Genomic DNA, 576,716 nt, shown 5'->3' on the forward strand with positions numbered 1-576,716 from the left:
TGGCAAACTGTGGTTATGAAGGAGCTGGAGCCAAGTATAGTGTCCTTTCAGGATCTCTGGGGCACAGATGGGAGAGTTACCTTCCAGGTCCCTATGCCAGCAGGACTGTTCACAGAATATGACAGGGATGAACTGGAGCCCAGTTGTAGGGCTCTTTCAGAATCTATAGTCTTACTTTCAGGGGCTCTCAGACTGTGGCTGAGAGGAGCTAGAGCTGGTATACAGGCTAATTCAGGGTCCACAGTTGAGACCAAGTTCTCTATGCCTATTACCCAGTGCTCACATGGGTGTGACCTCTACTGGTTCGTTTGGTATATGATGTCCGCCCTGGTGTCTCAGAGGGTAAAGAATCTGCCTGCAGTGCGGGAGACCCAGGTTCGATCCCTGGGTTGGGAAAATCTCCTGGAGGAGGGAATGGCTACCCATTCCAGTATTCTTGCCTGGAGAATTCCATGAACAGAGGAGCCTGGTGGGGTCCAGTCCATGGGGTCACAAAGAATCGGGCACGACTGAGCAACTAACACTTTGATATATGATGCTTGTGATAGGACTGAGTCAAATGGGGCTGCCAAGTCCTCAGAGGATGGAGATTTTTCTGGGTCTGTAGCTGGGACCATGGTCAATGATTCAGCTGCTTGGGTGATATCTTGCATTTTCAATATGGCTGTCCTCAGCATTAGACTTTACTGAGGCTTTGCAGTCTCCAACCTGGATTCTAGCACTCCCAGAAAGGCACTTTTGTGAGTGAATGGATGCCAAATTGTTTTTCAGAAGGGATACAATTGAAGGACGTCTTATTTGACCATCTTGCTGATAATTACTTACATTATTTCTTGTAGAGTAGGATGGCTGGCAATAAATTCCTACAGTTTGTATGTGTCTGTGAAAAAAACTTTTATTTTTACTTCATTTTTGAAAGTTATTTTTGCTGGGGTTGAATTTCGGGTTGACAACTTCATCTTTCAGTATTTTAAAGATACTATATAATTATTTTCTAGCTTGCATAGCTTCTGAAGAGAAATTCATGTTTTAAATATTTTTTTTTCTTCTGCATGTAATGTCTCTTTTTTCCTCTGGCTACCTAGTTATCTCTTGTGTTTTGATTTTAGCAATTAATTTTTTTTTTCACTGTGTTACTTGGATCTGTGGTTTGGCATTTTTAATTAATCCTAAAAAATTCTTGGTCATTATTTTTCAAATATTTCACCCTGTCCTGGTCTCTCTCTCTTTTTCCTTCTGGGATTATAATTATGTGTACACTATACTGTTTGATACATTGTCCCACAGCTCTTGCATGTTCCATCCTTTTTTATTCTCTTTTTATCTCTTTATATTTCAGTTTGGATAACTCTTTTGACCTAGTTTTCTAGTTCACTGATTCTTTAGTCTACTTATGAGCCCATTGAAAGTATTCTTGTTCTCTGATACTATGCTTTTGATTTCACATTTCCATTTGATTCTTTTTTGCAGTTTCCATCTATGTGCTAAAATTATCCCTGTGATGTTAGGTATTGTCCAACTATTCCATTAGATCCTTTAACATATTAATTCCTACTTATTTAAAATTTTATGTCTGACATTTAACATCTTTGTCATATCCGACTTTGGCTATGATGATCACTTGTCTTTTGGGAGGGTTTTTTTTTTTTTTTTCCCATGCTTTCTATGCCTGTCCTTTTTGTTAAAAGCCAAACATCTTAAATTTTTTTTTTAATTTTATATTGGTGTATGGTTGATTAACAATATTGTGATAGTCTCAGGTGTATAGCAAGGTGACTCAGTTATACATATGCCTGTTTATATTCCTTTTCAGATTCTTTTCCCATTTAGCTTATTATAGAATATTGAGCAAACTTCCCTGTGCTATATAGTAGGTCTCTGTTGGTTATCTGTTTTAAATATAGAAAGCTGAACATCTTGTGTAGGACGTTAGAGATTGACATAAATAATTTTTATCTTTGAAAGTGGGCATGCATTTCCTTTAGCCAAGCCTTTAATACCAGGATTTGTGTTAATCTAATTAAGACCTGGGCTAGGTTTGAGGTTTATTGTTGCTATGATAGCCCTATTACACCATGGATTTTACATTCTACTGGGGTTATTTTCTGTTTAAGATAGTAGTTAGTTTGAAAGAGTAATTTTTTTTTCAGTGATTATCCTCAGCCTTAAGTCTTTCGTTTGTGCTGTTCCTCAGACAGATCTGGCTCTTGCATGTTACCTGTGACTCAGTGCTTCTTAGTCTGTCAGTGGAAACCACGGTTCAGTTCAGTTCAGTTCAGTCGCCCAGTCATGTCTGACTCTTTGTGACCCCACGGACTGCAACATGCCAGGACTTCCTGTCCATCACCAACTCCCAGAGTTTACTCAAACTCATTTCCATTGAGTCGGTGATGCCATCCAACCATCTTATCCTCTGTCATCCCCTTCTCCTCCTACCTTCAATCTTTCCCAGCATCAGGGTCTTTTCCAATAAGTCAGTTCTTTGCATCAGGTGGTCAAAGTACTGGAGTTTCAGCTTCAGAATCAGTCCTTCCAATGAATATTCAGTACTGATTTCCTTTAGGATGGACTGGTTGGATCTCCTTGCAGTCCAAGGGACTCTCAAAGTCTTCTTCTTTTCCTTCTCCAGCACCACAGTTCAAAAGCATCAATTCTTCAGTGCTCAGCTTTCTTTACAGTCCAACTCTCACATCCATACATGACTACTGGAAAAACCATAGCCTTGACTAAATGGACCTTTGTTGGCAAAGTAATGTCTCTGCTTTTGAATATGCTGTCTATGTTGGTCATAACTTTTCTTCGAAGGAGCAAGCGTCTTTTAATTTCATGGCTGCAGTTACCATCTGCAATGATTTTCGAGCCCCCCAAAATAAAGTCTGTTACTGTTTCCACTATTTCCCCATCTATTTGGCATGAAGGGATGGGACCAAATGCCATGATCTTAGTTTTTTGAATGTTGAGTTTTAAGCCAACTTTTTCACTCTCCTCTTTCACTTTCATCAAAAGGCTCTTTAGTTCTTCTTCACTTTCTGCCATAAGGGTGGTATCATCTGCATATCTGAGGTTATTGATATTTCTCCCTGCAATCTTGATTCCAACTTGTGCTTCATCCAGCCCAGCGTTTCACATGATTTACTCTGCATATAAGTTAAATAAACAGGGTGACAATATATAGCCCTGACGTACTCCTTTTCCTGTTTGAAACCACTCTGTTGTTCCATGTCCAATTCTAACTGTTGATTCCCGACCTACATATAGGTTTCTCAAGAGGCAGGTCAGGTGGTCTGGTATTCCCATCTCTTTAAGAATTTTCCAGAGTTTGTTGTGATCCACACCATCAAAGGCTTTGGCATAGTCAATAAAGCAGAAGTCAATGTTTTTATGGAACTCTCTTGCTTTTTCAATGGTCCAACGGATGTTGGCAATTTGATCTCTGGTTCCTCTCCTTTTCTAAATCCAGCTTAAATATCTGGAAGTTCATGGTTCACGTACTGTTGAAGCCTGGCTTGAAGACTTTTGAACATTACTAGTATGTGAGATGAGTGCAATTGTATGGTAGATTGAACATTCTTTGGCATTGCCTTTCTTAGGGATTGGAATGGAAACTGACCTTTTCTAGTCCTGTGGCCACTGCTGAGTTTTCCAAATTTGCTGGCATATTGAGTGCAGCACTTTCACAGCATCATTTTTCAGGATTTGGAATAACTCAACTGGAATTCTATCACCTCCACTAGCTTTGTTTGTAGTGATGCTTCCTAAGGCCCACTTGACTTCCCATTCTAGGATATCTGGCTCTAAGTGAGTGATCGCACCATCATGATTATCTGGGTCATGAAGATCTTTTTTGTATAGTTCTTATATGTATTCTTGCTACCTCTTCTTAATATCTTCTGCTTCTGTTAAATCCATACCATTTGTGTCCTTTATTGTGCCCATCTTTGCATAAAATGTTCCCTTGGTATCTCTATTTTTTTTTTGTAGAGATCTCTAGACTTTCCCATTCTATTAGGGGATGGTATTCTCCATTGTTTTATTTAAGCCTCTGTCTTAGGCAGTCCTGTGTTCAGGTATCTTGGGGATGTGGCCTTAACAATGATCCTGCCCATTCTCCAGTGATGTTCTGAACTTTGTACATATACTTTTCCTCCCTCAGGGATCCAGGTTTGTTTCCTGGTCTGTTCCCCCGGCTTCAGTGGGATTTCACTAATGTCCAATGTGTGTTGGTGTTTTTTCTCTTTTCCCTTCAGGTTAAAGCTTTTCCTGTTTTCTTCCCTTCTTTCTTTCCTTCAGTTTTCCTCCCTCCTTCCCTCCCCTCTTTCCTTCTTTACTTTTTTAGGTAAGAAAAGAGAGAACGGTTTGGGTAAATTCTTTCCCCTCCTGAGTGACCGCTGTTCTTTTTTTAGTTCTCCACCAGAAGGGAGACTTTTTCATTATTCTCCCAATTATTTCTGTGAGTGTCCAGTGAGGTCTATGTGTGTGTGGAGGTGGGGGGCAGGATGGGGGCGGGGAAGGTGGTGTGGGGGGAAGGTTTTACATTTGCTGCACTTAAGGGTTTACCCTCTCTCCAGTGTATTGTTGGCCCCCAGAAATTTGTCTGCTTCCTTAGCTGAATTCTTCTTACTGGTGTTTGGCTTCCACTTTAATCTAATCAAAATAGATTAACTTCTTACTGGTATTTGACCTGGGTAAGTTACTGTTCTTATGTTGTCCCCTTCTCCTCCTGCCCTCAATCTTTCCCAGCATCAGGGTCTTTTCAAATGAGTCAGCTCTTCGCATCAGGTGGCCAAAGTATTGGAATTTCAGCTTTAACATCAGTCCTTCCAATGAGCACTCAGGACTGATCTCCTTTAGTATGGACTGGTTGGATCTCCTTGCAGTCCAAGGGATGCACAAGAGTCTTCTCTAACACCACAGTTCAAAAGCATCAGTTCTTCAGCGCTCATCTCTTTTTATAGTCTAACTCTCACATCCATACATCACCACTGGAAAAACCATAGCCTTGACTAGATGGACCTTTGTTGGCAAAGTAATGTCTCTGCTTTTTAATATGCTGTCTGCTGCTGCTGTTGCTAAGTCACTTCAGTCGTGTCTGATTCCGTGCGACCCCATAGATGGCAGGCCACCAGGCTCCTCCGTCTCTGGGATTCTCCAGGCAAGAATACTGGAATGGGTTGCCATTTCCTTCTCCAATGCATGAAAGTGAAAAGTGAAAGTAAAGTCGCTCAATCGTGTCTGACTCTTTTCGACCCCATGGACTGCAGCCCACCAGGCTCCTCCATCCTGTCTAGGTTGGTCATAACTTTCCTTCCAAGGAGTAAGCGTCTTTTAATTTCATGGCTGCAGTCACCATCTGCAGTGATTTTGGAGCCCAGAAAAATAAAGTCAGCCATTGTTTCCACTGTTTCCCCATCTATTTCCATGAAGTGATGGGACCAGATGCCATGATCTTGGTTTTCTGAATGTTGAGCTTTAAGCCAACATTTTCACTCTCCTCTTTCACTTTCATCAAGGGGCTCTTTAGTTCTTCTTCACTTTCTGCCATATTTCTCCCGTCTAGATCTCTGTTATCCCAAATATCAAATAAGAGATGGAGTGGATTGGATTAAAAAGTCTTTAATATTCCCCTTACATTAATGATTGCTGGAGTATATATTGTGCTTCCTGATGTCCGATATCTTTCCAAAACATGCATGGATATCCATCTTAGGTTGTTGTCTACAATTCATTATGGCTCCAGGAGCTCTGCCAGATTCCTGGGCTCTCCCACATTGGGGGCTCCTACCTTATGGCTCACTGGTTAGCATATTAAGTATTTTCAGCTCTAAGATTTATACCTGTGTTTTTTGGTTGATGTAGGAAGGCTCCTCCTGGAGTTAGATCCTCACTTAGTTTAGAACCCAGCTGAAGCTGAATTCCTTCCAATTGTGAAGAGCCTTCCTCTAGTGGTATTGAAACTGCCATGGAATTACTTCACTGTCTCAAGCCTTTGGGATAAACAGACTGTTGGAGTACACATGCCCACATGATATAATGGTTTCTAGGTACCCAAATGAAACATATAGAATTGCAAAGAAACATTATTTAGGTACTTTCAAAGAAAGAGAAGTTTCTTTCCATGCTCTGAAACAAAATAACGTGATCTCAGCTAAAGAAACACAAGGATTGGGTTGTATTATCCTCAGACTCAAAGGAAAATATTAGACGTTGTACAAATTAAATATGTATTGTGTGAGTATGTGCTCAGTTGCTCAGTTGTATCTGACTATTTGTGACCCCATGGATTATAGCCTTACAGGTTCCTCTGTCCATGGGATTTTCCAGGCAGGAATACTGGAGTGGTTGCCATTTCCTTCTTCAGGGCATCTTCCAGACCTATTTGCTAAACTTGAGGGAAATGAGTGCTCTTTGCAGGAAAGGGCCAGATGAGCAGGTGTCACTGTGGAAAGAGAGGAAAGGAGTTGGTTTTTCTGTAGATACTCAGAGTAGCATCAGGGTAATATGTATAGCGGCAAAAAGGGAGCATCCTGATAGGAGGCAAAGGGAAAACAAGAGTCTTTAATTCATGGACCAGTGCTCAAATTTCAAAACTTTGCCCAATTTTTATATAAATATGGACTCCCTAGAAAGAAAAGCTGGATAAGTGGCAACATTCTAGCCCACTTGCAAAAGGCATTATTTCATGTGTCTTATTTCGAGTGGGGCTGCTCAAAGATTTGTAGTGAGAAGGTTTGGGAGATTTCAGTGGATTTGGGAGGCTCTGTTTGGCTTAATGTGAAGAAGTTAATGATCAGTTAGTAATGCCTGCCATGAGCCTAGGATGGAGGTTCTAGATTATTGCAGGTCTCTGAGAGCGTTGCATTTTATTATTGAAGGAAAGCTTGGTACATTCCTATAAACCAGCCAGGGTGAAAAAATCTGTTTTAAGAATCTTAACTGATTAGAAATATTTTTTATTGGAGTATTATTGCTTTACACTGTTGTGTTGGTTTCTGCTATACAACAAAGTGAATCAGCTATAAGTATACATATATCCCCTCCCTCTAAAACCTCCCTTCCACCCCAACACACCCATAGTTTTACGCATCTAGTCATTGCAGAGCACCAAGCTGAGTTCCCGGGGTATAGAGCAGCTTCCTGCTAGCTATCTATATTATACATGGTAGTGCATATATGTCAGTGCTCCTCTCCCAGTTCTTCCACCCTCCCCTTTCTTCACTGTGCTCACGTGTCCATTCTCTGTATCTGTGACTTTATTCCTGCCCTGCAAATAGGCTCACCTGTACCATTGTTATAGATTTCATATATATTCATTAATATATGATATTTGTTTTTCTCTTTCTGATTTACTTTACTCTCTATGACAGACTCTGGTCCATCCACATCACTGCAAATGACCCAGTTCCATTCCTTTTTATGTCTGAGTAACATGCCAGTCTCCTGTAGAGACATGGGTCAGCAGTGGCTGGCTGCAGGGACTGGCAGCAGCAGTCCTGGGAGGCATGGTGTGTTGGCATAAGTCCTCATGGAGGAGGTTGCCATTGGCCATACAATGAAGCCTGTAGTCCTACCATACAGCCACTGGGTAGGTAACCCACACTTTGGAGTATAATTATACCAAAGGAGTTCCTGAACTGTTGCAAAGGTTCTAGGCCCCACATCGGACTTCCTAAATTGGGGATCCAGCAAAGGGACTGAGTATCCCTAGGGAATCTGGCTTTGAAGATCATCAGGATTTGATTACAGAACTTCCATAGGCCTAGGGGAAACAGAGACTCTTGGAGGGTGCAAACAAAACCTTGTGCACACCAGGACCCAGAGAAAAGGAGCAGTGACCCCACAAGAAACTGAACCAGACCTGCCTATGAGTGTTTGAGGGTCTTCTGAGGAGGTGTGTGTTGACAATGGCCTGCCATGGGCACAGGGGCACTGGTATTAGCAGCTGTGGGAGGTCCAGCATAAGTCCTCTTATGGGATAAGTCCTCTTGGAGGAGGTCACCATAGCCCTGCCATAGAGCCTGCAGACTCCAGGACTGGGTCATCTCAGGCCAAATAACTAGCAAGGATGGAGCACAGCAACACCTTTAAACAGAAAATTGGATTAAAGGTTGACTGAGCATGGCCCTGTCCACCAGAGCAAGACCCAGTATTCCCCACAGCCAGTCCCTCCCATCAGGAAGCTTGCACAAGCACCTTATCCCCATCCATCAGAAGGCAAACAGAAGAAGCAAGGACAACAATCCCATGGCCTCCAGAATGAAAACCACAATCACAGAAAACCAAATTGATCACATGAATCACAGCCTTGTGTAACTCAATGAAGCTATGAGCCATGCCTTGCAGGACCACCCAAGTTGGACAGATCATAGTGGAGAGTTCTGAATGAACATGGTCCACTGCAGAAGGGAAGGGCTAACCACTTTAGCATTCTTGCCTTGAGAACCACATGAACAGTATAAAAAGGCAAAAAGATATGACACCAGAAGACGAGCCCCCTAGGTTGGACGGTGTCCAGTATGCTACTGGGGAAGAGTGGAGAAACAGCTCAACAAAGAATGAAGGGCTTGGCCAAAGTGGAAATGATGCCCAGTTGTGGATGTGTCTGGTGTGAAACTAAAGTCCGATGCTGTAAAGAACAATATTGCATAAGAACCTGGAATGTTAGGTTCGTGAATCAAAGTAAATTGGATGTGGTCAAGCAGGAAATTGAAAGAGTTAACAGCAACATTTTAGGAATCAGTGAACTAAAATGGACAGAAATAGGGGAATTTAATTCAGATGACCACTATATCTACAACTGTGAGCAAGAATCCTCCAGAAGAAATAGAATAGCTCTCAGAGTCAACAGAAGAATCTGAAATGCAGTACTTGGGTGCAATGTCAAGAACAACAGAATGATCTTGGTTTGTTTACAAGGCAAACCATTCAACATCACAGTAATCCAAGTCTATGCCCCAACCACTGATGCCAAAGAAGCTGAAGCTGAATGATTCTACGAAGACCTACAAGACCTTCTAGAACTAACACCAAAAAAAAAAAAAAAAAGTCCTTTTCATCATAGGGCATTGGTATACAAAAGTAGGATATCAAGACATACCAATAGTAACAGGTAAGTTTGGCCTTGCAGTACAAAATGAAGCAGGGCAAAGACTAACAGAGTTAACCAAGTGAACAAACACACTGGTCATAGCAAACACCCCTTCCAACAACACAAGAGATGACTCTACACATGGACATCACCAGATGGTCAATACAGAAATCAGATTGGTTATATTCTTTGCAGCCAAATATGGAGAAGCTCTATACAGTCAGAAAAAACAAGTCCTGGAGCTGGCTGTGGCAGCAAAATTCAGACTTAAATTGAAAGTAGGGAAAACCACCAGGCCATTCAGGTATGACCAAAATAAAATCCCTTATGATTACACAGTGGAAGTGACAAATAGATTCAAGGGGTTAGATCTGATAGATAGAGTGCCTGAAGAACTATGGATGGAGGTTCATAACTTTGTACAGGAGGCAGTAACCAAAACCATTCCAAAGAAAAAGAAATGCAAGAAGGCAAAGTGGTTGTCTGAGGAGGTCTTACAAATAGCTGAGAAAAGAAGAGAAGTGAAAGGCAAAGGAGAAAGGGAAAGATATACCCAACTGAATGCAGAGTTACAGAGAATAGTAAGAAGAGATAAATGAATGAACAATGCAAAGAAATAGAGAGGAACAATAGAATGGGAAAGACTAGAGATCTCTTCAAGAAAATTCAAGATACCAGGGGAATATTTCATCCAAAGATAGACACAAAAAAGGACAGACGTGACAAGCACCTAACAAACAGAAGATACTATAAAGAGGTGACAAGAATACACAGATGAACTGAACAACAACAACAACAAAAAACACCTGGATGATCTAGATAACCACGATGGTGTGCTCACTCACCTAGAGCCAGACATCCTGGAGTGTAAAGTAAAGTGGGCTTTAGGAAGAATTACTATGAACAAAGCTAACGGAGGTGGTGGAATTGCAGCTGAGGTATTTCAAATCCTAAAAGATGATGCTGTTAAAGAGTTGCAATCAGTATGCCAGCAAATTTGGAAGACTCAGCAGTGGCCACAGGACTCCAAAAGGTCAGTTTTCATTATAATCTCAAAGAAAGGCAATGCCAACGAATGTCCAAACTATTGTACAATTGTGCTCATTTCACATGCTAGCCAGGTAATGTTCAAAATCCTTCAAGTAAGGCTTCAACAGTACATGAACTGAGAACTTCCAGATGTACAAGTTAGATCTAAAGAAGGCAGAGGAGCAAGACACTGAATTGCCAACATCCCTTGAATCATAGAAAAAAGCAAGGGAATTCCAGAAAAACTTCTATTTCTGCTTCATTGACTATACTAAAACCTTTGATTGTGTGGATCACAACACACTGTGGAAAGTTCTTAAAGAGATGTAAATACCAGACCTCCTTACCTGCCTCCTGAGAAACCTGTTTGCAAGTCAAGAAACAACAGTTAGAATGGGACCTGGAACAATGGACTGTTTCAAAATTGTGAGAGGAGTACATCAAGGCTGTATAGTGTCACCTGCTTATTTAACTTCTATGCAGAGTGTATTATGTGAAATGCCAGCCTGGATGACTCACAAGCTGGAATCAAGTTTTCAGAAAAAATATCAAAACCTCAGATATGTAGAAGATATCACCCTAATGGCAGAAAGCAAAGAGGAACTAATGAGCCTCTTAATGAAGTTGAAAGAGGAGCATGACAAAGCTGGCTTTAAAACTCAGCATTCAAAAAACAAAGATCATGGCTTCCAGTCCCATCACTTCATGGCAAATAGAAGGGGAAACAATGGAAACAATGAGAGACTTTATTTTCTTGGGCTCCAAAATCACTGCAGATGGTGACTGCGGCCACAAAATGAAAAGAGGCTTCCTCTTTGGAAGAAAAGATGTGACAAACCTAGACAGCATATTAAACAACAGAGGCAGCACTTTGCTGACCAAGATCTATAGAGTCAGAGCTGTGGTTTTTCCAGTAGTCATGTATGGATGTGAGCATTGGACCATAAAGAAGGCTGAGAGCCGAAGAATTGATGCTTTCAAATCATGGTGTTGGAAAAGACTCTTGAGAGTCCCTTGGACAGCAAGGAGATCAAACCAGTCAATCCTAAAGGTAATCAAACCTGAATACTCATTGGAGGGACTGATGTTGAAACTGAAGCGCCAATACTTTGGCCACCTGATGTGAAGAACTGACTCAGTGAAAAAGACCCAGATGCTGGGAAAGATTGAAGGCTGGAGGAAAAGTGGTGACAGAGTATGAGATGGTTGGATGGCTTCACCAACTCAGTGGACATGAGTTTGAGTAAACTCTGGAAGATAGAGAAGGACAGAGAAACTGACGTGCTGCAGTCCATGAGGTCCCAATTAGTCAGGCACGACTTAGCAACTGAACAACAATATTCTATTTTACATATGTACTGCATCTTCTTTATCCTTTCATCTGCCAATGGACGTTCAGTTCAGTTCAGTTCAGTTCAGTCGCTCAGTTGTGTCCGACTTTTTGCGACCCCATGAATTGCAGCATGCCAGGCCTCCCTGTCCATCATCAACTCCCGGAGTTCACTCAAGCTCACGTCCATCGAGTCGGTGATGCCGTCCAGCCATCTCATCCTCTGTCATCCCCTTCTCCTCCTGCTCCCAATCCCTCCCAGCATCAGAGTCTTTTCCAATGAGTCAACTCTTCGCATGAGGTGGCCAAAGTATTGGAGTTTCAGCTTTAGCATCATTCCTTCCAAAGAAATCCCAGGGCTGATCTCCTTCAGAATGGACTGGTTGGATCTCCTTGCAGTCCAAGGGACTCTCAAGAGTCTTCTCCAACACCACAGTTCAAAAGCATCAATTCTTTGGCGCTCAGCTTTCTTCACAGTTCAACTCTCACATCCATGCATGACCACTGGAAAAACCATAGCCTTGAGTAGACAGACCTTTGTTGGCAAAGTAATGTCTCTGCTTTTCAATATGCTATCTAGGTTGGTCATAACTTTTCTTCCAAGCAGTAAGCGTCTTTTCATTTCATGGCTGCAATCATCATCTGCAGTGATTTTGGAGCCCAAAAAAATAAAGTCTGACACTGTTTCCACTGTTTCCCCATCTATTTGCCATGAAGTGATGGGACCAGATGCCATGATCTTCATTTTCTGAATTGAGCTTGAAGCCAACTTTTTCACTCTCCTCTTTCACTCTCATCAAGAGGCTTTTTAGTTCCTCTTCACTTTCTGCCATAAGGGTGGTGTCATCTGCATATCTGAGGTGATTGATATTTCTCCCAGCAAACTTGATTCCAGCTTGTACTTCTTCCAGTCCAGCGTTTCTCATGATGTACTCTGCATATAAGTTAAATAAACAGGGTGACAATATACAGCCTTGACGTACTCCTTTTCCTATTTGGAACCAGTCTGTTGTTCCATGTCCAGTTCTAACTGTTGCTTCCTGACCTGCATATAGCTTTCTCAAGAGGCAGGTCAGGTGGTCTGGTATTCCCAGCTCTTTCAGAATTTTCCACAGTTTATTGTGATCCACACAGTCAAAGGCTTTGGCATAGTCAATAAAGCAGAAATAGATGTTTTTCTGGAATTCTTGCTTTTTCCATGATCCAGAGGATGTTGGCAATTTGATCTCTGGTTCCTGTGCCTTTTCTAAAACCAGCTTGAACATCTGGAAGTTCACAGTTCACGTATTGCTGAAGCCTGGCTTGGAGAATTTTGAGCATTACTTTACTAGTGTGTGAGATGAGTGCAATTGTGCTGTAGTTTGAGCATTCTTTGGCATTGCCTTTCTTAGGGATTAGAATGAAAACTGACCTTTTCCAGTCCTGTGGCTATTGCTGAGTTTTTCAAATTTGCTGGCATATTGAGGGCAGCACTTTCACAGCATCATCATTTAGGATTTGAAAGAGCTTAAGTGGAATTCCATCACCTCCACTAACTTTGTTTGTAGTGATGCTTTCTAAGGCCCACTTCCAGCATGTCTGGCTCTAGGTGAGTGATCGTACCATAATGAGGAAAAAAGAGAATGTATTTCCAAAAGTAGCCATCCTTGCCCTCCCAAAATGTTTGTTACCCTTATGAAAGTCCCAAGACGGAACATGCCTTATTCAAAGCTAAAAGATAGCAAGGCAGTGGTGTGGCTGTGGCAGAAGCTGTTGGCTTTGTTGTAAAGAGTACCTGAGATAAGGTCCCCCATGCTGTGTTACCTCAGCGTGGCAGATAAGTAAAGTGGAAAAAAAAAAGGGTCATTAGTCAGGGAATAATCCAGTGGACAAATTCTTAGCTTTATCCTTGTCATTCTAATTGATTCCCTGAAAAGAGTTTACTGATTTCTGTTTTCCCTGGTTCTGTTTTCTGTTTGCTCTGGTTCACAAACAGAGCAAAGAACATTTCTGGATAGAGATATGGCTCTTTAGGAATTTGATACTTAATAGAAAGATATTTGATAATTAGAATGACAGCAGTAAAAATAACTATAATTAGTTTGACAAGAATATAAATTATCAACACTACTTGCCAACTTTGAAATTATTATCTGCAGGTGTCTTTTAAAGTTATAGTTACAAAGCTGGTGCTCTGGGACAACCAGCAGGGATAGGGTGGGGAGGGAGATGGGAAGGGGGTTTAGGATAGGGGGGTGGTCACATGTATACCTATGGCCAATTCATTTTGATGTATGGAAAAAAAAAAAAAACACTCACAATATTGTAAAGTAATTAACCTCCAATTAAATTAATTTTAAAAAACTGTGTTTTAAACAAATTATTTTGATTATTTGATGGGTAGCATAAGTTCAAAAACTTAAAACCTATATTTCTCATAAGTCCCCTAGAAGCAATTTTATTATAATACCAATGGGTTCTTGATTTTAAAAGGTGTTAAATCTCTTGTTTAAATTCATGAATGTAATCTATTATGCAGTAAGACACTGGTAGTGTGCTCATGTGCCCCAAATATCATTTGGGGGCAGCATTGTTTTAGACTTCATTATAGGAATAAGAGAGGGTGCTTTAAGAAATTAGGTATAATAGTTTAAAAATGAATAAATGAAGTAAGGAAATTAAGGAAGATATTAGAAGGTTTTTACCTAATGGAATGGGTAATACTTAAATGTACTATGTGTCACCCTATCTGATTTCCCATGGCACTATCTCAAGGAGATGATTAATTTGTTTGTCTGTCACTTAATTATTTGTCTATCGCTTTATTATAGAAAGTTCTCGGAGGGTAGGCACCATGCTTTATTCATCTGTACTTCCTAACTACTGCAATACCTAACATATGGAAGATAGTCAGTACGTCTTTATTAATAAATAAATAGAACTATGGGCACATGGAAGAATGAGTATAAAATAAGTTTAGGGAATAGTATATAAGATGTGAAGGGAAAAATATTAGAGTGACAAAAAGAACATTCTCTAAATCAAAAGAAATTAAGAATTCTGAAGACCCTGTAGTTTGGAAGCTGAGAGTAGATAAAGGATCTGGAATTTCCAGGAAAATACCTTGCAATACCTTGTACAAAAGATAAATTTTCTCAGTGTGAGATGATTGCTTTTATGCTATATCATTGCATGATGAGTTGACTGGTGGTAGATTTTCATTTGAAAATATTTTTCTTCAGAAGTATAAAGTTACTGCACCAGATGTTTTCGGTGAAAAAGTCTCATGCATATTTGATTATCATTCCTTTGTAGGTTGCATTTTCTCTCTGCAAACCTTAAGGTTCTTCTCCTTATTCTTTTTTTTTTTTTTTTCTATGTGTTTATTTATTTATTTTCTTTTTGGCTGTGCTGGGTCTTTGTTGCTGCGTGTGGGCTTTCTTTAGCTACAGTAAGCGGGGGCTACTCTGTAGCTGTGGTGTGAGGGTTTCTCACTGCAGTGGTTTCTCTTGTTACAGAGCACAGGCTCTAGGGCCTGAGGGCTTCAGTAGTTGTGGCGCATTGGCTGAGTAGTTGCAGCTCACAGGCTCCAGAGCACAGGCTCATTAGTTGTGGCGCGTGGGCTCCATTGCCCTGCAGCATGTGGGAATCTTTCTGGGCCAGGGATCAAACTGGTGTCACCTGCATTGCATGGCTGATTCTTAACCACTGGACCCCCACAGAAGACCTCCTTATTCTTAGTGTTTGGAAACGTCACAGTGATACGCCCAAGTAGATATTGTTTGTTGTGCTGGCTACTGTTGTGCCCTTGCATTTGGAGGACTTGAGTCCTTAAGTTCTGGAAAAGCATCTTGATTGAGTTCCCACTTTCATTTTCTCTATACTCTCATTCTGTGACTCCTACCATTTGAAATTTAAATTCATGGACTATAAATTTTCCATTTTCAGTTATAAACTTTAATTTGTTTAGAATTTCTCTAATATTTTCAGTCCTTTGGATCTACATTCTGAGTTTTTATTTTACTGTACTATATTTTTGGTAATAATATTAAGAGTCTGTTTTTTCCTCTGTTATTGTTTCTTTTTCATGTGTATAGTACGTGGTTGAAAAAAGGACCTCAATTCCAATATCTATTAAGTTAGGAAGTGCCTATAATATATATGAAATTAGCTTAAAGAATCTGGGTTCTTCACCTACAGCCTTACGTAGTACATTATAATGCACAAAGAGATAGAGACATGTAACAAAATTTTTATGTTTGCTATTCATTTCTGTGAAAAATACAGATAGATTTTCAGGTTCTACAGAACATTAGCCCATATTCTGCAATCCAGACTGATATAAATGCCCATAGAGAATCTGTGTGGTTTTACTCTTGAAACTGAGGCCAAGAAGGGAGGTACTTCTTGTTTGCTTATGTGTTATTTTGTTTAACACTGACATTCCTTCTGTAGATAATTCTCAAAGTTGCACTTTAGAGTGCTGAAGAGGGGTAGAGTGGGATACTTGCAGCAGTTACATTTTATCTCAAGCTATTTTAAAATGACTTTAAAAATGTGCTATGACTTTGTATTGCACATCAATAATAGACATCTCTCATTCTATTTGAGCATTTATTCACTTCATTCAGATGTTGTTTACATTAAAACAGAATTTAAGTGATTTGGGGAAGGATGCTCTTCTTCTATTTGTGGTTCTAAAGGTATCTGTTGCACACTTTGCAGAAAGGAAATCATATAGGTTTCAGACAAAAGGAACTTCACTTGTAGTGAGAATAAGAGAAATGGGTAAGAGTCAGTGTTAATCAGACATGTCTGAAAGGGTCCCCCACGGGTTGACTTCTTATAGAAACCGTGGCAATGGAAAGAGACAAGTGATACTCAGAAATGCAGAACAGCAGGGTTTATTCAGCACCTTTGCGGGCTCAGTGGAGTTGCCTCCAGAGGCTGAGCACCCAGGCTTTGGTCTGGGTATCTTTTATATGGCACAGCCTTCCGAATCCTAGTGATTTCCCCACCTAAGCAGTTTGGCTGACTCAATAAGCAGATCAGTTCACAGAAGCAGAGGTGAGCAGCAATAAGCAGGTCAGTATACAGAAGCAGAAGTGGTGAGCAGTGAGCATAGCAGTAACCTAAGAAACTATTTTAGTTTCTTTTTTTTTTTTTTTCCTTTTCATTCCCCCTTTTTGAGGCTCAGGGTGTATCTGCAGCTGTCAGAGAACATCATCATCCGCTGCTGCTGGTATCATAAGTAGCAATTGAGTGGCCGTCTTTCTTTCAACACTGTCTCTATGATACTTTTTACAGTGCTGACTAGGAGGGGCATGAGGCAAGGAATAAGTAGGTATACAGTGAGCATGGCCATAACTACCCTGATTATTGTCTTAATTCCTCCTAGCCAAGAGAACCATCCTCTGAAGAGACCGTTTATGTCCCATCCCTTCCAGGTCTGAACCAGGACATGAGCAATCTTTCTGATATTTTTAGCTATGCCTATTATAGCCTTTCCATTTAACCACCTCTGTAACTGCTTCCTCCCTAGCCTGGTCCTGTTTCCCGTCACCCCCCTGCCCCGATCTGACATCCCAAAAGGAGTCTGTCGAGTCCAGCAGGCCATCTGTCTTGGGGTGCCATAGCACGCTAGGTCATTCACACTGCAGGTTGTAATTTTTTCCTTCCAGTAATGTTTTCCTTCTCTAGTGCATGAAGAGGCTGAACTATAAAATGTGGCCAGTTGGTATGTATAGTAAGCAAATCCTCGGACGCATTTCCCCTCATGGTAGAAAGATTCCATACATTCAAAACAATCATCCTGACTCTCAGATGAGGAGGAGATTTTACAAATTAACAGAATTATAAGGCAAAACCACACTGTTTTCATACTTAAGCTGATCATAGTAGGAGGAGACTCCAAAAAATAAGAATTATGAAGAGGTAGGCAAAGCAGAGGGAGAGTTTTTGAATGATAGTCCACTCAAAGGGAGACACAGAGTAGTGTCCTGTTTCAAATAAGATAAGTAGGAGGAATCCCGGTCCAATTAATAACCAATACATCTGTTGTTCGCCAGTCCTGCTGGTTCCTCAAGCTTTAGCCATGCGTTGACTGACCAGCTTCCAGCATGACCAGAGAAGGACTTTGGGATCATTGTTTCCTTCTTTGCAAGGTCAGGTGCAGGGGTTCCTCCAGATTGAAGGTGGCTTCCTATTTCCTTCGGCTGTCAGTCGGACTTGAGGGTTTGACTGTGGAGTTATGGATCCAAGTGTCTTTTCCTGCCATTTTGAAAGCAGTGGGAGTAGTTAAGATTACAGAATAGGGCCCTCTCCACATGGGTCTTAAGGTTCTTTTCTCCAATCCTTTACCCATACTTGGTCCCCTGGTTGGTGCGGATGTACTGTTTTGACTAAGGATATGGATATTCTATCAATTACCTACTTACGTATTAGAGAGATGGTGTGTCCTAACCCTTGCAGCTGCTTATGTAAGTCCAAGTCCCCCAGTTCTCTGGTGTCTCCCGTTAAGTTGACTGGCAGGGGCAATTATCCATATGGGATTTCAAATGGTGAGAATCCTAGCCCTGCCTGGGGTGAGCACCTTCAAGAGTGCCACAGGTAACACGTCTACCCAAGGTAAGCTAGTCTCCTGACATAGTTAACTAGGCCTTGTTTGAGGGTTCAGTTCATGCATTCTACTTTCCCTGAGTTCTGGGGATGGTAAGTAATATGCAATTTTCAGTGGATCTTCAAAGTTCTTGCCACCAGTTCTACTGTCTCGGCTACTAATGCCGGTCATTGTCCAACACTGTGGTCAGAGGCATTCCATATCTGGGGACAATGTCTCTCAGGAGGGCCTTGGTTACGTATCTTACCTTTTCAGTTTGGGTAGGAAAGACCTCCACCCATCCCGAAAAGGTGCAGATGAAGCTAAAAGGTATCTGAATCCTCAACTCAGACTGATTTCAGTGAAGTCCACTTCCATATCTTCAAATTGGGATAAGTTCAGTTCAGTTCAGTCACTTAGTCATGTCCAACACTTCCTGACACCATGGACCACAGCACGCCAGGCCTCCCTGTCCATCACCAGGTCCTGGAATCTACTCAAACTCATCTCCATTGAGTCGGTGATGCCATCCAACCATCTCATCCTCTGTCGTCCCCTTCTCCTCCTGCCTTCAATCTTTCACATATTCAAGGTCTTTTCCAATGAGTCAGCTCTTTGCATCAGGTGGCCAAAGTATTGGAGTTTCAGCCTCAACATCAGTCCTTCCAATGAACACTCAGGACTGATCTCCTTTACATTGGACTTGTTGGATTTCCTTGCAGTCCAAGGGACTCTCAAGAGTCTTCTCCAACACCACAGTTCAAAGCATCGATATGCTCTTGGCACTCAAGTCCAACTTTCACATCCATACATGACCACTGGAACCAACATATCCTTGATGAGATGGACTTTTGTGTTAAAAAATGTCTCTGCTTTTTAATATGCTGTCTAGGTTGGTCATGGAGAAGGCAATGGCACCCCACTCCAGTACTCTTGCCTGGAAAATCCCATGGACAGAGGAGCATGGTAGGCTGCAGTCCATGGGGTCGCTGGGAGTCGAACACGACTGAGCAACTTCACTTTCACTTTTCCCTTTCATGCATTGGAGAAGGAAATGGCAACCCACGCCAGTGTTCTTGCCTGGAGAATCCCAGGGATGGAGGAGCCTGGTGGGCTGCAGTCTATGGGGTCGCACAGAGTCAGACACAACTGAAGTGACTTAGCAGCAGCAGCAGCAGCAACAGCAGGTTGGTCATAGCTTTCCTTCCAAGGAGTAAGCGTCTTTTGATTTCATGGCTGCAGTCACCATCTGCAGTGATTTTAAAGCCCCCCAAAATAATGTCAGCCACTATTTCCACTGTTTCCCCATCTATTTGCCATGAAGTGATGGGACCAGATGCCATGATCTTGGTTTGTCAGATGTTGAGCTTTAAGCCAACTTTTTCACTCTCCTCTTTTACTTTCATCAAGAGGCTTTTTAGTTCTTCTTCCCTTTCTGCTATAAGGGTAGTGTCATCTGCATATCTGAGGTTATTGACATTTCCTCCGGCAATCTTGATTCCAATTTGTGCTTCCTCCAGCCCAGCGTTTCTCATGATGTACTCTTCATATAAGTTAAATAAGCAGGGTGACAATATACAGCCTTGACATACTCCTTTTCCTATTTGGAACCAGTCTGTTGTTGCATGTCCAGTTCTAACTGTTGCTTCCTGACCTACATATAGGTTTCTCAAGAGGCAAGTCAGGTGGTCTGGTATTCCCATCTCTTTCAGAATTTCCCACAGTTTATTGTGATCCACACAGTCAAAGGCTTTGGCATAGTCAATAAAGCAGAAATAGATGTTTTTCTGGAACTCTCTTGCTTTTTCCATGATCCAGTGGATGTTGGCAATTTGATCTCTGGTTCCTCTGCCTTTTCTAAATCCAGCTTGAACATCTGGAAGTTCATGGTTCACATACTGTTGAAACCTGGCTTGGAGAATTTTGAGCATTACTTGACTAGCGTGTGAGATGAGTGTAATTTTGTGGTAGTTTGAGCATTCTTTGGCATTGCCTTTCTTAGGGATTAGAATGAAAAAGACCTTTTCCAGTCCTGTGGCCACTGCTGAGTTTTCCAAATTTGCTGGCATATTGAGTGCAGCACTTTCAGAGCATCATCATTTAGGATTTGCAATAGCTTAACTGGAATTCCATCACCTCCACTAGCTTTGTTTGTAGTGATGCTTCCTAAGGCCTACTTGACTTCACATTCCAGGATGTCTGTCTCTAGGTGAGTGATCACACCATTGTGATTATCTGGGTCATGAAGATCTTTTTTGTATAGTTCTTATGTGTATTCTTGCTACCTCTTCTTACTATCTTCTGCTTCTGTTAGGTCCATACCATTTCTGTCCCTTATCGAGCCCATCTTTGCATGGAATGTTCCTTCCAGTTCCAGTTCCGTCACTCAGTCATGTCCGACTCTTTGCGACCCCATGAATCCCAGCACGCCAGGCCTCCCTGTCCATCACCAGCTCCCGGAGTTCACAGACTCATGTCCTTCGATTTGGTGTTGCCATCCAGCCATCTCATCCTTGTCGTCCCCTTCTCCTCCTGCCCCCAATCCCTCCCAGCATCAGGGTCTTTTCCAATGAATCAACTCTTCGCATGAGGTGGCCAAAGTATTGGAGTTTCAGCTTTAGCATCAGCTCTTCCAGTGAACACCCAGGACTGGTCTCCTTTAGAATAGACTGGTTGGATCACCTTGCAGTCCAAGGGACTCTCAAGAGTCTTCTCCAACACCTTAGTTCAAAAGCATCAATTCTTTGGCACTCAGCCTTGCTTCAGTTCAGTTCAGTTTAGTTGCTCAGTCGTGTCCAACTCTTTGTGACCCTGTGAATTGCAGCATGCCTGGCCTCCTTGTCCATCATCAACTCCTGGAGTTCACTCAAACTCATGTCCATTGAGTCAGTCATGCCATCCAGCCATCTCATCCTCTGTCGTCCCCTTCTCCTCCTGCCCCAATCCCTATATCTCTAATTTTCTTGAAGAGATCTCTAGTCTTTCCCATTCTGTTGTTTTCCTCTATTTCTTTGCACTGATAACTGAGGAAGGTTTTCTTATCTCTTCTTGCTATTCTTTGGAACTCTGCATTCACATGGGTATATCTTTCCTTTTCTCCTCTGCTTTTCACTTCTCTTCTTTTCACAGCTATTTGTAAGGCCTCCTCAGACAGCCATTTTGCTTTTTTGAATTTCTTTTTCTTGGGGATGGTCTTAATCCCTGTCTCCTGTACAATGTCATGAAACTCCGTCCATATTTCATCAGGCACTCTGTCCATCAGATCTAGTCCCTTAAATCTATTTCTTACTTCCACTGTATAATTATAAGGGATTTGATTTTAGTCATACCTGAATGGTCTAGTGGTTTTCCCAATTTTCTTCAATTTAAGTCTGAATTTGACAATAAGGAGTTCAAGATCTGAGCCACAGTCAGCTCCCAGTCTTATTTTTGCTGACTGTATAGAGCATGTCCAACTTTGGCTGCAAAGAATATAATCAATCTGATTCCAGTGTTGGCCATCTGGTGATGTTCATGTGTTGTCCATGTTCTCTTGTGTTGTTCAAAGGGAGTATGTGCTATAACCAGTGCGTTCTCTTCGGCAAAACTCTATTAGCCTTTGCCCTGCTTCATTCTATACTCCAAGGCCAAATTTGCCTGTTATTCCAGGTGTTTCTTGACTTCCTACTTTTGCATTCCAGTCTCCTATAATGAAAAGGACATCTTTTTTGGGTGTTAGTTCTAAAAGGTCTTGTAGGTCTTCTTCGAACTGTTCAGCTTCAGCTACTTCAGCATTACTGGTCAGGGTATAGACTTGGATTATTGTGATATTGAATAGTTTGCCTTGGAAACGAACAGAGATCATTCTATTGTGGAGATTGCATCCAAGTACTGCATTTTGGACTCTTGTTGACTATGATGGCTACTCCATTTCTTCTAAGGGATTCTTGCCCACAGTAGTAGATATAATGGTCATCTGAGTTAAATTCACCCATTGCAGTCCATTTTAGTTCGCTGATTCCTAAAATGTTGACATTCAAATGGGGATAGTCTGCAACACTGTGTCCTACCAACCTACTAGGCCCCTGGAAAGCATTGTAAACAGGTTGCTCATCGCTGGGAGACAGAAGAGCAGAGTGCAGGGAGGCGAGTGATGAGATGGTACCAGACTAGCAAGGTCTCTAAGGCAATCTTGCCCATATGGATCAGTTCATGTTGTTGGTGGACCAGCTTGTAGGTTAGCTGCTCCAGAACATTGACTCAGTGGTCTTTTGTGATCTGCCATCCTGTCTTCGCCTTGATTCCCTCTTCCTTTTTTATCCATTCCTGCTTTTCAGCAGAGTACCTGGGGGCAACTGATATTTTCAGGGCTAGCAGGACTTTTGGTTTGTCTGGAAGCTGCCCTCAGGCAGCCTGGTTGGTGACTGCATTAGTGTGTAGGTTTCCTTTGGCTACTGGGTCTCCCCACTTCTGGTGGCCTTTGCAATGGACGACTGCCACTTCTTTCAGTCCCCGTACTACCTCCAGGAGGTCCCCCTACTACCTTCAAGATTTCAGCTTGGTTCTTGATCCCCTTGCCTTCTGCAGTAAGGAGTCCTCTTTCATTGTATAAGCCTCCGTGAACTTGTAGAATAGCGAAAGCATACCATATATCTGTATAGGTGTTGACTTGCCAGTCTTGGCTGAGTTCCAGTGCTCTGATTAATGTCCTCAACTCCACTCTCTGTGCTGACCATCCTTGAGGAAGTGCCTCTGCCTCCACCACTTCAGAGTCAGGCACCGTGGCATACCCGGACATCCTTTTCCCATTTTCCATGAAGCTGCTACCATTAGTATATAGGACCAGATCTGGGTTTTGCAGTTTATCAGTCAAGTCTGGTCTTCTAGAAAATACTTCATCTAGTATTTCTAAGCAGTCATAGTCCAGGAGCCCTGCCTCGTCTGGTAGGAAAGTAGCTGGGTTTAGAGTTCATACAACTTCCAGTCTTACTCGTGGATTTTCACATAGTAACCCTTGATACTGAGTCATCCATGCAAACGTGAGCCAATGGTGGCTTCTGTTATCCATCAGGGTTACAACTGAGTGTGGGACTTTAACACTGAGGTTTTGCCCCAGCATTAACTTGTCAGCTTCCCTTACCAGTAAGGTGATGGCCACTAGTGCTCAGAGGCAGGGTGGCCAAGCAGCCGCAACTGAGTCAATTTGTTTAGACAGGCAGGCCACTGGCCTTTGCCAGGGTCTGAATTCTTGGATTAGGACTCCCAAGGCCATTCCATTCTTTTCATGAACAAATAGGTTGACCACTCTGGTTACATTGGGAAGTCCTAGGGCTGGGGCCTTAGAGAGTTTGGCCTTAATTGTTTGAAACACTGCCTCCTGGGTTGGTCCCCACTCATGGGGGACCTTTTCTTCTTTTAGAGCCTAATACAGGGATCTAGCCAAGTCTGAAAATCCAGGGGTCTATATCCTGCAGAACCCTGCTGCTCCCAGGAACTTGTGGACCTTCCCGTGAGTGGTAGGGGTAGGGATGGTGCAAACTGCTTGTTTCCTTTCAGTTCCCAGCATCCACTGGCCCAGCATGATGCTAAAACCTAGATATTTGACTTGTCTTTTACAGACTTGTGCCTTTTTTTTTTTTTGAAACCCGGTACCCAGCTTCCATTAACAGGGAGAGGAGGGCCTTTGTTCCTTCTAGGCTTTGAGCCTGTGTCATGCTGGCCAACAGAAGGTCATTGATATATTGCAGCAGGACACAGTTTAACTCTTGTCCAGGAAATTTAGCCAAGTCAGTGGCCAAGGCTCTGCTGAAGGGAGTAGGGGAGTTCTTGAGCCCCTGAGGAAGCCTCATCCAAGTAAGCTGTTTCTTGCTTCACATGTATAGGTTTTCCCATTTAAAGGCAAATAGTGGTTGGCTGACAGGTACTACCCAGAGGCAGAAGAAGGCATCTTTTAAGTCCAAGCAAGTAAACCATTCAGCTGTGAAGGGGATCAGTCTTTGTAGGATACATGGATTAGGCGCTACTGGGTGCAAAGTAATTGTTGCCTGTTTACAGCCCTTAGGTCCTGAACCAGACGATAGTCATGTGTTCCCAGCTTTCTTATGGGCAGCAGTGGGGTGTTCCATGGTAACTGGAATTTTATCAGGAGTCTGTGTTGGAGTGGTCTGTTTTATTGAGCCTGGATTCCCAGTTGGGCCTCTTGGGGAATCAAGAATTATCATAGTTTTACAGGTTGAGCTCCTGGTTTCAGATCAATCAGGATGAGGACATAATGTTTTGCTAGGCCGGGGGTTCTCCTAGGCTGAAACTAGTGGGTATTCAGTCTCTAATTGAGGAGGAATGGTCCTCTTTTCTTGAAGGGAGGAATACAGGCTCCATTTTTCTTCTCTCCTTAGAGCAAGAGTCAAAATCAAAGAGGTAGGCAGTCCTTTAATTTTAGCTGGTCTGACCCATCAACAGAGAAGGAAATTTGGACCCCCATCTTGGCAGCAGTTCTCTTCCCCTCACAGGGACAGGGCAGTCAGGTAGGTAGAGGAATTCATGTAGTACCTCATGGCCCCTTAATTGGCATTATCGAGGACTGCAGAAGGGCTTGCGGGTCTGAGCACCTGTGGCCCCGATGACAGTGGTTTCCTTTCCTGAGATGGGGGGATACTTATTGAGTGACCACCGAATGTCTGGCACCTGTATCCACCATAAAGTCCACTGGATGGCCCCCTACTTGAATTCTGACCATAAGCTCTCGGGGGCCCAATTGGAGAGAGCCTGGTCCCCTCTAGTTGTATTCTGCTCCAGCTAGGCCAGTCAGATTAGTGCTGGGTGGCTCAGGTTGATGTCTGCTCAGCGGACCTGCTGCTTTGGTTCTCTTCTCAGGGCAGCTAGGGACTCATTCTTCCAGTGATCCTTCTCCTTGCAATAGGCACACTGATTGCAGCTGAGGGAGTTCCTCTCTCTTGGGGTCTGGGCCCCTTGACTTATGAGGTGGCCTTGCTAGGGGTTCAGGCTTTGACAGGGCAGCTTCCAGGAGTGCAGCTTTTTGCTTCATCCTCTTTTCTGCTTCTTGACATGCTGTTTGATCACAATTGAAAAAGACTTTGTTAGCTATTGCTAGCAGTTCTGTGGCATTTTTTCCTGCAAACGCTTCTAACTTCTGTAATTTCTTCCGGATGTCCAATTGGGCCTGTCACACAAAGGCCACATTTATCATCTGTGGGTTCTCAGGGGCTTCAGGATCAAAAGGGGTGAAGACCTGGAAGGCCTCATATAGCCTCTTGTAGAAGTCGGCCAGGCTTTCATCTGTGTTTTTGCAATACCTCAGTGGTCTTGGCCATGTTGGTAGGCTTATTAGCCCCAGCTTTTACTCCATGTAGGATGGCCTGTCGATACCTCTCCAGCCAGTTTTTCTTTCCCTTGGTGTTGGGGTCCCAGTGGGGCTCTTCTTCTGGGAAGGCCTTCCATGCCCAGTTATCCACATCTAATTGACCCCCTGGGGCATTGGCCTGGAGCCATTTTCGAGCCTCTGTCACAACTTGTTGGCACTCCTCAGCATTGAACAGGGTGAGGAGAAGCTCCTGACAGTCCACCCAGGTGGGGTGGTGAGTCTGGAAAATGGACTCTAGGAGATCAACTGGTGCCTGATGTTTTTCAGAGTATGAAGGGGTATGATGCTTCCAGTTGAGATCAGTCGTGGAAAACGGTTGGTAGTAGAAGACAGTTCCTCCTTGTAGAGTCCCACTGGGGACAATATGCTGCAGTCCCCATGTCTCTCTTAGAGGCATTTGAAGTGCTAGGGCAGCTGCCCCTTGAGCCAACTGGAGACACCTGCTCATTGGCTCTGGGGTCTCTGATCATGGGGGCACAATAGCTTCAGGAGCATCAGGAGGAAGAGGTGAAACAGAAGGAGGTGGACTGCCTGGTAAATGCAGATCTGCTGCTCCCAGCAGGGGAGCTATGGGGATGTAAGGTGGGGGCATTGGAGGCATGTCTTTAGCCTGACTCTGGAGGATAGGCAGTTCCTTTTTCTGACACGAAGCCTTTTTTTCTGATTGATCCATAGAACCTTACATTGCCCCTGACCTGTCATGCAGAACCAAACCCAGGGAGGCCTTCACTGGGCAATTTTTAACCATTGGTCAATATATGGAAATTGGTCTGGGTGGCTGGAGTCTCCAGTCACAACTCTATATACTGCTTGGACAGTGGGCATATCTAAAGTCCCCTCTGGGAGCCCTCTGACCCTAAAGGAGGGCCATTCTAGGGTACAAAAGTGCACAGCTTTCCTGGGATTAGTTTCACACCATACTCTCCAGAAAAATCCTTTCTTAAAATTCTTAATCATACTTTCTAAAACAATAGGTTTTGAGGTTGAACTGCCCATTAAGTGAGAGTTCCTAACTTATGGTGGTGCCACACAATGAACAAAGGGAAACACTCACTTTCATCTGCCTGGCCTCTCACCTCACGGAAATTTAGCTGTCTCTTAGCATTGGCACAAAGAAGGCAATGGCAACCCACTCCAGTATTCTTGCCTGGCAAATCCCGTGGACAGAGGAGCCTGGTAGACTGCAGTCCATGGGGTCGCTAAGAGTCAGACACGTCTAGCGACTTCACTTTCACTTTTCACTTTCATGCACTAGAGAAGGAAATGGCAACCCACTCCAGTATTCTTGCCTGGAGGATCCCAGGGATGGGGGAGCCTGGTGGGCTGCCATCTATGGGGTCACACAGAGTTGGACACGACTGAAGCAACTTAGCAGCAGCAGTAGCATTGGCAGGTCAGTATAAGCCCCTGACTCAGACCAGCTTCATAGGGAGGAATTAGATCCCCAAGAGACTGGCGCTGCCCTAAGTCATATGAGGTCACTATGGAACCACAGATTGGGACTCACTTAGGCTCCGTAGTCCAAGATGGTGGAGAGCAGTCTCTCATTCAACACAAGCACACATCCACAGCACACCAGGATTAATAGACCACCCAAGGGAACAAATCCTATTCTGAGTGACCCTCCAGTCACTGGGAGGTGATCAGGCTCTGCTTCTGTAGTATGGCCAGTCCTGACTTGGGCAGATGTCCCCAGGGCACTCACCCATCTGACGTCCTGTCCTGGAACCTGCTTCTGCTCTCCTTCTGAGTCCATTCAGAAAGCGGTATGAGCCACAGCTGATGAAGCCCATGTGAGGGTTGGTCTCCAGCAAACAGCTGGTTGGTGTCACCAGGCTGGCAGCTGTGGCTTCCCTCAGTTCCCTGACAATGGTGGCACAAGGGAACAACTCAGTTGTCATTTCCCGGCCAATGTACCAGGAAATCTTATAGAAACCATGGCGACAGAAAGAGACAAGCAACGCTTGGAGATGCAAAACAGCAGGGTTTATTCAGCACCAGTGTGGGCTCAGCAGAGTGGCCTCCAGAGGCTGAGCACCTGGGCTTTGGTCTGGGTATCTTTTATATGGCACAGGCTTCCAGGTCCTACTGACTTCCCACCTAAGCAGTTTGGCTGACTCAATAAGCAGGCCAGTTTACAGAGCAGAGGTGGTGAGCAGCAATAAGCAGGCCAGTTTACAGAAGCAGAAGCGGTGAGCAGTGAGCATAGCAGTAAAGTTAAGCGACTATTTTAGTTTCTCTTTTTTTTTTTTCCTCTTCAGACCGAGCATGATATCTACATCTAGATAGTATAAGAAGGTAAAATAATACAGTAGCATTATTTTTTTAATTTAAAATAGTTATTTTTAATTATAAAAGTTATACATGTTCAAGATAAAGAATTCAACTATTAGATGATTTAAGATAAAAATAAAATTTTTGACTCCATATCCATACCCTTGGTGACAGTCTAGAATTTCTTGTTATGTTTAATACAAATATATCTATAAACACAGTAAAGGATTCTTCATCTTAGAGTCTATCAGAAATATGCAAAACCTTCCCAATACTGTATTATCCTCCAATTAAAATTAACTAATTAAAAAAGAAATACTCAACAATGAAATTGATTAAAGCCTCACATTAAAAAAAAAGAAACCTGCAGTTGAATGATGGAAGAATATTAGGCTTAGGTTTGGTAGTATTGGGCTTCCCTTGTGGCTCAGCTGGTAAAGAATCTGCCTGCAATGCAGGAGACATGCGTTACCTTGTAATGGAGTGAATTGATCTATCAGTGATAACAAAGACACCAAGCTATAAGGTGCATATCACATGTTATACATTACAGGAAGATGATGACAGCAACTACAGCAACCTTGATTATGATGCATAAGTTGTCACACTTTTCAATCATTATGTGTGTTAGTAGGTAAGTCATATTGGAATTCAGTGAGCTATATGTGAGCAGGATCGCAGCCTTTATTCTGATATTCTTAGGTCAGGTTTACACAACAGTTGGGTCTTCCCAGGTGGTGCTGGTGGTACAGAACCCGCCTGCTAAGGCAGGAGACATAAGAGATGCAGTTTGGATCCCTGGCTCAGGTAGATGCCTTGAAGGAGGGCATGACAACCCACTCCAGTATTCTGACCTGGAGATCCCATGGACAGTGAAGCCTGGCGAACTACAGGCCATAGGGTTGCACAGAGTCCAATATGACTGAAGCAACTTAGCATGCACACGTGCACAACATAGTGAACAATTTTTCAGATTTTGGAAAGTCAGTGTAGTATACACACCATATATTTTGTAACATTCATGGAGGAGTTGGACCAAAGTCATATCATCAAATACATTAATATTTCTTCAGTGAAATGGAGGAATGGTTGGGTTTTGCTGCCAAATATATCATGAAGAAATTTTCAAGTTTCAGAACATTTTCTATTTCAGAATCATGGACTGGTGAGATATCCTATTCTTTAATCCTGATAATGCAAAGTAAAACTAAGAGAACATATCCAAAAGGTGTTGGCACTAGACTGAATTTGTTTTTCAAATAGTGTGCTCTTTTGGGGTTAAGAAGTGGGAACTTCAGAAATATCATTATCTAGAATACGTCAGATGTTAGTCATTCAAGCAAATTTTGTATGAATATAGAAAATAAAAGATAAACAGAGAATGGGTGAATTCAGAAGCCTGTAGTGAGTAACATACCTGGCAGAGAATTTAAGAGTTGCACAGAAGAGGATCTTTTTTAAACAACAGAAGCTACTTGTGATGGGGTAGCTTGAAGTATTTATTTGGAAATTAAAGAAGTTCCTTCTGTGAGGATTTTTGGCTGAGAACAGTGAAGTTTTCAATGGAAAATTTTCTTAACTCTGCTTTTGTAACTTAGACCGAGTGTGTCATATGTTTAAATGGAATGTCTCATGTAAAACTGAAGCTTCCTTTTATATTTCAAGTAGCTATTTAGATACCTGGTCTCTATTGTATGGTTTTTTGATTTGAACATAGTTTGTCTTTCATTTCTACCCAGTTTCCATGACTCAAACCATTATGTTAGGCCAGAATGTGGTAATAGAGGCAATTATGCCATTGAGTATGTGGCCCAGCCTTCAGATTAAGGTTTCACACCTGGGTATCATTATTCTTTCCATATCAATTTATTATTTAAGGACTTATTGTTTGAAAGTCCTTATAGCACATAAGCAATTAGAGTAGCTGAGAGTCTGCCTGTATTCAATGTATTTATTTTGCTTTCCCTAGCTTTTTCATGCCAGAATAATTAAATCCCCTTCTAATGTATCAGGAGCAGACTGTTTTGAAATTGACAGCACTCTTTCCTCTCCTCTTCAATAAGAAAAGAATCACAGAAACCTGGCAGATAAATAATAAACTTTACAAAAAGGAAGGATAAAACAGAACACATTAATTGAAAGGATATTCTCCCGTTCCACCTAAAGCAGTAATTGGTGAATATTACTGATTTATTATTATTTTCTAAACAGAGTTTACAAATGCTATTTTGTTGACTGCATAAGAAACAACCTACTTCTTAGAAATGAATATTTCATGTAGCAAATTTGTTTCCTGTAGTGTGTGAGTAACAAGATATTATACTGAGCTTTTAAAAATGAAGTGACCTATTCCATAGGACACTCTTGGGAGAAGGAAATGGGCTGGCTAGACCTCATGGAAATATTTATTTGCATATGCTTCAATGCAATGAGCACTTTGCAAATTTTGAATTTTACCATGTGGTTGTTGTAGCAGAATAGCTAGTCTTTTTCTAAAGAGTATATTTGCATATGATAGTTTAACAGCTTTCCCCTTTTGTTCCTAGAAGATTAAGTCTCAGTCTGAGAAGAGAAAATAAAAGTGGTTCCTTACAACTTGAAAAAAAATATAATTTGAAGATAAGAGCAAACTCTGAAATGCACATTTTACTTCCAGAAGTTCAGTCTAAGAAGTACAGGTTTTCTCTGTATGTGCCAGCAGAGCTCTTCCTGATTCTTGGTGGCAGGTGTGGCATCAGGAGCCCTGTGAAGTTGAAATAACTCATCAAAATTTCCCCCAACTATTTTTTGCCTACCTAGTGAAATTCAGGCTTCAGCACTTCATTCCTTTGGTTTAGGTTTGGACCCTTTGTTTAAAATTCATATTTTCTCGGGGAGTGGATGAGGAGCAGAGATGAGTGCTTTCTAAACATTATTGATCACTTCAAATGCTCCATGAATAAAAAGGCCCTGAGCTTTAAAAAGATTAGGAAACTGCAAAGTGTACACTTTTGAAGGAGGGGTACACCCCCCTCCCCATATAATACCTATTAGAGTCCTTGAACAGAGAAGGCAATGGCACCCCACTCCAATACTCTTGCCTGGAAAATCCCATGGATGGAGGAGCCTGGTAGGCTGCAGTCCATGGGGTCGCTAAGAGTTGGACACAACTGAGCGACTTCACTTTCACTTTTCACTTTCATGCATTGGAGAAGGAAATGGCAACCCACTCCATTGTTCTTGTCTGGAGAATCCCAAGGATGGGGGAGCCTGGTGAGCTGCCGTCTCTGGGGTCGCACAGAGTCGGACATGACTGAAGCAACTTAGCAGCAGCAGCAGCAGCAGAGTCCTTGAAATTGATAACAACCTCAGATATGCAGATGACACCACCCTTATGGCAGAAAGTGAAGAGGAACTCAAAAGCCTCTTGATGAAAGTGAAAGTGGAGAGTGAAAAAGTTGGCTTAAAGCTCAACATTCAGAAAACGAAGATCATGGCATCCGGTCCCATCACTTCATGGGAAACAGATGGGGAAACAGTGGAAACAGTGTCAGACTTTATTTTTCTGGGCTCCAAAATCACTGCAGATGGTGACTGCAGCCATGAAATTAAAAGACGCTTACTCCTTGGAAGGAAGATTATGACCAACCTAGATAGCATATTGAAAAGCAGAGACATTACTTTGCCAACAAAGGTCCATCTAGTCAAGGCTATGGTTTTCCCTGTGGTCATGTATGGATGTGAGAGTTGGACTGTGAAGAAGGCTGAGTGCTGAAGAATTGATGCGTTTGAACTGTGGTGTTGGAGAAGACTCTTGAGAGTCCCTTGGACTGCAAGGAGATCCAACCAGTCCATTCTAAAGGAAATCAGCCCTGGGTGTTCTTTGGAAGGAATGATGCTAAAGCTGAAACTCCAGTACTTTGGCCACCTCATGCGAAGAGTTGACTCATTAGAAAAGACTCTGATGCTGGGAGGGATTGGGGGCAGGAGGAGAAGGGGACGACAGAGGATGAGATGTCTGGATGGCATCACTGACTCGATGGACGTGAGTCTGAGTGAACTCCAGGAGTTGGTGATGGACAGGGAGGCCTGGCGTGCTGGCATTCATGGGGTCACAAAGAGTCGGACAGGACTGAGTGACTGAACTGACTGACTGACTGGGATACATTTGGGAATATTATACAATTTTCTGGATAGTATCTTACAATTGTTTACTGATTGATCAAGGATATTCGTATTAGATAATTTCCTTGGAGTTCTACACAGTGCTGATTCCCATTAGACTGTGGCCAGCAATGGACTATAGAATTCTGTGTCTCTGCGAGTGAGCGAATAGATGGGATGTAGAGGCATTGGTTTGCTTCTTGAAGGGTCTTAGGTTAGTAATCAGAACACTGGCTGATTGAAAGCTTTAGTTTTGCTTATGTTTGATAAATGTTATGTGGAGAAAGCTTTGCTAAGATTTTAGCAGAATGTATATTCCACTGGAGCACTGCCAGTTCTTTGGGGTGACATTGTTGTTTACCAAACTTTGTCTCCTTAATTATTCTGAGAGACAAAATGAGATTTAGAAATAGCATACAGAAATAGGAGGAACAGGAGGACTACATTTTTAAAAATCTCCATTAGGTCTTCTTATATAGATATTTGTGATTATTTTCTGCTATTGTTGACTCAGTTGTTTATTTCTCTGATTTTTTCCTTTCAAATTCTGAAAAGCAATCTAAGTAACACTGAAGCAATTTTTCTGTTAGCAAACATAAAAGGACCCAGCAAATTCATCTGTGTTCTGTGATTTGTATACAACGGTACTTAGAAATAATAATTTCTTCCCCTAATTGTTGCTAAATAGGTCTGCAGTGGATGCAGAGTCCTTCCATAATTGCAGATTAAACAATGTTGCAGTTTTGAATGAAATTAGGGAATTGAGGACTCAAATTGGCAACATAACAAACGTCTGTTATCCCTGAGGAAATTTGTGATATTGATTCTAACTAAAAGTAGAAATTGTACACACTGGGATATCAGGAGAACAGTTTAAAAAGCCAATGGGATGGTAGTTGTGGTGGTGATACAGATTTATGATTATGAAATTACAGAGTATAATACTTTGAAAACACCTGTGATTTTTACTCAACTATTTTAGTTGAAAACTGTCTCTGACAACACTGTTGTTCTCTGAATAAGTTATTTACTATATTATTAAAATTTAATGCACTGTGGCATGCTCTTGAGAAATCCATTCCCTCAAAACAAACAAATTACACTTAAAGAGTTCTTTCTAGCACACACCTGGGAGTTAACTTCTATATGTCTTTAATTGGTAAAATTAGATTAATAACACATATTGGTCAAGTGACATATAGAATCAAAAGAGTTGAATATGTGAACAGCGGTATCCTCCTCTACCTATCACTTCCAAATGAATGCAAATGAGCATTTCAAGAAAAGTAACGTAGACCGTTTAAGCAGTGTTTACTTTTTGGTTCAGAATATGTTTATAGTATATCAAATATCTAAGGAGATTTAAAACGTAGTCATGTATTTAGATGTTTGAAATCATTAGTGCCATTAGGACATAGAGTCTTTTCTCACTGTTGTATTCCCTGCATGCATCATTTAGGTTGTTTCCATGTCTTGGCTGATGTAAACCATGCTGCAGTGAATATTGGGGTGCATATATCTTTTTGAATTATGGTTTTCTCCAGATATATGCCCAGGAGTGGATTGCTGGATCCATTAGTAGTCCATTTTTAGCTTCTTAGGGAACTTCTATACTGTTCTCCATAGGCTGTACTAATTTACACTCCCACCAACAACATAGGAGGATTCCCTTTTCTCCATGCCTTCCCCAACATTAATTGTTTGGAGATTTTTTGATGATGGCCGTTCTGACAGGTACAAAGTGATACATGTATGCAAACTAAGTTGCTTCGGTCGTGTCCAACTCTTTGCTACCCAGTGGAACGTAGCCCACCAGGCTCCTCTGTCTATGGGATTCTCCAGGCAAGGATACTGGAATCGGTTGCCATGCCCTCCTCCAGGGGATCTTCCCAGCCTGGGGATTGAGCCCATGTCTCATGTCTCTCTCTTTTTTTTTTTTTTTTGGTTTTGCCCAGCCATGAGCTTTTATTCATAACCTTCTGTTCAGTAGTGCTACAAAGGCAAATATTCAAATGAGCTTTAGCTCAGCAGTGGTGTGCAGAAAAAAAAAAATTATACCTCATTTTAGCTTTTTTTTTTCTTTTTTTTAATTTAATTTTTTTTTAAACTTTACATAATTGTATTAGTTTTGCCAAATATCAAAATGAATCCGCCACAGGTATACATGTGTTCCCCATCCTGAACCCTCCTCCCTCCTCCCTCCCCATACCATCCCTCTGGGTCGTCCTGTCTCATGTCTCTTGCACTGGCAGGCAGGCTATTTACCACTAGCGCCACCTGGGAAGTATTTTTTTTTTAATATGCATTGTATTTTTTAATTAATTTATTTTTTAAAAACATAAATTTATTTATTTTAATTGGAAGTTAATTACTTTACAATATTTTATTGGTTTTGCCATACATCAACATGAATCCACCACGGGTATACACATGTTTCCCATCCTGAACCACCCCCCCCCGCCCACCTACCTCCCCGTACCATCCCTCTTTTTAATTGAAGGATAATTGCTTTCCTCATTGTATTTTTAAAATATTTTATTTTTAATCCTCATTGTATTTTTGAGTTACATTTCTCTAATAATTAGCAATGTTGAGAATATTTTCATGTGCTTTTTGGCCATGTGTATGTCTTCTTTAGAGAAATGTCTATTTAGATCTTTTGCCTTTTTTTTCTTTTAATTTGGTTGTTTGTTTTTTGATACTGAGCTACAGGAACTATTTCTATGTTTTTGGAGATTAATCTCTTGTCAGGTCAGTCATATCATTTGCAAATATTTTCTCCCATTCTATGTGTTGTCTTTTCATTTTGTTTATTTTATATTTATTTATTTGTTGTTTTTTTTTGCCATGCAAAAGCTTATAAGTTTAATAAGGCCCCATTTATTTATTTTTGTTTTTAATTTAATTATCTAGGAGGTAGATCCAAAAGATATTGCTATAATTTATATCAGAGAGTGTTCTGCCTATGTTTTCCTCCAAAAGTTTTACAGTATCCAGCCTGTGTTTCCTTACTGATTTTCTCTCTGGATGATCTGCCCTTTGATGAAAGTGTGTGTTAAAGACCCCACTATTATTGTGTTACTGTTGATTTCTCCTTTTACGGCGATTAGTATTTGCATTATATATTGAGGTGCTCCTATTTTCAGTTCAGTTCAGCTCAGGCACTAAGTTGTGTCCAACTCTTTGCCACCCCATGAACTGCAGCACACCAGGCCTCCCTGTCCATCACCAACTGCCAGAATCCACCCAAACCCATGTCCGTTGTGTTGATGATGCCATCCAACCATCTCATCCTCTGTCGTCCCCTTATCGTCCTGCCCTCAATCTTTCCCAGCATCAGGGTCTTTTCAAATGAGTCAGCTCCTTGCATCAGGTGGCCAAAATATTGGAGTTTCAGCTTCAACATCAGTCCTTCTAATGAACACCCAAGACTGACCTCCTTTAGGATGGACTGGTTGGATCTCCTTGCAGTCCAAGGGACTCTCAAGAGTCTTCTCCAACACCACAGTTCAAAAGCATCAATTCTTCAGCGCTCAGCTTTCTTTATAATCCAACTCTCACATTCATACATGATTACTGGAAAAACCATAGCCTTGACTAGATGGACCTTTGTTGGCAAAGTAATGTCTCTGCTTTTCAATATGCTATCTAGGTTGGTCAGAACTTTCCTTCCAAGGAGTAAGCGTCTTTTAATTTCATGGCTGCAGTCACCATCTGCAGTGATTTTGGAGCCCCCCAAAATAAAGTCAGCCACTGTTTCCACTGTCTCCCCATCTATTTGCCATGAAGTGATGGGACCAGATGCCATGATCTTCGTTTTCTGAATGTTGAGCTTTAAGTCAACTTTTTCACTCTCCTCTTTCACTTTCATCAAGAGGTTCTTTAGTTCTTCTTCACTTTCTGCCATAAGGGTGGTATCATCTGCATATCTGAGGTTATTAATATTTCTCCCTGCAATCTTGATTCCAGCTTGTGCTTCCTCCAGCTCCTATTCTGGGTATGTATTATTACAATTGTTATATCTTCCTCTTGGATGATTCCTTGATCATAATGTAGTGTCTTTCTTTGTCTCTTGTAACAGCCTTTATTTTAATGTCTATTTTGTTTAATATAAGTATTGCTATTCCAGGTTTCTTTTGATTTTTATTTGCATGGAATACCTTTTCCCATCCCCTCACTTTCCATCTGTATATGTCCCTAGATCTAAAGTGGGTCTCTTGTAGACAGCATATATATGTATGGGTCTTGTTTTTGTATCCATTCAGTCAATCTTTGTCTTTTGGTTGAAATGTTTAATCTGTTTACATTTAAGGTAATTATCGATATGTATGTGCTTATTGCTGTTTTGTTAATTGTCTTGGATTTATTTTTGTAGGTGTTTTCTCTTTCCTTCCTCTTTTGTTCTCTTGTGATTTGATGACTACTTTTAGTGTTGTGTTTGGATTCCTTTTTCTTTTTTGTGTATGTATCTATTGTAAACGTTCTGTCTGCAGTTACCATGGGGTTTTTATGTAGCAGTCTATAAATAAATGAGATTATTTAAAGTTGCTGGTCTCTCTTAATTTCAAATGTATTTCCAATATTCTGCATCTGTACTCTGCTGTTTGCATGATTCCTGGTTTTGGTATCATATTTGTGTGTGGATGATTTCCTACCTTCACCATAGGTTTACCTCACCAGTGAGCATTTCCATTCTTAATTTTTTTGTTTCTAGTTGTGTCCTTTTCTTTTCTACCTGGAGAAGTTCCTTTAGCTTTTGTTGTAAAGCTAATTTGGTGATGCTGAATTCTCTGAGCTTTCATGTATCTATAAATGTTTTGATTTCTCCACTGAATCTGAATGAAAGCCTTGCTAGGAAGAGCATTGGTTGTAGGGTTTTCCTTTTCATCACTTTAAATATATTTATGCCACTCCCTTCCGCCCTCTAGAGTTTTTTTTGGGAAATCAGCTAATAACCTTATAGAGATTTCCTTGTATGTTATTTGTTGCTTTTTTAATATTTTCTCTTGTCTTTAACTTTTATTAATTTGATTAGTATGTATATTGGCATGTTCCTCCTTGGGTTTATCCTGTATGAGATTCTGCACTTCTTGGACTTGAGTGACTATCTTTTTCCCATGTTAGGGGACTTTTTAGCTATTATCTCTTCAAATATTTTCTCAGGCCCTTTCTCTCTCTCTTCTCCTTCTGGGACCTGTGTAATGTGAATGTTTGTGTATTTAATATTGTCGCAGAGGTCTCTTACACTATCCTCATTTCTCTCCATTCTTTTCTTTTTTTCTATTCTGTAATAGTGATTTCCACCATTCTGTTTTCCATTTACACTGGTGTTCTTCTGCCTCATTTATTCTGCTATTGATTCCTTCTAGTGCATTTTTCATTTCAGTTATTGTATTGCTCATCTCTGTTTGTTCTTTATATCTTCTAGCTCTTTGTTAAAGATTTCTTGTGTCTTTTTGGTCTGTGTCTCCATTATTTTTCTGAGATTTTGAACCATCTTTCTACTCTGAATTCTTTTTCAGCTAGATTGCCTATCTCCCCTTCACTTAGTTGTTCTTCTAGGACTTTATCTTGTTCTTTCATCTGGAACATATTTCTCTTTTGTCTCATTTTGTCCAAATTACTGTGATTGCAGTTTCTGTTCCACAGGCTGAAGGGTTGTCAAGAGTGTAAAAGTTGCAGTGGCTTGGTGGAACTTTGGTTTGCTGCTTCTAGTAATTATATACAGTGGCTCTGGTTAGCTCCAGGGCCCTGAGGAACGCTGCGCAGTTTTTTTCTAGAAAACTCCTCCCTGGTCCATAGGAATGAGCCAGTGGGCAGGAAAAGCCAGTTGACTCCAATTTTGAAAGAAATTCTACCAGGAATAAAAATGCTATCAAACTGGGCTGCATACTACAGAGAAGTTGTTCATGAAGGAAAAGTCAGTGATGTGACAAACCTCACTGTTGTCTTATTTTAAGTTGAGGGAAAGGATAGCTTGAGAGTTTGGGATTGGCATGTACACACTGCTATATTTAAAACAGATAACCAACAAGGATCTACTGTATTGCACAGGAAACTCTGCTCAATACTGTATAATAGTCTAAATAGGAAAAAATTTGAAGAAGAATAGATACATACATGTATATATATATATAAACTGAATCACTTTACCATACACATGAAACTAACACAACATTGTTAATCAACTATCCTCCCATATATTAATAAAATTATTTAAAAATTAAGACAAAAAAAGAAATTTCCACAGCTACTCAAACCATTAGCAACTTCTACCCTGATCAGTCCAGAAGTCCCTGGTGGCTCAGACAGTAAAGAGTTTGCCTGCAGTATGGGAGACCCAGGTTCGATCCCTGTGTCAGGAAGATCCCCTGGAGAAGGAAATGTCAGCCTACTCCAGGATTCTTGCTTGGAGAATCCCATGGACAGAGGAGCCTAGCAGGGTATAGTCCATGGGGTCACAAAGAGTCGGACACAACTGAGTGACTTCACTTTTACTTTTTTCCACCCTGATCAGTCAGCAGCCATCAATGTCAAGGCAATAACTAGCAAAATGTTTATGACTCACTGAAGGTTCACGTGTTGCTTAGCATTTTTTAGTAATAAAGTATTTTAAAATTAAGATTACATACATTTTTTAGATATAATGCTACTGCACACTTAATAAACTGCATATACTATATCCTATAGTGTAAACATAACTTTTACATGCACTGGCAAACCCCAAAATTTGTGTGACTTACTTACTGCCATATTTGCTTTGCTGCAGTGGTCTGGAACTAAATCTACAATATCTTTGAGGTATACCTCTAAGTACTGATTCTAGATAGTTTAAGGTAGGTCCAAGAATTAAATAAATTTGAGCACTTAAAAACAGCAAATAACAGGGATAAAGAGTTACATGTGGGATATAATTTTGTCTTTAGATATAGTCAGGTCTGAGTCCAAAACCTGGCACCACTGGTTTTTAGCAGTTTGGCTTTGAGGAAATTTCTTAATGTTTCTGAGCCTCATTTGTAAAGTTGGACTAATACTAATAGCTACCCTAGAGAATTGCTGTTGGAAAGATATGAAGTAAAATCTGTAAAGAGTCTATAGCATAATACCTGGTATATTATAAATATTTAGTATCCCATGGATTCTCATCCTGTGCTCAGAATTTTGTTCACATTAATACCACATTCTTGCTAAGTCTAAGCTCTCTATCACATGAAAATTCAGTCACTTGCAGAGTTCTGTTGTCAAAGTATTTCTGAGAATCCCCAGAATTGTAACTCACATGTGTGCAGTAGTAGTCTTATTGGTATTATGATACTGTATACAAGGACTCCCAGACAATGACGTTGAGTTATCAGTAAAAATCTTCTATTGATTGTACAGTGATTAAGCTTTGCTGCTCTTAAGGAGAAATATTGTATGACATACCTTATATGTGGCATCTAAAAGGAAATGATACAAATGAACTTACAAAGCAGAAAGAGACTCACAGACTTAGAGAATGAACTTACGGTTGCTCTTGTTGTTGTTGCTCAGTCACTCAGTCGTGTCCAACTCTTTGCGACCCCATGGACTGCAGCACGCCAGGCTTCCCTGTCCTTCACCATCTCCCAGAGCTTGATCAAACTCATATCCATTGAGTTGGTGAAGCCATTCAACCATCTCATCCTCTGTTGTCCCCTTCTCCTCCTGCCTTCAATCTTTCCCAGCATCAGGGTCTTTTCCAATGAGTTGTCTCTTCGCATCAGGTGGCTAAAGTATTGGAGCTTTAGCATCAGTCCTTCTAATGAATATTCAGGATTGATTTCCTTTGGGAATGACTGGTTTGATCTCCTGCAGTCCAAGGGACTGAGCCACTGAACAACAGCAAGTGGCAAAGAGCCTGTTAAGAGGTGTAAAGTACCCTCATATCTGTAGCCTCTAGGGGATCTGCATTCTCCCATGAGCCCATATTTGGCCTTTATCAATTTCTTAAACATTTTTGTTCAAATTCTTCACAGTATCTGACTGCATTTTCCTTATATAAACAAGTGTTGGTGTCCCGACTCTCCTCAAAGATACCTATGTTTCCTTAAATTTCCAATTAGTTGGGTGCCCTGAAGTTTCAGCTCTCTGATGAGTTCAAGAGGAGTTATGAATTTTTTCAAATTGTTCATTACTTTTTGTATTTTTGTGTGTGTGTGTGTGATGGTAGGAACATGTTCTTTCCGACTTTCTAATTCCCAGGCAGGAATTAGAAGTCCCAGACATCTCCCAGGGTAAGTTTTTACCTCGTTGGTAAGAGGTAGAACCAGAATACAAATCATGCAGTTGACTCTAGGCTCCATATCTGTAACTACCAAGCAACTGAGTTGCTTTGCCTTGGTGACAGTGAAGCTTCACAGGCATTTTATTGTTGACTATGATGCTTTAATCTGTGCGTCTAATAACAGTAGCCACTAACCACATATGACTATTTAAATTTAAGTTAAATAAAATGAAATAAAATTATACATTTACTTCCTTAGTCACACTAGCAGCCACACTTCAAGTGCTAATTAGCTACATGTTCTAGTGGCAACCATCTTGGACAGCACAGATAAGAACATTTCCATCACTGTAGAAAGTTCTGTTGAATAGTTCTTCTAAGTTCCTGTCAACAGCATGTTTTGTCTCTTGAAACAAGAGGGGAAAACGCACTTCCTCTTCCTCTGGGGTATGCTTAGGAAAAGAAAGTGTTACAGAATTTAATGAAATGATTTATTCATGCATTGAGCGTAAGTCTTTCTGTTTGGCCACCCATATGCCACCAGGATATGGGCATAACAGAATTAATTTCCAGGAAAGCCGAAACACTGCTCTTGAATCTACGCTTAAAATTTTAGGCCACTTTGGTACACTGTGATTTTTCTGCCCTCACCATGAATTCTCCTTCAGAGGTCCATCATAGTTGACTGATATTTGGCTTTCTTTAGGTTTCCTATAGTCACTCAGACACATGGATATGCATGTCTGTTTTGATCTGCATTGCAACAGTGCTCTGAAGTCAGGTAATTTTCCCAGCAGCCTCCTTAGCTCCCATGCAAATGAGTGGACCCAGACAGAGCCTAGGAAGCCTTCTCCCTAACCCTACTCAAATACCAAGACTAGTCTTATCATTAGAGAACATCTAAAAGCAATCAACCATAAAGGAAATCAACCCTGAATATTCGTTGAAGGGACTGATGTTGAAGTTGAAGCTCTAATACTTTGGGCCACTGATGCAAAGAGCAGACTCACCGGAAAAGACCCTGATGCTGGGAAAAAATGAGGGCAGGAGGAGAAGAGGGTGACAGAGGGTGAAATGGTTGGATGGTATCACCAACTCAGTGGACGTGAGTTTGACCAAACTCTGGGAGATAGTGAAGGACAGGAAAGCCTGGCATGCTACAGTCCATGGGGTCGCAAAGAGTTGGACATGACTAAGTGACTCAGTGACAACAACAACATCATCTAAAATGTGACACAGTCTATTCACTCAAGCTTTCTTAACTAAGATTTTGTTAAGGGTTCTTATGATACATATACTTTTAGTTTTGCCTCTGAAATTTGGAAAGCAATACTAAACTTGGAATTTCCATTGAATACTTTTCTCACTACTTGTTAATAAGCTCAACTAATCTAAAAACTTGCTTGTATTTAGTTCTCTTTCTCATTATTTCCCCATCTGCTTTAGATTTCCCCCCAAAACCCTCCATATCTTTTGGGCAAAATAATAATGATGATAGCACAAATGTAGACACACTCAACACATGCTAGGCATGTACCCATTTACTCCTTAGCACAGTTCTACAAGAGAGATACTAATATCATTCTTTTTTCTGGTTTAGGGAAATTGAGGCATGGAGAAGTTAAAGTTTGCAATGCTGATATGATAAAGCTTAAAGGGATCTGAATCAAGATTAGCCTGGTATGGTCTAGAGGCCAAGCATTTAACCTAAATGTTAATTATCTAAGGTTACTAATTGGGACTTCTCTGGTTGTCCAGTGGTTAATCCACCTGCCAATATGGGGGACTTGGGTTTGATCCCTGGTCTGGGAAGATTCCACATGGTGCGGGGCAGCTAAGCCTGTGTTCCATGACTACTGAGCCTACACTCTGGAACCCAGGAGCTGCAACTGCTGAGCCCATGCGCTGCAGCTGCTGAAACCTGCATGGCTTAGAGCCCATACTCTGCAGCAAGAAAAGCCACCACAACTGGAGAGTAGCCCCCACTTGCCACAATTAGAGAAAGCCCACGTGCAGCAACCAAGACCCAGTGCAAAAATAGATAAATAATTTAACAAATAAAATTTCTAATTACCTGCATAACATTTCCCTATTTTTTTTGAAGACTAATTGCATTGAGCATCTTCCTTACTAAAGAAAACTACTGGCCATGTTGCCCAGTCTGGGATGTTCCTGGCCCATTAGTCAATAGCTCCTCCTTTTGCTCTGACCACTTAACTTTCGGATAATCCCTTCCCTTGGTCTACCCTCTGACTCTCTTTCATTTCTGACATTGCCATGACCCAGATATTTCTTTTACTGGGTTTTCCTTTTTTGTTGTTGTTTAATGAAGCTAATTTCCAGTATATTCCAAACACACTTTTTCTTAATACTTTAAACCCTCAAACTAGGTAGAATTTATGTGAACATATGGTGTTTTTTTTCAGAGTATAGAAGGTGTTTTTTTCTTTCCATATATATAAAAAGGTAAAAATATATCCATGTAATTAAAGTCATATTAGTTTTCATATCTTTGCTAGAAAATTTGATTGCTCTCATTTAGGGAAAATTATTGATCCACTCCATGTATACAATTCTCTCAATTCTGAAATACATAAAATAATTTTTTTCTAGCCCACTATTATCCATCTCGCCCTTCTGCCACCACTATCTTTTGTACATCACACACTTTGGTTGCATCAACCTTTACAAGTCATTTCTAATGAAAAATTTTAAGTGTAATATTTGTCGTGTTAACAATATAGTGTATAATAATAATGTGACCTAATGAAGAAAAATGACACAAGTAAGCTGAATATTCATAATTGCCTTTCAAAATGAATAAATACTAAGAGAATTGAGGTGCTAAGCATGCACAGTGTATACTCACTGAGTATGTGTACTTGGTGACATTGCCTTCTAATACATATTAAGGCTAGATTAGTCACTGTGCTGTGTTTATCTAAACATGATTTGTGACCTTAAACTTCCCATTTGTTCTGATCCAAGCTCACCTTAAGAGCCAAACTTAATAATGTTTTTTCCCCAGTACTAGTGCTTACAGAAACCCATATTCCCTGACATTTAGAAAACAGTATTGCTCACAAAATCCATTAACATCTAAAGAGATTAAATTAAAATTCATTTAAAGGCCTCACACATTCATGGAACATTCTTGTTTTAAGATTTCAGTTTAAGATGAATTTTCCCCAAATTCCTGATAACTTTTTGTTTTTATCTAATAGGAGTTAAACTCAACTATACCCAATGTTTCTTCCCCTCTTCTTCTTCCTACTAAATACTGAAATAGTAGCCCAGTTGGGAAATTTGACTAATTCTACAGATAGACATTCTGATATAAAAATGTTCTTATTAATCTAAATACCACTAGGAAACTAGTTTCCTTTCTCTTCTCTTCCTTTTGGCTGGGGGAGGCCGTGGAGCTGAGAACCATAAACTTAATATCCTAACTACTAATCTACAAGCTTTTTCTTAAAAAAATTCTGAAAGTGTTGTATATTTACTTTTGCCAGATAATTACTTTTGTATTTGCCTAGACTATTAAAATGCAGAAAAAATGCAAACTGCCAAAATAGATATGTTAATATCCTTATTCATATAGCAGTGGAGCTAAGATCATTCAGTTCAGTTCAGTCAGTTCAGTTTAGTTGCTCAGTCATGTCCGACTCTTTGTGACCCCATGGACTGCAGCATTTGAATGTAAAAATCACACCAACTAAAATCAGTAGGAGATGGAAGAAGAAATTTGGATTAGACTAAGTAGAGACATCATTTTTGTGGCATTTGTAAGGTGATGTTTTATCATAGGATCAGAAAGGTAGTGTGAAATATGTGCAATAAACAATCTGGCTAGAATTATTCAGTCTTTGCCACAAACATATAAATAACTTTCTTGTTCGAGGGGCCAGAGAATTTGAATGAGAAGAACAATTCTTATTAGTTGTAATTTAGAAGACTTTAATATTAAAATAGAAACTCTAAAATCAGACCTGTATTCAGATCCCATCTGTCTTTTCAAAGTGTGTAACCTTGAACACTTTCCTTATGACTTCAGTTTCATAGTCTGTGAAATGGGGATTAAAAGTAGTACCCATTTCATATGGCTTTTATGTAGAGCACTTCAGATATTGCTTGGCACATGACAAACACTCAGTAATGGTAACTGCTGTAATAATAACATTATTAATAGTCATAGCAATTATTATAATGTTAATATATATCGTTATTAAAATCCTAAGGTGAGAGGATTGTTCTTTTGGTTTTTTTTTTTTAAGTGTATAGAGTTGCTTTTTCTGTTTTCTGACTCTGCAGAACTTTGCCAACTGGAGTCCTTTGCAGAGCTAGGATAGTTCTACCATAATTAGCCAAGATAGAGGAAAATGGGTTTGCCCTTGGAATTGCCTTCCACCATCATCAATTCCTAAATTGGTGCCCTTTAATAAAATTTATGGCATTGAATGTATATTCTGCCAGATTCAGATTTAATGCCCTCATTAAAGAAAAATGTTTAAAGTGTTTTTTCTTTTCTTTTTAAATCAAGGAACCAAAAAGATCCAAAGGCAGAAAGACTTCCCTCCCTGTTTCTTGTTCCCTTGTACTGAAATGTCCTTTCCTACTGTTCTACCGTAACTTGTCCGTCTGGCTAACTCCTTTTTGTCTTTAAAATCTAAGTGTTAGAGTCACTGCCTTTAAGAAACCTTTTTCAATCTACGCAGTTGGATTTCACGCCTCTTCTCTGATTGCCTGTCATCACATTTATACCCTAGATCTTAACCATTTGTTTATTTGTATATTCTGTCTTTAATTTAAAGGCTTCCCAGGTGGTGCAGTGGTAAAGAATCTGCTTGCCAATGCAGGAGATGCAAGAAATATGGGTTTGATCCCTGGGTTGGGGAGATCCCCTGGAGCAGGAAATGGCAACCACTCTACTATTCTTGCGTAGAAAATTCCATGCACGGTGGAGCTTGCAGACTACAGTCCATGAGGTTGAAAGCAGCAGACAAGACTGAGCATGCACACTAATGCACGCTTTTTAGTTCGTGAGTTCTTTGAGGGCAGAGTATTTAATACCTGTATCTCATGTAGACAGCAGATTCTTAATAAATATTTGTAGAATTAAAGAATTTAGAATGAAAATAGAGATCAAAGTAGAAATTAAAATAACTGATAGACATATGAAAAGGTGCTTAACATAATTTCTTATCAGGAACATGCAAATTTAAGCCCAATGAAATACGCATGCATACCTACCAGAATAGCTGAATTCAAAAAAATTGATCATACCAAGTTTTAGATAGTTTGGAGAGCAACTGAAGCTTTTATATATGCTGGTGGGAGTGTAAATTGCTTTGACCACTTGGAAAAACCATTTGGTAGGGCCTATTAAAGCTAAACAGCTGTCTACCTAATGATCCAACAATTCTACTTGTAGGTAAATACCCAAGAGGAATGAATAAAAAGACAGTATAAGAATGTTCATCATATCTTTATTCATAATTGTTCCCAAATGAAAGCACCACAGATGTTCATCAGTAGTAGGACAGATAAACAGACAATGGTATATTCTAACAATAGGGGAGGGGGGAACTCCTTATATACTGAGCCTGCAATGCAGAATCTGCCTGCAATGCAGAAGACCCAGGTTTGATTCCTGGGTCAGGAAGATGTCCTAGAGAAGGAAATGGCAACCCACCCCAGTATTCTTGCCTGGAAAAGCCTATGACAGAGGAGCTTAGTGGGCTACAGTCAGTCCCTGGGATTGCAGAAGAGTCGGACACAACTGAGCACACCCACACTACTTGTAAACACAGGTTCTCTTTGCCCATCTTAAAATTAAAATCATGATTACATTTACAGGAAGAGTGTAGACAGGGAATGAGATTGGAGGAGCACCCATTTGGGGGTGCTAGAAATATCATATCTCTTGATTTAAGTGGTGGTTACATAGCAGTGGGCTTCTCTCATGGCTCAGTTGGTAAAGAATCTGCCTGCAATGCAGGAAGCCCAGATTCAATCCCTGGGTTGGGAATATACCCCAGAGGAGGGAATGGCAATCCACTCCAGTACACATATACAGAATTTGTCAAGCTATACACTAAGCTTTCTACACATTATTGTATATAAATTATATCTTTATGAAAACACTAAGAAATCTTTTAGAACCTTAAATCCCTAATAAACAAACTTAAGCTTTTCTCCATGTTCTTTTGCAGCTCTTGTTCACTTATTCAGTTATATATATTTCAGCAACCCTTTTAAAAATACATTTTACTCCAAGGTGGTTAGATTTGGTAAACCAACATGTAGTAAACATACTTTAGAATTATCATCAGCAGAAATGGCAAAATAAGGACCTTCAAAAATCTCCTGCTCAATAAAAGCTATGAGAACACTATGTGACAAAAAATTGTCACAATCAGCATATTCAGAACATAAAATTAACCACAGACTTGCAATATGAGGCATATTTATATAAGATAACTGGCTAAATCTCAATAAGAACAGTGAGCTTTATGGCATTTTATTTTGTCTTAGGTCCATTCCCTTCTCCCCAGCAATGTGGTGTCCTCCAAAATCAGTACCCTTGAAATTATGGGGAAAGCCATCAGTGTTGGTGCCTCTAGCAGACGAGGAAGAACTCTGGAGAAGGGATTAGAGTCACTCCAGAGTCCAGTTCCCATAAAGCTGTCATTATTTGATCTGTCTGGAAGTTCTCTAAAAATATCCCACTTGGCTTTATTTGACCTAGCTCAGACATCAGCTTATAGAAACAATCTTTCCTATAGTAGCATTTATCAAAAATAGTCAGTCAGTTTCAGTAATATAATACCACACCTGCCTAAGGTGATGACAACAGTTGGGGCAAATCACAAGTTGATTAAAACATTTAAAACAAACCCAAGGGAATGGAGATGTCACAGGGAGCTTTAAAAGCTCTGACATATTCCTGGGGATCTAGAAAACTATGCATGTGTGTAAGGGTTGTTGCACATGCCCAGGAAGACCAGAGAAGACCCTAAGAAGGCTCTCACTTCTAGCTGACTTTGAGGATCCGTGAAAATAGGAAATGAAGGATAAGGCAATGTAGTATGTACACTGCCTGCCTGTGCATTAGACGCATGCCCCAACATACACACAGAGGTCCTCAGCAAGGGCTATGAGCTTTAGGGAATTTAAGGAAATCTCTTCCAGTCATTAATTAACCACTAAGCCAACTGAAGGGCTTTCCAGGGGGCTCAGTGGTAAAGGATCCACCTGCTAATGCAGGAGAGGTGGTTTAACCAAGGGATTGGGAAGATCCCTTGGAGAAGGAAATGACATCCCACTCTAGTATTCTTGCCTGGGAAATCCCATGGACAGAGGAGCGTGGCGGGCTACAGTTCATGGGGTCACAAAAGAGTTGGACACGACTTAGTGACTAAACAACAACGAGTCAACTGAACAGAGACTTCAGTGGCCACCTATGACAAGGAATATTGAGTTTACAGAATTAGTTTCACAAAGAAACTAAACAAAAAACAGCAAAAAGGAATGGCCACAGCAAATGCTAGAGAGAGAGAAATCTGATTCTGTAATTGCCACATTATGTTATTTAGAATGTATAGTTAAAAAAAGAGATAGATGCAAAGAAAGAAAAAAGTATGACCCATACACAGGAAAAAATAGTCAAATAAAATTTTCTGAGAGAGTCCAGCTATTGGAAATACTAGACAGAGTTCAATATTCTTTGACATATATTCTATTGTATACCATATACCATGGGAAGAGCTGACTCATTGGAAAAGACCCTGATGCTGGGAAAGATTGAAGATGGGAGGAGAAGGGGACGACAGAGGATGAGATGGTTGGATGGCATCACTGACTCAATGGACATGAGTCTGAGCAAGCTCCAAGAGTTGGTGATGGACAGGGGAAGCCTGGGGTGCTGCAGTCCATTGGGTCACAAAGTGTCAGACACGAATGAGTGACTGAACACAGTATACCGTATCTTCTTTATTTGTGACGGACACTTAGGTTGTTTCCATATCTTGTCTATTCTAAACAATGCTGCTGTGAACATTTGAGTGTATTTTTTTTTTCAAATTAGTGTTTTTGTTTTCTTTGGTATATACCAATGAGTGGAATTGCTGAAGCATATGGTAGTTCTAAGCACTAAGCGCAGGCGGCTGCGACCAGTGCACTAAGCATGGCCGAGAGGAACTACCCCACGTCCGAGGTCAGGGACAGAAGCCAGAAGGACCCCATTCCCGAAGGGCGACGGCCAAGAGGAATTACCCCACGTCCAAGGTCAGTGGGGGCGGCTGAGAGGAGCTACCCCACACACAAGGTCAGGGCAGCGGCCGAGAGTGCCAGGCTGTGATGGCATAGGAACCGTGGAGAGGAGCTACCCCGTATCCGAGGTCAGTGGGGGCGGCCGAGAGGAGCTACCCCACACACAAGGTCAGGGCAGTGGCCAAGAGGATCAACCCCACGCCAGAGGCCAGGGGCCGCGGCCAGGAGGACCAACCCCATGCCCAAGGAGCCCTGGCTGCGCGGGTGCAGGAGGGCCTGGAGGAGCTATCCCACGTTGAAGGTCAGGAAGGGCATCAGTGAGGAGATACCCCTCGTCCAAGGTAAGGAGCAGCGGCTGCACTTTGCTGGAGCAGCGGTGAAAAGATACCCCACGCCCAAGGTAAGAGAAACCCAAGTAAGACGGTAGGTGTTGCAAGAGGGCATCAGAGGGCAGACAAACTGAAACCATACTCACAGAAAACTAGTCAATCTAATCACACTAGGACCACAGCCTTGTCTAACTCAATGAAACTAAGCCATGCCCATGGGGCCACCCAAGATGGGCGGGTCATGGTAGAGAGAACTGACAGAATGTGGTCCACTGGAGAAGGGAATGGCAAACCACTTCAGTAGTCTTGCCTTGAGAAACCCATGAACAGTATGAAAAGGCAAAATGATAGGATACTGAAAGAGGAACTCCCCAGGTTGGTAGGTGCTTAATATGCTACTGGAGATCAGTGGAGAAATAACTCCAGAAAGAATGAAGGGATGGAGCAAAGTAAAAAGAATACCCAGCTGTGGATGTGACTGGTGATAGAAGCAAGGTCCGATGCTGTAAAGAGCAATATTGCATAGGAACCTGGAATGTCAGGTCCATGAATCAAGGCAAGTTGGAAGTGGTCAAACAAGAGATAGCAAGAGTGAATGTCGACATTCTAGGAATCAGCGAACTGAAATGGACTGGAATGGGTGAATTTAACTCAGATGACCATTATATCTACTACTGCGGGCAGGAATCCTTCAGAAGAAATGGAGTAGCCATCATGGTCAACAAAAGAGTCCAAAATGCAGTACTTGGATGCAATCTCAAAAACGACAGAATGAACTGTTCATTTCCAAGGCAAACCATTCAGTACACAGTAATCCAAGTCTATGCCCCAACCAGTAACGCTGAAGAAGCTGAAGTTGAATGGTTCTATGAAGACCTACAAGGCCTTTTAGAACTAACACCCAAAAAAGATGTCCTTTTCATTATAGGGGACTGGAATGCAAAAGTAGGAAGTCAAGAAACACCTGGAGTAATAGGCAAATTTAGCCTTGGAATATGGAATGAAGCAGGGCAAAGACTAATAGAGTTTTGCCAAGAAAATGCACTGCTCATAACAAACACCCTCTTCCAACAACACAAAAGTAGACTGTATATATGGACATCACCAGATGGTCAACACCGAAATCAGATTGATTATATTCTTTGCAGCCAAAGCTGGAGAAGCTCTATACAGTCAGCCAAAACAAGACCAGAAGCTGACTGTGGCTCAGACCATGAACTCCTTATTGCCAAATTGAGACTGAAATTGAAGAAAGTAGGGAAAACCACTAGACCACTCAGGTATGACCTAAATCAAATCCCTTATGATGATACAGTGGAAGTGAGAAATAGATTTAAGGGCCTAGATCTGATAGATAGAGTGCCTGATGAACTATGGAATGAGGTTCGTAACATTGTACAGGAAACAGGGATCAAGACCATCCCCATGGAAAAGAAATGCAAAAAAGCAAAATGGCTGTTTGGGGAGGCCTTACAAATAGCTGTGAAAAGAAGAGAAGTGAAAAGCAAAGGAGAAAAGGAAAGATATAAACATCTGAATGCAAAGTTGCAAAGAATAGCAAGAAGAGATAAGAAAGCCTTCTTCAGCGATCAATGCAAATAAATAGAGGAAAACAACAGAATGGGAAAGACTAGAGATCTCTTCAAAAATTAAGAGATACCAAGTGAACATTTCATGCAAAGATGGGCTCGATAACGGAGAGTAATGGTATGGACCTAACAGAAGCAGAAGATATTAAGAAGAGATGGCAAGAATACACAGAAGAACTGTACAAAAAAGATCTTCACGACCCAGATAATCACTATGGTGTGATCACTCACCTAGAGCCAGACATCCTGGAATGTGAAGTCAAGTGGGCCTTAGAAAACATCACTACGAACAAAGCTAGTGGAGGTGATGGAATTCCAATTGAGCTATTTCAAATCCTGAAAGATGATGCTGTGAAAGTGCTGCACTCAATATGCCAGCAAATTAGGAAAACTCAGCATTGGCCACAGGACTGGAAAAGGTCAGTTTTCATTCCAATCACAAAGAAAGACAATACCAAACAATGCTCAAACTACCACACAAGTGCACTCATCTCACATGCTAGTAAAGTAATGCTCAAAATTCTCCAAACCAGACTTCACCAATATGTGAACCATGAACTTCCTGATGTTCAAGCTGGTTTTAGAAAAGGCAGAGGAACCAGAGATCAAATTGCCAATATCCGCTGGATCATGGAAAAAGCAAGAGAGTTCCAGAAAAACATCTATTTCTGCTTTATTGACTATGCCAAAGCCTTTGACTGTGTGGATCACAATAAACTGTGGGAAATTCTGAAAAAGATGGGAATACCAGACCACCTGACCTGCCTCTTGAGAAATTTGTATGCAGGTCAGGAAGCAACAGTTAGAACTGGACATGGAACATCAGACTGGTTCCAAAAAGGAAAAGGAGTACGTCAAGGCTGTATATTGTCACCCTGCTCATTTAACTTATATGCAGAGTACATCATGAGAAACACTGGAGTGGAAGAAGCACAAACTGGAATCAAGACTTTTGGGAGAAATATCAATCACCTCAGGTATGCAGATGACACCACCCTTAAGGCAGAAAGTGAAGAGGAACTAAAAAGCCTCTTGATGAAAGTGAAAGTGGAGAGTGAAAAAGTTGGCTTAAAGCTCAACATTCAGAAAACGAAGATCATGGCATCTGGTCCCATCACTTCATGGGAAATAGATGGGGAAACAGTGGAAACAGTGTCAGACTTTATTTTTGGGGGCTCCAAAATCACTGCAGATGGTGACTGCAGCCATGAAATTAAAAGATGCTTACTCCTTGGAAGGAAAGTTATGACCAACCTAGATAGCATATTGAAAAGCAGAGACATTACTTTGCCAACGAAGGTTTGTCTAGTCAAGGCTATGGTTTTTGCAGTGGTCATGTATGGATGTGAGAGTTGGACTGAGAAGGAGGCTGAGCGCTGAAGAATTGATGCTTTTGAACTGTGGTGTTGGAGAAGACTCTTGAGAGTCCCTTGGACTGCAAGGAGATCCAACTAGTCCATTCTGAAGATCAGCCCTGGGATTTCTTTGGAAAGAATGATGCTAAAGCTGAAACTCCAGTATTTTGGCCACCCCATGCAAAGAGTTGACTCATTGGAAAAGACTCTGATGCTGGGAGGGATTGGGGACAGGAGGGAGAGGGGACGACAGAGGATGAGATGGCTGGATGGCATCACTGACTCGATGGACGTGAGTCTGGGTGAACTCCGGGATTTGGTGACGGACAGAGAGGCCTGGCGTGCTGAGATTCATAGGGTCGCAAAGAGTCGGACACGACTGAGCGACTGAACTGAACTGAACTGATGGTAGTTCTATTTTTAGTTTTTTGAGGAACTCCATACTGTTTTCCCTAATGGATACACCAATTCACATTCGCATTAACAGTGTACAAATGACCCCTTTGTTCCACATCCTCAGCCACGTTTGTTATTTGTGGTATTTTTAATGATAATCATTTCCACAGGTTGAAGGTGGTATCTCATTGTGGTTTTTATTTGCATTTCTCTGACAATTATTGATTTGAGCATCTTTCATGTGCTTGTTAGCCATTGTATGTCATCGCTGGAAAAATGTCTGTTTAGCTCTTGTGGCTATTTCTCAGTCAGGTTGTTTGTTTCATGCTGAGTTGTTTGTGCTGTTTGTATAGTTTGAATATTAATCCCCTATGGATCATCTTATTTGAAAATATTTTATCCTGTTCCAGTTGTCTTTTCTTTTTGTTGATGATTTCCTTTGCTGTGTGAGAGCTTTTAGGTTTAACTTGACCCAATTTGTTTTTACTGGGTTGGCCAAAAATTCATTTGGGTTTTTCCATACTATATTACCTGAGTGAAACTTTTTGCCCAAACTTTTTATGTCCTTTGCCTTAGGAGACAGATCCAAAAAATATTTCTAATATATGTCAAAGACTGTTCTGCTTTAGTTTTCTTATAGGAGTTTTATGATTTTTAATCTTACATATAAGCATTTAATCCATTTTGAGTTTACTTCTATATATTGTGTTAGAAGTGTTTTATTACATGTGCCTGTCTAGTTTCACAGCACCAGTTATTGAAGAGACTTTTTTTCTCTATTGTATATTCTTGCCTCTTTTGTCTTAGATAAATTGACCATGATTGCATGGGTTTATCTCTGGGATCACCATTCTATTCCATTGATCTATATATCTGTTTTTATGCCAGTATCATCTTGTTTTGATTACTGTAACTTTGCAGTATAGTTTGGAGTCAGGTAACATGATACTTCTAGCTTTTATCTTTTTTCCCAAGATTGTTTTGGCTATTCAGGGTCTTTTGTATCTCTATAGAAATTTTAAACTAATTTGATCTAGTTCTGTAAAAAATTCCATTGATATATTTTTTATAAAGATTTGCATTGAGTCTTTAGATTGCTTTGGATACTATGGTCATTTTAACAGCATCAGTTCTTCCGGTTTTTTAACATGGTATATCTTTCCATGTATTTGTGTTAGCTTCAGTTTCTTTCACCAGTTTCTTACAGTTTTCCAACTATAGGTCTTTACTTCTTTGAGTGAGTTTAGTCTTAGGTATTTCATTTTTTTTTTTTTTTTTTGATGTGATCATAAGTAGAATTGTTTCCTTAACTTTCCTTTTTAAGAGTTCATTCTTAGTGTGTAGAAATGCAACAGATTTCTGTGTATTAATTTTGTATCCTGCAACTTTACCAATTCATTGATTATATCTGGTAATTTTCCTATGGTGTCAGGATTTTCTGTGTATGTAGTATCATATCTTCTGCAAGCAGTAGCAGTTTTACTTTTTCATTTCAAATTTGGACTGCTTTTATTTCTTTTACTTCTCTGATTACTGTGGCTAGGACTTCCAACACTGTGTTGAATAAAATTAGTGAGAGTGTGAATCCTTGTCTGATTCTTGACCTTAGAGAAAGTGCTTTCAGCTTTTCACTTTGAGCATGATTTTAGCTGTGGGCTTTCCACACCTGGCCTTTATTATATTGAAGTATTTTCCCTCTATACCCATGTTTTGGGGAATTTTTTAATCATAAATGGATGCTGAAGTTTATCAAAAGATTTCTTTTGCATCTATTGAGATGATCATATGGCTTTTATTCTTCAGTTTGTTAAGAGGGCAAAGGACCCTCAGTGGTCCATTAACTGAAGAGTGGATAAATAAAATGTGGATTATGGATGAATCTTGAAAATCTTATGTTAAGTGAAAGATGTCAGACACAAAAAGTTACATAGTATATGATTCCTTTTACATGAAATGTCCTAGATAAATAGATTCATAGAGATGGAAAGTAGATAAGTTGGTTTCTAGGATCTGGGTGCAGGGGGAATGAGTAAAGCTACTAATGCTTATGGAGGTCTCTTTTTGGAGTGATGAAATATTCTGGAATTATATATTGGTAATGATTGTGCAACTTTACAAATATGCTGCTGCTGAGCTGCTAAGTCACTTCAGTCGTGTCCGACTCTGTGTGACCCCATAGACAGCAGCCCACCAGGCTCCCCCGTCCCTGGGATTCTCCAGGCAAGAACACTAGAGTGGGTTGCCATTTTCTTCTCCAATGCATGAACGTGAAAAGTGAAAGTGAAGTCGCTCAGTCATGCCTGATTTTTAGCGACCCCATGGACTGCAGCCTACCAAGCTCCTCCATCCATGGGATTTTCCAGGCAAGAATACTGGAGTGGGTTGCCATTGCCTTCTCTGACAAATATGCTAGAAGCGACTAAATTGTAGACTTTAATTGTAGAATTTTATGATATGTGAGTTATATTTCAAAAAGAACCACCAAAACAAAACCAATATAAAGATACAACTTGCCACTAGCATAACTTGAAGCTGCCAGCCTATATCTATCTAGATCAAAATTCTAATTCCATTCTGTGTGTAAAAAGTTGTTCTCCGTATAACTGACTGCAGTAAAATAGTGCACTGATAATGTTCTTTTGGGTGGCAGAATGCCTAAAGTGTTTAGCACAGTCCAGGAATATTTTGTCAGTGGGTTGTCAGAAAGGAGTATGAAGGCACTGCATGTCATGGTTCAGGTTTTTGGTTAGTTTATTTGTTTTTATTTTTTGGTTTAAACTATTTAATGACAGTCATAATATTTCTGATATCTCCTTGTTCAAAGTGTATGGCATAGCAAATGATTGAAAATTTGCCCAGTAAATGTTTTGGCCAGTAATTACTATCCCTTGCAGTGTTAGAATTTTCTATTTTTAAAAGAACTTTCTATTGAAAACACAGCAAAGCCTATTTTGAAGTGCTTAAATATTGTTCTTAATTTTGTTGATTAAAGTTTGTCACATGAAGCATATATGTTTTTAGCTTTATTTCTAGAATTAAGAGAATTATGAGTTCTTCTCAGTAACCAATCAACATAACCACCAGGTACCCAATAAACAATTAACCTTGTTTTGGGGAGAACATATGTAGCAAAAAGAAAAAATGGAACTGAGTCCTGTTCTGCCAACTCAAGTGCCTACTTGAAAAGAATATCTGTCAAGCCCTCTACGAAAAAGAAATTATTATATTTATAGTGGGAACTTGGAATTTTTAATGCATGGCAAAGGCCACTTAGAAAATCCATTAGAAGTTATCACTCAGATTCAATGTTATAAACATCACTCAGATTCAATGTTGATTTCTTGGCAGTCAAAGGATAGATGGTCCTAATGGTAAATTGGATGTATAGGATGGCCTTAGATGTTTGTCCTTATTGCACTTATTAGACATTTCTAAATCTGTGATTTTAAGCAATTTGAGAAGTAGTATAAGATTCAGTTATTGTTATTTTCAGTTGTTCAAAAACTAATGTTAGTTGAATTTCATTCATAAATATAAAACTAAGAGAAGCATTAGTTTGGGATTTCAGACTGAAAATGAACTTGAAACCCTATGCTGAACAAACGAAAAAAAAATAGTATTAATGGGTGACTTCTAGTCAAGAAACTCTGTCCTTTCATGAGAAATTCAAGACAGCAAGGCTAGTTTCCCTAAATGCAGCACATTCATTGCAACCTACAAAGCCCCTGAAATAATGCCAAGCTTTTCCTCTTCTGTGAAATAAAAAAAAATGTCCCCAAAGGAAAGAAAAAAAAATGTGACTGTAAATGAAATTGAAATATCCTTTCAAACTGTTGCATATAATTCCTTTCAGCTTAACATTTTGCCTTATTTTTTTCACCAACTGACAGTTTAGGTAATAACTTAGATTCAACTCACCTGCTTTTACCAGTGCCCTGTGACGCTATAGAATGACAAAATCAATCTGTGAGTCTCAGGATTTGAGAGAAGGGTATATTCTAATAATGCTTCAAGGGTTGACCAAGAAAATCCCGAAAATTTTGGTCTTCTCTTCAAAAAATTACTGTAAATAAGTTCAGTTTATGAACCTTTAAAATTTTTTTTCCTGTTAACTCCCTGAAAGGTTTAAACAGTTTTTGATAACCATTATCATTCAAACTAGTTGGAAATACCTATCAAAATGCAAAGGGTTGGGTTCACTGTTCCCGAAACTATGGGAGATTAGATATCAGCAGTTAATTGCATTGTCATGTTAAATATTTATTTCTTATTTTTCTCACATTCTGAACCACTTTAGTATAAGTGGCAAGGATCTAATAAAGCATAAAATCAGAAGTTTCAAATATGTAGCCAGTGCAATGAAAGTCAGAAACTTGGAAAACCAAGTTGTTGCAAAATAACGTAAAATTCATAATGGGAAAAAGAGGCTTTTGCCCCAGTCATTTAAAGACCTTTTCTGAAATGCATTTGCTATTCCTCCAAAATCATTTTCCTACTATTTGTTTCTAGATTTCCCATTATATAAACTTTCACCTTTACTTAAATTATTGTGTTATTGGAAATATTTTTAATCTTGAGGATAAATTTTCTTAATGTTCTAGATTATAGTAAAAGGGTAATATTTTTGTCAATCTCAAATACCAAAATCAAATAGGAAAAGATCAAACTTGAGATGTTCAACAGATGATGGCCTTGGCATATTCTTTCCAGAAAAGACTGATAGAAAAACCATCATTTCCTGTCTGCTCTCACCTCACTAAACTCCCCTACTCCTCACCTTTTTAGTATTCTTTTGGGGAGATTTCCTTTTTACACTGGAACTTTTGCCTTGGAAATTTACAATTTCTTAAGTGCTGTCATTTATTAACATCATTTCAATGTTGCATTCTTCAACACTATGAAGTTGATACTATCCTCATCTTTCACCTTGGAAACTGAAACCTAAAAGGTTAATTGAATTGCTCAGGATCACATAGTAATTGACCACCTTGCAATTTAATTCTTCAGACCTGATTCTAACTTACCTAGAATGTTGCCTGTAGTGTAGATCTTCACAATTTTCAAGCAGCAATATAATTTCTTGGTTCCTGTCAGCCCTTCCTTCTTTCTTGTCCACTTCCTTTGAATTCTCAGCTTTCACCCATGTTCAAAAGACTCATATTTCTATTTATTGCTTCTTCTGCTTCTCTAATTAAACAAGCTGTTTCTACTGTTACATGCATTACTCCGCCCAGGCAATTTGGCTTCCATAATTTCTGTACAGTGTTAAGAGAGCAAACCTCAGGGTTTAAATTTGGTCAAATTGACTGAGTTTTGTTTTCATCCTTTCTAAAATCCTCATGGCTCAAGTCTAATAAGGTTCTTCAAAAATCCACTGGCTTTTTGCTTTTCTACCATGGGTGTAGTGGCTTCCAGCCCTGTACAGCGTCTAGGTGGCTTTCTGTCTGAAAAGGAGCTGTTCAGGGATCACATTGCTTACAACAGGTCTCTCTCCATTCCTAATCTCAAATAGTATTTCACTCTGCCTTCCTGCTTTTTAAAGCAGCTTTAAAAAGGAGCTTTTCTTTTACTCTCTCCAGGATGTCTAACTTTCAAAATGTATTGAAAATTTTAAATTTTTCCTGAAATAATAAACACATATTTTTTAAAAATGTATGAAGAGAAACAAGAAGTTCTTATTTCCATCCCTCTTTATTCTTCTCAATAACCATTTCTTCTCTTATTCACCTACATATTAATAACTAAAAATATGTACTGCTGTTTTTGGAATTATAAGTATTTGGGTATTGGGGTGCTAACTTTTTGATATAATTGTTTAGTATTGATCTATTTTTTTATTCTTTTAATTTCTGTTTCCATTGTGCTATTATTGTCGTCTGCCACAGCTTTGTTTAAATCAGTTCTTAGTGTTCATATACAATTACTTTGTTAATATTCTACATTACAGAGCCAGGGAATATACTGTGACTTATTTCAGGATACATATTTTGTAGTTAAAAACTTCCTAAAATACTCATTTTAGTTTTCTATGAATTTGTTATTTTTCCAAATAATCCAATAGTTGTGTTGCAGTGCTAAATATTTCTGTGTGCCAAAACATTAATTAATATATTGGCTATTTTTCCCAGGAATCCTCCTTTGACATCCTAATTTACTCTAATATAGTCTTCCATTTTCTCCTTCAGTCAGAAATGTAGCTTTCATTCTGGGCTGTCCTTTTACTATTAATACCCTCCTGTGTTGTAACCCTTATTTCCTGGATTTCATCTAGATAACTTTTGCATATTTTATAGCATAATCTTCAGGAGATTTCTAGTAAAAGATGCACTGAAATTATTATTATTATTCCTTGCATGTCTAAAAATATTGACTGGCAATATGGCTTGATAGAGAATTATAGTTTGAAGATAATTTTTCCTTAGAATTTTAAAAACATTGCTTTATCACATTCTAGATTCTATTGTTGCTAAGTATAATGAGAGTCAATTCCTTTTCCTATATGAAAATTTTAATGGTTTTCTCTTTACCCATGATGTTGTACAGTTTCATGATGATGTACTTTGATACTTTTCCCTTTCATTGTTCTGGGCTTTTAGTGGGACTGCTGCTGCTGCTGCTGCTGCTAGTCGCTCAGTCGTGTCCAACTCTGTGCGACCCCACAGACAGCAGCCCACCAGGCTCTGCTGTGTATGATTTGAAATGCACGTCTTTCAGTTCTGGAAATTTTCTTATATTATTTGGTGGTTTTCAGCTTTCCTTTTGTCTCTTTCTGTAACTACTCTTAATGAGAGTGTAAAACTCCTGAATTAATTCTCCAGTTTGTTACATTTCTCACTTTTCCCAGCTCTATTCCCAGCTCTACTATCCAAGAGACTTTTCTCAAGTTTGCTTTCCAACACTTATAATATTAACATATTTGTTTTGCTTAGCATATTTTTAATCTACGAAAACACCTTGTTCTCCTAGTATTTCTGCTTCACTATTTTACATACAATGTGGTTATTGTTCTATAGACATAGTATTTCCTTTTATTACTCTGAATATTTGAAAAGATTTCCTTTTATTACTCTTGTTTTTTATTTAAAATTTTAAAATGTTTCCTTCATATTGGAACTTTTCTCAAACGCCTGGTGAAATGTGTCACTGATCAGAGGCATTGGAAAAATAAAGTTTATGGGCTACTGTATTTGTCAGAAATTTTCAGTTGTGATTGACAGAAACTCAGTTTAAACTAGCTCAAGAGAAAAGAGAGATCTAGCCTCATACACAACCATAAAGCAGAAAGCAGTCTTTAAACATGGTTGTATTCAGAAGCTAATATAATGTTGTCACAGTTATCTCCATTTTTCATATGGTGGGGTCAACTCCTCGTTTGCCACATGAAAATGAGTGAAAGCAGGAATAGAAGGAACATACCTCAACATAATAAAAGCTATATATGACAAACCCACAGCAAACATTATCCTCAATGGTGAAAAATTGAAAGCGTTTCCTCTAAAGTCAGGAACAAGACAAGGGTGCCCACTTCCACCATTACTATTCAACATAGTTTTGGAAGTTTTGGCTACAGCAGTCAGAGAAGAAGAAATAAAAGGAATCCAAATTGGAAAAGAAGAAGTAAAACTCTCACTATTTGCAGATGACATGATCCTCTACATAGAAAACCCTAAAGACTCCACCAGAAAATTACTAGAACTAATCAATGATTATAGTAAAGTTGCAGGATATAAAATCAACACACAGAAATCCCTTGCATTCCTATACACTAATAATGAGAAAACAGAAAGAGAAATTAAGGAAACAATTCCATTCACCATTGCAATGGAAAGAATAAAATACTTAGGAATATATCTACCTAGAGAAACTAAAGACCTATATATAGAAAACTATAAAACACTGATGAAAGAAATCAAAGAGGACACTAATAGATGGAGAAATATACCATGTTCATGGATTGGAAGAATCAATATAGTGAAAATGAGTATACTACCCAAAGCAACTTATAGATTCAATGCAATCCCTATCAAGCTACCAACGGTATTCTTCACTGAGCTAGAACAAATAATGTCACAATTTGTATGGAAATACAAAAAACCTCGAATAGCCAAAGCGATCTTGAGAAAGAAGGATGGAACTGGAGGAATCAACCTACCTGACTTCAGGCTCTACTACAAAGCCACAATCATCAAGACAGTATGGTACTGGCACAAAGACAGAAATATAGATCAATGGAACAAAATAGAAAGCCCAGAGATAAATCCACGCACATATGGACACCTTATCTTTGACAAAGGAGGCAAGAATATACAATGGATTAAAGACAATCTCTTTAACAAGTGGTGCTGGGAAAGCTGGTCAACCACTTGTAAAAGAATGAAACTAGAGCACTTTCTAACACCATACACAAAAATAAACTCAAAATGGATTAAAGATCTAAACATAAGACCAGAAACTATAAAACTCCTAGAGGAGAACATAGGCAAAACACTCTCCGACATACATCACAGCAGGATCCTCTATGACCCACCTCCCAGAATATTGGAAATAAAAGCAAAAATAAACAAATGGGACCTAATTAAACTTAAAAGCTTCTGCACATCAAAGGAAACTATCAGCAAGGTGAAAAGACAGCCTTCAGAATGGGAGAAAATAATAGCAAATGAAGCAACTGACAAACAACTAATCTCAAAAATATACAAGCAACTCCTACAGCTCAATTCCAGAATAATAAATGACCCAATCAAAAAATGGGCCAAAGAACTAAATAGACATTTCTCCAAAGAAGACATACAGAGGGCTAACAAACACATGAAAAGATGCTCAACATCACTCATTATCAGAGAAATGCAAATCAAAACCACTATGAGGTACCATTTCACACCAGTCAGAATGGCTGCGATCCAAAAGTCTACAAGCAATAAATGCTGGAGAGGGTGTGGAGAAAAGGGAACCCTCTTACACTGTTGGTGGGAATGCAAACTAGTACAGCCACTATGGAGAACAGTGTGGAGATTCCTTAAAAAACTGGAAATAGAACTGCCTTATGATCCAGCAATCCCACTGCTGGGCATACACACCAAGGAAACCAGAAGGGAAAGGGACACGTGTATGCCCAATGTTCATCGCAGCACTGTTTATAATAGCCAGAACATGGAAGCAACCTAGATGCCCATCAGCAGATGAATGGATAAGAAAGCTGTGGTACATATACACAATGGAGTATTACTCAGCCATTAAAAAGAATACATTTGAATCAGTTCTAATGAGGTGGATGAAACTGGAGCCTATTATACAGAGTGAAGTAAGCCAGAAAGAAAAACACCAATACAGTATACTAACGCATATATATGGAATTTAGAAAGATGGTAACAATAACCTGGTATACGAGACAGCAAAAGAGACACTGATGTATAGATCAGTCTTATGGACTCTGTGGGAGAGGGAGAGAGTGGGAAGATTTGGGAGAATGGCATTGAAACATGTAGAATATCATGTATGAAACGAGTCACCAGTCCAGGTTCGATGCAGGATACTCGATGCTTGGGGCTGGTGCACTGGGATGACCCAGAGGGATGGTATGGGGAGGGAGGAGGGAGGAGGGTTCAGGATGGGGAACACATGTATACCTGTGGTGGATTCATTTCGATATTTGGCAAAACCAATACAATATTGTAAAGTTTAAAAATAAATAAATAAAAAAAAAGAAAATGAGTGAAAGAAAAGAGGCATTCTCTGATCAAAAGAAGGTTTTAAGGGAAGGGAGTAATTGAAAGAGAAAAACCATTACTGTCCCCTAAAGCCTCTTTGGGGCTTCCCTGGTGGCTCAGCTGGTAGAGTCCTCCTGCAATGCGGGAGACCTGGGTTCAGTTCTTGGGTTGGGAAGATCCCCTGGCTGAAGTGAAAGGGTACCCACTCCAGTATTCTGGCCTGGAGAATTCCATGGACTGTATAGTCCACAGCGTCGCAAAGAGTCGGACACGACTAAAGTGACTTTCACTTTCAATCTTGACTACAGGGAGCTGCTGTCATAAGCTTCAAAACTGAGTCAAGTCCTTCATAGCTTAGGCCTTTATGTAGTTAGGCTAAGGTGTCCAGGATGAATAATTTATATTGACCTGAGTGAAAAAGAAAACAGTTGGGGGAAAAGAAAGACTTTATGGGAGGGATGTACATTTTCTAGGGGCTTCCCCAGTGACTCAGCAGTAAAGAATCCACCTGCAGTGCAGGAGACACAGGAGATGTGGAGTTCAATCCCTGGGTCGGGAAGATCCCCTCGAGGATGGCATGGCAACCCACTCCAGTATTCTTGCCTGCAGAATACCATGGACAGAGGAGCCTGGATGCAAAGAGTCAGAAATGACTGAAGTGACTAAGCATGCACATCCATTTTCTAACTTTCCAAACCTCAGGCTTTCTCTGCTTCTGTATGAGTGTAGACCTTAGGGGCTCTAGTTTATACTTGTGACTGCAAATGAATGTGAGATTGGCCCAAAGTCAATCCTCTGCAAACAGATGCTAACTAGCTTTTTAAAGATATAGTCTGAAGTCCATGAAGTATCAGAAGAACAGATAAAAATTAAACCGTAAGCTCAATACCTGGTAAGAGGATTTGTCCTTAATGAAGGCATCGATATTCATAAATAGTAAGAAATGTGTGTCTTCCTGTGACACTGCTCCCCGATTTATACACTTATTTCGGTATTTGAGAGTAGTACTTCAGTTCTCCTGCATTATTACTCTCAATTTTAGCTATATATTTTTATCTAGAATAGAAACTTGAATAATGGCAACATTTTTCACTGAAGTCCCAAGTCTTTTCCATATTTCTATATCTCTAAGAACTCATGTTTAATCATTCCTCACATGCCTGAGATCTTTAAATAATAAAAATTAAAGCAATTCTGTGAGTAATTTGGCACCAGAAACAACCTTAGGCTTTGGCAAAGAAGTATGGAATGATCAAGGCTTAGGGTCTGGGGAACCCCTGTGTGTTAAACCTGGATCTGATATTACCTTCTCCAGGAACTGGGGCAAGTGCTCAGCTCAGTTGCTCAGCTGAAATGGTCAGGAGGCTAATAATACTTAATCTGCCTTTCCCATAGAGAATTAATTAACTGGCAAAGCACTTTGGGTAGAGATGGGGGAGAAAGGCCTATTAAATACTCAAAATGCTATGTGTAAGTTCTGCAAGAATGTGTTCATTGGATCTCATCAGGTCCAGAAGTGGTTTGCAAGTTCCTGTCCAATGAATGATTGCTTAAGTTTAAATATCAGTTAACACATTATATTAGAATTACAATCATAAGTATGTTTATACTTTGGACACATATTTATGTAAACCAGAGGGTTGTTATGAACACTTGTGATATCCTTTCATAATTCATGTATTTACAGATGGAACCAATCTTAAAAATTGACTAAATGATTCCATCTATTTTAGAGAAAAGGAAGGTGAAGCACAAGATTAATTAACTTGGAGTCATAGACTCTGACTGCTTCATGCCAGAGGCAGGACAAGAAAAACATACAAACCAAAAAAATGTGTATTTGTTGAGGGTCTCCTAAATGCTAGAATCCTGCTGGCATTCTTCACATAAATTATTTAATGCTTACAGTAAATCTTTAGGGTATTATCCATATAGGTTTTATTTTGTCCGAGGCATCACAATTAGCAATGTAAGAGCTGGAGTCCTACTGGTTGAAAGAGCATATTTTGTTTCTTTATTTCTTTGCTTCTTTATTTTATACCTAGCTATCTCTGTAAAACAAAATTATCAGTGGTTAAAGAGTCTAGATTTTAGGGACAATAAGCCCAGGAAATCTGGACATAGTCCTCTCAGACATGCTCTGGGATGATGAATGGAGAGTCCCTATTCCTGTAACAGGTCTCATGCTCTCCATTCCAGAAATGACATTAGTTCTGGTCTCCAGGGGCAGTTGTGGCACCCGCCCCCCGTTCCCATTACCACCTATAATTCCTTAACATTTCTGCCTTCATCTATCAACTTCTCCCAAAATTCTTATGACACTTCCCAAAGTGTCTCTGTTTCTTTCCCCAGGTTTTAGAGACCCTCCTCCTCTTTATAAATAAGCTCTACAAGAGTTTATTCAATATTTTTAAATTGATGAATAGTGACCATCATATTTTGGCTTCCCTGGTAGCTCAGTGTTAAAGAATCCACCTGCCAATGCAGGAGATGGAGGTTCAATCCCTAGATCAGTAAGATCCTCTGGAGAAGGAAATGGCAATACATTCCAGTATTCTTGCCTGGGAAATACCATGGACAGAGGAGTCTGGCAGGCTATATAGTCCATGGGGGCACAAAAAAGTTGAACATGACTTAGCGACTAAACAACAACAACATTAACCATCACATTTGTAGGATTACATGAGCCAAATATTCTACAGAGAGAACATAGGAGCTATAATGACATTCTCTGGTTTGCACAAACCATATTGCAGTATAATTCACACCTTTTGCTGTTGTGCTTAGTCCCTCAGTCGGGTCCAACTCTTTGTGACCCCATGGACTGTAGCCCACCAGGCTCCTCTGTTCGTGGGGATTCTCCGAGCAAGAATACTGGAGTGGGTTGCCATGCCCTCCTCCAAGGGATCTTTCCAACCCAGGGATTGAGCCCAGGTCTCCCACATGCACATGGATTCTTTACCCTCTGAGTCACCAGGGAAGCCCATTTACACCTTACCAGCATACTTACAAAAACATCAGAAACCCAAATACAGAGGCTTCACTACTTCAAAACCTATAGCCCATTAATGGGTGTATTTCACTAATGCTAACTGGCAGCGTTTTAGTAGTGTTATAGACCCTGTCAGTCAGTTGTGGAAAGTCAGTTTTCCATGTAAGAACCTTTGTTTTCTCTTAAGAAAGACATATTGGCAATATAGGCCTTATTAGAGTATAACACAGTCTTGAGAATGACATAGAAAAGCTAGAATCAAGACTCTCATAAACTTGGCACATGATATACTTATTAATCTTATAATTCATATATGAACTACTTAGCATGACAATTAGCTTCTTTAATAAAGCTCCACTTGGATTTGGTATTTGTAAACTAAGAGAAAGTAGTTTGTAGGAACCTCAGTCAAAATAGTCTGTTTACAAACTCACTATTTCTATTAGTTTTTCTATAAATCATCATCAAGGAGCTTTTTTAATGAAAGAAAATGGAGTTTTGTTAGGAATTATTCAGTGAATCTGATCTATTTCTCATAACAATTTTTTTTTTAAGGATAACTGCTTTACAGAATTTTGTTGTTTTCTGTCAGACCTCAACATGAATCAGCCATAGGTATACATATATCCCCGCCCTTTTGAACCTCCCTTCCTTCTCCCTCCCCATCCTATCCCTTTAGGTTGATACAGAGCCCCTGTTTGAATTTCCTGAGCTATACAGCAAATTTCTCATAGCAATTCTTAATATTCAGAGAAATACCAAAATAGTCTGATTGGTTGTTAGGACAGCCCAGAAATTTGGAATCTTCTAAACTCACTATTAAGAAAGTCACAAATACACAAGTTAAATACATAGCACATTCATTTCTTGCTTTGGTATACTCACAGAAGAAATACGTTTGAGAGTGAGTATTTGGGGTTTTGGCACTCCTGTATTACTATATCTTTTACCTATGTCTGTTGACAAGTTCAGCCCAAAATATAATGGTTTTAAATCACAACCATTTCTTTGTTCATGAATCTGTTGGTTGGCAATCAAGGCTGGGTTCAGTTGAGAGGGCTTGGCTCTGACCACCATATATTTGGCTCTGCTGTACGTTTGGCTAAGCTCAATCTTATGCTTGGGCTCATGATGTTCCCCAATCATATGTTTGGGGAAGCATAGGTCACTCTCTGCTTGCTCTCACATCCTCCAGAAGGCTATCCCATGCTTTTCCATATAGTAGTAGAAAGCAAGCAGAGAACATAAACCCCCATGTTCAAGCCTTTTTCTAGCTTCTGCTTGCTTCATATTTGTTAATATCCACTGGCCAAACAAGTCACATGGCTCAGCAAAGTTATTGTAGAAGAGGACCAGGCAAGGAACAGATGGAGAGAATGATTCTCTGGAGTCTAGAATTATGTAGAAAGAAGTAACAATTAACTACGGTTACTAATACAAGCAGCCATATGCCAAAAACTAAGATCATGCCATCTGGTCCTACCATTTCATGGCAAATAGATGGGAAAACAATGGAAACAGTGACAGACTATTTTCTTGGAATCCAGAATCACTGCAGATGGTGACTGCAGCCATAAAATTAAAAGATGTTTGCTCCTTGGAAGGAAAGTTATGACCAATCTAGATAGCATATTAAAAAGCAGAGACATCACTTTGCCAACAAAGGTCTATACAGTCAAAGCTATGGTTTTTCCAGTAGTCATGTTTGGATGAGAGAGTTGGACCATAAAAAAGGCTGAGGGCTGAAGAATTAATGCTTTTGAACTGTGGTGTTGGAGAAGACTCTTGAGAGTCTCTTGGACTGCAGGGAGATCAAACCAGTCAATCCTAAAGGAAATTGGTCCTGGATATTCATTGGAAGGACTGATGCTGAAGGTGAAACTCTTAATACTTTGGCCACTTGATGGGAAGAACAGACTCATTGGAAAAGACCCTGATACTGGGAAAGATTGAAGGCAGGAGGAGAAGAGGATGACAGAGGATGAGATGTTTGGATGGCATCACCAACTTGATGGACATGAGTTTGAGCAAACTTCAAGAGTTGGTGATGGACAGGGAGCCCTGGCATGCTGCATTCTATGGGATTGCCAAAGGTCAGACACAACAGAGCAACTGAACTTTGCTGACTAATACAAAGATCCATGCAGCCCTTCATCTTTAGAAAATGAGTATTAGACCAGATCAGGTGTGGGCAAACCATGACCTGTGGGACAATCCTGGCCTGCCATCTGTTTTTGTAAATTAAATTTTATTGAAACAGAGCCATGCTCATTCATTTACATATTGTCTATGTCTCTTTTGTGCTATAGTGGCAGGTTGAATAATTGCTGCAAAGACAGTGTGGTCCACAGAGCCTTAAATATTTACTCTCTCAACCTCTACCGAAAATGTTCACCAACACTAAATGAGATAATTGATCATTTTTCTATCTCTAAACTATAAAGCCACAGGATTTTAACAGAGTACTTTTTAAAGTGTTCTTGAGCTCTTCATTGAAGTGAAGTGAAGTGAAGTCGCTCAGTCATGTCCAACTCTTTGCGACCCCATGAACTGTAGCCCACCAGGCTCCTCAGTCCGTGGAAATTTCCAGGCAAGAGTGCTGGAGTGGGTTGCCATTTCCTTCTCCAGGGGACCTTCCTGACCCAGGGATCAAACCTGGGTCTCCCGCATTGCAGGCAGACACTTTACCGTCTGAGCCACCAGGAGCTCTTCATTAGGACGGCAGAACAGAAAGATCCTGAACTCATCTCTTCCCATGGACACATATAAACTATTGATACAACTTCATGTAGAACAATTCTCTCTGAGAACAAACTGAAAATTAGTAGAAAACTCTTCTACAATAAAGAATGTAAAGAAAAAAGCACATTGGGGCAGGTAGGATGGGCAAAGATGTGATATAGTCACAGCCCATACTTCCAGTGCAGAGATCCACAAACAGAGGGGATATTAGAGGTCTCCTCTAATAGTGAAGGGTTCAAAATCCAGATGGAGAATCTTAACCCTGGGATCTGGAACCAGAAAGATGAGCACCCATAACTGGCTTTGAAAACTGGTGAAACTTACTTCCAGGAGAACCTGAGGACAGTAGTTAACTGAGAATCAGTTCTTAATGGAGTTGTGCACAGACTCATTCACCCTGAGTCCCAGTGCAGAAACAGTGAATTGAAAAACATCTGGTGATCTACCTGGCCTGCCAAAATTGCCCCAGCAACCACTCTGGCTCTGCTGTTCCCTGGTAAAAGTCCATACTCAGCTCAAACTCCAGCCCCCTGCCAAAGCAGCAGCCTCCAGTGTACCCTAAGAAAAACCCAAGAAAAGCCCTGGTCAGTGTCCAACTCTGGTTCCAGTCCTCTTGCTAAGATGTCGCCCCTGATGCAGCCCGGGAAAAGCCCTGGCCTACATCTCTTCCAGCTCCAAGTCTCCTGCCAAAGACACTGGAAACGTGCAACTCTCTTAGGGATGCTCCTACACAAGGCCACATCTTCAAGACTTGGGTAGGTAACTGTTTCAAGTAATTCATAGAAACAGTTAGAGAAAGTCAAACAAAATGAAGAGAGAGAGGAATTTGTTTCAAGTTAAAGAAAAGATAAACCCCCAGAAAAACCCTAAAGAAATGGAGATAACTGATTTATCTGACAAAGAGTTAATGTCATAAAGATTCTCACCAAATTTGTCAGAAAAATGGAGAAACACAGTGAGAATTTTGACAAAGACTTAGAAATTGTAAAGGAGAACTAGTCATAGATGAAGGATATAATATCTGAAAGGAAAATGCACTGCAAGGACCCAAAAGCAGATTAGATGGTACAGAAGAAAGCATATGTGACCTGGAAGATAGAATAGTGGAAAACACCTAATCAGAAAAGCAAAAAGGAAAAGTAAATTTTTAAAAAATGAGGATAGTTTAGGGACCTCTGGGACAACATCAAGCATACTATTAATAGCATCATATTATAGGGGTCCCAGAAGGAGAAAAGAGAGAAAATGGCAAAAAACTTCTTTAATGAAATAATGCTGAAAACTTCCCTATCCTAGAGAAGAAAACAGATATTCTGATCCAGAAAGTACAGAGTTTGAAACAAGATGAATCTTGTGAGATCCATAGCAAGTCATATCCCAATTAAAAGGTTAAAAGGGAAAAATATAAAGGCAGCAAGGGGAAAAAACACTGAGTCACATACAGGGGAACTCCAATAAGGTTATCAGCTGATTTTTCAGGAGAAATTTTCTAGGTAAGAAAAGAGTACCTTAATGAATTTAAAGTGCTGAAAGGAAAAAACCTACAAAGATACTCTGCCTAGCAGGGCTGTAATTCAGAATTAAAGGAGAGAGAAAGAGTTTCTTAGATAAGCAAAAACTAAAAGCTTATTACCACTAAATCAGCCTTATAAGAAGTGTTAAAGGATATTCTTTAAATTAAAAAAAAAAGGGCCATAATTAGAAAGAAAAAAAATATGAAAGAAAAAGACATCATAGACACTTGGTACAGGCAGACTCCAGAGAAGGCAATGGCACCCCACTCCAGTACTCTTGCCTGGAAAATCCCATGGACGGAGGAGCCTGGTAGGCTGCAGTCCATGGGGTCGCTAAGAGTCGGATACGACTGAGCGACTTCACTTTCACTTTTCCCTTTCATGCATTGGAGAAGGAAATGGCAACCCACGCCAGTGTTCTTGCCTGGAGAATCCCAGGGACGGGGGAGCCTGGTGGGCTGCCGTCTATGGGGTTGCACAGAGTCGGACACGACTGAAGCAACTTAGCTGCAGCAGCAGCAAAGGCACACTCAATCGCTTAAAAAGCTACTAGGAGGTTAGAAGATAAAAGACATAAAATCAATTATAGCTTCAATGAAAAGTTAAGGGATGCACACAGAAAAAAGATGTAAAATATGAAATCAGAAGCATGAAGCAGGGAGTAAAAAGTGCAGAACTTTTAGAATGTGTTCTAACTTAAGTGACCATCAGCTTAAATCAAATAGCTGTGTGTGTGTGTGTGTGTGTGTGTGTGTGTGTGTGTGCGTGTGTGTGCTCAGTAGTGTCTGACTCTTTGTGAACCTATGGACTGTAGCCTGTCAGGCTTCTCTGTCCATGAGATTCTCCAGGCAAGAATACTGGATTGAGTTTCCACTTCCTCCTCCAGGGGATCTTCCCAACCCAGGGGTTGAACCCACATCTCCTGCACTGCAGGCGGATTCTTTACTGTCTGAGCCACCAGGGAAGCCCAAGCCCATACACACACTCACACACACACACACACACACACACGAACATTATAGTAGCCATAAACCGAAGGTCTATAACAGATACATAAAATATAAAGAGAAAGTAATACAAACTAAAAATAAATAAATAGCCTGGGTCTTCTGCTCATTTTTGATTGGATTGTTTGTTTTTTTGATATTGAGCTGCATAAGCTGTTTATAAATTTTGGAGAATAATTCCTTGTTTTCTTACTGTTAAATTTTAAGAGTTCTTTGTATGTTTTGAACACAGTCTCTCATCAGATATGTGGTTTGCAAATATTTTCTAAATCTGTGGCTTGTCTTTTTATTCTGTTAACAATGTCTTACACAGAACAGAAGTTTTTAACTTTTAGAAATCCAGTTTATCAATTTTTTTCTTTTATGAATCATGCTTTAGATGTTTTATCAAAAAGATCATCACCAAACTGGTCACCTATATTTACTTCTTTATTGTCTGCTGAACGTTTGCTACTTTTTTTTTTTTTTTCAGGGAATTATCCTTGCATAGCAAAAACTTTGTCTTCCTTAATACTTTTCTCTCATTACATAATGTCTTTCCCCCCCTTCTATTTACTTATCTAGAGAAGTCTTAACCATTCTTCAAAGAATCAGTTCAAGGCTCACTCGCATCCTTCAAAACTTGTCCTGGCCACATCCTTCCACTTTGATTTTGTTCTTCTTTGAACTCCTAAAGCTATGGAAATCTACATATATTGTTTAGTACTGCATTATACTCTGTTTAGTGCTAATTAAGAAATTATTGCCATGTGATAATCAAATATTTCAGGCAAGAGAAGTTGGGAATTATGCATCCTTTATAATTAACAGCAAACTTAGTATAGTTTGGATCCAGTGCAGTCTTAAAAAATGCCAGGAATCAGGAAGCCGTAAGGTGAAATCATTAAGACCCTGAGTTTTGAAATCACTTTAATAAGGTTTTATTTCACCTGTTAGACTGATGCCAGTATGATATTTGGCAAACAAGTTACTCAGCCTTTCTGCCTTGAATATGTTTATCTGTAAATAGAAGATTAAGACAATACCTATCTAATATAGTTATCAACAGGAGATAAATGCAAAAATGATCTTAGCAGGCATCACGGCACATGCTATGTGCTTTATATTGTCCTTGTTATTATTATATTAGTATTTAACAAATATAGTAAAATATGAGTATGAATAACTGGAATATGAATGGACTAGGTTACTTATAATGAGGATGCAAATATGAAAATACTTTGTGACTTCTATGTCTAATTTTTATTTTTTATACTATCAATATTATGCTTAAAGGCACATGTTGTATAGCAAATATTAAACTGAACTAAGAATCTTGGAAAACCCATTTTTATATCTTGATTTTACCTTTATTCTTCCAAATTGGATTCAGCTTTCTTAATTGCTATAGAGTATTCAACTTAGTGATCACATTTACTAGCTCTATAATCCTGAGAAAGTTGGGTTCCTCCTTCCATTCCCTTCACTAGAGCTGTTTCCTCCTTTTAAAAACCTATCAAATACTACCTCTCAAAATTGATATAAGGGTTAAAAAGATTACTATGTGAAAGTAGCACAGTCTCACATTTTGTGGCTGTTCAATAAATATTACATTTTGATTTCCTCAGAGTGGGTGCCCTTTAAAAAATCTTCATAATGTTCTCCTTACATTCTTCTACACATTGTCATAATGGGTTACCTGAAGTGCCAGACAGGCCAAGCAGCTTCTACTTTAGTGGAATCTTGCCACTGGCTACACCACAATAACATTCAGCTGGAGACTTCAGCTCCTCTCTTCCAGCATGATCTCAATGTCTGCTTCTCTATCTCATTTTAATAATATGAAGCTCCAGTAATTTCTGCTTTCTATATTCCATTCCTCCTGCTTTTACACATGGCTAGTTCTTTGAGACTCGGTTTAGTTATCTCATTCAGGAAGATCCTGGGCACATACCTTCCTGTAGCCAGGCTGATGTAAATCTTCGGTGTTTTTCCATGGCATCTGTCTTACTAATAGATCTTCTTCCCAGGACTGTAATCTCTTCAAAGGCCATGATGGTTTCCTCAGTATACAGTAAATAGTAGGTGCTTGTTAGTGAAGAATAAATATAATAATTAATTCTTTATTGAATTCTATTTTAAAATGGGTCCTAATACAGTGTCTTGTGTATTTTAGTCATCTTATAAATTTGGTGAATGAATAAACTGGCAAATATAAGAATGAAGATGATATTTTACCTGAGGACAGGATTCAGATAACCTCTCAGATTTTCTTAGCTTTGTTTTTATATAAAAGATCCACATAATACCAGTGTGGTAGAGGCTTTAACATTAAATATGAAACATAAAAAAGATATGCAGTAATTATGTGGCTATAGAAATTTGGGACCATGACTCTATCTTCAGTAAAATCACTAGAATGAATAACTTCTTAGAATCAGACATGTTTTATGTAAATAAAATTATCTTTTTATATGTCTACTCAATGGGAAGAACTCTAAAGTGTTTCATAAACATTTGTCTCACCTACTGTGTGCTCTTAGTTGATTAAGTCCCTTCCTCTTACATATAACTCAAAATGTGGTTAACTATCCACTCCCTGATAGTGCGTGTCATTCAAGGGTCACCAAGTTATCTCCAGCTCCAGGGGTGGATTTGGATAAATCATTCAATACAGTCTCAACACCTTTTGCCATGATTGGTCCTAGAGATCAAGCTTAAGCCAATGAGCATACAATATTCCCTTGCTGACTGTTGGTGGTGAGCACATGATCCCTGTGAGCTAAGTCAGACTGGACGCAGCCCCCTTTTCTCCCTGATTTAGGGGATGCTTTCTCTCTCTTGTTTGCTGAACAGAAATGAGGAAGAACAGAGTCTCATTTGATCTTAGAACCTCATTTGATCTTAGAACCTCCCCTAGAAGGTTGACCTTAGAACCTCCCCTCCCGAGGGGAACTAATACCATGAACTGCAGAACAGAGTGGTGAAAAGATTCTGCACACTTTATATAAGTGAGTGTCTGCATAGGTGAGATAATTGTGCTTTTTGTTTAAAATAATTTTGAGACAGACTGCCCTATTACTTGTTACTAAAAGAATCCTAACTAGTACATTTTCATAATTTTTCTATAGTTCATATAGACTAAGATATAAAGTAGTCTTTTTCTTTTATTTTAATTTTATTTTTTAATTGAAGGATAATTGCTTTACAGAATTGTGTTGGTTTCTGCCAAACATCAACGTGAATCAACCAGAGGTGTAATACATATGTCCCCTCCCTCTTGAAGTAGTTTTTTTCTGACTCAGCAGTGAAATGAGTATAAAGCCTATAACCAATTCCTTATGAAACGATGGCCTAACTTACAGGTAGATACATGAGATTTAATCGGCAGTCCACTGGACCTGAGGGAAGAAGTGTAAAGAGGAGGCTTTGCACATGAAGGTGATAAGAGGAATCACCAGTGGAGAGCAGAGAGTGATGCATCTTTTCTGATAGCCAGAAAAGCTGAATGTAGTCTGTCTTGGGGTCATTTCCCTTTTTCCTCTGGATTTTCTAATGATAGGTGAGAGCAGAATGTCTCCCTTAAGATATAACCTCCAATAAACTGAGGAGCCAAGTATTAACATGAGAGAGAGAAAGCAGGAAAGAAAGACTGTGCTTTCCTGGAGCTGTTAATAATATACTGGACAAGGACAATAAATAATTGATAGTTGTCACCTTTCTGCTTCTTAGTTATTCATGGGCTTCAAGATGGTCCTTTATCTTAGTGCCATCTAATCGTGTTACATCACATGCACTCCTTGTCACCAACATTAATGTCTGCCAGTGACATGTGCTGCACACTGGCTTTTCAGAGCTATCACAAACTGCTGATCTGCGCCAGTCAAGAGCAATGTAATTGTCACCGGTAGACAGAAATATTACCGCCAGACAGAATAGTGTAAATAATACAAAAAATAGCCTCCAACACCAACAACAAATTTCCATAATCAGGGAGCGGTCTCTTCCATCACATCCACCGTACTACTCTCCTGCATGAGAATTGCTATAGTCTGGAGGGAAGCAGGCTCAATTCAATCAGCCTGAGCACCTGCACTCTTTTGATTATATACATTGCAGAGACAGAGTAGGTTGGATTCTGGAGCAAAGCAGTGGGGGACTGCAAGTGAGTATTTTAGATTTTTGTTCCTGAGACCTTTACATACACCTGCAGAGGTACCACAGCAACCTAGCAGTAATTGCCTTCCATGGCAATGTGGCCGCATTAACCCACATATACGGCATTTCCTAAATTTTGATTATAGGCAGAATGAGAGTACTAAGTACAGAGGGAATAAATTCAGGAAGAAAGAGAAGGCAAAATATGTGCTTTGACTGGAAGCTGAAACTATCTAGACATTACATAGCTCATTTTAGTCTCAAGTGTTCAAGGGAGCATTACCTAATGAATTCTTTTTATCAGATGCTGCAAGATCCCCCATGCACCTGTGGCAAACATTATCCATTCCTCCTCTTCATTGCCAACAGGATTCCAATTTTGAACAGGATGGCAGAATGCCCAGCTAAAGAATAACTTCTTCAGCCTTCCTTGCAGCTATGAGCGGAAGTGGCAGAGTTCTGGCCAATGAGACACAAGTGGAGAACTGTTGCAGATTTCTGGGATTTTTGTTTTCCTAATAAAAGGAGCAGATGTTACTGGAGCCACCCTTCTCTTTTCCACCCTCTACCTGCCTTGAAATTGTGAAGCTAAAGCAGCTCTAAGGACAAATCAAGAGATACACAGATTCAGACTCCGACCTCAGCTAGCCATGAATTTATGCCAGTGGTCTCTTAATTCCGGGTTTCTTATTTGAGGAAAAGAATCCTCTATTTTGTTGTTGTTGTTGTTATTGTTGCACAGGTAATATTTTGTATTGTTACTTGCTGATGAGCACATTCCTAAGTATAGGACCCAATCTAAAAATCCCTTGCTACATCCCCAATATTAAGACAAATCAAAAATTTTAAAATTCTGTTGGAAGTCACATGGAGAAGTGAAAAGAGACAGGAAAGAATACAGTAATAAACTAACATCTATTGAGGATATGCTCTGTGCTAAGCACTTTTGTAGGACCTTTACATGCACCAGTTCATTTAATCCTTACAGCAATGTTATGAAGTAGTTCTGTTATAAACCCATTTAATAAATGGAAGAAAGGCATATCAAGGTTAAGCAACTTGCCCATGGGCCCACATCTAAGATAGGATGGAGCCAAGATTCCAGATTCCAGAGTCTAGGCTTTTAACTATTATGTTTTCTGATTTATATTTTCCATGTCATAAAAGGGGAAAACTAAGTCAAAGGTTTTTTTTTTTAATTTATTTTTTTATTGGAGGATAATTGCTTTACAGATTTTGTTGTTTTCTGTCAAACCTCAACATGAATCAGCCATAGGTATACATATTCAGTTCAGTTCAGTTCATTCAGTCACTCAGTCGTGTCCGACTCTTTGCGACCCCATGAATTGCAGCACGCCAGGCCTCCCTATCCATCACCAACTCCCGGAATTCACTCAAGCTCATGTCCATCGAGTCAGTGATGCCATCCAACCATCTCATCCTATGTCTTCCCCTTCTCCTCCTGCCCCCAATCCCTCCAAGCATCAGAGTCTTTTCCAGTAAATCGACTCTTCTCATGAGATGGCCAAAGTATTCCTTCCAAAGAATACCCAGGACTGATCTCCTTTAGAATGGGCTGGTTGGATCTCCTTGCAGTCCAAGGGACTCTCAAGAGTCTTCTCCAACACCACAGTTCAAAAGCACCAATTCTTCAGCACTAAGCTTTCTTCACAGTCCAACTCTCACATCCATACATGACTACTGGAAAAACCATAGCCTTGGCTCAGATCATGAACTCCTTATTGCCAAATTCAGACTTAAATTGAAGAAAGTAGGGAAAACCACTAGGCCATTCAGGTATGACCTAAATCAAATCCCTTATGATTATACAGTGGAAGTGAGAAATAGATTTAAGGGACTAGATCTGATAGAGTGCCTGATGAACTATGGACGGAGGTTTGTGACATTGTACAGGAGACAGGGATCAAGATCATCCCCATGGAAAAGAAATGCAAGAAAGCAAAATGGCTGTTTGAGGAGGCCTTACAAATAGCTATGAAAATAAGAGAAGTGAAAAGCAAAGGAGAAAAGGAAAGATATAAGCATCTTAATGCAGAGTTCCAAAGAATAGCAAGCCTTCCTCAGTGATCAGTGCAAAGAAATAGAGGAAAACAACACAATGGGAAAGACTAGAGATCTCTTCAACAAAATTAGAGATACCAAGGGAACATTTCATGCAAAGATGGGCTCAATAAAGGACAGAAATGGTATGGACCTAACAGAAGCAGAAGATATTAAGAAGAGGTGGCAAGAATACACAGAAGTACTGTACGAAAAAGATCTTCACGACTAAGATAATTATGAAGGTATACATATATCCCCTACCTTTTGAACACCGCCTCATCTCCCTCCTCATCCACCCCTCCAGTTTGACACAGAGCCCCAGCCTACCCCCTGAGCCACACAGTAAATTCCCGTTGGCTGTCTACCTCACACATGGCAATATAAGTCTCCATGTTACTCCTTCCACACATCCCACCCTCTCCTGCCCTCTCCCCATTCCACAAGTCTATTCTCTATGTCTGTTTCTCCATTCTTCCCTGCAAATCAATTCCTCACTACCTTTTTTTTTTTTTTTTTTAGATTCCATATACGTGTGTTAGGATAAGATATATATCTTTCTCTTTCTGACTCACTTCACTCTGTATTATAGATTCTAGGTTCATCCAACTCATTAGAACTCAAATGTGTTCATTTCTATGGCTGAGTAATATTCCACTGTGTATATGTACCACAAATTCTTTATCCATTCATTTGTCGATGGACATGTAGGTTGCTTCCATGTTCTAGATATTGTAAATAGTGCTGCAATGAACAATGGGATACATGTGTCTTTTTCAATTTTGGTGTCCTCAGGGTATATGCCTAGGAGTGGAATTGCTGGGTCACATGGTGGTTTTATTCCTAGTTTTTTTTTTTTTTTTTTTAAACTTTACATAATTGTATTAGTTTTGCCAAATATCAAAATAAATCCGCCACAGGCATACATGTGTTCCCCATCCTGAACCCTCCTCCCTCCTCCCTCCCCACACCATCCCTCTGGGTCATCCCAGTGCAAGGAATCTCCATACCGTCTTTCATAGGGGCTGTATCAATTTACATTCCCACCAACAGTGCAAGAGCGTTCCCTTTTCTCCACACCCTCTCCAGCATTTATTGTTTGTAGACTTTTTGATGAGGGCCATTCTTACCAGTGTGAGGTGATACCTCATGGTAGTTGTGATTTGCATTTCTCTAATAATGAGAGATACTAAGCATCTTTTCATGTGTTTGTTAGCCATCTGTATGTCTTCTTTGGAAAAATGTCTGTTTAGGGCTTTTTCCCACTTTTTGATTGGCTTGTTTGTTTTTCTGGCATTGAGTTGTATGAGCTGATTGTATATTTTGGAAATTAATCCTTTGTCAGTTGTTTCATCTGCTACCATTTTCTCCCATTCTGAGGGTTGTCTTTTCACCTTGCTTATAGTTTCCTTTGCTGTGCAAAAGTTTTTAAATTTAATCAGGTCCCACTTCCTTACTTTTGTTTTTATTTCCATTAGTCTAGGAGGTGTGTCATAAAGGATCTTGCTTTGATTTGTGTCATTGAATGTTTTCTGCCTATGTTTTGTTCTAAGAGTTTTATAGTTTTTGGTCTTACATTTAGGTCTTTAATCCATTTTGAGGTTATCTTTGCGTATGGTGTTAGAAGTGTTCTAATTTCATTCTTTTACATGTAATTGTCCAGTTTTCCCAGCACCATTTATTGAAGACGCTGTTTTGCCCCATTGCATATTCTTGCCTCCTTTGTCAAAAATAAGGTACCCATACGTGCATGGGCTTATTTCTGGGCTTTCTATCTTGTTCCATTGGTCTATATTTCTCTTTTTGTGCCAGTACCACAGATACACTGCTATTGATTCCTTCTAGAGTATTTTTAATTTCAGTAATTGTTTGTTTGTCTCTGCATGTTTTTGCTTTAATTCTTCTAGGCCTTTGTTAATGGATTCTTGGATTTTCTCCGTTTTGTTTTCAAGGTTTTTTGGTCATCTTTACTATCATTATTCTGAATTCTCTTTCAGGTAATTTGCCTATTTCCTCTTCATTTATTTGGACTTCTGTGTTTCTGGTTTGTTCCTTCATTTGTGCAGTATTTCTCTGCATTTTCACTGTTTTTTTTAACTTATTGTGTTTGAGGTCTCCTTTTCCCAGTCTTCAAGGTTGAATTCTTTCTTCCTTTTGGCTTCTTCCCTCCTAAGGTTGGTCCAGTGGTTTGTGTAAGCTTCATATAGGGTGAGATTTGTGCTGAGTTTTTGTTTCTTTGCTTGTTTGTTTTTCCTGTAATGGGCAAGGCTCAATGAGGTCAGAATCCTGATCGGGTCTGTATTTTTGTTTTACTTGTTGTTTAGATGAGGTGTCCTGTAAAGGGTGTTACTGGTGATGCTGGGTCTTGTATTCCAGTGGTTTCCTTTGTGTGAGTTCTCACTATTTGATATTCCCTAGCGTTAGTTCTCTGGTAGTCTAGGGTCTTGGAGTCAGTGCTCCCACTCCAAAGGTTCAGGGCTTGATCTCTGGTCAGGAATGAAGATTCCACAAGTGGTTTGTTATGGCACTAAGTGAGATTAAAACAAATATCCAAAAATGAAAAACCAAAAATGAACCCCAGACAAATGATGGTTACAAAATCAGGCAAATAATAATTAAAATTATGAAATATACACATATACATATACACCCATGAGCAAAGTGAAAACAGTCCAGCAAAAATATAGTACAATAGATTGGGCTGTTGAACAAAGGAAATCAAAAATTATATTTACCAGTTAAGAACAAAGCTAACTAAAGCACAAACTGGAAAACAAAACTAAAGCAAGGTGACAATTGGGGAATAAAGCAATGAAAATAAAACTAAAAATATATTGAGAGGAAAGGAAAAAAAGAAAAGAAAGAAAGAGTAGATGTGCAAAGTTAAATAGAGGTAAAGATAGAGGTAAATAGAGGTAAAGATAAAGATTTATGTACATTAAGGATTAACTGCAAGGGGAAAAGAACAGTAGGAAAAGCAAACAAAGGAATAAATGTAGAAAAAATAATAATAGGTTTAAAAATTACAAATGGAAAAAAAAAAAAAGGAAAACTCCACAGAACTGCAAAAGCCCAACATAGAGGCAGAGGTTTATAACAACAATAAATAATGTGACTGAGAAAAAAAAGCTCAAAATCTTAATTAGATTTCATTGTGCCAATAAAATCGACAGCTACAACAGAGGGGGAGGAAAAGGGAAAAAAATCCAAAGAAATCTACAGAACAAGTCAAAACATAAGGATAATAAATGTTTTTCTTGAGTCACTGCTGTCAGAATCCTTTCCCTCACTGGGAGTCACAGTCCACCTCACCTCCTTAAGATGCCCTCTAACACTGTGCTAACCTCTGGGCCCGCTGTAGGGGCGGTTCAGATTCTAGTCTGGTCCTACTCCAGTGTGTTCTTGCCTCCAATGTCCACAGCTATCAGAGCTAGTGCATTTTCTTTTGTAGGAGCTCTCAATGATCTTTGTTGTTTTTTTTTTTAACTTTACAATATTGTATTGGTTTTGCCATATATCAACATGAATCTGCCACAGGTATACACGTGTTCCCCATCCTGAACCCTCTTTTATATATTCCATAGACACAGAGTCTGCCTAGTTGATTGTGTAAATTTAATCTGCAGCTAATACAGCTGGTGGGAAGTTTTGGGGTCTTCTTCCTTAGCCACATTGCCCCTGGGTTTCAATTGTGGTTTCATTTCCACCTCTACATGTGGGTCATCCACTGGGGTTTAGCTCTGGAGGCTGTCCTGGAGAGCTTGGGTTTGCCCCTGTGAGGGCCAGGTGTGGAGGTGGTGCAGCTGGTGGGTCACACGGGTTCTGGCAGCACCAGGTACTCAGGGGAGTTGGTGGCTAGGGCAGCAGGAAACATAGTGCTCTAGAAGGGTATGGCAATGGCACCCCACTTCAGTACTTTTGCCTGGAAAATCCCATGGATGGAGAGGTCTGGAGGGCTGCAGTCCATGGGGTTTTAGAAGTCGGACATGACTGAGCAACTTCTCTTTCACTTTTCATTTTCATGCATTGGAGAAGGAAATGGCAACCCACTCCAGTGTTCTTGCCTGGAGAATCCCAGGGACGGCAGAGCCTGGTGGGCTGCCGTCTCTGGGGTCGCACAGAGTCGGACACGACTGAAGTGACTTTGCAGCAGCAGAAGGGTATGGCAACCAGTATTGGGCAATACGCTCCAGTGTTCTTGCTTGGAGACCCCTCCTCCCTGACAGAGAAGCCTGGTAGGCCACAGTCTACAAGGTCCCCAAAAGTCGGACACTACCAAAGCAACCTTGTGTGCATAGGCGCATAACTTTTTTTGCCTGTGGTAGCTGTGCCCCAGTGAGAGTTGAGTGTGAAGGTGGCACAGCTGCTTGGCTTGCAGGGACCCTGGCGGCACCAACTGTGCAGGAACATGGACTGCCTCCACCACAGGAGTGATGGCCCTATCAGAATCTCTTTTGAGCTCTTTTAGCTGGCAATCAGAAGGCCTCTTTGGTCAGTATTTCCCTGTAGCTCTGCCCATTTAGGCACTTAGAGGGCTCCCTTGCCTGGGGTCCTTCTCCGTTGTTGGGTGCATCAGGCACAGAGAGAGGCCCCCATGGCTGGGGTCCTACTCTGTAATTTGGGACATCAGTCCCTTAAAGGAGCACCCTGGATGGGGTCCTACTCTGTAGTTCATGCATCAGGCATTTGATTGGCCAGCCTCTCTATTGTTCAGCTGCGAATGCTGGCATGTGTGGGAGGAGAGAGGCTATGATGATGTCTCCACCCCTTGCATGTGACTCCACAGCATTGCCCCTCTTCTGTGGCTGCCCACCTTTCCTCCACAGGTATCTTCCCACCACAATCTCCTTCCTCACATCCCCCCTGATCTGTCTCTCTGCAGTCAACAGCAGCCCTCGCCTGGGGATTGCGCCACAATCCCCAAACTCCAGCTCCCAGCTGCTGTGCCTTCCAGGGGATCTGTGTCCCTGTCTGGGACTCTTTTTGAGTCCCTGTATGGCTGTCCCTGTATGGCTGCGGCAAGGACTGTCTGATTCTCATTCCGTTTAGGCTGCCACAGACCAGCTGTTTCACTCTCAGCCTTAAATGTTTCTCCTTTGACTCAGACAATTGCCCCGCTCTGGGGATCGGACCCCTGCTTCAGTTTCCCCACCCACTGAGGGCAGGTCCAGTCCTACTGACATTCCTGTTTTTCCCCCTAATTCCGTTGTCATACTGAGTTTTGCATGTTTTTACATTTTCTTTTCTGCTGGTCAGGTACTCCTGTCTGCTCTCAGCTGGTGTTCTGCATACACTTCTGTGTCTGAAGGTATGTTTCTGATGTATCCATAGAGAGAGATGTACTCCATGTACACCTATTCCTCCACCATCTTGTTCTTTCCCCTAAGTCAAAAGTTTTAATTGATGAGTCCACAGTTATAGAAAGCTCTTTTTTGAGATACATTTTTGTTGTGTCTTCAGTATTACCAGGAAAAGATTCTTTTGTGAGATATAATTTCAAGCATTTTTTGCTTTATGTAGTAATTTTTGTTTTCAGAAGCTCAAAACAAAAATTTAATCTATCCATCCATCCATCATATGGAAATTACCATGGAAACTATCTGCACTGCATCTAACATATTTGCATTGATATGTATTGAACTTGCCCAGTTCTTGAGCTGTGGCATTTAAAACAACATTCTTTAAATTTTGGTCACCCTAAAGTGGATTTGAAATCCAGCTATATTGCTGCTCTGTCCCACCCCCACCACTACCAGAAGCTAAAGTATCCTTTTGTTTATTCATTGATTATCACTGAAAATGATAATGTACGTCAAAATATTTTGGAAACTGTCAGAAATCCATATAAATGTAAATAATTATTATAGAGATATTTTGATGTAGTAGAATGAGAATTAGGAAACCTGAATTCTTCTGGCTGTATGTCTTAATTTCTGTGTGAAATGGAAAAAGCTCACTTATCATTTCTGGGCATTGTTGACCTGACTTTTGTTCTCTGGGCCAATATAACTCCATTGTTCCATGTATCTACCAGCTAATAAAAGTAAGATAAGAACATTAATCATATGTTTGGAGGCTCTCATATGGACCTAATTCTTCCATATTTATTTACATCTTGCTTTTATTTGATCTCATCTAATGGTAATTGGGCTTCCCTTGTGGCTTAGATGATAAAGAATCCGCCTGCAATGTGGAGGACCTGGGTTTGATCCCTGGGTTGGGAAGATCCCCTGGAGAAGGGAAAGGCTACCCACTCCAGTATTCTCGCCTGGAGAATTCCATGGGCAGTCCATTGGGTTGCAAAGAGTAGGACACAACTGAGAGACTTTCACTTTCACTCACTTTCAATGGTAATAGTTCATATTTATTGAGTGCTTGGTCTGTGTCAGACACAATGGGCAATCCTTTGCTTGTACAGTCTCGTTTAACATACACCACAACTAGGACATTTACCTATAGGCAATAGTATGACTAGACTGATTCTTTCACCACTGGTTCCAAGCTGGGTTTAGAAAAGTCAGAGGAACCAGAGATTAAATTGTCAACATTCACTAGATCATAGAGAAAACAAGGGAATTCCAGAAAAACATCTGCCTCTGTTTCATCAACGATGCTAAAGCCTTGATTGTGTGGATCATAACAAACTGTGGACAGCTCTTAAAGAGATGGAAACACCAGACCATCTTACCTGTCTCCTGAGAAACCTGTATGCAGATCAAGAAGCAAGAGAACCCTGTATGGAAAAACTGATTGGATCAAGATTGAGAAAGGAGTAAGACAGGGCTGTCTGCTGTCACCCTGTTTGTTTAACCTATATGCAGAGCAAATCTTGAGACATGCCAGGCTGGATGAGTTACAAGCTGGAATCAAGATAGGCAGGAGAAATATCAACATCCTCAGATATGTGAATGTCACCACTCCAATGGCAGAAAGCAAAGAGGAACTAAAGAACCTTTTGATGAGGATGAAGGAGGAGACTGAAAGAGCCGGCTTAAAACTAAATATTAAAAAATTTAAGACCATGGCATCTGGCCCCATTCAGTTCAGTTCAGTTCAGTCGCTCAGTCGTGTCTGACTCTTTGTGACCCCATGAATCGCAGTACACCAGGCCTCCCTGTTCATCACCATCTCCCGGAGCTCACCCAGACTCACGTCCATCGAGTCAGTGATGCCATCCAGCCATCTCATCCTCTGTCATCCCCTTCTCCTCCTGCCCCCAATCCCTCCCAGCATCAGAGTCTTTTCCAATGAGTCAACTCTTCACATGAGGTGGCCAAAGTACTGGAGTTTCAGCTTTAGCATCATTCCTTCCAAAGAAATCCCAGGGCTGATCTCCTTCAGAATGGACTGGCTGGATCTCCTTGCAGTCCAAGGGACTCTTAAGAGTCTTCTCCAACACCACAGTTCCAAAGCATCAAGTCTTCGGTGCTCAGCCTTCTTCACAGTCCAACTCTCACATCCATACACGACCACAGGGAAAACCATAGCCTTGACTAGAGGGACCTTTGTTGGCAAAGTAATGTCTCTGCTTTTTAATATGCTATCTAGATTGGTCATAACCTTTCTTCCAAGGAGTAAGCATCTTTTAATTTCTGGCCCCATTACTTCATTGCAAATAGAAGGGGAAAAGGTGGAAGTAGTGACAGATTTCCTCTTCTTGGGCTCTAAACTCACTGTGGATTGTGACTACAGCCATGAAATCAGAAGATTGCTTCTCGGCAGGAAAGCTATGACAAACCTAGACTGTGTATTGAAAAACAGAGATATTTCTCTGCCAACCAAGGTCTGTGTAGTCAAGGCTATGGTCTTCCCAGTGGTCACGTATGGTTGTGAGAGCTGGACCATAAAGAAGGCAGAGCACCAAAGCATTGATGCCTTTAAACTGTGGTGCTAGATATAACTCCTAAAAATCCCTTGGACAACAAGGAGATCAAACCAGTCAATCTTAAGGGAAATCAATCATGAATACTCATTGAAAGGACTGATACTGAAGCTAAAGCTGTAGTATTTTGGTCATCTGATGTGAACAGCCTACTCATTGGAAAAGTCCCTGATACTGAGAAAGATTGAGGACAGAAAGGGAAGAGGGCATCAGAGGATGAGATGGCTGGATTGCATCACCTATGCAATGGACATGAACTTGGGCAAACTTCGGAGATGGTGAGGGACAGGGAGACCTGGCGTACTGCAGTCCATGGGATCACAAAGAGTTGGACACAACTAGGTGACTGAACAACAACTGATTGACTGGTGCCTATGTTCTTGGCTGGTGCCAATTACTATTAGTTTTCATATCACCCCTCATTACAGCTTAGGAAGATAGGTTTGACTGTTATTTCCATTTTACAGTTAAGGACACCCATTAATATTTAGGATTAATGTTTAGGGCTTTTTTTCCTAATGAATTCTGGCTTGTTTCACTCCTTTCACCACTAGTGGCCATTTTTAGTTTTTTAGCAACTGCCTATCCATGCCAGCCCCATTCCCTTATTCTAACCTCCAGCCCAAGAAGTCCATTTTCACTTTTGGCATTTTGTCTGGACCTACTTGCTTGTATGTAGTTAACTGACTGAGTGAGTTTGGTCTCAGTTCCTGGGTTTTAGATTCTTAGAGTAGAGTAAAACACTTCCCCTTTTAACCAGACATTTCTGACTCATCCTGCTCAATCCCCACTGCCATCCTCAATACATATATAATCTATCAGGGACAGAAAGTAGGGAGTGTGTATGCTTCCTGTGTCTGTATGTGTATTTATAAATAGACAGAAAAACATAGGCATAAGTCTGTCTTCTCTATATTTTCCAAAGTTTATTTTCCTTTGCTTATGGTAAAGAATTAAAGTTCATTAAAGTTCATTCTGAGATATGAATTAAAAAATACTTTGGCCCTTTAGTTTTAGAAAGATATGGTCTAAGCCAATAGAACAATACTGTCACTGCAAACTCTTAGACACTAAGAAGAATAGATGAATTTCTATAAAAATCCATGGTGGAACTAGTAAGCAAGACAGGAAAATCAGCAAGTACCAGGAAAAAAAAAAAAAAAAGCATTAGATATATGAACCAATGCCACAACAGTCCTAGACTGGAGGAAGACGATAGAAAGATAATATTGTACTTGGTAATAGGTTGGGAAGATCCCCTGGAGAAGGAAATGCCAACCCACTCCAGTATTCTTGCCTGGAGAATCCTGTGGACAGAGCCTGGTGGGCTACAGTCCATGGGATCACAAGAGTTGGACACGACTTAGCAACTAAACCACCACCAACAATAGGTAACTACTGAGGTTTTAGGATTCTACTCAATGACACAGAGAAACAACAAAGAAACTTGCCTTTGTTTAGGATCTCTGCTTTTAAAAAGTTTCACTTGGAGTCTGATTTAATGCTATCAGTGTGGTAAGAAAACCCCCACTGAAAAATGAACATAAAGATCGCTCCCAGGCTATTAGGTGTAGAGCACCCTGGCATAGGCAAACAAAGAGTCACCTTGGAGAGACATTTTACAAATCATCTATGCAGAATTCACACAGAAAAGCTCAAGCTAAAGATGAACTCAAAAAAATTAGGAAACACATAGATCATAACTGTGATTGAGAATCAGCAAATACAAGAGGTATCAAGCTTTGTCCTTCAGAATATTTAGGATGAACACTCTTAATTAGATACTATAAAGTATTTTAAATTATTGGTAACTCACCTATAAGAAAAGGACAGTAGTATGTTTGCAAAAGTATATAAAAGTAATTTTGCAAAAGATAAAACTGTAACTTTCAAGAATATGAAATATAATCATTCAAATTAAAATAAAACTGGATGAACTATATAAAACAGTGGGTTGGACATAACTGAAAAAAAAAATGGGTTGGAAAAACAATTTAAAGAAATTAAGAGGGTGCTTCAGTGGTGCTTCACTGGTGGCTCAGTGGTAAAGAATCTGCCTGCCAATGCAGGAGACAAGAGTTTGATCTCTGGTCTGGGAAGATCTCACATGTTGCAGAGCAACTAATCCTGCATGCCACAACTATTGAGCCTATGCTCTAGAGCCAAGGACCCACAACTTCTGAAGCCCAAGCACCCTAGAGCCCATGCCACACAAGAGAAGTCATTGCAATGGGAAGCCACATACTACAACCAAGACTTGCCCCCACTTGTTGTAACTGGAGAAAAGCCCATGCAGCAGTAAAGACAGCCCAGCCAAAAATAAGCAAATAGGTAGATTGTACTTCAGATGATGATATGGAAAATATGAAAGAGCTTTACAAATACGTAGAATAGAAAGGAATAGAAAGTTCTAACATTTGTCTAAATAAGGGGAGAAATATTCAAAGAGCTTTGGTTATAATCTTCTAGAACTGAGGAAAGATATCAACATTATTTAAAAAAACATAAGTTCTAGCAATGAAAATAAATCCGTACCTGGAAAATCATAGAAAAATATCCAGAAACAAAGAAAGAATCTTATTAGCTACTACAGAATAAAAAGCAGATTATCTACAGAAGAAACAGTAATTAGTGTGAAAATATATATAAAAACTACAATAAAGGGCAGAAAACAATGGAATGATATATGCAAATGATGGTTTAGGATAGCTATTTTAAATTACTTTTCTGATAATTCTAACATTTCTGAGTCCAGTTCTGACATTTCATAAAATTGTATTTTTTATCTTTTAGTATGCTTTGCAGTTTTTTTGTTGTTGTTGTTGTTGTTCAAAACAGAACATGTTATAGTGGATAAAAGCACTGAGGTAAATAACCCTTTACTGAGGTTTTATATTTATCTGACTAGGGGTTAGACTTTGTTTGCTGTTTACCCTAGCTGTAGGTTTCAGAGGCTAAAATTTCCTCTGGTGTCCTTGTTTTTGTCTCACCTGTTGTCTTTGGATTTATCTAGAGACTTCTTAAAAATTGTCTGGGATGTATGGTTCTTTCACTTGAGCACATAGTTCTTTTCAGTGTTTCAAGGCGCCCACACAGATATGGATAAGGTAAAGAGAATGGGGAAACATTGCATTCTATAGTCCTGGTAGGCTTCCCGGGTGGCTCAGACAGTAAAGAATCCACCGGCAATGCAGGAGACCAGGGTTTGATTCCTGGGTCAGGAAGATCCCCTGGAGAAGGGATTGACTACCCACTCCAGTACTCTTGCTGGAAATTTCCATCGGCAGGGAAGCCTGGCGGGCTACACAACTGAGTGACTAACTTAACACTTGATTAGATTTCAGTGTTGTGGTGAGCCTGTGCCCCTGGGCTGTGATCTTCACAGATGCTTCTCAGTTTTGTTTTATTTTTTCCTCCTTAGATAGGACAGGAAGGTTAAGGCAACTGGGGTGGATATTTCTGTTCCCTCAGGTTGGTTAGTCTTTGAATAAATCCCAGTCAGTTCAGTTCAGTTCAGTAACTCAGTCGTGTCACACTCTTTGCAACCCCATGAATTGCAGCACGCCAGGCCTCCCTGTCCGTCACCAACTCCAAGAGTTCACTCAAACTCACATCCATGAGTCAGTGATGCCATCCAGCCATCTCATCCTCTGTCGTTCCCTTCTCCTCCTGCCCCCAATCCCTCACACAGTCTTTTCCAGTGAGTCAACTCTTCGCATGAGGTGGCCAAAGTACTGGAGTTTCAGCTTTAGCATCATTCATTCCAAAGAACACTCAGGACTGATCTCCTTTACAATAGACTGGTTAGGCTCTGGTAAAATAGTTTCTCTTGAGGGCAAGACTTGTTACAAAGAGAATGCTCTGGGTGCTTTTCCAAGTGAGTGTTTTTGTCCTCCTCCTACTAGAAGTGAGAAAATTTTCACCAATCTTTGCTGTCAGAGGAACCTGGTAGGGCTTGTGGAGATTCACACATGCAAGTGTGGATCCCCCACTCCAAAACTGGACCTCCATGAGTTTTAAACTCTTGAACTTCTCTACCTTGATCCTTTTGCAATTCATTAGTCACTGTTAAGGTTTTTCTACTTGGTGCTAGTTCCCACAAAGATTTCTGATTTGGTAAATTATGATTCTCTCTATCAGCCTGTGTGTCTCTTCATTTTTTTGGGGGGGGAGGTGGTTTGCCCTGGGGCCTCAGTTCTCTTGTGAATCTAAGAGGAGTTGTTGCCTTTTAGCTTTTGCAGCTTTTCCCTTGTTATGTGGTTGAGAGTGACAAGTTCCAACTTCTTACTTGCTGGAAGGACTGGAAACTAGAAATTTCTACAGTTTTGACTATAGTTAATAAAGTACCACTCAAGAATAAAAGAATATAAAGAAATTTTATATGGCTTTCTAGACAAAAACACAAAAACACGATAAAAAAACCAAAAGATTAAAAAACCCCAAAAGTGTGTTAAAGCTATTATTCACAGATCCTTAATGAAAGAACTAAAGAGTATATTTTAATAAGAAGAAAGGAATAGAATATGAAAAACAATAAAAATAAACCTTTAGGCTCATTCTGGTCACTGGTGACTTAAAATATGCAGATATGCAGATGACAACACCCTTATGGCAGAAAGTGAAGAGGAACTAAAACGCCTCTTGATGAAAGTGAAAGAGGAGAGTGAAAAAGTTGACTTAAAGCTCAACATTCAGAAAACAAAGATCATGGCATCCGGTCCCATCACTTCATGGGAAATAGATGGAGAAACAGTGGAAACAGTGTCAGACTTCATTTTTCTGGGCTTCAAAATCACTGCAGATGGTGATTGCAGCCATGAAATTAAAAGAGGCTTACTCCTTCCCTGGGTTGGGAAGGTTCCCTGGAGAAGGAAATGGCAACCCACTCCAGTACTCTTGCCTTGAAAATCCCATGGACGGAGGAGCTTGGTGCAGGCTACTATCCATGGGGTTGCAAAGAGCTGGGCATGGATGAGCGACTTCACTTTACTTCTTGGAAGGAAAGTTATGACAAACCTAGATAGCATATTCAAAAGCAGAGACATTACTTTGCTAACAAAGATCTGTCTAGTCAAGGCTATGGTTTTTCCAGTGGTCATGTATGGACGTGAGAGTTGGACTGTGAAGAAAGCTGAGCACCGAAGAACTGATGCTTTTGAACTGTGGTGTTGGAGAAGACTCTTAAGAGTCCCTTGGACTGCAAGGAGATCCAACCAGTCCATTCTAAAGATCAGTCCTGAGTGTTCTTTGGAAGGAATGATGCTGAAGCTGCAACTCCAGTACTTTGGCCACCTCATGCGAAGAGTTGACTCATTGGAAAAGACTCTGATGCTGGGAGGGATTGGGGCCAGGAGGAGAAGGGAACGACAGAGGATGAGATGGCTGGATGGCATCACTGACTTGATGGACGTGAGTTTGAATGAACTCCAGGAGTTGGTGATGGACAGGGAGGCTTGGTGTGCTGCAATTCATGGGGTCGGAAACAGTCGGACATGACTGAGCGACTGAACTGAACTGATTTAAAATACAGCAGATTTTCTAATTGTTTGGGGAATAGAAACTTTTTAATAAGATAAATTATTAGTTATTATCATTATTAATTGCATCTATTTTTATTAATAGCAGAAGCTTTTGGTTTGGTCCTGTTCTACTTATTCAAATGTATTTCCATGATTCTTCAATATAAACTGTCCTTTCCCATTACACAGAACTCCTCCCCATCCTCTCTTTATCTCCAACTACCGTGCCCATTCTCACCAGCTCATTCTGTGCCCTGACTTTAAATAACTTATTTTCCCCTGAATTTCTTAACTGTACTTATACTTCAAGGTCCAGGTCAAGTTCTTCCCCCCTCTATTTGATGCTGAATCATTTCCAAGATGATTCATCATATATTGTGTTCATCCCCACAAGTGGAGTGGAAGCTCCTTGTGGAAACCAGCCATGTTTTATTTACTTATATGTAAGACCTGTCTACCAATATCATAAAATGGGAGTAGTTGTCTAATTTTCCTTCCATGACTAAAATTAAACATAGAGACCTCAACCAAATGAGTCAGATACTTGCTAGCCTCAACATTTGGTCAATTTGACTTTAGGCTAACTGAAATTTAAAGCACTATGAAGTCAAATGAAGTGAAAGTTGCTCAGTTGTGTCCAACTCTTTGTGACGCCATGGGCTGTAGCCTGCCAGGCTCCTCTGTCCATTGAATTCTCCAGGCCAGAATACTGGAGTGGGGGCATCTTCCCAGCCCAGGGATCAAACCCAGGTCTCCCACATTGCAGGTGAATTCTTTACCATCTGAGCCACCAGGGAAGCTCAAGAATACTGGAGTGGGTAGCCTATTCCTTCTCCAAGGGAGCTTCCCTATCCAGAAATCGAACCAGGGTCTCCTGCATTGCAGGTGAATTCTTTACCAGCTGAGCTACCAGAGAAGCCCGTAAAGTGATTTTAAAAATATAGTGTCAGCTAATGTATAGCTTCTCAAACACATCTTTGTGGCTACATGTATTTGCATGAATATTTGTGAGTATGAGTTGCTTTCCTTTGAATGCACAGTTGGCAAGGGATTAAAAATTTCTTACACAGAATGACTCAGTTTTTCTTTATGTCAGTTGAAGGTTTGAATTGTTCTCAAAACTCAAAGATTACATACCTGTGACCACATGGTAAGAAAACAAATATTCACGTGCACATATACAGAGTATTTTTAAGTTTGAAATCTCATGTTAAAAAACTTGTTCATATTTATAATCACTTTGTATTACGTACACATTTAGGTGACTGTTTGACAGCTTGAATGTCCTTTTTTTTTTTTTTCATTAAGAGATTCAGAGTGAAAATCAACCACATTAGTGAACATTGAACTATCTCTTTTACTCTCACTTCTGAGAAGTGGATAATACCCTATACGGTCTCTCTTTGGCTTTTCATGAGTATGGTGAGTAATTCCTTTTACCCATGGGCAATTGTAAGATGGGAGGTAGTGGTTTGGTAGGATTCCCATGTGATTACTGATTCTAATGTTGAAGTTATTTATTGCTGTGATGCCACAGGTAGTGACCTCACCACCCTGGCATCCACTTTGTTTCTCTTTATTGACTTTTCTACTGCTGTTGTGCTTCTTTGCCTAGATGTGAACAGTTTTAATTGAGAGGTCTTAGAGTCATAGAGCTCTCAGTTAAAACTGTTCACATCTAGGCAAAGAAGCACAACAACAGTTTTAATTGAGAGATCTTAGAGTCATAGACCAGAGAAGGCAATGGCACCCCACTCCAGTATTCTTGCCTGGAGAATCCCAGGGACGGGGCAGCCTGGTGGGCTGCCATCTATGGGGTCGCACAGAGTTGGACACGACTGAAGTGACTTAGCAGTAGCAGCAGTAGCAGAGTCATGGACCATTTGTGCATTGGTGTCTGAAGCCTCCCATTTAGGATTTCCTTCCATATTCTTGGAGAAGGAAATGGCAGCCCACTCCGGTACTCTTGCCTGGAAAATCCCATGGACGGAGGAGCCTGGTAGGCTACTGTCCATGGGGTCGCAAAGAGTCGGACACGACTAAGCAACTTCACTTCCATATTCTTGAAAGACGTCATTTTCCCCGCCCCCCGACCCTCCCCCTCAACCCCGACAAACATCTCCATTACCAGCCTCCTTCTCCCTACATACAATGTTTTAAGTGTTGACTGAAAAATATAGTCACAACCTGAAAGTAGAGAGTTCTTTTATTTGGTGGGAATGTTTAGGACTCAGATCCCGGGAGACTGCTCCAAGGAGGCAGGAGGGGTAATCAATCAGGCTATGTAGGAGTTTGCAACAAAGGGAGCAGGCAGTCTGAACATCAAAGATCAGGTATCAAGTTAAGGAATTTAGCACTCTTTGGGCAGATGCAAGCCTCTGGGCTCACTGACTTCTTTCCTTCATACGCAGCTCAGCTATCTGGGGCCAGTCTGGTTTCCTTGTTCACCTTGCTTCTTGCATTCCCCCAGCTCCAGAGCGATCACCCCGGGGGATGGCAGCATCCACTGGATTGCAATTTGGGGAGCCCTCTTTCACATTTGAAGGCCAGAAATCACTGATGGCTGTGACATTTCTTGTTTATTAATACAGCAGAAGATATTTTCATTTCACATAAAGCTGTAGGATTCCCATCAAGAAAAGAAATGTCGGGTTATTCCCTGCTTTTGCCCAACTAAAAATGTTAGTATTATTCTTAAACGATGCTTGATTTACAAAGAAGGTTTACTACTGCATATCCAGGTTTTTGGTTTATTGACTACTTGATCAAACACCTAGAAAGGAGATAAAGCACGTTTGAAGGTTTCATCAATAAGAAAACAAACAAACAAAAAACAAGAGTGTTGTCGGTTAATACGTAGTTTCACAAATATGTCAAAATCAACATATAACTCTTTCAGGAGAACATCTGTTAAATAAATTGGAATAATGTGCACTGCTTTAGTTTAGCAAGAAAATGACTTTCTAACTTAATGACACTTTCAGTTTCAGGCTGAGAATGTATATATCTATATTCTCTTTCTCTCTCTCCTTGTCTCTCTCTCTCATTCACTCTTCCTCCCTCTCCTTCATTTCCAATATGCAGCCTCTAATTATGCACATGAAGATTTTATTTCAGTAAATAAAAATTTGAAAAGCCCTTGAGAATAAAATGTCAGGGAGATCTTAGAAAATTAAAGTTCTGCCTAAGATAGTTTGGGTCAAGTCCATTGGAAGTAATTATTCATAATACAGGCACAAGTTTAAATGATCTTTTATCTGACAATGATTATTTAGGAAGTACTTTTTCTTTACACTGATTAAATAAGAATTAAAAACTTGATAATTCTTAATGGGCCAATACATGGAACAACTCTGTGGTTAAGTCCAGTATGGCATAAGGTCTTTGAATGTAGCCCATGAAGCCAGATTACATGGGTCAAATCTTAGCATTACCCCTTATAAACTATATAATTTGGGCAAGTTACTTAACTTCTTTGTGCCTCAGATTTTTCACTTGTCAAATAGTGTAGAGGATGACAGACTCACCCCAGAGAGCTGTTCTGAGAACTCATGCATTAATATCTATAAATTACTTAGAGTGGTGTGGGGAACATAGTAAACACTCAATAAATATTAGCTTAAAATTTCCCAAATCATAGATCTATATGCTTTTGAAGACTTTGTTTTTCCTTCAGTACAGTTAGTAACTGCAAATCTTTAAAATATATTTGGACTTTGCTAGCTGACAGTTTCTATGACAATATATCATATCATTATAAATTGTGATCCTATACTGTGAAATATAGAAGGCACATAAAAGCTTAAAATTTATAGGGCTATCTCAGGTACCTATCAGTAATACTATAGACAGCACAGTACATTAAAGTGACAGCAAGCTTCACTATATCTATAGTAGCCATGGAATTCAAAGTTGTCTAAAAATTTTTCATCTACTGAGTTTCATAGAACTGTATATATGGTGTGGTGGCGGGTTACTTTAATAAAGAAAGTGAAGTCACTCAGTCGTGTCCACCTCTTTGCGACCCCATGGACTGTAGCCTGCCAGGCTCCTCAGTCCATGGGATTCCCCAAGCAAGAATACTGGAGTGGGTTGCCATTTCCTTCTCCAGGGGATCTTCCTGACCCAGGGATTGAACCCGGGTCTCCCACATTGTAGGCAGATGCTTTACCATCTGAACTACCAGGGAAGCCCTGGTATTTATTTATTTATTACTTTAATAAACTCGTCATATGTTATTAGTTAAAAATGTATTTCCTGCAAGAAGTAGCTTGATATATTTAAGATCTTAAGATCAGAAGTTTGAGTTTGCTTTTTGGGTCTACCAGTATCCATAACGGAGAAAGCAATGGCACCCTACTCCAGTACTCTTGCCTGGAAAATCCCATGGATGGAGGAGCCTGGTGGGCTGCAGTCCATGGGGTCACTAAGAGTCGGACAGGACCGAGTGACTTCACTTTCACTTTTCACTTTCATGCATCGGAGAAGGAAATGGCAACCCACTCCAGTGTTCTTGCCTGGAGAATCCCAGGGATGGGGGAGCCTGGTGGGCTGCCGTCTATGGGGTCACACAGAGTCGGACACGACTGAAGAGACTTAGCAGCAGCAGCAGCAGCAGTATCCATAAACCTATCCAGACCTCAGTTTTTCTTGCCTATACAATGGAAATAATAATACCTGGTTTTTAAGACTCAAAATAGATAAGGTATGTGGAAGTACTCTTTATATTATAATATTCATTAGGGCACTGTATGATTTTACTATTTCCAAAACAATAAAGTTCTGATGTAAATTATTTAGTGCTCCATAAAAAAAGAATTCAGTTCAGTCGCTCAGTCATATCCAACTCTTTGCGACCCCATGGACTGCAGCACGCCAGGCCTCTCTCTCCATCACCAACTACCGGAGTTTACTCAAACTTATGTCCATTGAGTCGGTGATGCCATCCAACCATTTCATCCTCTGCTTTCCCCTTCTCCTCCCGCCTTCAATCTTTCCCAGCATCAGGGTCTTTTCAAATGAGTCAGTTCTTCACATCAGGCGGCCAAAGTAAAGAATTAGGTCATTAATTAGTTTGGGAAACAATGTGTACCTGTAGCAGCTACTCTCAGAGCTCTTCATGTATTCACAGGCCTTCCTCCCTCTGTACTGGGCTTGACTTCCCACTCCTTGTGTTGGAAGTACCCAGAATTCACACCTATTGGAGCAGACTTCTTCCAGTGACTGATAGCAGTTGCGATATAGATAGAGTTTTCCTGCCCTACAGATGTGAGAGATCTACAGCATGGTTTCCACCTTGTGTCCCAGAGGTTCCGTGTGGAATTATGCTTTGGTTGTGCTCAATGAAACTGTCCTAATAATACACTCTTAATTAATTGCCTTCTCTTCCTTTCTCACTTTTCTATTCCCTACGTATCATTTCTGCATCTCCCTGAATGTCACTAGTATTCAAATCCTCTTCTTGGGGTCTGCTTCTGAGACAAACCATCATGATAGAGTAGCTTCTCTTATGGAAATTTGTAATTGCTTTTGCTTGTTGAAGCTCAGAAAGAAGCTCAGAAAGACTGAGTGATCCTTTATAGTATCTTAGTCTTTCCATACTTTTAAAACCTTTTGTTAGGGAGGAGTCTGGATCAGGTCAGTGTCATTTTTAGCAGTATTAACCCTTTAAGGACTGAAACCTTATGTGGAGTTGCAAACAAAAATTAAAGTCCTTTCTTCTATGTATAACATTACTTTATGCTTACAGTTTATAACACTGGCTTGCTATAAATAAATCAGTGAGAACAACCTGGCTATTTGGATTAACACTTAAACTTTAAAATTGGGGGTTTGGATGACTATTCTAGTTTTTTTAATCAACATCAGCTCACAATTTATTTCTGTATTTTGTTTGGCTTCACAGTATTGCAGTCATAAAATTCAGTACTTACAAGTAGTAACTGTAGTAGTAAATGGTTTGCTTTGCAATTTCAGAACTATTTTCAACTGAACTGAACCAGAACCTTAAAAAGGATGTGGTAGAAGCAGTTAGCACCAAAGTTGAGTTAATGCCAGTATATAAAAACTACTTACACACTATCATTGGTAAGTGTTCAATTAAGAGAAAATTCATACTCATGCACCTAAATGTTCATGCTTCTATGGGGAAAATAGTTTTCCAATATTCTTTATGTCAATAAGATGTTTAAAATTCAAATTTACTTCATTTTAGATACTTCAGTGCCTGCCTTTGTCAGAAATTCACAACTTTTCAACCAGTAAAATTTATCTGTTTATTTTGCTTAGCATATCAGGTTCAAAGATTTAGTTTATTACATTGCTCACAGTATATCTGTAGTACTGTGATACTGTAACCCTGACAAGCCAAACTGAACTTGTTTCACTTATTAAAACTATCAGTTAGTGGAATTATATCATGTTAAATATATATTTAGTTAATGAGGTTTATTTTATAAACAAACAAATGTATTCTCATTTGAAATATTTGTACAATAAATATTCTTGTTTTGTTCAGAATAGCCAATAAAGTTTAGTATAAAAGGCAAACTACTCTCTGCCACTATAATTATAAATAATTCCCAAACTAGGAAATATAAAGAGCACATGTTAATTTGTATGGTTGCCCAACTCTGTTTTGAAGCACCCCAGCATTGTTTCAGCATATGGCTCATCTATACAATGCATATTTGAACATCCTGATGATTTTAGCAGCCCCTTTAATAAGGACTTCAGCGCCTTTTTTTTTTTCTGTTGTTGTTTGTTTGTTCTATTTTGGGCATTCTTTTTGACTATCATTACAGATGTCACATCATTTTCAGATGGATGCTATGGCAAATGGACATAAATGCTTAAATTTTCTTCTCTTATTGTGTTTATGTAGTATTCATACAAAGCTACAAATCTATATTTTCCTTCATGAACCTTCTCAAAAATGAGGAAAAAGAGTTCTGCAGTTATCTTTCTCTCCTTGGTCAATAATTTGTAAAGAAATACATTAATGGGGACTTTAATTCTTCGTGTACATTTTAAAATTTGGACTAGATTGCATTTTTCATAAAAGGATGTTAACCCCAGCATAGCGTGCCTAGGAATGCCAACACAGCAGGCTTGAATAAATTCAAGGCTTGAATAACTTGTATCACCTCAATGCTGTGGTTTTCATTGTCATGTGGGTTTTCATTGTCAGGTTTTACTTTTACTTGTGTGTTTTACATATGTGTCTACATACCTGCAAAACACATTCACAAAGTCCTTGAGTTCCACAAAAACAGCTTGAGATTTCCTTCTTATGAGGAAGTACAAACGGAACTGAAAGTCAGGATTTTCTGGGTGATTCCTTTCACCCTTGTTTATGAACTACTTTCATTTCGGGGGGCTAGATGTAGAAGGTTTTGCCATAGGCTTGTCATCTGTGAAATGGAATTAATGCAGTGCTCAAATTAAAATATGGATAGCAGCAAATAAAAGCCTTTTAAAATGCCCTTTGAAGCCACAGAGGGTCCAACTATAATGTTTGTAAACTAGGGGCCAGAGATGGCTAGATTGTTTGGAGAGTCCACAAAAGTTATCCAGTACTAATTTTGGTAACAGAGTCATGAAATAAAGTTAACTTATTTATGTGTGTAGTGAGGAAATATTTATTATGTATGCCATGCACTGTCTAGGCTCTGAAAATACAACTGAGGACAGGGTAGTCACCATTCTTCCCCTCTCAGATCTTAACAATCTTCAGTGTTATGATCAGAAAATAAAAAGTACTATGGGAGCACATAGGAGGAGAAATTAACATGGTCCAGCTGGACAAGGTGATAGCAAAGATTATTTCAAGATCAGAATATTTACACACTAAGTCCCCTACATACAATAGAGTCCCATTTCATGATCACATTCATAAATCCAATAAAGTTAGCCTAGATACCCAACTAATGCAGTTGTCTGCTGCTACTAAGTCACTTCAGTTGTGTCCGACTCTGTGCGACCCCAGAGACAGCAGCCCACCAGGCTTCCCCATCCCTGGGATTCTCCAGGCAAGAACACTGGAGTGGGTTGCCATTTCCTTCTCCAATGCATGAAAGTGAAAAGTGAAAGTGAAGTTGTTCAGTCATGTCCAACTCTTAGTGACCCCATGGACTGCAGCCCACCAGGCTCCTCCGTCCATGGGATTTTCCAGGCAAGAGTACTGGAGTGGGGTGTCATTGACTTCTCTGAGTTGTCTAGGTAGTACTATACTATAATAGGTTTATACTTTTCACGTAAATAATACATAAAAACAAACAAACACAAAAGATAAAGAAAACATTTTTCATCTTATAGTTCAGTGCCTTCAAAAGTACAGTGGTACAGTACGACAGCCAGCATACAGGGGCTGGCATCAAGTGAACAGGCAAGAAGAGTTACTGACTGAAAGGAGAGTAGGTGGGAGATGGTAGAGCTGAAGATCCTCAGCAATGGGAGACGGAGTGCAAACTGCAATTTCACTCACGCCTGACGTTAATGACACAGGTTCTGGTTCCTTGCCGGATGCAATTCATTTGCATCTTTGAAAGCTCACAACGTGAAGTTTTATATGTAGGTGACTTACTGTATCATGAGATTTTATCATTCAGTAATTGGGATTCATATGTTACAAGCAGTTTTCTCAGGAAAGAATCTCTATACATTGTACATCTTGATAGAGTAAAGAGTTTTGATGTCAGCACTGTATCTGGGTTCACTTAGGTTATTATCTCAAAACTAAGTTTGAGAATTTAGATTTCTGTTTCAAATACAGATCCCAGTCACTATCTACTTTACACACACTTGGAAAATGAGCAATTGTGAAATAACTGTAACCATACTGCAGCAGTTACACTAGAGACAAAGAGTTGCTGAATAATAGTTTTAGTAGCTAACTATCTTCTATCAGAACTATTTAATACTTAAATATTTTCTATCAGAGGACAGTAGGCCTTCCCAGAAAGAGTTGTTTCAGGTTCAGGGTATCAGGCGTGTTATGGATGAGAAAATTTTCTTTATAAAGAATTCTTCAGTGGATATTCAGTCTGTCTGATGCTGATGGTACTGGTAGTAACCTTTCCTCACTTTAATAATCAGGATTTAAATATGTAATAAAATGCCTTACATTACTCCTTCCAGTTTCTAGTCTTGTAATTTTAGACTTAATTCTTGATGCTTCCTGATTCCTGTCATAAACCAGTGTTTTTTAAAGTCCACATGACTTCCTATTTATGAAAGAGATCATCACATGCTATAGCTCAGCCCTTAGCATAAGTTCCCTATTGGGCTACTTTAAGCTTTGGGGGTGAGTGAGGGCAGAGGTGCTTTGTGATGGTGTTCCATGGGGAGAAGAGGGATAGAAAATATGAATGGTAGATACTTAAGGCCCTTTCTCACTTGCTCTGAATTTTTCCTGGGGACAGGCTTGGATAATAGAATATTTTAATGCTAAACATTTAGATCTTGTTATTATTGCTGTAAAAATGTGCACATACCCAAAGTAGAAAAGGAAGGGTGAGGAGGAGGAATAGATGAACAAAATGGTCAGAGAGTAAAGACATTTTTGAGCATTAACGAAATCAATCAATCTACTTCCTACATTTTATAGACGAGAAGACCAAGGCAAAGAAAGTAGATATGTAGTTATTCTTGAAATCAGAAATCAGAATCAAAAGTCTGTTATTTATCTTGAATCACCAATCTACTTTCCTTCTCTTTTCCTCTTTTCTGAAAACATTAGAAAAATCATCGTTGAATTAATCTAACCTTGGGTAAAAAGCTACAAATCTCCCATGGTGTGTGGTCTTACCATTTCTGGGTTTCTAGGTTGTGCAGTGATGAATGTTTGTATGTGTGTGTTGGGGTTGGGGTGGGGTGGGAATGTTCCTGGTAATAGCCACACACATATGTTTAGAAAATCCAAAATGCATTTGGCCTTAAGCAGTTCCCTCCTCACCTTGTTTCTAAATCCATGTGTATTTCAAGAAAATCTTAATCCATATGTTCCTGATTTACTTTCACTAAGTCATCTGCATGTTGTTGGTAAGAGTCCTTTGATGTCTACAAAGACTTATGAGCAATTTTTATGGCCTCTCTGAGTCTTTGTTCTTTCAAGAGGCAAGATGTGCTTTGCCAGCATGGATAATACTCTCATTGTAACATCAAAAAATTTCCTACAATTTGGAAAGGTGGTAGAGTGAATCCTAGTCTTGACCAAAGGCCCATTATTTTACCCAATGCCAAAACTATAGAGAGAAAGGTCTTGTCTGACTCACGAAAGGAATATGCTGTCATCATTCCAGCATCCCTTTATTTTGTGCTTTGATCCTTCAGTGTTCAGGCAAATTGATTACTCTTGTTGGGAATGATAGTTTATTAAAATATTAATTTGGGCTCATTATTTTTTCATTTGTTTTCCTTTTCTTATTTCACACAGGCAGTCAGGTCCTTAATAATTCCCTGCCTCAAAGAATTTTTTTTAGTAGGACTGAAAGCAAATCCTAAACTTATTAAAGTCATTATGTAGGCACCCTATTAAAGTCATTATTAGGTGGCCAAGAAAGTAAGAGAGGGAGCTGTCTTTCATAGCAGAGAGTACAGGGGGGTAATCCCTTTGACAGACACGGGAAAAGAGAATGATCTGATCCTTTTGGAGTGGGGCTCATATCTCACTCCTGGCAAAGTCCTGGGAAGATGAAAGAATCCCAGAAGTGAAGGCCAAGTAAAACACTGGGAACTGTACCCTGAGTTCAGGCATGAACTGTAGCTAGTCCAGTTGCCTACTATTCAATGCAAGGCGGAGAAGAAACTAAGCTGCTGGTGACCTACAGGAACCATACGAGCTGGGTCACTGGGCATTTCAGTAGTGACCAGTATGGAACAGTGTGAAAATTCCCTGATGTTCTTGTGTTTAAAAAGACCCTAGGATTCTTCCTCCTGGAATATAATCATGACTGACACTGAATTTCCTTCAATAAAGGAGGATGAATCATTTAAAATGATTTAAAGAAAATGTGAGTACATGATAATTCTGAAATACCTGAGTTTGTGTACTAAGATTCATTTCTGCTATGCCTACTTATTTTTCTTTTAGAGTACCATAAGTATCAGTCCACAAATATCTCCTGTGTGATGCTATCCTGTGTCAGCTTCTGGAATGAGGGAAGTGGTCAACAATATAAAAGAAGTTTCCATCTCTGTCTTCAAGATGCTGAACTGTAAGCTGTCACTCTGGTTTTTATTAAGTTTTATAAAATGCCTTTAGCAAATTCCAAACACTCTACTAATTGCCTTAAGTAGATTATCTTTAAATCTTTGCAACAATTCTACAAGACAGAAACTTTTATTTTACAGATAAGGAAGCTGAAGTTTATGAAACAACTTGCCCTATATCATACTGGTAATAAAGAATCAAGCTAGGACCTGATATGAGTCTATTTATAAAATAGTTTATTTGCCTGGGGTTAAAAAAAAAGAGACCGACTGAGTTCAAAAAGAGGAGTCAGTGAAGGCTGACGTGATTAGGGATGGGTTCAAGGAAAGGTAGAATTTAAAACGAGTCTTAGAATAGTGAGGTTAAAATGTAACTTAGATGTCATTTAATCTGTTCCATACCCTCCTTTACAGATGTGGAAACTGAGCTTGCATATATTGATAGAATATAGATAAGCAGAAGGTAAAGACAGAACAATATGTCTGAAGGTATGGATGTGGGAATGATTTTATCAGTCATTTTTACATTAAGAAACCAAGCCATAGAAAAACATAAAAGTGATATGGGAAGAGAAGTAAGTTATAGTGGGTATCAGGACAGCATACTTCGTCTTGAAAGCTTTCCTTAACCACCATCACCCCGCCCAGACTGGGTTATCAGGACAGTTTACTGATATCCACTGTATCAGTATATATTGGAGAAATTACAGAGATCCATGAATTCCAGGATATAGCTCTGAACTTTATCTTGGATGTTTGTTTATAAGACTTATTTATGGATACCATACCATATCTAAATCAGAAATTTTATCCTGATAGGGACTGGGCTTCTTCATTTGCCACAGGCTCCACACCCCAGCATCTCAGTGATTGAGATATTCACTTAACTTTGAGGATAGTGCTGTACATAGTGGTGATCAAGTGCATGACACGCACTGGAGATTGCAGAATAGAGAAGAAGCCTCTGAGGATTTATTAGGTTGTAGAACATGGGTTGGCGACCAGAGAGATTAGCCCAGACATAGATGTCAGTCGCGATATAGCACAGGGCTTATCATTGTGGAAAGAGTCTTCAGTATCTGTGGGAACAAATGGGAGTAGCTGTATAATGCTTAGTTTGAAAAAAGAACTAATAGACTTGGTGACCAGCTAGGTTAGGGTGATCAAATCAATCACTAGTCCTGTCGTCTCTACTCATAAATAGTTCTCAACCACTTCCAGGCCTCTCCAGTCTCACATCTCATGCTGTTACTGCCTTTGCCCTCTGGTAGTCTCCCTGACTTAATCATCATCCCATCTCTCCTACCATTTTTTCCCCACTATTGCAAGAGTGATCCTTCTAAAATGGAGAACCCACCTTGTCACTGTTCGGCTTAAAAGTGTTTAATAGTTTCCCATTGCTCTCAGAATGGAGAAGGCAATGGCACCCCACTCCAGCACTCTTGCCTGGAAAATCCCATGGATGGAGGAGCCTTGTGGGCTGCAGTCCATGGGGTCGCGAAGAGTCGGACACGACTGAGCGACTTCCCTTTCACTTTTCACTTTCCTGCATTGGAGAAGGAAATGGCAACCCACTCCAGTGTTCTTGCCTGGAGAATCCCAGGGACGGGGGAGCCTGGTGGGCTGCCGTCTATGGGGTCGCACAGAGTCGGACACGACTGAAGCAACTTAGCAGCAGTAGCAGCAGTAGAAGTTTCCCATTGCTCTCAGAATAGCTTAAATTTCTTTATAAGGCATACCGGACTTTTTCATGGTCTGGCCTCTACTGCATCTAAACTTCTTCCTCTCCCTCACTCCCTGCACCTCTTGGTCTCAGCTGTGCTGAACTTGGATCATACCCTTTTTATAGCTCTGAATCTTTGAAGTGCTCTGCTCTGTTTTCCTAGAACAGTTTCCCTGTCCTCTCCTCTCGTGACCTTAGGTTTCATATCCTCTTGGAAGCCTGCCTTCACCACCACCACCACCCTGCCCAGGCTGGATCAGGACTTCCTCTAATGTGTTGCCATTATCCTTTATTTTTTCATTTAATGTGCAAGCTTCTTGAGGGAAGGCCATGTCTGATTCATGATGGTAAACTAGTATCTAACACAGGGCTTAGCCCATGGTAGGTCCTCATGACCTGTTTGCTGAATAAATGAACATATGAATGATTGAAAAAGAGGGAAGAGCTAAGAACGTTACCAAGGTATCATGCCTGACTACCTTGAAGAAGTGATAATGTCAGAGTGCTCATTTACCTCTTCAATAATTCCACCTCAACCTTAAGGAGACACAGAGTCCTTTTCTTTCTCAGGACAAAAACAATAATGACCCAAGCTCTGAGATCCAATCTATCTTAACTGATTTAGTTTTCTTAACGTTTAGAAGTCAACAGCTCTTCCAACCAACCAGGATAATAATGATCAAACTGTGCCTAACAAGACTAAAACTAGTATTTATCAACTCTGTATTAGATAAATCATGTGAGAACAGAAAGCTATGCAGTCGTTCATTAAATGCTTTTTTTGTTTGTTTGTTTGGGGGGCATTTAAAAGGAACCCTTTTTCCACTGGAAGAGGGAGAGGTAAGGAACAGGATGTCTTGATCCTGGGGAGAAGCAGCAACCTACTTTGTGTGTTGACTTTCTGTTTGTGAGATATATAGTCAGCATTTCTAATGAATCTGCTGGAAGCGGCTGGAATATTATGATTTATAGCACCTTCCCACTCTCTATCATAGCGTTTTATTAGATGGATGGGAAGCTGGTAGTAATGAGGTTAGGAATGAGAAAACATCCATCAAGCCCTGCTACATCTTCTCAGGAAAGACAACACACTATCTCATATGTCACAGGCAGTGATCTAGGTCACGATGATATAAAATGCGTGATTAAAACCAAGCATTTGACACTAGATAATAGGCATCTAGTTAAAAAATAGCTCTAGTGTTCCCGACTTTTAATTAAACCCAACTCGTAAATATGCACTCTGGTAAATATACTGCAGAATGGGGCTTGTTTATATTCCACCACATAACAATTACCTCCAGAATGGGTGCTTTATTTCACTACATAGTGTTATTAGTCAGGCGATGGACTGAAATACAAATGTTAAGCCAGTAATGTCAGACAGGCATGCCACCGCAGTGCCACCGCTCGACTCCTGCTCTTCCCTCCCTCCTGCCCTGGTTTTCCTGCCTTTCTCTCAACCTCTCCACTGCAGTTGTCAATCTAAAATAAAACACATTTAATCATTTCCAGCAATCTCTTACTATACATTTGATTGCATCAGTAATGACTGGAAGAGAGAAGATCTTTTAAATATGTAACCTTGGCATTCCATAAGTCTGCCCTGTTAACAGGCTTATTCTTTGACAGGAGATTTGTTTATGAGAATTTTTAAAAAAAAAAATACCAAGTTCAGGACTATAATACTAGTATAGGATCGAATGGGGAGGTGTTAGGAAACAGGCTAATTGAGCAGATTTTTTTCATTTTGTTGGGTATTTGGAAATTTGGAGGATAGTAATATGGATCATGGACAGGGCACTATCTAGGATTTAGATTTAACTCTGACATTAATTAGTTATCCGACATTCAATTGCCTTTTAGCCATGCAACTTAGGTGAGTGTTCACATTTGAAAAAAGAGATTAGATAAGACCTTAACCAAGATTTCTTCCCCTCCGGTGGTTTATGAATCTGTTAAATCAGTGCATCTCAAACTCAGGTGTCATACAAATATCTGGATCTTGTTAAAATGAAGATTCTGACTCAACAGATATAGGGCCTGTAATTCTGTATTTCTGACGAACTTCTAGTGAATGCTGATCCTCCTGGTCTACAGATTACACTTTGAGTAGCAAGATGTTAAAATACAAGGATCACTTCTCATCATTGCAGGGTTTAAAGCTCTGGGTCTTTTTTCCCCTCTCTCTCCCAGTATAATTACTTATTATTTGTGTAGTGCTTATAGGTAGAACACCTACCTCTTTTGGGCAAAATATTGTTAGAATTGTTTTTTTTTTTTTTTTACCAGCAGTGTTAAGCCAAGAACATTTCTGAATATACATCTACCCTCATGGAGTTCAATCCAATTCAGTTAATATTTCTCCAGTGTCACAGTCTAATTAGTAACACATTCCTGTGATCAGACAGCTCCCTGTCAGAGTGATTCTTAATTCCTTTAGATCCCACATGTTCACATTTAAGTTCTTTTTTCTTTCTCTGATTTCAAAGGAGATGAGGAACAGCTGATCACCTGTGGAAGTAATTTATATTAAATTGTCATGGGCAAACCATGTGCCTCAGAGCTAGAAAATTCTGTAAATAAACAGGAAGCCAACCAGTCAAGCCTTTCCCCCAAAACGTGTGTCTGTGCAGAGCCAGGGAGCAAAAGGTTTCACGCCCAGGACAGTCAAGCAGTTAACCAGCCACAAACATCTGTGAATGGGCTGGTCTAAGTGCCTGTGTGCATTTGGAATAAGGAGTTTCCTCTTGCATGAGATATAATTTATTATTTTATTTCTTCTTAATAGGAAGATCAGATCTCTATTCTGTTTCCTGTATTTTCATTCAGTTTTGATGTGATTGCTGTAATTATGTGTCAGCTATTACCAAGCACATTCTAATTACTCCATTTATTGCTAAAATTGCTATTACTACATACTGCTTTGTTCCTTAGTGAACTCTAAGGGGAATTCCTTGTACATGTCACACTTTAGAGACAGTTATATTTTCCATGTTGTGTGATACTCAGAATCATTATTATTTTGAACAAATTCACAAAATTAATATGTGATTTTCAATTGAATTTTTTTGAATAATGCAGCTCAGCATTTCCCATTTCTGAACACGTTGTTGCTAAGAAAAATAACAATCTCATTATTTGATAGGAGTACATAAAAAGGAGAAGATTTATGAATCAATATTTTGCTTCCAGCTCTTAAAGATAGCACCATGGTGTTTTAATTTTCAAATCACTAAACTCCTTCATTGATTTTTGTTTTTAACTGCATGAATTAGATAGGCTTTGTGATTCTAAACCCAGCTTCTCTATTGACTTATGTTATCTTAAGCAACTGGTCAGAGCTGAGCCTCCCTTTATCCATCTGTAAAAGAGTTTTAACAGAGCTCTCTCTCAATGTCCTAATGATGTTGTGAATTTAACAGGCTGTTTGAAATGTGAGACAGTGTCAGTATCCTCAAATCTTGGAAAAGCAAAGGCTATTAAATGTAACAAATTTTTATTGATTTTACATAATATATGCTAAATTTCCCATTGAATATCAACTCTGTACCTTTTCACAAAATGAAAATATAGAAATACAATCTACCTTAGCATAAATTTGTACACCCTTTGTAGATTCAGTTATTTCAGTTTTTATTATCTTTTATTCCAATTCTAAAAATTTCAGTCAAATATTGCTCTTATCTCTTCCTCTCATCACCCAAACATTCAATAGATTGATCAGAGAAAAATAAACTGCATCTGGAAACTAGGAATAAGTGTTTACAGAAAGATTTTTCAGCCTGGAAGGAGTAAAACATAACATCCCGATGCAAAGGAAAAGAACACAATTTTAAAATATTGTCTATAGAAGTAAACATGTGCTTTATACTTGCAATAAAATTTAAAGACCCATAATATTAAATGTTAAAGACAAGAGAGAATGACATATCGGCATGAAGAATTGGGAAGAAGAGATAGGGAGAATTATATAGGATAGGGATCTAAGTACCTTTCTTACTAAAAGGTAAGAAAATAAAGTATAAGACTAGAATTAATATTATCAGAAAATAAATTGAGCAGTTTGGAGAACAAATTTGAAAAACTCAATTAGATTACAGAAGAACTGGTTCAAAAGGCAAAGTATCTATGGAGGTGGTTATACTTATGGAGATCAGAATGGGTATAACAGAAAACATAATGCCTATAAAAGAGAAAAATGATTCTGACCAATAAAAGCTTGTACTGAAACAAAGGGACTCATTATAAATCAGAAAAATACATTCAATAAGAGAAGCCTGTAGGCATAGTCTGAAGAAATGGTTAAATTTAAGTATAAAGACCTCCTGGAAGCATCAAACTAGAAATAATAATAAAAAGAACTATCAGATGTGTTTCAGACTTTTCCTCTACAACAGGATTAGAGACCGGAGACAATGGAATTAAAGTTTCTTGGGAAAAGGGTTCTAATCCAGTAATTTCACACCAGTCAAACTGTTATTCGTGGAGGAAACAAAGAACTACTGCAAGTAGTTCAGACATTTATGTTTCCTGGGGGGGAAGTTAACCAAGCACAGCAGTAAGCTGAGATGAGAGATGAATAGAAAACAAAGAACTAAATATAGGGAGATCACACTTTGAGGAAGGTCAGAAGTAAATTTAAAACCAAATTTAACACTAAATAAATTTACCATTAAAAATAATTTTCCATAAATAGAATAACAAATGGTAATATGATTTACTGAAAGAGAAGATATAAAGTGTGGAAAAAATGGTCTAGAAAATCAATTATAAAAATTAAAACGGAAAATCGTTGGAAAGAAGTTAAAAACAATTTTCTTATATTTTCACATAAGGAATTCAATGGGTACTGATAATTAGAAAATAATAATGTTCAACTATGCTTAGAAAAAACTTTAGCTTGTAAAAAGATAACTTTTAAGTTAAAGAGAAAAGATTCTTAAATGTCAAAAAAAGAACAGAAAGAGTAAAACGAGACAAAAGTCATTGATTATTTGAGAAAATAGATGAAATGAGGTAAAATATCACTAATAAGAAATAACTAGAATTGAAAATCAGTTCTATACTTTGTATAAAAACTTTACCTAGAATAAAATTATAGGGAATAATTAACACTAATGGCCCTGTAAAGTTAATAGGCAAATGCAAAAGAATAAAGTATTTGGCATTAAATTAATACTAGTGTGGATTTCAAGGCATTATTTCACTAAATGAGTATAAATGCAAGGCAAATAACCATTAAATCTTATTTACTTTACATTGAAAAATTGTTATAATCTGCAGTGAAGTATGGATGTCATGAACTTTATTTGATGAATAATACATACCTTAAAATGTGAATAAAAAGTATTAGAAATACAAATAGATGCTGACATAATTATGATGGTACCATAAATATTACCATATTGCCTTTAGTTCTTGATAGATGATGTAGGAAAAATCCAACTAAGAAAACACAAGATGAATAATAAAACAATAATATTGATTTAATAAAACATATCTGACTCAACAACTTAGACAAATAAAATATATTTTCTTTTGCATTGACCTAAACATTTCTACAAAGTTGATCATGTGTTCTACAGCATGGCCTCAAGAAATTTCCCAAATTATAAATTTTACAAGACTGAATTACCTGGCCAAAGTGCAATATAAGAAGTAACAACACTGATAGTAAAGAATGCAAACAAACAAAAAGTTAAGAGACTTTCTTAAATATGTTATGGTCAAGAATAACATGAAGTTATATACTCTTTAGAAAATAATAATAATGACTAGTTTACATAATGTTTCTATAAGTCAAAAATTATAATCCGGAAGTAAATTATTTCTCTAAATTACTCCATTACTAAACAAATAATGATCATGAATTTTAAAATTTAATGCATGAAGTAAAGGGAAACAAAACTGTAGCAGAAACAATTACTAAAATAAATTTAAGAATTAACATCTGTAAAAGAAAAAAAAAAGAAATCAGGCAATGATTCTTTTAAGAAAAATTATTGATGGCTCCTAACTAGCAAGCAGGATGAATATAAATGAGGGGGAAAAAACCAATACACACAGCTTGCAACTGATAACTTCCTCAGACCAGTTTTCATTTGGATTTTATAATGCTCCACTACACTAAATTCCCTTGTAGCTCTCTAGTCCTCCCTTTGTTTCTTTCAAAATTTGCTTTTCCTTTATGAATTCCAAATACTGGAGCTGTCCACTGTGGATCCTTAGTCCTCTTCTCCTGAGGCTTTGAATTGTTGTTGCTCAGTCCCAATATTCTGTTTGACTCTGCCACCACATGAAATGCAGCACATCAGGCTTCCCTGTCCTTCACTATCTAACGGAGTTGGCACAAAATCATGTCCATTGAGTTGGTGATGCCATCCAACCATCTTATCCTCTGTCGTCCCCTTCTCCTCCCGCCTTCAGTCTTTCCCAGGATCAAGGTCCTTTCCAGTGAGTCAGTTCTTTGCTTCAGGTGGCCGAAGTATTGAAGCTTCAGCTTCAGCATCAGTCCTTCCAATGAATGGTCCAGATGGATTTCCTTTAGGATTGACTGTTTGATCTCCTTGCAATCCGAGGGACTCTCAGGAATCTTCTCCAGCACCACAATTCAAAAGCATTAATTCTTCAGCACTCAGCCTTCTTTGTGGTCCAACTCTCATCTGAACATGACAACTGGAAAAACCATAGCTTTGACTCTATGGACCTTTTTTGGCAAAGTAACGTCTCTGCTATTTAATGCAGTGTCTAGGTTTGTCATAGCTTTTCTTCCAAAGAGCGAGCATCTTTTAAATTCATGGCTGTAGGTCACTGTCTGAAGGGATTCTGGAGCCCAAGAAAATAAAATCTGTCACTGTTTCCACTTTTTCCTCATCTATTTGTCATGAACGGATGGAACCAGATGCCACGACTTTAGGTTTTTGAATGTTGAGTTTTAAGGCATATTTTTCACTCTTCTCTTTCACCCTCATCAGAAGGCTTTTTAGTTCTTCTTTGATTTCTGCCATTAAAGTGGTATCATCTGAATATCTAAGTTTGTTGATATTTCTCAGCAATCTTGATTTCAGTTTGTGAGTCATCCTGCCTAGAATTTCACATGATGTACTCTGTATAAAAGTTAAATAAGTAGGGTGACAATGTATAGCCTTGACATATCCCTTTCCCTACTTTGAACCAGTCCATCATTCCATGTCCATTTTTAACTGTTGCCTCTTATCCTGCATACAGGTTTCTCAGGAGGCAGGTAAATGTTAGTTGCCCAGTCATGTATGACTCTTTGCAACCCCATGACTGTAGCCCACCAGGCTCCTTGTCCATAGAATTCTCCAAGAATACTGGAGTGGGTTGCCAGATCTCTTCTCCAAGGGATCTTCCTGGCCCAGGGATTTAACCTGAGTCTCTTTCATGCATGCAATCCTGCATTATAGGCTGATTCTTTACCACCTGAGCCATCAGGAAAGCCATCTTTTGAAGAATTTTCCATAGTTTGTTGTGATCAAAGGTTTTATTGTAGTCAGTGAAGCAGATGTAGACTTATTTTTGGAATTCCTTTGCCTTTTCTATGATCCATTTGATGTTGGTAATTTGATCTCTGGTTCCTTTGCCTTTTCTAAATCCAGCTTGTACATCTGGAATTTCTTGGTTCATGTACTACTGACGCCTGGCTTAAAGGATTTTGAGCATTTCTTTGCTAGCATGTGAAATGAGTATAATTGTACCATAGTTTGAACATTCTTTGGGATTGAAATGAAAATTTACTTTTTCCAGTTCTGTGGCCACTGCTGAGTTTTACAACTTTGTTGACATATTGAGTGCAGCACTTTCATAGCATCATCTTTTAGTATTCGATATAGCTCAGGCAGAATTCCATCACCTCCACTAGCTTTGCTTATAATAATACTTCATAAGGCCCACTTAGCTTCACACTACAGGATATCTGGCTCTAGGTGAGTGATCACACCATCATGGTTATCCAGGTCATTTAAGAGAGTCCTGTTTATTCCCCTTCCATATTATATAACCCAATGCATTCTCTTCACTCCTCAGCCCTACTCTGGTCCAAGCTGTAAATCTTTCTCACCTAAATTATTCTAGGCAGCCTCCTTACTAGCTTCAATTCCACATGTGCCTCCTCTACCACTATTTTCTGCACAGCAGTGACAGAGAGTTGTCTTTTTAATATAGACATATTCTGTGGGGTTTTTTTTAATATTTATTTAGCTGCACTGATCTTAGTTTCAGCATACAAGATCTTCATTTTCTCAGGCAAATGTTCCATCGTGGTGCATGGGTTCTCTAGTTGTGCCACACTGACTCAGTGGTTGCGGTGCAAAGACTTAGTTGCTCCCCAGCATATGGGATCTTAGTTCCTCTACCAGGGATCAAACCCACATCATCTGCGTTGCAAGGCAGATTCTTAACCACTGGAACACCAGGGAAGTCCAAAATAAAAACATATTCAAAATTCTTTGATAAATGACAGTGCAAATAAAATAATACCTAGTCTGCACAAAAATCTGTGCAATAACATTTATACTAGCTTTATTAGTAATTGCCAAAACTTGGGAGCAACTAAATGTCCTTCAAGAGGTGAATGGGGACGTGTCCCGAGGCGCCAGCGGGGCCGCGTCGGCCTGAAGCACTGCCCGGGCCTGGGCTAGTCTAGGGGCTGCGACTGCTAGGCGGGGTGAGGGGCTGCGACTGCTAGGTGGGGTGAAGGGCCGCGAGGGAGGGCCAGTTCCCATCCCCCCAGCAGCATGGCATCCTGTGCTGAGCCCTCTGCTGCAGACCCTGAGTCCACTGCTCCGCCACCTGCTGGGGTCCCACCACTTGAGGACTTCGAGGTGCTGGACGGGGTGGAAGACGCTGAGGGCGAGGAGGAGGAAGAAGAGGAGGACCTGAGTGAACTGCCGCCACTTGAGGATGTGGGGCAGCCCCCACTGGAGGAGGCTGAGCAGCCCGGGGCCCTGGCCCGAGAGTTCCTGGCCGCCATGGAGCCCGAGCCTGAACCTGCCCCGGCCCCCGACGAGTGGCTGGACATCCTGGGGAATGGGCTGTTGAGGAAGAAGACGCTGGTTCCAGGCCCACCGGGCTCCAGCCGCCCGACCAAGGGCCAGGTGGTCACTGTGCGGCTGCAGACGTCGCTGGAGAATGGCACGCGGGTACAGGAGGAGCCGGAGCTGGTGTTCACCCTGGGCGACTGTGACGTCATCCAGGCCCTGGATTTCAGTGTCCCGTTCATGGACGTGGGGGAGACGGCTATGGTCACTGCTGACTCCAAGTACTGCTATGGCCCCCAGGGCAGCAGGAGCCCATACATCCCCCCACATGCGGCCCTGTGCCTGGAGGTGACTCTGAAGACTGCTGTGGATGGGCCTGACCTGGAGATGCTCACGGGGCAGGAGCGTGTGGCCCTGGCCAACCGGAAGTGGGAGTGTGGCAATGCTCACTATCAGCGGGCCGACATCGTGCTGGCTGCCAACTCCTACGACCTCGCCATCAAGGCCATCACTTCCAGTGCCAAAGTGGACATGACATTCGAGGAGGAGGAGCAGCTCCTGCAGCTGAAGGTGAAGTGTCTGAACAACCTGGCGGCCTCGAAGCTGAAGCTGGATCACTACCGCGCATTGCTGCGCTCCTGCAGCCTCGTGCTGGAGCACCAGCCTGACAACATCAAGGCTCTCTTCCGCAAGGGCAAGGTGCTGGCCCAGCAAGGCGAGTATAGTGAGGCCATCCCCATCTTGAGAGCAGCCCTGAAGCTGGAACCTTCCAACAAGATGATCCACGCAGAGCTCTCGAAGCTGGTGAAGAAGCATGCGGCCCAGAGGAGCACTGAGACCGCCCTGTACTGGAAGATGCTGGGCAACCCCAGCCGGCTGCCTGCCAAGTGTCCTGGCAAGGGTGCCTGGTCCATCCCATGGAAGTGGCTGTTTGGGGCAACTGCTGTCGCCTTGGGGGGCGTGGCTCTCTCTGTGGTCATTGCTGCCAGGAACTGACCGCCCAGGTGGCCACCATCCCCTCCACTCACCGTGGACCCCCACCCTGTGCTCCCTAACACCCCCAGGCTCCCTATCCACTGCCCTAACTGGCCTAGCCCCCTCCTCTGGGGCAGGGGCAGTGAGGTTTGGGGGTCACATGGCCCCACGAGCAGGAGGGACTGAGCCCTATTGGAGGAAAGCAAGGCAGGGCCCTGACCTCACATCCAGCCCGGAGCAAGGGGGCCCTTATTGCTCCAGACCCGATTCCCACCCCACCCCCAGGGTGAGGTCCCAGCAGGGATCAGTCCCAGTATCCTCTTCCCAACAGGCCTGGGGGCAGCCCTCCCCCTGCCCAGCCCCTTTCCACCTTCCAGCCCCTCCTGCCCTGCCTGCTGCCCTCTCTCCAGACCCCCTCCACCGACACACAGTGAAATAAAAGCCTCCCACCCCGCTCAAAAAAAAAAAAAAAGGAGGTGAATGGATAAACAAGTTGTGGTATATTCAGATAACAGAAGTGATAAAAAGAGTAAACTATCAAACCATGGAAAGACATGGAAGAACCTTCAATGCATATTGCTAAGTTAAAGAATCCAGTCTGAAAAGTCTACATATGGAATGACATTCTGGAAAAGGAAAACTATGGAGGCAGTAAAAAGTTCAGTGGTTCCCAGGGCCTTAGAGGGAGAGAAGGTGGGAGGATTGGATAGATGGAGTACAGGAGATTTTTAGAGTGGTGAAATTATCCTTTATGATACTGTAATGGTAGAGTCATGACATTATACATTTTTTAAAAGCTACAGGATGTAAAGCACAAAGACTGAGCCCTAATGTAAACTGTGGAAGGCAGCTATGGTCACCACTGTATCACTGACATCCTGATGTGAAGTATGGATGTTAATAACAATGTATCATAATTTATTCTTAATTGCCAAAACTTTTATCAATTGTGGAAATTTACTGTACTAATTTAAGATGTTAATGATAGGAGAAGCTGATTGGGGTATGGTGTGAGGTGATAAAGTGGGAGAGTGAATGAGGGTGAGAGGAAAGGGGTTATATAGGAGCTTTCTGTACTTTCTGCTCAATTCTTACATAAACTAAGCACTGCTAATAGTAAAGTCTAGAAACTGAAACAAATTATTTAAACTGGTTACAATGATTGATAAAGATCCAAATAGTCAAAGCTATGGTTTTCCCAGTAATGATGTACAGAGTAACTGAATGGGGTATGGTGTGAGGTGATAAAGTGAAAGAGTGAATGAGGGTGGGAGGAAAGGGGTTATATAGGAGCTTTCTGTACTTTCTGCTCAATTCTTACATAAACTAAACACTGCTAATAGTAAAATCTAGAAACTGAAACAAATTATTTAAACTGGTTACAATGATTAATAAAGATCCAAATAGTCAGAGATATGGTTTTCCCAGTAATGGTGTACAGATCTACAGTGATGTGAGAGCTGAACCATAAGGAAGACCGAATGCCACAAAATTGATGCTTTTGAATTGTGGTGCTGGAGAAGACTCTTGAGAATCCCTTGGACAGCAAGGAGATCAAACCAGTCAATTCTAAAAGAAATCAACCCTGAATATTCATTTAAAGGACTGATGTTGAAACTCCAATACTTTGGCCACCTATTGCAAAGAGCTGACTCATTGGAAAAGACCCTGATGCTGGGAAAGATTGAAGGCAAAAGGAGAAGGGGGCGACAGGAATAGATGGTTAGATAGAATCACCAACTCAATGGACATGAATTTGAGCAAACTCTGGGAGATAGTAAAGGACAGGGAAGCCTGGCGTGCTGCAGTTCATGGGGTCTCAAAGAGCCAGACATGACTTAAAGACTGAACAACAACAATATGATCCACAAGATGCTTAGTACAGAGTACCCCATTCTTGGATATGGATTATTGTTCTCTACTTTACATAAAGAACTTTGCAAAATTAGTTATAATTTCCCCTTTTGATTGGATTTCCAGCACCTAATCTCCTTAACAGAAATTGCCCAAAAGCCATTGAACGACCTACATTACCTGCTTGGTTTTCCAAAAGCTTCTCAGGAACCTCTCCTGTTTCAGCCACCTTGTACTTCTTTCTTCCTTTCCTTCAGAGCTGGTTCTTCCTAATCTTCCAGGTCTGGATAAATGTCACCTCATAGTGAGGTGTTCCCATACTACTCTCTTAACCCTGTAGTTCTACTCCCAGTTTTTGTTACCTTCATAGCATTTATGGTGGTTTAGTTGCTAAGTCATGTACGACTCTTGCAACCCCAGGCTACAGTCCATGAGATTCTCCAGGCAAGAATACTGGAGTAGGTTGCCATTTCCTTCTTCAGGGGATCTTCTCAACCCAGGAATAGAACCCAGGTCTCCTGCATTGCAGGCAGATTCTTTACCAACTGAGCTACAAGGAAGCCTAACAATTTGTAATTACTTGTTTGCTTACTTATTTACCATTGTTCTTGTCCACTTGGCTATGTAATCCTGAAGAGCCTGTAACAATTTATGTTTTGTTCATTAGTAATTACTCAGTGCTTTGAGCAGAGTCAGGCACAAAGCTGATGGTCAGTAATTGGGCAATTGGTAGAGACAATGTTTCTAAGATCAGATATGGAAAGAATGTCATAAACACATTTTTATTCTAATATGACAAATTTAATAAAATGAACAGTTTACTAGAAAAAAGTGAATTTCTAAAAATAATCCAAGTGGGAATAGAAAATCTGAATACTTATGGAATAAATTGAGATGATTATTAAAGCACTAACTCTGTGGAGGATACAAGGCTAAGAATATTTTAAGGCTGATTTTCCCTAAACCTTTAAGAACAAAGCAATTCCTATGTTATTTAAAATGCTATTGAACTTAGAGCAAGATTAATTTATCCCTTATTAACTTTTTGAATCACAAAATATAACCAGTTCACATAAGAATAAAGATTTAAAAATCCTAAATAAAATTAATGACAGCTTATATACAGACTGTATTAAAATAATATGCTATGAACATTTTATTAAGTCTAGAAAAAGACGGATTGATCCCCAGTTCATTTTATGAATTACAGAAATAGCTAGCTCACTTAAGAATAGAAATTCAAAAAACCCTAAATAAATAATAGCAACACAAATACACTATTTTATTAAAACATGAATGTGTTGGCTTTGTCACAGATGTGCAAAATATTTTAAAGTATAAAATTTATTAAAATAATTTATCGTATCAAGAGATCAAAGAAAGTGAAAAAGTTATGTGATCATCTCAATTGATGCTAAAAGGACATTTAAGAAATTCAGCTTCAGGGGATGAAGAAAGGTTTTGCAAAGTAGGATATATATTCAGTGTGATAAGAACTATTCTAAAATCTGAAGCAAATATTTGCACTAAATATCAAAAATTAAGAAACTGTAGAGTGATATTTGACAGTGCATTTTATCCCTGTAAGTCTTAATTTCCATATCTGTAAAATGGAGGTAAATAATATAATTTCTTTTATGTGATTTTTATTGTTTTTATATATTATTTATAAATAGATTTACCCAATACCTATTGGAGAGTAATAGAAATTAATTTTGTGTGTATTTCCTCTTCATTCTGAAAACATTAGGCTTAGTTTCATTTTGAATGGTGAATGCATAGCAGTCTAGGCAACTTACAAGGAAAGGACTTCAGCAAGACAGGGCAGAAAAAGTGTGATATTTATGATTTTGTGTTATGAGAGCTCAGAAAGCAAGCTAAGGAAGATAGGCCTTGGATCTAGAGTTTCAGATTCCCAAGCCTCAACATTGAATGGCCTCATAATAAATACATGGCCTTGGAAAACTAGATGCCAGTGGACTAGAAGAAAAAGCTGCCATGAGGGTTACTCTGAAAGAGTCCAGAGAACTGCATCTCTTTGCCTCGCCTGGCTCAATTATACCTGGCATATGTCATGTACCCTTACCTTGCTAGATTTTCTAAGAATCAAAGTCATTTTGCCTGTGCCTTGAGATCTGATAGTTATTCGCTTATGGTTTGAGGTAATTTTATATCATTTTCATGCTTTAAGATCATACTCCAGTTGAGTCAGATTTCTGGGGAAGATGCTTCTGTGGTACATCCCAGGATGATAGTGAACCCTAAGAGGACTAGTGGATACCATATCAAGATAGAAAATAGATGTCTCAATTTGAGGCTAGCCCTAGGGCATGTTGAACTGCGAGTGATGGAGTGTTGACAGCTCTGTGATAAATACTATATGCCTATTTATAATATCAATAGAATCTAGCATTATCATTATTAATGTTTAGTTTTGCCTTGGAATTTCTATCCAGTGAAATAAAAGAAACTGTAGCAGTTTCTTCTGGATTTTTAAATTTTATATTATTATTTAAAATTATACTTGGAGATCTTATTATTTTTAAATAGGAGTATTAGTTACCTGGAAAAGTCTAAAAGATTTGAGTGTAAAGCTCTGAAGTTTAACAATATGAACAGAGTTCAATAAGAGTACTTCTCACAAAATAGCTATATATAACTTCACATAGATCTTATAAATGAGTAATAACCCTTCATAAAATATATAAAGGAAATATGCTGTTCCAAATAGCAATTTAAACTTAAAATCTGGAATATCTATGTAAAAAATTTCTATAAAACATTTACTGAGAGACTTAAAAGAATTAAAGAATTGGAAAGACCTAATCTGTTCTCAGATAATCAAAGCTTGAAAGATGTCAGAGTTCCCCAAATGTATCATAAATTATATAACACAAAGAGTGCAGTGAATTTTTGGCTATATCTGATGAAATGATTTTGAAATTATGAAATACGTCCCACTGTAATAACCAAGAAAGAAACATTAACCTAGAAACAATAATATATTTGATATCTGCACTACTGAATATTAAAATTGTTGTAATAGTTACAACAATTACAATAGTGAGTTGGAAAGAGAACAATGAAATAAAGTAAAAATCTAGAAATAGACTTAAGCATGTGTTAAAAACAGCACAGTAAGCAGAATTTGGGCTTCCCTGTAGCTCAGACAGTAAAGAATCTGCCTGCAATGCAGGAGACCTGGGTTCAATCCCTGGCTTGGGAAGATACCCTAGAGAAGGCAATGGCAACCTACTGGATGGACAAAGGAGCCTGGAAGGCTACAGTTCATGGGTTCACAAAGAGTTGGACGTGACTGAGCAAATAACACTTAAGCAGAATTTACATGAAAAGTGGTGCTGGAAATTTTGGTTGATTAGTAAGGAAAGCAAAAAACAAACTGTATCTTATATGTATTATAGAATTAAATAGATTTAGATGTTACATGGTTATATATTTAATATAAAATGAGGATATAAAGTAATATCTGAATCAAGGATGTAGAAATGTTTTCTAAACTTAAAGCAAGTCTTTTAAAAATATCTTGATATAAAAAGATTGATGATTTGGATTCTGTAACTATTTGGATTTTTCTTTACAACAATAACTCACTATAATCAAGGTCCATGAATGGAATGGAGTGTTAGCTCCATAAATCAAGGTAAATTGGATGTTGTCAAGCAGGAGATGGCAAGAGTGAACATCGACGTTTAGGAATCAGTGAACTAAACTAATGAGAATGGGCAAATTTAATTCAGATGACCATTATATCTACTATTGTGGGCAAGAATCCCTTAGAAGAAATGGATAGCCCTCATAGTCAACAAGAGAGTCCGAATGCAGTACTTGGGTGCAGTCTAAAAAATGACAGAATGATCTTGTTTCATTTAAAGGCAAACCATTCAACATTACAGTAATCCAAGTCTATGCCCCAACCACTAATGCTAATGCTAATGAACAGTTCTGTGAAGACCTACAAGACCTTCTAGAACTAACAACAACAAAAAATGTTCCTCTCTTTGAAAGGGATTGGAATGCAAAATTAGGAAGTCAAGAAATACCTGGAGTAACAGACAAGTTTGGCCTTAAAATACAAAATGAAGCAGGACAAAGGCTAACAGAGTTTTGCCAAGAGAACACACTAGCCATAGCTAACACCCTCTGCCAGCAACACAAGAGACAGCTCTACATGTGGACATCACCAGATGGTCGATACCAGAACAGATTGATTATTTTCTTTGCAGCTGAAAATGGAGAAGCTCTATACAGTCAGCAAAAACAAGACCTGGGGCTGACTGTGGCTCAGATCATGAGCTCCTTATTGAGTGGGTTGCCATTTCCTTCTCCAGGGGATCTTCCCCACCCAGGGATCAAACCTGGGTCTCCTGCATTGTGGGTGGTTTCTTTACTGACTGAGCCATCAAGGAAGCTCCCTTATTGAAAAATTCAGGCTTAAATTGAATAAAGTAGGGAAAGCTACTAGACCATTCAGGTATGACCTAAATTATACAGTGTATGTAATTATACAATTATACAGTGAAAGTCACAAATAGATGCAAGGTATTAGATCTGATAGAGTGCCTGAAGAATAATGGGCAGAAGTTCGTGACATTGTACAGGAGGCGGTGATCAGGACTATCCCCCCCAAAAAGAAATGCAAATGGCAAAATGGTTGTTTGAGGAGGCCTTACAAATAGAAAAAGAAGAGAAGCAAAAGGCAAAGGAAAAATATATACCCATCTGAATGCAGAGTTCCAAAGAATAGCAAGGAGAGATAAGAAAGCCTTTGTCAGTGATCAATGCAAAGAAATAAAGGAAAACAATAGAATGGACAAGACTAGAGATATCTTCAAGAAAATTAAGAGATACTAAGGGAACATTTCATGCAAAGATGGGTACAAAAAAGGACCTAACAGAAATGGTATGGACCTAACAGAAACAGAAGATAAGAAGATAAGGTGGCAAGAATACACAAAACGATACAAAAAAAGATCTTCATGACCCAGATAACCATGAAGATGTGATCACTAACCTAGAGCCAGACATCCAGGAATGTGAAGTCAAGTGGGTCTTAGGAACAAACCTAGTGGTGGTGATGAAATTCCACCTGAGCTATTTCAAATTCTAAAAGATGATGCTGTGAAAGTGCTGCAACCAATATGCCAGCAAATTTGGAAAACTCAACAGTGATCACAGGATTGGAAAAGGTCAGATTTCATTCCAATCCCAAAGAAAGGCAATGCCAAAGAATGTTCAATCTACTGCACAATTGCACTCATCTCACATGCTAGCAAAGTAATGCTCAAAATCCTCCAAGCTAGGCTTCAACAGTATGTGAACTGAGAAATTCTGGATGTTCAAGCTGGATTTAGAAGAGGCAGAGGAACCAGAGATCAAATTGCTAGCATCTGTTGGGTCATTGAAAAAGCAAGAGTTCCAGAAAAACATCTGCTTCTGCTTTATTGACTAAGCCAATGCCACTGACTGTGTAGATCACAACAAACTGTGGAGAATTCTTAAAGAGAAGGGAATACCAGACCACCTTACCTGCCTCCTGAGAAATCTGTATGCAGGTCAAGAAGCAGCAGTTAAAACCAGACATGGAACAATGGACTGGTTCCAAATTGAGAAAGGAGTACATCAAGGGTGTATATTGTCACCCTGATTATTTAACATATATACGGAGTACATCATGGAAATGCCAGACTGGATGAAGCATAAGCTAAAATCAAGATTGCTGGGAGAAATATCAATAACCTCAGATATGCAGATGATACCACCTTTATGACAAAAAGTAAAGAGGAACTAAGGAGCCTCTTGATGAAGGTGAAAGAGGAGAGTGAAAAAACTGGCTTCAAATTCAACATTCAAAAAACTAAGATCATGACTTCCAGTCCCATCCATTCAGTTCAGTTGCTCAGTCATGTCCAACTCTTTGCAACCCCATGGACTGAAGCATGCCAGGCTTCCCTGTCCATCACCAACTCCTGGAGCTTTCTCAAACTCATGTCCATTAAGTCAATGATGCCATCCAACCATCTCATCCTCTGTCATCCCCTTCTCCACCATCTCATTCATTGAACTGGGACTGGCGATTTGTTTCACATATGATAATATACATGTTTTAATGCCATTCTTCCAAATCATCCCACCCTTGCCCTCTCCCACAGAGTCCAAAAGACTGTTCTATACATCTGTGTCTCTTTTGCTGTCTCACATACAGCGTTATTGTTACTATCTTTCTAAATTCCATATATATGCATTAGTATACTGTATTTGTGTTTTTATTTCTGGCTTACTTCATTCTGTTTAATAGGCTCCAGTTTCATCCACTTCATTAGAACTGATTCAAATGTATTCATTTTAATGGCTGAGTAATATTCCATTGTGTATATGTACCACAGCTTTCTTATCCACTTGCCTTCTGATGGACATCTAGGTTGCTTCCATGTCCTGGCTATTATAAACAGTGCTACGGTGAACACTGGGGTACACATGTCTCTTTCAGTTCTGATTTCCTTGGTGTGTATGCCCAGCAGTGGGATTGCTGGGTCATATGGCAGTTCTAAGAATTGATGTTTGAACTGTGGTGTTGGAGAAGTCTCTTGAGAGTCCCTTGGACTGCAAGGAGATCCAATCAGTCAACCCTAAAGGAAATTTCCTAAAGGAAATCAGTCCTGAATATTCATTGGAAGGACTGATGCTGAGCCTGAAACTCCAATACTTTGGCCATCTGATACGAAGAGCTGACTCATTGTTCAGAAGAGGATGACAGAGGATGAGATGGTTGGTGGAATCCCTGACTCAATGGACATGAATTTGAGCAAGCTCTGGGTGTTGGTGATGGATGGGGAAGCATGGTGTGCTGCAGTCCATGGGGTGACCAAGAGTTCGACACAACTGAGAGACTGAACTGAACTGAATTGATAAAATATATCTTTGATACTTGAAACTAATATAATATTGTTAATCAACCATACTTCAGTAAAACATTATATACTTTAAAAAATCATGCTAGGAAAATATTTTAATTACATGAGAAATACTCATTTTAGACTATGAAGTGAAAGTATTATTTAGAAAAGGCAGAGGAACCAGAGATCAATTGCCAACATTCATTGGATCATTGAAAAAGCAAGAGGATACTAGAAAAACATGTACCTCTGCTTTATTGACTATGTCAAAGCCTTTGACTGTGTGGTGGTGGTGGTGGTTTAGTTGCTACGTCGTGTCTGACTCTTGCCACCCCATGGACTGTAGCCCGCCAGGCTCCTCTGTCCATGGGATTTTCCAGGCAAGGATACTGGAGTGGATTGCCATTTCCTTCTCCAGGGGATCTTCCCGACCCAGGAATCGAACCCAGGAATCAAACCCAGGTCTCCTGCTTTGCAGGCAGATTCTTTACCGACTGAGCTATAAGGGACTGTGTGGATAACAGCAAACTGTGGAAAATTCTTAAAGAGAATACCAGACCACCTGACAAGCCTCCCGAGAAGTCTGTATGCAGGTCAAGAAGCAAGAGTTAGAATTGGACTTGAAACAACAGACTGGTTCCAAATTGGGAAAGGAGTATGTCAAGGCTGTATGTTGTTACCCTGCTTATTTAAGAGTACATCATGTGAAATGCCAGGCTGGATGAAGAACAAGCTGAAAGCAATATTGCTGGGAGAAATATCAATAACCTTAGATACACAGATGATGGCACAAAATTGAAGAAGAACTAAAGAGCCTGCACTCATCTCACACACTAGTAAAGTGATGCCTAAAATTCTCCAAACCAGGCTTCAGCAATACGTAAACCCTGAATTTTAAGATGTTCACACTGGTTTTAGAAAAGGCAGAGGAACCAGAGATCAAATTGCCAACATCCGCTGGATCATCAAAAAAGCAAGAGAGTTCCAGAAAATCATCTATTTCTGTTTTATTGACTATGCCAAAGCCTTTGACTGTGTGGATCACAACAAACTGTGGAAAATTCTTAAAGATTTGGGAATACCAGACCACCTGTCCTGCCTCCTGAAAAATCTGTATGGAGGTCAAGAAGCAAATGTTAGAACTAGACATGGAAGAAAAAACTGGTTCCAAATCGGGAAAGGAGTACGTCAAGGCTGTATATTGTCACCCTGCTTATTTAACTTCTATGCAGAGTACATCATGAGAAACGCTGGGCTGGAAGAAGCACAAGCTTGAATCAAGATTGCTGGAAGAAATATCAATAACCTCAGATATGCAGATGACACCACCCTTATGGCAGAAAGTGAAGAGGAACTAAAAAGCCTCTTGATGAAAGTGAAAGAGGAGAATGAAAAGGTTGGGTTAAAGCTCAACGTTCAGAAAACTAAGATCATGGCATGCAATCCCATCACTTCATGCAAATAGATGGGGAAACAGTGGAGACAGTGGCTGACTTTATTTTTCTAGGCTCCAAAATCACTGCAGATGGTGATTGTAGCCATAAAATTAAGACACTTACTCCTTGGAAGGAAAGTTTTGACCAACCTAGGCAGCATATTAAAAAGCAGAGACATCACTTTGTCAACAAAGGTCCGTCTAGTCAAGGCTATGTTTTTTCCAGTGGTCATGTATGGATGTGAGAGTTGGACTGTAAAGAAAGTTGAGCACCGAAGAACTGATGCTTTTGAACTGTGGTGTTGGAGAAGACCTTTGAGAGTCCCTTGGACAGCAAGGCAATCAAACCATTCCATCCTAAAGGAAGTCAATCCTGAATTTTCACTGGAAGGACTGATGCTGAAGCTGAAATTCCAATACTTCGGCCACCTGATACAAAGAACTGACTTATTTGAAAAAAACCCTGATGCTGGGAAAGATTGAAGGCAGGAGCAGAAGGGGACAACAGAGGATGAGGTGGTTGGATGGCATCACTCACTGAATGGACATGACATTAAATAGGCTCTGGGAGTTGGTGATGGACAGGGAGGCCTGGCATGCTGCAGTCCATGGGGTCACAAAGAGTCAGACATGACTGAGTGACTGAACTGGACTGTATTATCTCCACAGAAAATTTGATGAAATAGCATATCTTAAAATGTTAGTAGTAGTTAACTCTAGATTGTGGATATATGGGTGGTTCTGAGTATATATTTTATATTTTTATGTAACTTCCTTTTTTCCCAATAATCACATATAATTTTGTAATAAAAGAAAACAATAAATTTTATTTTTCAAAATATAATTAAATGTTAACTAAAGCTTGAAAATGTATAGGGAACTATAAAATGATAATAATACTAAATTTTTGTCCTAGCATCTAAAATTATTATTCTTGTTGAATTACCTTTTTCAATAGAAGAAGGCATTAAGAAGGAAAATGTAGCCAAAGGAAATCAGCTTTGGAAGAAATATGAAGATTCATTTTAGCTCTTTCTTAGCGGGTATTCTTTAGTGATTATTGCAGATGGAGGAATATTGATAATTTGTTAAAAGAAAACCCATTTCACGAAAAATAATACTTGAATTGGCAAAGTTTCATATTTAATACTGTTAAAGACATATCTTTATCGTGCCTACTCTTAAATATCATGAGTATATAGGTTTGAGACATGCTTTACATTACAGACAATATGTGGAAAGTCCAGCATAATGAAGTAAATGTCAATCACCTAGACCAAGTTTCTCAGACTTTAGTGAGCACATGCTCACCTGGGGGATGTTATTACTGGGTTGGCCAAAAGATTCATTTGGTTTTTACATAAGATGGCTGTCGTAGTGCTTTGTTATCTTTAACTTCATTCAAAACAATTTTGTTGGATTGTACTGTGAAAGCTGTCATTTCAGCATGCATTAAAAATAGCTTATCAAAATTGGTGAATTTTTGTGTAGGCATTTTAATATTGAAGATAGAAGGCAAAAGGCAACATTGTGGTATATTATGCTTTATTATTTTAAGGAACATAAAAACACATCTGAAGAAGATTTGTCTAGAATATGGAGAAGGTGCTGTGACTGATCAAATGTGTCAAAAGTGGTTTGTGAAATTTCGTATTGGAGGTTTTTCGCTGGACAATGCTCCATGCTCAGGTAGACAAGTTGAAAGTGATAGCAATCAAATCAAGACATTGAGAACAGTCAACGTTATACCACATGGGAGATAGCTGACATACTCAAAACATGCAAATCAAACGTTAGAACTCATCTGCACCAGCTTGGTTATGTTAACTGCTTAACATAAGTGAAAAAAACCTTGACTGTATTTTCACATGCTATTCTCTACTAAAGCATAAGCAAAACATTCCATTTTTAAAACAAATTGTAATGGGTGATGAAAAATGAATGCTGTACATTAATATGAAACAGAAGAGATTGTGGAGCAAGCTAAATGAACCACCCCCAACCACAGTAAAGGCCAGTCTTCATCCAAGAGGGTGATGCTGTGTATATGGTAGGATGAGAAGGATGTCCTCTGTTATGAGCTCCTTCCGGAAACCCAAGTGATTAATTCCAATAAGTTCTGCTCCCAATTAGACCAACTGAAAGCAACACTCAGTGAAAAGCATCTGGAATTAGTCAACAGAAAATGCATAATCTTCCATCAGGATAATGCAAGACCCCTTGCTTCTTTGATGACCAGGCAAAAAGTGTTACCGCTTGGCTGGGAAGTTCTGAATCATCTGCTGTATTCACCAGACATTACACTTTTGGATTTTCCATTTATTTCGGTCTTTACAAAATTCTCTTAATGGAAGAAATTTCAATTCCCTGGAAGATTATAAAAGACACCTGTAAAAGGTATCTCCTAAAAAAGATAATAAGTCTTGGGAAGATGGAATTATGAAGTTGCCTGAAAAATGGCAGGAGGTAATGGAATAAGACTATGTTATTGAATATGTTGTTCAGTAAAGTTCTTGGTGAAATGAAAACAAAGTTCCTTCAGTTTTTACTTTAAAACTGAAGGAAGTTTTTGGCCAACCAATGAAATACAGATTCTGTTCTGGGATGAGGCATGAGATACTGCGTTTCCAGGAAGTTCCTAGGTGATACCTATGCTGCTGATCTGTGGACTGTTCTCAGAGTAGCAAGAGTTTTTCTTGTTCCTGGATCTGCAACTGATCCTGGTATTATTAGTTCTTGCCATCTTTCTTTATATATTAATAAAACTGAGACTTAAATTCAGGCTTTTTAAATAGGGAGGGGTGAAATTATTTTTTGTTGTTGTTCAAAAAAATGAATTTCAAAGTGCTTATTAAATTTCAAGTCTTACCTAATAGCATTCTCAGTTCTCTACATAATATTTTTCTAGGGGCATTGTTGCTTTTTTTTTTTTTTTTTTAAGTGACTAAAAGGATTTGAACTTCCCCAGTGGCTCAGTGGTAAAGAATTCATCTGCCATGCAGGAGCTGCAAGAGATGCAGTTCAATCCCTGGGTTAGGAAGATCCTCTGGAGGAGGGCGTGGCAATCCCATGAACAGAGGAACCTGGCAAGTTACAGTCCATAGAGTCACAAAGAGTCAGACATGACTGAAGCAACTTGGCATACACGCACATACAAAAAAAGATATATCCTACTCCTGTGTTATTAAAACAGTTACAAAAAAGTCAGTAAGCAACTTTGACATTATCAGTTGCCCTTTTCTTTAGTGACCTATACAATTATTTTTCCATATATATCACAGATCTTAGCAAAGCTTATTAGTTGTTTTCTGCACTTAAAAAGTGATACAAGTGTGTGACCAGTAGCAGTAAGTCAAAATGTCTTAATTGTGAAGAGAATACAAAATGAGATAAATGAGTTATTGATAACATTTTGTTTTCATGAGTTGCAGAAAGCTGAAATAATTTTGCAATGTGAACACTTTTCTCCAAATTAAGCAGCAACTTCCTTTCACTGAATTCTCTTGCCCTGTCAGCCAACTACTCTCCACAAATATCCCTAAGTAAATAGCATGTGTTTCTCCAAGGATTTTTTTTTCCCCCAGTAAGATGTAAGATGTAAGACTGATAGTGCATAGAGAATGAACAACCAACACCTTTGTCATGGATCTTTTACTCTGGTTTTCAAAATTGTCATTCAGTGCTATAATTAGAGGACTAAAGGGAAATCTATAGTTTTTGAGACTAGCTAAATTCTTAACAAAAAGTCTCAGCTTGCTTTTAGAATATATAATTCTGTTACTTAAGTAAAACCTTTTATATTTCATAAAAAGTATGATATTAACACAAAGATTAGTAACCTACTCAAATATGTTTATCACCCACCTGAAGAAATAAATTACTACTAATATTATTTCATGAGCTTCCCAGGTGGCTCAGTGGTAAAGAATCCACTTGCCAATGCAGAAGACTCAGGTTTGATTCCTGGGCCAGGAAGATCCCCTGGAGGAGGAAATGGCAACAAACTCCAGCATCCTGGCCTGGAAAATCTATGGTCAGCGGAGCCTGGCAGGCCACAGTCCATGGGGTTGCAGAGTCGGACACAACTGAGCAAGCAGTATGGTTTCATAGGACATATATTCTTCTACAGCTTTCTTTTTTCTGATGTTACCTTTGTATGGTTTGTTCTTTCCTCCAGTTCACTCATATTCACTTCTATAAAGTATTCCACTGTATGACTATACCACAATTTAGTGATCAATTCACTTATTGATGAACTTTTAAATTGTGTATTCATCAGGATGTAGGCTACATGCAAATCATAGTGGCGTGAGATAAAACATTTAATTTTTATTTACTTGAATTTTGCCTATAGTACACATCCTGTACTACCCAGCCTGGGTGGAACCTAGCCTGACAGGACCTCCACCACGTGCAGTGTTATGTTACTCCGTAAGGAAAATCACTGAGGTGAATCATACAGTCTCTTAAAAAGTTCCACCCAGACTGACTTGACCCAAGTTCCTTCTGGTCAGATTTTATTGCCATAGAAAGTCATATACTGCTACTGCTACTACTGCTAAGTCGCTTCAGCTGTGTCCGACTCTGTGTGACCCCATAGAAGGCAGCCCACCAGGCTCCCCCGTCCCTGGGATTCTCCAGGTAAGAACACTAGAGTGGGTTGCCATTTCCTTCTCCAATGCATGAAAGTGAAAAGTGAAAGTGAAGTCACTCAGTCGTGTCCGACTCTTAGCGGCCCCATGGACTGCGGCCCACCAGGGTCCTCTGTCCATGGGATTTTCCAGGCAAGAGTACAGGAGTGGGGTGCCATTGCCTTCTCCGTAGAAAGTCACATGGTCACACTTAATTCCAAAGTGTGTGTGTGTGTGTGTTAGTTGCTCAGTTGTGGCTGACTCTTTGTGACCCCCATGGACTGTAGCCCACCAGCCTCCTCTGTCCATGGAATTCTCCAGGCAACAATACTGGAGTGGGTTGCCATTTCCTTCTCCAGGGGATCTTCCTGATCAAGGGATAAAACCTGGATCTCCACATTACAGACAGGTTCTTTAGCGGCTGAGCCACTAGAGAAACCACAGATTACAAAGGAGTAAGTTAAAACTGTGTAACCATGTCATGTAATCCAAAGAGGAGACTCATAATAATAGCCAGTAGCTATATGATAACTGCAAGTCGTTTTCAAAGTTTTGTCTTGCTAACAATCCTGATATGAACTTAGATGTATTTAATTTCATATGCATATATGTAAAATTTCCTAAGGCTAAATAGAATTGGAATCGCTAGGTCATAAAAGTATGGACACTCAACTTTCTGGAAATTATCAGAATACTCTCTAGAGTAATACAAATATACACTCCCACCAGCAGTGTATAAAAGGTATCCTTGTGCTGTATTCTCAGTAGCATCTTCTGTTTTCTGCCATTCTGATAGTTATGCACTGGCAATTGTATAATATCCCTTTATCTTTTTACTACAGGTTGAGGTATTTATTTTTAATGTTTATTAGCCATTTAGGTTTCCTTTTCCGTGACTTGACTATTCAAGTACTTTGTCCATTTTTCAAGCATTTTATCTTTTGCATATTAGTTCATGGGGTATATCAGTTACTTTTGAATACTAATCCCTTGTGATATTGGTATGACAAATATTTTTCCCTACTTTACAGTCTAAATCATTTTTCCATTGATGAAAGTGGGGTGTTAAAGTCCCCAACTATTTTTGTGTTACTGTCCATTTCTTCTTTTATGGTGATTAGTATTTACCTTATATTTTGATGCTCCTATGTTGGATTCATATATATTTACAATTGTTGTATCTTTTTCTTGGATTGACCCTTGATCATTAATTACTGTCCTTTGTCTCTTGTAACAGTCTTTATTTTAAAGTCATTTTGTCTGATATAAGTATTGCTCCTCCAGCTTTCTTTTGCTTTCCATTTGCATGGAATACTTTTTTCCATCCTCTCACTTTCAGTCTGTATGTGTCCTTAGATCTGAAGTGGGTTTCTTGTAGACAGGATATATATGAGTCTTGTGTGTGTGTGTGTGTGTGTATATATATATATATATACACACAAGCCACTGCCTTCCCGGCTTGTACATAGCTACTCCCCCAACCCCTGCAGGAGGCCCTCCAATACTAGCAGGTAAGTCTAGTCCAGTCTTTTATGAGATTACTTCTTTTTTCTCTTCCTGGTGTGCAAGAGACCCTGTGTGTAGCTTCCAAAAGTGGATTTTATGTTTCCCTCAGTTCTGTGGAATTTCTGCAATGAAACTCCACTGGCCTTCAAAGCTAGATTCTCTAGGGGCTCTTCCTCCTATTGCCAGACCCCCTCAGGCTGGGGAGCCTGATGTGGGGCTCAGAACTTTGACTCCTGTGGGAGAATGTCTGTGGTATAATTATTTTCCAGTTTGCGCATAGCCTATCCAGTGCATATGGGATTTGATTTTTATCATGATTGTACCTCTCCTACCATCTCATTGTGACTTCTTCTTTGTCTTTGAAGGTTCCACCGTTTTTTGTCAATGATTGTTTAACAGTTAGTTGTGATTTTAGTGTTTCCATAAGAATAGGTAAATTCATGTGCTACTCCATCATTTTGTCTCCAAGCCCTGTTGATGTTTGACTATTGGTGTTTTTGACTTGCCATTCTGCAAGTAGTAATTGTTCTACCATCTCTGGCAATGTACTTGCAGTGCACCCCTCAGCCTTGGGGAAGCTCCACCAGGCCCCTCCACCTATAATATCTTGATGTTTGGTAAGGAGTATAGATTTTTTTAAGATTCCATCCACCCATACTAGAGGGCCTTAAAAACAAATAACTTTATACCCCCAGTATGTAGAAAAGTACCTAGGATAGGGTATATGCTCTCTTACTATGGGTGGAAGAAAGTGTTAGTTGCTCAGTTGTGTCCGATTCTTTGTGACCCCATGGACTGTAGACCACCAGGCTCTTCTGTTGATGGGATTCTTCAGGTAAGAATACTGGAGTAGGTTGCCATTTCCTTCTCCAGGGGATCTTTCCAACCCAGAGTTGGACACGACTGAAGTGACTAAGCATGCACATCTCTTATACTATCTCAACTAAAGGAGGTGATGGTCCTAATCTACCTCTTTGTACAGATACATCTGTAGCTTTGGGTCCATTTATATGTTCTAGGCTTTATGAATAACAAAGGTAGACTTGAGTATTCTTGGAAGAGAATTCTAGATACATGTGGACTCAAAATTCAGTAATATTATCGACACATGTGGAGGAGGGGATTGTTTTGATTGGAGTGGTTCAGGTGGTGGTGGAGAGGGGTGTCTTTAAAAATGTGTCTCTAAATGGCCTCAATAAGAGGAATGAATAATACCTGAAGGGGATTCTTTCTCACTGGCCATGTTCAAGCATAGATTCACTTGCTGACCTTGTGAATTTTGTACAAGGGATTCATTTCAAAAGTGTCAGTATAACTTTTATGGTTTATATACATTTCTTGAGACATTATATGTCTAAATTATTTAATCAATATTCCTTTGATGTGTAAATGGTTCTACCTCATGTTTTGGATGTCTTATTATGTTTGGCTCTCACTTTTGCCCTGTATTATGAATGATGAAGAATATAGTTAAGTGTTCCCCAGCCTTCCAGATATGTGACTATAACCTCAGCCTAACCTACTAATTTCATTTTTTAAATCTATTTATTTTTAAAGTTTATTTATTTTTCATTGAAGGATAATTGCTTTACAGTATTGTGTTGGTTTCTACCAAACATCAACATGAATCAGCCATAGATTTACCTATGTCTCCTCTACTTGAACATCCCTCCCACCTCCCTCCCCATGCCACCCCTCTAGGTTGTTACTGAGCCCTGGTTTGAGTTCCCTGAGTCATACAGGAAATTCCCATTGGCTATCTATTTTACATATGGTAATTGAACTGACTGAATGTATGTTTCCGTGTTACTCTCTCCATACATTCCACCCTCTCCTTCCTCCCCACCACCAGCCATGTCCGTAGTCTATTCTCTATGTCTGTGTCTCCACTGATGCTCTGCAAATTGGTTCATTAGTATAATCTTTCTAGATTCCATATATGTGCATTAGTATACAGTATTTGTTTTTCTGACTTACTTCACCCTATATAATAGGCTCTAGGTTCATCCTCATTAGGACTGACTCACATGTGCTCTCTTTTATGGCTGAATAATATTCCATTGTATATATATATATATATACCACAGCTTCTTAATCCATTCATCTGTTGATGGACATCTAGGTCTAACCTGCAAATTTCATTTTTGTTGCATTGATCACCATCACCAGTCAACCTGTCCAGGGCTACAAAAAGCAAACTAGGATACGTGATTACATTTTGAGTGTATTACCGAGTTTGTGTTTCTCTAAATAATAGTTTTAGAAACAAGGAAGAACAGTGAAGGTAGAGAGTGAAAAGTCCTTGGGTTAGGGACCATATCCAGTTATGTTTGTTGCTTATCATATTGCTTGAAAAATGGAAGTGTGCAATTAATATTGGTTTAATTTAAAGAACTGTTATTTCTCAATAATCATAGAAACTGTTCATGTCATCAGTAGTAAGGATGACTTTAGATTCATATTAATTAATATATTTGTTCTTTGTATACAAAACTTCTTATCCTCAACATTTACTGTCAACTATGGGGGATAGGGAAACTGTATGAGGTTTGGGAGAAAACAGATTGAGAAGTCAGAAGTTTTGTTTGAGCCCAGGATAAACACATTATAAATACTTTAAAACTCTGCAAACCAACACGTATTCATTTTTCAACAGTGTAGGAGCATTCATGAAATACACCAAGAAGGAAATGATTGGGAAATCATTGTGTTAAAAGCCTTAAATTTTTGACTTTTGACAGCCAATTCCTCTCCACTCCAAAGGGTAATATCAGTAATTTATATTTTGAATTGCAAATTATTTAAAGTGACTTTCAAGTTAATTATTAAGGGTTACTCTGATGGCTTTGAAAACCAAGTTTTATCAACCTTTTCACACTTGGGAATTATGGCTTTGAAAGGAATTTGGACATAAATTCCTCTTTTTTGGAGTTTACTGACAAAAATCATATATGCAGTCAGGTATTCATCCCAGACAGTAACGTAAGTTAAGTAGTCTTGATTTCATTGTGGGGCCAGAATAGTTCTTTGAAAAGAAAAAGTAAATTCCTAACGTGAATGCAGGTTGCTTTCTTGATGCCACCATGATCCTCACAGCAAGAATGATTTATTATGTTGGATTGTATTGTCCAACTCTTTTTTCAAAGGAATAAATCACATGCTTCTATTACTGTGATAATATGGAAGCAGCTATGACCACTATTGAATGCTCTCTCAGCCACATCTTTTATACTGTGCCAATTAAGCAGAAGGTGGGCAATGTTGGCAGGGGGATTTAAATGTCTCATTTAAAGGTCAACACCTAACAACAGGACAGCATTTATCCTGAACTGGACTGAAGAGTCAGCACTGGGTTTGAGCCCAGTTGCTGTTGGGGGACTTAAAAATACAGTCCTCCAAATGAGAGCAGGTGGTGTCAGAGGAGTTATACTGGTGTTCACGATATATCCTAAAATAGCTTTAAGCTTCTCCATGACCTCATTTTGCCATGCTGGCTTGCTTACGAGTGTGTTTTTGGGTGGTGTTAATGTTCTAGCGTTAGCCATTATAATTTATGGACTCACATAGTATCATTAACACTGAGCATGGATTATACTCAGTAGCCAAGGCATAACTTTTTCCCTTCCATGTTTCCTGCAGCTGGCTAGTGTTTTGTAACCAGGGCACTAACTCTGGAGTCATTTGGTAACTTTAGATGTTTGATTGGGTGTGCAGTTGGCATCAAAGATGTGGTTAACGAAGGATAATATTAGAGTATGCGTGACAGTTTCAAGATTTCATACTGTTAGAACTAGTTTTAGCACAAGATGAAACCAGATAACTGTATCTATAGTAAGTTTTTATTTGATAAAAATGTTTTATGAAAGTAAAAGTTGTTGTTCAGTCACCAAGTTGCGTCTGACTCTTTGCGACCCCATTAACTGCAGCACTCCCGGCTCCTCTGTCCTCCATATCTCCCGGAGTTGCTCAAATTTATGTCTATTGAGTTGGTGATGCTATCTAACTGTCTCATCTTCTGCTGCCCCCTTCTCCTTTTGCCTTCAGTATTTCCCAGCATCAGGTTCTTTTCCAATGAGCAGGCTTTTTGCATCAAGTGGCCAAAGTATTGGAGCTTCAGTTTCAGCATCAGTCTTTCCAATGAATATTCAAGGTTGATTTCCTTTAGTATTGACTGGTTTGATCTCCTTGCAGAACCCCATGAGCAGTATGAAAAGGTAAAAGTAACTGTGACTATATGGCCTTTGAATACATGAATGAGTTAATAATTTTTTAAATTAAATTTCTATTTTAATCAAAGCACGTCATGTATGTGGTATGTTTGTAAAATGAATAATATTCTAAGACTTACAGTGAAAAGTTTCAGACACTTCCCATGATCTTTTCTTCTCTGACTTAGGTCCTGCTTCCAAGGGACTTTCCATTCTTTTTGTTGCACCTCCTAGTATTTGCCACCATATTTTTAAATAACACCATTATACTTGTGGTTCTTGATTCTTCAGTTTCAGAAATTATAGATTGTGTTTCTGTTATGTAAGATGAATATTTAACTTTTAAACCCCATTGCTTCCAACACAGATTCTTCTCTTCCTCCTATCCTTTTTTGTCACAAATTTTGGTGAAATCAATATTAGATATTTTTCTCATTTTGAGCATATAAACTCGTTGGCTTCCAATTGGGACAGAAATAGTCATTAAGAATGAATAGTCATTAAGAGATTACAGTAATTTAGGTCAAGGAGTCTGATGCTGCTAAAGCAATGCCGGGATACTACTGTAGAGACAAAATGACATGCAGAACTTAAAGAAGTAAGTTGCTTCCTGGGCTTAAGTGGAACAAAGCAATAACATAAATATATGTGCCTCCAAACAGAAATCAAAAGTGGATGCTCTGCAGGAGAGGGGCCAGGGAGGTCCATAGTCCCTGATCTAGCTAACTCTAGCCACTTTTGTTTTAGTTTTATATCTGCAGACCCTAAAGCTCACTGCTCAAAATGGTCCTTGGCCATTTCTTTATGTCTCAGTCTGAGTCTGTGAAGCAGTTTCTCCTCCAATTGTCAGCCAATAGCGAGGAATGGTGTTGATTGAACTTCAGGTATTGATTGAACTTCAGACAGCAGGTAAAGACTGGCACTATTTGAAGCTATTGCATCCTTGGATAACATTTTGTTATTGGGAACTAAGGAGAGACTGAAAAGTTGAAATTAAATATTGCAAATGCTTTTACAAAGTTACTATAATCCAGGGCAGAGGACAAGCTTAATGTGTCATCACATACATTACAAACAGCAAAAATTCCACAATGTTAAGATGTATTTTGTGTGTATCTGTTTAAAAGTCCTTGAACTGGCCTCATGAACCCTTGTAGTACTTTTACTTGCACCTAACACAATCCCAAGGACGGCGGAGCCTGGTGGGCTGCCGTCTATGGGGTCACACAGAGTCGGACACGACTGAAGCGACTTAGCAGCAGCAGCAGCAGCAACACAATCCCTGTCACATGCTAAGAAAAAAATAATAGTGGTTTGTTCAAGTCTCAGCTGTTTGCATATAACTATGTAAGGTGTAGTTTAACTATTCAGGTGCAGTCCTTTCATTAGGGCTGTTCCTTACCACGTGTGCCCACTTGATATGCTAAACTCTTGATGGTAATTGTCCTCTGTGTCATCTGATCAAGTTAACAATACAAAAGGGCTCTTTTACTTGGAACATTACAGTGACAATAGACATGGTAACTTGGGAATAAGTGAACACACAGGAGTGAATTATATCATGAAATACTTGATTTCAGCAGATATATACAAGTAAGAAGCTACAAATGATATACAGAGTGGTTTGGATATTTAATTTATTCCTACCTGTAAGGGAATTAGTGAAATACTAAGCTAGATCATGTTAAGAGAGGTATCTCAGTCTTTGTTCTCTTTATATCTTTGCCTTTTTTCTTTATCCTTTTCTTATTTTATGTGTTATTTTTTCTTCATGCCCTATATTGGTCCACATCTGAATTTATTTGTCGTTATTTAAATTTAGATATTAATCACTGAATCATTATAATCTAATGTCTTTAGGTGAATATTTTATTTAATAACTTTTAAAAATAAATATTCTATGTTGAAACACTAGAAAATGAGGAAAAGTCAGATAATCAAATAAAAAATCAATCCTCCTGCCCCAGAAAAAGCCCTTTTAACACATTGGTGTCGGTGCTTCCCTTTCTATGCATGTGCATGTGTTTTTGTATATGGATTAAAAATTGGAATCATACTATTTTGTAGCTTGTTTTCTTTTTCTTAGCATTTGCCCATGTCAGAACTTTTCTTTAATACTATTACTGGTCATGGGTGTATTGTTTATTTGTATGAATATACAGCAATTTGGAATAATAAATTATACTGTAGAAACTTCAGTATGCTTCCAGTTTTTTTGGTCATTGTACTTATGATCTCTGCTATCCTTGTTCCATTGAATTGCTGCATTGACTTGGGCAAAGCTGAGAACAGAGGTTTACCATTAACGTACGGACTCAAAATATATGAAGATTCCTGGGTGCCCTGTATGCATGTCTCCTCTCTCTCTCTCTCTCAGTTTTGCTCTCACTCATTCTTCTAGCATAAGGTGGTAGAGAGATTTTAACTATCTCCTAGGATTCATTTAGAAAGAGTCAAACTTCCTGGCTTGATTTTACCTAGGAGGCACCCCCCTTTGCACAAATGTTATTAGCTTTTAAGTGGTGATTTAACCATTTCAAGCAGTCTTGTATATTGTTCTCATGCTTTATAAAACTAGCCTCCATGGGCTCCAGCATTTCCTTGTCAACAGTTGATTATAGTGAATGTGCAAGAGAAACTTAGAAGAGGCAAGGGTTGAGGGATGCCGTGGAAGCAGGATAGTGTAATGAACAACCAGCCTGCCAAGACCTTTGCAAGCTAATTATTGCCTCTTAACTTCTGTTTTGTCATCTGTACAATGAATATATTCATACCCAATCATAAGGTTTTTCTGGAGATTAAGAGAGAAAATATATTTATTTATCAGAACAGTGTCTTGTACAGAGTATTAATGGTATCATTATTATGTTGTTCTGATGAAACTGCAGATGGCAAGAGATATGCTGATGCTGTGTTGAGGAGCACATCCAGATGGACAAAGCCAGATGGGAAAGGATCCTTAAAACAGATCTTCCATAGTCTTTATTTGCCTACCCTCCTTCATACATCTTGGAAAAAGCAGCTCTTTTTGATTCCAGTATTCTCCCTGTCCTGAGAGCCAATATGATACAAATGAAAAGAAAAAAAGAAAACAAAAACAAAAAAACCCCACTAACAGCCTGAAAACTGAGAGTACTCCTGAGAGGCCAACATTTGCTGGAGCTTTCCCAATAGATTAGTATTCATTTCTCCTACTTCCTACTGGCTCCAGACCCTCTACCAGCTTCAGTTTTACTTTGTTATTAACAATAAAGGCTTTGTTCATGAGCAAAGCAGATACAGCCTTCATCTTAACCGATTTGTTTAACCCTCATTTAAAGTTATTGCTTTTTGCAACACAGAGAATTTCTGGTATTCGGACAGGAAAATTTCTGAGAAAATGAATGAAATAACACTTTGTCTTAAAATTATTCTTTATTGCCAATAAGCTAGCTAATAAGCATAGAGTAGCATAGTAATTGGGATTATACTCCTGAGCAGGGTCACCACATTTAATCACCAAAAGTGTTACCAGCACAGTGTTATAAATGAAGATACTTTTGTTATAAATCTAAGTAGTAATTCCAAATGGTAAAATGTTGCAAGTCCCTTAGAATAAATATAAATATACCTTATGCATTGATTATGCAAGGAATCTTTATGAACCATAAAGTGTACTTATAGCACATAAACATACTATGTCATAAATTTGGCCTAGCTCAAATTAATGTTTGCTGTGACAAAAATGTTAACATTTAAGTCACAATTTTAAATTTAAATTCATTTGGAGACATTATCTGAATGATTAAAATAGTTTCAAAAGCTATCAAATGAGGTTTGATCATTTTTTAAATAAATAAATTTTGCTGTAGTAAGTAGAAGCATTTATAGTCATTTCATTGACCTCAAAGCTGCTGTCAAATTTGAGATGTTGATTTTTTTAAAAGAGGCATTGAAGTATCTAAATATTTCAAGGGTTCTCCAAGGATTTTCAATGTGAGAGTTTGAAGAGCAGTAGACTCTTAAGTCTGGCCCTTCTGTTCATCTTTCTTCTCTCATCAACTAAGCAACAATAAGGGCAGAAAGGAATAAGAAAAGAAGCCACAGAATGGTCCCAGAAGCAACAGGGAAGATGGATTGGGGAAAAGCAGTCATACCTCTTTCCTTTTGAGGTTGAAAGTATTTATTGGCTGATCTATATATCTGTGTATCTATCTATTGCTATCTAGATATATAACAATATGAAACTCCGAGGGGTATATATATATTTATATCATGTTCTATGCATGTGTTTGTGTCTATTATTATATATTACATATACATACAAACTCACATATAACATATCGTGTGATATGTCATATGTATGTATGTATATACATCTATATATATTTCAGCCTCAGAGTTTCAAATCTTTTGAGAGCTCACCTCGCAGAGTTGCTGTCTTTTTCAGATTTAGTTGTCTTCTAGTTTGTACCATGTTGCGGAAATTCTATAAGCAGATGTCGCTGAAAAGTAAAAAATATCCCTTTTCTATTACTTGTTAATTCTGTGAATTTGAGGATACTATTACTCTCTTGAGCATGAATTTCTTCATCTATGAAATAGAACTCATAATACCAACTCTTTAAGGTAAGGATTACATAAAATAATATATTAAAAAGAAACTGGTCATGATAAATGAGCTCAAAAAATAGTTTTTATAATTAATTTTTCTATTATGATTATATCTATTACTAATAGTAGTGTTTAAATAAGTGGAATTTATCAGGCAAAATGTTGACTAAAAGGGACTGACTTTATTATGGTTTATATATTTACTTGGGCTTCCCAGGTGGCTCAGTGGTAAAAATCTACCTGCCAAACAAGAGATACAAGTTTGATCCCTGGGTTGGGAAGATCCCCTGGAGAAGGAAATGGCAACCCACTCCAGTATTCTTGCCTGGGAAATCCCATGGACAGAGAGAATTAGCGACTAAACAGCAACAGCATATATTGACTTATATTACTCAAGTTTCTTGAAACTATGCATGAAGCACAGTTGCTATTTATTTATAAATATATTTCTATTCTAAGTCTTAAATTAGAATTTTTTTCTCTAAGCAATTCTTATCCACATTGGTAATGATAGGCAGTCAGTGTAGGTGAGTGGAAAAGAGCTAGACCAAGAGCTTAATATTTTTAGCCTTTGCCTATAACTAGCCCTTAGTAGCTAATGGGAGAGGCAAGAACATTTATTTAAAAAAGAGACTCTTCAGAGGTTGCCTTAGGAGAGTTTGGAAAGAATTGTAGTCTCACTTGTTCTGATGTTTATTAAAATGCCGCAAAAATCCTATACCTACTTTGATCTTGACTCAAGAGAATGTCATGAAATTGTCACCAAATGAATCAAATCAACTCTGTAATTGTCCACTTGGGTGCATCTTGCAGACAGGTGAGAAGGAGGAAAAGGAAAGATTCGATGGCATACATCTTTTTTGAAAGTGTAATATCAACTAGATGTTGGAGAGAAAATACATTATACACCCTGGCATTAGTAGTCAATGTCCATCTAATTATAAGAGCTTCAGGAACCTGGTATTCTGTTTGACATCAAATATGTTAAAGGCTCACCCTACTATAATATTTTCTGAGGATTTGGTCAGATCATTTTCTTGTCTCAAATATTTAATTGAACCAGTTGTGGGTAATGAGGTCAGCTTCTTGACATCTCACAAGTAGTTTTCACACTGAATTATCCTTAATCATAAGTTATATGTCATCTGTGGCCTACAGCACAGGCAGATGGGAGTTTGGTGGGACAGTCCATGAAAATTTGTTGTTGTTGTTCAGTCACTAAGTCGTGTCTAACTCTGCGATACCATGGACTGCAACAAACCAGGCTTCCCTGTTCTTCACCATCTCCCAGAGTTTGCTCAAATCCATGTCCATTGAGTTGCTGATGCCATCCAAACCATCTCACCGTCTGTGACCCCTTGTCTTCCTGCCCTCAGTCTTTCCGAGCATCAGGGTCTTTTCCACTGAGTCAAGTTTTCACATCAGGTGGCCAAAATATTGGAGCTTCAGCTTCAGCATCACTCCTTCCAATGAATATTCAAGGCTGATTTCCTTTAGTATTGACTGGGATTCTCAAGAGTCTTCTTTAGCACCACAATTTAAAAGCAGCCAAATTCGGTGCTCAGCCTTCTTTATGGTTCAGCTCTCACATCCATACATGACTGCTGGAAAAACCATAGCTTGGACTGTACTTCAGTTCAGTTCAGTTCAGTTCAGTCACTCAGTCATGTCTGACTCTTGGCGACCCCATGAACTGGAGCACGCCAGGCCTCCCTGTCCATCACCAACTCCTGGAGTTTACCCAAACTCATGTCCATTGACTTGGCAATGCCATCCAGCCATCTTATCCTCTGTTGTCCCCTTCTCCTCCTGCTCCCAATACCTGCCAGCATCAGGGTCTTTTCCAATGAGTCAATTCTTTACATGAAGTGGCCAAAGTATTGGAGTTTCAGCTTCAGCATCATTCCTTCCAAAGAACACCCAGGACTGATCTCTTTTAGGATGGACTGATTGGATCTCCTTGCAGTCCAAGGGACTCTCAAGAGTCTTCTCCAACACACAGTTCAAAAGCATCAATTCTTCAGCACTCAGCCTTCTTCACAGTCCAACTCTCACATCCATACATGACCACTGGAAAAACCATAGCCTTGACTAGATGGACCTTTGTTGGCAAAGTAATGTCTCTGCTTTTCCATATGCTATCTAGGTTGGTCATAACTTTCCTTCCAAGGAGTAAGCGTCTTTTAATTTCATGGCTGCAATCACCATCTGCAGTGATTTTGGAGCCCCCAAAAATAAAGTCTGCCATTGTTTCCACCGTTTCCCCATCTATTTCCCATGAAGTAATGGGACCGGATGCCACGATCTTAGTTTTCTGAATGTTGAGCTTTAAGCCAACTTTTTCACTCTCCTCTTTCACTTTCATCAAGAGGCTTTTTAGTTCCTCTTCACTTTCTGCCATAAGGGTGGTGTCATCTGCATATCTGAGGTTATTGATATTTCTCATATTGATATTTCATGCAGAGATCAGTGGAGAAATAACTCAAGAAAGAATGAAGGGATGGAGCCAAAGCAAAAACAATACCCAGTTGTGGATGGTCTGGTGATAGAAGCAAGGTTTGATGCTGTAAAGGGCAATATCACATAGGAACCTGGAATATTAGGTCCATGAATCAAGGCAAACTGGAAGTGGTCAAACAGGAGATGGCAAGAGTGAACATCAACATTCTAGGCATCAGCGAACTAAAATGGACTGGAATGGACTATACTTAAATAGCTATATATTTAATTGAACTGGCTGTGGGTAACGATGTCTGCTTCTTGACAACTCACAAGTAGTTTTTACATTGAGTTATGCTTAATTGTAAGTTATATGTCATCTTTCACCTTCAGCACAGGCAGATGGGAGATTAGTAGGACAGTACATGAAAATTTGTTGTTGTTGTCAGTTTAGCTATTATATATAGCTTGGACCTTTGTCAGCAAAGTGATGGCTCTGCTTTTTAATACACTGTCTAGGTTTGCCATAGTTTTTCTTTTAATTTAAGCATCTTTTAATTTCATGGCTGCAGTCACCATCCCCAGTGATTTTAGAGACCAAGGAAATAAAATATGTCACTGTTTCCACTTTTTCCCAATCTATTTACCATGAAGTGATGGGACCAGATTCCATGATCTTAGTTTTCTGAATGTTAAATTTTAAGCCAGCTTTTTCACCCTCCTCTGTTTCACTTTCATCAAGAGGTTCTTTAGTTCCTCTTCACTTTCTGCCATTAGAGTGATATCATCTGCATGTCTGAGGTTGTTGTTTTTTTTTAATTTAAATTTATTTATTTTAATTTAATACTTTACAATATTGTATTGGTTCTGCCACACATGAACATGAATCCACCACGGGCATACACGTGTTCCCCATTCTGAACCCCCCTCCCACGTCCCTTCCCACACCATCCCTCCAGGTCATCCCAGTGCATCCCAGTTGTTGATATTTCTCCTGGCAATCTTGATTCCAGCTTGTGAGTCATCCAGCCTGGCATTTCACATAATGTACTCTGCATATAAGTTAAATAAGCAGAGTAACAGTATACAGCCTTGATATACTCCTTTCCCTATTTTGAATCAGTCCGTTGTTCCATGTCCAATTCTAACTCTTGCTTCTTGATCTGCATACAGGTTTCTCAGGAGACAGGTAAGGAGGTCTGGTATCCCCATCTCTTTAAGAATTTTTCATAGTTTGTTTGGTCCACACAGCTAAAGGCTTTATTGTAGTCAATGAGGCAGAAGTAGATGTTTTTCTGGAATTCCCTTGCTTTTTCTACGATCCAATGGATGTTGGAAATTTGATCTCTGGTTCCTCTGCCTTTTCTAAACTCTAAACCTTTCTAAAGCCAGTACATCTGAATGTTTTCAGTTCACATATTATTGAAGCCTAGCTTGAAGTGTTTTGAATATTATCTTGCTAGGATGTGAAATTGGAGAAGGTGATGGCACCCCACTCCAGTACTCTTGCCTGGAAAATCCCATGGATGGAGGAGCCTGGTAGGCTGCAGTCCATGGGGTCGTGAAGAGTTAGACACGACTGAGCGACTTCACTTTCACTTTTCACTTTCATGCATTGGAGAAGGAAATGGCAGCCCACTCCAGTGTTCTTGCCTGGAGAATCCCAGGGACAGGGGAGCCTGGTGGGCTGCTATCTATGGGGTCACACAGAGTCAGACATGACTGAAGCAACTTAGCAGCAGCAGCAACATGTGAAATGAACACAATTGTATGACAGTTTGAACATTTTTTGGCATTGCCTTTCTTTGGACTTGGAATGAAAACTGACCTTTTACAGTCCTGGGACTACTGCTAAATTTTCCAAATTTGTTGACATATTGAGTGCATCACTTTCACATAATCATCTTTTAGGATTTGAAAGAACTCATCTAGAATTCCATCACCTCCACTGGCTTTGTTCATAGTAATGCTTCTTGTGGCTCACTTGACTTAATACTCCAGGATGTCTGGCTCTAGGTGAGTAACCACACCATCATGTCCTGCCAACCAAAGCAAGACCCAGTTTTCACCACAGCCAGTCCCTCCCATTAGGAAACTTGCACCACCCTCTTATCCTTATGCATCAGAGGGCATACAGAAGAAGAAAGAACCACAATGCCATGGCAGCCAGTATGAAAAAAACCACAATCATAGAAAGCTAACTAAAATGATCATTGAGCCTTATGTAACTCAATGAAACTATGAGCCATGCAGGTGCAGGGCCACCCAGGATGGACAAGATACGGTGGAGAGAACTGATAAAATGTGGCCCATCGGAAAAGGGAATGGCAAACTACTCCAGTTTCTTGCCTAGAGAACCCTGTAAACAGAATGAAAAGGCAAACTGTATGACACTGGAAGATGAGCCCCCATGTTGGTAGGTGTCCAATACGCCACTGGGGAGAGTGGAGAAAATATCTCCAGAAAGAATGAAGAGGCTGGGCCAAAGTGGAAACAGTGCTCAGTTGTGGATGTGTCTTGTGGTGAAAGTAAATTCTGAGGCTGTAAAGAAGAATATTAAATAGGAACCTGGGGTATTAGGTCCATGAATCAAGGTAAATTGGACCTGGAAAACAGGAGATGGCAAGAGTGAACATCAACATCTTAGCAATCAGTGACAGAGAAGGCAATGGCACCCCACTCCAGTACTCTTGCCTGGAAAATCCCATGGATGGAGGGGCCTGGAAGGCTGCAGTCCATGGCGTCGCTGAGGGTCAGACACGACTGAGCGACTTCACCTTCACTTTTCACTTTCATGCATAGGAGAAGGAAATGGCAACCCACTCCAGTGTTCTTGCCTGGAGAATCCAAGGGATAGGGAAGCCTAGTGGGCTGCCGTCTATGGGGTCGCACAGAGTCGGACACGACTGAAGCGACTTAGCAGCAGCAGCAGCAGAAGCAATAAGTAAACCAAATGAACAAGAATGGGTGAATTTAATTCAGATGATCATTGAATTACTATTACTATGGGCAAGAATCTCTTAGAAGAAATGGAGTAGCCCTCATAGTCAGTAAAATAGTTCAAAATGCGGTGCTTCGGTGCAACGTCAATAATAACAGAATGATCTCAGTTCCTTTCCAAGGCAAACCATTCAGCATCAAAGTAATCCAAGTCTATCCCACAACCACGAATGCCAAAAAAGCTCAAACTGAACAGTTTATGAAGACCTCCAAGACTTTCTAGAATTAACATCAAAAAAAGATGTCCTTTTCATCACAGGGGATTGGAATACAGAAGTAGGAAATCAAGAGATACCTGTAGTGACAGGCAAGTTTGGTCTTGGAGTACAAAACAAAGCAGGGCAAAGGCTAACAGAGTTTTGCCAAGAGAATGCACTGATCATAGCAAACACCCTCTTCCAACAACAGAAGGGTAATTCTATGCAAGGACATCACCAGATGGTCAATACTGAAATCAGATTGATTATATTCTTTGCAGCTGAGGGTGGAGAAGCTCTATATAGTCAGCAAAAACAAGACCTGGAGCTGATGGGCTCAGATCATGAGCTCCTTATTGCAAATTTCAGGCTTAAATTGAAAAAGCAGGGAAAACCACTAGGACATTCCAGGAAGACCAAAATCAAACATCTTATGATTATACAGTAGAGGTGACAAATAGATTCAAGGGATTAGCTATGATAGACAGAGTGCCTAAAGAACGACGGACAGAAGTTCGTAACTTTGTACAGGCGGTGACCAAAACTATCCCCCCCAAAAAAAATGCAAAACAGCAAAGTGATTGTCTGAGGAGGCCTTACAAATAGCTGAGAAAAAAAGGCGAAGCAGAAGGTAAAGGAAAAAGGGAAAGATTTACTCAACTGAATGCAGAGTTCCAAACAGCAAGGACAGATAAGAAAGCCTTCTTAAGTGAACAATGCAAAGAAATTGAGGAAAACATTAGGATGGGAAAGACCAGAGATCTCTTCAAGAAAACTGGAGATTACAAAGGAACATTTCATGCAAAGATGAGTACAATAAAGGACAGAACTGGCAAGGACCTAACAGAAGCAGAGGAGATTAAGAAGAGGTGGCAAGAATACACAGAAGTACTACACAAAAAGGGTCCATGAAAATAGTGGCCCATAAAAAAGTCTCGACAACAGGCTGTATTTCAGAACACTTCATTCAGGCCTTATGTCAGTGTAAATATTAGAAGACTTGGGAGAGTTTGCAATCTTTAGCCTGGTTAAATTGTTATTTTAACCCTTCCTTTCCCTGAGTACCATTTATGGATAGTTTAGTTCACTTGTTAGTTTTTCATGTTGTTTTCCTAAAGTGAAGGTGAAGTCGCTCAGTCACGTCTGACTCTCTGTGACCCCGTGGACTGTAGCCTACCAGGCTCCTTCGTTCATGGGATTCTCCAAGCAAGAATACTGGAGTGGGTTGCCATTTCCTTCTCCAGGGGATCTTCCCGACCCAGGGATCAAACCCGGGTCTCCCGCATTGGAGGTAGACGCTTTAACCTCTGAGCCACCAGGGAAGCCCCTGTTTTCCTAAAGGTATCCCACTTTACAGAAAAGGAAATCAAACAAAATGATACAAAGCACAACATAATACAACAATAACAAAAAACAATGTGTAATCCATTGACATAGTTTGGAGTTGTGGCTTATTATTTTTTAATCTCAGAAAAAACCTTAACTCTATTGCTTAAATATAGAGTTCTGTAAAAGCCCTAGGCTTTCTGTGAGCAGGCTTTTTCTTTTATAAAGGAATGGAGATTACAGGAAAAAAATACCAGTTGGAGGAATCCTTTTAAGTAATTTGCATATGAATAATCCCCAGGGATGTTATTTAGGCAAAAGAGTATAGCAACTTCTACAAAATGGAAGTGACGCTAAACAGGGAAAAATAATTTTATAGATTGTGTTTGAGACAAAGTAAACTAGGAAAGGAAAGATGAAGAGTCTGATTCTTTTATAAATGTTATGTACTTGGATAGTAAACACATCAGTAGCAATTCTGTGTTTTGTTTTTCTTCAGCCATGCATGGTGCTTTTTTGGATGGATGGTGTTTCTTTCTTGATGCTGTCAGTCCCAGTTCAGATCTCCATATCCCAGATTGCTTGTCTTACATTAGCTATGTATTAAAATTGCCTTATGTCATACACTCCATGTAATCTAGAGAAATATTTTTCATTGTGGAACAAACTTGAAAAAACAAAATATTTCTATGAAAAGCAATTTGCTTTGCTAGGCTTCGCTTGTACTCCCAGTACAATTACTATAGATTATATGAGTTTGAAAATGAGCTTTCTTCCTTGCAATCCACTCCTACCTCTGTTTGATTCTCTCATGAAGTCATAATCCTCTGACATAAGCCTGTTACCATGGAGATTAATGTGATGTTACACATTTGCTATTATTTATGACTTCGTTGTAGGATGGATCCAAAGAGAAATTAATCTCTGATTTCTTCACCAAATATTTGGGAAGACATATGAGAACAGGTGAAGGTATTTCAGCTTGCACCTCTTAATTGGGAAATGGAAGTGTTTTCACTTGTAACAAATATCCAAGGAATAATAATTTTTAAGAATATTAAACATCTTGAAGGAAAGTTGAAATGTGAAATGGTAGGATAAAATACATATTCCATTTACATAATATCTTCTGAGAGCTACAAGATAAGTTCCACCTTGAGAAGTGCAGCTGTGTCATTCTCTGAACAAGGTCCTCCTTGGTACTGTGTGTTTACTTTCTTAGCAAAAGAAAGCCAAACAGTGAGCCCTCTTGGTGTATAAGCCCCTCAACCATTGAGATATTGAATTCTGATCTTTAATAAACCAACATTGATTTACTTCACTGCTTCTGTTTGCTTAGTTAAGCTCCATTGGCATAGGAAAAGGCACACATAATTTAATTAAATTACTTTTTTTTTCACTTGATTTTTTATTAGTGCATAAAGTAGGCTTCAAGCATTTGGAATTTATTTTTACCAGTAAAATATCTTTCATCTCTCTTGGAGGCAGAGTTTGAAATTTTAGTTAATTTCACCCCTCACTCTCAATACACACAAAGATAAAATACAACCAAAGATCTTATTTTTGAATGTCAGATTTACTCTTTCTTTCTTGACATCAGTGTTGACTCTTGAAGAATCCAGTGTAATATCTAAACAGGGCTGAGCTTTGAGATTTCCAGATTTCAGATGCCAATAAGCAACTTGATATCTAACATTTTAGTTAGGCAACATTTTATTTTGTTAGAACTGAATTTTTCCTGATCATCTAGGTTAGCCATTTAATAGATCAAAAAATTGTACTTGGAATGGTGAAGTCATCTGTCAAAGCTCAGGAAGCTGATTGGTTGACAGTTTAGAATTACACTCAGAGATCTTGAGAATTTAATTCCACATTATCAATGTTATTTGAAAAATACTCTTCTCTTGAGTTTACTTCAAATAGAGAGTTAAAACTTGTTTTCCTAAATATAAAGGTTAATGTTAAACATATTTTTCATATCTAATTTTTGTTAGTTTTCCTTTTAAGACACTGGATATTTAGTTTCCAAATGAAGGTCCAAGTTATTTCTGTGGGAAGGAAGTCAGTGAATTATTTTAGAGTGTAAGTGGGATGCATGAAATAGCTTGTGATTTTGCACTTTGAAAGGCCTAGAAGCACATAGATTTGCCAGCTTTATTGGAGAATGACAAGGTCAAAAAGCTGTGAATTCTGTTTTTTTGCACAATACACTTGTTTCTTATGACTCCCTAGTGCAGGGTTAAAAAAATATAGTAGTGTTACTTAGCTTTATGAAATTAGTCTAACCAACTGTTACAAATTTTTATGTATAGAATTCTTCTGAATTATACTGTTCAAGAGGTATTTCTCAATTAATGGAAGATATATTTTTCTTATCTCCCAACATTTGAAGAGTAGGGAAGGGTTTTTCCCTCTATCGCTGGATACAGGCAAGGAGGCATTTTTCCATTAGCTGGATGGCAGCCACCTCCTCACTGTGTGGAGAGCTAAGCTTGAATGGATAGAAGAACATATAGGCAGAGTGGAGAGATGCAATTTGTCTGGGATCCTGATGAATGTATTGACATGCTAAGTTAAACAGTCCTAGAACCTGAACTACTTTGGGACACCATTTTATATGAGATAATAAATAACCTTAATACTGTACTGGCCAGTTTAGTTGCCTCCCAGATCTGCTCACCCCCATTGCCTTCTAGCACTCAACCATTGCCCTGATTCCTGGACAGAGTGAGGACCAAACTGTGGTGAAGGTTCTATTATATCCTCCATGTCTGGAGCCCCAGTTCAGAAGTTAATCCCACTGGACTCACTCTGGCACTCCTCCCTAGTAGCTGCTTAGAATGGTAATGAGAGGGTGTTAGACAAGAAATGAGAAGGAGTTGGCAGATAGATTGCTGGCTCGTCCCCACCCTGTGGGCTACTTAGATGTACTGGTTCCATGTGGCTGACATCCTACATGATTAAGCAATCAGTTACATTTTTTATAAGGCTGTGGCCAGCTGCATTATGTACCACTTCATAATGTTTTTCCCCATTCTGTGTTCATTCCACTTCCCCTTGCTCTTGCTTCCCTGGGATTATAATCCCTAATCTCAGTGAAAGGTTAAACTGGCAAATTACCTTTTAGATTCTATTTTCTAGGAGACTCAGATCTGAAGGTTCCCTTAGAACCCTGTAGAGAGGTCCTAGAAGGCAGACTCTCAGCATGGATTACCTGCCTATCGGGGCAACAGGGGCCGGATTGCTGCTGGTGTGGGGAGTTGTGATAATCTCTGGCACACGTGGCCTCAAAAATGCAAAAGTTTCCATAGTGGTAAATTACGATGAGATAGAAAGGCAAGTCATTGGAAATGATACAACTGCTGTGCTTGATTGGGAAGGCAGAAAATAATGTAAGATTTATGGTATGAGGTGGCTGTTTTTGATGGCACTGAGGGGCCTTGCTAAAGGACAGTGGTATATTTGGGTCTTAATTATTAATATAAGGTATGCTGAGAATGCCAGGGGACTTCCATAGCAATTCTAAAGAAGACTAATTTAAAAAGAAACAAATGAAATGAAAACCAGGCTTAGCATCTAATTATAAATGTGACAGACAACTGCAACGGAAGCAAAGTAAAGATCTGCCCTATGTCCTATGTCAAAGTCAGGGCTCTGATAAGGAAAGAGCAGGCCATTGAGACTAGCAGTGTACGTGGGTAAGACTAAGAAATTTTAATCCTTTCATGCCTCTGAATCACTGGCCATAAGGAGCAGCCTCTTTTCTCTTTCTAGAGGAGAATGGCCTCACAATACCTGGAGACTACAGTGTTACTACATAAAGCATTTATCCAGCAAAACGATGTTTGTTCTCTTTACTATCCCTCACTACTGCCCCCATTTAGTCAGCTAACCAAAGTTATTCTATATAATATTTAGCAGGAGGGAGTAGGGGTAAGGAATAGAGGAGTGGATCCCATGGGCTCACTGGATCCACACTGAAACTCTGGCTTATCATTCCAGTGGCTCCTCAGAGGAGAAAATAGCACAATCTAAAAATGAGAGGCAGTAAATGTAAATGCCATAAACCTTAACCAGTGAGAGATAGGAAATGGCAAACAAATTCCTAGGCCATTCTCCCCTGGATGGATTGCTTTTGATACAGTGGTTTTATATGGCAGAAATCCTTTACAACTGAGCAAACCAGCTGTATTTTCTAGAAAAAAGAAAAGTTGTGTCTATCTGGACATTAAACTTGTGGAGGTGGGAGTGAAAATGTAAAGCTGGATGGGGAAAATTCTTGTTATGGAGAAATTCACCTTTGACTAGGAATTTGATGTTCTGGCAAGGATCTTGGACCTGATGGTGATAATTTGTAGGCACGGTTCCTGGGATCTGGTAAGCAACAATGAGAGCTATTAAACAGGGCTAATATGCCAGAACTTCCTTGGCATGGTGTGAAGGAAGAAATCAGAAAACGTAGAGAATTCAGAATGTATCTCTGTATTACTAGGTAATATCTGAGACTCCATCACATTCACATGACTATGTACCCTGGGGATTAAGCAAGGGACACTACCTTGTTTAGGCAATAAAGAATATACTGGGATGGAGGGTACCAGAGTCTTTGAGAGGTCTGGTTATGGTTGTGAAGGCTAGGTGTGTTAGTTAGAGTTGCTGCCATGGCCCTGGGCTCCCTAATATCTATGAGGATTATAAAATTCTAAAACAGAAGAGTCCAGGTGGCAACCCTTAACTGTCAGATGCAAAGTATGTATATTTACTGTAATGGACAGCAAGGGCAGAGTGGCAGCCACGGGTGCCTTTGCCCCCAGGAATCTATGGTAATGAGTAATAGATCATAGTGGTGTCCTTGCAGTGGGGCCTATAGTTAGTGACTAAAATATTGCTTGCTTTTTACAATACAATAATAATAATAATCCTGAAAATGTTGAGCACAAGGCTGACACCTAACACTGCAATGTAAATGGTGGGTTTTCAGTCTGATTCCAGATATATATTAATTTACTGACTCGTAGCCCATTGGCTGAAGGGAAAATGTGTTTGCTTTAAAAGGACTCTACAATCATGCCAAAAATACATGTGCAAAAATACCTCTCTGATTATTTTTCAAGAGTAATCCCTCTTTACAGCACTTTTTAACAGCATCTTCTTTTCTCTAAAGAAAGACTTTAAAAGAACTGTTAAATATGAAGTCTGTGTGGATATTCATACCAGGACACCTGAAATGTTGTCATGGTCTGATTAGGGTGAAGACTATGGAAGCCACATGATAGATTTAATTTTCTGGATCCAGTGTGTTTGAGCACCCATTCTGTAATTATTTCTCTAGTCCAGGAAAATATAATTGAAGTAGATACGCTATACTTAGAAACTGACAGAACCCTTACACTGGCATCCTGACTTACTCTAGGAAGCATTATGGAAGTCCTTAAAATTGTCCCAACACTTGTCCCAATACTTGAAAACAGCCATGATAAGAAATCGGAAGTAATGCTGTTCTTGGAATGAATCACAGAGATTAGTAATGTAACCGAGGATTTTGAGGCTATAGCAGAGGTGCCCCTTGTTTCATTCCCTTACCTGAATGCTACAAAAAGCAGATGGATCATGACAGTAGATAATGGACTCCCATAAACCAAACCAGGTGGTAGCTCTAATTGAAGCTGCCAGACTGAATGTGGTATGTGTCATGCTGAAGCATGATCTGCATGCACTGCCTCTTTTATTTAGTATGGGATTATTGATTTGCAGGATGCTTTCTTCAACATTAATGTAAGTAGAATGTAAGTACAACTTCACATAGTAAGGACAGCAGTACACTGACACTATCCTTAGGGCTCTGTTAACTCTCCTGATTTCTATCATAAGGGGCTTTGATCGTTGTATCTGTCAGAGTCTATTTAAGGAACAGAAACCATACCAATTACTTAAAAGATATATTAGTATAAAGAATTGTTAACCTACTATAAGTGAACTGAAAAAGCAAAGGAACCTGAAGTATCACAAAAGTAGCAATTACAGGAAGCATTTATCACTCATAGGGTTGATAGTAAAAGGGAAGATATTGGGACTGTTATACTCTGGAGGCTTGAACAAGGAACTCACACCTGGAAGAGGGGCCATGCATGATGGGCGCAAGTGCTTAACAGCTCAATGGAAAGACACTGCAGCTGGGATTTAGACCTGTGAGGAGAGAACTCAGCAGATGTACTAAGTCAGAAAAGGTGTGATAAGCTGATGATAGTTATGTGGAAAAACTACCGAATGCAACTAGCTCCTGTTACTAGAAACAACTAGGAACAGGGTAAATCAAGGGCGTGAGAGTAAAGTGTATCACACCATGGAACAACTCCTAAAGAGGAGAGTCTCAACAGTAGATGAATAAAATCACACATCCTGAGTATATTCACCACCCACTCTCCTTGGCTACCTCATCATTGCGCAAGATCACTTAAAGAGAAAACATGGTATGAGGGATGGAGGTTATTCATGGATTAGTAGAATAAATTCTCTTTAACCAAAAATGATATAGCTACTGCTACTGCTGATTGACCAAACTGATAGTGAAAAAAACTGAGACTCTCATGAATATAGCCCCTGAGATACCTGATTTAAGCAGAGCTGTCTTATAAGAACTCCCCTAGGACCATGGAGCTGGTCCTTGGTTTGTCTCCTGTTCCCAGAACTTAGTTCTTTCTTTTTCCCTCTTTTCAACTGTCCCTTTCTGCCTCCCTCCTTTCCTTTCTTTCCTTCTCTCCCTTCCTTCCTCCTCCTTTTCTTCATTTTCTTCCTTTCTTCTTTTGCTTTCTTCAGTTCAGTCGCTCAGTCGTGTCCAACTAACTCTGTGACCCCATGGACCATCACCAACTCCCAGAGTTTACTAAACTCATGTCCATTGAGTCAGTGATGCCATCCAACCATCGCATTCTCTGTCGTCCCCTTCTCCTCCCACCTTCAATCTTTCCCAGCATCAGGGTCTTTTCAAATGAGTCAGCTCTTCACATCAAGTGGCCAAAATATTGGAGTTTCAGCTTCAACATCAGTCCTTCCAAAGAACACACAGGACTGATCTCCTTTAGGATGGACTGGTTGGATCTCCTTGCAGTCCAAGGGACTCTCAAGAGTCTTCTCCAACACCACAGTTCAAAAGCATCAATTCTTCAGCTCTCAGCTTTCTTTATAGTCCAATTCTCACGTCTATACATGACTACTGGAAAAACCACAGCCTTGACGAGATGGACTTTTGTTGGTAAAGTAATGTCTCTGCTTTTTAATATGGGGTCTAGGTTGGTTTATTTTATATTTAAGGTTGTTTATATTTAAAATTGTTTTATTTTTAATCTAAGACAGGGTTTAAATAAGATTTTATTCCATAGATAGCCAGTTGTTTTAGCTACATTTATTGAGAAGCTCCTCCTTTACCCCAATTATTTACAAAACTAGTTCTTTTCATGGGATATCTGTTCTTTTCCACTGGTCTATTATTAATTTTGCACTAATTACAAATATTTAGGTTTTATAGTTTTAATATAATTTTTAATATCTGAGGACAGCCAGTCCCTTAACCATCTTTTTCTTTTTCAGTAGTATTTCTACAAGCTCCCTCTTTCTGTAACAAGTTATCTTAGTTATTTTATAGACTTTTTTCTTTAGTTATATATCATTCATTTCTCTTATTCTTTAAAATTGAAGTATAGTTGATTTGCAATATTGCATTAGTTTGAGGTATACAAGAAGGTGATTTGCATATGTGTATATATGCAAATATTTATATTCTTTTAAAAATTCTTTTCCATTATAGTTTATTACAAGGTATTTAATATAGTTCCCTGGACTATATAGTAAATCCTTGTTGTTTATCTATTTTATATATGGTATTGTACATCTGTTAATCCCATACCCCCAATTTATTCCTCCCCCAGTTCCCCTTTGTCATGATAAGTTTGTTTTCTATGTCTGTCAGTCAGTTTCTATTTTGTAAATAAGTTCATTTATACTATTTTTTTAGATTGCACATATAAGTAATACTACATAATATTTGTCTTTCTCTGACTTCTCTTAGTATGATAATCTCTAGGTTCATACTTGTTGCTGCAAATGGCATATTTCATTCTTTTTTATGGCTGAGTATCATTTCTCTTACTCATTTAAATATTGAACATACTTGTTTTTATATGAAAAGCCTAATATTTTTCCATTTTTGGAGTCTTGTGCATATTGGCTCTCTTTTTTGTACCTCCTTTTCTTGTGAGTTTTGAGGCTTTTGAATTTGTGTTACTGTCCAGTGGAACTCTATCTTAATTACTCCTGTGAGGTATTCTTGAAGGTGTGTTCATCTAGAAGATTTGCTTCTGCCAAAGGTCCAAGGCTACCAGTAATCCAGGACAAATTTAACATAAATCTTGGTTTAAGGTTTTGGGGATTATCCTGGAGCTATGGCTGGCTCATGATTAAGAATTCACAAGGGAAACTTTGATTTCACCCAGAGTCAAGGCTGAGAATGGAAATCTTTCTTGTCTTTTTCTAAGGACCCTATATATTCTGGTCTACTGCTGTACCATGGTATCTCCCTCTGGGAAAACGCCCTCTATGTAGCTGTGTCTTACTAGAACTCCCATCTTGAACTCTTCCTACAGTTTTGTCTCTTGTTCCCAGCACTCTGCTTACATATTTATCAAAACAGAAACTCAGTGTACCCAGAACTGAGTACAGTCCTCAGTGTGAAAACTGCTTTGATTTCTTGTACTTCAAATTCTGATTTTACTTCATTATTGACCTTTGAAGTTTCCTGAACTTCCTTGCCAACTGAGCAATTTAATGTCTTTTATTCCTCCCTTTTTTCTTTCTATATTTTTTCCAGCATTTTTGTTGTTTTCAAAATAGAGGGCTTAGTCAACCATGTTTCAAAATGGAAATCTTTATGAGACCAATTTTTAAAATAAATGTGAAAGGATAACTCCAAGGTTATAGACACACACATCATCTGCTCTGCCAGTAGCTATCAGACTGGTCAGATCATGTAAGCTAATCTTTTGGTGATTCTGTTTCTGTAAAATATGCTCCTCTGTCAGGGTCATTACAGGGATTGAATGAGGTTCTGTAGGCTGAAGCACTAAGTATTGGACTGACTGACATATGATGAGCTTTCATAAATTGTTATAAATATAAATATTATGAATTATATACCTTTCCAGATCTATTAGATCAGATCAGATCAGTTGCTCAGTCATGTCCAACTCTTTGCGACCCCATGAATGACAGCATGCCAGGCCTCCCTGTCCATCACCAACTCCTGGAGTTCACTCAGACTCATGTCCATCGAGTCAGTGATGCCATCCAGCCATCTCATCCTCTGTCGTCCCCTTCTCCTCCCGCCCCCAATCCCTCCCAGCATCAGAGTCTTTTCCAATGAGTCAACTCTTCGCATGAGGTGGCCAAAGTACTGGAGTTTCAGCTTTAGCATCATTCCTTCCAAAGAAATCCCAGGGCTGATCTCCTTGAGAATGGACTGGTTGGATCTCCTTGCAGTCCAAGGGACTCTCAAGAGTCTTTTCCAACACCACAGTTCAAAAGCATCAGTTCTTCGGTGCTCAGCCTTCTTCACAGTCCCAGTCTCTCATCCATACATGACCACAGGAAAAACCATAGCCTTGACTAGACAAATCTTTGTTGGCAAAGTAATGTCTCTGCTTTTGAATATGCTATCTAGGTTGGTCATAACGTTCCTTCCAAGGAGTAAGGGTCTTTTAATTTCATGGCTGCAGTCACCATCTGTAGTGATTTTGGAGCCCAGAAAAATAAAGTCTGACACTGTTTCCACTGTTTCCCCATCTATTTCCCATGAAGTGATGGGACCGGATGCCATGATCTTCGTTTTCTGAATGTTGAGCTTTAAGCCAACTTTTTCACTCTCCACTTTCACTTTCATCAAGAGGCTTTTTAGTTCCTCTTCACTTTCTTTTTTATTTTATTTTATTTTATTTTTAAAATTTACATAATTGTATTAGTTTTGCCAAATATCAAAATGAATCTGCCACAGGTATACATGTGTTCCCCATCCTGAACCCTCCTCCCTCCTCCCTCCCCATACCATCTCTCTGGGTCATCCCAGTGCACTAGCCCCAAGCATCCAGTATCGTGCATCGAACCTGGACTGGCAACTCGTTTCTTACATGATATTTTACATGTTTCAATGTCATTCTCCCAAATCTTCCCACCCTCTCCCTCTCCCACAGAGTCCATAAGACTGTTCTATACATCAGTGTCTCTTTTGCTGTCTCGTACACAGGGTTATTGTTACCATCTTTCTAAATTCCATATATATGCGTTAGTATACTGTATTGATGTTTTTCCTTCTGGCTTACTTCACTCTGTATAATAGGCTCCAGTTTCATCCACCTCATTAGAGTGGATTCAGTGGGCTTTATCCCAGGGATGCAGGGATTCTTCAATATCCGCAAATCAATCAATGTAATACACCACATTAACAAATTGAAAAATAAAAGCCATATGATTATCTCAATAGATGCAGAGAAAGCCTTCGACAAAATTCAACATCCATTTATGATAAAAACTCTCCAGAAAGCAGGAATAGAAGGAACATACCTCAACATAATAAAAGCTGTATATGACAAACCCACAGAAAACATTATCCTCAATGGTGAAAAATTGAAAGCATTTCCTCTAAAGTCAGGAACAAGACAAGGGTGCCCACTTTCACCATTACTATTCAACATAGTTGTGGAAGTTTTGGCCACAGCAATCAGAGCAGAAAAAGAAATAAAAGGAATCCAAATTGGAAAAGAAGAAGTAAAACTCTCACTAGTTGCAGATGACATGATCCTCTACATAGAAAACCCTATAAAGACTCCAGCAGAAAATTACTAGAAATAATCAATGACTATAGTAAAGTTGCAGGATATAAAATCAACACACAGAAATCCCTTGCATTCCTATACACTAATAATGAGAAAACAGAAAGAGAAATAAGGAAACAATTCTATTCACCATTGCAACGGAAAAAATAAAATACTTAGGAATATATCTACCTAAAGAAACTAAAGACCTGTATATAGAAAACTATAAAACACTGGTGAAAGAAATCAGAGAGGACACTAATAGATGGAGAAATATACCATGTTCATGGATTGGAAGAATCAATATAGTGAAAATGAGTATACTACCCAAAGCAATTTATAGATTCAATGCAATCCCTATCAAGCTACCAACAGTATTCTTCACAGAGCTAGAACAAATAATTTCACAATTTGTATGGAAATACAAAAAACCTCGAATAGCCAAAGCGATCTTGAGAAAGAAGAATGGAACTGGAGGAATCAACCTACTTGACTTCAGGCTCTACTACAAAGCCACAGTTATCAAGACAGTATGGTACTGGCACAAAGACAGAAATATAGATCAATGGAACAAAATAGAAAGCCCAGAGATAAATCCACACACATATGGACACCTTATCTTTGACAAAGGAGGCAAGAATATACAATGGATTAAAGACAATCTCTTTAACAAGTGGTGCTGGGAAATCTGGTCAACCACTTGTAAAAGAATGAAACTAGAACACTTTCTAACACCATACACAAAAATAAACTCAAAATGGATTAAAGATCTAAACATAAGACCAGAAACTATAAAACTCCTAGAGGAGAACATAGGCAAAACACTCTCTGACATACATCACAGCAGGATCCTCTATGACCCACCTCCCAGAACATTGGAAATAAAAGCAAAAATAAACAAATGGGACCTAATTAACCTTAAAAGCTTCTGCACATCAAAGGAAACTATTAGCAAGGTGAAAAGACAGCCTTCAGAATGGGAGAAAATAATAGCAAATGAAGCAACTGACAAACAACTGATCTCAAAAATATACAAGCAACTCCTACAGCTCAATTCCAGAAAAATAAATGACCCAATCAAAAAATGGGCCAAAGAACTAAATAGACATTTCTCCAAAGAAGACATACAGATGGCTAACAAACACATGAAAAGATGCTCAACATCACTCATTATCAGAGAAATGCAAATCAAGACCACTATGAGGTACCATTTCACACCAGTCAGAATGGCTGCGATCCAAAAGTCTACAAATAATAAATGTGGGAGAGGGTGTGGAGAAAAGGGAACCCTCTTACACTGTTGGTGGGAATGCAAACTAGTACAGCCACTATGGAGAACAGTGTGGAGATTCCTTAAAAAACTGGAAATAGAACTGCCTTATGATCCAGCAATCCCACTGCTGGGCATACACACTGAGGAAACCAGAAGGGAAAGAGACACATGTACCCCAATGTTCATCGCAGCACTGTTTATAATAGCCAGGATATGGAAGCAACCTAGATGTCCATCAGCAGATGAATGGATAAGAAGGCTGTGGTACATATACACAATGGAGTATTACTCAGCCATTAAAAAGAATACATTTGAATCAGTTCTAATGAGGTTCACTTTCTGCCATAAGGGTGGTGTCATCTGCATATCTGAGGTGATTGATATTTCTCCCGGCAATCTTGATTCCAGCTTGTGTTTCTTCCAGTCCAGCGTTTCTCATGATGTACTCTGCATATAAGTTAAATAAACAGGGTGACAATATACAGCTTTGACATACTCCTTTTCCTATTTGGAACCAGTCTGTTGTCCCATGTCCAGTTCTAACTGTTGCTTCCTGACCTGCATACAGATTTCTCAAGAGGCAGATCAGGTAGTCTGGTATTCCCATCCCTTTAAGAATTTCCCACAGTTTATTGTGATCCACACAGTCAAAGGCTTTGGCATAGTCAATAAAGCAGAAATAGATGTTTTTCTGGAACTCTCTTGCTTTTTCCATGATCCAGCGGATGTTGGCAATTTGATCTGTGGTTCCTCTGCCTTTTCTAAAACCAGCTTGAACATCAGGAAGTTCACAGTTCACGTATTGCTGAAGCCTGGCTTGGATAATTTTGAGTATTACTTTACTAGCGTGTGAGATGAGTGCAATTGTGTGGTAGTTTGAGCATTCTTTGGCATTGCCTTTCTTTGGGATTAGAATGAAAACTGACCTTTTCCAGTCCTGTGGCCACTGCTGAGTTTTCCAAATTTGCTGGCATATTGAGTGCAGCACTTTCACAGCATCATCTTTCAGGATTTGCAATAGCTCAACTGGAATTCTATCACCTCCACTAGCTTTGTTCATAGTGGTGCTTTCTAAGGCCCACTTGACTTCACATTCCAGGATGTCTGCCTCTAGGTCAGTGATCACACCATCATGATTATCTGGGTCATGAAGGTCTTTTTTGTACAGTTCTTCTGTGTATTCTTGCCATCTCTTCTTAATATCTTCTGCTTCTGTTAGGTCCATACCATTTTTATCCTTTATCAAGCCCATCTTTGCATGAAATGTTCCTTTGGTATCTCTGATTTTCTTGAAGAGATCTCTAGTCTTTCCCATTCTGTTGTTTTTCTCTATTTCTTTGCATTGATCGCTGAAGGAGGCTTTCTTATGTCTTCTTGCTATTCTTTGCAACTCTGCATTCAGATGTTTATATCTTTCCTTTTCTCCTTTGCTTTTCACTTCTCTTCTTTTCTCAGCTATTTGTAAGGCCTCCCCAGACAGCCATTTTGCTTTTTTGCATTTCTTTTCCATGGGGATGATCTTGATCCCTGTCTCCTGTACAATGTCACGAACCTCATTCCATAGTTCATCAGGCACTCTATCTATCAGATCTAGGCCCTTTCCAGATCTATAATTTTAAGAATTCTTAAATAAATCACACAAATATAAAGAGATAATCACATAGCTTGTAAAACAGCAACAGCAATACTTGAATGTTTAAAATAAGGATTTCTCTTTAAAATGTTAGTTGTTAAACTGAACCACTGTAAATTAACAATCCCCACAATAAATCCACAACTAAGACACGTTGAATAATTTGAAGATAGATCCTCTTGCTATTCCAAGTTGTGCTAGTGGTAAAGAACCCACCTGCCAATGAAGGGAATGTAAGAGATGCAGCTTTGATCCCTGGGTTGGGAAGATCCCCTGGAGAAGGGCATGGCAACCCATTCCAGTATTCTTGCCTGGAGAATCCTATGGACAGAGGAGCGTTACAGGCTACAGTCCAGAGGTCGCACAGAGTTGGACACAACTGAAGTGACTTAGCATGTACGCCTCTTGCTAAGACGGCTCTGGAAATAGAGAAGCATTTGTCTTATGTTTAAAATATACAAAATTTCTAAATCTCTTGAGTACCCACTAGCTCTGTGATGAGATGTTAGCAGAAACTAACAGCAGTGGCTCTAGATTTGCCATCCAAAAACTTGGTTACTTTTTTAATTCTTGCTAGTGTACCATCTGGGTAGTAGACTGAGCATAAGTTTAGTATACTCCAATATTTTTATCCTCCAGATTGTTTTTTAAAAATATTTATTTACTAACTAGTTTAATAAGTTCTCTAATTTTTCCTCTCTATTTGGAAGTAAGAACATTTTAATGATCACTGATTAGTTCTGGAGCAGTTAATATGTTGGTAATTACAAAATATACATTTAAGGGGAAATTGTTTTGATTTTCTGGTCAATAAAGTTTAATAGTGTTTTGACACTAATTATATACATGTAAAATACAAATTAAAATGTATGCAGTTATTTAGAAAAATATTAGCTAGGTAATTGTGGGTTTCTTTAGTTTTATATTCCTAAGCCCTAGAGAAAGTTAGAATTTGACTCATTGTAACCAGAATGATCTAGCCAAATACCTATTTTCTAACAATATTCAGAATAGCCTTAGTTGAAAACATGTCCCTATCTAGCTCTATTGGTCTCTGCATTAGCAGTGCATCAGAACTGTTTTTATCATGATTTCCAAAAATTACAATAGAAATTAATGTGGGGTTTCAGTGTGGCGTCATGAGTAGTTCTATTTCAAGAAATAGCCTTATTTTTCAGAATACCATTATCTTTTACTGTATAGTGGTCCCAAAATTCACAAAAGCTATATTATTTTTGGCAATTCTAATGAATTCAAAGAAACTCTGGTTTATAGTTTTCTGTATTTCTGTTGAGTAAAAACTCAAAGATCAAGAATTTACTGAGTGAGGCCTTGGGTTACATTAAAAAATTATACATTTGAGTAAATTAGTAATGGTTATTGAGATGGTTATTGCTAAGTTCCAGGCACTTTACTAAGTGATCTGTATATTATATTCTTTAAAACAACTGTTTATGAAACAGATACATATTCCTGGGTTGAACTTCCAGGCTCCAAGTTGGAGCCTATTGTATCAAGTCTTCTTTATCATATGGTGAAATGAATTACAAATGCATACTCAAGTCTCAGTTTATGTTAAGTTAGTTTTGTCTTAAAAATATTTTGGAGTGAATTATAAAAACTAACTTCCAAGAATCAGAAGATGGCAGAGGAATAGGACAGGGAGACCACTTTCTCCCCAACAAATTCATCAAAAGAAGATTTAAACGCTGAGTAAATTCCACAAAACAACTTCTGAATTCTGGCAGAGGACATCAGGCATCCAGAAAAGCAGCCCATTGTCTTTGAAAGGAGGTAGGAAAAAATATAAAAGACAAAAAAAGAGACAAAAGAGGTAGGGATGGAGCTCTGTCCCGGGAAGGGAGTCTTAAAAAGAGAGAAGTTTCCAAACAACAGGAAACACTCTCATTGCCAAGTCTGTGGTGAGCCTTGGAAGCACTAGGGCAACATAACAGGGAGGAAAAATAAATAATTAAAACCCACAGATTACGAGCCCAAAGGTAACTCCCCCAGTGGAGAAGCAGCGCAGATGCCTGCACCCGCCACTAGCAAGTGGGGGCTGGGAAGGGAGGCGCGGGCTGCATTGCTTAGAGTAAGGACCAGGCCTGAATGCCCCAAGGGCAATCTGAGTGAACTAACTTGGGCTAGCAAACCAGACTGTGGGATAGCTACCATGCAAAAAGACCTAACCTAAGACACCACCAGGCCCACACAGAGAACAAAGGACTAAACAGAACTAGCCAGCTACAGACCATCCCCCTCCGGTGACAGGCAGCCAGAGCCAGAAGGGGGCAATCGCAGCCCCATACGGACATTTTCTACCAAATTACAAGCAGGCTTCTTTGCTAACTAAGGCTCCTTGGGGTTCTGGACAGTCAACATCCGCCTGAGAAGGTGTGCCAGTTGTACACCCAGAAAACCAGCGGCAGGGAAGGGGGAGGCGATAAGTCGCAGCGACTGCACTCAACAAACACCTCATCACCTGAGCTGCTCAGACCTGGGAAGGGCACAAAATGCAGGCCCAACTGAGTCTGCGCCTCTGAGGACTACCCAAATGCCTGAACCTGAGCAGCTTAGACCTGGGAGGTGCATGCAGCTGAGGGCCGGCCTCAGACGGTTCCCTGCGGAGCAACCTAGAGCCTGAGCAATGTGGGCAGGGAGGGCACACGCACCGTGAGTTGGGGCAGGCCCAGTGTGGCTGAGACACTGTGAGCACACGCCAGTGTTATTTGTTTGCAGCGTCCCTCCCTCCCCACAGCGGGACTGAACAAGTGAGCCTAAAAAAGTGTCCACCACTACCCCCTTGTGTCAGGGCAGAAATCAAACACTGAAGAGACCAGCACACAGAAGAAGCTAAAACAGAGGGAACCGCCTTGGAATGCACGATGCTGGATGCTTGGGGCTGGTGCACTGGGACGACCCAGAGGGGTGGTATGGGGAGGGAGGAGGGTGGAGGGTTCAGGATGGGGAAAATTAAAGAAAACAAAAAAAAAAAGAAATCAGACACTGAAGAGACCAGCACACAGAAGAAGCTAAAACAGAGGGAACCGCCTTGGAAGTGACAGGTACAATAGATTAAAACCCTGTCGTCAGTACCGACTACATAGGAAGGGGCCTATAGATCTTGAGAAATATAAGCCGGACCAAGGAACTATCCAAAAATGAACTGACCCCACATACCCACAACAGCACCAGAGAATGTCCTAGATATATTTTTACTATTTTTACAATCATTCGTTTTTTTTTTAATTTTTTTTTAATTTTAAGTCCTCTATTACTCCTTTAATTTTCACTTTTATAACCTATTACTTTGCAAAAAAAAAAGACCCTATTTTTTTAAAGCAAACTTCATATATATATATATATATATATAATAATTTTTGTGACTTTTTTTTCTTTTTCTTCTTCTCTTCTTTAATATTGTATTTTTGAAATTCCAACCACTACTCTAGATTTTTAATCTTTACTTTTTGGTATTTGTTATCAACTTTGTATCTTTAAGAACCCAATCATCAGTACCCATTTTTACTTGGGAGCGAGATTACTAGCTTGACTGCTCTCTCCCCCTTTGGACTCTCCTTTTTCTCCACCAGGTCGCCTCTGTCTTCTCCCTCCCCCTTCTCTTCTCTACCCAACTCTGTGAATCTCTGTGTGTTCCCTAAGTGGAGAACACTTAGGGAACTGATTACTGGCTGGATCTGTCTCTCTCCTTTTGATTCCCCCCTTTTATCCTCCTGGCCACCTCTGTCTCCTTCCTCCCTCCTCTCTTCTCTGTATAACTCCAGGAACATCTCTGAGCAGTCCAGTTGTAGAGTGCACATAAGGAAGTGATTACTGGCTAGCTTGCTCTTTCGTCTTTTGATTCCACCTCATCTCATTCGGGTCACCTCTAACGCACTCTTCCCACTTCTCTTCTCCATGTAACTCTGTGAACCTCTCTGGGTGTCCCTCACTGTGGAGAAACTTTTCATCTTTCACCTAGATGTTTTATCAATGGTGCTGTATAGAAGGAGAAGTCTTGAGACTACTGTAAAAATAAGACTGAAAACCAGAAGCAGGAGGCTTAAGTCCAAATCCTGAGAACACCAGAGAACTCCTGACTCCAGGGAACATTAATCAACAGGAGCTCATCAAATGCCTCCATACCTACACTGAAACCAAGCACCACCCAAGGGCCAACAAGTTCCAGAGCAAGACATACCACACAGGAACACAGCCCTGAGCTTCAATATACAGGCTGCCCAAAGTTACTCCAAAACCACTGACATCTGTTAACTCATTACTGGACACTTCATTGCACTCCAGAGAGAAGAAATCCACCTCCACCCATCAGAACACCAACACAAGCTTCCCTAACCAAGAAACCTTGACAAGCCACCCATACAACCCCACCCACAGTGAGGAAATTCCACAATAAAGAGAACTCCACAAACTGTCAGAATACAGAAAGGCCACCCCAAACTCAGCAATTTAAACAAGATGAAGAGACAGAGGAATACCCAGCAGGTAAAGGAACAGGATAAATGCCCAGCAAACCAAACAAAAGAGGAAGAGATAGGGAATCTACCTGATAAAGAATTCCGAATAATGATAGTGAAAATGATCCAAAATCTTGAAATAAAAATGGAATCACAGATAAATAGCCTGGAGACAAGGATTGAGAAGATGCAAGAAAGGTTTAACAAGGACCTAGAAGAAATAAAAAAGAGTCAATATATAATGAATAATGCAATAAATGACATCAAAAACACTCTGGAGGCAACAAATAGTACAATAATGGAGGTAGAAGATAGGATTAGTGAAGTAGAAGATAGAATGGTAGAAATAAATGAATCAGAGAGGAAAAAAGAAAAACAAATGAAAAGAAATGAGGACAATCTCAGAGACCTCCAGGACAGTGTTAAACGCCCCAACATTTGAATCATAGGAGTCCCAGAAGAAGAAGACAAAAAGAAAGACTGTGAGAAAATACTTGAGGAGATAATAGTTGAAAACTTCCCTAAAATGGGGAAGGAAATAATCACCCAAGTCCAAGAAACCCAGAGAGTCCCAAACAGGATAAATCCAAGGTGAAACACCCCAAGACACATATTAATCAAATTAACAAAGATCAAACACAAAGAACAAATATTAAAAGCATCAAGGGGAAAACAACAAATAACACACAAGGGGATTCCCATAAGGATAACAGCTGATCTTTCAATAGAAACTCTTCAGGCCAGGAGGGAATGGCAAGACATAAAGTGATGAAAGAAAATAACCTACAGCCCAGATTACTGTACCCAGCAAGGATCTCATTCAAATATGAAGGAGAAATCAAAAGCTTTACAGACAAGCAAAAGCTGAGAGAATTCAGCACCACCAAACCAGCTCTCCAACAAATACTAAAGGAGATTCTCTAGACAGGAAACACAAAATGGGTGTATAAACTCGAACCCAAAACAATAAAGTAAATGGCAATGGGATCATACTTATCAATAATTACCTTAAAAGTAAATGGGTTGAATGCCCCAACCAAAAGACAAAGACTGGCTGAATGGATACAAAAACAAGACCCCTACATATGTTGTCTACAAGAGACCCACCTCAAAACAGGGGACACATACAGACTGAAAGTGAAGGGCTGGAAAAGGTATTCCATGCAAATAGAGACCAAAAGAAAGCAGGAGTAGCAATACTCATATCAGATAAAATAGACTTTAAAACAAAGGCTGTGAAAAGAGACAAAGAAGGACACTACATAATGATCAAAGGATCAATCCAAGAAGAAGATATAACAATTATAAATATATATGCAGCCAACATAGCAGCACCTGCAATATGTAAGACAAATGCTAACAAGTATGAAAGGGGAAATTAACAATAACACAATAATAGTGGGAGACTTTAATACCCCATTCACACCTATGGATAGATCAACTAAACAGAAAATTAACAAGGAAACACAAACTTTAAATGATACAACAGACCAGTTAGACCTAATTGATCTCTGTAGGACATTTCATCCCAAAACAATGAATTTCACCTTTTTCTTAAGCGCACATGGAACCTTCTCCAGGATAGATCACATCCTGGGCCATAAATCTAGCCTTGGTAAATTCAAAAGAATTGAAATCATTCCAAGCATCTTTTATGACCACAATGAGTAAGATTAGATCTTAATTAAGGAGAAAAACTATTAAAAATTCCAACATATGGAGGCTGAAAAACACGCTGCTGAATAACCAACAAATCACAGAAGAAATCAAAAAAGAAATCAAAATATGCATAGAAACGAATGAAAATGAAAACATAACAACCCAAAACCTGTGGGACACTGTAAAAGCAGTGCTAAGGGGAAGGTTCATAGCAATACAGGCATACCTCAAGAAACAAGAAAAAAGTCAAATAAATAACCTTACTCTACACCTAAAGGAACTAGAAGAGGAAGAAATGAAGAACCCCAGGGTTAGTAGAAGGAAAGAAATCTTAAAAATTAGGGCAGAAATAAATGCAAAAGAAACAAAAGAGACCATAGCAAAAATGAACAAAGCCAAAAGCTGGTTCTTTGAAAGGATAAATAAAATTGACAAACCATTAGCCAGACTCATCAAGAAACAAAGGGAGAAAAATCAAATCAATAAAATTAGAAATGAAAATGGAGAGGTCACAACAGACAACACAGAAATACAAGGATCATAGAGCTACTATAAGAGGCTACTATCAGCAATTATATGCCAATAAAATGGACAATGTGGAAGAAATGGACAAATTCTTAGAAAAGTACAACTTTCCAAAACTGAACCAGGAAGAAATAGAAAATCTTAACAGACCCATCACAAGCATGGAAATTGAAACTGTAATCATAAATCTTCCAGCAAACAAAAGCCCAGGTCCAGACAGCTTCATAGCTGAATTCTACCAAAACTTTAGAGAAGAGCTAACACCTATCCTACTCAAACTCTTTCAGAAAATTGCAGAGGAAGGTAAACTTCCAAACGTATTCTATGAGGCCATCATCGCCCTAATACCAAAACCTGACAAAGATGCCACAAAAAAAGAAAACTACAGGCCAATATCACTGATGAACATAGATGCAAAAATCCTTAACAAAATTCTAGCAATCAGAATCCAACAACACATAAAGATCATACACCATGACCAAGTGGGCTTTTTACCAGGGATGCAAGGGTTCTTCAATATCCACAAATCAATCAATGTAATACACCACATTAACAAATTGAAAAATAAAAGCCATATGATTATCTCAATAGATGCAGAGAAAGCCTTCGACAAAATTCAACATCCATTTATGATAAAAACTCTCCAGAAAGCAGGAATAGAAGGAACATACCTCAACATAATAAAAGCTATATATGACAAACCCACAGCAAACATTATCCTCAATAGTGAAAAATTGAAAGCATTTACCCCAAAGTCAGGAACAAGACAAGGGTGCCCACTTTCACCATTACTATTCAACATAGTTGTGGAAGTTTTGGCCACAGCAATCGGAGCAGAAAAAGAAATAAAAGGAATCTAAATTGGAAAAGAAGTATAACTCTCACTGTTTGCAGATAACATGATCCTCTACATAGAAAACCATAAAGACTCCACCAGAAAATTATTAGAGCAAATCAATGAATATAGTAAAGTTGCAGGATATAAAATCAACACACAGAAATCCCTTGCATTCCTATACACTAACAATGAGAAAACAGAGAAATTAAGGAAACAATTCCATTCACCATTGCAAAGAAGAGAATAAAACACTTAGGACTGTATCTACCTAAAGAAACAAAAGACCTATATATAGAAAACTATAAAACACTGGTGAAAGAAATCAAAGAGGACACTAATAGATGGAGAAATATACCATGTTCATGGATCAGAAGAATCAATATAGTGAAAATGAGTATACTACCAAAAGCAATGTATAGATTCAATGCAATCCCTATCAAGCTACCAACGGTTGGTATTTTCACAGAGCTAGAACAAATAATTTCACAATTTGTATGGAAATACAAAAAACCTCAAATAGCCAAAGTGATCTTGAGAAAGAAGAATGGAACTGGAGGAATCAACCTGCCTGACTTCAGGCTCTACTACAAAGCCACAGTTATCAAGACAGTATGGTACTGGCACAAAGACAGAAATATAGATCAATGGAACAAAATAGAAAGCCCAGAGATAAATCCACGCACATATGGACACCTTATCTTTGACATAGGAGGCAAGAATATACAATGGATTAAAGACAATCTCTTTAACAAGTGGTGCTGGGAAAACTGGTCAACCACTTGTAAAAGAATGAAACTAGAACACTTTCTAACACCATACACAAAAATAAACTCAAAATGGATTAAAGATCTAAATGTAAGACCAGAAACTATAAAAATCCTAGAGGAGAACATAGGTAAAATCACAGAAGCTCCTCTATGACCCACCTCCCAGAACATTGGAAATAAAAGCAAAAATAAACAAATGGGACCTAAATAAACTTAAAAGCTTCTGCACAACAAAGGAAACTATAAGCAAGGTGAAAAGACAGCCTTCAGAATGGGAGAAAATAATAGCAAATGAAGCAACTGACAAACAACTGACCTCAAAAATATACAAGCAACTCCTGCAGCTCATTTCCAGAAAAATAAACAACCCAATCAGAAAATGTGCCAAAGAACTAAACAGACATTTCTCCAAAGAAGACATATAGATGGCTAACAAACACATGAAAAGATGCTCAACATCACTCATTATCAGAGAAATGCAAATCAAAACCACAATGAAGTACCATTTCATGCCAGTCAGAATGGCTGCAATCCAAAAGTCTATAAGCAATAAATGCTGGAGAGAGTGTGGAGAAAAGGGAACCCTCTTACACTGTTGGTGGGAATGCAAACTAGTACAGCCACTATGAAGAACAGTGTGGAGATTCCATAAAAAACTGGAAATAGAACTGCCATACGACCCAGCAATCCCACTGCTAGGCATACACACTGAGGAAACCAGAATTGAAAGAGACACATGTACCACAATGTTCATCGCAGCACTGTTTATAATAGCCAGGACATGGAAGCAACCTAGATGTCCATCAGCAGATGAATGGATAAGAAAGCTGTGGTACATATACACAATGGAGTATTACTCAGCCATTAAAAAGAAAACATTTGACTCAGTTCTAATGAGGTGGCTGAAACTGGAGCCGATTATACAGAGTGAAGTAAGCCAGAAAGAAAAACACCAATACAGTATACTAATGCATATATATGGAATTTAGAAAGATGGTAACGATAACCCTGTATGTGAGACAGCAAAAGAGACATAGATTATAGAACAGTCTTTGGACTCTGTGGGAGAGGGAGAGGGTGGGATGATTTGGGAGAATGGCATTGAAACATGTATAATATCATTTATGAACGAATCGCCAGTCCAGGTTCAATGCATGATACTGGATGCTTGGTGCTGGTGCACTGGGATGACCCAGAGGGATGGTATGGGGAGGGAGGAGGGAGGGGGGTTCAGGATGGGGAACATGTGTATACCCATGGGGATTCATGTTGATGTATGGCAAAACCAATACAATATTGTAAAGTAATTAACCTCCAATTAAAATAAATAAATTTATATTTAAAAAATTAAAAAAATAAACAGAATCACACACACACAAAAAACTACCATTTTCCTGGCATTTTGAATGAGATTTCATGTGTGTGTGTGTGTGGGTGTGTAGGGGTGTGTGTGTGTGTAGTTTTAACAGTGATATTAATTAATACTATCTTCTTTTCCAAGTGTGGAAGTTATCAGCTTTAACTCTTCAGTATAAACTTTTTTTGTATAAACATCATCTGACATTTTATTTTGGGTTAATTAAAGTTAGCTGCCATAAGGTTTATGTGATAACTCTGAAGCTTCAATATCAGAGCTTAATTATAACAAAAGAGACTATTGTGAAGTTTTAAATATGAGTGTTTCTTTCATATTGTCCAAGTAAGAGCTCCTGAGTTATTAATCTTAATGAGAGTTCCCAGAGTGACCAATTGCTTCTAATATTATTTTATGGCCAGATTTTGTTTGCTGAGAATAGGTCACAAAAGACAAATCTAAAGGGCACTTCATAATCTTTGAAAAACTTCTCCTTTTGTCTTGCCTGAGGTTTATTTAGCAGAAATGTTAACGTTGTAAGGTTATTTTGGGAAGTTGTACATAAAACCTGATGTTTAAGAATTGAAAGTGAGGAGTTACCAGTTACTACTTTTATGATTCTGCTCAATTCAGAGAACCTGCTTTTGTTTTTTTAAAGGATTTTTTCAAGTTTTATTTACTTTTTACTTTAATTTTTGGTCACATTCTGCAGCATATGGTCTCTTAATTCCATAACCAGGGATAGAACCTGCAGCCCTTGCACTGAAAGCCAGAGTGTTAACCACTGGACTGCTGGGGAAGTCCCCAAGTCATAAAATCTTCCCAAAGTCTTGTTTTGCTCTATAAAGTACTCGTTGTTCCTATACATGGATGCTATTGAAGGTATTGCATAAATTAATATATATGGTAAGGGCTTCCCTGATAGCTCAGTTGAAAAAGAATCTCCCTGCAATGCAGGAGACCCCAATTCTATTCCTGGTTTGGGAAGATCCACTAGAGAAGGGATAGGCTACCCACTCCAGTATTCTGGCCTGGAGAATTCCATGGACTGTATACTCCATGGGATCACAGACTTGGACACAACTAAGTGACTTTCACTTTCACTTTCAGTATATATGGAAATTTCGTAAGTAATTAAATGCTATACAAAAAAATAAGAGTGTGTTTACCAATAAATGTAATACTAGTTTGGAGCTAAGAATCTTGGAGTTACTTTTTATTTCAGTATTTAAATCATACCTATTTTTCAGTATCATTCTTTAAGCTGCAAAAGTAAAAGAAAAAGTAAAGAAGCTGCAAAAAAGTAAAGAAAAAAAGACACAGAAAAGGAAACTTGTGTACAGTGGGAAATCCATTGTATTTCAAGAAAAATCCTTACTATAGTAAAGTTAAACTTGGACCTCTTAGTCAATTATTGATTTTTAATATATATATATTTTATTGAAGAATAATTGACTTACAGTGTTTCAGGTGCCCAACAAGGTGATTCGGTTATACAAATACACATATATCATTTTTGACATTATTTTCCATCATACGTTATTATATTGACAATGGTTCCCTATGCTATACAGTAAATTAGATTATAGTATTGCTTGTTGCATATCTATCTTTTTGAATATCTATTTTTTAATTAGATATCTAGCATTCCTTTCATAGTCAAACAAGTAGAATCAAAATGTCATTTTTTTTAGTTAGGCAAAAATTCATGTTTTCTAAAATATATATATTGTACATATTTATATGCATATATATATACACACAAAAGTTTTTCTACTACACTTGATAAAGGCTTAAGAAAGAATATTAAAAAAAACAAGATATGGAGAAATTGGAGAACATAAACTAAATGAAATGGGAGCACTGAATATGAAATAGAAAAAGTGAAACAAACTGGATTAAAGTAAATGGTCATCATACAGTCCAGTTGTTTTTAAACATGACTGCTCATCAGAAACATATCTGGAGCTCTGGGGAAAAAAGCAATACCCGAGCATTTGTATTTTTTTAAAAATTTCAAGGTAATGATATTAATCTGGATTTTAAAAAGTGATTACAGATTTTTCTATTAGATCCTAGTTTTGGTGATATAGAGTTCTATTATTTTTCTGTTGACTGATCATGATACAATAATATTAAATGAGTAATAGCTACATAATCACAATAGTAAAAGATGTTCATCAGTTTTCACAATCAATAGCTATACAAAAAATTATAGGTAATTACAGTTGCAAACCATAATGGGAACATGATTAACTTAACAATATAAAATAATTACATACAATTTTGGGGGATCAAGCAAAGTGATATGATAAGTGGAAGTGCATACATGCGCATGTTTTCACCCACCCAGCCAGTCTATGTCTTTTGGTTGGTTCATTTAATCCACTTACATTTAAGGTAATTATTGATGTGTATGATCCTATTACTGTTTCTTAATTGTCTTGAGTTTATTTTCTGTAGGTCTTTTCCTTCTCTTGTGTTTCCTGCCTAAAGAAGTTCCTTTAGCATTTGTTGTGAAGCTGGTTTGGTGGTGCTGAATTCTCTTAACTTTTGTTTGGAAGTTTTTGATTTCTCCATCAAATCTGAAGGAGAGTCTTGCTGGGTAGAGTATTCTTGGGTTGTAAGTGCTTCTCTTTCATTACTTTAAATATATCTTGCCATTCCCTTCTGGTTTGTAGAGTTTCTATTGAGAAATCAACTGACAGCCTGATGGGAAGTCCCTTTTATGTTATTTGTCGTTTTCCCTAGTTGCTTTTAATATTTTATGTCTGTCTTTAAATTTTGTCAGTTTCATTATCATTGTCTCAGTATGTTCTTCCTTGGGTTTTCCTTCCTGGGACTCTCTGTGCTTCCTGGACTTGGTTGACTATTTCCTTTCCCATGTTCAGGAAGTTTTCAGCTGTTATCTCTTCAAATATTTTCTCAGGTCCTTTCTCTTTTTCTTCTCCTTCTGGGACTGCTAAAATGTGAATATTGGTGCATTTAATGTTGTCCCAGAGGTCTCTTTGGCTGTCTTCATTTCTTTTCATTCTTTTTTATATATTCTCTTCTGTGGCAGTGATTTCCACCATTTTGTCCTCCAGATCATTTATCTGTTCTGCCTCATTTATTTTGCTATTGATTCCTTCTAATGTATTATTCATCTCTGTTTGTTCTGTAGTTCTTCTAGTTCTTTGGTAAACATTTCTTGCATCTTCTCAATCTTTGCCTCCATTCTCTTCCTAAGATCTTGGGTCATCTTCACTATCATTATTCTGAATTATTTTTCTGGGAGGTTGCCTATCTCCACTTTATTTAGTTGTTTTTCTGGGGTGATATCTTGTCCCTTCATCTAGGACATAGCTTTCTGCTTTTTCATCATGACTAACTTTCTGTAATATGGTTTTTGTTTTAGCCACTGTGAACCTGTGCTTCTTCTGTCTACCCTCTGATGGATGAGGCTAAGAGGCTTGTATAAGCTTCCTGATGGGAGGGACTGGCCATGGGAAAAACTGGGTCTTTCTCTGGTGGGCAGGGCCTTGCTCAGTAAAGCTTTAATCCAACTGTCTGCTGATGGGTGGGGTTTCACTCCCTTCCTGGTAGTTGTTTGGCATGAAGCGACCCAGTCCTGGGGTCTATGGTAAGGTTAATGGCAAACTACAAGAGAGTTTATGCCCAGAGAAACCTTCCAATGCTCCCGTCCCTATGGTGAGCTCCTGTCAACCCGTGCTTCCACAGGAGGACCTCCAACAGTAGCAGGTAGTTTTGGTTCAGTCTCCTGTAAGGTTTCTGCTCCTCTCCTCTGGGTCTTGGTGCATGCAAAATTTTGTTTGTACTCTCCAAGACTGGAGTCTCTGTTTCCCTCAGTCCTCTGGAAGGCCTACAGTCAAATCCCACTGGCCAAATCCCACTGGCCCTCAAGGCCAGATTCCCTGGGGATTCCCAGTCCCTTTATCTGATCCCCAAGCTAGGAACCTTGATGTGGGATTCAGAACATTCACAATAGTGTGAGAACTTCTTTAGTATTATTGTTCTCCAGTCTGTTGGTCACCCATCCAGCTGGTATGGGATTTGATTTGATCTTGACTGCGCCCCTCCTACCATCTTGCTGTGGCTTCTTCTTTGTCTTTGGATGGGGGTATCCTTTTTCAGTGGGTTCCAGAGTCCTTCTGTCAGTGGTTGTTCAACTGCTAGTTGCAATTTTGCTGCTCTCAACAGGAGGAGATGAGCACACATCCTTCTTCTCCACAATCTTGAACCAGAAGCCTCAATTATTGATTTTAGAAAGAGTGGGGAAAGAAGGCTTAGAACAATAGAGTGTTTCCTTCATCTATGAAAGGAAGAAGGAAAGACTTTTTGGCATCTCATTTTAAACTTACTTGTCATTTACACAAACAGCAAAGTTCTGTTTCAAAATATAACTGCAATTTTCAGCTAAACTGGGCCTGATATGTTTTCTTGATATGACTAGAAGTATCAATCACCTCAGATATGCAGATGACACCACCCTTATGGCAGAAAGTGAAGAGGAACTAAAAAGCCTCTTGATGAAAGTGAAAGAGGAGAGTGAAAAAGTTGGCTTAATGCTCAACATTCAGAAAACGAAGATCATGGCATCCGGTCCCATCACTTCATGGGAAATAGATGGGGAAACAGTGGAAACAGTGTCAGACTTTATTTTGGGGGGCTCCAAAATCACTGCAGATGGTGACTGCAGCCATGAAATTAAAAGGCGCTTACTCCTTGGAAGGAAAGTTATGACCAACCTAGATAGCATATTCAAAAGCAGAGACATTACTTTGCCAACAAAGGTCTGTCTAGTCAAGGCTATGGTTTTTCCAGTGGTCATGTATGGACGGGAGAGTTGGACTGTGAAGAAAGCTGAGCGCTGAAGAATTGATGCTTTTGAACTGTGGTGTTGGAGAAGACTCTTGAGAGTCCCTTGGACTGCAAGGAAATCCAACCAGTCCATTCTGAAGGAGATCAGCCCTGGGATTTCTTTGGAAGGAATGATGCTAAAGCTGAAACTCGAGTACTTTGGCCACCTCATGCGAAGAGTTGATTCATTGGAAAAGACTCTGATGCTGGGAGGAATTGGGGGCAGGAGGAGAAGGGGACGACAGAGGATGAGATGGCTGGATGGCATCACTGACTCGATGGACGTGAGTCTGAGTGAACTCCGGGAGTTGTTGATGGACAGGGAGGTCTGGCGTGCTGCGATTCATGGGGTCACAAAGAGTCGGACACAACTGAGTGACTGAACTGAACTGAACTATAATCTTTATTTTTAATAACAAATTATAAACTCTATCCTTTTACTTCAAATGCAAAAATTTTGATGTTGTCTTGGGTCACTTTTTCATAAACAAATTTTATATGTTGATAAAAGTAAAAAGAAAAATTTCAAGAAGCTAAAATATCAGATTTTTCTAGACTTGCTGACTAATTTCTTCTTGACAGGGGTCTTGCTATAAACCTTAACTTTGTTACTTAATCTAGTGTCTTCCTCTCATGGGAAATGCACTGATAGGGAATCCATATAAAATTAAAATTCTGTTTCTAAAGGGCAAGAAGCTACAAGTGCCACAGAAATTAATCAGGAGTGATAGACACAGGTAGGTATTACCATCACATTAGAATGGGCACAAATCAGGAGGAACTTTATCTCATCAAGTCCAAGACTATCTCTGGGCATTATAAAAGGCTGTAGAATAATTCTTAAATCAAAATTCTTTCTTAGTTTCATATAAAAATTGCATACCTTTAATAGTTTAAACAAAGATATTAGGTTTGAGCAAAGATATTACCAAAATATGAATGTACATTATTCTGAGGAAAGATCATTGGCCCAAATTGCTGGAGAATTAGGCTAGTTCTGACTTTACCTAGCTTGCCATTTAACCTGAAGTAGCAGCTTCTGAGCGACTTCACTTTCACCTTTCACTTTCATACATTGGAGAAGGAAATGGCAACCCACTCCAGTGTTCTTGCCTGGAGAATCCTAGGGACGGGGGAGCCTGGTGGGCTGCCGTCTCTGGGGTTGCACAGAGTCGGACACGACTGAAGTGACTTAGCAGCAGCAGCTTCTCTGTGCCCTGTTTTTCTAACCTGAAAAATGGGGGTTTGGATTTTTCCCCTTATCTTCTTTGATACCATTTATGTTTATAACATGCTCTATTTAGTACGTTTTCTCATTCCATTCAGTGATTCTTAATGAGAGTGCTCCCTGTCCCCACCAGGTTGAGAATTGCCACTAGTCTAGCGTCACTCAGAGCTATTAAATTCTGTGTGTCCCAACTTAAGAAAGGTCAGGAGTTCACTGTTAAGCTTTTAGGCCAATACTTATTCAATGTCTTTTATATTGCTTTCATGTAAGAATGATTAGTACTCTTGTCAGGAGGATGCCTCTGATGTTAAACTATCATTTTTTATATTACAAATAGCTTAATTTTCTCTTCAGTGTGTCAGATACAGGTCCAAAGTCAGCTTTAAGGATGCCTTCTGTATAGCATAAGCAGTTTGGGATCTATAGAGCTAAATTCTCATTTTGAATCAGCAATGAGAAATAGCTTATTCAGTGCCTAAATTAGCATTGGTAAACTTTTACATTTATACAGAGGGATCCAGGGAAGGTGTAAGAGAACATTATAAACTTTCATTACAGATTTATTTTACCCAGTATTTTAATTTATATTTTTAAAGGATTTTAATTTGGGGGGTGGACTTCGCAGCGAAAATACTATTGTTAAAATAAGTGATTTCATTGCTAAGTCCTTCTAATCATAATTATAAGCTATTGGTTGAATGTCCAAAATTAATTATAATTATTGCTGTGAAAAGAGGAAGGAAACAGAGCAATGTTGCCATTCACTAGGTATCTTTATCTGAAAGGATATTTGGGAAGTGAGCCAGCACTGCTCCACTGCTATTAAAAGAAAGCAGTCAATTTGACTTTGTCATTCAGAAAGAAAAAATATTGGCCTTTAAGACTTGCTTTGCCTGTAGATTGAGGTGCACTTATCTCTTCCTTTCCTCATTTTCCATACTCTTAACATTTCCACAGAAGAAAGAAATTTGCACTGTCCAGAAGGAATGAAAATGTAAGAAACTCTCCTGGCCTCTGTTCCTATATATTTGTACTCATTTGTTTTAGGAGATAGAAGGCATGGTTTCCCTGAAGAGTAATATCTGGAGATGTGTGTGCTTCTCTCACTTAGAGCTTTTTGGCTTCAGGAGTCTGAGCTCTGAGCTTGCTCCTATTTCCATGTTTAAGCACCCAGTAAATGGGTCAGACTCCATACCTGCCTCTGTCTTTGCTCTAAGGGCTCCATGGGTATAAGACTACAGTTGTGATTAAGAGGGTTGTCTCTGTAGACCTTTGCTCTTCTTTAAATGGCTCTCTGAAAGTCCAGACTTTGGGATAGGGGTGAGAGCGAGGGGAAGATATTAGGAGGCCAGAGGTTGGTCACATGTCCAAATCACAGAGGTGCCTTAATTTCTATCAGTTTGATTCCCTATTTCTCAATTGCTTTAAAGTTTGGATGTAATATTAGAATATGAACAATTATCATCCTTAAAACCTAAAAATTTATTTTGCTAAGTTATGAACAAGAGACAAATTATTACTATCACAGATGTCTGCTTTATTTATTATGAACCTATACATTAATCCATTTTAGCTTTTTGCTTTATTATAGATTTTCTAAGAGTTGTTTTAGGTTTTTTTTTTTTTTAATCATACATGGGTGTAGCTTATGTCAAAGGCTTTTTCTGCATCTATTGATATGACCACATGATTTAATATTTTTAGTCTGTTGCTGTGATGGATTACATTAATTGATTTATTTTATAATTTTATTTATTATTTGTATAGCTATTTTTGTCTAAGCTGGGTGTACTTTGCTGCGTGGGCTTTTTTTCTAGTTGTGTCAAGCTGGGGCTACTCTAGTTGTGGTGTGCAGGCTTCTCATTGTGGTGACCTCTCTTGTTGCAGAGCACAGGCTCTAAAGCATGTGAGTTTCAGTAGTTGCAGTGCTTGGGTTCAGTAGTTGTGGTTCCCAGATTCTAAAGCACAGGCTCAATAGTTGTGATGCACAGGCTGAGTTGCTCTGTGGAATGTGGGATCTTCCTGGTAGGGATCAAACCTATGTCTCCTGCACTGGCAGGTGGATTCTTTACCACTGAGCCACCTGGGAGGCATTTTTATACATTCAATTCAGTTCAGTTCAGTTGCTCAGTCATGTCTGACATTTGCGACCCCATGGACTGCAGCACGCCAGGCCTTCCTGTCCATCACCAACTCCCAGAGTTTACCCAAACGAATGTCCATTGAGTCGGTGATGCTATCCAACCATCTCATCCTCTGTCATCCCCTTCTCCTCCCACCTTCAATCTTTCCCATCATCAGGGTCTTTTCAAATGAGTCAGCTCTTTGCATCAGGTGGCCAAAGTATTAGAGTTTCAGCCTCAACGTCAATGAACACTCAGGACTGATCTCCTTTAGGATGGACTGGCTGGATCTACTTGCTGTCCAAGGGACTCTCAAGAGTCTTCTCCAACACCACAGTTCAAAAGCATCAATTCTTCAGCACTCAACTTTCTTTATAGTCCAACTCTCACATCCATACAGGACTACTGGAAAAACCATAGCTTTGACAAGATGGACCTTTGTTGGCAAAGTAATGTCTCTGCTTTTCAATATGCTGTCTAGTTTGGTCATAGCATTTCTTCCAAGGAGCAAGCATATTTAATTTCATGGCTGCAGTCATCATCTGCAGTGATTTTGGAGCCCAGAAAAATAAAATCTGACACTTTTTTCATTGTTTCCTCATCTATTTCCCATGAAGTGATGGGACCAGATGCCATGATCTTAGTTTTCTGAATGTTGGGCTTTAAGCTAATTTTTTCACTCTCTTCTTTCACTTTCATCAAGGAGCTTTTTAGTTCCTCTTCACTTTCTGCCATAAGGGTGGTATCATCTGCATATCTGAGGTTATTGATATTTCTCCTGGCTATGTTGATACCAGCTTGTGCTTCATCCAGCCCAGTGTTTCTCATGATGTACTCTGCATATAAGTTGAATAAGCAGGGTGACAATATATACAGCCTTGACGTACTCCTTTTCCTATTTGAAACCTATTATACATTATACTCTACTAAAAGGTATTATAAGATATTGCCTGTAACTCCCTGTACCATGCAATACATGCTTTTTGGTTATCTATTTTATATATATATATTATTTAAATCTCTTAATCCCATACCCCTAACTTGCCCCCACTCCCTTTTGGTAACCACAAATTTGTTTTTTACGTCTGTGAGTCTGTTTCTGTTTGCAAATACATTAATTAGTATTATTTTAGATTCCACATGTAACTCATATAATGCAGTATTTGTCTTTCTCTGTCTGACTTAAGTTTCACTAAGCATAATATTCTCTAGGTCAATCCATACTGCTGCAAATGGTGGGATTTCATTCTTGTTTACGGATGAAAAGAATGTCATTGTGTATGTTATATTATGTCTTCTTTATCCATTTGTCTGTTGGTGGGCACTTGGGGTGCTTCCATGTTTTGGCTATTGTAAACATTGCTTCAGTGAACATTGGAGTACCTGTATCTTTTTGAATTGATATTTTTGTATTTTTCAAATATATACCTAGGGGTGGAATTGCTGTATCATATGGTAGTTCTACTTTTAGCTTTTTGAGGAACCTCCATACTGTTTTCCATAGTTGCTGCACCAAGTTACATTCCCACCAACAGTGTACAGGGGCTCCCTTTCTCCACATCCTGATGTTAGTCATTTGTAGTCTTTTTAATGAAAATCATTCTGACAGGTATAATGTGAAATCTCTTTGTTGCTTTGATTTGCATTTCTCTGGTAATTAGCATTGTTGAGCATCTTTTCATGTTCTTGTTAGTCATTTGTATGTCTAAAAAAAAATGTCTGTTCAGGTCTTCTGCATATTTTTGAGATTGGGGATTTTTTTATATTAAGTTTTATTAGTTGTTTGTGTATTTTGCATATTAACCTCTTGTCAGTCATATGAGTTTTAAATCTTATTTCCCATCCTGTAGGCTTTTCATTTTGTCAATGATTTTCTTTGCTCTTTAAAAGCTTTTAAGTTTAAACTTGTTCATTTTGCTTTTATTTCTCTTGCCTCAGGAGACAGATCCAAAAAATTTATGTCAAGAATGTCTTTCTGTATTCTCTTCTAGGAATTTTATTGTTTCAGGTCTTATATTTAGGGCTTTAATACTTTTTGAGTTTATTTTTTGTATATAATATGAGAAAATGTTCTCACCAGTTAAATAAGAACAAAAATGTAACAGTTTTATGTCAAGAAATTGGACAATCTAGACTAAATGGACAAATTCTGAAAACATACAACCTCATAAGACAGAATCAAAAAGATACAGACAGTTTGAACAGGACTGATCACTAGTAGTAAAATTAAGTTTGTAATCAAAAAAACTTCCAGCAAACAAAGGCCAGGACTGGATAGCTTTACAGGGGAATTCTACCAAACATAGAAAAAAGGACTAATTCTTATCTTTTTCAAAATGTTGCAAAAAATTGACAAGGACAGTACACTGCCAAATTCATTCTGTGAGACCACCATTACCCTGATGCCAAAACCAAAAAGACTACAAAAAAGTAAATTAGAGGACAATATCTTTGATGAATATAGATGCCAAAATTCTCCACAAAATATTAGTAAGCCAAACCCAACATTATATAGAAAGGATCATACAGAATGATCAAGTGGGATTTATTCAAGGAATGTAAGAATAGGTCAACATTCACAAACCAATCAATGTGATAGGAAAAATAAAAATCACATGACAATCTCAGTAGATACAGAAAAACATTTGACAAAATTCAACATCCATTCATGATAAAAACTCTTATCAGAGTAGGTATGCTGCCGCTGCTGCTAAGTTGCTTCAATCGTGTCCGACTCTGTGCGACCCCAGAGACGGCAGCCCACCAGGCTCCCCTGTCCCTGGGATTCTCAAGGCAAGAACACTGGAGTGGGTTGCCATTTCCTTCTCCAATGCATGAAAGGGAAAAGTGAAAGTGAAGTCGCTCAGTCGTGTCCGACTCTTCGCCACCCCACGGACTGCAGCCTCCCAGGCTCCTCCGTCCATGGGATTTTCCAGGCAAGAGTACTGGAGTGGGGTGCCATTGCCTTCTCCCTCAGAGTAGGTATAGAGGGAATATATCTCAACATAATAAAAAGCCATTTAAACATTTAGGACAAACCAATAGCTAACATCATACTCAGTTGTGAAATGCTGAAAGTTTTTCCTTTAAACTCAGGACCAAGAAAAGGAAGCTCACTCTTCTATTTAACATAGTATTGGAAGTCCCAGCCACATCAATCAGACAATAAAAAGAAATACACGGCATCTATATTGGAAGGGAAGAAGTAAAATTGTCAGTATTTGCATATGACATGGTATAGATACTTCATATAGAAAGCCCACAGTATTCGGCCAAGAACTATTAGGACTAATAAATGAATTCAGAAAAGTTTCAGGATACAAGATTAATGTACAGAAGTCTATTTCTTTTGTATACACTTTAACTCTCGGAAAGAGAAAGTTTAAAAACATAGTTACATTTAAAATTCCATCAAAAAGAATGAAATAACTGGCAATAAACTTATCTAAGGAGGTGAAAGACATACTCTGAAAACTATAAAACACTGATGAAGGAAATTGAAGATAATACAAAGAAATGGAAGGATACACTGTGCTCTTTATTTGGCAGAATTAACATTGTTAAAATGGCCAGAGTACTCAAAAAAATCTATAGATTTAACGCAATTCCTATCATAAAACACATGATGTTTTTCACAGAACCAGAATAAGTAATCCTAAAATTCATATGGAACCACAGAACACCCCTAAGTTGCCAATAAATCTTTCGAGAAAAGAACAAAGTTGGAGGTATTATGCTCCCAGTCTTTAGACCATACTGCAAAGCTACAATAATCAAAACAGCTTGGTACTGGCACAATAACAGACACATAGATTAGCAGAACAGAATAGAGTGCCCAGAAATAAAGCCACACACCTATGGTCACTTAACCTATGACAAAAGAAAGAATATGCAATGGAGAAATGACAGTCTATTCAACAAGTCGTGCTGGGAAAACTGGACAACTACATAGAAAACAATTAAATTAGAATATTTCCTTATAGTAATTGATTTTTAAATATTGAACCAGCTTTATATATCTGAGATAAATCCCTCTTGGTTGTGGTGTATTAATTCTTTTTACAATTTTTTATTTTATTTTTAATATGTTGCTGAGAATTTTTGCATCTATGTTCATAAGAAATATTGGTCTGTAGTTTTCTTTTCATGTCTTTATCTGGTTTTGGTATTGATGTTAAGCTGGTTATAGAATGAGGTAGGAGGTATGCCCTTTGCTTCTATTTTCAGAAGATTGTAGAGAATTGATATAATTCTCCCTTAAATGTTTGGAAGAATTCCCTAGTGAACACATCTCGGTTCAGTTCAATTCAGTCGCTCAGTCATGTCCGACTCTTTGCGACCCCATGAATTGCAGCACGCCAGGCCTCCCTGTCCATCACCATCTCCCAGAGTTCACTCAAATTCACGTCCATGGAGTCAGTGATGCCGTCCAGCCATCTCATCCTCTGTTGTCCCTTTCTCCCGCCCCCAATCCCTCCCAACATCAAAGTCTTTTCCAGTGAGTCAACTCCTCACATGAGGTGGCCAAAGTATTGGAGTTTCAGCTTCAGCATCATTCCTTCCAAAGAACACCCAGGACTGATCTCCTTTAGAATGGACTGGTTGGATCTCCTTGCAGTCCAAGGGACTCTCAAGAGTCTTCTCCAACACCACAGTTCAAAAGCATCAATTCTTTGGCACTCAGCTTTTTTCACAGTCCAACTCACATCCATACATGACTACTGGAAAAACCATAGCCTTGACTAGATGGACCTTTGTTGGCAAAGTAATGTCTCTGCTTTTGAATATGCCATCTAGGTTAGGTGCACTCTGTTTGGAAGGGTATTAATTGTTGATTCAGTTTTGCTAATGTGAATAGGCCTCTTCAGATCATCTGTTTCTCCTTGTGTGAGTTTTGGCAGATTGTGTCTTTCTAGAAATTGGTCCATCTAAGTTATCAATTTTGTGGGCATAGAGTTGTTCATAGTATTCCTTTATAGTCCTTTTTATTTTCATGAGATTTATGGTGGTCTAATTTCTGATAATTAGTAATTTGTGTCTTCTTTCTTTCTTTTTTTTCTTTAGTTAGCTTGTCTAGAGGCTTATCAATTTCATTGTTCTTTTCAAAGAAGCAGCTTTTGGTTTCCTTGAGTTCTGTTGACTTCTTATATTTCAATTTCATTGATTTCTGCTCTAATTCTTATTATTTCTTTTTTTCAACTTACTTTGGTTTTAATTTGCTCTTCTTTTTCTAGTTTCCTGTGATGGAAGCCTAGCAATTGAATTTAGTTCTTTCTTCTTTTCTAATATGTGCATTCACCCTTATAAATTTCCTTCTAAACACTTCTTTCACTGCATTCCACATATTTTGATAAGTTGTGTTTTAATTTTCACTTAATTCAAAATATTTTAGAATTTCTCTTAATATTTCTTTTATTTATTTATTTCTTAACACCAAAAACATTTTGTATTGGGATATAGCCTATTAACAGTGTTGTGATAGTTTTAGGTAAACAGCAAAGGGACTCAGCCATGCATATACATATATCTATTCTTCTCCAAACCCCCCTCCCATTCAGGCTGGCACATAACATTGAGCACATTTTCAAATGCTATGCGGTAGGATTTTGGTTATCCGTTTTAAATATAGCAGTGTGTATATGACCTTCCCAAAGTTCTTAGCTATCCCTTACCCCTGGCAACCATGAATTCATTTTCTAAGTCTGTGAGTCTCTATCTGTTTTGTCAGTAAGTTCACTGTATCATTTCTTTTTGGATTCTAGATATAAGGGATGTCATATGATGGTTCTCTGTCTCTGTCTTACTTAATTCACTAAGTACAACATTTTCTAGGTCCATCCATGTTGCCGCAAATGGCCTTATTTCATTCTTCTTAATGACTGAGTAATATTCCATTGTGTATATGTACCAAATCTTCTTTATCCATTCCTCTTTCAATAGACATTTAGGTCATTTCCATGTCTTGGCTTTTGTAAACACTACTGCAATGGACATTGGGGTGCATGTATCTTTTGGGGCCATATATTTTTATGGATATATGCCCAGGAGTGTGATCCCAGGGTCATATGGTAACTCATATGACCCTGCAACCTAAAATCATGGCATCTGGTCCCATCACTTCATGGTAAATAGATGAGGTGACAATGAAAGCAGTGACAGGCTTTATTTTCTTGGGCTCCAAAATCTCTGCAGATGGTCACTGCAGCCATGAAATTAAAAGATGATCTTCCATCTAGTCAAGGCTATGGTTTTTCCAGTGGTCATGTATGGATGTGAGAGTTGGACTGTGAAGAAAGCTGAGCGCCAAAGAATTGATGCTTTTGAACTGAGGTGTTGGAGAAGACTGTTGAGAGTCCTTGGACTGCAAGGAGATCCAACCAGTCCATTATAAAGGAGATCAGTCCTGGATGTTCTTTGGAAGGATTGATGATAAAGGTGAAACTCCAATACTTTGGCCACCTCATGTAAGGAGTTGACTCATTGGAAAAGACTGATGCAGGGAGGGATTGGGTGCAAGAGGAGAAGGGGAAGACAGAGGATGAGATGGCTGGATGAAATCACCGACTCGATGGACATTGATTTGAATAAAATCCGGGAGTTGGTGATGGACAAGGAAACCTAGCATGCTGCAATTCATGGGGTTGCAAAAGTCAGACACGACTGAGTGACTGAACTGAACTGAACTGCTCCTAGGAAAGAAAGCTATGAACTACCTAGATCAGATCAGTCGCTCAGTCGTGTTGGACTCTTTGTGACCCCGTGAATCGCAGCACACCAGACCTCCCTGTCCATCAACAACTCCCAGAGTTCACTCAGACTCATGTCCATCGAGTCAGTGATGCCATCCAGCCATCTCATCCTCTGTCGTCCCCTTCTCTTCCTGCCCCCAATCCTTCCCAGCATCAGAGCCTTTTCCAATGAGTCAACTCTTTGCATGAGGTGGCCAAAGTACTGGAGTTTCAGCTTTAGCATCATTCCTTCCAAAGAAATCCCAGGGCTGATCTCCTTCAGAATTTATTGGTTGGATCTCTTTGCAGTCCAAGGGACTCTCAAGAATCTTCTCCAACACCACAGTTCAAAAGCATCAATTCTTCAGCGCTCAGCCTTCTTCACAGTCCAACTCTCACATCCATAAATGACCACAGGAAAAACCATAGCCTTGACTAGACGAACCTTTGTTGGCAAAGTAATGTCTCTGCTTTTCAATATGCTGTCTAGGTTGGTCATAACTTTCCTTCCAAGGAGTAAGTGTCTTTTAATTTCATGGCTGCAGTCACCATCTGCAGTGATTTTGGAGCCCAGAAAAATAAAGTCTGACACTGTTTCCACTGTTTCCCCATCTATTTCCCATAAAGTGGTAGGACCGGATGCCATGATCTTCGTTTTCTGAATGTTGAGCTTTAAGCCAACTTTTTCACTCTCCACTTTCACTCTCATCAAGAGGCTTTTTAGTTCCTCTTCACTTTCTGCCATAAGGGTGGTGTCATCTGCATATCTGAGGTGATTGATATTTCTCCCGGCAATCTTGATTCCAGCTTGTGTCTTCCAGTCCAGCATTTCTCATGATGTACTCTGCATAGAAGTTAAATAAACAGGGTGACAATATACAGCCTTGACGAACTCCTTTTCCTATTTGGAACCAGTCTGTTGTCCCATGTCCAGTTCTAACTGTTGCTTCCTGACCTGCATACAAATTTCTCAAGAGGCAGATCAGGTGTCCTGGTATTCCCATTCCTTTCAGAATTTCCCACAGTTTATTGTGATCCACACAGTCAAAGGCTTTGGCATAGTCAATAAAGCAGAAATAGATGTTTTTCTGGAACTCTCTTGCCTTTTCCATGATCCAGTAGATGTTGGCAATTTGATCTCTGGTTCCTCTGCCTTTTCTAAAACCAGCTTGAACATCAGGAAGTTCATGGTTCACATATTGCTAAAGCCTGGCTTGGAGAATTTTGGGCATTACTTTACTAGCGTGTGAGATGAGTGCAATTGTGCGGTAGTTTGAGCAGTCTTCGGCATTGCCTTTCTTAGGGATTGGAATGAAAACTGAACTTTTCCAGGCCTGTGCCCACTGCTGAGTTCTCCAAATGTGCTGGCATATTGAGTGCAGCACTTTCACAGCATCATCTTTCAGAATTTGGAATAGCTCAACTGGAATTCCATCACCTCCACTAGCTTTGTTCGTAGTGATGATTTCTAAGGCTCACTTGACTTCACATTCCAGGATGTCTGGCTCTAGGTGAGTGATCACACCATCGTGATTATCTGGTTTGTGAAGATCTTTTTTGTACAGTTCTTCTGTGTATTCTTGCCATCTCTTCTTAATATCTTCTGCTTCTGTTAGGTCCATACCATTTCTGTCCTTTATCGAGCTCATCTTTGTATGAAATGTTCCTTTGGTATCTCTGATTTTCTTGAAGAGATCCCTAGTCTTTCCCATTCTGTTGTTTTCCTCTATTTCTTTGCATTGATCGCTGAAGAAGGCTTTCTTATCTCTTCTTGCTATTCTTTGGAACTCTGCATTCAGACGCTTATATCTTTCCTTTTCCCCTTTGCTTTTTGCTTCTCTTCTTTTCACAGCTATTTGTAAGGCCTCCCCAGACAGCCATTTTGCTTTTTTGCATTTCTTTTCCTTGGGAATGGTCTTGATCCCTGTCTCCTGTACAATGTCATGAACCTCATTCCATAGTTCATCAGGCATTCTAACTATCAGATCTAGGCCCTTAAATCTATTTCTCACGTCCACTGTATAATCATAAGGGACTTGAATTAGGTCATACCTGAATGGTCTAGTGGTTTTCCCTACCTTCTTCAATTTCAGTCTCAATTTCCCAATAAGGAGTTCATGGTCTGAGCCACAGTCAGCTTCTGGTCTTTTTTTGGTTGACTGTATAGAGCTTCTTCATCTTTGGCTGCAAAGAATATAATCAATCTGATTTCAGTGTTGACCATCTGGTGATATCCATGTATAGAGTCTTCTCTTGTGTTGTTGGAAGAGGGTGTTTGTTATGACCAGTGCATTTTCTTGGCAAAACTCTATCAGTCTTTGTCCTGTTTCATTCCGTATTCCAAGGCCAAATTTGCCTGTTACTCCAGGTGTTTCTTGACTTCCTACTTTTGCATTCCAGTCCCCTATAATGAAAAGGACATCTTTTTTGGGTGTTAGTTCTAAAAGGTCTTGTAGGTCTTCATAGAACCATTCAACTTCAGCTTCTTCAGCATTACTGGTTGGGGCATAGACTTGTATTACTGTGATATTGAATGGTTTGCCTTGGAAATGAACAGAGATCATTCTGTCGTTTTTGATATTGCATCCAAGTACTGCATTTCAGACTCTTTTGTTGACCATGATGGCCACTCCATTTCTTCTGAGGGATTCCTGCCTGAAGTAGTAGATATAATGGTCATCTGAGTTAAATTCACCCATTCCAGTCCATTTCAGTTCGCTGATTCCTAGAATGTCGATGTTCACTCTTGCCATCTCCTGTTTGACCACTTCCAATTTGCCTTGATTCATGGACCTGACATTCCAGGTTCCTATGCAATATTGCTCTTTACAGCATCGGACCTTGCTTCTATCACCAGTCACATCCACAGCTGGGTATTGTTTTTGCTTTGGCTCCATCCCTTCATTCTTTCTGGAGTTATTTCTCCACTGATCTCCAGTAGCATATTGGGCACCTACTGACCTGGGGAGTTCCTCTTTCAGTATCCTATCATTTTGACTTTTCATACTGTTCATGGGGTTCTCAAGGCAAGAGTACTGAAGTGGTTTGCCATTCCCTTCTCCAGTGGACCACATTTTGTCAAATCTCTCCACCATGACCCACCCGTCTTGGGTTGCCCCACACACATGGCTTAGTTTCATTGAGTTAGACAAGGCTGTGGTCCTAGTGTGATTAGATTGACTAGTTCTGTGAGTATGGTTTCAGTGTGTTTGCTCTCTGATGTCCTCTTGCAACACCTACTGTCTTACTTGGGTTTCTCTTACCTTGGGCGTGGGATATCTCTTCATGGCTGCTCCAGCAAAGTGCAGCCACTGCTCCTTGCCTTGGACGAGGGGTATCTCCTCACCGCCGCCCTTCCTGACCTTCAACGTGGGATAGCTCCTCTAGGCCCTCCTGCGCCCGCGCAGCCATGGCTCAAAGCAGAAACATTACTTTGCTGATGAATGTCTATCTAGTCAAAGCTATGGCTTTTTCATTAGTCATGTATGCATGTGGGAGTTGAACCATAAAGAAAGCTGAGCACTGAAGAATTGATGCTTTAAACTGTGGTGTTGGAGAAGACTCTTGGGAGTCCCTTGAACAGCAAAGAAATCAAACCAGTCAATCCTAAAGGAAATCAGCCATGAATATTCATTAGAAGGACTTATACTGAAGCTTAAGTTCCAATACTTTGACCACCTGATGTGAAGAGCCAACTCATTAGAAAAGATCCTGGTGCTGGCAAAGATTGAAGGCATAAGGAGAAGGGGACGCGAGAGGATGAGATTGTTGGATTGCATCACTGACTCAATGTACATGAGTCTGCACAAGCTCCAGGAGATGATGAAGGACAGGAAAGCCTGGCATGCTGCAGTCCATGGGGTTTCAATGTATCAGACAGGACTGAGTGACTGAACAACAACAAATGGTAGCTTTATTTTCAGTTTTTTTAGGAACCTCCATACTCTTCCCCATATTGACTGTACCAATTTACATTCTTACCAAAAGTGAAGGAGGGTTCTCTTCTCTCCACACCCTCTCCAGCATTTGCTGTTTGTGGATTTTTTGATGATAACCATTCTGACTGATGTGAGGTGGTATCTCATTGTAGTTTTGATTTGCATTTCTCTAATAACTAGTGATTTTGAACATCTTTTCATGTGCTTTTTGACCACCTGTATGTCCTCTTTAGAGAAATGTCTGTTCAGGTCTTCTGCCCATTTTTTGAGTGGCTTGTTTGTATTATTTGGAAGTGTGATGTTTAATTTCCATTTGGGAGGGTTGTCCAGTTTCTGTTTTTCAGTTTCTGTTTTTCATTTCTAGTTTAATTTTACTATGGTCTGTGAGCAGACATTGGATTATTTCTATTCTTTTAAATTTGTTATGCTTTAATTTGTTATGCTTTATGGCCCAGATTGGGCTTCCCTGATAGCTCAGTTGGTAAAGAATCCATCTGCAATGCAGGAGACCCTGATTCAATTCCTGGGTCGGGAAGATTGGTTGGAGAAGGGATAGACTACCCACTCCAGTATCCTTTGGCTTCGCTGGTGGCTCAGCTGGTGACTAATCTGCCTGCAATGAAGGAGACCTGGATTCAATCCCTTGGTTGGGAAGATCCCCTGGAGAAGGGAAAGGCTACCTACTCCAGTATTCTAGCCTGGAGAATTCCATGGACTGTATAGTCCATGGGGTCACAAAGAGTCAGACATGACCGAGCAACTTTCACTTTCATGGCCCAGATTATGGCCTATTTTGGTGAAAGTTCCATGTCAGTTTGAGAAAAATGTGAATTATGCTTTTGTTGGATGGAGTAGTCTTCTAGATATTAGCTAATCCAGTAGATTGATGGTGTTATTGAATTCAACTGTGTCCTTGCTGATTTCTCTCTGGTTGATCTGTCCAGTTCTTTGAGTGGAGTGTTGAAGTCTTCAGCTGTAATAGTGGATTCATCTCTTTCTCCGTGTAGTTCTCTCAATTTCTGTCTCAAACAGTTTGATGCTTTTTTGTTAGATGCAACATGTTAGGATTATTATATCTTCTTGGAGAATTGACCTCTTATTATTATGCAATGACTTTCTTTATATTAATACCTGATAATTTTTCTTTGAAATATTCTCTGCTTAAAATTAATATAGCTTCTCCATCTTATCTTGATAGGTATTGCCATGTTATATTTTCCTCCATAATTTACCTTTTTTTGGTTTCTTCATCTTTTGTTCAACATTGTACTTGAGGTTCCAGCCAATATAGTAAGGCAGGAAAAGGAAACATGTTTCACCAGCTTGCAATGAAACATTAAAACTGTATTTATTTTAAGAAGATATGATTGGTTATGTAAAAATCCAATGATCCTCAAGACATCACTAGAACTAATAAGTAAGTACAGCAAGGATGAAGCATTAAAGATCAACATACAAAAATTAATTGACTTTCTATGTAGTTGCAAAGGCAACAATATGAAAAGACAAAAAGATGTCTGGAAGATGAGCCCCTTAGGTCAGAAGCTGTCCAATATGCTACTGGAGAAGAGTGGAGGGCAATTACTAATAGGTACAGAAAGAATGAAGCAACTGGGCTAAAGCAGAAAAGACCCTGAAGTGTGGGTGTGTCTGGTGGCGAAAGTAAAGTCCAGTGCTGTAAGAACAATATTGCATAGGAATCTGGAATGTTAGGCCCATAAGTCAAGGTATATTAGACATGGTCATGCAGGAGATGGAAAGAGTAAACATTGACATTTTAGGAATCGGTGAACTAAAATGGATGGGAATGGGCAAATTTAATTCAGATGACCATTATATCTACTGCTGTGGTCAAGAATCCCTTAGAAGAAATGGAGTAGCTCTCATAGTCAACAAAAAAAAGAGTCTGAAATGTAGTACTTGGTTGCAATCTCAAAAACGACAGAATGATCTCAGTTCATTTCCAAGACAAACCATTCAACATCACAGTAATCCAAGTCTATGACCCAACCACTGATGCCAAAGAAGCTTAAGTTGAACGGCTCTGTGAAGACCTTCTAGAATGAACACCAAAGAATGATGTCCTTTTCATCATAGGGCGCTGGGATGCAAACTTCTTAATTTGAAGTTAAGAGATACCTGGAATAACAGGCAAATTTGGCCTTGGAGTACAAAATGAAGCAGGGCAAAGGCTAACACAGAGTTTTGCCAAGAAAATACAATGTTCATAGCAAATGTCCTTTTCCAATAACACAAGAGATGACTTAATACCCGGAAATCACTACATGGTCAATACTGAAATCATATTGATTGTATTCTTTGCAGCCCAAAATGGAGAAACTCTATACAGTCAGCAAAAACAAGTCCTGGAGCTGACTGTGGCTCAGATCATAAGCTCCTTAGTGAAAAATTCAGGCATAAATTGAAAAATCTATGGAAAACCATTAGACCATTCAGCTCAGTTCAGTTGCTCAGTCGTGTCCGACTCCCTGTGACCCCATGAATCGCAGCACGCCGGGCCTCCCTGTCCACCACCATCTCCTGGAATTCACTCACACTTATGTCCATCAAGTCAGTGGCCATCCAGCCATCTCATCCTCTGTCATCCCCTTCTCCTCCTGCCCCCAATCCCTCCCAGCATCAGAGTCTTTTCCAGTGAGTCAACTCTTCGGATGAGGTGGCCAAAGTATTGGAGTTCCAGCTTTGGCATCATTCCTTCCAAAGAACACCCAGGGCTGATCTCCTTTAAAATGGACTGGTTGGATCTCCTTGCAGTCCAAGGGACTTGCGAGAGTCTTCTCCAACACTACAGTTCAAAAGCGTCAATTCTTCGGCCCTCAGCTTTCTTCACAGTCCAACTCTCACATCCATATGTGACCACTGGAAAAACCATAGCCTTGACTAGACGAACCTTTGTTGGTAAAGTAATGTCTCTGCTTTTCAATATACTATCTAGGTCAGTCATAACTTTTCTTCCAAGGAGTAAGCGTCTTTTAATTTCATGGCTGCAGTCACCATCTGCAGTGATTTTGGAGCCCCAAAAAATAAAGTCTGACACTGTTTCCACTGTTTTCCCATCTATTTCTCATGAAGTGATGGGACCAGATGCATGATCTTCGTTTTCTGAATGTTGAGCTTTAAGCCAACTTTTTCACTGTCCTCTTTCACTTTCATCAAGAGGCTTTTCAGTTCCTATTCACTTTCTGCCATAAGGGAGGTGTCATCTGCATGACATAAATCAAATTGCTTATGATTATACAGTGGAGGTGATTCAAGGGATTAACTGTGGTAGACACAATGCCTGAAGAACTGTGGATGGAGTTTCATAACATTGTACAAGAGGCAGTGACCAAAACCATCCCAAAGAAAAAGAAATGTAAGAAGGCAAAGTGGTTGTCTGAGGAGACTTTACAAAAAGGTGAGGAAAGAAGAGACGTGAAAAGCAAGAGAGAAAAGGAAAGATATATCCAAATTAATGCAGCATTCCAGAGAATAGCAAGGAGAAATAGAATTTCTTAAATGAACAATGCAAAGAAGTAGAAGAAAACCAAAGAATGGGAAACACTAGAGATCTCTTCATGAAAATTGGAGATATGAAAGCAACATTTCATGAAAGGACGGGCAGGATAAAGGACAGAAACAGTAAGGACCTAACAGAAGGAACAGAGATTAAGAAGAGGTGGCAAGAATACACAGAAGAATTATACAAAAAAAGGACTTAAGGCCTGGATAACCACAATGGAATGGTCACTCACCTAAAGCCAGACATCCTGGAGTGTGAAGTCAAGTGGGCCTTAGGAAGCATTACTACACACAAAGCTAGTGGAGGTGATGAAATTCCAGTTGAGCTATGTCAAATCCTAAAAGATGATGGTATTAAAAAGTGCTGTACTCAGTATGCCAGAAAATTTGGAAAGTTCAGCAGTGACCACAGGACTGGAAAAGGTCAGTTTTTCTTCCAGTCCCAAAGAAAGGCCATGCCAAAAGATGTTAAATTACCATACAACTGTGGTCATTTCACATGCTAGTGAGGTTATGCTCAAAATCCTTCAAGCTCGACATCAGGAGTACATGAATCAAGAGCTTCCAGATGAACAAGCTGGATTTAGAAAAGGCGGAGGAACCAGAGATCAAATTGCCAACTTACATTGAGAATTCCAGAAAAACATCTACTTCTGTTTCATTGGCTACTCTAAAGACTTTGTGTGGATCACAACAAACTAGAAAATTCTTAAAGAGATGGGAAAACCAGACCACCTTACCAGTCCCCTAAGAAACCTATATGCGGGTCAAGAAGAAAAAGTAAGAACCTTCCATGCAACAACTGACTAGTCCAAAATTGGAAAAGGAGTATGACAAAGCTATTTGTCACTCTGTTTATATAACCTATATGCAGCGTTCAGTGCAGTTCAGATCAGCCGCTCAGTCGTGTCCAACTCTTTGCGACCCCATGAATCGCAGCACGCCAGGCCTCCTTGTCCATCACCAACTCCCGGAGTTCACTCTGACTCACGTCCATCGAGTCAGTGATGCCATCCAGCCATCTCATCCTCTGTCGTCCTCTTCTCCTCCTGCCCCCAATCCCTCCCAGCATCAGAGTCTTTTCCAATGAGTCAACTCTTCGCAGGAGGTGGCCAAAGTACTGGAGTTTCAGCTTTAGCATCATTCCTTCCAAAGAAATCCCAGGGCTGATCTCCTTCAGAATGGACTGGTTGGATCTCCTTGCATTCCAAGGGACTCTCGAGAGTCTTCTCCAACACCACAGTTCAAATGCATCAGTTCTTCAGTGCTTAGCTTCTTGACAGTCCAAGTCTCACATACATATATGACCACAGGAAAAACCACAGCCTTGACTAGACGAACCTTTGTTGGCAAAGTAATGTCTCTGCTTTTGAATATGCTATCTAGGTTGGTCATAACTTTCCTTCCAAGGAGTAAGCGTCTTTTAATTTCATGGCTGCAGTCACCATCTGCAGTGATTTTTGAACCCCCAAAAATAAAGTCTGACACTGTTTCCCCATCTATTTCCCATGAAGTGGTGGGACCGGATGCCATGATCTTAGTTTTCTGAATGTTGAGCATTAAGCCAACATTTTCACTCTCCTCCTTCACTTACATCAAGAGGCTCTTTATTTCTTCTTTGCTTTCTGCCATAAGGGTGGTGTCATCTGCATAACTGAAGTTTTTGATAATTCTCCTGGCAATCTTGATTCCATCTTGTGCTTCATCCAGTCTAGCATTTCTCATGATGTACTCTGCATATAAGTTAAATAAACAGGGTGACAATATACGCCTTGATGTATTCCTTTCCTGATTTGTAACCAGTCTGTTCCACGTCCAGTTCTAACTGTTGCTTCTTGACTTGCATACAGATTTCTCAAGAGGCAGGTCAGGTGGTGTGGTATTCCCATCCCTTTCAGAATTTCCCACAGTTTATTGTGATCCACACAGTTAAGGGCTTTGGCATAGTCAATAAAGCAGAAATAGATGTTTTTCTGGAACTCTCTTGCATTTTCCATGATCCAGTGGATGTTGGCAATTTGATCTCTGGTTCCTCTGCCTTTTCTAAAATCAGCTTGAACATCAGGAAGTTCACGGTTCACGTACTGCTGAAGCCTGGCTTGGAGAATTTTGAGCATTACTCTACTAGCGTGTGAGATGAGTGCAATTGTGAGATAGTTAGAGCAGTCTTTGGCATTGCCTTTCTTTGGGATCAGTATGAAAACTGACTTTCTCCAGTCCTGTGGCCACTGCTGAGTTTTCCAAATGTGCTGGCATATTGAGTGCAGCACTTTCACAGCCTCATCTTTCAGGATTTGAAAAAGCTCAACTGGAATTCTATCACCTCCACTAGCTTTGTTTGTAGTGATGCTTTCTAAGGCCCACTTAACTTCACATTCCAGGATGTCTGGCTCTAGATGAGTGATCACACCATCGTGATTATCTGGGTCGTGAAGATCTTTTTTGTACAGTTCTTCTGTGTATTCTTGCCGCCTCTTCTTAATATCTTCTGTTCTGTTATGTCCATACCATTTCTGTCATTTATCGAGCCCATCTTTGCATGAAATGTTCCCTTGGTATCTCTAATTTTCTTCAAGAGATCTCTAGTCTTTCCCATTCTGTTGTTTTCCTCTATTTCTTTGCATTGATCGCTGAGGAAGCCTTTTTTATCTTCTTGCTATTCTTTGGAACTCTGCATTCAGATGCTTATATCTTTCCTTTTCTCCTTTGCTTTTCGCTTCTCTTCTTTTCACAGCTATTTGTAAGGCCTCCCCAGACATCCATTTTGCTTTTTTGCATTTCTTTTCCATAGGATGGTCTTGATCCCTTTCTCCTGTACAATGTCACGAACCTCATTCCTTAGTTCATCAGGCACTCTCTATCAGATCTAGGCCCTTAAATCTATTTCTCACTTCCACTATATGGTGGCTGCGTGGGCGCAGGAGGGCCTAGAGGAGCTGTCCCACGTTGAAGGTCAGGAAGGGCGGCAGTGAGGACATACCCTTTGTCCAAGGTAAGGAGAAACAGCTGCGCTTTGCTGGAGCAGCCGTGAAGAGATAACCCCATGTGCAAGGTAAGAGAAACCCAAGTAAGATGGTAGGTGTTACAAGAGGGCATCAGAGGGCAGACACACTAAAACCATACTCACAGAAAACTAGTCAATCTAATCACACTAGGACCACAGCCTTGTCTAACTCAATGAAACTAAGCCATGTGCGTGGGGCAACCCAAGACGGGTGGGTCATGGTGGAGAGATTTGACAAAATGTGGTCCACTGGAGAAGGGAATGGCAAACCACTTCAGTACTCTTGCCTTGAGAACCCCATGAACAGTATGAAAAGTCAAAATGATAGGATACTGAAAGAGGAACTCCCCAGGTCAGTAGGTGCCCAATATGCTACTGGAGATCAGTGGAGAAATAACTCCAGAAAGAATGAAGGGATGGAGCCAAAGCAAAAACAATACCCAGCTGTGGATGTGACTGGTGATAGAAGCAAGGTCCGATGCTGTAAAGAGCAATATTGCATAGGAACCTGGAATGTCAGGTCCATGAATCAAGGCAAATTGGAAGTGGTCAAACAGGAGATGGCAAGAGTGAACATCGACATTCTAGGAATCAGCGAACTGAAATGGACTGGAATGGGTGAATTTAACTCAGATGACCATTAATCTACTACCATGGGCAGGAATCCCTCAGAAGAAATGGAGTAGCCATCATGGTCAACAAAAGAGTCTGAAATGCAGTACTTAGATGCAATCTCAAAAACGACAGAATGATCTCTGTTCGTTTCCAAGGCAAACCATTCAATATCACAGTAATACAAGTCTATGCCCCAACCAGTAATGCTGAAGAAGCTGAAGTTGAATGGTTCTATGAAGACCTACAAGACCTTTTAGAACTAACACCCAAAAAAGATGTCCTTTTCATTATAGGGGACTGGAATGCAAAAGTAGGAAGTCAAGAAACACCTGGAGTAACAGGCAAATTTGGCCTTGGAATACGGAATGAAGCAGGGCAAAGACTAATAGAGTTTTGTCAAGAGAATGCACTGGCCATAGCAAACAACCTCTCCCAAAAACACAAGAGGAGACTCTGTACATGGACATCACCAGATGGTCAACACCGAAATCAGATTGATTATATTCTTTGCAGCCAAAGATGAAGAAGCTCTATACAGTCAACAAAAACAAGACCAGGAGCTGACTGTGGCTCAGTTCATGAAGTCCTTATTGCCAAATTGAGACTGAAATTGAAGAAAGTGGGGAAAACCACTAGACCATTCAGGTATGACCTAAATCAAATCCCTTATGATTATACAGTGGACGTGAGAAATAGATTTAAGGGCCTAGATCTGACAGATAGAGTGCCTGATGAACTATGGAATGAGGTTCATGACATTGTACAGGAGACAGGGATCAAGACCATTCCCATGGAAAAGAAATGCAAAAAAAGCAAAATGGCTGTCTGGGGAGGCCTTACAAATAGCTGTGAAAAGAAGAGAAGCGAAAAGCAAAGGAGAAAAGGAAAGATATAAGCATCTGAATGCAGAGTTCCAAAGAATAGCAAGAAGAGATACGAAAGCCTTCCTCAGGCATCAATGCAGAGAAATAGAGGAAAACAACAGAATGGGAAAGACTAGGGATCTCTTCAAGAAAATTAGAGATACCAAGGGAACATTTCATGCAAAGATGGGCTCGATAAATGACAGAAATGGTATGGACATAACAGAACAGAAGATATTAAGAAGAGGCGGCAAGAATACACAGAAGAACTGCACAAAAAAGATCTTCACGTCCCAAATAATCACGATGGTGTAATCACTCATTTAGAGCCAGACATCCTGGAATGTGAAGTCAAGTGGGCCTTAGAAAGCATCACTATGAACAAAGCTAGTGGAGGTGATGGAATTCCAGTTGAGCTATTTCAAATCCTAAAAGAGGATGCTGTGAAAGTGCTGCACTCAATATGCCAGCAAATTTGGAAAACTCAGCAGTGGCCACAGGACTGGAAAAGATCAGTTTTCATTCTGATCCCAAAGAAAGGCAATGCCAAAGACTGCTCAAACCACTGCACAATTGCACTCATCTCACTTGCTAGTAAAGTAATGCTCAAATTTCTGCAAGCCAGGCTTCAGCAGTACATGAACCGTGAACTTCCTGATGTTCAAGCTGGTTTTAGAAAAAGCAGAGGAACCAGAGATCAAATTGCCAACATCCGCTGGATCATGGAAAAAGCAAGAGAGTTCCAGAAAAACGTCTATTTCTGCTTCATTGACTTGCCAAAGCCCTTGACTGTGTGGATCACAATAAGCTGTGGCAAATTCTGAAAGGGATGGGAATACCACACCACCTGACCTGCCTCTTGAGAAATCTGTATGCAGATCAGGAAGCAACAGTTAGAACTGGACATGGAACAACAGACTGGTTCCAATTAGGAAAAGGAGTATGTCAAGGCTGTATATTATCACCCTGCTTATTCAATTTATATGCAGAGTACATCATGAGAAACGCTGGACTGGAAGAAACACAAGCTGGAATCAAGATTGCCGGGAGAAATATCAATCACCTCAGATATGCAGATGACACCACCCTAATGGCAGAAAGTGACGAGGAACTAAAAAGCCTCTTGATGAAAATGAAAGTGGATAGTGAAAAAGTTGGCTTAAAGCTCAACATTCAGAAAACTAAGATCACGGCATCCGGTCCCAGCACTTCATGGGAAATAGATGAGGAAACAGTGGAAACAGTGTCAGACTTTCTTTTTCTCGGCTCCAAAATCACTACAGATGGTGACTGCAGCCATGAAATTAAAAGACGCTTACTGCTTGAAAGGAAAGTTATAACAAACCTAGACAGCATATTCAAAAGCAGAGACATTACTTTGCCAACAAAGGTCCGTCTAGTCAAGGCTATGGTTTTTCCTGTGGTAATGTGTGGATGTGAGAGTTCGACTATGAAGAAGTCTGTGCACCGAAGAATTGGTGCTTTTGAACTGAGGTGTTGGAGAAGACACTTGAGAGTCCCTTGGACTGCAAGGAGATCCAACCAGTCCATTCTGAAGGAGATCAGCCCTGGGATTTCTTTGGAAGGAATGATGCTAAAGCTGAAACTCCAGTACTTTGGCCACCTCATGCAAAAAGTTCACTCATTGGCAAAGACTCTGATGCTGGGAGGGATTGGGGGCAGGAGGAGAAGGGGACGACAGAGAATAAGATGGCTGGATGGTATCACTGACTCGATGGACATGAGTCTGAGTGAACTCCGGGAGTTGGTGATGGACAGGGAGGCCTGGCGTGCTGTGATTCATGGGGTCGCAAAGAGTCAGACACAACTGAGCGACTGAACTGAACTGAACTGAACTGATACATGCTTTTGTAATCTTTTCCACTATGGTTTATTAAAGAATATTCAATATTGTTCCATGTATTATACAGTAGGATCTTATTGTTCATCCATTCTGCATTCCAACCATTTACTTTTAATCTGTACCAACTTTATATTTACAATTGATTTCTTGTGGACAACATAAATTGGATCATGTTTTTTTAATCTGCTGTGACAATCTCTGTCCTTTAATTGATGTATTTAGGCCATTTCCTTTCCCTTTTGAATTTTTTAATTCATGAAATAAACTCTCTGTGAAGTGACAGTGTTTTATTTATATCCTAGAAGTTTAACTTAAATTACATGGAAATCATACATTAAAATTTTTTGATATAAATATACTAGAAGCATGCCATATAATATAGAATGTAGCATGAGGCACATGTATTTTAAAGCTCTAAATAAAAAGATTTATATTTGTGAAGTTTATTAATTCAACAAATAGTTATTAAATTCTGGATACATTTTTTATCTCATTATTTTGCTGAGAATATAACACAGAATGTATCTCAGACATTCTGTGAATGAGATTATTTCAAAGGACATTATAGTACTGAAATGAAAATTACATCTGAAGATGTGCTGGAAAGTGATTGGAGGATAAGGAAACTACCTTATATAATAAATCAAAGTATATTAGTCAAAATAATCTAAATTATGCTACAATCTCCAGACCTTGGTGGCTTAAGACTACAAAGACTTATTCTTGCTCCAATTGCATGTCCAGTACAAATAGTCAGGTGGAAGGAGGGTTGTCCTCTGGCCATCATAGTCTAGAAACACAGCATGTCAAAGGTTCCATAGAAATATTTATTTATGTATTTCTTGTCTATGATCACCATTGCAGGGGAGAAGAGATATGATGCCTCTGCTAGAATTGACAGATGTCACTTGTGTATAAAAGCTCTATGTGCCACTTCTCAAATTTCACTGGCAAGGCACATGGCCATATTTGACCTGAAAGGAAGTCAAGGATTCCAGTCACACCAGGGCCTAGAAGAAGGAGTACTGGAATATTTCTGAACATTCCTAAGGACTATCACAGAAAGCCTTTATGAGGAGGCAACATTTTTTGAAACCTTATCAGTAAGCCAGTCAAACATAGATATAACCTGGCTTAACCTGGCTGCTGCTGCTGCTAAGTCGCTTCAATCGTGTCCAACTCTGTGCGACCCCATAGACGGCAGCCCACCAGGCTCCCCTGTCCCTGGGATTCTCCAGGCAAGAACACTGGAGTAGGTTGCCATTTCCTTCTCCAATGCATGAAAGTGAAAAGTGAAAGTGAAGTTGCTCAGTTGTGTCTGACTCTTCATGACTTCATGGACTGCAGCCTACCAGGCTCCTCCGCCCATGGGATTTTCCAGGCAAGAGTACTCGAGTGGGGTGCCATTGCCTTCTCTGATTCTTAACCTTACTGCCCATTAAAATCACCTTGGATAGAAACTGTGTATGTGCTTCCAGGTTTTAATTCCATTATTGTACAGCAATGCTCGCATTCTATTTCCATCCTCATTTTACAGAAAAAGAAACTGAGGTAGAGTGAGGCTATGTTATTTTCACAAGGTTGCAAAAATAATAAATAGAATCAGGATTTGCATTCCGATAATCTGACTCCAGGACCAACAATTTTAACTATTCTAATATAGTCCCTATTTAAATTATGTTAATTATGACCTCACATGTAACCAAATAAAAATAGAGTGCTGATCCCTTGGACTCACCTTCTCTACCCTCAGATGTGTGTGCATGTGTGTGTATGTGAGTGTGCACACATTTTTGCTTACTTGCATGGCCACATTCCAACTTTTAGTAAATTGGAGGGCTTTGTGTCATGGCTGACACTGGTCTCCTTGCTGTTCTTTGGTTCTCAAAGTATACCTTTCAACCTCAAAACTTTTTCAGTGACTTTTCCTGATACTTAGAAACCATTTCCCCCAGATATTCAAACAAATTCACTCCCTCACCTTCTTCAGCTCTGTTTTGAAACATTACCATTTCAGTGAGGCCTACCATAGCATTTAAATTACAGCCCTCCTTCTGCACTCCACAGACTTTTTCCCTGTGTCCCCAGGGCCTGAAAGAGGGCTAGCACATAGTAGGAACTCACTAAACATTGGTTACCTAAATCTTGGGAATTCAGGCTGAGAGTTGGTCAACAAGGGTAAATGGGATTGGATGCCACAATCTTGTCACAGCATGTGGAGGCAGAGTGGGATGCCTCCCTGGGAGAGGTGGTATGGAAGGAAATGTGCTACCATCAGTGGGGCCTCTAGACTATTTCCATCCCAAAGAATACATTAACCTTATCAATAGTCATTGTAGCAAAGGAAAGGTATATAATCCTGTCTAGCCCAGAAAAAAAAAAAAAAACCCAAAACATTTATTTTCCTTCTTTCTCTCATCCTTGTCTAGTTCCTGAGAGATCAAGTGAAGGGGAAAGTACAGGAGGTTGGGAGGGTGGGTGGGGCAGACCAAGAGCTGACTGTACCTCAGCTCAACTATTAGTTGAGCTGTCCTGCCCCAGAGACAGAGAGAACTTTGAATCAGATTTGGGATTGAAATTAAACCCTGAACAGAACTGTCTTTCAATACTGAAATAAGAAATACGATTTTTCTGATAACCAAAATTCACTGAAAAATTGGGAAATCTGCCACAATTTATGTTAAGGGAGTTGCTGCCCAGAAGGAAAGTTTGGTTCCACGTAGCTAGTGTTCTTGCCTGGAGAATCCCAGGGAGGGGAAGCCTGGTGGGCTGCCGTCTGTGGGGTCGCACAGAGTCGGACACGACTGAAGCGACGCAGCAGCAGCAGCAGCAGCTGACTTGGAGGAATATATGGAAAAAAAGCATAAAACAATTTGCTGTTTCTACTTCAGAAATATAACATTCCTCCTCAACACAACAGTTTAGTTTAAAACTAGATATTATTATCCCATTGGAGAAGGCAAAAATTAAGGCTTAGAAAATTAAACAATGAATTTAAGGTCATACTGCAGAAAGTGTCAGGTTGGCCAAAAAATTCATTCGGGCTTTTCCATAGGCTATTATGGAAAAACCCAAATGAATTTTTTGGTTAACCCAATATTAGCCACGATTAAATATCAAGTTTGGCTGAATCTACTGTCTATACTTTACTGTTGGAGATATCTTCTCACTTGCAATGAGAAAGAAAAACCAAAGGGAAACACACACCACACACACACACACACACACACACACACTGCCCACACACACACCCCTCCTTCAGCCCAACCCATTTTACATTGTTCTCATAAAAGTGCTGAATAGAGATTGTCTCTCTTTAGAAATACTCTTAAATAGTTTGACATCCCCAAATTTATGCAATTGGAATATTATCCAACAGCATCAACAAAATATTAATAGACGCATGAAGCTGGTTACACTCATGCCTTCTGGTAGTTCCCCTCCCTGTTTTTTTTTTTTTTTTTCCCAGTAACATTCAGTTAATAACTAGCATTCAGTTAAAAGCTGGAATTACTTCATTAGCTTAGCCAAATCATCTTTTTATGCTGGTGATAAATAAGCAGCTATTAGCAATGATTCACATTAGTTCCATGGTTTGAAACAGCTGATTTCCTCCCAGATGCTTTACTGCACTCACACAGATACTTTTGCTCAATGTATTCTTATTACGTTACTTGTACTAACAAGGTCACCCTCTTCTTTTGAACAAGAGTATAAATCTTTCTTCTCTGCAAGGTTAGACTTGGTAGAACCTACTTTATTAGAAGCATGCTCTTTTTTTTTAGATCTCTGGGTCGGTCCAAAGGCTTAGGGTGAGATAAATGGAAGAAAGACCAGCTGTTTCAAATGTTGGATGAATTTTCAGACACAGTTGTACATGCTGGAGAGTCAAGCTGTGGAGGAAGGGGCTGATGGCATCACAGTTTCGTTTCCTCCTTCTGTCATGCTTTCTCTTGTCTTTCGCCTGTCCTTCCACTTTGTTTCAACAAGAGCTCAAATGGATTCTGATAGCTTCTTTTAAAGTTTAATGTGGTGTTTGTGGAGTGTAATCATGTTGCCTTTGGTGCTAACCAGTAAAATGACTATAAAATGACCAGTAAAATGAATTTTCCCTCACTTCCTTATCAGAACTTTAGCTGATGTTCAATTAGTTACCAAACTCAACTTGTTTTATCTATGGAACATTGAGAATAGTCCTTATACAGTATCCAAGTGTTCTATAAACATATTGGGAGGAAATCAGCAAATAAAAGTTGATTGGAAGAATTATTCTGTGTTGATTGGTGGTTTTGTATGCATTAGGTCAAGTTCAGAGGTTAAATTCTTACATGTGATGGTGATGTTTACTGTTACTTTATAGGTTTACACTCATGATATTCTTCCTTGATAACTGGAGTGTATTTGGTATCTGTTGAACAATAATGGTCTCATGATTGGAAAGCTAGAATTCTTAGAAGTTTCTCAACCTAAGTAATCCACACTTAAAATTTAATTTTACTTCTATATCAAAATCAAATTCTAGTTTTGAAAAATTATTTAAGAAGGATTTTCAAGGCAACTATTAAAGAAACAAATGGTTAGATATAACTTAGTATTTTTTTATCACTAATCCATGACTATTATATATATAACTTGGGTTTCCTCCTGGTAGTGACAGTATTTTCTCTAATTCATATAAATAGGAATCATCTACTCTTCAGAAATAGTTTAAGATGTATTGTTTGGCTGTAGTATTTAAGTTTAGTCACTCATTGAACACCTTCTGTGTACTAGCCCTTTTGTTCCTACTTGTAAAGAAGTCTTAGTATAATGAGGGGCATGCATTGGGCAGTAGTTTATAATAGAGTGGGATAAATATTCCTTTAAAGTCTGTTGTATACCAGAGGGAAAGGTGACCTATGTTTACACTGAAACCTGGAGGATACAAGACAATGAATCAGAAAGAGGAGAATGGTAGGCAAAAGGAGCTACATTAAAAGTAAACCAAGGAAGTAAAATGAAAATGATCTGAGAATGCCATAATCTAGGATAGATGAGGGGAAATGACTAGAGTGATAGATGGAAGGATAATTAGGGGACAGATTTTCGAGGATCATTCTGAAACATTTATAACTAATGGACAACCATTAATAGATCTACAGATGTCTTGGAATGATCCTGTCTGACCTTGACAATGCCATAGTACTGCTGTATAACAAATTCCAAACTCAGTGAGCATCTTGCTTATGAATCTGCAGATCAGTTAAAGTTCACCTGATCTAGATGAATACAGCTGGGCTTGGTGCCACAGTGTCCCTCATGCTCCTTGGACTAACTGGAGGCAGTTTCTTCTCGTGGCAAAAGGCTAAGGCAGAAGAGAACAAGCCCATTGTAAATGAACATTCTGAGCTTTTCCCTCATGCCATTGCAACCCATTAGCCAATGCAAGTTAAATGGCCAAGGTTCCAGTCAAGGGGTGAGAGGTATATTCTACCTATTATGAAACCAAGACATAGGTATGAAAGTATAAAACTATCGCAGGGAAGTGAACTACTGAAATCAACCTATGGCACTCTGTATGCTTGTTTTTGTTACTCTGGGAACCATAGGTCCTCTTTTCTCACTGAATAAATATTATTTAAGTATTTTCTGATTAATCATATGGAATGATAAAGAGCTGTCACAATGGAATTCTGCAATCGACCATGATCCAGCATAAGTGCATGATGCTGCTGAATTTGGGTGACAAGGTGTTTTCCAGTAAAGGATATCTAAGTTGGTTGGGCATGTTCCTTTTAGGCATCCCGCTCATCAGAAATCCAGCAACCATAGCTACAGCCCCTTTCCTCTACTGCCCTAGTAAACCTTAATAACCTCCCTAGAGATCCGCCAATTCCAAGATATTGATTGGCCTTGATTCTGTTTAACTTATGAGAACAATCAAACTCCCCACTTGAGGTGATACAGTATCTGCAGTTCCTGGGAAAGAAAGACTAAATAAATGTCATGGAGAGGAAGCAGCTAGAGGCAGTGTCTGCCTCAACCTGTAAATGCTGCGTGTGTCTTTGTGTCTGTCTCTGCTGTCACCTGAAATGTTTTTACCTTGGTTGTTTAAAGGTTTTCCACTACAGTCTCTTCTTGCTGTCTCTTGCAACCCTTCCCATAAGGTAGGCAGTTTACAGTAATAGCATAGGAATGAAGCTATGCTTCAGGCAGGAAAGGTTAAACATTTTTAAAATGCAAACCAGATAAATTTTTAAAAACCTCAAAATAGTCTTGGTGCCACATTGCCTCTATGCCATCCCCAGCCATTCTCTTAACAAAAGACGCCTCTCTCTCTCGCAGGCTTCTCGTTTGTCAGAGGAGAGATTTCCCTGTCTCCTCAGCGGCACACTCTGTATAATTTAAGGTGACTCACTATACAGGAAAGTTCACCTTCCATTAGCATGTTTTCTTTAGTAAGCACTCTCTTGCAAGTGCTGTAGTGTAAACATGAGTGCCTACGAATATGAACATTTATTAAATAGCACTGATGAATATTTCAATACCTCGGGGAGAGCAATTCACAGCTCAATCATTCAGGCTGTTTTAAGTGCAGCACAGGACAATTCCACTACATCTTCCATTAATATTTAATTGCCCATTTTATTCTGTTTACCTTTTTGGTTAATATATAATTTAAAGCCCTTCTACTAAAAAGGGGGGAAAAGAACAGCTGTTCATCTGCTTTTAACAAATCTCTAGTGAGAGCTTTTATCTCATTTAAAATTCATTGCAAAGAGTTTTTATTTAATATCAGTAACACAAAACCTCAGGTATTAAAAGTAAAACTTGGAAGTGGCTCTCAAGCAGAAAGCCTCGTTGTGACTTGGGTTTGATTACACATCCATTCCTGAGTGGCAGGCATTGACAGGAAATGTCTGAATTGCCAGCAATGGCGCCATGTGTCACGTCCTCATGAAATAGAATCACAGTAACTCGACCTGACACATTCTGACAACATGTCGGAAAGTTGTTATGCACCCTGCAGAAAGTGAGTCCTGTCATCCCAGCAATGCAGATTTTACTGACGGGATAAAACACTTCTCTGCTTGCTAAAGGACAAGGGAGTCAAATATGTGCGTGGCCTTGAGGAGCCGGGGAATCCCTGATGCGCTAACCATTCGTTTCTCCTTGGCTTCCCTTGGTGGATGCTATCAGCTTGGCTTCTCTTTTTGTTGGGTTCAGAGCCCCAGGGCTTCACTCTTGTCATTTCAAGTTTTCTTTCCTCCCAGTTGGCTGCAGTTGTTTGTCCCTTAAACCCTACCTGGTGGCAGGGATCCTGACATTTACTAACAGATCTCCACGTTATTGGGGTCTTTCTAGACCTCCCAGGCTAGCCAGTAAAACTGACCCCCACATCCACCCCAGTGAGGGTCACCCTATCCCTTCATCCTCAGTCACCTGGAATCAACGGCTTTCCAGGACAGTGAGCTGCATAATCTCCTGTTTTTCCTGCTCTGCTTGATCTCTGCAGCGGATTCATTCCTTCCTGTCTACTGAACTATGGTCTGTTTAAGTATTCCCAGCATGGCTAAGCCAGCAACAGCAGGAACCTCAAAACACCATTACCACTGTCACTTTACTTCAGTTCTGAATTTCTTTTCTAAGATAGATTTCTCTTATCTGCTTTGCATCACTTTATTACTCCTTTCCTCAATCTCTTGTTAAACTTGGTTCACTTTCTCCATCTGACTCTGTTAATGGAGACTCTTTACATAATGCTTCCTTTCCCTCATTCATTTATTCATTCATAATTTTTTATTGAACATCGGAGCCAGGCTTTATTTAATATGCTGGAAATATAGAAATATAGTAGAGTGAGGAGGAGAGAGAGGGAGAAAGAAGGGACAGAGAAACAGAGATAGAGACAGAGATACTACCTGACTTCATGTAGCTGACATAATTTGAAGAGGAGTCTTGAACTCTACTGATGGTGAACACAGTCACAGTGGCTCTTCACCCTTGCTGCAACACTGGGATGCCTCTGTGTGCCCAGAATGCCTCAATAGGCAGTTGGAAAGGAAAGATATAAAATACTATTATAAATTCATTGCAAAAAGTCAGCTGCAGTTTTCACCCCTCTCTGTATCAACACTCTGAAGTTTGTCTTATTCAATTGTTGAATCTGGGTTGTACTTATGAGTTTCTTTGGCAGTAAAATTAGGATTAAAATATGGTGTGCCAGTTCGAAGCCTGGATTTCAAGAGACCCGTTTGCTTCTATTTTCTTTTGAACCTTGCCTCTCCTGAACTGGCTTACAGGAGACTAAGAGGCCACAGGGAGCAAAGATAAGATATCCCTGCTGAGACCATTTTATACTGGCTAACAGCCAGCCAACCCCTATACATGGGAGGGAGCTCAACCAAGATCAGCAGAGTGCCTATTCATCACATAGCTGACCAAAGATGTATGAGTGTTCCTAGCTAAGACAAGCAGAACCACCCTGAGAAGAAGGCCGAAAGGTTAGCACTCCCAGATTCTTGTAGGCAACAAGAATATATAACATTATAAGCTATTAAATATAGGGATGTTTTGGTATGCTCTAATTACTAGCTGATAAATATATTCTCTAAACTTCTTATATGATCCAGTTAGGTGAGATATGCACTCCCTTATTCTGTGGCAAACCCCACTCAACTAGATCTTAGGATTTCATAGTTTGGGCTTATTTAAATTTTTTTCAAGTTTCTGAGCCAGGCAATTGGATCAAATCCCTTAAAAATTGAGCTGAGACCACAGTGAGCTAGAAATGAAATGAGAACCAAAGGCTAAAGGATGGAAGATATGGTTTAAATTTATTGCAAGGGAGAATTGGATGACTGTTTGGATTGATTTATATCTCATCAGAAAGGGCTCACATATCTCTGGGTGTAGTCGTTTACCAGCTTGAGTGCAAAAACTGATGCCATGATGTAACTGTACACAGCTCAAATTGTGGTTACAACTCACATTTCTATCCCTCCTCCCCCATTATTCTCTGTATTAATTCAATCACAGAAGTTAGGTGGGTTGGTAGGGAGACCTATTAAGTCATCATGCTTTTTCCCAAGAGCCGTATCTGAATTTCTACCCATAGTATATTTTCAGATGCTTTCTTCAATAAAGTTGAAAATGGCTTGAGCAATGGTCCACCGTAAAAGCTTTAACTGGAAGTATATTCTTTAAGCACTTTACTGGAAAAGAAATTAATGTAGAAAAAATAATTGGAGCTTTGTCTGACCAAAACCCACAAAATACAGGGACATTCAGGTTAATGGTAAGATTTTCTTTCCTATCAGCCCCCTTTTTTTGCTTTGTGTTCTGCTACAAAGGTATCAAATACCTCTTGCCTGGGTCTAAGAGCACACTGGAGTTGGGGTTGCATATTATCATGATTCAGGGTCTACCAGAATTACATGGCTCATTTAAATTTCTTAGTATGACCAAATACTCAAAAGTTTATCAAGGTCAGAAAATCCAGATTATTTGCCAGGTGGGTAATTTGAACCAGAGAGAATCACAATATTCCCTCTTGTTACAGCTGAGCCCATGCCGTCATCTTATATTTTGCAGGCTTTAAGGAGTCTCAAATCTTGAGTTCTTTCCCTAGTGTCATTCTATACATATAGAATATCCTTATTCTAAAAAATACTAAAGTGAATTAAGGGAATCTAGTATGGAGTAATTCCCAAGCTGAGTGGATTTACACAGGTCTCTGCGATAGCTGGTCAGAACTCTTTAATTGGAAAGACCAGGTAAGAATCCATATAGGGGTAGAATGATCTTAGTCAAGGTTACCTAAATATATGAAATCTCAATTTTCTAATTTTTAAAATGAAGAGAATAGTTTCCCCATATTTGTTATTAGGATCAAATGAGATAATGTATGTAAAAGGACATAGATCCATATTTCCCCATGTGTTCTGCCTAATGTTAATAGAAGTTATGAATAAAAAAGTACTCTATTATCAAATAATTGTGGGAAACAGTGTCAAGCAAAATTAAAGGTTTTCTATACTGTAGGACTTCTCAGAGTTTGTAATGTACTAGTAGTCATAATGAATCTGATTTCCTAAATTCATTTGACTGTGGTACTATTGGGTTGGCCAAAAAGTTTGTTTGAGTTTTTCTATAATATCTTATGGAAAAACGGAATGACCTTTTTGGCCAACCCAATATAAGCCAGTAGGAAAAGTATTGTGCAGGAAATAATGAATGTCCAGAAATGTTAATTTCCTTCTCTGTTCTGCTTATCATAGAGTAGTCCCAGTGGTTTGATAAGATCTGAGAGGGAGAGCTTTTTCTAATTCTCTCCACCTCTTTCTCCAAATTCTCTCCATCATTCTCTAATTCTCTCCATCTCTACAAAGATGGAATGATCAACTCAAACCTGCTTATGCTTTCAAGCATAAAAGTAGCTCATCATTCCATTCCAAATAATGCTTGTTAGCATTCAAAAAATTTCCATTACTTGAGATTCAAATAATTTTATTGTTCAGTTGCTAAGTCATTTCCAACTCTTTGTAACCCCGTGGACTGCAGCTTGCCAGGTTTCCCTGTCCTTCATTATCTCCCAGAGTTTGCTCAAATTCACGTCCACTGAGTCTGTGATGTTATCTAACCATGTCATTGTCTACCTCCCCCTTCTCCTTTTGTCTTCAACATTTCCCAGAATCAGAGTCTTTTCCAATGAGTCGGCTGGCTCTTCCCATCAGGTGGTCAAAGTATTGGAGCTTCAGCTTTAGTATCAGTCCTTCCAATGAATATTCAGGGTTGCTTTCCTTTAGAATTGACTGGTTTGATCTCCTTGCAGTCCAAGGGACTCTCAAGAGTCTTCAGCATCACAATTTGAAGGCATCAAAACTTCGGTGCTCAGCCTTCTTTATGGTCCAACTCTCACATCCATACGTGATTACTGAAAAAAACTATAGCTTTGACTATATGGACCTTTGTTAGCAAAGTGATGTCTCTGCTTTTTAATACACTGTCTAGATTTGTCATAGCTTTCCTTCCAAAGACCAAGCGTCTTTTAATTTCATGGCTACAGTCGCCATACCCAGTGATTTTGGAGCCTAGGAAAAGAAAATCTGTCACTGTTTCCATTTTTCCCCTTCTATTTGCCATAAGGTTATGGGACCAGATGGCATGATCTTCGTTTTTTGAATGTTGAGTTTTAAGCCAGCCTTTTCACTCTTCTTTTACCCTCATCAAGAGGATCTTTAGCTCTTCTTCACTTTCTGCCATTAGAGTGGTATCATCTGCATATCTGAGGTTGTAGATATTTCTCCTGGCAATCTTAATTCCAGCTTGTGATTCATCCAGCCCGGCATTTCTCATGATGTACTCTGCATATAAGTTGAATAAGCAGGGTGATAATAGGATATAAAAAGTAAAAATTTCACTATATACCAATTAGAATGACCAAAATCCAGAATACTGGCAATATTAAATCTTGACAAAATCTGGAGCAATAGGAACTCTCACTCTGCTGGTGGAAATGCAAAATAGTGCGCTCACTTTGAAAGATAGTTTGGTGTTTTTGGACAAAACTGAACATGTGCGTGTGTGTTCACGCTAAGTTGCTTCAGTCACGCCCAACTCTTTGTGACCCTATGGACAATAGCCTGCCAGGCTCCTCTATCCATGGGATTCTCCAGGCAAGAATACTGGAGTGGTTGCCACACCCTCCTCCAGTGAATCTTCCCAAGGGATTGAACTAAAGTCTCCTGCATTGCACGTAGATTCTTTACCACTGAGCCACCAGGGAAGCCCCAAAACTAAACATACTTTTACTATTTTTGTTGTTGTTCAGTCACTAAGTCATATACAACTCATTGCAACCCTGTTGACTGCAGAATGCCAGGCTTCCCTCACATTCCTTAGTTTCTACCCAGATGGGTTGAAGACTTATGTCCACACAAAAACCTGTACACAGAGGTTTTTGTGTACAGCAAGCTTTATTTACAGCAGCTTTATTCATAATTGTCAATTGTCAGCTTTATTCATAATTGTCACTTGGAAGCAGCCAAGATGTCCTTCAGTAGGTAAGTGGATAAATAAATTGTGGTCCATTCAAGTAATACAATACTGCTGCTGCTAAGTCACTTCAGTCGTGTCCGACTCTGTGCGACCCCATAGATGGCAGCCTACCAGGCTCCCCCGTCCCTGGGGTTCTCCAGGCAAGAATACTGGAATGGGTTGCCATTTCCTTCTCCAATGCATGAAAGTGAAATGTGAAACTGAAGTTGCTCAGTCGTGTCTGACTCCTAGCGACCCCATGGACTGCACCCTACAAGGCTCCTCCATCCATGGGATTTTCCAGGCAAGAGTACTGGAGTGGGGTGCCATTGCTTTCTCCAATACAATACTGTTCAGCACTAAAAAGAAACGAACTGCCAAGCTGTGAAAAGACCTGGAGGAAACCAATATTTATGATGAAGTGAAAGATGTAAAATGAAAAGTTACATGCTGTATAATTCCAACTATATGATACTCTGGAAAAGGGACAATAAAAAGATCAATGGTTGCCAGGGTTTAGGAGGGACTGAAGGTTTAGCCTCTTTTCACATGATCATTGTTCATCTGCATTTGTTTTCTTCGCTATGCTCCTCCTTTGCTCATTTTTCCATTGAGCTGCTCTTTAAAAAAAGGTATTGATTCATATAAGCTCTTTGTAAATTAAGAAAATTATCATCTATAGGTAACATTGTATAAGTTGGAGAAAATATTTTTGTAGCATATGTATTGTAAAATGTTCCTTATTTTGCTATTATCTTTTGTTTTTGTCACATAGAAATTGAGAATGTTTATACTGCTAAATTTATTTTTATTTTTATTTTTTGTGTTTTTAGTTTAGGTCTTCCTGTAAAGAAGACCTTCTCTATTCTAATATCATAATAATTTTATTTTTACTTTTGCTGATAATGTTTAAGAATTCATTTTTTTACATTTAAATCTTTAGCATAGCTGAAAATTATTTTGATACAAAGAATAAAAGAGGGATTCAACTTTTATTTTTCCAAACAGCATTCCAGTTGCTTTAACCTCATTTATAAGTAATCTGCTTTTCTCCGTTGATGAAAAATGCCACATTTAAATTAATTTCCTATATGTATTTGGTTCTATATCTGAATTCTCTACTCAGTTTGTATACTCCTATTCATAACAATTCTTATAATTTTCCTAGATTGGGTTTTCCAAGAATGGAATAGCCATTTTAATAGAATAGGCTATACTTTTTATTTAACATAAGATTAAAATGTTAAGCCTAACAATTTCCTGTTCAAATATTTAGGCTTAGTTATTGAATTGGGAAATTGTGTGCTTATGTGTATGTATTTGTATATGTGTATAAGTGAGAGAGAGAAATGAGAGGATAGATTTCATTGTTATAAGTACTTTAACACTTGAAATTAAAAGGAAAAAAATAGTAAAACTGGTTATTTCCATACATTTTAAGCCTTAGTTGTTAATGGGGTAGTTTGTCAATTTGCTATAATTCTAAAACTTAAAGAATTAAAAGTAATACAAATTCTTTAAAAGTAAGTATTTTCTTTCACAAGCTGAAAATAGCAAAGTCAATGTAATTTGTACCTCTGTCCCTATAAAATTTCTGAGTAGTGAATTAGCCTTACCCCCATTACTGATGATAGAAAAAGGTAAAAAAAAAAAAAAAAAAAAGTGAAATCTGATTAAAACAAACAAAAGAATCCATGTTAGGACTTGAAACAAACCCCCAAAGAGACAAGTGCTCGCTACATGTATCTTCATTGATAAAAGCCAGGCTGGAGACTTGTTTGACTTACACTTTTTATTGTTGTTGTTATAAGAAAGAAATTTAGAGATTGAAGTTGATAGTGAGACCTGGAAGAGCATGTTAAACCTTCAACAAAGCTTTCCCAAATGGCTTAATTTTACTTCCAGCATTCAACTGTAGGTAAAATGATCCTTTAGAGAGTATTAAATAAGGAATTTTAGATAAGTCAAACTGAAGCTTCAGAACTATGGGATAAGGCCAGGAGTAACCTTTTTATCTTTGCTTAGTTTCAGTTATACCTGTGTTTTTACTATTTCAGAAAGAAACTTGGGAATAGATTCTAATCTAACTGTTCATTTTATATACCACAAAGGCACAGTACATATGTTATTTACTTTCTGATTACATCTTTCTTAAATGTTCTTCTTTCACCAAAATTAAATTGCCTGCTTGGATGTTGCCTTTCTCAAAGTGGAGGATAATTCATGCAGGTATTATATTCACTGTCTTAGCCCCTTGCTTTTTATGAAAATAACATAAATTCAAAAATGAATCTCTTAAAAACCTTGACTCTCTCTTTCCTATTTCCCTCTGATGCTTCTTGTGTGGATTTATCAGATGAAAGATACTCTATCAGCAGCACCACTATTATCTACCCACTTCCGAATGCTCATGCTTTCAGTTGAAGAAATCTGATCCCCAAATGGAAGGAATCTATAGTCTTTTCTATTTGTAAAGACAGCTGCAAGTAATTGTTTAGTGTCTCCGTTATTTCCTTTTTCATTGTCTCTAATTCCCCCTGTTATTATTACAAGTGCACAATTTTTCCTTGATGTTGTCCTCTTAAATACACACATTGCTTCCAAAACATTTAAAAAATTTCTTGGTTGTAATGTTCTGCTTTTTCTCATGCTAACTATTTAATTTTCCTCCTTTAATTTTTGATTACTTGTTTACAATTTTCCCCTTTATAAGCCAGATTTTTTCCTTTTACTTTAATGACTGCTTTTTTTTTTTCCTTTCACAATATGGATTACTTAATACCCAGAAGAAAAGAACAAATGCCTCTTCTGTTTTATCTTAACTTCAGCAGCTTTTGTCTTATTTCAGTCCCTTTGGGACCCTGGGAAGCCTACTTCCGAGTGATGAGCAAAAGCACAAGAGTTCCCAGGCTCTGGAGGGGCTCCTTTTTCTTCTCATGCATCTCCACCAACTTGAGTATGCAGAGTGTGCTGGCTGCTGGCCAGGCCTTAGCAAGAACAGTATTGCCACATACACATATTTGTCTACTTGGGGGCTCACTCTGGCTTGCTTAGTTCTGGAGATGCTTTCTCTGAACACAATTCTTCCAGGTTCTCTGTAATTCTTCCAATAAGTAGTTTTGTAACCCTTTGGCTTCATTCAAAACACTAGAGGTACCTTACAGGTTGAATAGTCCAGTTTGGGGCAAGCTGTGCTAGGGAAGCACCATGCACCCTTAGTGTCCCAGATAGTCAATACCCTTTGTACTTCACTTTTCAACACCTCCCTGTTGGAAGTCATATAGAAGAAGACATCTAGACGTCTAGAGACCTCCCATTAAATCAGTCCTGCTATTTTAGCAACATGCTTCTACTTGAAGCTAGGATGCTTCCCTGGTGGTTCAGAGGGTAAAGCACCTGCTTACAAGGCAGGAGACCTCGGTTCGATCCCTGGGTCGGGAAGATCCCCTCGAGAAGGAAATGGCAACTCACTCCAGTATTCTTGCCTGGAGAATCCCATGGACGGAGGAGCCTGGGACAGTCCACCGGGTTGCAAAGAGTTGGACACGACTGAGTGACTTCACTTTTCTATTTGAAGCCGACCTCTGTACTATGTCAAAGGCTGTCTAACTCACAGACTTTGCCCCTATGACAGCCTTCTATTGGTAATACCCTCCCCCCTTAACATTTCACATAACTCCTACTCATTCTTTAAAGACAGCTTTCATTTTTATCAAATATACATATACTTAGTTCAAAAGGTCAGTTACTCCTACGGGCCTTGTTAAAGTCTCCAACATTCTCTGGTCTCCTTTTCTCCCTACCTAGAGATAATCACTTCCTCTCCTATACTTTATTCTCTAGTTATTTATATTTTAGTCATTATTTGTTGATATCCTAGTAGGGAAGGTAAGAATTTGGTTTCCCCCCTTCCCCTCTATCCTCTAATACTTATTATATCAATGGTGCCAACATAGAAAGATTATAGTTTAGGTTGGTGAAGTTAGTATTTACATTATTATTTATTATATAATTTGGACCTGAATTGTATAGTAAACAGTGATCATTTTTCTTACCTATTCAACCTGGTTTTTTGTTTTTTTTTTTTCCCTACTGGATATAATACTTTCTGGTTTTTGTTTGCTTATTTTTCTATATATTTAGAAGAGGCCAATTCTGAACACTGTCAGTTACCTAAATTGCCTCTCAATACTTTCATTCACATCTGCAATCCTAACGGTTTCATCTTCTGCAGGGATCTCTCTTAGAACATTCTGACCTGCTTTAGTCTGCACAGGTTGCCCTCCATACCTGGTGTACAGCTGTTACTTTCAGATTCCCATTTGCCACCATCTCAGGGATTCTCTTTGCCACTGCTCTGTATTGGATCCCCTGCTCTTGTTTCAAGGTTGCATCATCCTCTCTGATTACTCTGAGGATATTAAAGATAACTTTTGAGACTTCTTTTTGCATAATTTCTGTTTCCTCCACATTGCTTTTTTTCTGTTTATTTTCCTAGAATTTTCAATAGTCCTGGATGTCTGTTAAAGTTTGCTGCTGCTGCTGCTCTAAGTCCCTTCAGTCGTATCCAACTCTGTGCGACCCCATAGACAGCAGCCCACCAGGCACTGCCGTCCCTGGGATTCTCCAGGCAAGAACACTGGAGTGGGTTGCCATTTCCTTCTCCAATGCATGAAAGTGAAAAGTGAAAGTGAAGTCGCTCAGTCGTGTCTGACTCTTAGCGACCCCACAGCCCACCAGGCTCCTCCGTCCATGGGATTTTCCAGGGAAAAGTACTGGAGTGGGGTGCCGTTGCCTTCTCTGGTTCAAGTTTAGGAGTAAGGAGATGAAACTTATTGGAAGCTCTGAGCATGTGAGTAGGATGAATGGACAGTATTATCATTGTGGGCTGATTTGGCTCAGTTGATATGGGAGAACTCCTAATTTCAGTATCTTTTTGTCTTTTCTCATTGGCTAAATAGTTTTTCCAGAAGAGACTTGTGAAATCTCCTGCCTGGAGGGCAAATATCCAACAGCCAACATTTGGAAACTAAGTGGACAAAGTGAACTAGAGTATTATTTCCATTTTTAGTAAAGTATACCTTTATTCTCCCTGTCCAGAGACTATATTACTCAGCCAACTGTTTTTAGTCTCCAAATTTTGTTATTTTCTTCCCTCCTTTTACAAGTTTTTAAAAAGTGAGGTATAATGTACATACAGAAAAGCACAAGAATTTTAAATATGTAGCCTGATGAATTCTGACAAAGTGAACACATTTGTGTAATTACTGCCTAGATCACATTATAAAACATTACAACACCTGGGAAACCTTCTCTTTTATTCCCTTCATCTAATCAAAAGTATCTACTATTTTAAATTCCGTGACTTTTATCAGTTTTATCAGTTCGAGCAGTTTTTGAATTTTATATAGATTGCATCATTCAGTATCTTTCTTCTGTGTCTGGCTTTCTTTGTTCCACATAATGTTTGCAATATTCAACAATATGCTGAGTAATTATAGTCCTTTGTGTGAAATACTACAATTTTATTATCCTACTGCTAAATGCATATTTAGATTGTTTCCAGTTTAGGGCTACTGTAACTAACACTGCTGTGAATATTGTTATACATCTTTTTGGTGAACATATACATTAATTTCTTTGTATATATACCCAGGGGTAGAATTGTTGGATCATAAAAGCATATGTTTGTTTTACTTTGGTAGGTACAGCCGAAAAATTGTCTAAAGTTTTTGTAACGATTTATGTTCCTATCAGCAATGTAAGAGTTCCAGTTGCTCCACGTCCTCAGGAGCTCTTCATATTAAATCAGCCCTTTTAGTCTTTCCTCTCTAGGGATGTTGTGACAGCTCACTGTGGTTTTAATTTACATACCTCTGATGAATAATTATTTGGGGGGGCTCCAAAATCACTGCAGATGATGACTGCAGCCATGAAATTAAAAGATGCTTACTCCTTGAAAGGAAAGTTATGACCAACCTAGATAGTATATTCAAAAGCAGAGACATTACTTTGCCAACAAAGGTTCATCTAGTCAAGGCTATGGTTTTTCCTGTGGTCATGTATGGATGTGAGAGTTGGACTGTGAAGAAGGCTGAGCGCCGAAGAATTGATGCTTTTGAACTGTGGTGTTAGAGAATATTCTTGAGAGTCCCTTGGACTGCAAGGAGATCCAACCAGTCCATTCTGAAGGAGATCAGCCCTTGGATTTCTTTGGAAGGAATGATGCTAAAGCTGAAACTCCAGTACTTTGGCCACCTCATGTGAAGAGTTGACTCCGTGGCAAAGACTCTGATGCTGGGAGGGATTGGGGGCAGGAGGAGAAGGGGATGACAGAGGATGAGATGGCTGGATGGCATCACTGACTCGATGGACGTGAGTGTGGGTGAACTCCAGGAGTTGGTGATGGACAGGGAGGCCTGGCGTGCTGCGATTCATGGGGTTGCAGAGTCGGACATGACTGAGCAACTGAACTGAACTGAACTGAACTGATGAATAATTATGTCAAGACCTTTTATGTTTATTTGTTATCATTTTTTATAAAGTGCCGGTTCATGGTCTTTAGAAGAAAATTTTTTAAAAAGTGATTTTTTTTCATATATGCTAAACAACCTTCATTTCATTGTAATATATTATCCATCTTTGTATAACTGGACTTAATTTGCTAATATTTTGATTAGGATTTAGTATCAATACTCCAGAGATTGGACAACAATTTTATAATCTTGTTTTTTCTTATCAGATTTTGATAATAAACTTTATCCTGGGCTGGCAAGTTTTTCCTCTTTATACTCTCTTAAAGAATTTGTATAAAATAGGTGTTATTTACTTATAAGCATTAGGAAGAATTTTTGTTACAGATTCAATTCTTTCATAAATATGAAATTTTCATATTTTCTTTTTGTCAGTTATAAGAGCTTTATTTTGTATGAATTTATTGATTTCATCTAAATATTCAAATTTTTTGGTAAAGTTTTTCAGAGAATCCCCTTATTATTTCTTTTTTTGATTCTGTAGGGACTATAATGCTGTCCCATGTTTCTCTTCTATTATTCGTTCTTTTCTACCTTTTTCTTTCTTATCTTCACTCTTGATGTTTATTAATTTCATAATTCCTTTCAAAGAATAAAACTTTTGACTTCCTGATCTTTCCTATTGTGTTTTTATTTTCTTCATTGTTCATTTCTTCATTCATTCATTTATTCTTATTATTATCTTTCTTTTGCTTTTGGGAAGTATTTAATTTACTGTTCTTTTGATTGCTTTTTAGGGAGGTAATTTAGGTAATAGGTTTTTAGCTTTTTCTTCGAACACAGGCTTTCACTGCATTCTAAGGGCTTTCATATACATTTTTATAAATTTTCATTTAGCTCAAAGTATTTTTTATCTGATTTCTTTAACATATAATCTATTTATTAGCATATTACATAAGTTCCAAACATTTGCTGATTTTCTACTTTCTGCAATTAATTTCTAATTTAATTGCTTTATTACTAGAAAACATAACATGGCCATAGTAAGTTTTCACGAAATTAGTCATTATATCAGCGTGTGACAGTGGCTATTATTTAACTATGATCTGCTCCTACTTTGCTCATTTCTCCTCCTTTTAATAGTTCTGAGGCCTTGGGTAAATCACTTTACTTCTCTTAGGCTTCAGTTCAGTTAAGTTCAGTTGCTCAGTCATGTCCAACTCTTTGTGACCCCATGGACTGCAGCATGCCAGGCCTCCCTGTCCATCATCAACTCCCAGAGTTTACTCAAACTCATGTCCATTGAGTGGGTGACACCATCCAACCATGTCATCCTCTGTCATCCCCTTCTCCTCCTGCCTTCCATCTTTCCCAGCATCACGGTCTTTTCAAATGAGTCAGCTCTTTGCATCAGGTGGCCAAAGTATTCCAATTTCAGCTTCAACATCAGTCCTTCCAATGAATATTCAGGACTGATTTCCTTTAGGATGGACTGGTTGGATCTCCTTGCAGTCCAAGGGACTCTCAAGAGTCTTCTCCAACACCACAGTTCAAAAGTATCAATTCTCTTAGGCTTAGTTTCATGAAATAGAAATATGGAAATATGAGTTCTAATATTCCTTTCATAGCTCAAATATTCTATTTTGTACGTTGCCTTTTCTCCTCTTATCTAGAATTCAGCAGCATGATAATAAAAAGGAATCCATAGAGCAAACTTCATTATTTTTTAACATACCGAATAGTTGTAATTGGCAAAATAATTGCCGTTTCACCAAAACATGGATTGAATTTTGTTTAAATAAGAATAAGGTATAGAGTCTCCCCTGACAGTCCAGTGATTAAGACTTGGCTTTCCAATGCAGGGGGTGTAGGTTCTATCCCTGGTTAGAGAGCTAAGATCCCACATGCTTCATGGCCGAAAAAAACCTAAACATAAAACAGAAGCAGTATTGTGACACATTCAATAAAAACTTTAAAAATGGTTCACATCCAAAAATAATCTTAATAAATAAGAATAAGACATATACTTATGTTTTTTTAAAAGAGTTGTTGTTGTTCAGTTACCAAGTTGTGTCCAGCTCTTTGTGGACCCCAAGGACGGTAGCCCACCAGACTTCTCTGTCCCTGGGATTTATTTCCCAGGCAAAAATACTGAAATCTATTGCCATTTCCTTCTCCAAGGGCTCTTCCCAACCCAGGGATCGAACCAGTGTCTCCTGTGGTCTCCTGAGTCTCCTGTGTTGGTAGGTGGATTCTTTACCACTGAGCCACCAGAGAACCCCCTTTTAAAAGGGTGGGAGGAGGAGCCAAGATGGTGGAGGAGTAGGACGGGGAGAACACTTTCTCCCCCACAAATTCATCAAAAGAGCATTTAAACGTCGAGTAAATTCCACAAAACAACTTCTGAATGCCGGCAGAGGACATCAGGCACCCAGAAAAGCAACCCAACTCTTTGAAAGGAGGTAGGGAAAAATATAAAAGACAAAAAAAGAGACAAAAGAGGGAGGGACAGAGTTCCATCCTGGGAAGGGAGTCTTAAAAAGAGAGAAGTTTCCAAACACCAGGAAACCTCACTGCCGAATCTGCGCCGAGCTTTGGAAGCACAGAGGGCAACATAACAGGGAGAAAAAATAAATAAACAATTAAAACTTGCAGATTGCGAGCCCTACGGTAACTCCCCCAGCGGAGAAGCAGCACAGACGCCTGCATCCGCCATTAGCAAGCGGGGGCTGGGCAGGGAGGCGCAGCGGGGGCTGCATCGCTGAGAGTAAGAATCTGGCCTGAATACCCTGAGCGCTATCTGAGCAAAATAATTTGGGCTAGCAAACCAGACTGTGGGATATCTACCATGTGAAAAGCCAGCCCTAACCTAAGACACCGCCAGGCCCACACACGGAACAAAGGACTGAACAGAAATAGCCGGGCACAGACCATCCCCCTCCGGTGACAGGCAGCCAGAGCCGGAAGGGGACAATCGCAGCCCCAGAGACACATTATCTATAAAACTGTAAGCAGGCTTATTTGCTAACTAAAACTTATTGGGGGTCTGGACGGTCAACATCTGCCTGAGAAGGTGTGCTGGTTTTACACCCAGATAACCGAGTGGCGGGGAGGCGATAAGTCACAGCATTGGCGCTCACCAAACACCTCATCACCTGAGCTGCTCGGACCTGGGAAGAGCACAAAACACAGGCCCAACTGAGTTTGTGCCTCTGAGGACTACCCGAGTGCCTGAACCTGAGTGGCTTGGACCTGGAAGGTACATGCAGCCCAGGGTCGGCCTCGGATTGTTCCCGGCGGAACAACCTAGAGCCCGAGCAGTGTGGGCAGGGAGGCTACATGCACCGTGAGCGGGGGCAGACCCAGGGTGGCTGAGGCACTGCGAGCGCACGCCAGTGTTATTTGTTTGCAGCATCCCTCCCTCCCTCCCCACAGCGCGACTGAACAAGTGAGCCTAAAACAAAAAAAAGTGTCCTCCACCGTCCCCTTTGTGTCAGGGCGGGAACCAGACACTGAAGAGACCAGCAAACAGAAGAAGTTATAACAGAGGGAAACGCCTCAGAGATTAAAACCCTGTGGACTACATAGGAAGGGGCCTATAGATCTTGAGAAATATAAATCGGACCAAGGAACTAGCTAAAAATGAACTGAACCCACAATACTCACAACAAAACCAAAGAAAGTCCTAGATATATTTTTACTATTTTTACGATCATTCTTTCTTTTTTTTTAATTTTTTTAAAAAATTTTAAGTCCTCTATTGTTCCTTTAATTTTCACTTTTATACCCTATTACTTTGCAAAAAAAAAAAAAGACCCTATTTTTTCCTTCTTCAGCAAACTTCATATATATATATATTTTTTATAATTTTTTGACCTTTTTTTTTTTCTTCTTTTCTTTAACATTGTATTTTTGAAATTCCAAACTCTACTCTAGATTTTTAATTTTAGCTTTTTGGTATATGTTATCAATTTTGTACCTATAGTTTTTTTTATAATTTCTGTGACTTTTTTTTTCCCTCTGTTTCTTTCTCTTCTTCTTTTATATAACATTGTATATCTGAAATTCCAAACTCTACTCTGGATTTTTAATTTATGCTTTTTGGAATTTGATATCAATTTTGTTCCTGTATTTTCTTTATAATTTTTGCGACATTGTTTTTGTTTCTTTGTTTTCTCTCTTTATTTTTCTTCTTCTTTTTTTTTAACATTGTATTTTTGAAATTCCAAACTCTACTCTAGATTTTTAATTTTTGCTTTTTGGTATTAGTTATCAATTTTGTACCTGTATTTTCTTTATAGTTTTCGCGACCTTGTTTGTTTTTGTTTGTTTGTTTTTTCTCTTTCTTTTCCTTCTTCTTTTCTTTAACATCGTATTTTTGAAATTCCAAACTCTACTCTAGATTTTTAATTTTTGCTTTTATGTATTTGTTACCAATTTTGTACCTTTAAGAACCCAATCCTCAGGACCCATTTTTCACTAGGGAACGAGATCACTGGCTTGACTGCTGTCTCTCCCTTTGGACCCTCCTTTTTCTCCACCAGGTCGCCTGTGTCTCCTCCCTAACCCCTCTCTACTCTACCCAACTCTGTGAATTTCTGTGTGTTCCAGACGGTGGAGAACACTTAGGGAACTGATTACTGCCTGGATCTGTCTCCCTCCTTTTCATTCCCCCCTTTTATCCTTCTGGCCACCTCTGTCACCTTCCTCCTTCTTCTCTTCTCTGTATAACTCCGTGAACATCTCTGAGTGGTCCAGTTGTGTGGAGTGCACATAAGGAAGTGACTACTGGCTAGTCCACTCTCTCCACTATTGATTCCACCTCATCTCATTTGGGTCACCTCTAACTACCTCCTCCCTCTTCTCTTCTCCATGTAATGCTGTGAACCTCTCTGAGTGACCCTCACAGTAGAGAAACTTTTCATCTTTAATGTAGATGTTTTATCAATGGTGCTGTATAGAAGGAGAAGTTTTGAAACTACTGTAAAAATAAGACCGATAACTGGAAGCAGGAGGCTTAAGTCCAAACCCTGACTCCAGGGAACTACTGACTCCAAGGAACATTAATTGACAGGAGCTCATCAAATGCCTCCATATCAACACTGAAACCAAGCACCACACAAGGGCCAACAAGTTCCAGGGCAAGACATACCAAGCAAATTCTCCAGCAACAAAGGAGCACAGCCCTGAGCTTCAAGATACAGGCTGCCCAAAGTCACCCCAAAACCATAGACAACTCATAACTCATTACTGGATATTTCATTGCACTCCAGAGAGAAGAAATACAGCTCCACCCACCAGAACACTGACACAAGCTTCCCTAACCAGGAAACCTTGACAAGCCACCTGTACAAACCCACACACAGTGAGGAAACGCCACAATAAAGAGAACTCCACAAACTGCCAGAATACAGAAAGGACACCGCAAACTCAGCAATTTAAACAAGATGAAGAGACAGAGGAATACCCAGCAGATAAAGGAACAGGATAAATGCCCACCAAACCAAACAAAAGAGGAAGAGATAGGGAATCTACCTGATAAAGAATTCTGAATAATAATAGTGAAATTGATCCAAAATCTTGAAACTAAAATGGAATCACAGATAAATAGCCTGGAGACAAGGACTGAGAAGATGCAAGAAAGGTTTAACAAGGACCTAGAAGAAATAAAAAAGAGTCAATATATAATGAATAATGCAATAAATGAAATTAAAAACACTCTGGAGCCAACAAATAGTAGAATAACAGAGGCAGAAGATAGGATTAGTGAATTAGAAGATAGAATGGTAGAAATAAATGAATCAGAGAGGATAAAAGAAAAACGAATTAAAAGAAATGAGGACAATCTCAGAGACCTCCAGGACAATATTAAACGCTACAACATTCAAATCATAGGGGTTCCAGAAGAAGAAGACAAAAAGAAAGACCATGAGAAAATACTTGAGGAGATAATAGTTGAAAACTTCCCTAAAATGGGGAAGGAAATAATCACCCAAGTCCAAGAAAACCAGAGAGTCCCAAACAGGATAAACCCAAGGTGAAACACCCCAAGACACATATTAATCAAATTAACAAAGATCAAACACAAAGAACAAATATTAAAAGCAGCAAGGGAAAAACAACAAATAACACACAAGGGAATTCCCATAAGGATAACAGCTGATCTTTCAATAGAAACTCTTCAAGCCAGGAGGGAATGGCAAGACATACTTAAAGTGATGAAAGAAAATAACCTACAGCCCAGATTATTGTACCCAGCAAGGATCTCATTCAAGTATGAAGGAGAAATCAGAAGCTTTTCAGACAAGCAAAAGCTGAGAGAATTCTGCACCACCAAACCAGCTCTCCAACAAATACTAAAGGATATTCTCTAGATAGGAAACACAAAAATGGTGTATAAATTCGAACCCAAAACAATAAAGTAAATGGCAATGGGATCATACTTATCAGGAATTACCTTAAACGTAAATGGGTTGAATGCCCCAACCAAAAGACAAAGACTGGCTGAATGGATACAAAAACAAGACCCCTACATATGTTGTCTACAAGAGACCCACCTCAAAACAGGGGACACATACAGACTGAAAGTGAAGGGCTGGAAAAAGATTTTCCATGCAAATAGGGACCAAAAGAAAGCAGGAGTAGCAATACTCATATCAGATAAAATAGACTTTAAAACAAAGGCTGTGAAAAGAGACAAAGAAGGACACTACATAATGATCAAAGGATCAATCCAAGAAGAAGATATAACAATTATAAATATATATGCACCCAACATGGGAGCACCGCAATATGTAAGACAAATGCTAACAAGTATGAAAGGGGAAATTAACAATAACACAATAATAGTGGGAGACTTTAATACCCCACACCTATGGATAGATCAACTAAACAGAAAATTAACAAGGAAACACAAACTTTAAATGATACAATAGACCAGTTAGACCTAATTGATATCTGTAGGACATTTCATCCCAGAACAATGAATTTCACCTTTTTCTCAAGCGCACATGGAACCTTCTCCAGGATAGATCACATACTGGGCCATAAAGCTAGCCTTAGTAAATTCAAAAAAATAGAAATCATTCCAAGCATCTTTTCTGACCACAATGCAGTAAGATTAGATCTCAATTACAGGAGAAAAACTATTAAAAATTCCAACATATGGAGGCTGAACAACACGCTGCTGAATAAGCAACAAATCACAGAAGAAATCAAAAAAGAAATCAAAATATGCATAGAAACGAATGAAAATGAAAACATAACAACCCAAAACCTGTGGGACACTGTAAAAGCAGTGCTAAGGGGAAAGTTCATAGCAATACAGGCACACCTCAAGAAACAAGAAAAAAGTCAAATAAATAACCTTACTCTACACCTAAAGCAACTAGAAAAGGAAGAAATGAAGAACCCCAGGGTTAGTAGAAGGAAAGAAATCTTAAAATTAGAGCAGAAATAAATGCAAAAGAAACAAAAGAGACCATAGCAAAAATCAACAAAACCAAAAGCTGGTTCTTTGAAAGGATAAATAAAATTGACAAACCATTAGCCAGACTCATCAAGAAACAAAGGGAGAAAAATCAAATCAATAAAATTAGAAACGAAAATGGAGAGATCACAACAGACAACACAGAAATACAAAGGATCATAAGAGACTACTATCAACAATTATATGCCAATAAAATGGACAACGTGGAAGAAATGGACAAATTCTTAGAAAAGTACAACTTTCCAAAACTGAACCAGGAAGAAATAGAAAATCTTAACAGACCCATCACAAGCATGGAAATTGAAACTGTAATCAAAAGCCCAGCAAACAAAAGCCCAGGTCCAGATGGCTTCACAGCTGAATTCTACCAAAAATTTAGAGAAGAGCTAACACCTATCCTGCTCAAACTCTTCCAAAAAATTGCAGAGGAAGGTAAACTTCCAAACTCATTCTATGAGGCCACCATCACCCTAATACCAAAACCTGACAAAGATCCCACAAAAAAAGAAAACTACAGGCCAATATCACTGATGAACATAGATGCAAAAATCCTTAACAAAATTCTAGCAATCAGAATCCAACAACACATTAAAAAGATCATACACCATGACCAAGTGTGCTTTATCCCAGGGATGCAAGGATTCTTCAATATCCACAAATCAATCAATGTAATACACCACATTAACAAATTGAAAAATAAAAGCCATATGATTATCTCAATAGATGCAGAGAAAGCCTTTGACAAAATTCAACATCCATTTATGATAAAAACTCTCCAGAAAGAAGGAATAGAAGGAACATACCTCAACATAATAAAAGCTATATATGACAAACCCACAGCAAACATTATCCTCAATGGTGAAAAATTGAAAGCATTTCCTCTAAAGTCAGGAACAAGACAAGGGTGCCCACTTTCACCATTACTATTCAACATAATTTTAGAAGTTTTGGCCACAGCAATCAGAGCAGAAAAAGAAATAAAAGGAATCCAAATCGGAAAAGAAGAAGTAAAACTCTCACTATTCACAGATGACATGATCCTCTACATAGAAAACCCTAAAGACTCCACAAGAAAATTACTAGAAATAATCAATGACTATAGTAAAGTTGCAGGATTTAAAATCAACACACAGAAATCCCTTGCATTCCTATACACTAATGTGAGGAAACAGAAAGAGAAATTAAGGAAACAATTCCATTCACCATTGCAACGGAAAGAATACAATACTTAGGAATATATCTACCTAAAGAAACTAAAGACCTATATATAGAAAACTATAAAACACTGGTGAAAGAAATCAGAGAGGACACTAATAGATGGAGAAATATACCATGTTCATGGATTGGAAGAATCAATATAGTGAAAATGAGTAATATACCAAAAGCAATGTATAGATTCAATGCAATCCCTATCAAGCTACCAACAGTATTCTTCACTGAGCTAGAACAAATAATTTCACAAATTGTATGGGAATACAAAAAACCTAGAATAGCCAAAGCGATCTTGAGAAAGAAGAATGGGACTGGAGGAATCAACCTACCTGACTTCAGGCTCTACTACAAAGCCACAGTTATCAAGACAGTATGGTACTGGCACAAAGACAGAAATATAGATCAATGGAACAAAATAGAAAGCCCAGAGATAAATCCACGCATATATGGACACCTTATCTTTGACAAAAGAGGCAAGAATATACAATGGAGTAAAGACAATCTCTTTAACAAGTGGTTCTTGGAAATCTGGTCAACCACTTGTAAAAGAATGAAACTAGACCACTTTCTAACACCATACACAAAAATAAACTCAAAATGGATTAAAGATCTAAACGTAAGACCAGAAACTATAAAACTCCTAGAGGAGAACATAGGCAAAACACTCTCTGACATACATCACAGCAGGATCCTCTATGACCCACCTCCCAGAATATTGGAAATAAAAGCAAAAATAAACAAATGGGACCTAATTAACCTTAAAAGCTTCTGCACATCAAAGGAAACTATTAGCAAGGTGAAAAGACAGCCTTCAGAATGGGAGAAAATAATAGCAAATGAAGCAACTGACAAACAACTAATCTCAAAAATATACAAGCAACTCCTACAGCTCAACTCCAGAAAAATAAATGACCCAATCAAAAAATGGGCCAAAGAACTAAATAGACATTTCTCCAAAAAAGACATACAGATGGCTAACAAACACATGAAAAGATGCTCAACATCACTCATTATCAGAGAAATGCAAATCAAAACCACTATGAGGTACCATTTCACACCAGTCAGAATGGCTGTGATCCAAAAGTCTACAAATAATAAATGCTGGAGAGGGTGTGGAGAAAAGGGAACCCTCTTACACTGTTGGTGGGAATGCAAACTAGTACAGCCACTATGGAGAACACTGTGGAGATTCCTTAAAAAACTGGAAATAGAACTGCCTTATGATCCAGCAATCCCACTGCTGGGCATACACACTGAGGAAACCAGAAAGGAAAGAGACACGTGTACCCCAATGTTCATCGCAGCACTGTTTATAATAGCCAGGACATGGAAGCAACCTAGATGCCCATCAGCAGATGAATGGATAAGAAAGCTGTGGTACATATACACAATGGAGTATTACTCAGCCATTAAAAAGAAAACATTTGAATCAGTTCTAATGAGGTGGATGAAACTGGAGCCTATTATACAGAGTGAAGTAAGCCAGAAGGAAAAACACCAATTCAGTATACTAACGCATATATATGGAATTTAGAAAGATGGTAACAATAACCCTATGTACGAGACAGCAAAAGAGACAGTGATGTATAGAACAGTCTTATGGACTCTGTGGGAGAGGGAGAGGGTGGGAAGATTTGAGAGAATGGCATTGAAACATGTAAAATATCATGTAAGAAACGAGTTGCCAGTCCAGGTTCGATGCACGATACTGGATGCTTGGGGCTAGTGCACTGGGACGACCCAGAGGGATGGTACAGGGAGGGAGGAGGGAGGAGGGTTCAGGATGGGGAACACATGTATACCTGTGGCAGATTCATTTTGATATTTGGCAAAACTAATACAATTATGTAAAGTTTAAAAATAAAATAAAATTAAAAATAAAAGGGTATGTAATTGTTAGTAACATTTACAGTCCCTGCTTCTTAAGGCATGCCTTATTTCATGAAAGATAATGAATGAAAACATTGAAATACCCCAAGAAAGCTATAAGCTTATTGTGGAGAGCCTGAGTAAATCCTGGAAATGTTGGAAAATTGCAGGAAAAAAATGATTGTAACACAAATTTTAGCCTCCAGTCACAGAGTGCTCTCTTCCAAATGCAGCTTGCTGTTGACACATTTCATTAATAAGCACTGTGCTTTACAATGAATGAGCCAAGGTTATTTCAGACACATGGCAAATGCTTTCTTCTTGACCTAGGGATTGGAAATACTTGCTGATTTTTCTTCCGATAATGATATTTTGTTTTTTTTTAGAATTTTGATTCTTAAGGAAAAGTCGAGATTGATGTTAGGAAGTAGGTTGAGATTTTTTTTTGTTCACAGTTTTTTAGCTTTTTTTAAAGATTAAAAAAAATACAGTAGCAAGCACTTCTACTTTGTTAGGCATTGTACTAAAGCACACTGATTCTGTTACACTATGGGATGCTTTTTCACATATTGAGAGTTGTGGTCACTTTTTTTGCTATTTGATAATATGTATGCATCGGAGAAGGCAACGGGCACCCCACTCCAGTACTCTTGCCTGGAAAATCCCATGGACGGAGGGGCCTGGTGGGCTTCAGTCCATGGGGTAGCTAGGAGTCGGACACAACTGAGCTTTTGACTTCACTTTCACTTTTCACTTTCATGCATTGGAGAAGGAAATGGCAACCCACTCCAGTGTTCTTGCCTGGAGAATCCCAGGGACGGGGGAGTCTGGTGGGCTGCCGTCTATGGAGTCGCACAGAGTCGGACACGACGGAAGCAACTTAGCTTAGCTTATGCATTGTGAAAAGATTTTCCTCCCATCTAGTTAATTAGAATATCTATTATCTCCAATGTGTGTGTGTGTGTGTGTATTTTTGGTGAAAACATTAAAGTTTTAATGTTGTAGCAAATTTCAGCTACAGGGTTACCAGTTGTAGTCACCATATTTTACATTAGATCCTCATACCTTACTCATCTTATAGCTGAAGGTTTGTACCCTTTTACCAACCTCTCTCACTTTCCCCCACTCCCACCTCAATCCCTAACAACCACTTTTCTACTCTGTGATCACTTCTAATTGCTATTCTAGAGTCCAGGTTGACTTATGTACCTTTAAAGTGGTTAAACCTGGGACTATCTTGGACATAGAAAGGCTTGGGTTCCCTATTAATAAAATACTAGAACTTTCTGAGATTGGTCCAGTGATTGGTCTTACATGCAAAAACATATTTTCCTAAGAGATAGCCTGTTTTTTTCCCTTGGTAGAAGAAAAAGAAATATTAAGCTTGAAATTTTCTGATTGTTTCTTATCCCCATCCTCAAAACAAGATAGTGAATCATTTCTATTTCCTCACCAAGAGCATAGTTATCCTTAAAAGCTATCTTGTTTTTATGGCTTCAGGTTTTATTTCCTAAACTTCTTCTATCCTGCCTTTCCACAGTGGCATACAAGCTTACTTTACCTTTGGTTTCTACTCTGTTTCTAGTCTTTGTCTTTCTTTCTTCCTGGACTTAGTATTATGAACCGTCCCTTTTTTCCTGGTGTATCTTTGCTTGGGATTTAAAAATTGCTTTCCCCCTTTTTATGCTCTGTGGCTATGGTCATTAAAACTATCTCCATCCTTAACCTGGGATGTTGGAGAGCATCTTTCCAAGTGTCTATTTTAAAGTCCATGAGACTAAGTCCCAAGGAAGTAAAGAATCTCACCTCTTGGGCCTTATCACTTCCAGGAGAAGAGCTCAGACAAGAGTATATCTGAGTTCCCACTGGCATTTCTCATTGTTTAAATGGAAAAAAGTTTAAGAGAAAGAGCCTAGAGAAAAATGAGACTGGTTTGCTCTACTTTATGGGCCAAAGCTAGCTACTGCCATGCATCATTAATTTAAATTCTGAAGTTTAAGAATCAGTGCCTCCTTGTCAGATTCTTTTAGCTTACTCTAAGGATTCTTATCCTCAGTATTAGAAATATTTTTCTGCCTGGTTTGGTGGTTTAGTCGCTAAGTCGTGTCCAACTCTTGCGATCCCATGGACTCTAGCCTGTCGGGCTCCTCTGTCTATGGGATTCTCCAAGCAAAAATACTGGTCTGGGTTCCTATTTCTGCCTAGATTATTTCAAAATACAAATAATAATAGCAGCAGCAGAAACAAAAACATTATAACATTTATTGAGAACTATCTCTGGTTCCAATCAATTTTATATATATTCTCTCTTTTAACACAACAACATAGTAAGTGAAGTTATATCATAATCCTTCCCAGGTAGCTCAGTGGTAAAGAACCTGCCTGCCAATGCAAGAGACACATGTTCGATCCCTGGGTTGGAAAGATCCACTGAAAAAGGAAATGGCAACCCACTCCAGTATTCTTGCCTGGGAAATCTCATGGACAGAGGAGCCTAATAGGCTACAGTCCATGGGGTCACAAAAGAGTCAGACACAACTTAGTGACTAAACAACAACAAATCATTATTCTCATTTGAAAGAAGAGGAAACTAGGGTTTTAGAGAGGTAAATAAATTGCCTAAGGTCACATAACTAATATATATTGAAACTTGTAATAAAATCCAGTGGGCCTAGCTCTCAGTTGCTAGGAATGTCACCTTCTTCTTTGTTCCATGGTTTAATAATACAAAATGATTTCTGAGATATGTGGTTTGGCTTATTATTGATGCCAAATTAGATATTCTGTATCAGAAATTCTTATTTTTGATAGCATGTAACCAAGAATGTCCAAGCAGTAATAGGCTTTTACACTTAGTACAGTGTTTTAGATATAGGACATATTTTCAGTATTTGCCCACATATTGATCCTATATGGATGCTTCCATAGAGAGGAAAATATTGATTTTTACAGAAATCATGGAATTGCCCACAGTCAAATGCAAATAGCAGAATTAAGACACGGGGCACAGTCTTTTGACAAATATGTCATTCTTCTTTACATAGGGTGCTGTATTACTGCTTACCAGAATTACTCCAGGGACTTCTCTGGTGGTCCAGTAGGTAAGACTCTGGGCTCCCAATGCAGGGAGCCCAGGATTAGGGAGCTAGATCCCACATGCTGTAGCTAAGAAGTTTGCATGCTTCAACTAAGATCCCGCGAGCTGTAACTAGGACCCACTGCAGCCAAAATAAATAAATAATTTTTTTGTTAAAGAATGACTCCAAAGTATCTGTGAGATGGAATTTCATCTGTTTGGTAACATAAGGTTATATCTGTGTTATATAACCTAGTTTATTATGTTGTTGTGTTAAATGAGAGACTATATATAAAAATTTCATCTTTCTGGTAGCATCTCCAGAAAGATGATAAGAGTGATCAGTCATAAGAATATTTCCAGTATTTTTTTACAGAGTAGAATTCTACGCCATTTATGATCTTATGTGTCCGGAGGAAGACAGATATCCTATAGGGTTTCATGAAGCACTCTCATCTTAGTCAACAGGAGAAAGAGAACCTCTGATGCCTTTATACCCACTATTCCTACCACACCCTTGCACATTATTAGAAAGTCAGCCTTCCAATTATAGCACCTCCTGGGATAGCAGTTTGTTCCACTCCACCGAATCTATGGTAACTTCTATGTCACAGATTTCATTTTTATCTAATGCGATATGTTGAATTGCACTATCACATAATTTTAGTACCTTTTTATATGTCTATTGGGAATATATGCCCAACTGCTGCAGCAGGGCGCTGTGATTTCTTGAGCGAATCCCTTGATTAAAAGGAAAACTTTGTGGGGGTAGATGCCACTTGAGGCTAAACAGAAAGTGCCAGTGACTCAATAGAACCTAGACAATTAAAAAACTCAAATGCAGCATTTATCACCTCTGCTTAAGCAATGTATCAGAGATCAAAATACTAGAGCGGAGTTTCACTTGTTATTTAAATTCTAATCAAGGTCATCCTAACAAATAGCTTCGTATATTGTCAGAAACACCAGCAAGGGCAAATCCTTAACAAATGACTGATTATAAAAAGAGATTGTTACTAGAATATTCTAGATATAGAAGTAAAGCCATCTTTGCAAACTTCAGGACAGGAAAGGAAAGAGGAAAGCATTTGGATACTCTGTTAAACAGTCTGCATGTTACATAATTTTCAGTAATGAGCTAGTAAACCAGGTCTCTAGGGGGTTGGAAGCTGTAATTTTTAGTTTTATGGCCAGTGTTCTCACCATGGCTGATTTCAGGCTACCAACATGAAGCCGCTGCACGCCAAATTTAAAAAAGATGCCCGCATTTGTTTCTCACAATCTGTAAGACCCAACTATAGCATGCGACTGAATCCTCAGTGTAATTTTATGAGGTAGGTATTATTATCAGAGATGTTAAGTCACAATGGCTGGAAAATTGTAGCAGTTCAATTGAAATTGAAATACTAAGAGTTCTATCCTTTTCTGCTATTCTACTATGCCTAACATGTATATATGGAAAGCTTTCTCTGTGCTAAGCATGGGAAGACATATTGCCCTAGTAACCTAAAAATAATGAAGAAGAAATGCATGAAGCCTTTAATCTTGGCATTATGTTGATTCTCTACCCACCCACATGGGAATTGTGAAAGCAGTTTTCCGGATTTCTAAGAAATTTACAGTAGAAAGAGATTTACTGAGTTCAAAAATGCAGTGTAGTGGAAAGAAAACATCTGATGTATCTTCCAGGTGTTTTTTGTGTGTGTGTGTGTGTGTATACTTATATTAGGGTTTCCCTGGTGGTGCCAGTGCATAAGGGATGTGAGTTCGATCCGTGGGTTGGGAAGATCTCATGGAGGAGGCCATGGCAGCCCACTCCAGTGTTCTTGCCTGGAAAATCTCATGGACAGAGGAGCCTGGTGGGCTACAGTCAATAGAGTCACAAAAAGTTGTATAATTGGATACAACTGAAGCAACTTAGCACACATGCATACTTATGTTACTGCTTATAAGAGGTGGGAACACAATGCCCATAATGTTCTTGAAATGGGGAAGAATTAAATATAATTAAGACCCCTCTCCCCTGCTATTCTGCTAAAGAAATATGAGCCCGTTCTGCTTTTCTAGTTTGTCTCAGGAAGAATTTGATAATGCCATAGGATAAGACAACAATGGGCCTATTCTCAAATGGGCCCAAAGTGATCAAAGCTGTTTCATTTTATTTTGATTGATTCCTCATCTGTTTCTATTTTCTGTTTAATTGGAAAGAATTGGCAGGGAGTGCTTAGTGTCTAAACCTATTAAATTCAATTTCAAATTTTGTTTACCAAACTCGGACAGGTACTCAGGCTCATAGTCTTATAGAAGCCTGGTATGCCTTACTACTGTTTTAATTAGGTTACCTAGAATAAATGATTTTCTTAAAATTATGCTAAAAGTAGAGTTTCACAAGAATTTACAACATTGTCTAGTAGATGTTTATAGAGGTTTTAATGCTTCAGTGGCCTGAAAGAACCTCTCTAAGTAGCTAATTTACCGTCTGTCTAACACTGTGCTTTTGACAGTTATACAATCAGTTGAAATAGAGCTCAACTGCCTCTTTGCTCTCAGTTCCTTGTCAAGTTGATTCCATCCCTCGGCTGCTATAGCATCATGGAGATACAGGTTTAGAGGCTCATAGGATTGAAATTGTTAGTGAAAATTATGGCATCTCAAAATGACTGCTGGACTACCTGGATTCCGAAAAAGAATTTTTGGAAGGAAATCTAGAGGTTTATGTGTGGATACCAAGTGGGAGGCAGATGATAGGGAAATGACTCTCCTGCAGGTCTTCCTTTCCTGATTCCGTCTGTGTATCTTGGCTGACCTGCAGTAACAAAGGCCACAGACATCAGAGGCTACTTTCTTTGGAGTCAGTGAAAGTTAATGAGGAAGGAGACATCACACCTTCTCTCTGAGCCCTTGTGACAGGCTCTCCCAAAACCCCTTCACTGTCCTTCATGTTGGCTGACCAGTCTTGGCCATAGTAGAGGTGATATATATATATAGATGGGTCATTTAACCTCGTGTGCCTAAGTTTTATCATCTGAAAAATGGGGATAGTAATGAAACCCAAGTCATAGACCGGTATGAAAAATGCTTCTATATGAATGCTATATACGTGTTCACCCAGATAAAGTTGCTTAAACTAGGTGATGTAGCACATGATTTCAATGTTCTGGCTATATCTTCCAGAATCTTCTGACATTCACTCTGTGCTGAAGACTGTTATGGCAAGCACCAGCCAGAGGTCTTTTTTCCTGTCACAGGTTGGCTTACATGAAGACAAAGCTTTATCTGTAAACATAATGCTTCTGGAAGGAGTCCCAAGCCAATGACAGAAAGGATGTTGATGGATAAATATTGGGCTTCTTGTCCTTTGATTGAGATCATTCTGAAGTGTGTTCCATACTGCTTCCTCAAGGTCCCCAGGGATATTAAGCTCTAGTTGCCCACAGTGGTAACTGGTTTGATAACACATACTTACTGACTTTCTTCTCTTTATCTTTCACTCTCTCTTCCCATCTTCTCCTTCCCTTTTCCTCCATCTTTTCCTCTCCTTTTTTTGCTTCACTACTCTATTTCCCTACTATTGTTTCCTGGGTCACCTCCTAAATAAACTACTTGCGTTTGAATCCTTTTCTCAGTGTCTGCCTCTGGGGGAACCTAAATTAAGACAAGTTTCATGACTTTTTAGGAGTATTATTAATGGCTATTAGACTGAGGACATTGCTATTAAGAATTTCATTGAGATAGCATATTTTATTTAAAATTTCTAATGGGCATGTAGGTTTTTATACTCTGTATTTTGTATATTAAGATTTCTTTCTTAAGTAGGAAAAAGTTCTGAAATTGGAGGCAGAGAACCCAAGTGACTGTTGACCAACTAGGTGAATGCATTTTTAAAAAAATTATCAGTTTTATCATGTGATACTAATATATATCCAACATTGTAACAAATAAGATAATATCCATAAAAGGCTTCTGCAGAGCCTACATTTATTGTATCATTAGCACTCTTCTCAATGGATTTTGTTGTTGTTATTGTTCTTAGAATTTTCACCACTTGATGCAGATTCATCCTGTGAAATTCTGTGAAGTAAAAATATATTCATTTATACTAAAGAGAGAAATATTGTGACCATACTATTATAACCTACCTTCTGTTACTCAATTTTGGTTAACATTTTAATTTCAACTTTTCAACAACCTTGCTACTGCTACTGCTAAGTCACTTCAGTGGTGTCCCACTCTGTGCGACCCCAGAGACAGCAGCCCACCCGGCTCCGTCGTCCCCCAGACTCTCCAGGCAAGAACACTGGAGTGGGTTGCCATCTCCTTCTCCAATGCATGAAAGCTAAAAGTCAAAGTGAAGTCGCTCAGTCGTGTCCAACTCCTAGAGACCCCATGGACCGCAGCCTACCAGGCTCCTCCGTCCATGGGATTTTCCAGGCAAGAGTACTGGAGTAGGCCCCTTCTATTTCAGAAGCTGCCTGATGATCTAGCCATAGTTTGTGTGTCTTGTAGCAAGCAGCGTCATAGACTTTTGAGCTGTGTCTCCCAAAACTTGGACTCTAAGTTGCAAACTGCATGAGACGTTTTGATTAATAATGTCAAGAATATTTATTTTTCCATTATGCAAACAATTCATGTGCTGTTTGACTAATGCTTATGCCAAGTATGAGTTTACCAAACTACTCAGCCACAGGCAAATTCAAACTGTATAGTTTTTCCCTGTGACTAAAAAATAATGAAAAAGACATGAATAGTCATAAAAATAAGGAACATTCTATTGCTTATTATATTAGCTAGTTCAGAAAGAATTGATCGTTAAGTAAACTACTTATTTAAAAAATAATTTAAAAAGTTAAGCCCTGTGAGAGTGAAGAGACTAAGACTCCAGTCCCTTCTCTGTAAGATTTGACATTAGACAAATTTGGAGGAAACCACAATGTCCTTGGCTGAGGCTCCCTGACAGGAAAGAACCACAGTAGTGACAGATGGGAAAACATGACAAGAGAAAGTAAGTTTGGGCCTCAGCAAGGTTTGAGGATAGGTCTGGCCTTGGCAGGTCTTGTGCTAAGCCTTCATTTGTCCTTAGGCCTTGCCAGCCTGGTACGAGAGTCAGGACTTGGCAACAGTGGGGTGGCCCTAGGAGTCTAAAGGTCCACAGGTCACACTGTCGCTGTGGGAGTCTCATTCAGCTCCAGTCCCCTTGTGACGGTGCCAGCAGTGTAGTTCCATTAGTGGTTTTCCCTCTCATTGAGAAGAATGGTGGGAATCCTCTGGCTGAATAATTGTGATCGCAGGTGACTTGGGGTAAAAAGCTGCCTGCCAATATAGGCATGTGGGTTTGTAAGTGATTAATTAGAATAATAAAAAGGATGTGGCTGTGTTTATATGTCCAGGCTGGTGAGGCAAGTTACTATGATTCAAACATTTTTCATGTTATCATGGATTTTAATGCCTGCCGAGGGGTATGGCGAGAGAACAGGCCATATCTTATTTTATCTTTTCTCTATTATTGAACACTAACGTCTTTTGTGTGAGGCATTTCTGACAGAATCTAGTATTATTGTAGCCTTATTAGGATAACAGTAGTAGGAATACATTCTCCAGGTGTTGAAAAATAGGCAGTTACAGTATAAAATAAGTTATTTAGAACACAAACATTTATTCTCTGAAACATGATGAATTTAGCCTCAGCTTGTATCCAAGGGGTAGTAGGAATCTTTGCCAAGGGTGGGGCATGACAGGGAGAGGGGGCCTCAGAGAGCAAAGAGTGCAGTCTGTGCTTGAGTTCTGTCTTTTCCAGGACACCTTTGATCCAAAGCAGGGTCAGGGGTAGTATTATGTGTAGGATGGAAGGTCCACATCCGTTAGACGTAAGAGGCCATGACTCTCCCCAGTAGGTCCCCAGAAACAAGCAGGACCCAAGACATAGTAGGTGTTTGGTACATATTTTGTGAATATTTGAATGAATGAATATTTCTACTAAGCACTGAAGGAACAGATTACAAGACTATGTAAGCATTCCAGAATTCAAGGATCAGATTTATACAAAGTTGCTATAATTTTGGAAGTGCTGTTTAACCTCAGGAAGTCCATTTTCTTATATGAAAAATTGGTAATGATTTCTGTATTTACCTAAATAAAAAGCATATTATATTACAAGTGGATTCATGTGGTTCCTTTTCATATCATGTTATTTCAAGATATTATTTTTCCTGATAGCAGTTATGTGATCTTCTGCACCTGGATGTAAACAACAGCAACAACAACAACAGAAAAGAAATAAAGCACCACTGATTTCAGAGAAAATAATAATAATAGTTCATGGCCATAAGTGATACCTACAGTAGATAGGAGATTACTTTAGGCCTGTATTTCTGCATGCACATGGGGTTGCAAAGAGTTGGACACAATTTAGTGACTAAACAACAATATTATTACTTTTACTTGATTGCCCTCCAATTTCCATTCATTTGAGAATTGTGGCAAAATGAGACTATAAGTGCCACTTTTAAATTGGAGAATTTGGGGAACTACAGAATGGGGTTTGTTTTGTTTTGTTTTGTTTCCAGAATATAGTTTCTATTGTGTTCTGGGAACATGGTGATCTGTGGAGTAATAGGTCCAGTCAGAAACCCCCAGGTACATTGTCTTGAAATAAGGGCTGAGAAGAATTGTGACTCTGACTCTTTTTTATTTATTTATATTTTTTGTAGCCATGAGGAAATAAAATTTCTGCTACAAAATAGAGAGTGAATTTAAAAGTTCTGTTTTTGTGAGCACTGAAAGGAAACTGATTGAGCAATGAAATAAAGTTCAGGACACAAGTGATAAAAACAGTCTCTTAAAAGGGATTAAATCTCTACAATCAACAAAATGCAATTAACATATATTAAGTCTCAGTACAGCCTCTGGAGGCAAGTTGGAGAAGCACTATAATCCTTCTAAAATATCAGGAACTGAGACTCAGAATGATTAGGGGCCTTGTCCACTGAAGGACAGGGGCGTTGTAACTGAGGATTAGAGTTTGGGTTTTCACTTTCCTTCTACCACAACCTCTCCATGTTGCTGTTGAAGATGCCAGAATCTTGACATCTTTATGTCTTTCTCTCCTAAGTCATTTAGTCATAGTTCCAGAATATCTTTGCAAAAGAAATGAATGTCCCTTCTGAAACTCAGTGCCTTTAACATATATGTTATCTGTATAGCTCCATCTACAAACTTTTACTAGTAACATGAAAGCTTGAGGTATTTATTCCTTCTTTTTCCTCTTCCCTTTCCTTTCATGCATATCCAGAGGATATTCTTTTTATACTGCCATTTCCTAGAGGAAAGAAAAATAGAAATTCTTCTTCTTTATCAAGGCTAATAATCTGACTGCTTTTTGTTTAAATTTAAAAAACAAAAACAACCAAGAAAATCCTTCTGTGGGCTTAAGTGGTTATCTCAGTTCTCTTTAATATGTGCTCAGAGATTTTAACATTTTCTATTTCCTGGCCACAAGACTTTTTGATAGAAAATTGCAACAAGAGAAAGGTCAGTTCCCTTTTGGAATGCTCTCCACACAGAAACCTAGGAGAAAAGTTGTAGCATATGTTTGAGACCCCAGCTTCTAGGAGCCAGGCCAGAATAGGCAGCATGAAATAGGAAAAGGTGATTGTTTTTACTTTTAAGCTTTGGTTCCCTTTTTAAAGAATTCTATTTTGTGTGTCTATGGAAAGCAAATAAAGTTGATTCTGAAGTGGATGCTGCTCAGACTTCCTGATTGTCAAAGCAGAAGTGAGGAGGTAGAATAAAATGAATGAGTGTGTATATGTTTGTTTACTTTCACACACACACACACACACACACACACACACTTGCATGGGCACACAGGATAAAGCAGCAACATTTGAAAACACAATATAATCTGCGAAACAAAGCACATCTTCAGTTTCAAGTAAGAATGAATAAAAATGAGTGTATCTCTAGAGTAGGAGTCAACAAGCCTTTTCCGTAAAGAGCCAGAGAAAGATATATTTTAGACTTGGTGGGCACCGTGGTCTCTGTCTCAAATGTTCAACTCTGCTGTTGTAGTGCAAAACAGCCTTCGCACACAAGCAAATGAGCATGTCTGTGTCCCAATAAAACTTTATTTATGGACACTTAAATTTGAATTTCATATGACTTTCACATCATTAAACATTATTTTTCTTTTGATTTTTTCCCCACCACTTAGAAAAGCCATTCTTAGCTTGTGGGCTGTACAAAAGCAGGCACTGAACCCAGATTTGGCCCATAGGTCCCTAGAGGAAGGGTAATGCTAGTACACGAGTGGTATGAAACATGAAAGACATTTCTTTTCATTCTCTTGTGAAGTGGTGACCAGATGAGCATATTTCCTGTGTGCCTCCTCATTCTCCTTATGCAAAAAAGAAATTTACAAAAGTTATGTCCATTCAAATCATATCTCTGAAATTCTCTTAATCATCAACGGGCATTTTTTGAAAGTTTACTTGCATTTATCTGTCTTTATATTTAAGAGAAATCTAGTGATCAAAGGAAGAATATCTTAAATCAAGATTGGGAATTGATGGGATTGTCCCAAAATCCATACCAATACACCATCAGGTTAATTTTCTGTTCTTATAATACAATAGAACTGTCACATAATACTGAAAACATTAACATGATTGCAATCAAATAAAATAATGTGTGTTATAGTGTCCTGCATATGTGTGGGGAAAGAATCTGTGTTTCTAATTAAACTAAAAAAAAAAAAACTCATTAAGAATGCAAACCACTTCTGATGAAGGGAACATGAGTATAACTGCATATCTACAAATCTTTATTTTTAAGGCATCCTCTCCCCAATTTCCTTTCCTTATTACTTTAATTGTGCCCATAACTATGAGCACTCAGATTTAGTTGGGGTATTATTTTAAAGAATGTCTGACTATCACCATAAACATAAATTTTTACATTTAATTGTTGCCATAAATCCCAGATGTGGACAACAAAATAGACATTTACTTGTGGGAGTGAGAATCATCCAGATAACTGCTATCCAATTGTTGTCTGTAGATCAGGAGTGTCAGCATTACAAAGAAGCTTATTGGAAATGTCAGACTCCACCCTCCAACTTCATTGAATCAATATCTGCATTTCAACAAAATCTTCAAATGGTTTGTATGCATATTAATGGTAAAAAGGCATTCAGCTTTAGCAATAGTTTCCAACATTGGCTATAAATTAGAATTCCCTACAAAGCTTCTAGAAAAAGCAGTGTCCAATCTGGATTTCTGACCAATCAAATCAGAATATCTGCAGGTGGGAATCTACAGATAAGTATTTTTTAAAGTTCCCTAGATTATTCCAATGTGTAGGAAAGTCTGAGAATCACTGGACTAAGGTGGTGGACCCAAGGTATTACTGCTCTGAGGGTAAGAAGGGAACCCTCTCAATATCAAGTGGAAACAAAAGTCCCCAGAACTAGAGGCTTTATTGGAAGTGTTACAAAAGGTTAACATGGTATGTATTAAAAGAGTGACTTTCAGGAAGAAAACCCAGCCCTCACAATGAGATAAAATGTTCAGGTTATTAACAAGTTAACTAAAATGAACAAAATTAAGGGTTCAGTTCATTGGGTTCTGGTACTTATTGATTCTCCCTAACCAGAAATAATTCTGCCTAATGTCTGACAGATTTACACTGGGTCCTCTTCATGAAAAGTCAAAGTGTAAGTGGCTCAGTCCTGTCCAGCTCTTTGAGAGCCACAGACAGGCTCCCCTGTCCATGGACTTCTCCGGGGAAGAATACTAGAGTGGCTTGTCATTTCCTTCTCCAGGGATGTTCAGTTCAGTTCAGTCCCTCAGTCGTGTCTGACTCTTTGTGATCCTATGGACTGCAGCATGCCAGGCCTCCCTGTCCATAACCAACTCCTGAAGCTTACTCAAATTCATGTCCATTGAGTCGGTGATGCCATCCAACCATCTCATCCTCTGTCGCCCCCTTCTCCTCCTGCCTTCAATCTTTCCCAGCCTCGGGTGGCCAAAGTATTGGAGTTTCAGCTTCAACATCAGTCCTTCCAATGAATATTCAGGACTGATTGCCTTCAGAATGGACTGGTTGGATCTCCTTGCTGTCGAAGGGATTCTCAAGAGTCTTTTCCAACACCACAGTTCAAAAGCAGCAATTCTTCGGCACTCAGCTTTCTTTATAGTCCAACTCTCACATCCATACATGACTACTAGAAAAACCATAGCCTTGACTAGATGGACCTTTGTTGGCAAAGTAATGTATCTGCTTTTCAATGTGCTATCTAGGTCTGTCATAACTTTTCTTCCAAGAAGCAAGCATCTTTTAATTTCATGGCTGCAGTGACCACCTGAAGTGATTTTGGAGCCCCCCAAAATAAAGTCTGACACTTTCCACTGTTTCCCCATCTATTTGCCATGAAGTGATGGGACCAGACGCCATGACTTTAGTTTTCTGAATGTTGAGTTTTAAGCCAACTTTTTCACTCTCCTCTTTCACTTTCATCAAGAGACTCTTCTGTTCTTCTTCACTTTCTGCCATAATTGTGGTGTCATCTGCATATCTGAGATTATTGATATGCATATATCTTGATTCCAGCTTTGCTTCATCCAGCCCAGCATTTCACATGATGTACCCCGCCTATAAGTTAAATAAGCAGGGTGACAATATACAGCCCTGACGTACTCCTTTCCCGATTTGGAACCAATATGTTGTTCCGTGTCCAGTTCTAACATTTGCTTCTTGACCTGCGTACAGATTTCTCAGGAGGCAGAACAGGTGGTCTGGTATTCCCAAATCTTTAAGAATTTTCCACAGTTTTTTGTGATCAACACAGTCAAAGGCTTTGGCATAGTCAATAAAGCAGACGTAGATGTTTTTCTGGAACTCTCTTGCTTTTTCCATGATCCAATGGATGTTGACAATTTGATCTCTGGCCCCTCTGCCTTTTCTACATCCAGGTTGAGCATCTGGAAGTTCATGGTTCATGTACTGTTGAAGCCTGGCTTGGAGAATTTTGAGCATTACTTTACTAGCGTGTGAGATGAGTGCAGTTGTGCAGTAGTTTGAGCATTCTTTGGCATTGCCTTTCTTTGGGATTGGAAAGAAAACTGACCTTTTCCAGTCCTGTGGCCACTGCTGAGTTTTCCAAATTTGCTGGCATATTGAGTGCAGCACTTTCACAGCAATATCTTTTAGGATTTGAAATAGCTCAACTGGAATTCCATCACTTCCACCTGCATTGTTCATAGTGAGGCCAACTTGATTTCGTATTCCAGGATGACTGGCTCTAGGTGAGTGATCACAGCATCATGTGACCAGGGATGTTACAGAGCAGTATTGTGGGCTTCCCAGGTGGCACTAGTGGTAAAGAGCCCACCTACCAAAGCAGGTTAGACGAAAGAGATGCAGGTTCGATCCCTGGGTCAGGAAGATCCCCTGGAGTAGGGCACGGCAACCCACTCCAGTATCCTTGCCTGGAGAATTCCATCAGCAGAAGAGCCTGGCAGGCTACAGTCCATAGGGTCACAAAAAGCTGGACACGACTGAAGCAAGTTAGCACACGGGGCAAGCTCCTGCCTTGTAGGCAGATTCTTGACAGTCTGAGCTGCCAGGGAATCCCCCCTCTTCTTGCTACCTGCTACTAATTATGCATCATCTTTACATCTTCCTACATCTCCCCCTGCACCCTGCCCGCCCCCATTTAATCCTGGTGTTTTAGGTTCCTGGTGCTAGAGTTTATCTTCTAATTGCAGAGTTCTAAAGTTTTAGCTTGCCATTGCTGCATACAGCCCATCTACACTATTTCTATTGTTCTAGCTACTTCTGTGCTTAATTGCTAATTTCACAGACCTGTGGAACACTGCAAGTGCAATTATCCTCCAGTGTAATTGCCTTCTGCAAAAATTGACTCCCACAGAACTCCCACAAAAATTGTGTCCTGTTTGTTATGGATTATATGGATGCCTTTTCAGCTATATATAGAGAGGTGTTTTCTAGATTTCCCTGGCTTTAGAAAAGAATAAGTTATCTCTATGGTTGGAACACCTTTTTTAATTAGGGCCCTTTTATGACGGTTATTTCAGGTGTCCCATTAATCTGATATCCCTCCTGGGTATATCAGTTGACGTTAAAGGTGATCTGATTGGTATCACTTGGGAGCATTTGTCTGTTTAAATATTTCATTTTCAATTATACAAAGTTACTCACATTAAATAGCTCCTAAATTCTTTACCATCACTTGATACAGGTACTACAATACACAAACACTCTCTTCAGCATTCAGTTATGCAAGAATTGTGATTTACTTCATAAGTATGAACCAAAGGGCCTACTCTGTGTGAGATAGTATCCTAGATTCTGTGAGAAATTAAAAGATTCAGAAAAAGTGAATCTTGCCCTGCTCTCTTTGGAGCCCACAGGTAAGAAATGCACATAAATAATCATCTCCCAATCCCTTGTGGCTCAGCTGGTAAAGAATCCACCTGCAATGAGGGAGACCTGGGTTCTATCCCTGGGTTGGGAAGATCCTCTGGAGAAGGGAACGGCTACCCCCTCCAGTATTCTGGCCTGGAGAAGTCCATGGGGTCACAAAGAGTCAGACGTGACTGAGCGACTTTCACAATCAAATACCATCGGTGACTAAAGCAAACAAACAAGCAGTAAGTGCTGTGGGAGTCCCGAGAAAAGGAAGGGCAAGAACACATGGGGACAAAATTTCAGCAAATGCTTCATGAAAGAGATAGCACTGGAGGTGGATCTTGAAGATGGGTAGTTTTCAACAGGGAGTTCTCAGGATGAGTGGAAACAGAGTTAACAAAGATACTGTCTGTAAATTCATGAACATTCATGCATGAGCATTTATCACATGGAAAGGGCTATCACTTCCTTCATCCAAAAACCTTTGTGATTGAGTAGCTCAGTGCTATATGCTTGGTAAGAATAATGTAAGGCAACCAATGTTCTTGTCTCCTTTGAGGTAGAAAGGGAAAATGAAAAGAACCATCAAGGGCTCACACACCTGCCACAGAGAAAACAACTAGTGTAGTTGAAGAAAGCCTAGCTATCCTGATTTGAAATCTATTTAAGCATGCCACCAGATTTTTTTTTAGCATTTTTCTGTTTGATAAAAACTTCTGGTAACTTCTCCCTCTGTGCATCCGTTCTTTTCCTGAGTTCTTCATGTAGTCACTTATTTATGTGACCCTGTGTAGGGGATGTCCTATGTGTCCCAGCAGCATACTCCCCTCTCGGCACCCAAGGACCCAGAGCCAGCTAGCTGATCCCAGGGTAAGTTCTGATCCCGCAGTCTGCGGGATGGTAGTTTCCTTCCTTCTTAATGCCTGCCTCCTGGTGGATGAGGCTGGTCTAGAGGTTTGTGTAGACTTCCTAGTGGGGGGTGCTGATGCCTGCCCATTAGTAGGTGGAGCCAGATCTTGGCCTTTGGTGGGCAGGGCTGAGTCAAGGGGCGTGTCTAGAGATGACTGAACTTAGAAAGTCTTTTTAGGCGGCCTGTCTGCTGATGGTCCGGAGAAGGCAATGGCACCCCACTCCAGTACTCTTGCCTGGAAAATCCCATGGACAGAGGAGCCTGATGGGCTGCAGTCCATGGGGTCTCGAAGAGTCGGACACGACTGGGCGACTCCCTTTCACTTTTCACTTTAATGCATTGGAGAAGGAAATGGCAACCCACTCCAGTGTTCTTGCCTGGAGAATCCCAGGGATGGGGGAGCCTGGTGGGCTGTCGTCGCACAGAGTCAGACACGACTGAAGCGACTTAGCAACAGCAGCAGCTGCTGATGGTAGGGCTGTGTTCCCGACCCATTTGTTGTTTGGCCTAAGGCGTCCCATCAGTAAAGCCTACAGGCTGTCAAGTGGAGCCAGGTCTCCATATCAGGGGCCCAAAATATCTGCCTCTGACTCCAGCCAGAGTTCATACAGGCCCCTGCTATGTCTGCCATCAGCTTTTAGGACTCCAGAGAGAGCTACAGTTGCCTCCGTGCCTCTCTAGGAGACCTTCCAAGACAGGTAGATCTGCCCCAGCCTCCTGCGGAGTCACTGCTTTTTTCCTGGGACCCAGTGCACATAGGACCTTGTGTGAACCCTCTGAGGGTAGAGTCTGTATCCCCCAGTCCTGTGGAGCTCCTGCACTCAAGCCCTACTGACCTTCAAAGCTCAGTGCTCCAGGGGTTCCTCCTCCTCGTGCCAGACCCCAAGGCTGGAGGGGTCTGCATTGGGCTCAGAGCTCTCACTACTGTGAGCAAATTTCTGCAATATAATTTTTTTCCAGTTTGTGGATTGCCCTCCTGGATGATACGGTAAGATTTGGCTATATCATGACCTCCTGCTTTCTCATGGTTTCTTCTTATGTCATTAGATGTAGAATATCTTTTTTAAATGGATTCCAGTCTTTTTTAAATCAGTGGTTGTTCAACAGTTAGTTGTATTTGGTGCACTCATGGGAGGGGGTGAATTTAAGAGCCTCTTAATCTGTAGTCTTGCCTCCAGCTTGTTTGAAACCAAAGAGGAGGAACCCTCAAATATCTGTAGAGAAGTCAATTCTTCTTCTTCTTATTTTTTAATTTGGCTGTGGCATGTCTTTGTTGTAGCACCGGGATCCTTAGCTGCATCATGTGGTATCTTTTTTTAGTTGCCACAGGTGTGATCTTTAGTTACACCATGCGAACTCTTAGTTGCAGCACATGAGCTCTTAATTGCAGTGTCTGAGACCTAGTTCCCTGACCAGGGATTGAACCCGGGCCCCCTGCATTGGGAGCATGAAGTCTTAGCCCCTGGACCACCAGGGAAGTCCTGAGAAGTCAATTCTTTATTAATCCATGAACAGCAAGGTCTTCCTGGGATTGATGTGCTGAAGTGACTTTTACTCCTGAAATCCCTACCATCTTTTGTTTGAATTTCAAAGAATTTACTTTTCCCATATGAAGAAATCAGAGGCAAATCAAAAGGAGTTTAGGTCATTGTTGATAAATATTCTAAATCCTTCATTGACTGATGACTGCCAAGAGTCAGCAGCAGGTGGTAACATTTCCTTTGTAATCATTCTAATTGTTTGAAATAATTCAGCGTTCTGTTCCAGGGCTGTTTTTGGAGAAGAGGCCTAAGAGAGACAGTACAGATGGGCCTGATTTAAACAGTACTGTTGTTAAAAGTGCATATTATATTTGCTGGTTAAGTTATTGGCAAATTTAAATATATTGTCAGTAAATTGAACTAATCATTTGTTGCAAAACAGTAATAGCCACAGCCATTCTCCCTTTAATTTTTAAGAGAGAAAATACCATATTCAATTAGTTATACATATCCGACATGACATATTTTCTTTCTTTTGCACTCAGGGTCTCTGATGTCACAATGTTTCTTTTTTGTTATGAATAGACAATCTTCGTGGGCTTTTTTCTTTTAAATTTATGGAACATATGCAGTATCCACTTCACCCAAAGCTATAGAATAATGACGCTATTACTGTAGCCATCTGTCTCTTCACATCAGTGTCTTCTGTGGTTTTATAGTCCAGTCTTAGGGCTCTGTAAGAAACAATATTGGTTAACATTAATAACTGCCTTCATCTGACAATTTACATCTCTATTTGGAGACAGCTCCTGAAAGCATCTTCCCCAGTTTAGGGTGCAGGGCTTTGTGGGGAAGGAGGGATGACTGTCTGGAGGGAGATGGAGGCAGAACACCTATTTTGCTCCACTTGACTGACGCCCAAAGGGTGAGTCAGTCTCCCACTTCCTATTATAACTCTGCATTTGCAGTTTTCCACCTTGACAGGCAGTAACAGTTCCAGCCAATGCTAATTTGGGTAACATCTAAAAGGCTTGCCTGACAAGGCAGATTCACATTATGAAGCAAACCCCTCACATACTGAGACCTTGTTAGCTAGATTAGTGGTAGATTGGCTCCTTGTGACAGCTTGTTTGCTAGAGGTGAGCTATCTGCATTTTCAGTGCAGGCAGGTTATATCATCATTTAAAGAAAAAAAAATAAAGATGTCGTTTTTCTTGTTTGTCATGGACTTCATGTAATATTCCCTCTCGATTTTCTCATTGTTGACTTCAGAAAGAAATAGCAGCCAGTGTGTACCTTTGAGTGCGACAGCTAATTTTGTTATGGATGAACAGAGTATTGTGACAAAACAGTGGCACAGCTGTCATAACAGCTGTCACACATTAATCATGACAGTGACAAATAGCATAATTACCTTATCTGGAATTCCTAGCATGCACACTCAGTATGCCCCACTGCCGAGCGAGCATATCACGCATGGTTTAATTAAAAAGACATCAATACAGGTTAGTTAGACAAGGGCTAGAAGACATTGATCCAAAATGAAAATAAAATTATTTGTAGGTTGGTGTTTAGGGACACCCAAAGACCGATTACTTAGCCGACATGATAATTTGAATCTTATTCCCCTAACTGGCCCTTCTCAGTGCGGTAAATTGGCTGCTCTGCCCCACACCAGCAGTCCTTTCTCTTGAAATATTTGATCCCCGTTTTTTTGAGCTGCAGCATGGGTCCTTGGGAGCCATCTTGATGCGTTGGCAATTGATTGAAGGGGCTTTATTGATAAATGTGACTACCAGTGAAAAAGTTGCAGCTAACAGTTTTTAACTTGCTTTCCAATCAGGTACTCAGTCAGGAGAATGATATTAAACTTGAGTAATTTTTGTTTTATTTGGAAATTCTTAAGAATAAAGGCAGGTGAGACTGATTTTAAGCCTAGAAATGATAGTGTCTTGCATGTGCTGTGTTTTAATATGTATGGCTGTATTCATGTGCATATATGTGTCACATCAGTATGTATAAATATGCACACATGCCAAATATATGTATATTTTTGCCCCCTCCCCCACCCCCTGGTATTTTAAGCTCAACAATTCATTGAATTCACTGATTGAATTCCTGGTAGCTAGTTCCTGAATTGCTCTGAAGCTGCCTCGATGAAATATTAATGAATCAATTTCCATAGACATGGACTCATTATCTTCTGGGATGCCACTGGAAAACACAGTCCTGCCTGCGGTGTCCTTCCGCCTGCCTGTGACATGATTCAATTTTCTCTCTCTCTTTTTAATTAAATAAAAATATAGGAAATTTTTGATAACTGTAGAATAGACATTTCCATTTCTCTTGATAGGCACCTAAAAGGAGGTAAACCATTTAAAATACATTTATGTTTCACTTAAGTGATATATGGAAAAGTGAGTCCTGGAAATTAAAAGAAGGTGGCCAGTTTAGTTCTGTAGTTTCTGTAATGCCCTTTGGAAATGAGGGAACTGTTGTTCTCAGAACAATCTACTTGTAAAATGTCTGTATTTTAGGAAACTGGAGTGAACCATCTAATTGTTTACAAAGTTATCAACTTTAGAAAATGTTGCTAAACACAAATACTTGTCATGTTCATTTAAGGCTGATGGAATATAGGTAGAATTATTTAGACTGCATCTACAAAATGCCAGAACAGCTGGTTAGAATGTGAAAAATTCAAGCAAGTAATGATTAACTACACACAATATAAATAGCTAGTTTTAGATATTTTCTTGTTTGTTCACTGAAATTGACTGGTTTCTTAAGCCTTATGCAAGTCACACCAATAAAGCACATTAAACTGCAATTATATCAAACTAAGTTTTTAGTTTCCTTCCTTACCATTCATTCTGTTTCAGTGAAGATTATTAATGCCTGCTTCAGGTACCATCAACATCCACTTTATAGAACTAAAAAAGTCCACTGGTAAATGGTTGCCAAAACTGTTTGATTAAAAACTAGGATTATGTTCTCAAATTCAGTAGCTTTTACCATTTTGATTTAGAACCAGTGGTATATTTGAATGTCATGTGATCTGAGGACAATGTTACCATTTCAATATGTACATATTATACGACCTGAGAATGGCATTATTATTTCAGCAAATTCTTTTTAAGAGAAAATGGGAAAGCACAACCCTGACCAAGGATATCTTCTCAATACTGAGGCAAGAAAAGTAGTTTATCTTTGAGAGGAACTCTGACTCCCCATGGGAAGCCCACTTGGCTCCCATTCTCTCTGGAGCTGATCTGATTCTATATTCCAGATCTGAGGAATGCCTTGAAGCAGCTCCTTGTTTGAAATAGTTTGAGGAAAGCTATAAAAAACACAAAAGCGTCTACACACAGCAAGTTTTGCATTTCATGTCTAGGTACCAGTTAAGATGGATAGCCCGTGTGTGGACACTTGGTAATCAATCCCTCAAGTATAAAAAAAAAAAGGTCAAAAATGATCTGGAACTGCTCTCAGAGGCTGGACACTATTCTAGATCTTCATTCTCTAAATCTTCCTCGGGCTCCTCTTGAAACTAGAGGCAGAAACAGGTTTCTTGAGAATAAATCTAAGGTTTATTTATTCCACTAGATATTCAAGGAGATTTTAATGAGAAAGAATCAATTTTATGTTGACATAAAAGAAAATAAAAGCAGTTTTAGCCTCCTTGATCAAACTTTTTAGATGGAATCTCCTTCTCTTCACTGTACATGGTCATTTTTATTTTAGGACATGTATTTACTAGTGTGAAAGTGAAAGTTTTAGTTGCTTCAGTCGTGTCCAACTCTTTGTGATCCCATGGACTGTAGCCCATCAGGCTCCTCTGTCCATGGAATTCTCCAAAGAATACTAGAGGGGGTAGCCATTATCTTCTCCAGGAGGTCTTTTCAACCGGGGATTGAACCCGGGTCTCCTGCACTGCAGGCAGTTTCTTTACCATCTGAACCATGTACATTGCTACTTTTTATGTGGAGTTATCTCAGTACACTGTAAGCTCTTTGAAGGTTGATTCTGTGTTTGATTCTCTTTGTCCTTCCTTATGGAACCTAGGATTGTGCCTGCATGTTGTAATTGCTGACTAAATATACACATAATAAATGATAACATGTTTACTTTAATAATTAAAACAGAGGCATGGGTTTGCTCTAAAATGTTCAGGCTGTTTCTTGAATTTAGCATATTGCTTGACTGAAAGCTCTAAGAAGGTCAGAGTGTTTATTTTTAAAATAAATTTTCTTCCACATTCTCTTCTTAAGATGGTTTGATTTCCTTCCTCCCTTCTGCCTGCTAGTATAAGAACTGACCTTTTATAGAAAGGTTGGATTGATTTCCATTGGTTTGAGTGGAGTGGGATATTGATCCAATAGCTGAGATACCAACAACCCATTTTATTCTCTCTCAAACTTTCATATCTCTGATCTTCCCTGACCTTGAAGGGTAAGTTTCCTATATTATGCATACCTGTTTTACATATCATATGATAAAACGTTCCCAATTGTCCTTTGCCTTGTAACTTACTCCACAATGAAATTCAGTGGGGTGGCCTTACCCAACTTGAGTGAATTGATACAAACAAAACTTTGTCTCTCTGCACCCCATCACCCTTTCGATCTTTTACTCTCTGTGTCTCAGAATATTTCAATAGCACTTCCTCTGTCCAGAAGTGACAATCAGCAGGCTTTCCATGTAAGAACTAGCAAGAGCAATTGTGTTTATCTCACTGACTAAGAGGTTTCCTATTTATCTTCCCTGAGGTGGTGCCCATGTGGCTGTCCTGATATTGAGCAACTGGACAGATTACACCCTGGAGCCACATCTGTGGACACATAGATCAACACCATTGTCATTGCCTTGGTGCCCAAGAAGTTTATCTTCTGTCAGTGAGATTTAGTGCTTTCTTCCTGGATTGTTAAGGCTTTCTTTTGTCCCTGTGTTTCCTTTCCTCATCCACCTTATTTGGTTTCAAGCTAGGTTAGCATAACCTGATCAGGATTGTTAACAGTTGATTTTTAGTTTTTGTTTCCTTCCATCATTAGTAAGGATTTTCAGTGGGACTTTTGTAGAGACATCTTGACTAGTAAAACATATAGCATGAGTATCTTGTGTAGAAAGAAAATGACTTTAATTCCTAAGTGTGCATCTAATAGGATTGGTTTTATATACTGTGTCTAAATGAATAGTAAAGGCATTGTTCACAGGACTAATGTTTTTGCTGATGTTGCTTCAGTCAGGATGTAATCCCTCAAATCTGTGTTAGAATTTTTTAGCTTACAGTACACTTTCACTAATGCTTTCTACCTTGACTCTCAACAGAGCCCTGAAAGGCAAAAGGAAGGATTTTGTTATATTGTTCAGTTTTATACATGGAAAATAAAAGTTCAAATAGATGGGAAAATCACAAAGTTAACTGTGAAGCCAAGACTCAAATCTAGGAAATCATATTTGCATCTCAACTTCTCCCCACTTAACTTCAGTGTCTCCTCCAAATAATTCTCCCTCTGACTGTCTTTTTGACTTTGTCAGGCTTTCTCTCAACTGTTTTAATAACTGATAACTTTTCCCTTGCCAAATTCTGTGACTTTTCTGACTGAATTATAATAGAAGATTTAGGTTATGCAAGTTATCTATCCACTTACTTAACTGTAAAGCCAAAAAAAAAAAAAAAAGTGAGACCCTTCTTCAGAGTATTGATTACTTCAATGGTTTCTCATCTGCCTGCATATTTGAATTACCTGAAGAACTTTAAAAATAAATAATGATGTCTGGATCCAACCTCCAGAGAGTCTGATTTAATTGTTCTGGAGTCAGAGCCCAGAAATGGGATATTATTTTTTTAAAGCTCTCCAGATGATTCTAATATGAATAGAGTGTTGAAAACCACTGGGGAAATTTCTTCTCTTCACCCCTTTTAGGACCCATTTCCTTATTTTACCCCCACCAAATTTTCAGAAACACCTTGTTTTCTCAAAATCAAAATTCTGCATCTTGGACATTAGTGGTGACACTCCAAATTTTAGAGTTTACGTGAATGTGTGTATCTGATATGTACTTACTTTGGCTAGTCTAGAAGAAGGAGAATAATCATGGAGAAGGCTGTTTTGGAAATTGATTATGAGCTAGAGACATTTTGTGGCATAAATTTATACCCCCTAGAATGTCAGCCCTTACCTCCCCCCGCCACCCCTGCCCCAGGGTAGTGATTTGGTCTGTTTTCATAAGTGCTCTTTCCCTAGCATGTTGAACAGTAATTGGCTTATAGCCCTGTGAAAATTGATCAGTCCTGACAGATTCTTTGCAACCCCATGGACTGTAGCTGGCCAGGTTCCTCTCTCCATGGAATTCTCCAGGCAAGAATACTAGAGTGGGTAGCCATTTCCTTCTCCAGGGGATCTTCCCAACCCAGGGATTGAGTCCAGTCTCCTGCATTGCAGATGGATTCTTTACCATCTGAGCTACCAGGGAAGTCCTGGCTTATAGCATACATTCAATAAATATTCATTTCAGTTCAGTTACTCAGTCGTGTCCAACTCTCTACGACCCCATGCACTGCAGTACACCAGGCTTCCCTGTCCGACATTAACTCCCAGAGCCTACTCAAACTCAAGTCCATTGAGTCAGTGATGCCATCCAACCATTTCATCCTCTGTCATCCCCTTCTCCTCCCAACTTCAATCTTTCCCAGCATCAGGATCTTTTCAAATGAGTCACTTCTTCATATCAGGTGGCCAAAGCTTTGGAGTTTCAGCTTTAGCATCATTCTTTCCAATGATTATTCAGGACTGATTTCCTTGAGGATGGACTGGCTGGATCTCCTTGCAGTCCAAGGGACTCTCAAGAGTCTTCTCCAACCCACAGTTCAAAAGCATCAATTCTTAGGTGCTCAGCTTTCTATATAGTCCAACTCTCACATCCATATGTGACTACTGGAAAAACCATAGCTTTGACTAGACGGACCTTTGTTGGCAAAGTCATGTCTCTGCTTTTCAATATGCTGTCTAGGTTGGTCATAACTTTTCTTCCAAGGAACAAATGTCTTTTAATTTCATGGCAGCAGTCACCATCTGCAGTGATTTTGGAGCCCCCCAAAATAAAGTCTGTCACTGTTTCCATTGTTTCCCCATGTATTTGCCATGAACTGATGGGACCAGCTGTCATGATCTTAGTTTTCTGAATGTTGAGTTTTAAGCCAACATTTTCACTCTCCTCCTTCACTTTCATCAAAAGGCTCTTTAGTTCTTCTTTGCTTTCTGCCATAAGGGTGGTGTCATCTGCATAACTAAAGTTTTTGATATTTCTCCTGGCAATCTTGATTCCATCTTGTGCTTCATCCAGTCTAGCATTTCTCATGATGTACTCTGCATATAAGTTAAATAAACAGGGTGACAATATACAGCCTTGATGTATTCCTTTCCTGATTTGTAACCAGTCTGTTCCATGTCCAGTTATAACTGTTGCTTCTTGACTTGCATACAGATTTCTCAAGAGGCAGGTCAGGTGGTCTGGTATTTCCATTTCTTTAAGAATTTTCCAGTTTGTTGTGATCCACACAATAAACATTACCATGGAATATTTCCCCAACATTTCCCTCACTTATTCCGAACAAGAGCTTAATAGACCCCCTTTGCAGTTTCCCTATGTTAGAGGAATCACAGTTTTGGTGCTGGCATCTCATACTGTTTCTCTGCTTAGAAGACTTGCCTCCCCATCTCTTCACGTCTAAATTCTATCATTCTTTAAGGCCTAGCATTAGTCAAGTTTCTTCCACAAGGCTTTCTGATTTTTCTTTGAGCTGTTATAGGCAATTTCCTGGGCTTCCCTGATAGCTCAGTTGGTAAAGAATCTGCCTGCAATGCAGGAGACGCCGGTTCAATTCCTGGGTCAGAAAGATCTGCTGGAGAAGGGATAGGCTACCCACTGCAGTATTCTGGCCTGGAGAATTCCATGGACTGTATAGTCCATGGGGTCAAAAGACACAACTGAGCGACTTTCACTTTCACTTTTTTCAGACAATTATTTGTATTTTACTCATCACAGCTACTTACCACTACTGATCTTATATACATTACAGTTATTTATATGTCTTCACTTTTCTTCTAGTCATAGCCCATTTCTATTTGTATCCCTTTTAGTACCTATAAAAGCTCTTAGTATTTTTTTGGATGGTTGCAACTACTTGCTTGCAATCCCTGTTGCTTCTGGTATGTATGTTAGATTCCTATGTTTTACTATAACAAGAGGTTAAATAGCATTTATAATGTTTGATTTGGTTTTATACTTTGCATTTTAAAAAATATTTCTATATACAGTATCTTATTTGTTCCTCAACATAAATCTGAGGAATGAAAGAGATGATATTACAAATATAAATGAAACAAAACTGAGGCACAACTACTTTAAATGACTTTTCAAGGTCACACCATGCTGTGTGGATGGAGTAGCTAATTTTCCAACTCCTAATCCATGCAACTTCACTAAAGAACGATGTGTTTTCTCCCAAGTTGGGTGTGCTAACTGGCATATTTTGTTTTTTTAACTTCCGTAAGTCCACCCCTCCAGCTGAGGTATGTGTGTGTGTTAGTCACTCAGTCATGTCTGACTCTTTGCGACCCATAGATTGTACCCCGCCAGGCTCCTCTGTCCATGGGATTCTCCAGGCAAGAGTACTGGAGTGGGTTGCCATTTCCTTCTCCATACAACTACGTGTTTTGTGTGTGTGTGTGTGTGCGTGTTAGTCACTCAGTCATGGCCGACTCTTTGTGACCCCATGGATTGTAGCTGAGTTATCAAACCTCAGTTCGCATCATAAGTTGTATGTGGAGAGTGTTTGTATTATTTGTGATAGAAATCTGTTTTTAGGCAGGATACAATTCAGAAAGGCAATTCTTTGTCCTCATTGATGTCTTGTGCATTATGTTTTCTTGTTCCAGTGTGTCATGGCTTGTTTATTTTCCTTTTCATGTAAACTTCACTTTGTTCTTTAGATCAAAATCAAAATCATACTAGAAAGTGGGATGCATGTTTGTAACATCCTAAGTAGGTGAATAGGCAGTGAGAAGTACCACATTGGAAAAAAAAAACACACACAGTAGAAAAGGAATGAGAACCCAGTCTTATGTGGCTTCCCAGTTAATTCTCTGTGTGTATTTTTTAAAAAACATTTAAACTCAAACCCTTAGCTATCCAGCAGTTTCTAAATACCAATCAACAGCATGAGCATAGGGACAGGGATTCCTTTTAATCATATATTTTAGTTCAAAGAAATGATTAAGAATCCATATTAAATGACCTGAGGTTTTATTTTTTTCTTAAATATATAACACATGCATGAATGAAAACATCAGTCTAATCTTTTGAGCAAGGCTTACCATTGATTTATCCAAGACAGAACTAAGCAATAGTTTTTGACAGAACAAGTAGTATAAATAGCTGTTGTTAGTATGATTTAAATTTAATCATTACGTATTTTTAATGATAATTCATGAGCATTTTGTTCAGTTGCAAGTGCACTTATTTTTCAAGAGTGGAAATAAAACATTGTCAAATACTCTGGAATGAAATCAAATTGTATTTCAGTTTGCATAAGATGTAGTTACATTGAGAGTTGTGCTTGACTGTAAATGATAAAGTAGCCTTATGATTTTTTTTCCATTTACATAAATACAGTTCAGGGAATATTACTAATGAAGTCGATATGGGGTCACCTAGCCACCTTAGGAAAAGGTTACTATGTTATTTTAAGTAGCCCATCAATCATTGTGGATTAATGTCATATTCTAGGTGAAAGCACTAATCATAATAAATTCATTTTGTATTCATGAGGGTGTCAAATGTACACCCATAGGAGTCCTATGTCATTTGTCAATATGGAAAGAAAAATTTAAATATGACCTGTTTGCCATCTCTTTGCTAGGGCTTATACTCAGATGCATGTTGTGGTGCTGATGGACATGTGATGCTTGTGGGGGAAAGCTGGAAACTTCACTAAGATTATTGGAAATGGAATGAAATCTGTGTCAGGAATAATGACGGGAGGCTGCTGGCTGACATTTCCATGTCCTCCAAGGAATGCCAAAGGGTCAAGTGGGTGCATGAGGGCACGGCGTAAATGGGAATTCACGAGCCCACAACAGAGCTGCCTTGTTTAATTCCCTGCTTCCAAATTCTATGTCTGCCTCCTATTTAAGACAATGATGTGGCGTCATTACTACCATAACTTTTCCTATTACCAAAGCAACATAAAACCCTTTTTGAGTGGTTTCTAGACCTTGGTAGTTCAACAGAACATTGGGCATGGTGCAGGAAAGGCATTTTCTATTTCTCCCTTTACCTTCTTTTGGGAGTATTGAAGAGAAACCTTCTCTCTTCTCACTGAATCCAACTCCATGGGAAAAGGATTAATAGAAATGGCAGATGGTTAAAAGAGCAATTGTCTAACACATAATTAGAACTACATCTCTTTGGGTGGAATTACTGTGTTAAGTGACTTGCTGATACTATTTTTTATCATTGTTATTAGTATTGCTGATATTATTATTTCCATTTTAAAGAAAAAAAATAAGCATAAATTGGCTAAGTAACTTACTATGATTATATAGCCCAAAGTGGTAGAGTTGCCATTTGAACCACTATTCTGCCCCTCTGTACCTACTACATGTGAGGGTATTGTTTTAAAAATTAAATGAGGCCAGGGATCTAAATTTCCCAGAAGAGTAATTAATGTTAGCTAGTATGATTAAGCTAGAATCAAGATTGCCGGGAGAAATATCAGTAACCTCAGATATGCAGATGACACCACCCTTATGGCAGAAAGTGAAGAGGAACTAAAAAGCCTCTTGATGAAAGTGAAAGAAGAGAGTGAAAAAGTTGGCTTAAAGCTCAACATTCAGAAAATTAAGATCATGGCATCTGGTCCCATCACTTGGGAAATAGATGGAGAAACAATGGAAAGAGTGTCAGACTTCATTTTTTTTGGCTCCAAAATCACTGCAGATGGTGACTGCTGCCATGAAATTAAAAGATGCTTACTCCTTAGAAGGAAAGTTATGACCAACCAGGATAGCATATTAAAAAGCAGAGACATTACTTTGCCAACAAAGGTCCGTCTAGTCAAGGCTATGGTTTTTCCAGTGGTCATGTATGGATGTGAGAGTTGGACTGTGAAGAAGGCTGAACACTGAAGAATTGATGCTTTTGAACTGTGGCGTTGGAGAAGACTCTTGAGAGTCCCTTGGACTGCAAGGAGATCCAACCAGTCCATTCTAAAGGAGATCAGTCCTGGGTGTTCACTGGAAGGACTGATGCTAAAGCTGAAACTCCAATACTTTGGCCACCTCATGCGAAGAGTTGAGTCATTGGAGAAGACTCTGATTCTGAGAGGGATTAGAGGCAGGAGGAGAAGGGGACGACAGAGGATGAGATTGCTGGATGGCATCACCAACTCGATGGACATGAGTTTAAGTGAATTCAGGGAGTTGGTGACAGACAGCGAGGCCTGGCGTGCTGTGATTCATGGGGTCACAAAGAGTCGGACACGACTGAGTGACTGAACTGAACTGAACTGAGAAAGATTAAATTGTATGGTTTGGAGTAATTCCACACACACACACACACACATGCCCCCATCGCCTGTCTCCACCTCATCCTAAGTTTTTCCTTTGGAAAGAAGGAAAGACATGGGACTCTTCAGTTTGTTCTGTTTGGCTCTGGTACCAGGATAACAATTTTTCATAGGGATCCACCTGTCCTCAAGAGACTCTTCCTGCCACCATGCTTAGGTTATTTCTGGGCCCTCTTATGTTCAGGTCCTATAGAAAGTGGAAGTGAAAGTCTCTCAGTCCCATCTGACTCTTTGTGACCCCATGGACTATATAGTCCATGGAATTCTCCAGGCCAAAATACTGGAGTGAGTTGCCTTTCCCTTCTCCAGAGGATCTTCCCAACCCAGGGATTGAACCCAGGTCCCCCACATTGCAGGCAGATGCTGTATCAGCTGAGCCCCAAGGGAAGCCCTTCAGGTCCTATCAGTTCAGTTCAGTTGCTCAGTCATTTCTGACTCTTTGCAACCCCATGGATTGCAGCACACCAGGCTTCCCTCTCCATCACCAACTGCCGGAGTTTACTCAAACTCATGTCCATCAAGTCGGTGATGCCATCCAACCATCTCATTCTCTGTCGTCCCTTTCTCCTCCTGCCTTCAATCTTCCCCAGCATCAGGGTCTTTTCAAATAAGTCCATTCTTCGCATCAGGTGGTCAAAGTATTGGAACTTCAGCTTCAGCATCAGTCCTTCCAATGAATATTCAGGACTGATCTCCTTTAGGATGGACTGGTTGGATCACCTTGCTGTCCAAGGGACTCTCAAGAGTATTCTCCAACACCACAGTTCAAAAGCGTCAATTCTTCAGCACTCAGCTTTCTTTATAGTCCAACTCTCACATCTATACATGACTACTGGAAAAACCATAGCTTTGACTAGATCGACCTTTGTTGGCAAAGTAATGTCTCTGTCTAGTTTGGTCATAGCTTTTATTCCAAGGAGCAAGCATCTTTTAACTTCATGGCTACCTTCAACATCTGCAGTGATTTTGGAGCCCAAGAAAATAGTCAGTCACTGTTTCCATTGTTTTTCCATCTCTTTGCCATTGAGTGATGGGGCTGGATGGCATGATCTTCATTTTTTGAATGTTGAGTTTTAAGCCAGCCTTTTCACTCTCCTCTCTCACTTTCATCAAGAGGCTCTTTAGTTCCTCTTCACTTTCTGCCATAAGGGTGGTGTCATCTGTGTATCAGAGGTTATCTGAGGTCCTATGTCTAGAATTAAATAGTTCTCTGCACTTTCTGTAACTCCTTAAAAGGGGCAAATGGAGGCTGCTGGTCCTGCTTTGAGGCCTCTGAACCCTGGAGGACTTGACTTCTCACAAAGTTTCTCTATTGTTGGTACCAGGAAAGAATCCTCTTACCTAGTGCTTTTACCTTGAAGCCTAAATGGATAATTTGGACCCTGTGAAATTCATTTCTCTCTTTTCATCACTTTTTCTCTTCATTTCCACAAATAACTCTCTTTGATGAAATAGAGACAGACTGTATAAGAAGAGTAAGACTCAAAAACAATGGAGCTTAAGAACTTCATACTGCAATCCTAGAAACTCTTTTATGCTCACTCCCCTTCCAAAGATTTAATAGCAAAGAACTAACCTGAAACAGTCTATGTGTGAGAGTTCATTTCTCTAGCAAAAAGGTACTATGAAGTATTAGATCAAATGAGAGGAAGTACAGCTCAAAGGACTTGTTGAATGGCTAGATATATGATTATTAGTTCTTTTTAAACTCTACTTTGCCACTGAAATTTCTGAGTGGCTTTGGTCAAGATATATAGTCATGCCGTTTCTCAAAAAGGTAGAAATTACTCTCACATTTATGAGTATTCAAATCCCATGTCATACTCAGTTGACCTTCCCTGGACTCTTTCCTTGACTGCTGGAAACTTAAGTTTATACCTAATAATATAAATCTTAATCATATTCTGATTTTATTAGTCATTATTGTCTAGTATCCTAGATTGCAAGTTCTTATAAAGTATGGCATATGTCTTAATTTAAAAAGCAATCTGTTGTGATAGAGAGAACACTGAAATTTCTCTCAAGGGTAGTATAGAAGTTTTCAAATGGGGAAGTAACTTCATCAGTAGGTAATAAATTGCAGGAATTTTTGATTGACACCAAGATTTCTATCTGGGGAGACTGGAATATAACATTTATGCAACACGTTTTGAATAACTTTTTTTGAGGGATGCAGACATTGCCTTTGAAAATATTCAGCACGTTGCTCATTCTCTTTATGATATGTAAATGTCTAATGGTCAAGGAGGATGCTGGTGAAAGGGCTCCCAACGGTTTCGTATGTTTATCAAAAGAAGATGAAGCAGAAAGGAATTAGATATCTTATTCAAGCCAATGCTTAAACTTCATGGATTAGCTCAAGCAAAGAATAATTTGAATAAAATTTCTCTTTTATTCATTTCATATAAACAGCCCTTTTTCTGGTAAATTCTAAGAATCAGATTTATTGATAACAAACCTTAAATATATCTTAGAGCATCCAGTTAAAGCACAAATTTTATATAAGATTGCTGATTTTTTTTTTTTTTTTTTTAGCTAATACTTCAGAGTAACAGTTCTTACCTTTTGGGAAGTTACATATTGTACCAGTCAGAAACTGGAAGACAAAGGATAACATTCTCCATGAATTTAGCTAAAGATATTTTTATGAATGTGGTATTTAAGAGTTGTGGGAATGATTTAAGGTGACCAAGAACAGAGGGTGAAGCATCCTGAGACTGGCAACAGTGGGAAGCCTTTACTACTTCCAACTGTAAATGGGCAAATGAAAGGAATGCTGTTTCCAGAATTGGGGAGGAAGGTATGCACAGTAGGAATTATTATCACAGAGGGATGCTGACACTGCCAATGTCATTTACAACTGAGGAATTGACATCTTGGTTATAAGGATGGCATAAAGAAGTGTGAGTTACTTCATGATTCTGAATCCTTAAATAATGTAGGGAAAGAGTTTAAGAACCTAAGTCCAAAACTACCAAAAACCGGAGTGGAATATTGAGCAGTTTCGTGGGCCTGAGGAAATAAAAATTTAATTTCAGTCTCCATCAGCCACATTTGGGCCCCTAGAGAACTATATCCTAAGAATGAGTGTGAACCAGATATAGACCAAGGTTTATAAAAACTGCAACCAAGCCTGGACTCCTGACTAGATTAAGGTAATTATCCAGAGGATAGAGTAAAAATTCTCTGGAGTAATATAAAATCATCTAGAACCTCTACAGTTAATACAGAATGTTTAGCATTCAATAAAATTACCAGCTACACCAAAGAGGTAATCAGGGGAAAAGGCAAGTGAGCCGTTTATCACTGTTATCAAATACACATGTTTAAATAATGTATTAAAATGCTGGAAAAAATAAATGACAAATGGAAAATGCACCCAAGAAATGGAACTCAAAAGCCAAGGGAAAAATATAGAACTGAAAAATGCAGTAATAAAATTTAAGAACCAAATGATGATGTTAACAGCAGATTGGAAGAATTATAAAAAGAAAGCATTAGGTTAAACTAGGTCATTAGAAAATACCCATGTTGAAGCATGAAGAGAAAAAAGAATGAAAACTACAGAAAAATTAATATGATATATGAGATATTATAATATAGATAAATATAATATTTATATTCTAATATAGATAAAATTCTATATTGTCTATAATATTCTAATATAGAGATATTCTAATATAGATAAAATTTGAATCCCAGAGGAGGAGGAGGAGAATAGGCAGAAGCAATATATAGGCTATATATGCAAAGAGCCAACTTGTTAGAAAAGACCCGGATGTTGGGAAAGATTGAGGGCAGGAGAAGAAGTGGGTAACAGAGGATGAGATAATTGAATGGCTTCACCAGCTCAGTGGACATGAGTTTGAGCGAGCTTTGGGAGATAGTGAAGGACAGGGAAGCCTGGCATGCTGCAGTTCATGGGACTGCAAAGAATCAGACATGACTTAGCAACTGAACAACAACAACAGTATATAAGGGGAATAATTGAGAATTTTCCCAAACAGATGAAGGACGTCCAAGCCATGCTGCTGTTGCTGCTGCTAAGTCGCTTCAGTCGTGTCTGACTCTGTGCAACCCCATAGACGACAGCCCACCAGGCTCCCCCGTCCCTGGGATTCTCCAGGCAAGAATACTGGAGTGGGTTGCCATTTCCTTCTCCAATGCATGAAAGTGAAAAGTGAAAGTGAAGTCGCCCAGTCGTGTCCGACTCTTCATGATCCCATGGACTGCAGCCTACTAGGCTCCTCTGTGAGATTTTCCAGGCAAGAGTACTAGAGTGGGTTGCCATTGCCTTCTCCCCTCCAACCATAGATGTAAGAAATACTACAAATCCAAACCAAAATAAATAAAAATAATTTAATTATACCTACCACATCTTACTGAAATTGTTGAAGGCAAAAAGCAAAGAGAAGATATCAATGGCAACCAGAGGGGAAAGGAGCACATTACCTTCAAAGAAGCAACAGTAAAACTGTTGGCTGACTTTTCAATAGAAACAATGGAAGCTGAAAAATAATGTGATGGCTATCTTTAACAGCATATTTAAAAGCAGAGACATTACTTAGCAAAAGTCCATCTAGTCAAACTATGGTTTTTCCAGTAGTCACGTGTGGATGTGAGAGTTAGACTATAAAGAAAGCTGAGCACCTAAGAATTAATGCTTTTGAACTGTGGTGTTGGAGAAGACTCTTGAGAGTCCCTTGGACTGCATGGAGATCCAACTAGTCCATCCTAAAGGAGATCAGTCCTGAATATTCATTAGAAAGATTGATGCTGAAGCTGAAACTCCAATACTTTGGCTACCTGATGCAAAGAAGTGACTCATTTGAAAAGACCCTGATGCTGGGAAAGATTGAAGGTGGGAGAAGGGGACAGCAGAGGATGAGATGGTTGGATGGCATCACCAACTCAATGGACTTGAGTTTGAGTAAACTCTGGGAGTTGGTGATGGACAGGGCAACCTGGCGTGCTGTGGTTCATGGGGTCACAAAGAGTCAGAAACAATTGAGCAACTGAACTGAACTGAATGATCTTTAACAGGCAGGGGAAAAAATATTCTGCCAACTTAGAACTTTATACTCATTGAAAATATCCACAAAAATGATAGCAATTTAGACATTTACAGACACACAAAATTGAAAGATCTCATTTCCATCAGATCTGCATTTATTGAAATACAAAGAGATGTCTTCAAATAGAAAATATGAAGTTGAAAATGAATTATAGAAATGAATGAAGAGTAGGAGTAAGTGAAAATATGTGGGCAAGTGTATTTATGTTATCTGAACAGAATAAGACTAAGGTCATTTGTATATCTAAAGTGGAGTTAGTCGGTCAATCTTGACCAACTCTTTGCAACTCCATGGACTATGCAGTCCATGGAATTCTCCAGGCCAGTATACAGTACACAGGCCAGTATAACCATTCCTTTCTCCAGGGAATCTTCCCAACCCAGGGATTGAACCCAAGTCTCCCATATTGCAGGCAGCTTCTTTACCAGCTGAACCACCAGGAAAGCTATTGCAGAATTAAGATACATAGCAACGTTAAAGAAAGGGGTAAGAGGGCAATTGGAGTTGAAATGATTAGAATATTGTCTGGGAACTAGTAAAATTAATAATTCACATTCAGTTCAGTTTAGTCATTCAGTCGTGTCCGACTCTGCAACCCGATGAATCGCAGCACACCAGGCCTCCCTGTCCATCACCAACTCCCGGAGTTCACTCAAACTCAAGTCCATCGAGTTGGTGATGCCATCCAGGCATCTCATCCTCTGTCGTCCCCTTTTCCTTCTGTCCCAAGTCCCTCCAAACATCAGAGTCTTTTCCAATGAGTCAACTCTTCGCATGAGGTGGCCAAAGTACTGGAGTTTCAGCTTTAGCATCAGTCTTTCCAATAAACACCCAGGACTGATCTCCTTTTGAATGGACTGGTTGGATCTCCTTGCAGTCCAAGGGACTCTTAAGAGTCTTTTCCAACACCACAGTTCAAAAGCATCAATTCTTTGGTGCTCAGCTTTCTTCACAGTCCAACTCTCACATCCATACATGACTATTGGAAAAACCATAGCCTTAACTAGATGGACCTTTGTTGGCAAAGTAATGTCTCTGCTTTTGAATATGCTATCTAGGTTGGTCATAACTTTCCTTCCAAGGAGTAAGCATCTTTTAATTTCCTGGCTGCAATCACCATCTGCAGTGATTTTGGAGCCCAAAAAAATAAAGTCTGACACTATTTCCACTGTTTCCCCATCTATTTCCCATGAAGTGATGGGACCGGATGCCATGATCTTCATTTTCTAAATGTTGAGCTTTAAGCCAATTTTTCACGCTCCTCTTTCATTTTCATTAAGAGCCTTTTTAGTTCCTCTTCACTTTCTGCCATCAGGGTGGTGTCATCTGCATATCTGAGGTTATTGGTATTTCTCCCGGCCATCTTGATTCCAGCTTGTGCTTCTTCCAACACAGCGTTTCTCATGATGTACTCTACATAAAAGTTTAATAAGCCGGGTGACAATATACAGCCTTGATGTACTCCTTTTCCTATTTGGAACCAGTCTGTTGTTCCATGTCCAGTTCTAACTGGTGCTTCCTGACTTGCATACAGATTTCTCAAGAGTAAGTCCAGGTGGTCTGGTATTCCCATCTCTTTCAGAATTTTCCACAGTTTATTGTGATCCACACAGTCAAAGGCCTTGGCATAGTCAATAAAGCAGAAATAGATGTTTTTCTGGAACTCTCTTGCTTTTTCCATGATCCAGCAGATGCTGGCAATTTGATCTCTGGTTCCTCTGCCTTTTCTAAAACCAGTTTTAACATCAGGAAGTTCACAGTTCATATTGCTGAAGCCTAGTTTGGAGCATTTTGAGCATGACTTTACTAGCGTGTGAAATGAGTGCAGTTGTGTGGTAGTTTGAGCATTCTTTGCCTTTCTTTGGTATTGGAATGAAAACTGACCTTTTCCAGTCCTGGGGCCACTGCTGAGTTTTCCAAATTTGCTGGCATATTGAGTGCAGCACTTTCACAGCATCATCTTCCAGGATTTGAAATAGCTCAACTGGAATTCCATCACCTCCACTAGCTTGCTTCATAGTGATGCTTTCTAAGGCTCACCTGACTTCACATTCCAGGATGTCTGGCTCTAGGTGAGTAATCACACCATCATGATTATCTGGGTTGTGAAGATCTTTTTTGTACAGTTCTGTGTATTCTTACCACCTCTTCTTAATATCTTCTGCTTCCGTTAGGTCCATACTTTTTCTGTCCTTTATTGAGCCCATCTTTGCATGAAATGTTCCCCTGGTATCTCTAATTTTCTTGAAGAGATCTCTAGTCTTTCCCATTCTGTTGTTTTCCTCTATTTCCTTGCACTGATCACTGAGGAAGGGTTTCTTATCTCTACTTGCTATTCTTTGGAACTCTGCATTCAGATGCTTATATCTTTCCTTTTCTCCTTTGCTTTTTGCTTCTCTTCTTTTCACAGCTATTTGTAAGGCCTCCCCAGACAGCCATTTTGCTTTTTTGCATTTCTTTTCCATGGGGATGATCTTGATCCCTGTCTCCTGTACAATGTCACAAACCTTTGTCCATAATTCATCAGGCACTCTTATCTATCAGATCTAGTCCCTTGAATCTATTTCTCACTTCCACTGTATAATCATAAGGGATTTGATTTAGGTCATACCTGAATGGTCAGTGGTTTTCCCTACTTTCTTCAGTTTATGTCTGAATTAGGCAATAAGGAGTTCATAATCTGAGCCACAGTCAGCTCCTGGTCTTGTTTTTGTTGACTGTATAGAGCTTCTCCATCTTTGGCTGCAAAGAATATGATCAATCTGATTTCGGTGTTGACCATCTGGTCATGTCCATGTATAGAGTCTCCTCTTGTGTTGTTGGAGAGCTTGTTTGCTATGGCCAGTGCATTCTCTTGGCAAAACTCTATTAGCCTTTGCCCTGCTTCATTCCGTATTCCAAGACCAAATTTGCCTGTTACCCTAGGTGTTTCTTGACTTTCTACTTTTACATTCCAGTCTCCTATAATGAAAAGGACATCTTTTGGGGGTGTTAGTTCTAAAAGGTCTTGTAGGTCTTCATAGCACCATTCAACTTCAGCTTCTTCAGCGTTACTGGTTGGGGCATAGACTTGGATTACTGTGATATTGAATGGTTTGCCTTGGAAATGAACAGAGATCATTCTGTCGTTTTTGAGATTGCATCCAAGTACTGCATTTCAGACTCTTTTGTTGACCATAATGGCTACTCCATTTCTTCTAAGGGCTTCCTGCCCATGGTAGTAGATTAATGGTCATCTGAGTTAAATTCACCCATTCCAATCCATTTTAGTTTGCTGATTCCTAGAATGTCGATGTTCACTCTTGCCATCTCCTGTTTGACCACTTCCAATTTGTCTTGATTCATGGATCTAACATTCCAGGTTCCTGTGCAATATTGCTCTTTGCAGCATCTCATAAATGAAAGGTCTGTGTCATAATCTATAAGGAAACCATGAAAATAATAATCAAAGATTATATTGTTATTTAGATAATTAGTAGATGAGGAAAAGAGAATTTAAAATATGTATTAATCCAGGAAAAGAGAAGCTAGGAGAGAATATAAAAAAATACAAAATTGCATGGAACAAGTAGAAAACAATAAGGTGGTAGATATTAACCTGAATTTATTGTATTTATGTTAAATGTACTAGAAATATTTTTCAAACTGAGTTAAAACAATGTTGTTTATAAGAGCCATTGCATAAATATAATGACACTGTATGATAGAAAGTAAAAGAATGGAAAGATATATACCATGTAAACAGTAACCAAAAGGAAATAAAGTGTAAATATATGAGAATCCAATAAGGATTGGACTCCTTGTTGGATAAGAAGTATAAGAAGCATTATTACAGATAATAATGTTATCTGTAATAACATTTAATAATGACATTTAATGTCTGTAATAATGACATTTAATGTTAATAAAAAACAATATACCAGGAAGCTAGAATCTTTAATTTATATGAATGGTATCAAAATAAAGAACCGAAAAGAAACAAAAACCACAGTTAAAGGGAAAGACTTTATTTAATACAGCTCTCTCATAAATTAATAAAATAAAAATGAGTAATGATATAATTTTTGAAATTTGAATAGATGTATTTTCTGCTTGTTACCTATATAGTATCTATTATCAATACCATCATCATAGTATTTTGACCTGGAAAGCATGACTAAAATATTAATCTGGGGTATGTCCTTATCAAAGAAATCCTCTTGGAACAAATATTGACATTTCCCTTGTAAACAAGCCAAACTATTGAAAGGCTTCATATTGAAGTTTTCCTTAATATAACCTTTTAGTGAGCCTGTGTTTTAAGATATAGCAATGAAAAATCTTGTCTCTCTGGTGTTTGTTGTTAAATATAATACTTCATTATCATGGGAAAACAGAAGAAATTTCAGAATAAAGGATGATTACTCTCAGGTATTCTTATCTCTTTATACTATCAGTATGTTGTGTGGCACATATGCATACTGCTTATCTCACTTATCATTTATTTTACCTGTGTTTTGATGGTATATTTAATATGGTATTAATTTGATGGTGGTATTAATTTGATGGTATATATAATATTCAAGTTATACCTTGAAATTCTTCTGGGTTTGAATTTTGTTTCCTCTTTGGGTTGTTATAGTTTTATTCATAATTTTAATTGTTGTCATTATTATGCTTTCAACATAACAGATGAAGAGTCAGTAAAGCACATATATAGACTTAATGACAGAGAATATGTTCTTTATTCAAAAATATATTTAAATTAGTGGCAATTAGAGTGAGTGCCATATGTTATAGGTTGAATTCTGAAATGACTTGTAGCCCTGGTTTTATGATGCCCTAGCACACCTTCAATTAACTAAAGGGATATGAAGACCTGTAAAAAATTCTCAAAGATAATTTATGTTAAGTTCACTTTAATTCAGTAAATATAATTCAGCATGTTTGTGCTAAATGACACAAGAGGGAAGGGTTATGAATTTTAGAAACATTGACAGGTTTTAACAGAATGGTAAAAGGTATATTATTACACAACCAAGGGAAATAATGGACTTATCATCTTTATCCTTCTAGAACCCTCCCTTCTATTTCTGGATATAATATAAAGATATGCATAATACAGTATCATTCAACATAATTAAGCCCCATTAAGGCTAATGAGGTCTGTCTACATTTTCTGAGTAAAGCTATGATTGAGGGATTGAGGGATACATCCATTTACTTGATGATAAAATCAAGATTGTGATTCAAAGGAATTAGAAATATATCAAAGTACAAAATATTTCTCTCACTATAAAAGAAGAAGAGAACATTATGAAATTATCATTTTGCTGAAACAAAATTTTATCTCTATATTAATAATTAAATTCATTATTTAGTACGGTTTAAAGACTTTCAAATATACCTATATATATGTCTTGAAAACTCAAATATCCATTATCCCTTAAATACTTCTGAGTAAAGAATATCTTGTAGTTTTCATTATTAAACATGTATGTAAGTTTATCTGGCAGTTTACTTCTTTGCTGTTGGAACTACACACTATTAAGATGCCACAGATTTAAAATTTAAAAAAATTAAATACCATTAATGTAAAATTTCTGATACTTTAGTGAGTAAAATACAGTAAGTTCTAAATATGTTTCTTCTTTTTTATGTGATTTTAAAAAACCCATAATGTTAAAAGCTACATAATCAAGGCAATACCCTAATGTCTTTTGTTTTTAGTCGCTAGGTTGTGTCCAACTCTTGTGACTCCATGGACTGGAGCCTCCCAGACTCCTCTGTCCATGGCGTTTTCCTGGCAAGAATACTGGAGTAGGTTTGCCATTTCCTTTTCCAGGGGATCTTCCCCACACAGGGATCAAACCCGCATCTCCTGCACTGGCGTGTGGATTCTTTACCCCTGAGCCCTAATGTCCTTCGAGATTTTCTAAGCCATGGGTTAGCAAATTTTTTCTGGATAGGGTCAGGTAGTAAATATTTTTGACTTTGTAAGCCATACCATCTCTGTTTCTGCTACTGAGTTTGTCAGTGTAGCACAAAAGCAGTGGTAGACATTATATAAATGAATGGGCAGGGCTGTGTTCCAATAAAATGTTATTTTTGAGAACAGGTAGAGGTCTCTGGGGTCATATATTGTGAACCCCTAAAAGTCAACAACATTGGTCAGTTATTCATTAACTGTATCACTTACTATATGCCATGCCCTGTGCTAGGCATGCATGCATGCTCAGTTGTATCTGACTCTTTGCAACTCCATGGACTGTAGCCTGCCAGGCTTCTATGTCCATGGGATATTCCAGGAAAGAATACTGGAGTGGGTTGCCATTTCCTCCTCCAGGGGATCTTCCAGATGCACATATCAAATTCATGTCTCCTGCATCTCCTGTATTTGACTTGGTTCCTGCCCTCAAAGAGCTTTTAGACTAGTAAGAGTATACTGATACATGTAGTGAACAAGTATAGTGTGTTGGGTAACATGACAAATACAGGGGCAGACAGGGAGAAAGAGAAAGCAAGAGAGAGAATATCCTTAATTTAGGAGTATAGTGAAAAGTTTTCCAAGTACACACACAAAAAAAGGAATTGGTGTTTGGAAAAAAGGAAATTGTATACACATTACAGAGTCATAAAAGAGTTTGGTGCGCTTGAATGCTAAATAATGATTTAGTAAGATTGAGGTGCAGTATCAGTTCAGTTCAGTCAGTTCAGTCACTCAGTCGTGTCTGACTCTTTGCAACCCCATGAATCGCAGCACGCCAGGCCTCCCTGTCCATCACCAACTCCTGGAGTTCACTCAGACTCACGTCCATCAAGTCAGTGATGCCATCCAGCCATCTCATCCTCTGTCGTCCCCTTCTCCTCCTGCCCCCAATCCCTCCCAGCATCAGAGTCTTTTCCAATGAGTCAACTCTTCACATCAGGTGGCCAAAGTACTGGAGTTTCAGCTTTAGCATCATTCCTTCCAAAGAACACCCAGGGCTGATCTCCTTTAGAATGGACTGGTTGGATCTCCTTGCAGTCCAAGGGACTCTCAAGAGTCTTCTCCAACACCACAGTTCAAAAGCATCAATTCTTCAGCACTCAGCCTTCTTCACAGTCCAACTCTCACATCCATACATGACCACAGGAAAAACCATAGCCTTGACTAGATGGACCTTTGTTGGCAAAGTAATGTCTCTGCTTTTGAATATGCTATCTAGGTTGGTCATAATTTTCCTTCCAAGGAGTAAGCGTCTTTTAATTTCCTGGCTGCAATCACCACCTGCAGTGATTTTGGAGCCCCAAAAATAAAGTCTGACACTGTTTCCACTGTTTCCCCATCTATTTCCCATGAAGTGATGGGACCGGATGCCATGGTCTTCATTTTCTTAATGTTGAGATTTAAGCCAACTTTTTCACTCTCCTCTTTCACTTTCATCAAGAGGCTTTTTATTTCCTCTTCACTTTCTGCCTTAAGGGTGGTGTCATCTGCATATCTGAGGTTATTGATATTTCTCCCAGCAATCTTGATTCCAGCTTGTGCTTCTTCCAGTCCAGTGTTTCTCATGATGTGCTCTGCATATGAGTTCAATAAGCAGGGTGACAATATACAGCCTTGACGTACTCCTTTTCCTATTTCGAAGCAGTCTGTTGTTCCATGTCCAGTTCTAACTGTTGCTTCCTGACCTGCATACATATTTCTCAAGAGGCATGTCAGGTGGTCTGGTATGCCCATCTCTTTCAGGAAAAATGAGAGTAGAAAGATTGGTGATAGGTAGGCTCCTTAAAACATGCCTGCTAAGGGCAACGGGGATGAGATAGTTGGATGGCATCAGCGACTTGATGGACATGAATTTGAGCAAGCTCTGGAAGTTGGTGATGGACAGGGAAGCCTGGTGTGCTGCAGTCCATGGGGTCGCAAAGACTTGGGCATGACTAAGCAACTGAACTCAAGGACACTTGGTTTCTTGCTAGGGCAGTGGGGAGATGAAGGTGTTTTAACTTAGAAGAAGGGTAATCTTATTTGTGTTTTTGAAAAATATTCCTGGCAGTTTTGGGAATGTTGCAGCAGGAAAAAACAAGACTGAGGCAAGGAAACCAATCGTAGAGTGTGTATATTGTGGTCAAAACCCTAATTATAAGGGTTTGAATCGAGATGAGATCATTGTGCACATAGCATTTGTTCAGTATGTTTTCCTACCAGGTCTTACATTTGTCAGAGAAGGAAACTTAATGCACAAAGTGATTGAAATCTTTCTAGGGTTATTTAAAGAAAAAATTTTATTGTCACATGTTTTAAAATGTTAATGAAAATGTGTCCAGGATTACAAGGTTGTTTCTTATGGTATTTCTAGCACTTAGGAAATCATAAAATGTGGTTTCTAATCTCAGTTTTAGCACTTACAAGTGTTAAGACACACTTCTTAATTTGAGCCTCAGCTTTCTTTTTGGATAAAATTCAGTTTTTCTTTTCAAGTTTTTTGGGAAGAATACCTTTTCTTCCAAGATTATATGGAAAAATACATTAATGATTATGAAATTATTTTAAAGCTATCATTTTATCATTCAATGGTAAGTTATTATCACAATATGAAGAATATATTGGAGAAAATTGATAACTCTTGATTCCCTTATCTACAGCAAATAGAGCAGAGATCAGAGATTATTAATGTGTTGGCAGGAATGCACACCTCCCACAATTTTAGGCAGCTCAGAAAACCAACCCATGGAAAAGGGAGCCCAAAGGATCCCATGAGATTAATGATCCTTATAAAATGGCCCACCCTGTGCTTCCAGGCTCCTAGCATTTTATATGTGTGAGTGCACACATGCATGCACTCCCACACATCACACAGATGCACAATGCATTTAAAATATCATCCTTCATGCTCAGTCTCATTATTAATGCTGTTTGCAGTCTCCATGGATGTATGTGCAACCTAAGTGTTTGATATGTAGCCAGAGTGTCAACATCTTCTTTTCTATTTGCAGTAACTATTTGACCCAGCTCCCCTAGTACACACACAGGCACACATACAGACCACAAATACATGATATAGCACAAAATACAAATTTGTATACACAAAATACAAATAAAACTCACACAGAACATTTAATGCACACATGCACAAATATATGTAATATACAAATATGTGTAGCACGCAAACATAGTCAACACATATAGTCAGTGATCAAACCATACATGCAGAATACATGGCTACTACATAGACAACTGAAAAATACTAAGCACACACATACAAATAATATAATATGCACCACATAGGAAATATATATAACACATACAAAACCACAGGCATAGCGTGCATATATTAATAGTGCTTCCCAAACCCAGTTTTTCACATATTTGCTTTATTTACACATCACCCAAATATTCATTTACTTAATATTTTATGTAACTTATGTAACTTGTACTTCAGAATATTTTATGTATTTTTTCCTACTCTCCTTTTCATCATTCTTGACAAACTAGTCATTTTCTGATTTTTACCTATTTGCTCATCAGAACTATGTGACAGAAGTATTGGTGTAAATCTGATAAATTATATGCATCACATGTGAAAATGTTGATTTTCTAACCTCAGTGGGCGAAATGCTGGGCTGGATGAAGCACAAGCTGGAATTAAGTTTGCCAGGAGAAATATCAATAACATCAGATATGCAGATGACACCACCCTTATGGCAGAAAACAAAGAACTGAAGAGCCTCTTGATAAAAGTGAAAGAGGAGAGTGAAAATATTGGCTTAAAACTCAACATTCAGAAAATGAAGATCATGGCATCTGGTTCCATCACTTCATGGGAAATAGAAGGGGAAACAATGGAAACAGTGACAGACTTTACTTTCTTGGGCTCCAAAATCACTGCAGATGGTGACTGCAGCCACGAAATTAAAACATGCTTGCTCCTTGGAAGAAAATCTATGACCAACCTAGACAGCATATTAAAAAGCAGAGATATTACTTTGCCAACAAAGGTCCATCTAGTCAAAGCTGTGGTTTTTCCAGTGGTCATGTATGGATATGAGAGTTGGACTATAAAGAAAGCTGAGCGCCGAAGAATTGGTGCTTTTGAACTGTGGTGTTGGAGAAGACTCTTGAGAGTCACTTGGACAGCAAGGAGATCCAACCAGTCTGTCCTAAAGGCAATCAGTCCTGAATATTCATCGGAAGGACTGATGTTGAAGCTGAAACTCCAATGCTTTGGCCACTTGATGCAAAGAACTGTCTTATTGGAGAAGTCCCTGATGCTGGGAAAGATTAAAGGCAGGAGGAGAAGGGGATGACAGAGGATGAGATGGTTGGATGGCATCACTGACTTGATGGACATGAGTTTGAGTAAGCGCCTGAAATTGGTGATGGACAGGGAGGCCTGGCGTGCTGCAGTCCATGGGGTCAGAAAGAGTCGGACACGACTGAGCAACTGAACTGAACAGTGGGCTTATCTACCCACATAGCAGTTTCTTATAATTTATGGAGAAATATTTATAAAGATAAGAATTTTAAAATTAGAAGGCACATCAGAAGTTAGTCAACCCAGTCCTCTGTGATGCACATGCTGTTTCTGCCCTAGAGCACTAATGCTAAGAATAGCAAATTTATCAATAACATCAATGATACTGTTTTGGAAGTCATCTATGATAGCTTATAAATGTATTGAAGGCAAATGGTCAGGTTAATATGGGTGCTCTGTACATAATATGTCTGCTCAAGGACAGATATAAAATTTATTAAAATATAATTTGTGGTAATCATAGAAAAATTGGAAAAATATACAATGGTTAATTAACAATTAAAAGCATAATTAATCTTACTGCATAGAAACAACATTGTTCTGGAAGTAAGTTCATTGATTCAAAGGACATGTACAGTTCCAACACTTTCAGAACATATAACATAATTGTTTTCCAGAATATATATGCCAAGATATACTCCTCACAGAATTGAGCATAGTCTAAGCCATCATGTTGTTAGAATTGAATATTGCCATTAAAAATAATCTTTTTAAAATTAGTTTTTTCTATTGACTATTCCCTAGGTCTACCTATTGATAAGAGTTATTTCCATAGAGATTCAGCTCAGGTTCCAAGAAAATACCTATTATAATTTAGAACAGTCCTTAAAATGAATTGGCACATTGAGCAAGGAAGTCTTAATGTTGTAATTTTCTTTTGTGGTGAAGGCTTTCCTGTGGTACTTGATATCCAGAGTCATGTTGGTTAAAAGGTTTTCCCTTAATAGCTAACTTTTCTCTTAATAGCTAACTTCCGTATCCAAAACTCTTCCATTCTTGAAGTAAAGTGCCAACAAGATATTTGAAAAGACAATGGCATTCTCATATTACAGGTAAAACACATTTATTTTAATTTTTTTTTTAACGCTTGATTCTCAGACTGCCTTCAAGAAGGTTCTGATGCAAAGTGACTTCTAATAAAGTTAGGGTTGCTACAAAACCGTTTAAGCAAAGCAAAAGAGTATCCCTTATGATCTGTTTGTTCACAATACTTTCTATGAAACATGAAGGACTGTCTTTGAGTTTGATGTATGGTAAATGCAAAAGTATACATATATACAGACACCAATATTTCTCCAATGAAATACTGTGCTAATTGGTTAATATGCCTTAATGATGTAACAGTAAAAACTAATTATGGATATTTCTTTTTACATGTATTTCATTCCAAAGAGTATATCTTCTAAGTAAGTAGAAACCATTGATTATAAGTTTAAGGTAGTTGTAACTTTAATATTTTCTCTTTTTTTCCTCAGGTTAGATTCACTTAAAAGATGCATTTTTTTTTTAATAAAAGATGTATTTCATTTCTGTTGCAGTCATAATAATAACTTTTTAAGAATGTGTGCTGGAGAGTTCCTGGCTCACAGTTAATTTTTAAGTCTATATAAATCCATTAAAGGAAGAACTGATTCTTGGCAAATGACATGGAGATGAATATGCTTATATGAAATTGTTTTCTAAGAAAAATATACAAATTACTAAGCTTTCAAGATATTTTTTAAGGTTTAGCAGTAAATATTTAGTCCTTTATTTTTGTTGCACAATGAATATTTTTTGGTAATGCTAGTTCATGTTAGTGACACTTTGATAAATTTTTGGTCAACAGGTTATATCAGAATATAAGAGACTAAAACATGGAAGGATTGGAAAATTACTTCTAAGTTCCTTTACAGTTGCATCAGTTTGTGATTATATACTTATATAACTTATTAAGAAATAGCTTCCAGATAATAAGAAATATACTATCCCCTCTGTCCTTTACATTAAAGCATAATGTAAAAAGCATTCTTCTGGAAGACTCCCTCAGAATGCCTGGTGGTACATAATCTGAAGGCTCCTTCTATTATATAGAATACAATCAGGTTCTATTATAATACAATCAGGTCCTGGATTAAAACAGATGCCATAATGTATTTTAGGCTTGCAGGAACTGAACAAAATGTCCAAAGGCTAGTAACTGTCAAAATATATTTACAAACAAAGGGAAAACAATGAGCTGAAGGTTGCTCAATCATGTCCAGCTCTTTGTGACCCCATGGACTGTAGCTTGCCAGGCTCTTCTGTCCATGGAATTCTCCTGGCACGAATACTGGAGTGGGTTGGGATTTCCTTCTACAGGGAATCTTCCCCACCCAGGGAGTGAACCTGGGTCTCCTGCATTGCAGGAAGATTCTTTACTGTCTGAGCCACCAGGGAAGTAATAAGGAGAATAGGTGAAGTCGTTCAGTCATGTCCGACTCTTGCGACTCGATGGACTGTAGCTCATCAGGCTCCTCCATCCATGAAATTTTCTAGGCAAGAGTACTGGAGTGTGTTGCCATTTCCTTCTCCAGGGGATCTTCCCGACCCAGGGAATGAATCCATGTCTACCACATTGCATGTAGAGGCTTTACCGTCTGAGCCACCAGGGAATCCCAATAGGGAGCATAGGTTAACACAAATGTTGATCTCCTACACTGACATTAAATGCAAATCCTTGGGTGGTGCTAAAGAAATCTCAGATTGATAAGTACTCTTGGATCCTGGAGGGAGAAAAAGCAAAAAATATCCTTTTTTGGAAGAAAACATTTCGAAACTAAGTCCTCAGAAATCTCATGTTCTAAGATCAACCAAAAAAAACAAAAAACTGTTGATGTCCAACTCTTTGCAACCCCGTGGACTGTAGCCTGCCAGGCTCCTCTGTCCATGGAATTCTTCAGGCAAGAAGACTGGAGTGGGTTGCCATTCCCTTCTCCAGGAGATCTTCCCAATCCAGGGATCAAACCCTGATATCCTGCATCACAGCTGGATTGTGAAACACACAGGATGAAAGCCACTTACGGGTAGTCAGCAGAATCATGTTGAATATAGACCCCTAAGAATGTCAAATATTGAAATGATCAGAATGAAATATAACTATGCATGAGATGTTTAAATAAATAAACATAGAATAAAAATGAGCAAGTAACGTGACTAGGAGGATGACCAGGAAAATGAAAAAAAAAAAAAAATAGAACTTTTACAGAATCTGAAGATTATAGAACAGGATAGACACAGGTAAGGGGAAAATTGTGAACTGGGAGCTTGATCTGGAAAAAAATATGCCAGAGCACATAAAGACAAGGAAATCAAAATATGAAAGAGAGGTTAAAGGACATGAAGGATGATATATGAAATCCTAATGAATGTGTAAGTGGAGTCCCAGAATAAGAGAATAGACGGTTGGATAAGAGGTAATATTCAAAGAGCCAAGAGGCAGATTTGTATTTTTGGAACCTGAAGCCTATTTCTGAGATATACAATTTCAGAGTATTATGACCCTTATTACCAGTCTGTCATTAATGTTTTCATTGTAGTGGCATATAGGACACTATCTCCAAAATTTATCTTCTCTCAACCCAACTTTTCTTATCCTTCACTTTTGGAAGGTACTGGGCCCCTTTTTGATCTCCTCAATTAGAATATCAATGAGATCCTCTACTGTCTCTGTTTTGTTTTCACATCCTTGGAGAAACCTCTATTTACCACTCTCAAGCAATGTGACCTTTAGCAATTTGTTTAACTTCTCAGGGATATTTCCTCAACATTGCAAAAGAATGGGAGGGTAGCTTAGATGAACCTATAAAACACCACCATCTTAAGGGGCTTAAACTTGTTTTATTTTGATAATATATATAAAATATATAGAAAAGTTGTAATAAAAACACCACAAAGAAATCTCAGATATCCATACTCATTATTCCAAATCTTGAATGTTAACATTTTGCTGCAGTTGCTTTATATCTATCTTCTTATCTTTCTATATTTTTTATAATTTAAAAAAATAAGTTATAGATATGATGCCCTTTTACTCATAGGTACTTGAGTGTATATATATCCTAAAAACAAGAATCTCTTTCCTTACAACAGCATATTATAAATACAAGGAAAATTGCACAGATACAAAACTATTGTGTTTTCTATAGTCACTTCATTGATCTTTTTATTTTACATCAAATCATTTAAAGTTGTTTTTGCTTTATATTATACTTCTAACAGGGGTGATTTTTAATCCTCCTAATCTCTCAACAAGGGATATCATTCCTCTTTTTTGTGAATTTGATTCGTGATGATACTCCCTACCTCCATCTGGGTTCTTGTTTACAAGGCAATTCTTGAACTGTATTTGGCTGTCTTAAGTAAAATACCGGAATTAAAAAGGGAGTATAGATAATAACTTAGGACTCCATAGAATCAGTGGAAAAAAACATCAGAGAACCGAAATGTAAAAATATACAGGAAACAAGGACGGCTACCCAGAGCCACAACTAAGGTCTCACCGCAGGGGCATCTGGTGAGATGTGGCCCTTATAACCACTGTTCTCATTAATGCCACTGTCACCACTATCGTCAGCCCACTGCTATGGCAGTAATTTGCCTGCCCACCTTCCTTGTGTCTTTGCATCACACACTCAGAGTTCTACATCTCAGTTTTATTGTTCATGTTTAGGTTATGTGTTCATTTCGTGCCTTTAATTGTTAGAAAAGAGAGGCCATAGTAGAAGGTTGGTCTGGCCAATACCTAACCCCTAAGATCAAACATGAAGTATCAGAGTGTCAACTTCCTTTAAGGTAACTAGAGTACTCCTAGGAAGGGGAAGTTGAGGAACAGTGTACTTGTACATTCATTAACAAAAAATACACAGCTCATATTAAAATCCAAATATAGTCACAGCTAAAATCTTCCTCCAAAGTGCAAATGCTCATGGCAATTAGTTATCTCAAAATAAGGATCCTTCTGCTTAGAGAGGAAACTTACTTCAGAAAAGAGGTTTGCTATTGCAGATAGTTTTAATATACATAAGCATCATTGCCTCCCCCATACCCACTCTTGTAGCACCAGGTAAAGTAAAATGAATTTACAGAAGATTTATTACACTTGAGTTTAAATGTACAAATGAAAAATCTGACCCAGTCAGCAATGATGTCCATTAGTAGTTTTATGTAATATTTCAAGAGAATAATATCTTGAACATTAAATAAATTGAAACAACTTCATGAAACTATGAATTCTAAAGAACTCAACCAAGCTTTTGTGACCTCTTTGAACCCAAAGACCACATATAAAAAAATTAATGGGACAAAGAACAGAACTTGACAAAGAAATTGAAAAGGAAGGGAAATTACTACATGTAACCACAACTGGGGACAGATTGTATCACAGGATTATTAGAATTTGGAGGAAAACAATATTATTTTTAAAATTGAATTGGATTATTTATTACAGCTCTAAAAAGTATTGAACATGAGGAAGATTCCTAGCAAATATTAGATTATGCCAGGAAATAATGTATATGAGAGGAGCGTCTCAGAGATAAATCTCTATATAAACATTACAAATATTAAATTTTTCTTCTTGTAGCTCCAGTCTGATAAGAATTGCTCTTATATTTTATAAATAGCAAGTACTGTAATTCTACTTTCTTACCTTTGTAGATAAGAATGGTAATGTTTTTCAGAACTGACCGCAGTGGCAGTATCATGAATCTGGTCAAGTTGGTGACCATAGTGAGGGAATTTGAATACCACAACAGAGGAACTCTCCTGTGGGCAAGTTTGGCTTTTATATTGAATTGTGGGGTTTTAGCTAATTAATTCCTTCCACTCCTGCTTTCACCTTCAAAATCTTGTTCAGCCAAAATCTCACTGCTTCTAGGAAGCCTGTCTCAGTGCCCTAAATGGAAGTTTTCTATATGTGCCCCCCAGGTTCCCCCTGTACTTTCTGATATAAATGTATCATGGTAGTTTTGTTTTGTCTTACATGAATAGAGCATAATGGGTATCTACCTTATCTACTAAATTATAATTTCTTGGAAGGCAAATACTGTATACATAGACTGAGAGAGAAGGAAACAGCAGGCTTCATTTTTTTGTCAAGTCTAAGTGTTCTTTAAATTGCAATAGAAATGCATGTTCCCCCCAGGCTTTTCTTGCCCTTCCCATCACTGAAAAAGCCCGAATTGCCTCACAGTTCATAGTAACTATGTAATCCTGGTCTAAACTTCTCATGTTTTAAAATATACCCTGGTCCACAAGGATCCAAACAGATTTATTTCCCACCATTCTTTTGATATTAATGATATAAATTGCATCCCCACTGCTTGTGACCTGGGTATGTGGAAAATGCAATCTAATATGAAAACCTGGGCACAGTTTTACAACACTCTGTATAAGTGAATCTAGTTTACTGAGAGTATTGGACCAAGAGGGAGAAAATTTAAACTGATATCATGGAATCTTCTAAAATGAGAGGTCTTCTTAATGAGAATAGAACAAGTTCATTAAAACCACTTCAAGACACATGGCTCCAAAAATCGTGGAATGAACGTATTTCTGGATAGAAAATCCAGATATGTTTCTAAACGTTTGTCTTAGATTTCTGTTTTGAGGCCCTAAAGAAATGTAAAGTCTTTTATAATACTCAGATGGAATAAAACCACTCTTCCATTATTGTACTTGGAATTCATGGCAGAAAAATAATGCAATGAGTGTATCCTGCTTATTTGCTAACAAGCACAACTAGCATTGCCCAATTAACTAAAAACGTAATTGAAGAGAATTAAGTTTTTAGTTAAAAAAAGAAAGTCATCTTCCTCTTGAACACTGTTAGATGTTTTTCTATTTCACTATTAGATGTGAATAATTGGAAATTTTTAACACTGAAAATATATTATGAATTTTTGGTAGTGATTATGGTGTGAAGGTCTGACCTTTTCAACATTCTTACATGCTCTGCCTTGAGTTCCTTGAAGGTTAATGCTGTACATCACTGGTCTCATAAAGCATTGCTGGAAGATCTGAGGGAAGAGTTTGTGCATGGGTATTTCTCATTCTCATGGGTTTAAAAAGGCTCTGAGTGAAGAGCCTTTCTTCTGCTGCTGTTCTCAACTGATTATATCTACTGACAGGAAAAGAAAAAATATATTTTATCCAGATACTTTTCTAGAGGCAGATTCCATAAGAGGCTGAGAGCAGTTTCCTATCAGGACTCGTGTTTCTCCTTTTTCCTGTGCTGTCGCTCTGAAGTACTGGGAACTATGTCTACAGACTACCCTTTCAGTGTCTTATTCCTGCCTTTTTCCACAGTGAACATGTGTGAGAAAGCTGGTGGCCTGAAAATATTTAAAGTAAACCTTTGTGTCTACTCAGCCAAGCCTTTTTATGCCATTCCAATGTTAAAGCAAGCCTGGGTTTGCATCTTGATTTGTAAATATAATAATTCTGTAAATCCAAAGCTGGAAATACTCCTAGGATTTAGAGAACAAAGCTGGATATTTGCATCTAATTAAACTAAAATTCTACCCACAGTTTATGTCTAGAACTTATTCTTTTTTTTAGAATGAGTAGGGGAGATTTTAATCAATATTGTGAATTTTCTGTAAGGCAAAATTTACATCAAATGTTTAGAAAACAATCTTAAGTATAACTTATACATAAAAATTTTTTTAAATTTTATTTTATTTTTAAACTTTACATAATTGTATTAGTTTTGCCAAATATCAAAATGAATCCGCCACAGGTATACATGTGTTCCCCATCCTGAACCCTCCTCCCTCCTCCCTCCCCATACCATCCCTCTGGGTCGTCCCAGTGCACTAGCCCCAAGCATCCAGTATCGTGCATCGAACCTGGACTGGCAACTCGTTTCTTACATGATATTTTACATGTTTCAATGTCATTCTCCCAAATCTTCCCACCCTCTCCCTCTCCCACAGAGTCCATAAGACTGTTCTATACTTATACATAAAAATTTTTATAATGACAATAGTATTTATGGGAAAAGGGTATGGTAAAATTTAAGATATGTATTTTTTCCCCATTTTAAATTTTAAAACTGTACGTTTTTATTATAAAGAATACTAACGATTAGTTTCTTCTTTTATTGATTTAACTTCAAAATTGGGTGAGATTGAGTACAACTACATTTCAAGAGTCATTTCATATTAATTTGGTACTTAGCCTTATAGTTTATTGAGGAGTCAATTCAATTTCACAAATCATGGAGGCAGATTATTTCAGTGAATCCGTGCTGATCTAACAGTCAAGGCTTTAGAGTTTCACCTGTAACTATTTTCTGTTCTCCTTGTTGTGGTCTTATTATATTCAGTTGGGAAGGAGCTATGGCAGAATGTACTGAGGATTTTATTATTATTTTTAATGTGCCTTGCAAGACAGAGTTCTTTAACCACCAAATATGTGCCCACTGAATTGCTTTGAGGTTTGTTCTTTATATACTGTATGGAACTATGGCAAAAGGAGTCTCTATTGACTTGAACTGGAAAAAACTAATATTTTAATTCAAATAGAGCCCTCAGCCTGGGAAACTGGCAGGTTTGGACTACAGCCCTTAAAGCCCAACCTTGCTTTTTGTCTTCTGTCGGCCTCACTACAAATTAACAAATAATTGACCTCCACTTAAAGCTTGCTGCCTTTTTAACTAAAGACAAGTGTGTTATATACTTTGGTTATATATTGAAAATAGACTAGTTTAGTATTTAAAAAGTGGAGAGGATTTGGGAGGGGCCTTTATATCTGTTAGACTAAGTTAATTAAACCTCAGAAATTATCATGTAAAACATTTTCTCAAAATAGCAAACCATGCTATCAAAAGATAGCAGGTTTATTTAACAAATGTTTGTTTGTAAATAATGGCAACAAAACAACCACTACAATGTTTTGTGTTGTTTTGTATTTTATGGTGCTTAGGAAAAAAACATTAAAAAAACTTTGCAGAAAACATGATGTATCTTTATCAGAAGGATCAAATTACAGAACTTGAAACATATGGGCTTGTTAAACTTTCTTCTTAACTCACTCATTACTCAGGAAGCTGCCTTGATCGCAATCTAAAATTGACCATTTCAGGAAAAGCAAACCTCAGCCTTCTCCAGAGGGTCCAATCTGGGTTGTGGTCATTATTTTACTACCAGTAATTTTAAATCTTCTTGGAAACATTACCTTTCTAATTTACTGTAAATTTTGACGGATATGAGAAACCATACTTGAGATGTTGGTAAACAAGATAGCTAAGTTGAGTATGGATTGAGAGGAAAACAAGCAGTACTAAATAAAATGAAAAAAACCTGTAGCATGAACTTGGAAATCATCTGGCTTCATTTCTTCATTGATTGCAATTCAACAGAAGGTCAGTCTAGGTTTTCCTTTGATTTACATTTACCTGTGAACCCTTCAGCAAATTATAATAGGACTTAATGCCGCTGGAAAGTCATAAGTAGTGACCTTCCAGAGAAAATAAAATCTCTCACTCACCCTTCAGAAACCCAGAAACTCTCCCAGGAACCCAGGGAAGTCATTCAGACCAAATAGGGAACTGGAAAATCCCATGGATGGAGGAGCCTGGTAGGCTGCAGTCCATGGGGTTGTGAAGAGTCAGACACAACTGAGCAGCTTCACTTTCACTTTTCACTTTCATGCATTGGAGACAGAAATGGCAACCCACTCCATTGTTCTTGCTTGGAGAATCCCAGGGGCAGTGGAGGCTGGTGGGCTGCAATCTATGGGGTCGCACAGAGTCGGGCACGACTGAAGCGACTTAGCAGCAGCAGCAGCAGCAGAAGCATTTGTCAAAGTATGTTTCTTCTTAAAGAAGGATCAGTCTCATGGTTATAATATTAATGATTCTCTCTCTAAAAAAAGGATATTTTATTATCAGGGCAGTTCTTGGTAGTTAAAATGAACTAAGTCTTATCACTGTGCCTGGGAAAGGTCAGTTAAGTTTCCTGTGATTGACTTTATAATAGAAAGTCTAGGTTTAAGATCAGAATCTCAACAGATATTTGTTAACCATTTATTGAGAGGTAATTAAATAAGCTTGGGAAATATGAAGAAATTATTGTACAATATGGCAACCATCTTTGCAAATTTTTTTCCCACATGGAAGAACAACACCAGAAGGTGTTTTATTAAACTCTAAGAAAAACGAACAACCACAATGACAAAAGATAGATCTTCTTGATTATAGAACTTTAATAAGGGAGGTTTAAAAAAAAAAAAACCATTTTAACACACAGCTATGAACTAGTTATCGAGACTTCTTATTAAAAGTGGAGACGGGAACATATGCATTTACTTTCACACATTCCTAACTTTCTACTAAATTAGCAGTAAAGATATATATCTTTAAAACTATAAACTCACAAGTATGAAGCAAAAAGAAAAGAGACAATAACAACAAATGTATAAAGGTAAAATTCCAAATAGGTAAGTGGTATAATGTAGCAGATCTGAGAAAATGAAATCCTAAACTGTCAACAGAGAAAGGGGAAAAATCTGATTTAAACCAAAAAAAAATCTCTAGTATTCTAAGGAATTTGTGATGCCAAATAACTTTGGATTTGGGAAGTGATGGTGGAGCTTAAAAAAAAAGATTAGTTGAAAGAATGTTGAAGATAAGTAGGCCCCATGATTCTCTTCCTCAATGGGATCAAAGGACTAGAGGCTTATTCTCTGGAGAAGTAATACAGGAAGACTCTGCACTGGAACACACCAGACACAGCTGAGAGTAATGTTTCATACTAAGCAAGATAATTAAGTAAATGTAATGACTTTGGGATTCGACCAATGAATTTACTTAACTATATCACTCTGCACTGAAGTCCACAATGTAGGAGGCTTTTATCATGAACATAGAAATCAGCTTCTTAGTGCAGTTCAGTCTCTCAGTTGTATCTGACTCTTTGTGACCCCATGGAGTGCAGCACGCCAACCTACCCTGTCCATCACCAACTCCTGGAGCTTACTCAAACTCATGTCCCTTGAGTCAGTGATGCCATCCAACCATCTCATCCTCTGTTGACCCCTTCTCCTCTCATTTTCAATCTTTCCCAGCATCAGGGTCTTTTCAAATGAGTCAGTTCTTTACATCAGGGAGACAAAGTATTGGAGTTTCAGACTCAACATAAGTCCTTCCAATGAACACCCAGGACTGATCTCCTTTAGAATTGACTGGTTGGATCTCATTGCAGTCCAAGGGACTCTCTCAAGAGTCTTTTCCAACACCACAGTTCAAAAGCATCAATTCTTTGGTGCTCAGCTTTCTTTATAGTCCAAATCTTACATCCATACATGACTACTAGAAAAACCATAGCTTCGACTAGATGGACTTTTGTTGGCAAAGTAATGTCTCTACTTTTTAATATGCTGTCTAGGTTGGTCAAAACTTTCCTTCCAAGGAGTAAGCGTCTTTTAATTTCATGGCAGCAGTCACCATCTGCAGTGATTTTGGAGCCCCCGAAAATAAAGTCTGTCACTGTTTCCACTGTTTCCCAATCTATTTGCCATGAAGTGATGGGACCAGATGCCATGATCATAGTTTTCTGAATGTTGAGCTTTAAGACAACTTTTTCATTCTCCTCTTTCACTTTCATCAAGAGGCTCTTTAGTTCTTCTTTGCTTTCTGCCATAAGGGTGGTGTCATCTGCATATGTGAGGTTATTGATATTTCTCCCAGCAATCTTGATTCCACCTTGTGCTTCATCCAGCCCAGCATTCCTCACGATGTACTCTGCATCTAAGTTAAATAAGCAAGGTGACAATATACAGCCTTGACGTACTCCTTTCCCTATTTGGAACCAGTCTGTTGTTCCATATCCAGTTCTAAATATTGCTTCCTGACCTGTATAGAGATTTCTCAGGAGGCAGGTCAGGTGGTCTGGTATTCCCATCTCTTTCAGAATTTTCCACAGTTTATGGTGATGCACACAGTCAAAGGCTTTGGCATCATCAATAAAGCAGAAATAGATGTTTTTCTGGAACTCTCTTGCTTTTTCCATGATCCAATGGATGTTGACAATCTGATCTCTGGTTCCTCTGCCTTTTCTAAAACCAGCTTGAACATCTGGAAGTTCACGGTTCAAGTATTGCTGAAGCCTGGCTTGGAAAATTTTGAGCATTACTTTCCTAGTGTGTGAGATGAGTACAATTGTATGGTAGTTTGAGCATTCTTTGGCATTGCCATTCTTAGGGATTGGAATGAAAACTGACCTTTTCCAGTCCTGTGGCCACTGCTGAGTTTTCCAAATTTGCTGGCATATTGAGTGCAGCACTTTCACAGCATCATCTTTTAGGATTTGAAATAGCTTCCCATCAGGAAGCTTCCATAAGCCTCATATCCTTCTCCATCAGAGGGCAGACATACTGAAAACCACAGTCACAGAAAACTAACCAATCTGATCACACGGACCACAGCCTTGTCTAACTCAGTGAAACTATGAGCCATGCCATCCATGTAGGGCCACCCAAGACTAACGGGTCATGGTGGAGAGTTCTGACAAAATGTGGTTCATTGCAGAAGGGAATGGCAAACCACTTCAGTATTTTTGTCTTGAGAACCCCATGAACAGTATGAAAAAGGCAAAAAGATAGGACAGTGAAAGATGAATTCCCCAGGTGAGTAGGAGCCCAATATGCTACTGGAGATCAGTGGGGAAATAACTCCAGAAAGAATGAAGAGAAGGAGCCAAAGCAAAAACAACACCCAGTTGTGTACACAACTGGTGATAGAAGCAAGGTCCGATGCTGTAAAGAGCAATATTGCATAGGAACCTGGAATGTCAGGTCCATGAATAGAGGCGAATTGGGAGTGGTCAAACAGGAGATGGCAAGAGTGAACTTCGACATTTTAGGAGTCAGCGAACTGAAATGGACTGGAATGGGTGAATTTAACTCAGATGACCATTATATCTACTACTGTGGGCAAAAATCCCTTAGAAGAAATGGAGTAGCCATCACAGTCAACAAGAGTCTGAAATGCAGTACTTGGATGCAATCTCAAAAATGACAGAATGGTCTCTATTCGTTTCCAAGGCAAACCATTCAATATCACAGTAATACAAGTCTATACTCAAACCAGTAATGCTAAAGATGCTGAAGTTGAATGGTTCTATGAAGACCTACAGGACTTCCTGGAAGTAACACGCAAAATAGATGTCCTTTTCATTAGCGGGGACTGGAATGCAAAAGTAGGAAGTCAAGAAACACCTGGAGTAACAGGCAAATTTGGCCTTGGAGTACAGAATGAAACAGGGCAAAGTCTGATAGAGTTTTACTAAGAGAACACACTGGTCATAGCAAACACCCTCTTCCAACAGCACAAGAGAAGACTCTACACATGGACATCACCAGATGGTCAACACCGAAATCAGATTGATTGTATTCTTTGCAGCCAAAGATGGAGAAGTTCTACACAATCAGCAAAAGCAAGACCAGGAGCTGACTGTGGCTTGGATCACGGACTCCTTATTGCCAAATTCAGACTTAAATTGAAGAAAGTAGGAAAACCACTAGACCATTCAGGTATGACTTAAATAAAATCCCTTATGTTTATACAGTGAAAGTGAGAAATAGATTCAAAGGATTAGATCTGATAGAATGCCTTATGAACTATGGATGGAGGTTCATGACATTGTATAGGAGACAGTAATCAAGACCATCCCCAAGAAAAAGAAATGCAAAAAAGCAAAATGGTATCTGAGGAGGCTTTACAAATAGCTGTGAAAAGAAGAAAAGTGAAAAGCAAAGGAGAAAAGGAAAGATATACCCATTTGAATGCAGAGTTCCAAAGAATAGCAAGGAGAGATAAGAAAGCCTTCCTCAGTGATCAGTGCAGAGAGATAGAGGAGAACAATAGAATGGGAAAGACTAGAGATCTCTTCAAGAAAATTAGAGATACCAAGGGAACATATCATGCAAAGATGGGCTCAATAAAGGACAGAAATGGTATGAACCTAACAGAGGCAGAAGAGGTGGCTAGAATACACAGAAGAACTGTATAAAAAAGATCTTCATGACCCAGATAATCACTCAACCAGAGCCAGATATCTTGGAATGTGAAGTAAGTGGGTCTTAGGAAGCATCACTATGAACAAAGCTAGTGGAGGTGATTGAAAACCTGTTGAGCTTCTTAGTGCACCTCTCTTTAATAGGAATAGACTGTAAAAAATCACCATACATTTGAGAAAAATATGTAATACAAACCTCAAAAATCAAAACAAGTAGACTATAACATTAAAAGAGAAGACAGAATGTACAGGTAGAATGAAATTAAAACCAACAGAGAAAGTTATTAATATTACTATAGATGGAGGATAGTAAAGCTAGTAAAATAAGAGACCATATTTTAAGAAAATTTTAGAGGGCAGAAAACATTTGGAAATTAAAAATAGATGAAATAAAAAGCTCAAAAGATTAGAAAGATAAAGTGAAGAATTTTCTAGAAAATAGAGAAAAAGAAGACTAAAAAGCAAAAGTATGAAAGAAAGGAAAAGAGGACAATCTACAAGTTCTAAGAGCTGAATAACAGAAATTCCCAAAGAGAGAGTAGAGACAATGACATGTAGAAAATCATTAAGTAAAAGATTCAGGATAGTTTCCTAGAGCTGAAGATTGTGACTTTCTAGAAAAAATGGGTTCACAGAGTACTTTGAAAATAGATGAATATAATACAAAGCATGCCATTGTTGAATTTTAGAATATGCTGTATAAAAGGAAGAGTCAAATGAATTCCAGAGAAAAAACAAAAGAGATACACAGGAAACAAGAACCTCTCGACATTGGATGGTGTAAGATTATAAAGCATTACTTACAAAATCTGAGGAAAAGTGACTTCTCATTTAGAATTCTCTATCTAGTAAGATACCAATTAAGTGTAGATGTAGAGTAAATTGATTTCATGGCAGATAAAATCTCACAAGTTTACCTTCTAAAAATCACTGAAGTTATGGAATTATGTGCTCTATAAAACAAGTGAGAAAACCAAAAACTACAAACACATGAAATACGGAAGACAAGCAATCCAACATGAGAAATGAACAAATACAACCCCCTGAAAAAGGATGAAATAAACTCCCAATGAGATATCTGTGCAGTGAACATCGGGGTACATGTGTATTTTTCAACTCTGGTTTCCTCATGACCCAATAGTGGGATGGCTGGGTCATGTGGTAGTTTTATTCTTAGTTTTTAAGGAACCTCCATACTGTTATCCATAGTGGTTTATATCAGTTTGCATTCCCACCAACAATGTAAGAGGGTCCCCTTTTCTCTACACCCACTCCAGCATTTGTTTGTAGACATTTTGGTGATGGCCATTCTGACTAGTATGAAACGATGATTCATTGTGATTTTGATTTGCATTTGTCTAATAATGAGCAATGTTGAGCATCTTTTGGGCTTCCCTTGTGACTCAGCTAGTAAAGAATCTGCCTGCAATGTGGGAGACTGGGTTTGATCCCTGGGTTGGGAAGATCCCCTGGAGAAGGGAAAGGCTACTCCAGTATTCTGGCCTAGAGAATTCCATGAACCATATAGACCATGGGGTCGCAAAGAGTCAGCCACGACTGAGCAACTTTCACTCACTGAACATCTTTTCATGTGTTTATTAGCCATCTGTATGTCTTCCTTGGAGAATAGCTAGGACATAAAGCAACCTAGATGTCCATTGGCAGATAAATGGATAAGGAAGTTGTGGTATATATCATTTCAGTTCAGTCACTCAGTCATGTCTAATTCTTTGCAACCCCATGGACTGCAGCACGCCAGGCTTCCCTGTCCATCACCAACTCCTGGAGCTTGCTCAAGCTCATGTCCATTGAGCCAGTGATATCATCCAACCGTCTCATCCTCTGTCGTCCCCTTCTCCTCCTGTCTTCAATCTTTCCCAGTATCAGGATCTTTTTCAGTTAGTCAGTTCTTCGCATCAGGAGTGGATGAACCTAGAGCCTGTTATACATATTGCAATAAGTCAGAAAGAGAAAGACAAACTACATGTATTAATGCATATATTTATGAAATCCAGAAAGATGGTACCGATGATCCTACATGCAGGGCAGCAAAGGAGACACAGATTTAAGGAAAGACTTTTCGACTCAGTGGGAGAAGGAGATGGTGGGATGATTCAAGAGAATAGCATTGAAACACATATATTACCATATGTAAAATAGATAACCAGTGCAAGTTTGATGTATGATGCAGGAGACTCAAAGCCAGTCCTCTGTGATAACCTAGAGGGATAGGTTGGTGAGGGAGGTGGGATACGGTTTAGGCTGGAGGGAACATATGTATAGCTATGGACAATTCATATTGATGCATGGCAAAAACCATCACAATAGTGTAAAATAATTATCCTCCAATTAAATAAAGAGAGAAATTAGCGCAAACTAGAGCTGGTCAGAGGCTGTTTAAGAGGTTTAATCAAGTATTATAGATGACATTGATCAAATATATAACAAGTTTGAGATTTTTTCAACCAGAGGAGAATTTGAATGTATTAGTAATAAGTGTTTAGAAACCTAAGAAAATGAAAAAATCATTACTGTCTTCAGGAAGTATAAGCAAATAACAACAACAAAAATTAGATGTGAAAATATAAAAGTGTTATAGTATGTGGCTCAACTGTGCATAGGAATTGCATAGTCACAGTAATGTAAGCACTGGGTATTGATCTAGACATGTTATGACTTGACTTTATTGGGATGAAGATGGCTGAGGAAGTGTACACATGTGTCAAGGATATGGGAAGAAATAAAGCTGCCTCAAAAGTATGGTCAGTAACTCAAGCCAAAAAATAGAAAAAACTGGTGTTGTATGATCTATTAATTATTCAAAAATATGAAGATAACTGTCAAAAGAATACGCTGAAAGATGCAAAGTGTTTCTGGAGAGTGGGTATTTCAGGAGAGGGGGTTGCCTAGGAGACTTACTGCTTTCCCTAGCAAGTAGTATGCAACTTGATATGCACCATGTGTATGTATTAAAAATGTTAATTAAAGGACCTTACCAATAATTCTGCTAATGACAATTCATAACAAAACTACTCCAAATTTGCTTTACAATATACCATAATTTGCCTTAAATTTTAAGTTTCAGTAGTTTTAATAACATATTTTTCACCCGTACTAATGTTACCTGGTTAATAAAATTATGCTCCTCTACTATCTAAAATTTATTAAACCTAGAAATAATAGCATTATTGTATGAAAATAAATGCCATAAATCATCACTCAGTTCAGTTCAGTTCAGTTCAGTTGCTCAGTTGTGTCCGACTCTTTGCGACCCCATGAATCGCAGCACGCCAGGCCTCCCTGTCCATCACCAACTCCTGGAGTTCACCCAATCTCACGTCCATCAAGTCAGTGATGCTATCCAGCCATCTCATCCTCTGTCGTCCCCTTCTCCTCCTGCCCCCAATCCCTCCCAGCATCAGAGTCTTTTCCAATGAGTCAGCTCTTCACATGAGCTGGCCAAAGTATTGGAGTTTCAGCTTTAGCATCAGTCCTTCCAAAGAACACCCAGGACTGATCTCCTTTAGGATGGACTGGTTGGATCTCCTTGCAGTCCAAGGGACTCTCAAGAGTCTTCTCCAACACCACACAAATGCAAATCCAATTTATTCACATTTTAGATACAATTGAATGTATCATGCCTTGTAAGTGCGAGTTCAAGAAATCTGATTTGTTCTTTACAAAGGGGGCCACATATATATTGTATAAACAATGAGTGTCTATGAAAAGCAACTAAAATTTATCAGACATTGTGATAAGGCTTTAATAAAATATATATGCAAGTTTTTGTTTAAAATTTTTATTGAAGTATAATTCATTTACAATGTTTTAGTTTCAGGTGTACAGCTAAGTGTTTCAGTTATATATATACATATATTCCTTTTTCAGATTCTTCTCTCATCTGGGTTATCAGAGAATATTGAGTAGAGTTCCTCGTGCTGTACAGGAGATCCTTGTTAGTTATCTTTCTTATATATAGTAGTATTTGTATGTTCGTTTCAAGCTCCTGATTTATCCCTCCCACTATGTTTCCCCTTTGGAAACCACAAATTTTTCAATATCTGTAAATCTGTTTCTGTTTTGTAAATATGTTCATTTTTTGAAATTAGTTTCCACATACGAATGATATCATGTGATGTTTATCTTTCTCTGTTTGACTTACTTAGTATGATAAGGGTTAGGTCTATCTATGTAGCTTAGTATGATAAGGTCTAGATCTATCTATGAGCTTAGTATCATAATATCTAGGTCTATCTATGTGCTGCATGAGCTCTTTATATATTTGGAGGTTAATCCCTTGTTGGTTGTTTTATTTGTGAATGTTTTCCTCCATTCTGTGGCCTGTGTTTTTGTTTATATATATATATATATATATATATATATACACACACACACACACACACACAAAACTTTTGATTTTCATACTTTAGATGAGAAATTAAAGCTTTATATAGCCCAAGACATCTAATTTATCCCACTAATCAGTAGTCATGCCAAGATATAGTCTTCCTTCATAGATAGACATCTTTATGGGTACTGATAAGTCAAGCTTGCTCATTAGCACATTTTTCTGGAGTCATGACCCTTAATTGTCAGTTAACCATGACAATATTATTTTGAACACAGTCTCTTTAGGTAAATGGTCACAGGGTTGACTATCTATAGAGGTTTCCACCAAATTAATATAATTCTTATGTAATACAGTTGATCATTAAACAAAAATTGCAATTAACAAAAAATTGTAGATTTTTTATTGCAAAAATCACAATAAATACTACTGTACTACATGATTCCATGTTGGCTTAATCCTTACATGCAGAACCTGGGATGTGGAGGAACTGTGTAAATAGAGGGCCGACTACGATAGTTGTATAGGTGAATTTTGACTGTCCAGAGGGACGGCACCACTAACCTTCACACTGTTTGACGGACAACTATGCAATGTAATTCATTTACATTACCTTTTCTCTAAAAAAAAAAAAAAAAAGCCCTTCTAATATGACCTTTTATAGCAGTATGATTCTCATGACTTCGATAGACACTACTCTCATTTGACTTTGGTTATCTCCTTTTTGTTATATTGTTCAATCCTGGAAATGAAATTTTTAAAAGCTAAAACTGAGGAATTAATAGGAGTTTATCATTGTAATAAAGTTATATCAAAATAACAAAAACCAAATTCAATGATTTTCCTTTGTCCAGACACTTAACTTGATTACTGCAATGAGAAAAATGCTATCCTAACTACTAGTGATTGTCTAACTGATATTTGGTTACTTAGAGATGAGTGAAGTAATTGTTTATTGAATTTCCTCTGTGTGCCATGCACATTATAAGTGTTCAGTTCAGTCGCTCAATCATGTCTGACTCTTTGAGACCCTGTGAATCACAGAACGCCAGGCCTCCCTGTCCATCACCAACTCCCAGAGTTCACTCAAACTTACGTCCATTGAATCGGTGATGCCATCCAGCCATCTCATCCTTTGTTGTCCCCTTTTCCTCCTGCCCCCAATCCCTCCCAGCATCAGAGTCTTTTCCAATGAGTCAACTCTTCACATGAGGTGGCCAAAGTACTGGAGTTTCAGCTTTAGCATCATTCCTTCCAAAGAAATCCCAGGGCTGATCTCCTTCAGAATGGACTGGTTGGATCTCCTTGCAGTCCAAGGGACTCTCAAGAGTCTTCTCCAACACCACAGTTCAAAAGCGTCAATTCTTTGGCACTCAGCCTTCTTCACAGTCCAACTCTCACATCCATACATGACCACTGGAAAAACCATAGCCTTGACTAGACAGACCTTTGTTGGCAAAGTCATGTCTCTGCTTTTGAATATGCTATCTAGGTTGGTCATAACTTTCCTTCCAAGGAGTAAGCGTCTCTTAATTTCATGGCTGCAGTCACCATCTGCAGTGATTTTGGAGCCCCAAAAAATAAAGTCTGACACTGTTTCCACTGTTTTCCCATCTATTTCCCATGAAGTGATGGGACCAGATGCCATGATCTCATTTTCTGAATGTTGAGATTTAAGCCAACTTTTTCACTCTCCTCTTTCACTTTCATCAAGAGGCTTTTTAGTTCCTCTTCACTTTCTGCCATAAGGGTGGTGTCATCTGCATATCTGAGGTTATTGATATTTCTCCCGGGCATCTTGATTCCAGCTTGTGCTTCTTTCAGCCCAGCGTTTCTCATGATGTACTCTGCATAGAAGTTAAATAAGCAGGGTGATAATATACAGCCTTGACGTACTCCTTTTCCTATTTGGAACCAGTCTGTTTTTCCATGTCCAGTTCTAACTGTTGCTTCCTGACCTGCATATAGGTTTCTCAAGAGGCAGGTCAGGTGGTCTGGTATTCCCATCTCTTTCAGAATTTTCCACAGTTTATTGTGATCCACACAGTCAAAGGCTTTGGCATAGTCAATAAAGCAGAAATAGATGTTTTTCTGGAACTCTCTTGCTTTTTCCATGATCCAGAGGATGTTGGCAATTTGATCTCTGGTTCCTCTGCCTTTTATAAAACCAGCTTGAACATCTGAAAGTTCACGGTACATGTATTGCTGAAGCCTGGCTTGGAGAATTTTGAGCATTACTTTACTAGCGTGTGAGATGAGTGCAACTGTGCCATAGTTTGAGTATTCTTTGGCATTGCCTTTCTTTGGGATTGGAATGAAAACTGACCTTTATCTAATTTTAACTGTATGAATAGCTTTAAGTTAGGTATTATCTGTGTTTTAAAAATAAGAAAACTTTGGTTCCAAGATGTTAACTTGCTTAAAGTCACAGAGGTAGAAGGGGAGAAACAGGGATTTGTATCTAATCATGTTGATAAACTATACAATTGCACTCATCTCACACACTAACAAAGTAATGCTCAAAATTCTCCAAGCCAGGCTTCAACAGTACATTAACTGTGAACTTCCAGATGTTCAACCTGGATGTAGAAAAGGCCGAGGAACCAGAGATCAAATTGCCAACATCCATTGGGTCATCAAAAAAAGCAAGAGAGTTCCAGAAAAACATCTTTTCTGCTTTATTGACTATGCCAAAGCCTTTGACTGTGTGAATCACCATAAACTGTAGAAAATTCTGAAACAGATGGGAATACCAGACCACCTGACCTGCCTCTTGAGAAACCTATATGCAGGTCAGGAAGCACCAGTTAGAACTGGACATGGAAAAACAGACTGGTTCCAAATAGGAAAAGGAGTACGTCAAGGCTGTATCTTGTCACCCTGCTTATTTAACTTCTATGCAGAGTACATCATGAAGAATGCTGGGCTGGATGGAGCACAAGGTGGAATCAGGTTTCCTGGGAGAAATATCAATAACCTCAGATATGCGGATGACACCACCCTTATGGCAGAAAGTGAAGAGGAACTAAAAAGCCTCTTGATGAAAGTGAAAGAGAAGAATGAAAAAGCTGACTTAAAACTCAACATTCAGAAAACTAAGATTGTGGCATCTGATCCCATCATTTCATGGCAAATAGATGGGGAAACAATGGAAATAGTGACAGACTTTATTTTGGGGGGCTCCAAAATCACTGCAGATGGTGACTGCAGCCGTGAATTTAAAAGACACTTGCTCCTTGGAAGAAAAGTTATGACCAACCTAGACAGCATACTAAAAAGTAGAAACATTACTTTGCCAACAAAGGTCCATCTAGTCAAAGCTATAGTTTTTCCAGTGGTCATGTATGGATGTGAGATTTGGACTATAAAGAAAGGTGAGCACCAATGAATTGATTCTTTTGAACTGTGGTGTTGGAGAAGACTCTTGAGAGTCCCTTGGACTGCAAGCAGATCCAACCATTCTATCCTAAAGGCAATCAGTCCTCAATATTCATTGGAAGGACTGATGCTGAAGCTGAAACTCAAATTCTTTGGCCACCTGATGGGAAGAACTTACTCATTGGAGAAGTCCCTGATGCTGGGAAAGATTGAAGGAGGGAGGAGAAAGGGGCGACAGAGGATGAGATGATTGGATAGCATCATCAACTGAATGGACATGAGTTTGAGTAAGCTCTTGGAGTTGATGACGGAGAGAGAAGCCTGGTGTGCTGCAGTCCATGGGGTCACAAAGAGTTAGACATGACTGAGCAACTGAACTGAACATGTTGATATACATTGTATTTGTTGAATATTCACTCAATGCTAGGTTTGTAAGTATTAAAAGGTTAGATATTTACAATAATTGAATATACTTAACACTACTGAAACATACATTTAAAAATAGTTCAGATGGCAAAAAAAAAGTTCAAGTTGTATATTTATAAATGTGTAGTATAAAGCTAAATATAGAATATCATTGTTTTCTTTTAGAAGGCCCTATAGTTTAGTTCATGTGCCTTGTATGTAGATAATTTATGAACTACTTAAAAAACAATTAGATTATTTCAGAGATGAACAACCAAGTACAGAACATCAGAGGTGCAACATGATGATAATTTTGTCTCCTAATTGTTGTCTCTTACTTTGCAAAAGAATAAATTAACAACACTGAAATTTTGACAGTTACTCACCAAAAGATCTTAAGGAAGTAATGATCCATAAAGATGATATAGAAATTCTTGAAAAGATGTGAGCCATTAGGGACTGAAAGAATGAAAACAAAGAAGAGGATGTATGTTTTTGAACTGAGAATAGAATAAATTACTCTCCGGTGGGGTGGTGGGGGGGATGACATCATTTGGATAAGATTACCCAAATGATTAAAGGGTTGGAAAATGTCCCATTGAGAAAAGTCTAAACCATGTGAGATAGCTTAGTGTATAAAATGGAAACTATGAGATTATATATTAGTGAATAGTTTTTGAGTTTATGGAAGGGTATCATTTAGAGAAATTTTCTGCCTTAATGAAGTCTGGACAGAAAGAATTAACTGGTGATATAGCAGAGGGAGTATCTGCTAAATATGATAGAGGTTATTAAAAACAAAATTAACTTACCAAGCAATGTTGTAGGCTATCTTCAAAGGAGTGTATTACAAACACATTCTTTCCCAACCATCTGGAATGGTTTCTATGTGATACTATAGAACACCACATGATGGGAAATAAATCAGGGTTCCCCTTAAATATCCTTCCAGCTTTCTAATTTAAGACTCAATATGAACTTGTACTTTGCTTCCTTTTTGCAGAACTCTGCAACTGATGATTCGAGCAGGATCGTGTAAGGTACCAGATTTAGATGAGACTGCCAGAGGTCCTGTGGGCCTTCCTGCTTACAGTGTAGTCCTCAGGCAGTGGTGTTCATATCACCTGCGAGCTTGTTAGATGTGCAGGATGGCAGGTCCACTGCAGACCTCTTGAGTCAGAATCTGTCCTCTAAAAAGATCCCCAGATTATTTATGTGTCCTTGGAAGTTTGAGAAGCATCAGTCTAGTACATTCTCTCTATCTCTAAAATAAACCCTTTTGCCTCTTTCCTAAGCAGATTTCTTCCCAAATTGTTCCAAAAGATAATATGGAAGGGAAGAAATTCTCCCTTGACTCAAACCATTATAGTGACAGATACACATTGATTTTCATTGTCAAGTTTTTATTTTATCGGGGGAAGTTATTCTTCAGAGAACCAAAGATGAAAGAGACTCAGGTGATCCTACTTAATGGCATTAAAAGAATCATTTGGCCACCAGGCTTTCCACAATAAAAAAGGGACAATTTAACATTGTGAAGAAATTGAGGTTTGGTATAATTGTTTCTATCCCATAGAAAACTAAAGGCACAGTTTATCTCTCTCTTTGTTTCTGTCCCAAACAACATTCTCCCCTTCACACTTCTCTTTCTCTCATTGAACGTTCTGTGTTTATACAAACTAAAAACTTTGGGAAAGTTTACTGTTTTAACTTCAGCAATCTGACTTTATTTTACTCAAGATGGAAAGCAAGCCCTTTGGTCTTGAAGACCAATAGAAATGAAATCCAAGAAGTGACGCTTTGTAAAATATAGCGCAAATCAAATGCAAACATTTCAAAGGGCACCATCATTCAGACAGGGACTTTCCAGGTAGCTCAGGTGGTAAAGAATTGCCTGCAGTGTGGGAGACCTGGGTTCGATCTTTGGGTTAGGAAGATCCCCTGGAGTAGGGAATGGCAACTCACTCCAGTATTGTGGCCTCGAGAATCCCATGGACAGAGGAGCCTGACAATCTACAGTCCATGGGTCACAGAGAGTCGTAAATGACTTAGTGACTAACACACACATTAAGACATCATGGAAGTGTCTCTTAATCCCATAAAAGGAAATTATAGCCATTATTTTTTAATGGAGTATAATTCTTGGGCTCCAAAATCACTGCAAATGGTAACTGCAGGCATGAAATTAAAAGACGCTTACTCCTTGGAAGAAAAGCTATAATCAACCTAGACAGCATATTAAAAAGCAGTGGCATTACTTTGCCAACAAAGGTCCATCTAGTCAAAGCTATGGTTTTTCCAGTAGCCATGTATGGATGTGAGAGTTGGACTATAAAGAAAGCTGAGCACCGACAAATTGATGCTTTTGAACTGTAGTATTGAAGAAGACTCTTGAGAGTCCCTTGGACTGCAAGGAAATCCAACCAGTCCACCCTAAAGGAAATCAGTCCAGAATATTCATTGAAAGGACTGATGTTGAAGCTGAAACTCCAATACTCTGGCCACCTGATGCAAAGAACAGACTCATTTGAAAAGACCCTGATACTGGGAAAGATTGAAAGGGGGAGGAGAAGGGGTCAACAGAGGTTGAGATGGTTGAATGGCATCATCGACATGATGGACATGAATTTGAGTAAGCTCCGGGAGTTGGTGATGGACAGCGAAGCCTGGCATGCTGCAGTCCATGGGATTGCAGAGAGTCAGACACGACTGAGCAACTGAACTGAACTGAATCTGTAAAAATACTGAATTACTGTGTTATACACTTGAAACTAATATAATATTATAAATCAACTATACTCCTATTTTAAAGAAACAACATGGAAGTGGAGAAAACAACTGAACATTACAGAGTAGAATGACAATCAGCTATGTTAAGAGGGCAGGGTGTCACAGTGACTATCCAGGAAAAAAAAGGATGCGCTTGGTTTTAATTTTTCTATTCAGTCTACCCAAATATTTTATGAAAAATTATTTTAAGCATTTGTATTTCCCACCTCTTCTCTACATAATCTTTGTAAAAGAAAATTGCTTTAAGTGTCATTATGCTCTGCTCTGCCTCCTCCTTGATTGTCCCTATACCCTTGTAAGGAGAGAAGGATTAGACTACAGGAATATGAAATATTTGATGGTATAAACATCATCCTAAAGACAGCATGTAATGTTTAAAGTATGCTTAAAATATAGAGCTTTCTCACTGAACTGATTTAGAAAACAATTACCACTAGAGTGGCCAAGTTATCTCAAACTCATTTAGGCCAATTTGTTTTCTCTGAACGAAGCATGAACTCTCTAGAAGTGGAAGCTCACTGTAATTTTAAAGTGTTTAAAAATTTCATTTAAATATCTAAGGTTTTACTCTAAGTATGTCTGTTTCTAAAAGTGACCTTTTCGTTCACTTTATAAACTAACAGATAAGAAAGACCTTGCATATGATGCTGTGCATTTGTCTTGCGCTTCTGCAGTAATTAGTGAAGTTTCTGGATGAATTATGCCATTTAACATCTGTTATTAACTATAAGCACATTTATTGCCTCATAACAATATCATTACAAAGGAAAGCTGTGCGGATGAGAAGCGTTTCTTTGTAAACCCTAATAAGTGTACAATGTGTGTGTAAATATTTACTTTTCCATAATTCTCTCACTGTTTAATTGTGACTCTGCATTCAGCCGTTTTAATTAGGTTGAATTTCTAGCCCTTTAGCATTTAGATTTTTAAGTTTAATGCTCTGTTGATGAAATTTTCTTGCTTTTAATCTACACTACATGTTAAAGAAGCTCAGTCTTTGCAAAACTAAAGCTTCAAACAGGAACTACGTGAAAGGAAGACTAGCAATGCAATTAGAATCCATTCTGGGGGCACTATGGCCACTGTAGATTTTAGTGACCTGCCAAAGAATTTTTTTTTTTTTTTAATTACTACACTATCTGTTAAAAATGGGATATCTACTAGGCTCAACATCAGTGTACTTATTAGGAGTTTGAGCCACATCCTTATCTTCCTTGTGTCTTTGGATGAATTGGGGGGTGGGTGATGGATGAAGATTCAGTCACCTGTCCAGGATAAAACAGAAACAACTTATGGAATGAAAGAGCCCCTCATCTTTGAGCATTGGGAGCCCTAGTGGGGAAAGAAATGCTCTGTTAAATCTATGTTACAGTTCCCACTTCAGTGCCCAAGAAGGGATCTCTGTTTGATATTTGGGTGGGTCCAGACATGGGTAGAGAATATCTGCTCTATTCCTTGGGTGCTGAAACATAGGGGACATAAGGCTTCGTGAATTATTCTCTAGTGGTGGAGGTGGTGGTGGTATAGTGAAGAGGATTATGTTAATCACTCAGTTTTGCCTGACTCGCTGCGGTCCCATGAACTACAGCCCACCAGGCACCTCTGTCCAAGGGATTCTCCAGGCAAGAATACTGGAGTGGTTTGCCATTTCCCTCTCCAGTGAAGAGGGTTAGGGGACAGAATGGAGCAATGTGGAATGGAGAAAATCTGATTCATAGGAGAATACGTGCTTGCATCCTTAGGGAGAACAGTAGCTGAGCCTTCTACCAGTAACTTATCCACGGTCACAGAACTAATAAGATGCAGAGACAAGATTCAAGCCTGGGGTGTCTGATTCCAGAGTCTGTGCTCATAAACACTGCTGTCTCTGTCTCCCTTGGTGACCATGTTAATGATTCATATTACTTATTAGACATTGCCAAAGGCCACACTCCATGTTAGGGCTTATTATCTCATTAAATGCTTATAATAACACTATAAGATGCGAATGATAGGTGTGAGTATTATAGTGAGAGCAGGAGAACCAGTTTTTGTATTGTGGCCCAAGACAACAGTATGGCTTTGATTGTGGCAAGACTTTGTCTCCAAGCCTTTCTTTGGAAAATGGCCTCTGGCATGTGGGAGTTTAGTGCTGCAGCAGGAACAGGGAAGGAAGACTTCAGAGGAAGTGCCCCAGGCACACAGTGGATATAACACTGGTACTTAGGCTAAGGTAGCCACAGGGCAGGGCCTGGAAGCATAAATGCCCTGCTTCAGTTCAGTTCAGTTCAGTCCCTTAGTCCTGTATGGCTCTTTTCGACCCCATGAATCGCAGCACGCCAGGCCTCCCTGTCCATCGCCAACTCCCGGAGTTCACTCAGACTCACGTCCATCGAGTCAGTGATGCCATCCAGCCATCTCATCCTCTGTCGTTCCCTTTTCCTCCTGCCTTCAATATTTCCCAGCATCAGGGTCTTTTCCAATGAGTCAACTCTTTGCATGAGGTGGCCAAAGAATTGAGTTTCAGCTTTAGCATCAGTCCTTACAATGAACACCCGGGGCTGATCTCCTTTAGGATGGACTGGTTGGATCTCCTTGCAGGCCAAGGGATTCTCAAGAGTCTTTTCCAACACCACAGTTCAAAAGCATCAATTCTTTGGCGCTCAGCTTTCTTCACAGTCCAACTCTCACATCCATACATGACCACAGGAAAAACCATAGCCTTGACTAGATGGACCTTTGTTGGCAAAGTAATATCTCTGCTTTTCAATATACTATCTAGGTTGGTCATAGCTTTCCTTCCAAGGAGTAAACGTCTTTTAATTTCATGGCTGCAGGCAACATCTTCAGTGATTTTGGAGCCCAGAAAAATAAAGTCTGACACTGTTTCCACTGTTTCCCCATCTATTTGCCATGAAGTAATGGGACCAGATTCCATGATCTTTGTTTTCTGAATGTTGAGCTTTAAGCCAACATTTTCACTCTCCTCTTTCACTTTGATCAAGAGGCTTTTTAGTTCCTCTTCACTTTCTGCCATAAGGGTGGTATCATCTGCATATCTGAGTTATTGATATTTCTCCCAGCAATCTTGATTGCAGCTTGTGCTTCATTCAGCCCAGCATTTCTCATGATGTACTCTGCATAGAAGTTAAATAAGCAGGATGACAAGATACAGCCTTGACGTACTCCTTTTCCTATTTGGAACCAGTCTGTTGTTCCATGTCCAGTTCTAACTGTTGCTCCCTGACCTGCATACAGATTTCTCAAGAGGCAGCTCAGCTGGTCTAGTATTCCCATCTCTTTCAGTATATTCCACAAATACTGTGATCCACACAGTCAAAGGCTTTGGCATAATCAATAAAGCAGAAATAGATGTTTTTTCTAGAACTCTCTTGCTTTTTCGATTATCCAGCAGATGTTGGCAATTTGGTCTCTGGTTCCTCTGCCTTTTCTAAAACCAGCTTGAACATCTGGAAGTTCACGGTTCACGTATTGCTGAAGCCTGGCTTGGAGCATTTTGAGCATTACTTTACTAGCATGTGAGATGAGGGCAATTGTGTGGTAGTTTGAGCATTCTTTGGCATTGCCTTTCTTTGGGATTGGAATGAAAACTGACCTTTTCCAGTCCTGTGGCCACTGCTGAGTTTTCCACATTTGCTGGCATATTGAGTGCAGCACTTTCACAGCATCATCTTCCAGGATTTGAAATAGCTCAACTGGAATTCCATCACCTCCACTAGCTTTGTTCTGAAACCATAATCAAAAAAAACTAGCCAATCTGATCACACAGACCACAGCCTTGTCTAACTCAATGCCCTGCTTACAGTGTCCAAAGGAGCAGTGTGGAAACTGCCCAAGGGAAGATATTGAATTTCCCAAGTAATTCCCCAGGACAGAAAGAACTTGAAGAAGGACCAAGTTACACTGATTACAGTGATAGAGTTTGGATCCAGAAATTTATATTTGGTTTTAGTTGTTTTTGCAGTTGGTTACCACATGTCTTTTAAATGCTGGAAAAACACTTAGAAGAGTTACATTGTTGGGTCATTTGTAATATTAGCTCCCTTGCCCCACCTTAAAATCTTATGTAGTGAAAATCAGGCATAGTATTTGGTGATGGGCCTGGGGAAGGAAAAGAGGAGGAGGAAAGGAAACTAGAGCAAGATCAAGCAGTATAAGGTGAGAATGGAGAATATCCAGCTAACTCACTCAGACCCTTGAGCAAGAATGAATAGCTGAAATTATGGACAAAACCATTTCCTTAGTCAAACCTGCTACAGCTCCTGGGGGAAACTCAATAGGCAAGAATGAAAGGATTTATCTGTTGACAGAAAGTCTAAGCTCTTTAAGACAAAAGTCAACTAGAGTGTTGACACAAACAGAAGAGTATGTTTGTGTGAGATTGAAGAGGAGGGAGGGTACTGAAAAAGTCTTTGCAGGGCAGTGATGGCCAGAATGACCAGAAAAGGCTCACAATGGAAACAAGAATTTGGGAGTAGTCTCCAAGTTAGTTCCTTAGTCTATTGAACTCATCACACTCCAACAGAAGCTAGGCTTCTAGATGCTATCTGTGTCTGAGCTCAAGTATGGATCACCGCAGATAGTGTGAGTCCTTTGGGTCCCTTTCCCCTTTTGGAGAAGAATGCAAAAAGGATCTGTAGCAAAAATATCTAGATCTTGCAACTCTTCTGATGCAAGAGCCAGGGAAGAGATGAAAAGGTCAGAAATAATCACAAGTTTATGTAACTAAAAGAAAAGTAAGAGGAGGGAGCTTATGTTGGTAAGGAGATAACATGTTCTTGATTTGTATCTGACGGAGAAGGCACTGGCACCCCACTCCAGTACTCTTGCCTGGAAAATCCCATGGACGAAGGAGCCTGGTGGGCAGCAGTCCATGGGGTCACTAAGAGTCGGACGCGACTGAGCGACTTTTCACTTTCATGCATTGGAGAAGGACATGGCAACCTACTCTAGTGTTCTTGCCTGGAGAATCCCAGGGACGGGGAGCCTGGTGGGCTGCTGTCTATGGGGTCGCACAGAGTCGAACATGACTGACTTGACTTAGCAGCAGCAGCAGCAGCAAATTTAATGAGTCTCAATTTGTGTGGTTTCTCTTTCCGACAAGTGTACACTGACCTTCTCACCCATTCTATTGTCTGGCTGTAAACATGAGGGAATAGTTATGATTGTTGTTGCCTAGGCCAACCAGATACTGACCCCAAGAAAAAGGGAAGCAGTACTCCGTCTGCTGAAAGACTTTAGACATGAGCTTTTCAGCTACCGTATCTTTAGAACATTTCTTTTGTGAATCATTAAAATCCAAGACCAATCTATAAAATTAGCTTTTATTACCACATCAAAGGTGCAGATTCATAAAGTTGGAAAACCTGACAACTGTGTCCTGCCAACATTTCAGTTTTTAAGAGGAAAATTCAAACCTTCCAATTTCTCATTATTTGTACAATCACTAAGGCCCCCAAAGATCATTAATATCAATTTCACAACCTCATTTCCTGTCCTAAAGAGATATTGTCTTATAGGCCTCTCTTTGGCCATCACTAGTACTGATGCTTATATTTATATAGCTCTATTAAAATATTAGCTTGGTGCATGTGCATTGATTTTAGATCTGCACAGCATCATTTAGCAGAAGCAATCTAACAGGAGTGATGAGTAATGTCCCAATTTAAAAATCAGAATTCTGAGATTCAGTTGTGATCCAGTGGCCCCACAAGACCACTTGTAGGTAGCATAACTAGATCTGAAATTGGTTTTTTGATCCCTAGACTGATGGGTTTTTTTTTGCACTTTGCCACTTCTGGACCCAACTCCAAAGCTCAAGAACCATTAAAAGTGTAAAGACAAAGCCAGTGTTATATCTCTCTGGAAGAAGATGCACAGTTCCCAAATTAACTCAGATGTAATGGAGGAAGACTTCCACTCATCCTAGAGGTGAGGAAGTTTTTACACTTCATCCAGAGAGATTGAAAAACACTAGACTTCACTAACAGCTCTTCATAACTTCTACACAAATCATGTGAGCCTGTTTCTAAGAATACTTGTATCTACCTGTCACACTTGATTTCCTCCTCTCAGAGTAGAGTGGCTTTCTTTTGTAATCCTCAAATCACTTTGCTTCCTACTCTTAGAAGTCATGAGCAGGGCAGTTATAGCCTCATGACATAACTTAAGGCTGAGAACCACAGGACAGTGATGTACATCTTAACAGTTTCATGAATACTATTCTTGGGCCTGGGAATCTTATTGACCTGAAAATATTTAAGAATAGCTGACAGTCTTAATTTGACCTCCTTATTCTTATCCTATTATGAAAACTTCATGCAACAACAACAAATTCTAGGGACTTGCCAGTAAGATGATTTTTACAAAGCTGAGTTGTTTTTGACAACTATTATAGTGAATTCCTTCCCTCATTATTTTTACAAAATTTTTCTTGGAGGAAAGTTGATTTACAATGTTGTGTTATTTTCTGCTGTACAGAAAGTACAGAGTCTTGTAACCATAAGGTTATTTTCTACATCTGTAACTGTTTTTGTCTTGTATTAACAAATAAATTTGCATCTTTTTTTTTTTTTAATTTCACACATAAGCAGTATCACAAGATACTTGTCTTTCTCTGTCTTCCATCAGTATATGACAATCTAGGTCCATCCATGTTGCTGCAAATGGCATTAATTTCATTCTTTGTTATACATGAGTAAAATTCCATTCTGTACATGTACCACATCTTCTTTATCCATTCCTCTGTTGGTGGACATTTAGGCTGTTTTCATGCCTTGGCTATTGTGTATAGTGCTGCAGTGAACATTGGGGTGCATGTATCTTTTCAAATTATGGTCTTCTCCAGGTGTATGCCCAGGAGTGGGATTGCTAGGTCATATGGTAGCTCTATTTTTAGTTTTTTTAGGAACTTTCATACTGTTCTCCATAGTGGTTGTAGCAATTCACATTCCCGGTGTCGGTGGGATCCCTTTTCTCCACACCCTCTCCAGCATTTATTGTTTGTAGACTTTTTATAATGGCTATTATGACTGGTGTGTACTGATAACCTCATTGTAGTTTTGATTTGTATTTATCTAATAGTGATGTTAAGCATCTTTTTTTGTATGCCTTTTGGCCATCAGTATATTTTCTTTTGAGAAATATTTACTTAGACCTTCCCATTTTTTGATTGGGTTATTTGTTTTTTTGACATAGAGCTGCATAAACTGTTTGTATATTTTGGAGATTAATCCCTTGTTGGTTGCATTGTTTGCAAATATTCTCTCCAATTCTGTGGGTCACCTTTTCATTTTTTTATGGGATCCTTTGCTGTTCAAAAGCTATTGAATTTAAATACATCTGATTTGTTTATTTTTGTTTCCATTACTCTAGGAGATAGATATTGCTGTGATTTTTGTCAGACTGTGTTTGCTAGTGTTCTGTAATCCAGCCTTATACTTAGTTATTTAAGCCACTTTGAGTTTATGTTTGTGTGCCGGAACAAATATCAATGACCTCAGATATGCAGATGACACCACACTTATGGGAAAGTGAAGAGGAACTACAAAGCCTCTTGATGAAAGTGAAAGTGGAGAGTGAAAAAGTTGGCTTAAACCTCAACATTCAGAAAACGAAGATCATGGCATCCGGTCCCATCACTTCATGGCAAATAGATGGGGAAACGGTGGAAACAGTGTCAGACTTTATTTTGGGGGGCTCCAAAATCACTGCAAATGGTGACTGCAGCCATGAAATTAAAAGGTGCTTACTCCTTGGAAGGAAAGTTATGACCAACCTAGATAACATATTCAAAAGCAGAGACATTACTTTTCCAACAAAGGTTCATCTAGTCAAGGCTATAGTTTTTCCTGTGGTCACGTATGGATGTGAGAGTTGGACTGTGAAGAAGGCTGAGCGCCGGAGAATTGATGCTTTTGAACTGTGGTGTTGGAGAAGACTCTTGTGAGTCCCTTGGACTGCAAGGAGATCCAACCAGTCCATTCTGAAGGAGATCAGCCCTGGGATTTCTTTGAAAGGAATGATGCTAAAGCTGAAACTTCAGTACTTTGGCCACCTCATGCGAAGAGTTGACTCATTGGAAAAGACTCTGATGCTGGGAGGGATTGGGGGCAGGAGAAGGGGACGACAGAGGATGAGATGGCTGGATGGCATCACCGACTTGATGGACGTGAGTCTGAGTGAACTTCAGGAGTTGGTGATGGACAGGGAGGCCCGGCATGCTGCGATTCATGGGGTCGCAGAGAGTCGGACACAACTGAGCGACTGAACTGAACTGATGGTGTTAGACAGTGATAAAATTTCATTGTTTACCTGTAGCTGTCCTGTTTTATCAACATCACTTATTGAGGAGAGACTGTCTTTTCTTTATTTTATATTCTTGCATCTTTTGTCATAGGTTAGTTGACTATAGGTGCATAAGTTTATCTCTGGACTTTCTATTCTGTTTCATTAACTTACATTCTGTTTTTGTGCCAGTAACATACTGTTTTGAATATGGTAGCTTTGTGTAAAATCTGAAGTCAGGGAGCCTGACTCTTCCAGTTTTATTTTTCTTTTTCAAGATTGCTTTTGCTATTCAGAATCTTCTGTGTTTTCATACAAATTGTAGAATTTTTTGTTCCAATTCTGTGAAAAATGCCATTGGTAATTTTATAGGATTGTATTGAATCTTTAGATTGCTTTGGATAGTATAGTCATTTTGATAATGTTGATTCTTCAGTACAAGAACATGGTATATCTCTCTATTTGTTGGTGTCATCATTGATTTCTCTCATCAGTATCTTACAGTTTTCTTAGTACAGATCTTTTGTCTCCTTAGGTAGACTTATTCCTAGGTATTTTATTCTTTTTGATGTGATTGTAAATAGGATTGTTTTCTTAATTTCTCCTTCTGATCTTTCATTATTAGTGTATAGGAATGCAAGAGATTTTTTTGTTTAAATTTTATATCCTGTAACTTTACCAGATTCATTGATAAACTCTAGTAGTTTTCTGGTAGCAACTTTAGGATTTTCTATATATAACATTTTGTTAACTATGGACTGACAATTTTACTTCTTCTTTCCCAATTTGGATTCCTTTCATATCTTTTTAATCTATGATTGCCATGGTTAGGATGGCTTCCAAAACTGTGGAATAATAGTGGCAAAAGTAGACATCCTTTTCCTGTCCCTGACCTTAGAGAAAATGCTTTTGGTTTTTCACCCTTGAGAATAATGTTTGTTGTGATATATCATAAAAAATGGTTTTTATTATGTTGAATTAGGTTCCTTCTATGCCCACTTTCTGGAGAGTTTTTTTTTTTTTTTAATCATAAATGGGTATTTAATTTTGTCCAAAGCTTTTCTGCATCTATTGAGATAATGATACCGTTTTTATTCTTCAGTTTGTTAATGTGGTGTACCATTGACTTATGTATATGGAAGAAGCCTTACATTCTAGGGATAAATCCCAGTTGACCATGGTATATGATCCTCTTAATATATTGCTGGATTCAGTTTGCTAGTATTTTGTTTGAGGATTTCTGTGTCTGTGCAAATCAGTGATATTGACATGTAATTTTCTTTTCTTTTTTTTTCTGGTATCTTTGTTTTTTTCTGATGTCTTTGTCTGATATCTTTATCTGCCAAGGTGATGGCAGCCTCACAGAATGAGCTTGGAAGTGTTCCTTCCTCTGCAATATTTTGGAATAGTTTGAGGAAAATAGGTTTTTTATTTTCCTAAAAAAAACTAAAAAATAGGTTTTTTTAACTATTCTATAAACGTTTTATAGAATTTACCCATGAAGCCATCTAGTCCTGAACTTTTGTTTGTTGGAAGTTTTTAAACCACGGTTTTAATTTCAGTACTTGTGATTGGTCTGTTAATATATTCTTATATAATATAATACATCTTCCTGGTTCAGTCTTGGAAAGTTGTACCTTTATAAGAAATTGTCTGTTTCTCCTTGGTTGTCTCTCTTCACCTTGGTTGACTGGAAAATACCTACCCCCCTTTTTTTTTAATACAACTCAAATGACATCTGCTTTGTGATGTTTTCCCTGCTTTTCCCAGGTATTGTAGAGGATCACCTTCCTACACTCCAAAGGACCTTGTACACAACTTTAATCTTATCATCATCATCACCATCGTCATTTACTGTATTGAATTTTGTCTCTTTCTTGGCTTTTTGCATACCAGAATGCAACTTCCTTGAAAGCAGATCATGTGAGAGATTAAGTGATTGCATAATTTTCCCAAAATATTTTACTCTATATCCAGACTTAAAGGTGGAAGAATATAAACAAGAAATAAATCTCATGTGCATTTTTCTTTCAGTGAAAGGTTTTGTATTGAGAGAGTCAACTCCTGGGCAGGTTGATAAGAAGTCTGGGTTCCCCAAGGAGGAGAAAGGGGTCTGGGGCTCTCAAGGAGGAGGAAAGGACAAACTTTTTCTTTACATTCCTTAGTAAGGATTATATAACAATAATGTATCCCGGTTGAGGACATATTTCTCCTTTCTGAAAACCTTCTGACTAATCCTGTTATCTTAAAATGTATATTATGGGAGTGAGGCTAGTAAGATCTTTACAACCTTGAGACATTATTTTGATTTATTATAATAACCAATTAAAAAGTATATAATTCCTTTGCTAAGACTAGGGAAGGGGGGCACTCTCCATCCCCCTTCTGCTATGTCAGAAGCTTTCTCTGTCCCTTTTTATATTTTAATAAAACTCTGCTATATAAAAGCTCTTGAATGATCAAGGCCTGGTCCCTGGTCCCTAAGCTAAATCTTCTTCTTTGGAGATCACAAATCCGACACCATTCATCAGAAGTTATCAGTGTCTTTAGCAAATCTTTTATCTTTGAGGTGAGCTTTAAATTGATATGTAGACTGAACTCAAAGAAGATTATGAACTATTGTAATTCTTCTCATACACTTTACTACACTTCCTGTTGTGCTCCTGTCTCTATTCCTCCCTATCCATGCCAGTTCTTCCCCAGAGTGTGAGACAGTTAAAACTGTCTTTATAACCTCAGAGCAATGATCAGAACCATCTTAGACTTCATAAACTACCAGTCGAAAAGCAAAAAATATAGATAAGAGCATGTATGTAGACATATAGATTCTAAACACACTTAAAAATCATTTTCTTCTTTGTTTCCCAATCTGTTGCATTTTTGGAATTGGTCCAAACTTCTTTTTTGAATACCTTGATCTTTAAGTCCTCAAATAAGACTAAAACATGTCTTGCTTCAATCTGTTGCTATTTCCTTTTTCATGACATTATAAGAATCAACTAAAATTTCAAGAGTCCAGAATGTTGCAGCTGAAGAAGCACTTTCATATTTGAAGAAAGCATAATAAAATTCTTTCTCCATATGCTACCTTTTCAACAGGACTATTTTTTTCACCCTTAGAAATTTATAGTGTCAGAATTCCTCAAAGAAGTTAAGAGTTAAGAATTAAATCCAGAATAATCATATAACCACATTCCAGAGGAATTACCTCTTGTCCAGATTCCACTTTAAGGCATCTGGATTCTCCCAGCACCCAATTCTGTGCCATAGACCTAAACCAAGCTTAACAGAATCACTGTTCAAAAAGGACACACGTTTCTATTTTGATCCAATTAAACATGTGGTCTGAGATCCATATTGGACAGCAGGGTTTTTGTTTTTTTTTTTCCCCCTTATGATATTTAAAATTCTCTTGATACCATCTGGAAACAGGTTTTCTTTAACAATGTCAGTCTAGCCTCACATTTCTCTAGTTCTTGCTTGCTTTCTAGCTGTCATCCAGTATTTCTTAGTTGTGGGTTAGAGACACACTTTTCCTGCTGCATACCTCCATTTGGTGAGCTCTTCTTCAGATCTTTCCTCTTTCATTTTTCACTTTTTTATGGTAAAGCAGCTTTGACTGGTAGGACAAATTTGTTAGTGTAAAAGAGGTGTAGAGGAGGCACTGATGTAGAGACAAACATATGAAGCCCCAAGTATGCAGACTGAATGTGGACTCATTCAACATCGCTGTGCTCTTTGTCTATAAAATTAGCTTATTAGAAGGCTTTTATCTTGAAGTTCTAATACCTCTAATTAGCATAACTTTGAAGTCTTCTTTCTATGAAGCTGTTCAAATAAGTGACTCTCAGTCTTTGCATGCCATCTTTCATCCATGACTTTGTTAAGCAAGCTGACTTAAATTTAGTCATAATTGCAAAACTTTTGGGGGTTATGGCAAGATACTTTGATATTTCTACTACCCAAAAGAACTGAGCTCTTTTAGAAGGAATGAATGTCAATGGCCATTGCAACTGTTACCACTGGTGTTTCCTGGATATCCCACATTATATAGCACTGGAAGTTATGAAATCAGCTTCAAGAAAATTAATTCTGACCTTTTGAGAGAATTCTATTGGTTTGTATATGGGCTTGCCTGTCTCTGAATTCAGGGCACACACATTTCTACACATAAGCATTCAATCAGGAGCCTTGGGGCAAGTTTGGCATGGGACTTTGGTCTCTGCTTCTTTCTACACGGTTTTAATCCAGAGCACCTGGAGAATATACTCTGTAGTGGAGGCAGTTCATTGCAAGTAGAGAGTTGCAAATACTAAGGCCAGGAATAGTTTTCTTCCTTATCTGTTGTCATCTCTGGGGCTGGAACAGCTAACCTCAATTAGAACTACAAGACTCTCCCCATCTTGGTACCCCCTGCTGAAGCATGGAACATATTTTCATATAGATATAAAGTAAATGAGGTGTGTGTGTATGCTTGGAATAATGCTATTATTGCTTTCCATCACTTGAAATTAGGCCCTTTGTGGATGAGTCCAGGACTCAAGCTTCCAGTCATTATATGCCTGTGAGACTATACCAACTTAAAAAAAAAGTTGGGGATGTAACTCATTTATACAAATATAAATCAGGCTCTGGTCAAAACAAAATGTAAGTTCTCATTATTGGTTGTACTGGAATTACCCAACCATGCAATTCTCCTGTGCCAACCTAAAACTTAGTATTTAGAACTGGAAATAATTGCCTGAACATTACTCACCAAGGTTAAAATAAGTATTACACTCATTTCAGCGTTTAGTACAAGAACTGGGTAATATAAGAAAAATTATTGCAACTTTAGAGGGAAGCAATTAAAATAAAGTTGCAAGGAGGAGGGAACAGTTCCCTCACTGTGGGGGAGTTAGATTTGAAACTCTTGTGCAGTAATTTCAGCTTCAGTCAGCCTACTTGACAATTTTGTAGACAAACAAATTCCTTTCAATTTTGTATCTTTTATCATCTAGTTATTAACAGAGGAAAAGACAGATTTTTTAAAGTTATCTTCTAGAATTTATGGAAATAGTGGTCTATTCATTATTTTCCTGTTTCCTGCTGTGGTCCCTATTTACCTTAACCAATAAATTGAAGAGGGAAAAAAAAATCTAGCTAAGATTTTCCAAAAGCAATTTTTCACCATAAAGGTTGAAGAGACAACCTCATGAAAAGTCCATCCCCTAGAACGAGAATGCTGCTTCAGTCATGTCCGACTCCGTGCGACCTCATAAATGGCAGCCCACCAGGCCCCACCATCCCTGGGATTCTCCAGGCAAGATCACTGGAGTGGGTTGCCATTTCCTTCTCCAATGCATGAAAGTGAAAAGTGAAAGTGAAGTCGTTCAGTTGTGTCTGACTCTTCGCAACCCCATGGACTGCAGCCTACCAGGCTCCTCTGCCCATGGGATTCTCCAGGCAAGAGTACTAGAGTGGGGTGCCATCGCCTTCTCCGAGAAAGAGAATAGTTCTATTCATTAATTTTCTATTTATTGAATGCCAGCCCTGGATCTGGGATACAAAGTCAGACCTGGCCCCACCAATCCTGTGGGTGGAGGAGGTACAATTACACATTCAAACAAGAGCTGGTAAAGAAGTTTCACCATATGCACAGAGTGAGTGCATATAGCCAGTCATCTGACCTGGCCTGGGGATCTAGAGGTATCTTTGAGGAAGCTGGAATCTCTAGGAAGGATAAAAATTAACCAGGGGAGAAGGGTAGTAATGGGAAGAAATTCCACAGTGAGGCACAAAATTTAGTGTGAGGGAACAGACCCCAGAGGGGAGAGTGAAGGAAGTATGAGTACACAGAGAATGTAGGTAGTGGTGGAAAAAGAGCCAGGAGACAAACCATGATGGCTTTCTGAACCTCATATCTCATTTAAACTGTATTCTAATACAAATGTGTATGTTCAGTCACTCAGTTATGTCTAGCTCTTTATGACTTCATGGACTATAGCCCACCAGACGCCTCTATCCATGGATTTTTCCAAGAAGGAATACCGGGTGGATTGCCAATTTTCACTCCAGGGAATATTCCCAACCCAGGGATTGAACCTGCATCTCCTGCATTGGCAGGTAGATTCTTTACCACTGCCCCCTTATACAAATGGAAAGGCTTCCCTGGTTGCTCAGTTGGTAAAGAATCTGACTGCAATGCAGGAGACCTGAGTTCAATCCCCAGATCATGAAGATCTTCTGGAGAAAGATATGGCAACCCACTCCAGTATTCTTGCCTGGGAAGTCCCATGGACAGAGGAACCTGGCGGCTACAGTCCATGGGGTTGCAATAGTTGGACACGACTTAGCGACTAAACCTACCTATCTCTGTGAGGGTAGTTGGTAACCTGATTGCATTTTCAGTGCCGTCTCTGGCTAGAGAATGGAAAAGAGAGACAAAGGCCAGAGAAAAAGAGACTATAAAGAGTGATACTAGAGAGAGATAAAATGGAAAAAATTCAAAAAATGTTTTGTAAATAAACTCAATGTTATTAGGGAATGGGTTTAATATAAAAGGCAAAGTGACTCATGTGTTTTGGATTTTAGATTTGGAAGGATGGTAGTGCCACTGGTAGAGAAAATAAAGAGGCCTAGTTTTGTGGATGGGAAATTGCCGTGACTTCTGTTTTAGGCGTGTTGAATTTTAGGTACCTTTGAGACGTGGCAGGAGATATAGCAGGTTTTAAAATGTAATAAAGGTGATTCAGATGTATAGAGAACATTTGCCTTCTTTATTTTCTATAATTGATTGTTTCTTCCTCATAAACTTCCCCTTCCCCTGGTAGCAGAAGTGCTGGAGGATTTTAACTTGACAATTAATGTATTTCCAGTTCTATTCTGGTTGAAATTGTATCTTTTGTTTTCTTCAGTATCTTTGAGGTAAATTTAGTCTTTCAGATTTCTGCTTCTCTTCCTATGCTTTCTAAGATGGTGCCTGGGTATAATGTTCAGAGGGGTTTATGTGGGGACCCAATGTGGACAAGAAAACTGACAGTTGAAAAAAGCAAAGTGACTTACCTAGGGCCACACCACTTGTAAGTGGTAGATCAGGAGAGGAACCCTGCCTCCTGACATCTCATTTACCATACATTTTGCCGCTCAGTAATACTTCCTGCAACTTAAACCACAGAAGCACTCACCCTTGAGTGCTGTGATACATTTCTAGAATTTATTTAAAGGACAAAAAAAGCAAGACAAATAGTTGTTTTGGCTCACTTAGCAGATTAGACATCCAGGAATGCCAAAAGCATATATATTCATTTACTCACAGATAGCAAAAACACCATAAAATTCTTTTTGTGGTGGTTCAGTCAACATAATTTTTTTTTCCTGTTCTTGTAAAATGTGCATTGATTCAAAATTATTGTGAAAAAAAGGCTACCACTCAAACTGAGGGTCTGAATAGGCAAGATGTATGAACCCCCAAGTACCTGTTGTGGTCCTGTGAAAATGTATGTCCTCCCTTTATTTATTTTTTAATTATTCCACACAGAAATGGAAACTCTCTCCTGTGGTCATGTTGGTGAAATTCAGCTGGTAAATGAGCTCAAAAGAGAGAAGTCACGTAATCTTAAGTGTTTGGGAATATAAGAATCAGACATCACATCCTATGTGTGATAGGAAGTTATATTTTTAAATATTAGTGAATAAATCTAACTTTCCTTTATCTCTTTGCTATATCTTACTTACTCAAATTTGGTTGTGCTATGGCTTGGGATTAAAATCCCCGAGTTAAATAGTGGAATAGTAAAGCACTAACATTTTTTATATCTAAGTGTGTATGCATAGAACATGCATAGAATGACTTTTTAATTTAGTATTGAATCATGACATCTTTACAAACTACTTCAGCTGTACTTTTTTTAAAAGGTACACTTTCTTTTCTGGGGCTCCTTGGAGGTAAAATCTCCTCTACCACTGCTCCACCTGGGAACCCCCAAATCTCCAGACTGTGAAACATTCAGTACCAATAATTGTTACTCCTTATAGGGGAGAAAATTTTCTCCAGCAACTAAAAGAATAATGTTCCAGGCTTTTTTTAGTTCTTACATATCTGTTTGATTTTTTATTTTTTCAATTAGTTAATACATTTTGATTGGAGGATAATTACTTTACAATAATGTGATGGTTTTGCCATATATCAGCATGAATTAGCCACAGGTATACATGTTTCCCCCTATCCTGAACCCCCTCCCCACCCTATCCCTCTGAGTTGTCCCAGAGCACCAACTTTGGGTGCCTTGCTTCATGCATTGAACTTGTGCTGGTCATCTGTTTTATGTATGGTAATGTACATGTTTCAATGCTATTCTCTCAAATAATCCCACCTCACCTTCTCCCATGAATCCAAAAGTCTGTTATTTACATCTGTGTCTCCTTTGTTGCCCCACATGTAAGATCATTGGTACCATCTTTCTAAATTCCATATATATGCATTAACATACGGTATTTGTGTTTCTCTTTCTGACTTACTTCACTCTGTATAATAGGCTCTAGGTTCATCCAGCTCATTAGAACTGACTCAAATGTGTTCCTTCTTATAGCTGAGTAATATTCCATTATGTATATATATGTTCCATAATTCCTTATACATTCATCTGCTGATGGTCATTTAGGTTGTTTCCATGTCCTAGCTCTTGTAAATAGTGCTGCAGTGAACTTTGGGGTACATGTGTCTTTTTAAATTCTGGTTTCCTCGGGGTGTAACTCTAGCAATGAAATTGCTGGATTTTATGGCAGTTCTAAGGACTTCCCTAGTAGCTCAGCTGGTAAAGAATCTGCCTGCAATGCAGGAGACCCCTGTTTGATTCCTGGGTCAGGAAGATCCCCTGGAGAAAGGATAGGCTACCCATTCCAGTATTCTTGGGCTTCCCTGGAGGCTCACATGGTAAAGAATCCACCTGCAGTGTTGGAGACCTGGATTTGATCCCTGGGTTGGAAAGATTCCCTGGAGGAGGGCATGGCAACCCACTCCAATATTCCTTCCTGGAGAATCCCCATGGACAGAGGAGGCTGGCAGGCTACAGGCCATGGGGTCACAAAGAGTCGGACACAACTGACCTTCTTAGACACAGCACAGCACAGCACAGCACATGCAGTTCTATTCCCAGTTTTTTAAGGAGTTTGCACACTGTTCTCCATAATGGCAGTACCAGTTTGCATTCCCACCAGCAGTGTAAGAGGGTTCCCTTTTCTCCACAGCCTCTCTGGCATTTATTGTTTGTGGATTTTTTTGATGATGGCCATTTTATTATTTAAACAGTTCTAAGAAAATACCTTCAGTTCTATTGCCTTATTAGGTAACATCAACTGCCTTCTATCTATGTTGTTTATTTGCAATAAAATTTTAAAACCAAGCAGATGTACATCCTCCTGATCTTTCTGTGCCAACTATCTTTGTTATGTACTTTTTAGTGGTGGTGAGAAAGCGAAGAGAGAGAGGGAGAGGCTCTAGACTATGTTTCTTTCCCAGACAAATTATCTCATGATTTTAAAATCCTAAATAATATCAAAAGAAGCACGGGCTCCGTGTAGCCATTTATGCTGCTTTAAATAGCTTTCTACTTTTACATAAGTTCCAGGTTTTTTCTAAATCCTGCCTCATTTCCGACGTCACCAGCCATGAGCACCGCTGCCTTGCAGGCACGCCACATGGAGGGAGTAAAGCTGAAATTAGTTGCAACAAAAGGCGTGCTCTCTTATTCATGGACTCAATAAAAACGCTTCCTCGGGGAGATATTATATTTCCATCTTTAAGTCTGGGAGTTTGGGCACCCCAAAGTGATTGTCAGCAGCCCAGCCAGAGCAAATTTAACCTTGCTCTGAACTCTGATGGAGCTCCAATGGGACTGTCATGAAAATGTCGACTTTTGGCCCTGAGTTTCCAGTTCCAAAGTAAGGTCTGGAGAGCCAAAGAAAACAGAGCCTGAATTAAGAAGTGAGGAGAGAAAGGGACCAGAAACTTCATCTAAAGGACCCTGCAACTCAGCAAGCACAATGGGAGCTGAAGAGGTTGAAGCAAGGCCTCTCCATTGTTGATATCCGTTCTAATTGCCGTCCTCAGAATAGCACAGGCAGCACCAGAGAGCCTGTTTATAAAAGTAGAATCGCAAGCTCCACCCTAGAATGACTGGGTCAGAATCTGCATTTTAATAGGATCTTCAAATGGTTCCTGTGCACATTAAAGCTGGATTTGCTCTGGTGTAAAAGGCAGAGGCCCAGATGCCAAGTGGCATACCATAGTGGTAGACCCTCATTTAAACACAGAGTGTGTTTGTGTGTGTGTTACTGTGAGGTAAGCCTGTCACTTAAATCAGAAGCACTTCACAAGGTTGACCTGTATACTAGATCAGTGAGCATTCACTAAGCTCTTACAAAGCAAAGGCACCCACTGAAGACTGACTACCAGAGCAGTTCCCCTCAGGTTTGAAATCTGACGGTAAAGATGAGATAAACATAGAAAGTTTATATATATATATATATATGTAGGCACACAGGAATATAGCTCAGAGGCACTGTTAAAACTGAGTTAGCAAATCTATCTCAGGATAGATTTGGATAGAACAGGATAACAGAGACTGTTCTCAGCGTCCTATTTGCATAGGTGTTCCTGAGTCCTTTGGAGCTTTGTGCAGAGTGATTTGGGACTTCTGCCAAATCCCCAATTGCCTAATGTACAAAGTTCAGATACTGTCAGAAGGGCACAGTTGGCATCCATCCTCTGGAAGAAAGGCCTAATGGAGACTGGAAATTCACCTCAGCTGTGAGACTCAGGAGACCCAGATCCTGCCCCAAACTTAATCCCATAAGACTAAGGAGATGTGTGGCACAGTCATGGGACAGACTTTTCCTTCTCTGAATGCTACTCTGGGGCCCTCTCACTAGTTCCTTGATGGGTGATGCCACCTTGTCACTGCTCTTGCAGGGCTCAGCAAGAACCAGAGGGCTGATAACGAAAAGAACCTTGACTTTTCCATCTGCCTAGAGCTCTCCAGGGAAGCAGGAGGTACCAGGGCACTCCAGAAGCCACAGGCAAGAAAGCCACATGGCTAAATATGGCTGATGATGTAGCTGCTAAAAAGCCTGGAAAGCCATTTTTAGATGAGTGTAGGCTCTTGACTGGAGACATCAGCTCTAGGACATGATGCTGACAGTCTTTATGCAAAATTCCTGCTGATGGAGGTTGCTTCCCCAGGCAGACACCATACTACTGTACTCTGTCAGACACTTTATTATATACACTCTATAGGAGATCTTAGTATCTGCATTTGACATTAGGAGGCTGAGGCTCAAACAGGACAAATAGTTTGTACCCAGTTGAACCAGGGTCAAATTTGGATCCAGGTCTCCATGGCTCCAAAGCCCACAGTCCTTTTGTTGCATTTCAGAAACTCTCTTGGGTAGATGAGACTTGCCAAAAAGAATCAAGCAAGGCTTTGCAGGAAGTCATTAGTTGCCCCAAACCATACACGGGAAAGTGGATAAGAATGACAAGTTGGTGGAATTTTCCTATTTGGACTATGGATGCCCATCTCACTTGCAGCCCATGACCATCCATTTGTCCCTCACCTGCCAGACACTTTCTAGCTCTTTGGGAGGGTAAGAGCAGTAACCTGGATGGGAAAGCCTGGGCTGTGGCAAGATCACCTTCCCAGGCAAGCAGTCAGTCTAGTCACATGGGGCCTTTGCTCACAGGAGCCCCACACTTAGATTTTAATGATCTGCCATTGCTGTCTTTAAATTCTTAACAATTTAATCTTTGAATTTATGTTGTATAAGCCAAGTCTGGTGGGACAATGGAGCATGTACTCAGAGTGTGCTTGGCTCATACCAGCCTCTCCTCAAGCCTCCTCCTGCCTCCTTGGCATGGATTATCTGCTTTCTGCCCTTTGACTCACCAGGCTATGCCCAACCTCCCCACACCCTGCTACTTTTCACCCAGGAGTTCAGATACCCACTGGGTCCTGTGTGGAGACTGCAAGCCCTTGGGAGTTGCCTGTCTGCCATGAGTTGGAGGAACACCCTTGTGAAAAGGAAATGCTGACTTTCCCACCTCTGGCTGGGGCCCTACATTTCCATTTTGCACTGGGCCCTGAAAAACACATAGCCAGTATTGGGCTTAGGCTGCAATATTCTAGAGTTGGAACTGAAAGTGACTAACAGTTCATTGCATACAGTCAGAGTGTTTCTCCTTTCCTTTCTGTAACCAGTGATAGGGTGGGGAACAGTCTTAGCCATCTTTTTCTCTCCTTCCTTGTCCTCCTACCTGGCTCCCAGGACTAGGACTACTGCCCTGTTCACTTTCTAGGTAGGTTTGGCATCAGGCATTAGGTACAGACTCTCTTCTTTTCTCCCTCTAGCTCTAGCTTCTCAGGCTCTGGCAGGTAAATTTTGGACTGGTCTTTTAACATAGTGCTAAGATCTAGCACTAGAGTTAATGCATTGAGGGGAGAATAGGTGTAGCAGTTCTCCAGAATTGCTTTGCTTCAGGGTTGTTTGGCCTGTTTAACTGAAGTAAAAGGAGCTTTCCACATGATCCAACTCACTGGAGTCTGGGGGTAAATCTGCCAAATAATGAATCATTACTTTGCTTTAGCTTCTTTGTGCCCTCGCTCCTTTGTACATATTTTTCTCTTAGGGAACCTGTTGACAGGAGAAATCCTGAGCCAAAGCAGTATTCATATACTGTTGATCTCTGGCCAAACATCATATTCATACCATTCTAATAATACTTGATGTCATCCCAAGTCCAGTGATAAGAGGAGTGAAGACAAAAATTTGTGATCTTTCAATAAGGTCTCTTTAGTATTAAACAACACATTTTTTCTTTCAAGAAATCTTTAAAGGCCAAGAAAATTGCTGAAGGAAGCTTTTGCTACTTTAGGTTATAATCCAACCAACCACAAAATCCTGACATGATAGAATGAGTGGTCAGAAAAGAATTAGGAGGTCATGCAAACAACATGCAAACAAGGTTGCAATGCTGCCAATGACTAATAGTCACACTTTTTTTTAAATACAGGCAACAGTTAAATTATAAAACCAAAACTCTTGAACATTAAGTAGTATCAGAGATTATATCAGTTTAGTTCAGTCGTTCAGTCATGTCCGACTCTTTGCGACCCCATGAATCGCAGCACGCCAGGCCTCCCTTTCCATCACCAACTCCTGGAATTCACTCAAACTCATGTCCATCGAGTCGGTGATGCCATCCAGCCATCTCATCCTCTGTCATCCACTTCTCCTCCTGCCCCCAATCCCTCCCAGCATCAGAGTCTTTTCCAATGAGTCAACTCTTCACATGAGGTGGCCAAAGTATTGGAGTTTCAGCTTTAGCATCAGTCCTTCTAATGAACACCCAGGACTAATCTCCTTTAGAATGGACTGGTTGGATCTCCTTGCAGTCCAAGGGACTCACAAGAGTCTCTTCCAACACCACAGTTCAAAAGCATCAATTCTTTGGCACTCAGCTTTCTTCACAGTCCAACTCTCACATCCATACATGACCACCACAAAAACCATAGCCTTGACTAGACGGGCCTTTGTTGGCAAAGTAATGTCTCTGCTTTTGAATATGCTATCTAGGTTGGTCATAACTTTTCTTCCAAGGAGTAAGCATCTTTTAATTTCATGGCTGCAATCACCATCTACAATGATTTTGGAGCCCCCAAAAATAAAGTCTGCCACTGTTTCCACTGTTTCCCCATCTATTTGCCATGAATTATGGGACCAGATGCCATGACCTTAGTTTTCTGACTGTTGAGCTTTAAGCCAACTTTTCACTCTCCTCTTTCACTTTCATCAAGATGAAAAGGGCAGTTTTCATTCCAATCCCAAATAAAGGTAATGCCAAAGAATATTCAAACTACTGCACAATTGCACTCATCTCACACGCTAGTAAAGTAATGCTCAAATTTCTCCACGCCAGGCTTCAACAATAGGTAAACTGTGAACTTCCAGATGTTCAAGCTGGTTTAGAAAAGGCAGAAGAACCAAGGATCAAATTGCCAACATCTGCTGGATCATGGAAAAAGCAAGAGAGTTCCAGAAAAACATCTATTTCTGCTTTATTGACTATGCCAAAGCCTTTGACTGTGTGGATCACAAGAAACTGTGGAAAATTCTGAAAGAGATGGGAATACTAGCCCACCTGACCTGCCTCTTGAGAAACCTGTATGCAGGTCAGGAAGCACCAGTTAGAACTGGACATGGAACAACAGACTGGTTCCAAATAGGAAAAGGAGTACATCAAGGCTGTATATTGTCACCCTGCTTATTTAACTTCTATGCAGAGTACATCATGAGCAACGCTGGGCTGGATGAAGCACAAGCTGGAATCAAGATTGCCAGGAGAAATATCAATAACCTCAGATATGCAGATGACACCACCCTTATGGCAGAAAGTGAAGAGGAACTAAAAAGCCTCTTGATGAAAGTGAAAAAGATTATATACTTCAAGATTAATTTCCAAGTTAAGAAACTGAGGCTCTAAGAGGTGAAATGCTTGTTTTGTCTTTCAGGAAATCACTTCCATAATTGGTATTTAGACTCAGGTCTCTATCAGCTGACATCCTGATCTCTTCTAATATAATTTATCCATAGAGGTTTATTAACAATAGTGGATAATTACATCTAACAAAGGTAAAATTGCATCCATATGAGATGACCATTTCTTATAAAACTTTCTAAATTAGGACTAATCTCTAAAGAAGGTATAAATGGAGAATTGAGTGTGTGTCTGAAAGAGAGAGAACATGCACACATACATACACACACACACGTGTCCTGCGTTATTACATGAACATTCTTTACTAGTAGGTAGAATGAGGCAATAACCTTTATGACAAGATTTGTAGATTCTGGAAGAGAATCTATAATATATCTGTAGAACTTCTCATCACAGATTAGAAAATAGCTAAAATTAGAAACTCGAGTCCTTGAGTAAAGAAAAAGAGAGCTCTGGCCTGGTAGGTGCAGTCAATTCAAGCATGAGGCCCACAGACCTAAGAGTCTAAAACGGCCTTACCAGTCTTCTAGTCTAATTTTACCTGACACTGAACTCCATTGTATCAATCTCTGGGGAATAGTGGCCTATTCTGTGAAAAATATCCATCCATGCATCCATCCATGTCCATCCATCCGTTCATCCATTCATCCATCTCTTCATCCTACCATCTATTCATTCATCCATTTATTTAGTGAATATTTTTAAAATCTCTTTTACCTGGTCCGTATGTCAGATATTGTTTCTTATCTGTTAGTAACAAACCTATTCTCTTTATTTGGTTTGGATTTTCCTATTAAAATGCATTTCTATGAGATTTGGAAGGCAGGAGGGGTTAAGGAGAAAGCATTATTTTCTGTGGCAGAAAGTGCATAGGCACTAGCAGATGGAAGAGGAAACTGGATTTCACCAGCGTTCTCTTGAGCATCATCCCTTTTTGTACCACAAACAGTTGAGATTTTTGGTAGCAGTTTCCCTGAATTTCTGGTACTTCTAGACTCCTCAAGCCATCAGAGAGCTCTCTGATCTTAGCTCACCAGCCATCCCAATGGTTGGATAAGCTTCTAAATCCCTGTATTAAATTTACTACTGTTTAAAATACCTACAATGGTTTATCTTCCTGAAAAGTCCTGAAAGAAATAGCCGAACACCAGGCAATGAACAAAAGATATAAAGCTGAGTCCACCTGCTCCATCTCAGAAGCCGTTCCTCCTACTAAGTAGCATCCTATTTCTCTCATATGTAAGTTAGTTTTTTTTTTTTTTCCTGCCCTAGGCAGGAACACATAAAATATCTTATTCATTCATTTATGTCTCATTTCAGGTTAGCCTTCCTGAGAGGAGGTGTCCACAAGAAAGCGAGAGAAAGGTAAGGTCATGGATGTAGGAATAAGCATATAAAGACAAAGCTAATTCTTTTATGGTTTTCATGACTCTTAGTACATAGAAGTTACATGCTATCCTTGGAGAGGGATGGACAAATCCCACTGGCTTCAGTGAGAGTCATATATTTTTTGCAGAACAAGGGATCAGGAGAGAAGGTCTTAGAAAGCCTCCCACATTAGTGTGATGGTTCTAGGGAAGTCTTCTTCTAGTGACATGGGCATGCAAAGCCCCTCACTTTTGCCTCTAACAAGCACTAAGGAGGTGACTACAGGTATATGTTCATCCTCTAAAATCTTCTCTCTTTTTACTAGTTTGCTAATAAGGAAAGATACCATGAATTCAAAAGGGGCCTTTGCATTCCACAGGGCTATCCTACAGCTGAGCCATGAACCAACCTTGAGCTTGACTCCTCTGGTTTTTTAAGCTGCTGGAAAGCTTTGTGAGCATGAGCTGCCTTGGTCATTTTTCACAGTGTCCAGCTCTTGGCAGTGTGCTTAATGAAAGGAGAAGTGGAATTAAAGGATAAAATTGTATAAGAATTAAAAAAAAACCTCTTTAAAGCATAAAGTTATGTTCAAGGAGGCTCTGAATCCTCTATCAATATTTATTCTTTCAGAGTAAACTAATATTTACTTAACACTTAGATTTTCTTAGGTTTTTCAGTATGTTCTTGCTATAGGTATGAGGTTTCTAAAGAATCTGTTACCCGTATAATAACCCGAGAGTGTATATGTTTGATAGTCACATTATACATCCTAGTAGTATTTAATATCTAGTGGAATTGAAGAACAATGGAACTAGTCATACAGTAAACAGTGTTGATTTAAAAGGACCTCAGTCTAATCAGACAATAAATATTGTAAAGAACATATAGTCCTCTCTGTTCCTCAAACTTCTAATGTAGATGAAGAGAACCTACAAACCATGGAAATGACTTGCAGAGAGTTCATGAAGGCTTTTAAGTAACAGGAGAGTGTCATCTTTGGCAGTGTATGGAAGCGTTGAATCTGTTCCACTAACTGAGCCTGGCTTTCATACATATTTGTAAAGAGGCTGCCTTATTATTGTCCAGGAAAAATGATTCTACTTTTTGTTTATGTGGGCTACTTAATCTTTATTTTACCAGACACTTATTTAATGCTTACTCTAAACTACCACACAATTGCACTCATCTCACACACTAGTAAAGTAATGCTCAAAATTCTCCAAACCAGGCTTCAGCAATATGTGAACCGTGAACTTCCTGATGTTCAAGCTGGTTTTAGAAAAGGCAGAGGAACCAGAGATCAAATTGCCAACATCTGCTGGATCATGGAAAAAGCAAGAGAGTTCCAGAAAAACATCTATTTCTGCTTTATTGACTATGCCAAAGCTTTTGACTGTGTGGATCACAATAAACTGTGGAAAATTCTGAAAGAGATGGGAATACCAGACCACCTGATCTGCCTCTTGAGAAATTTGTATGCAGGTCAGGAAGCACCAGTTAGAACTGGACATGGAACAACAGACTGGTTCCAAATAGGAAAAGGAGTACATCAAGGCTGTATATTGTCACCTTGTTTATTTAACTTATATGCAGAGTACATCATGAGAAATGCTGGACTGGAAGAAGCACAAGCTGGAATCAAGATGGCGGGGAGAAATATCAATAACCTCAGATATGCAGATGACACCGCCCTTATGGCACAAAGTGAAGAGGAACTTAAAAGCTTCTTGATGAAAGTGAAAGTGGAAAGTGAAAAAGTTGGCTTAAAGCTCAACATTCAGAAAACCAAGATCATGGCATCCGGTCCCATCACTTCATGGGAAATAGATGGGGCAACAGTGGAAACAGTGTCAGACTTTACTTTTCTGGGCTCCAAAATCACTGCAGATGGTGACTGCAGCCATGAAATTAAAAGACGCTTACTCCTTGAAAGGAAAGTTATGACCAACCTAGATAGCATATTCAAAAGCAGAGACATTACTTTGCCAACAAAGTTTCGTCTAGTCAAAGCTATGGTTTTTGTGGTGGTCATGTATGGATGTGAGAGTTGGACTGTGAAGAAGGCTGAGCACCAAAGAATTGATGCTTTTGAACTGTGGTGTTGGAGAAGACTCTTGTGAGTCCCTTGGACTGCAAGGAGATCCAACCAATAAATTCTGAAGGAGATCAGCCCTGGGATTTCTTTGGAAGGAATGATGCTAAAGCTGAAACTCCAGTACTTTGGCCACCTCATGTGAAGAGTTGACTCATTGGCAAAGACTCTGATGCTTGAAGGGATTGGGGGCAAGAGGAGAAGGGGATGACAGAGGATGAGATGGCTGGATGGCATCACTAACTCGATGGACGTGAGTCTGGGTGAACTCCGAGAGTTAGTGATGGACAGGGAGGGCTGGCGTGCTGCGATTCATGGGGTCGCAAAGAGTCGGACATGACTGAGCGACTGATCTGATCTGATCTGGGTACAGCATTGCCTTATAGAATGTAAGGAAACCCTCAATACTTTTATAATTGAGTTAGAAAATCAAGATTTCACACTTGAAATATAAAATAAAGATATGAATGTTTTTGTTATCAAAAACACTAAAAAAATTTCCTGAGCCTCTAATCTGTACAAAGCAGGGTACTAGTATTTTTTTTTTTGGTGTCTCCCATTTTTCTTCAAATTTACTATTCAGTCTTATCCACATGCTCTCAGCTCAGAGTGGTAGACACACATAGCTTGCATCTGTACAGGATCCCTTGCCTTACCGCTTCTCATTAGGTTTGGCCAGTGGGAGATACTGACATGAGATTGAGGGTAGGTAAAGAATGAAGTTGTAGTAGTTATTCTCCTGACTCCCTTCTTACCAAATTATCCTAGATGGGCTGCTTTACTCACAGAGCCACTCTCTTCAGGTTCTAGTAAATGCTTGGTGCCCTGCCCTTCATGCCCAGGGAAGTACTGGTTCCCTGTAGCTGCTCATCCTAGAGTAGTGCACTCTCTTCTGTTGGTTAAGGAAAGCATACCCACCACAGTTTTGCAGATAGTCCCTGAAGTTCAATACAAGTTGCTCAGTTTTAAGGTTCTGTCTCTTTCACATCTGGATTCAAACTCATACAAAAATAAATCAGACAAGTATCAGGTCTTCAAAGAGAAGATAAAGCATGTATCAACATAAATATGACAAGACAGAATTTAAGTATGACAAGACATAATTTATTAATGTACCAGCGGAAAAGTGATCTTGAGATTAGATTATATAGATTCCTCATCCCTGCTCTCCTTCTAATTGTGAACACTTGAGCAAGACATGTTAACTTTCTTGGATATTGGTTTCCTTAGGTGTATAATGAGAGAGATGAACTCAATGGACTTAAAGATTCCGTCCAATATTGAGATTCTGTGACTGCAGGCTTGCTTTCAGAGCTGTAAGGGAGTAGTAGTTAAATGCTCTCTGGGAGTGACAGCGAAGTAAGATGGGAACCTGGAGGAAACACTGACCTCTAAGAGCTGTGAATACCTGAGAAAGAAGAGATCGTCGTGATAAGAGAAAACTCCATGCAGTATAAGGTACAGGGAGAATCTTTATTTTATTTGTTGGATTAGAAACTCATTGAGTGGGTGAATAAATGTCAGTAAATCTTCCTGAGTTACAGCAAAGCCTAAGAAATTCTTGCCATTCCATGTAGAGCAATGCGACTATAGGACCTGACTTACCTGTAGGAGTCAACAATATGACACCAGCTGTCCCCTGAGTAGCCTCTGTAGAGACCCCTCTGTCCACTTTAAGATATCTCAGATCCCCACTTTTTCTCCTGGAACACATACTTCTGCCGCCTCTAGATTTCACATGTACAATCCATTCTGCCTCCATCTCAAATGACACTGGATTTCCCAAAATTAGGTAGACACACAAAGACTTCTTTGCTGATAATGACTCAGACTCTTGTAGAAGTGAATTTGAATATCTAAGAGAGCATCACAGTTGATGTTGTGCTGGAAGAGAGGAAGATAGTGTGCTAGACGGGGACTCCTGGAGACAGAAGTTGTTGTATGACTGCTAATTAAATTGCTATTTATGAAAATTTATTGAGCAACTGCTACTTCTTGGGCATAATGTTGACCAAGTCCTCAAGGAATTTAAGTCTAATAGAAGACAAGGCAAAGAATAGTATTTTAGTCCAATATTGTAAGCATTTACAATATGGCACCACACACATTTGGATTACAATGGGTGTCTAGAGAGCATACCTAACTCTGCTGGTGGATGGGTGGGCTGGGAAGGAGTCAGAAAAAGCTCAATCAGAGGTGATTTATTAGAGTCACATGAATGGAGAAGGGAGGGATGTTTGTATCAATGAGAATAGGTGACTTGAAGCCTTCGAAATATAAAATAGCAAGAGATGTGTTTGAATTGTCTGTGTATGTGTGTGTCATGTGATCAAAGAGTGGCTTGGTGGAAGTAAATACATACATAAAAATGTAAGATAAAACCGGAGGAGTATCCTCTTAAGGGTTAATTTGTCCTTAGTGATCTATCCTGGGAACCTAACCCTTATTTTTAGGTCTTATTTTTCTGAGAAATGTATCTAATATCCACCCAATCAATTTATGAAGGAGATTATGAGTGTAGCAGGGAGGTAAGGTAGGACTGTCTGTATAGCATATTTCCCACACATCTCCTGGCAAGAGGCCCTGACAAATAGCAACAATAAAAGCCTCACACCTTTTAGTCAATATATTGTATCACGTGCCTGTGCACTCACTCAGTCATGTCTGACTGGTTGCAACTCCATTGACTGTAGCCTACCAGGCTCCCCTATCAATGGATTTCTCCAGGCAAGAATACTGGAGAAGGTTGCCATTTCCTCCTCCAAGTTATCTTCCTGACCCAGGTTTCAAACCCATGTATCTCCTGCATTGGCAGGCAGATTCTTTACCACTGAGCCACCTGAGAAGTCCATTGTATAATAGAATGTATAATAGAAGTCCATCCATGTAAGTCCATCCATGAATGACTTAGGAATCATACTGTGTTGCCAAAGATGGGGAGACTGATTCCCTTATCCAAACTAAAGTCTTTGTGTCAAGGGAGGCTTGGTAACAAGCTCTTGCAATTTTCTCTGGATTGTGCAATTATTGCTGCTTTTCTCCTCTCTTGGTTTTAATGGGTCAGAAATAATCTGACTCCCAGGGCTTTGTAGGAAGGGGAAAAAAAAAAAAAAACAGATTTAATGCTATTCTAAGTCTTTAGACACATTTACACATCCTCCATCTGTTTGGGAGGGAAAGAATTCAGATTTCAATAACAAAAATTGTACAGGTCTTCCTTGAGGCAACAGAAAATGCATGTGATAAGGGAATAGCCATGAAGTGCAAAGGAGCGTTTAGGTCTTAGCGCTTATTGACTGGAGCTGCAAAGAAGATGTGAAGGATGTGTGAAAAATCCCAAATAAAAGAGCTCTAGTAACATACATTGTGGATAAGAAAATGTGCTTCAAAGGAAATTCAACAATCACAAATGAACATGGGGGCAGAAAAGAAGGGGGGCTGAAGGAGGAGAAGTGTATGACAAGAATGAAGATAAGCAACAGTCTCTTGTTGGAAGCTTGGCTCAGAGAAACAATATTCTATTCTGCAGTTATTTATATGTGTTGCATTCATTCAAAATATGATTTAAAATGCAAGAATCCTGAATTCGATCTGCTTCCACCACCACCCCCCAACCTTGCCACCAATAAGGCAGTTTTCAATTGTATAAGAACTGAAACCTGTAGTCATTGTGAAGTCTCATCAGGACAGCTGCAAATATGCAGTCCCAAGAGGAGGCTGGAGCTACAAAAGCCTGCAGCAGTTCCCAGTAGGGCTGGGGCAGGGCATGTTGTACCAACAATCGTATTTGGGGTAGAGATTAGATGGGAAGTACAGTAAATGTATATTACTGCTTATGAAGATCTTCTGGAATGAAGTACTAAATATGTTTTGGGTTGGTTTACAGCCAATCTGGTGGACTTGTGTGACACATTGTGAAATGCCACTTTTCTATTTAAACTCTGAAAGGGCACTGGCTTCACATGTTTACCAGTTGTCAGTTTCATGCTATTCTACAGCATAAGCCCCATCTGATGGTAGCATGTACCTTGCATAGCAGCTATAAATATAACAGCCCTTAAAGTAGTCCCCGCCCAAATGTCTATAATGATCTTAAAGACGTTTCCAAAGTTCCTCTGTCCCTCTCCCCAATCACAGTATTTATACCACAGGCCTGGAAGATGTCAGGAATGATTGATTATGTGTTCCATCATTTTGGGGTGTGGATTTTTATGAGATTTTAACAATTGGGATTTATGTCAAACCAGAGAAATTTCCATTAGGCCACACCTTTGGCTTTGGGAAATATACTCTGAACCAAAAGACTGTCTTGGCCAGCAATCGGCCTCCACAGACACAGGCCACATCTTGCCTCCTTGCATGATAGGCTGCTTTCTAGACTAGAGCTCTCTTTCTCAGGACTTCCACTTGCTTCCTGCCACTGGTCCTGCTAGCACCCCCAGCATGACTCAGCCACTTTGTCCCCTTCAGCACTGACATAGTAACTGTTCCTGTCTCTCACACATCACCAAGCTGTGTAAGAGACAGAAACAGTTATGATCCCACTAGCAAATCTGGGGGCATATACCCCAATTTACTTGGAATCTAGAAACTCTTGCAACTGGACACTGGCTGCACTGGCAGCTCAGTACTACATTTCTCTCTGCTGCGTGGACAAGACTAAAGCAAGTTTCCTGACCTTGAATCTATGTTTCATTCCAATACTCTTGCCTGGAGAATTCCACAGGCAGAGGAGCCTGGTGGGCTATAGTCCATGGGATCACAAAGAGTTGGACTCGACTAAGTGACTAACAGTTTCATTTTCTTTCTCACTGCAGGCATTAGGATTTCTTTTTTAAATAATATTTAATTCAAAAATATTTATTGCACTCTTAAGATCAGGGATGGTATCACTGACTCGATGGACATGAGTCTGAGTGAACTCCCAGAGAAGGTGATGGACAGGGAGGCCTGGCGTGCTGCAATTCATGGAGTCACAAAGAGTCGGACACGACTGAGCGACTGAACTGAACTGAACTGAATAGAGATCAGACATGGTTAGGGTTGTAACTATAACTGAGGCATGACTGCCATTTCTGAGGAGCTAACAATATAGTAGGGAAGAAGAGGGTACAGGTAGCTGCAATTCAAAGAGTGTTGCTATCAGTTTAGTGTCCTTGGAGAGAAATCCCTGATGGGAGCAACATAGAGAAGGGAGCCATAATTTCTGGCTGAGAGTATCACAGAAGTCTCTAGGGATGGCAGCTTTTGAGATAGACTTTGGAGGTTGGGTAGAATTTTAGGAGGAGAAACTGAAAAGAATTTGTATTAAGATGGAAGAAACCGGGTAGACAAGGGCAAAAATAGAGGCTATATTTAGGTAACAATGATTGGGATATTTTGCAGGAGCAAGGGATGCACCCAGAGGAAATGAAATAAGAAAGATAAATTTGGAACATTTGTACTGAATGAAATATGCTGAGCCGGGGAGGAGCACTATCAATGCCTGAGTGCTAGGATGGATATTAGTGGTGCTAGGATGGATACGTGGCTCTTAACTGGAGGGGATTTTATCCCCCAGGGACATGTATATTGTCACCCTGCTTATTTAACTTATATGCAGAGTACATCATGAGAAACGCTGGACTGGAAGAAGCACAAGCTGGAATCAAGATTGCCGGGAGAAATATCAATAACCTCAGATATACAGATGACACCACCCTAATGGCAGAAAGTGAAGAAGAACTAAATAGCCTCTTGATGAAAGTGAAAGAGGAGAGTGAAAAAGTTGGCTTAAAGCTCAACATTCAGAAAACTAAGATCACGGCATCCGGTCCCATCACTTCAGGGCAAATAGATGGGGAAACAGTGGCTGACTTTATTTTTCAGGGCTCCAAAATCACTGCAGATGGGGATTGCAGCCATGAAATTAAAAAACACTTACTCCTTGGAAGGAAAGTTATGACCAACCTAGACAGCATATTAAAAAGTAGAGACATTACTTTGTCATCCGTCTAGTTAAGACTATGGTTTTTCCAGGAGTCATGTATGAATGTGAGAGTTGGACCATAAAGAAAGCTGAGCACTGAAGAATTGATGCTTTTGAACTGTGGTATTGGAGAAGATTCTCGAGAGTCCATTGGACTGCAAGGAGATCCAACCAGTCTGTCCTAAAAGAGATTAGTCCTGAGTCTCTTGAAGGACTGATGTTGAAGCTGAAACTCCAATACTTTGGCCACCTGATGTAAAGAGCTGACTCATTTGAAAAACCCTGATGCTGGGAAAGATTGAGGGCAGGAGAAGGGGATGACAGAGGATGAGATGGTTGGATGGCATCACCAACTCAATGGACATGTGTTTGGGTAAACTCCAGGAGTTGGTGATGACAGGGAGGCCTGGCATGCTGTGGTTTATGGGGTCACAAAGAGTCGGACACAACTGAACTGACACTGATTCTGAAGATACTTTTGATTGTTACAGTTGGGTGGAAAGAGGGAATAGAATCTAGTGGGTAGAGTTTAGGATGCTGCAAAAAGTCCTACAGTGCTTCCTAGAACAAAGAATTACATGGCCCCATGTGTCAGAGTGCTTAGGTTGAAGAACACTGAGACGGGATGATGGGGAAGTTGACTGCTGGAAGTCGAAAAAAGAGTTAAGACCCTATTGAAAAGAAAAAGGGTCTCAACAGGGTGGTAGCCATAAAAATACAAAAACAGAGGTAGCTATACCAAATATTTAAAGGTAGAGTCAGCAAAAAAAAAAAAAAAAAAAAGGCGGGGGGCAACAAATTGCCTGTGGTGAGGAAAAAGGAAAGAATAAAAAGAGAATCCAAGACTTTGAACTGATTTTTGTTGGAGAATGTTTAGGATCGTCACAGAAATGGAGTCAGTGAGAAGAACTGGAAAAAAGCAATATATCCTTTTGGCTAATGGCATAGAATTCAAATGATGTAAACCTAGTTTCAAATCCCAACTTTTTCATTTACTAATTCGTGTAATAATAATTTCCCATTAGTGTCAGGTCACACTAAAAATCAGATCATGTCCATAGAGCACATTGTCAAGCGTGTAGTTTTACCCCATAAATGGAGCTATAATTTTGGTACTGCCCCTGTTGTTAAACATTGTTGTCCAGCCTGGAGAGATGTCAAATGCTGTTTGACAGAAATCTTAACCACATACCTGCCTTTCACTGAAACCAGTTCCTGGAAAAGTCAAAGCTGTTGGTTTCAGTGATTTGGAAAATATTTTGGCAGATCCCTTGTCTTACGTGAAAATTCTACCGTGTTCTTGGACTATAACAACAACATGGAAGTGGTCTTAGTGGTTTGTCTGTGGATTCTGGTGTAATTCTTGGCAATGACAAATCTAACTGAAGAAATGAAAATCAGGGGCTGTTGGAGAGACTTGAGATTACACTTGAATGGCCTAATGATGAAAGAAGACTCATTAAATTCATGGGCATTAAGTACTTGCTCTAAACAAACACACTGACAGAAATGGCACTCACCGTTAATAACAAAGTATAACAATTTAATCATAAATATTTTGTGGTGGTCAATGAGAAGCAAAGACAGCACTTAAAATCATATGAAAAGTAATTGGACTTGACTTTACTCTTTTAAAATATAATACACTTGAAAGTTTTTCTTTGATGTAAAAATGTTGCTGTATTAAAATATATTGCTATGTTAAAATCACCTGTTATTTGAAATATGTATTTTTCTCTTGCTAGTTGACTATTATTTTTCAAGAAAAATGTGCTTTCATTTTCTTTTTTTAATTTTTTATTGACATGTAGTTGATTTACAAATGTTGTGCTTATTTCTGCTGTACAACAAAGTGACTCAGTTATACACATATACACGTTCTTTTTTAAATTATTTTCCTTTATTCCTTTTTTTTTCTAATTTGAAGAGATTGGATGTAATTCCCTATACTATATAATATGGTCTTGTTGTTTATCCACTCTAAATGTAATAGTTTGCATCTACTAACCCCAAACTCCCAGTTCATCCCCTGCTTTCCCTTGACAACTACAAGTCTGTTCTCTGTCTGTGAGTCTGTTTCTGTTTTATAGACAGGTTCATTTCTGTCATATTTTAGATTCCACATAGAAGTGATATGGTATTTGCCTTTTTCTTTCTGACTTACTTCACTTAGTATGATAGTCTCTAATTGTATCCATGTTGCTGCAAATAGCATTATTTCATTTTTTATGGCTGAATAGTATTCCATTACATGTATGTACAACGTCTCTTCTTTATCCACTCATCTGTCAATGGACATTTAGGTTGTTTTAATGTCTTGGCTATTGTGAATAGTCCTGCTGTGAACATAGCGGTGCATGTATTTTTTTGAATTATAGTTTGTCCCAGCTGTATCCCCAAGAGTAGGATTGCTGGGTCATATGCTAGTCCTACTTTTTAGTTTTCTGAGGTGCCTCCATACTGTCTTCCATAGCGGTTGCACCAACTTACATTCCCACAGACAGTGTAGGAGGGTTCCCTTTTCTCAACAACCTCTTCAGCATTTGTTATTTATAGACTTTTTAATGATGACCATTCTGAATGGTGTGAGGTGGTACCTCATGGTAGTTTTGATTTGCATTTCTCTGATAATTAGGATTTCCCAGGTGGCACAGTGAGTAAAAGATCCAGCTGCAATGCAGGACACACAGGAGGTGTGGGTTCATTCCCTGGGTTGTGAAGCTCCTCTAGAGGAAAAAGTGCAACCTACTCCAGCATTCTTTCCTGGACAATCCCAGAGGAAGATGACAGGCTGTAGTCCATGTGCCGATTGGCCATCTGTATGATTTATTTGGAGCAATGTGTCTAAATGTCTTCTGTCCATTTTACAATTGGGTTTTGATATTGTTATGGTTGAGTTGTATGAGCTATTTGTATATTTTGGAGATTAAAGTCTTGTCTGTCACATCATTTGCAAATATTTTCTCCCATTCTGTAGGTTGCCTTTTATTTATTTATTTTTTTTATGGTTTCCTTTGCTGTACAAAGGTCTCATTTGTTTATTTTTGTTCTTATTACTCTTGCCTTGGGACACTGACCTAAGAAAATATTGGTACAATTTATGTCAGAGAATATTTTGCTCTCCTCTAGGAGTTTTATGGTGTCATGTCTTTTATTTATGCCTTTTGCACAATATGTTTGAGAGGAAAAATACGTTTCATGAATGGAAACTTCTAGAATATACCTTTGAAGGTTTTATAGGTGCCCCATCACAATGACCTGTGAATAGTGGAAGTGTTTTCACCAGATATAATGATTATGATAATATTCAGACTTTTAAGAGTGTTTGTATTCAATGGCCTTTTTTTTTTTTTCAAAATCTGAATTTGTTCCATCATATTGATGGCAAATTCTTCTGTCATCATTTGCCAAGATTTTATGCATTTTGGTTGTATTGTAGAGTGTCTTTATATTAATATTTTTAGGGGGCTTCCCTAGTGGCTCATTTGGTAAAGAATCTGCAATGCAGAGGACCTTGGTTTGATCCCTGGCTTGTAAAGATCCCCTGGAGAAGGGAATGGCAAACCACTCCAGTATTCTTGCCTGGAGAATTCCATGGATAGAGGGGTGTCCATGTTGGGCAACTGTCCATGGGTTTGCAAAGAGCTGGACACAACTGAGCAACTAACACTTTCACTTTCACACAAAAATGGATGTTTAGTTAAAACAGGGGAATTATCAAAGAAGAAAAAAGCCAGAAGAAAAGAAATAGGTGCGATAGAGCATCAATGCTCACAAGAAGTGCTTTGTAGAGGGAAAGAGTAGGTAAAAGGAAAACAAATCCCTAAGTGGTTGTGTACAAGTTGTTGTTCTCTTGAAGACAGACCAGATTCTTCTCAAGGTGTTGAGGACAGTCCACAGATCCTTTCAGTTTTTCTAAGAACAATGTTCCCTCTTCATTTTCATCATCTCTTAGTAGTTATTGTGATATATGTGTGTGTAACTGTTTATAGGTACCCACTTCTTTCTGAAAGTTCACTTTATGCCACTTGCATGTCTGCTAAGTTGTTTCAGTCATGTCTGACTCTTTGCAACCCTAAGGACTATAGTCTGCCAGTCTCCTACATCCATGGGATTCTCCAGGCAAGAATACTGGAATGGGTTGCCATGCCCTTCTCCAGCGGATCTTCCTGACCCAGGGATTGAACCCATCTCTCTTATGTCTCCTGCATTGGCAGGCATGTTCTTTACTATTAGCACCACCTGGGAAGCCCTATGCCACTTGGCTTTTAACAAAGACCTATGTTAGTACCCTTTTTTGCTATCCAAAAGCTAGCCAGAGGGAATTTTCACTTTATGAAAAAAGGGCAAATGTGAAAATAGCATTCAGTCATTGTTTTGCAGGTGGTCACAACAGAGGCTCAAAATTCTGCAAGCCAGGCTTCAGCAATATGTGAACCGTGAACTTCCTGATGTTCAAGCTGGTTTTAGAAAAGGCAGAGGAACCAGAGATCAAATTGCCAATATCCGCTGGATCATAGAAAAAGCAAGAGAGTTCCAGAAAAACATCTATTTCTGCTTTATTGACTATGCCAAAGCCTTTGACTGTGTGGATCACAATAAACTGTGGGAAATTCTGAAAGAGATGGGAATACCAGACCACCTGAGCTGCCTGTTGAGAAACCTGTATGCAGGTCAGGAAGCACCAGTTAGAACTGGACATGGAACAACAGACTGGTTCCAAATAGGAAAAGAAGTTCGTCAAGGCTGTATATTGTCACCCTGTTTATTTAACTTATATGCAGAGTACATCATGAGAAACACTGGGCTGGAAGAAGCACAAGCTGGAATCAAGATTGCTGGGAAAAATATCAATAACCTCAGATATGCAGATGATACCACCCTTATGGCAGAAAGTGAAAAGGAACTACAAAGCCTCTTGATGAAAGTGAAAGTGGAGAGTGAAAAAGTTGGCTTAAAGCTCAACATTCAGAAAATGAAGATCATGGCATCCGGTCCCAGCACTTCATGGGAAATAGATGGGGCAACAGTGGAAACAGTGTCAGACTTTATTTTCCTGGGCTCCAAAATCACTGCAGATGGTGACTGCAGCCATGAAATTAAAAGACGCTTTCTCCTTGGAAGGAAAGTTATGACCAACCTAGATAACATATTCAAAAGCAGAGACATTACTTTGCCAACAAAAGTTTGTCTAGTCAAGGCTATTGTTTTTCCTGTGGTCATGTATGGATGTGAGAGTTGGACTGTGAAGAAGGCTGAGCACCAAAGAATTGATGCTTTTGAACTGTGGTGTTGGAGAAGACTCTTGAGAGTCCCTTGGACTGCAAGGAGATCCAACCAGTCCATTCTGAAGGAGATCAGCCCTGGGATTTCTTTGGAAGGAATGATGCTAAAGCTGAAATTCCAGTACTTTGGCCACCTCATGCAAAGAGTTGACTCTTTGGAAAAGATTCTGATGCTGGGAGGGATTGGGGGCAGGAGGAGAAGGGGACGACAGAGGATGAGATGGCTGGATGGCATCACTGACTCGATGGACGTGAGTCTGAGTGAACTCTGGGGGTTGGTGATGGACAGGGAGGCCTGGCGTGCTGCCATTCATGGGGTCGCAAAGAGTTGGACATGATTGAGTGACTGATCTGATCTGATCTGATTTTAGAGGCAGTACACACCCAAAGCTTCTTTCTAGAACTACACTTAGCATCTCAGCCTTAAGCCACCTCAGCTTGAACTGTGTCTGTGAGCATCTGTGCTTTATCTCAATTTACTTTATGCATCTGTTAGCAGAATGGATCCTAAGGTAATTGATTCTTTGCTTTTCACCATTTCACTTACGAAAACATTCATAGGAATGCTCTACTTTTGGAAAGCAGGGAAAACCTGTAATTCTTTAATGTTTAATTGAGCACAGAGAGTTCTTGGAAAGGTATGACTTGAAGTCATGACTAAATTAGTAGTTTTCTCATCTTTTTCACAGTTACGGAAAAATGTATAAACAAACAGAGATACTTTTTTTTTTGCCACATAAACAATCCTTAACCATGGAAGTAACGTTTGCCAAAGAAGACTCTTACTGAGAATTTGGGAAATATTGTTCAGCCATTTCTTCCTAAAAATCTTCTACAGAAGGTGACACATTCCTTTGTTACAAAACATCATTTCTTTGCAAAGCCAATGATGCATTCAATACTGTGCACAACGTGACACGTAATATATAGTCAATCAATTTTTTAACAAATTAATTAATTCAAAATTAGGCTTGTAGAGTTGTCAAGACAGGCATATCCCAATATTTTAAGCCCCCCATGAAAACAGTTCTCGGTTGTATACTCACATAGTTGAGAATCTAAATATGCATATGTATGCACATTTATGCATATGTATTCCTATAGTTATATGCATGCACACACATATTCTGGACTTTTTTTGAAAGCTTTATGTGTGATGATATACTGTATATAAAGTGTGTCTTTATGTTGCTACCCATTCAAGGCATGTATATTGACTGTACATATGTTGCACCATATGGCAGAACTTCAATGCCTATCTCTCAGCTTTATTCTTAGAGTCAGTAAAGAGATGCCTCCAGAGATAAGACAGCTTTAAAATAGGTCAGAGACCTCCAGAGTCAGTTTTTTCAATGGTAAATCACATCATGGGGAAAAAGCTGAAAGTGGGAAATACCCTTGCTAATAAGCTAGCTTTCACAAGCAAAGTCAGGCTGCTGAGATTCTTTCTCCTGACATGCTGCTTTTGCAAATACATTTCTTACAGCTTCTTACCTTGGCTGATACAGCCCAAGCACTGATCATTTTAAATATCTAAAATCATTGAAGATATAAATTTGAAGGGTCCACAGAGCCCTAGTTTTAGTAGCAACATAACATTAGGCAAATAGATTGATTAGATGGCATATTTTGTCTTCAATACAAGCATAGAGAAAAGTGTGTGTATGGCTATGTTAATGTTATTCTAGTTCATACTTCAAGAAAACCAAGTTGTGAAAAACTCATATTAAGTGACCCCCTAGTGATTCATTTCTTAAACTAATCATTTAGCATGATAATATTGTCACTGCTGATAATTTGCTGCAAGTTTTCATTCCATTTCAAAACCATGTTATTATGTAGATATTACTATCTTGATTTCATAGATGATTAAACTAAAGCTGAGGAATGTTAGAAATTACCTAAGCTCTCTCAAGTAGTAAGTGGCCGGGATAGCATTTAATAAATATTTTTAATGAACAAATGAATGAAATAATAAAATTGTTTAGTTTATTTTAGTCTTAAGCCTAATATCCTTTGGGTGCATTATACTGATAATAAATGATATAACTTCCCTTCCTTATGCTAATAACAGGAAAAGGAATTGCCAATTTTAAGGGCCCGTTACAAATTTCAAGGGCCTGGCTTTTGATAGATCTTTGGCTTACATGATCTTATCAGGTATTTAAAACTGCCATTCAGGAGAGACAAAGGGTCCCCAGTTTTTGGTGAGAAAAATATAGCTCCCCAAAGTTTACATTTTAGTCTAAGCTTACACAGCTGGGAAGTGAATTCTATAAATCTTATCAAACTACTGTCTGTCTTATTCCAATCAGCTTTTTAATGCTGATTCATTTATGCATATTAACAACAACTAAGGAGCCACAAACATTTAAGGAAAGTGTCTAAAATGGAAGCGACGCTAAAACAGATGTATAGAACAAATAAACTCAGAGGAAAGAAATTTTAATTAAGAAAATTTTCTTCTATACATATATATTCTATAACATCAGGGATGCTTTTTGTTTGAACTTTTTTTGGTGAAATAGGTGTCATCCAAGGCTGTGCTTCCCCGTAGAGAGGACCTGGGAAGAAGGATCCAGAAAGTATAACCTGTGTCCAGACCTATATTGTATGCCTACTTTGTATAGACTTGTTCTGTAAGTTTCCAGATCCTTTGCCATCAAAGAACCTAGTTTAATCACATCCTCTAATTGTGACTTTTTTGTATATTTTCATCAATACCTCCATTCAATTATGGAGGTAAATTTTGGGAAAAAAATGCTGGAGATATACATTTAGAAAATGTAAGAATCAGGAGTAAGAATGAGTAGATCATGTCTGTTGTAACGTTCATACTTGTTAGAAAAATAAAGTTGAAAAATTATCCTCAAAAACAGAACCAAAATGCTCAGAAGTGGGAAAGAGGGAGTGAAAAGATAAGATGAATTATGAAGTTCTTGACTGGCAGAAATTTTAGAAAGGAAACCTTTATTGGATATAACTATCCAAAAAACTATTCAAAAATTTCCCACAAATGATAAATATGCATTTCTATATTGAAAAGACTCATTAAAATATTGTCTCTAAAATATTGGTGGAAATAAAAACATCAACAAGATGCATCATCATAGAATTCACAGAATTTCTGGCATTGAAGAAAAAATTTGAAAAGCCATCAGCAGGAATAACACATGTCACATGGGAAAGACTAGGAATCAAAATAGTCATATTTCTCAATGATAATTAGGAGCTCAAAGGAAATGAAGATACAGTTCACAATTCCAAGGAGAAAATTATTTCTAATTTAGAATTATATACACAGTTAAAATATGAAAGAAGTGGATCGAATAAAGTCATTTGAAGAACCTATGTGATATAAAAAAATTTACGTTCAATGCACTTTTTCTAGGAAAACTATTGAAAGGATGGTATAAAGCAAGACAAACATGGGATTCAGGAAGGAAAGAATTCAGCCTAAGAGAAAAGTACAAGGGAATATGACGATGATGCCTGTGCTCCAGATGTAGAAAGAAGCATGTCCAGATTAAAGCAAGAATATGAAAATGCCTAGGAGTAATATCTTTAAGAAAACAAAGGGAACTGACCACCTGATGTAAGACCAAGGGTTATCAAACTGTGGCTGAGGCCAAATCTGGCTCTCTGCTTGTTTTTTTAAATAAAGTTTTATTGAACTATCCCCATGCCCATTCATTTACATTGCTACAGAGTTAGAGTTGAGAAGTTGCAGCAGAGACCATATGGCCCACAAAGCATAAACTGCTTACTCTGTGGCCCTTTACAGAAAACGATTTCCTGTTCCTGATTAGATTATCGAAAAAACTTTTACACTCTTAGAGTGTGCTAATGATAGATATTTGAAAAACCAAGAAGAAAAAGGAGGACAGTTTTTAACACTAGAAAAAAATAACAAGCTGAACCACAAAGGTACTATGGCTATTTGTTTAAAATTGTGACATATTTATAATAAAATTGTGTATAGTTGTATCTTGGGGTAGATATGGAAAGAAGCTGAAATCCTTATATCCCTCAGAGGAAACTGAAAGATAGTCTCTAAAATAGAAAAATAAATAAATAAATAAGGAAGTGAGCACATTATTTACCTCCAGAGAAATATGGAGGTTAATTTTAGGAGAAGATGTGGAAAATGTACATTTAGAAAATTTAGGAATCTGGGGTGAGAAAGAGTAGGTCAGCAGACACCTGTTTTGTAGTATTTTTGAGTATGTAAATCACACTGTTCAAAATAAAAATCAAATTAAAAGTATGGCAAATTACATTAGACAATCATTAAAATACACAGAACCTCAATAATGATGAATTATTTGAACCTTGGTATGCAATTTGTTTTAGCAAACATTTATATTTGAAGGGTCCCTCTCATAAAAAGAAAACAAAGAACGGAAAGCATTGCTGAGGGTTTAAAGTACAGTTGAAATGACACAGTTAAGCTGAAGAATCCCCTTGTTGACAGTGTTCAATCCAAGGCGAGCTCCCCTATACACATATTCTAACATATGGTGAAATTTTAATCTCGTATCTCTCAATATTTCCATCAGAGTCACCAAGGAGCCATTTTGCAGGAGGATCTACTAAAATGGGACAGGGACTTGGTGGCTAGGAATTAATTCATTTTTTTTAATCATGGAAAAACATATGCTTCAGTATTCTGTAAAGAAACAAAGCAAAAACAATCTTCATGCTTTGAATATATTAAGCAATTATCTAAGTAACTTGTCAATTTTTATATTTTGAGAATATTACATTTGTATTTTCTTCTATATCTTTTTATTTTTTTTAATTTTATTTTATTTTTAAACTTTACATAATTGTATTAGTTTTGCCAAACATCAAAATGAATCCATCACAGGTATACATGTGCTCCCCCTCCTGAACCCTCCTCCCTCCTCCCTCCCCATACCATAAGATTGGTTTATGCAGCCAATATCATGATCGGAGAGCAGGACCATTCATTTAGTTTATTTGGTTTCAAAAAGTAAAAATGGCTACATTATAACATAAATACATTAGACTCATCACAGGTGAAAATTAGTCACCATCATCTGCCAGGTTCATTTTTTACAGTGAACCTGGTAGACAGGAAATCAGATATAAAGAACTGTGAATCTTTCTGTGTGAAGAATGTACATTTGGAAATGTACATTTGTGTGTGTGTGTATAAACCTACATTCATGTATATACATATATATGCACATACATATGTATATGTATATATACTCAGTGTGTGGGGAGGAGTTTCTAAGAAAAAGATTTGACTCAATAGCTTCTTTTACTGAAATATGCCACTCTTAGTTTTATATTTCTCTTAAAACTGTTTAAGCAATAAATCAATATGCAGATAAAAATAACAAATAAGTGAAATTGGAATTTCTTTTTCTAAACCCCACATGCAGTTGATCTAATGCTATGAACTTACTAGGTAGAACACAAGTCTATTTTGGAGTGCCCGAAGGACTTTTAAAAGTTCAGAACATTACCTGGCTTTTCACTCGTGTTGTGCTTGGACTTTGTTATGCTGGTGAAATATCTTTGTAGCCCAACAAACCCCAGCAGTTTGTTCTGAAATCTGCAGAGTGGATCACAAAGCTGTTAACCAGGGCAAATGCTGGTCTTGTTTCTTATCTTGTTCCACATTTCCAAAGGACTCATCCAAGCGTTGATTTCTAGGGACCATTTGCTCCATGTTCACTTTTTTTCCTTTCTTGACAGAGCGAACCAAAAGGGAGCCCCATATATAATATTCTAGACTTGCTCACCTGGCTCGGAGAGGATCCGCCATTCATAAACTGACCACTTTGTGAACCAATTTGAGGGACTGCCTCTGTCTTCTGTGCACAGATGTGGACAGCAAGCTATGAAGCATTCTGTATCTTTTTACTCACAATCAATTACAAAGGACAGATTTTTTTTTTTTTTAACCAAAATTCCTTAAGTTCTCTGCATGATTTGCTATCATTTTTCAGGGACTAAAGTGAAATAAGTGTGTCACCTAATAACTGCTCGTGTAACGGCATTATGAACTCAGAGATGTGATAAACAGTCAGGCGGGATAGCACTTTTGCCTTATCATAGGGAAGACTAGATAAAAAGTAGGAGGAATGTATTTGCCAATATAATCCACACTCTCAAATACCCTTGTTTACTTAAACTCTGTAGGTGTATACTCAATGGAGGGCATAAAAAAGACATTTACAGAGCTCATTGAAAGCTGGCTTTCGGCAGCTCTTGCCACAGCAGAAGGAGCATATTAATCACGTTGGTGATCGTAATGCTTCCTGCACAGGGACAGTGGATGGGTTTGACTGAACTCCAGGGTAAATAGCAGAAAATATTACGCTTGCTGGAGACTTAGCTGCAAGCCTATTCCCTGCTCCAGTGTGGAAGGAGTTTTGGAGTCCTACCTGAAGCTTTGTTTACCTGGGGTATATAATGGGAAATTCCAGCTCAATAACTGTTGATTCAGTCAAGCAACAGGCCTGACATTCTAGTCAACCAGTTGTTTATTGGGTATTCATAGTGTGTGAGAATGAATGATTCTTGTATAGTAGATTAAAGCAAATGTCTGTTCTAAATTTTTAAGTCCTCTGTACCTTGTAGCATTCAAGGTGGTTGCCAAAATAGCAGTGTCCACCCAAGGCAAGTATCCCACCTTAACAATATATGTGATTTTTACTTTGGAAATTTAGGAGAGCAGCAAAAGGCCACTTGGAGAATGAAACCCACAACTACTCTTTACTGATGAGAAACTTTAAATAATTTGCCTTAAGTTTCAGATTATGCAAGATGCGGTTTGTGTTAACCAAGTGTCCTCCGTGTTTAGGAGCTGGAGAAGCTCTGACACCAGGGTAATGAGAGAATCTCTGGTCCCAGTGCCCATCCTGGCTTCGTCTAAATCCACCTCTAAAGCCATCCTGGTTCTCCATGGCTCTGTGTTTAACCATTTTACCTGCTTCTGTGTCACACTCTGGACAAGATTGGACAGGGCCATTGGCAAAATTAGGAAGATGCCTACTCCTTCTGTCAGTAATGGCTTGGAGCAAAGATCTTTCTGCTTCAATTGACACCAAGCCTTGCAAATGTATTTCTGATGCAATCATAAGTTCTGTTCCTAACTGAGAATCCATGTAAAACTGAAAGGGCAAAGGAAAAGTGGTTTATGTACCTTCAAATGCCAGGAACTGTTACTGCTCTTGGAATGAGTCTGTTATCTATTTTCTTGTGGTAATGGGTTATCTACCTCATTACACATGCTCATTAAGTCTTTGGTCAATGATCGAATGAATGAATGTTTCTTAGAAGATGACTCATTTCCCTTTTGGCTGTATTCTCTTTTTAAAATATATTTCTTGTTTTTAATTGAAGGACAATTGCTTTACAATGTTGTGTTGGTTTCTGCGATACAGTGGCATGAATCAGCCATAAGTATTCGTGTATCCCCTCCCTCTTGAGCCTCTCATGTATTCTCTTTCAATATAGATTATTTCCAGTGCTGTCTAAGATTGAGACAAAAGACTTCATCCTGGGGCTGCCTATTTAGGCCTCTACTGTTTGTTTGTCCAGGCTCTCCTGGTGGCTCAGATGGTAAAGAATCGGCTGGCAATGTGGAAGACCTGGTTCAATCCCTATGGAAAGATCCCCTGGAGGAGGGCATGGTAACCCACTCCAGTATTCTTGCCTGGAGATTCCCCATAGACAGAGGAGCCTGGTGGGCTACAGTCCTTGGGATCGCAAAAACATGACTTTGCGACTGACATGACTGAGCGACTAAGCACACAAGCACATTTATGTGTTCCGTGCTTCCTTCTTTCAGTTATACATTAACCTTATGCTGGATAACGTGAGGGATATAAGTGAAAAGTCTAAACTATCATCTTTGGCAAGAATTTCAAGAACACACAGTGGGAAATGATAGTCTATTTAATAAATGATTTTGGAAAAACTGGAGATCCATATGCATAAGAATGAAAGTGGACTCCTATCTTATACCACTCACAGAAATAACTCAAAATGGATTACAACTTAAATGTGAAACCTGAAACTGTAAAACTCCTAGAAGAAAATGGGGGAAAGATCATTGATGTTGATTGATCTTGGCAACTTTTTTTTTTTAATATTGCACCAAAAGCACAGATAATAAAAGCAAAAATGAATAAGTGGAACATATTAAACTAAAAAACTTCTGCACAGCAAAGAAACAGTTAATAAAATGAAAAAGTAACCAATGGAAAGGGAGAAATACTTGTAAACCATATATCTGACAAGTGTTAAGTGTGAGAGCATTTTAATGAAAAATGTGTAAAGGTTTATTTTGCAGTGGTATGCAGAGTAGATGGAATGAGAGAGCTCCAGAAAGCAGGACAGCAAATTAGGTGGCCTCTGTTGAATGGGCCTTGCTGGGGGGGAAGCTTTGGAGCCGGAAAGAGAATGCTTGTTCCAGTTAGGCATTCTGATAGGTCTGATTCTCTTGGCATTTTGCAAATATTCTCTATCAACCTTTTCCCTGCTAAAAGATTGGCGACCTTTCAACAATCTCAGGTTATCAGAAGGTAATCCCTTTTCTTCCAATGTTTTTATGCATCATACATCTACTGAATTGTTCCATTAAATGCCTATCTCTAATCATGAAATTTATATGCAGAATGCACTTATCTCATCTGGAAGGAACTCTGAGGGCTAGAGTGAGCACTTAGGAAGTTCAGCAATCATAAGCTTTAAGAATTATGTTTAGTTGCACTAGGCAGATTTGAGTGCACTTCTAGAATACAGCTTAAATCTTCACCCTTAGACTAAGATATACCCTCCTCAAACCTTGTGCCTAGCAAGCAATCTCAGATCTGAGGTTCCCTGGATGACAATAAGCCAAAGCACCTAACAGATAATCAGAGGATGTGGAAGGAGATGCTGAAAATACTCTCTTCCTGGCTCAGGTACCTTGAGTTAGCTCAACATGCAGCCATTTTCACCACTGGGCCTAAAAAGGGATTTTGAGCCTGTTATACCATAATTCCAGCTTGGCCTTATAAAATGCTTTGTTTTAAGCCTGCTTGAAAGCGGCACAGTGCAAACAGATTATTCATTTGCTATCTGTACCCCACTGAATTTTCCTTTGAGAAGAGTGCTGGTTTGGCCTTCTGTGGGGTGTTCCTTTTTTCATAAATAAAAGGCACAAGGAAAGACATGTGGCTACCTGACAGTATGAAAAGTGCCCCAGGTGGATTCTGCAGATGAGCAAGAAATGACAGGTGAACACTGTCTTAAAGTCACCCCAGGGGATTCTCTGTCTGATGTGAGGGAAACAGCAGGGTCCATCCTTTCTGATTTAGTCTTTGACAGGCTGCTTTTCTGACAGCGGCTACAATGTACTGAGTGCTGGATTGGGAAAAGGATAATGGCTGAAGGGCACCATTTACCAATGGCAGGGGAGAGAAGGGAGTCTGAGGAGCTAAGGAGATGAAATATGGGAGAGGTTAAATTAGGAAAATCTCTCAAAAAGCAGACCTGCACTTACCTTTGCAAACATCAGAAACTTTATCCTGATGAGCATATGTTTTGAATGAACGGAGAGTGGATTGTTGTGCATCTCTATAGACACGGTTTTAGTTAAGAACTAACCCACTCTTACAGATATGAACTTTAGGGTTCTAACAATGGGAGTTAATACGCCTTTAGTAGTTTGGCAAACAACCTGTGAGTATGTATGTTTTTAAACTATTTAATTCTACCTGTGGAGAAGTAAGAATATAAGAATCAAAATTATTCTCCAAATGCTCAGGAAAAATGATGGGCCACTCCAAGGAAGTGTAGGAATAGAATTTGACACAATTGTTAGAAACTCATACACATGGACTGCTTACCTCAACAAGAAACATTCTCAGGACAGAAATATAGACTTCAAAGTAGCAATGGAAAGACAGCTATAGCTCTAAATTGTATCTAATTTATTTTTAAGGACAATCTAGAGAAAGCAAAAGAGCAGATTCACCCTTGCGATTGTGTTATGTCAAGATTGAGACACAGTTCCTGTCGTGTGTGTGTGTTTTTTTTTCCTACAGATATAAAAACATTTTTTTCCCTCAAAACTCAAAGTTACCTTGATATCTTGAATGAATTTATTTACCCCAGGGTGCACAGTTTATTCTTAGAAAACAATGCATACTTAGGTTTCTTCAACATAGATATTAGCTAGCTTGCTATTTTATTGGACTTTTTTTTTCCTCATAGGTTTCCTTCAAATGGAAATCAGTGAACTAGATGATGTATTTAAGTGCACAGCCAGCAGATGGTCAGGCTGAGATGAGAACATATGGTTGAATATATCGTTTGGTTCAATCTTCCATTGGCACAGAAGGTGTATTTGTCTTAATATTCTCCTTTAGCACCTGGATAAAGAAGGTAAAAGATTTCCTTTAATTCTAGGAAATATCTATAGTCATCATTAGAAGCATGCTACTATTTTCTATCTAAAAAGGATGAGTTGGGCATTAAAAAACACACACACACACACACACACAAAATCTAACAATGGCTTTTTTCCTTCTTTTAAAAATCAACTTTATTGAGGTATACTTTAGATATAATAAGACTTATTCATTTAAATATTTCAATTTCAAGGAATTTTGACAAATGTGTGTCCATGTAACCACCTCTAAAGTCAAAGTAAGAAACTTCTATTATCCCAAGAAATTCTTTTATTCCCCCTTTATGCCCAATTTATTCCCAATTAATGCCTTCCTGTTATTTTATCCTCTTGTCAACCAATGACATTATAGTTTTGCCTTTTTTGGAATTTTATATGAACAAAAATTATACCGTATGTAGTCTTTTAAATCTGACTTCTTTCACAGAGCACAATGTTTTTGAGATCCATCCCTGTTGTTGTCACTTTTTATTGCTGGGTAATTTTCCATTGTAGTTTGTTTATACATTCACAAACTGATGGACATTTGGGTTGTTTCCAGCTTAAGACTCTAGTGAATATGCCTGATATGGACATTCATTTACAAATATTTGTGACTAAATTTTCTTTTTCAGTTCCCTTGGGTAAATATGTAGGAGTGAACTTGCTAGATTATATCAAATGGCTTTTTTTTTCTTTTTTGTTTTTAGGATTTTTTTTAAATTTTATTTTATTTTTAAACTTTACAATATTGTATTGGTTCTGCCATATATCAAAATGAATCCACCACAGGCATACACGTGTTCCCCATCCTGAACCCTCCTCCCTTCTCCCTCCCCATACCATCCCTCCGGGTTGTCCCAGTGCACCAGCCCCAAGCATCCAGTATCGTGCATCGAACCTGGACTGGCGACTCATTCCATATATGATATTATACGTACTTCAATGCCATTCTCCCAAATCATCCCACCCTCTCCCTCTCCCACAGAGTCCAAAAGACAGTTCTATACATCAGTGTCTCTTTTGCTGTCTCGTATACAGGGTTATTGTTACCATCTTTCTAAATTCCATATATATGCGTTAGTATACTGTATTGGTGTTTTTCTTTCTGGCTTTCTTCACTCTGTATAATAGGCTCCAGTTTCATCCACCTCATTAGAACCGATTCAAATGTATTCTTTTTAATGGCTGAGTGATACTCCATTGTGTATATGTACCACAGCTTTCTTATCCATTCATCTGCTGATGGACATCTAGGTTGCTTTTTTAAAAAACCATTCTAAAATAAACAAGTCATTAACCATGCAACTACATGCTATATTTACCATGCAACCAAATATATATGTATGCTATATATTTACATATATATTTATACATTTATAAATATATGTATGCTATAAAAAACCCTTCAGTTCAGTTCAGTCGCTCAGTCGTGTCTGACTCTTTGTGATCCCATGAATCGCAGCACGCCAAGCCTCCCTGTCCATCACCAACTCCTGGAGTTCACTCAGACTCACGTCCATCAAGTCAGTGATGCCATCCAGCCATCTCATCCTCTGTCATCCCCTTCTCCTCCTGCCCCCAATCCCTCCCAGCATCAGAGTCTTTTCCAATGAGTCAACTCTTTGCATGAGGTGGCCAAAGTACTGGAGTTTCAGCTTTAGCATCATTCCTTCCAAAGAAATCCCAGGGCTGATCTCCTTCAGAATGGACTGGTTGGATCTCCTTGCAGTCCAAAGGACTCACAAGAGTCTTCTCCAACACCACAGTTCAAAAGCATCAATTCTTTGGCACTCAGCCTTCTTCACAGTCCAACTCTCACATCCATACATGACCACAGGAAAAACCATAGCCTTGACTAGACAGACATTTGTTGGTAAAGTAATGTCTCTGCTTTTGAATATGCTATCTAGGTTGGTCATAACTTTCCTTCCAAGGAGTAAACATCTTTTAATTTCATGGCTGCAGTCACCATCTGCAGTGATTTTGGAGCCCAGGAAAATAAAGTCAGCCGCTGTTTCCCGTTTCCCCATCTATTTCCCATGAAGTGATGGGATCAGATGCCATGATCTTAGTTTTCTGAATGTTGAGCTTTAAGCCAACTTTTTCACTCTCCACTTTCACTTTCATCAAGAGGCTTTTTAGTTCCTCTTCACTTTCTGCCATAAGGGTGGTGTCATCTGCATATCTGAGGTGATTGATATTTCTCCCGGCAATCTTGATTCCAGCTTGTGTTTCTTCCAGTCCAGCGTTTCTCATGATGTACTCTGCATATAAGTTAAATAAACAGGGTGACAATATACAGCCTTGATGTACTCCTTTTCCTATTTGGAACCAGTCTGTTGTTCCATGTCCAGTTCTAACTGGTGCTTCCTGACCTGCATACAGGTTTCTCAACAGGCAGGTCAGGTGGTCTGGTATTCCCATCTCTTTCAGAATTTTCCACAGTTTATTGTGATCCACACAGTCAAAGGCTTTGGCATAGTCAATAAAGCAGAAATATATGTTTTTCTGGAACTCTCTTGCTTTTTCCATGATTCAGCAGATGTTGGCAATTTGATCTCTGGTTCCTCTGCCTTTTCTAAAACCAGCTTGAACATCAGGAAGTTCACAGTTCATGTATTGTTAAAGTCTGGCTTGGAGAATTTTGAGCATTACTTTACTAGCATGTGAGATGAGTGCAATTGTGTGGTAGTTTGAGCATTCTTTGGCATTGCCTTTCTTTGAGATTGGAATGAAAACTGACCTTTTCCAGTCCTGTGGCCACTGCTGAGTTTTCCAAATTTGCTGGCATATTGAGTGCAGCACTTTCACAGCATCATCTTTCAGGATTTGAAATAGCTCAACTGGAATTCCATCACCTCCACTAGCTTTGTTCATAGTGATGCTTTCTAAGGCCCATTTGACTTCACATTCCAGGATGTCTGGCTCTAGGTCAGTGATCACATCATCGTGATTATCTGGGTCATGAAGATCTTAGTTTTATATTATTCAGCAAGAAACAAATGCTTATTATCACATACCACTAAGTTTTAGGAATGTTGGTTAAAGAGCATTATTAAAGCAACACATTGGGCTTTCCAGGTGGCGCTAGCGGTAAAGAACCTGCCTACCAATGCAGGAGATGTAAGAGATGCAGGTTCGATCCTTGGGTCGGAAAGATCCCCTGGAGGAGAAAATGGCAACCCATTCCAGTATTCTTGCCTGAAGAGTCCCATGAACAGAGGAGCCTGGCAGGCTACAGGCCATCACGTAGCAAGGAGTCATGTCCGACTGAAAGGACTCAGCACATGAGCAAAAATTGGGAGTAAGAATGTGATGCAGCTGTAAGAGCAACCTAAATTTGTGGCATTGTCTTTAGAATGAGAAACTGTTGTAAGGAGCCTGAAAATAGCAACCCGTATTTTTTAGGGGGGAAACATCTGGTAAATCTGTCTCCTAATGAACTTATGACATTGAACATGGAAATTTTGAGGCAGATTGTCAGTAGGATGAGCTGATTGATATTAGTTCGCATTTGATAAGATGCCTGAAAAAACAGTGAGTGTTAGTCTCAGTCATGTCTGACTCTTTGTGACCCCATGAACCCCACCAGGCTCCTCTGTCCATGGAATTCTACAGGGAAGAATATTGGAGAGGGTAGCCATTGTCTTTTCCAGGGTATCTTCTCAATCCAGAGACCAAACCTGGGTCTCCTGCATTTCAGGCAGATTTTTCACTGTCTGGGCCACCAGGGAAGCAACAAACAGAGGAACTCGGGAAAAGAATATTTAAAAGGTAATATAGAATGCTCAGAAAATCTAGAATTTTCAAGGTTGAAAAATGAAACTCAAATCTCCACCAGTTGAAGATAAAATTAAGTGATATTTTGAGTTTAAAATGCCTTCTAAGACATGGCCTCATGGCAAAAATCAAACTGAGGGTTTGATTTTAAAGACAGCTTAGAGTGAAGTAAGCCAGAAAGAAAAACACCAATACAGTATACTAACGCATATATATGGAATTTAGAAAGATGGTAACAATAACCCTGTATACGAGACAGCAAAAGAGACACTGATGTATAGAACTGTCTTTTGGACTCTGTGGGAGAGGGAGAGGGTGGGATGATTTGGGAGAATGGCATTGAAGTACGTATAATATCATATATGGAATGAGTCGCCAGTCCAGGTTCGATGCACGATACTGGATGCTTGGGGCTGGTGCACTGGGACAACCCAGAGGGATGGTATGGGGAGGGAGGAGGGAGGAGGGTTCAGGATGGGGAGCACATGTATACCTGTGGCGGATTCATTTCGATATTTGGAAAAACCAATACAATATTGTAAATTTTTAAAATAAAATTAAATTAAAAAGAAAATAAAGACAGCTTCACAAAAATGACAAAACATGAATATGGCTGTGGTGCTTTTGGTTAAGAATGCTGAACAACTGGAGATAGGGCTCAGTAGATCATTACAACTGGACAAAATACTCCTATAAAGAAGATTAAGAATATAATCCCGCTGAGGGAATATACGGTAAAAGGACTTGCAGTTAAGTCTATATATAGAGAGACATGCATGCCCCCAAAAGAATTATGAATGTGACATTGAGCATATGAGACTGACCGATCAAACTCAAAGACTTTTTATAAAAGGAGAGGGGTACATTTCAGAAAGCTGTATTTACAAAAGTACATCAGCCTTGTTTTAAGAATGAGCAATGAAAAGAACATTGGGATTCCAACTTTATATAGGCAGGAACACTGTGCAGGTTCTTAAAAGGAGGTATCATCTGGTGGTCTTTTCAGATGTAGCCAAAGGTAAAAGAGAAAGTATCACAGAGGGTGGATCAAAGAACCATGGGGAACAATAGTTCAGGAACTCACTTCTAGGGCCTAATCAAGACACATTTACTGCCTAAAGTAGGATTTTGGTGACTCCAGTGCTGTGCTTAGTCACTCAGTCATGTCCGACTCTTTGTGACCCCATGGACTGTAGCCTGCCAGCCTCCTCTGTCCATGGGGATTCTCCAGGCAAGAATAATGGAGTGGGTTGCCTTGCCCTCCTCCAGGGGATCTTCCCAACATAGGGATCAAACCCAGGTCTCCCACATTGCAGGAGCATTATTTACCATCTGTGCCACAAAGGAAGCCCGAGAAGACTGGAGTGGGTAGCCTATCTCTTCTCCAGGGGAAATTCCTGACCCAGAAATTGAACTGGGATCTCCTGCACTGTAGGAGGATTCTTTACCAGCGTGAATCAGATCAGTTCAGTTCAGTTCAGTTGCTCAGTCATTTCCGACCCTTTGCGACCCCATGAACCACAGCACACCAGGCCTCCCTGTCCATCACCAACTCCTGGAGTCTACCCAAACCCATGTCCATCGAGTTGGTGATGCCATCCAACCATCTCATCCTCTGTCATCCCCTTCTCCTCCTGCCCTCAATCTTTCCCCGCATCAGGGTCTTTTCAAGTGAGTCAGGTCTTTGCATCAGGTGGCCAAAGTATTGGAGTTTCAACTTCAACATCAGTCCTTCCAATGAATACCCAGGACTGATCTCCTTTAGAATGGACTGGTTGGATCTCCTTGCAGTCCAAGGGACTCTCAAGAGTCTTCTCCAACACCACAGTTCAAAAGCATCAATTCTTCGGTGCTCAGCTTTCTTTATAGTCCAACTCTCACATCCATACATGACCACTGGAAAAACCATAGCCTTGACTAGACGGACCTTTGTTGGCAAAGTAATGTCTCTGCTTTTTAATATGCTGTCTAGGTTGATCATAACTTTCCTCCCAAGGAGTAAGCATCTTTTAATTTCATGGCTGCAATCACCATCTGCAGTGATTAGATAACCTAAACAGTCTAAACGAATATGGTTCACATCTAACTATTCGTTTTCCAAATTTTGAATGGATTGTGTATCCAAAAGATGCTTAAGGTTGAATTCATGAACAATGCTTTTTAATCTTCAAATCCTATGGATACTTCTTTGTTCCATTAATAAGGTCTCAGTGTTTTGTTTGAATGGCCTAGCAATGGTTTTCTTAATCTTTGTTCTTTGGAATGGTTCTCTTAATTTCATACATACTTCTTTGGCTTGGGCCAACCCCTTGTGGGTGCCTTTGGAGAATCAATTCAAGTCCCCAGTGTAGTGGATGCTCATGATCAGAAGAGTCAAACCCCAGTTTAGAAGCCTGGTTCCTTCTTAAGCAGTATTGTTTAGTGGCATCTGCTATGGAGATGCCCCCTAATAGCCACCCTTCTGAGACTCAGGAATTTATTATTCTGAAGAAGTCTGTGAAAGCCAAAACCAGCATTGAAATTGGTTAAGTTTATATATTCTTCATCAGAAATCCAGAGATTTATGCAGACCAAACCTAAGGCGCTGTTGTTCTTACTTCCTTGCCACAGTTGGAATGCTTGTGTGTATGTGTGCTCAGTTGCTCAGTGGCTCAGTTGTGTGCAACAGTTTGCAACCCTATGGACTGTAGCCTGCCAGGCTCCTCTGTTCATGGAATTTTTCAGGCAAGAATACTAGAGGGGTTTGCCATTTCCTTCTCCAGCAAATCTTCCCGACCCAGGCATTGAACCCACGTCTCCTGCATTGGCAGGCTGATTCTTAACCACTGACCCACCTGGGAAACCGTTTTAGAAGGCTTGGGTTGCCTTGTTTCAGCCTGAAGTAACCAGTCGGTCCACTGTAGTCTTAGAGCCATGTCCCTAGCATCCCCTCTAGGTTCCATGTCAGTTCCAGGTCACTGACAACTGTAAAAAGGTAAAAAGTCACCTTAAAAAAAGTTTTAATTTTATAGTTTAAAACTGGCATGCACTCTCCATGGCTGGAGGCTCCTTTATTCCTCTGACATAGATGACTGAGAAGCCTTGGAACATAAATATATGCAATAAGCCAATAATTCTGCCTGCCTTTCTGCTGCTCCTACAGGGTATCTCAGTTCTGGCAAACAGAAGGGTAATGGGAATTAGAAGGTGGGGGGAAACAGCAATAAAAATATAAATCAAAGAAAGAAGGAAATCCATTTGCTCCTTGGCAGCAGAGACAGTGCTCGGCTAATCCATGCTGAGTGCAATCCAATACTCCTTTATATAATCCTGCGCCGGTGGAAGAAAATTAAAGTTTAATGCAATAACGGCTGACACAAATCACTTTTGTTGCCCAGAAGCAGATTAAAGAATAGTTAAAATCATACAAATCTAATTTCTTTTTTTGTTGTTGCATTATTCTGTAACATCTTGATGCTTTAATCCCTAGCATCAGTTTTTGATTATTAAACATATATTACCAACATAAGAAAGATTGTGGGGAAAACAGTGACAGCCAGGAAATGATTTGTGCTCAAATGGTACATGTTAAAGCTCTTTCAAAATCCATAAATTTTTCATAGGTTCATAGAGGGCTGTGCCTTTAATCAATCTGTGTCAAGGGAATTTTAAAATAAGCATAAAGGTAATGGAATGCTATCAATCATAATTGGAACTGGAAAGAACCATCACTGTCCATCAGCTATCACTCTTGCATTGTGTGTATCTGTGTGTGTGTGTGTGTGTCTGTGGTGCATACATATATATCAGAATTTTGCATTACCATTTTCTAGTTTTGATTGCTGCCATCAGTGGGACAATGTGAGGACTTCGTATAAAGATAGACATGAATTTTTAAAAAACAGCTTAATTTTGGCTACAATTTCCCCCTTTCCCTGCACTCTGTCTCTTTAGAGACAGTGACTTGCTTCATCTGTGAAATAGACTTGCTTCATCAGAACAAATACCTTTGTGAAAATAAAGCTCCCCCAGTTTTTAACCTATATAAAAATTTCTCTTCCTAGATACAGACATTACAAATGGTTTAGAATTTTGTGTTTGGAAAGTTTCAAACACAAAGGCCCAGGACCAACACAGTGAAAGGAAAATTCACATCGATTTCTCGACAAAATTTTGATAGGGCAGAAAAGTTTTTTGCAGAAAGTTTTGCTGGACTTATGAAAAATTTTTGCTTTGATGCTGTGGGTTTCCAGTAACACTCTGGGTGTTTTCCGTAGAAAGTTCTAAAATAATCTCTGTTCCATTTCATGGAAAATTTGTGGCCAGTAGACAGTATCCATATTTAGCTCATAGTGTCAGCAAGAGATTTCCAAGGAAAGAGAATTCTAGATGGATGCTTCAGTTGTCCTATTGATAGGATTTTTGTCTCTCCCCTTGACCTCAATCTTTGTGTGTGTGTGTGTGTGTGTGTGTGTGTGTGTATTTAACTTTTATGATGGAAAGTTTCAAACACAATAGCAGAAAGTAATAATAAGTTATAATCCATTAAGTAAACAAGTAATAATCCATTAAGTCCAAATCTGTTCTGCCTCCAAATCTATTTTTACCCATTCTTCCATACCCCTGATTATTTTGAAGTAAATCTCTGATACCATATCACTTAATCAACAAATATTTCATCATCTATATCTAATATAAGAATTCTTTTTCAAAATATAACCAAAAAGTATTATGCTGCTAAGTCGCATCAGTCATGTCTATCTGACTCTGTGCAACCCCACAGATGGCACCCAACCAGCTCCTCTGTCCTTGGGATTCTCCAGGCAAGAATACTGGAATGGGTTTCCATTTCCTTCTCCAAGTGAAAGTGAAGTCGCTCAGTCATATCCGACTCTTTGCCACCCCACAGACTATGGCCCACCAGGCTCCTCCATCCGTGGGATTCTCCAGGCAAGAGTACTGGAGTGGGTTGCCATTTCTTTCTCAAGGAGATCTTCTCAACCCAGGGATCGAACCCAGGTCTCCCACATTGCATGCAGATGCCTTATCATCTGAGCCACCAGGGAAGCTCTAAAAGTATTATACCAACTTAGAAATCATCAATAAATTTTAAATATCACTAAATATTCATTATTCAAGTTTCCATGATTTTCTCGTGTTATTTTTTAAATTTTGTTTGCTCAAATAATCAAGAGTGTTTCCAATGGCAATTGATTGATTATGTGTCAGATACTTTTTATCTATAAGCTTCTTAATTATATTTCAATCTCTTTCTCTTTTTCTCTCTCACTTTTCTTTTTGGTTGTCATACAAACTTCCATACAGTTTCCTACTATTTGAGTTTGATGGAATGAATCCCCTTGATGTCCATTTAGCATGTACTTGTCCTGGTATTTCTCATAACTTGGTAGTTAGGACTATAGGCTTGATCTTTTCCAGAACAGATCCTCCTGGTTCAATTTTTTTAGTTCAAATATTGACCAAGTTTGATGGAAGGCACTTTTGGGGTCAGTTCAACGTTGAGTTCACACACAATCATTCAGTGGCTGTGCCAAAAATAATTATGAACATTGGAGGCTTTGTATGGAAGAGGGGTTGTTTCAGAAGAGTCCATTCCTTACTGGGTTCTAGTAGTCAGCGGTTATCCTGTATTATTCCTTTCTTGTTTCACTCACCTAAGAGCACTGTAAGCACATGTTTGTTTTTTTTTTTTTTTTTCAGTGAATTTATACACTCTTGGAATTTGGGGTCTGGATTTGATGATATAAATTCTAATCCATCCTAAAATATTTGTTTTTAAAAGGACACTGAGGCTGAGAAACAACATGTAACTTGTACAAGACTGTATGATTTTTTATAACACAAGCTTACTCTAGAATTCCCACATTTATTAAATCTAGAGTTTGACTCCGTTTCTATGGACTCTGTATCTTCCCTAATGTATTATATGCTCTTTGATAGGGCAAAAGTCCTATTCAAGGTGCTCTGCAATTTAGTGACCACTCTCCTATGAGACTATTGTTGGTACAACAAGATTCAATATTATTCCTTAATGGATTTTGGGTTTTTTTGTTTGTTTGTTTATGCATGACCCCAGTCATGTCCTACTCTTTGAAACCCCATGGCCTGTAGCCAGCCAGGCTCCTCTGTCCATGGGGTTTCCCAGGCAAGAATACTGGAGGGGATTGCCCTTTCCTTCTTCATGGGATCTTTCCAACCCAGGGATTGAACCTAAATATCTTATATCTCCTGCACTGGCAGACTGACTCTTTACCACTAGTGCCATCTGGGTAGCTTGGGTTTACTATTAAAGCTGAAAAACAAAACTTTTTAAGCAGATATATATGACCAAAAAATTTATTTGTCACAACTCCTCTAAATCAGGGATTTTAAAAATTAGTGATATCATTGCATCAGTTCAGTCAGTTCAGTTCAGTCGCTCAGTTGTGTCCAACTCTCTGCGACCCCATGAATCACAGCACACCAGGCCTCCCTGTCCATCACCAACTCCTGGAGTTCACCAAAACTCATGTCCATCGAGTCCGTGATGCCATCTAGCTATCTCATCCTCTGTCATCCTCTTCTCCTCCTGCCTCCAACCCCTCCCAGCATCAGAGTCTTTTCCAATGAGTCAACTCTTCGCATGAGGTGGCCAAAATATTGGAGTTTCAGCTTTAGCATCAGTCCTTCCAAAGAAATCCCAGGGCTGATCTCCTTCAGAATGGACTGGTTGGATCTCCTTGCAGTCTAAGGGACTCTCAACAGTCTTCTCCAACACCACAGTTCAAAAGCATCAATTCTTCGGCGCTCAGCCTTCTTCACAGTCCAACTCTCACATCCATACATGACCACAGGAAAAACCATAGCCTTGACTAGATGGACCTTTGTTGGCAAAGTAATGTCTCTGCTTTTGAATATGCTATCTAGGTTGGTCATAACTTTCCTTCCAAGGAGTAAGCATCTTTTAATTCCATGGCTGCAGTCACCATCTGGAGTGATTTTGGAGCCCCCAAAAATAAAGTCTGACATTGTTTCCACTGTTTCCCCATCTATTTCCCATAAAGTGGTAGGACCGGATGCCATGATCTTCGTTTTCTGAATGGTGAGCGTTAAGCCAACTTTTTCACTCTCCTCTTTCACTTTCATCAAGAGGCTTTGTAGTTCCTCTTCACTTTCTGCCATAAGGGTGGTGTCATCTGCATATCTGAGGTTATTGATATTTCTCCCATCAATCTTGATTCCAGCTTGTGCCTCTTCCATCCCAGCGTTTCTCATGATGTACTCTGCATATGAGTTAAATAAACAGGGTGACAAGATACAGCCTTGATGTACTCCTTTTCCTATCTGGAACCAGTCTGTTGTTCCATGTCCAGTTCTAGCTGTTGCTTCCTGACCTGCATATAGGTTTCTCAAGAGGCAGGTCAGATGGTCTGGTATTCCCATCTCTTTCAGAATTTTCCACAGTTTATTGCATCACATAGACTCTAATTAAGCCTTGTGATTTACTGTATTTACAACTAAAACTCAATTTGTTTGCTACCCATCTCTAGATGGCTTGTGTTTATACCTTTGAGAGTGGACCATTTATGGTGGTAATACTGATTTATTTGTGCTCAAACACAAGTGAAACAGGACTTCACGTGTAATAAAGAACTTTAGTTGATTAAATACCTATTATATGCCATGTGCTGTACCAGATTCTTTACACACTTGGTTTGAATGAATGCATCAAATGACTGCAGAAAGTGTGTTGGTGCTGGTATTATTATTTTATGTACGGAGAATTGAGCCTTATGGAGTTTAGGCAAAGTTGCTCGAGCTTACACAGCTAATAAATGGAAATGCTGGAATGTAACCAGAGTTGTCTGAGTCCAAATCATATGGTTTTCTGCCGTGATACATTGCCTCTGTGATGATGGAACTTTAAGTCAGAAGATCATAGCTGTGCCTCTAATTATCTGTGATAAAACTGAGCAAATCATTTGCTCTTTGAACCTCAGGTTTATCATTTCTGAGAATGGATTATAAAAAGAAATTAAATTTGTCATTAGAGTCAAAGGGCTGGTGTATGTGAATAACACTTTAAAGATGGTAATGTGTTATACAAATGCCTGTCATTCTAATTTACCTTCTTATCTCTATCATACTCGTGACAGTAATTTTGCCTGTGTGGGCCATTAGAGGATTAGAAAAAAAATGGGAATCTCTGTCTTAAAATCTGGCTTTATTTCTTAAGTCAGAAACTCCTGAGAGTACTTGTGATTCTGTGGCAGAAGTGTACGGTTTTACATAGTGGTGGGCATGGAGAAGCTTTTGATCAGATTCCCATTTAAGAAATGACTTGTAGGCCAGCTTCTGGGAGTGCTGTTGACAGTCACCAACCAGCTCCCAGTCTTAAGTGCCCTAGCTGAAGAAAGCTGCATCACCCAACAGTAAATCTTTTCCAGAATGACCCAAATATGATTCCTAGTTGTGATGAGGATAGAAAGCTCAGCCATTTAGTCCATGTAGGACACTTTTTCTGTCCACTGTAGGGTACCAGGGGCTTCCCTGGTGGCTCAGATGGGAAAGAATCTGCCTGCAATGTGGGAGACCTAGATTTGATCCCTGGGTTGAGAAGATCCTCTGGAGGAGGGCATGGCAACCCACTCCAATATTCTTGCCTGGAGAATCCTCATAAACAGGGGAGCCTGGTGGGTTACAGTCCATGAGTTCACGAAGAGTTATATACAACTAAGCGACTAAGCACAGCACAGCACAGGACACATTTATGCATATGCCCTCCAGAACTTCCCATGTGACTGGACAGGTTTTGTGGACCTGCATCAGTTTGACCTCTCTCTGATCAGTCCTGCTTTCTCTTCCATTCCACAGGTTTGGATTCCTAACCAAACCTGATAAATATTTGTCGTACTGTACTCTATTTCATTGTCTGCTTCCACAGAACCTAACCTGTGACAGACTTATGTATTTCCAGAGGTAATTTCTTTTGATGTTTCATTCTAGGAAAACAAACTATAATATGCCTGCCTATTGCAGACTTAGAGTCTTCTTTAAATGTAATTCCCTTTCTACTTCCAATAAAATAGAATGTGTTTTAAAAATGGCAGATGCATTCCAATTCAGGTAGGCCATTTGGGGACTACTTTCCCTTGGACTGCAAGATCAAATCAGTCAATCCTAAAGGAAATAAGTCCTGAATATTCACTGGAAGGACTGAGGCTAAAGCTGAAACTCCAATATTTTGGCCTCCTGATGTGAAAACTGACTCATTGGAAAAGACCTTGAAGCTGGGAAAGATTAAAGGCAGGAGGAGACAGGGACAACAGAGGATGAGATGGTTGGGTGGCATTACCGACTCAATGGACATGAGTTTGAGCAAGCTCCGGGAGTTGATGATGGACAGGGAAGCCTGGCTTGTGGCAGTCCATGGGGTTGCAAAGAGTCAGACATGACTGAGTGACTGAACTGAACTTCTTTGGTTGGCCTTCCCTTGTGGCTCAGCTAATAAAGAATCTGCCTATAATGCAGGAGACCTGGGTTCAATTCCTGGGTTGGGAAGATCTCCTGGAGAAGGGAAAGGCTTCCCACTCCAGTATTCTAGTCTATAGTATTCCATGGACTGTGACTGTGGGGTCACAAAGAGTCAGACATGACTGAGCGACTTTCACTTCTTTGGTTAATTTGAACAGGAATCAAAAAAGGTTTTATAACTGTGTGCTGCAGTGCCTGAATATATCAACTTGATATCATCAGTAACAAAGCCCATGACAAAGAGAGCACATCTTCATTCAATTTTTCCTTTCTTGCGAAGAGAGAACAGGGTCTTTGTTGGTAGATCTGATATTTTATTTGAAGTGGATTTGATTTGACTCTAAGAACATAGTGTTAAAAAAAAAAAAAAAAAGAACATAGTGTTGTGACTGAGAACCAAGAAGTGAAGGGTGATGATTTCGAAATACAGTGGAGGAAATGGAACATAGGAAAAGGATAGAATTAGAAATATGCTAGAACATTGCTAGTACTCTAAAATCTGCCTAAAATTAGGTGGATGGGATTAGAGAGATAAAAATCATTGTACAAAGTAAAGAAACAAGATTACACTAAGAAAATATGGTTAAAAGTTTATATTCTTTTTTTCTTTCAGTGCCACAAGCTAATTTTAATTTTATTAAAATTTATTAGTTCTTTTAAATATAGAAAAAACATAAGGAAGCTCTTTTATGTCACCATCACCTTTTTCCTAATGAAAAAAGAGAAACAGCAATTTTAAAAACCAAAGTTTAAAAATTCAGGGTAAAGACAGCTGTATCATGAAGAGGAAAAGCTTTCCTTTAAGTGTCTATCCCATAAAGAAGCTGCTGTAACAGCTCCTTATTAATCTCAGGAGAAAAAATTACGCATATATCATTGTGTGCATGTGTATTTATGTATTTAGTTATCAATGTATGTGTAAAATATGTATATATTATTATTTTCTGATTTTATTCCAAAAACAAACTACCCCAAAACTTAGTGGTTTAAAACAATAACCATCTTATTATATCTTCTGATTGTGTATATTAGGAATTTGAACAGGGCTCACCTAGACAATTCTTCTGCTCTATGTGGCATTGATTTGGCTTCTAGGAAATATTCAGTTTGTGGCTGGTCTGGTCTGAAGTGCTCTCTTTATGTGGCAGCTCAGGGATCTCAGTGATCAAACCAGAATTGGAATAGGTCACTGTATGTTTTCTGTTGGTCAGTGCAGTCATAGCTGGGTCAAATTCAAGGGGAGGAAAATAAGACCTCACTTATTGGTGGCTAGAGTGTCAAAGTTACCATGTGAATTTACTTTAACTGAGTATTGTATATATAATGTACCAGTTATATTCCTATGCATATGCAGCGTGTGTATTCATTAATGTATTTATCTATATTCTGCAAAAAAAATGCACATAAAATGATCGGGTACTGAATATTCTTACAGCAAAGAATATGTATGGTGTAGGATAAACCATTAGAAGTAAAATTTTTCTCAATTTTATAAGATATTATAGAACTGTAACTTCTTATTTTAGAGGATAAGTCTCAACTACTATTCATGATCACAAACATAGATTTCAGAACTTGAAATTGGATTCTGCCTAAATGTAGCAGCATTTGCTGCTTACAGTTAGAGAAGACAAATAGTAAACAAAAAATTTGGCAAAACAAATACAATATTGTAAAGTTTAAAAATAAAATAAAATTTAAAAAAAATAAAATGTTTTAATTGAAGTATAGTTGATTTACAGTATTGTGTTAGCTTCAGGTATACAGCGCCATGTTTCAGTTACATATTCATATACATGTATACGTATATATAAATATATATGCATGTGCGCTAAGTCACTTCAATTGTGTCCAACTCTTTGCAACCCTATGAACTGTAACCTGCCAGACTCCTCTGTCCATGGGATTCTCCAGGAAGCAATACTGAAGTAGGTTGTAATGCCCTTCTCAGGGGATCTTCTTGACCAAGGATTGAACCCATATCTCTTATGTCTCCTGCATTTGCAGGTAGATTCTTCACCATTAGTGTCACCTGGGAAACCATATATATATATATTTAATGTAAAGCTTGTTGAATTTTTAAAAAATATTTATTTGGCTGTATTAGTTGAAGCATGCAGCTTGTGTCATGTGGGATCTTTCATTATGGTTCACCAACTCAGTGGTTGTGGTGTGCAGGCTTAGTTGCTCAGAGGCCTGTGGGATCTTAGTTCCCCAAGCAGGGATTTTACCCATGTTCCCTACATTGCAAGGTGGATTCTTAACCACTGAAACACCAGAGAAGTCTCCATATATATTCTTTTTCAGATTCTTTTCCCTTATAGGTTATTACAATATATTGAGTATAATTCCCTGTACTATTCAGTAGGTCCTTGTTGGTTATCTATTATATATATAATAATATGTATGTATAGTATGTATATGTCAATCCTGTCCTCCTAATTTATCCCTCCCCCACTTTCCCCTTCAGTAACAATGTTTGTTTCTGTGGGTCTATTTCTGTTTTGGAAATAAGTCCACTAGTATGCTCTTTTTTTCAGATTCCACATGTAAGTGATAGCATATGACATTTGTCTTTCTCTGTCTGGCTTACTTCTTTTTGTATGATAATCTCTAGGTACATCCATGATGCTGCAAATGGCATTATTTCATTCTTTTATGTGACTGAGTTCTATTACACAGTATATGCATATATATTTTATATGCCACATATTCCTTATCCGTTCCTCTGTTGATGGACATTTAGGTTGCATCCATGTCTTAGCTATTGTATTAAACAGTGCTGCAGTGAACATTGAGGTGCATGTATCCTTTTGAATTACAGTTTTCTCCAGATGTATACCCAGGAGTGGGATTGAAGGATCATATGGTAAATCTATTTTTAATTTTTTAAGGAATCTTTGTACTGTTCTCCATAGTGGTTAGACCAATTTCCATTCCTACTAACAGTGTAGTAGAGTTTCCTTTTCTCCATACCCTCTCCAGCATTTATTGTTTGTAAACTTTTTTGTAGATAACCATTCTGGCTGGAGTGAGATTATTTTTATATACCTCATTGTAGTTTTGATTTGCATTTCTCTAGTAACTAGTGATGTTGAGCATTTTTCCGTGTGTCTGTTTGTGAACTGTATGTCTTCTTTGGAGAAATGTCTATTTAGATCTTCTGCCCATTTTTTTGAATGGGCTTTTGATACTGAGTTATATAAGCTGTTTTTGTGTTTGTATATTTTGGAAACTGTTGGTCTCATCATTTGCCAGTTTCTTCTCCCATTTGGTACATTGTCTTTTCATTTTGTTTATGGTTTCTTTTACTGTGTAAAAACTTTTAAGTTTAGGTCCTATTTAGTTTTTTGTTTGTTTTAATTTCTGTTACTCTAGCAGACAGATCCAAAAATATTGCTGTGATTTATGTCAGAGTCTTCTGCCTATGTTCCCCTCTAGGAAACTGGTCTTCCTCTGGTATCTGGTCTTACATTTAGATCTTTAATCAATTTTGAGTTTTATGTTTTATATCTAGCAGTAATGCTGTTAGAGAATGTTCTAATTTCATTCTTTACATGTCAGTTCAGTCAGTTCAGTCACTCAGTCATGTCCAACTCTCTGCAACCCCATGAATCGCAGCACGCCAGGCCTCCCTGTCCATCGCCAACTCCCAGAGTTCACTCAGACTCACGTCCATCGAGTCAGTGATGCCATCCAGCCATCTCATCCTCTGTCGTCCCCTTCTCCTCCTGCCGCCAATCCTTCCCAGCATCAGAGTCTTTTCCAATGAGTCAACTCTTCACATGAGGTGGCCAAAGTACTGGAGTTTCAGCTTTAGCATCATTCCTTCCAAAGAAATCCCAGGGCTGATCTCCTTCAGAATGGACTGGTTGGACCTCCTTGCAGTCCAAGGGACTCTCAAGAGTCTTCTCCAACACCACAGTTCAAACACATCAATTCTTCAGTGCTCAGCCTTCTTCACAGTCCAACTCTCACATCCATACATGACTCCTGGAAAAACCATAGCCTTAACTAGATGGACCTTTGTTAGCAAAGTAATGTCTCTGCTTTTGAATATGCTATCTAGGTTGGTCATAACTTTCCTTCCAAGGAGTAAGCGTCTTTTAATTTCATGGCTGCAGTCACCATCTGAAGTGACTGTGGAGCCCAAAAAAATAAAGTCTGACACTGTTTCCACTGTTTCCCCATCTATTTCCCATGAAGTGATGGGACCAGATGCCATGATCTTCGTTTTCTGAATGTTGAGGTTTAAGCCAACTTTTTCACTCTCCTCTTTCACTTTCACCAAGAGGCTTTTCAGTTCCTCTCCACTTTCTACCATAAGGGTAGTGTCATCTGCATATCTGAGGTTATTGATATTTCTCCCAGCAATCTTGATTCCAGCTTGTGCTTCTTTCTGCCCAGCATTTCTCATGATTTACTCTGTATATAAGTTAAATAAGTAGGGTGACAATACACAGCTTTGACATACTCCTTTACCTATTTGGAACCAGTCTGTTGTTCCATGTCCGGTTCTAACTGTTGCTTCCTGACCTGTATACAATAGCTACCCAGTTTTCCCAGCACCACTTATTGAAGAGACTGTATTTTCTCCATCATATATTCTTGCTTCCTTTGTTGTAGATCAATTGACCATACGTGCATGGGTTTATTTCTGGGCTTTCTATCCTGTTCCATTAATCTGTATGTCTATTTTTGTGTGAGTACCATACTGTTTTAAGAACTGTAGATTTGTTGTATTGTCTGAAATCAGGGATTCTGATTACTCCAGTTCTGTTTTTCTTTCTCAGGATTGTTTGGCTATTCATGATCTTTAACATTTCCATTTAAATTAAAAGTATTTTTGCTCTAGTTCTGTTAAAAAAATGCCATTGATAACGTATTAGGGGTTGCATTAAATTTGTAGATATCTTTGGGTAGTATAGTCATTTTAACATTATAGATTCTGTTAATCTAAGAACATAGTACATAGTGTATCTTTCTATCCGTGTTATCTTCAGTTTCTTTCATCAGTGTCTTATAGGTTTCAGATCTATACTCTGTCTATGAATGTCCAATTGTTTCTGTATCATTTGCTGAAAAGGCTCTCCTTCCTTTGTGAATTGCATTGGTTCTTTGCCAAAATCAATTGAGCATATTTGTGTGGGTCTATTTCAGGGTGCTGTTTTCTATTTCATTGATCTGTGTGTATATCTGTTTGTCAATAACATACTGCCTTGATTATGTAGCTATATGTTGCTGCTAAGTCACTTCAGTCATGTCCAACTCTGTGTGACCCCATAGACAGCAGACCACCAGGCTCCCCCATCCCTGGGATTCTCCAGGCAAGAATACTGGAGTGGGTTGCCATTTCCTTCTCCAGGGGCTCTTCCTGACCCAGGGATCGAACCCAGGTCTCCCTCATTGCAGGCAGACGCTTTAACCTCTGAGCCACCAGGGAAGCCCTCTAGATAGGTTTACTCCCAGGTATTTTATTCTTTTTGATATAATCATATGGAATTGTTTCCTTAATTTCTCTTTCTGATTTTTCATTGTTAGTGTATAGTAATGCAACAGATTTCTGTGTATCAATGTTATATCTTGCTGCTGCTGCTAAGTCACATCGGTTGTATCCAACTCTGTGGGACCCCATAGATGGCAGCCCACCAGGCTCCTCTGTCCCTGGGATTCTCCAGGCAAGAACACTGGAGTGGGTTGCCATTTCCTTCTCCAATGCATGAAAGTGAAAAGCGAAAATGAAGTCACTGAGTCATGTCCGACTCTTAGCAACTCCATGGACTATAGCCTACCAGGCTCCTCCATCCATGGGATTTCCCAGGCAAGAGTACTGGAGTGGGGTGCCATTGCCTTCTCCATTGTATCTTGCTACTGTACTCAATTCATTGATGAGCTCTAGTAGTTTTCTGGTAGCATCTTTAGGAATTTCTAGAGACATGTATAGGATCATGTCATCTGCAATCAATGAGTTTTACTTCTTCTTTTCTTTGGATTCCTTTTATTTCCTTTTCTTATCTGATTGCTGTAGGTAGGACTTCTAAAACTATGTTGAATAAAACTGACAAGAGTAGACATCCTTGTCTTGTTCCTAATCTTAGAGGAAATGCCTTAAGCTTTTAACCATTGAGTAATATGTTAGCTGTGCCTTTGTCATACATGGCCTTTACTATTTTTAAAATTAATTTATTTGGAGACGAATGACTTTACAATATTGTGGTTTTTGCCATACATTGACATGAATCAGCCATAGGTATACATGTGTCCCCCGATCCTGAACCCCCCATTCACCTCCCTCCCTACCCTATCCCTCTGGGTTGTCCCAGAGCACCAGCTCTGAGTGCCCTGCTTCATTCATTGAACTTCCACTGGTCATTTATTTTACCTATGGTAATATACATGTTTCAATGCTATCCTCTCAAATCATCCTACCCTCACCTTCTCCAACATAGTCCAAAAGTCTGTTCTTTAGATCTGTGTCTCTTTTGTTGTCTTGCATATAGGATCATCATTATCATCTTTCTAAATTCCATAATATATGCATTAATATACAGTATTGGTGTTTCTCTTTCTGACTTACTTCACTCTGTATAACAGGCTCCATTTTCATCCACTTCATTAGAACTGACTCAAACATGTTCTTTTTTATAGCTGATTGTGTTTATGTACAATAACTTCCTTATCCATTCATCTGCTGATGAACATCTAGGTTACTTCCATGTCCTAGCTATTGTAAACAGTGCTGCAATGAACATTGGGGTACATGTGTCTCTTTCAGTTCTGATTTCCTCGGTGTGTATGCCCAGCAGTGGGATTGATGGGTCATATGGCAGTTCTATTTCCAGTTTTTTAAGGAATCTCCACACTGTTCTCTATAGTGGCTGTACTAGTTTGCATTTCCACCAACAGTGTAAGAGGATTCCCTTTTCTCCACACCCTCTCCAGCATTTATTTTTTGTAGAATTTTTGATGGCAGCCATTCTGTCCGGCATGAGATGGTACCTCATTGTGGTTTTGATTTGCGTTTCTCTGATAATAGTGATGTTGAGCATCTTTACATGTGCTTGTTAGCCATCTGTATTTCTTCTTTGGATAAATGTCTGTTTAGTTCTTTGGCCCATTTTTTGATTGGGTCGTTTATTTTTCTGGTATTGAGCTGCATGAGCTGCTTGTATATTTTGGAGATTAAATCTTTGTCAATTGTTTTGTTTGCTATTATTTTCTCCCATTCTGAAGGCTTCCTTTTCACCTGTCTTATAGTTTTCTTCGTTGTGCAAAAGCTTATAAATTTAATAAGGTCCCATTTGTTTATTTTTGTTTTTATTTCCATTACTCTGGGAGGTGGGTCAAAGAGGATCTTGCTGTGATTTATGTCAGAGAATGTTCTGTCTAATACTTGGCCTTTATTGTGTTAAGGTAAGTTTCCTTGGAGAAAGAAATGGCAACCCACTCCGGTATTCTTCCCTGGAGAATCTCATGGATGGAGGAGCCTGGGCGGCTACAGTCCATGGGGTTGCAAAGAGTTGGACACGACTGAGCGACTTCACTGACTGACTGAAGTTCCCTGTATTCCCACTTTCTAGAGAATTTCTATCATAAATGGATGTTTATTTTTATCAAAAGCTTTTTCTGCATCTATTGAGATGATCATTTGGTTTTTATTCTTTAGTTTGATAATGTGCATTTCTGGGATAACTCCCACTTTGCATCCCTGGGATAACTCCCACTTGATCTTGGTGTATGATCCTTTGGTGTATCGTTGGGGATTCAATTTGCTAGTATTTTGTTGAGGATTTTTGTGTCTATTTTCATCAGTGACATTGGCCTGTAATTTTGTTTTTGTGTGTGTGGTTGTCTTTTTTTTGTGGTATTAAGTTGATAAAGGCCTCATAGAATGATTTCAGAAGTGTTTCTTCCTCTATGATTTTAGGAAATAATTTCAAAAGGATAGGCATTAACTCTTCTCTAATTGTTTGGTAGAATTCACCTGTGAAGCCTCGACTTTGGGTCCTGGACTTTCATTTGCTGAGAAAGTCTTTTTTTGAAAGATCTTTTTAAAAGAATTTTTAAATCTTTTTTTTTTTAAGATTTATTTATTTATTATTATTGTTATTGTTGTTATTATTTTGCCTGGGCTGGGTCTTTGTTGCCTTGTTCAGGTTTTCTCTAGTTGCAGTGAGCAGGGTCCACTCTTCATTGCAGTGCATGAGTTTCTCATTGCGGCTACCTCTCTTGGGGAGCATGGGATATAGGGCACGCAGGCTTCAATAGTTGCAGCTCAAGAGCTCTGGAGCACAGGCTAAGTAGTTGTGGCACGCAAGCTTAACTGCTCTGCAACATGTGGAATCCTCCTGGACCAGGGATCAAACTTGTGTCCCCTGCATTGGCAGGCAGATTCTCAACCACTGGACCACCAGGGAAGCCCTTGCTGGGAGTTTTTTAGTCGCAGATTAAATTTCAGTACTTTAAATTGGTCTGTCCATATTTCCTATTTCTTCCTGGTTCAGTCTTGGGATGTACCTTTCTCAGAATTTCTCAGTTTTTTCTAGGTTTTCCATTTGGTTGATATATAGTTGTTATAGTAGTATCTTATGATTCTTTGTATTAGTGTGGTGTCATTTATAACTTCTTCTTTTTCACTTCTAATTTTATTTTTTTGAGCCCTCTCCCTTTTTTCTTGAAGAACCTGGCTAAAGGTTTATCAATTTTAGTTATCTTTTCAAAGAAGACACTTTTAGTTTCACTGATCTTTTCTATTGTTTTCTTCATCTTTATTTCATTTATTTCTGCATTGATCTTTATGGTTTATTTTCTTATACTGACTTTGGGTTTTGTTTGTTCTTTCTCTAGTTGCTTTAGATGTAAGGTTGGGTTATTTGTTTGATGTTTTTCTTGTTTCTTTTAGTTAGCCTGTATTTCTGTAAACTTTTCTCTTAGAACTGCTTTGGCTGCTTCCTGTAGGTTTTGGGTCTAGGGACACAATTGCACCAAAAGTGAAGGAATATAAAAAGATATTCCGTGCAAATGGAAATCAAAAGAAAACAGGAATTGCAATACTTATATCAGACAGAATAGACTTTAAAATAAAGACTGCTGTAAGAGACAAAAAAGGACACTACAGAATGGTCAAGGGATCAATCCAAAAATAAGACAATTATAAATATATATGCACCCAACATAGGAGCACTTCAGTTTTTAAGGGAAATATTAACAGATGTAAAAGGAGAAATTAACCTTAACACAATAATAGTGGTAGACTTTAACACATCATTTACAATGTATGATCATCCAGAAAATCAGAAAAATCAGTAAGGAAATACAGGCCTTAAATGACACATTAGACCAGCTGAAATTAATATTTATGAAGTATTCCATCTGAAAGCATCAAAATATACATTCTTTTCAAGAATACATAGAATAGGCTCCAGGATTGATCACATGCTGGGCCACAAAGCAAGACTCAGTAAACTTAAGAAAATTTAAATCTTATCAAGCATTTTTTTCAACCACAACACTATGAGATTAGAAATCAACTACAAGAAAAAAAAGTGCAGAAAAACACAGATATGTGGCAGCTAACAATATGCTACTTAACAACTAAGGCATCACTGAAGAAATCAGAAAGGAAATAAAAAAAAATATCTAGAGGCAAATGAAAGTGAAAACATGACAATCCAAAACTATGGGATGTAGTAAACTACTTATTCTGTATACACTGATCATGAATGCAAAGCAAACAACACAACAGGAATAAAGAAGTCTCATTATTGATTTTAAAGATTTTTTCTATTCCATGATTTCCATTTTGTTGGCATACTGTTACATGAGATTCCTGCAGCTTGTCTCTTGGGAAATTGTATAAATCACAAACAGTAAATCTGGACTAGGTATTTACTAACTTTGGCAATAAGTTGGCATGTCATGACTTGCTATAAGGGAATTATCTGGGGTGAGAGAATAAGAGAATAAATTCTTTTTAAAAGTGAATTGAATTTTTCCTCCCTTTCCTGTAAACCTACTCAGAGGCTTAAGTACTGCTCCTCCTCTACACTTAGTCTATTCTAAGTGGTAACTGAGCTCTGCAGGACTGATGGATCTGCCTGAAGATAGTTTAGGGGACTGTCTCTTCTTTACTTGATCCTTGTTCTTATCATTGTCTTCAGACAGGTGTTGCATATACTTGAAACTTCTCTATTTGTCTGTAGCCTCAATGGTTTCCTTCCTTAATCTCACACAGATAGTACTGTGGGTACAGTTTTGTTCATCTTCTTCCTTTTTAACTCCTTTTCACTGTCTTAGTTCCATCTTTTCAGAAGCACATCAAATATATAGACAGCTTTTAATATTTGTATTAAAGAAAATATATACATTCTAAAGGAAAACCATATGTATTCAAGGAAATCAGTCTCTTTAAACTCTGAAAAACTATATATTAGTAAAAATACATTACTTTTATACCATTTGTGGCTTTATCTGATACACTGCTGCCATGATTTAATCAGAAAATATTTGTTATTATCAATATCCTTGAAAAGGAATGAGGTCACCCTGATACATTCATCATCAGTAAATATTTATTGAATTCCTCCTACATGCTGTTTCAGGAACTAGCAGTAAAGAAGCAGACATAGTTCTCAGAAACTTTACATTCTGTTGTTATGTGCATGTAGCTAGGGGTAGTAGACAAGGCCACTAATATTGTTTCTTAATCTTTGTCCAGGGTATTTAGGTTACAATCACTATGGTCAGCCAGCATTTGCAAGGCCTGAAATATCATCATTTGGTCTGATCATGGCCTGGGATTCCATCTGAAGTGCAACCCACATGCCTTCTGTAATAAATATCTTTTGCTTTCCAAAACTTTTCAGATATTATATTTTTCCAAACAATGTTTGAGAGACAACTCTGCATGAGTCTCTTATATTTCTGCACCTCTTAAGAAGAAAGTATTTCCTGCCATCTGTTTCAGGATGTCTCTTCAATGATATTTATATGCAGAAGAACCTTGGTAGATAGGGATCGTACCTCCCTTGGTAGCAAAGGACAGGCATGCTTCCTGTCCACTATAATAAAGACAATGTCTTCCTCTGGACTAAAGGTCAGTCATGCTTAGTGATTGTTATTAAATGATTTGAGTTCCCTAAGCTCAGGGTTCCCTTCTTGTAATGCAACCCTTTGTGTGTGCAGGTGTCTTCTGGATTTTTTCAGACTGCCTCATGGAATTGAGTTTATGGAACTGCTGTAAAAATGCTCTATGAAAAAATACTCTAGCTCCTACTATTGCTGTGTGTTATAAACTGTCCTTTATCTATGACCCAGGAGTCTTGTATCTTCTACCATCATCCATGAAACTTGGCAGGATAACTTGTATCTCACTGATCCAGTTTGTGATGCTAATTGTCTCACTGTTCACACTGTCTGCACTGTTCACTGAACCCAGGGTAGGCAAGGCATGAGCTAAGAGGCTGGAAGGAGACTTGAGGAGCTGTAGGAACTGTAGGCATAACAGCCATAACACAGCCTCTCTCCTGGCTAACACAGCAGCTGTAGCAGCAGCCACAACATAACCATAACATAGCCATAATATAACCTCACATAACATAATCATGATGTCACTCCAATCTAGCCCCAGTGCAGCAGCAGCCAGGGATTTCGTGGTGAAGTTTTTACAGGCATACAGCTCAAAGTGGCTCATGAGCAAGCACGTACCTCGTGACACACATGCATAGTGCTGTAAGTGATCTCAGCTGTTACATAAACATTATTTACAAAACGTGGGGCAAGAGCGAGAGGCTGTTGGGTGAGGGAGACTGACCACGCCATCGTGGCTAATTTGCTCTTTCCCTACAACTTATTACCTCGAAAATAGGCAAACTCTCAGACCCTTCACAGTTCTTGAAGGCAACTTTGCCAAATAAACCATATTGAAATGAGTGCTATTCCAAAAGTGTTACCAGTAAATCATTATTCACTACTCCAGAGTTTAATAAGAGAATGAGGCAAGGATAGGAAGGGGTAATGTTCCTTACCTTCCAGTTCTTGAGAAACATGGCCATATGCCCCACACTCAGGAGAGTGGAGTCAGAGCTGTGAGGTCAAAAGTGAAATGTTGATATGTCTCTTTCTGCACTGGTCTTTTTTGGAGCGACTATTACCATGTACATTTTAATGAAATGTTCTTTCATTTGATGTCTTTGTGATCACAAATTATTCAATATCATTCCAACATTCTGCAGGATGAAACCTCCCCATTACAAACATAATTTGCCACGTTAAAAGTAGCACTGTGCTCTTGCTGCAGTTCAGATAGCTTGTGAGCTGACAACGAACTCTCCTTCCTAGGTGTTGAGGGGCCACTTCACCAGAGCATGGTCTTGTTCTCTTGCTACTTCCGATCTACAGACCAAGGATACTGAGTTTCACATGAACTCTGGGCCCTGTTCTAACATGAAGAGAAGGACAGCCTCTTCTACATAGCAAATTACATCAGCTTTGTGAAAGTTTGGCAGCTTCCTGAGACTGTCATACTTTGGACTGTTTCTTTCAAAGAGATGTGGTGGATGTGATGTGTTACATTCTTCATTATCTAGACGTCTGTCTCTTTTCCAAGTTTTACAAATTGCCTTGTGCATCCTATTTTTATTCATCATAGAGTGAATCACTTTTCTCTGTATGCTATAATGTCTGTTTTGCAATGAGTATAATAACAATGTACTCTTTACTAATTTACTTATTTTCTAAATGACCAGACTCCTTATGGCTTCAGGTCATACTTATTTGGTTTCATTATTTGTTTTACTAATACCAATTGTATTATATTAGTGCATTTTATTAATATATTTTGTAAAGTGTGGGATATATTTTATAAAACATTTATTATTTATATAATACATAAAATAAAATAATAACATATAATACTTTGGCCCCCTGATGCAAAAGGCTGATTCATTAAAAAAGACCCTGATGCTGGGTAAGATTGAAGGCAGGAGGAGAAGGGGACAACAGAGGATGAGATGGTTGGATGGCATCACTGATTCGATGGACATGAGTCTGACTATGCTGCAGGAGTTGGTGACAGACAGGGAAGTCTGGCATGCTGCAGTCCATGGGGTTGCAAAGAGTCAGACATGACTGAGTGACTGAACTGAACTGATGGAATATTTCTATCATATAAACATGACATATAACTAAATATAATATAATATTTATATAAACTCAGATCATAGATATCTGTATGTAAAATAATTGTACTTGAACATTTGCCTAGGTAGATTGCAAGATGGATTGGAAGGTAGGTTTTGCTGTAGTGACAAATTTATCCCCATGTTTCAGTGGCTTAAATTATAAATATTTATTTCTTCTTCACATTCTGTGTCTAACATGATTGATGAGGGATTCTATTCCACATAACTTTTCGAGCTCCAGGTTGAGCCATGTTATGATTCTGCCATCTCCACACATAGCTTTCAGGGTGGCCAGTGAAAGAGAAGAAAGTATGGAGAACTTACATTTTTCTCTTAATTGCCTCTAACCAGATATTGCACATTGAATTTCCACTCAGATTATTGGCCAAATCTAGTCACATGGTGCACTCTTAAGTGCAGAAGGGACTGAGAAATATAGGAAAGCACATGGAATATTTGGTAGGCTTTGTGTGCATCTGCCACAGTAATAACTAACAGAGCTGGCTGAATAGTGGAGCAGTCTGTACTCCCATCATTGGCATGGCAAGGTTACATATTTCCTATGGCATTCCAGTAAGTAGCTCAGCCTGAATCTTCTTCCTGTAACCACCCCGGGAGGAATGCTTACCAGACAAGTTGACCCGAGAAACAAGAATTCTATTCATTACTGCTGGGAGTAGGAGCTAAGGGGAGTGAAAATGGAATCATGAAATGGAAGGACTTCCTAGAAGTCCTCATGAGAAACAGCATTTGCACGTGGACCACATGGACGGCATTGAGGCCAAGTGGCATTGTTAGCCAGAGAACCACAGGCAAACAGCAGGAAAGAACTGAAATTACATGCCCAATTCACTGGCCCTTGTTTTTTCTCTCTCATTCCTTTTCTTAGCAGCTGATATGAATGAAGTTGGCTTTGTAAAGGGAGGCAAACAAATGACCCCAAACAAAACCTGTTTCCCAATCAATCCTAACTCTAAGATGAGGGTGAGAAAAGGAGCAAAAAAGCACATATGTGTCATACATTTGCATGCACACACACATACACACACACTTTACTGTTCTAAAGCTAAAGCCTCACTGGCAATGGGGAAAGGAATATTTTACATCAGATATGGTACTGAAGTTTTAAGCTGGACTAGACAAAACTCTTGTTATGGTCACTTGCAGAGGCAGATGGACCCTCTCCACCCAACACCACACACTCAAAGTTTAGTTGTGATTTTTGAAGATTTTGAATGATTATACCAAACACTAACATACAGCAAGAAGATATAAAAAAGTATATTATTGATATTTACAAAATTGAGGTCTGGATAAAACAGGGGATGTCCCACAAACAGATTCAAGATTTCTTGTGAAAGCTAGCAAAGGAGACAGGCCTAGATTTTTATTGTGGTTAAGGAATAAGGTTGGATGAGAGTTCACCCACATATGTGCAGTTAGGGGCTTGTGTGATTTGAATCTCCCTCCCCTGTATCAAAGGAGGAAGCACTCAAATTTTCTAATCAGCTTACCCTGATGTGGGACACAGAGCAAAGAGTGAAGGTAAGCTTAAAATGTGTCAGCATAAAACATCAAAAAAATGGAGTCAGAATCCTCATTGCTATTCTATAACTGAAAGTGATGATGTACTGTGGAATCTTCTTGGGGTATTTGTTGGTTGAGGATCAGAGGAAAGGTGATGTTTTGCAACCAAAAGGAAGATGAGGGAACTCATGCCAAGTCTCCTCTATGGTATAACAGCCCCTGAAAGACACTGAGACACAAAAGACTGGCTCCCAGTTCTTACTGTAGATTTACCCTGTAGGTCAACATGCCTTTGTTCATGTTGCTACTTAAGTGAGTTCACAAAGTTGCTGCTGCTAAGTCACTTCAGTCGTGTCTGACTCTATGCAACCCCAAAGTTGAAGAGACCCTAAAAAGTGCTTTAGTTTTATTAAATTAGAGCACCATTGTACTAGCATCTATCTAACCAAGCTAGGGCAGGAAAGCCCAGTTCATGGGACAGGGTATAAGGCCTCCATGAACCGACTCAAAGGTGAGGCCTTCCCACTAAAGCCCATGTAGTAATGGAGCTCATGGAGAATTGGCACATTAGGCCAGAAACTGAGAGATGAAAGACATCAGGGCATCTGCAAGTACATTGTGACCAGTGACGTTTATCTTGGTAAGCATTAGTGCCTTCCTCAAATAAGTTATTTCATTTAACATTTAATTAGCCATGTAAAATAGTTTAAAAACTCACAGTGAAATCATTTAATAAAGGAAGCCTAAGGTAGGAGAGAGGACATACTTTGATAGGGAAAAAAAATGAGTATTACAAAATGAAATGTCATCTTTTACCCATAATGTTCAAAGGCTAAACTGAAGTTTTATAAAAGCACTATGTTAAAGCTGGGATTCTGCTGTCCCACTTTTTTCGTGTCTTATATAACACGTACATGTGTGCTAAGTCACTTCAGTCGTGTCCAACTCTTGCAACCCTATGGACTATAGTACACCAGGATCTTCTGTCCATGAGATTCTCCAGGAAATAATACTAGAGTGGGTTGGCATTCCCTCCTCCAGGGAATCTTTCTGATCCAGGGGTCAAATCCACATCTTTTATGTCTCCTGCATTGGCAGGTGAGTTCTTTACCACTAGGACACACATAAACATGTATGTAGTTAGAAATTCTGATTTTTTTATTTAGGGCTGTTTCCCCAAATCTGGCTAATAATTGGAATTACCTGAGGCCCACATGGGAGAAGGCAATGGCACCCCACTCCAGTACTGTTGCCTGGAAAATCCCATGGGTGGAGGAGCCTGGTAGGCTGCAGTCCATGGAGTCGATAAGAATCAGACACGACTGAGCGACTTCTCTTTCACTTTCCACTTTCATGCATTGGAGAAGGAAATGGCAACCCACTCCAGTGTTCTTGCCTGGAGAATCCCATGGACGGAAAAGCCTGGTGGACTGCAGTCCATGGGGTTGCACAGAGTCGGACACGACTGCTGCTGCGACTTAGCAGCAGCAGCAGCAGAGGCCCACATTAGAAATATGGATTCCTAAGCTTCATCTCAGACTTACTAAATCAAAATCTCCAGAAGGAAATATGTTTTTGTTCAGTCAGTCATGTCCAACTCTTTGCAACTCCATGGACTGCAGCACGCCAGGTTTCCCTGCCCTTCACCGTCTCCAGGAGCTTGTTCAAATTCATGTCCATTGAGTCAATGATGCCATCCAACCATCTCATCCTCTGTTATCCCGTTCTCCTCCTGCCTTCAGTCTTTTCCAGTATCAGGGTCTTTTCCAGTGTTAGCTCTTCATATCAGGTGGCCAAAGGATTGGAGCTTGAGCTTCATCAGTCCTTTGATAAATATTCAGGGTTGATTTCCTTTAAGATTGACTGATTTTATCTCCTTGCAGTCCAAGGGACTCTCAAGAGTCTTCTCCAGCACCACAGTTCAAAAACATTAATTCTTCGGCACTCAGCCTTCATTATGATTCAATTCTCATATCCATATATGACTTCTGGAAAAAGCATGGCTTTGACTAGATGGACCTTTGTTGGCAAAGTAATGTCTCTGCTTTTTAATGTGCTGTCTAGGTTTGTCATAACTTTTCTTCCAAGGATCAAGTGTCTTTTAATTTCATGGCTGGAGTCACCATCTGCAGTGATTTTGGAGCCCAAGAAAACAAAGTCTGTCACTGTTTCCATTGTTTCCCCATCTATTTGCCATGAAGTGATGGGACCAATGCCATGATCTTCTTTTTTTGAATGTTGAGTTTTAAGCCAACTTTTTTACTCTCCTTTTTCACCTTCATCAAGAGGCTCTTTAGTTCCTTTTCGTTTTCTGCCATAAGAGTAGTATCATCTGCCTATCTGAGGTTATTGATATTTCTCCCAGGAATCTTGAGTCCAGCTTGTGCTTCATCCAGCCCAGCATTTTGCATGATATACTCTGCATAAAAGTTAAATAAGCAGGGTGACTTATATACAGCCTTGCCGTATTCCTTTCCCAATTTGGAACCAGTCTGTTGTTCCATGTCCGGTTCTAACTGTTGCTTGTTGACCTGCATACAGGTTTCTCAGGAGGCAGATAAGGTAGTCTGGTATTTTCATCTCTTTAAGAATTTTCCATAGTTTGTTGTGATCCACACAAAGGCTTTAGGGTAGTCAATGAAACAGAAGTAGATGATTTTCTGGAATTCCCTTGCTTTTTCTATTATCCAATAACTGCTGGCAATTTGAAGGCAGTATATAGATTTGTGTTTTTGACAAGTCCCCCGCTTCTCACCAGATGCTTCTGACAGTAGCCAATTCTGGTGCCCCTTGAACATGTTGCATATTGTCAACCTTATATTGGACTGATAAGGTTCCTACTATTAGCTGAGGAAAAGTTGAGGTGGGATGGCTGCAGTTTGGGAACAAATGAACTGTCCTTATGAACTCTTCTGGGTTTTATTCCACTTAGTGGATTCTATTTTGAACTTTCTATGGAGGGGGTATATTTTGTTGGCTCATTATGGTGAGGCTGTTGGTGACATTTAGGTAGCCTTTCTTCTTCAGTCTAACAGCACCCTGCCCATACCACCATTAGGGCATAATTCTATGCTATTTTCTCTTCAAAAGTACATTTTCCTCCCACCAAGACTGAGCTTCCACAAGGCAGAGAGCAAGTGTTTTCTAAGGTGTAGTTTTAGTGATTATTTGTTGAATAAATGTAAGAATTAATGAGTGAATGAATGCATGAAAACATAAATGCATGAATGTGATAATTACATTAATTAAAGGAGTTAATGAAGAAACGGCAGAAGACAAAAATCAGTCAGTAGTTCTTCTTCAATGAGGGCTTATAATGACCATTATTCCCAAAGAGTTACTAACACATCCAACACCATAAAAATCTGAGCACCAAAGCTTATGTATAATGAAGAGGCAGTAAAACTCTCTCAAGGTCTTTAGTGAAAAGCAACTGCTAAAAATTCATAACAGAGAGAATGTCCTAAGAGAAGTGGTAAAACGTGCCATATATACAACCTAAAAACGTGTATGTGTCATGTAAGAAAGCTTTACAAGTAGGAAGTTGTTAAACATTTGTACTGTACTTTTTACTCATTTATTATCTTGAGTTCCTGCCTAGTGCTGCCACATTTCTCTTTGAAGAATTTTATGCTTGCCCATCTATCTATCTATATGAACATCTATGTTAATGCCAGGTTTTGTTTTTGTTTTCTGTTTTTTTTTTTTAAACTCTATGTAATATATCTCATATGCCACATCACACACATTGGTACTTAATAAACATTATTTGAACATGAAGATTTAATTAGTGGTAAATGGCAGTTGAATATTTAATAGAAGATGACATCTTTGTATTTAAATGTATAGTCATTTTAAAGATGTTAACCAGAAATAGTTGGTGGGAAAACCCTAAAGAAGGGTTATGTCAGCAGTAATTCTCTACTATATTAGTTCCTTCAAAGGTGAATGGTTTTTGATTATGATATAACCTTAACTTGCCATCTGTTACGCAATCATGTACAAAGCTTAAACTTAGGATTGCCAGCTTCACAAATTCTGCAACAATTATGAACTCTTACTAACTTCATAACTAAGTCTAGACAAGGTTAACAATCACCTGCCATTCTGTTAATGTAACTGTTCATCTGTGAACCTTGCAAATTTCTGTAACTATGATATTAGCTTTGAAAAACAAAATATTCTTATAAGCTTTCAGGAAGTGAAAAATTCTATGAAAAATCAGAAAGAACTCTTGGGGCTTAAGAGGTACCTTTAAAACCATCTAACTCAGCTGTCTGGCCATTTCCTGAAACAGAACCCCATGCTGAAGAACATAAATATTAAGGAACTTTTTCAACATCAGCTCTGTCCAGGGAAGATTTGGGATTAGAACTTGTGTCTTTTTAATCCAGGATTCTTGACAGTGTCCCACACAAGTTGAAGGTGCAGATATTTTATAAACAAAGATGAAATTTGTTCACTTAAAGCCTTCAAGAGCTATGCTTTTATGAAGCAATATTCTTGTGACTATGCTGTTACATGATTCTTACACAGTCAGATAATTTACAGAAACTTGCTTCTCTGGGTAGCACCTGCCTTTGCTATATATGGTTTGCTGAGTGTTTTTCTTAGTAAAATATATACTATGATTACCAGATAAATAGCATCTTATGAACTATATGTTCATGTATAGTTCTTATGAACTATAACTTACTTTCCGCATAGTTCTCAGTAATGACCAGAAATTTAATAATAAACACAGGTGTTTGCCTCTGATATGAAGAGATTTCTTTCTGGAAATGTTAGGAGGAAGCCTTTCTTAGTTCAGCTCAGCTCAGAGTCTCTCTCTCAGTCTCCTTCTCTTTCTCAACCTCTCTCTCTCCCCCCATCCCCAGCCCCAGCAACCCACTCTCTCTGTCTCTCCCACTCTCTCTTTTAGTAGAGGCTCATCTAATGAAAGGTAAAGGAGATCCTAACACAAAAATGTTTGACCCCAGTCTCTGTACTCTTAGCCAGCTTTCTGCGCTGCCCTCCATGGGAGCTGCTCCTCCACCCTCACCGGGCCAACCGGAGCTAATAGACACCTCCAGTGTCCTGGTGCAGACAGTTCAGGGTCCTTGCTCAAATGCAGCACAATCACAGTACACTCTGATCCCGTTCCCATCACACACCCTAGGAGACAGAGAAAGCTGCTTGTCATGAATGTTCAATATTTCCTTGATCTTCAAGATGATTTTTTCCCTGAATGAAACCCTTCTGGAATCAAATTTTCATAGTTACCAGCAACTCTGGTCTACTAAAATATGTTCTTTCATGATAAAAAACACCTTTTACCACTTATACCTGCTCTTCCCACATGTACTAAATACAATCCAGTTTAATGAAAACATATCTAGCCAATCACTTGTCATAAATGAATAAGTCTTTACTCTGGGTCATTTTGACATAATAGAAAGTATGTTCAGAGGAGGGTTATCAATTTAAAATGTACAATTTGGGGAGATACACCACTGATTCTACTGCTGAGCTGTTCTTTCTGACACAGTCAAATGTGTCTTTTCAAAGAACAAGGCTTCACATTGTAGTTAGGGCATGGATATGTGAGGTCCTAGGATAATCAAAAATCCACCCAGTGGTACAGCCTTTCATTCTCTCATTTGGTCATTGTCTTTCCCCATTCAGTCTTTCAAAAGAAGACAAATATTGTTCCCAATGGCACTGTCTAAAAAACTACATTGGCCTATTTAGATAGAAATTCCAGGATAAAAACAGTATTTTTTAAAATAGTGGCAAGGTAACACTGAAGTGCTCTGTCATAGAAAAGATTTAGAGGTAGAAGGAGATCTAGGGTTTGCAAGAGACAAATTGTCATTTATCACAACCTCACCCCCTCGTTTCTACTGTGTATTTCTCTTCTCCTTTGTTTCCTCATTCCTTCCTTCCTTTTGCAAATGCATATGTTTTCTGTGTTCTAGTCCCTACGGAAATGAAGGTCACAACCCACATAGGACTGCATGAGGGTAACATATGGAAAGTGAGGAGGCTTTAGAGCAGTGGTTCTCAATTACAACAGAAATTAGAATCATGTGGGAACTTTGAAAAAACAATGCTAGGGATGCGCCCCAAACAAATCAAATCAGAATTTCAGGAGAATGGTGGTTGAGTTTTTTGGCATTCAGAACCACTTCTTTCAGTGGAGAATGGGAAACGAAAGAGAAGTTCAAGGAGTTCAAGAAACAGGGTGGGAGACCCTTCCAATATTTCTGACTTTCCCATGTTTCCTGCAGGTAGCCTGCTAGCAACACAAATATCAGTTGGCTTTTCTAAAATTAACAAGGCAAAATATCTTTAATATTTCTCCAGTTACCCTGTAGTGATTACATAACAATCTGTTGACCTTTGGAATTGCAGGTTGCAGAGTCCCTGAGCTGACTGACCTCTGCTATGGTGGCTCTCCTCCTCATGAGGAAGCAAGGCTAACCTGACATTTCCTCTTAACTTGGGCAGCCCACTTGCTTTCCAGAGCTCCAACTTTCATTTCATGAATTTCAGGTTGTAAGGAGTGAGCTTCATAGGGAGAAGCAAGTGTTAGAAACTTGATGGAAGAGCAAGTTTTCATTCTGTGGATAATAGAACTTCAGATATCAGTCAGAGAATATTTGCACAACAAAGAATATTCCACCCATTTTATGGAGGAAATTAAGGCAAAGTTTAAGTGACTCAGACAACTCCCCCTGTTCTTATCCAAGTCTTCCTAAAACTCAGATCTCCAGGTTCCATGTCTCTATCTCAGTGTCATGATGTTTAGTTATGGAGAAAACATGTTTTTAATAAATTACAAGTATCAACCATGAAAATGGAGAAGGTAGTCTCTCTATTACCAAAAAAATTTTTTTTACTTAACGCATACCACACATATATATATGAGGAGGAAGAATATTAATAATACTTCCTCATGCTTAAGACAGAGTATAAATGAAGAGGGCAAAAGGCTTGAGGGAGCAAAATAATAAGGAAGGGCGGGGTGGTTCAGGAGGGGAGCAAAGAAGAGAGGAGAAGAAAAGCAAAGCAATGGTTGGTAGTTTCATAGGCTGTCAACAACCCCACGGTGTTTTTGTGGATCTACACAGATTGTGAAAATGACCCATTTCTCAAATCATAGCATGGGGAGTGCCATCACAGTACAGCCATGTTTCCAAAAGAAGCACAAGCTAAGACAGATACATTCCTAATGGGATATTTGAAGTGTTTGCAAAAATGCAAATTGCTGGGTGTGACTGATTTAGAGTCAAGACTATGAAATAACCTTGCCATTTTTAGGCAGGATGTGAGATGTGGAAGGGAAAGGGAAGGGAAGAGACATGATAAAGAGTGGCTATTGTCAGAACTATCTCTTGGCTGTAATAAACTGATAGTGCCAGTTTGGGGGGAGTTGGTTTTGTTCTTGGTTGAGTAGCTAATACAGATGACACAGATAAGAATGGGAAGAAGATGCTGCTGATGTGATTTTATGTCCTGCTTGAAGGGCACAAGGTTTGTTTGAGCCCTCTGAGCATCTCTCCTTGCAGTCCAAGGGACTCTCAAGAGTCTTCTCCAACACCACAGTTCAAAAGTATCAATTCTTTGGCAATCAGCTTTCTTTATAGTCCAACTCTCACATCCATGCATGAGCACTGGAAAAACCATAGCCTTGACTAGATGGACCTTTGTTGACAAAGTAATGTCTCTGCTTTTTAAATGTGATGTCTGGTTGGTCATAACCATGACCCAGATCAGTCCTGGGTGTTCTTTGGAAGGAATGATGCTAAAGCTAAACTCCAGTACTTTGGCCACCTCATGCGAAGAGTTGACTCATTGGAAAAGACTCTGATGCTGGGAGGGGTTGGGGGCAGGAGAAGAAGGGGATGACAGAGGATGAGATGGCTGGATGGCATCACCGACTTGATGGACGTGAGTTTGAGTGAACTCTGGGAGTTGGTGATGGACAGGGAGGCCTGGCATGCTGTGGTTCATGGGGTTGCTAAGAGTTGGACACGACTGAGTGACTGAACCGAACTGAACTGAACTGAGCATCTCTGGCGGGAGTGGGGTTTGATTCTAAACGCGAATTTGCCCCTCCTACCATCTTGCTGGGGCTTCTCCTTTGCCCTTGGACTTGGGATATCTCCTCACAGCCTCTCCAGCGCCTATCATCTTACTGGGGTTTCTCTGACTTTAGATGTGAGGTGTCTCCACATGGCCAGTCCAGTGAAGTGCAGCCGCTGCTCCTGACCTTGGATGTGGGGTATCTCCTCACCTCCACTGCTCCTGACCTTGGGCATGGGGTATCTCCTCTCAGCCTCTTGCCGCTCCAGCGCTGCACAGCCGCTGCTGGCCACTTCCACTCTTGTGTGCAGCAAGACCCAGGGACCCCACAGAGACTGAGACAGAACTATGTTTCAGCATCTGCTGTGCAGGTACCGGTTGGCAGTGGTCTGCCACAGGGACAGAGGCTCTGGATTCAGCAGACTTTTGTATGGCATAAGCCCTCTTGGAGGAGATCGCCATTAACCCCACCATAGAGCTGCCAGAATTTACACAGGACTGGGAAATAGACTCTCGGAGGGCACAACAGAAACTTGTGTACCAGGACCCAGAAGAAAGGAGCAGTGACCCCACAGCAGACTGCCCCGGACTTGCCTGTGGGTGTCTGCCAGGAGTCTCTGGCAGAGGCATGGGTCAGTGGTGGCCTGTGGCAGATTGGGGGCACTGACTGTAGCAGTACATGCATGGGATCTTTTGAGGGAGGTCACCATTATCTTCATTACCTCCACCAGTTTCAGTTCAGTTCAGTCACTCAGTAGTGTCTGACTCTCTGCGACCCCATGAACCTCAGCATGCCAGGCCTCCCTGTCCATCACCAACTCCCAGAGTGCACCCAAACCCACCATAGTTTGCCCTGAGGTAAATAGAAGGGAGGCAACACAGCTCCACCCATCAACAGAAAATTAGATTAAGGATTTACTGAGCATGGCCCTGCCAATCAGAACAAGACCCAGTTTCCCCCTCTGTCAGTCTTTCCTACCAGGAAGCTCCGATAAGCCTCTTGTCCTTCTCCATCAGAGGGCAGACAGACTGAAAACCACAGTCACAGAAAACAAACCAATCTAATCACATGGACCACAGCCTTGTCTAACTCAATAAAACTATGGGCCATGCCATGTAGAGCCACCCAAGACCAGTGGGTCATGGTGGAGAGTTCTGACAAAATGTGGTCCACTGGAGAAGGGACTGGCAAACTACTTCAGTATTTTTGGCTTGAGAACTCCATGAACAGTATGAAAAGGCAAAAAGATAGGACGCTGAAAGATGAACTCCCCAGATCGGTAGGTGCCCATTATGCTACAGGAGATCAGTGGAGAAATAACTCCAGAAAGAATGAAGAGATGATGCCAAAGCAAAAACAACACCCAGGTGTGGATGGGACTGGTGATGGAAGCAAGGTCTGATGCTATAAAGAGCAATATTGCATAGGATCCTGGAATGTGAGGTCCATGAATCAAGGCAAATTGGAAGTGGTCAAATAGGAGATGGCAAGAGTGAACATCAACATTTTAGGAATCAATGAATTAAAATGGACTGGAATGGGTGAATTTAACTCAATGACCATTATATCTACTACTGTGGGCAAGAATCCCTTAGAAAAAATGAAGTAGCCATCACAGTCAACAAGAGTCTGAGTACTTGGATGCAATCTCAAAAATGACAAAATGATTTCTATTCATTTCCAAGGCAAATCATTCAATATCACAGTAATCCAAGTCTATGCCATGACCAGTAATGTTGAAGAAGCTGAAGTTGAATGGTTCTATAAAGACCTACAAGACCTTTTAGAACTAAAACCCAAATTAGATGTCCTTTACATTATAGGAGACTGGAATGCAAAAGTAGGAAGTCAAGAAACACCTGGAGTAACAGGCAAATTTGGCCTTGGAATACGGAATGAAGCAGGGCAAAGGCTAATAGAGTTCTGCCAAGAGAACGCACTGATCACAGCAAACACCCTCTTCCAACAACACAAGAGAAGACTCTACACATGGACATCACCAAATGGTCAACACCAAAATCACATTGATTATATTCTTTGCAGACAAAGATGGAGAAGCTCTATACAGTCAGCCGAAATAAGACAGGGAGCTGACTGTGGCTCGGATCATGAACTCCTTATTGCCAAATTCAGACTTAAATTGAAGAAAGTAGGGAAAACCACTAGACCATTCAGCTATGACCTAAATCATAGCCCTAACGATTATACAGTGGAAGTGAGAAATAGATTTAAGGGACTAGGTCTGTTAGACAGAGTGCCTGATGAACTATGGAATGAGGTTCGTGACATTGTACAGGAGACAGGGATCAAGACCATCCCCAAGAAAAAGAAATGCAAAAAAGCAAAATTGCTGTCTGAGGAGGCCTTACAAATAGCTGTGAAAAAAGAGAAGCGAAAAGCAAAGGAGAAAAGGAAAGATATAAGCATCTGAATCCAGAGTTCCAAAGAATAGCAAGGAGAGATAAGAAAGCCCTCCTCAGCAATCAGTGCAAAGAAATAGAGGAAAACAGTGGAATGAGAAAGACTAGAGATCTCTTCAAGAAAATTAGAGATACCGAGGGAACATTTCATGCAAAGATGGGCTCGATAAGGACAGAAATGGTATGGACCTAACAGAAGCAGAAGATATTAGGAAGAGGTGGCAAGAATACACAGAAGAACTGTACAAAAAAAGATCTTCACGACCCAGATAATCACGATTGTGTGATCACTCATCTAGAGCCAGACATCCTGGAATGTGAAGTCAAGTGTGCCTTAGGAAGCATCACTATGAACAAAGCTAGTGGAGGTGATGGAATTCCAGTTGAGCTATTCCAAATCCTGGAAGATGATGCTGTGAAAGTGCTGCACTCAATATGCCAGCAAATTTGGAAAACTCAGCAGTGGCCACAGGACTGGAAAAGGTCAGTTTTCATTCCAATCCCAAAGAAAGCCAATGCCAAAGAATGCTCAAACTACCGCACAGTTGCACTCATCTCACACACTAGTAAAGTAATGCTCAAAATTCTCCAAGCCAGGCTTCAGCAATATGTGAACCGTGAACTTCCAGATGTTCAAGCTGGATTTAGAAAAGGCAGAGGAACCAGAGATCAAATTGCAAACATCTACTGGGTCATTGAAAAAGCAAGAGAGTTCCAGAAAAACATCTCCTTCTGCTTTATTGACTATGCCAAAGCCTTTGACTGTGTGGATCACAAGAAACTGTGGAAAATTCTGAAAGAGATGGGAATACCAGACCACCTGACCTGCCTCTTGAGAAATCTGTATGCAGGGCAGGAAGCAACAGTTAGAACTGGACACGGAACAACAGACTGGTTCCAAATAGAAAAAGGAGTATGTCAAGGCTGTACCTTGTCACCCTGCTTATTTAACTTCTACGCAGAGTACATCATGCGAAATGCTGGACTGGAAGAAGCACAAGCTGGAATCAAGATTGCCGGGAGAAATAGCAATAACCTCAGATATGCAGATGACACCACCCTTATGGCAGAAAGTGAAGAAGAACTAAATAGCCTCTTGATGAAAGTGAAAGAGGAGAGTGTAAAAGTTGGCCTTAAGCTCAACATTCAGAAAACGAAGATCATGGCATCTGATCCCATCACTTCATGGCAAATAGATGGAGAAACAATGGAAACAGGGTCAGACTTTGTTTTTTGGAGCTCCAAAATCACTGCAGATGGTGATTGCAGCCATGAAATTAAAAGACGCTTGCTCCTCGGGAGAAAAGTTGTGACCAACCTAGATAGCATATTAAAAAACAGAGACATTACTTTGCCAACAAAGGTCCATCTAGTCAAGGCCATGGTTTTTCCAGTGGTCATGTATGGATGTGATAGTTGAACTATAAAGAAAGCTGAGTGCCAAAGAATTGATGCTTTTGAATTGTGGTGTTGGAGAAGACTCTTGAGAGTCCCTTGAACTGCAAGGAGATCTCACCAGTCCATCCTCAAGGAAATCAGTCCTTATTATTCATTGGAAAGACTATTGTTGAAGCTGAAACTCCAATACTTTGGCCACCTGATCAAAGAGCTGACTCATTTGAAAAGACTTCTGATGCTTGGAAATATTGAAGGTGGGAGGAGAAGGGGATGACAGAAGATGAGTTGGTTGGATGGCATCACTGACTCAATGGACATGAGTTTGAGTAAACTCCAGGAGTAATGATGGACAGGGAGGCCTGGCATGCTGCAGTCCATGGGGTCACAAAGAGTTGGACACAACTGAGTGACTGAACTGAACTGAACTGAAGGACAGACTGTTTAAAGATCTTGACTCTTTACAGCCAGAATTTGGGTTGCTCTTCTGATGTTTGAGGTCAAATAATCCAGAACATATAGGTATTGAACTACATTAGTCTCTGTAAATTAAATGTCTTGCTGGGGCTATAAAGCAGACTGTGCCTAAATTGGCACACACAGTGTTTTATATCATAGGATTGGTATTCCAACTGTCAGTAAACTGGGACTAGATCATTATTGGGCCATAAACATGGCTTGGAATAAATCATACTGTTGAGAAAGAAAGATACTCCTCCATTCCCTGGACTCTGCCATGGATGGTCTTAGACTCCAAAGCCTACATACTCAAATAATTCCCTTGAAATGGGTGAACTGATCTGTACTGGATGGTAAATGGGGACAGATCTATCAGATCAGATCAGATCAGTCGCTCAGTCATGTCTGACTCTTTGCGACCCCATGAATCACAGCACGCCAGGCCTCCCTGTCCATCACCAACTCCTGGAGTTCACTCAGACTCACGTCCATTGAGTCAGTGATGCCATCCAGCCATCTCATCCTCTGTTGTCCCCTTCTCTTCTGGCCCCAAATCCCTCCCAGCATCAGAGTCTTTTCCAATGAGTCAACTTTTTGCATGAGGTGGCCAAAGTACTGGAGTTTCAGCTTTAGCATCATTCCTTCCAGAGAAATCCCAGGGCTGATCTCCTTCAGAATGGACTGGTTGGATCTCCTTGCAGTCCAAGGGACTCTCAAGAGTCTTCTCCAACACCACAGTTCAAAAGCATCAATTCTTCGGCGCTCAGCCTTCTTCACAGTCCAACTCTCACATCCATACATGACCACAGGAAAAACCATAGCCTTGACTAGATGAACCTTTGTTGGCAAAGTAATGTCTCTGCTTTTGAATATGCTATCTAGGTTGGTCATAACTTTCCTTCCAAGGAGTAAGCGTCTTTTAATTTCATGGCTGCAGTCACCATCTGCAGTGATTTTGGAGCCCAGGAAAATAAAGTCTGACACTGTTTCCACTGTTTCCCCATCTATTTCCCATGAAGTGGTGGGACCGGATGCTATGATCTTTGTTTTCTGAATGTTGAGCTTTAAGCCAGCTTTTTCACTCTCCTCTTTCACTTTCATCAAGAGGCTTTTTAGTTCCTCTTCAATTTCTGCCTTAAGGGTGGTGTCATCTGCATATCTGAGGTTATTGATATTTCTCCTGGCAATCTTGATTCCAGCTTGTGCTTCTTCCAGTCCAGTGTTTCTCATGATGTACTCTGCATATAAGTTAAATAAGCAGGGTGACAATATACAGCCTTGACGAACTCTTTTTCCTATTTGGAACCAGTCTGTTGTTCCATGTCCAGTTCTAACTGTTGCTTCCTGACCTGCATACAAATTTCTCAAGAGGAAGATCAGGTGTTCTGATATTCCCATCTCTTTCAGAATTTTCCACAGTTTATTGTGATCCACACAGTCAAAGGCCTTGGCATAGTCAATAAAGCAGAAATAGATGTTTTTCTGGAACTCTCTTGCTTTTTCCATGATCCAGCGGATTTTGGCAATTTGATCTCTGGTTCCTCTGCCTTTTCTAAAACCAGCTTGAACATCAGGAAGTTCACGGTTCACATATTGCTGAAGCCTGGCTTGGAGAATTTTGAGCATTACTTTACTAGCGTGTGAGATGAGCGCAATTGTGCGGTAGTTTGAGCATTCTTTGGCATTGGCTTTCTTTGGGATTGGAATGAAAACTGACCTTTTCCAGTCCTGTGGCCACTGCTGAGTTTTCCAAATTTGCTGGCATATTGAGTGCAGCACTTTCACAGCATCATCTTTCAGGATTTGGAATAGCTCAACTGGAGTTCCATCACCTCCACTAGCTTTGTTCATAGTGATGCTTCCTAAGGCACACTTGACTTCACATTCCAGGATGTCTGGCTCTAGATGAGTGATCACACAATCGTGATTATCTGGGTCGTGAAGATCTTTTTTTGTACAGTTCCTCTGTGTATTTTTGCCACCTCTTCCTAATATCTTCTGCTTCTGTTAGGTCCATACCATTTCTGTCCTTTATCGAGCTCATCTTTGCATGAAATATTCCTTTGGTATCTCTGATTTTCTTGAAGAGATCCCTAGTCTTTCCCATTCTGTTGTTTTCCTCTATTTCTTTGCACTGATCACTGAAGAAGGCTTTCTTATCTCTTCTTGCTATTCTTTGGAACTCTGCATTCAGATGCTTATATCTTTCCTTTTCTCCTTTGCTTTTCGCGTCTCTTCTTTTCACAGCTATTTATAAGGCCTCCCCAGACAGCCATTTTGGTTTTTTGCATTTCTTTTCCATGGGAATGGTCTTGATCCCTGTCTCCTGTACAGTGTCACGAACCTCATTCCATAGTTCATCAGGCACTCTATCTATCAGATCTAGGCCCTTAAATCTATTTCTCACTTCCACTGTATAATCATAAGGGATTTGATTTAGGTCATACCTGAATGGTCTAGTGGTTTTCCCTACTTTCTTCAATTTAAGTCTGAATTTGGCAATAAGGAGTTCATGGTCTGAGCCACAGTCCGCTCCTGGTCTTGTTTTTGCTGACTGTATAGAGCTTCTCCATTTTTGGCTGCAAAGAATATAATCAATCTGATTTCGGTGTTGACCATCTGGTGATGTCCATGTATAGAGTCTTCTCTTGTGTTGTTGGAAGAGGGTGTTTTTTATGACCAGTGCATTTTCTTGGCAAAACTCTTATCAGTCTTTGCCCTGCTTCATTCCGTATTCCAAGGCCAAATTTGCCTGTTACTCCAGGTGTTTCTTGACTTCCTACTTTTACATTCCAATCCCCTATAATGAAAAGGACATCTTTTTTGGGTGATTGTTCTAAAAGGTCTTGTAGGTCTTCATAGAACCGTTCAACTTCAGCTTCTTCAGCGTTACTGATTGGGGCATAGTCTTGGATTACTGTGATATTGAATGGTTTGCCTTGGAAACGAACAGAGATCATTCTGTTGTTTTTGAGATTGCATCCAAGTACTGCATTTCAGACTCTTTTGTTGACCATGATGGCCCCTCCATTTCTTCTGAGGGATTGGGTAGAAAGGAAGTGACTTTTTTGATGAAACAGAATATTTTCTTTTCATAATTCTTGCTGTTTAATTAAATCATTTAAATAAAATCTTATAATCTAGTCTTAAATGTACTGTGGAGAATTAAAGAAAAACCCTACTTAATGTATAGAGCAGTGAAGTCAAATAGAAGTGTGCAATCTCCCCTCTAAAGACAGAATGGTGGTAGCAAGAAGAGACATTCTCACAGGATGTCCATGCCCAGCAGAAGAGTTACTCTGTCATAAGGCGAAAGTGAGAGCAGAAATAGAGGACATAAGCCAAGGGAAATGAGGGCCCAGATTCTGAACATCAACGAGGCAGAGTGGTAACTCTCCAAAAGAACTGGTAGGGAGTGTGCAAGTGGGGGCTCTGAGTAATTATAAATTGGAGTATACACGGAAATATAACTCAATTACAGCCAGATCAGTGAAGTCTGTACTCTGACTGGCAAATATCCTTATGAAATGATCCAGGAACCAAGCAAGAATTCTAAATACACTGCCAAACATTGTCATCTGTTGTCCTTACAAGCCAGGCCTGGTGATAAAAACTGCTAACAAACCTGTATTACATGCTTTTTATGTGCCACATATAGTGCTGACACTTCAAATTCTTATGATAACATTTTGAGTTTCACATCACAACTCTCTTTTTGTCAGTAAGGAACCTGCAGCTTTAAAAGGTTAAATAAATTGCCCAAGATCAACAGCTAGTAAGTGGTGTTGCTGGGCATCAAACAGAGAACACTTGTTCTAAAGCCTGAGATCTTGACCATCATGCTATGCTGTCCATTAAGAACCAAAGATGAAGGCATGAGGGTGGTAGGGAAGGGAGGTGAAAGATGGATGGAACTAGTACAATGTAATTCCACAATTTTGGGACATATCAGCAATGTCATCACTTTTTAGGGATAGGAAAGAAAGAAAAATTTAAAGTGTGTCAATTGTAAGATACCCCCTTCTTTCAGAAATATTAAAGTGAGAAAAATGAGTTTCATAGAATATGGGGCATGTGGTATATTTTTAAAATTTTAAATTAAAAAAAAAATTTACAATGTTTTGTTGGTTTGTCACATGTCCATGTAAATCAGCCATAATCGTGTATAAATCGCCTCCCTCCCTATCCCCCCTTTCCTCTTCCATCCCATCCCTCCAGGTCATCAGAGAGCACCAGACTGGGTTCCCTGTGCTACACAGAAACTTTTTACCAACTACCATCTTACATCTTACAAGTCTATACACTATATATATATATAGATGCTAATTGCATATATAGAGAGATAGATAGAGATATAGATATATGCTACTGTCTCATTTATCCCACTCTCTTCCTCCCTGTGTCCAAAAGGCATTCTCTACATCTGTGTCTCCATTCCTTCCCTGAAAATAAGTTCATCCCAATACTATTTTTCTAGGTTTCTTATGCAGTTGTTAACATACTGTATTTGTTTTTCTTACTTACTTCACTCTGTATAAAACGCTCTAGATTCATCCACCTAACTAGAACTGACTCAGATTTGTTCTTCTTATGGCTGAGTAATATACCATTGTATATATGCACCACATCTTTATCCATTCATGTTGATTGGTAGCTAGGTTGCTTCCATGTCCTGGCCATTGGAAATAGTGCTGCCATGAACATGGGGATATATGTGTCTTTTTCAATTATGATTTTCTCAGGGTATATGCCCAGCAGTGGGGTTGCTGTTTCATTTGATGTTATTCAATTGATAAGTTGTGTCCAACTCTTTGCTACCACATGGACTGCAGCATGCCAGGCTTCCTTGTCTTTCACTATCTCCAAAAGTTTACTCAAACTCATGTCCATTGAGTTTATGATACCATCCAACCATCTCATCTTCTGTCACCACCTTTTCTCGTCCTGCCATCAATCTTTTACAGCTTCAGGATCTTTTCCATTAGGTGACCAAAGTATTGGAGCTTCGACTTCAGCATCAATTCTTCCAATGAATATTCAGATTTGATTTCCTTTTATTGACTGGTTTGATCTCCTTGCTGTTCAAGGGACTCTTGAGAGTCTTCTCCAACACCACAGTTCAAAAGCATCAATTCTCTAGCATTCAGCCTTCTTTATGGTCCAACTCTCACATCTGTACATGACTACTGGAAAAACCATAGCTTTGACTATACAGATTTTGTTGGCAAAGTGACATCTCTGCTTTTTAATATGCTGTCTAGGTTGGTCACAGCTTTTCTTCCAAGGAGCAAGCGTCTTTTAATTTCATGGCTGCAGTTACCATCTGCAGTAATTTTGGACCCCAAGAAAATAAATTCTGTCACTGTTTACCCATATATTTGCCATGAGATGATGGGACCAGATGCCATGATTTAGCTTTCTGAATATTGAGTTTTAAGCCAGCTTTTTCACTCTCCTCTTTCACCTTCATCAAGATGATCTTCAGTTCCTCTTTGTTTTCTGCCATTGTTCTGGGTCATAGATTTAGTCCTATTTTTTTTTTTAAGTCTCCATACTGTTTTCCATAATGATTGTATAAGTTTACATTCCCACCAACAGTGTAGGAGGATTTCTTTTTCTCTACATCCTTTCCAGCATTTATCATTTGTGGATTTTTTTGATGATGCCCATTCTGATTGATGTGAGGTGATAACCTCATTGTAGTTTTTATTTGCATTTCTCTAATAATGAGTGATGTTATCATCTTTTCAATGTTTATTGGCCATCTGTACCTTTTCTTTGGAGAAATGTCTATTTAGGTCTTCTGCCCACTTTTTGATTGGGCTGTTTGTTTCCCTGATATTTAGCTGTGTGAGCTGTTTATATATTCTGGAGGTTAACCCTTTGTCAGTTGCTTAATTTGAAATTATTCTGTCTCATTCTGAGAGTTGTTTCTTAATCTTATTTATGGTTTCCTTTTCCCTCATAGTTCAGTTGGTAAAGAATTCACCTGCAATGCAGGAGACTCTGGTTCAATTCCTCGTTGGGAAGATTGGCTGGAGAAGGGATAGGCTACCCACTCTAGTATTCTTGGGCTTCCCTTGTGGCTCAGCTGGTAAAGAATCTGCCTGCAATGCGGGAGATCTGGGTTCAATCCCTAGGTTGGGAAGATCCCCTGGAGAAGGGAAAGACTACCTACTCCAGTATTCTGGCCTGGAGAATTCCATGGACTGTATAGGCTATGGGGTCGCAAAGAGTCAGACACGACTGAGTAACTTTCACTTTGCTGTGCAAGAGTTTTAAGTTTAATTAGGTCCCATTTGTTTATTTTTGTTTTTATTTCCAATTCTCTAGAAGGTGGGTCGAAGAGCGTCTTGCTGTTATATATGTCAAAGAGTGTACTGCCTATGTTTTCTTCTGCTTTATAGTTTCTAGCCTTACATTTAAGTCTTTAATCCATTTTGAGTTGGTGTGTGTGTGTGTGGTTTTGGAGCCCAGAAAAATAAAATCTATCATTGTTTCCACTTTACCCCCTTCTGTTTGCCATGAAGTGATGAGACTGGATGCCATGATCTTAGTTTTCTGAATGTTGAGTTTTAAGCCAGTTTTTTCACTCTCCTCTTTCACCTTCATCAAGAGGCTCCTTAGTTCTCTCTTTGCTTTCTGCAATTAACGTCATATCATCTGCATATCTGAGGTTGTTGATATTTCTCCCAGCAATCTTGAATCCAACTTAGGATTCTTCCAGCTTGGCATTTTGCATGAAGTACTCTGCATATAAGTTAAATATGCAGGGTGACAATACACAGCCTTGTTGTACTCCTTTCCTAATTTTGAATCAGTCTGTTGTTCCATGTCTGGTTCTGACTGTTGCTTCTTGACCTACATACAGGCTTCTCAGGGACAGGTCAGATGGTCTAGTATTCCCATCTGTTTAAAATTTTCCAGTTTGTTGTGATCCATACAGTCAAAAGCTTTAGCGTTGTCAATGAAACAGAAGTAGATGTTTTTATGGAATTCCTTTGCTTTCCCTGTGATCCAGCAAATGCTGGCAATTTGATCTCTGGTTCCTCTACCTTTTCTAAATCCAGCTGGTACATCTGAAAGTTCTCGGTTCACGTGCTACTGAAGCCTAGCTTGAAGAATTTGATGGGTTGGCCAAAGAGTTCATTTGAGTTTTCCAATAACATCTTACAGGAAAACTGGCTAACCCAATATTTAATATTCATAATGATCCTCGAAGAAGTAAATGACCCACACCAGAATTTGAACCCATAGCTGTCTGAGGATTAATTCAATATTTAGAAGGTACAAAGATTCCATCCTATTTTTTCTTGTGAGACAGGAGCCCATGATTCCATACTGGAAAGACTGTTCTTAGCTGTGGTTTCTATAATTGCTGCTCTAAAAGCAGTGTATGTGAGAGTTCCACAATCTCCTTCAGACACTTTGGATGCATTAGAGAATATGATGATAGTTTCTGCAATTTACCTAGTAACCAGCACTTTCAGGAGCTTTCCTTTAGAGCCATGTTACTTATGTGATTTTTCAGCTGCTTTATTTTGGTACCTAACACTGAGGTTGTTCAAGGCTTCATACATGAAGGGTTATTATTATTTCTTACCTACAGAAGATATAAATATATTTCAATGTGCCATAGTGTTGCTGGGATATACATGTTAGGAAATTACAGTAAATGTTTTTGGAAAAAATAGTTTAAACTGAAATTTATTACCCTTATGGTTAAAAGAGTTAAACCTAAGGCCTTAAAATTTTCCTGCTTGCAATGAAGGCATAACTTCAATACAAGGAGTGTTGTCACACTGAGTAACAGAATTCTGGACAATTTAATTGCCGTGAAAGAGTGCTGGTAATAGAAAGTCCAGATGAATTGTTGAAAATTATCCACATCATCATATATACATACACATATATGTGTGTCTACATGTATATGGATGTATATACATTTCTACATACAGATAAGCACTTGGAGGAATCCCTTGAACTCCAAAAAAGGTAATGAATATTATAATCTCCCTAGATAAGTACATGCAGATCTTATCACAGGCATTAATACATATACTCCTATGTATACACATGTATCCCTTGTCAAAATAGTACTGAAAAATTGACTGTAAATTGAATTTTTACTTAAATTTATTTTACTAACTTGATGAGCCTATATTTAGTTGAAAATTTTCTTTTTAAAATTTTGTTCTTGCTCATCCTCTTTATTTTAAAATTTTTAAAAATTAAAATTAATTTAATAGTGATATAATCTACAATATTACTTCTTTTTCAAAAGTTAAGATTCCATGGGCAATTTGTGACTTACAAAATAAAAGTGTATGCTTAGTCTTATCAAAGCAAGGCATCCATATTTTAAATATACACATGAATTGCATCTGTTCCATCGGTGTCAGTCACTCAAGGAATATATAGTTAGCATCTCCTGTGTACCTACTACTCTGTCAGGTGCTGGAGAAGCTTTGTGTGTGTGTGTGTGTGTGTGCACATGCACATGTATATATACACACACAAAAAGAATTTAAGTATGAATTTGTAGCAAGAAACTTATTGAAATAATAAAAAATTCCTTGGGCTCCCAGCAGTCTATTGGTCCTTGGGAAGCTATTAACTACATATGGAAGTTCTCCTGGACACTATTAGCAACACAGCCTATCCATAATCTTAGCCTTTTAGTCTAGCCCAGACATTTACACTTGGTTCCCATATTCAAATTCAATTCTATAGCTGGATAGTTCAATATATTCATTCTAAAGTCTATTCTGCAACTTCAAAGTCGATGACAGATTAGGAACATTGTTCCAAGTAGAATACATGTACATATCTTTAAGATTTTTACTACTACTTGTAGGCTGCATAGGAAAATTAAGGATAGATGAACTAAAGACAGCTGAGGAAGAACATTTCCATGCAGTTTAGCAACCACCTCGCTGTGAGTCCAGATTCGATGCTTTTGAAAATCCTTCAACAGCTAAGTAATACCAAGAAATTGGCCCCCTCAAGCAATAAATTATTTTGATATTCACCACAACAGAACAACAAACTGGCTGTCAGGTTTGGCAACAATTTGAAAAAAGGCGGGCCTCCTCTCTGAACTCTGAATGGAAACATTATTTTTCCTCCACTAGAAGCCATCATCACTCTTTCACCATAAGGAAGGTCACACCATCTTTCACAAAAGATTTGCCTGCTTGTAATTACTGCCTGCAGCGTACAGACAAATGCAATCTTTTAAAATGCTAACTGTGTTATACTTATACCCAAGGGATCCCGGGTACAAATGTAGCTGTGGCCTCACCAGTTTGTCTTTGCGAGACCTAACAGTGCTGATTGAAAACAGCTGAACTAAATCAACAGTTACCTTGAGCCAGGGGCCTTTGGAGAGCAATTAGAGTCAAGGCTTGGGTTTTGAACCCAATATGCTCTGTCAGTCTCAATGATTTGTGTTTGTTGTACTCAGTCTCATTTCCTGCATGAAATATGAGGCTGTATAAAGAGGAAAAATTCCCAAGATTAAAAAATATTTGACCTCAGTGCATTTGTGAGCATAGAAGTACACATGTCTAAATGACCATTTGGGTTTGTAGTACAAAGTTCTATTGATGTTGGCAGCCTGAGCTTCCCAGTCTCAAAGCCACATGAATGGTTTCGAGTTTCAGCCAAAAAATGTTTTCCACATGCTTTAGTGTGGGCCAATTTACACAGTAGATTTTGTGGAGACTGTGGCCAAGCGCTTCATAAAGGGCTGCCTTCTCTGGGATCAGGGAAACCACAACAGACACATTGCTAATGCAATCTAATTATCTGCTTGAATATTTTTCCAGATGTATCCAATGTCTAAAAATACTGCAATAAAAAAGGTATTATTTGGCCCTCTCAACTGAAACAGTGGCATAAAGAACCTGTTTGTCTAGAGGGAAAGTTATGACATTATACTTCTATGACTGCATTTAAATCAGTCAAACAAAATAGTACCCACAGGGTGGGCCTTACTTTCTGTTTGAATAAGTGTTCCAAATTGAGACCTCAGTATAAGAAATCATTCCTTTATATAAAGGGGTGAACCTCTCACTTATAAGTTAATTCCTCTCATTTGTGGTTTCCTAACTTGATTGAGGTTCGGGAGTGTAATTCATGACAAAGAGATCAAATGCTTTTTCCATTAGTGAAAAAGCTTAGGCTCATTGTACACCTCACCCAACAGGACAGCAGACTATTTCCTTCCTGTCAGGAGAAAAATATCTTTTGACTAATAAGTTGAGATTTTTACCCTGTCCCCATAGAAAAACTGGCTGTTCTGAAAGTCTTAACGTTTCCCTTTTGTTTTCCTTCGGCAGAATTTATTTTTGTATGGCAAGCCCCAAACTTCAGCCTAGTTTCCTTTGTCACTTGGATCTCAGCTAATCTAGCAGATACATGATGTTATGCCAGGTTATTGTTCAAGTTGTTGGCAACCGTGCTCATTCCTAATACATCCAACTGCCTAGGAGAACAAAGTACATTCAGTAGGAATTTTGGGTACTAAATTGAGAGTTCAGTTTTACCAGCCTGTGTATTTATGTACCCTTGTTTTAACCAAGGCTTTAAAGTGAACTGTAAAATTCCAAATAAATAATCAAGGCTAGACAAAACACACACATTTTTCCAAAAAACTGAAAAATTTATAAAAAGTTTTTATCTTTGTCCTCTTTTTTTTTTTCGTCCTTTGCCTCCATCTAGCAAAAAGGGTTGCAGGGAAGGCGAATTCTGTATCACACCTTTCAGGAAGTAATAAATCAGACACAAAACGTACTTTCATGGCTTTGACAGGACTCAATCACAACTCCGAAACCATGTGCTAGCTTCTTTAATTTCTGTACTGCACCACTGGGTGAGCAGAGATACCCAATGTGGTGATACCTTTACACAGATATAGACATTGAAGTTGTGGCTGAAACCATGGAGAAAGCATAGTGCCAAGAACTTCTGTGAGCTAAAGGTGAGCAAGCAACTCCCCCAGGATGGTTCATTCCATTTTCCTTAAATGAGCTATTCTCCTTGCAGTGAGAGTTCTCACTGACTGATTTGACTCTATTGTTTCTTGTGAAATCTCGAAACTATATCTGCATTCATTCCACTGTTGGGTTTTTTTTTTTTTCCCCCTCAGCTTGGATATGGTTTCAAAATCTGTTCATAGTTCCCTAAAAGATCCTTAGGGAATGAAGTCACTTGGGTTTTCCAATTAAAAAAATAAACAGTTCCATTCCTCTGGCAATCCTTTTTTGTTATATGACCCCCACCCATAACAATGTGTGATTATCCTATTTCCATGTATCATCAGGATGTTCTCAGGAAAGTGAGGGCAGGAATGAGAGGCTAGTCATTTTGGCAAATAGAGAATATTTTATTTAAAAGTAGATTGTGTTTCAAATGTGTATTTATAATTCAGTTGTTTGAAATTCAGTTTGTGCTTTCTTGTAGAAAAAATGTTGTAAGTGGGAAAAAGGTTCTTACAAAGACTTTTTAACCCATAACAAAACTTGTAATATATTTAAAGTATTGTATTAGGATAAAAGGTCTTTTTCTTATGAAAAAATAATTAAAGAAGACCATTGAGGTGATACAGATGAGCTTTAACACTTCATGAAGTAGATAGTCTTCTTTCTCAGGACTGCAAAAGACCAAGAGTACAAGGCAAAAAACTTTCAGAGGATAAAGAATAAGGAACAAGCAGAGATAGACAGAAAATATCTGATTGGCAGAAGCCACATAGTCAACCTTGTTTGGGGTGAGAAGGTCCAGAGTTGGCTTGGGATTTGGGGGTTGGCTGACTGGATATACTGCGTTTATGGTCAAGAGGAGGATTTACAAGGATGTGAAAGTTACCTAAGTTCCGGTTTGCTGATGTGGCACTCTGGGCAGGAGCAGCTCAATCTTTGGTCTAGAAAGTTATTTCAACAGTTTCAAGATATGAACTATGTCCCATTTATATAAGAGTCTAGAGGCATAAGGCCAAAGAGTAAAGGAATAAGAAGGGGGAAAAAAAAGAGTTTCTTCCTGAATTTCTGGTAGGATTATTCCCAAGCAAGATTTTGAAAGAGTCAGAAGTTGATTTGGCACTCTATTCTGGAAACACTCTGTTACTTTCCTCCTCCTTTCTCACAGTAGTTTTTCAGGTCCTAGTTACTTCATGTTTCCCTAGACTTTTTGAAATTGTGAAGGCCTCCTTTCTTCTTGTCTCATGTGTGACACCAGTTATGTACACCTTCATCCTTTGCTCACCTTCATCCAAGCATCTTGGTATCATCAGGAGGATTGCCTACTGATCAAAATAACTTGTGCTAGGGAGGAGAGAATGAAGATGGCAGAGAAAGGATGTAGAGCTCATTTCCCTCCATGAATACATCAATAATACATCTACATGTGGAAAAATTCTCACTGAAAACTAACTGGAAATGAGCAGAAGGACTCTGGTACAACCAAGACTGTAATAAAGATATATGTATGATTGGGTAGAAAGAGAAAAAAGCAATCAGATAGGGGACCTGTGTCCTTGGGCGCTAACTCAGGAAAAGGAATACAAAGGCAGACACGCCTTGGGGTGTGCACTGTGAGAACCACAGACTGGATGCCCCAGTCCTGGGGTCCTAGCGGGGCAGACAAGCCCAAGCCCCCTTGGCTGGTTGGGGAACTCCTGGCACTATGGGTGGGTGAGGGAGAAGCCTGGACTTTGCTTGTGAGAAGTGTGCACATGCTAGCCTGACCCCAGACAAAATAGAAACAGATTCACGGATATAAACTATTGGTTACAAGTGGGGAGAGGGAAGGTGGGAGGGGCACGAGAGAGGCAAGGGATTCACAGGTACAAAATACTGTGTGTGAAATAGATAAGCAACAAGGATGTACTGTATAGCACAGGGATTTATGGCCATTGCCTTATAATAACTTTCAATGGAGTATAATCTGTAAAAATACTAAATCACTATGATGTATACCTGAAACTAATATTGCAAATCAATTATACTTCAGTATGTAAAATAAATTGTACTAAGGTATGAATAACTTTTTAATCATCTTGAGCTATTTGTATTTTTAGAAAGTATGAAAATTAATATGAAATATTTAATTTGTTCATTTCAGGCTTTGTAATAAAATTGGAAAAAATTTAACAACTTGGGGGAAATAAGATTTGATGTCTGGATCCCAAGTCAGAGGCAGGCCTGCCCAGGTTGAAGCTTTGCTCTTCAGGTAAGTATTCTGACTTTACACATATGATTCTCTGCCTAAAGCTCTGCATTGCTGAGAAAGGATTTTTTAGGGACACTGTTCCCATCATTAACTTCCTTTGTCTGACAGTGTTATTAGTACATATGGTGACTGTAAGCTCAAGACTAACTGTAGCAGAAAGTAAAGTGGATCTTTGAGATCTAAATTTCAGTCTTAGAAAATGCTATCCATAAACTTCATCATTATTCTGGGCAAATAAAGCCACAATACATTTTTTAAAAAACATTTTATCATAGAACAAGCTGAGAAATAAAGCACTTTGAACCAAATTTCAGGACCCAATTTCATGGGTCCTGAAATTGGCTATTTTGGTTGTGAAAGTTTAAGTTTTGGTTTTCATGGTTTTAAAGATCATAACATGATATGAAGCAGTGTTTCTCAAACTGTAGTCCATAAATCATTTGTGTCCTCTGGTGGTTTTCAGCAAATTGTTTAGAGATTTCAGAGGAAAAAGAAATTTTTAAAAATTTTGTTCATAAATACTTAACAAACTTAAAATATAAGATTAAATAGAATTCTTCCTGAGGTCTACTTTATTATTCATGGTTAGCAACCTAAAGGTAGCCCACTCATTGCAAGGACTCTGGTGATTAAGTCTTAGCTTCCTATCAGTTAACTGGATGAAATGCATTTAGGTTAATTTATTTCACATTATTAACATGTTACTGTTCACATTTGTTCCATTTGCCTTTTTTAAAATTGTTACTATTGGGGTTTATTATTACATTTCTAGTTTTAATCACATAAAAGTAGTTTATGCAAATATAAAAATAGAGACAGAAATACAACACCTCCGTAATCATCTTTAGTGACCAGGTTTCAGAGAGAATATGGAATGTGATTACGTATGTGCTGAGACCAGGGAAAAGCAAAACAGCTGGAAGTAGGTATTGTTCATTGCAGCACTATTTACAATAGCTAGAACATGGAAGCAACCTAGATGTCCATCAACAGATGAATGGATTAAAAAGTTGTGGTATATATACTCAATGGAATATTACTCAGCCATAAAAAGGAATGCATTTGAATCAGTCCTGATGAGGTGGATGAAACTAGAACCTATTATACAGAGTGAAGTAAGTCAGAAAGAGAAAGATAAATATCATATTCTAATGCTTATATACAGAATCTAGAAAAATGGTACTGAAGAATTTATTTCCAGGGCAGCAATGGAGAAACAGACATAGAGAATAGACTTATGGACATGGGGAGAGGGGAGGAGAGGGTGAGATGTATGGAAAGAGTAATATGGAAATTTACATTACCATATGTAAAATAGATAGCCAATGGGAATTTGCTTTATGGCTCAGAAAACTCAGACAGGTGCTCTGTATCAACCTAGAGGGGTTGGATGGGGAGGGAGATGAGAGGGAGGTTCAAAAGGGAGGGGACATATGTATACCTATGGCTGATTCATGTTGAGATTTGACAGAAAACAGCAAAATTCTGTAAAGCAATTATGTTTCAATAAAAAATAATTTTTTTAAAAGAAGTGGAGAAAGGGTAAATGATGGAAAGTTTTATTTAAGGAGACTAGCAGTCATTTAACCCTGTTGTATAGTAAATTGCTTTTTATAAGACTTGGTTAAATAGTGGCATGAAGCCATCAAATCTTTGCATATAAGTACTATGTACCTCTCTGGTTTTAAAAATGATGGTTTTTTCCTATAGAAATATTTCCGGTTGTAAATTGTTGGATTTTGTTGCTAAAGAAAAATGGGAATATCAAAACTAAAGGGGCATAATTCAGAAGTTGCATTCTTTGTAGCAAAAGCAGGTATAGATGCAAGCCGTAATTTTTCAAGACAGCTGGTAAAACTAGCTAAAAATTAATAACAAATAATGAGTTCAAAGAGAAAGCATAATAAATGAAAATGGTAAAAACTTCCTATGATATGACAGTTGTATATGATGGAACATTAATGGCATGTACTGTTCATGATTTAGGATATATTTTGCTTTTCAGTTGACAAAACCATTATTATATAAAGTATGAATCAGGTCTTGGCTAATGTGAGATGCGTACATAAAGGAGAAATGCTCGATGATTGTTTTGTTGTTTCGGGTGTTTTGTTTGTTCTTGTTTGTTAATAGTTCACTTGAGCACAATTTATTTTTAAATTTTAATATCATATTTTTCACGTTGCCCACCATTACTCAGTTGTGACCTCAAAATTAAGCTCCCTCTACACTGCCCTCTGAGCCACCATGCCTTTTTGTTCTGTTAGTCATTCAAGTCCACATTAGAAGAAATAATTCGTCTAGCATTGCTATTTTTCTGAAGCATGATGTACATTGGAAAAAGAGTATTGGCACTCTTACTAATAAGGCATCATGGTTGGTTCAGGTTGGTTCTGTGTTGTAGGAAATACAGAAATTTGTGGGTATAATCAGATGGTGGTATATGCTTTTTTGGTTTATTCTGGGAAATGAGATTCTACTTTTCCACACTGAAGTATGTATGCTGATTTCCAAGAGGCAATTTCCATAACTTTTAGAATAATGAAAGATAATACATGTAGAGAAAGGTGTATATAACATAAATGTACAATGAATCATTAGAAAGTGAACACCCTTTTAGCCATCATCTAAGTAAAAAATTAGAATCTTGCAAACATTGAAGAATCACCTCCTTGCCTCTGGGTATCTCTTCTCAATCACATTTCCTTTATGCCATTTAAATTAAAAAAAACTTATCTTGATATGTATGATACTCTTTCCTTGATATTCCTTGACTTTTATTGCTCTTTTATGTAGCCCTAAGTAAAATGGCTAATATGGGCTGGTTTTAAATTTTATATAAATGCATTATTTTAAAAAAATTCTTTCAATTTGTCTGTAAGATGCAGTTTGTTGTACATAGCTTTAGTTTAATTGTGGTACAAAATTCCACAATCAAACTAGAGCTATGTAAAACTTTAATTGTGGTACAAAATTATCAACATATTTTATTAACCACCAGAATTTATTTATCCATCATAATATTTGTACTTCCTGATGGATGTTAGAGTTGTTTTCAGCTATTGCAAAAACTGATGCCATGAACTTTATTTTGTTTCCTGACACACATGTGAATGTATTTCTTTAGATATATACCCAAGAATGTAATGTTTGCTATTGTTTGGTCATAAAGATACTGTTTTTTCGGTATGGGTGTTTGAGTAAGGACAGTACTTTAAGTACTCGAACCAGTTTTCACTCATGTCAGCTCCGTATGAAAGGTTCTTGCTCCCTATCGTCACCAACACTTGTTATTGTCAGACTTTTAAATTTGCCCAAGCTCATAGTTGTGTAGAAGGACTTTACTGTTTTTTTAATTTGCATTTCAAGTGGAAATTATTGAGATAAACACTTGAAATACTAAATAAAATTTAAATGTCTTTATAAAATTGATAATACCAGTAAGAATCTTTTCTAATAGCTTGAACTATTATTTTAAAGTTGAAATGTCATCACCTTTAATGTTAATTATGACACACTAATATTTATCATAAAATTGATTTATGTTACAAAGACAATGGCTTCTATTTTGATTCTTTGTCAATACTTGATATTTTGCTTCATTTGTTAGATAAATAAATTAATAATTAACTGACTTTATTTGAAAATTACATTTGAATAACAAACAGAATATAAACAAATACTTTCCAGATTTTGATATAACTGAGGGATAGTAGTAGTAATCCATTTGCTTATCTTCCAGTTTGAAACTTAGAAGCCTCTAGTTTTTGTTTATGTTCTGCTCACTGACCTCATTGGTGAAAGAGGACTGAATGTTGTTTTATTAATTATGGAATTACAATTCTATAATTATATAGAGTTCTATAATTCTATATAATTCTTTGTTCAGTGTACAATGGAAATATCTCAAATTCTCTAACAGTCTCCAAACAAATGCTACCTTTCTCAATAATGTATAATATTGCAAAAAGATATTTTACCATAGTTAATATAAATATTAAAACGTGAAAACTTCTGGTTTGAAATAATAATTTTTATCTTTGTGGAGGATGCCAAGCAAAACCATCCCAATATTTGATTTAAAAAGATATATTAATGATAATTATATTTTATATCTTGCTTTATATTAAATAATTAAGATGATTTTTCAGAAAAATCCATGATTACAATTGCTCCAAAACATGATTAAGTGGTCTCTCAATGACTCAAGTTTGATAAACACTAGTATATTATAAAGTGCTAGTGATTAAGAGTTATAAAAGATTCTAGGACTGACTTTCACTAACAGCATCATACTAACAGTTTGGGAGAATTGTTAATACTGCTTAATTTCCATTTCTTCACCTAGAAAATAGATCTCACTAGCTGCCCTGAGTTCCTCATATTGTTTTGTATAAATGAGATAATTTTAAAAAATATGTTAAATACCATTCTGCTGCCAATTATGATGGAACAGCTGTTATCAGAATAATTGTTCTATAAGAACTTTGAAACTTGGATACAATAAAGCAATAAAAACAATTAAAAATATTTTTGAAGGCACAGGAGATCAACCAGAATAGCTAAGACATGAAAGCTAAGATCCAGAGAGGAGAGAATCATAGAAAGGAAAGACTTACATTTTGTAGGCATTTTCCCAAGACATTTTGTAACCACTAACTAGTGCTTGAACACAGCAAGATCCTGAGAAAGTAAGTATAAGGTAGCTATTAAGCTAATCAGAGATGATCACAGCTTCAGTAGTTTCTAAAGAGGAGGAGCCTTAATAAACATCCTGCTTCTGCTGCTTCTGCTGCTGCTGCTGCTGCTAAGTCACTTCAGTCGTGTCCGACTCTGTGCGACCCCATAGACGGCAGCCCACCAGGTTCCCCTGTCACTGAGATTCTCCAGGCAAGAACACTGGAGTGGGTTGCCATTTCCTTCTCCAATGCAGGAAAGTGAAAAGTGAAAGTGAAGTCGCTCAGTTGTGTCCGACTCCTAGTGACCCCATGGACTACAGCCCACCAGGACCCTCCGTCCATGGGATTTTCCAGGCAAGAGTACTGGAGTGAGTTGCCATTGCTTTCTCCAAATAAACACCCTAGGATTTTAGTAAAGAACTCTGAAAGCCTACTACCTTAGGAATAATAGCAAACCAGAAATAGACTAGTCTTACTGAATCAAGGCAATAAACCTATATTCTTTGCACCTGAGAAATGAAACTCAAACCCTCTCTGGAAGAGATGATATCACCCAGGAAAACTAAATAATTCATACATATCATTTAGCATTCATTCAAAAACTACCAGACATGCCAAGAAACATAACCAAATGAAAAGAAAAAACAATCAAGAGAAAATAGAAACATCCAAAAATGATCCAGGATGGTAGATAATTTCACAGTAAGTTATGAAATTATAAAAATAACAAAATATAAATTTTTATAATTAATACATTTAACAGCAGATTAGAAAAATATAAGAAGAAATAATGAAGTAAAAGATGGGTTAGTAGAAAATATCTAGACAGAAGCAAACGCAGAGAGAGAATAAAAGATGTTTTAAATACCTTAAGAGATATGGGACACAATGAGAAGACTGAACTTATGTCTACAAAGAAAGGTGAGACAGAATGGGAGGGAAACTTTTTAAACAGATCAGAAATTTTAAAAGGCTAGAATATTCAAAATTATAGAAAGGCCTATTTATTCAAGAATATAATTATATAAAAAAACTATACTAACAACAAAAAAGAATTTTTAAATGAAATATTTAAATGATATCATTTAACAGCAAAGCATAAATTGTTTAGGAAAAAAAATATGAATATTTTAAATATACTTTATTCTTAAAATAAAAGAAAAACCCTAGAAATAAAAATATAAACCCTAGAAAACCTAAAAATAAAAACCCTAGAAAACATTGCTGTGAGAAATTAAAGCCTAAACAAATGGAAGCTATGTTGTATTCATGGACTGAGAGATTCAAAATTGAAGAATGGTAACTCTATAGACTCAATAAATTATAATTAATGTGCAAACAATCCCACTGGAGAGCATGGTGGAAACTGATATACTGATATTTGAACAATTTTGGCACAATAAGAGCAAAGTAAGAGTACCTACATTCCCAAACTCAAGCCTTATTACAAAGTTAAAGTAACTAAAATAGAGTGGTATTGCTGTAGGACTAGACAAACTAATAGAACATAGCAGAGAAACCAGAGAGAGAATCTATGTTTAAAGTCACCAAATTCATCATTGCAGTGCAATGAGGAAAGAATGCTCTTTCCAGTAAATAATTTTGCATCAACTGAATCTCCATAGAGATTTTTAAAAAGAATCTTTGCTTCATACTTCACACTATACATAAAATCATTTTCTGGTGGATTAAAGACAAAAATGTGAAACATAAAATAATAGATTCAGAACATAATATAAGAGATCTTGGGGTGTGCGAAACAATTTTTAAAGGACACAGAAGCACTTAAGCATAATAGGCATGAATTCTTCATTAAATGTAAGAACAGATACCACTTAGAAAGTGAACATACAAGTCACAGAACAGAATTATATTCACGATAATAGAGGAGATTTTACAGGCTAACAAGGAAAAAAACAGAAAACGTAATTTTAAAAAAAAGACTTGAACTGACATTTCACAGACAAGTAATAAATATATGGAAGCGTGATCAGCATTTGTTAGTTATCAGGATAAAGCAACATACAATGAGATATCACTGGGGTTGCAGAGTTGGACACAACTGAGCGACTGAACTGAACTGAACCCTTTAGTAGGTAAAATTTGGAAGTGGCTAAATTTTGGAAAATTTAGAAAAAATGGCTAAAATTTTGGGAAAAAATAGATAAAATCAAGTGTAGACAAATATATAAAGCAGCAGAAAATCTCATTCACTGCTAATGAAAGTATAAACTTCTAAAATCACTTTGGAAGTCTTTTTGGCAGAGTAACACATCATATGACACAGCAATTCTATTTTTAGGTACCGATGGAAAAGCATACATATATGCAGCAAATGTATCAGAATGTTCATAGCACTATTATCCAGCATAGTAAAAGATGAAAAACAATCTAAATGTTCAGTAACAATAAAATGAGTAGATTTTGCTGTATTTGTACAATGGAATACTAATGTTGAATCAGAGAGCAAAGACTATATATTGTTTGAATCTATTTACATAAAATTGAAAATGTGCAAAGCTAATATATGGTTACAGAAGTCAAACATAGTGGTTATATTTGGTAAAAAAAATCATGACTGGGAGAGCATATGAGAAAGACTTCTGAACACTGACAAATTTGATCTGGATGATGGTTAACAAGTGTGTACATAAATAAGTTTTATTGAACTATATACATATGATTTATAGATCTTATGTATACTGTAACACTATTAAAGTAAACAGCCCAACAAATAAATTAATCCTTTAAACAAAAGAGAAAATTCAAGAATTCTTATTATTTTATCCCTCTCCTGTCTCATCCCATCTGATTATAGGGACATTATAATCATATGTCTTTAAGTTTTTTCCTGAGGTTCCTAAAAAATAATTATAAGACGCTCCAGTGTAATCCAAGATACTGGTAGAGCAAAGGAGGAACAAAGTAGGTCCAAAGGAGAGAAGAGTGGAATCTCAGTCATGCTACCTACAGAGGGGAGTTTCTTTCACACTGCATTTCATGATCCTTAATGGACATGACTGAAGTGACTATACACACAATAGCAGTGACAGTAAATTATTCATCTTGGGACACTGAGTGCCTGGAATATAGTAATAATTTAAGTTGATATTTATTCAGGGCTTAGTCTATGGCATACTCTGTACTAGGTTTCTTACATCTATGAACTCAATTAATTTTCATGAAAACCTGTAAGGTAGCTATGACTTTGTTCCCATATTAGAGCTATTAAAATTGAAGTTCATGGAAACTACCTAACTTAAAAAGTCACCCGGTTTGTAGGTGGTAGAATATAGATACAAGTCCAAGTCATTGTGAGTCTTGAGACCATGTGCAAAACCTTTTGTATCATACTTCCAAGAAAGCAGTTGGGTATTATATCAGTCTGGAGCCTTCTCCATCTCTGCACTACAGAATTGAAAACAATCTACTAAGTTTAAACTCTGGAATTCCTCCTCTCTAGGCTGTGCAATCCCTGAGGCAGGGATACTCTGTTATTCATTTATGGTTCTCTATTGTCTAGCACAGTACTTGGCTCACAATAAATTATCATTTTAATAAACATTAGTTCTATGAGGTAGGTTGAATTGCCATGGTTATAGGTTTACTGTAGGATCTATCCATTCTCCGCACTCATTTGTAAGTGAAACAGAAGTTATCTCTAATAGCAAGCTTCATAAAGTAATAAGACTATTCAACAAAGAATTCTGATGCAAATTGTGGAAGCCTGGTGATACCTGCTGGATCAGAAATTAACAACTGGTCCAGAAATAAAAAGTGGAAAGAAGTGTCCTAGTGATTGCTTGAAAGTGTAATTTAAGATATTTTTATATGTTCTATGTACTTACAGCAAACTTTAGGATTCTAAACAAAATTTCTCCATTCTGTTACCACATTTTCCATTTTCTCATTGAAGTGATGGTTTCTTAATGTGCTGTTTTGTGTTTCTTGGACACTATCCTTGTGTTCTGAAGATAAGCTGTCAACACAATCCCATAGTCTTCTGGAAGGGAAAGAATGTTCAGGATTACTACCTCTGCCTAGAGCTCTGCCAGGAGACACATGACCTAAAAATGTCCCCCTTTTCACCAACTCTGTGTACTTGGAGAAGAACTAATTTTCCTTACTATTAGAATACATTAGATATACAGATGTGCCTCAGTGAGGAATCTAGCATATCATCCGAGGAATACCTCAGTCTTTGGTTTGGCAAAACATCATCACTAGAGGTGGTAGTAGCTGTTCAGCAATTCATGGGAATGCCATAGGGTCTGGCAGCTGCTTTTATTTTTTCCCAGAAATATTTTTCCCCATTCTGGAAGCTTGTTTCCTTTGAGTCACCTTTTGATTGTCATGGATTTATTTTCTGTTGTATATTCATTTCAAAGATATTGGGTAATGTTTTTTTTTTTTTTTCAAGATTCATGGAAACAAAGATTCAGTGTTTTGATGAAATTTGTGCTTAATATTTGTCAGAACCTACATTGCTGCACAATTTTAATGGCACAGTTTTGACTTTCTAAAAAGTTAGAAATATCTAAAGTAGGACTGCTTAATCGTTGGTCCATTCATAAGTCAAATTTAAATGTACTAGAAGATTCAGATTACCCTCGGCCTATAGATATGATCATTTTCAATGAAAGCTATGTTATTTCTTTCATATGAAGCTACTGTAAAAAAGAAAATATAACTTGAAGGAAGACTTGTTTTTCTAATATTAACAAATATGGAGTGTGAGTTCAAGCAACATTTAAGATTTTAATCTCAGGCAACCAATAGGACTTCAAGATAAGATATGTCCTGTCCACTTCTAGCTGTGGAGTTATTGTAGGAGAATAACTCATTTTTTAAAATAATACCTGAGGAAATGGCAACCCAGTCCAGTATTATTGCCTGGAAAATCTCATGGACAGAGGAGCCTGGCAGGCTCCAATCCATAGGGTCACAAAGAGTCAGACATAGCTGAGCAACTGAGCACTCAGGCATGCTTCTAAGTAGCTTACTAAATTTTTTGTTTTCTGAGATTAATTCAAACTGTCTTTTACCTCAGTAGATCTGTTTATTGATACTAATTTATAAGAATATTAAGGTCAAAGAATCTCTATCTTTCCATGACAAATGTAGGTTTAACGCGAGAAAGGGTCTAGGAAAACCTTGCTAACAGCCCCTCACTCCATCTCATTGTGAGTTAGGTCAGGTTTGCTTTGTGTACCCTTTCATTCTTTCTTTGAGTTACTCAGTAACATTAAGATTTTTTGGTTGTAAGCAATAGAAAAGACCCTAAACTAAATTAAAAAGAACTAATTAGGATATAAACATAAGTGATAATAAGAAACACCCACTAGAAGAAGTTATAATAAGAAACACCATTAGAAGGATATGAAGAATGAGCAAAGCATGAAGAAAGTTTGGTGAATGAGCAAGACAAGGACAGGCACCAGGAAAGCTCAGTCTATGTATCAGCAACTAATGAGGAACATTTAGGAGGAGCTGATTTCTGAGGCTGAAGCAGTTCCATCTCTTAACCAGTGGTTTGTGATTGGGGGGAAGACATCTGATCGGTCCAGATTGAACTACATGTCACCCATTGACTATGAAAAGGCAGGAAATCTTGAGTGATGAACTATAAATCAGTCAGTTATTGCAGTGTAGCAAACCATTCCAAAACTCAGTGGCTTGAAATCAGACTCATTTATTTCTTCTTCTGCAGACAGACTGGGGATCAGCAGATCTAAGCTGGACCCAGCTATGTTGCTCTGCTTTAAGATGTGGGACTTGGATATAAGACTTTAATGAATCAAAGCAATTCACATATTCAGACTCTAGGGCTCGCTCCTCAGGGTTCTAATTAAGTATATTTGTGTTGAAGCCTTAAGCCAATCTGTTTTTATTTTGACCCTGAAAAATTCTGCAAGTAATTCCAAGGTTTATCCACGTTTAAAATCTACTTAGTCCAGTGCTTTATTTTAAGGATGAAAAAAGTGATACTCAGAGTGAATGACAGTATGATTTTCTTTCCAGTGTCACACAGCTGGTTTGTCTATGTGTCAGAACTTGGACTATTAACCTGATTTACTCTATGTCTGCTAATCCAGTGTTCATTCCTCTGTTGTCTCCTTTTTGTGAAGACCGGTAAGGTTTCATGCCGACCTGAATTTCTGGAGAGTAAACACCATTGCCTCCCCATTCCTAGGCACATTAATTCCTTTTACCATAAAGCATATATTTTCATATTTGTGTAGATTTAGACTTAATTGTTCATGGGTTAACCTATTCAATTAGTCTTTAGTTACTAGAAAAGGGAGCTAAGATCATTTTAAAATGAAACCTCTGAATCCTACCACATCATAGACACAAAGTACAAGCCTAGGGTCATTGTGATACAGCGGCAGGTTCATGGAAAAGACCTCCAGAGCAAAATCAACCCACAATGGAATGTGAATTAAAAGCCAAAAACTGTTAGTAAAAAGAAAAAGATGAAAGCAGAGGAAAGAAAGGAGAGTGGAGTGAGTGTGAAGTGAGAATGCAAAGGGCTTGACATCGGCCTGGGCAGCCTGTCTCTCGGCAAATCAGCACACACTGGCTGGCAGCCAGGATAAGATAGGGGTGAGAGACAGTCACCAAAAAGAAAGAAAGATGGTCTTCAGGAAAGGAAAATATGCTTAAAATTAAACACAGGGGAGGAAAAGGGTGTTCACAGTTTTCTGAGATGAGATTCAAGGCTGAAGTCATAGTTTGGCAGCCAAACCAACGAAATTTGGTTTCCCTCTGAAAGATTTATATCTTCTAAGGTTGAGAAATAAGTCTGACTGCCAATATTTCATAAAGCAACATAGAGAGAAATACTACCTACTTTAGTGTTTGGTTTGGGACTTTTCACCTTTGTTTGGCAAGGTATTTTTCATTTTGAAAGAGTGAGAGAGAGAACAATTCGTATCAGCTTCCTATGAAGATCTCAAAGCTTTTTGCCCAATCATCCAATGGTTCATAGTATTACCTATATATAAATATTTTAAACGGTGAATTAAGCTTGTTGATGTACATTAACAGAATCTCTAAAACACATAACCTTTCTGTTCCAAAACCCTTGGAGATAACATAACCTTCAAAGAGAAAGAAAAGAAATGTAATCAAACCCTTGGGGAATTTCATGTAGTTTGGGGAGGAACAAAACTCGGAGCTAGCTCTGCCATTCACTGTTTGTGTGACCTTGAGAAGTGACTCAAACCCACCATGCTACAAATTCCTTATCTGTGAACTGGAGATAATAAAAGAACCTACTTCATAGGGCTATTGAGAGGATTAAATGACTTAAGCCCTTAGAACAATGCTTGGCACTCAAAAAGGATTAATTGTGATTATTATGTATTGTGGAATTTCCGAGATATTCCAATTTCACATATTCACTTACTGCAATTATGTATCATGGAAAAATCCTAAAAATGCCAACAAGCTACATTTACAGATGATCTTTCCTGCTTGAAAGCAGCAGAAAATTCCTTTACCAGGTTATGTGTCTTTATTTGAGGTTCAGAAGATGTGATCATATGGAGAAAGCACACAGATGTAGAGAATAATGGAGAGAAGAAAATTCCCCACAATCTTCTCCAGCTCCAAACCATGTAGACCTAATATTACAACTCTTGAACTACCAACCCTTTGTGCATATCCATCCAGAGTTTAAATCCCTGTTTTTTCATTCATGGATACATTTTTTCTGGCATAGTCATTTTCATACTTTAGCCACAATTTCCCCCACAGCCTGTCTGCCAGCTTATCTTTCCTCTGCCTTTCACTTTTTTCCCTTCTCCCTTTACTTCACTCTATTTTCTCTTGTTTCTTTCCCGTCCTTTTTGCCCTTCCTTCCAAAAGTCTTTGGGTCCTGCTGTCCTCCAGACACTATATCATTTTCTTCCCAATTCCCCAATGTTAACCTATATTTTGAGAGACATTATCATATAGTCAGAGCTATGGTTTTTCCAGCACTCATATATGGATGTGAGAGTTGGACCATAAAGAAGCTTGAGCGCCAAAGAATTGATGCTTTTGAAGTGTGGTGTTGAAGAAGACTCTTGAGAGTCCCTCGGACTCAAGGAGAGCAAACCAATCAATCCTAAAGGAAATCAACCCTGAATATTCATTGGAAGGACTGATGCTGAAGCTGAAGTTCCAATACTTTGGCCACCTGATGTGAAGAGGTGACTTTTAAGGAAAAATCCTGAAGCTGGGAAAGATAGAAGGCAGGAGAAGGGGACGACAGAGGATGAGATGGTTGGATGGCATCACCAACTCAATGGACATGAGTTTGAGCAAGCTCTGGGAGATGGTGAAGGACAGGAAAGCCTGGCATGCTACCGTGCATAGAGTTGCAAAGAGTCGGACATGACTGAGTGACTAAACAGCAAAACCTATATTTGGGTATTATCCAGATAGATGTTAATTTCACTACTTCACCTTCTCTTTAAATCTTCCTTTATGCTCTCAGTGTCCTTATTATCCAACTCTTCTGCTTTAGTTTAGTGCTCTGCCTTTAGTTCTTTCGCAACAATCTTCACTGTTACACATGCCACATGTACATGTAATGTAGTTGATGGATGGCTTGAATGGAAGGAAGCAATCTAACTTCTCTTTCTGGTTCTTTTGTTTGCCATCCAAGTGAACTTGGGCAAGGCACGTACCAGCTGAGCTTCAGTCTCTACATATGTGTATTCTATGCTCTGAGAACACATGGAGGTGCTATCATCAGTTCAGTCACTCAGTCATGTCCGACTCTGCAACCTCATGCACTGTAGCACACTAGGCTTCTCTGTCTATCACCAACTCTCCAACCTTGCTCAGACTCATATCCATGGAGTCAGTGTTGCCATCCAACCATCTCATTCTCTGTCATCCCCTTCTCTTCCTGCCTTCAATCTTTCCCAGAATAAGGGTCTTTTATAATGAGTCAGTTCTTTGCATCAGGTGGCCAAAGTATTGGAGCTTAAACTTTAGCATCAGTCATTCCAATGAATATTCAAGACTGATTTCCTTTAGAATTGACTGCTTTGATCTCCTTGTTGTCCAAGAGACTCTCAAGAGTCTTCTAAAACACCACAGTTCCAAAGCATCAATTCTTCAGCACTCACCTTTATTTATGGTACAATTCTCATATGCGTACATGACTATTGGAAAAACCATAGCCTTGACTAGATAGACCTTTGTCAACAAAGTAATGTCTCTGCTTTTTAATAAGCTGTCTAGGTTTGTCATAACTTTTCTTCCAAGGATCTAGCATCTTTTAATTTCATGGCTGCAGTCACCATCTGCAGCGAATTTGTAGCCCAAGAAAATAGTTTGTCACTGTTTCCATTGTTTCCCCATCTATTTGCCATGAAGTGATGGGACCAGATGCCATGATCTTCATTTTTGGAATATTGAGTTTTAAGTCAGCTTTTTCACTCTCCTTTTTTACCTTCATTAAGAGGCTCATTAGTTTCTCTTTGCTTTCTGCCATAAGGGTGGTATCATCTGCATATCTGAGGTTATTGATATTTCTCCCAGCAATCTTGATTCCAGCTTGTGCTTCATCCACCACAGCATTTCACATAATGTACTCTGCATCTAAGTTAAATAAGCAGGGTGACAGTATACAGCCTTGGCGTACTCCTTACCCAATTAGGAACCAGTCTATTGTTCCATGTCTGGTTCTAACTGTTGCTTCCTGACCTGCATACAGATTTCTCAGGAGGCAGGTAAGATCATCTGGTATTCCCATTTCTTTAAGAATTTTCCATTGTTTGTTGTGATCCACACAGTCAAAGGCTTTAGCATAGTCAATAAAGCAGAAGTAGACGTTTTCCTTGAATTGTCTTGTTTTTTCTGTAATCCAAATGATGTTGGCAGTTTGATCTCTGGTTCCTCTGCCTTTTCTAAATCCAGCTTGACTATTTGGAAGTTCTCAGTTCACATACTGTTGAAGCCTAGCTTGGAGAATTTTGAGCATTACTTTGCTAACCTGTAAGATGAGTGCAATTGTGCAGTAGTTTGAACATTCTTTGGCATTGCCTTTCTTTGGGATTGAAATAGAAACTGATCTTTTCCAGTTCTGTGGCCACTGCTGAGTTTTCCAAATATACTTGCATATTGAGTGCAGTTCTTTCATAGCATTGTCTTTTAGGATTTGAAAAAGCTTAGCTGGAATTCCATCACTTCCACTAGCTTTGTTTGTAAGGATGCTTCCTAAGGCCCAATTGATTTCACACTGCAAGATGTCTGGCTCTGGGTGAGTGATCACACCATAGTGGTTATCTGGGTCATTAAAATCTTTTTTGTATAGCTCTTTTGTGTATTCTTGCCACCTCTTCTTAATATCTTCTGCTTCTGTTAGGCCCATACCGTTTTTGTCCTTTATTGTCCCCATCTTTGCATGAAATGTCCCCTTGGTATCTCTAATTTTCTTTACAAGATATCTAGTCATTCTCACTCTATTGTTTTTCTCTATTTCTTTGCATTGATCACTTAGGAAGACTTTCTTATCTCTTCTTGCTATTCTCTGTAACTCTGCTTTCAGATGGGTATATCTTTCCTTTCCTCCTTTGCCTTTTGCTTCTCTTCTTTTCTCAGCTGTTTGTAAGACCTCCTCAGACAACCATACCCTTTTGCATTTCTTTCTTTGGGGATGGTTTTGATCTCTTCCTCCTGTACAATGTCACGAACCTCTGTTAATATTCTTCAGGCATTCTATCAGATCTAATCCACTGAATCTATTCATCTTTTTCACTGTATAATCATAAGGAATTTGACTTAGGTCTTACCTGAATGGTCTAGTGATTTTCCCTTCTTTCTTCAGTTTAAGTCTGAAATTTACAATAAGGAGTTCATGATCTGAGCCACAGTCAGCTCCTGGAGTTGTTTTTGCTGACTATATAGATCTTCTCCATCTTTGGCTGCAAAGAATATAATAAAGGTCATACGAGACAGCATAAGCAAGCAGTATGTTTAAGTGCCATGTATTGCTATTTCTTTAATGCCATTATTGCCCCACTGTTCCTGGCACTCCAGATATTCTACTCACTTTCAACTTACAAAATTAGTTTATGTTTTCAACCATATTATCACTACTATTGGTCATTATTACACCCTTGACTCCCTTTCCTCCAACCTCAGCTCCTCGTTCTTCCTCCACATACTGTTTATACCAATAATGTCAAATCACTCACAGTTTGCCACATGTGAAAATCTGCTTCTTATTCCACCATAGGGCCTTTGTATGTGCTCTTTTCTTCTAGGAGCACTCTTCCAACAGTTCCTTTTGTGTCTGATTCCTCCTTTTCATTCAGGTGTCAATTCCTCAGAATAGTTTTTCCTAAAACCCTGTCCCATTTAGCCCCAGCCCCATTACTTTCCATTTTGTTACCCTATTTTGTTTTCTTCTGAGCACTTCTCATAATCTGAAATTATCACTTACCCTATTGGCTGTTTCCTATATTCTTGGTGCTTAGAATAGCAGATTCTACACATATTTGTTAAAAGAATGAACAGTCCAAAGTCAACTAACCAAGAGGGATGGAATTGGAATTTAAATGCAAATTGAATAGGGTTATTGGGAAGAAACAGTGGTCTGATCTAGGAGACATGCTTTGTAAACTCCAAGTGTTAAGTCTGTATGAAGTATCCGAGTTATGTCAATCTGTCCTTCATTGTCCTCTGCTGGATGCCACACGCATTCAGACTGTCCATTCTCAAGAGACAATGACATTACCAATTGTAGGAAGAAAGGCTATTAGCTACAAAGAGTCCTGCTGATATTGCTTTAAGAATTATTGGTGAGAAAAATTTTCCTCTTTCACTCTTGGCCAGCCCCTTGCTAATGCTATCCTTATCTTGTACTCTATTGACCTTGGCTTCCTTTCTGCCATTAAGGGACAATTTATTTAAAATCTTCCATTCATTCTTCATTAACAAATTTAATGCATTCTATTTTCATGGAGATTTTAGACCTTTGTTCAACCCCCAACTATGCTATATTCCTACAGAGGGCTTTGTTATTGTTGTTTAGTCACTAAACCTATCTTTTGCGACCCCATGGACTGCAGCCCTCACAGGCTTCTCTGTCCAAGGGATTTCCCAGGCAAGAATACTAGAGTGGATTTCCATTTCCTTCTCCAGGGGATCTTCCTGACCCAGGGATTGCACCCCCATCTCCTGTATTAGCAGGCAGATTCTTTAACACTGAGCCACAGAAGGCTTAGAGTAACAAAAAACAAATCTTAAGGCTCCTTCTTCCAATTTCGATGGAAAGAAAACAGAAGTTTGTGTGTGTGTGTGTGTGTGTGTGTGTGTGTGTATTTATATATAACTAAGTTCCCTGAAATCAACAAGCTGCTGCTACTGCTAAGTCGCTTCAGTCATGTCTGACTCTGTGCGACCCCATAGACGGCAGCCCACCAGGCTCCCCTGTCCCTGGGATTCTCCAGGCAAGAACATCGAAGTGGGTTGCCATTTCCTTCTCCAATGCATGAAAGTGAAAAGTGAAAGTGAAGTTGCTCAGTCGTGTCCGACTCTAGCGACCCCATGGACCGCAGCCTACCGGGCTCCTCTGTCCATGGGATTTTCCAGGCAAAAGTACTGGATTGGGGTGCCATTGCCTTCTCCAATCAACAAGCTAGTGAATGGCAAAGCCAGAATGAAAAACTGGTTGCCAAGTGCTTCTTTTCCTAAAACCTGTTGGATTTGTTTGTTTAAATAGTTTTTAGTTAGAATATCAACGTAAAAAATTTCCAGTGTGATTTATCTTTTAAAGAAAATATTTTGCATTTAACCCAAAGTAAATTTTATTCTATGATACATAAATAAACAACCCTTACATTTTATCTTTGTATTTGTAAAATCCCCCAAATTTCAAAAGTAAATGATTTGTTTTCATATCAGTGACCTAAATTAATGTCCCTTCACTGTTTTCCTTTGAACTCTTAGGCTATAATCAGTATCATTTTAGGATTTGCTAAGTTCAGATATCTCTAAAAACAATCTTGTACTTAGATATTTGAATAATTCTGCTGTTTCCCAAGCAAAATATGGAGTATGCCTTTAAAAACCTATAAATTACAAAAGTTAAATTTTATTTAAAGTTGTAAATATTTTAGGAAACACATAACTTCTTCATGCTTTGAAACTTTAGACTTTGCCCTGTTGTTACAAGGTTAATAAAATGAAGATAATATAGTCAGATCACAGAGTATTACTCTCTAGAAATGCAATCATTTCATCAATTAGATCATGGAAATTAAAAACAAGATTTGTGAAGTATTCCTTATCTGAATATCTAAATCATTTTCTCTTCATCAAAGAAAATAAGTGGTAGATACTGGAAAGGAAGAAGACAAAATTCTCTGGCCTTCTAATCTCCTTCCAAGGTATTCTTTTCTGGCTGGTTTACCATATTAGTTTATACATAGCTCAGCTACATACATGGGGCTTCCCAAATGATGCTAGCGGTAAAGAACCCACCTGCCAATGCAGGAGCCAAAGGAGACTCGGGTTTGATCCCTGGGTCAGGAAGATCCCTGGAGGAGGGCATGGCAATACGCTCCAGTATTTTTGCCTGGAGAATCCCATGGACAGAGGAGCCTGTTGGGCTACAGTCCATTGGGTCACAAAGAAGTGACTTAACATGCACTCACATAACTACATACATGCCATGCTTTCCACAAGTACTTAAGAAAGTTTTGAAGTTTACCAAGTTCTTTCCTTACACCAAAAAGAATTTTTTTTTTTTTTACTTTTTTCCCTGTGATTTTTAGTAAATGAGCTAGTTTCTCTTCTCTGTAGGAAATAGAGTATTATGATTGAGTCATAGATCATTGCTATTAATAATACAAAATGCCATTTGGAGCATACTCACACCCTAGAAATTTTCCAAGTTTACAGTGTCTACTTGAATTTTTCTACAGAACATTTGTCATTTCATTCAAGAACTGGCCTATGGATAATCATTTAGTCAAAATTACTACAGTGATTGCTACTAGTACAGAAAATTTTTAAACTACAGCAGGACCAAAGCTAAGTCTAAATGGGCACTGCTTCTTTGTTAAGTATTGGGTGACAATGAATACTACATTCTTAAATTTGGAGGAAATTGAAGAAAGAGAATCATTCTTTGGTCAGAACCATATTACTAATTTTCATTTCCTCTATTTTATTTATACAAAAATACATGATGAAAATTAATAGTAGACACACATAGAGAACATCTAACTATGATTCAAGCATTTAAAGAAAATTCTTATTCTAGCTTTGTGGCCTCTGTTATATCATTTTGTTTTAAGTCAAGAGGCTGAAAAATATTGAAAGACATATTGGTGGTTGTTATTGTTTAGTCACTAAGTCGTGTCTCGTTGCGACCCCATGGACTGTAGCCCACCAGGCTTCTCTGCCCATGGATTTCCCAGGCAAGAATACTGAAGTGGGTAGCCATTCCCTTCTCCAGGGGATCTTCCCAACCCAGGGACTGAATCTGTATCTCCTGCATTACAGGTAGATTCTTTACCAACTGAGCAACCATGAAAGACATTAAATAGTGTTTTTTATGCCTGACTATGACTTCATACATACCAACCATCAAGTTAAAAAAATACTGGGATCAGTAGTTTCTGAAATATTCAATCTTAATATGGGAACAAGAGCTTATTGAAAGGCAGGGGAATATGGAAATATCTGCTCTTCTGGAAAGAAGCTTTGTTTAGAGTTTGAAACTTTATAAATTATGCTTTGATATACATAATACTGTCTTATTTTCATCATCTCTAATGGACATAAGGTTAGTACATTGCTAACTATAGATATAACCCCTCAGGGAATAGTTGGATATACAACTGGAGAAAGCAAACATCATTCCTTAAAAGGTAATACAGGGAGGTCAAACTCTGCAAAGAGATGATAACAGAGACAGTTTTAGCTTACTATTTGTTTGCTTTTCCAGTAGCATTCTTTTAAAAATGAACTCAATTTTTTGGTCAGAAGGTGACTTTCTCAAATGCTGATATAAAAAGTGGGCCCAAATTAGTACCCACAAAAGAGGAACTCAACCCTCATTTATGATTAATTAAATCATGTGTGATACATGATTGAAACTGGATCTCATAACAACAAAATTTATTTTCTGTTTTGAAGTAAAGCACATCAGATTCTGCTGTTATCTCACATTGACGAAAGAGAAAGGAAGCTTTAAATCTCTGGCTTCTCTTCATGAGTGGTGCAAGATAACATGAGTGGGTAGGTTTTGGAGGAGCTAACCCACCCTAAGATGATCCCAGAGTGCTGACAGAATCTCACTACCTCACTGCCCCGAGACCAGCAATAAACAAGCCTTCCCATGGAGCTTGTTTAACCACCATAAAAAAATGATTTGTTTCTTGACAGGAAATCATCCTAAAAAGTTTCTTGTCCAAGTTTAAATATAATTCTTCAGGTTTTAAGGCCAAGTTGCTACAATTTGTTCCCTGTGGATTTCCTTATAGCAGTAAGGAAGCTGTCTGTATCTGCCATATTGAGGACAGGAGTGCCTTTATTTAATCTGTGGAGTAAAAAACTGGAGAAATAGACTAAAATTTATCCTGAACTTGGGCAACTAGGGAACCAAGCCAATTAGAGGTCAGGGATCTGCAGTTCACCTAAGTTGAAGACCTATTTGTCAGGGATATAATTCACTGAGACCAGAAATTATATCTGGGGAGAACAGCTAAATCAGGAAGGAACAGACCACAACTGTGGAGCCAGACAAGGTAGAGGTTAAATACTTGACATCAGCAAAGGAAAAAGGAAAATGGAAGTACCATTGCATGATAGTTGAGAGTCAAACAGCAGGATTCAAATGCCAGCTTTGCCTCTTTCTGCCTGTGAAACTTTGGAAACTGTGGTTATATTATTTTCTTTAAATACTAGCTGTCTCTTTCTACAGCATCCTTCCTTCAGGGTCCTCTCTGTTGGAGGAATCCCCCTATACCCACTGATATCAGTATTGGCTGTGTGACTTGCTTGGACAATAAAATAGGAGCAGAAATAAGGGAAAATCATGTCAAGATCCATTGCATGATTTTTTTCATTGTTCCTTTCCCTCTGCCTTAAGAAGGGCATGTTGCAATTGGGGTCAGCTCCCTCAGCTGGCACCCCAGAATAAAGACTTGTTGCTAGAGCCAAGGCCTGAAAGACATACAACTGACATCATGAGTCTGTACTTTAGCCACTAAAATTTGGGCATAGTTTGTCATGATAGCATAACCTGGCAAAAAGTGACTTACACTGCAAGTTGTATAAATTTCTCTATGCCTCAGGTTCCTCATCTATAAAATCAGGATTAAGTTATCTTTTTAAAGATTTATTTAGTTTTATTTATTTCTGGCTGCACTGGGTCTTCGTTGTTGCGTGTGAGATTCCCTGGTGGCTCAGACGGTAAAGCATCTGCCTGCAAGGTGGGAGACCCGGGTTTGATCCCTGGGTCAGGAAGATACCCTGGAGAAGGAAATGGCAACCCACTCCAGTACTCTTGCCTGGAAAATTCCATGGACTGAGGAGCCTGGTAGGCTACAGTCCATGGGGTCGCAAAGAGTCGGACACGACTGAGCGACTTCACTTTCACTTTCACTTTCTCTAGTTGCAGCAAGCTGGGCGTAGTCTTCACTGTGGTGTGTGAGATTCTCACTGCGGTGGCTTCTCTTGTGGAGCACAGGTTCTAGGCACACCTGCTTCAGTAGTTGTGATTCACGGGCTCTAGACTGGGGCCTCAGTAGTTGCTTCATGGCATGTGGAATCTTCGAGACCAAGGATCAGACCCGTGTCTCCTGAGTTGGCAGGTGGATTCTTTACCACTGAGCCACCAGGGAAGCCCAGAAGTATATTATCTTGAAGAGAATATGGGTTGATATTTGGATGTTTGGTGTTTTCTTAGTAATATCTAGTAAGTAGTGGTCATTGTTATTATTATAGGCCCAGGCAGGAAATCTGTGGAACAAACAATCAGGAATCCAGAAGAAGGACAAGAAAGGAATTGATGAAAACCACAAGGTCAAAGGTCTACACAACTAAATGTTGGGATTTTGCTGGAGGCATGAGTAGCAGACTCCAGGGGTTTGAGTAGAGGGGCAGCAAGTATGACACTTGGTAGTGAGCCAACTATCCACTGAGGCACATGTTTGCAAAGATTTCTGTTGAAGACCAAGGTCATCTGAGAGCGTAGACATCTAGGCTTATGTGGGGAGACAAATATGCACATGGGATACTGGTAACTTACTGACATGAGGTTTACATGAGGCAAATTCTTCTAAAATGAACTGTCTTATTTGTTCCCAAAACAGGCTTTTTCACTCCTAGTGTTTTTTAATACATTATGGTTATGTCTAAAATTCCATAATGACAAAATCCTCTCCTTGTTGGTAGAGTTAGAGTTTTTATGAAAGTTACATCATTTATGTGTCTAAAATTATTTTAAAAAGGGAAACAGGCTAGAAGTTCTAAACAAATTTTGTATCTATTAACACTAAAACTTCTATGCTTACAGTGATAGATATAGCTGTCTTTGACAGCAGTAAAGAAAAAGCATCCTATTGCTGCTGATGCTACACTAGTCATGTGGGTTTCTTCCCATAGATTGTTTAGGGAGGAAAACTGATCAGCTACTTTCCCTTGATATAGGACAACAAGTGAGGCTCCCTGGGCCTAAAGTGCTTTAGCAGGGAGCATATACATTACCAGTAAAATGGTCTTATGGAGCCAGAAAGCAAAAGCCAGGAGTCCAAACCAATCATTTCTTTAAAGTGTGTCACTGGTTTTCAGTACTAGTCTCATTTATATTAGAATCACCCAAGGCAGTTAAAACTGATCTCAGTCAGTACTCCCAATTAGAAAACAAAAAATTTCTAAGGGTGGGAACTAGACATTACAAATAAAAAACACATAAAACTCCCCAGGTCATTCTAATGTGCTTCCAGGTCAAGATGAGAGGTAGAGAAGTGCAGGGGTGAGGAGGGGTCACAAGAGAAGAGTAGTTGAAAAACCAGGATGAACAGAGGGATAGTGATGGGGAAGAATACTGGTGCTTAAACATCAGCATGCATAAGATTCACCTGAGCATCTTGTGAAAAGGCAGATTCTGATTCAGCAAGACTGAGGTGGGAACTGAGTATTTGCAGTTTCTCACACGCTCCCAGCCCCTGGAACACACTGGAGTAGCGAGAAACTAGAGTAGACAAGTTTTTCCAAGTGAATCCTAGGCTATTAAAGCCTGAGTGACAATACTGAAGCTGTATAGGCAAGCCAGGATTGGATAAAACAGTGTGATCAGGTGCCAAGATAGAATAGAGTTATTCCTCATAAACAAAAGGCTGGTTGCCATGGTTTAAATTTATTCTAGAAGTTTTGTCAGAAGAAGAACTAGATTTGGGTTGCCCTGTGGCAGATGATACACATGAGTGAAGTGAAGAGTGGCAGATGATACACATAGAACTAAAAATTAAACATAGATATGAACCTTGCAGAACAGTACCAGGTAGGTGCTTGATAAAGGTAGAGTTAAAGTCGAGGCAGTGTAGTAGTATTAATAGACAATCAAGACAGGAATGAATTCAGAAAAAGTGATCTCAAATGGCATTTCCAAACACTAATATTACTGAGGTCAATTAGTTGAGGCACCCGGAAATGATAAAGTATATTGAATCACATAGAAATAGCATGATTTCCTTTTTAACTTTCTTTCAATCCTTCTGATTAGCTTCTGGGGAAAAAAGTTTTAGTTTGAGGTTATATGTTCTTTAGCAATTTTATGATACCTGTTAAGTACCTATTTTAACAAAAAGAGACCAGTCTTCAAGCTCAGAACTCCAGCAAGCAAAAAATATTATTGGTTTATTTTTCTTACAATTTTAAGTTTAATTATTTACTATTTCCAGTAAATATTTTTTTTTAAATTTCTGATAGTGATACATAGTTTTCTTTCAATATAAATGTAAGTAAAATTAATCTCCTTAAATAAAATACTAGTGATTGTATAGTAGTGTACTGACATGAGAAAAATTATGAAGCTGAAGTTTAGAAAATCTGATGTGGAACAAACACAAAACTATATTGAAATCTGTGCTGTTTACAAACTTAGGTCCTAAGAAAATATTTACATTGATTTATTTAGCAAAAACTGCACAAAGAGTAGTCTTATAAAGATAAACCAAATTTAATCAACCAATATTTGCTGAAACAAAGGGGCAAATTTTTTAATTCAAAATGTTTTCCTGATTTTCTTCCTGATTTTATCTATTTTTCTACATGTAAACAGTTTTGTGGGTTCAGATGAATATCTCGAACAATTTACTAATGAAAAGATTCTGAAAATGTAAGGACTGATTTCCAAATGTGTTTTTTTCTATTTGAGGCCCTGTGTACATGTTTTTTAAAACACGATAATTTATTTTCCTATTGTTCAAAATGGTAGTTTCTATCTCTTAATCATTTTGTATCTAGTCATCAGGCATCACCATAGCCTCTTGATGCCAAGTTATGATTTTGGAACTATGACTTTACCCAGTAGTTTATCAAGCCAACTACAATATTTGTTTTAGGAGAATGTACCTGGTCTTGATCAAATTAATGCAAAATAATAGTTCACAAATTCATGAGATAGAATAGTTCTTAAATGAATTTCTGCTCATATTTGCATTCAACTGAACTTCTTTTCGTTTTTCAAGGGCTCCTTACTACCACATGACAAAAACCACACAGTTATACAGTTTATCCAAGTCCCCAAACTTTACCTCCTGTTACATTCTGAATGTCTGTGTCCCCTCAAAATTCATATGTTGAAATCCTAAAACCCAATGTGAAGATCATGAAAGTAGATCCCTGATGATGGGATTTCTGTCCTTATAAAAGAGATCCGGCACCTTCTGCCAGGTGAGGACATAGCAAGAAATTGGTATTCTGTAACCCAGAACAGGGCTTTTACCAGAACCAGATCATTCTGGCACTCTCTTAGACTTCTAGCCTCCAGAACCATGAGAAATAAATTTATGTTTTTTCTAAGCCACCCAGTTAATGGTATTTTTCTTAGCAGTCTCAATGAACTAAAGAACCTCAAAAGGTTTGTTTCACATCAGTTTCAGAATTGTACCTGGAGTATTTTGACACATGATTTTCCAGGCTCCCTCTATATCCCCTCAGTGGGTGGTTATAGAGATGTTGGATTAACAAGATGGGAAGTTTTTCTTTTAGGGGTGACCAGGATCCTAACATGTCTGAACACAGGCAGGCTGGTGGGGATAGGACCACCAGGTTCATCTGCATGAGTCAGCTTGCCTGAGGATGTTGATAGGAGTAGGAAAGAACTGAAATCGGAGTTTACTATTAGTTTACTAGCTTACTATTGTTTCTATAACAAATTACCACAAATTTAGTGGCTTAAAACAAAAAATCTATTATCTTATAGTTCTGGAGGTCAGAACTTTAAAATGGGCTAAAATCAAGGTGTTGGCAGGATGGCATTCCTTCTGGAGGCTCTAGGAGATAATCCATTTTCTTGTCTTTTCCAGATTCTAGAGGCTGCCAATATTCGTTGGCTCAGAGAACTCTTCCAAAGTCAGCAATTGTATTACTCTAAGTTCTGCTTTCAACTTCACATCTTCTTATCTGATTCTGACTCTTCTGCCTCCTCCTTCCATGTATAATAGCCCATCCAGATAACCATGGATAATCTCCCTATTATAAGGTCAGTTAGTTAGCAACCTTAATTCCATCTACAGTCTTAATTTCTCCATGCCATGAAATATATTCCCAGGTTCCAAGGTTACAACATAGACATTTTGGAGGACCATTATTTTGCCTACCACAAAGAGGTAGAGAAAGGATGAGAAGAGACGCTGGATTGGTTTTAGAGTTTATTCCTTTCTAAATCACCATGAATGACCTTAGTTAGTCATATGTGAGAGTGGGAAGAAAGCAAAGACTAAATACTATGCTCTGAGATTCATGGATGCAAAAGTATTCTACTTCATTCCAGTCATTTAGGGGGAGGGACAAGGAGTGGGGAAACATAGCTTGTTCCTACTTTCACAGGGAACATATTTGGAAGCCTGAAGACCTCCACAGGCTAGATTGCCATCTCTGATTCGTGCATCGTTGATACCCCTACAGGGGCAGTGGAACGGCAGGAGTTACGCAATAATGGGCCTCAGAAGCAGTGACAAGATACTTAATGGGTTTTTATAAGTATTGGTTCAACTTAGCCATAGACCACACTGGGAAGCAACAGGAAATGATGCGAGAACATGAACTAGGTTTGTTTATAAGATACTTCTGGAATCTTCCAGAAATAACTATAGTACAATTTCAGGAGGTCAGACAAAAAACAAAATGAAAAGCAGGCAGAGTGAAAGCTATAAAACAGGATTTATTATGTGAGTATGGTCCCATTTTTCACAGCATCATGGGACATCCAGAGGAAACTTAGATTATTTCACGGAGTGGAGGCTCAAACAGATGGCTGGAGAAAAGAAACGGCATTCATTTCAGAGTAATGCCAGTTTGTGAATCAAGGGCCACCTCTGTTTCTCTGAACTTCTGACTTTGATTTTGTTTTAATTTTTATTTCAGTTGACAGTTTAACTCTTACCTTCCTGATCAGATGCTTCATATACTGACTTTCATCAATATGATGATTTTAAATTTGGCATTGATTTCTTGACTTTCTTCAGAATTAAGGTCTTACATTTATGGTTCTGTGCCTGGGGCATTTCAGGGAGTTTGGATGTTTTGCAGGGGGGCGGGGAGGAGCGGTGAGTGAGGGAGTGTTATAATGGCCTGCCCAGATCCGTCCTTCAAAACTGAAGCATTCATCTCACCAGTTTCCAGGCTGCCTGTTAACAACTCACAGCAGGACAGCCCATTTTGAATGATATATTGAATGACTGGTCCTTGTGGCAGTACAGAAGCCTGTCTACCTTTTCCCATTTTGGGAGATCTATGAAGGGTCATCCCAGCTTCAGAGTACCCCTTGGCGTTATTTGAAGTTACTGTTGTGCTCTACTACAGTTCAGCATCTCCTTCTGCCCTATCTGCATTTCCTCAAAAACATTGTTCCTGAGAGCATGCATTTCCTGCATGCGAATCTCCATCTCTGAGAGTTTGTTTTTCCAGGGGACCTGAACTAAGAGAAGTGGTGTGAAGATTTGTCTAAGGAGGTGGATTCTAAAATGGGACTTGGGAGCTGGATCACTTACTGGTTGACTGGCAATGAGAACCATCACTAGTCATTGATAGAGTCCTAGGAGCGCTGGCATGCTGTAGTAGTACAAATACTAAAGCTTTTCCTAGTGGTGAATTGAGATGGGATATGGGTGTAAGGAAATGCCTTGGTGGGCTCAGAGGATATCCTCAGGCATTTGAGAGGTTCCGAGGAACTGGTTACTAAAAGGACAGTGAAATTGGAAGGTGGTTGCTGAGTGCAATTAAGCAGCTGAGAAGGACAATGAAAGACAAAGATGTCTTTATTTGAGACATCTCATTTAAATCCCCAATTTGAAGTAAAATGTGAAAAGTTAAAGCACCTACATGGCAGCATTTAAAAAGACTGCTGAAGCTGGAGAGTAGAAAAGGTGAGGACTGAGCCAGTATTTAACTATAAGGGTAGCAGACAGTGCTCTAGGGATGATTGAATTCCCGAGCTCAGCAAGACTTCTGCACAAAATCAGGACCGTGGTACAGAAGGGAGATCCTAAGGCTTCATATGAGACATCTGGGTCAGTGTGCTAGAAAACTCTGAAACCCCAATACCGCAATACAATTCATCTGGGCCCACAGTAGTAGTCTACTGCTTTCTATTAAGACCTAGCATTCCCTCCTTCAGGATCTATTTCTACTTTCTCTCGAACACCAGACATTGGCATCTTAGTAAAAAACAAAAACACATGAATACTTGTAAGTGGAGGATATTCCATATAAATACTCAGGAATACCTTTGAGATATTGCGTATTTGGTTCCAAACGACCACAATAAAGTAAATATCACCATAAAGTGAGTCAAACAATTTTTTTTGGTTTCTCAGTGCATGTTAGAGTTATATTTATACTATACTGTAGTATATTAAGTATGCTAGCATTGTCTAAAAAATGTACATACCTCAATTTAAAAAATACTTTATTGCTGAAAAATGCTAACCCATCATTTGAGCTTCAGCAAGTTGGAATCTTTGTGCCAGTGGATGGCCTTGCCTTGATTTCAATGGCTGTTAATTGATCAGGTTGGTGATAGCTGATTGAGGTGACTGTGGCAATTTCTTAAAATAAGATAACAATGGAGTTTGCCACATCATTGACTCTTCCTTTCACGAACAATTTCTCTGTAGCATGCAGTGTTTTTTGATAACATTTTACCCGTGGTAGGACTTCTTTCAAAATTGGGGTCAACCCGCTCAAACCTTGACGCTGCTTTATGAAGTAAGTTTATGTAATACTCTAAATTGTTTGTTGTCATTTCAACACTCTTCACAGCATCTTCACCAGGAGTAGATTTCATCTCAAGAAACTACTTTCTTTGCTCAGCCTTAAGAAGCAACTCCTCATCTGTTAAAATTTTCTTATGAGATTGAAGCAATTCAGTCACACCATCAGACTTCACCTCTAATTCTAGTTCGTTTTCTATTTCCTCCATATCTGCTCCACCACTTCCTCAGCTGAAGTCTTGAAACCCTCAAACATCCATGAGCAATGGACTCAACTGCTCCCCAGTTCCTGTTAGTGTTGATATTTGGACCTCTTTTCTTTTTTACATAAAAAAAATATAAAAGATATTTCCTCTTTTATAAATGTTCTTGAAGACATCTAGAATGGTTTGTCTTTTCCAGAGGGCTTTCAATTGACTTTGCCCAGATCCATCTGAGAAATCATTATCTATGGCAACTATAGTCACATGAAATGTATTTCTTCAGTAATAGGACCTGAAAGTTGAAATTAGTCCTTGGTCCATGGTTTGCAGAATGGATGCTGTGTTAGAACATAAAAACAAAAGTAATCTTGTACATCTCCATAAGAGCTCTTGGGTAACAAGGTGCATTTTCAATGAGCAGTAATATATTGAATAATATTTTTTTTTCCCTAAGCAGTGGTTCTCCAATAGTGGGCTTAAAATATTCAGTAAACTTTGATACTTGAGATTTGTTGGATCCTTTAAAGTCTTTGTTTTGAACATTGTTAGTGTGGGTACAGAGCAACCTTTAGATTAGAGCTAATGTAGCTATAGTACTTATGCAGTGCTTCTCAGTATTCTCTTCTTGATGCCTGTTTGATGCCTGTGTATTATGAGAACTTTCACTCTGACTAATGCCAACACAAACTATTTACGATCCTACATGAACTCCTAGAATTGTTTTCAAACTACTTATCACCCAATACTTTTGTATGCCTTGTCCTTGATTTGTTTTTTCCTTTAGGACTTGTTACTATCTCAAATTATTCACTTATTGAAAATTTATTGTTATTCCTTTCTGTGTATGCTCTGTTAGGAGATAGAAAATTCACTATTATTTAACTAGCTTTCAGAATAAATTTTTGCTCATTATCAGATCAGATCAGATCAGTTGCTCAGTCGTGTCCAACTCTTTGCGACCCCATGAATCGCAGGACACCAGGCCTCTCTGTCCATCACCAACTCCCAGAGTTCACTCAGACTCACGTCCATTGAGTCAGTGATGCCATCCAGCCATCTCATCCTCTGTCGTCCCCTTCTCCTCTTGCCCCCAATCCCTCCCAGCATCAGAGTCTTTTCCAATGAGTCAACTCTTCGCATGAGGTGGCCAAAGTACTGGAGTTTCAGCTTTAGTATCATTCCTCCCAAAGAAATCCCAGGGCTGATCTCCTTTAGAATGGACTGGTTGGATCTCCTTGCAGTCCAAGGGACTCTCAAGAGTCTTCTCCAACACCACAGTTCAAAAGCATCGATTCTTTGGCACTCAGCCTTCTTCACCGTCCAACTCTCACATCCATACATGACCACAGGAAAAACCATAGCCTTGACTAGACGAACATTTGTTGGCAAAGTAATGTCTCTCTTTTTGAATATGCTATCTAGGTTGGTCATAACTTTCCTTCCAAGGAGTAAGCGTCTTTTAATTTCATGGCTGCAGTCACCATCTGCAGTGATTTTGGAGCCCAGGAAAATAAAGTCTGACACTGTTTCCACTGTTTCCCCATCTATTTCCCATGAAGTGATGGGACCAGATGCCATGATCTTCGTTTTCTGAATGTTGAGCTTTAAGCCAACTTTTTCACTCTCCACTTTCACCTTCATCAAGAGGCTTTTGAGTTCCTCTTCACTTTCTGCCATAAGGGTGGTGTCATCTGCATATCTGAGGTTATTGATATTTCTCCCAGCCATCTTGATTCCAGCTTGTGTTCCTTCCAGTCCAGCGTTTCTCATGATGTACTCTACATATAAGTTAAATAAACAGGGTGACAATATACAGCCTTGATGTACTCCTTCTCCTATTTGGAACCAGTCTGTTGTTCCATGTCCAGTTCTAACTGGTGCTTCCTGACCTGCATACAAATTTCTCAAGAGGCAGATCAGGTGTTCTGGTATTCCCATCTCTTTCAGAATTTTCCACAGTTTCTTGTGATCCACACAGTCAAAGGCTTTGGCATAGTCAATAAAGCAGAAATAGATGTTTTTCTGGAACTCTTTTGCTTTTTCCATGATCCAGCGGATGTTTACTCATTATAGATAACTGACAAATATTTGCTGTGTAAATGAATGATCAAATGAATCCTCTCTTAATTAACATATGCTTACTATTCTTCATTTCTTGAAATCCCTAATATCTGCTTTAATGAGTTATTACTGATAAACAGTGGTAATGATATTACTTGTGATGCTTATTTCAAACATGACTATCCCAGATGAGGACTGCTTGTCCTCATCATTTTATGTTGCAGATTGTGCATTGCACAAAACTGTGTGATGACACTCATATTTGTGGTCATCTTAGATTAATGTTCTTATTATTCTAATTTTCCTAGAGATGGCAATAAATGTCTTAGAAACTAATGTGCCCATTTTTAATAGCAGTGGGGTTGTCACCAATGAGGAAATATTCATATCTTATAAGGCCCTCAACCTCTCTTCTCCATCCTGGTGGCTTTCAAGACATTTCTTATACTTTGCTTCCTTGAATCAGCACCTATTGAAAAACGTTGAATCAGGTTTAAAACTGTTGATTTGCCCTTCTTTTTGATGCAGTAGCAAGAAGAAGCACTCAATATGATGATTCAATAACTGAAGAGTTCCAGGCTACAGCAGAGAAGAGCTTCCTAAAGACCTGTGACCTATGCTCAGTATCTTCCTTGCATAGACTCCTCCCACTGAGGGTTGCTTTGCACAGATGGTGCCTGGAAAGTATAGACATTTGTTGAGTCAGTGCATCATAAGCCTAGGGCACAGTTCAGTTTCTCTGATTGGGGGGATGGCTTAAAGAAAGGATCATGGATTCTGAGCCCAGAAAGGCTTAGTTTCAAATCCTATATCTAACATCTACTAGCAAAATATATGGCCTAGTCAGTTAATTTAGTATCTCCAAGGCTATTTCTTCATCTGATAAATAAAGATAAGTGCATCAAATAACTAAGATATCTAAATGAGGTTGCACACAGAATATACAGCTCTTAATAGCTGAACAATAAATGCTATCTTGAGAAATCTGTTTGCAGGTCAGGAAGCAACATTTAGAAATGGACATAGAACAACAGACTGGTTCCAAATAGGAAAAGGAGTACATCAAGGCTGTATATTGTCACCCTGCTCATTTAACTTCTATGCAGAGTACATCAGGATAAACACTGGGCTGGATGAAGCACAAGCTGGATCAAGATTGCTGGGAGAAATATCGATAACCTCAGATATGCAGATGACATCACCCTTATGGCAGAAAGTGAAGAAGAACTAAAGAGCCTCTTGATGAAAATAAAAGAGAAGAGTGAGAAAGTTGGCTTAAAGCTCAACATTCAGAAAACTAAGATCATGGCATCTGATCCCATCACTTCATGGCAAATAGATGGGGAAACAGTGGCTGACTTTATTTTGGGGGGCTCCAAAATCACTGCAGATGATGACTATAGCCATGCAATTAAAAGACACTTACTCCTTGGAAGGAAAGTTATGACCAACCTAGACAGCATATTGAAAAGCAGAGACATTACTTTGCCAACAAAGGTCCATCTAGTCAAAGCTATGGTTTTCCCAGTAGTCATGTATGGATGTGAGAGTTGGACTGTAAAAAATGCTGAGTGCTGAAGAATTGATGCTTTTGAACTGTGGTGTTGGAGAAGACCCTTGAGAGTCCCCTGGACTGAAAGGAGATGGAACCAGTCCATCCTAAAGGAGATGAGTCCTGGTTGTTCACTAGAAGGACTGATGTTGAAGCTGAAACTCTAATACTTTGGCCACCTGATGCAAAGAGCTGACTCATTTGAAAAGACCCTGATACTGGGAAAGATTGAGGGCAGGAGGACACAGGGACGACAGAGGATGAGATGGTTGGATGGCATCATGGAGTCAATGGACGTGAGTTTGGGTAAACTCCGGGAGTTGGTGATGGACAGGGAGGCCTGGCATGCTGCGATTCATAGGGTCGCAAGGAGTCAGACACGACTGAGCGACTGAACTGAAATGAACTGAATAGATGCTATTTTCCATTCACCTTCCAGTATAAGTAAACACAGGCTAAGTTAGCCATCAGAAAGTTGGTAAAGACAGAGCATTATACAGTATGAAAAACTGGTCACATTTTTTTGTCCAATTCAACATCTGTAGTGCAATAATTTCCTCTGTAGTATCCATGTCAGTTAGCACCCAGTCTCAAGCTAAACATGCCAATGATAGGAATTCCCCTTCTCTTCTGAGGTAGGCAGCCATTTGAAAATTGTGTTGTAAAAAGAAATTGATCAGAATAAAGAGGTCAACTATCGGTCCTACTCTTGCTTCCTATAACTGTATGGAACAGTGGTAATCTCCCATCCAAAGGATCTTTCCAGATATTTGCATGAAGCTAATTACGACCCTTTTGAGTCATCTCTTTAGCACATAAAATATATATACTCCCTTAACCTGCACATGTGATATGATATTGAGCCCTGTCACCATGGTAATGGAATTCTTCCATCTGTGTTTGGATTTCTATTATTATTTCTGTGTTACACCCAGTGCTGTCTTGTTATTAATTTCCCAGAATCTCTCTCTTTGCCCATACACGCACCCTCTGACATTCCCATTTTAGACACCTTTTCCCAATACAGACACATCTCCCCTGCTCCCCGCTATCAAAACTGACCTATATCATTTCTCATTCTCTTAAACTCTGAGATATTAGTATTGACACGTTTATAAATATCTGCATCTTGTCAATCTTCTCTTTCTTACGTAAGGGGATGAGTAATCTGGGAATTTTAAGAGCAGTTAGAAGGCCAGTAAGGGAGGCCCTATCAACAATGATACTTCTTGGCATCTGCATCTTGACATGTACCTCTGTGTGTTCAATTTCAATAACCTGTGTTCAATTTCAGTATCCTGTCTCTGCCTAATAACTATTTCCATTGGCATATCTGTGGTGAGGCATTAGCAGGCAAAAGAGAGACAAAGGTGTGTACTAAAGAAAGAGGCATCATGATTATTTCTGATTAAAGAGGAGATTTCACTTAGAACTGTCTTAGTATGTTACTAAAACAGGAAGCCAATGAATATACTTTTATCCCAAAAGCCTATAAATATACACTGGCATTAAAATAACTTCCTAACTTGATCTAGTGATTGCCATCAACATTTCTTCTAAGGATCAAACTAATTTAATGTGGGTTAAATAATATTGACCTTAAATACTTTTTAATCCCATTGATTTCCCTCATTCATGCTTTTGAGTTTACATTAAAGGTGCATGTACTTAACAGCACTTTATTTTTTTTAAATATCATGGATCCATTGTATATAATGAAGTGGTGCCAAAAGTAAAGAATGAAAAGGAAAGCACGCTTGGTATTTTAAAAGCTAGTGACAATGTGGTAGAAGTATGCAGGGGTGGTAGGAGTAGTCTGAACCATTAAAGACAACTTAGGTGGTGAATGAAGAGCACAGACTGGAATAGTGAGTTGCAGTGACCCTGTACATTCAAACTGATTTGCCAACCTGAACAATCCTTAGGAACTGGAGCAGGTTGATGTTCACTGAGTACTAATCACAGGACTAGTACCCATGCACAGCTATACGCAAGGCGATCAGGACTTAAAATTGTGTGCTCCATTTGTGTTCCATTTCAGCACACTTTCACCCAAGACCTCTAAGTATCTAGGAAACATTGCTTCATTCATCTCTACAGCATTCTGTTTGGGGAATTAAGTTACAAATATTATGGGGCCGGTTCTATACTTGAGAAAGCTGAATTACAGGAAGGTTAAGTGGACTGCTGAAGGTCAGAAATTGGCAATAGAGATCAAGTGCAGACTGTAGGGGACCCAGCAATAGTTCCCAGGATACCTCAGCAGTGTCACTATGGAATCCTTTCAATGATTTCTCTACATTATTCCCCAGGGCAGCAAATTCACAAGTGCAAATAGGAAGCTTCTATGGGGCAATTGTACAGGCAGGGTCCTTTCTGTAAGGGACAGATACTGTGCTGATACTTTAGACCTTTCTCCTACATTTTCAAAGAGGCAGAATTAATGACAGATTTGGCTAACATTGGATACACCTCATCTTTAAAGCCATACACACCACCTTGCAAAACAGACACTCAGTTGAGAAATGCTTCTTGAAGAAGTTTATTGCAATTGAAGAAAACTCTTGGGCTTTCAGAAACCATAGCCTAGATACAGTTTCTTTTCCTTCAAGGAGGAAACTTGAGATGGAACATTTAGAATACCTTCACAATCAGTCCTTTCTGTGGACAAGTTTTGGCTTGAGAGATTTCAAAATGTTGTCCTCATTCTATGGTTATCTTCATCTCCATGGAAATCTCTACAGTTTCATATAAAGAGGATTGAGGCATTTTTTTGTGGTTTCTTATACTTTAACTTTCTCACTAACTGGCAGAATTCACAAGAAGGGGAGGAAATGAAAAGGAAAGTTGGAATTATGCATTTACTCCCTTGAGTGAAGCTCTTACCTATAACAAGCTTAAGGCTTTTCAAGTCTGTTTTCAAGGCTGAAAAGAAGATTAGAAATTATCCACCCATTTCTAATCTAGTAATTTGCAAAGTAGGTGACACTATTTTTCAAGATTTTATACTTTTTATGTTAGCCAGATTGTCTTTATAGTTTTCTGAGTAATATATGGCAAATCATAAACTTCTTTCCAAAGATGAGAAATATTGTATTTCCTGAACCACTCAAGAATGTGTTTTCTCTTTGAAGATACCACTGCCTTGAATGTTTACAATGTTATGCATATAATAAGAAAATAAAACTACTGTTACTGTTTACTAAGCAACACACTACCTAACTATACAAATATATATATATATATATATATACACACACATATACATATATGCATATAAAAGTTTATTAGACTTCCTGGAGACATATATTAGACTTTCCTGAGGGAGGAAATGACAACCCACTCCAGTATTCTTGCCTGGGAAATCCCATGGGCAGAATAGTCTGGTGGGCTACTGTCCAAAGGGTCACAAAGAGTCAGACATGACTGAGCAGCTAAGCATTTGTTCTTCAGTTGCTCAGTCATATCCAACTCTTTGAGACCCCATAGAGTGCAGCACACCATGCTTCCGTGTCCTTCACCATCTCCCAGAGCTTGCTCAAACTCATGTCCATTGAGTTAGTGATGTCATCCAAACATCTCATCCTCTCTCATCCCCTTCTCCTCCTGCCTTCAATCTTTCCCAGCATCAGGGTCTTTTCTAATGAGTTGGCTCTTTGCGTCAGGTGGCCAAAGTACTGGAGTTTCAGCTTCAGCATCAGTCTTTTCAATGAATATTCAGGGTTGATTTCCTTTAGGATTGACTGGTTTGATCTCCTTGCAGTCCAAGGGACTTCTCCAACATGACAGCTCAAAAGCAGCAGTTCTTCAGCTTTCTTTATGGTCCAGCTCTCACATCTGTACATCACTACTGGAAAAACCATAGCTTTGACTGTACGGACCTTTGTTGGTAAAGTAATGTCTCTGCTTTTTAATATGCTGTCTAGGTTTGTCATAGCTTTTATTTCAAGGAGCAAGCCTCTTTTAATTTCATGGCTTCAGTCACCATCTGCAGTGATTTTGGAGCCCAAAAAATAAAGTCCGTCACTGTTACCGTTGTTTCCCCATCTATTTGCCGTGAATTGGTGGGACCAGATGCCATGATCTTCATTTTTTGAATTCAATTTTAAGCCAGCTAAGCATAGCACACATAAAAGTATATACATATATGTGTAAAAAGTCCATATGTAAAATATATATATGTGCATACATGCATACACACACATATGAAATCTTATTTAATTGTTCTAACAATGCTTCATTGTAATTATTATTATTATTATTTTACCCATGAGGAGACTGAGACACTTGTCGTCTAACAACTACACATTGCTGACAGAATTGTTTAACATCACAGCATGAGGTTAAATTTAAAACAAACAAAAAGATGCAAGTTGTTGTCTATGTACTCCCTCACACAATCTGCAGAGAGAAAAGTACTATGAAAGACAAATCATTATCTAATTGCACTGTCAGATAATCTGTATGGTTGGCTAGAACAATCAGTCTCATTTTTCTGATGAAGACTCTCAAGCCCACAAGAATGCATATCATTGCCTATGAATTGCTCAAAATCAACCAGCATCAGAACTGCAGGAATCTGCTTCCTATGTGCCTTTCTTTATCACTTAATTCACTGAGCGAAAACTGTGTCATTCAAGCCATAATCCCTAAAATCAGGGTAGAATTTTCTTGGATTGTGAAATTTGGATTCCAACAGTAAGAGGGTAAAAAACTATCCACGTTAATGTTCACAAGTACAAGTGCCTGGAAAGTGCACAAATACCCACAAAAAAATGTAGCAATAGAATGATAATTTATGGGTCAGGAGTGTCAAAACATTTAAATAGTAACACTTAAACTTCTCAGAGTTCAAGAAACATTTTCTGTCTCCTCAATCCTTGAGGCTTTGGAAATTGGGGGTTTGAATGACTTCGTGAGTCAAAATGTGACTCCTCAATTCCTTCAGATTCCATTACAAACTCACAGTCATCTCATGCTGGAACTTTACATTTCCTAGACAGGCCAGTCTGTCTCCCCTGCATCACTCCCCTGTAGATGGGCTGATAGAGCCACTGAATATTTCCTTATGTATCTCTCCAATATATTAAGTAGCGGTTAGGTAGGTAAAGACATAGGCAGATGATTGATAGATTGATAGGTAGGTGGAATGATAGTTCAATAGAATGATAGATCACACATCACATTTCTGGACCTAATACTGAGTTGCTGCAACATTGTTTCTTTATTGTCATTCCTGTTGTTTTTTGACCCTAGTAGCCTCAACAGCTAATGCATTTTCTCACTCTGTAGTTTGGTCCTCTCACAGTAAGCCTTTCATAGTGAGAAGGTTTCAGAAATCCCAATTTACCACCATTTGGATTATCTACATTTCACCTGGCTTTTCCACTCAAATGCATTTTTAGGCCAAGAACCCAGCAGTGTTATTCTTTTAATTTTATATGCCCACAGAGCTGAAACATTTGAAGTGCAAGCGTGGGACCGTGTACTTTTCAATTAGATGTTGGCACATACAAACACTCACAGATACTAACTGGCACAGACCAACTACCATTCATTTAACTTAATGGATATACTCTAATGGGATGGCCAATGGTAGTGCAATGTTTGAACCTCGAGACTTATAGAAGTAGTGGAAATTATAGTCCACAGCATGACAAGAAGGCCTTAAAAAGGTTTTTCACAATTAGCTTATTTCAGAAATGAAGAATGCCAATTGGATTAATCTGCCGCATCTTGGCAGGACATTGATACCAACTGCCTTTTGTCACTATTTATTTACCTCCCTGTTTCCTTAGATATGGAGTCAATGAGTATTTGTACCAAAGCCTTTATACTTGAGAAAGCACAGGGCAGTGAATCCCAATTCCCTCTTTTCCTCTTGAACTCTGTGAATTTTTGAAACTCAAGTCCTTTTTTTCACATAAAAGTTTCTCACTAAATATTCTAAGTCTTTGCTTAGATTGAGATTTCTTTGGGTCTACTGAGATTGAGATTTTGGTCTATTGGGATTGTTACTTGCAAATTCTAGTAGTCATTTTCATAGTCTACAACTATGAGTGTTATTGTTCCCTTTCCATCTTATAATTTCAACTAAATCGAGCAATGAAAATTTTATAGTGCATCCCTAATTGTGCACCAGACTGGAACTGTTCATACAAATTCCAAGCAATTATAAGGCTTTCTGGGAAACATTGGCAGCAAACACTGGATTAAATGTTTATAACAGCAAGCCAGATGGGAAATAGAGATAAGGAAAATCTCATGGAAACTTTTTTTTTTTCCCAAACCACAACACTATTTTAAATTAACCTGGCCAAGGAGAAGCATTTTTACATTGTTGACCAATACAGAGGCTTAGTAAGTAAGAGCAGTTAAATTGTGGGAATAATTTTACAAAGATGTAACTCTTTGTGACAAGATGTAACTTGTCATACATCTTGTTACAGAAAGATGTAATTCTGTGACTGTTATAAAAAGATACCATATAGACAGAGTTGATGAATCAGACTCCAAAGATATGTTAGGGAAGGCAGATATTAAGAGTGGATGCTTTAAAGTTAAAAAATGTGCTTTGTATTTCATTGAAGGTGGAAAAAAAATCACATCACAAGGAAATATTTAGCTATCCTTGAAAATGTTTGACGTGGAGACTGTGATGAACATATAGTCACCTTACTCATGCTAAAAATACTTTCACTGCTTGAGAACCAGAGTTAAGAATGCTATTTTTACAGATAAAAATCTTTCTCTTAATGGAATTGGGAAATAAGTGTCTCACACCCATTTGTGTTCATGCTTGCTTCCTCTAATATGATTTAAATGATATTTAAGTTACAGAGGTAGATTTATAAGGAAGGTGATGACACTAAAGTTTCAAGTTCCCTCACTTGCATGAGGGAAAGCTTCCTAGCAATATGTTCACATTCTCATGTTTTTAGAAGTTTGTGAGGGAAGATATTGTAACTGTAGTTAAGACTACTTTCTCTTTCCACTCTGATTTTCCCTCCCTTATTTCCCCTTTGTTGGGTGGTATTGGAGCAGCCATTAGCATGTGTGAATTATGGCTAAATGAGAGTTAAACATGAGAGACATATATGGGGTTTAGTTGGATATATTTATGTGAGACAATGTCAACTTCATGTGTAGTTACATGGTACTATCCGAGCTTAGAAATAGTTTCTGGAACTAGTCTACTACCCACTATGTCTAGCTACTTGTCATGGAATTTGAAGGTACAGGCCAGAAGCACTTTTAATATGTTTTACCATGCCTGGCAAGCCTAGTAGAGGAGAAACAAGGTTTCTGCATGCAGCAAGGAGCTGGTCTGTGGAACATTTTTCCAGTCAACAGATATGTAAGGTATTCAGACTTAAAATATGACTAAATAGTGACTTTTTTTTTAAGAACTCTGTTATATTTTCCAGGAACTGGAGAAAGAAAACAAACATCAGCAAATTGCAAATTTATTCAAAAAGTTGGTCAGGTTCAAAGACAACCCTTTAACTGCTAGTGGGAAAGATTTTTTAGAGAATGTAGGTGAAACAGATGAGTAATTACAGACTTCTGATTTGGAATACATATATGTATGTGTGTTTTCCTTTAATTTTATTTCTAATGGGGTTAAAAGATTATTAATATAAAATTGGTGGAATGTGAAATGTACAAGACAAAAATGATCAATATAATCAATAGAGATTATTCTTAAAAGAATTTGACAAAAATTTTCATACCATACCAGAAGCAGGAGTTTGTTAAATTGGAGAGATAAATTTTGAATCAAAGAAATATCAGACCCTGGGATTGCTGTGAATCCACTAACGAAGAAAATGAATCATATGAATGCATTTGGGAAAACACTACATTTCTTGTTTGAATTAATTTTTGCTTTGTAACAAACTTCCCATAACAATGGCTAACAAATATGGCCAATGGCTTTTACATCTTTAAAGAGATGTAGGAAAAAATGAAGAAATTTAACAGAGACCGTAAGTGGCCTCCAAAGCCTAAAATATTTACTATCTGATCCTTCATGGAAAAAATTTGCTAACCTTTGGCTTAAAATAGCAGTTTATTATGGGGCTTCTTTGGTGGCTCAGACAGTAAAGAATCTGTGTGCAATGTTGGAGACCTGGGTTCAATCCCTGGGTCAGGAAGATCCCCTGGAGAAGGGAATGGCAACCCACTCAAGTATTCTTGCCTGGAGAATTCCATGGACAGAAGAGCCTGGAGGGCTAAAGTCCATGGACACACAAAGAGTCAGACACAACTGTGTGGATAACACAATTCATTCATTCACTTAGCTGCTGATTTGGGTTGGGCTTAGCTGGGCAGTTCTGCTGCTGCTCTTGGCTCCTCTTTCATATGTCTGCATTTAGCTGCTATGTCACCTGAAGCTTGGTGATCTGGTATATTCTCCATTAAAGGTTTGGCAGTTAGCTGACAGTCCCCTGGGATAACTGGGCTGCAGCCTATCATTATTTAGCAGACAAATCAGAGCTTATTCTCAGGATAGTAGTTGCAAGCAGAGACAAGCCCCAAATCCAAGTGCCTTTTAAGAGCCAACATGTATCATGTTTAGTAATGTCTATTAAACTAAGTCACATGGCTAATTCTAGCATTGTTGTAGGGGGATGCTACCAAAAATTATGGATGAGTGAAAGGGAAAAAATTGTGACCATCTTTACAGTCCTTCATACTCATTCAATTGACATGAAATACATGCACACACACAATAACAGTAATAAAGGCAATGTAAAACTAATAATATGCCATAAGAAACTGTGGATAATTCTTAAGGAGATGGAAATACCAAACCACCTTACCTGCCTCCTGAGAAATCTGTATGTAGGTCAAGAAGCAACAGTTAGAACTGGACATGGAACAACAGACTGGTTCCAAATTGGGAAAGGAGTACGTCAAGGCTGTATATTGTCACCCTGCTTATTTAACTTATGTGCAGAGTACATCATGTGACATGCTGGGCTGGATGAAGGACAAGCTGGAATCAAGACTGCCAGGAGAAATATCAATAACCTCAGATATGCAGATGATGCCACCCTTAAGGCAGAAAGTGAAGAAGAACTAAGCATTTTGATGAAAGTGAAAGAGGATAGTGAAAAGGTTGGCCAAAACTCAACACTCAAAAAATGAAGATAATGCATCCAGTCCTATCACTTCATGGCTAATAGATGGGGAAACAATGGAAACAGTGACAGACTTTATTTCTGGGGGCTCCAAAATCACTGCATATGGTGACTGCAGCCATGAAATTAAAAAATGCACATGTACACCTGTGGCAGATGTATGTTGACCTGTATGTAGAATGTAATTTCTAATTAAATTGTTTTTAAAATACTAAAAAAAAAAAAAAGAACAAAGACTATAATAAAAATAAAAAATAAAAAGTGCTTGCTCCTTCGAAGAAAAGCTATGACCCCAACCAAGAGAGCATATTAAAAAGCAGAGACATTGCTTTGCTGACAAAGGTTCATCTAGTCAAAGCTATGGTTTTTCCAATAGTCATGTATGAATGTGAGAGTTGAACTATAAAGAAAGCTGAGCACCGAAGAATTGATGCTTTTGAACTGTGGTGTTGGAAAAGACTCTTGAGGGTCCCTTGGACTGCAAGGAGATCAACCCAGTCAATCCTAAAGGAAATCAGTCCTGAATACTCATTGGAAGGACTGATGCTGAAGCTGAAACTCTAATACTTTGGCCATCTGATGCGAAGAGTTGACTCATTTGAAAAGACACTGATGCTGGGAAAGATTGAAGGCAAGAGGAGAAGGGTACGACAGAGGATGAGATGGTTGGATGGCATCACTGATTCAATAGACATGAGTTTGAGTAAACTCTGGTAGTTGGTAATGGACAGAGAAGCCTGGTGTGCTGCAGTCCAACGGGTTGCAAAGAGTCGGACATGGCTGAGCGACCGAACTAAACTACTATGACAATATTGGTGACAAGGTCTTAATAACTGATGTTAATGTAATGAATATCTAAGAATAGTTACTACACAAGAAAATTTTAAGTGCCCTGACATCTTTCTGTTTATATATAAAATAAATTTGGTTTATATTTTCCCAAATTGACAACAATTCTGAATTTTTACGTGGAATTGTCAGTAACAAATTGTGAATATGAATGAATCTTTTTAAACTACTAAAAATAAAAACATTTGATTAATTATGCTAATAGAAACTCAATTATTTTTAGATTCTTTTATATTAAACAATATTATAAAATCATTGTAATGTGAAAGTGAAAGTCACTCAGTCATGTCCTACTCTTTGCAACCCCATGGACCATACAGTCCATGGAATTCTCCAGGCCAGAATACTGGGGTAGCCTATCCCTTTTCCAGGGGATCTTCCCAACTCAGGAATTGAACTGGGGTCTCCTGCATTGCAGGTGGATTCTTTAACAATGGAGCTATCAGGGAAGTTCATTGTCATATGATTCCTAATAAAAGCATATACAACCAAAAAATGTAGGAGAGAAATATGTATTATAGGGGCATGTCAGGCATTTTATTTAAAAGCATATATTTCTGGATTTTGTGAGGTGGTGGCATTTTATTCTTTTCCTTCTATAGGGCTTCTAAAACATCCTAAGTTTCAGGTCCCATGCAACCTAAAAAGGACCAGTAAGCTCTCCTGCTCTGGAGATCTAGGCCTGGGCAAAAGAGCAGCTGGAGCAGAGAAGGAAGGGAGTGCCAGATTCTCATGTGGGAATGGTAGAGGCGGGTTTTGGGGAATCCTGAATTGTCTTATGGGCTCCAAGTTTGATTTAAAAGTCTTTAGTAATTCTTTCTGCTTACAATCAAATTGCATGCAATGTATCAACTCAAGGATGATCAGAACCCAGTAATTTTTGAAGACTGCTGAGACCAGTCCCAGGTGTTCATTGGAAGGACTGATGCTGAGGCTGAAACTCCAGTACTTCGGCCACCTCATGCAAAGAGTTGACTCATTGGAAAAGACACTGATGCTGGGAGGGATTGGGGGCAGGAGGAGAAGGGGATGACAGAGGATGAGATGGCTGGATGGCATCACCGACTTGATGCACATGAGTTTGGGTGAACTCCGGGAGTTGGTGATGGACAGGGAGGCCTGGCGTGCTACGATTCATGGGGTCGGAAAGAGTTGGACGCGACTGAGTGACTGAACTGAACTGAAGCTGATATATTGAATACATGGTCACCTCTGACACCCCCATTCCTACTTTCCATGGCAATTTTTCCCCTCCTTAGAGAGGATTTTTGGATATCAGAAGGTGGTTTCATTTGACAAGAGGAGGAAAGCCTCTGAGAGATCTAGTAACACTGTACATTGGGGAAGCTGGGTTGCAAAGAATGTGTATCTATTGACAAGTATCATTCTTTTCCCATAATCCTTGGTTTTCATCCTTCCAATACACAGGGCCTGCCTCTTAAATTAATGATAAATACATCTTATATGGGAATAGAAACTTTATCATAAGATAATCATTGTCCATACATGCCTTCTATATGCAAACACCTGTTAAGCACCAGAAATCTTGCCGAACCTGGAAAATTTTTGAAAATATACAAATTATAATGTATCATATGCTAAGTATCTAATAAGTGATAGAGAAGTTTTCATATGTGAAGATTTGGGTAGATGACTTTGAAGGGCGTATATAGCATATATCAAGTGAAGATGTGTTGGTCAGGGCAACTCAGAAAGAAGGAAGGAATGGTGAGCAATGACTGGCTTTATTCCAAGCATATAGATTTATTTAATTTATTGCATGATACTTCTCACAAAGCATAGTGTTACAAATCCCAAAAAAGTCTCTGACAAAGTCATCTAACACAGATTCCCACCATTTACACCAAAGATACTTGATTTTCTCCACCCCACCCAGCCATCACCACCAACCTGACTTGCCCAAGATCCTCTAACTCATCACAGAGCCAAAGTTTTTAATTGTGTTTCTTCAGCACTCTTTTCACTAAACTGCCAGAGCTGACCATAGCGTTATTACTTGAAATCAATAGCTGTTCTCTAATACCATCTATATGTTGATTCAAACCCTTAAAGTTGCCTCTGGCATTCACTTTGCTGTCCCTTCATACTATTCATATTTTATTCCAAGGTGGAAATCTCTAATGCATATTCTTCATTCTTCACTTTGTTGTCTATTTTCATTTGCCTTTGTATTGTTGAGGCATCTCAGAGAGAGTGATGGCACACAGAATGTAACTCTCAAGAAGAAATTGGATTCTTCCCATTCCAAAAACAGCTTGAGGGCACTAGTAATGAAGCTAGATGAGAAGGCCTTTTATATTTTGACATAGTCCTTGATAAAGCAAATAAGTTCCATGTACCCTCTCTCTCTTATAACTGTCTAGAATATGTTAGAAACTTAATATGTATATGATAATAAAAAAACATGAAATCTCCATCTGGTGACTCCACACTGCTCTTATAGCTATTATTTATCACTAGTCTTATATGCCAGATGACTAGATTTTGAGCCTGAGTGAATGAAAATGAGGTAGAGATGAGCGATTTCCAAGTGGTTCAAAGGATAGTTCTCAATACACCTAGGATAAAGTAATATAATAGGTTAAATATGTACAGCAATGTAACTTTTTCTCTTCTAAAAATTATCTCAAATAATCATTTTAAGAGCTCAATAAAAGTGAATAGAATAGTGTTTATTCCATTTTACAGTTGAAGAAATTAAGGTACAGGGACATCAAATGAAGAGCTCAAGATTGAATACCACAGTAGGGACACAGTTGAGATCAAGCCCCTGAAGCTGACCTGGGTCCCATGGCTTTACCCCTTCTTTATACCATACATCTTTCGCAAATTGTGTATTCCCATCCCAAGACTCTCTCCCACATCTCAGTTTAGTTTAGTTCAGTTCAGTTCAGTTGATGAATCAAGGCAAATTGGAAGTGGTCAAACAGGAGATGGCAAGAGTGAATATCAACGTGTTAGCAATCAGCGAACTAAGATGGACTGGAATGGGTGAATTTAACTCAGATGACCATTATATCTACTACTGTGGGCAGGAATCCCTTAGAAGAAATGGAGTAGCCATCATGGTCAACAAAAGAGTCCGAGATGCAGTACTTGGATGCAATCTCAAAAACGACAGAATGATCTCTGTTCATTTCCAAGGCAAACCATTCAATATCATGGTAATCCAAGTCTATGCCCTGACCAGTAACGCTGAAGAAGCTGAAGTTGAACAGTTCTGTGAAGACCTACAAGGCTTTCTAGAGCTAACAGAAAAGATGTCTTTTTCATTAGAGGGGACTGGAATGCAAAAGTAGGAAGTCAAGAAACAGCTGGAGTAACAGGCAAATTTGGACTTGGAGTACAGAATGAAGCAGGGCAAAGGCTAATAGAGTTCTGCCAAGAGAACACACTCCTACATCTACTCCAAATAAAAACAAGTGGTATCCCTGGATTCCAATATTGTTCAGAATTTTTTATTTTGTTATTTAATAAGCAGCCTAGTACCTCTTTACAATAACTAGACAATAACAACAAAGTTCGCTTCTACATCAAAGGATTTTGTGAATAAATAATACATAGCTGTGAAAAACCTTTAAATCAATCTAAACACTTCCCCAAAGCTTGAAGGATAAAATGGACAAGTCAGGCATTGTTCCACAATACCTATGGCCATTTGCTTTTACTATACAGTTCATATACTTGAGATCAAAAGGCAAATGCTTGTGAATTCAAGACATAGACCATAATTATAATGTTGTTAAAAATGTATCCAAAAAGTAGAACTTAACTATTAATCTGTTATATTTATTAGCTTCTTGGTTAACATGTCCAGAGGCTAATGACAGTTGGTAACTCAAAGCTAGCATACAACAATTTATTTTACTTTACATTTCTAGATGAAACAGCAAAATCATGCTTATTAAAAATACTACGTCACTTTAACTTTCAGTTACCTCTCACATCTAGTTTGCCCAGAGTCATGTCATCTGAAATGAATCCAGGGCCTCTGAGAAGAAAGCCCACAGCAAAGGGACAGAAGCTGTGAGCAAATCTGGGATGACTGTAACCAGGTCTTAATGGCTGTTCTTTGGCCTGATTTACAAAGTCCTCTTGCTGCACTTTAAAATTCAATGTCTCAGACACAAAATTAAAATGGTGCCACAAACAAATCATGGATGCAAGTCCAAATGCTATGTAATTGCTCCATCACCCTGAGGAGATGTTCTGATTAAAATGAGTCACATTGACCTTGGATGACATGGCCTAAGGGGCAATTATTCCCCAAGGGACTTAATTAAATGCAATTAGACCAGTGAGAGTACATTTAACGAGGCCCCTTGTGATACCTATGTTCCCAATTTATTTTTCCAGCAACTTTCACTAATGATTTGATTCACTCAGACTCCATCAATAGATAATGATTGGACACTCAACTACTCCCAGGTGATTATGGGATACCTGGATTTCACAATTCAAGGATTAGAGAGAAAGGGCATGTATGACAAGTTAAACAGTCATATAAGATTATAATTGTTTATGGGCTGAATGAGTAGTGGGAGAAGGGGCAAATTAGACGAAAAGGTGCTCACTGTGGGTTGGAAGAAGACCACAACTGGCCTTAGTGAAATGTTGGAAGGCTACAAGAATATGGATGGAGATAAAATTCTATCTCTAAATCTTGGAGTTCTAAGAAGGGAAGGGTTTTAGAGATCATCTTTTTTTATAACTTCATTTTACTGTGAGTACTCTGGAGCCCTTACTGGGTTTTCTGGCTCACCCAAAACATTGCTCCTGGTGGTGTTTTAGGAATAAAGAACAGTATGAGTGCTGAAGAATTGATGCTTTTGAACTGTGGTGTTGGAGAAGACTCTTGAGAGTCCCTTGGACTGCAAGGAGATCCAACCAGTCCATTCTGAAGGAGATCAGCCCTGGGATTTCTTTGGAAGGAATGATACTAAAGCTGAAACTCCAGTACTTTGGCCACCTCATGTGAAGAGTTGACTCATTGGAAAAGACTCTGATGCTGGGAGGGATTGGGGGCAAGAGGAGAAGGGGACGACAGAGGATGAGATGGCTGGATGGCATCACTGACTCGATGGACATCACTCGATGGACTCATCACTCGATGAGTCTGAGTGAACTCCGGGAGTTGGTGATGGACAGGGAGGCCTGGCGTGCTGCGGTTCATGGGGTCGCAAAGAGTCGGACACAACTGAGCGAATGATCTGATCTGATCTGATCTGATTTTATGAGCTAGTTGAGTGATACAGAGGCATGAGGTAAATTTGAGGGATGGTATGCTGACCAGTTGAGTAAGATAAATAGTACAGGTAAATATTGGTTTAAAAGAGAGGTTTGGGCTTATTTATAAAATGCTATGTTTGAAGTTTGGAATTCATTGTGTCAACAAACAGGAATGTGGGTGTTCATAATTTAAGTGGTGTTTTCCAAAATATTAATCTGATAATTGTGTTCCAGATATATGAAAAATTGTAGGGACTGACACAGGCCTGGACCAGGCCAATAATAATTATAACAAGAGCACCAGATTGGAACAATGATTTCTAATGATAATATGAGAAACAAAGAGCATTGTGCAAGTGATTCTGGACAAGGGAGGAACAATATCAAATATGACTCCATGGTTTTAAGCAAGGATGTAGAGAGAGACAGAGAAGGCAATGGCACCCCACTCCAGTACTCTTGCCTGGAAAATCCATGGACAGAGGAGCCTGGTAGGCTGCAGTCCATGGGGTCGCTAAGAGTCGGGAACGACGACTGAGCGACTTCCCTTTCACTTTTCACTTTCATGCATTGGAGAAGGAAATGGCAACCCACTCCAGTGTTCTTGCCTGGAGAATCCCAGGGACCGGGAAGCCTGGTGGGCTGCTGTCTCTGGGGTCGCACAGAGTCGGACACGACTGAAGCGACTTAGCAGCAGCAGCAGTAGAGAGAGAAGGTAGTGGACATTGTCAGAGATAGGAACCAGAATTGAAAGCAAGAAGGTCAAGGAAACACAGAGAGGAAAAGGTGTGGTCTAGGACCAGAGTTCTGGAGTGGCCCAAGAGTATACAGTCAGGAGGGATGAGTTAGGGTCCAGAGGAACAGTTTAGAATTGAGGTGAATTTGGGCCCTTCAGCTCTGAGCAAAGCTATGGAACTAGCAGAATGCTAGGGGTCAGGAGGGCTCAGGCACTAAAGGGAAAGCTATAGCCTGCCAGGACCAATCGTCAAATGCAGGAAATATGGAATAAACTCTGAGATCATAATCCAGACCCACAGCTTAGGCAGCAACAAACACAGAAAATCTGGTAAAGAAGGAAGGTGAGAATTGTATCTCTAATTTTCTTGATGCAATCTCTCGTCATTCCCACTCTTTTTTTCCCTCTATTTCTTTGCATTGATCACTTAGGAAGGCTTTCTTATCTCTCCTTGCTATTGTTTGGAACTCTGAAATCAAATGGGTATATATTTCCTTTTTTCTGTTGCCTTTTGCTTCTCTTCTTTTCTGAGCTATTTGTAAGGCCTCTTCAGACAACCATTTTGCCTTTTTGCATTGCCTTTTCTTGGGGATGGTTTTAATCTCCACCTCTGTATAATGTTACAAACCTCCATTCACAGTTCTTCAGGCACTCTGTCTATTAGATCTAATCCCTTGAATCTGTTTGTCACTCCCACTGTACAATTGTAAGCGATTTGATATAGGACATACCTGAATATTCTAGTGGTTTTACCTACTTATCTTCAATTTAAGTCTGAATTTTGCAAAAAGGAATTCATGATCTGAGCCAATGTCAACTTCTGGTCTTGTTTTTGCTGACCGTATAGAGCTTCTTCATCTTCAGCTGCAAAGAATATAATCAATCTGATTTTGGTATTGACCATCTAGTGATGTCTGTGTGTAGAGTTGTCTCTTGTGTTGCTGGAAGAGAGTGTTTGCTATGACCAGTGTGTTCTCTTGGCAAAACTCTGTTAGCCTTTGGCCTGCTTCAGTCTGTACTCCAAGGCCAAACTTACCTGTTACTCCAGGTATCTCTTGACTTCCTAATTTTGCATTCCAGTCCCCTATGATGAAAAGTACATCTTTTTTGGGTGTTAGTTCTAGAAGGTCTTGTAGGTCTTTATAGAACCATCCAACTTCAGCTTCTTTGGCATTAGTGGCTAGGGCATAGACTTGGATTACTGTGATATTGAATGGTTTGCCTTGGAAACAGATATTAGTTTCACATTTTTGAGATTGCACCGAAGTACTGCATTTCAGACTCTTTTGTTGACTATGAGGGCTACTCCATTTCGTCTAAAGGATTATTGCCCACAGTAGTAGATATAATGATCATCTGAATTAAATTCACCCATTCCTGTCCATTTTAGTTCACTGATTCCTGAAATGTTAATGTTCACTCTTGCCATCTCCTGTTTAACCATTTCGTTTACCTTAATTTATGGACCTAACATCCTAGGTTCCTATGCAATATTGTTCTTTAGCATTGGACTTTACTTTCATCACCAAACACATCCACAACAAACATATTCTTCTGAAAAGTAAGTAACCCTTTGCTCCGACCAAGAAGCTGCTTAGATGGTTCCTTCTATGTTAGTAAGGGACTACTTTACCCTAGAATTGCTGTAGAATTCAGGTCATGTGAATTCTTGCTTACAGAAAGGAGAGTGGAGAGAGAATTGATCAGATCTGATTTAGTTCTTGTCTTAGAAAAAAAGTTGGGGCAGAGGCAATATCAGGAGATAGGGCTGGTTTACAGGAGGGATGATGCCTTTTCACTGTTGTGCTGATGTAGAGCTGACAGCAGAACACTAAAGGAAAATTTTCTACTAGCCAGTTGACAGAGGATAAGAGCTGGAATCGTAGATTTTTAGAGGCATACACAGAACTGATGAAAGAAAGTGAGTAGAAGAGACATTGTTGCTTTTAGCAGTAGTCACATCAATGCTTATTTACATGATATTGTTTCAACTATCTGCATTTTTAAAGTACTGACTCATTTCACAAAAAAACAAGAGCTTGACTGGCCATGGTAGACTTTGACCTTAGCTGGACTTGATCTCCATCTTTGGTTGCAAATAATATAATCAGTCTGATTTTGTTATAGACTATCTGGTGATGTCCATGTGTAGAGTCTTCTCTTGTGTTGTTGGAAGACAGTGTTTGCTATGACCACTGTGTTGTTTTGGTAAAACTCTGTTAGCCATTGTCCTGCTTCATTTTGTAAGGCCAAATTTGCCTGTTACTCCAGGTAGCTCTTGACTTCCTACTTTTGCAGTCCAGTCCAGTCCCCTATAATGAAGAGGACATCTTTATTGGGTGTGAGTTCTAAAAGGTCTTGTAGGTTTTCACAGAACCATTCAACTTCAGCTTCTTAAACATTACTGGTAGGGGCATAGACTTGGATTACTATAATGTTGAATGGTTTGACTTGGAAATGAACAGAGATCTTTCTGTCATTTTTGAGGTTGCATCCAAGCACTGCATTTTGGACTCTTGTTGACTATGAAGCCTTCTCCACTTCTTCTAAGGGATTCTTGCCCACAGTAGTAGATATAATGGTCATCTGAGTGAAATTCAGCCATTCCAGTCCATTTTAATTCACTGATTCCTAAAATGTTGATGTTCACTCTTGCCATCTCCTGTTTGACCACTTTCAATTTGCCTTGGTTCATGGACCTAACATTCCAGGTTCCTGTGCAATAATGCTCTTTACAGCATCAGACTTCACTTCTATCACCAGTCACATCCACAACTAGGTGTTGTTTTTGCTTTGGCTCTGTGTCTTCATTCTTCCTGCAGTTATTTCTCCACACTTCTCCAGTAGCATATTGGGCACATACTGACCTGGGGAGTTCATCTTTCAGTGTCATACTTTTTTGCCTTTTCATACTGTTCATGGGGTTCTCAAGGCAAGAATACTGAAATGGTTTGCCATTCCCTTCTCCAGTGGACCATGTTTGGTCAAACACTTGACCAAAGATGGAGAAGCTCTATACAGTCAGCAAAAACAAGACTGGGAACTGACTGTGGCTCAGATCATGAATTCCTTGTTGCAAAATTCAGACTTAAATTGAAGAAAAGTAGGGAAAACCACTAGACCATTCAGGTATAACTTAAATCATATTCCTTATGATTATACAGTGGAAATGACAAATAGATTCAAGACATTAGAGCTGATAGAGTGCCTGATGAACTAGGGATGGAGGTTCATGACATTGTACAGGAGGCAGTGATCAAGACCATCCCCAAGTAAAAGAAATGCAAAAAGGCAAAATGGCTGTCTGAGGAGGCCTTACAAATAGGTCTGAAAAGAAGAGAAGCTAAAGGCAAAGGAGAAAAGGAAAGACATACTCATTTGAATACAGAGTTCCAAACAATGACAAGGAGAAATAAGAAAGCCTTCCTAAGTGACCAATGCAAGAAAAGAGGAAAACAATAGAATGGGAATGGCTAGAGATCACTTCAAGAAAATTAGAGATACCAAGGGAACATTCATACAAAGATGAGCAAAATAAAGGATGGAAGTGGTATGGACCCAACAGAAGCAGAAGATATTAAGAGAGGTGGCAAGATTGCACAGAAGAACTATATAAATAATATACCAGAACTATATAAAAAAGATCTTCATGACCCAGATAACCACGATGATGTGATCACTGGACTAGAGCCAGACATCCTGGAATGTAAATTCAAGTGGATCGTAGGAAGCATCACTATGAACAAAACTAGTGGGGATGATGGAATTCCAGTTGAGTTATTTCAAATCCTAAAAGATGAGGCTGAGAAAGTGCTGCAGTCAATATGCCAGCAAATCTGGAAAACTCAGTAGTGGCCACAGGTCTGGAAAAGGTCAGTTTTCATTCCAATCCCAAAGAAAGGCAATGCCAAAGAATGCTGAAACTACCACACAATTGCACTCATCTCACACACTAGCAAAGTAATGCTCAAAATTCTCCAAGCAAGGCTTCAACAGTATGTGAATTGTGAAATTCCAGATGTTCAAGCTGGATTTAGAAAAGGCAGAGGAACCAGAGATCAAATTGCCAACATCCACTGGATCATCGAAAAAGCAAAAGAGTTCCAAAAAAAAAAATCTACTTTTGCTTTATTGACTATGCCAAAGCCTTTGACTGTGTGGATCACATCAAACTGTGGAAAATTCTTAAAGTGTTGAGAATACCAGACCATCTGACCTGCCTCCTGACAAATCTGTATGCAGGTCAAGAAGCAACAGTTAGACCTGGATATGGAACAAGAGACTGCTTCCAAATCGGGAAAGGAGTGTGTCAAGGCTATATATTGTCACCTTGCTTATTTAACTTCTATGCAGAGTACATCATGTGAAATGCCAGGCTGGATGAAGCACAAAGCACAAGCTGGAATCAAGATTGCCAAGAGAAATATCAATAACCTCAGATATGCAGATGACACCACCCTTATGGCAGAAAGCAAAGAGGAACTGAAGAGCCTCTTGATGAAAGTGAAAGAGGAGAGTGAAAAAGTTGACTTAAGCTCAACATTCAGAAAACTAAGATCATGGCATCCAGTCCCATCACTTCATGGCAAATAGATGGAGAAACAATGGAAACAGTGACAGACTTTATTTTGAGGGGCTCCAAAATCACTACAGATGGTGACTGCAGCTATGAAATTAAAAGATGCTTGCTCCTTGGAAGAAAAGCTATGACCAACCTAGAAAGCATATTAAAAAGCAGAGACATTACTTTGCCAACAAAGGTCCATCTAGTCAAAGCTATGGTTTTTCCAGTAGTCACGTATGGATGTGAGAGTTGGACTATAAAGAAAGCTGAGCACCAAAGAATTGATGCTTTCGAACTGTGGTGTTGGAGAAGACTCTTGGAGAGTCCTGTGGACTGGAAGGAGATCCAACCAGTCCATCCTAAAGGAAATCAGTCCTGAATATTCATTGGAAGGACTGATGCTGAATCTGGAACTCCAATACTTTGGCCACCTGATGTGAAGAACTGACTCATTGGAAAAGACTTTGATGCTGGGAAAGATTGAAGGAAGGAGAAGGGGACAATGGAGGATGAGATAGTTGGGTGGCATCACTGATCTGATGGACGTGAATTTTTGTAAGCTCCAGGAGTTGCGATGAGCAGGGAAGCCTGGCGTGCTGCAGTCTATGGGGTCGCAAAGAGTCGGACACGATTGAGTGACTGAACTGAACTGGACTTGGTCTAATTAGAATGACAGCTAGGGGAATTTGTGAATTACAAATATATCTATAGATGTGGCATCCATTTAAAAAAAACCTTCTGCAAAAAGGTAGCAGGCACTGGGCATATGCCGAGTAAAGCAAGGCTTATAGCCTTGTCAGTCACTTGAGGTAGGACTGCCTCATGTCAGCCTTTGAAAAATTAGGGGATCTATGGCTGCAAGATTCTCTCTTGAGGTTTCAGGTATTTTCTGGTTGTTGTCATAGCATCTTTATCTTGACCCCTCACATGGCATTCTGGAACTTCTAACCCCTATTTGAGCCTAAGCTACAGAGCTAAAATGAAAATAAAACATAAGCTCAAACCTAACAAAGTATTCTATGGGGAAAACTGCTTTTTAATTAAAATTCTTCCTTATTTATATGCACTGATTTATAAAATGTCTCAGTTTGAAATACAGTGGCCAAACTGTTCAGGTACTCATTTTTTCACTGAGCCAGCTTTAATGCCATTAACCATGGGTGAATGACGGGGTAGGTATGACACCATAAATGCAGAGACAGATCTGGGTTCATTGGCTTGGTGATAGCAAGGATGAGTGTATTCCATGCCAGCTCTGTTGAAATGCACCCAATTTTAGAATGACAATTTAATATAAGCAGCCAAACATGGACTTAGTCCAACCTCAAATGTCCTACTAAAACTGTGTGATGGCTCATAAAGATAGCTCTGTCTCTAGGAACTTTATGGACTAAAGCAGTGTGTTGAAGTGATAAATAGTACCCCCAAAACCTTCATTAAGAACTGTGTCTGTATTGCTTTGAACCACCATGCAGCAAACAGAAGTGTCCAGCAGAGGTAGATTAGTTATAAAGTCTATATTCACCTTTTCCTTTTGGTTCTGCACACATGGTTCCATTTTTTTAAAAAATCTTCAAAATAGGGGAGGGGGGAGCTCTGATAACCAATTGGAAGAATATTATGATGCTCCATTGTTTTGAGAACACATTTTCTACTGTGTTGTTAATGTCCTTTCTATAACAATTCATGATCCCTGACATGTTTCTTTCAGAATTTACTGCCATGCACACATTCTTTCTAAATATCTTTTAAATTTAAATTCAAATAATGAGAAATTACACGACACATTAGTTTTCCTTCTTGCACTAGTTTCTAGTTCAGAGCTAAATTCAGTGCTGAATTCCTTATAGAAAGCATTAGATACAATGATTTTTTTGCCTTCTTTCCTGTGTTGGACCTCTTTTTAAAATATCTGTTATTAGTATATTTTGGCAAATTTTAAACTTCACAGTATTTGGAGAGCAGTTATATGGGAATATTAAAGAAAAACAAGAATTGTGATCAGCTATTTATAACCCATGCTGCAATCTCCTCATGACTTGAGCTGTTTTTCCCAACATAACCTGGGTTAATTGGTAGGTAATATTAATACTCCATGTATTGTCTTGCCACTGAGCTTAGTAGGGGATCTTATTCCTATTTATTACACTCCTAACTAGACAGGAGTGGATTTAAGATGGAAGATATAGAAGGTGAGATAAAGGAGTTACAAGTGAAGAATATATAGTCCCATGAATAAGTGAGTGAGAATAATATTGTGTTTGAGTAAGTTTTATCAAATACTTTGAAATTATTTTACTGTCTGTAATTCTATACATCTCCCCACCATGAGCTTTAATTAGTGAGAGATTTTGATAATGGCAGTGCTATGGGGTGGCAGAAAAAATAAAGACATAAAATTTTGACCATATGGAAGATTCATTGAGGCAAATACCAAAATTATCTTTTATGTAATTAAATGTATTTTGGGTCCATATCTGATCTTAAGTATTAAAATGTTTTATTCTATCCAGTGTTTTTGTTCTTTACAATTTAGGGACAACATCATTTGATTTGGGCTATCTCAAAATATTACTGTCATCAACTATGAGATTTATAACTGCTAATGAAATCATAGAGAACACAACAAAATGAACCTCTGGTTGGGCTTTTATTAATGATTTAGAATGGAAATTTCTCAGAGAAATTGTGAATAAATTCTTTCTATGAGAGGAAAGAATTGCCAAAATATGCTGATTCCTATGATGCCTCAGGACTAAAATCGTATATGGATGGAGGAGCCTGGTGGGCTACAGTCCACGGGGTCGCAAAGAATCAGACATGACTGAATGACTTCACTCACTCACTCAATAGGAACTATCCAGTGAGAAAGGAGTGATAAGAGATTGATGCTCATACATCAATATGTAAATACAGGGGAAATACAGTCAGGGAAGGCTGTGTGAAGGAAATACATGGTTTGAGGAAAGTAAAGGAAGTTTGAAATGTTGCTAGAAAAAGCTAGAAAGAATACATTCAGTTCAGTTCAGTTCAGTCGCTCAGTCGTGTCTGACTCTTTGTGACCCCATGAATTGCAGCACGCCAGGCTTCCCTGTCCATCACCAACCCCCAGAGTTCACTCAAACTCACGTCCATCGAGTCGGTGATGCCATCCAGCCATCTCATCCTCTGTCGTCCCCTTCTCCTCCTGCCCCCAATCCCTCCCAGCATCAGAGTCTTTTCCAATGAGTCAACTCTTCGCATGAGGTGGCCAAAGTACTGGTGTTTCAGCTTTAGCATCATTCCTTCCAAAGAACACCCAGGGCTGATCTCCTTTAGAATGGACTGGTTAAGACTACATTTGGAAAGTATAATAAGGTTGCCAGGATCATCGAGGGTCTAGTTAAGATTATGATCTTTTAGAGGCATTATTTCCCATAGTTCTGTGATATTGACTAGCAGGACTTCACTGCCCAGCTGTAGATACAAAAGAAATGGATGACTGAGGGGGTAAGTGTTAAAATCATCAGTGTTGAAGAGTGAGCTTAGAGACATAAAACATGCAATCTCACCAGAATAGGAAAAGCAGTGAAGTCTGGGTAAGGCTGGTGGAAGAGTTCAGGGTATTATGAGTCTCAGTAGGGTTGAAGAACAAATCTAAGAGTGACTTATTAAGAGGGTGAAGGATAAGAATTGGTAGAGACAGTGTGTGAATTAACATTTGCTAGGGGAGCAGTTAAAGAAGATGACACAGTGCAATGTGTGTCTAAGGGAACAGACGGCTAAAACAGAGGTAAAGATCTCTGGAAAAAGAGCCCAGGTGTCCAGGGAGATATCCTCACAGGTGTGGAGCTGCATGGGGGATGTTAGGATCTGAGGCGTGATGGGAGACCATGAACCGTGTGTTAGACTCACTAATGGACTGACACCAAGGTAGTATGCATCTCACAGAAGCAGGGTTTTAAAAAGATAACATGGGAATTATAGATGGGAATATGGTTGAAACGTCAACCCCACTTCCTGGCCCCAAGCTGGGAAAATGAGTAGCTTCTGCTAAAGAAGGTATCAGGGACTCACCGTCTTCAGGAGAGAGCTTCTGGGAAGAAGTTTGACGAGTTGAGGGTTTAGACACCAAAAGGTTCCATAACTTGCCCAGAGTCACCAAGACACTATCAGGCTTTTACCCATATCCCTTGGTACTTCATGTTCTAGTATTTGCCAATGGCTTCCTCCTGAAAGTACCTACAACTCTCTGCCAAAGATGTTCTATGGCTCCAGGAAGGTGCTTCCCCTGCCACTTTATCCAGGGCAAACAGCTTGAGTGGGGGGACTTATGCCCCCAGAATCAACCTTTAAAATGATGAAAGGAGACGATGGTTCCTTTCCCCAGTTGCTTTGTCCCCAGAGAGATCCCTCTAAGCTATGTATATTCTATACAGTTATAGAGGGACTGAGCTATAGTTGTTCATACCTGCTCATGCATGCACCCTTCATTGGTCTCCTCATGCCTGTCTCATGTGCCTATTCTCTTAGCTTCCTGGCATTGAGGTTGCTAGATAAAATGCAGGATTCCCAACTATATTTTAATTCCATATAAACAGTCTCTCTTTTTTTTTTTTTTACTGTTAAGTATGTCCCAAATATTGCATGGGATATAACATATACTAAAAATTTTGGTGTTTTTTTGATATTAAAATATAGCTGGGCCCCTGCATTTTTATTTGCTAAATCTGACAACCCCATCTGGGATTGCTTTGTGACTAATCTACTTGTATTCATATCCTTGCCTCAGGGCATGCTTCTGATAGAGCCCGAAGATAGTCAACAACTATCCTAGAGGGATAAATTTTGGAGAAAGAACAAACTCCAGAAGCAACATCCTATTGTAATAGTTGAATCACATTGCAATTATAAAAGGCTGTTGCTCTGATGCCAGCTATAAGCTAAAGTTATCAGGAAAGGGCTAAAAACCAGCCTCAGCATTTAGCCTGATTTGTAGAAGCCATCACCTCATCAGGAAAGCACCTGTTATCCAGTCACTTTTATTAAACTCAATGCCAAGTATCATTAGTACAGCAATGCTGTGATGATGCTCTATTCATTCTATCACCAAATGTCCTAAATGTCTATCACTGGAGAACAGCTTCTGTTTCAGTAAAATAATAGCACTGAATAGGAAAAGGGAAGACTCTGCATCTCTGGTACTCTTGTTCCTAGCAAAGTGGTGGTCCCACCATGTCCTAGCAATAAAATTGGATTGGATTACATCAACATGGATGATTCCTTCATTGGAAGGACTGATGTTGAAGCTGAAACTCCAATACTTTGGCCACCTGATATGAAGAGCTGACTCATTTGAAAAGACCCTGATGCTGGGAAAGATTGAGGGCAGGAGGACACAAGGACAACAGAGGATGAGATGGTTGGATGGCATCACTGACTGAATAGACATGGGTTTTAGTGGACTCTGGCAGTTGGTGATGGACAGGGAGGCCTGGCGTGCTGCGGTTCATGGGGTCACGAAGAGTCGGACACAACTGAGCAACTGAACTGAACATCAACATGGGAAATCCCAGATGTATTATCATTCATGGACTTTCAAACTGAGGTTGTTTGTTAGTAATTTAGTTAAAATTCCAAGTGTTTTCTTGTTGCTCTCTCTTCTGAGAGATCCCTCTGCAAATTCTGGGTAGGAGCTATTTCACCTATCCATCCAACAAATAGCAGATTTTCAAGTTGATGTTTAGTAAGCTGTGATTCCTTATTTCCAGGAAAACCTCTAAACCTTGATGAGGTGTGGTTCCATGTCTCATCAGTGTAGAAATAAGCCTTTCAGAGCATCTGCATCTCCCCAACATGTATGATCATTTCTTCATCTTCACTTTCAATAGTAGAAATTGAATTTATTACTTATGTTCACATGCAATGAATACAAATCATTGGTGCTAATGGGAGGTTGTGTTAAATTCAGATATAAAACTTGTTCAAGTATTAAACAAAATGGCTGGTTTATGAATATGTAGTAACTTATTTGAATATTTAACATTATGTCCCATTGGTGCTATCTCACTCATTCACACTGCTAGGTTTTGTTTTTTTTTTTTAATATAATTGGGTTCTTTCATCTTAGCACCAATCTATGGCAGTATCAGCAATCCTGAGGGCTGCCAATAGCACTTGAGTCACACTAGGGCATGCTAGTGAAGTTCACTCTAAAGAAAATGATTCTCACTTTTCCATGCATTCTGCATACTTTCTTTTGATTTCCACCTTGAGCCCACTGACTACAGAGTGTCCTTTCAGGATCACTTAGAAGACCAGAGAGACTCATCCATGTCCTGATTCCTTGACTTTGCTCCATGCTCAGCACTTATGTGAAATCTGTGGGGAGCTGACTAGAAGAAGCTCAGAAAGTGGCAGGGGGAGACAAGTGTCTGGTCTCCAGCCTTCTTTTCAGAATAATTACAAGGCCAAATGGAGACTGGGGAACTGGGTATCATCTTGCCAATGAGTCATCGTCTGAAAATGAGTACTCATATCCAGCATGGCAGACAAATGGCTCCAAAGAAAGCACTTTATATGGAGTGCTCATCTCTCTCTCCCATGCATGTCCGATCTTCACCATTTTGAAATTTCAGGCAACTGGACCCACACCAGAGTTAGAAGGTAAATAAGCTCCTGATCCACAGATTATTAAATTGTATGAATACAAATGAGAGATCAAGGTGGGTGAAGATAGCTATCTTCATTTGCTTTCATCACTCATTCCTGATTGTAGTTTAAGATTTCCCCATGGAATGGATGAATGGCAGAAACCCTGCTGAGAAGAGCATTCAGGGTTCCAAAAGGATACAGAGTTTCACTAAGCTCCCCCAACTGCCTCTTCCTGCAGTCAGCATTGTTCTGATAATAAGGTCCAGGCGGTTTTTGTATCAGCTTGTAATTCAGGCCAGTACCTTAGAGTTCATGAGGTCAGTCTGAAGAACCATAGTGCTGCTGTCCTCTTTCCTTGGCCCATGTGGTTGATCCTATATTTGACCATGACACAGTAACAAATTGATTGCATGGTGGACCACAGTGACAAGGCATCCCAGGCTCTCTATCACCCATGACAGAGGGCTCACTGCCCAGTCAGCTGTCTCCAATTCAGCTTTGTAATTAATTTCACTTAATTGCTAAACACATTCCAAGTACTTTTACATCATTTAGTGTCCAGGCCGCACTCAGATGATATAAGATCAAATGAACGAAATGCAAAAATTTAGATAAAGTGGGAATTTATCATTCTGTGGGAGAAGCTCTTTGGTTATTTCATGGAATTCAGCAGTCCATTTTTACAAATTACTTTCTTTATCTCTTGAACCTAGCTAAGCATACCAATGTTTTCCAAGATGAAAGCTTTTTCTTGGGGCTAATGTCTTCAGACCACACATTTATATTGTTTATGTTGTCTCACCTGATTAGAGTTTTGCAAAGACTTAAGTTGAAAAGTAAAAATTCATAGGCATCTCCACCAAAGCTTCCTGGACTCCATGTAAGCACTTGCCACTGTTGGTAGAGCACTTCTCAAAGTATGCTGGGAGGCTCTTGTTGCACAGTTTTTCCAAAGACCAGGCAAGGGCCACATCATTTTAATAAGGGGAATGGTTCTTTTGAGCAAGTCCCAGATAAATTTAGTGATTTACGAAAGCTTTTATCAGTACAGAGTGGAACACTACATGACCCGTGTGATTTGTTTTCATTTACAAAGGTGCAGAAGCTTTGAATTTAAAAATGGAACGTTTTCTTCTTGTGCCAAATGTAAACAATTTAACATCCATTTCCCATCCAGCTATTTTACCAGTTCAAAAGAGTTTATATGAATCTTATCTGTATTATATTTCCTGCTGATTGGCAGTGCCTCCTACTTCAGCTGGGAAGCCAAAAATGTGCTGGCTCAGATTTGAACAGGAAAGGAATAACAAAGAAAACTGGGAAATAAATGTAATAAGTGGTTACGGGGTGCTGAAAACTATACTTATCGTTTCTTATTCTCACAGAGTTGGTGCTGCCATATTGATTTATGCCTGGGAAGTCTTTTATAGAAACACACAACAAAAGCTTCATATTATTTTGTCAACAAGAAAACACAGTTTACCTTATCTTCAAAGTCCCCATCTATTCCTGATTTGAACAGTTCCATATTCCTTGCTCACTGAGATCTCTGTGAGCCCTAGAGGAGATTTGCATTGGATACAGTAATTTACTGTAACAGATAAAAGTCCCCAGAATGTCACAAAGCTGGTTTTCAAGTCCAGTGGAATAATTCTGTGGGGACCACAAGGAGTCCAGAGAATGAAAAATATTGTGGCTCTTCCACACCAACTTAGAGTCAGTTTACTGAGCCTTTGAGACCTGCTTTTTTCTTTCCAGAATGTAAAAAACATTTATTTGGACTATTGTTTGAAAATCTTAACTCTCTCTTTCACATTCAAGGCCTGCACAATTGAAAAGGAGGGGAGGGAAAGAACAAAAATAGCTGTCTAGACTTTTCCTAGTGGAATATTATGTTTATATGTCCTAATAATACAATATGAACTGAGATAAAATGCTGGATCATAAACTTGGGGCCTATTGTAAGGAGGACAAGGCAAGAGTTATGGTTTTTGTTCAAATATTAAACATTAATTTTTTTCAAGATAATATGAGCAACAATTTCTATTAAAGGCCTTTCTCTAGCCACCCTTTCTAGAAATTTTCTCATTTGCCATTGGCTTTCCCACACCCACATTCCCTTATACTCCCCATCCTATACTCCACCCTCAATTTCTACTCTGTTCTCATGTCTCAATTTAACTGGACTTAACCAAGTATGGGGGGAGTATGTTGTTTTTCATTAGTATCCTGACTTTCCTGGCAACATTATGACTACCATCACTAACAGTTGGATGCTCATATTAAAGATAAGACATAATGTAAGAAAATTTTGGTACTGAATAGAGACACAGGGTTGTGCTTTCTGAGGCTTTCTAAGTAAGATGTACTTGGTAGAAAGAGCATTACAGAAGTTCAGTTTCCAATCCTTGCATAATATGTATAACCTCTCTGAGCCACTAATTTATTCATCATTCAAAAGAGAGCACAGAGCCTGGTAAACTGAAAAGTCCCTGATTCTTGAAGGTTTTTTTAAGCTTTTCATTTCCTGAAAGCTGACTACACCCCTAAAAATTACTTCCCGACATTAGATGCTATTGCTATGAGAAACACAAAATATTTTACTAGAATACACATGTACTGATCTTCATATTGATATCTAACATTTGGTGAATGTTCTTGGTTTACCAAGCATTCACATACCAGCTAACTTCGCATTCATTAGCCAACATACAAATGACATGGGCATGCATCAGCTGCTACATGTGGTACAGTGACATTCTTAAGAGCAAATGGGATATTGCATATGATGACAAAATAACTGGTAAGCTAAAGCTCACCAATAATACATTAAAATTGGCATTTAACAGAAGTTTTCTAGTTCTTTTTTCTGGTTTTCTTTTCTTTATACACTGATACATGCCTTGTTTTTTTTTCTCCATACAAAGAATTACACTAATTTTGTGTTCCTGTATTTACATGTGTTTTCCATTTGAAAAGTCATCAGTTATTTGGACAATGATAACAAGATATTTCATTAAAAGTAATCTCCAAATATTGAGCAACTCCAGAGGTGAAACTCTCATTAAGTTCATTTGATGATATGCCATGTATCCAGTTAAAACTGAAGGAGGAGACATGTCCTATCCCCAGACTCACAAACCCAGTCTCAGATAGAACACTTTGAGAAATGATTATGTTTCAGAAAGGGATAAGTTTATTTAAAAGAATGTGTACATTTTGCTTCTTAGCAAGTCACCAGTGCTAGAGCAATAGTGTCTGGCTCAAATTAGATGCTCAAAGAATATTAAAGCAATGAATGGATTAATGAATAAGTTGCCTTTATATTAATATATGTTACACTGTGGTAACTGACTAATGAGTGGTGGCTGTTGGGTAGCTTACTTCACCAAAGATGGAGAAATAATATCAGTGGATCTCATAATATCTCTTTCTTTACCTGGTTGTTTTCTTCCTCAAGAGCAAGCCATTGGGCCTTTTAGGTACACACATTATTTAGACATATTTCAGACTTGAAACTATGCAAGATTCTGCCCTGAAGTGTCAATCCATTAGGTAGATAATCTAATGCCTTATTGACACCTGGTGGAGACAACTATTAGGTTCATTTACGCCAGACACTAGCTGGACTGGTGCCGTAGACACAGTTCAGTCACTCAGTCATGTCCAACTCTTTGCAACCCCATGGACTTCAGCAAACAGGTCTTCCGTGTCCTTCACCAATTCGGGGAGCTTGCTCAAACTCATGTCCATTGAGTCGGTGATGCTATCCAACCATCTCATCCTCCGTCATCCCCTTCTCCTCCTGCCTTCAATCTTTACCAGCATCAAGGTCTTTTCCAATGAATCAGTTCTTTGCATCAGGTGGCCAGAGTATTGGAATTTCAGCCTCAGCATCAGTCTTTCCAATGAATATTCAGGACTGATTTCCTTTAGGATTGACTGGGTTGATCTCCTTGCAGTCCAAGGGACTCTCAAGAGCCTTCTACAACACCACAGTTCAAAAGCATCAATTCTTCAGCATTCAGCTTTCTTTATAGTCCAACTCTCACATCCATACATGACTACTGGAAAAACCATAGCTTTGACAAGATGGACCTTTGTCAGCAAAGTGATGTCTCTGCTTTTCAATATGCTGTCTAGGTTGGTCATAGCTGTTCTTCCAAGGAGCAAGCATATTTTAATTTCATGGCTGAAGTCACCATCTGCAGTGATTTTGGAGCCCAAGAAAGTAAAGTCTCACACTATTTCCATTGTTTCCCCATCTATTTCCCATGAAGTGATGGGACCATATGCCATGATTTTTGTTTTCTGAATGTTGAGTTTTAAGCCAACTTTTTCACTCTCCTCTTTCACTTTCATCAAGAGGCTTTTCAGTTCCTCTTCACTTTCTGCCATAAGGGTGGTGTCATCTGCATATCTGAGATTATTGATATTTCTCCCAGCAATCTTGATTCCAGCTTGTGCTTCTTCCAGCCCAGCGTTTCGCATGATGTACTCTGCATGTAAGTTAAATAAGCAAGGTGACAATTAACCATAGACTAATTACTCAGCTTTTCTTGATATAAATGAAGAAATAGAGCCCACATGATCTCCAGGTTCCCTCGTGGCATTAATATCCTATAATTCTGCAAAAACAATAACTTTGCTCACAGAATGAACTTTGTTCACTGTAATAGACAATGGGTGACAGTGACAGCACTTCTCAGTGGTTATCTTTAAGTCATGGTATTACTGGTGGTTTTTAATGTAATAAAATTTTCTTTATCACATTTTTACAATGAACATACATTATTTGTAATCATATGAAACAATGTCCTTTCCATTTTGGAAAAAAATAATTCTAGAAAGGAAAATAAAATACAATAACAACAATACAATATTAGTTTTTATATCCAGATCCAGAACCATGTTTTTCAGATGTTAGCCCACAGATTTATAGACCTCCCATCCTGGAGATTTCCTAACTCCATAACTCAGGTTGGAGCCTGCGAATTTGTTTTGACAAGCTTCAGTATCCCACTTTGAGGAACCTGGGTCTAACAGTGAAACATCGTATGAATATGCTTCATGGCTTATATTAAGTACTGAGTCAGTTCTACCAAAAATTATTCCTTATATTTGACTATCACAATTATAAGGTGGAATTTCTACACCAAAATCTATTTAACCTAAGAGGCATCTAGAACTAAAGAATTGTCCAAAAGCTCAGCTCCATTGAAAAGAAAAGTGTGGTTCTGCTGCAGATGGGACTTGAATGAACCCAAAATTATCAGCTCACCATCCGAGAGTTTAATACTTTTAAGCCCCTATCCCCCAGGGCCCTCCAAAACCATACACTGAGAAAATACAGACTGATGTCTAAAGTCAGGGATGAATCAGTGGGGCAGTGGCTTGAAACAGGGTTTCTGTCTGGGTCTGTGGTGCTAGAATATGCTCTCAGTAATGACATTATAGGTCATCCCTTGGCAGTGGTTGAACTGGTTAGTGAACCAAACTACTTTATCACTGGATTTTATTTGAAATTTCAAAAAAGAAAAACTCACAGAGAAAGAGAAAGAAATGTCTCCTAAGAGCTCTCAATATTAACTTATCAAGGGTTAAATTCTGTGCAAATTATATGCATTATAACTAAAAGCATAATCTATCAAAATGAATACCAAAATTAATTATAATTTTATTTGATCACATTGCTTATGTTTAAATGATAGAAGAAAGTAAAATGAATCTTCCAATCACAGAATGCCTTAAATTTATGTCTTTATTCAAGAGGCTGCAAATAATACTAATATTTTTGAGTGTTTATTCAGTGCCTATTATGAACAGAAAGTTTGTGTCCCCCACAAAGTTCATACATTGAAGCCCTTAACCTCATCTGATGGTATGTGGAGATGGAACCTTTGGGCGGTAATTAGGGTTAGATTAGGTCATGAGGGGTAGATCCCTCATGATGGGATTAGTGGCCTTACAAGAAGAGAAAGAGATCAATTTCATTCTCCACAAGCAGAAACCAAGCTGAAGAAAGACCATGTGAGGGCATAGGGAGAAGTCAGCCATCTGCAAGTCAGGCAGAGGGCTGTCTGTCATCAGGAACCTAATCAGACAGCAGCTTGCTCTTGGACTTTCCAGACTGCAGAACATTAATAAATTTCTGTCACTTAAGCCACCCAGTCTATGGTATTTTATAATGGCAGGCTAAGCAGACTAAGGCAGTGCTTAATTGCATTACCTGATTTAGCCAGCCCCACAGGGTCACTTTAAACAGGAGGCTTCAAAGCATCAAAATCTTGTTTTCAAGGTTAGTGTCACTTTGGCAAAAGCATCTTTTTATATTTTTCTGTGTGCTTACAGCTAGAGTTGACTCATTGGAAAAGACTCTGATGCTGGGAGGGATTGGGGGCAGGAGGAGAAGGGGACGACAGAGGATGAGATGGCTGGATGGCATCACTGACTCGATGGACGTGAGTCTCAGTGAACTCCGGGAGTTGGTGATGGACAGGGAGGCCTGGCGTGCTGCAATTCATGGGGTCACAAAGAGTCGGACACAACTGAGCGACTGATCTGATCTGATCTGAACAGCTAGAAAATTTTGTTAACATATTTCATGTGTGTGTGTGTGTGTACATACTTGTTAGCAAGCCCAAGCTTGTACTGCTTACTGACCACAGATCAGTAAATCAAGAGGTGAATTGTTGGGGCAAGAAATTGTGGCTATTAGGAATGCCAGCTGATGGAAAAGATGGTAGACTAGTATCAAACCTTCTTACCCAAGTTAGAATTCAGGCTTCTTTTATACTGAAAGGAGAAGGGGTGTGGTTGATCATTGCAGACCTTGGTGTCAGAATCCTTTGTTCTTGCACTGGTCCAAGGACAGGTCATGATGTTCCCGTAAACCTCCAACAGAGAAATGTTAGTCTCTGTTCTGCAACATTTAATCTCTATATGAATGGAAAATTGTTATATTTTAGAGGCCAGAGCCTTGAGAATGGGTTATCCTGTATATTTCAGGCTATAGGCAACAACTTGTAGCAAAAGCAATAGAATGCAAAGGTTAAAGTAAAAGAAAAAGATCCAATGTGAAGTCACACTCCTTCTTCCCTATTACATGCTCATCGAGGATATGTAAGGGTGTGTTTGTAGGTATATGTGCCTGAGGACAGTAGACCCTTGGACCCAATACACTTAGTGGCTGCTGCTACTGCTAAGTCATTTCAGTCATGTCCGACCCTGTGGGACCCCATAGATGGCAGCCCACCAGGCTCCACCATCCCTGGGATTCTCCAGGCAAGAACACTGGAGTGGGTTGCCATTTTCTTCTCCAATGCATGAAAGCGAAAAGTGAAAGTGAAGTCACTCAGTCGTGTCCGATTCTTAGCGACCCCATGGACTGCAGCCCACCAGGCTCCCCCGTCCATGGGATTTTCCAGGCAAGAGTACTGGAGTGGGGTGCCATTGCCTTCTCCAATACTTAGTGGCTAATTTCCTCCATTTTTCTTTAAGGCACTCTCTGTCTCCTCATTATTCCAGAAGGGGAAAAAGAGAGATGAAGGAAGAGGGAGCAAGGAGGAAGAAAAAAGATAAGCAAGAATGAAAAGAGAGAAATAAAAGGAGAGAAAATTATGTGAAAGAGCAAACAGGGGTGTGGGATTTATAAAAGAAGAAAAGGAGGAGTGACTCTAAGATGCCCTGCTTTCCCCAGCTCTACCCTCTGCTCTTTTTCCAAATTCCCAGGCTGCAGCCAGACCAGTCCCCCATGCCTCTTCTATCCATTCCCTAACCCTGTGCATGAAAGCTGAAGCTTTCACCTCATTCTCTGAGTTCCACCCCCAGGACTCTAGCCAGAATCAGAAATAAAAGGAAATTTCCTGTTCTTTAGTATTGCACCAAGAGGCTAATTAAAGAAAACACAGAAATCTACAAGGAATTTCTGACACTTTCCAATTCTTTAAAACCATGGATGATGAGTGCATGGCTCCTTACAGCCCTTCATGAAGCGATCTACCACTTCTTCCCCCCTCCCAGCTCTGGAGACCTCCTTAAATTTATGCAGAATGGATAACAGCAGCCCCCTTCAAATTGAATTCAAAACTGCCCATTACATGTCACCCCATTATGCATTCCATTCTTTGCAAGGTTTTATTTTGAGGATGTACATTGCAGAGGAAAGAGAGGCCTTTAGGGTATAGTATATTTCAAAACACAATTAAAATAAACTCTTCAAGTGGAAATATAAAATGCATTTGTATTCTATTAAAGTCTTTGGCCTTATCAACTGGAGAGTGCTCCACATCAAGGTCATTAGTAACCAGCCTTACACAATGGGCAACAAGCATCAGCTGCACAAAATCAGACAGGGGCCCCAAACACCACAATAACTTCCTGTACCTGTTCTTGTTTGCTTGCTGAGCCTTCGAACAGTGGGAGTTGCTGCAATACATAAAAGTGTAACAGCCTAAGTCAATATTTGCCAGCCTAAGTGAGTGATTTTATTTAGTGAGATGACTGAACCCTTTTGAATGAACACTTTTCCTTGCAAGCATCCCAGGCAGGAACTGGAGGAAGGGTTCAGGGCAGAATCAATTCTGCTCTTGTGGTGGAGCTCAGGCTAGGGCTTAGAAGCTTCAGAAAATCTTATTCTGGCCCCCTTTCCTGCAATTCTCTGCATCCTTTGGCAAGGGATACAGTCCTAGTGGCATGAAGTCCAGTCTAGGGGCAAGGGAAAACTCTCACCTCTCGGCTGCTCTCTCTTATATCCATAGATATGTAGTCCTCATCACAGTCACCCAGAGGGCACTCATAGCCAGGCCCAGAGACTGACTGACTCAGTGTGTTTGGAATGGGGCCTGAGTCTATGTGTTTCTAATAAGTTCCCAGAGGATACTGAGGCTGCTGGTTCTGGGGCTACACTTTGAGAACCACTGGTCTAGACCAGCTCCGTCCAATAGAAATGTAACACTAACCACATATGTAATTTGAAATTTTCCAGTAGGCATGTTGAAAAAAAAATCAAAAAGAAACAGATGAAATTGTTTAATAATTATCCAAAATTATATTATTTCAAACTATAATCATATAAAAATTACTAATGAGATACTTCACATTAATTTTTTTTATACCAAGTCTTCAAGTTCCAGGATGTAATTTTCATTCACAGCACATCTCAATTCGGACTAGTTGCATTTCAAGGGCTCAGTAGCCACATGTGGCTAGTGGTTATTGCATTGCACAGCATGGTTGTAGACCATGCTCTGGGTGTACAGGACTCAGAGATCCCCCGACCTATACCATAAGCCACCTCTAGGGCCTGAGTGTCCCCACAAGTGTGCATCCTACTGTTGGAATCCAGCACATATCCCCAAGTTCAAGGGGACCCTGAAGAGAGCGAGATCGGGAGGTGAAGTGTATTGGAATAAACTTGAACATAAGAGCTGGGGTGTCCATGCATAGGAACATGAGGCACGTTGTGGTGTGGGGCAGAGTTGGGTGGGGAGAAAAATGGAGCAAAAGGGGCTATGTGTGTATAAAAGAGAGAAGATTGATTATATTCCAGACTCCTTTCAGTTAGAGGACAGTTCATTCCCTATACTATGCTTTCAATGGATTTTGCAGAAAGTTCTGGCTGCCACTACATTTTCACTTTCTCACCTGTCTTCAGGACAATTAGCTTTGGGGTTTGGAGCTCTCCCAGGGCACTACTCATAAAAGGAGATGCTTCATATGCCTTTCTGCTGTAGGGCTCTCCTTCCTGGCGTTTTTCCTTTCTTTTATAAGTGACTTGGGGTCTGGCTTCAAGGAGTGATCATAAAGAGAATGATTACTTTACACTGGCTGCTATGAGGAAAGGATTCTGTGAGGAGGGATTTATACATGGAAATCAATAACCACATTGGAAGGCATCACCTTTTGCCCACATAAGTGCTGCCCACAGGGTCAATAGCTGGAATTAACCTGGATCCCTTTTTTATTATTATTATTTTTAATAAAGCTGCTTTATGATAGACTCTGATGTGAGCTCCCATGCTGCAACTGCACCAACATGAAGGGAAAGAACACACAGTTTCATTTAAGAATTGTTTTTCATCCCAGTGGGTACCACTTCCTCACTCCCACCTCCCTCACCCTCCTAGTCTCCAGAGAGCCAGAGAGAAGAGAGCAAAATTAAGCCTTTTATGAATATAAACTGATACCAATATAAAAGAGAATGAGCTCATTGCCCTGGTTTTATAGGTTGTTTAATTTGTGAGATACAATAATGAAAATCAGGTTTTGTAGGAATGGCTGTACTGAATGCTCACTGGATGCCACATCCCATGCTTGGTGCTTTGCTTACCTCATTTAATTCTTTCAACTATCCTCTAAGATGAGGAAATAGAGACCCAGCATGGTTAAATGTCTCAAGGAGGATGTAAGAGATTGACAGCCTTCTTCCTACCAAAGTCTTTTTGGCTCACTAAACTGTGCTGTTTAATGGAACAGAAAGGTTGAATTGAAGGATGCTTCTTTTTTGCCAGTGTATGTTCTCAGCTGCTCAGTCATCTCTGACTCTTTGTGGCCCCATGGACTATAGCCTGCAGGCTTCTCTGTCCTAGAATAGGTGTTAAAAGCTTCACATATCTGTGTACCTTATACCCAGCAAATAGCCATTCTTTCTCTTAACAATGTACAAAGATGGGGCAGTAAGAAAATGCGTCTGTGGTAATCCTCGAGTCAGTCCTTAAATCTTCCGTTTCTCTCACACCTCACAGCCATCAGCTCTAAGGATGATAATGTTGAGGAAAGCACAACCCTTCGTAAAGGAACGCTGACAAATCCAAAATGATACTTCCTAGCTGGTGAACTAGACAAAGTGCTAACCTACACAGAGTCAGTCCTTGGCAATGTAATAATTGCCATAACTCTCTTTAAACTCCTCTGGCTTTGGGGATCTTGCCACGCATGGCTGGGCTATCTTTGTTGGTTCAACTAAACAGTAATTTCTAACTCTCTATATCATGTTTGGTGCAGGCACAGTCCCATTGCAGGTATGTGTGTTTCATGAGCCTAAAACAACAGCCTACATTATTTGAAAGCCTGGGAGGAAGGTTTCAGCCTCCCAGAAATATTTCAGTGTGTCTTTGACGGCAGAATAGTTCACAAGGGTAATGTATTCTGGGAGTCTGCTGGAATGCTCAGCTGACAAGAGCCCTGTTGAGACGATGTTCATTCTCCTGGGAACTTTTCTGTTTACATGTGTCTTTGCTCATCTTTTAGCAGAATCAGAAAGCTGAATGGAAACTGCAGTGTTTGAGAACACAAAATGGATTTTGACGCTTAAAAGAACTTTCATGCAGAGAAACCCAGAGTTAATTTTCACATGTAGGCTAGTTCTAAAACCCTGGAATTTGGGAGTTGTCTGGAACTGTAGGGATCATTTCCTCTTCAGGCCAATACAGTAACCACTAGCCACATTTGTCAATTTACAGTAAATGTAAAATAATTTGAGAGAGACTGGCCAAGATAGTAGAGTAGGAAGGCCCTGAGCCCAACTCCTCCTCCCACGGGCATACAAAATTGAAACTATTTATAGAGCAACCATAAAGACTAGCAGAAAAGATCTCCTACAACTAAGATATAAGGAAGGAAACACAGCAAGATGGGTAGGAAGGCCAGAAAAGCACTGCCATCAAGACCCATACCCCTAGGTAGGTGACCCACAAAAGAGAGGATAATTACAGTTGCAGAGGTTCTCCCCAGGAAGCAAGAGGTCAGAGCCCCACATTGGGCTTCTCAGCTGCACCAGAAAAATGAGCTCCCAGAACACTTGGGTTTGAAGGCCAGTGGGACTTACTTTGGGGAGAGATAGAGAACTATGGAAAATAGACACTCCACTCTTTTTTTTTTTTAATTATTTATTTCAATTGGAGGCTAATTACTTTACAATATTGTGGTTTTTGCAGTATATTGACATGAATCAGCCACAGGTGTATATGTGTCCGCATCCGAGGCCCTCTCCACCCGCCCTCCCCATCCCATCCCTCTGGGTTGTCCCAGTACACTGGTTTTGAGTGCCCTGTTTCACGCATTGAACTTGGACTGGTGATCTATTTTACATTTGGTAATATACATGTTTCAGTGCTATTCTCTCAAATCATCCTACCCTCACCTTCTCCCACAGAGTCCAAAAGTCTGTTCTTTATATCTGTGTCTCTTTTCCTGCTCACATATAGGGTCATCATTACCGTCTTTCTTAATTCCATACATATGCGTTGGTGTTTTTCTTTCTGACTTCCTTCACTCTGTATAACAGGCTCCAGTTTCATCCACCTCACTAGAACTGATTCAAATGCATTTTTTAATATCTGAGTAATATTCAATTATGTATATGTACCACAACTTTCTTATCCATTCATCTGCCTATGGACATCTAGGTTGCTTCCCTGTCCTAGCTATTTGGTACACATATCTCTTTCAATTCTGGTTTCCTCAGTGTGTATGCCCAGCAGTGGGATTGCTGGGTCATATGGCAGTTCTATTTTCAGATTTTTAAGGAATCCACCCCTCACTGTTCTCCATAGTGGCTGTACTAGTTTGCTTTCCCACCAACAGTGTAAGAGGGTTCCCTTTTCTCCACACCCTCTCCAGCATTTATTATTTATAGACTTTTTGATAGCAGCCATTCTGACCAGCATAGACACTCCACTCTTAAAGGGCACACACAAAATTTCACATACTCAGAGATATAGGGCAGAAGCAGTAATTTGAAAGGAACTTGGGTCATACCCACTTGATGATTTTGGACAGCCTCTTGGAGAGGCAGGTGACAACTGGGACTCATTCTGGGGACATAAATACTGACAGCAGCCATTTTGAGGAGCTCATCCTACCCCAAGGACACTGGTGCTAACAAGAGCCATTCTGGAATCTTTCTTCTAGCTTATTCACACAGGGATCTAGACCTGCCCAACAGCCAGTTGGCATCAGTCCTAGAATACCAAAGGCCAAGTAGCTAGCTGAGAAAGAAGAACAAAACTGGAGATACCATGTGCCCTGATTTCAAACTATACTATAAAGTTACAGTAATGAAAACAGTATCGTATTGGCTCAAAAAATAGAAACAATGAATCAGATCAATGGAACAGATTACAAAGCCCAAAAATGAAGCCATTCTTTATGACCAATTAATCTATGACAAAGGGCTTCCCTGATGGCTCAGATGGTAAAGGGTCCACCTGCAATTCAGGAGACCCAGGTTTGATCCCTAGATCAGGAAGATCCCCTGGAGAAAGGAATAGCTACCCAGTCCAGTATTCTTTCCAGGAGAATTCCATGGACAGAGGAGCCTGGTGGGCTACAGTCCATAGGGTCACGATGAGCCAGACACAACTGAGTGACCTTCACTGTCAATCTATGAAACAGGAGGTCTAAAACATACAATGAGGGAAAGACAGCCTCTTCAATAAATTATGTTGGGAAAACTGGACAGATGTAGGTAAAAGAACCAAATTAGACTACTTTCTCATGCCATATACAAAGGTAAACTCAAAATTAAGGACCGAAATGTACATCCTGAAACCGTGAAAATTCTAGATGAAAACACGGGCAGTGTGCTCTTTGACATCAGTCTGAAATTTGGGGGGAGTATGTCTCCTCAAGCAAGAGAAACAAAAGCAGAAATAAACAAGTGGGTCTCCATCAAACTAAAAAGCTTTTGCACAGTGAAGGAAACAATTTCAAAATGAAAAGGCTACCCACTGCATAGGAGAAGATATTGCAAAAGATATGTCTAATAGAGGTTAGATTCCAAAATACACAAATAATTCATACAGATCAACATTTTAAAAAGTGAATTAAATAACAGTAGAGGACCTCAAGGCAATGGCACCCCACTCCAGTACTCTTGCCTGGAAAAACCCCATGGGCGGAGGAGCCTGGTAGCTGCAGTCCATAGGGTCGTGAAGAGTCAGACATGACTAAGCGACTTCACTTTCACTTTTCACTTTCATGCATTGGCGAAGGAAATGGCAACCCACTCCAGTGTTCTTGCCTGGAGAATCCCAGGGACGGGGGAGCCTGGTGGGCTGCCGTCTATGGGGTCGCACAGAGTCAGACACGACTGAAGCGACTTAGCAGCAGCAGCAGCAGAGGACCTGAATAGACATGTTTCCAAAGAAGACATATAAATGGCCAATAGCCACATGAAAAGATGCTCAACGTCACTAACCATCAGGGAAATGCAAATCAAAACCATAGTGAGATATCACTCATACCTGTCAGAATGGCTATTATCAAAAAGACAATAAATAAAAGTTGTTGGTGAGGATTTGGAGAAAAGGGAACTCTTGTGCACTATAGGTGGGAATGTAATTTGATGTGGCCACCAAGGAAAACTGTATTGATATTCCTCAAGAAATTAAAAATAGAATTACCATTTAATCCAGCCATTCTACTCCTGAGCATTTATACAAAGAAAATGAAAATTCTTATTAGAAAAGATACATGCACCCCTATGTTCATTGCAGCATTGTTTATAATAAGCAAGATATGGAAGTGCCCATCAATAGATGAGTGGGTAAAGAAGATGTGATATATATATTATACATATATACCTATGTGTGAATACTACTCAGCCATAAAAAAAATCTTGCCATTTGTGACAACATGGATGGACCTAAAATGTATTATGCTAAGTGAAAGAGGTCAGAAAAATAAAAATACCATATGATTTCACCTATATGTGGAATCTGAAAAACAAGTAAACAACAGCTAAACAGAAATAGATTCATAGATACAGAGAACAAATAGGTGGTTGCCAGAGGACACGGGAGGGAGAGAAGTAGGTGAGGCAAAGAGGTCTAAACTTCCTGTTACAAAATAAATGTGTCATGAGTATGAAATGTACAGTGAGGGAAATATAGTCAGTAATTACATAATATCTTTGTATGGTGACAGATGGTAACTAGTCTTACCATGGTGATCATTTTTAAATGTATAGAAACATTGAATCATTGTTCTGTATACAAGGAACTAACAATGTCTTATATCAATTATATTTCAAAAACAAACAGAAAAACACATAGATCAGATTTGTAGTTTCCAGAGGCAGGGGATTAGGGGAGGGTGAACTTATTGAAGATAGTCAGAAGATAATAACTTCCAGGTATGCTGCTGCTTCTGCTGCTAAGTCGCTTCAGTCGTGTCTGACTCTGTGCAACCCCAGAGATGGCAGCCCACCAGGCTCCCCCATCCCTGGGATTCTCCAGGCATGAACACTGGAGTGGGTTGCCATTTCCTTCTCCAATGCATGAAAGTGAAAAGTGAAAGTGAAGTCGCACAGTCGTGTCCAACTCTTAGCAACCCCATGGACTGCAGCCTACCAGGCTCCTCCGTCCATGGGATTTTCCAGGCAAGAGTACTGCAGTGGGGTGCCATTGCCTTCTCCAACTTCCAGGTATAAGATAAATAAATACTAAGGATGTAATGTAAAACATGATAAATATAGTTAACACAGTTGTGTTACACATGTATGAAACTTTTCTAATCAAACTTTTTAAGAAAGTAAATCCTGAGAGTTCTCATCACAAGAAGTTTTTTTTCCATTTTTTAAATTTCATTTCTATGTGAGATGATGGATGTTAACCAAACTTATTTTATGACATAGGTTAGTCAAATCATTATGCTGTATACCTAAACTTATACAGTACTGTGTCCATTATATCTCAATAAAGCTGAAAAAAAAAGATCATCCAGAATAAAAGTAAAAGAATAATTTAAATCAAGTTAAAACTAAAAATTAAAAAAAGTTTCTCAGTCACATTAGTCAGTCATCAGCTACATATGGTTAAGTGGCTACTCTATTGGACAATACAAATATAGAACCCTTACATCATTGCCGAAAGTTCTGTTGGCTAGCACTGGCTAGACTACTCTCCCCTCATTTTATAGAAAATGTACAGAAGTCAAAGTTAAGTGCCTTGCCCTCTTTCAGATAGTGGTTTGACTGCAATTAGAAAAGATCTAGTTTGTCTTCTACTGTCCTTTAATACTATCAGGCCATTTACCATCTCTGATGAAAGTATCAAGCATTATTCTAATAACATCCAGAACAAATACAAATGAATAAAAGCAAGCAGTGACACAGGAGGAAAGAAGGGAAAGAGTGATACCTTTAAAATCCTATCTAGCGTCTCAAGTTGAAGAGTAACATATATCGTGGAAAAATTTAATTCTAATTTGGCACCCTTTCTCTACATGGCTAAAAGCAATCATATGTCTGAAGTGGATTTTTTTTTTTTTTGTCTGCTCAGCACCCCTCATATTAAGAGAATCTGTCTCTTCCTTCAGCCATTACTTCCATTCAGTTCATGTAATGCTTCAATTAATATTATTGAGCCTGCTTAGTTTAGAATAGAAATTAGACCTGGACCTGACCAAAGACATTAGTGGAAGTGTAAGCAGAGATCAAATTGCCAACATCCGCTGGATCATAGAAAAAGCAAGAGAGTTCCAGAAAAACATCTATTTCTGCTTTATTTACTATGCCAAAGCCTTTGACTGTGTGGATCACAAGAAACTGTGGAAAATTCTGAAAGAGATGGGAATACCAGAACACCTGATCTGCCTCTTGAGAAATTTGTATGCAGGTCAGGAAGCACCTGTTAGAACTGGACATGGAACAACAGACTGGTTCCAAATAGGAAAAGGAGTACATCAAGGCTGTATATTGTCACCCTGTTTATTTAAATTATATGCAGAGTACATCATGAGAAACACTGGACTGGAAGAAGCACAAGCTGGAATCAAGATTGCCAGGAGAAATACAATAACCTCAGATAGCAGATGACACCATTCTTATGGCAGAAAGTGAAGAGGAACTCAAAAGCCTCTTGATGAAAGTGAAAGTGGAGAGTGAAAAAGTTGGCTTAAAGCTCAACATTCAGAAAATGAAGATCATGGCATCTGGTCCCATCACTTCATGGGAAATAGATGGGGAAACAGTGGAAACAGTGTCAGACTTTATTTTCCTGGGCTCCAAAATCACTGCAGATGGTGACTGCAGCCATGAAATTAAAAGACGCTTACTCCTTGGAAGGAAAGTTATGACCAACCTAGATAGCATATTAAAAAGCAGAGACATTACTTTGCCAACAAAGGTCCGTCTAGTCAAGGCTATGGTTTTTCCTGTGGTCATGTATGGATGTGAGAGTTGGACTGTGAAGAAGGCTGAGCGCCGAAGAATTGATGCTTTTGAACTGTGGTGTTGGAGAAGACTCTTGAGAGTCCCTTGGACTGCAAGGAGATCCAACCAGTCCATTCTAAAGGAGATCAACCCTGGGATTTCTTTGGAAGGAATGATGCTAAAGCTGAAACTCCAGTACTTTGGCCGCCTCATGCGAAGAGTTGACTCATTGGAAAAGATTCTGATGCTGGGAGGGATTGGGGGCAAGAGGAGAAGGGGATGACAGAGGATGAGATGGCTGGATGGCATCACTGACTCGATGGACTTGAGTCTCAGTGAACTGCGGGAGTTGGTGATGGACAGGGAGGCCTGGTGTGCTGTGATTCATGGGGTCGCAAAGAGTCAGACACGACTGAGTGACTGATCTGATCTGATTTGATCTGAAGCATAGCTAATCTGAATAATCTCCAAAGATGTCAAGAGGAAGAAACTCATTGCTGCTATTCTAAGTTGGAAGAAACGAATCCTAGAATTGTTAGTATCCATCTTTGGTCCCTCATTGTCCTCTCATTGGAAAAAGCAGAGACAAAAGATGGAGAAAGAAAGATGTCTGATGTCATTGTTTGGACATCCAAATCCAGTCTTGAACTTTGCAGTTACCTGAACCAATAAATTATTCCCTTCCCTCTTTTTTTGAGCCTATTTTAGTTTGGTTTATATTACTTAGAATAGAAAGAGTCCAGATTAGTATAAACACAGGTTCTAAAAATCACTTTTGAAAGATTACCACCATGACCTTTGCAGCCATTAACAGAATGTGGACTTCCTTAGGCTGAAAATAAATGCCTCTGGAAAGTTCAACTTTTCTCAGACTTCCAGGCATCTCTGGCCTCCCTGATGGGATCCATTTCTAGGTAGATAATCTTCACACACTGCTTCCTCTGCTTTCTTCAGCACTCTCAAGCTCACAGACCACCCATTTGTAATGCTCTGTGCTAGCATTCTACACTGACCTTTTCCTAACCTTTAATTTTCTGAAGCTATCTCATGAACAGTTCAGCCCAGGTGTGAGCAATAGGAAACAAAGATTTATATGCCACAGTATATTTTATATTTAATAACTGATCTGTCATGGCATTTATCTATATAAAAAGTTGGATAATTCATGAGTGGGCTGGCAATAGCAGCCTCCACTGAGTTATGCTTCCTGTTCTAACTCAAGAAGATGGAAAACTTGGTAGATACTCTCACATGCACAGAAATCTTCAAATATGTTTTTTTATGTGGGAAAATGAAAAGTAGGAAATGTTGGCTCACGGGAACACATTCTATGGTGATCTTGTAGCAGAGGATACATGACTAGAAGGCTGCTAGTGTAGTTCTAATAGTTTGCTTTAGACCCTACTGCAAAGGCTCACAGATATACTAGTGATGAAGCTAGAATTTGCCCAATGCCAAACCCCCAATTCTTTCTATTTGTTTTTTTCCAGGTGTTTTATAACCATGTACTTTGGAGGACAAAACAAAGAGAAACTGACATTTTGGTTAAACAGATATTGTGTAGTTTGTATGCCAGGTCTCAGTTTTATAAAATAATATCAGAGACTAATAGATAATAAAGCAAAAAAAGCTAGTCTCACATTTGTAGCTTCACATTCTTATTCTTCTATCATTAATCTATAAAAGTGTCAAATATTATCTATTTGGTACTGTCTAGTCACTCTGTGTTTTGCTTTATTTATGTTTTCATTCACAAATATAATTTTCGTGTACTAGTTTCAGAAAGTTCAGCAACCCACTCCAATTCTAGGATAGCTAAAGATTATGGTGTGTCATGCCTACCATCTGAGATTTAAAAGCACCGCTATATATCCTGGAGTCATCTGCATATCTTCCATAAGTATCTGGGAGAAGAAGTAAAAGTTTGAGGAAGTTTTAGGAAACAAATCCCGACTCTCAGAGAATTAAAGATCTTAATGGACTAGGATGTAGTTACATTCTTAACACCATGATTTTCTTCTTTTCCAATACCCAGTGCGCTTGAATTTTCTCGACTTTTATTAAGCATACTTACAGGCTATAAGTCTCTTGAGGGCAGGGACTATGAAGGTTTTCTTTAGCACAGTGTCCCAGGCCCTGCTAGTACTCAGTGCCTGGCCAAGTTCAGTTCAGTTCAGTCACTCAATCGTGTCCAACTCTTTGCAACCCCATGGACTGCAGCACGCCAGGCCTCCCTGTCCATCACCAACTCCAAGAGTTTACTCAAACTCATGTCCATTGAGTCAGTGATGCCATCAAACCATCTCATCCTCTGTCATCCCCTTCTTCTCCCACCTTCAATCTTTCTCAGCATTAGGGTCTTTTCAAATGACTCAGATCTTCACATCAGGTGGCCAAAGTATTGGAGTTTCAGCTTTAGCATCAGTCCTTCCAATGAATATTCAGGACTGATTTCCTTTAGGATGGACTAGTTGGATCGCCTTGCAGTCCAAGGGACTCTCAAGAGTCTTCTCCAACACCACAGTTCAAAAGCATCAATTCTTCGGTGCTCAGCCCTTTTTATAGTCCAACTCTCACATCCATACATGGCTACTGGAAAAACCATAGCTTTGACTAGACAGATCTTTGTTGGCAAAGTAATGTCTCTGCTTTTTAATGTGCTGTCTAGTTTGGTCATAACTTTTCTTCCAAGGAGCAAGCATCTTTTAATTTCATGGCTGCAGTCACAATCTGCAGTGATTTGGGAACCCAAGAAAGTAAATCTGTCACTGTTTCCACTGTTTCCCCATCTATTTCCCATGAAGTGATGGGATCAGAGACCATCATCTTGATTTTCTGAATGTTGAGTTTTAAGCCAACTTTTTCACTTTTTTCTTTCATTTTCATCAAAAGGCTCTTTAGTTCCTCTTTGCTTTCTGCCATAAGAGTGATGTCATCTGCATATCTGAGGTTATTGATATTTCCCCTGGCAATCTGGATTCAAAGAGAGGCACAAGTTGTTGGAATGAATGTATGTTTAATGCACCATTGGTTTCATTGTGAAGTCTGGCACATTCTCCTTACCACTGCTTAGAGGTTAGAGAATTAGAGTTGAGAAAAAAAGACAACATGTAACTCTGAGCTAGGTCTCACTTTGAAGACTATATTGCTCACTCAGGGAATCCAAATCAGTTGCCTCATATCTTGAACAGAGAAAAGTAAGGAGATGGTTTGCCCTCAGGGTTTCACTGGCAGGACTAGTTTTCCAGAGATGTATGTCAAGTGAGGAAGAGGAGTTTGGAGACTCTGGTAGTTCCTGCTACTTCTGGGTCACACCTATAGGGTGATGCCGGGATAACAAAGTAGAAGAATGTGAACAGAGCTGCAGTAAGGAATGCTCCCTTTTTCAAAGTAGTGTCAGAGCAAAGAGCACCCCCTGGAAGCTCTCACTTGGAAGTCCAGCATCTGTACTCTGGCATTTTTCCAGGGGTGACCATATCTGAGAATAGCTTCAGGTCAAAATTTTCAGCAGTTCCTGGAAGAAAGGTTTACTGGGGAATGCAAGGCAACTGTTATGGAAACAACAGGGTTCTGTGTTGGCAACACTCTGAATGGTCAGACGAGGTCAGCTTGAAGGTCTGTACAGACATTTTGCCCTCTCATGAGTGAACACGAGCTGCAAACAAGTAGCTTCACTCCTTGGGAACAAGTTCATGGTCTTCTGTAGTCTTGTGTTCCTCACGTAATAGAGGATTCTGTTCCTTAATTCAACTAGAGATTGGTTATCCTGCTGTCAGAATATTTGCTGCACTTGCCTTGGGGGTACATTTTACAAGTAAGCTGCTTGTCAGAATGTTGAACAGGATAAGGAGTGGGAATACTCATAAGCTTCCAAGAAATGGGTTTATGACTTTGCTGTACTCACTTGCCAATGAATTGGGGAAGTAAGGCAGAAATCCTTCTTAAGATTTTATTTCATCAATAAACACAATCCGTGAGAAAACATTAGTCCCATTTATTTATAACATTTGAAAGTCACTCATGATATATCCTAAATAACTAAAATATTTTAATGGGCAAACTACCTTAGACAAAGTCTACAATTACCCCAGTCCTCATTTTTTCAACTCAAATGCCAGCTCGTTTGCTTATTATTTCTGTGATTATGATCAAATCACTTAACACTATCCAAGCCATTTGTATACTCATTTATCCATTGAGCTTTTCTTCATTCAAGTATTTTTTGAGAACCTACTATGTGACAGTAGGGGTTATAAAAGAGCTCCTAATACCTACTGCACAGAGTAATTCCAAATAATAAGTGAGAAAGTTTAGAAAATCTCCTAGCATAGAGGGGTAGTTGATAAATTTCTACTGTATATGAATATGGAAACAAAACATATTAGAGAGTTAGGGAGAGAAAAGCCTATTTCAGAGTTCAGCTAGGTGCTTAAATCTTGTATATTGTTACTAAAGACTTTAGAGGTGTATCTTTTTTCCCTCAACAATATAACAGAGATATTAGTCTATGTACTTGCCCAGAGGTCAAGTAAAATGATGTTTCAAATCAGCATCCCCCCGTGCACAAATATTTCCTTCCTTTTGCTTTGGAGTCAAGTCCATGATATGAACCATATTCAGATAGAGCCTTCTTGGAAGGATAGCCACACTTTAGGGAGCATGCTGAGAGGTGCTTTAACCTCAGGTTTATAGGAAGGCTTCCCAGGCAGCCTCTCGGAAACAGTCCCAAGTGACTGTGTACACACAGTCTGTGTAGAAAGACACCCTTCTAACTTCTCCCCAGTCACTTCATTAGGTAGTTCAATTTACACTACATAAATAGTGCTGTTGGGTTACTGGAAGAAATTATTTATTTCTACATTATCTCTACTTTGAAAATTTAGAATGAAACCGGGATAAAAATTTTCAAATTACCAAGAAGTAGGCAGATATCCCACGGCCACAATGAAAAGCCAAAAATTTTTCATTGACTGCTTTGCTTGGTGAATCAATGGAGGTTAATTAAATGTCCTACTGAGAAAGGGGAATTTGGTGTATTTTATAAGGCTGACTAATCCTCCAGTGAGTCAAAGTGAAGATTTTTCTTGGAGAAAGCTGCTGACTAATGTGAGGTCGGTGAACCCTTTGGAAGAGCCTTGAGCAAATGCAGCTGGTATGCAACTGAGAAGCCATTTATTAACCAGCAGCCTGGGGGCCCTGGTGAGGGGAGATAAATTTAGGGCAACTATGCATTTTTCTTCCTGTGCTTTCCCAAGAATCAGCCTTTGCATCATTGTTGAAAGTAGGAAGAATTCTATATTTTAATCAGTTTCCACATAATCCTGCACTTTGCAAAAATCGACAATATTCTTTAAGCCAAAAGCTTTGTATTCTTCATTGACCTCATAGAGAATCTTCAGAAATATATCCCTCATTCTGCTTTTTGTCTCACCTGGCCTGGTTGGGTGCCCCTGTGAACATAGATAGCTTTAGATCTTTTCCTTCTCTTCTTCAATGAAATTTTGTTTCCTAAGAAGATAAAGGGGATTCTTCCAGGACCCATGACTCTTCTTATCATTTCTTTTTGTCTTTGAACAATGGCTTGAAAGGAAGATACTTTATTAAATGTGAAGTGGAGGAAAATTTCTTGATCAAATTTCCCAATTTTTTCCCCTTTTAAAAGTCTACATGTATAAAATTTTGCTAAAGGTCTTAGAAATACATTTTCAAGGAGAGGGAATTATGAAAACATTTGACTTTGTAACTCATTTAAAAAGGTTAAGAAGAATTTGGCTCCATCCAGACAGAGCTCAGTAAGAATAGAATAAAGTCATCTTTATTCATTTAGAGAGTAAAAAAGAGAGTGAAAAAATAATAAGAGAGAAGGTCCAATATTTACCAATTTAAAAAGCCAGTGGTATGTTTAAAGGCAGATTCCAGGTTTACTGAGTGGGTTAAGGGGCTATAATTATGAAGTATTGATATTTAGTATTAATTTAAATACCAACAATGCTGATAAGAATTGTAATGTGAGACAGCTACAGTATACTGCTTGTTTGCTTTAACGGCAAAACCAATACAATATTGTAAAGTTAAAAAATAAAATAAAATAATTAAAAAAATAATAATAATAATGTTTTAGTAAATCCAAACAAGGAACTGCCATTCCAACATATTAATTTTTCTTAAAATTGTGGAAGCCATTTTGAGCCAGTTTTTAAAGTCTATAAATTTGAAATGTACCTTTGGAAATAAGAATTCACCTGATCTAGATGCAACAGCCTAAGAAGATTAGCTCCAAAAGTGACTTCTTAAAGTTACAAATTTTTCACGGGATGTCTAAGCTCTGAAAAACAAAGGTTTACAGTTACCAAGCCAATGCCAATTTTTTTTTTTAAGTCATCTTGAAAAGGGTAGGAAAATTTTGTGGCATTTTTACTTATTCTTGCCCTGGCAAAGCCATTTTTCTCTTTTTCCCTTTCATGACAGTGGTTTTGGTCTTTAAGCAGCAGAATCCTGATTCTCAGTTCCTTACCTCAAACCAGAGGAAGGAGAGCAGAATTTATTTGTAAATCATTTGTATACGTCTGTTCTAATTTAGTTTGGGAGGTATCCAAAGGACTAACATAAGGTGTTTATCTCTCTTTTGCCCACCCTGGAACTTAGGCAGTAAAAGTGGTAAGCACTATTCAGTAAAGCTGCAGAGTGATTATAACCACATAGATGCCTGGGGCATGAAATTGCATGTGCAGATGTACAATAGACTATCTAATGCCTGGAGGAGAAGCTGGGGTGAGACTTTTCAGGGAATTAAAACATTCAAAAGCAGCCCTATATATAGGGGAATTTAGAAACCTATGCACATGCCCAGGCAAGGTGCATGCTCAAAAAAATACCTTAGAAGACCTTAAGCTTTCACCTCAGGATTATCCCTACATTTAGAACAAACCTAGCTAAGTTTTGAAGGATTGTTGTAGAACAGACCCAATCTGCAAAGACTGGAGAGTTCCTGGCATTCAAGGAAATCTTTTTTAAAACATTTTCTGAACTTCATAGAGACTTCAGTGATCACACATGACAAGGAACAGTCTTTGGTTATAATAAAGTAGCTCGGAGAAGTCTCCAACAAATGGACCACTGTTGTATTCAACAATTAAAAAAAAACCTAGGGAAGGGGAAGAACCTGATTTCCAGAGTTTCCCACATTATAATAGTCAAATGCCTAACTTCTAACACACACACACACACATACACACACACAAATCACAAGGCATACAAAGAAACAGAAGCATATAGAGCATTCAAAGATCTAAATAAATTGACAGAATCTGTTCCCAAGAAAACCCAGAAATAAGACTCACTAAACCAAGACTTTAAAATATGTCTTAAATATGCAAAAAAAGCTAAGAAAAACAGGAACAAAAAACTAAATGATAGCAGGAAAACAATATATGAACAAAATAAGAATATAAGCAAAGATAAAAATTATTAAAAGGAAACAAATAGAAATTCTGGCGCTAATGAGTATAATACATGAAATAAAAAATTCACTAGAGGAGTTCAATGGCAGATTTGAATAGGAAGAAGAAATAATCAGCTATCTGAAGACAGGAAAATTGAAATTATTCAATCTGAGGAACAAAAAGAAAAAGAATAAAGAAAAGTGAGTAGCCCCCAAAGGGCTTGTAGGGCAGCATGAAATGGGCCAACATACATATTGTGTAAGTCCCAGAAGGTAAAGAGAGAACAGGACAGAAAGAATATTTGAAGAAATAATGGACAAAACTTACCAAGTTGGATGATAGACATGAATCTACAAATCCAAGAAGCTCTACAAACTCCAAGAGTGATAAACTCAGAGACTCACATTGAAACAATTATAGTTAACCTGCCAAGACTAAAAGGCCAAAAGAGAATTCCCAAAGCAGCAAGAGAGAATCAACTCTTCACAGAAGTGATCCTCAATAAGATTATCAACTGATTTCTAATCAGAAACCTTTAAGTCCAGAAGGCAATAGAATGACATATTTACAATGCTGAAAGGAAAAGAAAAAAAAAAAAAAAAAACCCTGCAAACCAAGAATTTCATACCTAGCAAAATTATCCTTCAAAGTGAGTGAGAAATTAAGACCTCTCCAGGGAGAGAAAAGCTTAGACAGTTCATTACCATTAGACCTGCCTTATAAGAAATGATTTTTGGCAAATGAAAGGATGATAGATGGTAACTTGAAATCATGTGAAGAAATAAAGATCTCCAGTAAAGATAAATACAAGGGCAAAAATAAAGATATTATTGTAATTTTGGATTGTAACTCACTTTTTATTTTCTTTAGTACTCAAAAGCAAATGCAAAAATTTATAAATCTATGTTATTGGGCAAAGAATGTATAAAGATGTAATTTGTTATATCAATAACCTAAAGGGCAAGGGAGATGGAACTGTATATAAGTAAAATTTTCCACACAATTGAATTTAAGCTGGTTTTAGTTTAAGTTATAATGTTATAACTTAAGATTGTATATGTAAGCTCCATGGTAACTACAATTCAAATACCTATATAATATGCACAAGTGGAGATGAGAAAGCAACCAAAGCATATCACTATAAAATATCAACTAAATACAAAGGAAGGCAATAATGCAATAAGGGGGACAAAAGCTATAAGACATACCAAAAACAAATAATGAAATGACAATGATAAATCCTTCCCTATCAGTAATTAAGTGTATGTGGATTAAACTCTTCAACAAAAAGGCAAAGATTGACAGAATGGACAAAAAACATAATCCAACTGTATGCTGTCTAAAATAGACTTATTTATTTCTAAAGATACAAATAGTTTAAAACTGAAAGAATGGAAAAAATATATCCCTGCATGTATAACAAGAAGAACAGAGCGGCTAAACGAAAATCAGACAAAATAGATTTTAAGTTAAAAACTGTTGTGAAAGACAAAAGACATTATATATTGATAAAGAGATCAATTCATCAAGAATATGTAACAGTTATAAGCATATATACAAACAACAGAGCCCAAAAATATGTGAAGGAAACATTGATAGAAAATAGACAGTTTTACAATAAGAGTTAGAAATGTAAATGCCCCACATTTACGAATGGATGAAATAACTAGATAGAAGATCAATAAGGAAATAGAGGAATTGAACAACAGAATAAACCAATTAGTCATAAAAATATATACAGAATCTTACAACAGCAGAATACACATTCTTCTCATGTGCACGTAAACATTCTCCAAGACAGACCATGTTGTTTTTAGATCACAAAACAAGTTTTCAGTTCAGTCACTCAGTTGTGTCTGACTCTTTGTGACCCTATGAATCACAGCATGCCAGGCCTCCCTGTCCATCACCAACTCCCGGAGTTCACTCAGACTCACGTCCATTGAGTCAGTGATGCTATCCAGCCATCTCATCCTCTGTCGTCCCCTTCTCCTCCTGCCCCCAATCCCTCCCAGCATCAGAGTCTTTTCCAATGAGTCAACTCTTTGCATGAGGTGACCAAAGTACTGGAGTTTCAGCTTTAGCATCATTCCTTCCAAAGAAGGATGACTGAGTCAGAAAGTGTTTAATTTATACCTGCAATTGTTCCCTTTCATTGCTAGGCAGTAGGATTGAATCAATAAGGCAAATGTGATTTTAATTGGTTCTGAAGATCACAGAAATTGCAGAATAGTTTCCATTCTCATTTGTCTTTAAGGTCTTGTCTTTCTATTTGCTCTTGTGACTTTTGTGAACCATTGGTTATGTTTGAGTAACTTTTTATTTTCCACATATTTGTAGATTTTTCAGCTTCACTTCTGCTATTGATTTCTCGTTTCATTCCATTGTGATTAGAAGATTCTTTGTATGTTTTCAATCTTTTAAAATTTGCTAAACAAGTCTTATGAATGAAATGAGAAATCAATAGCAGAAGTGAAGCTGAAAAATCTACAAATATGTGGAAAATAAAAAGTTACTCAAACACAACCAATGGTTCACAAAAGTCACAAGAGCAAATAGAAAGACAAGACCTTAAAGACAAATGAGAATGGAAACTATTCTGCAATTTCTGTGATCTTCAGAACCAATTAAAATCACATTTGCCTTATTGATTCAATCCTAGTGCCTAGCAATGAAAAGGAACAATTGCAAGTATAAATTAAAGACTTTCTGACTCAGTCACCCACAAGGTCTGTCTTTTGACATTCTTTATTCTTTTCTAGGAACATTTTGAGCAAAGACACATGGACTACCTTCACATATGATTTGTGATTTTTAAAAAAGTTAATTAAATTAAGTGTTTTAGCTAATTTCCATGAATGTCTCTTTAAGGAACCATATCTCCCACAATTCATTCCTTTGGGTTTGTTGTCCACTCCCACAGTGAATAATGTAGAAAGGCAGCAATAGTTTCCATGTGGCTAGATTTTTTTTTAAGTGAAATATTTTATATTAAATTATAAAAAGCAACATAAAAACATTAAGAAGAACAATTTGAGTTTCTTTTCTTAGAAGTTTGTATCTGACATTTTAAAGTGTACTGTAGTATCTAGCAGAGAAGGCAATGGCACCCCACTCCAGTACTCTTGCCTGGAAAATCCCATGGACGGAGGAGCCTAGTGGGCTGCAGTCCGTGGAGTCACTGAAAATAGGACATGACTGAGTGACTTCACTTTCACTTTTCACTTTCATGCATTGGAGAAGGAAATGGCAACCCATTCCAGTGTTCTTGCCTGGAGAATCCCAGGGATGGGGGAGCCTGGTGGGCTGCCGTCTATGGCGTCGCACAGAGTTGGACACGACTGAAGTGACTTAACAGCAGCAGCAGCAGTGGTATCTAAAGCAGTCTGCTTATAAGTGAGTTTTGAAGAATTGATTGTAATTCTAGTAAAAATAGTGACCTTCTGTTTGTTGTAACAAATATTTCATGGCGTTAGTGGTAAAGAACCCACCTGCCAATGCAGGAAACCTAAGAGACATGAGTTCAATCCCTCAGTTGGGAAGATCCCCTTGGAGGTGGGCATGGCAACCCAGTCCACCATTCTTGCCTGGAGAATCCCTTGGACAGAGGAGCATGGCCAGCTAATTCCATTGGATTGCAAAGAGTCAGACGTGACTGAAGTGACTTAACATTGAGCAGCTACTAGATGTCAAGAATAGTACTAGGCATTGGATGTATTAAGGAGCAAGCGATTAGAATATAGTGTCACACGTTTTATGACTTGTCAAGTATAGAGAAATATCATAATACAAAGGAGGGACCATGTATAACCAAGAGAATGTGATAGAAGTGACTCTGTGTAACTTCTGAATCTATGTCATAAGTAATCATGCAGCTCCATTTCATTGGCTTGGACTTCAAGGAAAGTCCTGCTTCAAGGAAAGCCAGCTTCAAGGAAAGCTTCAAGGAAAGTCCTGCTTCAAGGAAAGTCAGCCACCATGTAAGAAATTTGACTATCCTAAGATCTCCATCGGAGAAGGCAATGGCACCCCACTCCAGAACTCTTGCCTGGAAAATCCCATGGACGGAGGAGCCTGGTAGGCTGCAGTCCATGGGGTTGCTAAGAGTCAGACACGACTGAGCAACTTCACTTTCACTTTTCACTTTCACGCGTTGGAGAAGGAAATGGCAACCCACTCCAGTGTTCTTGCTTGGAGAATCCCAGGGACAGAGGAGCCTGGTGGGCTGTTGTCTATGGGGTCACACAGAATCAGACACAACTGAAGCGACTTAGCAGCAGCAGCAGCAGCAGCAGCAAGATCTCCATGCTCTCAGAAAACCCAATATGGCTGATGGAAAGACTACATAGGGAAAGAGTGATGAAAAAGACCACTCCCAGCTGTTCTAACCACTGTCACCTGGACGCCAGTCACATGCTAGTGAAAAAGCTATCTTAGATATTCCAAGAGATGTCATACAGAAAAAGACCAAGACCCAAGACCTCAGGCATGTGATAGACCCACATGAATCCCAGGCATCACAGCACAGAGACAGGATAGGCCCCCTGGGCCCTGTCCAGATTCCTGCCTGACAGAATAGCAGTGTTTGATGCCACTGAAGTTTGGGGAGGTTTATTACATATTCAGAACAACTTTTAAGCATTAGTTTCAAAACAGTCTCATCATTTCATGCCCAAATGTGTAGAGATGGGTATTCATAGAGCACTAAGAAGATTTTGACTTGTAGTTCTCTCTTAGGACAGTCACTTGAGCCTTTTTATCTTCCATTCTAACACCTGTAAAATGGGATTAACAATGTCTAACCTAAGGGTGGTTGTGAACCTAAAAATAAAATGTTGAATGCCAAAACACTTAGTGAACTGAGCTACTGTACAGAATTTCTAGTGTCAGTAGCGATACAAGTGGTGGACAATCCGGATGTGTTCAGTGATGATGGCGCTGACTATGGTTCAAGAATAGGCAGGTGGCAGTCATTGCTGTCTGGAATCATGTGAGTAACCAGACATCTTCAAAAACATTCTTGAGTTTCAGAATTGTAAAGTGTTATGTGAGGAATAAATGGAATCAGTCCTTGCCCTTAAAAAACTTGACAAAATAATTTGAAAAATAATATTCAACTACATGAAACAGTATAAATTTAATAGAAGAATAAAATAAAATAGACTTTATAGTATGGGCTCCAAAATTTGCGGCAGAATTTGAATCCATATGGCTTTATAGAAGAGGTAGGGTTTTCCCTAGAAACAGGGGATGGATATTCCCACTGTTTCTCTGGGTACAGGGAGGAAGGGGGTTTTCAGAATGAATGGGGGACATAAATAAGGGAAATGCTAAGGGGAGAATGTTGGAGCAGATATGGCTCAAGGTCTGTCCAACTGAAAGCAGGAGTGTTCCCAGGGATACCAAATGTTCCAGGGTCAACTGCCTGCTCTGTGCAGCTTTCACGGGGAGCCTTCTTTGATCTCGTTTCAAGGACTCAGTTCATTTTTTGCCTGAAACAAAACAGCAGACACTAGTCACCTTTCTCTACTCAGGTGGACAGCATTAACCCTCACCTTTCCAGGTAGGGTTTGCATTCCTAAAGATCATTTCTTGATCAGTGGAGAAACGAGAAAATGAGGGAGTCAAACATCTTCCCTTCAGAAACAGTGTTACAAAGAGTAGCTGAATTCCCAGGGTTCCCTCATGGAAAATGTATAGAATCCAGTCAGTGTGGCTTATCACTGGTGATTTGGGGGAAATAGCTCCCAAATTGTATTTAGGATTTTATGTCATTTCTCTTCCCAAAGCAAGAGTAGCGATGATGGCAGCAGAACACTCCAAACTCCCCCTAATCATCCCATCCTCCCCTTTGCCCTGATTCTTCTCTGTTTAATGAAACTTGCAACCAAGAATCTTGGGAGCCTGCAGCCCAAGTACATATCATAAGACTCTCTCAGACAAAGAGCAGTTTCCAGGTTACTCTTTCCCTTTTCTATTTGCTTTCAGGGAGTTTTTCTACCAGCCTCTCTTTTGCCCCCACTGTTCATGATTTCAAATCATAACCTCCCCTCTCAGGCCATAAGCAGAGACTGCTTCTCTGCCTCCTCAGTTATCTGAAGATGACACAGCCCTTCTCTAAGAGCTCTATTTTTACCACAAGGGAAAGCAGAAGAGGGGAGATGGAAAGCAGGGAGAAACAGCCATCTCAAAAAGTCATCTTTTTAAATCATGGGTCTATATGTGGAGCCAGTCCTTGTACATTCTCTAGATTGGAGCTCTACCCATGCTAGGCACAACCAGAGACACTACAGCTTTTTGTCTTTCCCTAGAAAGAATCCTGGCTTCATTTATGTTAAAATGCTCTGTTAAAGTGCATTCCTCTGACTCATTCCTCTTTGAATCTTCTCTGTCCTCTGAGTGACACTGAGAAGGACTCTGCCTTAGAGCTACCTCTGAGCAAGAGTTGGCAATAATCATCATTAGAGCTGCCATTGTCTAAATGAACATCTTACTATGCCAAGAATCTATACTAGGTTCAAATTTAAAATAATAGGAAAAACTAACAAACCCATGTGCCATGTATTGGGAAAAGCCTTTCTCACATATTGTATCACTTAATAGTTCTGCCACCCCATAATTTAAGAATCCTTGTTCCATTCTGCATACGGTAAAACTCAGGCTCAGAAGGTAAAGTGGTTTGTCCAAAATTCCATGATACCCATTCTCCCACATCCAAGGCCCATCGTTTTACCTGCAGACAGGGCAAGGGCTTTTCACTGTTCCTTTCAAGTCTCTTTCTCTTCACCAGGAAGTCATCTAAAAGAAGGAATAGCAGCACGGTTCTGTCCCTATGTGCGTGTATGAAGTGAAGTGAAGTGAAAGTCACTCAGTCGTGTCTGACTCTGCGACCCCATTGACTATACAGTCCATGGAATTCTCCAGGCCAGAGATACTCACTCCAGAATACTGAATTGGGTAGCCTTTCCCTTTTCCAGGGGATTTTCCCAACCCAAGGATCGAACCCAGGTTTCCCGAATTGCAGGCGGATTCTTTACCAGCTGAGCCACATGGGAAACCCAAGAATACTGAGTGGGTAGCCTATCCCTTCTCCAGCAGATCTTCCTGACCCAGGAATTAAACTGGGGTCTCCTGCATTGCAGGAAGATTCTTTACCAACTGAGCTATCAGGGAAGCCACGTGTGTGTATGCTGCTACTGCTAAGTCGCTTCAGTTGTGTCCAACGCTGTGCAACCCCGTAGGCGGCAGCCCACCAAGCTCCCCCATCCCTGGGATTCTCCAGGCAAGAACACTGGAGTGGGTTACCATTTCCTTCTCCAGTGCATGAAAGTGAAAAGTAAAAGCGAAGTCGCTCAGTCATGTCCGACTCCTAGCGACCCCATGGACTGCAGCCTACCAGGCTCCTCCATCCATAGGATTTGCCAGGCAAGAGTACTGGAGTAGGTTGCCATTACCTTCTCTGTTTCTAGGTCTAGCCTCTATGATTATAATTCACTCAATAAAGATGATGGTTACTTTAATACTCTGACCTAATTAATATTCTGATCAAATTAGTACTATGACCTAATTAAAGAGTCTAATGTGTGTGTATGCTGCTGCTACTGCTGCTAAGTCACTTCAGTCATGTCCGACTCTGTGTGACCCCATAGACAGCAGTCCACCAGGCTCCCCCGTCCCTGGGATTCTCCAGGCAAGAACACTGGAGTGGGTTGCCATTTCCTTCTCCAATGCATGAAAGTGAAAAGTGAAAGTGAAGTCGCTCAGTTGTGTCCAACACTCAGCGACCCCATGGACTGCAGCCTTCCAGGCTCCTCCGTCCATGGGATTTTCCAGGCAAGAGTACTGGAGTGGGATGCCATTGCCTTCTCCATGTGTGTGTATAGAAACTGCTAATTCTTTCTTCCTTTGTCCCTGGCCCAGATCCAGTCCCATCCTATTCACACCGCCGCCGCCGCCGCCAAGTCACTTCAGTCGTGTCCAACTCTGTGCGACCCCATGGACTGCAGCCTACCAGGCTTCTCTGCCCATGGGATCCTCCAGGCAAGAACACTGGAGTGGGTTGCCATTTCCTTCTCCAATGCATGAAAGTGGAAAGTGAAAGTGAAGTCACTCAGTCGTGTCTGACTCTTAGGGACCCCATGGACTGCAGCCTTCCAGGCTCCTCCATCCATGGGATTTGCCAGGGAAGAGTACTGGAGTGGGGTGCCATTGCCTTCTCCCTCCTATTCACACAGTAGCCCACAAATGGCCTCTATCCCTTCCTAACACAGACACAAAAATGGGAGAAGTGCAGGTCCAGACTATGTTGGTAGTCAGTTTCTCAGATTACAGACGGGTCTTAGTAATTGGGGCTCCCCTGGTAGTTCAGCTAGTAAAGAATCTGCCTGCAAGGCAGGAGACCCTGGTTCAATTCCTGAGTCAGGAAAATCCTCTGGAGAAGGGATAGGCTACCCACTCCAGTATTCTTGGGCTTCCCTGGTGGTTCAGATGGTAAAGAATCCTCCTGCAATGTGTGAGACCTGGGTTCGTTCCCTGGGTGGGAAAATCCCCTGAAAAAGGGAAGAGCTACCCACTCCAGTATTATGGCCTGCAGAAGTCCATGGACAGAGGAGCCTGGCAGGCTACAGTCTATGGGGTTACAAAGAGTCAGACACGACTGAGTGACTTTCACTTTCAGTTTCTTAGTAATTGGGGCAAAGGGGAGAGAAAGAAGAGGGGAATTCCTACTGCAGGTGGGTTAAGAGGAAATAGGCTTGTCATGGTGCTCTGGCTGCCACTGCAAGAGTCATCATGAGGATGAAATGGAGATAAAAGGTGTATAAAAGCTTTTTAAACTCTCAAGTAACATAGAGCCATGATAGTATTATATATCCCATATTTCCTTAATTTTAAATGTTTTTCATATTTTAAGATTTCTGAAAAAAATGTATCCTGTAGTTTATAAATATATTATATATTTTGAACTGTGGTGTTGAAGAAGACTCTTGAGAGTCCCTTGGACTGCAAGGAGATCCAACCAGTCCATTCTAAAGGAGATCAGTCCTGGGTGTTCTTTGGAAGGAATGATGCTAAAGCTGAAATTCCAGTACTTTGGCCACCTCATGCAAAGAGTTGACTCATTGGAAAAGACTCTGATGCTGGGAGGGATTGGGGGCAGGAGGAGAAGGGCATGACAGAGGATGAGATGGCTGGATGGCATCACCAACTCGATGGACGTGCATTTGAGTGAACTCTGGGAGTTGGTGATGGACAGGGAGGCCTGGTGTGCTGCGATTCATGGGGTCGCAAACAGTCAGACACGACTGAACAACTGAACTGAACTGAGAATATATCTTCCCCACTACAAAAAGGTGCTGTTAATTCAGGGGTGGATTTTACAATGGATGACTTTTTAGAATTCAGGACATTCCACATAACTTAGTTTGACATTCCCAAGTTAGGGACTAGAGATGATGCTGAGACTGTTCTTTGCTCAAGAAGACCATATAGCCCTGCTTGAACCATATAGTATGGGGAAGTCTCTAGCTATTGTCATTTCAAACAGGAGAATTGAAACTGAAAGTGGGGATGAATTGCATAACAGGACAAGACAGGGAAGGATGAGACTTATCTCAGGCCCTAACACTTACTATGACAAAAGTAGAAATGGAAACCCCTGTGGTCCTCCCCCTCCCATCTCTTCTCACTCCAGCTTGGTCATATAAATGAAAAGCCTTCACATACATGTTTGGACCCACAAGCCAGCACATATAAACTATATCCATTTGACCCTAGGGGTCACTATTCATCCCCCTCTAGCCTAAGTGTCCTATATCAGTGGCATGACCCACGCTTGAACAGATCTGTAGAAGAGGTTCACACAGGCTCTGGAAGCATGGTTATGGCTCTTTGGGTGGGAATTTCATAATCTTGGTACTTGGAGCTTTTTTTTAGGTTCTAGATTCTAGAAGAAGGATTAGGTGGGCATATCCCTGTGACCTGGTTCTGACACCAACTGCAAGTTCATTGGCTCCCAAGACCACCTGCAGTTTTTATCATTCACTAGAACTCACAGAACTCACTGAAGCTACTATACTAACAGTTATGGTTTATTACATTTAAAGGATTCATATTAAAACTTGCCAAGGAAAGAAACACACAGGAAAAGGTCCAGCAAGATTCCAAATGCAAAACTTCCAGTTATCCTTTCCAGGGAAGTCATGGGCAGCATTAACTCTACTCAGTACTCAGGTGTGACAATATGCAGAGTATTGCCAACTAGGGAAGCTCCTCCAAGCCTTGATGTCCATAGTTTTCACTGGGGCTCAGTCATGTTTATGCTTGACTTTACATATGCCTGAGGTTAGTCTCAAGTTCCTGCAGAGGCTGAGCTGATACCTATGGTCTTCATCTCCTTTGGAGGTAGAGAAGATACCATGTGACCCAAATCCCTCATCATAAGTCACATTGTTAGATCATCTAGTATGGCCCAAGGGCCCCAGATAAACAATGACACACTTCCTTAAGATTAACTCCCAGGATATGAAGCTGAAGGCTAAAAATTTCCTTGGGTAAGATTAATTCTTTATTATACAGCCCTGCACTTCTGGCTTATGGGGACCAGGGTTACCAGAAAAGGGTAGGACACCAAATTAAATTTGAATTTTAGGTAAATAATATTTTAGCATAATAAATATGCTCCCTGGTGGCTTAGATGGTAAAGAATCCACCTGCAATGCAGGAGACCCAAGTTTGATCCTTAGGTCAGGAAGATTCCCTGGAGAAGGGAATGGCTACCCAGTCCAGTATTCTTGCCTGGAGAATTCCATGGACAGAGGAGCCTGGCAGGCTACAATCCATGGGGTTGCAAATAGTCGGACACGACTGAGTGACTAACACTTTTGCTTTTCATATGTCCCAATACTATATTGAGTATACTTAGACTAAAAAAAATTTTGTTGTTTTTTCTGAAATTAGAACTAAATGTTAAAATATAAATACTAAAAAAAGTTTATATTTTATTGGTTTAATCTGGAAACCCCAGTGGGCAGGAGCAAGATTAGAGGAGGGCCAGCATAGTGTCTTCTAAAGCATGGTCTCCTAGCAGTCTAAGGGCTAGACCGGGTGGCTATTTGCGTCTTTTCTGCAAACTAAAGCACAGCTGAGGATAGACAGCAGCTAGTCCCAGGATCTCTAGCCAGAAATGACAGTTCAGAGCAGAAAGAGTTAAGAACATAGCTGTGGCCAAAACAGCACCATGACAAGGAGTAAAGGTCCAAATGACTACAGCAGAGCTGATCACTCCAGACCCGGCAGGCTGCAGAAGCCTGTTACCGTAAGTCAGTTTTGGATATCCCAGACTCACCCCTGCCAACAAACCTGGGCTTGAGTCTGACTCCAAGGACTGAGATATACCTGGTTTCCATCCCAGTTTTCCTAATGATTAGCTGTTGTCCTTGAACTTTATTCCTTTGAAATTGTGGTTTCTTCTCTAAGTTCAGAATACAACACACTTCATAAATTTGTTGGAGAGAAATTGAGTTAACTTAGATAAAGCATCTTGCAGGTATAGTTCTTTAAGAAAATTTGCTTCCTTTTCCTTTTTTTTTCCTTAAATGAATGATTTATTTTATCATGAAATTATCCAATTTTAAGACACCAGCAAGAGAAACTCACTAGTGAAATGGGCTGATTTTTTTTTTTTTTTTTTTGGCTAAGAAAGTAACATATTGGTTAGTTACATTCCCCAGCCCTTTTCCAAGTCCTCTGATTTGCAGCCCCTATGGACTTGAAAGAGAAAACTCACAAGCATAGAGAAAACCATATCCATATGAAAAAAAAAGCCACCAACATCCCACACATAATTGTGTTTCTTAGAAACCACTCCCCAAAACACCAACCATTTAACATTGTTTGTGCTATGGTCTTTGTTCCCAAGCAGGAGATGAATTCTAAAAGTTCACATGTTCTTCATCAAGAGTAATCTTTGGCCCCAAAGGGAAAGATCTCAAAAGCATTTGAGTTAATACATTCCTCTCACTAATGTAACCAAAATATTCCAATGTTTTCCCTTAATACTCTCAATTTACAACTAGCAGACAGATGCTTCTTCTCAGAGGCCTTCATAAATCTTCCCATATGAGATGAAAATGAAGGATTTATTCTTGCCCATCTTTTAATTTTACTCAACACTCAATGAGTTATTCTTACAGCTGGCATTTCAAATGTATTAGTAGAATTTATCACTCAAAGGCTTATGCAGGGACTAAATTACACTAATGAATTGACAATGAATTTGAAGCTAACATGAGGCCAAATATTTTCTGGCTTCGTTTCTGTATCTCAGCAAATGGCTTAATTTGCTCCCTACTTATCCATTACTGCTAAATTGTCTTGCTATTATTGTAGTAAATGGCCGAAAACCCTGGCTTGCCCTAAGGCTCAGGCTGAATGGAGTGGAATGAGGACATCTACTTAGGAAAGGTAAAAACCTGCCATTCACTCATCTTTGCTGAGGTAGAGAAGGCAGGAGAGATTATAGTCCAACCCACCTTTCAGTACCTCTCACACAGAGTATACTTAACAACTGGCACTTCCAATGTATTAATGGAATTTATCACTGAGAGGCTTATGAAAAGGTTAAATTACACTAATGAACTGACTTTGCATTTGAAGTAGAACATGAGACCAAATATGTTCTGGCTTAGGAGTTTTTTGTATCTCAGAAAACTACTTAATTTTCTTCCTACTCACCCATTATCACTAAATTGTCTAGCTATAATAGCAATGCCTGCTAGAGTATTATAGTTAAGAGTCTATGCTTGTTTTCATTATAAGTGCCTATTTTCTGAGATTCAAACTACGTAGGGAACTATAGAAGTCTCATAGGTCTCTCAAACTTTACTGGAATTGCTCCAGTCTTAGAGATTTACTTTTGTGCACATTAAAAATCAAGCCGTTTGAGGCACAGGGACCAGGTATTTTCCAAAACAGTTGACTTTTTGCCCACTTCCAGTTATGGGCTAGCTTTAATTTTAGATGGAAACTTTGTGGATGTTTATTTTAGCATCTTTGTATCTTCTTCCCCATTTTCATTGCTCTTTTGTTCATTAGCAAAGGCTCTTGTATCTCATATATGACTGTGAAGATTTTGTTCCCAGATAATCAGTCACTGAATGAGATTTAATTACTAAAAAGAGTAGGAGAATTTTTTACAAGGTTCCATCTGTGAAACCCAAATGAGCAAATGAAACTTATAAGGTATAAAGCATTCTGTACTTCTGTGGGAAACTCAACTGTTTCTGATGGAAATATAATGGGGCTGAATAAATGATTAGCCACAAGCCCTTAAATTGCATAACATGTGTAGTAAAAAGATTAAAATCTTCTGAATTCAGAATTAAGTCTAGGAGAGGGAAAATCAGAAAAAAAGGAACCTGTTATCTTTGTTCAAATTTCCGGAAGTTACAAGACAATGTGAATTCTCTCTTCCTGTTTTGTCACCTTTCATGCCATAGTAGGCCTAGTAGACTCCTCTGTGCTACTAGGGGTCCTATCCCCATATCCTACCCATTCCTGAACATACAGACTAGTTGTTCCTATCCCCTTTATCTGCAAAACAACTTCAGTCAGAAATCTCCCAGATATGGCCTTAGAATTCAAGTCTTCCTCAGTTCCCACAAAAAAAACTTCCCCTCAAACAAAACACTGAGAGGGTAGGTTACATCATCACAGATTTTCCTCATCATGAGGCTCCCGAAGCTTGGATCCAGCTTCTTACCCCAACTCAGTTCTTGCAGAATTTGCATTTTAGTGGGTATTTTGAAGATAGTACCTATTTCTTCTCAGTCAAATACATATCCTTGAACATCTTACCACATGCAGTAGGACACATTCAGACTCATCTCTCTTCTGTTAATTGCCCCTAATTCAGCCGTCAGGTCATTCACCCCCACACAAAAACCTAACATAAAAGTCATCTTCCATTCCTATCATTCATCCTCTGTGTTGAAAATTCTCAAGGAGAAATGAGAAAACCAATTAACCTATGTTACACAGAGGCTGTCTTCATGTAATGCCAAGGATCAAGTTGTCCTGCATGGGAAAAGGTCTTCTCCATGTTTCCTGTACATTCTGTAGCACTACATGATGTTCTTGGCTTCCATTGATTTCTCTCTGAACATGCCCCAAAACACTGAAAATTCTTAGATTCAACAGAAAGAGAACACATATGAATCTACCCAACCAGTTACTTTTCCTTTTGATAACCTTGACTCTCAGAATAACCTTGCAATTCCCATTTCTCCAGGGTTCCAGCACAGGGCATGTTACATATTTTGGACCCCAGATATCCAGTACTGCTTTAGCTTCACCTTCCATTGAGAAACCTTCCAAGCATTCACAGTAGCTTCACCTTGCACATGTGGACAGTGGAAGGTCCTACCCATGCACTCTGCTTTAAATTAATATCTTTATTTGCTGCCTTAGTTGTTGTTGTTGTTGTTGTTTTACATAGAAAGAAATGCCTTTTCCTCTATGAGGTTAAATTAAACAAATGGTATAGTGTGCCAGTCTCAGGTACAAAATGATTCCACGTTTACATGTACCAGAAATGAAAAGCAGAGCATAGCCATGTTTGTGGAGTCTCTCTGACTCTGGGAGAAAGCTCCCAAAGTCACAATTTCTCAGAGATGCTGGCTGAATAGAGGCATTCAGAGTAAAACTAGGCTGAAAATAAAAGGGTTAGTTGCTGAGTAATGTCCAGCTCTTAGCAAACCTGTGGACTGTAGCCCATTAGACTCCTCTGTCCATGAGATTCCCTCAGGCAAGAATACTGGAGTGGGTAGCCATTCCCCTCTCCAGGGGATCTTTCTGACCCAGGGATTGAACATGGGTCTCCTGAATTGCAGGAAGATTCTTTCCCATTGGAACCATCAAGGAAGCTTCTAAAACTAGGCTGAGTGAGTGACTGAAGTCGCTCAGTTGTGTCCGACTCTTTGCAACCCCATGGACTATAGCCTACCCCATGGGATTCTCCAGGCAAGAATACTGGAGTGGGTTACCATTTCCTTCTCCAGGGGATCTTCCCAACCCAGGGATCAAAGCTGGGTCTCTCTCATTGGAGGCAGACGCTTTAACCTCTGAGCCAGCCCAATTGCCTGTTTTTTGTTATTTTTTTAATATTCTAAATACATTTAAAAGTGTAATTCCTTACAAGAGTCCATCTATGATTTGGAATATTTCCAGGGTAGAAGAAAAATGTATTATTTGGGACTATTTAAATCTCAAAATTTGAGATTACCTTACCTTTCTGGGAAATGAAATCATATCATCTCTGATTCTGGCCTACATGGCAACTGCGGAAAAGGTATATGAGCAAAGAAAAACCAGAGGGTCAGAAGTGATAAACTGTAACCAGTGAATTCTCCTTTAAAGTCTAACTGGATTTTTTTTTTTAAGGCAAGTTTACTCTGTATTTTGAAGATGTATCGGGCAGAAAGGATGTCAACTGCCCATTCCCTTAGCCACTTATACATTTGAAAATAGTATTCTTACATTCACAGGTATGAAATAACACCCCTATCCCTTATGATTATACAGTGGAAGTGAGAAATAGATTTAGGGGATTAGATCTGATAGAGTGCCTGATGAACTATGGATGGAGATTCGTGACATTGTACAAGAGACAGGGATCAAGACCATCCCTAAGAGAAAGAAATGCAAAAAAGCAAAATGGCTGTCTGAGGAGGCTTTACAAATAGCTTTGAAAAGAAGAGAAGGGAAAAGCAAAGGAGAAAAGGAAAGATATAAGCATCTGAATGCAGAGTTCCAAAGAATAGCATGGAGAGATAAGAAAGCCTTCCTCGGTGATCAATGCAAAGAAATAGAGGAAAACAACAGAATGGGAAAGACTAGAGATCTCTTCAACAAAATTAGAGATACCAAGGGAACATTTCATGCAAAGATGGGCTCGATAAAGGACAGAAACGGTATGGACCTGACAGAAGCAGAGGATATTAAGAAGAGGTGGCAAGAATACACAGAAGAATTGTACAAAAAAGATCTTCACAACCCAGATAATCACGATGGTGTGATCACTTACCTAGAGCCAGACATTCTGGAATGTGAAGTCAAGTGGGCCTTAGAAAGCATCACTACGAACAAAGCTAGTGAAGGTGATGGAATTCCAGTTGAGCTATTTCAAATCCTGAAAGATGATGCTGTGAAAGTGCTGCACTCAATATGCCAGCAAGTTTGGAAAACTCAGCAGTGGCCACAGGACTGGAAAAGGTCAGTTCTCATTCCAATCCCAAAGAAAGGCAATGCCAAAGAATGCTCAAGCTACCGCACAATTGCACTCTTCTCACACACTAGTAAAGTAATGCTCAAAATTCTCCAAGCCAGGCTTCAGTAATACATGAACCATGAACTTCCAGGTGTTCAAGCTAGTTTTAGAAAAGGCAGAGGAACCAGAGATCAAATTGCCAACATCCACTGGATCATCAAAAAAGCAAGAGAGTTCCAAAAAAACATCTATTTCTGCTTTATTGACTATGCCAAAGCCTTTGACTGTGTGGATCACAGTAAACTGTGGAAAATTCTGAAAGAGATGGGAATACCAGACCACCTGACCTGCCTTTTGAGAAACCTATATGCAGGTCAGGAAGCAACAGTTAGAACTGAACATGGAACAACAGACTGATTCCAAATAGGAAACGGAGTACGTCAAGGCTGTATATTGTCACCCTGTTTATTTAAATTATATGCAGAGTACATCATGAGAAACACTGGGCTGGAAGAAGCACAAGCTGGAATCAAGATTGCCAGGAGAAATATCAATAACCTCATATATGCAGATGACACCACCCTTATGGCAGAAAGTGAAGAGGAACTAAAGAGCCTCTTGATGAATGTGAAAGAGGAAAGTGAAAAAGTTGGCCTAAAGCTCAATATTCAGAAAACTAAGATCATGGCATCTGGTCCCATCACTTCATGGCAGATAGATGGGGATATAGGGGAAAAAGTGTCAGACTTTATTTTGGGGGGCTCCAAAATCACTGCAGATGGTGACTGCAGCCATGAAATTAAAAGACTCTCACTCCTTGGAAGGAAAGTTGTGACCAACCTAGATAGCATATTCAAAAGCAGAGACATTACTTTGCCAACAAAGGTCCATCTAGTCAATGCTATAGTTTTTGCAGTGGTCATGTATGGATGTGAGAGTTGGACTGTGAAGAAAGCCGAGCACCGAAGAATAGATGCTTTTGAACTGTGGTGTTGGAGAAGACCCTTGAGAGTCCCTTGGACTGCAAGGAGGTCCAACCAGTCCATTCTAAAGGAGATCAGTCCTCGGTGTTCATTTGAAGGACTGATGCTGAGGCTGAAACTCCAATACTTTGGCCACCACATGCAAAGAGTTAACTCATTGGAAAAGACCCTGATGCTAGGAGGGACTGGGGGTAGGAGGAGAAGGGGACGACAGAGGATGAGATGGCTGGATGGCATTGCCAACTCGATGGACATGAGTTTGTGTAAACTCCGGGAGTTGGTGATGGACAGGGAGGCCTGGCGTGCTGCGATTCATGGGGTCGCAAAGAGTCAGACACGACTGAGTGATTGAACTGGACTGAACTGAATTCTAATGGCAGGTTATGCCAAAGAGAACAAGGTAATGTCACAGTAATGTACAAGATACTTTGCCACAGCAGACCAACATAAAACATACACATGATATGTAGATGAAACCAAAGGGAAGCTAATGTTTGAACTTTGTTTTTTGAATTTTTGCTTCTTTCTTCCATGGGCTTGAGTTCACTCTCTGGCAAATTATAGTCATGTTGTATATATGTTGATGGTGGAATATTCTTAATCACATGCTGGCAAAAGCAGACCCTTTCTACTTCTGTTCTTCCCCAGGCAGATGTGTTAACCATCTGAAGAGTATGCATACACACATGCACGCAAACATGGCTACCAGTATGACTAAGCAACTGAGAGGTTTTGGAGGATGGATTATTGCTTAACAGTTCAGGATGCTACAATCAGATCAGTTAGAAGATAAGGGATACATTCCTTCAGAGATACCTTTCTTCACATTTCTCAAACAGGACCTAAATTTCCCAGCCCTATGTCTTCGCCTCCCACTCTTTCTTCTTTCTTGATTTCTCCTCTCTTCTCTCCCTGAATCAATCTTGCAGAAACCAAACCAAATGCCACTTCTTAATCTTGCATCCTCTCTTAAGTCTGAAGTATTGGCTGACTCCACTGAATATTCATAGCATCTATACCTATAAATGACACTGGAAAAGAATAACATATGGTGATTATGAGGTGATGGTGGTGGTTTAGTTGCTAAGTGGTGCCCAACTCTTGTGACCCTATGGACCATAGCCTGCCAGGCTCCTCTGTCCATGGGATTTCCCAGGCAAGAATACTGGAGTGGGTTGCCATTTCCTTCTCCAGGGAATCTTCCCAACTCAGGGATCAAACCCACATCTCCTGCATTGCAGGTGGATTCTTTACCACTGTGCCACCAGGAAAGCTCCTGGTGCTTATGAGGAGAGGATCTTAAGACATAAAGATCTGGACTTAAGTCCTGGTTCTACCTCTGCCTCTTATAGTTGTGTGATACCTAAGGAATCCTTAATCTCTCTAAACCTTGGTTTCCTCCTCTATAAAATAAAGAAAATAATATCAATTTCATGTTGCTGTTGATATAATCAAATGAGATAATACACATAAAGCATTAACCATACATCTGGCCTATAGAGAATATGCAATAAATGCTGACTTGATATTACATCAAAGAACCTACCACTTTCTTCCTAATTTCTTTATGTAGCTATTTTCACCTAAGCCCCACCTCTAGACTCTTAGTTCACCTCTCAGTTCAGTTCAGTTCAATCACTCAATCGTGTCCGACTCTCTGCAACCCCATGAACTGCAGCACACCAGGCCGCCCTATCCATCACCAACTCACCGAGTTCACTCAAACACATGTCCATCGAGTCGGTGATGCCATCCAGCCATCTCATCCTCTGTCGTCCCCTTCTCCCCCTGCCCCCAATCCCTCCCAGCATCAGGGTGTTTTCCAATGAGTCAACTCTTCGCATGAGGCGGCCAAAGTATTGGAGTTTCAGCTTTAGCATCAGTCCTTCCAATGAACACCCAGGACTGATCTCCTTTAGAATGGTCTGGTTGGACCTCCTTGCAGTCCAAGGGACTCTCAAGAGTCTTCTCCAACACCACAGTTCAAAAGCATCAATTCTTCAGTGCTCAGCTTTCTTTATAGTCCAACTCTCACATCCATACATGACCACTGGAAAAATCATAGCCTTGATTAGATGGACTTTTGTTGGCAAAGTAATGTCTCTGCTTTTTAATATGCTATGTAGGTTGGTCATAACTTTCCTTCCAAGGAGTGCTGCTGCTGCTGCTAAGTCGCTTCAGTCGTGTCCGACTCTGTGCGACCCCATAGACGGCAGCCCACCAGGCTTCCCCGTCCCTGGGATTCTCCAGGCAAGAACACTGGAGTGGGTTGCCATTTCCTTCTCCAGTGCATGAAAGTGAAAAGTGAAAGTGAAGTCGCTCAGTCGTGTCGGACTCTAGCAACCCCATGGACTGTAGCCTACCAGGCTCCTCCGTCCATGGGATTTTCCAGGCAAAAGTAGTAAGTGTCTTTTAATTTCATGGCTGCAATCACCATCTGCAGTGATTTTGGAGCCCCCAAAAATAAAGTCTGACACTGTTTCCCCATCTATCTGCCATGAAGTGATGTGACCAGATGCCATGATCTTAGTTTTCTGAATGTTGAGCTTTAAGCCAACTTTTTCACTTTCCTCTACTAAGAATCAAATCTTTTATACCTTTGTATTTCCCAAGAATCTACAACTTACCTTTGTTAAATAGATGAATGGTAGAGATTTTTAGCTAAAAATTATGTTTGGCTCTTGAAAGTCATAATCTCCTCATATTACTCTGGTGAGGCAGATAGGAAGTAGACATCATGTTTCAAAATGCCAGTGAGAGACCAAAGAACCACAGAGTGGTTAAATGATAGGACTAACCACCTACCAGAGGATAATGACTGGTATTTGTTTATTGATCTATGAGCTCTGAGAAAACAAAAATAAAAGCAAGATAAAATCTTGGTAGTAAAGACTGTACTGAATCTGTAAAAACCAAACTGCCAGTCAATCTGGTTGAATCAGTGAAACAACAGTTTGAAAAATGTCAACATTTTGTGTGTAGCTTCTAGTTGTTGACAGAATTAGACTTTATAAGAATTGTTAGTCAGCTCTTGGGTATCCACACATTAGGCTCTATTTTGAGCCTTTGGCCTAATTGCTAAAGCTAAATTCCTAAGCGAAATATTCTCATTATTTCAAATTCAGAGCATGGGCAAAAAGTGCCTGTAATTTGATAAAAATGGTGAGTACATTGTTATTGTTTTACAGTTGCTAAGTCATGTCCAACTCTGTGCAGCCCCATGGACTGCAGCACACCAGGCTTCTCTGTCCTTCACTGTCTCCTGGAGTTTGCTCAACTTATGTCCATTGAGTCGGTGATGCCATCCAACCATCTCACCTTCTGTCACCTCCTTCTCTTCCTGCCTTCAATCTTTCCCAGCATCAGGGTCTTTTCCAATGAGTCAGCTCTTTGCATCAGGTGGCTAAAGTATTGGAGCTTCAGCATCAGTCCTTTCAGTGAATATTCAGGGTTGATTTTCTTTAGGATTGACTGGTTTGATCTCCTTGCTGTCCAAGGGACTCTCAAGAGTCTTCTGCAGCCCCACAATTTTAAAATATCAATTCTTCAGTGCTCAGCCTTCTATATGGTCCAACTCTCACATCCATACATGACTACTGGAAAAAACATAGCTTTGACCATATGACCTTTGTCAGCAAAAATTATGTCTCTGCTTTTTAATATGCTGTCTAGGTTTGTCATAGCTTTTCTTCCAAGGAGCAAGCATCTTTTAATTTCATGGCTACAGTCACTGCCCAAAGTGATTTTGGAGCCCAAGAAAATAAAATCTGTCACCGTTTTCATTTTTCCTCATCTATTTGCCATGAAGTGATGGGACTAGATGCCATGATATTCATTTTTTGAATGTTGAGTTTTAAGCCAGCTTTTTCACTCTCTTCTTTCACCCTCATCAAGAGGCTCTTTAGTTCCTCTTGGCTTTCTGCCATTAGCATGATATCATCTACATATCTGAGGTTGTTGATATTTCTCCCAGCAATCTTGATTCCAGCTTGTGAGTCATCCAGCCTGGAATTTGGCATGATGTAATCTTCATATAAATTAAACAAGCAGAGTGACGGTATACAATTTTGATGTACACCTTTCCCAATTTTGAACCAGTCCATTGTCACAGGTCCAATTCTAACTGTTGCTTCTTGACCTGCATGCACGTTTCTCAGGAGGCAAGTAAGGTAGTCTGGTATTTCCATCTCTTGAAGAATTTTCCAGTTTGTTGTGATCCACACAAAGGCTTTAGCGTAGTCAATGAAGCAGAAGTATATGTTTTTCTGGAATTCAGAATGTTGCTTTTTCTTTTATCCAATGGATGTTGGCAATTTGACCTCTGGTTCCTCTGCCTTTTCTAAATCCAGCTTGTTCACCTGGAAGTTCTCAGTTCATGTACTCCTGAAGCCTAGCTTGAAGGATTTTGATCATTACTTTGCTAGCATGTGAAATGAAAGCAATTGTGTGGAGTTTCAGCATTCTTTATCATTGACTTTATTTGAGATTGGAATGAAAACTGACCTTTTCCAGTCCTATGGCCACTGCTGAGTTTTCCAAATTTGCTGGTATATTGAGTGTAGCACTTTAACAACATTATCTTTTGAGCTATTTTATTTACAGTTCAAATCAAGTGATGGTCATTTCATAGTTTATGTATAAGATAATTTTAAAATGCTACTTTTCTAGATCTTCAGGCCTCAGAAAATTCTCACCCAATGGAATGTGAAAACTTAATTTTTCTCAGCATTTAACATCCAGAGGATTTGTGAGAAACATACCATAGTACCATGACTTTTCATTTCTTCACGGCTTATGTAAAAATGAGGCTCTCTACAGCTGAGTATGTGTGAGGGTTTTTTCTTCACTCTCTATCTCTAAGGGAATTGTTTTTGAAAAATCATCTTTAATTTAGAGAAGTATTGTACATAAAAGAAGTGTATACACTGCCATCTGCTAAAAAGTGTCAGAAGGCTCCCCATGGTGAAGCTCACAGCATCCTGTGGTTTTCAACTCATTACTTGGGGGATTCAGCGAGGTTTCTCCTAAACACTGTCAAGGCTTTGCTGAACATTTGGCAGCACTGAGATTACATTAAGCAGCTCATTTTGGTTATAGCCTGAAAAGACTTCCTGTTTTCATAAGGTATCCTTCTTTCTATGGGATGGGGTGGAGGAAAGAGGACTGCTGCTCCACAGAGGGAATGAGCCCTTGTCCCAGACATGGCTAAGGAGTCCTAATAGGAGGGGGTCCTGTTTCAAAGGACATTACTTAAGAACACGACTGCAGTTCCTTGGTAAGAGTTCTACTAAAGAGAAAGGTGAACAGAGTAGAAGTTAGAACTACTAGTTCCATTCCCTGATTTTTACCATCAACATCTGCTTTACTGGGAAAGGTTATAGACTTTTATAGAAGTATGCATGTACTTCCTGGACATGCATGCTTGTGTACACACATACTCACAGGCACATACATTCAGATGCACAGCTAGAATAATCTTCCTTAAACATTACTTTCCCATCTTTTGTTCATAATCTTTCAATGACATAAGCTTTCAAATCAATACTCTTCAAGCCATTCATTCAGCTTTTTCTCAGTTTTCTCCCCAACCTGCCCATCTCCCTCCCCATTGTACCAGTTCTTCCCATCACCTCATTATTCTCAAACATGGTAGTTCTACTCGACATCCAGCTAATCCATTGTACATATGCCCTTTACCATGCATCTAGTACCTATCTATTTCATAACCCAATCATTTTCACATTATTAAAACTACAAATCCCTTCAGAATGTGGAATTGTAGATGGAAATTAATAATAAGCTGAGCTGTTTGGAGGGGTCCTCTTGTCCCTGCTTCCCCAGGTCTCCCTTGCCCTCCTTGCCATTTTTCGGTGATACCTGAGTCACCCCAGTGAAGGTTAGCTTCTACCAAACACATTTGAAACTACCTGTCTAATGTCTTTCTGCAGAAGTCTTTTCAAACACCAACCACACTCACTTGCTCTGTTTAAGTCCCACTCATCCACACTCATGGATTCAGATTGCCCCTGGACATTATCTTCCCTCAGCATTTGTTGCTTTACTTTGTACAATGAGTGACTTCATATCAAACTCCCCAAGGACAAAATGGTTTCACTTGATCCCTCCCACTTGTCTCCAATCCACACCACATGCACAGAGACTGTTGTAGCAACAGTACTCCACTGAATTAAGAGCTGTAGCAGTCTTCTGTCTCTGGGCTTTCCATTTATACATTTTCATAAAGTGAACAATGCAGTACACCAAAAGTCGTGGCTCTTGCTATCACAAGGAGGCAGTGATGCTAGTTGTGTTTGGACATTTCAATCTTGACTGCTGTCTTAATCCTGAAGTGTCTTGTTATCAGTGACTACAAAAGCACATAGAATGGTATTTTCAATTACCCTGTGAATATCTGGAGTCCAAAGCTGAAGTCAAATAAGAGAACTAACAACCCCCAAGTTTAAAAAGAGCCACCAACAATTGGGGACCCCTACTACCAGTGCTTACTAAGAGTCAGCTTAGAACTGCTGGGTGCTACATCCCCATCTTTCATTTCAGCTCTGTTTTCCTATATACAATATAAGCAGCAGGCTGGAGGAGGGGACTGAGAGAAAGTACTGAGGATCTGAGTGGTGGCAACAGTCTTGTTGCCATACAGTGTTTTTGTGTTAAGAAGTTTGTTTTTTGTACTTCTTTAAAGCCACGTGTGAGGAGCCCTCCAAGAAAAGAACTTGAAACAAATAGGGGATACTTGCAAGCATGAGACCACACATACCAATCTCCTCTTGGACATGACTCAGGTAGTGAACTTGCTGCTCTGCCCTTCATTTCTATGAACTAGAGAAACCTGAATTGAAGGGTTACAGATTGAAGAGGAAAGAAAGTAAAGGAGCAGCCTGACTTCCCACTATTGGGATTTGGAGCGAGGCCTGGGTTTCCTCTGGTTTAGTGGATGCCAAGAAGGCTATCTGCACTAGGACCATGATACTAGGCAAAAAGTGTGATGACCAAGCAGTGGAACTCCAGAAGCAAGCAGCTGTCAGGTGTACTGTCGATAGAAGGAGCTTGCTGGTGGACTGAAAGTAGAGGAAGACATGGAGATGGAGGTGGAGTTGGATCCCCTACTCCAGCAGGAAACTGCAGAAGGAGCCCCAAAGGGCCCTGCTAAAACTTACTCATGCACCCTATGTATTTGCGTGACTACTCACTGAAGCCTTCCATAACTGGGCAGTGTTAGCCAGAACCAGCAGCCCACAGGGAAAGGACCATAGCTATGGATGCTTAAGTCAAGAAGCAATTATTCTAGTGTTCCTCCTAGACTTCTTTATTACAGTAATCTGGTTTTGATAAGGGAATTACAGGTTTGAGCTCAAATTAGGGTATATTTAGTGCTAGAGATAGCTGTAAGTTTGAGGGGAGTGGATAAGATGAAATGTAAGAAAAAAATTGTAAGCTGGACTTAGATGAAAGGGCCTGGAAAGATACCAGTATTCTCTAAATGTTGTTGAGGGATGTTCAGGGGCATTTGCTTAGAACATGGTTAAGTAGTGGTTGGAAAAATTAGTGTTCAGGTTATTACTGCCACTGAGTTAAGGCTGCTGGATAAAAAGTTACTTATATTCCTTTACAGTGAAAAGAAGGAAGCCAAATTGTAAACATTTTTGTATAAAAATTTTAAGAGAACTCCAAAGAAGCTGTAAAAGACCATGTTTGGTAAGTGCCACTTTTGGCACTTACTAAATCTATACTTAGCGTTCCAAGGGCTGTCTTGCCTTGACAACCTGTATGTACACATTGGCCATCTGTATAATGTCACTTTGTCCTGATGCACAATTGGCCTTCTTGAAAGTTAACTTGTTTTTCAAGAGAGGTGCTTCCTTCAGTATGTGAAGTAAATTCTTATTGATTAACATTCTTTTTGAAATAGTTGTTTTATTTATAAAAATATAAATTTTAATTTCATATTTTTATAATTTTTTGAGTTGTAAATTACAAGTCCCAAGAACTCAGATAGCATAAAGCAAAAAGTTACAGTCCATTCTGTGACATATTCACTCTTTATATGTAACCATTGTTAACAGTTTCTTGTTTATCTTTCCAGAAATTCCCCATGCCTCTCTGAGCATGTAAGCCTATGTGATTTGTTTTTAGCAAAAGTGGCACTTACTACACATGGTCTTTTACAACTTGCTTTTTTACGTTAAAAATGTCTTATATATGCCTTTATGTCAATACACATTGATTCACCTCATTCCTTTTAAGTACCACATAATATTCCACTTTATTTTTTGCCTCATACGTTAACAATTTCTCCATTAATGGGCTTCTTGCTCAATTACAGTTTTTTTAACGTCCTATCACATAATAAATCATTGATTGTCCTGGTACTTGTTTGTCTACTTCAAACAGGAGAGTCATTTAATTGTAAATTTACAAACTGATGTTACAATAATATTCAGAATGCACCATCCTGTTACCTAATTTAAAATACTCAATGAGTTACCAGAGAAGATTAAATTATGCCCAATATAGCTGATTAATATTAAGTAATTTTATAATTTTATTTACTTATTTTTGGCTATACTGGGTCTTCATTGCTGTGCAGGCTTTTCTCTAGTCGTGGCAAGCAGGGTGGTTCTCATTGCTGTGGTTTCTCTTGTTACAGAGCACAGGCTTCTGGCGCACACAGGCTTCAGTAGTTGTGGCTACCAAGCTCTAGAGCATAGGCTCAGTAGCTGTGGTGCAGGGGCTTAGGTGCTCTGCTGCACTTGGGATCTGCCCAGATCTGGGATCAAACCCATGTCTCCTGCATTGGCAGGCAGATTCGTTACCACTGAGCTACCAGGGAAGCCCCAATATTAAGTAATGTTAAAACATTGCCTTCTAATCTCAAAGTTGACAGTTTCTATACAGTTAAAGCACCTAGACTTCTTATTTAACCAGTACACTCCATAGTACCATACTTGATAACATAATGTACTGAGTGTATACACATAACTTACTAACCAGAGATATGGTGAGAATTAATAGGGTAATATATACAATCTCTCTGTGAGGGGTGATTGCAGAAGCTAACATAAACAGTGTGACTGTTTCCTTTCTGGTTCATTCAGACTCCATAGATGACAAAGCAAAGACACGACTACAAGGTTTATCTTGTATTTGTTTGTCATCCTTTAAAGTAATCTCAACCTTTACCAGTTTATCTGAGGTCAAAATATCTTCTGTTTTAACAAATCAGGGTAAAGGGCAGAGAAGGCTATAACCGAGGTTTGTCTGAACTGTCTTTAATATCTGAGATCATGTAATTCCACCCCCCCACCCAAGATAAATGTTTCTGTCAACATGAAACTCTTCTTCTGGTTTTAAGTCACTCACTGCCACGTTACTGCTGCTCCTGCCCACTCAGTATGGCTGCCCACCCTCGACCTGGGCCAGCCCCTGCCAGAAGCCCCATCCGTCCTTGGATGATAACGATGTCTGGAAATGAGACTTACCCCTGGGCTGTTTATACTCAGTAGTAGAAGTTGAGAAATCTCATAACAGAAGCCCCTCTTCTGAGAGGTGTGTCTGTGTGAGCATACGTGTATGTATAAAAAGACATTTCAGTTTTCAATAAACTGTTTACTGTTCAAACATTAAATAAATGTAGAACTGTTTTAATCAGCTGAACAAATATTTAATGTACACTCTAGCATAAGAGCTATGTTTAAAAATATCTTCTATACTGCTAAGACACAGAGAATTTATGGAAACCAGTGACCTGAAAGGTAAAACAAACATTCAGGGGGAAAAATGAAGTATATAATTTTAAATTTAAACTTATCTCTCTCCTGTTTTATTTGCACCCAATTGTGGTGTGTGTGTGTGTGTGTGTGTGTGTGTGTGTTTTAAGTCCTGCGAGGTGCTGGTTGGATTACAAATATACACTTATATTTTCTAGAACAGCTAGTGTTTGGGTGACTACTAAACTAATTTCCAGTAAATTGTTATGAGAAGGTAAAATAAGGCAAAGTTCATGTTCTGCCCAGGACTGTTTCTGGTGAAGTAAATGTTTGTTTGCTCTTTAGGTTCCAAATACTGGAGGTCATTCATGATAGTAGTAGCTAAGTTGTCTGTCCACAGCTGTTTGAAAAGATTGTCTAAAACTTCAACAGGAAATGCTAAGTTTTTGGAAAACATTTAATCCTCTGTAGAGTCTGTGTAAATATCATGGAAAGTTGGCATAAGATGTATATTTTTAGAAAAATAATCTCTTACACAGATACATGGGAATAAAATGTTTAATAAAATGTTTAATGAAAAAATGTTTAATAAAATGGATGTCATCCTCTTTACATTAATTGCATTTTTAGTTATATTTGCAAAAAAGAATAAAAAATAAGGTCTTCATGTGGCCATGCTTTTCAACTCTTACTGTCCTGCTAATTTAGTTTGGTGAACAGACATCTAATCGAGGGCATCTTCTCTGCCTGAATTGATTTGGAGAGAAGAATTATAAGGGATGTGCAGTACTGGGTTGTTCATGGCCATTATTTCTCTCAACATCTGATGATAGTTTAGATATGGCACTGTGGCCATGCTGCTACGTGGGCACAAACTCATGGGCTATTTCAATCAAATAATATGCCAACCCCACATCTTTATAAGAGTCTTTAACAGCAGCTTTCTGCCCAATTGATCAGATTATCGATGTTGTCAATTACATTCAGCATTAAAGGATTTAAAACAACAAATTTATTGGCTGTCATATACATACATTTCTTAATGCAGATAAAGCTTCTCAATCTCTTCCTAGTTTACAATAGATATTTGTTAAATAAAAAACTTGAAGTTTTCAAGAAATTTTGAGACATAACACTATCTACATGTTTATTAAGAAAGTTTTCTGTCATTGGTTCCAAAAGAAATTCTTCAATTCTACTTGAAATCCAAGTCATTTCTGGCTCCATCTAGCTCAGTGACAATTGAGCCTTCCATCCATAATCTCTGATAAAGTCATCATGTTTCTGAGAAGACTGGGAAAATAGCACTTCAGAGCCTAAGTTCAGCTGTTCAGAACCATAATGAAGAGGAACTGGAAACTGAGAATTAAAAAGAGAAGAAAGGAAAGGAAGCTACTTAGCAATCAGAAAAAACAGTGTTTATGAGATCATTAGAAACACATTTGAAGTGCTTTTTCCTAACTAGCTTTAGCAAAAAGGAAGTTGTCAACTTAAGTCAATGAATATAACCCTGCATCCACATGACTCTGAAGCAATTAATGCACCTTAATGCCATAATGAAAAGGTTGGAAATTCTAAAATGCCTCCTCCAGATTTGGGGGTGCCTTTCCATGAGGGGGCTTTGATGTCTCTGATGCCAGGCAAAGCTGGCTCTTGTGTCAACAGCAAGATGGTGTGCTTGGCAACGGATCCACAGGCATAACGAAGATATACCTGCCCTCCTTCTCAGTGGCCTCTGAAATAACTACTGTATTTGAGCTGAGAAAAATAGGAAATTAGAATGTTTGCTTATTTAGCTTCAGGTAGAGCTTTGGCTGCAGCAATCTCTGAAGCATTATGAAAAATGTATGGTATTTCCCAGTGCATTTTTAGATATATTATACATAAATACAGAGATAGCAATGAAAGGGTCTCCATATTGATGTGGCTTAATTCAGGCTATTTTTCTCTCACTCTTAGCTTGCTATACCTGATTTGAGGGTATGGTATTAACATTCCATCATACCAAGGTGACTTAATTCACGCTTATTTTCCTTCTATATCCTAGTTTTCTATACCTGATGTATGGGTACATTATTAATATACCATTCACATAATGAGGGCTTACTTGGACCGAATATGGAACTTAAAGGTGGAACTCCATGTGCTTTTCAATCCTGGTACTTTTACATTCCAGCCTGGGAGAATGGAATTCAATTCTATTCAGTATTTAATTAGCAATTTCCTGGTTTTAAAATTCATTGTAAAACAATGAATGCTTCTTCAGATTTCCCCTCTACCCTGCTGTTTTATTTAGTGTTATCATTTCACTTTCTCTCCATACTGCAAGCCATACAGATAAGACAACCTATTCATATAATAACAATTATTATCCACTGTCACTGTTGTTTCCCTTGGTTTCTTATTTTTTCAATGAGGTTTGAACTTAAGGTGATCTGAGCCCAGAGGGTTGAGAGCTGCTAACAGGAGCTGCTATGCATTAGACATTAGGAACACCCATAGCACCCAGCAGATGGCCTTGACTTGCAGGCAGATGGAAGACAAGTGACTTGCCTGAGTCTCCCAGAAGTTAAGGCCACAGCATCCACCATGGAAGCACAGAGGACTGCGAATCTTAACCTCACACACTCGGGAGGGAAAGCAACTGCTCTGGAATGGAGACCAGGAGAGAACAGGCTTAGCTGCCAACACCACTTCTTACTTTATAATTCAACATACTACAGATAAAGACATTCTTCCTGGTGTTCCAGGCATTCCTGCAACATGCCTGGGAAGCTGTGTAAAAAACTGCAGTTTCCCAGGACTGTCCCAGAAGGCTCACCCACTCAAGAGACCTCCTCAGTTGCCCCTTCCCAGGTCCTGGAGCTTCATAGCTGCACGCACCACTGCCTGTGGTCAGGTTTACTCAGCAGAAGCCCTACTGTCCAAACAGAGTGAGTTTCTAGTCAGAAACAAGCATAGCCACATGCTGGTAAACACAAGCAAATCACCCCACAGAGCCCCTTTCTTGCGAAGAGCAGTGCAAATCCAAGGGTCAGCGGTCAGGAAGAATATCACCAAACAAATGGAAGCTGTATTTGCTCCACCATGAAACATGAGCAGCTTGTGTCTCTGGGAGAATTTACTGTAGCATGTCCAAAATAAATGGACATGGGTGAATGGGTGGGGGTGGGGTGGTGTTCCTACTTTAAAGTCATCCCAGCTGCTCCTGGAGAAAGAGATCCTTCAGGATTTCTCCCCACAAGAAAGGACTTAGGAGCTTGCCATTACTGGATTAGCTGTCTTTATCTACTTGAAACTGGAAGAGATGACAGCACTTCTGTTTGTTTTCTGTTGCTGCTAAGCAGTTGCACAGGCCTGTAACAGCCACAAGAGTCTACTTCAAGATGAAACAGTGATAGAAACGTACTTGCTTTTGGACCAATGTGAGGAGAATGGACTTGTCTATGATTTTGCTTAAGTAGTCAACATTTCCATTTGATTTAAAGGTCAATGTGCCCACCAGGTCACAACAGATCAAACTATACCTACCTACCCTTGACTTTTTTCAGAAGCCAAGAGGTCGCCTCAACAGAGGAGGACATAGCCTCCAGAAATTCACTATTATTTCAAGATCAGTGGTTATTTCTTCAATAGATAAGATCAGGTCTACAACTATTTATTTTTTAAACCATGATTAGGCTATGAAAGATGATGAAACTAAAGAAGGAAGAATGGGAGAAGAAAAGGATGAAAAACAGCAGATGTTGGGTTGATTTTTATTTATTTTTTAAGTTTGAACTTCATTTGAACCAGGTTGATCTGGAATTTCCAATGGCTGGGCATCACAGTAAGCAATGATGTCCCCCACACTGGAAAATCCTAATTTTTTCTAAGGATTTAAAAATACGTTTTACAGCTCTGCCTGCAGAGTAAGATACAAAGAAAACTGAATTAAGGGCATTTTTAGTTGACAGAATTTTTACTTTTTTACTTATGTAACACCGAAATCAGATTGATTACATTCTTTGCAGCCAAAGATAGAGAAGCTCTATACAGTCAGCAAAAACAAGACCAGGAGCTGACTGTGGCTCAGACCATGAACTCTTTATTGCCAAATTCAGACTTAAATTGAAGAAAGTAGGGAAAACCACTAGACCATTCAGCTATGACCTAAATCAAATCCCTTATGATTATACAGTGGAAGTGAGAAATAGATTTAAGGGCCTAGATCTGATAGATAGAGTGCCTGATGAACTATGGAATGAGGTTCATGACATTGTACAGGAGACAGGGATCAAGACCATCCCCATGGAAAAGAAATGCAAAAAAGCAAAATGGCTGTCTGGGGAGGCCTTACAAATAGCTGTGAAAAGAAGAGAAGTGAAAAGCAAAGGAGAAAGGAAAGATATGAACATCTGAATGCAGAGTTCCAAAGAATAGCAAGAAGAGATAAGAAAGCCTTCTTCAGCAATCAATACAAAGAAATAGAGGAAAACAACAGAATGGGAAAGACTAGAGATCTCTTCGAAAAAATCAGAGATACCAAAGGAAAATTTCATGCAAAGATGGGCTCGATAAAGGACAGAAATGGTATGGACCTAATAAAAGCAGAAGATATTAAGAAGAGATGGCAAGAATACACAGAAGAACTGTACAAAAAAGATCTTCACGGCCCAGATAATCATGATGGTGTGATCACTGACCTAGAGCCAGACATCCTGGAATGTGAAATCAAGTAGGCCTTAGAAAGCATCACTACGAACAAAGCTAGTGGAGGTGATGGAATTCCAGTTGAGCTATTCCAAATCCTGAAAGATGATACTGTGAAAGTGCTGCACTCAATATGCCAGCAAATTTGGAAAACTCAGCAGTGGCCACAGGACTGGAAAGGGTCATTTTTCATTCCAATTCCAAAGAAAGGCAATGCTAAAGAATGCTCAAACTACCACACAATTGCACTCATCTCACACGCTAGTAAAGTAATGCTCAAAATTCTCCAAGCTAGGCTTCAGCAATATGTGAACTGTGAACTTCCTGATGTTCAAGCTGGATTTAGAAAAGGCAGAGGAACCAGAGATCAAATTGCCAACATCCGCTGGATCATGGAAAAAGCAAGAGAGTTCCAGAAAAACATCTATTTCTGCTTTATTGACTATGCCAAAGCCTTTGACTGTGTGGATCACAATAAACTGTGGGAAATTCCGAAAGAGATGGGAATACCAGACCACCTGACCTGCCTCTTGAGAAATTTGTGTGCAGATCAGGAAGCAACAGTTAGAACTGGACATGGAACAACAGACTGGTTCCAAATAGGAAAAGGAGTACATCAAGGCTATATATTGTCACCCTGTTATCTAACTTATATGCAGAGTACATCATGAGAAACGCTGGACTGGAAGAAATACAAGCTGGAATCAAGATTGCTGGGAGAAATATCAATAACCTCAGATATGCAGATGACATCACCCTTATGGCAGAAAGTGAAAAGGTGAAAAGTGAAAAGTGAAAAGCAAAAGCCTCTTGATGAAAGTGAAAGTGGAGAGTGAAAAAGTTGGCTTAAAGCTCAACATTCAGAAAAAGAAGATCATGGCATCCGGTCCCATCACTTCATGGGAAATAGATGGGGAAACAGTGGAAAGTGTCAGACTTTATTTTTCTGGGCTTCAAAATCACTGCAGATGGTGACTGCAGCCATGAAATTAAAAGACTCTTACTCTTTGGAAGGAAAGTTATGACCAACCTAGATAGCATATTCAAAAGCAGAGACATTACTTTGCCAACAAAGATTTCTCTAGTCAAGGCTATGGTTTTTCCTGTGGTCATGTATGGATGTGAGAGTTGGACTGTGAAGAAGGCTGAGCACTGAAGAATTGATGCTTTTGAACTGTGGTGTTGGAGAAGACTCTTGAGAGTTCCTTGGACTGCAAGGAGATCCAACCAGTCCATTCTAAAGGAGATCAGTCCTGGGATTTCTTTGGAAGGAATGATGCTAAAGCTGAAACTCCAGTACTTTGGCCACCTCATGCTAAGAGTGGACTCATTGGAAAAGACTTTGATGCTGGGAGGGATTGGGGGCAGGAGGAGAAGGGGACGACAGAGGATGAGATGGCTGGATGGCATCACTGACTCGATGGACGTGAGTCTCAGTAATCTCCGGGAGTTGGTGATGGACAGGGAGGCCTGGCGTGCTGCGATTCATGGGGTCACAAGGAGTCAGACATGACTGAGCAACTGATCTGATCTGAATAAGATTTTTGCAGACATGAGAGGTCTCAAGTAGGTTTTGGAGGTGAATAAGTTATAAGATATAAATAGATTAGTAGTATGGTGAAAACCTTGACTCAAAAAACTTTATGACATTTTTCCAGATAACATTACCTAAGAATCTTTTCTCTGGGAGAGAGAATTTCCAGAGAGCACACACAATGGCTACAAATATATTCCATGAGGTAGAGGGCAGCTTGTGCCTCGTATATCAGTGCCCATGCAGAAAATCATGTGATAGACCCAACTTGAACAGACATCAAAACAGGACAAGCTTCTAGAGGCAAGGAGACTTCATCTGGTCTAGTCTGGGTACCCCTTTAAGCCATTGATCTCCAACTGTACTCAGTAAGTCTATCTTAGGAAAATCAGGAGTTATTTTCTAAAAGTTACTTCCCTAAACTCCACCTCTTGTCAGATATTTTCATCCATGTGGAGGCAATTGTATGATTAGCAGGTACCCAGTTTTTACTATAAAGATCTGTACACAATTTGGGGATGACTTTAAACGGAAAATATGTGTTTCCCAAATGGGAACGTCAGCTTCTCACAAAACTGAAAAAACAGCACTCTTAATAGGATAGGAAGATTTTCACCTAACAGAACACGTATATTTAGGTTTGTTTGCATATTTTTCAAGACCTGTGATTTCAACCAATTAGCTATTTTCCATCAAGAAATACTATAATGGTAGATACATAATGGCAGCCAATCATTTTACAAAAAGGAATGTGCTGATTTGAATATACACATACAGTTGTTCTTTTCTGTGTAAAACATTCTATGCCAAAATGGCTAAACTTTTTTTTCACTAATTTTCATTGGAGTATAGTTACTTTACAATGTTGTGTTTGTGTGTATATATGTGTCCCCTCATTTTTATATTTCCTTGCCATTTGGGACACCACAGAGCACTGAGTAGAGTCTCCTGTGCTGTGCAGTCTGTTCTCATTAGTTATCTATTTTATTCATAGTATCAGTAGTGTATAAATGTCAATCCCAATATCCCAAAGCATCCCACTGTCCCTTTCCTTCTTTGTATCCACAAATGTTCTTTCAGTTCAATTCAGTTCAGTTGTGCAGTCATGTCTGACTCTTTGAGACCCCATGGACCACAGCACGACAGGCCTCCCTGTCCATCACTAACTCCCAGAATTTACCCAAACTCCTGTCCATTGAGTCAGTGATGCCATCCAACCATCTCATCCTCTGTCATCCCCTTCTCCTCCTGCCTTCAATCTGTGTCATTATTTCTGCTTTGCAAATAAGTTTGTCTGTACCATTTTTTCTAGATTCCACATGTAAGTGTTAATCTATGATATTTGTTTTTCTGAGTTACTTCACTCTGTATGACAGCTTCCAGGTCCATCCACATCTCTGCAAATGGCACTATTTCGTTCCTTTTCACGGCAGAGTAATATTCCAATGGAATATTGTATATTCCATTGCATATATTGCATTGTATATATCACCACATATATCTTTATCCATTCCTCTGTGGATGGACATTTAAGTTGCTTCCATGTCCTGGCTATTGTAAATAGCACTATAATGAACATTGGGGTGCATGTATCTTTTTGAATTATGGTTTTCTCTGGGTACATGCCCAGGAGTGGGATTGTTGGGTCATATGGTAATTCTATTTTTAGTTTTTTGAGGGATCTCCCTGCTGATCTCTATAGTAACTGTACCAATTTAAACTACCACCACCATTGTAGGAAGGTTTCCTTTTTTCCATGCCCTCTCCAGTATTTATTGTTTATAGTTTTTTGATAATGCCCATTCTGACTTGTGTGAAAGTAGCTGAACTTTATAAACTTTTTTCCTTTACTATCATTAAGTGCTTGCACAAAGAGAGAAAAATATACAATGTAGATGTGGAGCCAAATTATGAACTAAATAAAGACATAACAATTTAACTAAATGAAGACATAAGCAATCATTAGCTTTTTAAAAGAGAAGTTAAAATCATTTTGGGTAAATTATCTTTGGATTATCAAATAAAATGTTTCATGATTTTAATGAGAGCATCAATATGTGAGTGAAACCACAAATTTTAAAGTTGTGATCCTCTAAGGCTTTGCTGAGGGAATTCCATTTGATAATGTGATCTATCCTCTTAATTTATAGTCACTTGGGATATACTAATGAAAGACTTACATTCATTAATTCATACAACACATATGAAAGGCAGGTTAGACACCAGGTGTTGTAAAGGAACCTGCAGTCAAGTGGACAAAGTGGGCAGGTAAACATTAATTATACCTGAAGTGATCAGTTCCCCAAAAGAGGTCATAGAGATATTATGAAACATAGCAAGGAGGAATCAGAGAAGGCTTCACAGAGGAAGTGCTCTTTGAGCTCAAGTGTGAAGGACAAGTAAATCTTAAACAAAAAAATGTGCAAAATACCAACCACATTGGCTGGTTCAGTGCATGGATACAGTTAATATAAATCCTTTTGTCCTCTCTCCTGATATTCTTTCCAGTTATAGATTTTTATTATTAAAATATCTCTAAATCTCTTAAACTTCAACCTTGCCTGTTGCATTCTATAGTTAAACCCCCTGAATAACCAATATGAAGGTTGAGACACAATCATCTAAATATGAATATTGACTTGGTTCATTCATACATGCCTGTTGTTTAGAAGTTGTTCATTATTACCGTCTCTCCTGTGTAAACTTTAGATAGCTGGTATATTGTACTTGGTTCTGGGTACCAAATTCTTATAGAGACATGAGTAAACATAAGTCTATAGAGGAAGATCCCCTGAAGAAGGAAATGGCAACCCACTCCAGTATTCTTATCTAAGAAATCCGATAGACAGAGGAGCCTGGCAGGCTAACACTGTCCAGGGGTTCACAATGAGTCTGACACGACTGAACGACTAAGCACGAATGTAACGTTTCCAAGGGATACACCCAAGAGTAGTAATAGAAGTTGCAAGGTGATAAAATTTGACTCAGTTTAGGGAAGAATTTTCTGATGTTCTAATACTTCCTATCAAACTTAAGGCAGACAGCAATCTGGTGGGAACTTGGTGAGTTATATTCAAATGTCATGTTATTAGTTGGACAAATATATAGAAAAGTCTATTTCAGTGTTCAGATTATCTGATTCTATATCTAATATAAGCTTCTGGTTTTTTTTTTTTTAATTTAGCTTTTTTCCCCCCAGAATAACAAATGATTCACAAAATTATTAGATAAGTCGTTCCTTGAAATTTGGGGCCACAAGTCATATATCTAACACTCCATCATGCAAGACATAGAAACATGTTGATAACTTGACTAATCATTTCTTAATATTTGTAGTGTAAATGAAGGCAGAAAATCCTCTTGATATTAATTGACAGCCTTTGAAAATACCCCATATGTTTAGAATAGAATCAGGTCCCTTGCGAAGATCAGAAAGCAATGTCCTACAGTGAGAAAATTGATACCATGAAACAGCAGTTCTCTTTGAAGCTCAGAGTAGAGGTCCACTGAGGAAAGTTAAACACACAGAAGTCAAGATTTGCTAACTATGGGGGTAAAAAGTCAGCACCTGGAACCATTTCAAGCAAAACAGTAATTTCTAGCAGCGGTGAATTGTCAAGAGTGGGTCAAAGAGAACTAATGAAACCATCCTTTCCTCCCCAAATCTCTTGTCTTCTGTAGCCCTCATAGCAACTGCGTAGTAGGATCAGAGGACTCCAGAGGCCAAAGGGCATTTGTCTAAACATCTGTGGAGTTCAGGGACATGTTATCATTGGAAACTACTCAATAACACAGTGTGGACCGTGGACAGAATTTGCTGGACTTAGTTTCATGGAGATAGTCAAACAGTAACAGCAACTGAAAGTAAACATTACAAACATGCTTTTTTAAAGGAGCCCGTTAGTCTGGGATTTCATTTACTAAATCATCTGGACAAACTCTCCTGACACAATCCCTCTGCCCAGCCCCAAACCATTCCACACACCAAGTCTTTTTTTTTTTAATTCTCATAAATAAAATTAATTATTTTATAGTGAACAACTCAAGGGCATTTAGTACATTCACAATGTTCAATAATCAACATTTTTATGTAGCTCCCAAACATTTTTATCACCCCAAAGAGAAAGTCCATACCCATTAAGCAGTCATTCTCCATCTCCCTCGTCTCCCAGCCCCTGGCAACCACCAATCTGTTTTCTGTCTCTACACATTTACCTGTTCTGGATATTTCATGTAATTGGAATAATACAATATGTGACCTTTTGTGTCTGTTTTCTTTCACTTAGCCAAGTTTTATAAAGAAAAAAAAATTCTATATGATTTTTACCATGCTTTATTTTGTGGTTCAAAAACTTTATTTTGGATGTCAATATTTATACTCTTTGTACATCTCTCTACAAAATGTGTTTACTCCTCTCACATATTATTTGATCCTTACAAGAATCTTATAAAGTAGGCAGTAATGACCTTATTACTACTATTTCACAAGTGACAATATTGAGGCAAGGAGAGCTGGTCCAGCATCCCACAGTAAAATTATCCAGTGCTTTCCAGTCTGCATGTTCTACTGCCTTTTCTAAAGAATTGCACCACCCAGCTTGTAGCAGACCTCTTGAAAACATAGAGTACTTACACCTGTGTCTTTAAAATCTCAAAAGCATATTTTAAATGAATAAATGAAAATAGTGTTTGGATACCCTATTACAATTTGCACTCAGTAGAGAGCTATTTTGACACATAATATTTATGTAGGACTGGAAATAAACTGAGCACATAAAGCCACATCTCCACTTGGAGTCACATGGAAACCAGTTCAACCCCATGTCTTTGGACCTTGGATGGTATCTAAGCCTTGGTTTTGTTGTCTGTAGAGTAAGAAGGTTCGATATAAATGACCCCTAATGCCTCTTCCAGATCAAAATGCTAGGCCAACCCCAGGTTGAACTCAACACTGAACTCAGTTTCATCTACACAAGGTCAGTAACTATTTGAAATCAATCAAAAGTTTTATTCATGACTATTACCAACAGCCATCCCTTCTTGCTGAATTTTTTCAAGAAATTGAGAATGTTCTTGATCAAACTAGCTATTTCAGATTTTATTGACTAAACAATACCTATATAAATAGTTTGCAAAGAGATCTAATTAATTTGGTGATGGCCAACTTCTTGACTTTCTGAAGTAGCACACTATTTCAGACATTTCTCTGTATTTAAGCTGCTCATTCCATTGTAGAACTGCCCATATTTATCACTTTTGAAATTTGCAGTCAAAACAAGACTGCCAAACAGCATCTTTAGCATGTTCATAGACACACTTTTTTTTTAGCCTGGTACTCAAAACCAACCATTTATTTGCCATCAACCAAAAATTAACATCTGAGTCTTATTATGCCATCTCCATAGATTTTTCCATGGTCAGGTTTTATTTTTAACTGTGGCTTCAGCAATTCACCCAGGATTGGGGAGTAGTCAAATTTAGCAGGTCTAGACTGCCATCTAGAGACCAGAATTTGCATTCCAAAGTCCTGGTCCTCAGTGAGCTTGCTCTTTAACAAAAAGTAGCAATCTTCTGAAAAAAGAAGCTCCAGTTTGCTTTGGCAAAGTGGGAGATGCCCCCTGAATCTAGAAAAGAGAAAGGCCAGAGCAAGGAGCTTGAGGTGGTCCAATTCTGAAAGTCTCCCAGTTACTGAAGAATTAGGTGACCATGGGAGACATTGATGACAATGAGTAAGCAGAGTCCTGCACCCTGAGACAAGAGTGATTCTTTAATTTGCTGTTATAAGCGAATCCCTTTTGCTGGAAGTGGAAACTGCACTGCAGGCCACTTAGGATTTTCCAACTTGCAGCATCAGCCAGAAAGGAAAGAGTCCTCCAGGGCAGTGAAAGCTGCAAAAGCCCTTCATTTTATGTGAGAATCCAGTCTTTATAGTCCTCATAAAACTCAGAGGTGGTTTCCCTTTTTCTGCTTGAGTGTAACTTGGTTTCTATATCCCAGGCACACTTGCTATCATCTTTTGCTTATTGTTCCTGCAGCTTTGAAGGACCAGAAGTGCCTGTATTTATGGAATTTATATCTAAAGATCATACTGTTTCTAGTGTTTCATTAGGAAGTGCGTAGTTTAGAAATCTCCCCCCTCCTACTTTTTCCCCAAAGTTGTCCTTCAGGGCCCTGTGCTAAGGCCATCTGTTTCATCAGACAATCCTTTGATGGATGTGAAGAGGCTGGCTGGAGAGGTCCAGAGCTGAGACTGAAGTGGCTGAGAATTAATTAACTGCATATCCATTTGGTAACTGTGCCCAGAAGTTCAACTACGGGAATGTTTTATAAATCAAAAATAACAACTATTATAGTTAACCTCAAAAGCATAGGCCACAAGAGTCTCTGCTTTGCCAATGCTAATTAAGTGGTCAAGTCTCTCCAACAGAATGTCACCCAAGAGTCTCTCAGTTCATGATGAGAACTGAAAAAATATATATTATCTTGAAAAAATTTTTATAAAAATATAGGATAAAGTGCACTATACTCATCTAAAGTTCCAGTGATGTAATTTTTGGCTAGATCTCAAGGAACTTTTAAATACAAAAATTACTTTTGTTGCAGGTTATATTGAACAGGAAAAATTACTTTTGTTGCTGCTGCTGCTGCTAAGTCGCGTCAGTCGTGTCCGACTCTGTGCGACCCCTTAGACGGCAGCCTACCAGGCTCCCCGGTCCCTGGGATTCTCCAGGCAAGAACACTGGAGTGGGTTGCCATTTCCTTCTCCAATGCAGGCAAGTGAAAAGTGAAAGTGAAGTCGCTCAGTTGTGTCCGACTCCTGGCGACCCCATGGACTGCGGCCCACCAGGCTCCTCCGTCCATGGGATTTTCCAGGCAAGAGTGCTGGAGTGGGGTGCCATTGCCTTCTCCAGCTTTTGTTGCAGGTTATATTAAACAGGTCTGGAAAACAGGCACTTCAGTATGGTGTGGTAGAAAAAACCTGAGTTTTAGAGTCCAAGCCACTGAGTATTGAATCTCTGCTTACACTCATCAGAGACCATGGGGAAAGTTTCAATTTTCTATTCTAGAACAATTAGGGAAAATGACATGAAGAGTTACTATGAAGATTAAACAGAAAAACATGTGAAAGCCCCCACACATAGTTGATGCATAATAAATGCCCATGCTATTTTTTTTGTTGTTTTAAGTCTTACATCTGCCTTTCTTACTCCATTGATGCTCTGCAGCTGGAAACAGGATGTTAATCATAATATTGGGTCTGATAATTTTGCATCATCCCTAGAACACTAGAGCTTCTAAAGCAATGCTTAAGCTTGAATGTGTGTATGCAACATGTGTAGATCTGGTTAAAATGCAGATTCTGATTCAGTAGGCCTAGAGCAGGGCCTGAGATTGTCCATTTCTGGCAAGCTACCAGGGTATGCTAAAGGCCTGAGGACCACCCTTTGATTTGCACAAGGATTGGCAAACTATTTACTGACTCTTGGTGAACCTCCTGTGTTTGTAATCAAGTGTTATTAGAACACAACTACACACATTTATTCATGTAATATCTAGGGCTGCTTTCCAACTACAATGGTAGAATTTACTCTCTGGCCCCTAAAGTTTCCCCACCCTCTCTAAAATATTCTCTCTCTTGTTTCAGACATGTAAATGAAGTTAATCATTGACAGAAGCATGTGGAGGGCTGGGAGGGGAATAGAGGGCAGAATAAGAGGAAAGGATGGCTATTTGCATCAGCTCCCTATTGCTGCTGTTACAACTGGCCACAAAACCAGTGGCTTAAAACAACACATATTAATTGTCTTACAGTTCTGTGGTTGGAAGTCTGACAAGGGACATTAGCAGGGCTACAATCCTTCTGGAGGTTCTAAGGGAGAATCTCTTTCCTTACCATTTCCAGTTCCTGGAGGCTGCCTGCATCCTTTGGCTCAAGGCCCTTTCCTCCATCTCCGAAGTCGGCAATACTGGTGTCTCTCTGACTCATCTCTGTCATCACCTATCTCTGACCACAGCTAGGGGAAGTTCTCTGCTTTGAAGAATGAATGTAATTAAATTAGGCCCACCAAGATCTAGATAATCCAGCCAAATCCTCCCATCTAGAAGTCTTAACTTGGTCACATTTCCTATGTGACATAACATACTCAGAGGTTCTAAGTTTTAAGGTATAAGCATCTTTGGAAATTCTGCCAACCGTACTACCTTAAAGCACATTCTTCAAAGTGACAATTTTCCAATCATCTTACTGCCATAATATGTTATCATAGATCATAGTAGTCTTTGCTGCTGCTACTGCTGATAAGTCGCTTCAGTCGTGTCTGACTCTGTGTGACCCCATAGATGGCAGCCCACTAGGCTCCCCCGTCCCTGGGATTCTCCAGGCAAGAATACTGGAGTGGATTGCCATTTCCTTCTCCAATGCATGAAAGTGAAAAGTCAAAGTGAAGTCGCTCAGTTGTGCCCAACTCTTAGCAACATAAAAAGATGTTAGGCCATATGACTGAAAGATAATAGAGAAGGTAGTCCAAGGGTTTATTTTTATGTGCTTCTTTTACCACCAAACAAGGATGTAGACTCACTACCCAAGGACACCTTGTACATCTCTGCAGACAGTTCGTGCCCAGCTGCAAAGGATGCCCTGAAGTAGGTCAGTCCACAAATTACACAAGCTTACACGGCAGCCTTACCCCTCATAACCCAGCCACCTGCCCCTGAGATGAGAATGTGTCTCTCGCTGTTGTCCATGATTAAATTAAATCTTCGCAATTATTTTCTTTAGCTTTCACTGTTCATAAAACAATATGCCCACATTAATGTCTTTTGATAAAATTAATCACTGATGAATTAAAATCAACTTGCAAGCAAAATAAAGTAGAAAACTAATACCTTAATAGCTATGGAAAGAAAGAAAGTGACGTCGCTCGGTCGTGTCCGACTCTGTGACCCCATGGACTGTAGTCTACCACACTCCTCTGTCCATGGGATTTTCCAGGCAAGGGTACTAGAGTGGGTTGTCATTTCCTTCTCCAGAGGATCTTCCCGACCCAGGAATCGAACCCAGGTCTCCCGCATTGTAGGCAGATGCTTTACCATCTGAGCCACCAGGGAAGTTCTAATAGCTATGGAGTGAAGCTTAAAAATAAACTCTAGTCACTCAACCTTGACACAGTAAGATTAAGCAATCCAGAACCCAAGACTGCAAGAAGGAGGAGAAATGCTGACCTGTGGCACTGGGCAAGAAAGCCAGGAATGGAATAAAAGGAAGTGAAGGGAACTCTCACTGGAATACTTTTTTCAGTTGCATCTGAAGCCCCATGAGGAAGGTTTCAGATATGAATCACTGACAGCTGCCTGCTAGGCTGTTACGCTTAATCCTTTACATTCTGAGTATGTCATGGTACTCCATAAAAAAGCTTATTGCCTAAGCTGTTCTCACTCTCCTAAGTTCATTCTCTTCAACAATGCCAGAAATATAATAACAGGTAAGCGACCAAGAAAATAAGTGACCAACTATTGTATAAGATTGCATTTTGCTAAAGGTCAAGACAAATTATCATGAAATCCTTAAAGATGCTGTTATGTGGTTGCTGGGGGACAAAAGGTTTCTTTTCAGAAGAGATTCTTAGAAGCAGAGGCTGCTGTGTTTCAAATCAGCTAACTTTTAGTTAATGACTCTTGCCTTTTCTCCTACCGGCTCTGCTTATTAAAAGGAGAATGCAATCTGGAATGTGTGCTGTCAGAATGAACAGCAGGGTCAGTCACTAATCCCAAATTGTATGCCCCCAGGATGCCTGCTACAGAATGAGGAAATGCTTACATTTGATTAACCTTCCAGGTAGAGAAAGGGAGGCAGCCAGGGGTCTGCAGCTACATGACATGGTATAATGGTAGTTTTAAAATATGGCATTCCTAGAGGATGCAAGAAAAGTCACAGCACAGGGTGCTGACTTAGTGTAATGAGTGAAGATTATGTCTCTACAATAGCAAGCAAGCTTTGTGGGGAAGAACATTGCCAACCTGGGCATTCATTTTCTTCAAAATATTTATAACAATATGCACTAATCCCTTATGTCTGTGTGATGCTTTATGGAGTACAGAATGCTTCAAGGGCACCACCCCATTTGATCTTCACCACTGTCCTTGGTAACAAAGGGTTAGAACTGAGAAGCACTTTTCAATTTTTTTAAAAAAAACCCTCCTCATTAGCTGTCAATGCACTATTTCTTGCCCTGGTCTTTTCTTTAACAATTTCTTTAGATACAATGAAGAGGGAAAAAATACCATTGGGTGAGTCAAGGGGATATTGGGTGGATAGGGAATAGATAAAACCATGTAGTTTGGAAGGATATCTCCTGAAAATATGAGTGAAAGAAGGCACAAGGTCTCTTCTATCTCTGGGGCTCCAAGTACAATAAGGAAAAAAAAAACTATCAATTTTATAAAAAATAGTTTCATTCTATTGCTAAATCTAGCATTATATGCTAATTAAGTCAACAGTCAAAATTTGATATTTTTGTGAATATGAGGCCCAGACCAATGGCACCCCTAGAGACCTAGCAATAGATAATAGATGCTTTTGGTATGCTACTGCAAGATGACAGTGGACTAATTAGAGGCAGTTCTTTAATCTCTTAAGAAAGGTATGCCTTTGTACTTATTTCCCCTCAGCCTTTGATTCCATATCCATGCATTGAACAAAATCCTATTTGCTTCCAAGATCAAGCTTAGATACCATATTCACCATGAGGTCTTCTTGACAGCACTTTTTTTTCTGTCTGTTCCAGTGTGTCAATTATGACTACCATGTTATGTCATATATGTGCTTTCCATGCTCTCTTTCCTAGCAGAGTCTGAGTTCAGAGGAGTCAGGGGTGGAGTAAAACACCACCACCAAATATGAAGGTACTCATATTTGCTGAATAAATGGAACGATAAAGCAAGAAGATTTACCATAAAATAATCAAGCCCAGTGGCACCAGATTGGATCAAATACATGTTAGGAAACCTAAGAAATATATATGTACACTGGGCAATTTTTCAAGTACAGTTATTCCTGACTTTTTATGCTGAGTTCTCATCATTAGCTTGATGTGATCATTTTACCACACAACTGATGTAGATGACATATGTAACTAATGCATATGTTTATAATTGTTTACTCCAGCCAGTTGTGCCTGATTTATAAAACAGAATTTCTTCATTCTGAGTAAAATCTGATGAGAGGAATTGCCCCCAGCTTAAAAGTCTGAAGTTTCTTCTCCTGCCTCACATTCCACAGATTAATACCAATAAGGTGTATATCCCAGAAATTCCTTTCCACTTTAAAGTCAAACGCCCCTGAGTCTTCTAAAACTGGGCTCCTTAAGCTAATGAGGCTCTGAATTCTCACCCACTTACCAACAGATCTTAAACCTGTGACAGTAGATGAAAACTCATACTTCTATACTTTGTTCACTCAGTTCAGGCACGCATTCTTAAACCCACCCTTAGTTATAAATAGAATAAAAAATGCACCTTATTGACGCCAAATTGGATTTTCCAAACCTGATAAAGTGCCTGTGATTACAAACCAAACCTTCACACAAAAACCTGGCACAAACCAACCTTCTTTCAGAAGTTTCTAATTCCTTTGTGTGAGAACATTTTTAATAAATATGCCCAAGTAGACTTTATTCTAGACAGAAAGCAATTGTGATAAGAAATAGTAGTGGGCACTTTTGCTTGAGTTGAGGTTGTAATTTCAAATGGAAATACAGCATGAATTCTTTGGAAAGGAGAACTTGCTGGAACGTTAACTTTTCAGTCATCAGAGGGCATTTCTGGATGTTTGTCTTTATCTCTAATTTTCTGCACAGCTATTTGTTACCCTGATAACAGTGTGTTTTATGGCTGCTCTCCATTAGCCAGTGCTATAGGTTTATGAACCATGCAGAGAAAGTGGAGGAGTTGCTCAGCCTCCTTGGGAGTTATTTTGTTGTTGATTTTCAAAGGAATTCAAATCTTTGTTCAGGCAAAATGGAAAGGGGGTTGTTTTGTTATTGGCTAACCCCAAAATGTAGCAGTTGGCTGGACTCAAATCATGTCTTAAGTTTGCACAAAATGATAAAAAAAAAAAGCAGTCCTAGCTATTCAAATAACTATGAAATTGTCATGACTTATTTCTTAAAAGAAAGAGGAAAATATAAGCACATGGAAGAGCATTGTTCCTCTCCTTTAAAAAAAAAAAAAGCCTTGAAATATGTTTTAAAATATTTTATGAGGTCACACTAAAAAAAGAGTAATTGGAAGAAAAATTCTGCTTGTCTAAGCGAAGAGCACATTTGTAGCGGTAGGGTAAATGTTTTATCGATTGAGAAGCTGGGAAACTCAAGTCATTACTCACCATGGGCTAAAGAATAATTGCTAATGCTCTGGCGGAAAGATTAAAAACAGTTTCTGGAAGTATTTCTTACAATGATCAATGGTGTATCATCCCAGGCCATTGGATCTTCAATAACATTTTTTCCCTTTTGGGATACAATCAATTTTTATAATATGATTCATTTGCCAGTGGGCATGCTTTCTTCATACGATGAAAAGGCACTTATGCATCTTATATTGTTGAAAAGTAATCTTATACAGCCCAAGATCAGGTTGTGGTATAGAAGACTCACTGGAATCCATCTCTATTTTAAATGGGTTTGGGAAGTCATCTAGGGTGGGGAAGTGGGGGATGGGAGAGAAGTTGTTAGCCTCTTTATTATTGCTTTGTTAACCCTTTGAGAATACATTTAGTACACACTAACAGCAGTCAAGCTCATCCAGGCACAGGGTGGTGACTGAGGGAGCTATTTTAGATTTCAGCATATGCCACAGTGAGTTTAACTCATTTGCAACACTGATTACCCTGGTGGAGCTCTCAGGTCAAGGGTTGCCTTACAGCTGTCTGCTGGCTGCACACATCTGACAAGGTCTTCAGCATCCTGTGGCAAAGCTCAACTTTGGTCCACTGCTGCTGAATCCATCAGTTTATCTGCGCTTTAATAAATAACAGCTTCAGCCATGAGAGGATGTGCTTACTCCAAAATTTCTCCTGGGAGAGAAAGTGCTGAAAGCTGAGGCACAGGACCTTTCAGACTCCACTTGCCATTAGACTTGTGTTGAGGGAAATTTGTGGCCTCATCACCAGGATCTGCCAATTGTAGAGGCCAAAAAAAAAGAGTAATAGAACCAAGCTTAGGAAATGGTCTTATGTTCTTTTGAAGGGTGACATGAACCCCGCCTGGACTTTTGTTTGAATCTGAGTACAATGGCTTTTATGAGATTACAGAAAGATTAATCCACCTTCTGCCCATTCCAAATTCTTCTCATTCAGTACCCTGGCTCTGCATCCCAGAAAGTGAACATTCAAAATTAAAACAAACAAAACAAAATTTTAAAAGTATGTTTTAGATTGTCTACATTTCAAATATTTCCTTGTTTGATGAGATCATACCCAAACTGATTTCCTGACCCCCCCCAAAAAAATGTTTTTATTTGACTACTTAGCAGTGTATAAATACTTTTTCATTTTTGTACATTTGTAGTCTATTTAGTGAACCAAATCATTAAATTTCATATCTCTTCTTTTTAATTATTCTCAAAGGAAAAATATTTAATCTTAAGAAAAATAAAAATTAAAAGGAAAAAACCCTATCTAGAATGATTTAGAGATTTTACTAAATAAAAAAGCCCTTGTACTCCCTAATAATGTCACTTCAGAATTAGTTTTTCTGAAAGAAAATTTTAAATCCTCCTTCTCATCATCATGAAAGTTAAATTTACTGAGTGCTTATTTTGGGCCAGGCACCTAGTAGAAGTTTATATATATATATATATATATATATATGCTGCTAAGTCACTTCAGTCGTGTCCGACTCTGTGCGACCCCATAGACGGCAGCCCACCAGACTCCGCCATCCATGGGATTCTCCAGGCAAGAACACTGGAGTGGGTTGCCATCTCCTTCTCCAATGCATGAAAGTGAAAAGTGAAAGTGAAGTCGCTCAGTCGTGTCTGACTCCTAGCGACCCCATGGACTGCAGTCCACCAGGCTCCTCCATCTATGGGATTTTCCAGGCAAGAGTACTGGAGCGGAGTGCCATTGCCTTCTCCTATATATATATATAGAGAGAGAGAGAGAGAGAGATCTATAGATATAGATATATAGATATAGGTATATAGATACAGATTACTCTATAAAGTAGGATAGTGTTGTTATCTATACTTTTTATAGAAGAAGAAATTGAGACCTAAATACATTAAGTAACTAACCACTAACTGGCCATAAAGCTAGGTCAAGGTAGGACTAGAAACAGAGCCAGGTTAGTCTACTCTGAAGGTAGGGCTCTTAGCTACCTTACTGTTTTTCATGCTCATAAATTTTATTGACTCCCAACTTGCCAAGTGTTTGGGTGTAATTGTGTAGGTTGATTTACCCATCTAAATCTAGAATCGAAGGTCTTCCCTAACATTCCCAGTGAACCATGCTGCCAATATTATGTTCGGTAGCCAATGCTTTGTGACTCTTGCCTTTCCACCAAAATACTCTCCTTGCTATTTGATCTACTTATGCCTATTATCTTTCTTGCTTTCCAGCTTTACTTCTGCTATTACAAATATCACATCCCAAATTGGCCCTGCTAGAAGTTCTTTGTCACTACTCTGAACTCCTGCTGCATTTGTTTTGTACTGTGCACAGAATATGTTATGTTTCTTTATATTATAGTCACTTAAATGTGTCATATATTTTATTGTATCCTTGCATTACTGTTGGTGCCCAGCACCATGCAAGTGTCAAATTCTGAATTAAAGTTTGCTAAATGAATGAACAAAAAGCATATAGCAATGACAGTCTGCCAAGAATAACCACTGCTCTATTGAGAAAGTCCATTTAAACCATTTCTAGATGAGCAAATCATTCCCTTAATGTAACTTTAGGTTTTTAATTTAATTAAGTTTTAATCAGATCTTAGTCTTTGGATAGTATGTTAGCTTGCTAAGGCTGCCATAACAAAATACACAGACTGAGAAGGTTAAATAATAAAAGCTGTTTTCTTTTCATTCTAGAAGCTCTAAGTCCAAGATCAAGTGTTGGCAAGTTTGGTTTCTTCTGAGGCCTCTGTTCTTTGCTTATAGATGGTCGCCTTTTCTCTGTGTCCTCATATATTCTTTTTTCTGCACATCCCTGGTGTCTTTTTGTGTATCCAAATATCCTCCTCTTATAAAGTCACAAGTCAGATTTGATTAGGGTTCACCATAACAGCCTCATTTTCATTTAATCACCTTTCTAAAGGCTCTGTCTCTAAACACAATCACATTCTGAGGTACTTAGGGTGAGGGCTTCAACATATGAATTTTGGGGAGACTCAATTCAGCCCATAACAGATAGCTTTGGGGGAAAGATAGAAGGTACAATATTAGGATGAAAGCATTAATAAGTCTTAAAAATGGTTACTTCTCAAATTGGCTGACATCCTAAACACTCAAATACTCTAGAATCCCTGATCCTATACTGCAGCCTTAGCTTTAAAGAGTGGGCCATTTTGTTTAATGGTGAATCTGTCAGCAAATTTTTAAACGCCTGAATTATATAATTTAAAGTGAACAAAATGAAAACCCAAGGCAATTTCAATTATAGGGCAATTCATCAACTATAAAGAAGAGTCTCAGAACACAGATTAAGTTATGGTGAGTCGGGCAGGGTATGCAAAATTCCTCCTCCAGTATAAACTTAGGAGAGTCTCTGTAGGATGATATAACAAAGCATGGCTATTTCCATAATTGCATTTGCTCCAGCTCTTGGGCCACCACATTTCTGATGCTCCAGTGAAGTAGAAAAGAGCTCATAGATTTTCAAGGCTGCCACCCAAGCCAGAGGTAGGCTGTTAACAGTTCAAGACAGGAGAAAATTGTAATATATGGCCTCCAAATTTATACTCTTCCTGACCCAGGTAATGAAACATGAACCACACATCCAGCTTTTGATAAAGCAGCACTCACTTGGGCAATGAGAGACTGTGAGTGGGTATTTATTTCTCTGCCTGCCATCCTAAGTTGTCCTTGACTGGCAAGGTTTTCACGTTAACCCTTTTCTCAGAGGATTCCGAGGAAATTGGCTCCTAGTGATGAAGTCTTATTACATTCACCATGCATTCTTCAGGTTTCCATTTGTGTGTAATTATCTTTGAGCTGTATTCCTGTGTGCCGTTGCTGCGTTACAGTGATACCATCTTGTTGAGTGATTACAAATAGCCCGATGAAGCGAGGAAGACAATCTCTGCATTATGTTCAGTCAGCCTCCAGTAAACAAAGAGCAGGCTGTCAAAATTTCACATCTCACAGATGCACTCGACCCTGTGAGAGACCCTAGACTGAGCCACCATCCCTTTTGTGTGTTACATGATAGCATGGGAAACTCACTGACCTGATTTTTGAGAATTATGAAAATGAGGACTGCAGAGTGATATATGATAGAAAGCTTTAGAAACACTGAGTAACCATGACCGTCATTAATGGGCTTATGACAATAAAATATTGCTTAACAGACCAGGAGAAGAAGGGAAGAAGGTCATGGTAGGTGAGGAGTTGGGAAGAGGAGGAGAAAGAGCAAAGGAGAGCCTGAAGAGAAGATCAGCAACGCTGTTCCAGAGCTTAGACAACTGTCCATCTTGATACAAACTTTAACGTGAAACATAAGTCTTAGCTCTAAGGAAAGATGAGGGGTGTCTGTATGTGTGGGTGTTATACATAGGATAGGCGAGGATATTATATGTGGGAAGAGGATGGGATCAGTCTTTGAAGAAGGAAAATTGAAAGGCTGAAAGGAGGGGCTCCATGCTGGTGCCTTATGGAGTAGTAATGAGTGAGACCTCTTCATGGAAGGGGGCACCGTTGCAGAAACAAAAAGGATGGAAACCACTGACAGTCGAAGGAGCAGTTTAATCCTCTGGGAGGAGAAAGGACTCACTTTGAAGTGAGTCCACTGGCTCAGCTTTTCGGTAGGCTGCTTGCCCAGGGTACATCTTTAAGAAATAGCACGTGGGAACCCACAACTCTATGTGGAGTGGCACAAAGGCAAAAAGAGCTAGGATTGCAACCAGGTGTTGCCCCAGAAAACTGAGAGAACAGAAGATCATGGACAGTGGGGGCAGATTCCAGACTCATTCTCTGTCCCCAGACACAAAGCTAACTGGAGGCCTGGAGGAAAATGAAAATGAGCAAAAAATGAGTGCAAAGTCATTAATAAGTAGAATGAGCTTTCCTTACCATCTGGGACAAAGATTCCAGTGTATTAAATCTAGAAAAGGCAAACAAATCTATAGTAGAAGAAAACAGACCAGTGGCTGCTTGGCAATTGGGGGATAAGGTTGGACAAGAAGGAATGAGGAAGGGCAGAGGTTGAAAGGGTCATGAGGAAACTTTTGTGAGTGATGCTCGTTTCATTGTTTTGATTGTGATGATAGTTTTGCAGGTATAAACATGTCCAAACGTATCAAATTGTACCCTTTATTGTATGTTTAATCATAATTCAATAGAGATGTTATACCACCCTAAAATGATTGACTTTTGAGAAGTGATTTTCATTTCGGCACCTTGAAAATCCAGAGGTGTCTTCTTCCGCCTCACTTCACATTTGCACAGAACTGCACCTTTATAATCTTGTCTGTGTACTCACCAACCTCAGTCTCTGTTAAGGAAATACTATCAAGTACAACAGCTACTTCTTTTCAGGATTCGTATTCTTCAGTGGCTAAGTCATGTCTGACTTTTTGCAACCCTGTGGACTCGAGCACACCAGGTTCCTTTGTCCTTCACTATCTCCCAGAGTTTACTCAAATTCATGTCCATTCAGTCAGTGATGCTATCTAACCATCTCATCCTCTGCCACCCTCTTCTCCTTTCCCTTTAATCTTTCCCAGCATCAGGGTCTTTTCCAGTGAGTTGGCTCTTCGCATCAAGTGGCCAAAATATTGGAGCTTCAGCATCAGTCCTCCCAGTGAATATTCAGGACTGATTTCCTTTAGGATTCAGTGGTTTGATCTCCTTGCAGTCCAGTGGACCCTCAAGAGTCTTCTCCAGCACCACAGTTTGAAAGCATCAGTTCTTTAGCATTCAGCCTCCTTTATGGTCCAACTCTCACATCCATACAGGACTACTGGAAAAGCCATAGTTTTGACTATACAGAACTTTAACGGCAAAGTGATGTCTGCTTTTTAATATGCTGTCTAGGTTTGTCATAGCTTTCTTTCCAGGCAGCAAGTGTCCTTTACTTTCAAGGCTGCAGTCACTGTCCTCAGTGATTTTGGAGCCGAAGAAATTAAAGTCTGTCACTGCTTCCACTTTTTTCCCTTCTATTTGCCATCGAACAATGGGACTGGATGCCATGATCTTAGTTTTCTGAATGTTGAGTTTCAAGCCAGCCTTTTCACTTTCCTCTCTCACCCTCATCAAGAGGTTCTTCTTCACTTTCTGCCATTAGAATAGTATCATCTGCATATCTGAGGTTGCTAATATATCTCCTGGCAATCTTGATTCCAAGCTCCTCCGTCCATAGAATTCTCCAGGCAAGAGTACTGGACTGGGTTGCCATTTCCTTCTCCAGGGGATCTTCCTGACCCAGGGATCAAACCCAGGTCTCCTGCATTGCAGGTGGATTCTTTACCATCTGAGCTACTAAGAGCTAGGTTTATTTCTAATCTTCCCCCATTCGTTTCTTTAACTCACCCACTCCTTTGCCAACTCTCTGAAGAGTCACTAGACTCTATGCCAGAAAGCCTACCTGACTTGGGCTTGAAGTGTAAATATAGCTAAAATTCTCATATGACCCCTTAACACTTTCCAAATTATCAAATCAAGCAGTTGAAACTTTTAATGACTAAGTTTCTATAAGCCATAACACAGAAGATACCATATGAAGTTTATACTTAATTAATTAATTAATGGATCACTTGACTTCAGCAGACTTAACACCATTCAGTGGTTTTAATTATTTCCTAATAGAGAAATTACATTTATTGCTTGTAGAATTTGCTAAGCAAATGGTGCCAAATAACATTTTTATTAATGAATATATACAAATAAATAAGTATTATAGTTATCAGTTCAGTTAAGTCGCTCAGTCATGTCCGACTCTTTGCAACCACATTAATTGCAGCACGCCAGGCCTCCCTGTCCAACACCAACTCCCGGAGTTCACCCAAATGAATGTCCATCAAGTCGGTGATGCCATCCAGCCATCTCATCCTCTGTCGTCCCCTTCTGCTCCTGCCCCCAATCCCTCCCAGCATCAGAGTCTTTTCCAATGAGTCAACTCTTCGCATGAGGTGGCCAAAGTATTGGAGTTTCAGCTTTAGCATCAAGCCTTCCACTGAACACCTAGGACTGATCTCCTTTAGAATGGACTGGTTGGATCTCCTTGCAGTCCAAGGGACTCTCAAGAGTCTTCTCCAACACCACAGTTCAAAAGCATCAATTCTTTGGCACTCAGCTTTCTTCACAGTCCAAGTCTCACATCCATACATGACCACTGGAAAAACCATAGCCTTGACTAGACGGACATTTGTTGGCAAAGTAATGTCTCTGCTTTTAAATATGCTATCTAGGTAGGTCATAACTTTCCTTCTAAGGAGTAAGCGTCTTTTAATTTCATGGCTGCAGTCACCATCTGCAGTGATTTTGGAGGCCCCAAAAAATAAAGTCTGACACTGTTTCCACTGTTTCCCCATCTATTTCACATGAAGTGATGGGACCAGATACCATGATCTTAGTTTTCTGAATGTTGAGCTTTAGGCCAACTTTTTCACTCTCCTCTTTCACCTTCATCAAGCGGCTTTTTAGTTCCTCTTCACTTTCTGCCATAAGGGTGATGTCACCTGCATATCTGAGGTGATTGATATTTCTCCCAGCAACCTTGATTTCAGCTTGTGCTTCTTCCAGCCCAGCACTCTCATGATGTACTCTGCATAGAAGTTAAATAAGCAGGGTGACAATATACAGCCTTGACGTACTCCTTTTCCTGTCTGGAACCAGTCTGTGGTTCCACGTCCCGTTCAAACTGTTGCTTCCTGACCTGCATACAAATTTCTCAAGAGGCAGGTCAGGTGGACTGGTATTCCCATCTCTTTCAGAATTTTCCACAGTTTCTTGTGATCCACACAGTCAAAGGCTTTGGCATAGTCAGTAAAGCAGAAATAGATGTTTTTCTGGAACTCTCTTGCTTTTTCCATGATCCAGCGGATGTTGGCAATTTGATCTCTGGTTCCTCTGCCTTTTCTAAAACCAGCTTGAACATCTGGAAGTTCATGGGTCACATATTGCTGAAGCCTGGCTTGGAGAATTTTGAGCACTACTTTGCTACCACGTGAGATGAGTGCAATTGTGCGGTAGTTTGAGCATTCTTTGGCATTGCCTTTCTTTGGGATTGGAATGAGAACTGACCTTTTCCAGTCCTGTGGCCACTGCTGAGTTTTCGAAATTTGCTGGCATATTGAGTGCAGCACTTTCACAGCATCATCTTCCAGGATTTGAAATAGCTCAACTGGAATTCTATCACCTCCACTAGCTTTGTTCATAGTGATGCTTTCTAAGGCCCACTTGACTTCACATTCCAGGATGTCTGGCTCTAGGTGAGTGATCACACCATCACTTTTCTTGGTCGTGATTATCTTGGTTGTGAAGATATTAATTCCTTATATAACAAAAAAGCCCCAATCTCAAATCAACTATCTAAACATCTACATTAAGAAACTAAACACAAAAAAGGAAATTAAACCCAAAGTACCAGAAAAGAAACAATAAAGTTAGCAACAGAAATCAGTATTAAAATTTAAAACAACAGTAAAATATTAGAGATCAAAGAAACTAAAATCTTATCTTTAAAAAATACAAGTGATTAACTTCTAGCAACACAATCAAAGAAAAAAGTAAGAGGGCACAAATTACTAGTAACAGAAATGATACAGAAGATATTTCTATAGATCATGATGTCTTTTAAAGGGGAACACGTGTACACCCATGGCGGATTCATGTTGATGTATGGCAAAACCAATACAATATTGTAAAGTAATTAGCCTACAATTAAAATAAATAAATTTATATTAAAAAAATAAATGTTGAACCTCTCAAAAAATTAATTAATTAATAAAAGGTAATGATTGAGGACTACAAACAACTCTACAGACATAATTCAACAACTTACATGAAATGGACCAATTCCTCAAAAACCATAAAGGAGTAAATCTCTCTGAGGATGAAGTAGACAAAGCTCCTTAACTCTTAAAGAATCTGAATTTTTAATTAAAATATATCAAAAAGAAATCTAGAGGCCTAGATTATTTCACTAGTGAATCCTGCTAAAACATTTAAAATTCTAAGCAGTATCATTTCTGGAAAACAGAAGAATCAGAAACACCTTGCAAACAGTCTTTCCTAGACCAGCATTAATTTGACACCAAAATCAGATAAAATTGTTCAAGAAAAGAACTATGTAGACCAATGTCCCTCATGATCATAGATTCAAAAGTCCTCAAAAAAATATTACTAAATTGAATTCAGGAATACATGTTAAAATGAGGATAATCTATTTTTTAAAGTAGGATTTATTCCAGGAATGCAAGACTGGTTCAATATTTAAAAATCACTTAAGATAATCCACGAAAATCACATTCTAAAGGAGAAAATTCACATGATCCTATTAATAGACATAACAAACATTTGACCCAATTCAACGTTCATTCAGTATAAAAGCTCTCAGCAACTAGGACTAATAGAAAGGGACTTTTGTACCCTCATAAAAGGCACCTACAAAAACTTACAGCTAAGATCACACCTAATGGTGAGAGATTGCCTTCTCCCAAGATCAGGAATAAAGTAAGGGTATTCACTCTCACTACCCCTATTTAACATCATACTGAAAGCCCTTTCTATTGCAATGAGACAATAAAAAGAAATAAAAGGTACATGTATCAGAAGGGAAAAATTAAATCTCCCCTATTCAAAGATGACATGATTGTTTTCCATATTAAAAAAACAAGCTCTCCAAAACTGAGATTTAGAAAGGTCATTGGACACACAGTAAATATAGACACAAAATTTCTATATACTAACAATATACAATTGGAAACTGAAATCTAGACATTTATAATATCTCTGAAAAATGAAATACATAGTTACAAAACAAGCAAAACAAGTTTAGGTTCTATATGCTGAAAAACATAAGGTGCTAATGAAAGAATGCCAATAACTTAAATAAATGGAGGATAACTCCATTTATTGTTCTTGGATTGGATAGCTCAACATGGTAAAGATCTCCATTCTACCTAAGTAGATCTATAGTTAATGAACATAATTTCAATCAAAATCCTAACAGAATTCTTGGTAGATGTAGACAAACTGATTTTAAAATTTATATACAAAGACAAAGGAAGTAGACTAGCTAAACATTTTGAAAAAGAAAAGTTGGAGGAATCACACTATCCTATTTTACAAATTTCTGAGAAACTGCAGTAATCATTGTAATATTAGCCAAGAGAGAAACCCATAAGTCACTGGAACAGAGTAAAGAATTCAAAAATATGCCCATGCAAGTACAGGCCTTTGATTTTCAACAGAGATGCAAAAGCAATTCAGTGTTAAACAAATGGTATTAGAACAGTTGGATATTCACGTGCAAGAAGAAAAAGGAATCTTGATCTTTAAGTTTTTATAAAAAGTTAGCTCCAAAATGTATTGTAGATATAAAATTAAGCCTCTTCTAGAAAAAAGCATAGTCTGGAGGTAGGTAAAGAGTGCTTACATGCAGCACCAAATGGCAAAAGTATATTCAAATTTGAGTCATTTATTTTAAGTTCTGTAACTTCCCCCTTGTAATATTTTAGTGAGATAAGTTTTTTCAGAGAAAGAAGCAATCTTTTGTTGGGGTAAAAAAAAGCAGAGGGGGCCACATTTTGACTTTTGTGGGTTTTGAGCACTCTTACCTTCACAAGCCCCTTCTTCCATAATAACATTAAACATTAATTTTGATATAACTTTAAATATTTCAACTTTTTTCCTATTTTAAGCAATGTAATAATAGATTTTCAAGGGCTCTAAAATTCTCATTTTCTTGAATTAGCATTTGAAGAAGATTAAACTTTTTCTTTGACTCTAAAAGTTTTTTCTCCTTATTTTAAAAGAAATTAAAATATTTTTGCAACCCCCTAAATGTATCAGGCACCCTTGGCAATCTGCCTGTTGTGCTTAATGGATAAATTGTTCCTGCAAAACAACCGAAACATTGGGAAAATTCTTGAAGTTTCTTAGAGGGAGGGCATGATAGTAGCATGACAAAAATTACACTTCTGACTCCAGTCAGCTTAAAGATGACCTTCAGGAAGAGAGCTGACACCTACTTTCCACATCACTAAGCAAATGCATTTAAATCTACGGATCTTTACATTTTTTTTCAATGAAGCAACTCAAAGTAAATCCCTTCATCTACACCCAAATACTATAAATTGCCAAGTTATGGTGAGGAGAGCATAAATAATGAAGGGAGCAGATGCTAGGTTTTGGGGAAACTGTCAGTCAATTACACAACTTCCTTTCGGTGTTGCTGCAGCTGCTGTACTGAGTTCCCAAAGCTGCAGCAGTTAGCCAGTAGCTGCGTGGGCGTATCATTACTTGCATCCCTTACAGGGCAGAATGAAACTGATGTGTTTCATTCATAGAAATCTGTTCCACTTGCACACATGTCTACTATTTATCAAGAAGCCCTGTAGATTCCCCCTCTGATTGGGAAATGTTACAAGGAATCACCTTCGGTCATACCTCTCAAATATTACATGAATTTATGTATTCTGCAGCTCTCTTTGGTCATTTCCTCTGTTGCCCTCTGTGTACCTTTTTTCTTTGTGTTCTTTCTATTTTATGTACTCTTTTCCCTCTTCCCTTTATTAGCATCCTGGCCAACCTTCGAGACCTTGGCTCTAAAGCCACCTATTCTACTGCTTCTCAACATTGCTCTCAGAATTAACATCTCTTTTCCTTCCAAGGAAATTCTAGTTGTCTCTGCCTCTACTGTAAAACATGTATCATAGTTAATTGTGATGTATCTTTCCTCAAGTCCAAGAAGAGAGGATTTTACCTGTTTTTCTATCATCCCTTCTGCCTTAGAAGGTATTCAAAAGCAGTTGTTGAATTTTTAGATTGAATCAAAGTTCTTTCCTTAGATTCATCATTGCTATAATCTTTTCCATTGACTCTCCCAGGTTTCTTGATTTGAAAGATGTGAAATATGCAAGCATTAGACATCTGAAGAGCTAATACATGTTGCCAAGCACTTCAGACAATCCTCAATTTCTCTGAAATGTTGTACTTCAAAGAACCTGTTAAGGATTCAGGAAGCAGCCACTGAGTTAAGTCCCTATGTATTAGATCAAGTAGTTCGTCAGAAACTACCAGTGACACCTAAAAGCAAGATCCCAAGTTACCTTTGATCACAAGTCCTCAGTAGCTGCCAGTGTGCTTAGGAAGAAATGCCTTATACTTTCCCAAGTCTAAATTCTCAATGGGAGTATTCATACAGCCCTGACTTCCCACCACTTCATCACTCCAACTTCCTTCAGGATTTAATATTCAAAACTATAATAACTGCTGTTTCTCAAATGTTTACTATGTTCATGCAGTATTTAGTTCTTACATTATGTCACTTTTCCTTTTAAAAACATCCCGTAAGTTGAGTATTATCACCATTACCACTTAATAATAGCAACCAGATAAATTCTGATAAGACCAAAACTACTCAAGATGACTAGATCTGTTCTGTACAATATTCTTGGTTGTCAGACCACATCGCTTTTCTTTAGCATACAGAGGAAGCAGTAGAGATGGTATAGAGTAGGGATGAGGACTTGTCTCAAAGTGATCTAACCTTGTGTTATGTCTCACAAGTTCTTTGTACAAGGTAGGTGCCCAAGACATGTTGGAGCTGCAGTTGCTCCTTAATATTTACATAAACTCTTGAAAATCTCGAAGGTAAAAGGGGAAGGACACATAGTGTTTTTAACTCTACAAAAGGAAGCCTGAAGTTGAGAGGCAAGACAAACTGAAATGAAAGGTACATTCAGAAGTCCACGCCTAGAACTTGTCAGCCTCATACCTTAGCACACTCGGAGAAGGCTCCAGATAGCCAAGCCTTTCTGCTGTATGTCTTCCTACCCTTCCTTTCAGATAAGATACGGGTAACATTAACTTCACCAATGACCATTTGAAATTGTTGGGATATAGGAAGAGAAGGCAATAAAATGTTTCTATAATACTCTTTTGATGTTTAGGTTAGGACCTGCTTCTTTCCTGAATATTTATATCTGGGAGTGAATTAAAGGGATAATGGGGAGGACTCAGCTATATCAGATCAGGAGAATGCAAGCAAGATAAAGAATATCCTTTCTAGTTTGACGTTTTGGGAGCTATAGTGTCTCAGTACACCCCATAAGTCTTGCACTCATGAACACTGGCTTAGGAATGAGCAAGCATTGGAATTGACACATAGCGGAAGGTTTCTGAGACTTGCATCTTGGCCTTAGAAAACTGTGTAGAACTTCCTTAGCATATGAGTGGGTCTGTCCCACAGCTTGAGAAAAGTTCTCTTTAAAAAGTGAAAGTTAAAGGTACTCAGTTGTGTCTGACTCTTTGTGACCCCATGGACTAATACCAGTCCATGGTATTCTCCAGGCTAGAATACAGGAATGGGTAGCCTTTTCCATTCTCCAGGGGATCTTCCCAACCCAGGAATTGAACCAGTATCTCCTGCATTGCAGGAAGATTCTTTACCAGCTGAGCTATCAGGGAAGCCTCTCTTAAAAATGAGTCTTTAAATAATTGAAAGGACCCAGAGTTAGACTGTAAAATACGTGAACTGAAATGTGATAGTGCTGCTTAAGGGTTAGGACAATCACATCACACGTCTCCATTTACTCCTCTATAGAGCTAATATCCCAAACACATACTAATGCTGATAACCAACCTAACCATTCTGTCATAAAGGTCCTGGGGATAATGTATGTAGCTTACTTTGCCACCTGTAAAAGTGCCATTGAATATTATTTCTTATTCTTAATTATTTTTTTAAATTAAAAATAAAACCAAAACAGTGGTAATGAAAGAGCTCACAAAAAGGGACAAGCTTAGCATTCACTTTGGATTTAGACATAAAACAACCCTTTTAAAATGTGCTTTTCTTCCACGTAGACATTGATTTATCATAAATTATTCATTATGTCTTTGAGGCTTGTTTAATCAGACAGAGACAATCAGAAAATGTGTAGGTCTAAGTGACTTTAGATATGTGCCCACAGGTTCACAGATCGTCTTTGCTGCCTGAGACAGAAATCCTGGCACAGGGCTGGGAGTACTGGACCAGCAGAATTTCTCTTTTCTTTCCTTGTCCCTCCATCTTTTCTCCCCCAAAATCTATGAATACCATTTTCCCATTGTATTTTGTACCTTTTCTGGGCCTCAATTTGCCTACATGGTTCCTAAAGAGTTAAACTTCAAAGACAGAAATAAAGAAAAATTTCATGCAGCCTTTCAAACTTAGGGGAAAAAAATAGATTCCGTCAACTTTAGAATCAGAATTAATTTTTCATAGACGAAGTATAGGAAGTAAGTAAATAGCTGTCTGGTCATGTCCGACTCTTTGGTACCCTATGGACTGTAGCCCACCAGGCTCCTCTTCCTATGGAATTCTTCAGGCAAGAATACTGGAGTGGGTTGACATTCCCTTCTTCAGGGGATCTTCCTGACCCAGGGATCAAACCCAGGTCTCCTGTATTGCAGGCTGTATTCTTTACTGTCTGAGCAACCAGAGGATGATCTCTTTAGATAAACAAGACAGATTTTCTCAATGTTATTGATATTTAAGAAATCCCTTGCTAGAGGTCTTTAGTAAAAAAATTTATAAAGTGAAAAAGAAGGGACTCTAGAAGAACCAAAACTATTTAAAGCCATTGGGAGAAGATAGTCCAATTTTTATAAATTTCTGATTGTGAGGAGGAAGTTCAGAAAAATAAATATTCACTATGACACCTAAATTCAGCTTTCCCATTGGCTAAGGGAACCCCATGTTATGTGAAACAGTGGCAAAGGCAAGTTGCTTTTCGGAAACTACCATCAAGTTTTGTTCTTTTAGAGGATTTAATAGGGATATAATGGAAGATTAAAAAATTGATTTCCACTGGAAGTAGGAATTTTGCCAGGTGCCTATACCATGTTTGGCTTCCCTTATGTTCCTGCTCTGCTTACTAGGAGGCACTTGAAAAGTCTGGCCAAGCATCATCGTTGGTGTTTCATACTGACAGGAATAAAAATGATGCTTGCTAATTTGACATTATGAAAACTGCTTTCAAAGCACCATTATTGCAATGAACATTTTAGAATGATTTTTTTTCCTGTCTTCTTTCACCAACAGCTCATATACAATATTTTCTGTCCTCACATCTTTTAAAATAATACAGCAAATGAAGCCTAGCCAGAGTAACTGGGGAGCACTTTGAGTCCTTGGATGAATATGGCAACAATGTAACTGAGCTCAGTGCTTGGGGGAAAGTTTCCTTTTTTTTTTTTTTAGCATTCTGAAATTCCAGAAGCAAGTCAAGCTTTGTATTTTTGCCAAATTGGAGCTTATGGAAACACTTCAGGGACTGATTTGAGTTGCAAAATGTGCTGGGGAAACTAAGTTCTTTTACTGGTTATAACTGAGTGAGCTCCCTAATGAAGAAAACAGATGTGAAATAAACAGCATCAGTGACAGGGACTATTACAAGTTTAGCCTAGCAAGAAAACAGACGTGGAGTGTAAACACACATATTCATTATTTCAAACATAAATGCAAACTGACACTCTACGGCCCCAATGGCTAGATTCATTGATCCCAAGAGTTCTAGGTTCCACGGGTAGTCCGAAAGCAAGAATAGGACTGTCTCCATTGTTTCCTGTGTCTGATTGATTTTGAAGCTGCTGTGAATTGCTTACTTCCCTAAGATGCTGACTCAATGTCCCATATGTGTGTCTACAATCTTAGAAGTTGGACATAATGTGTTTACTTGTTCCTGACAAGATAGAAACACAGGCAAGCCACAAGTGGAAATTCCTAAATTCTTTGCCTTGTTTAATATTGAGTGGGGTGTCAAGTCCATGGGCAGGATACAAGGGCAATCATTCTCTCTATGAGTGTTCTAGACATGTTGGCTAGAACCCAGGCTCTTTAGAGGCCAGTATGTATTAGTTAGGGTTTGTATGTGTCATCACCTACAACAGTATGTCATTTGAAAATCTGCAGCCCTGATTCCCTTTTCTATTCATCCCAGAGGATGCCCACCACAAAGGCTGCAAACATTTCTTAATAAAAGCAAACTCAGAAGCTGATCTGTTAATACACTGCCTTGACTGCTGTATTTTTTGTTTTATGGAGTACTGTATTCGGTTTATTCGGCTGACAATTCTGGTTAGAATGAAATAAAATTGACTCAATATCTTTGCCTTAAAATGGCGGCACAAGACTTGGATCATGTGACTTCTAGTTTCCACTGCTTAAGCCCTAGCAGGTTTATCCGTGGCAAAGTGATGATGAGAGAGGACTGAATTGACTTACGGCTGGGATGGGGCAGTCTTGGGGGAAATCTCTCCAAACTGTGGAGGTTAAGGAGCACATATCCTTTCAGTTTATGGATACAGCACACACAAGATCTCTTCCAGGGAAATAGTTAACAAGTTAAATGGACTGGTCAGTGGTACCTTCTGCTGCAACCTTCCAACTGTGTGTTCCTTATTCATATCACAGATTATAGATGGCAAGCATTTTGATGTGGTATTTTGATTTTGGTTTTGCTCTGAACAGAATATAAGAATGTTGGCCACTATAAAGCCAGGGGTGAAGTCCTGAGAGCCACTGATAAATTACTCCATGACTCTGCCATATTGGAAAACCAGCTTCCAGAGGAAGCTGTGGAAGGAAGCTTTCCTCCCACCATACTGCAGAGGACAGAGAGGCATCCTCTCAAGTTGAAAACAGTGCAGTTGACTGGAGAGTGTTCTTACATACCCCATCTCTCAACCTTCAGTCATATATTTTGGAAACAGGGACTTGTTGATAGAGTATGTTCTTTGGCTAACATTTTTTCCTTTTCATTCATAATCATAGCATTGTTAGTATCATAGTATGATTATATTCAATATGGTTCCTGTCTTAGAACCTGACTCAGGATATCACTTAACTGGGTCTCACCAATTAATAACAGTGAGCTGATGGTGGAAGTGGAGTGGGAGGAGCATAGGGAACAGAGGGAAAAACTAACTTGCTGAGGCTGGTCCTTAACTTTCACTGAGGAGGCTACATGCCTCCTTTAGAAAAGTGGTGCTTTTTAAAACATGTTTATTCATTTATTTATATCAGTAGACTTTATTTTTAAAGTAGCTTTAAGTTTACAGAGAAAATTCAGTAGAGAATACAGAAACTTCCCATACACCCCTACCCCATTGCCTACCCACCCCCTGCCACAATTTCTCCTAATATTAACATCCTTCATCAGTGTGGTATACTTGTTACAGTTGATGAACAAATATTAATGCATTATTAACTGAAAGCCATAGTCATGGCATCAAGCTCTATCAGTTCATGGCAAATAGATGGGGAAACAAATGGAAACAGTGAGAGACTTTATTTCCTTGGGCTCCAAAAATCACTGCAGATGGTGACTGCAGCCATGAAATTAAAAGATGTTTGCTCCTTGGAAGAAAAGCTATGAGCTACCTAAACAGCATATTAAAAAGTAGAGACGTTACTTTGCCAACAAAGGTCCATCTAGTCAAGACTATGATTTTTCAGTAGTCATGTGTGGATAAGAGAGTTGGACCGTAATGAAAGCTGAGCACCAAAGAATTGATTCTTTTGAACTGTGGTGTTGGAGAAGACTCTTGAGAGTCCCTTAGACTGCAAGGAGATCATACCGGTCAGTCCCAAAGGAAATCAGTCCTGAATATTCATTGGAAGGACTGATGCTGAAGCTGAAACTCCAATACTTTGGCCACCTGATGCGAAGAACTGACTCATTGGAAAAGACCCTGATTCTGGGAACGATTGAAGGCAGGAGGAGAAGGGGATGACAGAGAATGAGATGGTTGGATGGCATCACTGACTCACCGGACATGAGTTTGAGCAAGGTCTGGGAGATGATGATGGACAGGGAAGCCTGGCTGCTGCAATCCATGGGGTCACAAAGAGTCAGACATGACTGAGCGACTGAACTGAAATGAACATAGTGTACATCAGGGTTCACTCTGTGTTGTACATGTCTATGTGCTGTACACGTTTATTTTACAAATTCAAAATGTCATGTATCCACTACCACAGTATCATACAGAATGGTTTCACTAAAGTCTTCTATGCTCTGACTAGTCATCTCTCCCTCTTTTCTAACCCCTGACAATTATTGATCTTTATACTGTCTCCATAGTTTTGTCTTCTACAGAAATTATATAATTGGAATCACAGTATGTAGCCTTTTCAAAGTGGCATCTTCCTCTTAGTGTATGCATTTAAGACTCTTCCATTTCCGTGTGTGTGTGTGTGTGTGTGTGTGTGTGTGTGTGTGTGTCTTGATAGTCCATTTCTTTTTATCACTGAATAACATTCCATTTTGTGGATAGACCACAGTTTATCCATTCACCTATTGAAGGACATCTTACATGCTTCCAAGTTTTGGATTCTGTTTCTTTGTATTTTCAAATTCTATGTTTTTAATTCATTAAGGTAACTATCCAGGAGTGTGATAGCTGGATTGTATAGTAACTATTTACTGTTTATGACTGTTCCTTTTTGCATTCCTACCAGCAATGAATAAAAGTTCCTGTTACTCCATATCCTTGCCAGCATTTGATGTTAGCCATTCTAATAGGTGTGTAGCAGTATCTCACTCTCATCTTAGTTTGCATGTCTTTGATGGCATATGATGTTGAGCATCTGTTCATGTTTACCTGCCATTTGTATATCCTCTTTAGTGAGGATGGTTCATCCATTTTTTAAATTGGATTTTTCCTTATTGTTGAGTTTTAAGGGTTCTTTGTATGTTTTAAATACAAGTCTTTTTTTATCAGATATGTGTTTTGCAGATATTTTCTCAAGTGTAGCTTGTTTTCATTTTCTTAACAATTTCTTTTGTAGAGCAGAAGTTTTTATTTTGATGAAGTTAAATTTTATGGACGGATTTCAGGGGGTGGTGATATATCTAACAACTCATTGCCAAGGTCATCTGGATTTTCTCTTAGGTAATCTTCTAGAAGTTTTACTGTTTTATGTTTTCCATTTAGGTTTGTGATTTACTTTGAGCATTTTTAAAGATATAAGATCTATAATAAATTCATTTAAAAATTCTGTTCTTTCATGTTTGTTTTTTGGTTTTGTTTCATTTGGTTTGGTTTGGTTTTGCCTGTGGATGTCCAGCTGTTCCAGCACCATTTGTTAAGAAGTCTATTGTTTCTTTATTGGATTGGGTTGGCTCATTTGTCAGAAATTAGTTGACTATATTTGTGTGGTCTATTTCTGGGCTCTCTGTTCCATTGATCTATTTGTCTTTTCTTGTGCCAGTACCACACTGTCTTGATTCAGTTCAGTTCAGTTCAGTTCAGTCGCTCAGTCGTGTCCAACTCTTTGCAAGCCCATGGACTGCAGGACGCCAGGCCTCCCTGTCCATCACCAACTCCCAGAGCTTACTCAAACTCATGTCCATTGAGCCAGTGATGCCATCCAACCATCTCATCCTCTGCCGTCCCCTTTGCCTTCCACCTTCAATCTTTCCCAGCATCAGGGTCTTTTCCAATGAGTCAGTTCTCCGCATCAGGTGGCCAAAGTATTGGAGTTTCAGCTTCAGCATCAGTCCTTCCAATAAATATTCAGGACTGATTTCCTTTAGGATAGACTGGTGTGATCTCCTTGCAGTCCACAGGACTCTCAAGAGTCTTCTCCAACACCACAGTTCAAAAGCATCACTTCGGCACTTGATTATTGTAGCTTTATATTGTCTTGAAGTAAGATAGTTTCATCTCCCTATTGTTCATCTTCATTAGATGAAGAGAAAGTTGGCAGTTCTAGTTTTTTTCCCTTTCTATGTAAGCTTGTTGGTGAGTTTTTAAATGTAAATTCAGGATACAATATAAAGAGTCTAAAGATTACTATTCAAAATGAAACCATATACTTTCACTTTTATATTTGAGTAAATAAGCATTATGATGCTCATTTAAAAATAAAATGATTTGTTTTTCACAAACTCAAATGACCTTTTTAAGAGCCCATCTTATGAGTTATATTGCTAAGGAATGGCAAGTTTTTCTTTTTTGCTATTTGAAAATTCCATTTGTCCATGAGGGCAAAGAAGATAAAAGGAGTTTCCAACACACACTTAGAATGTATTGAATATAAAGTGGTGGGCCCTGTTATGTTTCCTACATTTTATTGAATGATGTGGAAAACGGTACATTCCAAAGGCTAACAACTAGTAGTAAAGATAGGGCTTTATTTCTCCTACAGATTAGACCTAAGGGAATTTGAAATACATCTTTCTCTAAAGTTGAAACTCTTTCGGGTCTTTGTCATGTGATACTTTTGACATTTTAGGTAAAAACTCAAGATTCTCTGTAGATTCATAGTAATTTGGGCAATATAAGAGAACAGATGTTATGTGGAATATCTGTAATTGAAACAAGAGTGTATTAAATTTTTGAGAGTTAATACCTATAATCAATGAAATCATTGATTATTAGGTCTCTAAAATCCTCCATCAGTTTTTAAAGCCTTCTTTACTATCACATTGCCTAGCTAAATTCCCAGAACTGCTTCCTTTCCTTCTTTGAGAGGATATCTCACAAATCTTGTCTTTTTCTAAACACATTTTTTAAGCAGCTTTTTTTAACAGGTATATTCCTTATTTGTTTAACTGCTTCTCTTTCCTTCATGCATGTGCAAATAGTATTGACTCTGTTAAAATTTGTAGGACAAGGATCTGTATGTGAACTTGATTTTATATAATGGGATATGAGAAGCAAAATTTCAACAAGGAATAGCATGGCGTAACAATCATTAATAGGAAAGTACAATTGATATGTCTTCAACCATGGGAGTCCATGGTTCTGCTATAGGCATTTGATCATCACATGGTAGTGTATTGGGCTTTCAATTATAGTTGATTGAAAAGTGTCAGCAGCCCTTCACACACACACACACACACACACACACAGAGTATAAAACTGGATTGTCTTTCCCATGATCTATCTCAGCAGGGAATATCCTTCATAGCTCATTCTTTTCATTTTCTAGAGAATGTGAGTCCCACCCAGTGGAAGTTCTGTTTTGGAGTGACTCATCTCTTTCAGTAACATTACCAGCATTTCCACTTTGTTCCAGTTACAAGATGCAGTCTCCAGAATAATTTAATACCCTCCTGCTAATTGCCAAGGCTAATAGAGGAACTGCTAGGACTCTTCAAGTGCTTTTCATTTACATGTTGATTTCTCGCTTTCCACTTGGGAAAGGTGTGTTTGGCTCTAACTGCTTTTGATCTAATGGTTCTGTAGTCTGACCTACTTTCATTTTTCTTACTGCTGACATTTATTTTATTTTCTTTATTTAAGGCCAGAAAATAACAGAAAAGGTAATCAGCATGCATTTAGGTCATTGTAAGTGTCCCAGTTACATTTGCATTTTTCTGCTTAAAATCTAATGCTGCCTTTGAATGATTTAAGATATTTGGACAAGGGGAAAAATAACCCTTCATTCCCACAAATCCAGAGTGAAAACAAAGAGAATACATAATCCACCTGCCTTGATTCAGGACCATGCAAGTTACAACAGCTGCAGTCATAGCTTTTGTCTGACTCCCAGAAACCATCCCTTTAGGACCAGAATCCAGGTAAGGCACAGAGCCTCCCATTTCCCTGAAGCACTGGAGGCTTTGAAGGACCCAGCGGACAGAAACCTTTTTTATTTCTGGGTTTCAAGGCAGAGTGTGATCTTCCTCCCGCACAGAACAGGTGACATCCAGTAAAGTGATCCCAGAGCTCTGTCTCTCTTTCTTCCTGTAGGGAAGAGCACAAGAATTATGCTTGTGCATCAAGGACCATTTACATATGTCAAGAATCAGAATGAAGTTGGTAAAGACCTGCAAAATGATTAAGCAGCAAAAAAGACACTGGACTTGTGTGCTAAGTTGCTTCAGTTGTATCCAACTCTTTGTGATGCCATGGACTGTAGCCCACCAGGCTCCTTTGTCCATAGGATTCTTCAGGCAAAAATACTGGTTGCCATGCCCTCCTTCAGGGGATCTTCCTGACCCAGGGAGTGAAACCAAGTCTCTTATGTCTCCCGCATTGACAGGCAGGTTCTTTAACTGGACCTAAGAAGGCAAAATTGTGCCACATAGGAGGATGTTTGGAGACAGACAGGAACCACAGTGACAGGTTTAGTAATTTAAGGGCTCCAGAGAGTGGCAGGAGATCATCTGTGTACCAGTTAGAGGGCCTTACATCGGTGTCTCAGTTGTTGTCTTCTTTTACTCTTTGAGGACTCAGGGTGCCACATTGTCCAAACTGCGTTCTACTTCATGGTGGTTGCCAGTAGGGCTAACGCCTGTTCATGTGGTCAAATAAGGTAAAGGAATGCTGCTTTACAGAAAGTTTGTTTCTCTTCTTTTGTTGTTAATTTACAGTTTCTCTGTTTAGTATGGAAAGGTATGTTGTGACTCTCCGAAAGTATTAAGTATATTTTAAATCTTTTGAGCAAGGAATCTCTTTATGGAATACCACTGTTTTTATTTTAATTTTTATTGGAAAATAGTTGATTTACAATGCCGTGTTAATTTCAGATATACAGCAAACTGAATCTGTGTGTGTGTGTGTGTGTGTGTATTCATCCTTTTTCAGATTCTTTTCCCATATAGGTTAACACTGGTTTTAATTTTTGTTGAAATGTGCATATGGTTCCAAAGGACTTCCCAGGTGGTGCTAGTGGTAAAGAATCTGCCTGCCAATGCAGGAGACATAAGAGATACAGGTTCAATCCCTGGGGTCGGGTAGATCCCCTGGAGGAGGGCATGGCAACCCACTCCAGTATTCTTACCTGGAGAATCCTATGGACAGAGGAGCCTGGCAGACTGCAGTCCATGGGGTTGCAAAGAATTGGACATGATTGAAGACACTTAGTGTGTGTGTGTGCACGTTTGAGCATTCTTTGGCACTGCATTTCTTTAGGATTGGAATGAAAACTGACCTTTTCCAGTCCTGTGGTCACTGCTGAGTTTTCCAAATTTGCTGGCATATTGAATGCAGTACTTTCACAGCATCATCTTTTAGGATTTGAAATAGCTCAACTGGAATTCCATCACCTCCACTAGCTTTGTTCATAGTGATGCTTCCTAAGGCCCACTTGACTTCACATTCCAGGATGTCTGGCTCTAGGTGAGTGATCACGCCATCATGGTTATTGGGGTCATTAAGATCTTTTTTGTATAGTTCTTCTATGTATTCTTGCCACCTCTTCTTACTATCTCCTGCTTTTGTTAGGTCCATACCATTTCTGTCCTTTTTCGAGCCCATCTTTGCATGAAATGTTCCCTTGGTATCTCTAATTTTCTTGAAGAGGTCTCTAGTCTTTCCCATTCTATTTTCCTCTATTTCTTTGCATTGATCATTGAGGAACATTTTCTTATCTTTCCTTGCTATTCTTTGGAACTCTGCATTCAAATGGATATATCTTTCCTTTTCTCCTTTGCCTTTTGCTTCTCTTCTTTTCTCAGCTATTTGTAAGGCCTCTTCAGACAACCATTTTGCCTTTTTGCCCTTCTTTTTCTTGGGGATGGTCTTGATCACTGTCTCCTGTACAATGACATGAATCTCTGTCCATAGTTCTTCAGGCACTGTGTCTATCAGATCTAATCCCTTGAATCTGTTTTTCACTTCCACTGTATAATCGTTAGGGATTTGATTTAGGTCATACCTGCATGGTCTAGTGGTTTTCCCTACTTTCTTCAATTTAAGTCTAAGTTTTGCAATAAGGAGTTCATGATCTGAGACACAGTCAGCTCCTGATCTTGTTTCTGCTGCCTGTATGCGAAAAATACTGTGTTCAAAAATCATAATTCAGAAACAATCTCTTATATTTTGCCTATAGGTGGCCTAAATTTTATATTTACAACACAATGGCTATATAATCTTATTCACAGGAGAATCATAAATTGTACTATGATTATATTGCCCACTTTTCAGTTTAAATACATAACTCCCTACATTACTTAAAGATAAATGTTAGAAAGTTACCCATTCTTACATGCCAGTAACTCTTCAAAAGCATGCTGCATTTTGCTTTATATTTGAATTGTCTTTTTCAATTTTATTCATTGTTAACAGCATTTACTGATGTTCTCCTTCTTTGCATGAAGGTGACACATAAGCAGTATTTACCATATTCTCCACCCTTCCAGTGTTTATACCCTTTTTCTACTGGTAGAATCCATTTAGCTATTTTCCTTGAAGTCTATTCATTTTTTGTTGCAATTTGGACCATGACTTTTTTGCACAGTGTGCTATTCTTTATAAGTATCTAATATCATTTTTTTTTGCTCTCTGCCTTTTTCATGTCTTAAATTGATTTCACTGATCCATTATTAAAGAGTCCTCTGTTCTCTGCTAAAATTTGGATAGATTTCTTCCTAGGCCTATTGGGGAATCCCTTATTGCTCTCTTAGTATATAATAACTATTTCTAGGATCCTATAACTTTCTGTTTCTAGGGTTACCTCTTTGCTGGAACACATCTTTAAGTACCCTCATAGGAGCATCCTGGGCTTCCCTGGTAGCTCAGCTGGTAAAGAATCCACCTTCAATGCAGGAGACCCTGGTTCAATTCCTGGGTGTGGAATATCTGTTGGAGAAGGGATAGGCTACCCACTCCAGTATTCCTGGGCTTCCCTTGTGGCTCAGCTGGTAAAGAATCCACTTGCAATGTGGGAGACCTAAGTATGATCCCTGGGTTAGGAAGATCCCCTGGAGAAGGGAAAGACTACACACTCCAGTATCCTGGTCTGGAGAATTGCATGGACTATATAGTCCTTGGGGTCACAAAGAGTTGGACACGACTGAGCAACTTTCAAAAAATTAAAAAAAAAAAAAAGGAATACGTGCTTTGAAAAGAATAAGGGTCAAATTTGTATCTTTTACATGTCTGAAAATTGTCTTTACTCTGATCTCGAAAAAAGAAAGAACTAAACTAATGATTTGAATAAGTAGAAATAAAGTTAAAAATAATTTTACCATTGCAAATTAAAAGGCATTGCTCCAGTTTTGTCATTGAGAGTTTTTTATACACTGATTCTTGATTCTTTGAGGTCTTCAGTTTTTGCTTTTCTGGAAGCTTATATGATCTTTATTTTCCTGTACTGAAATTTCACATTGATGTGTCTAGGTATAAGTTTTATTGCAGATATCTTAGCTGACACTCAGGTCTTCCTTTCCTAAGCTACAGTCAAATGTTGTATCTCTGGGTTGACCTTAAATATATTTTCCTTTCTCTCACATTTTATGATTTTTTTTGTGTTCTATATTTTAGGGGAATTTACTTACTCCATCTTTAATGGCATTTTATTTTAACAACCCTATTTTTAGTTTTAAAAATCTTTTATTATGTAATTGTTCCAGTTTTATAGTATTATCTTGATTTGGAGGTTCATATCTTCTCAATTACTTGAGTACAGTTATAAGAGGGGCATTTATTTTTAGTTGTTTTTGGCTGTTTGCTTGCTCATGTGTTTAAGTTCATTTCTGTACCTAAGTCAAGGATCAGCTTTCTATTTGTTTATGAGCTGTAATTTTTCTGTTTTTGACTGTTCTCAAATGTTTGATTAAAGTTGATTATTTAGTCAAACATAAGAATAAGGCAATAGGAAGATTGGCTGAGAGTCCTGTATTATTGAGAGAAGTTTTATAACTACCAGGGTTAGTTTTAAGATAAGTAAGGTAAGATGGGCTCTGCAAGTGGTAGAAAATTAAGGATTTTATTCTGGGGCAATTATTCACACTAGCTGCTTCAAAATCATCTAAGACAATTTGTTCAAATCATTTGGGAAGAAAACTATCTGAGGTTCATTTGGTCTAAAATGTAAATGCTTGGCTGTCATCCCTCTGTAACTCAATATGGGGTGGTTTATTGTTCTATATAGACTTCTGATTAATTATTCTGTATGGTTTTAGATCCATCTTTGATGCATGACCTATTGTACTTACAAATTTCAGTTGGGAGTTTCATCAACATTCTGCTAGGGGAAGTCAGCTGCCTTATTCTTGGAGACTTTTGTCTGTATATTTTAGGCTCTGGCTTCTACTTAGTTTCATTGGCTGAAATTTCCATCCTTTTTCCATCTTCTGGAAATTTGATGGAATTTCCTGTCTGACATTTTTTCCCCGTTCCTTTTCTTATTATTTTGGATTTATACCAGTTTTGTTTTTTTTTTTTTCAGTTTTATTGTCCAGTATTGGGATTTTAGTGAGGTAGAAGTGAGGTAGAAGGATAGATGCAATTATTCAGTACGCTAACTTGATCTGCTCATAAGTTTTCACAACAAGTATAAACATTCACCAAAAAAAAGTGTTAGAAGATAATGATATCTGTAAAAGTTGTTTGGAAAAACAAACAACATTTAATTAGGAGTTCAGGAGGCAAGAGATCTAATCCCAACTTTACTAGAGAAGTCACTTCTTTGCACTTGGGTTTATTCCTCATAAATTCTTCCATACTGCCTACGAGAGCACATGACTCTTATCTTTTCCCATGGTGATCACTTGGAAATAGAAACACAAAAGCATGGATTTTGTGTTAGGTGGATATGCGTTTGAATTCTGACTCAATTTCTCAGTGATATTTATCTTCCACATTTGCTTAAGAGATGATACAAACACACACAATATATATATATACAAGATGAATACAAAAGATACAAAATGGATACAAAATTAATATTAATAAATATGTCATTTGAATTTAATATAAAATTTTACTAGAATATAGAACTGCTTTGTTATACCATTGTGCCAATTATTATTTGGTTGCCTTTCTAGATCCATTCTTTAAACTTTTTGGCCCAGCTTTGAGTCCTGGGGAGGCTGCATAGAGCGTTTCTCAGGCACTCTTGTTGAGTTTGAGATTATAAAACAAAAGGAAGTAATAATGAGGAAGTTGCAAGAAAAGGGATCTTTCCTCCTTCTTCCCTGAATGGCAAGTTAAAGTCCTTGTCCTGAAGCCCCTCCTCTGCTCTCCCAGCCTGACATAGGCTTCATTAACTCTGTTTCTCCCTTTGACCCTTAGGATTCAAAGAGGTAGTTATAGCTTCCTGTGATGCTTGTCTCTGGGTGCCTAATTCCTTGCTTTTTCCCTTAATCCCACCTTTATCCCTTGCCACCATAACTAGAACCTCATTAAAATCTCTTCATTTGGGCTATCTGGGTGAATTCTTTTCCCTCTCTGAATCATGTTTGATATAATTGGTGACTAAATATCTTTTAAAAGCACAATTCTGGACATTTCCCTGAGAGAACAAAGATGGAGAGAAAGATGAAGAAAGGTGCCTTCTTCCTTTTCTGGGTGAAAGCCTGGATCCTATGACACGTTCAAAGACTAATAGTTTTCTTGGGCACCTTTCCAGCTCTAGTTTTCATTCCTATTATTTAATCAGACTTATGTAAAGAAGATTTTCCCAAGCATCCATCTGTAGCCCTCCCCAGCCCTCCTCTTTGTGCAATTAGGCTGATAGCAGAAGTGCCATGAGATGGTTTTAGAGGGAGTGGGAGGATGATATTAACCTCTTTGATAAACTACCTCACCATTCATCTTTGAAATGAAGATTTGACATGGGCTCAACTTATAGTCAAAGCTATGATTTTTCCTGTAGTCATGTATAGATATAAGAATTGGACCATAAAGCAGGCTGAGCACTGAAGAACTGATGCTTTCAAATTGTGGTGCTGGAGAAGATTTTTGAGAGTAGTTTGGACAGAAAGTAGATCAAACTGGTCAATTCTAAAGGAAATCAACCTTGAATATTCATTGGAAGGACTGATGCTAAAGCTGAAGCTCCAATACTCTGGCCACCTGATGCAAAGAGGTGACTCATAAGAAAAGACCCTGATGCTGGGAAAGATAGAAGGCAGGAGAAGAGGACGACAGAGGGCAAGATGGTTGGATGGCATCACTAACTTGATGGACATGAGTTTGAGCAAGGATCAGGGTCTTTTCAAATGAGAGCTGACTCACTGGAAAACACCCTGATGCTGGGAAAGATTGAAGCCAGGAGGTAAAGAGGGCAGCAGAGGATGAGATGGTTAGACAGCATCACCAACTCAGTGGACATGAATTTGAGCAAACTCAAAGAGATAGTGAAGGACATGGAAGCCTGGCACGCTGCAATCTGTAGGGTTGCAAAGAATTAGACATGACTTAGTGACTGAGCAATAGCAACCTAGACACATCCCCCCAAAACACCATTACCCTATTTTCAACTTTTAAACTGACAAACAAGTTTAAGCTACTATGTAAAAATTCTTAAGCTGCCATTACCATTACATCTTCTCTATCCTAAGGTTAATCAATGACTTGTAACATCATCAACAGGGCCCTGAAACAGATCATATACCTGGCTGGTGTTCTAAGTGCAATACCTTCTATATTCATCAGAACTCCAAAGCAGATGAGGTTGTTAGGCATTGTATGATGCAAATGAATCAAAAGGATTCTTGCCTTCTATGAACTGAAGATATGGCATGCAAACATAAGTTAATAAATTGTTAATTAAATACTAGTAAAGTTACTGTCATTTAATGAGCTCATTTGTTAGGGCAAAAGGAGCTGCTTGTCAAATATAATTACCACCTTTTTCCTAAGAAGCAGACACTTCCTCAAAGAGAACTGACGTGCCCTTTGAGTGAAAGAGGGGAGAACCTACCAAACTGGGTGGCAAGATTCTTCAAGGCTAAAGTGCAGGTAAAGAAGCTGAGGCTGATGTCAGATGAAGAGTCAGTTGTCTGAAACGGAAGGAGCAAAACAACAGTAACGATTGTTAAAAGTTTGAAAATAAACACAAGGAGTGATCTTGAACATGAGTGTTTTATATTTCAAGTTTTTAAATAAAATTTTAAAAGAATGTGAGATACTTCAAAGAAACATAGCAAAGTGTTTTTTAACCAGGATATTTATGATCCTTAATGCCATGTTATTTAAATGTAGTGACATAGTATGGTAGTCAAGACCAGAGTACTGCCTACCACTTTAGATTGTCTTCCCCTCTGTAGCTTATTCAGAATTCTACAGACTTTCATGATAAAACTCAACGTATGTAATAAGATATGGAACATTTCTCTGAAGAAATACTGTAATGAGGACAAATTGATAAATCTTAAAGTAAAAAATAATATTTTCCAAACCCCCTATTTTTTGTTTTACTTACATGTTCATATGTATATTTATTTTTAATATTTCAGAGACATTTCAAGGTACTTAAAAGTGAAATATGTAATATAAAAATTACCCTATCATCACTGCCCAAATTTTATATACACTGACATTGTATCCTATTTTCTTAAATTATTTTTAAATAAACTATTATAGGCAAAATGAAGTTCACTGATATCCCCTTCCCACTCCTATTCAACTTCCTTTCTCCACAAAGTTTTTGAGTTTGATGTCTACCTTTCTTCTTCATGCTTAGTCTGCTGAGTTGTTTGTTTGTTTTTAAACTTTTGTCCATTCATAAAGTGAAAGTGAAAGTGAAGTCGCTCAGTCCTGTCCAACTCTTTGCAACCCCATGGACTGTAGCCTACCAGGGTCCTCTGTCCATGGGATTTTCCAGGCAATAGTCCTGGAGTGGATTGCCATTTCTTGAAAGTAAATAATGCTTTCTTTTAAAAAATATATACTGTACATATTTTTCTGCAGATTTCTTTGTGCATCCTTTTGAGTACTATTGATGTCGATCCTTATATACTTTTTCAGTCATTCTAACTGTTAAATTCTAGTACATCCTATGGTTGCATCATGTTTTATTTACTTACCATCCTACTGTTGCACTGAACAACCATGTGAATATAGCATTGTCCACAGGTGGAAGACTCTGGGGTATTTACCTCGATGCGAAATGACTGAGCCACACTATACACATTTTCAGTTTTGCTCGAAACCACCAGGTTGCCCTGCAAAGTGCTTGTGCTAAGCAACATGTCCTCCATCAGAATATAAGAAGTCCAGAGTTACCACTCTAACCTTTAAAATGGCAAAGCTTCTAAAATTTTTGCCAAGCTAACTGTTGTGAAATACAATCACATGGCTGTTTTAATTTATGGTTTCCTGATTTCTAGTGAAGTTGAGTATGCTTTCACAAGTTTATTTTCCATGTGTTTCTTCCTCTGTGAATTGCCTTTTCATGCTTGTCCTTTTCTAACTGATTCATAAGCCTTTTCCAGATTTTCTGGATACTAGTCTGTTTGCCTATCATCTGTAGTACAAGTAAACTTTTGTAAACTTTTAGGCTTGACTCTGGTTTTTTTCATCTTATAGAAATTTAAACTTTTTCCACAGTCATATCTATCAGCTTTACTTTTAAGCTTAATGGTTTATAAGTGTTACTTAAATTATTTCTTAATCTATCTTTTGGTCATGAAGATGTTCTCCAAAATTTAATTCCCAACAATTTTATCTTTTCAATTTAGATTTTTATTGTACCATGAACTGATTTTCATCTATGAGATGATATAGCAATCTATTTTTTTTTTCTTCCATATAGTAAACAACATGCCCTAATACCAGTTACAAAACAGTGTTTTCTTTTTCATTGATTTGGAATGCCATTTCCATCACCTAAGAGTTTCCAAATATCCGTGGGTCTTTCTTGGCTCTTGTATCTTTCTTGTTGATTTAAATCAACACTTAAACACTGAGTCACTTTCACACTACCTTAATATTATTGCCTTATTATAAATCTTGAAATCAGAGCACTTCTCTCCTATTTTTGTTGTTGTTGTTGTTGTTCTTAGGTATTCTTCGACCTACACACTTCTACATGAACTTAGGCACTGGTTTTTCAACTTTGACAAAAATAGTCCTGTTGGAATTTGAATTTGATTAGCATTTTTAGAATACTTTGGATTCTTCCCATATTTTAAGTCTTTTAAAACTATCTCCAGATAAAGTAGCACAGACATTTAGGAAAATACTAGAAGGTAACCAACCTATAGATATGCTGTGATTAAATCACAAATTTAAATTCATTTTAGCTGTGATAATGCTGGAGAGAAAGAGAAAAGTGGAAACTTTTTTTGTATATAGCAGATTTTTTGCAGCTATTTTATTAGCCTGACTACATTGGACATGTGCTCTCAAATGTTTTCATCATCTCAGATTTGTCAATGAAATGTAAATAGGATCAGAATAATTATATGATCAACATTAGAATAAAATAATGGGGCTCCCCTGGTGGCTCAGACAGTAAAGAATCCACCTGCAATGCAGGAGACCAGGGTTCGATCCCTGGGTTGGGAAGATCTCCTGGTGAAGGGAATGGCTACCACTCCACTATTCTTGGCTAGAGAATCCCATGGACAGAGGAGCTTGGCAGGCTATAGTCCATGGGGTCGCAAAGAGTCAGACACAACTAAGCAACTATCACACTTTTCAATGATTAAACAGTATACACATATTGAACTATCTTATTCTCAGCATTGAGGTTAAGTCTATAATGCACAGAAAGTAGTTTCAGAATTGCTAGCCTATACCACTATAAAAAAGAAAATAAACCTGCATTCTTACAGTTCTTTGTTTGGGGGCTGGGAATCTAAAGTCAAAATTTTGTGCTAAAAAATCACTTGCTTTGGTGTGGGTATGTTGTTCATAGAAAATACAGTTAGGGTGTTTGTTTTTTTTCAATATTCCTGTTCCATTTTATGTTTTCTCTCATCTTTATTCATTTGATTTAGTTATTTGTTTTTTTTTTTTTTTCCCGTTTAATATTAGCTGCTGCTGCTAAGTCACTTCAGTCATATCCGACTCTGTGAGACCCCATAGACAGCAGCCCACCAGCCTGCCCTGTCCCTGGGATTCTCCAGGCAAGAACACTGGAGTGGGTTGCCATTTCCTTCTCCAATGCGTGAAAGTGAAGTCGCTCAGTCGTGTCTGACTCTTAGCGACCCCATGGACTGTACCCATTAATTCTGTACCTAAAATTATATTCCAGGAAATGTCACCCTATTTCCCTTTCACCCTAATCCTACTTATTCCTTCTGGCAACCACATTACACTTGACCATTTAACAACACAGGAATTGGGGGTTAGGGGTATGGACCTACTGCACAGTTGAAAATCCGAATATAACTTAAAGTCAGAGTTCCTTTGTCCATGGTTCCTCTGCACCATTGACTGAACCAAGCACCAATTTTGTAGTACAGAAGTACTTACTTTAGAAAATAAAATCCACCTGTAAGTGTGTGCATGCTTACACATTCTCAATTCTCTGCTAGATGGGAAAACCATGTTGTTCAGAGTTCAATGGTAGTTTTGCTTCAGTCTGTTTCTTTTTTCAAAAACAAGTAGATATATGCTTATTTGTTTATTTCTAACACAAAAGGAAACTTAGCATATATATCTTTTGCTCTTTAATCATTTTGCTTACCAGTATATCTTGGAAAGTACTTCATATCCCTTCAGATAGATTTTTTTCTTTCTTTTTTATGGCTACATATTATTCTGTTTGGGTATAACCCATAGCTAATTCAATTAATGTTAGGCATTTGACATTCCCACTAATTTTCAATTATAAATAATGCTGCAAAAAATAATTTTGTACGTATCTGTTTTTGTGTTGCTGGAGAAGTATAACAGGGTAACAGACATGATATATGGTAAACCCATACCACTTAGAATTCCTCCTCAAACACATTTGCAAAGGAGAATTATTGCTTTAAATACTGCATAGTATCATTTAGATGTAGAATCTTAAAAAAAATGTACTCAAGAAACAGAAAAGACGGGTGGTTGCCAAGAGCTAGAAAGTGTGGCAAATAAGAAGCTGATAAAAGGATACAAAGTTTGTTATAAGAAGAACAAGGTCTGGGAATCTAATGTATAACATAGTGACTATAGTTGATAACACTACTGTATAATTGATATTTCCTAAGAGATTATATTTTAAGTGTTTTCACACACACAAATTGGCAAATATGTGAGCTGATGGATGTTGAATAACATCCATCAGTTGATCCCATCCAAGTACTGCATTTTGGACTCTTGTTGACTATGATGGCTACTCCATTTCTTCTAAGGGATTCCTGTCCACAGTAGTAGACATAATGGTCATCTGAGTTAAATTCACCCATTTCAGTCCATCTTAGTTCGCTGATTTCTAGAATGTTGTTGTTCACTCTTGCCATCTCCTGTTTGACCACTTCCAATTTACCTTGATTTATGGACCTAACATTCCAGGTTCCTATGCAATATTGCTCTTTACAGCATCAAACCTTCTTCCATCACCAGTCCCATCCACAACTGGGTATTGTTTTTGCTTTGGCTCCATCCCTTCATTCTTTCTGGAGTTATTTCTCCACGGATCTCCAGTAGCATATTGGGCACCTACTGACCTGGGGAGTTCCTCTTTCAGAATCCTATCATTTTGCCTTTTCATACTGTTCATGGGGTTCTCAAGGCAAGAATACTGAAGTGGTTTACCATTCCCTTTTCCAGTGGACCACATTCTGTCAGACCTCTCCACCATGACCCATCTGTCTTGGGTGGCCCCACATGGCATGGCTTAGTTTTATTGAGTTAGACAAGGCTATGGTCCGTGTGATCAGATTGGCTAGGTGTCTGTGATTGTGGTTTCAGTCTGTCTGCCCTCTGATGCCCTCTCTAAGTGCCTAACATCTTACTTGGGTCTCTCTTACCTTAGACGTGGGGTATCTCTTCATGGCCACTCCAGCAAAGTGCAGCCACCGTTCTTTACCTTGGACATGGGAAAGCTCCTCTCGGCCACGCTCGTGCACCATCGCAGTGGGGAAAAGCACTAGACCATTCAGGTATGGCCTAGATCAAATCCCTTATGACTGTTCAGTGGAAGTGAGAAATAGATTTAAGGGACTAGATCTGATAGAGTGCCTGATGAACTATGGACGGAGGTTCATGACATTGTACAGAAGAAAGGGACCAAGATCATCCCCAAGAAAAAGAAATTCAAAAAAGCAAAATGGCTGTCTGAAGAGGCCTTACAAATAGCTGTGGAAAGAAAAGAAGTGAAAAGCAAAGGAGAAAAGGAAAGATATAAGCATCTGAATGCAGAGTTCCAAAGAGTAGCAAGGAGAGATAAGAAAGCCTTCCTCAGCGATCAATGCAAAGAAATAGAGGAAAACAATAAAATGGGAAAGACTAGAGATCTCTTCAAGAAAATTAGAGATACCAAGGGAATATTTCATGCAAAGATGGGCTCAATAAAGGACAGAAATGGTATGGACCTAACAGAAGCAGAAGATATTAAGAGGTGGTAATAATACACAGAAGAACTGTACAAAAAAGATCTTCATGACCCAGATAATTACCAAGGTGTGATCACTCACACTCACCTAGAGCCAAATATCCTGGAATGTGAAGTAAGTGGGGCCTTAGGAAGCATCACTGCAAACAAAGCTTGTGGACATGATGACATTCCAGTTGAACTATTTCAAATTCTAAAAGATGATGCTGTGAAAGTGCTGCACTCAATATGCCAGCAAATTTGGAAAACTCAGCAGTGGCCACAGGACTGGAAAAGGTCAGTTTTCACTCCAATCCCAAAGAAAGGTAATGCCAAACAATGCTCAAACTACTGCAAAATTGCACTCATCTCACCATTAGTAAAGTAATGCTCAAAATTCTCCAAGCCAGGCTTCAGCAATACATGAACCATGAATTTCCTGATGTTCAAGCTGGTTTTAGAAAAGGCAGAGGAACCAGAGATCAAATTTCCAACATCCACTGGATCATGGAAAAAGCAAAAGAGTTCCAGAAAAATGTCTATTTCTGCTTTATTGACTCTGCCAAAGCCTTTGACTGTGTGGATCACAGTAAACTGTGGAAAATTCTGAAAGAGATGGGAATACCAGACCACCTGACCTGCCTCTTGAGAAACCTGTTTGCAGGTCAGGAAGTAACAGTTAGAACTGGACACGGAACAACAGACTGGTTCCAAATAGGAAACAGAGTACGTCAAGGCTGTATATTATCACCCTGCTTATTTAACTTATATGTAGAGTACATCATGAGAAACGCTGGGCTGGAGGAAGCACAAGCTGGAATCAAGATTTCTGGGAGAAATATCAATAACTTCACATATGCAGATGACATCACTCTTATGGCAGAAAGTGAAGAAGAACTAAAGAGCCTCTTGATGAAAGTGAAAGAGGAGAGTGAAAAAGTTGGCTTAAAGCTCAACGTTCAGAAAACTAAGATCATGGCATCCGGTCCCATCACCTCATGGCAAATAGATGGGGAAACAGTGGAAACAGTGTCAGACTTTATTTTGGGGGGCTCCAAAATCACTGCAGAGGGTGATTACAGACATGAAATTAAAAGGCGCTTACTCCTTGGAAGGAAAGTTATGACCAATCTAGACAGTATATTAAAAAGCAGAGACATCACTATGCCAACAAAGATCCATCTAGTCAAGGCTATGGTTTTTCCAGTAGTCCTGTATGGATGTGAGAGTTGGACTATAAAGATAGCTGGGCGCTGAAGAATTGATGCTTTTGAACTGTGGTGTTGGAGAAGACTCTTGAGAGTCCCTTGAACTTCAAGGAGATCCAAGCAGACCATCCTAAAGGAGATCAGTCCTGGGTGTTGATTGGAGGGACTAATGTTGAAGTTGAACTCCAATACTTTGGCCACCTATGTGGAAAGCTGACTCATTAAGACCCTGATGCTAGGAAAGATTGAGGGCAGGAAGAGAAGGGGATGACAGAGGATGAGATGGTTGGATGGCATCACCGACACAATGGACATGGGTTTGGGTGGACTCCGGGAGCTGGTGATGGACTGGGAGACCTGGCGTGCTGGGGTTCATGGGATTGCAAAGAGTCGGACACAACTGAGCCACTGAACTGACTGAATGTTGATCCCATCAGTTGATTAACTCTGATTCAAATCCTCTCATAATGTATATGTACATCAAATCATCACATACATGCTTTAAATATATTACAATTTTATTTATCAACTATACCTCAGTAAAACTGGAAAAATAGAAGCAGCCTGGATTCTCAATTCTCTGCTACTGGGAAAATGTGAAGGAAATCTCTGCCCCACATCTGATTGTAATGTGAGCAAGTACATAGTAAACTATTGCACTGAGCACCTGAAAATTTTGAATTTGTTTCAGCAGTTTTATGTGGGGTTAGCTGGACTAATGCATCAGTTTAAATTTCCTGGTTCTCTAAGTATATTTACTTTTTTACAAAACATTTTTTCCCTAGAGCCAGTTCCCATTTTGATCATTGTCATTATTAGTAACAAACTAGTATTTTATTCTTGTTCTGTGTTAGTCTTTTTGTAAGTGCTGAGGATAAAGCTGGCAACAGGTTATATTTCTTCTGTTAGAAAGTTCATGGCATTGGCTGGGATATATTTATTCATCTATTTGTTCAAAAATATTAACTTCATATACATTTTAATATACTCTATATTTATCTTTCTATACCCTATAGGACTTTGCTCAGAATAGGTGAAAATTAACTTTATTAAATTAATGTACTTAGAATCCAAGGAAGTATTTTGAGTTATCTTTGGCCCCATCCTTATTTCTCCTTATCACTTATCTCCTGCTCATCCTTAGGGTTTTGGTTTAGATAACAATTTTTCAAGGAAGCTTTCTGCAGACTGCCAAAGCTGAAGTGTGCTTCCAGAACCCCTTTGTCTGTTTCCTCTTGCTGCTCTTATCATACTCTATGGCAATAACTCTTTTGCCCTTATGACATCTGTAAAGTGAAAACTAGTGACTTGGAAGCATTCCTGTTTTCCCAGTACTTAGTATATAGTACATAGAGCATAGCATATAGTAGGGATGCAGAGTAAATTCTTTAATAGAAGAACAAATGAATCAATAACATGAATAGTAGAAACAGTAAAGCTTCCAGGAAAGCTTTTGTGAGTATTTAAGAAATGAGGACATTGAAATACCCCTAACCTGACCATTTGATTTACTTGACCAGGTGAAAGAGACATTTCTGGTCAGTCAGGCTGAGGATAGGGGATTCAAATCTCTATAATCGAAGCAATAAGTGAGGCAGCTGAATGAGAGAAGAATGATAGATATTAGCTATCAAGTAGCATTGATTCAAAGGTAAAAGTCAAAAGAATATAACATGGAGCATTGTGCTTTGCACAACAGAATAATGTGCATGTAGAGATTTTCACCTGGGAAGAAATACTTCCATACCAATGGTGGAAAATATATTTTTGAATTTAAAAGTTTTGTATATATGGGCACTGTGTTTGGGGTTTATGTGAAAAGCCCACAATAGGCAAATCCATAGAGACAGAAAGTAGATTCATAGCTGTCAAGGCATGGGGATAGGGAAAGGGGAGTGACTACTAACAGGTTTGGGATTTTTGAGGGGGAGGATAATGAAAATGTTCTGAAATTCAATAGTTCTGATGGCTTTGCTATCTCGTGAATATAGATATGAATACCACTCAATTATACACTTAAAATGGTGAATTGTATGCTATGTGAATATATCTTGAAACAAAAGTTATTGAAGCATGAGATAATAGGTGGTAAATAGTGCAAGTTTCTAATTTTATTCTAAAATATTTTATAGTTTTTATGTTGTAAAGATGAAAATACTCAAGTTAATACTAGAGACTATTCTCTGGAAATCACTCTAATAGTTAAACTAGTTTTAGCAAGCTCTGGATTATTTGCTATAATATTATCTATTTTTAGGCCTGGACTTTTAAATTATTTCTGGTCTTCACAAATGGATACTTGGAGGAAATGTGCACAAAATATTTTATTATAATTGGTTATTTTTCAAAGATAGATGTTAGTTGGTTCTCCTTTATCCTTTTTCTGTTATCCTGCCTTTCAACCATTCAGAATTGTTTTTTTGAAAAGAAAAGTATTTTGTGGTATCTCCCTTCATTTTCCTTCTCATTGAAATATTGAATTTTTTTAATGGATTTTTGCTACACAGTGTTAAGCACAGTCATTTCAGCAGAGTTTCTCTATGAAATCTCCAGTTACTCACAAAGATGAGAGTGACCTGTTTATTCAGTGTCCCTACCAACATCCACTGGATCATAGAAAAAGCAAGAGAGTTCCAGAAAAGCATCTATTTCTACTTTATTGACTATGCCAAAGCCTTTGACTGTGTGGATCACAACAAACTGTGTAAAACTCTTCAAGAGATGGGAATACCAGACCACCCAACCTGCCTCTTGAGAAATCTGTACGCAGGTCAGGAAGCAACAGTTAGAACCAGATAGAATGGCATTGAAGCATATATAATATCATGTATGAAACAAGTCACCAGTCCAGGTTCGATGCACGATACTGGATGCTTGGGGCTGGTGCACTGGGATGACCCAGAGGGATGGTATGGGGAAGGAGGAGGGAGGAGGGTTCAGGATGGGGAACACGTGTATACCTGTGGTGGATTCATTTCAATATTTGGCAAAACTAACACAATATTGTAAAGTTTAAAAATAAAATAAAAAAAAAAAAGAACTAGACATGGAACAACAGAAAATAGGTTCCGAATAGGAAATGGAGTACGTTAAGGCTGTATATTGTCACCCTGCTTATTTAACTTCTATGCAGAGTACATCATGAGAAACACTGGACTGGATGAAGCACAAGCTGGAATCAAGATTGCAGGGAGAAATATCAATAATCTCAGATATTCAGATGACACCACCCTTATGACAGAAAGCAAAGAAGAACTAAAGAGCTTCCTGATGAAAATGAAAGAGAAGAGTGAAAAAGTTGGCTTAAAGCTCAACATTCAGAAAACAAAGATCATGGCATCTGGTCCCATCACTTCATGGCAAATAGATGGGGAAACAGTGAAATCAGTGACAGACTTTATTTTGGGGGGCTCCAAAATCACTGCAGATGGTGACTGCAGCCATGAAATTAAAAAACGCTTACTCCTTGGAAGAAAAGTTATGACCAACCTAGACAGCATATTGAAAAGCAGAGACATTACTTTGCCAACAAAGGTCCGTCTAGTCAAGGCTATGGTTTTTTCCAGTGGTCATGTATGGATGTGAGAGTTGGACTATAAAGAAAGCTGAGTGCCGAAGAATTGATGCTTTTGAACTATGGTGTTGGAGAAGACTCTTGAGAGTCCCTTAGACTGCAAGGAGATACAAGCAGTCCATCCTCAAGGAAATCAGTCCTGAATATTTATTGAAAGGACTGATGTTGAAGCTGAAACTCCAATACTTTGGCCACCTGATGTGAAGAAGTGACTCATTTGAAAAGACCCTGATGCTGGGAAAGATCGAAGGCTGGAGAAGAAGGGGACAACAGAGGATGAGATGGTTGGACGGCATCACCGACTCAACGGCCATGATTTTGAGTAAATTCCGGGAGGTAGCGATGGACGAGGAGGCCTGGTGTGCTGCGGTCCTTGGGATGGAGAATCGGACGTGACTGAGCAACTGAACTGAACTGAACTATCACCTGAGGAAACTTAGCTCCCTTTTTCCTTTAAACCTTTGGAACCTGAAGCTACAAACAGGAATTCTATTAAAATATGTTGTGAAAACAATTCATCTTTTATAGCATAGCATAAAACTTAAAATGCACTTCAAGAGGAAGATAAGAGTGCAATTTGTGAATTTCATCAATGTTCTCATTGAAAAAGACAGGTATTAGGACGTCAACAAAAACCCTGACTGCAACTAAAACAAAGCTGGGTGGTAAAGTATCCCCCTGAACCCCTAATACGAGCAGGTAGGGGGAAAGAAGCATCATATCTACAAAATCAGCATAACATCAGCACCTGTTTGGGAGGAAACCCAAGGAAGTTAACAGGGTGTTGACAGACTAAAGAATGCAAAAACCCCAACCTAACTCACAAATATCCACCTGGAATTTGCAGCTACCTAATTTAATACCAACAGTTGAAAGTGGGAGGGATTTTGGAACAATTCATAGTATATGTAATATTAAAGAAGCTAGCAACATAAAAACCCAATAGTATTGAATTGGAATTGGAAAAAATCTCAAAATATATTTTATCTTTAGATAATATACTTTCTAGTTCTGCTTCCTGGAAAGACCTATAAATACTGAGCAACGCTATAGCAATGGACCTCCTCAAATATTTTACTCCAAATAAAATTTTTCACAAAAGAAAAAAGTCACATCTGAGATATGTGTAGAAACCTCTAACTCCATGTTCAGAGCAGGAAATATACAAAATAAGCCTAGAAATATACAAAACAGCCAAGGACCACTGTGTCAAAAGGACATGGGAACCAACCTGAGGAAGCTCCTACTGAGCAAAGATGGGGCAATTTGAAAATCAGTAAAGACAGTAACTGCAATGAAGTGAAATATATTAAAAATGTTGCAATCAGTGAGTTGAAAGAAAGGAGAGAGAAAGAGGAAGGAGGGAAGGAAGGAGGAAAGGGAAGAAGGAAGTGAAAAATAACTAATTGCTAGTGAACCAACTTATTATTTGCCAACTGATAAATAAAAGAGAAAAATGAAGCATTTTTATTATCCTTCCTAAATGAAGTTATACCAGTTAAATAGTAGATAAGTGAAAACTTCTCTGTATAAAAGCATCCCAGCTAATACATGAGTAAGCAATAATAGAATTAGGGTATCACCGTCTTAAAAATCCAAATTAATTAATGGATCTCAGCATGAAGTGTCAATAACTATGAACATCATGAAGTGACATCATGTACTTTCTGATGAAATAACTCAATATCACCTATGAAGTGGTCTTGTAAAAAAAAATGATACGATTTTACCTCTAGATCCAACTACCTATTTACAGGAAATATAGAGGATACAGGAACATGCTAAATGATACCAGCAATGTGCAGTCAGCAGAATTCAGAATGTAAAAAGCTATAGGACATCCAAACCAATTTATTTGATAAATAAATATGAGGACAAAAAGAGATGGATTATCAGTTTATTGAAAGAGACTAAGAAATATCACTTGATAGCAACATATTGACTTTATATTAATTCAGAGCAAGTGAAAAAATACATTATTGAAGGATGTGGAAATTGGAAAACTGAATATTTGATAATATTACAAAATTTTTTATTTTTTACTGTGATCATAATGGTATTATGGTTGTGTGTGTGTGTGTAACAATCCTTATGTTTTAGAGATATATAGAACTATCAAAAGGTGAAAGGTACCTGACATTTTCTTCAAAATAATATGGAGAAAGGAATTGGATGGAAGTAGAGAGAAGTAAAAGGATCAGCCATAAATTGAAAGAATTATTAAATCTAGGTGGTGGTACATGGGAGTTTATTATAATATTTCTTCTACTTCTCTGTGTTTGACGTTTTCCATGATAAAAAAAAATTAAAAACAAAATTATTTAAAACGTATTTTAAGGAAAAAATGGAATGTGAAATTCATATATATCAGGGTTATTATCAATGCTGTGATAAAACCTTGTTTTTTACAAATTGATATTGAAAATATTCAGTAACTAAAGCCACTAAAGTAAACACTGGAACATTTGACTATGAATTAGCTAGAAAATTTCATTACTCATTTTTGCCCCTAAACACTGCTGGTACTGGCCTAGGTTTGGCAAATTGACTTCTAGCATTATTTAACCTTTAATATCTGTGTGAACCTAAACAAAACCACCTGTTGATCTGTGCTTTGCAAACAATTGGAGGGGAGCTCAGTACAATGAACCAGCCTCTAGTTTAAAAAGTACTTTAAATTTGTACTTCATCCCACCAAAAATTGAAGGAAAAAATAATAAAAATTGAGTTAGAAACAATTAAACTAATCTGACAGATTATGAAAATTTTGTTTCCTGCTGAAAATTCCCAATTTTCATCACAAATGACTAGCACATAATAGATATCCTAAAAGCTGTGAATGAATGAAAGGATGGAAGGATGGACAGATGAATTTTATATAAGTGGATTCCGTGTTCAGTTCAGTCCCTCAGTCATGTCTGACTCTGTGACCCATGAACTGCAGCACGCCAGGCCTCCCTGTCTATCACCAACTGCCGGAAGCTACCCAAACCCATGTCCGTTGAGTCGGTGATGCCATCCAGCCATCTCATCCTCTGTCGTCCCCTTCTCCTCCCGCCCCCAATCCCTCCCAGCATCAGGGTCTTTTCCAATGAGTCAGCTCTTCACATTAGGTGGCCAAAGTATTGGAGTTTCATCTTCAACATCAGTCCTTCCAGTGAACACACAGGACTGATCTCCTGTAGGATGTAACTGTAAGTAAATCCTAATGTAGTCATCTTAGACTGTGAATTTTTATATCTAAATTTCAACAATGTTCAGGCTACAGTTGCATTGTTCTACTATCTAGATTAGTGGTTCTCAAAGTTTAGCATCCACAAGAATCACCCAGAAAGCTTGTATATAGATTTCTGAGCCCTATACTCAATTCTTGAATTTTCCTTTTAAACAAACTCTCAGGTGATGTAAATGCTGCCAGTCTATGGAACACACTTTGAATAGCATTGGGAAATCCAGATTTTGTCACCAACCATCACCATCAGAATTATTTTGGAGAACTTTTTAAATATTCAGATTGCCATGATTCTCCTCACACCTACGGAATCAGGATTTCTGAGAGTCTCAGAAATACGAATTTTAAGAAGCTCCTTGAGTCATTCTTACGCACATTCAAGTTTGAGAGTGACCTAATCTAGTGCTGTCCAACAGAACCCTCTGAGATGATGGAAACGTCACATATTTGCTCTGTCCAGCACAGTAGCCATTAGCCACATACAAGTAGCAAGCACTCGAAGTGCGGCTGCTCTGACTAAGAAACTAATTTTTTTTAATCTTACTTCCTTTTTTAATTAAATGTAAATTGCCACTTGGGGCTAGTGGTTGCCATCTCAGACTACGAAGGCCTAGATTTTTTAAGCTTATTTTCTTAAAACTGGAGTTTCTGTCATGGCAGAAGGGGAGACCCAGGTGTTCCTGGGATCCCACTCTTTTCTGCTAGAGCAATCCCTGCTTGGTTACCTTGGGCTTTCATTTGATTTTATGGTCCCTCAACCTACTGGAGTCCATGCCCATACAGGAACAGCCCTAAAGCTCCTGTGAAAAATAAATCAAAGTGCTTGACAAAATTTTTGAATGAAAGGCACATAGTTAGGTTAATGGGATAATTATTTACCTGCCAAACAATTATGCCTTGAGTCAATTTTAGTGCTCCTCAAGGGATTCCCAATACATTCACCAACTTATTATCTCATTAATCCTCATAACGACTTTATAAGTAGGAAAAAGGATTCAAGTTATTATCCCCATTTCACATGCAGAAAAACTGATTCTTAAAGGAAGTGAGCAGTCTCTGAAATCTCCCCAAAAATTCCTATATGAGATGTTATTATTATTTTTTTTTGTACTTATCCTGTGTAAGTAATTAAGGTTCCTATACTCAAGGACAACTCAGTAGTATTTTAAAAAGCAATTTACTTTCTTTGGCATGTAATGATTCATGAAGCTGGAACCTGGCCCCTAAGAAAAATGGTACAAACCCAAACTGGACTCAGATATTCTAGGTCTTCTAGAGTTTCATAGCACAGCCACAGGCTGCCAAGTGAATGAATGAAAGATAAATAGATACATAGAATATTTGTTTAGCAGAGAGATGTCCAAACTGGCATAACAATGTACATACTAATACATACTAACAACATACGTACGAATTATATTTTTTTACATTTTTTTCTTTTAAGAATCACAGTAGGGATAAGGAAGATTGTTTTGAGTAGCATAGAAAATGGGAGATTGGAGATGGGATAATAAGAATCTCTCTCTCCAGATGACAAATTTCAGGTCCTCCCCAGGTGATTTAGTTGCATAGCAAGATTTATGCCTCAGGCACCATCCTCAACTAGACAGACTGAGACAAGACCATAGGCCATCGAAGTCAAAGGCATGAAATAATAATTAGCTACAAGTAGCCCAAGGAGACTCGAAAGTGCTGTCAGAGTCCAAAATTTGCAAAGCCAGCTGCCGCTTCACTTTGCTTTATACAATGTCATTTGAGTTACCTACACAAAGCCTAAAGGAATGTAAAGCAAAGATCTCATGGATAGGTTTGCCCTGCTGGGAGGAGAGAAAACTCCCAGTGGCCCGCTCACTTTCTTTAAAGCAGAGCTTCCTCTCAGTAAGAGGTAGGGAGGGCAGATTTTGATGGATGTTGGGGGGCAGGGAAAGGGAGAAGGAGAGGGAGATGAGTGCTTGAAATTGGGATAGCATCCCAGTGTTTAAAATGGAGAACACCTCCAAGAAGAGAGGCCCTGGGTAGACTTTATTCACTTAATAGACTTTAAGTGCCTGAGGACACAGTACAAACTTGTATCACATTATCAGACAGACCCCCTCACGGCATCAGTGTCGGCTGAGGCTCATGAATATGTAAATACTATATGTATCTTGGAAACATGCTTGACAAGAGAATAGCTAAAATGAACTGATTCTAGTTATAAGCCCATCAGCCTGCCATTCTTTATGTTTGAACAGGCAGGCTATTGCTAGGTGACAGATCATTAAGGCTATCTACTCAGTCAGCGGAAATGAAGAAATAATTTGTTCCTAATAACCTTCAGATGACCTCCCAGGCAAAAGGGAGTCTTTAAAGTGCTGTCTCTGCCGATACGTGTCAGGCAGCGCGTGGGGTTCTTCAGGCCGCGCGGTCAGAGCAGGGCGGCTGGTGAAACAGATTAATAAACACCTACTGACAGGGACATATCGGGAAAAGATCTCATCACCTGCCATTATTGGGTTGATGAATAATTCAGAGCTCTCCATCAGAGCTGGGAATTTCAGGCTGTGCGGAGCTCTGTACGCACAGGGAGGGGGAGGCACAGAGACTCTGATCCCCAGCATTAAATGGAGGCTGAGGTGCTACACTTCTGTCCCAGATTGCGCAGGCATCGAGGAGAGGCGGGTGGAAACTCAGAAAAAGATTTGCCTCCTCAGGAGGTGACTGGTAGGGTTGAGGCCGAGAGCCAGTGGGAAACTTCTCAAAGACACCCCACTGTCCTAAGAAGTTTAGTGGCCAGGATGGGCAGGCTCTAATCCGCCCATTACTGTTGGTGAAAGAGGCCTTGGCCTTCATTTCTTCACCTTGCTGGTGGATTCCAGAAGAACACATAGGTCAGTCTCTCCCACACAGCCCTCAGTCCTTGGGTACTTCTAGAATATTTATTTATTTGACTACCTACCCCTCCCCCCACCCCCATCTTCGTTGAAGCACATGGGCTCTTTTTTAATTGCAGCATGCAGGATCCTTAGACTGTTGCAGAATGCAAACTTTTAGTTGTGGCATGTGGGATCTAGTTCCCTGACCAGGGATCGAACCCAGGCCCCCTGCATTGGGAATGCAAAGTCTTAGCCACTGGACCACCAGGGAAGTCCCATTCCTTGGGGACTTACTCTTGCCCCTATTCCTACTTTCTCTGCATCTATGAGGAATTATTTGCCCTCCATATGCGATCACTGTTAACAGCTTTGGGGTCAGATAGGATTTTGGGGGACCTCATGACCACCTCTATCTACCAGCTGTGCAATCCTGACCATACTACATGACCTCTCTGGGACACAGTTCCCATCTGTAAAATGGACTCATTAATGTCTGATTCAGATAGTTACTAAGAGGTTGGAAAAACAGCTATGCATGGAGAGGTCCTAGCCAAAGGCTTGTACTAACCAATGCCCACTTTCTAGTGGGGATATATATTGGCTTCCTTCATCTATACATCTGTTTTTTTGACCAGAGACATGGCAGGAAACAAGTTGTACAGGCAAATTTAATAATTCAAGGAGAGCTAAATAAAGAGGCCATTTCCATAGGTGCAGGCAGGGGCTAGCAAACCACCTAGGGATAGTGACATGCCCCAGACCAGTTTCAGCAGGGATCCGTCTAGACCTTAAGGGGCAGGAGGAGAAAGCCAGCTGCTTAGGACGAGAGATTTACTGCCAGACAAAGCCTTCTGTGGAAGGTCCTGGCCAACCAAGGTGTCCTGGCACGTTGGGAGCACAGAACAAGTATTCTCATGCTCCTGCCCTCCAATCCCTGCCAGGGGATTATAGATCCCAACTGGATGCCAGGCAAGAGGTCTATTGACGGGTCCGTAAAGGTCAGCTGCCTGGGGCATAGATTGAATCTGTAGGAACAAACAGAAGAGATCCAATATATTCACCTGACTGATCTGATAGTCTGCAATTAATTCATCTATGATTCCTTTCAATGTGTGTGAATTAAAAGCAAGGCAAAATAAAGGGCTTATCTATGCATTCTAGGACCTTATAGACTAGACTAGTTGGGGTGAGGGAGAGAAAGAGAATAAAGAGGAGAATTGGAATAATATAATGGAGTCAACAAAATTTAGGTCATCATGTAAATCATCACATATCCTTTACAAAATTACTCTCTCTGGTTCTGTTACCCATAAACTTTGTACAACTTGATGTCACAGACTTCTCCTAAGATGGAGTGAATGACCTGAAGCATGATAATTGAGTAACTCCACCAGTGATTTTCTCTTCCCATTCTCAAATAAATAATGGCATGGGAGACAAAGATTGTCATTCCTTGGAATGCAATCACACAACATCATCTCCTGAATTTGAACTTGATTTAGAGCTCATTGTGCTAAAAACAAACAAACAAACAAACAAACAAACAAAAAAAAACCACTTTTGTTGAAATGAACACATCATTCACATCATTCAGAGCTTATTTAATCATTCTGATTCAACCCAATTTGAGTTTTACTGGGCTGGGGCTTTTTGACTTTAGTCATGAGGTAGGAGAAAATGTGATGTCTTGTTCCTAAAAGATAAGCACAGAAAAGCCTCTGGGAAGAAAAATAGAATGACTGTGTGTAGATCTTTGAGAGTTAATCAGCTGTAATAAAACATCATTTTAAAGAATTTTGTTAATTGGCTTAGAGATAAAGTGAATTTTCAAAAACATTTGGTTTCAAAAAGTAGAGTGAACATTAGGGCATATTTGATAATTCTAGCGCTGAGAGCAGGCAGAGAATGAGACTAGAGAAGATAGAGAAGTGAGCAGAGCTAGGAAGGACAATGCAAACACAGCAGGGATGACCATAAATTGGATACAACAGAAAGTCTGGATCATCTGAATTTCTATCCATCTGCGTTATTCTCTTCCTTGAGCATTCTGAATACCTTTGGTTCTAGTGTATCTTCTACGGAACCCTTAGAAATAGCATGCTAGAGGAAGAAGTCTCCCATTAGGTCTCAGATGGTCTTAAAGAATAAATTGGTCATTTATTGGTCTTTTGATTCCAGAATCAATATGGAATACATTCATTCATTTATTCATTAACTCATATTTTCAAAAAATATTTATTGAGGACCTATTAGATTCCAGAAACTCTTCTGGAAATACGTTTCTAACTTATATTGATACCATGTGTGCCTGTGTGGTAAGTTGCTTCAATACTATTTGACTCTGCAGCCCCATGGACTGTAGCCTGCCTGGCCCCTACGTCCATGGGTTTCTCCAGGCAAGAATACTGGAGTGGGTTGCCATTGCCCTGCTCCAGAGGATCTTCCTGATCCAGGGATCGAACCCGCATCTCTTATGTCTCGTGCATTGGCAGGCAAGTTCTTTACCACTAATGCCATTGATACCAGAGTCAAGGGAAGTCCCTGAATTTTAAATGATGAAATATAACCAACCATGAGAGGATCAGCAGAGAGAGTATCCCAGGCAGACAGAAGGATACAAAGGCTCTGGAAGTCTGACCAAGCTTGGTCTGTGTGAGCAGCATGAGGGCAATGTAGCTAGAGGGTGGTGAGTCCAGGTTGCAAAGCCTAAGACTGGAGAGGAAGGAAGAGAGCAGGCCATGGGGCTTCATGGGGGTGCTCACTACCACATCTCCAGATTCCAGATAATGAGAAAAAGCACATTGCAGCAGGAAATTCAACACCTTAAGTCTTCACCTGCAACCTTGCATCGCGATTCAGCAGATGGAAACAGCAGGGCCAGCACGGACAGTGTGATATGAAGGTGCCTCAGGGGTGTGGTTAAGCCACAGCAGAGTTGTGCCCAAGGTACGTCTCCTCTGCCGTCCTTACTTTGTTATCCAATATTTGCATTTGTACTCATAGTTTTGATAGGGAATGGTCCAAAAGGCCATGCTTTACCAACATCTTCTCCTGAGGCTTCCTCATGGGACAGGCAGCTCTGATTTTAGAAAGGGACACAACAGACTGAGTAGCGAGAAGTACCCGGCCTATCCACACACGAGGGGTTCGGAGGAGCATCCTTGCTCAGGAATGGAGAAGGATCCCAGCACCTCAGCTACTCACACAGCCTTTCTCTTCTACAAGACTTATTTTCACTGTTGGATTGGAACTTGAAGAGAACACCAGGATATATTTTCTGAACTTTTGATTTTTCTCATGAGTTAATTTCAAACACCTTCAAAAATATAATTTCTCTTCTGTACACTGACAGGGAGAGAGTTGGTCTCCTTTAGAAATGTGTCTGCAAATGAATAAATGAGTATGTTATTTCTGGAGAAGTTCCACTGATCATTTCTGTTCCCATTTTGGCTGTATTCTCCTCTATGTTGCTCATTATCTGAAAGTATCTATTTGTTGTTGTTGTTGCTTTTCCAGTAAATCACCTCTGGGCTCTGCCATGCAATGGAAACTTCTTCAAATGCAGGCCCATTAGTGTAATCAGTAGCCATTACTGCTTAAAGCAAGTCAGTTACTGAAGTATTATAAGCAGTTAAACTTGACAGTAAAGACACTAAGCTAAAGAAAGCAGGGTGGGGGGGGGGGTAGTAAAGATTTATAGAGAATGTCAAAATGGAAAACCAACCGTTTTTTGTCCCTTCCTTCCCTACATCTTTAGATGTAGAATGATGAAGAGTTTCTTACACCAGTAGGATTAAGACATCTGCTGGGAAGGAAAGTGACACCAGGCATAGAGTCTGGGAAAGTAAATCCTAACGAGGGCGACCATATGTTCTGGTTTGCCTGGGAAAGTCCAAGTTTCCACCTGTTCTTCTGGCACAGTTGCTAACAATTTTCTCCCGTCACTTTCAAAGTGTCCTATTTGGATGGTCAATTATGTGGTGGCTCTAGTCCTAATTCTGCCTCTTCCACTAAGCAGGTATATGGCTCTGGATAAATCCCTCACCTCTCTGGACTTGGCTTCTCAAGAGTTTGGATGAGATTGTAACTAAGGTGCTCTTTATCCCAATATTCTATGGTTCCATTAAGGATGAAAGAAGGAAATGTAGAGTTTTGTAGATTATGAAATGTGTGTACTTGTAGGTAAAGAATATCATTTATTTCTAAGGGGAAGATTTGCTTCCTGGTTTAGTACAACTGCCTTTGTCTTATCTAACAAGCATTTGTTGATGATGGTTGGCACTACACTTAAGATCTTAAATGTATTATCTTATTTAATCCTGACAAAACTACCTTGGTTTCTATCTTATATGGACTGATAGTCACTTCAAACTGTCTTTCAAATCTAAGTGTATCTGACTGTAAAATAGTGTTCTTAACCACGATGCCACATCTAGGATACTTTGAGCAAAAGCAAAGAAAGTACTCAGTGTATCAGCCGGGATAGGCTAAGGTGTGCTGTAGTAACAAAAATCCACAATCTTCCTGGCTCACAACATTTATTTTCCAGTCATGTTACACACTGGAGAAGGCAATGGCACCCCACTCTAGTACTCTTGCCTGGAAAATCCCACGGACGGAGGAGCCTGGTCGGCTGCAGTCCATGGGGTCGCTAAGAGTGGGGCATGACTGAGCGACTTCACCTTCCCTTTCACTTTCATGTACTGGAGAAGGAAATGGCAACCCACTCCAGTGTTCTTGCCTGGAGAATCCCAGGGATGGGGGAGCCTGGTGGGCTGCTGTCTATGGGGTCGCAGAGAGTCGGACATGACTGAAGCGACTTAGCAGCAGCAGCAGCATGTTACGCACTCATCAGAGGTTATCTGGGGGCAGTGCTCTGTGCTACTCTTTCTCCAGGACCTAAGCTCATTGAGTAGCAATCTCCTGCTGTAGCCCCATCTGCACAGTAGGCCCAGTGCATTGGTGGAAGAAACAAAGCAGCGTGGCAGATTGCACACGGGCTCTTAAACCTTCATCCAGAAAAGACCACATTGCTTCTGTTCACAATTCATTGAGCACAGTTTCATCAACTCAAGCCAGATGACTACCCCTAACTGCAAAAAGACAGAAAGTAAAAATCTACAATGGACCAAAAATAATGGGGAAAGCACTTAGTGACTACCACACCAAGGTAGTCCTAGAACACAAGGTCTAAAGTCCCTCTCACAGCTTTAAAATTCTCTGAGTTTCAATCAC

At 39.0% G+C, this 576,716-nt stretch overlaps 1 pseudogene across 1 annotated transcript; it reads left to right on the forward strand.

Annotated features, from left to right (window-relative positions):
* Positions 1-111,148: 111,148 nt before the first annotated feature.
* Positions 111,149-112,852, forward strand: LOC113897148 (annotated as a pseudogene). Its single transcript, XR_003512277.1, has one exon. The product of XR_003512277.1 is annotated as a peptidyl-prolyl cis-trans isomerase FKBP8 pseudogene (transcript).
* The last annotated feature ends 463,864 nt before the right edge of the window (positions 112,853-576,716 follow it).

This window comes from Bos indicus x Bos taurus, chromosome 8 (genome assembly GCF_003369695.1).
Source record: "Bos indicus x Bos taurus breed Angus x Brahman F1 hybrid chromosome 8, Bos_hybrid_MaternalHap_v2.0, whole genome shotgun sequence".
NCBI classification, from domain to species: Eukaryota; Metazoa; Chordata; class Mammalia; order Artiodactyla; family Bovidae; genus Bos; species Bos indicus x Bos taurus.